At 40.1% G+C, this 576,716-nt stretch overlaps 7 protein-coding genes across 8 annotated transcripts; 3 read left to right on the forward strand and 4 right to left on the reverse strand.

The window, feature by feature from the left end:
• Nucleotides 1-147,332: 147,332 nt before the first annotated feature.
• rapgef2b (Rap guanine nucleotide exchange factor 2b) lies at nucleotides 147,333-266,925 on the reverse strand. The gene is made up of 32 exons (XM_030738750.1): nucleotides 266,857-266,925; nucleotides 237,657-237,727; nucleotides 234,895-234,951; nucleotides 221,040-221,123; nucleotides 207,763-207,838; nucleotides 204,798-204,965; nucleotides 193,807-193,824; nucleotides 173,908-174,039; nucleotides 168,735-168,912; nucleotides 166,140-166,276; nucleotides 165,298-165,456; nucleotides 164,705-164,857; nucleotides 164,248-164,412; nucleotides 163,833-163,940; nucleotides 163,538-163,741; nucleotides 161,996-162,104; nucleotides 161,494-161,770; nucleotides 160,725-160,882; nucleotides 160,590-160,604; nucleotides 159,948-160,188; nucleotides 159,164-159,547; nucleotides 157,799-158,010; nucleotides 157,286-157,409; nucleotides 156,811-156,834; nucleotides 155,460-155,683; nucleotides 155,135-155,302; nucleotides 154,515-154,664; nucleotides 153,433-153,634; nucleotides 152,811-153,340; nucleotides 151,544-151,834; nucleotides 149,676-149,947; nucleotides 147,333-149,301 (listed from the first exon to the last, which is right to left on the reverse strand). Exons 1-31 carry the CDS (start codon nucleotides 266,923-266,925, stop codon nucleotides 149,922-149,924), a joined length of 4,914 nt encoding a protein of 1,637 aa, XP_030594610.1. The 3' UTR covers nucleotides 147,333-149,301; nucleotides 149,676-149,921.
• Nucleotides 266,926-270,641: 3,716 nt separating this feature from the next.
• Nucleotides 270,642-278,646, forward strand: spmip2 (sperm microtubule inner protein 2). Of its 2 annotated transcripts, none has more exons than XM_030740168.1 (5): nucleotides 270,642-270,771; nucleotides 271,412-271,641; nucleotides 271,952-272,010; nucleotides 277,892-277,951; nucleotides 278,524-278,646. In XM_030740168.1, exons 1-5 carry the CDS (start codon nucleotides 270,708-270,710, stop codon nucleotides 278,576-278,578), a joined length of 468 nt encoding a protein of 155 aa, XP_030596028.1. In that variant the 5' UTR covers nucleotides 270,642-270,707; the 3' UTR covers nucleotides 278,579-278,646. The 2 variants fall into 2 exon arrangements, with proteins under 2 accessions (XP_030596028.1, XP_030596029.1); XM_030740169.1 differs by having other exon boundaries at nucleotides 278,529-278,613.
• Nucleotides 278,647-279,032: 386 nt separating this feature from the next.
• Nucleotides 279,033-288,300, forward strand: ppid (peptidylprolyl isomerase D). The gene is made up of 10 exons (XM_030738640.1): nucleotides 279,033-279,215; nucleotides 282,841-282,981; nucleotides 283,529-283,635; nucleotides 284,883-285,071; nucleotides 285,249-285,371; nucleotides 285,866-285,972; nucleotides 286,223-286,364; nucleotides 286,849-286,935; nucleotides 287,090-287,132; nucleotides 287,806-288,300. The coding sequence occupies exons 1-10, from the start codon at nucleotides 279,131-279,133 to the stop codon at nucleotides 287,892-287,894; spliced, it is 1,113 nt and encodes a 370-aa protein (XP_030594500.1). The 5' UTR covers nucleotides 279,033-279,130; the 3' UTR covers nucleotides 287,895-288,300.
• On the reverse strand, nucleotides 288,296-306,017 carry etfdh (electron transfer flavoprotein dehydrogenase). Its single transcript, XM_030738639.1, has 13 exons — nucleotides 305,757-306,017; nucleotides 304,939-305,097; nucleotides 301,579-301,808; nucleotides 301,112-301,193; nucleotides 300,263-300,381; nucleotides 299,893-299,970; nucleotides 299,290-299,436; nucleotides 298,164-298,304; nucleotides 297,034-297,177; nucleotides 295,325-295,493; nucleotides 293,246-293,428; nucleotides 292,519-292,740; nucleotides 288,296-288,847 (listed from the first exon to the last, which is right to left on the reverse strand). The coding sequence occupies exons 1-13, from the start codon at nucleotides 305,785-305,787 to the stop codon at nucleotides 288,684-288,686; spliced, it is 1,869 nt and encodes a 622-aa protein (XP_030594499.1). The 5' UTR covers nucleotides 305,788-306,017; the 3' UTR covers nucleotides 288,296-288,683.
• Nucleotides 306,018-317,345: 11,328 nt separating this feature from the next.
• Nucleotides 317,346-404,462, reverse strand: rxfp1 (relaxin family peptide receptor 1). The gene is made up of 18 exons (XM_030739746.1): nucleotides 404,420-404,462; nucleotides 397,247-397,384; nucleotides 347,890-347,973; nucleotides 338,028-338,133; nucleotides 335,537-335,608; nucleotides 334,774-334,845; nucleotides 334,377-334,448; nucleotides 334,134-334,205; nucleotides 333,878-333,946; nucleotides 333,678-333,749; nucleotides 333,378-333,449; nucleotides 329,864-329,935; nucleotides 328,320-328,391; nucleotides 326,824-326,895; nucleotides 324,575-324,804; nucleotides 320,141-320,551; nucleotides 319,710-319,928; nucleotides 317,346-317,764 (listed from the first exon to the last, which is right to left on the reverse strand). Exons 1-18 carry the CDS (start codon nucleotides 404,460-404,462, stop codon nucleotides 317,346-317,348), a joined length of 2,367 nt encoding a protein of 788 aa, XP_030595606.1.
• Nucleotides 404,463-480,494: 76,032 nt separating this feature from the next.
• LOC115787397 (transmembrane protein 144) lies at nucleotides 480,495-487,162 on the reverse strand. Its single transcript, XM_030740086.1, has 12 exons — nucleotides 487,087-487,162; nucleotides 486,798-486,971; nucleotides 486,518-486,640; nucleotides 485,981-486,080; nucleotides 485,771-485,851; nucleotides 485,550-485,628; nucleotides 485,274-485,353; nucleotides 484,649-484,767; nucleotides 484,331-484,450; nucleotides 482,550-482,647; nucleotides 480,857-480,910; nucleotides 480,495-480,640 (listed from the first exon to the last, which is right to left on the reverse strand). Exons 1-12 carry the CDS (start codon nucleotides 487,160-487,162, stop codon nucleotides 480,557-480,559), a joined length of 1,188 nt encoding a protein of 395 aa, XP_030595946.1. The 3' UTR covers nucleotides 480,495-480,556.
• Nucleotides 487,163-488,305: 1,143 nt separating this feature from the next.
• gask1b (golgi associated kinase 1B) lies at nucleotides 488,306-494,451 on the forward strand. The gene is made up of 4 exons (XM_030739852.1): nucleotides 488,306-489,275; nucleotides 489,903-490,120; nucleotides 491,698-491,924; nucleotides 493,779-494,451. The coding sequence occupies exons 1-4, from the start codon at nucleotides 488,657-488,659 to the stop codon at nucleotides 493,984-493,986; spliced, it is 1,272 nt and encodes a 423-aa protein (XP_030595712.1). The 5' UTR covers nucleotides 488,306-488,656; the 3' UTR covers nucleotides 493,987-494,451.
• Nucleotides 494,452-576,716: the final 82,265 nt, after the last annotated feature.

A 576,716-nucleotide genomic window follows, 5' to 3' on the forward strand; every position in this document is an offset into this window, starting at 1 on the left:
CCAAAGAGCCAGCTGTTCAGAGAGAAAATCTGAGTACACAGTGAGAAGAAGTAGTCCTGTGGTTTTTAGGCCAAGAGGGACTCCTCTATAATGCAAACCTCTCGACTGAAGAGCCAGACTACAGAACTGAATGAGGACCTTCGCTGCAATATGGCACATGAATTTAAAGTTACTTTAGAAAAACTGAAAGATGAATGCGCAAAAAAATTTAAAACACTCCAAAAATGTATAATTCTGCACAAGGGCTAATGGTTAGTGAAGTTTTATTCTTATCCTTACCCCCCTCAGGTTATAAAGTGTAGCACTGACTTTCTGCATTTATTACTTTTATTGTTCATAAACTCAACAAACTTCATTTTTAGAGCAAACTGAGGAAAGAAAATAAATGTGAGCCGCTGAAACTTGCAGCTGAGTTTTTATTCTGTTTCCAGTTAATTAGCAGTAACACCTATGAACTGCAGGAGTATTTTTAACATGGGAAGTGGTAACAAGTGTGTTGTATTGCTTGTTACCATGTTTTTACATATTTTTATGGTGCCCAATGCCAAACTTACTGCTGTGGGTTAGGGTTTGCAACATTACTATATTCCTTATAACACCACACCCACTCCAATCTGCCCACTTTGTTTATTCATTGCCACAGAGTCTGCACAGAAATGAAGATGTGTCCCTTGTTGGGACAAGTTAGACTTTTCTAACCTGTTTATTACGATAAGCCCAAATAAAAGTAGTCATTCTGAGCATAAAAAGCCTCACACGGTGTGGCTTTGTTGTGAAATGGCGTGACTGGATATAAACATCTTCATATTCTGGGCAGCTGGCCAACAGGAATATATCACTGTTACTGGGCAGAGAGAGTGCTGCATGAGGGGATATTTCTCGGGAATGTTGTGAAGTTTATATGCATATTTTTTCAATGACACCTGAGTGAAAGAAAATGACAATTATACAGCAGGTTTTTACACCTACAGGTGTTATAAATCATGAAAGTAAACACTATAGATAACTATAATTTGCTGAAAATTTGCAGGAAAAAATAAGAGCACCTTTGGCAGTTTTCTAGATTAGATGTTTGTTCATAGTTGTTAATGAGACACTTTGTATACTGAAGGCAGACGTGTTAGCTGAAACCGGCATGGGTTCACTTGGTATGGTCTAATTTTACCTGAATATTACTCACAGAGCACTAATTCTGGCTTTTACACAATTTTATATGACATAGTTGTTGACAGCAGAGGAACTGATAATTTGTGCCTCTGGAAGAATCCATTTCTGTCTTTGCTAATTAGTATCAAACTCATAGTAAGAGATGCTTCTGTTGACCCCACAAAGACAGGTTTTTTTTAAATTACATTCAAAAATGCAACCTTATGCTCACACAGAGGGAATTTCAAACTGATCTGCATATAGAAAGAACAGATTAGTAACAAGGGAACCATTAACATTTGTATTAATTCCTATTAATATTTACATTGATAGAAAAAAAGCAACTAATAAAGGCACTATTCCATTCATTCATCCATCCATATAATATTAAAATCTTTCATTGTTTTTAGTCACACCCATTGGACACCAAACTGGAACAAGCTTATTGTACTATGAAACTACAATATATGAATGCATTATACCATCTGATTATTACAAGCTACAAAAGCACAGCTGGTATTGTTTCTGTTATGTGTGTTTGCATGTTTGTAGGTGTGTCGTCATGGCAAAACCCAAAATTGGTTTTGTCTGACAAAACTGTATATAAAAGATGGACTTTACTGCTGCATCATCACCCACTGGTTTCTGGACTGCTCCTCTTCTTTTATAGCTACAAGTTACAACAGTTAGAGTAGTGGGTAGATTACTAAGTTTGGTTAGCAAGCTGTAGCCATAAAGTGTGCAGGTGGCTGACACACACACACAGATACATGCTCAGTAGTACCACACAGCAAATTTATTTTTCAGATAATTCCATTAAAAAGGCACCAAAAGGCACAAACAGTGAATCAGATTAGTGATATTGAGAAACACCACAGCTGAATAAATTTAGCTCCTGGGTTTAAAGATTGAAGCCAACACCTCAAATATGCATTATTTTTAAGGGCTAGCAGGGGGCACCCCTTCTGGCTGGAATATGGTTGGAACCATTTTCAATGGCCACACCCCCAAATTTTTTTTAAACATCCTGACATTATCAAAACTGATGAATTATAAATGAGGAGATTGCCCCTTGGGTCTGACTCATGAGTTTAAATGTCCCTGTGTGTTGAGGATGATGTTTCCCTGTTGCAGAATCATATATAGTTTTATCATTTTAGCCTGGGGGAAAATGCCTGACAAACACCACCTCATGGAAGGACTCAGTTGTTTTGTAAACATTTATTTTTTGCATTTTTACCTTTATTAGAAGTTGAGGAGGTGGTAGGGAGTCAGTAAGATAGAGGAAGGTGGGGTAAGGTCTCTGCCTTGGTATAATACATGGGTTTCATGCTCTACTAGCTGAGCTATGGAGGAACCCCATAAAGGAACAGTTTGCTTTATGGTGTATATGCAAGCCTTTCAAAAAAGATCATCTATTATTCTTTCTATTCTTTTAAAACTCTTAACTGCATCCAAAGTTTCACGAGCTTCCAATATGAAAAAAAGAACAAGACTGAAGACAAGAATGTTAGAAATCTGTAACAGCACAGAAATAAAACTGTAATATACTGAGCTATTTATATGTGCTTTGATTAAACCAGTGAGTACAAACTGATGAAAAAATTAACCAGTGGATATTTATATCACGTTTCTGGTCTAAAAGAGCACTAAAAATACTTTTATATTACACGCTACATTCACTCATTCATTCAGCACACACAACTACCACACACACACACACACACACACCACACAGTTGGATTTAGGGTTCAATATCTTGCCCAAAGACCCTTCACTGTGCAGACTAGAGAAACTTGGTGCCCAACCACTGACCTTTCCAGACGTTTGCGCTCCACCTCTTGAGTGCCAGCCACCACATCCCACTGAGCTGAACAAATCCTTTGTAGCTACTGTGACGGTCTTTTAATTCACCAGTTTGTCCACAGGATGGACTGTAATGAGCTTTAATACAAACACCCATGGATCGTAGTGTGACGCTTTGAGACTGAGATGATGCCTTCATTTTTCATCTAGCACCATTATCAGTTTACAAGAAAAAATACCTGCAAAACTAACAGCGGAATATAATAAGCATTACACCTGCTACACATCAGTATGTTAGCGGTGTCATCATTTTAGCATGCTGATGTTATGGCTGCATAGATATAGACTCTTGTTATTGAGCACACAACAACGCAACCCTTCTCTGGAGGTCTTATTTGCTCTTTTTAATTGGTCTACAAGGTTCAAAGCACACACTTCACGGCCACAATAAACACAATCTTCATATTTCAGATATATCATGAGAGGAATGTGCATGCACAAATAGAATGACTGAACCCTCTCCAACCTTCAGAGTTACTCTGAGATTTAGCATGGAGCCCCAGTGGCTGCCATTCACACTCTTCCTGCTAGTGACAGCTGATGAAATAATACCCATATTATGGATGACACACCAATATTAACAAAATAAGAAAATGCTAGCCTGACACTATGATGCCGTAACTAAAGCAGGAAGTCATAAACTGGCATCAGATTTGCCTCATTCTGCCCTGTGGGATTGTGCCTGCAGCTGCATGTGCTGCCATTTGTCACAGAAATTCAAACTGAATCCATTTTGTCGCCTCACACACACACACACAATCAAGCACACACGCGTCTGTGGCACTGACCTTTTAATGCATGTCACTTGCTTGAGAAATGATAAATAACTTTGTCTATCACAATGACACATTTAGCTGAAAACATTTGTGTGACATTTGACTCGTGTCTATTCTCAGCCGCATTTCTGTCTTGATTTACATTTAGCATCACATTTAGCAAACCAGAATACTGAATTATAGAACTGTGCAAAAATCTCTATATTTTCTTAGGAAAATGCAAAACAGGGGAAGCAGATTAATGGAACATGGGAATACAGTATATAAGGCAAAAACATTTCAACAAGCTTGAAAATTAGTATTTGGTATGACCACCTTTAGTTTTTGACAACTTAGGCATTTTATTTTTCTTAGGCAAGCTTTCTCTGCATTTCTTTAAGCAGTCTTCAGGAATAGTTCTCCAGACTTCTTGAAGGACATGCCAAAGCTCTTCTTTGGATGCTGGCTGCTTTTTGTTCTGTTCTCTGTCAAGATGATCCCACACTGCTTCAATAATGTTGAGGTCGGGGTTCTGGGGAGGGCAGTCCATGACTGATAGCATTTCATTGTGTGTTTTTCTATCCGGCTATGCTTTTACTGCACTGGCAGTGTGTATGGGAGCATTGTCATGCTGAAAACTGAAGCTGTTGCCAATCAGATACTCTCTGGATGATATTGCATTCTTCTCCCTTCGGCTGCTCCCTTTAGGGGTTGCCACAGTGGATCAATCTGCCTCCATCTAACCCTATCTTTAGCATCTTCTTCTGGCACCTCAACCTTTTGCATGGCCTAAAGATGGTACAGCATGGGGGAAAAAAATCTGACTGTACTTTTCTGCATTCATAATTCCATCAGCTTTGACAAGATCCCCAACCACTGGCTGAAATGCGCCCCAAACCATGAGAGAGCCTCCAATGGTTGTAGACACTCACTCTTGTACCTCTCTCTTGATTTCCTCTGTACATTTCGACAACAATTTGAACCAAAACTTTTACATTTGGATCCATAACACCGCAAGACCTGTTGCCACTGATTTTCAGTCCAGTTCTTGTGTAATTTGTCATTCCTCAGACTTTTCTCCCAGTTTCCCCTCCATGGGAATGATGCCTTGACAGCCACTCTTCAACGGAGACATTTCTGATGAGGCTTTGGGGGGTGGTGTGGATGGGCGCTGTTGCTCAGTGCTCATTACATCTGTCCCTCCAATTTTAATAGCACTGTAGCTTTCACACACCTATACATATTCTTCCCACTCCATACACTCAACACATCACTCCAAACACGTTGAGTGGAAGGAGGGGGAGGGCGGGTCTTCCACACCCCAGTTTCATGCACCCTGCCTGGGGTAGGGACTGGCTAGTGGTTTGGGGCCGGGTTGGCTGCTTCGCCAGGGTGCCGCTGGCTCTGTGCTGGTACCCGCTCGCCCACACTTGGTGTCCATGTAAGTTCTGTGTGTGTGCGCATGAATGTGTGATGTTTATATGTGTGAGTATGAGTATATGATGTGTGCGTGTGTGTGGACAGCAGGGCCTGGGTCTGTGCCTTGGCACCTGTGGGACATGGTTGCGGAGGGTGGGAGTCACCCCTCCCTATCACTCCCTACCGCTTCTCGCTGGTTGCCACTGCCGCCCCTGGGGGGTTGGGTGCCCGTGGGTCCCGGGGTTCGTGGCCGGATGTCTTGGCATGGCTCTTGGCCCGCTCCCTTGGCGGTTGTGGCCTGGGGGTGGCTCGGACCTCTTTGGCACGGGGGGGGCTCTGCTGGGTGTTGGCGGTTCTCGGGTGCCTGGGGCCTTGGGGCCGCATTCGTGGCTCATGCGGGGGCTGCCGGCTGCTAATTGCTTCTGGCTCTCTGGACTCTTGCCATTTGACTGTGGGGGGGTCCATCTGGGGTCTCCCTCCTTCCTCCTCTGGGGTGTGTGCGCAGTTGCCATCGGGATGTGTGGCCTCTCGTCTTCTGAGGTCCTGGTGGGCCGTGGATAGGCAGCGGCCCCTGGGTCCTTCCCTGTTCGCCTCTGGATCACGGGGGGCGTGATTGCAGTTTCTTGCCCCCATTGGTGAGTACGTTCCATGACAGAGGCACATACACACATTATTTGCAAGCAACAGCAGGATTGTGTGTGTGTGTGTGTGTGTGTGTGTGTGTGTGTGTGTGTGTGCGCGCGCACGCATGTGTAGATATGTGGATGTGTATGTATATGTGTGGATATTCTTTTCTCACCTTTGTTTTGTTTTTTTGTTTTTTTTCTGTTTTGTTTTTTCTTTTGTTTTTTTCTTTTCTCTTTCTCACTCCTTTTCGTACCCTTTCCTTTCTGCCTGTCAGGCCTGGTGTAAATAAATAAAATAAAATTAAAATACAAACATTAACAAGAGTAGCCTATTGGAAAACATACAGAGCTATTCTTGGAAAAGCAAATATGTTTGGTACACCAGAGCATTCGGATTCCGATTGCGAAAACTGCCAGACATGACAGGCTTTAAAAAAAAAACAGATGGATCAACTGAAGGGCCAGATGCATCTCTTAGGTCCTGTGTCCTATGCTAGATTTTTTTCCTACTTCTCACGGACATGACTTTCAGATACTACTTCTTTTGTCTTCCACTTGCCCAGTTTCCCCCCAGTGACACACTCCACACCATGCCAAGATATGAACAAGCGTTTAGTTAATAGCTCTTTAGGAATCACCTTATTGGTGCAAAGATACTATTTTATGTCTGTCAAACTGTGTTATCTCTGGCATTTTTGTAGATTCAATTAAAGAAACAGGAACAAATGATGTGTTTTTGGAACAGGCTGCTAGTAACAAAGTACCTAAAGATACAATTTAAAATGGACTGTTAAGTTGTCTGTTATGGGTAGACCAACCAAAAAAAAAAAAATCAAGAAAACCTCATTTGTCAGGTACAAAGATTAGACTGAAAATGAGTGAAAAGCAACAAATATCCAAATGAAAAAACCTTGGATAACCTTCAAAAACCCTGGAGAACTATTGGTCAAGACCACTTTAAAATTACAAGAAAGTCTAGCTCCTTGAAAGCAAAACATGAAAAAATGAAGGGTAGCTCAAATCTTTTGCACAGCACTGTACCCCTGTGGTACTGTACAAGTAGCATCTCAAACATAATCCATTAGCATTTTAATTGTTCTATTTTGGTATACTTATCATGGCTGAGACAGTACAATTAGGACTCGCTCATGTGAATTGTATTATATTTTCCCTTTTTCATAAATCCTGCCGCAGTGATAACACTCCTGCTTTCCCAAGGCTTCCTTTCAAGGCTCTCTGTTTCAGTTTGCTGAACAGGGCAAACACGCTGATGGTGAACTTTCCATCAGCCTTCAGCCACAGATAACAAAGACCTTAGCTTTGTTATCTTTAACAGAACATCACCCCACTGTCTTGTTTAAGTCAACAAGGACTGCCAACCTTCACAACACGAAACATGGCAGATTTCCCATTAGGGACAACCTGGTGGCACAGGATGTGAAATTTCCTGTAGATGCCATTCAAAGCTGTTAGTCCTCTTTTCAGTGGTTGTGTACTATATAATTTTGAGGAGGAAAAAAAAAAAAAAGTTGCAGTTCAAGGTTCATTTTCACTCTTTAAAACGGCCGTAACAAATACAGGAGATGTCAAAGCTGTCGATGCTGTGAAGGTTTCAGTCATGCAGCATAATCAGCCATTGGAGTGTGTGCAGTTGTGCAAAAAGTAAACTTTCAATTTTTCAGCACTTCAAGGACTTCTTGTTTATTTTTGACAGCTGTGAAGAAGAAGAGGTAGTAGAAAGAAGTGAAAAAGAATGGAGTAGAAGTTAAAGAAAAAGTGAAAAAAGCATAGAAAAGAGAGGCAGATAGAAGAATAGACCTTGGAGTGAAATTAATTTATTAACTGCTGCTGAACTATTCAAAATAGTGCTTATTTGTCTTTCATTTGGCCCTGATGCAGCACCTCCATTCATCTTCCTTCTAAAGCAAACTGTTTAGGTCCTTACCCTCCTTCCTTTATGAAAACTTTCTTTTGATTGGCTGCCAAACAAAAGGTCTGAACAGCATTTTTTTGTACAACTCTGTGCCCGAGACAACCTTATTAGTGGTATCTGTTCTCAGTGATATCGTGCAGAGCCAAGCGGGGAAAAAAAAACTGAAACTGAGCATTCAGAGCAGTCTGAAGCCTTTTAGCTCACAGGAATGTCTTGTACGTATGTTTACCTCATTGTTTGAAACTTTGACCACCTTTATTGGGCATCCACTGCCATTTCTTAAAATCATAAAACTTCTAAGTTAAGAATAACAGAGTTGCTATATGCTCCAAAACATTTCTGGTATAAACAGAATCGCACTCAAACAGTACCAGCTTATCTCATGAAAAACCAAGCCAGATTTTTTTTTTTTCTCCAAAAGTCATTATGATGTCATTAATTCCTTCTGATAAGTGGACTTGTGGTGCTTTTGAACATAATTCAATCAAAACAAAGGCAGCAATAGCTAAAATGACATACTTGAGGCATCAAAATACTCGTAAACAAACCAACGGGTGAATTCGAAGCAAAATATAAACATCATACATGCATAAGTGAGCATGTATCACACCCCTTCACAACACTGGATACAAGCCGGTCAACTGATTAAAAAACATAGGGTGTGTTTTCACGTCAGATAGTGAAGCAATGGTTCCAAGTTCGTTATCATAGTTTGCAGATTGACGGTGTGTTGACATAGAGCAGGGGTGGCCAACTCCAGGCCTCGAGAGCCGGTGTCCTGCAGGTTTTAGATGTGTCCCTGATCCAGCACACCTGAATCACATATAGCATTAGCAGGAATCATTAGCAGGAATCTGGAGAACTTGACTGCATACGGGGGAGATAACCATTTGATTCAGGTGTGTTGGATCAGGGACACATCTAAAACCTGCAGGACACCGGCTCTCGAGGCCTGGAGTTGGCCACCCCTGACAGAGGGTAATGCTGAACAATGACTCTCTGGAGTGCTGGTCTGGTAGGGTGAACTTGAAGTATTTTGGCAAATCATGCCTCGAACTGTCTCACCCAAAGATGCAGATACAGATGATGAGGCAGAAGGATGACTAGTGGAAGGGTAGATTTCCAATGAGTATACTGGCAGATGGCAGAAGGAACTGTTTGCTGAAGTGTTGCTGTGTTTGGGTGAAATGCTGCCTTCGTGGGTCAAGGCAGGAGTTTGAGTAAACAATGTTCCACAACCAACTGATGAGGGAAGAGGCTGAAATGTAGGAATACAGTTTGGTGGGAAGGCATCTGTTGAACTGGTGAAACTGTCTGAAGATGATGAGCACAGCTGCCTTGCTGTAATAGGGTTTCCTTCACAGTTGTCCTCACTGCTATAGCTTGTAATATCGTCGTCAGAATGGGGGAAAAAAAATAATGAAAAAACACCACATTTTCAGATATAATGAAACTGAACTGTAAAAACCAATAGTTAATATATTTTCCTAGCAATTACTTTAGTAGACAAGGCTGAAAAATGCTTAAAACAACTCCCATAGAGCAGCACATTCTATTATTCACAGTCTAGCAAAGCAGCTGGAAATGTAGTCAATATCGGAAATTAGGATTAGGAATTTTAAAAATAAATTAAATTGGTACTAGTCTATCCAACTATAAAGTTTAAACAAAAGTTTAAAAGATCAGATGAAAGGTTCAAAGGTAAATGATGACATCGACTCTTCAGGTGTGCACGTTGTCACATGCCATCAGAAACTTCAGGCTGGAAAACTGTTAAGTTGCTGTTTTTAAAAAAATAAAAACAAACAAAAACATACAGTAAAAATGTTTTCTTGGAGAGTTAATCTGTTTTTTTTTTCTCTTTGAATCAGCAGAAAACCAGAAGTCCCAAAAATAAACTTGTAGTTTTCTTTAATTGCATGCATAATATTTGACTTGACTGATTATGTAAAACATTGAACTGCATATATTACATACAACAAAGCTCTCTACCTTCCATCAGCAGAAGATTTTTCTCCAAAGGCATCCCTTATTTGTTCAGTGACAGTTTTCTGGCCCCAGGATTTTTTTTTTTATTCAAATCCATTTAAAATAGGTAATTGTTCATGGAAATGTTGCTTTGTGAGATGCTTCACAACGACACTGCTTGATGGATGGTGGAAGAAGGTTGACAGTTTTGTTCAAAGTATCATGATAATGTGTTTTGGTCCTGCAGAACAAGGCAGAAACTATAGTTCATATTTATTCATCCTTTGCTTCATTCACCTATAATTAGACACATCAGTCTCTTAAAAAAGTTGCTAATGTCATTAAGGTTGAATGTGACAGCTAACAGTGCAGTAGTGACCTGCTGACACTTAACAGCCATAGCTTTAAAAAGGTAATAAGATAAAATAATATAAAATAAGAAGAGTATAATGGCAAAAGCAGAGTAAGCAAACATGCATAAATAAATAACATTCTTATAAATTGCCTTTATAAATAAAATCTGTTAAATTTGCATGAAACAGAAAATGTTTTGGCCTGTGGCAATTTAAAGTCAATGAGGGTGAGAAAAACTAAATAAATAAAATCAAAATGCTTCAGAGTATTCAGCCTGAAGTAATCTCAAAGTGAGAAGAAACTTAGACTCACAAGTACAAATAGTCCCAGATATATATTTTTTTAATTTGCGATTTTTAAATGGGACATTTATCTGAAATAATTAACTTAGGCTAAGACACTGTAAGTGGCACCAAAGTGCGCCGCTAAATTAGCAAAGCACATTTCATATTCTGCATTTCGCACATGTACAGTTGAATGGCAGCCTGTTTTGATTTTACCTTTTCTTTGACCGGTAGCTCCAGCTGCCAAAGTGTTTCTGGGTCTGACATTGCAACGACTGCCACAGCCCCGTTTGACTTTGTGCAGCTACTTGACCCATTGAAGCTACATGGGCATTACAGGCCTAAAAAGTTCCCTCATCTCACTTTCCACCAGGCTGTGGGTAACACTGGGTGCAGATGAGACTGTCCTATCTTGCCTAAGAGACAACAGAAGATGATAAAATATTTCTTAACACCCCAATAGCTTGCTGAGGTACTCGAGCTTCTTCTCCCTCTTCTATACCGTTAGACACCAGAACGTGACCCCATCACACTGGAACAGCCTGCCTGCCACTCCAATTATACGCCTTCATTTCCGACATACTCTTCTATACACATACATCCTTCTCTTCTATGCATATTTTTTCTTCAGACATGCATGTATTCTCTTCTTACATACATAGATTTTGATATGCAAATGCATATTGGATGCATGTGCATGAGAAATGTAGGAATACAAATGAAACTACATACACACAATGTGCGTTAAAATGTATAAATATGAGAACAAAAATGTGTAAATATAAGAATTTTAATAAAACTGCAAGAGAATCATAATATATGTATGTGAATGGGACTAAAAAATACACTTTGGGTTCAGGTCACTCAATCAACTCATGGTGAATTCAACTCTCTTAAAACCAAGGATCAAAATGTTACTCAGAACTTAAAGTTTCACCAGTTTTTCTTAACTAATCCTGGTAAAACTATATCTTTTGGTTACTTTTAAAATCCATAGATATATTTCATATAGACACACTGAATAAGTCTCAGTGGTTTTATAAACCCAGCAGACTATTTGTGGTGGAGACAGCAGTGGGCAGCTCTGATTAGCCTGGACTTAACCTTGCATCTTGCTGTGATACTGAACTTTTTCTTTAAAGGTATAGAGGCTTTTCAAAAACACATGACTTCTTCTGACAGCCTTCAGTCCATTAGTTAAAGACCCCCCCCCCCCCCCCCCCCCCCCTTCCCCCCAACAGCCTTCCCTGCACTTGTCTGTTATCTCATACTTACAGCAGCTGTTGCTAGGCAATGGCTGGCATTAGACTACAAATATTATTATGCTGTATAAACAATGTTAAAGGAATAGCTAATTAAATTAAAGGCATTTAACACATGATGCTACAATTAAAAGACAGGAAGAGTGTGAGACATCATGAGACAGCTGTCAGAAACAAGAGTGTTCCAAAGAATGTGTCGCCTGCTCAAAGGATTATCAGAAAGTATATGAAAGTCTTGAGCTAAGCAGTTAATATTTACAAATATTTGTTGTTCAACGGGTACTGCCTATAACTGTCTATATTTTATACATGAAGTTTATTTCATTCAATACTGATAATGAAATCTGGCGTAGGAGATACAGAGATGAGACAGCTGAGAGATGATTGAATGATGGAAAGATTGATGACAGTGATTAAACCAGTATAAGTGGAGGTAGAGTTATGGTTCTTGTGCTCTGTAGTTGTACTCTTCAATACGTATCTATCCTCCAAGTTTGATATCAATATGTTGCACGGTTCCTGAGATACTGAGAGCATGACGGACAGATGATAGAAAAGTGATCCCTAAGTGTCTCCCTGCCTCTCGGCAGGTAACAACAAAAACAAAAATCTCTGACCTTGACCTTTGGGTCAGGGTCGCTGAGATTCAATCTCATCCCATATTTTTAGTAAATGCATCTATGATGAGAATGTGAATCTATGCTCGAACTTTGAAGTCAACATGTTGCATAATTACTGAGGTACTTAAACTATGACAGATGGACAGACAGACATACACAGATGGACAGATGCACAATGGAGAAGTGATGCCTAAGGCCAGGGGTCTCCAAACTTGCGGCCCATGGGCCACATCCGGCCCCGCCCGCTTCCAGTCCGCGAATTGATGTAAAAAATAACACACAGTTTGGCCCTTTAAGTTACTTTTTTGACATTTCGCTTAACCATCTTAATTGGAGAGGAAGGCTAAATGTCAAAAAAGTAACTTAAAAGGCCAAACTGTATGTTATTTTTTACATCAATTCGCGGAACGGAGGTGGGAGGGGTTGGATGCGGCCCATGGGCCGCAAGTTTGGAGACCCCTGCCTTAGGCAGTAGTAATGTAAGAAAGACAGCAGTAATGTAAAGGATGTAAATGGGCAAGAAGCTTTGTGACAACACTGTTTGAGATGAAAGGAGAGAGATCATCGTCACATCGGTATGGTTTAATTGATGTCTATTTTTAGATTTCAATAGACAAGCACTGCTTGCCTTGCTTGCCCTGATGGGACACCACTGATACTTTGTTAAAGTTTTTATCATATTTTACTGCATATCTCATATTGAATATATATCCCACCTGATTCAAGAGACAATTCTTTTGATCACCTCTCAAAAGCAGATAAACAATGACGCCATTTTCAGGATGTGGGAGACAGACACCCTCTCTATTTTTAAGATTAGGCTTAAAACTTTCCTTTTTGATAAAGCTTATAGTTAGGGCTGGATCAGGTGACCCTGAACCATCCCTTAGTTATGCTGCAATAGGCCTAGGATGTTAGGGGTTTCCCATGATGCACTGAGTATTTCTTTTTCATTCACTTCTTTTCACTCTGTTCGTACCCCGCTCTGCATTTAATCATTAGTTATTAATAATCTCTGGCTCTCTTCTGTCCTGTCTACCTCCTCTCACTCCCAACGGGTCACGGCAGATGACTGCCCCTCCCTGAGCCTGGTTCTGCTGGAGGTTTGTCCTTCTCACTGTTGCCAAGGGCTTGCTCATAGGGGGTCGTTTTGATTGTTGGGTTTTCTCTGTAATTATTGTAGGGTCTTTATGATATAACGCGCCTTGAGGCAAATGTTTGTGTGTCTGTGATATGTGCTACATAAATAAAATGGATTTAAATCATATTACAAACTGCAAGTTCAAGATTATGAATCACACAGCGCAGCTTCAGAAAATCTAGAAATTTTTTGTTGAGCTCCACATTGGTGACATTTTACAAAGATATTATGGAGAAACCTTCCACCCCCATCATACTGCTGCCTGGCTGAAACGTACAAAGGGGCAGAAAGTCATATCTGAATTGGTCAATAGTGCTGCAGTTTGGCAGGTGAAAGGTAAGAAATTATTCATTGTAAAAGTAAAGGTAAATGCTAATTAGCTAACTAACTAGCTATCTAAAATCGATCCATGCATTGTTAGGTTCAGGGTCACTGTAGTCGGTGTATAAGGGCAGTAGTAACAAGGCAGTAATGTTTTGGCTAGGATCAGCCAACATAATCTATCATAAACCTAATCAGCTTAGTTCAATTGTTAGTTTAAATGAAACATGAGGGACAGCTGGATTTCTGTGGACAATGAGGGAAGTTTGCCATTTGGCCACTGTGCTTGTACAGCAGATGTGTTTTCACATGCAGTGGTATGCATCTGATTGAACAACTGTCCAATATTTTCAGCTAAAGAAAAAAACCCAAAAAACAAAAACCTGTCAGGCAGTAGGAGAGCACCGTTTGCACTCTAGGCTAGTAAAACTATTAAGTGGACTAAACAGATCAAACTTTGAAACCAAAAAGTTAAAAGAATTAACTTATGTGAATTTGTAGTGCTCAGAAAAATAGTACACTCACCTTGAGTTTGGCGCTTTTTTTTCTAACAGTTAATGCTGTAATTATTCATAGAGGGACCAGATGTTCCCAATAAGCACTAAATATACTGTGGGTCTTAATAAAATTTAATTTAATTCAAGTCAGACTAAGCATCACAGCAATCCCCTGACCTTATGTTACTGTTCATAAAGGTGTCGAGTGGAATTTAAAAAAAAAAAAAAAAGAGGAAACAGAGTCAGACTTATTTTTGATTTTTTGCACACTTTACACTTTTACTTTTAGAAAACTTAATAGCACTAAATAAATGGTCTAAAGAGTGAGTTATTACTCTTGTATTACTGTCACCTTATAAAACCACTCCTGCTCTGAGGCATATGCCATTTGTAGCAGTCATTCCCATTGCATTCTTATGTTCAAGTGTCTCACTGTAAACTAACAATCTACTGTGTGATAAAGTAGTCAAATTGTCTTTAGTATTCAAATCTGTGGGAACATCTGATTTAGATTTGCAACCCCGAAGCTGTCAGATCTATCACTGATGTTTGACATTCTAACAAGGTTTTAATCTCCTTTCTCTCATGTCCCCTGACCAATCTGAGACCCTACACTAGAAAGAGAACACCATGACTTTTTAATGCTCAGTATATATTTGTTTTTGTTATGAATAGAGAAAAAAAACAAAACACATATGGCACAAGTATAAACAGTTATTCCCACCAGGAGAATGCTATACGCAGGTGAGTTGGAGGCAATTCAAATGCAATGGAGCAAGCAGGCTTATATTTCCCAAAATAATATAGAGCCAGCCAACACTAGCAGCATTTCTCTGCAGCCTGCCTGCTCCCTACTGCAGTTGCCTCAACTGGGAATTCAAAGTGTTTCTTGGGAATATATTGAACACAGAAGTACTTTTCAAAAGGCTGCATGTTCATCATTTATTACTGCAAAGTCCTTCAGTTCTGGCCAGACTTGAGGAAATTATTTTAAAGGTCTCTGCAAGCCACAATAAAAAGCTTTGGTAGCTCATTTGTGTATATACAGTACCAGCCAAAAGTTTGTACACCAATTCATATGGGCGAGCGTGTCCAGACTTTTGAATAAATTATCTGTAGCAGCTCAGTTTTGGTAGTAACAGCCTCTTTATTCAGCATCTGTATTTATGACAAAGGGTAAACAAGGTTCCTGCTATCCCAGCTATAGTATGTAAAACATTTTATAATTTACATTCTGTTGAATATGTTGGCACTGTGATCATATAGTGCTCAAAGCTTTTGTCAACCAAAAAAAATGACTTCACAGAGACAATCTGTGCTTTCAATTTCTAAAATAAGAATACTAAAATAAACAATTAAAATACTTTTATGTAGATGTCGCATTTTGAGCCGTTACCTTTTTTTCTATTTCACAACACTACCATCAAACGACATCAAGACCAGAAAGCTCCTTAATACGCATGGAGGATTTCACCCCAAATCCGGCACCCTGACATTGTACACTAATCGGAAGGAAGGAGGTTTAGGACTAGTGAGTGTCAGAATCACTATCCTGGATGAGATCAAAAAGATCCACGGGTACATCAGGAAAACGGCCACAATCGATCATATGTTTAGTGAATACCTGAGGCAGCAGAAACCTGAGAAAGAAGAGAAGCAATAACAGGAACCATCATGGAAGGACAAGCCTCTGCATGGCATGTACCACCAGCAGATAGTACAAGTGGCTAATGTCAAAAAAATCCTACCAATGGCTGGACTAAGATGGGCTGAAAGACAGCACAGAGGCACTACCTATGGCAGCACAGGAACAAGTTCTGAGCACAAGCTAGGCCAAGGCTGGGGTCTACCACACCAGGCAAGACCCCAGGTGCAGGCTGGGCAGAGATGCCCCTGAGACAATCCAGCAAATAACAGAAGAGTGCAAGATGCTAGCAGGCAGGGCATATATGGAACACCATAACCAAGTTGCTGGCATAGTATACAGGAACATCTGTGCCAAGTATGACCTGGAAGTCCTGAGGTCAAAATGGGATATGCCCCCAAGGGCGGTCGAGAATGATCGAGCTAAGATCCCATGGGATTTCCAGATACAGACAGACCAGTTGGACTATGGCTAACCAACTGGACAAGCAGAGGAAGAGGGCTGTAGTGATAAATGTAGCAATCCAGAGGGATATCAGGAAGAAGGAACATGAGAAGCTTGAGAAATGCCAAGGGCTATGAGAAGAGCTTGAGAGGATGTGGAAGGTGAAGGTAACCGTAGTCCCTGTGATAAGCAGAACACAGTCACAGTCCCCAAACTGGGAGAGCGGCTCTAGCAGATTCCAGGAACAACATCCAAGATCTCTGTCCAGAAGAGTGCAGTCCCAGGAACAGCTAGGATACTGTGCAGGATCCCCAAGCTCCCAGGCCTCTTATAGAGGACCTACGATTGAAGGACAAAGACCGCCTACAGCAGGGGTGGGCAACTCCAGGCCTCGAGAGCCGGTGTCCTGCAGCTTTAAGATGTGTCCCTGATCCAAAACACCTGAATCAAATGGCTGAATTACCTCCTCAGTATGCAGTCAAGTTCTCCAGAGTCCTGCTAATGACTTCTACATGTGATTCAGGTGTGTTGGATCAGGAACACATCTAAAACCTGCAGGACACCGGCCCTTGAGGCCTGGAGTTGCCCACCCCGGGCGTACAGGGTGAGTGGGGAAGACACAAACGGAAATGGGCACTATAAAGGCCTGGGGAATAAATTGATATTTATGTACAAATGTTTTAGAAGTTTTCAGCTCATTGTTTTGGTTTTCCAGTCCACTAATTTATCATTTGGTTTATTCTCACTAGTCATATGTAAGTTACCAGCTACAGCCATAAGAAAGGTCAAGAAACATGTCTAAAAACCTTGAATTAATGTTTTTGTTTTAAGGGGTAGTGAAAAGGCTATGACTGCACTACAGAAACAGAACTGCCATATGAAGATTTTTTTTTTTTTAGTTACCCATTTGAACAGTCAAAAATTTTACTCTACTTCTCTCTTTTTTTCCCACCTCAGATCATAGCAGCAATACATTAAGCTCTTTTTTTTTCTCTCAAAGCTCCAGTATGCTCAGCATCGATGTGCTAACTTTGCCTGTCTCCTGTTTGGCACTAAGCCGGCAGAATATAATTTATGTGATCTTTTTCACTGAAAACAGCTCCCTGCTGCATGTAGTGAAGATGCTGTTGCCAGTGCAGTGACTTTAAACCAAAGCAGCAAAGTTGCTGCACATAAAAACTTACAACATGCATTAAAAAAAAAAAAAAAAAAGAGGATCAGTAGAGCTCAGAGGAAGTCACTCAAAGTGCTCTCAATCTTGCTGTAGTGGTACATTTGTTGGGTCTTCTGATATATGATGAGCTTACAGACACAAAGTGGGTCTGGGTGGCCAAGACTGCTACCTGGATGGGGTACTCAGAAAAAAAAAAAATCAATGATCACTATCTTGGCTACATATCAGAATTTAAAATATTGAAAATTAAACAAAACAGCACTTATGTCTTTTAGCTTTTCTTATACAGAACCTGTCTCTTACACCTTGCCTGTAAAATGCTAACCTTCCCTGAATGCCAGCTGATTGATCAGTTAAGATGACCCACAGGACGCACTACCTTGATGGCATGCTGTGTATGTATATATGAATAAGCTGGTTATGGATCTTCAAGGTGGCTGCCACCAGGAGACTTCTAGAAATTCTCTGCTGCTGCCAGCCAAAATCTGAACTGAAGAGTGACTCAGTGCTATGATGAGCCCAATACTCGCAAAAAGGTCTTTTGCTACAATAAACACCCATTTAAAATAAATAAATAAATGAACTATGTTAATTGTTTCAAGTGCTTTTATCAAAAATACTATGATAAAAATTACCACAAGAAATATTTTTGCACTACAAAATTAAATTTGCATTTTTGGACTACAGCTGCATACAGTCCCGTTCATTGTAAACTCTCTTGAGAGCCGCACCTTCTATGAAACAGAGTCAGTGTGAGTTCTCAATCATACATTAGAATCTTTCCTAGGATAGCTCATTTTTACCAAACAGCTAGCTATCATCAGCTATCAATATCTATCAACAGATAGATAGTTAACAGTAGTTGCTAAGTGAATTTTTTGCTGTCAGAGACCAATTGTAGCAACAGGCTATCTAGACATTGAGGGTGCAACCAGGGATACTATGACATCGGTTTCCAAAGTCTTATTTTGAAATCTCGAGTGTTTCCGTCATTGACATCTTGGCTACAGAAAAATGGATGTGATGAGGAGGAGCAGGTATGATGATGATGAAACCACATGCTCACTGGCTAACGACTTATGACTGACAAGTCTTTAGCCAGTGAGAGTGTGGTTTCAGATAATTCTTCATTTTGAAACATAGTATGACCAAGAGTTACAAACATACACTTATTGTTGTATTCACTTTGGTCCAAAATGAGTGACTGGGCCCATAAACTCATCAGAAAAGTATTTATAGAGGTCAAGACAAAGTCGTTTCCCCCAAAGACTTCTATAGGGCCCACAGTCTTTTTGCAAATACAGCTCTTGACATCTGGTGGCCTTCATATAGAATGCAGCTTTAAGGCTGCGTCTATTGGTGCAACACCCTAACCTCTGGATGACCACTGTCAATCACAGAGTGATTGTACAGCTCGCCTCATGGGATAAAACCTGTCCCTGCACAGTGACTGTCTGACTTGGATTGACTGTAGTCACTCTCAGACAGATTGGTGAAGGTTTGCAAATAACTACACCCATCCATCAATTTTCTTCCACTCATCCAATTTCAGGGTTGCAGGGGGGCTGAAGTCTATGCCAGCTGCCATAGGGCGAGAGGCAGGTATACCCTGGAAAGGATACCAGTCTGCCACAGGGCTAACACAGAGAAAAAAAATCATTAACACTCACATTCACACCTATGGCCAATTTAGAATCACCAATTAACCTAACCCCACTACTTGCATGTCTTTAGACTGTGACAGAAAGCCGGAGTACCGAGAGAGAACCCACGCAGCCACACAGAGAACAGGCAAACTCAACACAGAAAGGTCCAAGCCAGATGATGGATTCAAACCCAGGACCTTCTTGCTGTGAGGCAACAGTGCTAACCACTGTGCTGCCTGGTTTATTTGCAAATAACTACCATACAATTTAGAAACGCACACAGATTGCCAACACATTAATGCAATCAGTCAGTCTGTCAGCGCTGACTGATTGATTGCATTAATGTGTCTCTTTGCAATAAAGAACTCGACTCAACTGGTTGTATTCCATTTATATTCCTATTTAAAAGCAAGGTTGCTGAGCACCTTTGTCAGTTTTCTGAGATTTACAGTTTTCCCCTGTTTAACACACTTAAAGTTCTCATATTATCACAGATGCATTGCCAAATTGACTGCATTCAAAAACTGATAGCAGGCTGATAGCAGACCAACTCTGTCTTACTGCCGTCTTGAGGCCCAATACTGTTTTGAAAAGCGGCGGCAGGCCTGGTCCCCACCTTTGAAACAAAAACATGTCAGTGGCAAAAAGAATGCATGTTCACGGCACACGGTTGCAGTAATTTTGGTCATGTCGCGGTCTCGAACCAGTGTGACTGCAGCATACTCAAACTGAGGCTAAAGGTGAAGACACCAGAGGGCTTGATAGGAAACAGGATGTGTTTAGCACTGGTTAAATGTTCTTCATCACCTTTAGTTTTTGTTAAGGTATTATCAGTAGGAACAGTATGATTCTTTTTGTTTTTTTTAATTAAACGAGTAAGATGTCACCCAATCTTACACATACAAAGCAACAGACAGTTGACCTTTGATGAAGATGAGCTGTGTCATTTCTAACTTGCTTTAACTGGCGTGTCTACTTGATGGGAGTCATCTTTCAAAATCTGTCCATCTCATACTTCCCATGCTGAACTGTCTAAATGAATTTTTGGGAAATGCAACCACCAGGGAGGCCCAGCTAAAGCAGAAAACATTTACTGTGATGGATTGCGATTATTTGTATGCACACTGGTCTGTCTGTATTTATGTTTTATTACTTTGACCTTGCTTGTTAGAGAAATATGAATTGGAAATACGAAAAAAGAATAATACCTCGTGCACAAAGTGTGCAATGGATACTAGAAATCAGGCTGATTAAATGTGGACTTACATTTGAGGGAGTAAAATATGCCATTTTTAAACCATGTAGTCACATTCATGAATTTATTCTGTCAGCAGAACAGCACGGCTTATTTTGTTCTTAACAAGTGCAGGAATGTCAAAGGCTTGCACTGTATAAAACAAAGTGAACCAATTCATTATGTTCCACTGACTGAAAAAATTAAATGCTCCTCTGCTATCACAATGAGGGCTGTTCCCTTTGTTGCCTCTGAATCCCTTCTTGGCTTGGCATGTCTACTGGGAACTACCAAGACTTGTTGCTTTGTTTGTCCCATTCATTTGCATTTTTCTACTGCAGAACTGCATTTAATTATCACACAGAGTGCCCATTTACAGTGATAATGAGAGGAAGACCGAAAGCAAGGGAAGCTTCTCATTCCGGTGTTAAACACTATATACAATAAAAGCAAATCCTGCAGTATACCCATTCACTTCTCCTCCATATGTTCTCCTTAAAGAGAGATAAAGCTTCAATAGTCACATATCACTCTTTACTTTAGCACTAGAAGCTTTTATTGGAAATTGCAGACGAGAGATGTGGATTAATGAGGGCACATAAAGAGATCTGCCCAAATTAAAGTTATATTTCAGGCTCCGTTCCTTGAAAGACCTTCTGAAGTATACCTACAGTGCAACACCAGATATCATTTTACAATAGGAGGCTGCACAATATTCAATATAAGCAGCAATGAGAGCAATGGAAGAAATTACTGTGTGAAAGCCAGAACAAATTGGATGTATTCAGTGTGGGGTTTGGAATAAACTAAATACCTTCAACCTGACACTAACACTGGTAGCCTAAAGACTTATTTTTCTTTCATTTTCATTGCTTTGTGACAGGCAGTTGGTTGTGTACTATAAAAACTTGCTTCAATCACCTTTCCTATCATTCACAGTACACATTTTAGATACTAAAATGTGCCATAGTAAACTAGTTTTTGTTGACTACAGAGTTTGATTCATGCATACAATTAGTTTGAGGGAGCCAAAGTATAATAAATAATAAGATGTATGAGTTTTAATAATGGCTACATCATCCTGTGATTTTACTACTGCCGCTACACAAGTTCAACAGTTTTATTGCTGTGACAGATTGACAGTAACAATAAATAGAAAGGGATAATATGTGAGTAACTATCTGGGTTGCTTTTTATTTTTCTGTTTGTCCATTTAGCTTGTTTTATTATCTTATGGGATCATAAAAACAACATATTTCAGCATTTTAGGTCATTCCACAAAAACCCAATCAGTGCCTGCTAATTAATCCCCCCAAAATCAGGTGATTATTTATAAAATAACCTCAGTTTATTTAGCTGGATCCTGTTTTTCTCTTTTCCTAATTTGCATTCTTTGGCATTCAGACTGGAGCAGCCAGGAATCGAACCGTCAACCTTCCGATTATTAGATTACCTGCTCTACCTTCTGAGCTCCAGCCAGGAGTGAAGGGAGTGTGAATGGTTTTCTGTCTCTGTGTGTTAGACTGGCGGCTTGTCCAGACTGTACAGCTGAGACAAGCACCAATTTAAAGGTCTATGGCACAAAATACTAGAATTGCCTTAGTATTGATAATTTGTCATAATCATTTGAATAATCTACATGAAGTGGGGTTGTTCCTTCCCTCCAGTATGTGCAGACACAGATGAATCAATACCAGACAGCTGCAAAACTCCTGCCAGTATTTAATGCTTTTAAAAAAAAAAAAAAAAAAGAAAACCCACATATCTTGGCACCTTTTCTTTTTTGGCATTCATCTAGACTTGTTCACTTCATTGAACTAATATGAAGTGTATAACCTTTGGCTGAAATGGCCCTCCTCAGCCTTGAATGTAAAGCAGGGCTTTGCCAACTCTCTTGACACCTTACAGTGTACTGAGGCATGAGATTCTGCTGCTATGTTGGCTCTTTCCATTTCCTCAGCCAATTTCAGCCATTCGCTGTGTCAGGGAATTTGCATGTAAACACTGCATATCTTTACTTGTCACACAGTGTAACGGACATGAATTGTATGGCATTTGTCCCAGACTTAAGCCTGCAGACTGATAAAGCAGCTGGAAAAAAGTTAAACATTTGTATTTTTTCCTTGCTTTCAGAAAAAGGGTAGGTGACTCATACTCCTCATTTCTAGCTGGTGTCTTCAGATAAAAACTATCCCTCTAGCTAGCAATCAAGGTACTAAGCTAACATGAATTAATTAAAAAAAAAAAACACATTTGCTGACTGTTTTTTTAGGTTTTAATTATTTAGTTACTAACATATTATGGTAAAAGATTGAGGCTACAGCTGTATATAACAAGTAAAATGTCAGCTTCCTCCAGGGCTGTAACAAATACTGTATTACTTTTGGTTTACGGAGCTTGAAGTTTGAGGTCCATAACAGAAACACACATCCAAATGTTCAGAACAGGACCTCCTAAAAACAAGAAGCAGTCCAGAAGGAGGTGCACAAAGAAATGATCAAAAAGGGGAAATTGGACAAAATTAAATGTGGTATGGTTTTTGATTATTGATGGAGAACTATATAATCTCACTGTATGCTATTCAATTCATTTTTTGCTCATCCAGCCAAAAGAGAATTGAGCTCACGCTAAGGCGAGGTGTCCATCATCTCCTAAAGCAATGGCCAGAGTTCAGTCAAACCTGCACAGAAATGGGTACTCACCCACACTGTGCTCAAAGTATCGGTCACATTTGTCTTTTATGGCAATAACCTTTGAACTATAACGGATCGCGAGTTGTTTGAGGTACTACATCACTTACGTTTTGATGTCATACAGCACCAGTTTACAACAGCAGTCATCTCAAGACACTTTATAAGGAAAGGTTTTGTAAGGTGAAAACAATACAATATCAGAGGGAGAACCTCAACAATATGACTTGGCAAAGGTGGGGAGGAAGAACTCCCTTTTCACTCACTGGAGCAGACCTTCAGTACCACCAGACTCAGGGGACGAGCAGCCATCTGCAGGGACCAGCTGGGAGGAGAGGGGAAAGAAAAGACAGAAAAGACCTAAAACGTGATGATCCTTGCTGCGAGTGAGAGGCATGTCAGACATACCGCTTACAACAGGGTTATATCCACGTAAATATATTGATAAATTTGTTAAATACATGAATATCTGAGTATTCAAATATGCGGGTACAGCAACAGCCTCCTCAGAAGTTGATTCAAAGATGTGGAAGTAAAGAAGCAGCTTCCTATTTCAGATAAGACTGTAAAAAAAAAAATGGATGATCAGGCAGATGCTGTCCCGGCATATCCTTGCTAGAGTAGAGCATCTTTCCAGCCAGATAACTGGACTGTAATTTTGGGAATGCCATAACATTATTTCAGCCTAATGTTACAATAGATCAAGATCCATCCATCCATCCTGCTCTGCTTAACAAATTCAGGGTCATAAGGGAGCTGGAGCCTATCTCAGCTGTCATAGGGCGAAAAGTGGGATACACCTGGACAGGCTGCCAGTCTGTCACTGCAGCTTATGAGTTGCGACAAAAACCTAAATTTCAGTGTCTGAGGAAATCAAATGGTTTTGTAAAATGTTTAATTTTTCCACAAGAAAGAAGAACACAGACAAATGTTTTGTTAAAGACGAAAACAAGATATTGTGCTCGTCCTGATTGGGGTTTTATTTTTTTGTAAGATGTGCCAATCAAATGGAGTAATGCTGAGTCACCCGTTGAGCTGTCTGGAAAATTACTCATGCAAAATAAACACAAAAGCTTTGTCTTTGACAGATAATATTAGACAATATTACCAGAGAAAACAGGAAGGTTAGACATTTATCAATTTCTTTTCAACCCCAAAGACCATACCGCCGAAAGATAAATAATACCAATAATAACAGGTATTACTTTCCTTTGTGTTTAGCCTTTGAAAACATCAGAAGTTATTCTGTTGTCGATTTGTATAGCACCTTTCTCACAATTCAACCTGCTGGCCTGAAAAAAAGGAAAGAGAAAAGTGAATCCTTTACTCGGTGGGACACTAATAGCACCGCTTCATACACTACCTATTCATATGAGACTGGCTAGTATGAATGCCTGAGACATGAATAAATTGTGACTGTACGATTTGAAAATACCAAATGACAAAGGGGGGAAAAAAAAAAAAGGGTGCACCCATGATCTGTTGGCCTCCAGCTGGTGTTTCCCTTTTACAAAATTCTTGTCACAGAACAAAGCGCATTAAAAGCACATTCTGTAGCCACATCTGCAACATTTGCAGCCTCATCAGTAAGTTAATATTAATATAATATTAATATATTAATATTAATATATTAAGAATATTAAATCACATTAACTGAATGTTATTTGCTGAATTACCGTATTTTTCGGACTATAAGCCGCTACTTTTTTCCCACGTTTTGAACCATGCGGCTTATAGCCCGGTGCGGCGTTTCTGTGGATTTTTCTTTAACCACCAGGGGGCTCTTTAGCAGGATATGAATCATGGGACGTCAAAGTTGGAAATCAAAGAAGAAAGCGCCAACAAGTGCTAGCAGCAGGCACAAAAGAGATTTTTTTCAAACTCCCTCATCATGGAAACCACAAAAAGAACTTCCTATGATGCCGCTTTTAAGTTGAGGGCTATCGACCTGGCACTACAGGAGGGAAATAGAGCCGCTGCACGTAAGCTCGGCGTGAACGAATCAATGGTGAATTGACTTGTTATAACTCAAATTTGGGGTTGTCTGTCCCCCTCTGCTGAGTGCCGAGTAATTGTGGAAAACCGAGAGCGGCGGAGATACCAGCGGCTTATAGCCCGGTGCGGCTTATATATGTACGTTTCCAGTTTTTTCCAAAAAATTTGTAGGTGCGGCTTATAGTATGGTGCGCTCTATAGTCCGGAAAATACGGTAACTGAATTTGAGTTTTATGAATTAAAACAGGACCCATGTACATTATAATCCTAAATTCACTTGACAACTTGGGCGTGAAATCCATTTTCATCTTTTTCTGTAGCTCTGAGTGCAGCGCCTGATGATGTCTCTGTGTGTTAGTGCAACTGGATCTGACTGCAGATAAAATGAAGCTCAGAGGAAGCAAAAAGGCAGCAGAGGATAGTAGACCTCATTCATTAACAGATAACTGCAGAAAGAGATATACTGGACTGTATGCAAATGAGCAGAAGCCGAGTCAGACGCGCACGCACGCACGCACGCACGCACACACACACACACTCTTCAAACCTTTCCTGCACACATTGCAAAGATGCAAATACTGACGGAGTATTAATTATACAATGACTTCCCATTATGTTTATCATATAACTCACTTTTTGTTATTGTGGCTTCACCAGGCTCAGCAGGTATTTGCTTTGTACTCTCATTTAATGAGACACTCACAAATACCCTCTATAAACCTGTATGAACACACTCTTTGTACCCTGTTTAAGAAGTGGTTAAAATTCTCTAACATCAGGTGAGAAAGAGGCAACAGACTCGTGCATTTTTCATTCATGCATGTTTCGAAGGAAAAGTCGAGGTGTTGTCAGAGCCTCGGCAGCGCCTGTTCCACAAAAACGTTAACATTGGCCATAACCCGAGAACGATGTGACCTAGGATGTTCAAATTCACACCGTAGATCCATTAACTAAAAATTTCAGACGAGTTCAAATCTCTGTGATGTTAACCTCAAGCTAAAGGTCAGAGGTCAAGTTTTCTGAAAATCTTATGAACATGAGAACTCAAGAACAATCTGACCTAGGATGCTCAAATTCACACCACAGACGCCTTCTGTTCAAACTAGACCCATCAAATGTCACACACTTGTTTGCTGACTTTATTATAAAAACAAGATCACTTTGACCACTCTTCCCCCCACCAAGCCCAGATTATGAATCAAAAACAACCGAGCATTGGCACCCACTCAGTGGTGCTCTTGCTGTATCTGCAACGCAAATAATTTGAAAAGGTGTTCAAGATGTATTCTGACCTTCACTCAAATCCCAAATTGCACTATTGTTGAAGCCTTTTTTTTGTTTTTTAGCTGGAGATTGCTTTTAAGAGCAAGAAAATGTCAGCATCAGTCATTTCTCAGAATACTTAGAACAACCGACTGTATACTCACATTTATTCCAGTAATTAGAGTGCTCTCTAAATAGTGCAGGTGGTAGGGAAGCGCTACCTGTGTCTTCAGCCACCTGTTTTGCAAACCTGCTATTTTGCTCAAGTAGGTGATGCCACAAAGTGTAAAGTTTAATATAAATTCAATGTTGCTGTGATTAATGAATACATGTAAAACTGTCACATCACTAGGGTTAAAAATAGCAGTGCTAATGACAGTGACACATGACGACAACAGCAGCTCAGCAAATGCCGACTCTGGATGATGCAGATGTGAAGGCAGGAGCAGATTATGGGTGATTTGAGATGTTTAAAACGACAAAACTAAACAATTAAAACAAAAAAGTGATGAAGTAGCATGTGACTGCTGCAATCTGAAACAATTTCGAACCATTTTACATTGCGGTTTGTCACATTTTAAGATCTTAATTGTCATTTTGATTGATATTACATTTCAAGAATTTAAAAAATGATTTAGTTGCAAAAGATGTTGTGATATACAGTATTTGGTAACACATACACAGAATAACCAACCCATCTGACATGCACAGAGGTTGTGGGGTTATTTGGTAACAGCTTTGTATTGTTTTAAATTTGATTTAATGAAACTAAATGCTGAATGTTATGTGCTTTGTGCTTTGACGCAATAATTTCCAGATTAGTTTCTGCAATCAGATGCCTGCAGGGATCTAATGAACTGAAGGAGTTGCTTTTCTCAGAGTAGAAAGAAGCTGAAGATTACAGACATGATTAGGACCACCCAAAATTGATAAATGCAAACTGATTTACCATAATCACTGCTTTCATTGTGCTTATGTGTTTTTTTTTTTTTTAAATGTATGTCTGGGTTGGGGACCCTTTAATGGGGGACTGGCTTACCAGCTGGACACAGTTAGACTGGACCACATTACAATGAAAGCAGACTTTGAATACATTAGGTACAATAGAAGTAATGTCCTGCTCTGCCTTCTTTCAATTAAATTAAATATTAAACAAAACAAATGAAACAAAGGTAAAAACACAATACGTTACATGGTTATGTTATTGTTTTACCATTTCTGGGCTTCTCTGCTTTAATCTACGCTTAAATGTGTTTGCCTTTATACATGCCATCAAACTGTCAGGGAATTCAGATGATACATACACGATACATCCAAATGTACCCGATTAATATTGGGTGACCTATCAGATCACCCAATATTTTTCCAGCCTTCTATGCAGTTTTGGTGAGCATGTGCCAACTGTAACCTCAGTTTCCTGTTCTTAGCTGACAACAGGAGTGGTTGGTGTGGTCTTCTGCTGCTATAGCCCATCTGCTTCAAGGTTCGACATGCTGTGCACATTCAGAAGTGCTCTTCTGCATACCTCAGATATAACAGGGTGTTATTTAAGCTACTGCTGCCTTCCTATGGGATCAAAGCAGTCTGGTCCCTCTCCTTTTGCTCGCTCACTGGATACATTTTATTTTCTGAGCATTCTCTGTAAACCCTAGTGCTGGTTGTGTGTAACTTACTGTATAAGCATGTTTTGAATTATTTAACCAATGCGTGGCCCCTGAAATACGATGTGATGAGGCGCACGCACACACACACACACACACACACACACACACACACACACACACACACACACACACACACACACACACACACACGTGGGGAAAGTTTATGCAAAACTATTAGTTAATTAAAAACGGGCTGGCTGTGTATAAGTTATATATAACATAGATAAACTTCTGATCAATTTCCAGTTTAGCATCTTGTTGAACCTACAATCAAAAGTTATTGTAAGCATACACATCGTTTAATTGCATATACCGTTTATAGCCATAATTAACCTCACCACAACTTCTGAGAAAAACAGAAAATTCGCTTTTTGTTGAATACGTTATAATTTAAACCTGGAAATGAGTTATTATAATTTTCATTTGTTGGTGTGGTTGTAATGTAATTGCTAAAAGCCGTGTGATTGATTTTTGATGTCATGTTGCTTATTTTCCAGGGACCACAAATTGCAATATTTTTTTGTTTTACAGCACAACACCTTTTCCTCATCAAGGCTTTGTTTTCAGAGAAAAGTACATTACTGTTTTTTTTTTTTTGGCTCAGCAGGTATTCAAATCAACTTTACCTAAATGATAACTTTACTCTTCATTATAATTTAAACCCCACAGTGAATAAAGTGAGCCAAAAAGAACTCATTTAATGATGGCTTATTGTAAACAAATAAGCTGTAACAAGCCAAATTTACATATTTTCAAGTATATGCATTTCACTAAAAAAAGCAGTAAGTGGAGGACAGGTGGTGTGTGTTTTATCATAATCATCTACCCAAAATAAATCAGCAGAAATTGGAGTCATATTTCTGTAAAGTACTTTACCTCATCGTAAAACGGAACAAAGCACAAAGTGAACTTCTCTTCATTTCTCCCAAGACAATTTCCGAACTCCAGTTGCACAAACTTTTATACTTCTGCAGCTAATGAGTATATCTTTGGAGTTGTGTGAAATGTTTAGTGATAAAATCTAATTGCAGATGCTCTTCAACTACTATGCGCTTGTTTGAAGGTGTATTACAGGCATGTTAGACATCTGATCACATTTTCCGGACAGATGGAATAGATGAAGTCAGGAAATCTGATGGCTGCACATCTGTTTCTCAATTGGCCGATCTGGAATCCACTTTATCACCAAAACTCATTACACAGTGAGGAGGAAACGGTGACTGATAAACCTCCGCTGAGTCCATCCATTCTACAAGCATATTCAATTAAAAAATTCATTTGTCTGAGGGACTCACCATAAATGTGTAATGATGCTCTGATATACAGGAAACACGACTGTCTATGACCTTGTCCTTTATATAAGGAAACTTCCTCGGGGTCTTTAGTCTGTGTATGAGAATAATGTGTGTGTGAATGCATGCTGGCCTAAAACTTTAATAGGGCGGTCAAGCATGTCATCGTCACTGCTCACATAATGGGTCACACTTGTCAAAAAGGCCGCAGTTTTCCTGTAATTTGCAGCTTTAGTTTTCATGTGAATTATGAAACACAAAAGTGGCAAAATCCATGCAAAGGTTTTGAGCCTCACCTCATTTCTTTATATTTTGCAAGGAAAATGGGAAATGGGCGAAGAAATTTATCATAAATGGAAATATATAAAGGCAAAAGCAGAGTTTGTACTGTACACTTCTAACGAGCTTGAAAGTCCTTGAAAGTGGCCACCTTTATTCTTCAACAGTGTGAAGTCTCTTATGCAAGCTTTTATGCGATTTCTTTAAGCAGTCTTCAGAAATAGTTGAGCACAGTAACTACCAGGCACCTAACCAATGAAATGTGTGAGAAACATGGAGAGCAGATGGTACTGAACAAACAGGAGAAAAAGCAATTAGTTAATTGTAGATACCAACTCTACGCTGATTATTTAAATCTCTAAATCTTGATTTAACTGGATCGTACAGCTTTAATTGCATCCAAACTGCTTAAAAGGATCCAAAGTTTTGAAAAGGCTGTCACAAATGACAATGTGATTATTTTATGTAGTCAGTTCAACCCAATTTTTTTTTATATAGCGCCAAATCACAACAAACAGTTGCCTCAAGGTGCTTTATATTATAAGGTAAAGACCATACAATAATTACAGAGGAAACCCAACAGTCAAAACGACCCCCTATGAGCAGCATTTTGCAACAGTGGGAAGGAAAAACTCCCTTTTAACAGGAAGAAACCTCCAGCAGAACCAGGCTCAGGGAGGGGCGGTCATCTGCTGTGACCGGCTGGGGCTGAGCGGAGAGAGACAGGTTCCTTTATAGCAGTGCCTCCCAGTTATTTTCTGTTATGCCCCCCTAGGAAGAAGAAACCCTTTTGCGCCCCCCCATGCTGTGAGTAGGCAAAAAAAAAAAAAAAAAAAAAAAAGTACACCATAGAGCTTTTACTTACTGCACACACTCTGACAATGAAAGTGCCACTGCCACCTACTGTAGTGGATGTGCAATTACACTTTATTCTAGTAGGGCAAAAAAAAAAAAGCATGTTCCCCGGGGTCAGACCCTGGGCATGTCAGTAATCAACATGTGGCAAGCTAGCTTGCAGGGTTTGTGTACAAGCTAATAACAAAGCTAGTGAGCTTTAGCATTGGCCACAAGTGGAAAACTCTACTGTGAGCTGGGAGACTTTGTAGCAGTCATCAATTTCTCTCATTTCTCTAACATAGCAGCAGTCATGAAAAAATGGTGATGTGACAGTTTTACAGAGGCGCCAACTTTTCAACTTATTACTTTCATGTAATGCTCGTGGGGAAAAAAAAAAAAAATCTGATAAAAATGAGCAATGTGCTTTGTAAAATACATCACTTCTAAAATAATCTAATACCATCCAGATGAAAATAATAACCTGCCTCTTCATCATTGTTACAGATGCTTCCCTGCTCTTAGTTGAGATGGATCTCAGCATCCCAGAACCTCCCACAGTTGTCTCTGCTGCGTGTGAACCTCCCAGGTCCAAGAGGGGATTTGGCAGCGTTAAAATCACAAGGCAGACATCCAAATTCTCTGAGTCTTCACTTCAGCTCCTCCTCTCCTCACCCAAATCCGACTGTCCTTTACTCCCACCTCCACTTCACTTTCTTTGCTTTTATTACATCTCCTCTCGTCTCCATTTGCTGCCCTGACTTTTCATTTGAGTTGACCACTCCATCATGACGACTGAATACACATAAATGAGTGCACTCTACTGAGTTAATTTTCACTGGTTCGATCATGGCCAGTACCTGATTTGCTTAAAAGGTCAGTTAAGGTCAGGTTAGAGTTTAAATAATTAGCTGATCAACAGAAAAGTGAAGTCTTTTTCTTTTGTTTCCCTCTTATTTTTTCTTATCTCCAGTCCAATTTCTTCTGTAGATTTATCTCTTTATCCCATTTTCTACTCTGCTCTACTTTCCTTTCCTGCCCTCCACGCTCACGTCTCCTGACTTGGCCAAGCGTTCACCACTGAAACCCTAAATTCACGTTTTAGCAGACAAGATCCAGCTTTGTTGATCCCTTGATGACTCAGAGATGATCCTCTACACCTACAGGTTTCAAACGAACCAATTTGAACTCGTTTTATGTTTTTCATTTTCACTTTCAGTGAAAGCTATTAGAAAGCAAAGCAAAATGATTATTAATCTTGTCCTTATACCACTCCACACAATGCTCTGTTGACACTACAGCTTTCAGCTAAATTAATATACATGGCGTCCTAACTAAATAATTGAAACCCTGCTTTGCTAAAAAGGCTGCCCATGTGGTAATCAGTGCTTAATTAAAAAAATAAATAAAAGTGCCACCCACAAAGTAACACCACCTTTTAGTAAAAGATTGGCTACCTGCTCTTCATTCATTTAACAAATTATATTTATTTTCCACTGTTGTCCATGAAGCGTGGGGAATCAAGAAAACACACATGACTTTCCCCAGTTGTGAAGCGGTCCATCTGCCAGGGAGGGCGAAGAAAGATGAGGTGAAGAGAAAGGAGGAATGATTCTGCTACTGTGAACCCTCTGGCTCTTTCTTTTGTCTCTTCTTGGTTGCAAGTGAGCATCTGGCAGCACTAAGCTCTCCAGGTTTCCCCTTCCATATTTCTTTCATTCTCTCTATTGGTTTCTTTCGGGCCCTGACAAAAGCAAGCTGGCAGACACATCCAGTCAAGCAGAACATGGTGCACAGATGTAAGACTGTTCGTTTTAGCAGGGCAAGCCAGGGAAATAGTCTCTCCTTTTCTGCTACTCTGGTCAATTTTGCATGGGGTTTCAAAATAACAGGAGCATCGGGGTAACGGAAAAAAGATGTTAGCGTGTGAGAAAAGTGATTTGTGCTGCAATGCGCAAATATATAACTCAGAAATCTTTGTGAAAATTATAAATTCAAACAGGTTCAAACTAAATAGAAAGAGGATACGGCTTTTTTTTTCCCCCAGGTGCCCTTACCCTTGAATCTGCTCAGAGTAAGATGGGAATGCTGCACATGATTAGTGACACACATGACTCATCTGTATTTCAAGGAGGCACATCATCATCAACCAAGGTCCTTCTGGCAGCTGCGAGAACAATCGTGGCTGGATATTGGTTCAAATTCAGGTTGGGCACCTAATCACAAACTTGATAGGACTCTGTCAGGTAACTGCAGCTGTAATTTTTCGCTCCGGTGATTTCAGAAAAAGCCATTTGATATATATGTTTCAAAGCTAAAACAGACAGCTTATCTGATCAGCAGGCACATTTTATGATAAATTACATACAAGGTAAGGTCAAAAAAATGGGACCGCCCAAATGTCAACATTAAGGCTACACGGAGTGAGGGATGAGATTTCTATTCTAGAGTGGCTCCATTTCCTGGCAAGTTATCAGCCCTCCGGGAGCTGAATTAATTGCAGTAATTTCTAATACAACACTTTGTGCTGAAATCTCTCATTCTGGGATGCGGCTCCTTCACATGACAGCTCCACTGTGATAATCAAGCAGTCAGGAGAACAAAACAAAGGCAGAAAAAGGGTCTTAATTTGTTGATTACATTTCTGCGTGCTTTTATCAAAAAAGTAAAAAATAGAAATATTTAAGCATAAAAATGTGCCATATAGAAAAGCAGATTTAACAACTGTGTAATTTTCAACATCTTAATGCAAAGCAAATACTTCTGTCAAATTTTGCTTATAATTCAATATATTTCTGCCCTTCAGTATTTCACTGACTCTATAAAGCAGAACTTTTTGTTACTGCTGCTGCCACCTTGGCTAATGAAAATGTTTTTGTTATCACTGAACTGCTTTGTGTTGAACTATATACAAAATGTGGACAGGCCAAGGTCATCACAAAGCCAAGTTCAGTTACAGGATAAGCTTTCTCCACAGTTTCTATAATTCAATCTCTCACTTAACATTTCTTTCACCGGGTTTTCTGAAAAATAAAATATCTTACAGACGTTTTCTGCACATATTCTGAAAGAAAGTAGTTACCACTATGATGTGCAAACACTGGAATTCATCACTTTAACTTTGTTCACCTCAGTGCAGAGCTGCTTTAACTCTGAGGGGCTTTGTCCAAAGTTGATGAGCCACACCGTGAAGGTGTGAGAAAGAGCTGTGGACATACGCTCCCCTCCAAAATGATTGGAACTCGTTACCTCTCGTTACCCCTTGTCCTCACATCACTGTCTGTGTCCCCCTTTAAGCTGTGTGTGTTTTACCTTTGCATTACAGACTAATGACTTTCCTGGGCAGGGGGCCTTCCTGTGTGGAGTTTGCATGTTCTCCCCGTGTCTGCGCGGGTTTTCTCCAGGTACTCCGGTTTCCTCCCACAGTCCAAAGACACGCAGTTACTGGGGTTAGGTTAACTGGTGATTCTAAATTGCCCATAGGTGTGACTGCGACTGTGAATGGTTGTCTCTCTGTGTTAGCCCTGCGACAGGCTGGTGACCTGTACAGGGTCTACCCTGCCTCATTCCCTCCGGCAGCTGGGACAGGCTCCAGCTCCCCCCTGAGACCCTGGAAAGGTGTAGGTAACATTAGCAGCATCAACACCAGCAGACAACTTCCCTTGCAGGTTAACATCCTCATGCTTGCGCAGAACACGGTTACGCATTGCAAGCTTAGTAACCTGACTCATATGAGTCTCATACGAGCCAGTTTATTCAGCTGACATCCAACCGTTCACTTTCTATTATCAAAGAACTGCAGATTTATGCTGACTAGCACTAGACTAACACATATGTCTTACTCTACAACTTTACATCTTTTTGGAGTCTAACTGCACACATACCTAATCTAAAGTAGCGAATGGCTTTGTGATTTAGCAGTTAACCCCGCCACTACACAACCAAGATTTTCTGAGTTTGAACCTCCTGGTCAGCTAGGGTCTTCCTGTTTAGAGTTTTGTCCACATTATCTTGGTGGTTAGAACGGAAATCTTCCCAGCAATCATGGCTGTAGGTAATTATCACCTCATTTACTCTGAGTCAACCATTCTTGCTCAACAGAAATCATGGGGAGGGTGTGAAAATGGCACAATCCAGAAACTTTCTTACAAAGACGTCTCTTTTGAACTTGGGTTTAATTTTGACTCGCCAGTACCTTTTTCTCTGCATGAATGACGGTACAGTGGTCAGCACAGGTGCCTCACAGATCACCTGTGTGGGTTTTCTCTGGGTGCTGCACTTTCCTTTCACAGTCCAAAGACATGCTTGTTAGGCAAATTGGTGAGTGTAAATTGAGTGTGGGTGTGAATGTGAGTGTGAATGATTATCTGTCTCTCTGCATTAGCCCTGTGATGGACTGGCGACCTGTCCAGACTCTGTCTCCCTCCCTATGACAGCAAGAATAGACTCCAGACCCCACAGAACCCTGGATCTTTACTTACAGAGCACAGTGATGTTGATGTTGGGTTTTTTTTTCCTTTTTTAACTTGGGTCAGGTTTCTCTTCTGTTCTTAAGCCATATTTCTGTTAGTTCTTACCTTTAAAGCATTCAAAGAGGCCTTACTAGTTCAAGCCTGTGGAATGGATGCCCCAGTCATTCACCACAGACACTAGATTTTTAGTTAAAAAGCATAAAAATAAATTAAGTAAATATATAAAATGAATAAATGAATTTCGGTCACCTGGATGTGTTTTGAAAAGAAGCATTTCTGCATTACGGCACACTGATTTGACCTTAAACAAGCCTGTGAGCCTGCGGCACTAAAAAAAAGATGCATATTTTATGAATAAAAACAAACTACCAGCAGCTGACTGACATTAACTTTTTACACGCACATATTAAACTTTATCCAAGTCTAGCTCTCGTGGTGGATTGTGACATTTCCTGGTGGTTTACACCTGCCACAGACCACACCTGTTAAAAAAAAATACTGTTACAATTTATTGTAATTCAATCATTATATCTTTTATTTATCTGAGGGAAAGTATAACTGAAAATAAAAATGATTTTAAATTGGGACCTTGCCAAGACAGAAGTACTCATTTTAGCAATTTAGCAATAGCAATGCAACTATCACACACTTCAAACAAGACAGCATGATATCCAGAATATGTGCAATAAAAGATAAAGGTCAAAAAAAGGGATTTCAGTGTCACTTTAAGAGCAGTCACACTGTCCAAGAGTAACTGCTCTAAGTAGCGCACATAGTGCTGCACCTTTCTCTTACAAAAGCAGTTTAGAGTTAAATGTAGAAATGAGTCTAAACCAAGCAGCAACCTCCATGAAGACAACACAGAATGGCCCCAAACGGCAGCTCCAAAAGTGAGTCCATCCCCACAGACCCCCAAACTAAAGGAGAAGCATGTTTACAGCCTGGTACCAAAACTGGTTGTGGCCTCTATGGATAGTTTCCCTCCATTCACGACAACTTTGCTGGGAAGAATTTTTTTATAACTCATCTTGGAGTACAACCCGTTCTCCCAGGAGTTCCTGAAATAGCCATGACCTTTAATCTATCGATTCATGCTGCTGAACACGAATTTTCTTGTTTGTGTGTGTGTGTGTGTGTGTGTGTGTGTGTCCTGCAACATGAATTTCCCAACATTATTTCATTTCCCCAAACACAACTGTTCATCGGTCCGCTCCCATACGCACAGATTAAAAGGCAAAAATTCAAAAATAAAAAATAAAAAAATTAAATACATATTTGGTGGTTGGATGGAGTGGTAAAGGAATAAGACAGCGTTCATGCCAGATGCCCACGTTTATACACATCACACATTTTCACACATCATTTGTATGATTTAAAATACAATAAAATTATAAATATGTTGTTTGGTTGCCGTGGTGATGCCTACCACCTTTCACTACATGTGCTTCTGACCTCAAAAATATATTTCTCACTGAAAAGCATTACTTAAAATTTTTGCTCACGAAAAACTGTAACAAGTCGTATTCGTGAGCACAAAAGAATTTTTCTTCTTTGAGACTGTACAGGTAAGGTTTAAAAGTCAGGGGTGTGGCCTCTCTGATTCACAGGTGTAAATCAGTCCTCACCACCTCTAATTTCAATTTTATTGTATTAGTGCCTTTTGGATCATTTTAAAAGAAATTATCTGACCCAAAATACAGCTTGGTGTGCAGTATAGAGTCAATAAGAACATGCTTCAGTTCTAGCATTTTATCCATCTGTTACCAGCACTAACTAGCAGCCTGTGCATCGTACCCCTACAGTTTATGAATGCAGGTTCCCAACCAAGCCTTGTAGTGGCAGGTGGAGCTGAGTTCACAGGGTTCGTGTCCAGGATGGGGCACCTCTTGGGTGGGGTGTCAGGAGACGGCCCCGGGGCAGATCCGGGACACACTAGAGAGATTATTTCTCTCGTCTGGCCTGGGCACACCTTTAAATACTGCTAAGGAGGACGTTACAATATTAAAGGTGTCTGAAGACGCATCTTTAACATAACAGAGTTGACAAAAACCAATCAGTAAGCAGTTCTGAAAACTATACAACTTTTTAAAGAGTATAATAACTCAGATAATATTTAAACCCACAAAAATGTAAGTTCCAGTTTTTGCCCCCCCAGCTGCCATATTCATACCGCATGATTCACAGCGCATACTTGAAAAATGTATCAGAGTGCAATTTTAACAAATCATTGTAATTTGATCTAATGATAGTGTTTTTCCTTCAATCAACAACAGTGTAATCAAGCAATTGGAAAGAAGCTGAGCACCGCAGCTTGGCAGGTCTTCTGATTCTTGAAATTATTTCTCAAAGTAGGGAAATAAAAAAAAAAAGCAACTTGCTGCTTTCATGTGAAGAATTACTTCTTTTTTTTTCAAACAGGAAAGCTAAAATCATGCTTCTGTCCTGTTGCCTTCCCTAATGCATTTAAATTTTCCTCAAACTTCTACACAATAATGGCACAACTAGCTTCTAATAAGCATATTAGCGGCTGCGTGATTGAGTCAGTGACCTTCCAGTCCAACGACAGCTCACTGCAACATTAACCCGACCGACTCTTCCGACTTGATTCCATCAGTGACTTAATTTCTATCAGATGAAATGATGTGTTGAGTCAGTTAATTCAAATGCAAATGTCTATTCAGAGCGCCACATTAGTGGAGGTCAGCCCTGGCACAGGCTAAGCATTCGCAGCAGCATCGCAGCAGGAAAGCAAATGCTAACTGTGCAGAGGAGGCAGGCTTCCTCCAAAATAACTGTCAGGTCTCTCTCTGTGTTTGCAGGACGATTCTGTCTCTTTATCTCGCCCGAGCCTCAGCGGATACTCCGACTGACACATTCCAGCTGCTCCTCTGCACTCACCACAGACAATATAAACTGCCAACCAGTGAGGATGTGTAATGGGATGCACACTGTGCCCTTAAGGATTTATGCCCTGGTCTCTTTGAAGTCTTGCTGCAATCTCCGTAATTGTCTGGCCTTTTGTGGACTAATTGCTTGTCTGCTGCACCGTGGCATACTAGAATTGCTGAAAGGAGGACTTAAGCCTTGTGTCTTCAAGAGCTTGTTGTCTGAAATAGAGATATCATGGGCTGTGCTGTGGTTTGGCTTGCACATATCTAAGAAATACCAAAAGTATGCCTACCACACTCACGTGTTCTGCAAGAGAAAACGCAGAGAAACAACCACACAGCATAAAATAATAATACTAAAATGACAGAAAATGCACACACTAAGCACATCAATAACACTCCCAGCCCTGCTGACTGCATTAATACTCATAGCTTGTTAGGGCCAACTCAGCAAAATGGCAACAGCTTGATTGGACCATACATGAACTGACAGGCCACATAATTTCCAACAACGTTCTATCTGTCAGATGCTGACTGTCTAACACTACAGCATGTGACTTTTGTGATAAGGTTGCCATGACATTTTCCAGATGGCGGCTGAAAAATGTCGGAAACAAAAGGCCGGTTAAATGGATTCTATCCATTGCAGCGGGTTTGACGCTTTCTTATCAACAGGCTAATTCCCCGAAGGAATAGGATGTGCCAGGGGAGGAGACTAATGGCAAAAATGAGACTTATATTCCCCAGGCATCCTATCTGGGTCTAAACTAGGCTGCTCATGTGCTGCAGCAGTAGCCAGCTCCAACAGCCTCTCTTTATCTTTTGCTTTGCGTCACTTGCCACCTTGGGGCCGGGTTGAAAGGTCAAATCTACATCAGATTTATTTTTATATTTTTAAAAATGCAGCATTTTTCATACTTGTAACCCTGTATGAAAGGCGGAGGAGAGGGGGGGGGAGCATTTATGCTGTTGAGAAATGTGCCAATGCACAGCGTGTGGAGCCGGACTGACAATGACACATGACAATGACAACTCTTTTGGTGCACAGACTCCTGGTGAGATTGGATCCACGGTGACAATACAGCAGTATAAATAACTCCAGCAGTGGATTAGATGAGGGAGCTCATAACAGGCTGTTCATACCATTTACACTGAAGCAAATAAACATAGGCAGCAGGTGACATGTCCAACAGCTATTGTACCGGTGAAGCACAGGACTCCCGAGGCAATATTTTGAACTTTCTGGATAAGAGTGGCTTCAAAAAATAGACCTGCTGCTGGACTGAAATGTTGAATGCTGCTGTGAAATGTTGAATACTACTGTGCTACATTCTTAGCTGTACTTACTTAGATACTTCTCAGATAGGGTATGTCTTTGATTTAATTTTACACTAATGCAGAGAAGATTTACAGAGCAGCTGGTGCTGTTCTGCACAGTGGGACCTTTTGGCAGCAGGAGTAGTAGTAGCGTGTCATCTGTAAGACAACGGGGTGTGGCGTCTGCTGAGCTGTTCATTTGTGAAATGAGCAGTGCTGCAGTTGTAATCAAGGCTCACCAACAAAACTCAATCTAGGCCCAGGCATAAAACAACCAGCGATGACACCAGCACCATCAGCACCAAGGCAGCTGAGAAGATTTCCAACCATGATCATGCTTACCTTTGATTTACTGAAAGACATTGACCAATCAATCTAAATTTAATGGTCACCTCCAGCAAAAGTGAAATTGAAATTTTATAGTAATTTATTCATCGCTTAAGGTTTGTAGGAAATGACTTTAAGGAGGCCGTAACTTTTATATTTTTTTTAAACAAAATGGTTTTTAATAGAATAAATTGTTAAGCTATCTTAACCATATTTGGGTAATTACCCATATGCAGACTTACCCAAGTCCATCTTTTGAAGTCATTGGTTTCTTTAATTTGCACCATGTTCTTGATTCTAAATAAGATGTCTGTAAAATCTTTTTGGGATATTCTGTTTTACTCAATGTTATAATTAAAATTATGAAGTATGCTAAAACTCATGGTGCCAGTTTCATAATGGGAAGCATCAGGAAGCATAAGCAGGCTCTCGGTGTCACAGGGTCCACATGTTGCTTCACTCAGGAACCGATTTGATCGGATACAAAGTGAAACCTGCTGGAAAATAATCTCACAACACGAGAGAGCTGGTGAGGACTTCTTTGTGCAGAGGAAAGAAAAGTGTCCCGTAGGACACAGTGGTGCACGGAAACGTCAAAGCACTGAGGATCGGATAATCGTAATCAATAACGTTCCCGAGTGAGAAATGTGTCTGGGGGAAAAAGGCACAAATATGTACAGAGAGCGCAAGAAAGACTGATACAGAAACATTTTACCTGCATGTAGAAGTGTCAGTATTTTGTGGTCTACACTACAATGGCACACTAACAGGGAAAACACTATAAATCTATATTTTCCATGAAACAGTTTCAGGTAACACATAGGACTTAGGAGCCTAACAGAGGTTTAAATGCACCCGAGCCCCTCCCTTTGAAGCTGTTAGCCTTACAGAGTTATAAATCACCTCCTTTATGTACCTTTGTTTCATTTTCGCTCAGTCTGAATGTTTTTACTGTTAATGATGAATTAATGATGTTTGCCCCTTTTGCACAAATATAGTTCGATTCATAGGAATGACAATATTAGTAATTTTACACCACAGTGGATTTCAATCCACTGTGGTGTATCCAGATGTGATTGAAGTGCAGACTTTCAGCTTCAATTCAAGGGGTTTAACAATGTATTGCGTTAGTCGTTTAGGAATTACGGGCATTTTTATGCATTCGTCCTCCATTTTCAGAAGATCAAAAATAATTGGACAAACTAACAATCTTAAATAGAATGAGATCTTAATTTCTTAACCAAAAAAAGAAAAAACTCCACTGTGGTGGTGTATAGAGGAAAAAAAAAATCATTGTTCAAACACTTATGGATCTAACTGTAATTGTTCGGGAGCTACAGATAAGTACAGATACATTACTTATGGTATATCAGTTAATATCAAGGATAACGGATGAATGCACGTGTTAATGCAGACACAATCATCCAGTACTGAAGATCTAATCTGACACTGGGTTTGATATACACCGTCTTATGTTAGCTCTTCAGGTAAGGACAGACAGTATGTCCCTGCGCTGTGAACACACAACTAGGCTGTCTGTGCTGTCCACTGTAGACCCAACACACGCAGCACCCACTCCGAAAGGCTCTACTGACACTAACCTTATTTTAGGACTCCCCAAATAGTGACAGCTCACCAAACAGAGATTAACCCCCCCCCAAAAAAAATCTGTTACATTTCCTGCTGTTTTGCTGTTCTTGGTTTCAGTGTGTGTGTCTGTGTGTGTGTTTATGTGTGTATGAAGGTGCAAGAAAAGGAGAGACTAGCAGTATACTGTCGAGTTATTTTCAAAGTTCCTAGGTTCAGTGTCAGCCGTAACTCGAACCGGCTTGGATTCCACAGAGGACGCTGGCCAACTCACTCAATTATACTTTCTTTATTTGTTCCATGTGCATTTCAAATTTTAAAGCAAAGTAATGAGGCAGGTTGAAAACCTATAGAAGAGAAACACAAATTCACATTAAAGTACCTCTTGATAAACAAAACCAATGTCATCATTTTTTAACACATACTTGTAATTAATATTTAAACATTTTTACCAAAGAATGTTCATGATTTTATCCTTACTGTTTAAAGATTTCAAACTTAAATCTATTTATTCAAACGTATAAACTAATGGGTTTCACGTCAAAGCAAGCATGTGTGTCAGTTACTTAACTGGCCCAAACAACTTTCAGCACAGTCAAATCAAGTGGAGCAATTATTCATTCGACGGAAATTGTATAACTGAAACTAAACATGCCACACTTTAAATCATATTCACCATAATTCAGCAGTGAAAATCAAACAAATCCACACCTACCAGTGGCGTCTCTGGGTCTCCTAAACCACTGACACACAGCTCTCCTCTCTGCTGCTACAGTCTGCCATGATGACTAGACAAAGGAACCTGCACACCTGATTCAGGAGGGTTAAATCACTTCATCTGCCTAGGCCTGAGGCCTGCAAGCTCATACCAGCCATTCATTCAATTTCAAACCATAAATATAACATAAATATAATATGGATAAGTAGCAGAATTTTGTTCCTTTTTAAATACAACTCAACATATACCGTTGCCTAATAACTCACACTGAGCTCAAATGATTAGTGAAAATAAATTAGATGCCACACAGTTTAGAATTTTCACTATTTATCTTGGGCCTGTTGTTATCTATTATTAATTTATAATAAAATATAAATTAAGTAATATTCCTGAATGTATTTTACTTTCAAATTTTACAGATTCAGGAAAGCGAGTTGTAATTCAGACTGGATGTTGAAGAAGCCAAGGGAACTGGAGATAATTGAATGGCTGAATCCCTGTTTTTAATGGATTTTAAAGTTTTTAATAATAATAATAATAATAACAACAATAACAACCTCGTTGGTTACAATACAGGAATTTTGGTGGGGAAAAAAATCCTCTGCCTATATAATCTTTTTAGGTAGGAGATGTCAGAAAATAAATATAGTACTATATATAACTTTAGAAAGTGATGCACACAAGTGTGTGTGGTGAACAAAGGGGATAATGTGGATTGCGATGAGGTCCAGCCCGTCCAACAACTTTGTGCTTCAGTCCTGATAAATGAAATTGTATTTTATTAGTTAGTCATGTAGCACTAACTAGTGGTTATGTGAGTCCATAGAGCATCCATAGAGTTTTTAGATGCAGCTTGCTAACCAAGCTAGCAACAGCTTTTCATTAACTTTGAAGTTTTCTTGTCGCACTTAGTACCAAATGAGTATCTTAACTCCACAACCAACTTGAGACATGTTGACTGTGTTCGTCCCTTCATGATCACAGTGTACTCATCTTCTGATGGCTGCTGAAGGAGGATAATGTGTCATATGTCACATAGCTAATCATCTCAAGGTTCTTGAACATAACGGTGAGTTCACTGTACTCCACAGTCACCAGATCTCAAACCAGTAGAGCAACTTTGGGATGTAGTGGAACAGGAGATTCACATCACAGCTCGGCAGCAAACAAATCTGCAACAACTGTGTGATGCTACTGATATGGAGCATCAACACTGAGGAATGCTTCCAGCATCTTGTTGAATCTGTACCCAAGGCAGCTCTGAAGGCAAAAGGGTGCTAGGGAGGTTTAGGGAACCTTGTAAAGTGGCAAGTCTGCATAGCGGTTTACGAATAAGAAGAGACAAAATACTTCATTTATTCCAAAGCTAGTAAAAATATTACTTTATTGACTTGCTAAGTGAAATTATCCACACACTCCCAATCCTGGTTAGTGTCTCCTGTGAGCATTTGAGAAATGAAAACCTTGAATTAAACCTTGCCGACCTATTTATCCTTTTTGGAAAATTGTGAAGCTCCATTCTCTACAGTATTATTATGTGTAGTGTCCTTGACTTAGATTACATGGCGCTGAAGACAAACACAAACAAAGAAATCTCAGGACAGACAGTGATTTGTGCCCTTGTGACAAGAGTCAACATGCGCCCAAAGCCTGCCCACTAAATCAAACACACTTTTACAAGACCGTTACCTAGACAGCACCCAAAATATAAATGAAAACATGGCCTGAAGTTTTTTTGGAGAAAGTTGATTTCCTTTGAGACCTTAATCAGTAATGAGTAGACTTTGAGCTGAGTTTCTCTTTTAAAAGTAGGAATTGGCAGGTATTCTGATCAAATGGATCGTGGGGAATTACAACATACTGTATTATCTATGGTTAGTTACTGCAGTATCATAACAAAATGTAAATTGGTTGGCAACATACTAAAATACCTTTTTTATATACTTGAAGCACACACACACACACACACACACACACACACACACACACACACACACACACACACACACACACTTACATACACAATGTACAGGGTTTAGCAGGTAAAATATAAATTTTTCATTTTAATCAATGTGTTTACTGTGACCAAGTAAGTAAAACTGAACTCAACTTTAAGATCTGCCTTCCTTTAATCCTTGCAGGACTCCGTCCATCTGTTCAGATATTTTGAAAGATGCCGAGTGACGGACCCAGGGGGACTCGGCTCTTGTCTTTTGGTCGATTACATGCCAGTCGAGGACATTCTAATTTTCCTCCCTGTGTTTGCCTCAAAACAGTTTTGATAGCAGCAATTGCAATAAACAGATGGCTTTGAACTGGGGTCATAATCAAATTTTCCATGCTGAAAAATTACTTTATGCTCAAAGCACTGCACTGAAAAGGGTCGAATTCCTGCTCTCATGTGGTTAACTTTCTGTTTTTATAATAAGAATGCCGGATAAGATGATTGCTTACTGAACACCTGCGGGTTACAAACCAATGATCTGCATCCAGTTATGGAGGATGTGGCCGTCGTTTGATAAGCATGACACTCTGTTGTTTCCAAGGCAAACAATGAAATGTAGCACAATTTGTGAGGAAGTGCCATGCAGGAGTTTATTTCTTCACTCTGTATTAACACAGAGGAGTCAAAATAAACAAATACTCAAAGTTAATAAAAATCACAAATAACATTTTGACCAAAAAAGACTCCGAGCTATTTTTCCAATGTATTTAACTTTGATGATATCATAATGCAAATTCACATTTGCTCCTCTGAGGACAAGAAGATGGAAACACGGAAGAAAACAAGAACACAATGGAGGCATGTTTCTAGACGGTGCCAAAAGCCACTGAAATAAATTAAAGTTTAGACCAACCCTTCAAACTTAACCCTAAATCCTACAACTCAATTGTAATGATGTCAGTTTGCTACTTGCAGTGTTGTAGTCAAAAACCACCTAACCTGAGACCAAGTCAAGACCAAGACCTGAGAGTATCTAGACAGAGACAAGACCAAGACCAGTGCTCCACTCTACACGACACAATAAAATATTAAACATGATCAAAATCACTTCTCAAATTGATCTGAAAGATCTGCATTCCCATAAAAACACCTAGATATGAAACACTCAGAGCTGAAATACATTTAACCATCTTTATTTAATACTCCTGGGTGACTTCCATCATTTAGCAAAGAATGTAAAACAATTATTCATAGTCCATCACAACAGTCTTTACTTTTCTCTGCCTTTCATAAACAATACATAAAGTTATGTTGTTTTTAAACCAACAACAATCTTTGTAAAAAAAAAAAACAAAAAAAAAAACACATAGCTAAATGTGTAAAACTGAAAAAATGGCAATCATCGACAGTAAGAACTGAAGCCACAAGTTTTTCTCTTATACAGATTAAAGCTGCAGTATGTAACTTTTTTTTTTTTTAAATCAGATTTTTACGTATTTGTTAAAACTGTCAACATGTCACAGCAGTGTGGTGTGAGATGGATGATCTGTGAGGGGTAGTGGTGGGCAGATTGATCCAAATATCGGTAATATTGATACCAAAGTCGGTATTAATATTGATCAGTACCAGTGTAATGAGATCGATACTTTAGCTTCAGTTTCTCTCCTGTATGCAGTGCTGTGGTTTCATCAAAGATGCGAGCTGACTGTTTAAGTGCTGCTCCTGTCACATTTCGCTTTCTCCAATTAAGAGGAGATAGCAAAGTGTCAAAAAAGTAACTTAAAGGGCCAAATTGTCTAATATTTTTGACATCAAATCGCGGGCCGGATGTAGGAGCGGGGCCTGAAGCATAAATGTTTTATAATGTTGTGCATTGATAATTTTGTACAACTTGTTTATTTAAGAAAAAAAAATGCAGAAAATTAGTAAATGAAGGGATATTTTATTACATTTTTATATTATACTTTTTGAACACTACCTGAAAAAAAAAAAAAAAAAGTTTTAATTTGTTCTTGAGTGATCATTTTGTACACTTTAAGAAAAAAAATCCAGACATCACAATGTAGGGGGAAAATTGTTTTGTTACTGTTCTAATGTTTCAGAACAAGAACTTTTATTCTGATAAAGTATTTTCTATTTACCTATAAACTTTGCCCAATTCTATCCTGGTTTTTAACCAATCAGAGCCAAGAGGAGGGTCTCGGCACTGTCAATCACTCCTCGTGTACGCACTGCTCAATGTACTCATGGCGGAGAAACAACTCACCGTTCCAGGAAAACCGTTTAGCTGCGGTCATCGGTACTAACTAGCCTGAGCATTCATGACAGGCTCTACTGTCGGGAAGAAGCTGTAGCTAGCAGAGAGCAAGGGGGAAGAGTGTGAGCAGCATGTACACGAGCATGATTGGCTCTGTTTCTGTGTATTTCTGCACTTAGTCCTGGGAGCGCTGGGAGAGGGCCGAGGGTCTTGGTCTTTTCACGGATTGTGCTGTGGCGACATGGTGACAGTTTTAACAAATATGTAAAAAACCTATTTAGTAATATTTCACACACAGTTGCGGTCTTGAAATAAAATCCCGAGTCCTCAAGACCAAGGCCATCAAAAAGCGGTCTCAAGACCAAGACTAGTCTCGAGTACTACAACACTAGCTACTTGTGATTACTTGATAACATAATTGGCATCCAGGTTCTGCTAATCAGTGCACTTGATTGACTGATCATCAGTAAGTGTGACCGTCTCTAAAAACAAAAAGCAGAAGTTTTGACAGCTTGCTGATCTGCAGCATTGAGGCATTTGGTTGGGGCCTTTCTGTGGGGAGTTTGCATGTTCTCCCTGTGTTTGTGGGTTTTGACTGAAAATATGCAGTCAAAATAAAGATGTGGGTCTTTTTTTTTTTTTAAAGCTCTGAAGTTGAATTAGGCAGTCACTTTTTTAATGTGGGTCAATTTTTGGTAAGACAAAACTATATTATTACTACATATAATTTGATAACAAGAAAAAGAAAGTTAGAGGAGATATTGATTTTTAAAAATGAATCGTTCTTTGTTTTGGTAGAAATTCTGTGTTTTTATCACTGTAAAGCATTCAGCAACAGGGATTTATCCTTGGGCTTTCTTGAATCTTCAGTACAAATTTCAACCAAATTCACCACCAATTAGTGAGGCTTAGAAAGAATTGTATAATTTATGAAATTTTCCTCAAGAGGCCCCAACTTAAAAATTGATAAGTGGAGAAAATATTTGGTTTAGAGCATTAGGATTTTGCAAGGTCCAGTGAACTTAATATAAATTTGTTTTTTTTTCATGAAGTTTCTTCAAGAAAATCCATGACATGATCTGGGGGATTCAGGTGAATTCATATGGAATGACCCATATTATTATAAATGCAATAAAGCTGACAGGACAAGCAAACTGGAACTCAGACTCAGTGGGTCTGTGTGATAAATAAAACTAATATGTTTGGACCAGAATGCATAACAGGTGCAAACGTAAACGTGATTCTGTTCATGCAGGCAAACAGACTGTGTGAATGGAGGGATAATTTAAGACAGTGTAAAACTCAATTAGTCGTTTTATAGTTAAAAAAACGCTTACAAACGACAAACTGGACAAACCACCTGAAGGAGCGAGGTGCTGCCATGACCAGCAACTGTTAACTTCTTACTTTCCTTAGAAGTGACTTCAGACGTTTTACACTCCCTTTCTGCCCTATAAGCAGGTTAGTAACCTTGAGCATTACGGCATCATTATGACCGAACTTCGCTCTCTCATCTCATCAGGATGCAAAAATCTCATTTACATGGCACATCTCTGGGAGAAGACATCCACACTGCAATATTGCATTGCAGGACTAAATGGATTTCCAAGTGCCTTCACACATATTACCACATCTTTATGTTTTTTTTTTTTTTTTTAATGTAGGAATATTACTCTAGTGTATGGGGCTGTGTTATCTACAGTTACTTCAGTTTACCTGCTAATGAAGTCGCCAGTCGTTGAGTAATTTATTGGCATGTTTCTCACTATGCTAATGACGCTTTGCCTCATTAAGCCACACAGTGTAGGCAGGTATTTTGTCTTAGAGGTTAGCTGTAAAGGTTTTACTCTGGCTGCAGGTAATAATTTGCTCCTTTTTGTTCATATATCTGACATATCAGCTTTTGTTAAATATAGTTATGGAGCTCAATTTGTTTTATAATTCATGCTTATTTTATGTGCACATCAGCAATAACTTACCACAACAATACGCAAGCTCAGTCGGCCTTGTATCATTATCACTGCTGCAGCATTCATATGTCAGAATTATATAGTACTTCAAACACAAAAAGTAGGGGAGTTGATAGTGTAAAAATTCATTACCCTGACAGTCTTTTCCTTCATCTGTAAACAATACCTTAACCAAGTTGTCTGCAAGGAGCACTTGTCATTAAATCATGAAGCAGCTCTACAGAGGTCATTACTTTTAATGGCTACAATGATGAATGATGGTGTTGGGGCAGGTTGTTGAGGTCAGGAAAGGATCTCAGTCTGAAAGTACCCCTGAAGTCTTCACAAGAATCCTTTTTCAGCAAATTTTCAGCTTTTTTTTTTTTTGTCATCAAAAGTTGCTGTCATCATATACACTAATGACCACTGAACACTTTCTGCAGAAACACATCTTGGCAAGATTGCATGAAATAAAAGTTATTGCCAGGAAAACAAAGTGCAGCACTGGCTTTAGGCTCTGCATTGATTTCATGCTTACTGGCTAAATTAATGTAATACTTTAAAAACCAACCTCCTGTGTGCAAGCATCTGCAATTAGTCTGAAAAATTACACTTGTTTTGTTGCTTTGGAGACCTTGAATTGTATAACAGATCACGTGGCTTTTAAATGTGCACATTCCCACATTGTTGCTTGTTCTTGATGATTCCCAATACCCATTGTTGCCATTGCTTTTCTCAACTTTTTATCAGCAATATTTATACTGTCCCTAGGTTACTGTTTACACTTTAATCTACACCAATTCCACTGTGTTTATAAAAAAAAAAAAAAAAAAACACTCAACACAAAGGCTCACAACACAATGGCTGTATAAGTCATCCAATAGGTATGTTTTTGCTCACTTACCACTCACAGTTTTTATTTTAAGCTGCAGTTCAACAACCAAGAATCGCTCAAATTTAATTTAAAAAAAAAAACAGACTTAGCTTTATGTCATAGACCTACTCGTGGAAAGTTGATTGCTCATTTCACCATATTCTTATTAAAATTTTCTGTTTATTAGAAAGGTTGTTAGACCTAACAGCTGCTGCTGCATAATTGGTATTTTATGTTGCACTTGATTCATATACGACTATTCACTTAAGTTTGCATATGTAAAGTCATGTGCAGAAGAGTTTTCACATGACTAAAGGTTATAGAACCAGCAGCAATACTTTTCTGTGTGACTTAAGTCTCTCACATCCCCCATGGAGGAGTTTTGGCCCACACTTCTTTGCAAAGTCGCTTCAGTTTACTAAGGTTCATGCACAGCTCTCTTAAGGTCCTGCTACAGCGTTTCAGCCAGGTTGAGGTCTGGACTTTGGGCCATTCTGATTTGCTGCTGTGCTTTGGATCACTGTCCTGTTGCACGACCCAATTTGCACCAAGCTTTAGTAATCGGAAAGATGGTCTCACATTTGACAAGCCCAAACCATCACCCCTCCACCACTGTTCTTGATAGTTGGTATGAGGAGTTTGTGCTGATCTGTCGGTTTTTTGCCAAATGTGACACTGTGCATTACAGCCAAATATCTCTTTGGTCTCATCTGTCCAAAGGGCATTGTTCTAGAGGTCTTGTGGTTTATTCAGATGCAAACATAAGCCATGCTGCCATGCTTATGAAGAAGAAGAGGCTTTCTACTGGCACCCCTTTCAAACAAACCACACTTGTTAAGACCTTTCATAATTGTTCTGCTATGAACTTTAACATTTAACACAATAACTAAGGCCTGTGAAGTCTGAGATGTAACTCTGGGTTTTTTGCACTCTCTCTGCATTGCCTGGTCGAACCTTGGGGTGAATTTGCTGGGACGTCCACTCCAGACCTTCAAACTGTTTTTATAGAGGTGCTCACACATGCTGACGATCAGTTACTGAAGTTCATTTAACTAGAAGCAGCTGGCTGTCAGTTAAAATGGAACCACTAAGAGCGTATTTAGTTTTTTCACAGTACGGTACGAAGCCCTGTCATAATGTTTCTTCTCCTACGACTGTAAATAGTGTGTATATAATATCCATGAGCAGGTACCACACACATACAGCAATGAATGATTTAATGGAAATAAGAGGATGAATATTTACTTAATACTTAACGTGTTCCTTCAAGCTGTTTTTAGATGAGTCAACATGGTTAATGAGAACAAAAGGCTAGCCAACTTTATGTTTCTGTCTTTTTCCCTAATAAAGTATTCAAGAAAATGATCTCAGTGCTCAGGACAATATAAGGTCAACTTAAGCCTTTAATACAGATGAGCTACAGTACCAGCTGGCTGTATCAGCCACCTTGAGTCCAGTCTATGACTACTCACAGACTGGACTCAAGGTGGCTGATACAGCCAGCTGATACAGTACCAGCTGGCTGTATCAGCCACCTTGAGTCCAGTCTGTGAGTAGTCATAGCCAGACATGCAACTCTTATGACTTAAAATGGTTAGCTGTTTTCTGATTCTTGTAGCTTATCTAGAGATTTAATCTGAAAAAAAATTCTGTGCATTGATCTGAGCTCTTGCAGTGTGTTTGCGATTTTATCTCCAGCTATGAGATATAAAGCTGTGGAAGTCAAGTGGACAGTGCGATCCAAATGTTGTGGAGTTTGGTGACAACGTGAAGGAAAAAAAGGCTTTTTTTTATTTTTTTTTTAAAAGGCATCTTCAGTTAAAAACATGAAACACCAGTTGCAGTTTCATTTCTTTTGTTATTACACTGCAGTTTTCATTAGAACCACTAATAATATTCCTATAGAGGCCGTTTGTTATGAGCTGAGTTCACCAAATGTGGCTGTCAGTCATCAGTTCTGGAAGGGAGCCAATGACCTCCTGAGGCTTTGTTTATAACCTCATGTATAGATAAAAGTAACAAGATTACAGAACCACATGCAGATGCTCTTTTTACAAATCGCACTGTCATTTACATTAATCACCATTAACAAGCAAGTGCAGATTAAGAACAAAACAAAAACAGCCTGCAAAGCTTTTAAAGAAAAAAAAAAGAAGCTTTCTTTCATGTTGAGGCTGTGTGATGTGCACTGCTTGGTCATCATACTTGTTGTTCAGTATTAAATACTTCAAACTCAGACAGTTGAAACAATCTAACAGATTTGGAGGTGAGGGATGATGATGCATCAGATTTACAGTGATGGGTTTAATAATGCATACATTTACTGAGTCAGTTGTCAAGTAAAGATTAAAAAAAAAAAATCCACTTGCTTCATTTACACACATACAAGAATCTGCTGCTTCTCACAGTTTATAGTTACTTCATTAGGTACACCTTCATGGTACCAGGTTGGAGTTCCCCTTTTACCTCCAGAAATACCTTAACCAAGGGTGATTGGGCTTTTCTCCGTCATTCCCACTCATTCTTTGGAATACTTTCTTTGAGGAGATCAGATTTATGAGCTTGCAATTGTCTTTAAATTTCCTGTTCAAGACATTTCTATAAGCAGGCCTTTTCTATGCCTCCAATTTGAGCCATTTCTAAGTGAAAGGTGCTATAATAATAATTATCATAATTAATTTTTATTACTATGCACACATTTATTTTTATGTATGGAATAAAAAAAAAAATAAAAAAAAACATGTTCTTTAAAACATGGACTGCCTTGAACTTTAATTAAAATGAAGAACAAATACACAAGCGGAGAAAAATGAGCTGGAGGTAATGAGGGACACCAGGTCATCTGATTGGAAGCGGAGTCCAGACGAGCAAACGTTTCTGACCTTGAAGCCCGTCTTGGACTTCAGCTACGGGAGGCCCTCAGGCAATATGGGGAGAGCAAAGGAGAGCTGAGCCTCTAAAGGTTCACCTACAACTTTTACTTCAAGACAGATCTTTTTAAACAAAGGCTACCATCTTGGATCAAGCTGAACATAAACACACAAAAAACAAAAAGGTGTGGTGAATTCATAACACAAGACCAAATTAAAGCATCGCTGCAAAATCGCCCAGCCCAACGCCTCACTGCTTTATATCTTTAATGTCTTTTTAAGTCTGAAACTACAGGGAGATAAAAAAAAACAAAAAAAAAATATCTTATTTCATTAATAGCTTGTTAGTGTATGCTTCATCTATATCAGAATTAGACTTAAAAAATAAATAAAATATTATTTTCATAAAAATGTTAACAGTTTGGCATTGTTTCTCTATGCACAGTGAGATTAACAGCCAGCTAATTTATGAGACTGAACATTAAGTTCTGCATTCATTTAACTGCCTATAAACGAGCCACAGTATTCAGTGGGAGCAAAAGACAACATCCAAAGCCTGTGTATCACCACGGCATTAAAATGTCTCACTTACCAAACAAGAGTGGGTGATCCTTATTGTGGAGGCCTGCGATTTCAGAATTTGCGTTAACAAGCATGCCTGTCAAGTTATTTAAAGGCATTTGCACAAATTATCTCTGGGATATTGACACCTGCTGATATTGAAAGCCATCTACTTTGTCCAATACAGAGGGTGATGGTGGCAATATTACAGCAAGCTTTTTTCAGGGGTACTCAATCAGATGGTGAATAATTTAATGCAAATTAAACCTTAACCAGAATATGGTCAATAACCAGACTGCTTTGTGCATGCAAAACGTAACAGAAAAGAGCAGTAAAGACATTTTCACAGGAAAAATGGCTGATGGGATTTAAGCTGTGACTTTTTAATTATAGCGCAGTATCTTTAAACCACAAGGGCACCTCTTCCCTCCTCCACCAGAGAAATCAAACGGAGAGAGATTCTTCTAGTGGACAGGGATCTTTCCCATCATATTTTATGTTTTTGTCCTTGTCCTTCACTTTGTCTCCTTACTTTCTGGTACATCTCACCCTGCTTATTGAGATGTTTCAATACTTCCATCTTTAGATATCCCATGTCCTCTGGAGCTCTGCAGGCAGAGCGTTGCACTAACACTGCCGGGATTAGGGGTTTTATTACCTGTGTGGCTCAATAGATAGAGCATCGACCTGACACTGTCAAGGTTAGGGGCCCACAGCACAGTGTGACAACCTATCATGCTTTATAGATGTTAGGATTAAAGTTGTAGCGCAGGAAAAGCAGAATCTTTAGAATCACATGCATTGAAATCTACATTCAGTATAATGCAGGTAAGTGCCATAGCTAAAGGTTTGCTATGGCAAGAAGTTAAACAGTATGTAAACGTGAAAGCAGCAAGAAAATGCCACAATCATCTGCACTGTACTGCATGTAAAACTGGTTGAGCGCTAACCAATCTGACAGACTTGTCTGGCTCTTCCCTGCACAGAATCGTTGTGGCATCCCCTCGAAGAGGTTCTGACCTTCCCCGAAAGAAAATGCCAGGTCCAGAAAAACCGTATGTGGAGTTTCACCAGAAAATACTATATAATAGTATATAATATATTAGTAACAGAAAACCTGGGCACCAGTTCAGCTCAGTGGATGAGCAGGCGCCCACATGCCCTATGGCCAAATGCAGTTGCCCGGGTTTGAGTCTGACCCGAGGCCCGTTGTACGCATCTTCCCCTGCTCTCTTTTCTCTCTTCTCTTCACTGCCAATATCAAATAAAGGCAAAAAGCCCAAAAATAAAGAAATAACAGCAAATGTGTACATTTCTGTTAAATAAGACACACTCTTTGCTCGAACTATATTTTAAACTATTCATGTTTGTGTGCTTCTTTACGCCCATTCTGGGTCAGGAAAATTCCTCCTTGTGTGCCACTGCTCGCTCTCAGATTATATTTCGGCTCGTTCTCAGATTATATTTAGCATAATAACTAAGCAAAACTTCTTCATTAACTTAATAAGATAAAGTGTGTTTTGTTATTATGGTCATCCCCCGTTATTTTTGACAAGCAAATTTGGCTATACAGATGCTTACATTACTTGAAATTCAAATATATCTTAAGTAAATATGACGTGACTAAAGCCTGACTGATACAGTTTTTTTCAGACTGATAATGATACCGATATGTGGCGATTTAAAAATCTGATATTCCGATATATTGGTTCATATTTTCTTTCTTTCAGACACATGAAGCATAAACCGATTCTCCTAACATTTATTATGTGTAATTATTTATGTATTCCTTTATGCTCTGCCCAACTCATCTGTTCATATCATCTGGTTGTCTTTGGAGCACTCCAAGCACCAACTGTGTTGGCAGCAGGGATAAAAAATAAATCAGTAAAATACCCTGGGAGAGCAGCTGAGATGCAAACCTCACCTGCTACAGTCAGGCTAACCAACAGGAACAGATATTAGGAGGGTTTAACAAATACTAGTTAAAGCAAACTTGGATGTCCTGTAGTCAGAACTGTGGAAGAATAATTTTTTATTTATTTATTTTTTTTTTTACACATTCATTCTTAATGTGTTTTTATTTTAATTGAAATTTATAAATATTCACTGCTATTACTGCTCAGTTTTTCAGCATAGCCTATGAACTACAGACTTGAATAATATATAAACATGTCCAATGAATAATTAGTGAAATACCCTAGGTGTTAAAATCAGTAAGTTAATTATTTGGTCTTTCAACAAAGCAAGCGATTGCATTCCTGAAGTTCACAAGGTTTTATACTCAATACATTTTTGTTTTTTTCTATGCATGGATACAAATTATTTATAGTTCAGGCAGCCTTACTGTAAAGTGTTACCATGGTATTTGTAATCAAGAGTTTTCTTACAACTTAAACCACAAGAGCAATATGCATATTTCTCTTTGACTCTATGCTAAGGTCTAACTTAATCGTGCCTAACAGACACAAATGAGCATCAAACTGAGGTCACAGACAAATTAAGAGGTCCAGAAATTTAATAAATTAGTTTACTGCCTGACCAGAATATTCTTTTTACAGTGTCAATACAAAAAACAGGATTTCCTCCAGGGTGTAACTTTGTTCTTTCAGCTTCGACTGTAACAGGAAAATGTGAGAGGAGTTCTAGTTTTACAGTTAATATAACAGAATTAAGTACAGTATTACTGTAAATTCATAATTCATTTGGGGGAAAAAAAAAAAAGAAATCACCTGTTGCTGAGCTCAATAACAATAATATTTATTGACTTATTTACAAACCTCAGATGGTGCTAAAATGATTCCTGGATAAAATATGTGCAACTTTTAAATATCACGTCTTCATCACACTGAACAACATGTTAATTGTATTATGGAAAAAACTTATTCTCTATCTTGTATCATCAAGTAGCAAAGAGATGCTGGTAATTGGTCATTTTCTCAAAGCTAATTAGGTATTTAATGAGCAGTCAATCGTCTATCAAAGGTGACACCCAGATAGAAGGAGACTGCACACAGTTAAAGTTTCTACAGTTGGGCTGAGATCATTTGTAACACTTTAAACCACTAAAAGCAGGAAAGAATAATACAGTGATGAAAGGAAGAAGACAACTGGAAAATGACATAAGTGCTCACCAATTTAGCTTCTTAAATCTTTATGCTTTTCATTGTCACATGTAACAAAGACATTTTGAAGTTTTCACTTTGGACAGTTTTTATGCTATGTTGGAATATTTTATCAAAATAAGTAAATTGCTTAAATTGCTATAACTGTTAAAAAAAAAAAAAAAATTACATATAAGGTATCACACCAGGAGTTAAAGTGGGCCAGAATGATCTGGACCAGCATGAATTAATAAGTATTTAAATTGGTTTATTCCAACATACCATCGAGCGAGTTCAGTTTCCGTGTGCTGCAGTCTCCTTTGAGCGGGTGTCACAAACACAGTTAAGTCACCACATGATGATCCTTTTTTCTATCCCATCACTATAACTCATTCACGGTTTAGATGTCAATAAAGCCATATTTGCTTACTTCCCCATCTAGCTGAAGAGGAACCAGCATTAAAAGGAGTAACTTTTTTGAAGCAGCAGGTCATTTCTAATTCAATGTTTCAAACGGCTCAACAAATATGACACAAACCGCTTCTGTGCAGTTTGGCACACAATCTGTCTGCTGGCTGAAGGTTTACGGACTCTAAAACCAGGGAGGAAAACATGTTACTGTGGGATCATTTTACTCTTAGACGTAGAAAGACGGGGAAAAAAAAGTGAGGAGAGGAAGATGAGAGATTCTTCTCAAAGGTAAAGACTGCTCGACTCTACACAATTTAAAGTAATGTCCTGATACATTTTACATTGTTTAATCAGATACTGGATGTGTATATGAGGTGTTGCTGAAATTGTCTATATATATTTCATGTTCTGAAATGTTTCTGAAAACAAATTAAAAGATAACAAGAAGCGCAAACCTCCTCCAAGGCAGGTCACTCTCTGGGCAGTATTTACTTATAAGGAAACAGTGTTACAGTATAGTATTTTTTTATGTAATCATGTTTTCATTGTTCTTTTTTAAATGTGCTTCAAGAAGTTTGAAGTGCAGTAAAAACAAGTGCAAAGGGCAGGTTTTTGTTTTTTGCCCTGTTGAAACACATTTTAATATACTTGACATAACTGGCAGATGTGAAATGTAAAAGTGAGGTCACTGAGGTCAGAGGTCAAATGTGACATGATATTTGGATGCAGACTATAAATGTGATATTTAGAACCTCCATAAGCTAGTATCATTTCCTAAATGTTGCCAATACAAACAAAAGGCAGGAGAATTTCAATGCATGGTTTTAAAGATAAGACATTTTATGAAAGTTTGACCTTATTTGACCTTGAAGGAGAGGTCGAATGTGACATATTTCAAATCTTTATAAAAAGGTGCTTTCTATATGTTGACAGTACACACCACACTTGTAAGAGTCCCAGTTTCTAAGTTATAAGGCTTTTTATCAATATTCAACCAATAGATCATTAAGGTAACCCTGAAGCCCTTATGGCTGTAAGGCAAGTTTAAATGGCTTATGTAACATGGACCTATAAACTGAAGAATGTAGTTGGCCAAATCCACAAAGAGCAGGAAATGACCTCAGACCCAGCAGCAGCACAGGCCAGCTGATAATAGTGTGTACACAAAGAAAATCCACTGGAGCTCACATCTGAAATTATCATGTGGCTTATTTCTGAGTCATTTCCCCCGCTGCCAGGAACTGCAGGTTCCCCCCCACCTGCCAAATCCTACTTTAACCCCTGTACAGCAATTATTGTAACATAGCCGGTTTTCATCAGCTCGAGTAATATTATCTCCACTTCCCTTTTCCTGGTGAGCTCTACCCCGTGTGTCTCACTGTGAAATCAAGAGGCAATCTCCGGAGCTGAAAAATGAAACCAAGTGTGGAAGTGGCAAAAAAAATTGCAGTTCCTCTTGGTGCTACTTAAGGCAGGCTTTCAAAGCAAGGCACTCCCCACAGACTCCCATGTTAAGGTGTCCAACTTACAGCATTAAAAAGCATATTTACATTGTGGTAACAACTCTGAGAGGGGTGAATTTATTATAACTCATCCATCTGGTTAAAGGACTCAGGGGCGTCATTGACACGTGTCCCCACACAGGCCAGCTGGAGCCAGTCAGCATCTGATCGACCTCAATGACTACTTTCAGTCATTAAACTGGACCTCTTCATTGTGCATACTGTTGGTGCCTTTTGGATCACTTGCATTTAATTTTACAGTTTGCTGCATGGTACACACCCCTCCAAGAAGTTATTCTGTTCCAATTAGTCTGTTACTTGGCACTAATTAGGCAATATGTGTGTCGGTGGATTTCACCTGTATAGTTTATGAATGCAGCTTGCTAACCCAGCTAGCTCGTGTTAATACGCAACCCTTTCATCAGTATAAAATAACTCAATGCCCCCCCCCATCCCACACACACACACACACACACACACACACACATCTCTCCTACCAAACATAAGTGAAACTGGCCAAGCAAGGGAGTGAGAGACGAGAGTCCAAGGTATCATTTGATCTGTGCTTTTGAATTGTGTCATTTAACTTGACCACAACTTGCAGTTAAATTAAAAAAAACAAAACAAAAACATCTGCAAATAAAGCCCTGAACTAAGTGGACTGGACCATAGATTGGCTCACTGTCACCCATACACAATCCAGATTCTTTTTTAAATCAGAATTGGACTGACATCTCTTCCAAATCAGTGCATGCATAATTAAAAATTGTCCAAAAGGCACCAGAATAACAAAAACCGTGATTAGTGGCTCGAATTAGTGAAGGTGAGGCAAGCAGACAGGTGGTGAATACAGCAGCCTGTGCTGGCACATCTGTCAGTCAGGATGAAGGAACATTTAGAAGGGAGCAAACAAAAAAACAAAGAAAGAAAAAGGAAACTCCAGATAAAATAGACAATACAGCTTGACATTAACGCACTAATATACAAAAAAAAAACTAACCTTGAGCTTAAGTGAAGTCGAACAGCTGTAAAACGTCTGCTAACCATAGAGTCGGTAACCGCATGTTTCTACTAACGGTGACACATCTGGCACGTTGCCTCTCACTCCTTGTCAGATGTGCAACCTTGCAAGTCGCAGGCCACTTTACGCAGAGCCAGTCTGGGACCCGTTCTCAATGTCTGTGACCTTCATAGACTTTAATTATAGTCACCTACATGCTCAGCATTAATGTTTGAGAGCAAAAGGAGGCGAGGACTCAAAGTGCTGAATCAAAGGACGAACTACCCCGTGTAGGGCTGGATGACATACAGAATGTTCATATAGAGCTGGGTGATTTTCTCTATAGTCCAATCATCTTATCGTCAACCTGTGAGATTGCCAATACGATCACCCCTGCTCCCCACTGTGCCCTCTGCACATACTCAGAGCAGTCTTTCAGAGACACGTTGATGACAGAATCACTTCTGTCTCTGCAAACACACGATTACATTTAGTTTAAATGTAAATTCAACCCAACAGACAGAAATTCCCTCCACCTGTTTGCTCTCATTTTGTAATGGATCAATATAGTCGCTCCCCAATCGTAAAATCATTTCACAGAGGTTTGAGCTCAGAGAGTGTGTTCGTATGTGTGTCAATGTCATAAGTGATGTTATATTTGGGGGAGAGATGCAAACTGACTATGTTGTGGTAAATTAAATTTAAGATTAACTGCATAACATCGATTTAATAAGCTATAAGCAAAATAAGTTAAATACAATATTACAGGTATTTGGCAACATTATTTGGTTCGTAGGTTGGCAGATGGGGGGGGGGGGGGGGGGGGGGGGGGGGTGTCTCCTTGTGATTCTGGAAAAAAAAAGCATTCAAAAGCATTACCAGCTTTCCATCCTCTCTTTGCACCACTGAGTCTGTGGCATCCTTTTTAGAAAAGAAAAAAAAAAAAATCATGAGAAGCTCAGTTTCACACACTGTACAAACACACAGTATACAATGAGTACTAATAAATGAATTCTTAGTTTTTTGAGATCGTATGAGCTTGAAAGTCAGTATTTGGTATAACCATCATTATTCTTCAACACAGCCTGAACTCTCTAAGCTTTCTTTAAGAAATCCTAATGAATACTTCTCCAGGTTTCTTTAAGGACATTCAAAGCTCTTCTTTTGATGCTGGCTGCCTTTTGTTCCATTCTCTGTCAAGATCCCACACTGCTTCAATAATACTGAGGTCCAGGTTCTGGGAAGACCAGTTCATGACTATAATTGTTCTATTGAATGTTTTTCTCTCCAAGTATGCTTTTACTGCATTGGGAGTGCATCTTGGATCACAGTCATGCTGAAAGATCAAGTCGTTTCTAACCAGATGTTTTCCAGATGGTACTGAATGGTGGATCAAAATCCCCAAACAATGACAGAGCCTCCATCGTGCTTTACAGATGGCTGTAGCCGCTCACATTTGTACTGAAAATGAGCGAAAAAAAAGCAAAAGAAACCGTTTGAAAGACCCCCAGAAAACCTGAACTATTGCTCAAGACCACTTTCAAAAATTAGAATAAAGCCTACCTCTTCAGAAGCAAAATATTGAGAAATGAGGGTTGGCTCAAAACTTTTGCACAGTACTGCACACACACACACACACACACACACACACACACACACACACACACACACACACACCCTCCATCTTTGGAGCAATAGGTCAGGGGTTTGAATCCTGGCCAGGGTACGCATCCAGTAATGCTACCCAAGCCTACCTCAATTCAATTTTATGTATATAGCGCCAAATCCCAACAATATGGGATATATATTATATATATATGCACATATGTATCCACATTCCACCCAGCCCTGCAGCCCACAGATTACCGCAGTGTGTGGCACTCACTTTAAGCAGTAATTCTCAAACTCCTCTCATCCACTCCATAACTCCACAGTTGAGTGAGAGTCCCTACTTAATTTAAACACAGTACAAAGAAGTAGCAGACCAGTGGACCATAAAGCTTTTAGGGAATGATGTAAGGAAGAAGAAAAATACGAAAGGGTAAAAAACTAAGAATAAAAAAAAAAAAAAAAAAACAGTAGGGGAACATCGGCAAATGAAAACCCCTCTGGTCTTGTCTGGAAGTCCGGCGCTACATTTTAAGGTTCCTGACTGGCAGCGAGGTGCCTAGAGCAAAGCTTCAAAGGCGTGTTACCGGGAAAGGAGCGCGTTGCAGCACTGTGCCCAAATGAGCAACTTCAATATGAGCATCAAGAGACCTGAGAAAAACCCATCAAAACAAAACGAAAGAGGGAGCATATAGTGAAGCACAATGTGTTAGCAAGTTGAAACCATAGAGGCTCACACAACCCGCCTGTGGCTTCTGTGTTTTTTTCTGTCAGCAGTTCTTGAATTTCGACTGTATTATATATCGATGAGTGAATATATTCAGTGGATTAGGAGACAAAATGACTCCTGAAACCGGCATGACTTTGTCCCCATCAGAGGGCAGAGATGAATACATCTAATAATTTCAAAGAATTGATAGAAAGGAATTTGAGAAATAAATGTATTTATCACCTTTGGATCATTTAATTGGGGGATACAGTGGCCCTCTAATCCTATTTAATCATCACTATTCAGACTGCTCAGTGCCACGGTGTATATTTGTTGAGCTGCGCTGGGAATACTCTGATAGACAGAGTGGTTCAACTTTCTGTCAGAGTTTATTTTGCCTTTACTTTTCCTCTGCTCCTTTAATGGAGCATGTAATTCTATTCCATGTTGTGCGTTGTTCAAGATAAACAATCATTTTCCTACACGTAATACATTAATTTCATTATTAAATAATTTGCATTGAAAATATAGTTAAAATTAGATCAGCAGGGTAACAGTGTGGGCAGCCTGTGATTGTCATCTTTGTATATCTAAAAAAAATTAACCTTTTTGATTATGTATATTCTCAATAATTAGAAGGCAGTATAATGTACTAGTTGGAGCTACAGATCCCACCTGAAACAAGTGTGGGTACAAGAAAGCCTACATTAACCTCTGTGTTTGAAAGATGAAAGAGGAAGATGGAGACTTTGATCAGTCTTAAAGTTTAAACTTGTTTCGACAAAACAGTATCACTGCGGAGCCTGATAATCATCATTTTTACCCACACATGAAAAGGTAAGTGTCTGACACGCCTGAGCAATATCTGCAAGGCGCCCCCGGCAGTTCACCAGCAATGTAAATACCAGGTTGCAAATATGCACTTCAATTAAAATGCACCCTGCTGAGATCTGATATGTAAAAATGTAACTATCCAAAAACTTTGTATAAGTTTAATTTATATTTTAACACATCTATATAATGTAATTTTAAATATATTTATTAAAATGTAGCATATAAATCAATTCAATATGTGAATAATCATTTAAGGATAACTGAAATTTTAAAAAAAATTATTAGTAGGTAGGTGAGTTACGTGGCACGTATAGCACATCCTATAATTTGAAGGTACTGTAATACAGGACTAGTTAACCTAAAGTAATTGTCTCTCTCACGGTTGTGGAGGAATTTTGGCCCACTCCTCTTCCCGGGGCCGGGTCGCGGGGGCAGCAGCCTAAGCAGAGAAGCCCAGACCTCCCTCTCCCCAGCCACCTCCACCAGCTGTTCTGGAGGGACCCAAAGGTGTTCCCAGGCCAGCTGAGAGATATAGTCTCTCCAGCGTGTCCTGGGTCTGCCCCGGGGTCTCCTCCCGGTAGGACATGCCTGGAACACCTCACCCAAGAGGCACCCAGGAGGCATCCTAGTCAGATGTCCGAACCACCTCAACTGGCTCCTTTCGATGTGGAGGAGCAGCGGCTCTACTTTGAGCCCCTCCCGAATGGCTGCACTCCTCAACCTAAGGGCGAGGCCACCACAACATTTCAGTCAGCCTGAGGTCTCGACTTTGACTGGGTCACTGCAACACCTGATCTGGGGGTGCATTTGTTGGGATGTCCACTCCCAGGAAGACTGTGACCTCAATGCTCCAGATCAGCAAACCACCAAATCTTCAGTTTTATAGAGGTTGTCACACTTGCTGATGCATATGAAAAGCAGCACCTGGCTGCTACTTACCCTCTTAATAGCTGTAGAAACAGAAGGGGTACACTTATTTTTTCCAAAAAGGATAAAAAGGATAAAAACATGACTGGCCATGCTTCCAATGTGCCACTGAATGAGGTACTGAGCACATACCCTTTTTACCTGCCAGCACCTTTTATTTTATAACATCATACGTAAAATGCATGAAAGAATAAATCTGGTGATGATGCTCATTTTTTTTTTTTAAACAAATCCCATGAAAAGCCCGACACTAAAAAAGATTTATTGTATCCAGTCAAGCCATTTGTAGTTATACAACTCAATATCACAAATCTCAATTTCACCTTAGAGGGCTTTACAATCAGAATATTACACAACACCATCTATCTTTAGCCCCCAGTGGCACACAGGCTATTTTGAAATAAAGCAGCTTGCTGGGAACCTGTAAAGTTGCTGTTTAGAGGTTAATAAGAACTACACACAATATTTGACAGATATCCCTCAGCTCTGGCTAGCTTATATGACACATATTTCACTAAGAAATAGAAGCTTGTAGCAATAATGTTACACAAACATCTACAAATAATCAAAATTTTCCAACAATTGATAAATGGACTGCATTCACAGCACTTTTCTTGTTTTGTTAACAATTATAAGCTACATTGACATCTATGGAAGAGCCAGAGATCACATCACCAACCGCCCCGTTTGGCATGCCGTTTGCTTTTTGAACTGAGTTTCAAGTCTAGTTATTATATTAGTGCCATCAGAATGCATGAAAATCTTGCTTTCCTTAGAATATACACAACACTGGTTCTATGCCAGACCTTTGATCCTGTGACTGTGCAGGATTTCAGTATTTTTGATCAGCCACACAGAATCACAAAAAGAGGCTCTGCTTGCCCGTTTAATATCCTTTCTGGAACGTTAGAAGCATAACAACGGGATTCATTTTCCATCCAAAGCCGTCAGTATGCTCCTCTATCAGCTGCCACTTTTTCCCCTAAACAGAAAGTCTAAATGCATGTGAGAAACGGAGCCTGGCCCAGAGCCATGAACATGCAGTAACAGTGTGAGCTGTCTTACTTTAAAACAGGCATTTACTCCTGCAAATTCAGAGGAAAACTACCCCCACCCTTCAGGAAATTCATAACTCTGACCAGACTCCTGGAGCTAACAGCTAAATACCAACTCGAAAGCAACAGGCAGGCTTCTTTCTTGGGATAATGAACATTTTATCCTTATACTGGAGGCTCTCAGTCATTTTTGGTTGTCTTCTGCCTGCCTGTGTGTGCATCTCAGCTAGAATCCCATCTATAGACTCAGGCTGAAAGGGTAGAAGAAAGACAAAGCACTGACAGATGAACAAATATATTGTTGCCTTCAAGCTTTTCAAGGCATTTGTTGATGACAACTAAAGGAAATAATGTTATCAGTCTTATCCTTGAAATTCAATTTTAACAAGCATCATACAGCACGTATTTTTAGGGTGAGCCAGCTACATCTCTCATGCATTATCTAATAAAGCCGCTACTATACTGTAATATCAGTTAGTCAGGGAGCTAGGACTTCAAATTGACAATAAACATCTGTTGTTTGCAGAAACACGGGCAAGGTGAATGATTATGTTCAGAGAAATCCTTTTTTTTTTGTCCGCTTTTGGTGTTGGGGTGGATTTATCAAATATGGTCCTTCCACAGGGGCGTCTTACCTGCTATTAAAGTGGGATCTGATTAGAAAACTCAACAGGCAAACAATAATCAGAAGTGGGATAGCAAACTTCAGAATGCCCTTTGATCAGACCCTCACACAGGGCTCCACACTTCAGAAATTCATTAGCTCTGCTACCAAGACGAGATTCCAGATGTGACCCTGGATTATTGCTTTTGAATTAAAAACACCGACTTGACTGTCAGACCAGCGACTGCAGGAAGTCGTACCTTCTAAGAGCATCGCAACTTTCACGCTTAAACAAAACTACAAAGACATGCAGTAAGATAACCTTGTGACTGACCTACACCCCCCATGTCACCATCAGGATCACAAGATTTATCATATTAGAGCAACATTACAGTTAAAACTCTTTATTGGACCCTCAAGCAGGGGATTGAGCTGCCTTGGCAATGAAAAAGAGACATACAGAAGCAGAAAAATAACTTTTCCCTGTTTCAGAATCATACTGAGGACAAATCGAGGTTCTCACCTTTCATCCCACACACCCATCTGTAAAGAGATGACTAAAGGAGTAGTCATCTGTTCTGCATGACAAAGAGGATTAAATGAAACAAACCTAATCATTTTTCCTGAGTCAACCTTTTCCTTATTAATTCAACAACAGTTCATCTCTAAACTTGTCACATAATCATTTATACAACAAATCATTTTGATCTATCAATTCAGCGCACTCAGAAATCTTTAAGTTAATATTACCTTTATTACCAGTTACTGCCTCATTTAATGCCTTTTTCAACAGAAATTATCAGCAGATTGTTTCCATCTAAATACAGCAACAGAAGTCCACATATGTAGGCGTGAGTGTTGGAGGTGACAACTTTCCCATGACTTTCACCCATGAGTGTTTCTCAGGTGGCTGGCTGGGGCCCTTTTGCATGTTCCTCCTGAGCCTGTGTGGGTCTCCTGCTTTCTTCCAGGCCTTAAGTGTGGTTGTAGCTGTGATGGACTCGAGGGCGGTTCAGGGTGTACACCACCACTCAGCTATGACAGCTGGGATACGCTCCATCTACGAATGGATGTTCCCTTTCTCTTTAGATACTAAAAGTACTTGGTTTGGGTTAAAAAAAAGCAACTTCTCACAACATGAACCACATGTTGGATCCGTGACTTTTCCAAGTCAGCAAAGTGAAGGTTACAAAATTTTGCATGCATTTATAGATCATAATGCTAGAGGTCTCCTGAATAATCAGCATTTATTTTTGTTTATTATTGATTAGAATGGATAGTAACTGATTATTGAGCCTCCCATCAGGTACAGGGGATGTTTGTTTCTCTCAATCTGTTTATGGTACCTATAAACTGATTATATGGGTGCTTAGCGTGTTTTTGATGGGCTCACAGGTTTTAGATCTATGATATCAAACAATGGATTCATTGTTTTTGTCGACTACAATAAAATAAAACTATGACTCAGAGTTTTCTTCTCCAACTGTCCACCCACTGCTATGACCTGCTATAACAGGCCATCCCTGCCATCCATTTACACTGAAGGAAAAAAAATAAAAATAAAAAAATAAATACAGTAAAATGTACTGTTTTTTTTTTCCAGTATTTATCATATGTACTGGCAGAAAATTACTAGGACATTTTCTCTTTTTAAACAGATGGAGAAAAAAAAGGGCAAACAAACAAACAAAGCAGTCCACAAACATTCACATCCATCATTGCACTGCTGCCACTATTGCCAAATTTGGCCCCTGAGTTACTTCCATTAACTGGTATTTTAGTGAATTTGTAGTATCCATTTCCTCATAGTTAGCTTCTTGTTACTAAACATAAGATAATATAGATATGAATAAGTAGTTCAGTTGCCTTCACCTTGTATTTCCTGTGTTTCTTTTCTATTTCATTGGGGTACCTAAATTGCTTACAAAAGGGCTACTGCAGCATTTCATCACTTTCTTTTCCCTTAACAGTCACTTCTTAAAGATTTCCTGAGAGGCCAAGAGCTTCCCGACCATACAGCTATCATAGAAACCATCAAATTGTGAGGTTTGGTTATTGAATAATACTACATAATCACTTCTAAATATCCCCAAACAGACGAAAAATTAACAAATTTTTTGCCAGTGTGCACAAAACTTCAATTTGTAGCAAATAATTAAAAATGCTTTACTAAATTTTTCTAAGTGGACTGAGATTTTTCTCTGTGTTATGTGCACTATATGAGCCAAAGCAAAGAAACATTTCGATAGAAAGAAAAAAACAATTAAAAATGAAACAGATTAATTATATATTGAGAGAATGTTTCTGTGGCTGTTAGAAAGTTCCTTTTTTGTACATTTCATAAATACTTATGTTGGACTTTGAGCCAAGGAGCGCTGAGTTCTTGTTTTAATACAGTTCTGCAAAAATGAGTCATCATCAGACGTCCTACGTAATGACAACCTGTTATTAGGGAGGCTGCATTCACCTTTCCCTATTGCTCACTGCTGTAATTAACCAGCAAACATGCACCTAATGATCACTGTCCTTCTTAATACCAACTGTCGGGTTTGACAATCATTTTATCCCAAAAAAAAGTACGTGATGAACTCTTCTTTCATAAGCCTCTTTGTCCTATACATGAAAAAAGAGACAAGCTGAGTAAGGGATCAACTATCAGATTTTCCCCTTCATTCTTATACCCCACCTGCTTCTCACCATCCAAACTCTCATCAGTCAGCTACTTTTCATGTTTCTCACAGTGAAAGTTACAGTGTGATAATGTACCGTGTCAGCAAGTTGTCAGCCATCTGCTTCACTAAAGAAGAAGGAAAAGGGAACTACTGCCTGAGGCCTTTGGGGGTCTTTCCTAACCTTTTCCCAGGAAACTAGCAGCTCCTTTGGAGCGAGGTACTTTGATGCTGACTGCAGTCTTTGGAGAATGTCATCTCTAATTACTTCTGAAATCCATCTCCACCTCCCACCTCCCCAAGACCTGCCACCTGTATGGACTCCCTGTGTTTGTCAGCTAAAGTCTCGTCCTTGACTACAGTACGTACCGCAGATTAAGCTGCCTGCTGTTTGGGAAAGTGCAGGGTGGGTTGTTTTTGACTTCAACTGTAACGCAGTCATCAGTTTGGCTTGTTAGCTAGCAGCATACTGTCATGCCCAAATATTATACAGTATTTTATATTACCTTAAAACTCCTATGTTTCACATTAAATGTTGAATAAGCGGGTCATATTTTACTTTTATGTTAGCCTTGAGTCGGTAAACAAACTGAGGAATTTAACAGGAACTGGTGGAGACCAGAAGCAGAGTAAAGATCTGAATGAGTACTGGACTTACATTCAGTAAGGCAGGCAGTAAGCAGTTCACTGAAATGCTCTATTACAACCCTAACAGATGACAGTGTGTCAGTGCTGCATTAAAACTTCTTCTGCGGCCACAAGTATGAATAAATTAGTCCAACTGATTAATTAGTTACTAAGTAGGGATGTTCCTGGTAGCTAATTTAGTAGTTGAATGAATGAGAAAAGAAAACAGACTAATCAATTAATCAACCTGTTTGAAAGTAAGAAAAAAATCTGTACAGCAAACAGTTTGTATTTAAAATCCATTTGAAACCATTAATTGAATTCAGCTAAAATCTGGAATAAATGTGAAATGCTGCAAGTAGGATTGAAAAATATTCAGCAACATCAGTTGACGTTGTCATAACTGCTGGCTATAACCGGTGTTGTAGTTCATTCAGTAATCACATTACAGTTACAATTATGACATTACTTGAGTTACAAAGGTTCTTCAGTTTTGTGCATGATAAGACATCAGCTGATTTCAGTTAGCGTGTAAATGGAGGAACGGTCTACAAGTTTTGAGGAGAGACGATACAGACATTACTTTTGCTTTTATTGCACAAAAGGATAAGAGAGGCATGGTAACATGCAAACAGCACCCAGGACAAAACCAACCTCACTGCTGCTAACACAGCTCTGCTCTTTGCAAGCACCTACACAAACAGCATACTAACACAAAGCTCGTAAAGAATGATGTTACAGCAACGCGCATGATGACCTGAACCAAGCAGAGCCTGATCTTACCTGAACATGTAACAAAGGGAGTGATAAGCAGTCAAGATTGTAGCATTGTAGCCTCCATTTCTGCCCATACCTGTGACAACAGTAGAACTGCTGTGGAGTGCTCCTTTGGGCTGGTTTTTAACTTTCCTGTTGGATTTGTGTTAATGCTAAAATAGTAAAAGAAACAGACTGTGTGTGTCCTGATTAGGATAAGAATATGTGTCACTGTGTGGGACTGTAGTCTAACCTTTGCATTGTTAACTGGTAAGTTAACCCATCTGAGCACTCAGACACACACACACACACACACACACACACAAAAAAAAAATGGATACATTGGGGGTAACGTGGGCGGCTTCAGTGTCTTGCCCAAAGATATTTCAACACGCAGACTGGAGGAGCCAGGAATCGAACCACTGACCTTTACATTACTAGACAACCGACTATTTCCAAAGCCACAACCACCCCTGGGAGCGGTATTGTAACAAATTACTTTCTCCAGGGAGTAATTAAGTTACAGAATGCATCACTTTGTACAAAGTAACGAGTATTGTGTAATACCCTGTAACATCCTGTTTTTGAAGCAGTCCTTGGTTGACACATTTTTTATCTTATTTAAAGGTGCTGACCATCATTAATATTCCTATATGAAACCCATACAATCTGTATTAAAGTTATAACTTGTTTAAAATAACCCCAAGAAGTAAATGTCTGAGGAAAAAAAACTTCTCTGAATATGAATACTTTAAAAAGTGATGAGCAGGGGTAAAACTACTGGACCTCATCAATGCTAACTACCAGGCTAACATTTTAATGAAAGTATAATTTATTCAGTGATTAAGAAATATGCAAAACTGAAGATCACCTGAGGAAATTAAGTTCATTCATACATGGATCCATTTTCAATCAATCACTTTTGTGATTTTCTTTTTTTTTTTTAACATGATAAGTTAGAACAGCTGTATGACAACTAATTAACATTTAATGAAAACGATAACCTGTGAAGCCTTTCATTATAATGAAATGCAATTATGGCACCCCCACCTCATCCAACACAAAATCCAACTGAATCATAACAGCATCAGTATAATGAGTTCATATTATTCTATACACTGCAGTCAGTGCACACAATTTTATTAGGAAGCTGCTTCCTTTGTTATACTACAATCTTTCTCCTAACTTAATTTACAGAATTTTATCAGTGTGTGAAGTGAGTTGGGAGTGACAAACTGTCACTAATACCTTTGTCTGTCAGTTGAATTTAATTTCCCATTAAAGTGACTAAGTGTGAATCGCCCTGCTATAGACCCCAAAGGCTCATTGTTCGCAGCTGGTCTCATTAAATCTGTCAAATGCCCATTTCCGTGCACGGTTTCCTGCCCTCATATTTTAATGAATAGCAGGAAGATTACAATGGCTTACAGTTATGGACGGTTGTGATGTAGGGTGAAACCAGGGGTCTGTCCAAATAACTTGATCATTACAGTAAGGTGGTGACTGCACAGAGAAGAACTAAGATTGAATGAGATGTTTTCTTCAATGGGTCTCCAACATCAAAGTGTACACATCAAGTCATCTGAAAGGACAAGAACTCAGATTTTATTTTTAATATCAATGTTTAATTTTATAATATTTAATATGTCTGACGACTAGTTATCCATTCATCATGTGCCACATGTCTACATCATCATGCCCAATGGGGCTGGGTCACAGGGGCAGCAGCCTAAGCAGAGAAGCCCAGGCTTCATCCGGGGGGATCCCAAGAAGTTCCCAGACCAGCCAAGAGATATAGTCTCTCCAGCGTGTCCTGGGTCTGCCCCGGGGCCTAGGACATGCCCGGAACATTTCAGCCAAGAGGCGCCCAGGATCGGAGACCCATCACAGGCAGATGTCCGAACCACCTCAACTGGCTCCTTTTGATGTGGAGGAGCAGCAGCTCTACTCTGAGCCCCTCCCAAATGGCTGCACTCCTTACCCTATCTCTAAGGGAAAGACCAGCCACCCCTCAGGGAAAGCTCATTTCTGCCACTTATATTCACTATCTCGTTCTTTCGGACACTACCCAAAGTTCGTGACGATAGATGAGGGTAAAGACAGAGATTGACCGGTAAATCGACAGCTTCGTTTTCACGCTCAGTGCTCTCTTCACCACAACGGACCAGTGCAGCGTCCCCATCACTGCAGACGCAGCCTCAATCCGACCAAACGCATTGTCTCAGAATATGAACTATTAAGGGTTACTGCACTGCTAACACAGCTGAGCAGCTTTATGGCACATCATGTGCTCCAAACAATGTGAAAAAGCACCTCCCATACAATCCACTTAAGACTTTTAAGATCTAACAACCCCATAATGACGACAGGAAAATGTAAAATGTATTTAAATGAATAAGGCATCGCTACATCGCTGTATGGTTTGGGAAAGATTATGCACTTGATGCAAGGGCGGTGTTTTAATATATACTACATCCACCATGGGTACAGTACACCCCACGGAACACGATGGACATCTTGTTAATAAATTGTAACTAAGGTCTCAGGTACATAGGCATAGAGACCAACTGGCAACCCCTAGACGACCTTTGGTTATTTTTTTATGTGTTTATTTTTTGTGCTGTATTGTATTGCTGTCTTATCTGGGAAGTGCTTTGGTCAACTTTGTCGTCTTTTAAAGCGCTCTATAAATAAAGTTGGATTGGATTGGTCACTAGGAAAATATATGTATTCAATGACCAGTTGGCAAGTTGTTGCTGGGTGCCACCAGGTCAAATCAGTCACAACGAGGGTGCTGCACCAAAAAAAAAAAAGATCACTAGCTGATTGCCGTGGTCCCCCAGTTTTAAGTTTCGCCACCGCACAGCAAGCAATTGGTGAGTGTTTGCAGACAAGCAAGCCTCTTCTATGCAACCGGCCTGCTAGAAACCAAAGCAATCGCAAGGAGGTTTTTGGTGCAGAACTGTATGCCACTTTGTAATCAATGTCACCTAGCGACAGCCAACAACCTCCAGCAACCACTTGCCAAGCAGTAAGAGAATATACATTTTTCTCTAGCTACCAGTGTGTGACTGGGGTCTATTTAAAGACAGGCCATTTTAACCCACTCCCCAAGGATTACCATGGGACAAGAGACTCAATCAGCTGAATGACACTGAAGACCACAAGAACAGCAACCTCCCTAATAAGCCCACCAGTAGGGCTTATTAGGATAAGACCACAAACATATTCATTGTGGATGGTGTTGTTCTCCATGATGTCTGAAAAAATAAAAGTTTTAAGAATTCTAAAATGAGTTGCTTAAAAGGTACTTACATGGAAGTTAATATAACTGAGCAACAAACCCATTTTGTGTGTGTAAAATATTGCAGTTAAAGTAATATATCAGCTGGCATAAGTTATAGAATAATATACAAGCAGTAATATAATATTTGTGATCAACTATCATGAACCAATATGCAGCAAGGCTGATTGATCTAAACAATAACAGGATGCATTACAACACAGCATAACCTTCAAATTGCTCCTGAAAACCAGCCAAGGTGGCAGATTGAGTACATGATCCAAACAGCAAGAGCCTGAACAGGACCAGAGGCGAGTGCGTCTTCTCTTCTTTCTCAAATGTGATGATAGACTTTTGTCATCCTCCACTACTCTTTATGTGAAGTTAGTTACTGTAGTTGTCCTCTGTGGCTGTGAAATAGTCTCTACTTTCACCTTTTACACAGCTCCTCTCTCTGTGTACAACTCTTCAGGGACTACTCCTGGTGGAGGAGATTGCCGCCTTTGGCTCCTACTTTATTTAAGCTCACGGTTCAATTGCAAAACTCGAGGGCATAACTTTTCTTTTAAGCCATTAAAAAGGCAAATTCACTTCCTGTTTTTCTCCTCTCTGTGCTCCATTAACTTTATATATATATATATATATATATATATATATATATATATATATATATATATATATATATATATATATATATATACACAATGCTCCCAGACTAAAGAATCCGATCTTATGACCATAAGCACAGCGTTTGGGATGTGCAGTCTGACTGTAATCTTCAAACATGGAAAATACTAATAAATATTCTTAAAGCTTCTGTTGGACCACCAGATGAAGTTATTCAGTACTGTGCATAAATATATTTCTTCTTGACAACACCCCACTTTTTTGTAACACTATCAATAAACAACACTGGCCTTGTGCAGGGGGCAGAGTTACAGTTTATTTGTCGACTTCCCACCACAGATGTGAGGCTTCACTCTCCCTCTCGAGCAAGACATAAATCTAACAGACACTTAAGGTCGAAAGCGAAGATCATTAACAGCTTGCGCCGAGTGTCAAGTTTACCCGGGAAATCTTCCCCTCCAAGGGAGACTTGGCCACACTGAGCTTTTTGTTGAGCAGCATTTGTACCCTGTTGCTGCTGGCAGGGGACTAATATCTTGTTCTTGGCACGACTGCATCCAGATTTTTATGAGGTCTTCAGCAAGCGAAGGCAACATCCCGCTGAACTGAAAATTACCTGCTAATGCACATTGGCTAATTTGGATCTGGGGAGAGGGGAATTATGCAGCAATCAGCTTCAATCTAAACCTCGCTATGTGTGCAAAATGATTGTACAGTATGGGCAGCTAATGGCATTTTATAACACTACCAATATAACATCATTCTGGGTTTTAGCCCCCCCCCCTCTTTTTTTTTTTCTTTAAAACCAGGAGCAGATGCCATGCACGTGTGCAACTGGGTGAATGTTAATTTAAGTACACTAGCATAAATGACACCGTTTTTAAAAATATTTGCATCTTATGAGATGTAAATCTTTTAAAACAGAGTACTTATTTAACATGCACACACTGGGTGCTAAATGTCTACCAGATGCTGATCCGTTCTATTGAATGCATTTACTGTACAGCAATGTGATTAAGGTGAAAGTATCAGGCATTTTCAATCAGCTTAATGATAGCATATGGAATAGAAATTAAAATCAAAACACATGCAAGGTGAATTTTTGCTTAGAGCTTTCTAGACTTTCAGACTGAGGTTGATTTCACCTCAACTGCAGCATACAAACAGGGATACAATATTGCTGTAATGCACCATAACAGATTAAGATGTGAAACAGAGTTTAAGCTGACAAGTGTAATAAACTGTAGCCTTGTCTGTGTGCCCATCTTTATTACAATGTGGATTGTATTTGAGACTAGTGGGTCTAACATATGACTTTGCTTGGCAGTGGCAACACTGTCGTGTTTGGGCAATGGGTTGGTGGTTTGAGTCCATGGCCAGGGCATACATCCAGTAAGGGTCCCGCAGGCTAGGACCCCCCATGCTACCCAAGCCTATCTCAGAACCACCCTTGGGGGCGTATCCCATTTTGACCTCGGGACTTCCAGGCCATACTTGGCACAGATGCTCCTGAATAGTATGGCAACCATTTGGTTATGGCATTCCATGTATACCCTGCCTGCTAGCATCTTGCACCCTTGCCTCTGGGGCATCTCTGCACAGCCTGCATCTGGGGTCTTGCTTGGTGTGGTAGAGCCCAGCCACTATCAATCTTGTGATTAGCATTTGTTCCTGTGCTGCCACAATTCGTGCCTCTGTGCTGCCTTTCAGCACAGCTTTATCCAGTCATTCGTAGGATTTTCTGATATCAGCCACTTCTTCTATCTGCTGGTGACACATGCCGAACAGGGACCCGTTTCTCCATGATGGTTCCTGTTCTTCCTCCTCTTCTTTCTTGGGTTTCTGCTGCCAGAGGTATTCATTAAGCTTATGATCTGTTGTGGCCATCTTCTTGATATACTCATTGATCTTTGTTTCATCCTGGATAGTGGTTTTGACACTCACTAGTCCTTAACACTTTTCCTTCCACTTGGTGTACTGTCTCAGCATGCTGGATTTGGGGTGAAACCCTACATGCATGGTAAGGAGCTTTTCTGTCTTGATGTCAGTGGCTTCTATCTCCTCCTCCTTTGGCCAACTTATTATCCCAGCAGGGTATCTGATGACTGGCAAGGCGCAGGTGTTGATTCCAAAGTACTAGTATCTATAATGCTGCCTTCTAGTAGCACAATCGCCTCAGTTCTGACTACTTTCCCTCTCTTTGTTACCATCTGACTACACTTCTCCAGTCCAGAAGACATTGCTGTAGACCCTAGTGGTGTGGATCAGTGAATCTATGTCTTGTTCGCTCCTGGCATACGGCTTGATGTCATCTACGTAGAGGAGGTGGCTAATACTTGCTCCATGCCAAAGTCGGTATCCATAGACAGTCTTGTTAATGATCTGAGGGAGTTCAGGCCTATGCAGAACAGCAGTGGGGACAGCATCTCCTTGGTAAATCCCGCACTTGATGGTGAATTTGGGCTTGAAGTTTGCATCTAATGTTCTTCTCCACATCCCCATTGAATTCCTGATGAAGGTTATTAGGTTTCTGATGATCTTGTATAGTTCTAAGCATTCCAGGATCCATGTATGAGGCATTGAGTCATAGGCTTTCTTGTAGTCAAGCCAGGTGCTACACAACCTGCAGAGTAAATGGAATGGAGCGAGGCAGAGGCAGAGCAGAAGCAGAGCGGAGGCGATATTTGCAAAGGAAATTAAGGGCAATAAATTCTACAAATGAAACGTAACATGCCCGACGCAGAGAAAATGGTTCGACTCAAGTCCTCAAAAGCGTGGCAGCACTGTGTGTAACATGCAAGCTTTGCAAAAGTGATCTGACATGGCATGGGAGCACCACGGTGATGATACAGCACCTGAAATAGAAACATGGAGTCATCGATGAGGATGAACTGAGCAGGGTACGTCACTGCAATATCCTAAGTTTGTTCTGTTTAGAAGGGAGGAAACAGTCTTGCCTGATCCTGTTTGCTTGTTAGCTGCATAATGACAGTGACAGAGTACGTATGTGTGTTACTTTTTTATTTCAGCTTAATTAGCTTGAGCAGTGTTTAAATGTGTTTTATAAGTAAATCTAACTTGCACACAATAATGGTACTAATTTAATGGTTAAGCTTCAAGTTTTTCCTAACAAAGTATGAGTGGAGACACTGAACGGTATGGGAGTAATGAGTGAGTCAGGATTAGAGTAACATATTAGATCTACTCAAATTTGTGTAATTAAGTACTTTTTACTTGTCTTTTTACTTGTGCTAATATGTGTATATATTTTGTGTTTAAGTGCTCTTTGGGCTACTTACTTGCCTTCACCTAATACTGGAAACAAAACAAGGCACTTATTGAGCTGTTTAAAAGTGTGCTATAATGCATACTCATACCATACTGCCTTTCTCACTCTTTTAAAAATAAAATAAAATGCAAACAAAAAAACCCAAAACAAAACAAACATGATCGGAAAGACATGCACACCACAGCAAGCAGCTGTCTTGACTGTAAACATCCTCAACATGATCATCACTGACATGAGGCCTCTGTTGAGGGTTGAAGACGAAGGCGTCACTAAAATGATCTGCACCTTTAAGGTTGCCCTCTTCCCTCAAGGATTTTACAATGCTCACGGAGAGAAAATATGAAGAGACTTTCAAGGAAGTGATGAATACAATTAACAGATACCACAGCAAACTTGTTCTCACTGCTGATATATGGGCAAGTGTAGCCAATGAAGCCCACCTTGGGGTTATCTTACATCACAGCTGACTGGGACATGCAGTCGATGTGCCTCATCACCATGCCACTGCAGGATAGACATATTGCATATTGCAAAATACACAACAGTATCTGCCATACCTCCACTTGTGAAGGGGCTACTGAAGTCCACACAGAGTGCTGCCTTCGAGTCAGCCCCACTCCAGGCTGTCCAAATGACTGCTACAGAATATCTAAAGGAGGGGACACTATTTTCTCAGATACAGCACCTACCACAGTGATTCTCGCAATGGCCCTTGACCCGAGGTTTAGGAGACTTACATTTCTTTCACCTAAAGAATTCTTACATGCCCAAACTAAAGTGCAAATAATGGCACTTGCAGATAAAAGGAGATGGATGTGCAGCAGCACAACAGTTGCAGTAGCACCTCTACAGACACAGCTGCTGAACAGGGACCTCCTGCCACCCTGCTGGATTCACTCCTTGGTTCTGATGGTGAAGACGAGGACAGAGCAAGTAAAGGGGAGGATGTTCAAAACCAAGTGAGAAACAAAGTCTTCACGTACATTGAAGAAAGAAACATTGCCAAGGAAAAAAATGTATTGTAGTGGTGGAGAGCTAATAGAGACAGATATCCTATGTTGGCCAGGCTAGCCAAGTGCTACTTATGTATTCCTGGTACTTCAGCATATCTGAGCATCTGTTCTCCACAGCAATAAAGAGCTATGAAGAGAGCCAGCCTAAGCCAGGAGCATGTTGACATGCTAACATTCTTGCATTGCAGTCCAAAGTTCCTGAAGGGAGTGAGTGCATCGCTTATTTATTTTTCTTTAATATTTTATATATTTTAACAATATTCAAGCAGCAACCTGTTGTTTGTGCACATATTTGCTGTTATTCCACATAAGCCCATTTCTGATTAAAAAAAAAAAAAAAAAAAAAAAAAAATAGGTGGAAATTTTTTTTTTTTTCACTGAAATTCATAAATACCATTGTGTTCATTATAGCTGTTCATTATAGCTGTTAAAAAGTCAGCTATAATACGCTGCATGTTGCAAGACCATCAGGAAATGACGGTATACAGACGCAGTAAGTCAGAGAATTCAGTGTCCTGAGCAGTTGTAAAGCTGCTGCTGATAAAATTATTGTGATAAAAGGTACATTCTCCATTTATCAGAAATCAAGGCATTAAAAAAAAAAAAAAAAGGAGCATTATTGGAAAAAAAAATATATTTTCATAGCATAACAGGAGCAGTTTTAAATCCAGGTAAACTGCAAACCAATAAAGTGTGACATGTGGACTAAAACAATTAAATATAATGATGACAAAAATGATTACCGGTGATATATTATGTGAAATAATCTATGCAAGAACTGAAACAAACTTTGCTTAAATCAAAGATAACTCAACTGCTGACTGGCATTAATTGCATGGATTTTATCGTGGCCATGCGTGACTGAAGGAGCAAACCACTGAATATCTCGCTGGATTGAGTCTAAATGACAAACTTCTGAGTATCTTAATTCATCAAAGATAACAATTGATACATAGTATCATGTAATAAGGACATGATATGACAAACAATGGGAATACAGTAAGCTTTGGGTTACTGCTTTAATAGAAGCACTTGTTGCACTTTTACATGTATAATACAAAAGATTAAGATATGATACTCGCTCATCTTTCAGCAAAAATGTTAAGAAGGGAGGCTGGCATTTACAGCAGACCCCATTACTGAGCAACTGTGGAAACCCTGATGGTTACTATGGTCAAATGCTTCACCGTGTTTATATTTCAAGGTGAAGCGCCTTGAGATTAGTTGTAAGTTGATGTTATAGAAATAAAACTGTGCCAAAAACACAGATACAATCTGATACTGCCACACAGTAAGTGTGACAAATATTTAGAGACTAATTAATGTTCTAATACAACATTAATACCTTTGAGTCTTTGCAGGTCTCTATAGAGAAGCTTTACTAAATGTTTGAGAGACTATGGGGGGGGGGGGGGGGGGGGGGGGATTAAAAAGGCTAGAAAATTAGTTCTGAAACCCAGAAATTTCAGCAACTGGCAGAGTAACTCTGGAGTTATTGGTATTGATCCACAGCTCTTATCAGCTCTTGACAGTTATATTATTATGGTTGTTTTCTACAATGGAGCATTTTTATATTTAAAAAAAAAAAAATCTATTTCGTTATCCCATTTAATAACTGATTAAAGTATAGCTGTAAAATCCTTTGAGACTCAATCCACTGCCTCAAATGACAATTTTATTATTGGGCCTGCCACCAATGCCACCCACATTTTAGCATTTTTTTTTAATCCATCAGAGTAAAGAACGCCATCCGCACTTTACTAGTGAACAATCCAGTTGTCTCTTATTCTGAAAGTTCAGTCACTGTTAACCAGCTAACGTTTTTGTCTTGCATTTCCTTCCCAGAGGGCTAACTAAGTTGCTATTGTGGCAGTCCTCATTCAGCTGCTTGTCCAAAAAAAAAAAAAAAAAATCTCACAAAGATCTGCACCATCGTGAGCACCAGGTGCCAACAGTAGTCTTTGTTCTGCTCTGGAGGGGGCCACGCCAACCAGAACCTGCAGCAGGTGAAGACCTGCTTCATGTGCCGAGCTCAACAAGGCTGCAGAGCAGAACAAGGACGACCACTGCCAGCTGCATTCTCAGGCTCTGGAGTCAGTCTGCGGGACACACACACACACACACACACACACACACACACACACACACACACACACACACACACACACACACACACCCCACTTAAATAGCATCTACTTGTGGCAGTTTTACAAAATGAAATACAATTATTCAACCGTACATGAAAACGTAACGGTTTGTGCTTTGCCAATGCTCCACCTCTCTAAAAATGTTTAGAAACTTGGTGTTTTTGCAGTCGTCACATAAAGCTTTGATCATCATAAGATCATGATGTGATTAAAAATCTAAAGCACTGCATTTAAAAGTCTTATTCATATTTATTCATACCCATCAAAGAGGTAAAGCAATTATAATAAAATCTTCATCTTAATGAATTCTGTCACCATCTCTTGCATGCAGTCACTCTATACACATATTTTATGCATGAGTGCTGATATTTTGACAGCTATTAGCAGAGGTGATGTACGTACTTTACCTTGTAACTACAGATGACTTGTGGGAGTTCTCTTCATTAAAATGAGTGTGTGAGGGAAATGCTGCTCAGTGCTCAGGAGATGTTCTAAGTGAATGTTAAAGATTATTGTTTTATTATTGTATCTTGCCACTTCATTATTTTTGATACATTTCTTGCATCAGGACAGTTGTTATTGCTGACATCCATAACAGCAAAAATATATTTTAGCTGGACTACAAGTAATAACTCTGCTGATGAGCATCAAACAGCATTTTTATGCTAAAGGTGTGTTCTTCTATCCGTTGGGGGTGGGGGTAGAAAGTTTCTAGATAACAAGAATTAAGATTCATAGCACTGTCCAGATCACATCGGCTAATTAAAAGATCAAAGTGATGTCATCATGAACTATTTGCAGGTTTCTGGATGTTGTAGAAATGGCCGGTGTAATGAACAATTTCATTGCCTTGGTCTTTACTTGCATCATCTGACATTATTTCCAAAGCGCCTTTAAAGTAAGGAAGGGGTTTTTGGGAGGAGGGAAATGTTAGGAAAGAGATGATTGTATTTTCTCTTTGCATCTACTGGATATGATATTCCCCCGAAAAAAAAAGTTTTAAGTGCTAAAGCTTTGGTATGAGATACCCGGTAAATCTCTGTTTAAACAAATCCACCCACTAATCTCCTGCACCAAAAGGTCCTACATTCATCAAAACACTGTAACTGCTTCAACTTTTGCTTAAGTCGTAATGATGCCTGACTTCAAGCCTTTGCACCCTGGGAACGGCTGTCCTTGTATGCACGTTCTGACAAAGAAAAATGACTCAATTAAAACCCATGGTTTGTACTCTATAGAGCTATTAATATCTGCTGACCTAAAATTCTCCAATGGGTTAAGTGAATGTTTGTTAGAGTGGGACACAGTTCAAAGCAGGAGTCATTGCCTTTGAAGAGTGTAATTATGGTGCTTAACATTATTACAGTTTAAAAGTACAGCTTGCCAGCCTGATCCCATGTGGTCATTTAAATACTAAAGATATTCTAACAATAATAAATGGGCATTAGTGGGCTCTGAGATATGACATAAGCCTGTGCAATTTGTAGGAAACTCATAAAACTTTTTAGTCAGCTACACAGGTATTAGTTTGTCAGATCTAAGTGCAGATGTATAGAAATTACACAACAAACTGTGTTTCATTCAGGGCCTTTTCACATTGGACATTTTGACACAGGTGAGGACAAATATGCTGCGGTCCATTTAGGCAACATGCCAGCGAGCCAGCAAGGCTCCAGTGCTGGCACGCCTAAATGAAACGCAGCCACTAAAAATGTTATTGGTTCCACCTGCGTTTGACAAGCCAGACTGCCTGCTGTGAGAAAAATAATTGGCTAGAGCATCAAACATCTGTTCTGCTAAGGCAGTCGACCAATCTGAGAAGTCCACGACAGGAGAATATTATGGCTACAATAAATACAAGACAAAAGTCATTTTGAGACCAGATGTTTTTGCAAAAATATTGATTTTTATCATTTCTCTGTGAAAATAAAAAAAATAAATAAAAAAATAAAAAAAACAGGAAGTCTTGAAATCCTCATGAAAAGTTAAATGGTATAACAAAAAAAAAAAATGCTAAAAGAAGAAAAAAAAATTGAAAAGTTGTATTCTGGTTATATTCCTATATAACAGGGCTGCTGAGCTCATTTTTGAGTTAAATTGCTGTCCTGCAGGAACTACTGTCACCATTTGTGGAGGAATTTCTGAATTTCTGTTTCAAATCTATGAGGTCCCGGCTGGACACTGAATTTAAGCAGTTAATGTGAATTTCTGCATATATGGATGGCAACAGATTTATGATTTCTGACTATTTAATAAGCTTGTTGTGTAGAGACAATTGACCCATTAGCCTTTGCAAGAGCTCTGGAAATGAAGCTCAAAGCCCCTTGTGCAGCTGTTTATTTTTTCATTCTTGAAAAAGTCAAGTTTGAAAATAGTTTAAATCATTCAAAAAAGTAACAGAATGTGAAGAATTAACATCTGAGGTTTTGTGCTGCACAGATAGTTAAGCAGTTATCAAGCTAACCCTCAAATAATACCTCTGAAGATGGGTACAAAGTTGTAGCAATCTTTCTGCCTTCAGTCCAATGGGGGAGAAGAAGCAGTACTGCCCAAAGATCCTATTTTTTTGTTTATACTTTCTATGATTCAAGCCTCTTGTCATTCACATTGAAAGACAGACAGTTAATGAATAAAACAGCAATGCAAACATGACTAAAGCTCTTGGCAAGCAACCAGCAGAGCAGGATGGTCAGAGAAGAGCTGGAAGGCTGTTATTTTTGAAGTCTTAGTAAATACCACAACCCAGCTGCAGCAGTTATGGTTCCTGGCACAACCGTTACAACATCCCCACCCCTGGCCCACAACATCAGGTGACGCCAAGTGGTGGAGGTCTGCTCACCAAATCAAGCTGAAGTCATGTTACTCATCTGCCAATAATTAGGATGTAGGAGTGTCTGACTGCTCTTTCTACATTGATGTATATAGCATTTAGCTGAATTTAAAAATAAAAATGTATGTACATAATCAAAGAAACTTCAGGATCTCAGGGTTATTTAATCAAAACAGCACCTACCCCCTTCTCCACCCCCACTGTTTACAGACTGCCCAGTTAAATATTTCTGCTGATAACTGTTTGACAAATTCATCCATTGCCCCAAATATTATGCAAGTATAAAAGCAAATTACTGGAGCAATATAATGAGTATTATTACATTATTTCACCACACTAAAACACTCACCTCATGCCTACTGCAGTTCAGCTCAACAGCAACAGTTGTGAAACACTGTGTTTGGAGAGCCATATCATTTAGTCCTCCCTATTGTTGTCCTTTAACAAAGTTAATCTATTTCCAATATTATTTGGAATCACATATAAAAAGCCAAAGCAGTTTGAACACAGCCAAAAGAGAAAGAGGATGTTACTGCTAAATCAATGGACAGGGCTTTACTGCTGCAACATATGGGAGTTTGGGAGTTAAATCTTGCTTGGTTGCTGATTGAATTTTACAGCTAGAGCCTTCAGGAGAGTGCTGAATGGTAATTACCCCAATGTAGGAACAACCAGAGTGGAAAGAAGTGCTAAAAAAGGGAATGAGAATGAATAGCAGCAGGCCAATCCTTGGGTGTATCCCATCTGCTTTGAAATGTGGCAAGTTTTAAAAAGGACAAGGGAAGCTATAAAGGACAAAACTGCAATGGAGACACATTGTGGCTTTGGTTCTTAATGGGGTTTTAGAGCCTTTGCGAGGCAGAAAGCTTTTGTTCACAGTTCACAGTGGCTGGGAGATTCCCAATTTCCCAAGCAATTCTAACTGTTTAACTATCCAATTATTAATGTGGAATAAAGCCAGACCTTTAAATAATGTCATATGACCTGCAAACTAATCCCAAGTGTCTAAAGTTGTGAACCTTTTCCCTCCATTTTTGCTTTATGTCTCATGCAAATAAAAAATAAATAAATGGAAAAGTACAGAATGCATACAGAATCAGAACAGGTGAATTTCAAAGCATGTGGGTAACATGTGCACTATCCCAAATTTGCTGTTCCCTTTGGTCATATATGATGTTCAGGAACAGTGTAAAAAAAAGAAAATAGAAAAATCATCATGACCTCTAGAAATCTAGAAGAATTTTTTAATTACATTTATGAGACCAACAAACAGCAGATTTACCCTAATTTTTCCCCCAAAACTGCTGGTATCTCTAGTAACCATTTAAGATTTTGTTCTCAGTTAAAAAAAAAAAAAAGAAGGAATTCCAGTTTAAACTGTCCAACAGAGCAATTTAGAAGCACAACAGTGCACTTTATAAAAGTTCATTTTCAAACCATCAAGGTTATTGAGATGTCAGCATATTAGTTAAAGTGGTTGGGACACAAAGGCGCCACTTGGTGTGTTCTGGACAGACTAGATTATGTTTTACTGTGGTTAAGGCTCAAGATAACCTAAGGCTTTTAAGTCAAATACGGCAGGCCCTCACATTAAAGGTAATAAGCAATACTAAAGAAACCAGACAAATAAAGCAGTGACCTCTCCACCTAAAAAGAAAACTGCAACCGACATATAAAGTGAGACTGAAAAAGTTCAAGAATACTCCTGCCTGAAAGGTGTGTGACAGGTGTCAGCAGTAATTTCTATGCATCAGGATTCATCTTGAATTCAGTATCTGGAGCTAAAGGAACTTTGAAGTCTCAGGGACTCCTCATCAGTATGCTCAGAACGGCCAAGTCTTTAAGCCAAAGATCATCAAGATGATAAGAGTGGGGTTCATGGCCACGACCCAGAAAGCACAGCATGTGCACAGCATATGTGGTCTTCAAGACTGAAGTTCACCAGTCATTTCAGGAACATAACTAGGATTTGTATTTTTATTTTACCTTCACTAGTTTTGTGTACAATTAATTAGCATGTGGGTAACCTAAAATGTGGCAACTGCCTGCTGATTTGAAAGAAGTCACAACAACAGATAAATCTACTTACTGTATTTTACACATTTTTATGCCAGCTACCCTTCCTGATGCAAGAATTGGTGTTTCCCCCTGGTCTCAAACCAGGGATCTTTAGGAAACACTTCACTATGAAGCCACTAAATCTCAAGTAGGTTTAAATTATTAATCATGCAAGTAAAAATGTAATTAAGTAATTAAGAGACCATAAGAATTTCACCTTTGAAACTACCAGAAGGTATACAAGATAAATGTTTGTTAAAGCACAGACAGTGTTAAAAATCAGTTTCAAGGCAAATATGCAACACCTGGATTTAAATTAAACAATGAACTTAGTTTTGGTGGGGATGATGCTGTCTACGCAGAAGGAGATGTATGAGGATATGGTGTCCACTTGTTCATTGATATCATTAGAGGAAGACAGAAGGTTATTCCAGTCAGTGGACTTGAAACAACCCTGAAGGGCTAGGATACTATCTGTGGTCCACTGCTTGATATTGCGCACAACTTTCTTGACTCTTCTAATGGTTGGAATGTAAGCTGGAACCAGGTGGATGGTGTTATGGTCGGCAGAACCCAAAGGTGGGAGAGCTACCGACCTGTACGCATCAGGGACTGACCCAAAGCATTTATCCAGTGTCTTCCCCATGTGAGTGGTGCATGTAATATAATGCTGAAAGCCTTTGAGAGCTTTTTCAGGGGAGCAGTGGTTGAAGTCGCCCAGAATGAACTTAGGTGCATCAGGGGAGATACGTTCCAGATAATTCAGAGAGTTTATGATGTGTTCCGTGGCGATGGTAGCATTAGCTTTGGGGTGAATATAAACTAGGATTACAAATAGTTGTGGAAATTCCCTGGGGAGACAGTAGGGGTGGAGAGAGACGGCCAAAAGTTCAATGTTTTTGGTACACAGCTCCTCCCCCACCACGACCGTAGAGCACCAGCGCGTGTTTACATACAGGCAAACGCCGCCGCCATGTTGTTTTCCGGTTAACACTCCATCTCTATCCAACCTCAATGGAGGGGAAAAGCCATCTATATGCAATGTTCTGTCACAATCGCTTTTATTTAACCAAGACTCTGTAAAAGCGAGAATAGATGCAGTCCTGTATTCATGCAGGTGGCGTATGTTTGCTTGAATCTCATCTAATTTGTTTAAGAGTGAGCGCACGTTGGCTAGGATAATGGGGGGGAAGCGGTCTTTGTTTACAAGTCTCCCGCTTAAGCCTGGCTCTTATTCCACCTTTTTTCTTACCTCTTCTGGTCGTTTTATATTTATGGTGAGTGTAGTTACTGTGATGGGATGAGTCCTTGCGGAGTATTTCCTCGGGAAACGAGTCTGTGTTGATAGTGTGTTGGTTGTTAATGCCGAGCTGCAGCAGGAAGTCTCTGGGGTAAACAATCCGTTGGTCGACAGAGATATATATTTTGTTGGTGGAGACTATCCTTCGCGAGAGGAGAAAATGCAGCATGAGTAATGTCCAGGAAAGTCCACAGATGTCCATGGCGAAGGAAGAAAAACAAAACAAAAAACAAACAACAAGAGTGCACAAGAACTAAGTGAGATATAATATGGGAACAGAAATAAAACACTAAAAAACGCTAAAAGATTGCTCTGGGAGCCGACCGGTCAGCCACACGAGCAGTGACCCACAAGTAATTATTGGACGCTAATACAGTTCAAACCTGCACTTTGATTTTATATGTTCAGTCTTATAATCAACATGCTGGTGCAAAAAGGAATCATACCAAAAGTATCACTGTGCCAAACTGAGCAACTCACTTGGCAAACATGGGCTGGTTCGGGCTTTCAAAAGGTAATGACTCTTGTTTTTGTTTTGTTTTTTTTAAATGCAGTTGCTTAATGCTTGTTATTTGTATATCCAGCACCCTATGAAAACAGCTCTTTAGATTCTGTGAACAATTGCAGGTTAACAATTATAATCACTGTTTGATTATAATAGCTCAGAAACCATTTTGATTCCAGAGTTTCAGACAAAATAAATGTCTAAAATACACAAAATGTCCTTTGGCATCAGCGTTGTGAGCTCACTGGCCACGTAAATATTAGACACCAGCTCTGCAGACATATTCTCTCAAAAGGCAGTGTTAGGGGAAAGTCTTTCAAATTCCAGATCTGCTGCACCGTTGTTCTGTTATCGTTTGTTTTCTGCCCTTGCTGAATCCTATGTCATTACATATAGCCTGGTTAAAGATGGATGAATCTACCTCCTGTGAAAAAGCCCTTTAAACTTTGAAGAAGTATACCCCACTTTAACTTAGAGCCAGACCTGGCTGAAATGCAACAGAGTGGGATTACACAGGTCAGGCTGTGCACTGTTACTGACAAACTCTGGAGACCTGAATACTTAGCATGCCAGTTGGTATCTCCTAATACTAAATTTTTGCCATGCACCCTGCATTTCTGTCTGCAGAGAAAGACAACTTAATTCAAAGGTTTCTCTTTACTTTGCTGGAGGAAGTTGTTAGCTATTCATCTCCTCTCAATTGGAGTTGCCTGCCAATTGAGCTCTCGCTGATGGTATGTTTTGCTTTCGGGTCTATCAACTCACTTGGCATCCAGGCAGCCTATGACTGGTATTAACTCAGGCTGACTCACACAGAGCGAAAGATCAGGATCCACAGTGGGTGAACCACAGGGTGCAATAGCATTACAGTACTTGAAAAGTCTGGACATGCATTGGACATCTTAATTGTGCAGAAGTCTAGTCATGCATTTTGTGTGGATGTTTTTAACGTGATTTAAAGTTTGACATTTTATCATCAAAATGAACCCACGCTGATAACGTGTACTTTTACAGTTAAAAGCAGGAAACTCTCAGATTTAGTCATGATCAGCTGATTGCCACCTGTGGTTTGGCTGAGCAGCAAAAGGAAAAAAGGTCTTTAAACTGTTCAGCAGTCCAACTTTCTATTCATTTCCCTTTTATATACCGTATTTTCCGGAGTATAAGTCGCACTTTTTTTCATAGTTTGGCTGGGGGTGCGACCTATATTCCGGAGCGACGTATATGTGACATTTATAACACATGAACCAAAATACTCCAGCCACTTGACATCTCCGTGAACTGCAGCTTTAAGGCAGTCTTGCGTAACCTGTGGGCGCAGTGGATGGTGGATGGAGAGCACAGCTTAACGGCAACTGGGAGAATGTGCCACCCAACTTTCCTGGAAGTCATTGGATGGATCAAGAAAACATGGGCTTCAGTGACAAACCATCCTGTTGGGATTCAGAAAGGCTGGAATAATTGGAACTGCAGCTGACGACGAGTCTGACTAACGTGACACAGAAGAGGAAGCAGCGCTTTGTCTACGGAGTGTACGGAGTTGTTTAGAAGTGATACAGAGGATGAAGAATTCAATGAATTGATGGTTTGGTTAACTTGTTAGTATGTTCTTTATGCTATGGTTATCTGAATAACTTAATGTTACGTTAACATACCGAACACGTGTTCGTTGTGCGTCATGTAGCTGAATGTGCTACGTTAGCATAACGTAGGCGTAACCGTGTTCGTCCTCTTCTTTAATCCATTATTTTAAATTGCCGTTCAAGATGGAATTTCTGCTCTGGGTCTCGGATTCTATCAACCCCACATAAAACCACAGTGAAGAAGAACCTGCTCTTAAACTCTATGGTATGAGGCCTTTCCGACTTGAGACATGCGAATAAAAACAGCTTTCAACAATTGGTTTTCATGGACCAGTCAAGGTCTTAGCACTCAAGGTCTCCACACATCACATTATAAACCTCAAGGTTCTTATATGTGGCCATAGCTTTCATTTTCAGACAACTGCACTGAAAAAAAAAATTGATTGTCTGCACCCACTTCACAATACAGCACATAATGTGTCACAGGGAATATGAGTGGTCCCCAGCCTGCAATTTTCCCATGATCCTTATCTTTATTAGCTCATTATTTTCAGCAGAGCCAGGAGAGGCTGCTGATCTGTGGCATTTATGCAGGCAAGCAGAACCAGCCAATTAGTAAGTGCTTATCTCATCACAGATATGGAAGTGCAATAAGAATTAAATAGCACAGTAAATTTTTGATACAGACTTGGTTTTAAATTGAGCTACTAGTATATATGCATATTGTTAAAATGAGGTATTGTAGTACCAAATTACTACATTTTACCACTGGCTACTTAGCCAGCAGGGCTGATGTCAAATATCTTGGCAATATGTCGGATCTAATACAGATCACTTTTGATGAAGGGCTTTCATTTAAGCATTAGTGATGAGATGTTTTAAGAGTGAATCCAAGTTCTTACGGCCTTTCCTACTGCTACACAGTCCTATATAGAAGCATGAGTGATTTTTTTTTTTTTTTGCATATCACATTTTCATGATGGCAGGCATTAATTTGTTATTTCTGAGACTTATTACAGTAGCATTGGCATCAGTGAATACTTGTTCTGTCTCATTCTTTTGTAAAACTACACTGTAAAAAAAAAAGCTAAAACAAATTTAACAGAATTTATTCTATAAATTTTACAGTTTTCCTTTAATTTTGAAACAATAAAAATCACAAAATAGACTTAACTAAGATGTCTAAAAACATGAAAAAAATTGACCTGTGAACAAACACAGGAAATCAATTATTTTTTCCACACAAAGGACTGTAAAAATAGTCACAAGAGTAACACAATTTCATGAATATTTCATGTTTATTTTAAAGATAAAACTGTTAAATTCTGGTTTATTGATGTAAATACATATCTGAAATGTGATGCATTGAGTGCATAATGACACAAATTTGTCACACAAATATTAATTAACATGGAGTTGTTCATTAAATAACGTGTTGTGTCATCATGGATGTTTTTAACAGAAAAATTGTGGGGAAAAAAATGTATTATTTTCTTCCACTTATCCATGGCTGGGTGCGGGGGCAGCAGCCTAAACAGAGAAGCCCAGACCTCTCTCCCCCCAGCTACTTCCTCCAGCTTATCTGGGGGAACACTGAGGCGTTCCCAGGCCAGCTACAATCTCTCCAGCGTGTCCTGGATCTGCTGGTTGGAAGGTTGGTAGTTTGAGCCCTACCAGCACGAGTCAGCAGGATCAAAACCTTTTTTAATTTTATTTTTTACAGAACAGAAAATGTCCTTTTTCTAATAAAAACTTTTTGGCACCCCAGCTGCCGGAATATTTTTGTAATATCACGGGATTTTTAACAGTGTAGGCATCGCTGACAAATACTTGAATGAACGTGTTTTTGGTACGATCACTAGAGGCTGTAGCAGACTGGAAGATGAAAGGTTATTTTCTACTTTGATTTATAAACAGAAATAAAGCTGATGCATCATGTGTTTGTAAATTAAAAAGTGATTGAAATCAATGATAAAAAAAAAATTAAAAAATGGCTAAAGATTGAACAACCAAACCAATGGATTGGTTTAAGAGTTTCTTATGATGAAAAACTCACACAGACTGAAAATGAAGGAAGAAAACGTTTTTGCAAGACTGGGACAAATGGTTATCCTATAAGATGAAGTAATTTAAATAACAAGAGACAGATTTGCTCTGACACTGCCTGCTTGGGTTTATAAAATGTTCATGTTGTTTTTACATGTTTGTACAGGGTTGCTGTAAATGTATTAAGTATGCAAATACAATAAAGTTATAAAAACTAAATTAAGCAGTGACTACTTGCTATAGGCCATTACCACTCATACAATGTCATACTACCAAGCTACACACTGCAACATTGCACTCATTACTATCTTCAGTACTACTCATGTATGCCCTGCACTATGACATCCTTTTTCAGAAACTGCCCTCAAAATGCTGAAGATTTTCAGCAGTGCAAGTTTGGAGTCTCCAGCCTAGACTGGAAACCAATGCTGAACAATAATGAAATTATTCAGGCTCAAAACACAGATAAGGCAGTTTAAAAAGGGCTGTAGCCTCATGTGGTGTATAACAAGGCAAATCCTGAGAACAAAATGACATGCTGTGCAAATAACTGTCCCAACAGAATAGTTTGTACATATTCCGCAGACCACCTCTATTATTCTGCTTTTTATTCCCAATTAGACAAACCACAACCCAAAGTCAGGCATGGGAAGTTATTTGGAAGGTGTGGATGTGAGAGCATGTGATTCTCTGTGTTAGCGCTGTGATTATCCGTTTCATCCAGGGTGTAAAACGTCACATTAAGACAATGGCTTGATGGGTGGAATAGCCGTTTATACTTATAAAGCAGCACTGTAACAGCAACTCTAGTTTCTCAGCCATCTTTGCTGGTTAAGATATCAGATCAGCTCTATATTCTGTTTTTATTCCTGACTACACAAACCAACATGTATTGATTTACAGTTAGATCCAAAAGCTTTTGGATAATGACTCTTTTTTTGTAGCTTTCACTCTATACACCAACACAATGGAGTGTAAATCAAACAATCAATGTGTGATAGAAGTGCAGACTTTCAGCTTTAATTGAAAGGATTCAACAAAAGTATTCCATTAACCGTTTAGGAATAATAGGCATTTTTATACGCAGTATTAATCTTTTCCAGTTTTCAGAGGAAAAAAATAAATAACTGGGCAACACCAACAAGCAGTTTCATTGTGAGGTGTGACCTGTTCCCTTGTTATCTTACAAATTAAGCAGACAAATATTTTGATATTTTATTTTATAACTTGATATTTTGTTGAACTTCTATTTTGTAGCTTGTCACTGGAATTCTCAATATGAGTCCCAAAAAACTGCCAATGCAAGTGACAGAGGCCGTCATTAGGCTGGAAAAATAAAAACAAAACAGGGGACTATGTATAATCCCCAAACAGTTAATGCAGAACTTTTGTTTAAGCCCTCAACTTAAAGCTGAAAGTCTGCACTTCTATCACATCATGATTGTTTGATGTAAAATCTGCTGTGGTGGTTTACGCATGTTATTGTAAATGCATCTGAGCGCAACCAAAACATGGGTGACCCACAGCTCAGCACTCTGCCAAATGCCTCCTATGTAAACTCAGGGGCATTTAGGGCTGAGAGCATTTCCTGTAAATTTCTTAGCTCTCTTAATTAGCCGCTTGAGAAAATTTGCATTCCTCTTAGAACCAAACACAAGCAAAGTCTGAGCTTGTTGTTTGGGCAATCCTGTGATACAGAAAGTAATTGGAGGATTCATCCCATTTGCAAACATAGGAGTACTTCAAGAACAATCCCTCTATGGAAATTCATATGCAGCCTCCATTTCTGCAAAGTGAAAACTAATGATTCACTGTGTGATTTGGCATTTGTCTCATTAAATGCTCTGCAGCGACTGAGGGTTGTGAGTTTCCTTGACATGCGTCTTTGAGGGATTTTCATCCTGAACTGGCCACGAGTCCAAAATAATTCATCCATCATCCACACTACATGAAACATTACTTATCAGATTATGACAAAACTCTATTGTAGAATGTGTCTAACTGATCCCTGATGGTATTTTCAAAGCTGGTCTAATTGACTGAAACAAAGTACCACAAAATGGGCAGTAAGCACAATATTTCAGACAACATACATTAAATATTAACTAAGAGCTAAAACTTCTAACCTCATTCGTTTGGGTGTTTTTTTGATGTTAAGACTTGATTCCAGCAGTAAATGCTGCTATTTTTATTACTCGTTTTAATTTTGTAAATATCTACATACACTATATTGCCAAAAGTATTCACTCTCCCATCCAAATCATTGAATTCAGGGGCTCCGATCATTTCTACGACCACAGGTGTATAAAATCAAGCACCTAGGCGTGCAGACTGCTTCTGCAAACATTTGGGTCGCTCTCAGAGGAGAGAGACTGCGAGCCAGGCCTTGTCATCCAACATCAGTGTCTGACCTCACAAAGGCACTTCTAAAAGGATGGTCAAAAATTCCCATAAACACACTCCTAAACCTAAAGCTGCAAAGGGTGGTCTGACATATTAAACCCTTAATCCCTATGGATTAAGAATGGGATGTCACTCAAGTTCATATGTGAGTGAAGGCAGACGAGCGAATACTTTTGGCAATATAGTGTAATTTAGTGAGACGCAAGTGTGTTATTAGATCACTTTAGCAAAGGAATCATTAAATACCTTTATTTCTTATCAGAGCTGCTCTGAATACCATTTCATGGGCTTCACAGCATTGGTAGTATTCCCCCTCGAATAATCAAAGCTTACCCCAGTGCGCGACAATGACTTGTGTCTGGTTTTATAGCTATAACTACGACACACACAAGTTAAAAACAATGGCTGTGCTGTGATTTCAGCTATATTTACATTTAAAATAGTCAAGCAACAGAAAATCTTCCTCGACCTAGTGCCACGGTGTTGCAGTGGTTAGCACTGTCACCTCATGGCAAGAAGGTTCTTGATTTGAAACTCCTGGTCAGTTAGAGTCTAAGAGTGTTTCTTCTGTGCCTGTGAGAGAATCCAGCTTCCTCCCAAAGTCAAAGATGTGCTTGTTAATTTGAGTGGTGTGGATGTGAGTGTGTGGTTGCTTGTCTTGCTGTATTAGCCATGTGATGAGCTGGCAACCTGTTCAGGGTGGCTCACCCAGTGTCAGCTGGGACAGACTCCAGCCCCTTGAGACCCCAAGTCAGATAACCAATTAAGAAAATAGGTGGGTGGAAGGATTTTTATCTATCATGGGTTGTTTGTGCTTAAGAGTAAACCAGACCTTATTAAAAAGAAGAAGAGTAAACCAGACAAACTGCAACTTTGGATTCTCTGCCGTTTTGTCAGTTGAAACATAATTTTTCTCATTATGGGAAATTATAGCCTTGTTGCATTTTTACAAGCAGCACTAGAACCAACCATTTTGGGGACTACTTTCAAGCAGATGAGCTCATCACTCAAGAGTTTTTACAACAGCTATTGTCACTGGTGACAAGAACTAAAATCATTCAGATAAACTCACTGCACTGCGTACAGCTCTGACAAGGGAATGTGTGCAATCAACGGACTTTTTGTATGTCAAATGATAGCTATAGCAATAGCTGCCAATTGGCATTAAGGAAGGAATACACTCATGAGGGAGACACTATGTCCCTACGTGTTTGGCCTCTGATTGGCTGGCATCAGTTTGACATGTCTTATTACTGGCACATCTGGGGAACTGGCAGCAGCCACATAGCACTGCCCAGACACAGCCAAAAGATTATCGTAAACAGATCTGTGAGCCAGACTAGTGACACGACTGGATACAGCAGTAGATGGGTTTATTTATTCACCCTGCACATGGGTGTGTGCTTATATTCAGTGAGAATCAGCACTGACAAGTTTTAGAGAGACAAATGGGAATCTCAGCATGATAACCTTTCATTGGGATAAAAAAAACAACACAAAGATGTCACGGGCTAAAAGTTTCACCCAGTTATGTAAAGGCCAGTATTCATTTTTTGTTAATCTTTTTATATGTGTGGGAGCTTAGGAGGATTGGTTACATAAATACTGATTTAACAGCAAAGCTGTTATTGGAACTTTACTGATTACAGAATTGCAAAATAAATATAGAAATGAAATTAAAATACTGCCTGCAACTTTGAACTTTTTTAAAATCTATAAAACACTGATCCTAAAAATATGAACACTTTCAAAAACATCAGCTGGTTAAACATGACATATCAGAGATGCTAGGATTGACAATTACAATGTAAAACAAATGTTTTTTAAACACTAATTCCAATATATTTTGGTTTAAAAAGTGATGGTCACCAAATGTACACCAACATCACTCTAGAAAGCTCTAGAAAGTCACAAAAAAAAAAAAAGTAATAAACAGGAACTAAATTTACAGTTATAATCCTCCAGTGTGACCCAAAACAATGCTTTCAATATGTAGGGTCTCGACAGCTATGCAAGCACTGAATAATGAGTTTTCATGGTCCAAAATTTGGAAGTGCATTAACCAGTAATGCATGGATAATTTAAAAAAGGATTAAAGTTTTCCTCAGTCAGGAAGAATTACGGAGCAGTCAGACCAAGATACAAAATGTAATCAGCACGAGCAGCACAAAAAAAAGAAAAACCACCAGCTGCATGATGTGTCATCAGTTAAGAAGCAGTGGTGGTTGAAACAACTAGCAATGAATGCAATTTACCCTTCACTTCACAGTTCAAGTGACCAGAACAGACAGCTTGTCCACTTGGATACATCCAGCTACACGGCAAATTTACACACAAATCAGAGACCTGCAGCAATTACAACTGGACCGAGCCTATCCCAATTATATCTAATTCATTCAGAGTCAAGCAGCATTTGTTCACCATTTCTTTCTCAGACACACAGGAATGTATGAGTAAGATCAAGGTCCTGCTGCAAAAATGCATGCTAATTGCAGAGTATTCAAAGTTAAGAAGCTGGTAAAATAAACAATTTCTTATAGTTTTCAAAGTGGTCTTGAGCAATAGATCTCTAGGCTTTCTGAAGGTCTTTCAAAGTTTCTCCTTGGACATTGGCTACTTTTTCACTCATTTTCAGTCGAGTCTTTTTTTTTCCCCATTTCTTAAGTCACTTAACACTGAACTATGAATAATTCAAGCATAAAAAGGCACCAAAGTTAAAGGACTGGTGAACCAGTGTTGCGTCTATATACAATGGACAGCTTAACAAAGGACCAGTGTTAATGTCATTAATGAACTATTTTCGTCATAGTTTTCATCAACGATCCTTTCTTTCATGATGAAAACGAGACAATAACTAGATAAAAACTACCTAAAAGGATAAAAACGATGAAGAAATTAACTGACACTTTTGTCAGCGAATGAAAAAAGAGGCAAAAATGCTCGGCAGGGACAAAATCCAATGAGAACTGATTTAATTTTGTGACAGGGCGGGACAAGTTAGGAAAACATCCAATCAAACGCACAGTTGCACACTAGCCTGTGAATTTTTTCAGGCAGAGCAGGCCTACTCATCAATATTTTATTGTTATGCTCAATAAACAAGGTCAGGTAAATAAAGATGTTGTTTGTTCAATATGTTTATGTGTATTGGTCTTTCAAGCATTAATAATGTTCCATAACTTAAAAAATGTTTAATTTCATGTAAGTGTGTACAATGACTAATTCAAAAGGAATTGAAGAAAAAGCATTTACATTTTACATCCTTTATATTTTAGTCGACGGAATCGACTGTAGATTTAGTCGACTATATTCTTACGCTAATTAGTCGACTAAAACTAAAACCATTCAGATGACTAAATTATGCCTTAACTAAATTACATTTTCGTCAAAAGACTGACTAAAACTAAATCAAAATTTGTGGTCAAAATTAACACTGCAAAGCACCAATTTTAAATTAACTGTAACTGGTAATAACACTTAATCTGTTCTTATTTCTTTACTTGAATCCACAAAAACTAGACGACACAGCTTGACAGACATAAAACAGTATTTCTGCACCAACCAGGTGATTCCCAAGGAGCTATTAGCCAAAAACCTAGCATATCTTGGCATGGTGTGCAGTGTGTCCTTAAAAGATTTGAGGAAACCAGACAAGTAGAAGTGACAGGTCCAAATAACTATAGATAGCGGATGAATAATAACTGAAAGACCTTAATTAATAATAGGATATTTTAGGAATAATGATTTGTTATTTGTTTTTTTTAATCCAGCAAAGACCCGTCACGGGACCTGAGAGATGCATCTGGCCCTTCTACTGTTTGCAGAAGCCTCATCAGAAATGGTCACAGTGGAAAGATGGCTGTGAAGGAATCATTTTTTGGAAAGAAAAACAGGGATAAAAGGCTGGAGCATGGCAAATTTACACAAGAAGTGGACTAATAATCAGTGGCAACAGGTATTATGGAGTGGTGAATCCAAATTTGAAATGTCTGGTTCAAACCACTGCCAGCATGCGTCACTTAGCTGAACTGTAAAATAAACTTCATTTGCAGCTCAGACAGTTAAATAAAGGAGCCAATGGTTTGGCACACAATGTAGCCGAGTAGGAGCTAAAATCATTTTAAATCAGTTCACAACAGCAGGAATCAGACTGCCAATAAATCCAAACAGTATAAATAAAAAGATAATGAGTTTCATTTGTTTTGTGTACAGTGTAACCAAGTACTACTTACATAACATCTACTTGTGAGCAGATATTATGTGGTATATATGTTGTACAGTATGTTGTTCAAGTCTGGTAACTGACAGGCATGTGGAGGTGTACAGATGTGGGTTAGTACAGGAGAACAAAACTAAACAAAGGACTGCAGCAGAGGTTTTATGTGCATGAGCAGCAATTCAAGAGATTTCCTCTCTCTATATATATTACAAAGGAGGGGGAAATATCTTAATTCATAGCTAGTGGGTTACAGCAAGGGTGGTCTAATTTGCATGAAACCCCTTTTGGACACTTCTTAACCTTTTGCACAGTATCACTGAGCAGGAGTGAACAGCGGGCACATCCTGTGAGGATTAGGTCCACGTTAAGTGGTTGTCCAGGAGCCTTTGAAAGTCTCCAGGCTGTGATTTCTTCTGTTAGACAGTGGAATGAGATACAGCTTCCACTGACCAGAGGCGACAGCGAAAATAACCTCAACTGCAGCTGGACTGTCTCCTTTTGATGGCAGGCACTCGAAACCCTTCATGAGAGACACACACACACACACACAAACACACACACACACACACTCTTTGCCCACATACCTTCTAGCCGTTGGCTATTTGGACAGCGGGGCGGTAGGTCCAGAATCTTATTACCTAAGAGGAGGGCTGAGCAGCTGGCAGCCTCTTGAATTCATGAAATCTCAATATCTGTTGTTTGTATAGTCTGTGACACAGGGCAGCAATGATTTTGGTCAGTTGTAGTTGACTGTATAATAATATTCTTGGAAACCACTGCACTTCTCTAAAAAATAACATAAAAACACACAGGTGGTATATACATATATCTTTACTTATGTATTTACACTCAGTAGCAACACAATTCTTGCCACAAATCTGCCTTTAAAACAGGGGACAGTGCATTTTAACAAGAACCGGTTCATAAAGGTGCAGTTTAAGGTGAATTAATTTGTCCGAATGAGAAATAGCTGCAAGTGATATAAACCATATTTCTATATTCAATAAAAATAACTGACTAGGTAAAACCAAGGTAAAGGGTCACATTAAAACACCAAATAAGAGCCACAATCCTGTGATACAGGAATCACATTACCACAAAGCAGCAATGTTATCATAATGTGTTACACTGAATTAGAGACAAATGCAATGAGAATACATTTAAATTATTACTTTGTAACACAATACATCTGATAACGTTCATCGCTGCAGAAAGGTAAAAAGTGAAACTGCTGGAAGTCAGTAAAATAACATTTTTACTGGATGCCTAGATGCCCTTTTAATTAGACCCATTTGTGCAATAAAGTCAAGGTTACAGACGTAACCCCTATTCTGTCTTTTAAACATTCCAGTTTAGCTGAATTTTGTTAACGGTCAGTAACAGCCACTCTGATCAACCCTGCTTTTAATAACTTCCGTTCATTTATTTAAGTGGGGAAATCTGTCAAAATATATGGAAACATTTCCTTGCCGTTATTTATTTTTACTTGCTAATTAGATGGACCTGTCAGAAAGTTTCCGGCTCAGCTACACATGAGTTTTGATGCCTTAAAAAAAAAAAAAAAAGTTTGCAATTAAATAAAACTAAAGCAAACCCAAAACTCAGAGGGAAGACCACTTTTCACTGGGATTATTTTTGTGCCAACATTTACAGCAGAAATTTCCATATGCATTTATCTACACCAAGAGTGGTCTCAATAGATCATACTGCAATGCAAACATTGCAATGCTATTGGACGGTACAGCTGAATGTAGCAGGTTGATACTTTCATTCATAGATCCTCCTGGGACATAAAAGAAATCTCTAAATTACGTAGATGTACCAAGACAGGATGTAGCTACATAAACATGCCAAAAATAAAAAATAATTATAGAAATCATCATCATAAAATCTCTTCTCTGATGTACTAAACATCAAACACGGATGATATCTTGTCTGAGTAGGACAGAATGACATTTTCCTTTAAGGCTGACATGACATGAACGGTTTTGTGTTGTAGCTGATGATTCATTTTTAGTCCTAAATCCTTGCTGCTAGGAAAAAAAGATAGTGACGAGAAAGTTCAGAGGTTACTTCTTCAAAGATTAAATTCTCTACATGCACCGCAAAACATGTTTGTCACATAGCTCAGAGGCAGGATCTATCTGTCAAATCGATGAGGCCACCAGACACGTCTGCATTTGTCCAACCAGTGGATCAACCAGCGTCTTTCTGAGTGATCCACTTGTCTAAAATATATCAAAGGCTTCAACTGTTCTGTTATTATTCTTTTATCTCACTTTGTACCCATTTACAAAAAAAATTATCTAAATTATCTAGCTTATGTAAATAACTCTTATTGCGTGCAAAAGGTCCATATTGGTTGCAATACTGACTGACCCCATTACTCTGAAATTCAGCACATCATTTGAGTCTGCTTTTAATTATTCAGTCTCCAATCCCATCTGAGGTCTAGCTGCTACTTGGCCAGAAACAGCTCTCAGAGTATGCTGCTGTAAAATAGGCTTAAATCTCCACTGGCTAGCGTGATGGATGTCACAGTCTTCACTCACTGTGTTGCTTGAAAATGAGACGGCGAGGCTTTAATTCCGTAAAGTGAAAGGAAAGTTATTCTGAAAGATGTGCCGCATGAAGTGCCGCGTGGTGTTTTCAAAAGGAAGCCATGCACCAGCTTGAGTTCATTTCAGCTTTCAAAAACAGTAAATGAGAGCATGTGAGTGGGTGATGGGGTGGATACAAGCACAGTATTGATTTGCCAAAACTGAAACAAATTAACACCCTTACATCTTTTTCTGCTGTGACCCTTCAGCTTTCCTCATATCTACTAATATTTGTTTGAGATTGATGTAATTTTAGCTTTTAGTGCTCTAGCCTTAAAGAAGCAAGTTGTCAAAATCCCAGAACAAATATATATATATATATATATATATATATATATATATATATATATATATATATATATATATATATATATATATATATATATACACATTCTGATCTTTTAATTGTGTGATATGTCAACCATAATGCAATCAACCTTAATCAACCCGGCCAATACCCGTACTCTACTAACCAACACTGAGTTGAATTTTAGAGGGAATTGACGAAATAGGCAGCACCCAGGTGAGTGGAGAAATAAGTAAATCATACTCCTTCACAGGAAATCTGAGGTACCTGTATCAAAATTAAATGAAGCCAAATGAAATATAAGGAAAGAGTACGAGAGTCTGTTGATGTCATACTAATTTAAGGTAGAAATTTAAGGAGCTGATTAAAAATGAACAAACATCACTTATTAGAGGTTAGTGTACACTAATTATATCTTAATTTCCTGTATGATATGAATTTTTCAAATACTGAAAAAATACTGTTTGTATTATCTAAAAGCATACAGTAAGTATGATGTTACTGGCTGCTAGTAACACAGAAGAGCCTGTATAATCTGTCCATCATTCCCATTCATGATCCTGTTCATATATATTGATATAAGGCAGTCATTAAGAATCCACAACTACCTCTATTCGACAGGGTAAACATCATCATTTGTGAAACATAAGCTACTTCCAACACTAATAATGGCACACATAAAATTACACTGCTGGGTAATGATAGCTGGGAAAGCCTCTGCCACTACATCCAAGAACATTAAATACAGATGGAGGATCAAGAAAAAAAAAGAAAAAAAAAGCAAAGATGCTCCAAAATAACTTGGGACAAAGACAAGAGTACAGGAGTGTCTCTCTGCTGTTTGGAAGCTTTTCAGGTTTAAAAATTGAGACTCTGGTTCATTTCTGGTCATGCTGCTTCTGTCACGGGCTTTCACCGTAGGCTCAGGAAGCTCCTCCACACACAGCCGCACGGTGAGGCAAAGATAACATTTTACTCAAGGCTAACAAGTGTGCATTTATAACTGGAGACAGCATTAATATTTCTACATTTGGACCTATTCTTTTAAAACTTGAGGCATAAATGATTCTAACAACCCAGATACTGAGTTCATAATAAATGGCAACAAAAAGCAGCAACAGTCAGCCTGTTAAGGTCTGACTCTAAAGCCCCGTGTCATTTCCATTAAAAGTGCTTAAAAGTAGGGTTTTTTTTGTTTTTTTTTTTTTATTACTTTTGGTTATGTGGTTTTATTTAATTTATGTTTTACTTCTTATGATGACAGTAAAGTGTTTTCTATACCACAGTGCCCTCCAAAAGTATTGCAAAAGCAAGACCAATTAATTTGTTTTCGCCGTGCACTGAAAACATCTGAGATCAAAATACATATCAGAAAGAGAAAGATCAGAGTCCCAGCTTTTATTCACTGGTATTTACATCTAAATATCTTAAACAACATAGAAGATAACACATTTTGTATTGAAACACTCAGTTTTAAGTGCGCAAAGGTACTGCAGGTACAATCAACAGGTGTTTCTTGCTACCCAGGTGTGTCATATAAGATTAATCACTGTTTAATCATTGAGTAACCTGAGTATTTACTCTCAGTTTAAGCTTTGGCTTTTACCTGTGAAGACTGCATTTGTAGTCAAGAAGGGTAGACTGACATGAAAACCAGAGAACAAGTGTGCCATTTAGAAACTGAGAAAAGGAGGGAAATCCATCAGAAATATTCAGCATAGCTGGTATCACAATTTAATGTCCTTAAAAAGAAGTAAATCACCAGTGTACAGAGCAACAGGCAAAAACCAGCAGGGGTAGAAACACCAGTCCACTATTCAAAGGAGATTTAAAGACCAGTTCATGAGGATCATGAACTGGAAGACAAAAAATAAACTATGTATTACTCAGTACAGAAATTTATTAGTAGATCATGTTAGTTTAGAGAGAATGTCTGCTTCTTCTAAAAACAAATTGGAGGAATTTGACTCTCTTTGGTTCCCACTGCTCAGCTCCATTACTTAGTGGGGGTGGTGGGCTGCGGGCTCTGCTCCTGATGTGCTTTGTAGGGGGGTGGGTGAGGACTCCGGATGCCTAGGTAGCTGGTAGCCTCCTGAGACTGGAGTCCTGGGGCGACCTTCTGGTGATGTCTGTGTGCCTGTCCTGGTTGATAGGGGTGGGGGCTTGGATGATGCTGCCTTCGGTCCTGGGGTGTGGGCGGGGTGCTTGGGGGGGTGGTGCCGGCCCTCGGTCGGTTGGCTGGTCTTCCCTGTGTGGCTTGGGGGCTGGGGTATGGGGCCCCGACACTGGGGCCGCGCCGGCTCCCGGTGGGTCCCCCCTGGCGCGGGGGGGCCTCTGCTGTCCCGGCCGCGCCACCGGGTGGGGTGGGTTGGCCTGACGTCGGGATGTCCGGTCTACGCTTTTGAGGCCCTGGGGTGCCTGCATTGCAGGGGGGTGGGGTGGGGGATGGGGCCGCGGTGGGGTGGTTGGGGGGGACTGGGCACTGCATTTCCATGCCCAGGCCAGTATGTCCTGTCGCCTGTTTGTGTCTATTGTTGAGTGAATGGGCATCTAGGGGGAGCGGGCCGCCCTCTGCAGTGGGGGCGAGGGCGCCAACCTCGGGTGCTGCAGTGCTCCGGGATGCTGTCACCGCGGCCCCGGGCTCACCTCCCCCTGCCCTGTGCTGGGGTGTGGGAGGTCGGGGTGCCTATTGAGCCAGCGGACAGCTGGCTCTCTTCTTCCAGGATTCTTCCTGGTCATATGCCCCCCCCCCCCCTCCCCCTCCCCATACACAAACACACACACACACACACAGAATACACATCACTCACAGATGTAGGATGGAGAGGCCACGTGGAGAGCTGCACCACCACTTGCCTCTCCGTTTTAATTGCACTTTAGTCATTATAACTCACAACACATACACACTTACAACCTGATACACATAGGACCTTTGGGGCAGGCATGTTACTCAGAGGTTGATGAGATGGGCCGCTGAGGTGGCCCCACTCGGATCCTCGTCACTGTCTGTCCCCAAATTTTATTTGCACTTTAGACATGGAGGGTTTTGGGGGGGCAGTGTGGGCAAGCACTGACGACCAACAGTTGGTGCTTGTGGCATAACTGTCCCCTCAATTTTAACTGCACCCTATACACCTCATTCACTCACAAACATTAACACATAGACCTACAAGTTGGGGAGGAGGAGGGGTGGATGGGTCATCTTACACCCCGATTTCTTGCGTCTCGCCCAGGGTGGGGGTCGGGTGGTTCCTTGGGGACCGGGCTGGTGGCGTCCTGGGGTCGCTGTTGGCCCTGGGGTGGTTTCCACTTGCCCCGCCTTCAGAGGGTCGGTAGCTATGGATGAATGTGTGTCTTTGTGTATTTGTCACCGTCTCCGTGAGTATGGGTGGGTGAGTGAATGTGTATGTATGGCATATCTGTGTGTGGGTAAGTATGTATGGGCATGTATGAGTATCTGTGCATAAATGTGTACACGGGTGTGTGGGTGTGTTTGTATGTATGGCTGGACCTGGGTCTGGGCCTTGTGCCTTGCCTCCTGGCTGCTCCTTGCTGGTTGCCTCCTCCCCCCTACCCCCCTGGGATGGGGGTGCCTCGGGGTTCCTGGGTGGGGCTGGATGTTCTGGCGTGGGTGCTGGCCTGCCCCCCTTGGGGGTGCGGTGCGGGGCTGCGTTGGCTTCTTCGGCGTGGGGGGGGGCTCTGTGGAGGGTCGGGCGGTCCTTGGGTGCCGTGGGCCCGGGGGCCCTGCCGCCGGCCAGTGCAGGGGGCTGGCCGCTGGGGGGGGGCTGGCTTCTCATCGCCTTGGGTTCCCTGGAGCCCTTGCTCCTCGACTGGGGGGGCTCCGTCTGAGACCACCCTCTCCCGTCTGCTGGGGTAGGTGTGCGGTTGTCTTTGGACTGAGTGGCCGAGGGTCTTCCTGGCTCTTGGTGGGCTGCTGGTGGCCTGGGTTTCCGGGGGCTTTCCATACCTGCCTCTGGCTTCTGATGGGTGGAGCTGCAGCGTTTTGCCCTCATTGGTAAGTACGTTCCATGACACAGACACAAACATGACACAGACACAAACGCCCACTCAATCACAACTCAACAAAATTGTTGGTGTGCGTAACATGCTTTGTTAGTTTTGTTTTTCACACACAAATTTATTTTTGCAAGTATTGATAGTATTTTTTTATATGTTAAAGTGATGAAGTATCTGATTAATAGACTTGTGCTCTTTCCCCTTTTTTTTTTTTTGCTCCCTTTCTCTCTCCCCTTTTCTTCTCTTTATTTTCCTTTTCTTCAGCCTGTCAGCTCTGGCTGTTACATTGTATGTGAAAAAATAACTCAGATAAATAAAATAAAGGGTTAAAACATCAACAAGAAGAGCCTATTGAGAACCTATAGAGCTCATCTTGAAATAGCAAATATGTTTGGCACAACAACGCATTCAGATCACAGTTCTGCTTGCAAGATCTACCAGACATGACAGGCTTTAAAAAAAAAAAAAAAAAAAAAAAAAAAAAAAAAGAACAGGTCAGACACCAAACTGCAAGATACAAACAACTCATCAGCAGTAAATCAGCAGCCAAAATATACTTCTTAGGAGAGACTGATGAAGATGGATTACACATTTGGATTTTGCCTGAGTACTAAAACTACTTGCAGTACCTTACATAAGGATCAAGCCAGCATTAATTGCATATTTTTCTATCTGCCAACAAATTCAATTAAAAAGCCCAAAACCAGCAACATAGCAGTCAATTTATCAGTACCTGTGGCACTACGCACCAAGCCAATATGGTTCATACTGAGAATATAAAACACTAAAAACAGACCACAAAGGTACAGTTTAATAATGAGAAAAAGAGTTTTGTTTTTTTGTTTTTTTTTTCCCAGGCAACACAGCTGGGTGCTGTAATCAAACAAGATAAGTAGTGCATCTGCAGGGGACTGTTTTCAGCTGTGAAGTAACACATGTTTCGTGTGATAGTAAGTTTTTATGCCAGCAGGTTGGTGCATGTGACATTAATGGAAAATAAACTGCAGCTGCAGCGGTTGTGTTCAGTGCATTAAAAATGTTATACGATCTAAGTTTTTAATAGTCTCTGGACAACGGCAGAGTTTTACGATATCCGAGGATAAACTATACAGTGTACAAGCTACGCAGTAAATGCTTGTCAGTATAGGAACGGTTTACTTGTTAACTGACAACGTTACAAGTGTTAACCAACAGCTAATGGTTTTGCCAATAATTTATATGGTTTTCTGATTCATGTGTTAAATAAGCTTTTAATATTATACACAAGTATCAGTCTATTTACCATTTGCACTATTTACCAGTGCAGCTAACAATCTATCCATATTAGCAGGCAAACAGTTTTATCTAGTGAAGCAAAAATGTGACCAACTCTTAGAAAGCTATTCAGTTCATGGCGGTAGAGCCCGACATAACTTATAGCCTGATGGCCGAAGGCCAGGAAGAAACCGGAACCTCAATGAGGTAGTAGCTCATCCACCTCACAATCCATCATAATTCAGAGGTTATTGCCCTGAAAAAGGACAAATATGACCTTGGGCAAAATTTGGATTAAGCCCCATTAGGTTATCATTCTGTTTAAGTTTGATTAACTTCTGACAAACACTGTAGGACAAATAGCAATCGACCTTTGGCTGGATGAGCTAAAAACAAGTTAACCAGCCAGCTGCTGGCACATCTGGATCAGTGACATTGTTTTCACCAAAAAGATTAACGAGGTCACCTGCAATACAACATAGCTGATGCAATTTTCATTTTGTTGTAATAAGTACTTTCCCGATTGACAGTGGCAAGGATACTACAAGGGCTCCTTATTAATAACTGTCACCCCCATAAAGCAATCAGCTAATAAGTAGGTAACAGCCATTCATATTCTCGTCCATCATGCTATGCAAATGTCTGCATGTTATCTATATATTGGTTTTCCATCACATAATTACTGATATTGACTATAGGTTTCCTCAGACTGAGCACCAAAGAACAAACAGAGATAATGAAATTCAATGAATTTCTTTTGAAAGACCCTATCCTGCATTCAAACTTTGGCACAATATAACATTTTTTTAACTGATACATCGGATTGGACTTTTGGCTTGTTGTTGAGGAACCTAACACACACACACACACACACACACACACACACAAACTTATTTATAGGATTTAAATTATTGTAAAATCTGATTACATTTTACACAGCCACTTCTTTTTTAGAAACAGAGTTTTACATCTTTCTTATTTGCTTTAGTGATTTCTTATTGATTAAATGCAGTAGCAAGAAAGAATATCAAGAAAGTGCACAAAGACAGCTCCACTATAAAAAGATACGGTTCATGTCAATCCTGCACAAAAACACTGTCAACTTAGGCCTTAAAAATGTCATTCTAACTTGAATCAAAGCCTCCATTGATGTAGACTGAAAAATATAAATTTCCGCCTTTAAAAAGCCACTTATATCAGCCACTGTATACTTTATATATTCCAGGGCATTCTGCCATTTTACTCTGTGTGCAGCTTTGTAAAACCAGTATGGACGGTTGAAGGAAAACACAGCTGATAAAGACAAAGAAACAAAGGTTTAGAAAGGGGAAAAAAAAACAACAAAAAAAAAAAAAACATGACTGCACCCAGAGGTCTCTCAAATCCTGCAGAGCCTGAAATGTAGCTCTTGGGTTTTTTTTTTTTTTGGCAATTTCTCTAAGCATTACATGGTCTGACCTTGGGGTAAATTTGCTGGGGCATCCACTTCTGAGATAATCGTGACATTGTGTTAAGTCAAAACTTCTGCTTTTATAGATGTGGTCACACTTGCTTATGATCAAGTAATCAAACTAATCTTATTTCAAGTGGCTGGATGCTAGTTACCCTTTTATTTCAAATGGAAACTGTAAGGGTGTACTTACTTACTGTAAAACTTTTTTCATGATGGCACACACACTGGCCACTTGGAAAAAAAAACCTGCCTGGTCTGATGATTCTTGATTTCTGCTGTGACATTCAGATGGCATAGTCATGTATAAACAACATGAGAGCACAGATCCACCCTGCCTTGTATCAATGGTTCAGGCAGGTGCTGGTGGAACAGTGGTGTGGAGGATATTTTCTTGACAAACTTTGGGCGCTCCAACTGGTTTCTTGATCATGACAATTAAATTCACTGTACTCAAATGGGCTCCACGGTCTCCAGATCTCAATCCAGCAGAGCACCTTTTGAGATGTGGTGGAACGGGACATTATCATTGATGTGCATCTGATAAATCTGCAGCAACTTCATGGTGCTATCATTTCAATATGGACCTCTGAGTAATGTTTCCAGCACCTTGCTGAATCTGTTAATAGTTAAGGCAGTTCTGAAGGCAAAAAGGGTCCAACCTGATACTAGCATAATAAAGTGGCCACTGAGTGTAGATAACTGAACTTTATCTCTAAAGTAGATTTAATAGCAGTTAAATTCTGACTCAGACTCTTAAGGGTGCTAAAGAACTGGTAAAGTTCTACCACCTGCAAATTAATGTGATACTGCATGTACAATAGCACAAAGTGGTACGTAGCCACAGCTAAAGTATTAAATAATTATTGAAGAATGGAATTAACTTTGTCAAATGGCTCTTAAATACACGCAACAGTGTTTAACTCTGGGCTCAGTTTTGATTGTGAGTTGTGTTACTTTTAACTTGTCTATTTTTAATTCAATCAAATCAACCATGAAATTCCTCACCTGGAACAATACCAGTTTTAGCATGAATGTACTGTAAGGTGATGATGTATGTTTTTCGTCACCATTTTATTTTTGTTGTCTTTTGACATAAAATCTCATGTTATTTCATTCTTCCTGTTTAAGAACATTCTTATTACTAAGCTAGAAAAACAAGTTTATGTTATAGAATAACTTCATGGGGTCAGTTTTTACCAACATTAGATAACCGTCCAGCCACAGACTCAGTCGTAACAGTTTAATTTTTCTCTGGCAAACACATTAAACTCAAATGTTTGTCAGCCACATTCAGAGGTGATTAGCTCTTAACGGCAGCTTTATGTGTCAACATTGCTCCTCGCTGTAGAAAATGAACAGAAAGGAGCAGAAATAAACAGAACTCCTGCTGTGACAATACCATTCAGATACAGAATGACTGCAGGTAAATGGTGTATTAATAAGGCAGTATTATGCACAGGAGATTTCCATACCGCTGGGAATTCGGGCATGGTGAGCTGCTATGTGTGAAGGACTACAGCAGGAACAGTGAACTGGTTGAGGGCTGCAGTGCAAAATTCAATCATTAGATTGCCTTTAATGAATCTAATGAGGGACTGTTAAATGGGTCGATGATGACCGGGAATGAGCAGTCTGTTACCACAGCTGGTTTGCTCATTGACAACACAATAAAAGTTGATCCTCAAAACTTCCACAACTTCCAGCATGTTGTTTCTTTTCAAGGCAAAATGTTTAGATTTGAGACTGATGTAATACAGTTGGCACTTAATCAGTACTGGTGCACGTTACAATAAGCGGTTTAGTTTGGAGCACAGGATGTGTCACTGTTAAGTGTTATTGCTGCCACTTCATTTTGTAGACACGTTATTGTAGCCAAAACAAAAGATCCACCACCTGCTTGGAGAACCTTTGAGAGGAGTTTGAGGAACAAAAGCAATTCACAAATGAGATTAATACTGCCTATCCCAGCTTCAGACACAAAAAAGGAAAGTTTATTTAAAGTTTATATTCCATATACTTTCCTTATCTGTGTCATAAAAGATCTGTTTTTTTTTTTGTTTGTTTTGCTTAAAAAGTCTGATTGATAAAATTCAAAACTGTGTATATGTATGCAGTGTGAGAAAGTACCAAATCAGAACTGTGAACACCACCAACAGCATAGAAAATAATGAAAATAAACAGTATTCACTAAATGACTGTTGGTAGTATTACTGCACTGTAAATTTGGTATGTTCTGTTGTGAGTACAATGCACTGCATGAGTGATCTGGATTATGTTTTTAAAAAAGTTGGGGAAAGGGGCACATTAGCCATTATACTGGATCTGCTCATCTTTTGACTTTGTTTGGAAACTGAAGAGGCTAACTGCTGTACAAATGTTTGTCTGATATAGATTTTAGCTGCTAAACAGCTTGTGGACTAATTTGTGGTATTTGTTTGTTTCCTAATGCACAATAAATTTTCAGTGGGTGACAGGTCTGGACTGCAGTGAGGTCAATTTAGCACCTGGATCCAGAAGCTCTGGCAGAATCCAAAAAAAGTGGCATTGTCCTGGCATCAGCATCTTTAGGTAAGACCATGGTAGTTTCATATTCACTGGTATGTTACTATGTGTGGATATTGGTGAATATAAAACACTGAAAGCTTTCTGTAGAACCTGAGTGTTATATAAATACAGACTTTTTATACTACTTTTACAAATGAAGAACCAGCTTTAGGCAAATGGTTGTAATTAATTATCTTTATGATAACTTTGACCTTAAGACATAAAACATAGAACCAAGAATACTCCTGAGATTAAAAATGTTGAAAAAAAAAAGTCAAATAATAAGAAATTTTGCAACAAGTGTCTTTAATCGTGGCTATATGCAAATTGTTCTGCTTTTTTGTCAGTGTTAAATAAATATGTAAATAAATCTCACTGTATAGAGTATGTAAATGCTTCCTGCCCTTAAACCTTTAAAGGGCTGAGCTAAAGTGAAAAACAGTTTTTCTTCCAACTTTTACAAGCTCTTTAGCTTTAAACTTGACCTCTTACATAATCTTACTGTACTCACGATAACATTTCTGAATAAAGGTATTTGTGAAGGCTTGTGACAGGAGAGATTAGTGATATCCCACTGCAACTGATGAATTTAGCTAATCCACAAGTACAGGAGGAACACAAGACAAAACCTCTAAAAAAATCAAAAATGTTTAAAAGTGTTCACTGAATATTTGACTAGCAGCTACTATGTCCAATGAGTAATTTCATATGAAACTGGCAAAGGATATATTAAACCAACAGTAGAAAGTTGGATGAGGTGTGTGTGGATGAGTGGGGGTCCAGATGGTGGCACAAGGTTTAATGGCTGTATTACAGCCCTGGTTCTCACTGCCCACAAGGAGACTTCTGAGGGAGGTTAGAGCATGATGGGGAGTGGGCACTGGATTTGAAATGGACTATGGGACAGAGGCTATACTGTAGGTGTCTGCAACACAACTGATTGGGCAGAACAGTTTAGGGCAAACTAATTCAGTCATAATATTTTTGAAAATGTAAAATACAAAAACACTCTTGCAGTCACGCGGCATCGTGATCATTTCTCTCACGGTTTGTCTCTTCTGCTGTCAGCATGTGTGGGGAGGGGCAGAGATAGGGAGATGCAAGATAGCAAGTCAACGAAAACCCGTCATGTGTTGTTCTTTATGGGATAATAAAATTAAATTAAAAGGGAAACACCGGCTGTTTCATGTAGTTGGGCATGAAAGTTAAGCCATGGGGTTAACTGATCAATATGTCTACAAGTGATTGTAAGATGGAACAATGGCATTATTAGATGGCCACACCATCAGATGGAAATTTCCCAACAGAGAAAAGTTTTCTCTTTCATGCAGCACACAAACTGTCTGCGTGCTCAGCCAGACAGACTGAGTGGTCCACTGTACTGAGAGATGCATTCTTCATGCAGAACCTCTGAAAGACCTCTGAAGGCATTGCTGTACTGTCTGTACTGTATTTTTTTTTTTTTTTTTTTTTTTTGCTGGTTTATTATTTTTTAAGGTGAAAAGAACTATGAAAAGTTTCTAAATCTTGCAAAAACACAACAATGAGATGAACTGAAGAGTGATAGCTGTTGTGACAGGGTTGTCAGGTGTCTCGGTTAAAAGGAACATATTTCTGTGTTCATCAAAAATAAAATGTTATACTCTAAAATTTAAGAGTAGAAGAGAGAGATACAACTATGCCAATTTAAGCCACAACATGATTTTAAAAATCAGCTTCTTAATAGTGCACGTAATTCAGATGAACAAAACTGTGCTTTTAGGAACTTAATAAATGCTAGAGGAGGAGTTTTAACTGAAAATCAAAGAATAATCAGCTGCCTCTAGTTCAGGATCTGTAACCTGCACAACATGATTCAGTCTGAGAGACTACAATTAAGTTACACACCAGTTCAGAGAGTATCACTGCACCTAAAAAAAAAAAAGTCTGTAGCAGGTGGTCTCCTTAGCTCACACTGTAGTATAAGGAAATTTTACGCTATGCCATTTTTTATTTTGTCCTGCAAAGTTAAAAATGTATTCGCTTTAAGACGACGGGATCCACAACTCAGGGTAGTAATTGGATTATTAGCTTACATTTGTTAGGGCACAGAGAGGTAAAGAGAGGCGTGCAGTGCTTTGTAGTCTTTGGGTCCTTTGTCGAGGGTGACAGGTGGTGAACAACAGCTGGCTTCCCAGGCTGCTCTGCTCCGGTCAGAACTGTCCTGATCCAAAATTTCCCAGCTGTCCTGTCGTTCTGCCAGGCCACATACCTTTCCTGCCTACCTGCCACGACCAACTTCAGATTTTATTCAGTATGGCTTCACTGCATGCTTTTCTTTTCATAGCTAAAAAAATATCACTGTCTTGACAGAGTGAGGTCAATAGATTCCCTGGTCTCGAACCACATCTCCAACTACGCACCTCTACTTCCGAAGACAAACAAAATATCACCACAATTAAAGTCTAATAGGTCACCAGAATCGTTGTAATCCCTCCTATTCAGTATAGCTTTTCAGACCTTATTAAAGTCTTTTCTGTTGACATGCCTAGTTGATATTCCACACATCACAGAGCAGCCCAATGAGCCTGAGGACAGAATGTACGAGAGCCTGAATGGATTGATCAGTTGCTCATTACACAGATCGGAGCAGTGTGTGTAACTGTAGGTAATATTTCTGATTGGAGAAAGCTTCGTCTGTGGCAGTACCGCCACAGACAGCATCATATGAAGACATCCCTTGAAGGCATCCTCCAAGGCAATTTAAAAAAAATATCTAATTCCCACCTTACTACTACTACGACTACTACTACACACAGCATCACTAAACATCTGACTCTCGGTCCACCAGCCAGCTGTACATAATATCACCTCACCTCTCTGATCAGCCTCGTCCTCTGCTGCAGGTACCTGTGAAAACATTAACCTCACCTCACCTCACTAGCGTAGTCCCCAGTTGATGCTATGACAAGTCCATCTGTTGTGGCAGCTGCAATTTTGGACTGAAGGCTTAAAACATTCATACCTCTTAAATGTCAATTTCAAGGCATTTCCTCAGTTTATTTCTTCACTCGTACATCGCATTATTTTAAAAAGGCTTTAAAACAGGAACAGCTCGCCTGAATATAAGTAATAAATGATTAGACCCATTGTAATTGCTTGAATAAATCTAGTGCTGGACAGTATCACTAAAAATTTGTATCAAGGTAATTTTTAAGGTTCTGGCAGTTTCATGATATATATGACAGTATTATCATACTGTCTGCACAAGTATACAATGGCTATATACACTCATGGTCATATTAGGTACATCTTGCTAGTTTGACCTCCTTTTGCCTTCAGAACTACCTTCATTCATCATACCATAGACTTTGGTCCATATTTACATGATAGCATCCACACATGACACACTACATCATGTTGTCTACACATCCATGATGTGAATCTCTTATTCCACCACATCCCAAAGGTGATCCGAGATCTGTTGGCTGTGGAGGCCAATTGAGTACAGTGAATTCACTGTCACGATCAAGAAACCAGTTTGAGATTATTTATGCTTTGAAGCAGGATGCGGCAACCTGCTGGACGCAGCCATCGAAGGGGAGTACGCTGTGGCCTTAAAGAGATGGATATGGTCAGCCAAAGTAAGCAGGTAGGCTGCACACTTTAAAGAAATCCTCAAGAACAAGTTGATACTAAGTGGTTCCCCTCACCATTACACCATCAAGACTAGCTCCATCCTTTCATGCTGTTTTACCAAATTCTGGCAATACCGTCCAAATGTTCCTGCAGAAATTGAGACTCGTTAACTCAGTCATTTTTCCAATCTTCTGTTTTCCAATTTCAGTAAAAAGCCCACTTGAATTGTAGCCTTGGTTTCCTGTTCCTAGTTGACAGGAGTGACACCGGGTGTACCACTCCTGTCAGCTGCTGTTGTAGCCCATCTGCTTCAATGTGTTGTTTAATCAGAGATGCTCTTGTTCATACCTTGGTTGTAACGAGTGGTTACATATTTGAGTTACTGTTGCCCTCCTATGAGCTCAAAGCAGTCTGGGTATTCTCTTCTGACTTCCAACATCAAAAATACTGGCAGCTGCCAGTGCTACCCCTGAGCCTCTGGGCAGCAGAATATTTAGGTGGTGCAAATCCACTGGAAGTATAATTACCAGGTCTCAGTAGATCTTAATGGGGTGCATATGAGCCTTAGTGGCTTTATTCACCATATCAAAGCAACTGGCCAAGTAAGAACCAGGAATAAGAAATGCTAAAATCATAATTAAATATACACCACTGAGAATACTGTCACTTTTTGTGACTGGCATTTTTATGGTAATAACTATAGTTGGACAGTCCTTTATGACCAGAGGGGTTATTGACTAACATTTTACTCAACACAGTAACATGTTAGCTTTTTGTGTCACCTGCCGAGAGGCAGGGAGACACTTAGGGATCACTTCTCTGTCCTCTGTCTGTCCATCACACTTTCAGTATCTCAGTAACCACGCAACATAGTCCCAGCTATCACAGGGCAAGAAGCAGCATTGTATAAATTTGAAAATCCTAGGTCACTTCTTTTTTGAGAAACTGAGATTTGAACTTGTCTGAGATTTATAAATAGATGTAGCTATGATATCAATTTGAAAATCCTAGGTCATATCTTTATCAATTTATCGTGTTCACAAAATTTTCGGAAAACTTGACCTCTGACCTTGACCTTGAGGTCAAAGTCACTAAGATTCAAACTCGTCTGAAATTTTTAGTAGATGCATAAAAATCCTATGTCTCCTCATTCACGAATTATTGCATTCACAAAGTTGGGTGTCCACACCCAATAAAACATTAAAAAACTACAAACCAAAACAACAAATAATCTGCTCTTTGGCTCTGTTAAAATATTCAGTATTTGACACAGTGCTATTGAGTTGGTCCTTAACACACTTTTTGGTGCCACTGTTTTTAAACAAAGTCAATCTCCATTTGGATTTATTCTTACTAACCTTGTGGCATCATTATGTCTCCAGGTAAAAATACCTGTTAGACTCTTTGCCTCACTGGGTTTTCTGCCAGCATCTCTCTTTTTTCATCCTCCATCTGTCTTTACTATTGTTAAATGTAGAACAGAGCTTCTCCAAGCTAGTGACAGATTTTATGTTACTTGGCTAGAAAGCATTACTCAGCATGCTGTTTGGCAGTGTGATTTTGTAAATTTCCAATTGTTAGTGTTAGGAATAATTTAGGTTTTACAAATTATTGCTTGCCATGCAGTTTGTCCTTTTAAAAGAGAAAGTTTTGATTTACACTGCACAAAAAAAAAAAAATTAGGTAATATTTTAATCACAAATCAGATTTTGGTGAATGATAATCAAGTTGAAAATCTTTACTGATATTATTGTGTGGAGGCCTCTATAACCCTCCAAGGATATACCACCATAGACCATCACTGGATTTATGAAGAAAACAGGGAACCAATATTCTGGTGTTCTTGAGTGAATTCAAATCAAGCTGCACAGTGTTGGTCTGTGAGCACAGGCCAGACTAAAGGATGTTGGATTCTGACTTCGATCAGAAACATGCACGTGTGCAGCCCACCTGGGGTCATTGATTGCATAAGCGTGGCAGTGCTCCGCCTATTTTTTCCTTGCACATGGGAGCAGATACTGGTCCTGCTACTGCGCTGATGCCCTTCTACACCCTATTATCTCCTCCATATTCTTGAGATTGTGCTGAGAGATACAGCAGACCTTGTGATAGCAGTTTGGATGTGCCATCCTGGAGGTTTTGGACTGCCTGTGCACCTAAATGGGCAAAAGGTATTGCCTCATGCGACCAGTAGTGACAAGGACACAAGCAAAAACCAAAACTAGAGAAAAATCAGTCTGGAGGCATAAGGAGAGAACATCCATGGCCACCACCTGCAAAACCATTCCCTTTTTGGGGGGGATGGGGGGAAGGGGGGTTTTTGCTATTCCAGCTCTAATGCCCCAGTCATTTGCACCAAAACAGGTGAAATAGATTCATAATGGTTTCTGCTTCCTATCTGGACAGACTGATATCCCTTAAATTACTTAATGTTGCACTTTGATGATCGAGTGTTCCCTGAATATACTTTTTTTTTTTTTTTCCAAGCAGTGTATTTTTGGTTGCCTCATATTATTTTTTCATCATAAGAGGAATGGAGTTAGTAGAGGAGTGAGGAAGGCTGAACAGTTAATATAGGTTCCCTCTCAATATGCTCCAAATAGACAGTAATATATTACAAATAACCCTCTTTATGATCAATACTGGGCATTTTTTGTTCTAATTATAAGAGTTTATTGAACAAGATTTGTTAAAGATCGTTAAATCCAAAAACACCTTTTTTTTCCTGGTTAACCTGGAGATATGCTTGAAAAGAAGTAATTTATAATCTTTCGGGTATAATAGAACCTCACTGGCCAAGCCTGAAAGGCATTCAAAGGACTGCAGCTTATGCAAAAAGAAGCCAAAAAAGTTCATGTTTGGGGGGGTACCCATTCTGCCTCCTAACCTCCACACTCACAAAAACAGTACAGGACAGGCAACAATGACATAACCCATTTGGACAATATTTTGAATGAGGGCAGAAATCTGATGATGGATACTAGGAACTAAGTGCACCCGTAACACTGCAGGAAATGTACAGCTACAGTCGTAAGTTACATACAAAAATATATTACGAGATTAACTCTTAGATTTTAAGATTAACCTCAACTGATATTAAAAAGACATCCGCTCATGACGACAACATCAGTTCCCAAAAATGACTAACACTAACACTGGACTCTGTTCTGGGACTGAATTGATATTCGTGTTTTGGTTCAGTCACATCTACAAACAGCAAAATCACACAGTGTTGGGCCGCAAAGCGGAACCAGCTGACTTTGGACTGTTTAGTTTAGAGCTTTAAATATGCTGCCCAGCATATTTTTACTACTTTAATACAAGCTTCCAAATATTGTTGATACAGTAGCATTTAGGGAATATCAGACATTTAATTGTACACTTTGAAAAACATCCAGAATGAAACTGTGAAGCATACTGATAACATGACACAGAACATTTAGGTCAGTAATTGACCTTTTGAGATCGAATTAAAAAGACTGAGAAGTCATGCTTTCTGTAATTTGGAAACATTAAAAGGAAGGAACTTTTAAATCTTCCAGAGATTCAGAGAAGGTCAACCTTGTTTACTCTGCTTGTGTTCAACTTTCCTTTTGGAGTTTTGTGTCTATACTGTTGATTTCAATGTATGTAATTTCAGATATTGGTGTGAAACTTTGTCTCTTCAGAGTACCGGTTGCTTTGAACCAACTTTACTGGCAGTGTCAAATACATTGTGACAAGTTATTCAGCAACACTCAATACCTGAGTCACAAAGCAAACCACATTTATTTTAATTACTTTGCTTAGCAGCTATGCTACTCTGAACAGTATGCAAAGGTCTGACACAGCAACTTTCTGGTTAGTCTGTGTATATTTAAAGTCCAACATAAATTAACATAATGATGATAATGGCAGAGGGATTATTGATACTTCATGCTCCAGTTATTCACACTATGAAGCAGCCCATAAGCTAGCTGTCAGACACAAACAGATACCCATGCCTCCTATGACTACTGGCAGCAGCAAATACCCCTTTTCAGCGTTTCCTATTCAAATGTTTACCTTTTATCTTTGCTTCATGTCCGACAAGTAGGCCATTACTACACTTCAAAAGCGTCTCAATTCCAACAATGGAGGGAAAAAAAAAAAAAAAAGAGCACACCCTAAATTTCTTACCAAGACCCCCCAGGTCGCCTTCTTTAATTTGTCTGTATCAGAAGACAGAGTGTGGTCAGCTGGGTGCCCGTGCCTTCAACTGCACCACTCATCGATTATGGAAGGTCGCTTCACTAATGAGAGAAGGTCAACCCCTCTCTTCATCCATCACTGTCTTCCTCACCATCCTTTCTTTCCTCTGAGTTTCCATTCCTCTGTGCTCCCCTGCCTTTGTCTGGTGTGAAGCAGAATGTGACGTGAGCGAAGGGCATGTCAATGTTATCAGCATGCAACAGACGACAGCTTTGAGGGAGACCGTGACTTTCGGCTGCTGCCCCAGTGGCTAATTACCCAAACCCCCCTTCGGGTGGACCCCCTCTAGTCACTTTGCAAAACAAACCGCTGCGCTATGGGCGTCCAGTTTGGATGTTGTTGCCAAGGCCTGTCTTGACTTTTTTTGAGCGACTTTTAATGTTGGACATTATTAAATGCTGAGAAGCTCATTAGAAATGGTTCACAAGAGATGTCCCAATGACCGCAAGGCCAGAAACCCACATTCATTTCTTATTTAAAAAATAAGAAAAAACAAACAAACAAAAAAAAAAAAAAAACAGTTTTTTTGGATTCCTAATTTTAAAAACTTGGAAACTATAAAGAGAGCCCATTATGGCCATTTCAAGCTCCATATTTTTTTATTCTTGGAGTCCATCTGCATGATTCACAACTCACAAATACCTTTAATTCTGTGACAGGAGCCCCTTATGCAGCTCTTGGATAGTTACAACAAGATGACCTGCTTCCATCCATCCATCCATCGGAGCCTATCCCAGCTGCTATAGAGCATGAGGCAGCTGAGATAGGTCGCCACCCTGTCATAAGGTCAACACAGAGAGACAGACAACCATTCACACTCACAGTCACACCTATGGCCAGTTTAGAATCAGCAGTTAACCTAACCCCACTAACTGCATGTCTTTGGACTGTGGGAGAAGCCGGAGTACCTGAAGAGAAACTACACAGACAAAGGGAGAACATGCAAACAACACACAGAAAGGTCCCAGCCTCATTACCTGCTTATTATGTCATATTACTGCATGTGGTTTGATGCAGATCAGAGCTTTGTTTGTGTTGTTTAAAACTAGGACTGGGTTACATTTGATTTGAAAAAGCTGGATTATTCTGATCCCAGGAGAAGGATGGATTCAGTGCGGACTTCAGGAGCAAAATATGATAAAACTAACTTTAAACAGGTTAAATAATGCAACATTTGTATCATGCAGTGTATATACAGACATTTCTTTTAAATTTGCATTTAAGTTGTTCAACCATTAAAAGTGATAAACTAAAGCAAACAGTCTGCCTATTAAAACTGTAAGTACAATCCCCAAAATAAGTTTCAATATCAAACAGTATCTTAATTTAACTTTCATTTCCCACTAATTACAGAGACACAATGAAAATTTCAACCAAATTGGATGTCTTATCACATCCTCAGTCAGTTTCTAATTCTGACGTATTGCAGGACTTTCTGATTCTTCAGCAGCAAGAAGATGGATCATCACTAGAATAGCCAGTTGACAGAGCCACAGAACTGTACGATGATGCCTAAAAGTCACGTCTCAGTTAAATAATTGAAAGAACGGAAGTACAGTTCATGTAGCAGAGGGACAAATCACTCTACAGCAAACCAAAACCAGGCTTGAGATCCATCTCCATAATTCTGACCATCTACTGGACAGTTATAATTTTTTTAATAATAAAAAAATTTGTACATGCAGTACCAGTCAAAAGTTTGTGTCCAAACTTTTGACTCAATGGAGATGGAGAAGATGAGTGGAGGGGTTACGTTGAGACCCAGGGATGAAACCGAACAGAATGATAACCTGATGCACCTGTGAACTTTCCCCGGATTCTTAGTCTTCCACAAAAGCGGTCTGCCCGTGTACCTCTCCGTTTTGGAATGCTGTTGTAACAGATGTCAGTGCAAATGCATTATTTTTTGTTTTTAATGTCATTTTAATTGCCATTTCTAGTGCTCATTCAGTGGAATTATGAAAAATATGAGGGAAAACCAATACCAAAAGAAAGCAGCAAAAAAAAGAGTGCATTGGTATGATTTGTTCAAATCATTCTGCTTTTTTAACATTTAGGAGATTATTAATTTCAAGCATATATATATATACACACACAAAAGAAACAGCACTGGGTTTAAAAAAATAAATAATTAATTAAAATTAATAAAGTTACATTTTCCTTAAAATTCTTTTTTAGGAGGCAATGAGTTATTTACTGCAGAGCAAGAACTAATATAACTGCACGAGGCTGCTGATCAATACCAATAACTCACTTCACCAGGTGAGATTTCACTTTTTGACCCAGGCAGATTTTTTTTTCTCCCCCAAAGGCAAAAACCTCCTTATTCACTGGAATATTACACCAACGCTTTATAATTAGTGCCACTCACAGGAACGGCGCGCCATAAACAGACAGTGGGTGGGACATTTTGTCAATGTTGTGACTTCTTGTTGAAAAAGAAGTTAATTAGAATTGTGTATCCCTCTGGTACAGTGCACTGATTATTTCTATTCAAATTAAAATAGTATAGACCAACACACAAACAATAATGGGCTCATAAAAGTCAAGTTCCAAGGACACTTACATTGATCCTACTGCTCATTTGGCAGCTAGTTCACACTGATCTAGACAACTCTGTGGTTGCACTATGAAGTTACTTGTCACCAATTAAGAAATATTCACAGCTTGAAACAACACAAGTCGATGAACAGACGCGCATAAACACCAATCAAAAGCTACATCTTGGCTTCCTTTCTTGTATTTTAATGCATTTGCTTTGGAAAGCAAACAGAAGGAAGCTTAAATCAATAGCATTTAATCAATACGTTGAGCGACAACAAATAAGATTGCTATATAAATGATGCAGCAGTAAAGTTTTATTTCAAAGTTAGTGTTTAAAGCAATAAAAAGTTTATTTTCTACCATACTTAGCAAGGGCATAATCTCACAACTGTGGGTCTATGTGTAATGTTAAACAGTCAAAAAAATATATATATGGCAGGATACTGAGTTAGAAAAATTAATGCTGCATATCCTAATACAAGCCTTTCACCTTTTTCTGTTCTTGTTTTTCATATGTCATACAGAGGATACTTAAAGCTGTCCTGCATGCACATTATTCATTTATAGCACAGAACATGAGTCATGCCATATAAATCAATCAAATCTGTAAAAGTTACCACCTATCTCAGTATTGATGGTCTTTTCATAATTTGTTGCTTCACTGTCTGTTCAGTTTGTGACAATTTTCTTTGCCATGTCCCTTTTATTCATTTTAACTAAATTTTAGAGGCAAACATCCAAACACTCTTGTGTGTTGAGGGCAGAGTTCACATCTGCTGGGTTACACACAGAAGCTCCTGAGATCCTCTGTGATCCAGGTCCATGTTCTGAAACTGCAAAGATTTTGGAAAACTTCTTCAGGACCTAAAGATGTTTGATCAGTGTGATATGTCCATATTCTGTTACACAGAACATGTGAACAGTTTCTCCATTTCACGATCACTACACCAAACAAGAGCACTGCTGAGCAGGTGCCAACGCTCGGCTGTTGTGGAATCGTAATGGAGGGAAAGTTGGGATCAAATTGCTGTTATAGTAAATTCAGTGACCAAGTGTGTGTAGTTTGATGGGTCTAGCTTGAACAGTGTGCAGCTATGGTTTGCCCCGGAGTTACTGCGTTCACAAGCTTTTCAGAAAACTTGACCTCTGACCTTTGGCTTTAGGTCAAGGTTGCCAAGATTCAAACTCTTGTCAGATTTATTAGATACATTTATGGTGTGAATTTGAATGTCTTAGGTGAGACTGCCCTGGAGTTATTGCGTTCACAAGCTTTTCAGAAAACTTAACCTGACCTTTGCCCTTAGGTCAAGGTCACAGAGATTTGAACTCATCCGAGATTTTTAGTAGATGCATCTAGGGTATGAATATGAACATCCTAGATCACATCGCTCTGGAGTTATGTCCAATGTTAAAAGTTTTTGTGGAACAAAAGGACAATACCTCGACTTAAGTCGAAGGAATCAAAGGTAGAAGATAATCCTGATTTCAAAATGTAGTTAAAATTTATTTTGACCAACTATCAATCCAGCATGATGATACAACTGGTACTTATTTTTGTTAATCTACACTTATGACCACTTTTTTTTAGGTTCACTGCACCTGTTCAACCACTTGTTAACACAAATATCTAAATCAGACAAATCACGTTGCAGTAACTAAGTGCATTTAAGCTTTTTGGCATGGTTAAGATGACCAGAATGGGGAAGAGAGGTGATTTAAGCGACACCGAACATGACATGGTTGTTGTTCTGAGTATTTCAGGAACTGCTGACCTACTCAGATTTTAACCACACAACCCTCTCGAGTTTAGAGAGAACGATCTGAAAAAAACAAACAGTGAGCAGCAGTTCTCAGGAAGAACAAGGGGCAGAGGAGAATGACCAGATTGCTTCGAGCTGACGCAAAGGCAACAGTAACTCAAATAATTCGTTACAACCAAGGCATGCAGAAAAGCATCTCTGAATGCACAACACATCTGAACCTTGTAGCAGGTGGGCTAGAACCACATTAGACCAGACCGAGTGCCACTCTTGTCAACTGAGAACAGGAACCCGAGGCTAAGCTTCACATAGGCTCACCAAAACTGGGCAATAGAAGATTGGAAAAAAGTAGGCTGATGAGTGTCAAATTTTGTCTCAGATTTTGTTGCAACGTCTGTTGCAAAGGAACATGAAAGCAGGGATCCATTCTGCCATTACACCATCACTACCAGCTCAGGCTGGTAGTGATGGTGTACAGGTCTGGGGGATATCTTCTTGGCACACCCCGGTCCCCCTAGTAACAACTGAACATCACTTAAATGCTTCAGCCTGCCTGAGCATTGCTGCTGATCGTGTCCATTTTTTATGACCAGAGTACACCATTTCTGATGGCTGCTTCCAGCAGAATAATGTTTCACAAATCATTTCAAAGTGGGTTCTTGAACATGACAATCCAGTAGAGCACCTTTGGGATGTCGTGGAACACGAGCTCATAGATGCGCAGTCGACAAATCTGCAGCAACTCTGTGATGCCGTCATGCCAGCATGGACCAAAATCTCTGAGGAATGATTCCATTTATTCCATGTTTCTATGCTACAAAGAATTAAAGCAGTTCTGAAGGGGGTCCAAGGTTAAACATAAACTGTGTTTTTCTCTTGAATATAATGTGTCAAGTCTTTATCTGAAAACAACAAAGATTTTAGTTGAGATTTCATCTTTAAATTTCATCTTGCATGAAATCACTCAAAGTTAGCAAAAGAATTTCGTTTTTGTTTTTTGCTAGAAACATTGAGAAGTATTGTACAGAATCTTCAATCAGATTTAGTAATCCAGTGCAACGTGTTCACAGTATCTTAACACACTTTATAAACGCAAAAGTTTAGCTTTCTACTGTTGCCATGATATATAGGAAGAAACAAACCTGCCAAGGGAGTTTTCTCTGCATTCGTCCAATGAAGCTTGAGTATTACCCTTTATCCAGAAAAACAAACAAACAAGGGGAAAGCATCCAAGCTGTAGCCACAGGGAGCTGTCAGCTGGTCAGACTGAGGTAAATGCAAAGAAAACACTTAATAAGAACTAATGGGTTCTTTTACACACTCTCCCTTTCTGTGTAATTTACCTCCCTTATAATGGTCACAGCTGACAGCGGCAGTAAAGATTAGATATGCATTCCCTCACATTCCTGCACACATACACACTGGCAGAGCGCGGTGTGTTTTTTCTATTGTGTTTTGTACATTTTTAGGCTCAGTAGTGCCACAAGAGAATCAATCAGAGTTGTGCTGGAAAGGCACCAAATTGTTTTTGGGATTGCTTGTCTTTCCAAGGGTGGTGGCAGGTTTACATGATGGCTTCTACATGCTACTGTCTAAAGCTGCATTTACCCACCCCGCTGGCACAATTGAATTTTTGGGAAAATGGAACTAGATTACACTTTGCAGATGGTAGTTGCAGTTTTTACTTCCACATGTGACAAGTCAAGAAATATTAACATAGACTGTAGAGATGAGGTGAGTACTGTCTGCAGCCTGAGCCTTCTATTATGTTAATCTTCCATTCACTGGTTCACAACAAATATGAATGTTAATGCTAATAATGCACTGTGTGGGATGTGTAAGAAGGCAAGTGTTTGCTAATATGTCATTAATGATAATTTGAAGAACAAAACAAAGCAAAAAGCACTACATACATGAGGCTGTGTTTTTCTCTATGCTGTGAAGTCCGTCTGCCTCTAAACAAGAGTTAATCAATTTACGCAGCCTGTTGGGATTTCAGAAAGAACATTTAAATTCAGAAATGTACTCTTTAGATTTGATGACTGCAAACCCACAACACCCCATTATGTTAGAACAGAACGCTTGGTCATAACAAGCCAATTTATTTACCAACTTGAACCTCAGGCTGGTCTAGGTGCTGATCAGAGTTTATTTTTGCCTTCCTAGCAGTTTTTACCACCTATAATGAGGTTTTAATTGAAATAAGCCCTAGCAGCCATTTAAACAAGTGCATGCTTGAAAAGGGCGCGAACTACCAGAAACCAGCGTTTCCCGCACGTAGACATTACTAGGCCAGGTATATTATGTACATATATGACACCCCCCACAATCACTTTTCAGTTCAATTCACATTTAGTTATATACTGCCAAATCACAACAGTTGCCTCAATGTGCCTTATATGATAAAGTATAGACCCTACAGTATTAGAGAGAAACCCCCAACAATCAGATGATCCCCTGGGAACAGACACTAGGCAATGATGGGAAGGAAACCTTCTTTTTAAATAGGAAGAAACCTCCAGCAGAACCAGGCTCAGGGAGTTTAACACATTACCCACCCATTTCTAGTGGATAGTTGCCTTGCTCTCATGTTGGAAGTTTAGTTGCTGCTAACAAGCTAGCCCAGGCCCTTCCCTTGTCATGTTCATTAACCGTCCAGCTTTGCATTGCTCCATTTGTCACAAAATGCTAGAAAACTTAAACGTTAGCAGAGGAGAAATGGCTCTTTTTTCCTCCCTCATGTGGCTAGATCTAACCAAACAGCAAGTGAATGTGGACTTTAAACACTCTCATGGGTCAAGCCGAGTCACTTTTATTTATATAGCACATTTAAAAAGCAACAGGAGTTGTTTTCACGCAGACACGGCTCACTTCATATGATAGGAACAAAGCAGCAGGCCTTGGTGGACTACTGTTACAAACATATTATGCATATTATTCATACATATTATGCACCTCACAGCATGGTAGTACATAATATGACAGATAGCGAATAACCTCAGCTGAGAAAAAAAAAAAATCATTGTCATTTCTGTCTATTAATTTCTTTCCATATTGAGAAATGCCTCTTTCCTACCACTAGTGCCAGCTTTTCATAGGCACTAGTGGTAGAGAAGCTAAGGACTAAAAAATGTTAAAGAACCTTGAATCCATAATCCAAGCTTCAGTACTGAACAGTCATAATACCTGAAATTCTAATTAAACCATCAACTCTTTTCACTGCTGTGAAACAGGTCATTTTACCTCGTCAAACACTATTCTACATAATCTGAATGGTGCTGGTATTAAGATATATATTAATTTGCTTATTTCTGACACTTTAGAGCTGTAATGTTGAGGTCTGTGACTAGTGGCATTGAGGCTGCAGATGGCAATACTGGTAATTTGGACTATTAGCAGCATGCAAAATGTTCATGCTGAGCAATGAAACCGAATAGAAAGAGTCAAGGACCTAAGCTTTATCAGGAGATTAGTTGACAAAATGACCTTGAGTTGCAGAAACTAAGAAATGTTATTTAATATACACTGCTCAAAAAAAAATAAAAGGGAACACAATATAACTCCAAGTAAATCAAACTTCTGTGAAATCAAACTGTCCACTTAGGAAGCAAGACTGATTGACAATCAGTTTCACATGCTGTTGTGCAAATGGAATAGACAACAGGTGGAAATTATTGGCAATGAGCAAGACATACTCAATAAAGGAGTGGTTCTGCAGGTGGGGACCACAGACCACTTCTCAGTACCTATGCTTTCTGGCTGATGTTTTGGTCACTTTTGAATGTTGGTGGTGCTTTCACACTCGTGGTAGCATGAGACGGACTCTACAACCCACACAAGTAGCTCAGGTAGTGCAGCTCATCCAGGATGGCACATCAATGCAAGCTGTGGCAAGAAGGTTTGTTGTGTCTGTCAGCGTAGTGTCCAGAGGCTGGAGGCGCTACCAGGAGACAGGCCAGTACACCAGGAGACGTGGAGGAGGCCATAGGGGGGCAACAACCCAGCAGCAGGTCCGCTACCTCCGCCTTTGTGCAAGGAGGAACAGGAGGAGCACTGCCAGAGCCCTGCAAAATGACCTCCAGCAGGCCACAAATGTGCATGTGTCTTCACAAACGGTTAGAAACCGACTCCATGAGGATGGTATGAGGGCCCGACGCCCACAGATGGGGGTTGTGCTCACAGCCCAACACCGTGCAGGATGCTTGGCATTTGCCAGAGAACACCAGGATTGGCAAATTCGCCACTGGCGCCCTGTGCTCTTCACAGATCAAAGCAGGTTCACACTGAGCACATGTGACAGACCTGACAGAGTCTGGAGACACCGTGGAGAGTGATCTGCTGCCTGCAACATCCTTCAGCATGACCGGTTTGGCAGTGGGTCAGTAATGGTGTGGGGTGGCATTTCTTTGGAGGGCCGCACAGCCCTCCATGTGCTCGCCAGAGATAGCATGACTGCCATTAGGTACTGAGATGAGATCCTCAGACCCCTTGTGAGACCATATGCTGGTGCGGTTGGCCCTGGGTTCCTCCTAATGCAGGACAATGCTAGACCTCATGTGGCTGGACTGTGTCAGCAGTTCCTGCAAGATGAAGGCATTGAAGCTATGGACTGGCCCGCCCGTTCCCCAGACCTGAATCCTATTGTGCACATCTGGGACATCATGTCTCGCTCCATCCACCAACGTCACGTTGCACCACAGACTGTCCAGGAGTTGGCGGATGCTTTAGTCCAGGTCTGGGAGGAGATCCCTCAGGAGACCATCCGCCACCTCATCAGGAGCATGCCCAGGCGTTGTAGGGATGTCATACAGGCACGTGGAGGCCACACACAATACTGAGCCTCATTTTGACTTGTTTTAAGGACATCAAAGTTGGATCAGCCTGTAGTGTGTTTTTCCACTTTAATTTTGTGTGTGACTCCAAATCCAGGCCTCCATTGGTTAATAAATTTGATTTCCATTGATGATTTTTGTGTGATTTTGTTGTCAGCACATTCAACTTTGTACAGAACAAAGTATTCAATGAGAATATTTCATTCATTCATTCAGATCTAGGATGTGTTATTTGAATGTTCCCTTTATTTTTCTGAGCAGTGTAATTTAATCTAAAATTGTTGGATTAAAAAGAAAACTACTTTTTGAATTGAGCCATCATCTTATTGAAACTGTACCCCGCACTCTATCATGTTCACAGCTTTTTACACACCGGGGCAAAAATGATTATCCTTACTACACTAAATGATTTTACAGCACACAGAAATTATATATGCTCCATTACTACTATTGATGCATTGTTTATTTTTTTATGCATTTCATTTTTTGCTAACGCATTTGAGTCACATCACTTCTGTCAAAACAGCCTATTTGAGTAGCTGCATCCTCTGAGTGTTAATGAGTTAAGCTGGGAGAAAAAGCATGCTCCCAGCCTCAATAGATTTATTGATGCAATAAAGAGGCATACGAGATCATTTTAAGGTGAGTTATCATTTGCTTTTCCTTCAGCTGTTTATGCAGTAAATATTTGATGTCTCTACCAATATAACTGAACAGGCTGCTTGGGCTGTTAGAAGGGCTAGATCTACAGCGGGGTGATAAAACGATAAAGACAGTTATCACAAAATAACTTTTCCTCAATAGAAATATGAGACGTGGTCAATATAAAGTCAGTAGAACTCGTCCACCCATGTTTTGACAGACTACATGAAGGCCAGTGACAATACGAGCAGTGCCACACTGAGCCAATCATGTGGCTGAAACAGAGTTAGAGCCACGCCAGGTTAGGTTGACGCACACAGCGTATTAGGAGCAGCCGGCAGCAGCGCAGGCGCTAATGTTGGGCTACTGCGGCCATACAGACCAGTACGTTAGGAGTGTAAGCGAAATATAAAAGATAAAAATGACCTTTAAGCTTGACAGAAATAATGAATTCATATGAAAAACAAATTGTTGTGATTTTTTCCCACATCGCCCAGCCCTAACTACATCCCCAAAATGTCAGGTTTATAATTAGCTGGGCCTTTTCAGTGTATTCAGATGGTTTAAAAATTTCAGTTAAGTATAACTGGAAGGTCATGGGTTTTAAATCCATTTATGCCACTCCTCATTCGAAGATGAAACACGAAAAATCGGTAAAACAAGGCTTGCGAGGCTTTTATCTGGCAGCAACAGCAAGCTTCAATTCTACTAATGAGCTACTGCTCTTTGGCAAGTCATGTTCTAGTCAAGTAAAAGCCAATAATTCAATATTAGGGTACAGAGTCAACAAATGAGAACAAAATTTAGCACAACCTCCTTTCTACCTAAGCAGCTCACAAACCTTGGTTATTAGAGCTGCAAACATTAATTAGTTCATTTGGTTAATCGTCCAATAGCATTTGGTAATTTTCAAACTAAAATACCAAGAAAACTGCAGGTTCCAGCTTATAAAAGTCAAGCTTTTCATTATTTTATTACTCAGAAGAACTATAATCAACATCACTGAGGCACTGTTCAATATTTTATAGCATTGGACAGAGAAATCAATTAAATTAAGAAACTACCATGCAGAATAAATCAAGTCACCAAGTTCAAATATTCATTACCAGCAGCTGATATAAGATAATTATTCTAAAGCAAATCAGCTGTTGTAATTTCTGTTGTTACTAGATTGCTTGGTCTCATTGTGCTTTAAATTTCTCCTGCCTCCTGTGTTCCCCTGTCTCCATTATTGTCTTTTGTGTTTGTCTTCATGTCTCAGTGCTATTTGTGTATTGATTAGTTCTTGTTTAACTCTGATGGATTGACGTTGTCTTCTCTGCCCCACCCTAACTGTGACTTTCACCTGTGTCTTCTCCCCCCCCCAAACACCCTGTGCCCTGTGTTTGGGTCCTCTCATCACCTAATGGCGTGATCTACGGAGGCCTGCAAAAAACTAAGTACACCCTTGCTACTTCCACAGGAATTAAGAAGGAAAGTAGCAGCCAGGCACTGAAATCAAATGCACTTGATTAAATGATCATCAGCAGGTGTGACCACTAAAAGCAGAAGTTTATCAGCTGGTCTGGAGCATCCAAATATGTGTTAACGCAATGCCACAATCTTCAAAAGAGTGGATGCCCCAGCAAATTCACACCAAGGTCAGATGGTGCAAGGTTCAGAGAAACTGCAAAAAACCCAAGAGCTACATCTCAGACTCTGCAGGCCTCAGTTTTAGCATGATAAATGTTAAAGTTCATGACAGTACATTTACAAAAGAAATGAATAAGTATGGTTTGTTTGAAAGAGGTGCCAGGAGTAAGCCTCTTCTCTCTAACAAGTTAACACAGCTTAGATTTGCAAAGTTGCATCTGAACAAACCACAAGATTACCTGAACAATATCCTTTGGACAGACAAGGCCAAAGTGGAGATGGCACAGGGCCACAGTTGGTGAAAACCAAGCCCAGCATAAACACCTCATAACACCTCTGTGTGAAAGAAGCATTTCAGAGTCATTTGCGAGGCGGTCTGTCTCACAGCTAAAGCTTGGCTGGGTCATGCAGCAGGACAATGATCCCAAGTAGCAGCAAAATCTACAACAGAATGGCTGGAAAAGTAGAATCAAGATGTTGCAGTGGCCCAGTCTGAGTCCAGACCTCAACCTTGTCCTTGGTGGGACCTAAATAGAGCTGCGCATAAATGAATGCCTGCAAGCTTCAATGAACACGAACAGCACTGTCAAGAAGAGCGGGCTCAACGATGTGAGACTAAAAATTTTATATAGAAAAGAATTAGTTCAACTTATTGCTGCTTAAGGTGGTTCTACAAGCTACTGAATCACAGGGTATACTCAGTTTTCATAAGACTGCATAGATGAGCGGTTGTCATTGTTTACCATTTTTGGATTTACATAAATAATCTGCATATTAATTAGGAATGTTAATAATTTAGCTACAGCAGTACATTATATCATCATTAGTGTAAATTATGCTTATCTGAATCACGTCCAAACGGGCAATCCACTGCAGGTATAACAGGTCATTTTTTTCTTTGACTCGGAGGGGAAACTATCACTTTTTAATGTTATTATCTGACGCGTTCAGCATTAGAAATGTTTGCATCCTAATATCTGGTGTTGGGTCTATGGCTTTGCTGGATGTCCTCTCAGAAAAAATAAATAAGCAATAGTGTAATTAAACGTCAGCATAATTATTTGTTTTTGCAATATCAAATTATTCTGTGTTATTTGTGCAATTACTGGTTGCGTTATGTTATTGATATGAAGCATTTGACTGAAAAACACTGGAGCTCCATAAGCAGTTTCGGCCATGTTTAATACTGTTTTCCTCATTATGCTCAGAGCTGCAGGGTGTTCTCTGCTGCAACAGCTAATATAATGCCATCTTGACTTCCTAATGCTTTTCTTTTTTCTAATTTTGAAAGTGCTCAGTTGGAGGACTGCAGAAAGCGAAACCGGAGCTTTACCTGTTATCACTTACGACCACTGCGCACCCCTGTGGGGTGCTCCGAAATCTGTACTGTGCAGTGACAATGATCTCAAAAAGGAACAACAACAGCCTGCCTCTTCAGAGCGGAAAAGATTAAAAATATATATATATGAGTTATGCACAAAACCTGGTTTGCTGATATTTGTCTTTGCTGTAACTGAATATTCAGCATCTCTAAAGTAGTTTCAGCAGGGTCAGGAAGACAGAAAAAAAATAAATAAATAAAAAATCACTCCCGCATGCTGATTAATTTCACAGATTTGACTCAGAGCGCAAGTAAAATTCTTTTGTTTGGATCTATTTGTCAGACTCTACAGGCCTGTCTTATATTCTGATACAGAGATAAATGAGGAGTGCAGTTATGTATATACACTGTACTTATTTAATTCTTGCTCGGGGGCACACAATATATGTACGCATATTTTTCATTTTCTCTTTCTTCCTGTCTTTCTATCTTTGAATTTTATCTAATGATGCTGGATTTAGACTTACATGATTCTAAAGGCCAAGTTAAACTTTAGGAACTCGCATTGCCGACTTAACTAATTCCAATGATAACACTTTGAATGTAATATTTCTTGAATTTGGCTTAATGTTGTGTGAAAGTGGCTGCCTTGATGCTAATGGCTCAAGATAACTCAAGTGGACACCATTTAAATGCACACATCGACTCAGATATTTGGTGGGCAGCTGGTGAAAATAACACAAGGCAAGATTACAGGAATACTAATATCAGGGAGCTGATTAGCTGTTCTCCAAAGACAGCAAAGGGGGAAAAAATGGGGTGGTGGGTTTTACTCTGGATGCTATATCAGCCTTCCACTCCCCCCTGCTGTATGAGAGGTCACATGGCATCTCTGTGACTGCCCACAGCTCTAAATGATGACGTCTGAGCAGCAGTCGGGTTATTAATCCGATTTTATTTTCACAGAGCCCTGTGGAACTCTAACTTTCATGTGTGAAGAAGGTTTTCCATTTATATCCACACACTGGAATCTATCAGATAGATATGAATCAAACCACTGCACCACAATTCTTTTAATACCAACAGTGTATTCTAATTTCTGTACAAAAATATTGTGGTCAACAATATCAAACGCTGCACTGAGGTGTAACAGGATATAACAGAGATGAGCGCACTTTGTGTTAGTAAATGAGGCCCAATGACTTTGAGAGACATTAGAAAACGTGAGTGCTACCTCCACAAGTCACCATAATCACAGCTGTAACTAACCCTCCCATTCCAGATCAATAAAAAAAAAAATACCACTGTGTTAAAATGTGCTTGTGTGGATGCTTCTCACAGATAAAGAAATAGATATTCTTTAACAGCCGATTTCCAACAGCTGTGATAATGGTTTGTTCATTAGATACAAAATCATTGACACTTTTTACCGAGCAATTCAAGTCACAGGCAAGTGAAGAAATGCAAGAAAGCACAAGAAGCACAGAGCAGAAAAGAAATATACTTAGTCTACAGCTACTCTGTACAATATTCATAAAACACTGGATATATAAGTGACCTTCTTTACTCATACTGCATCAAAGGTGTAGGCTTGCTATGTGTATTATAAAACACACATAACTACTCTGAATGAACTTGTATGTTTATTATCATTTATCATATTCTGCCATTATTACTTGCCATCGCACTGTATCTGATATTATACTGGCAGCAGCACAATGAAGATCTGAGAAGGTGAAAGAGTGCGAAGGTGCACTTGGAGACAGTATGAGGAAAGAACTCCCTCCTAACAGGAAAAGACCTCCAGCAGAGCCAGGCAGCCACAGCCCGATGACTCTCAGCCTGAGATGAAATGAGAGGAGCTGAATAACATTTTTTTCATTTCATCTTGCTCTGCGATCATCGATTATAATCCTAACAAAAACCCAATTCGGTTCAATTCTTGGACATATTTATTAAATTGTATTTTCCAGGTTATGAAAGCAATGCTTAAATTGAGCCTGATGTTACCTTACGCATAAAAGAGTGACTCCCAGTCTCCTGCTCAGAGGGACGAACCCAGGCATCGAAGAGGCCGACTTGCCTGCAAACACTCGCCGTTCACTCTCTGAGGTGGTTCGGTTTGCGTTGCTCTTTTCACAGCTCCACTACCACTCAGCGAGTAGTTTGCAGACAAGTTAGCATCTTCCATTCATACTACTGCCAACCATGGCAATCTGCTAACACCAGCAAACAGAAAATCGCAGCAAAGGTGCACAAAACAAGAAGTAGAAAAAAAAAGTGTTTCAAAAGCTCACAAAAAAAAAAAAAACCATAATAGTTTTAAATAAATCACAGAATAAAAGAAGTGATTTAGGTGGAGACAATAATGTGATGGAGCAGCTGGGGTAAATTAACAGCAAAGATATGTACAGTATTATCACGCCTTTCAAACACAGTACCTGCGTCTTTTCCTCCCTCACCACACGATGAATCCTCTGCTGTTTTTCAGCACTTAGTGCAGCTGTTCCCATCTCCCTCAAATCACTTGTATTGTGTAAGCTTTTGTTTCTACATCTCTGTGTGCGTGTTTCTAATTCCATTGTGTTTTATTTGCTTTTGCAGTCTTTTTCTACTTGCTGGTGTCTTAAGTTCCTGTGCCTTTGACCTCTCAGGGACCCTGTAAATAATACATTTTCCAGCCTACAGAATGTAATGACCTACCGTTTATTATCTCCTCACTAACTGCAATGATGTGACTGCATACAGTGTAACAAAGCAAACACATTTTGTACTGTTTTCCAATGTACACCACTGAACTGAAGCAAATAAAGATACATCATCGGCACAGCAAATAATTATTTAATTCTGATAACTAAAAGATAAAATACACATAAAATATCCACAGCTTGAATTGCATGTAACATGATGGACAAATGACCTTTAAAATGTGGTGCAGTTTAATGTGGCAGCAACGGGAAAGCAGCAGCCACTCTGTATTTTAGATCTAATTATGATATGCTGAACAGTACAGCATTCTGTCAAATTGCTTTGAGCTGCATTTTTTCCTCTCTTTAATGGTATGCTAAATATGAACAGTGTGGTGAAAGCGTTAACACGGTTACCTGTGCTGTGTCTTGACAGATGGTATTTGGGGATTTTTTTTCAGGAAGGCATGAAAGTAATTATCTGAATCGGTGTATATAAGCATAGTCATTCTAAAAGCCAACAGAAAGTACAATAATAGCCCCTTACAAGAGACCTGATCCTGCAATGAAATCCAACCCCGAAGAGAATGCCAAAAGCCTGGAGGAAATATGCTAAGGCAGTTCTGTTGATAATATTTGACTAGTCATATTCCCACTATGTAAACAATCGCAATGCACCTGCCAACCACTAACAAACAACAAGCCAAGCTTTGCCACAACAAAACAGGCTCCTTCATAATTAATACCAACGCAAACAAGCACAGACGGCAGCCAAACAGAAATTAGGAGCCGAACAAAGACAAAAACAAAAAGGTGACCCGAAAAGTAAAGAAACAGCCAGCCAGCAGCGTCAGCGGGAGATTAAACGGCACACAGATAAACCAAGACATGAAGTAACACAAATGAAGAAAATCAGTTGAATTACTGACCATGTCCAAGTGTGTAGCAGTCCCCGGTGTCTCTGAGGCCGTGAAGTTTGGTTGAAAGGTGAGGACAGGTAACCCCGGCTTTTAGCTTTCAGTGCGCCTTTGAGGAGGAACTTCAGTAGTCCTTAAAACATTTCTTACAGAGGCCATCCTGAGCTTACACAGCTAGACTGTTACTGTAGCTCTTTTAAGCAGTTACGCCTGTTGTAGCAAGTAGCATAGGGCCTCTTTAAGATAGCAGGGTTTGCAGCAGCCGTGTGGAAACCGCTTTGCTTCTTCTGCTGTTTGGTAGACAGTTGAATTTCTTGCTTTCGCCGTGCGTTGGCTCGCTCGGGTTGCATGTTGAAGCCAGAAAAATAGCTTCCAGTCCCGAGGAGAAGATGGCGTCTGGTGGAGGTGTGCGGGTCAGGTGTAGAGGGCACAGGTGCGGCTGAAGCAAACTAATTAACTTAAATCTGGACTAAAAACATTTTAGTTAACTCGAAGTAATTGGAAAAACAAGCCAAAAAAAAAAAGCCAATAACAGAAAGTGTGCTCTTCCAAAATTAACTAAAATACAAAATATTCAGTTCAATTTTTTTTATATAGCGCCAAATCACAACAAACAGTCGCCTCAAGGTGCTTTATATTGTAAGGTAAAGACCCTAAAATGGGTACAGAGAAAACCCAACAATCAAAATGACCCCCTATGAGCAAACATTTGGCGACAGTGGGAAGGAAAAACTCCCTTTTAACAGGAAGAAACCTCCAGCAGAACCAGGCTCAGGGAGGGGGCAGGACTAAAGACATGCTGTGGAAGCGAGCCAGAGATTAAATGGAAAGTGGTGTAGAAACACAGAGAGTGAAAAGAGGTGAATGTAAAAGGAAATGCTCAGTGCCTCATGGAAACCCCCCCAGCAGCCTAGGCCTAACTAAGTGAAAATTCAGGGTCACCTGATTCAGCCCTAACTATAAGCTTCATCATAAAGGAAAGTTTTAAGCCTAATCTTGAAATAGAGAGGGTGTCTGTCTCCTGAATCCAAGCTGGGAGCTGCTTCCACAGAAGAGGGGCCTGAAAGCTGAAGGCTCTGCCTCCCATTCTACTCTTAAGTATCCTAGGAACCACAAGTAAGCCAGCAGCCTGAGAGCAAAGTGCTCTGCTGGGGTGATATGGGACTATGAGGTCTTTAAGATAAGGTGGGTCCCGATTATTAAAGACCTTATGTGAGGAGAAGGATTTTAAATTCAATTCTGGATTTATCAGGGAGCCAATGAAGAGAAGCCAATGTGGGAGAAATATTAGTCCCTGTCGGTCCTCTCACTGCAGCTTTTTGGATCAGCTGAAGGCTTTTCAGTTTTTAGGACAGCCTGATAATAATGAATGACAGTAGTCCAGCCTAGAAGTAATAAATAATAATAATAATAATACATTTTATTTATAGGCACCTTTCAGGGCACTCAAGGTCACCTTACAGGTAAAAAACAATCAAAGATGACAACAGCAAAAAGAGAAAGCACAATAAACAAAAATTGAAGAAAAGCAAAACAGTAGTTAAGACCAAGATAAAATCCTAGAACCAACCCAGTCACAGGCCAAAAACTTGTTGGAACAGATGGGTTTTTAGATGAGATTTAAAAAGAGATAAGCTATTTATGACCTTTAAAGGTTGCGGTGGAGCGTTCCAGAGATGAGGTGCTATATGACAAAAGGCTCTAGACCCCATAGTTGCTAAATGGACAGAAGGTATAGTGAGGAGCACTGACAAAGAAGAATGAAGTGGGCGTGAGGGAGTATAGTAACGGATTAGAGCAGCAATGTAGAGGGGAGCAAAGTTATGAAGAGATTTGAAGGTGAGAAGAAGAATCTTGTATTTGGTACGGTAGTCTATTGGAAGCCAATGTAGGTCCTGAAGGAAGAGAGTAATGTGTTGAGTAGAGGAGGTTCGGGTAATGATACGTGCAGCAGAGTTTTGAACCATCTGTAACTTACGGAGAAGTTTGACTGGTAGACCAGCGAGAAGTGAATTTCAGTAATCCAATCGAGAAGTGACAAGGGTGTGGACAAGAGTTGCAGTACTGGCAGGTGTGAGAGAAGGACGGAGACGATTAATGTTACGTACCGAGTGAGGTTTTTGACATGAGCCTCAAAAGAAAGAGTGCTATCGAGGATGACACCCAGACTCTTAACTTGGGAGGAGATGGGGACAGTGAAATTAACAATGGTGAATGCCTGAATTAGCTTTTCAGCATGACTCTGAGACAGGATGTTTCTAATTTCAGAAATATTACACAAATGCAAAAAAAAAAAGCAGTCCTACATATTTGCTTAATATTCAATTCAATTTTATTTATATAGCACCAAATCACAACAAACAGTCACCTCTAGGTGTGCATCGAAGGACATATCCTGATCAAAAATAACTCCAAGGTTCCACACAGATTTACTCATTATTTGTGTTGCATCTTGTGATACAGTAATGCAGCCAGTGAAGATACCAAGAAGATATTAATATATTGGTTTTTTTTGGATTAAATAAAGATGATATACTGCAGTATAAAATTAGTAAGCTTTAGAAGTGCTGGAATAAGCTTACAGGATGATTGTGTTACTTTTTGATAGTGCCAAGCTTGCTGTTCACCTGTTTCCAGGCTTTGCCAAGCTAAGCTAATCAGCTGCAGGTTCTATCTTTATAATAATTATACATACATATCTAAGCATTCAACACTCTCATCCAGCTACTGGCAAGAAACTGAACTGGCATAATTCCCAAATGACAAGCAATATCTTGTTTTGATTTCTTGCTGTGGATTTTGTTGTTTCTGTCTACCGATACAGTAAATCAACTGAGCTGAGTTTGCTCTTCGCTTAAAGGCTGCGACTGCATGCAGTCTTTTTTGACGCTAACCACTGTACAGTAGGAGTTTGCTGTTATACAAGATCAGTTGCAGCACGCTGTCTAGCACGGCGTGATGCTGTGGCAGAGGCTGGAGATGGTCTGTAGCTCTCAGCCCACCACAGAGGAGGTGGGAGATGTTGCTTAAGATGGAGTATACTTTAGACTTCATCCTCCCTTCTGCTGATGCCTCTAGGCTGGCCAAAGAGGTTTTTTTTTTTTTTCCCACCAGTTTGTTTATCCTGCCTGCCTCCCCCGCTGTGGTGCTGCCTCACCAGCATACCGGTGTTCACAACACTGACTGCTGCTTACTGCAAAGAGAGGATTGGAAATGTCAGTCTAATCAAAGGAAGCGATGTAAAAATGGTTTTCTTAATAGTCAGCCCACATGTCCATAAGCATTCAAGGCTTTCTGCAAAACTGGATTTTGTAGAAATTTCTCTCCGAATGATTGCAGGAACAAAATCTGACTGTGGTAGGAGAATGTATGCACATGCTGATGCACAGAGTATATTGACTGGTTAAACTGCCAGCAGAGAGGGTAAGATGTTCAGCAGACCATACACAATGATTTTCAGGTATATTGCTTCAGAATATTCTTTCAGCATTCGGCTCGCTGTGCATACCAAACCAGCTCCATATCTCTGACCTTTTAAGCAAACTTCTACTCCATCTATTGTGCAATGACTCTGCACTTTTTGTTTTTTTTTTAATTTATGTGCATTACATAAAGTTGAACAGTTTATGAAATTCAGATGTGCCCTGTCACCTCATGCTGTTAATGATGAATTATTGACCATCTGTGTGAGACGCTTTTGAAGTATAAAATTGGTGCATAATGAGAATTTGGTTTGGAGGCAGTTTCAGCTCCACCTCACCCTTACTTGATTACATGTTAAATATTGATTATGCAAAGTATTTTAAATGGCATTAGAGTTTAAACGAGCTTTGCAGAAATTAAGCTTCACCTAGAGCTGCTCCTGTTCTATCATTAACGCAAATGTGATCCTTCATATTGACTTTGCAGTGCGTACTTTCAACTGGATTTATTATCACTTAAACAGAGCTATTGAAACTTTTTTTTGTACTAGATAATTTGTTTAAATGTGCTGTAGTTATGTTTTTTAGAAGAAGGTTAATACAGAGGTATCACCAAAGTGGGGTGGAGATACAGTCATAGTAAATTTTTAAGGTTTTATGTATCAGGACATAAAAATAATCTTTTACTTAGCAGGTCTTGCAATTAGGTAAATACAACCTCAGATTATGCAAAACAAAAATGTGCAAAATGAAGTACGCTCTTATTGCTTTCATAGAAATTAAGATGAAAAGTAGCACCCAGGTGCTGATAATCAAATACACTTAATTTTCTGATCATCAGCAAGTTTGAGCACCTCTATAAATGCAGACATTTGGGCAGTTTGCTGGTCTTCAGCATTCAGGTGTGTGTTAGCACAATGCCAAGGAAGAAAGACATCAGCAATGATCTTAGAGAAGCAATTGTTGCTGTCCATCAATCTGGGAAGGGTTATAAGGCTATTTCCAAACAATTTGAAATCCATCATTCTACAGTGAGAAAGATTATTCACAAGAGGACAACATTCAACACGGCAGCCAGTCTTCCTGGGAGTGGACATCACAGCAAATTCACCCCAAGGTCAGACTGTGCAATGTTCAGAGAATCTGCAATAAATCCAAGAGTTACATCTCAGACTCTGCGGACCTCAGTTAGCATGTTAAATGTTAAACTTATTGACAGTTCATGTGCAAAGAGACTGAAAAAGTGTGGTTTGTTTGGAGATGTTTGGCCAAAACCAAACACAGCATATCACCACAAACACCGCATACCAGCTGTCAACCACAGTGGTGGAGGGGTGATGATTTGGGGCTTCTTTTGCAGCCACAGGCCTTTGTAGTCACTGAGTTGACCATAAACTCCTCTGTATACCAAATCTTATAGAGTCAAATGTAAGGACGTCGCTCTCACAGCTAAAGCTTTGCTGGGTCATACAACAGGACAATTGTCCCAAGCACAGCAGCATGAAAAGAATAAAGGTGAGAGGACCTCAAGAGAACTGTGCATACAAGAATGTGTGCAAACCTCAATGAACTGAAGCAAGTGGGCTAAAGTTCTTCCACAATGATGTGAATGATTGTTCATCTCAGGTTGTATTTGCCTAATTTTAAGACCTGCTGAGGGCTAGATAATGTTAAAGTTATTTGCTGATATGGCAGAGGACATACTCTATCTATCTATCTATCTATCTATCTATCTATCCATCTATCTATCTATCTATCTATCTATCTATCTATCTATCTATCTATCTATCTATCTATCTATCTATCTATCTATCTATCTATCTATCTATCTATCTATCTATCTATCTATCTATCTATCTATCTATCTATCTATCTATCTATCTTCAAGTATCCTTCATGTGAAGTCATTCATAATTTTATTCATTAGCTCACGTACATCTATTTGTCCCCAGCTTACCACTTTCAACCTCAAAGGACCACTCAGATAATAAGCCTGTAATTAAACCTGGCTGCAGTGGTGTTGGTTGTCCATGGAGGGAAACAGAAATAGTAGCAGAACTAATGCCAGCTCTATGTTGTGCAGAAAGAGCCCCAGATTAATATGGTTGATTTTACTAAGAAGCAGTGACAGTCGGGATTGTCCCTCGGTGTGGACCAAAATTCTATTTCTAAGCACTGACTAACATAAAAGAGTCATCTGATGTTCTGACCTGTGGCTTTGCCTTGTTTCAGATGTGGGCTTTCAGTGAATCTGACCATGAAAACAGTATTGCGCTGAACCTCCATCACTGTCTGTCCATTGTTTGATTTTCTCATGTTTGGATCTCTTTCTGTGACCTTTGTTTTCTGTGAAGCACCATGTGAAAACGCATTTGTTCAAAGTGGGTTAGAAATAAATGAGACCTGACAGCAACCACAACCAACCTGTAAGTTACCATATCGAAACATGTCTGTAGCACTAAATATTGAAATGGCTGGCTTAGGAGATAATAATAATAACGTAACAGAAAGTTACAATGTTAATGGTAAATAACATTGTCACATGAAATAATATAATGATAACATTAGATAAAATTGTGGCTATCTGTAAAACAAACCTGATGACATTCAGTTAAAGATTCTCTGAAATGCAGAAGAGCAGCTAATCTTCACATTGACGTTGCAGCAAAATGTTAAATAATGCGTTTATTATTGAGGTTTTCTGCCAAGCAGCTAATGAATTAAGCAGCCACAGAGAAGTAGGAAAACAAAAAAGGCACCTGAGGTTTGGCAGGTTTTCCCACTTATCCCCAAATGATTTATATTCCAAATACTGACCAGCGTGAGTGACTGCCCTTATTGCCAGAGGAGCAAGACAGTGTGGGGGTGAACCAACCTATCAGAGGTCAGACGTGATGTGAGAGAGAAATGTTTATGGCCCTTCAAACCAAGTTAGGCCTAATAGCCAATTAGTGGTTCAGAAGGGAGGTGAATGTCAGCTCATTGTTTTGAGGACTGTCACACCAGCTGGATAATACAGCACCTTGGCCTGGTGGAGGAACATTAAAGTTCAGTTATGGTGTCTGCTTTCAATTCTGCCCGAGCCGATCTAGGAGAGCAATTCTACTTTCCATTAATCATCCCACTGACACTTACACTTTACTTTTTCTTACATGGAAGCTGATTTTACTCAGACTGTTAGCATTCTGCTAATTCATACTGATTGGTCTGATAAAGATTCATAGCAGGATACACTCTTCTGTTTTACTATAATTAAAACCCATTAAAAAAAAATCTACATAGGACTACAATTATTGTAGAGCTCTTTAGGAAACTGGTCTAAAACGCAACCTTGAAGCAAATGGGCTACAGCAGCAAAAGAACGTACCAGATGCTGCTCCTGTCAGCTAGGAACAGGAAACTGAGGCTGGACAATCGGTGACTGGAAAAACGTCGCCTGGTCGGATGAGTCTTGATTTCTGCTGTGACATTTGGGTGGTAGGGTCAGAATTTGAGGTAAACAACATGAATGCATTTATCCATCACCAGTAGTTCGGGCTGATGGTAGTGGTGTAATGGTGTGGGGGATATGTCCGTGCCCTTTAGTACAAAGCGAGCATCATTTGCATGTCACAGCTGACCTGATTATTGTTGTATACCATTATTACCGCAGTATACCCATCCTATGATGGCTGCTTCCAGCTGAATAACGCGCCGTGCCACAAAGTTCAAATGATCTCAGATTGGTTCCTTGAACACAACAAGTTCACTGTACTCAAATGGCCTCAACAGTCACCAGATCTCAGTCCAGTAGAGCACCACTGGGTGTGGTGGAATTGGGTATTCACATTGTGGCAAATGTGCAGCAACTATATGATGCTGTCCTCTCAATATGGGCCAAAAATCTCTGAGGAATGTTTCCAGCACCTTGCTGAACCTATGCAATAAATCTTAAGTAAATTTAAAGGCAAAAGGGGGTCCAACCCAGTACTAGACGGTGTATAAGAATCTGGTAAGTGCTTAACAAGATGAAGAGTAATTCATTCTGTCATCAGCCAGGATGCTTTTGTCGCATTAGCCACTTGAAGTGTCACATCCTGGCTCATAAGACCGTGACAAAAAGGGTGAACACATTGTTTTGGCAGTTTAACAAAGTCATTCGTTAAGCAAACTTAGATAACTTAAATACAAAAGTGTAAGTGCAAAAAACACCATAAAGAAACTAAAGTGAGACTAAGGTGATGGATGAATAGTAGCAGCTAGGTGAGCGAGAGACAGAACGAAGTGCCAGCACCAGCGTTATAGTTCAGGAACACGGGGCCCAGGTGTTCTCAGTCAAGAGTTTCAATTGGTGCACAGAATAAAACATTTCAACATATAAGATAACAGACATCATATTCATTGTAGTCTAGGAACATTGCTCATAATTTAGATTTATTTTTAAATCGCTGTAGGATAACATCCAGTGACTTTTCACCAAGAAGGAGATATCATTGATGCGTTCTTACTGTGCTGTACCACCATTTAGGAGTTAATGACACCACCGATATGCTTACATTTCTTGTGGCACTGCAAAAATAAAAATTAACATTTTTCCGTACTGTGTCAGTCCATTTATTTCTGTATTACCGCAGTTGATTTTTAGCCATGCTCATGGTTAGGAATTGTGGGTAGGTTGGTCGGTCCAGGCCGGAATCACATAACTGTTTGATATTGTGTTATGGTACACATATGCATAGCAGCCACCGGAATAATCGACCTGTTGTTTCCTCCAGTGCCACAAATTGATGTCTACTAAGTAATTTCCGGAGCCATCTATTATACATCAGCAAGTGATGCTTATTGTGAACAAGTTCTCCTCAACTCATGTTTTGCCTGCTTGCCGACTACGTTTTTATGCTTTAATTTGACCACGCAGCTATGTATAAACTGAACGGCTCACTCGCCCATAAAAGCCACAAAAAAAGTGAAGGATTCAACAGTAAAGCAGCACCTCACTGCTGAAAAATATCAGACGGCAAAATCAACACAAAACACAAAAAGCTTTTGTTTTCTGCAGTCCCCATCTGTGAGTGGTAGATGTAAATGTCACTGTGGATTATCACTGAAGTTATTAATATTAAATGAAAGATCTTTGCTTACGCTGCAGAAACATTCAAAAAGGAGATTAATAGAACTTTAATGATCCCCATGGAGAAAGGGGATCTTATCCACATTAACAGTTTTACTTTTGACATTTTCAGCAATGATCTCCAGGTACCATTGCATTATTCATAGATTTGACACAAAACACATATAAAATTCACATGACTTTGTAGACCATGTGTCTTGTAGGCTTATTTCCTTATAATGGACTTCTTAAACCATTTCTTTGTTGTTAGAAATATCACCTCTCAGTAGGTTGAGGCCTTTTAATCACACTCAGGCAATGCAGGCCATTGAAATGTGGGGCCAGACTCTACCCTTCAGCATGCCAACTAGCTTATTGTGAGTCAGGTTTGTAAGTGAATCCATGGGTGGTTGTTCCCTTAAAAGATCCATTTGAATTCAAAGCAACTCAAAGCGTGGCCCTCAGCTATATTTACAGCTTGGATAGCGATCAAATGGGATCCTTTGGGTTCAATAAAAAGGAGCAGAAAATAGCATGTGAAAACACATGAGGGAATGAGTCACTTACTGAGTTTCATGCTTCCTACACATTTTTCTGTTACAAAATATATGAGAATTTGTTTACAGCATTACATTTCTGGATTAAATATAAAGCCCCATGTTGATGTGGGAAATGTTCAGTATACAGTTTATTGACTGTACAGTAGCAAGAACATGTACTTCAGTTGTCAAGGATAATGGCTTACATCTGGCTCGAGTGCAACTGAATTTATTCTGCTTCTTCGTTCTCTAATCTGATCTATATACAGTTTTCTATGAGGCAATAATTCAGCTTTTCTTCACTAACAATAAAGTCATTAGAGGAGTATTTCTTGGTGTAAGCTTGAAACGATGCACCTGCCAGAGGTCAGAGGCAAATGACCAGACTGCCATGAGCTGATTGGAAGGCAACAGTAACTCAAATAATCACTTGTTACAGTCAAGGTATGCAGAAGAGCATCTCTGAATGGCCCACATTCAGAAGAGCACACTGGGTCTCAGTCCTGTCAGCTAAGAACAGGAAACTGAGACTATAATTCACAATAACATGAAAGCATGGATCCATACTGCCTTGTATCAACATTTTAGGCACAGGGCACAATTTGGGCCTCTTAGTACCAACTAAGCATCTTTTAAAAACCACAGCCTGCCTGAGAATTGTTGCTGACCACGTCCATCTATTAATGACCAAAGTGTACCCATCATGTGAAGGCTGCTTCCAGCAGGATGTTGTGCCACTTTGCAGAGGTCAGATCATCTCAAACTGGCTTCTTGAACATGACAATGAGTTCAATCCAGTAGAGCACCTTTGGAATGTGGGGAAATTGGCATCATGGATATGCAGCTGACAAATCTGCAGCAGCTGGGTGATGCTATTATGTCAATATGGCCCCAAATCTCAGACGAATGGTTTCGGCAGCTTGTTGAATCTGTTGTGAAGAATTAGGGCAGTTCTGGCAAAGAGGCTCCAACAGGTACGATGTAACTAACAAAGTGGCCCAGTGAGTGCGTGTTGTTGGCTGCGTGTGAGGCTTCAATCCAAGAAGTTTACAGAAGAACTTAAATTACTGATGAATGATTTATTTTACATTTCTGGAAATGTTTTGGTCTGTTAGCTTAGCATAGAAAAAACACCAAATGAGGGCCGGGTGCCGTAACCTGGGAAATCAAAATTTGATGATTTTAGATATACAATTACATACAATTGGTTAAAATTACACAAACACACATTAAAAATACTGTATTAATTAGTGAGTTGTAGAAGTCTGAAGTAGTGTTTTTTTTTATCAGACAGAACTAGCTGTGTCCTTATTCTTAGCTACGCTAACTAGCATAGCTAAGAACATTTATTTATTTTTTAACATTTATTTAACCTTAGTTAGTCTAGCTGTTACCCTTTTTCCAGCTGTTTGGATCAAGACAAGCTAATTGGTTGCTAGCTATTTAAAAAAGACAAAATTGGTTATATGTTTATTATGTTAGCCTAGCACAGATGCCAGTAGATATTTATCCTTTTTAAAAAATAAATAAAGTTATTACAGAAAAAACATTGAAATACATCCCTTTTAAATATTGGGAACATGTGGGAAAAAAAAGTTTAAAAAGGTAAACTTTATTATATAACAGGTAAAAGGTGGGGCTAATAGAATATTGTTAGGTTCAAGAATAAACCTAACAATATATAACTAATATATTAGAAGCCCAATGGTCCAAGAACCTGCTATGAGCAAGCAATTGGCAACACTGGGGAGAAGAAAAAACCTCCCTTTAACAAAAAAAAAACCAGGTTCAAGGAGGGCAGCCATCTGCCACGGCCAGTTGGGGGTTTGAGGGGAAAACCTGGAGAGAAAAGATGAGAAAAGAATACAACAAACAATACAGCACAGAACAGAAATACTTGGCAGCGGTAACTGCAGACATGCAGCCCCAGAGACGCACACACCTGCAGTAGGTACAGGGAGACAGAGGACAAGGAACAGACCATGGAAGAAGAGAGAGGACACAAGGTTAATGGCATGCAACAGTGACATATAAATGCATGCAGTAAATTATTATGGAGAAGAGCCAATTATAAAGAGTCTGTACATGCATACACACAACAATCTAGCTGTTTTCTTGTTTCCAGTCTGCACACTAAGCTTAGTTAACTGTCTGCTGGTTGTACCTTTAGGACTTGGAAATAGTATCTAGAAATGAGCGCTTGCTGTCCCACTAAAAAAAAAAAAAATAGCTAAAAAGCTCACAGTTTCCTTTGTTTTCTTGGACTAAGGCTGTTGTGTCTGAACATTTTATATATGACCTGATATTCCAGACCTTTACACTCCTCCACAGCAGATAGTGAGAAGATATTTTCTCACTGTGATTTCTTCTGCCAATGCCATGAACGACAGGAGAGTCATTACTGCACGAGGCGACAGGTTCCACCGAATCACTTCTGAGAGGCAACAGGGAGCATGAAGTCACAGATTTATTTATGGGAGTAGTGTGTGAGGCAGATAGATAGATAGATAGATAGATAGATAGATAGATAGATAGATAGATAGATAGATAGATAGATAGATAGATAGATAGATAGATAGATAGATAGATAGATAGATAGATAGATAGATAGATAGATAGATAGATAGATGCTGTAGTAAAAACTTGGCAAAAAAAATTAACTATGAATGACTTAAAGAATTCAACACAGCTAAATTATTGTCAGTCCTGAGAGTGATGCTCAAGTGTGCTCTGCTGGTTTTCGGCTCTCTTTATAGGATGGGTCCCTCTTCTTATCTCCACACATTTGCAGGTGCTCTGTCAGAGGAGGATCTTCCTATCTACTAATCTACCACAGCGGGGACTCGAGAGCGGGAGCAGCAGAGTTGAGGGTGCAGCAGCACCGGCAGCACAACACAAGGAAGCCGCTCTTCTCTGGTAAATAACCAAACGATCGATGCAAGATAATAACAGATCTGAGTAGTTTTGGAGCTGCTTATCTAAAAAATACAGTTGCTGTTGTTCTGATTTGTTGTATTGACGTTTTTTTAAGGCTTCATAAAATATCAAAATGTATTGCTGCACCTCAAACTGTTGGGTTTTGACAGTGCCAATTGCTTCTCAGAGTAAAGTCTGAAAAGCTGAAATGACAGGGGAATGTACAGTATCAATTTTATGTGGAAGAAATGGGGATTTTTATATCAAACCCCATATTACCATTAGACATGTTTCAAAGGTGGCTGTGATAAAACACTCATTGTTTCCAATTATGTATGAAATAGCTGAGAAAATCACAAGATGTAATGAGCCCAGGTACATGCACCGACAGTAATTAAAGAACCTCACACTGATATTGAATTACCGGCTCGCTACAAGAGGCTCCACGAGTGATGGAAACAGCACGAGCCCCTTTATGAGCCATGTGGCATGAGAACATTCATCTCAATCAAAACAAAAAAAAAGAATGTATGTGCTTTAAAGTGCTCTCTATCCCCTCCCTTCAGACCCCCAACCTTCGCTGGATTTTACCACGGCAAATTGCAGAGGAAAGCACCTGGGCAGAGGAGCGTATACAGCTTTTATTAATCTTTCTTTTTCTCAATTCTTTGACTCCGACAGCTTTTAAGTGAATTGTCTGCTCAGGCCTGTGTAGCCCTGTGGAGTCCAGACATAGCCTGCTGAACGCTGTGACATCTCCACTCCCTTCAGCTGTAGTGCTGCAGCCTTCATCCAATTTACCATGAACGGAATCCAGACAGTCCCATAATATGACCCACGGCTGCCTCGATTGAACACGGTCGACGACTCTGGGCCCAGGCTTTACACACATAACCAGCCGGCTATCTACAGAGGACCAATGGCTGCCTGCTACCCATTGATAAGGCCCATTGCCCAGGGAAAGAGTGGACAGGGCCATCTGGCGGCATTTAATAGGGAAGAGTGCCCCCTGGTGCCTCTGAGCATGCAGCACACTTCCAGAGCCAAGTGAGTAGTAAACACATGGCCTTTAACTGTATTCAGGGGGTGGTTGTACTGTCGGACACAGATTACAGCAGCGTCTCCTCTGTAATTTCATGCAGCAGCTGTGCTCGTTTTTATTTTCTTTGTGTGTGTGTGTGTGTGCAGCTCCACATCGATTCCCGTGTCAGTCATAGTTATCTCTCCAATGCAGGCGACTGCAGTGAGAATATTTTTACTTCACTTTATCACAATGAAAACATGATTTGTCAGCATTAGGGCTGTGCCACTATACAAGGGAAATTAGAAAAACATATATATAGGTATTTTTTATGTCACTTATATTTTGCAGTTGTCATTTTCCGAATGTGATACCACACCTCATGAATAATGAGAATTAAATATCATGCAGTCAGTCATACTCAAGTCCGCTAGTCTGTATCTCTTTCCTGGTGGAGTCAAATAAACGTGCACAGCGGCTGCAGCTTTGACTTATTTTTTAAGACTCATAACAGCTGGGAAGACACAACGTTTCTTGTCATTAACTGGTTCTATAACACAAGAGATAACAAGACATGAATCTCCAGAAGACACTAGCTAATAAAACCTGTCAGTTAAACGCTGCCCCTGAGGCTTTGGAACCCCTCAAAAATATGTAAAATAACTAAAATACGAGGGGCAACTTAAGCAACCTTGTAGCTGTGTTGATTGAAACATGGCCCAGTATTGGAATTTGGCAGAAAAAAATGGCGCGTCTCCCCAATCCTCCTGTTCCTCTTTGTCTGTGAATGAGGCTGAGAATAGACACAGAACTGGAGCAGACAAACACATATTTATACCTTTATTTACAAGGCTGCACGTTTGTGTGTGTGCGTGTGTGTGTGCCGGCAGCTTCGTGTATCACATTTTGGAGAGTATGACAAATTGGGGCCCTCGGCTCTATGATAGCAGGAACCAGGACCATTGAGCTTGCATTATTCATGAGGACTGGAAATGTCGAGCTGTGATATGGTGCCGACTCACACAGCAACAGCAGAATAATGTCAGACTGCATGAGCACAGGGAGCCTCCCCATCTCAAATAATCCACACTGAAGAGATTTTTTTTTAAAGTGGCTTTCTAATGAAGTTATTCTATATTAGACAATATGATAATTTACAATTAATTTGACCTGTTTTTTTGTTTTTTAATACATTCTAACACTCAGTTTATGAGCCTAACAAACTGCAGCGTTCAGATTGTAATTGTTAACGAAACAGCGCCCTCTTGTGGTCTGAAACAAGGTCAGTAAAGTGAACAAAAAAAACAAACAACTAGGTGTGTTAGTCTTATTGAATTTGGTCAAAACAAGTGGTGTCTTTGTTGTAACAACACTTACTCATCAGTTATGTACATTGCTATTACTGGGCTGGACCCCCTTTGGCCTTTAAAATCACTTTAATTCTTTGTGGCACAGATTCAACAAGGTCCTGGAAACATTCCTCTGAGATTTTGGTCCATGTTGACATCACAGTATCACACAGTTGTTGCTGATTTGACGGCTGCACATCTGTGAGGTGAATCTCCTGTTCCACCACATCCTGTCCCTGCGCTGCATTGTGTCCTAACGGTAGCGCCGGTCATGAGCGCAGATGCTCGTCTCTGGATGAGTGATCTGGAACGATCATTTCGTTGTGTGCCTTGTGCGCACAATGAGTTGAATCTAACATCTAAATTTGGATTGAGATCTGGTGACTGTGGAGCCCATTTGAGGGCAATGTCATGTTCAAGAAACATCCTCTGACACCTGCTTCCAGATGGAAGGATCAGCTTGAACCACTGATACAAGACCGGATGGATCAGTTTTCATGTTGTTTACACCAGCCCTACCATTCAAACGCCGCTGCTGCTGCTGTGGTCAGTCTCCTTCAAAGTTCAACATGTTTGGCATTCAGAGATGCTCTGAGTTACTGTTACCTTCCTGTGAGCTCAAAGCAGTCTGCCCATTCTCCTCTGACCTCTCACATCAACACATTTTCACCCAGAGAAGTGATATCCACTCACTGGATATTTTTGGGTTATTGGGATCATTCTCTGTAAACCCTAGAGATGGTTGTGTGGGAAAATCCCAGTAGAAATACTCAGACCAGCCCATCTGGAACCACCCCCCCTCAGAGTCACTGAAATCACATTTCTAATGATCAGTTTGAACTTCAGCAGGTCGTCTTGACTGCGTCTACATGCCTAAATGCACTGAGTTGCATAAATATTTGCATTAACAAGCAGATTTCATCCTTCCATCTTCCCCAAATCAGTAAAAATATAAACCTCAGCAGTTATAGTAAACAATAAAGAGATGAATTAAAAGATTCCAGAGAAATAAAAGCAGGATGTATTTCCTGCTGGCCGGAGGCATTAGCATTAATTTAGTTCTCTCATTATGGGGACTGTAGAATTTTATTAGAAAACGAAACAGCTAATGGAAGAAATGAATGAGGAATCAAATAAATGAGAACACTAAGAGAAAAATTAGAGTTGGGATTTGCACTATTCTCAGAGCAGCAAGATGATACAAAACAAGTAAATAAAAGCAAGAGGAGACTTCAATTTCTCTTTTATTAATTCTGACAGTCTGTGGTCAGATAGAAAATTATGAGCGTTACACTTTTCAAGTTGCTTCCATGACTTGTGCAAACACTAGATGGTATCTGGAGGAAAAAAAGAAAATAAAAGAAAGACATCAAAATGCAGAAGAAATGAATAAGCGCATTTAAACCTAGGTGTTGATTCTTTATGCAGTTTTATTGATTCCCAGCTTCATATAAACTGGATGTTGAGGCATAAACATAGTACATTTGAACAAAAATATAACCAATATTTACAATTATTGTATTAAAAATACAAAAACAACCGATACATACTCCACCAATTGTCTTTTTAAAAGACATACAGGTTAAAGCAGTACAAGAAAGAATGAAGAAAAGAAGGTCATCACCAGCTAAATGTACATTTCTCACTGACATCACACATCAAACGGAGTAGCAGTTCTACCTACTACACTTATCTTTACGCTTGTACATTTTTGTGCAACTTTTTGTTTTTCGAACTAGGAATCGGCCCGCTAATATGCACATAATCGTCATGAAAGTGAATGATGCATGTAACCACTGTATTACAAACAAATTATTAACAATCCATCTGTAGCAAATACCAAAAACAAAAAAAAAACAAAACACAAAAGAAACCCAAGAAAAAAAATCAGCGTGAAGTCACAGGACACAGCGGAAAACACTGCACTCATTCAGCTTTTTTTTTTCCTGTCTGTAGTTTCCAAGACTGATCAATGTGATCAGTGCGACTGAAGAAAACAAAAAAGGTCACGTTTCACAAGTGGATTTTTAATCGTTCAAATTGGCAGCCTTGAATTTAAAAAAAAAAGTGTACTTCATTTGTCTTCCACCTCACCGGAGTCAAAAAAAAAAAACCTTCAGTCACTTCCACTGATGGTGAGATATGATGTAAAACTGGACGCAGGCATTAGCGATATACACACAGCATCCGCTGAGCTCATGTCTGTAACAGACGAGGAGAGTTTCTGAGGATGAACGCGGTAGCGCGACGACGGGGGGAGGGTAGGGGCGCGGGGTTGCTCTGTGCCGAGACAAAAAGATCTACTACACTGTAACACAGTCCGGTGAAGCCACCTGAAACCACAAACAAAACAGAAAGAAAATGCCTGACTTCCTCTTCTACTGAGTCTTAATATATTAAAAAAAATAAATTAAAAAAAAAAAAAAGAGTCAGGGGAAGTATCTTCAATAAGGCATTTCATTCCACTATTGCTTGATTCAAGACTGGCTCTTGAAACAAGGTGATTCACATTGGGGACGACCGCCTAAAGAAAGGTATGCAATCACGGCATCGTAAGGCGCTTGGACATTCATGAGACGTGGCGGAAAGAAGACAAATCTGGATTAGTGGATACTTTTATTTTGAAGGGAAAATGGGTGTATTTTAAAACTCTGTACAAGATCATGTTGCAAAGCTGGATAGACACTGATACACACTGGCAGCTTTTAAAATCATGCTGATGTTCACCCCTGCTGCTGGTCTGAGATCCTTTCATCAATAAAAATAAAGGAATGAAAGGCAACATTTCTAATATTAGTGCTCGATTGCCGCTCACAGTTTGTACTATGATTCATACGTTTCTCGCTTTAGCTCGTGTGCCTCTAAATGCACCGTAGAGAGCGACACCGAGGGGGGTCTCGCGTGATTCTCAGCGGATCGCCTCTGTGCTTTTACATATCACCATCAAAACTCTCGGTGTAACACAAAGCAACACAATGATACAAAGACTGAGATATAACCAGACACGCGCCGCTGATATGGTTCACTCATACCCTGGTATCCGGGGGGGGGGCCAAGCATCTGGTAACATCTGGGATTGTGCTGAAAGTGCTAGCTTTTGAATTAAACTGTGATTTTGTGTATGCTTGGGTATGTAAAAGGTTTGTGTGTGTGTGTGTGTGTGTGTGTGTGTGTGTGCGTTGGTTCTCCCGCCTGAGTCCTCCTCCTAGCTCTTTGATTTAAACCAACAAGTGATTAGCTTTTACACGTGAACATGAGATAATACTGGATTCAGAGTTCAATCGCTCAGCAACAGATGGGTCATTTCAGTCCAGGCAGAGAAACGATGGGCTGACTTGGTTTCTCTTTTCGGTCCCCCAGAGTGCAATCAAAGAAAGCAAACTGAAAAACAAACCAAAAAAAAAAAATTTAAAATCTAGTGGGAAGTTGAAAATTAAGAGTCAAGTCAACCGTCGTTTCTCTCTGTCTTCAACAATAGTCTGTTCTGTTCTCTTATTTGTTCTGTTTTGTAGAAAATGAGAAAGTGCAGATGAAGCTCAACATGTCATGATGCTGTGGTGTCAACAGGAGGGTTTGGGGTTTTGTTACTGAGGGGTGGGGTGGGGGCAGTCTTAAGAAGTCGGTCCTGTTTGTAACAGTAACATCTACGTGGTTTTGTGTGTCTGCGGCCAGGTTGACCCCCAACGCCAGTCAGGTTTCTGCAGTCTTATTTTTTCCAAAGTGCCAGGCTTTTTTTTTTTTTTTTGTTCCATCACCTTTGACCTTCTCTCCATCTCTTCTTCACAGTATTTTTTGCATGCAGGGTCATTCAACCCCCCATGATGCTTTAAGGCAGAGGAGGGAGATGAGCAGAGGAATCCACCGATAAGGAGGGAGAGCCAAGTGGAGGAGGCAGGCACGTTACGTCACTGATGAGTCTGTTTGTCTGTCTCTTTAATCCTGCCCACCCCGAACAAGGGGCACTTCAAGTTACTGCAAAAAAAGATGTCCACTGAGGTCCCTCAGACCGCTGACACCTGTTCATCCTCTGTGGAGAGAGAAACAAAGGCAGAGGAAGGTTACAATAAATGAATGCACGAACTACTATGTAATAATGTAGAACAGTTAATGAGATCAGCAGCAGCAATGTGTAGAATGATGAAAATTAGGTCACAAAGACACACTTCAAGAAGCTATTATGTACTGCAATGCCAACAATATTACTAAAGAATGCCATTATTTTCCTGATCAACTTTAACTGACATCAACTTGAGACGGATTCTGTCAGTTTAGGGATGTTTGTGCAGTAATAGCCTCAGGATTGGACACAAACAACTCACTGGTACCAAACTAACTGTTCATTTGCTGCTCAGTTATCTGAAGGTAGCATGTAGGAGTGTATGCACCATGCTGCTTGCATAGTTTGGCCTGGGATAATTAACAACCAGCTAATGCCAGCTCTGGAGTTAAATTTCAGATATATTCACTACTGCAACACTTGAATTTGCTTTTTTGCTCCTGCCTCTGACATATATAATAAACAGTGTGAACATTCCTACGTTTTTTTTTTTTAGTGGTGCATTTTTGGTGCGCTCTGAAATATAACCAATGGTAAAACACTATCTTTAGGGGACACATTATTCCTGATATATAGTTGTAACCAGAAGCTTATTTAAGCTTCCTTCTGGAACCTTCCTCCACTCGAAGTGCACTGCAGCATCTATTTTTTAGCAGGTTTGACATAATTTTTTGACATTTTGACGCCTGACCCATTGTTGTCAGTTTCTTGTGTCTTAGCAGCAGGAAAATTCTGACTGTTTCTTTCCCTGTTTTCCCTTCCGACAGCCTCTTTCATAAACTCACAAGTTGCAGTTTGCATTTATTAGTGTTACTGCTTTACGTGTGTAAACACACAGCTGTTTCACAGGCAGCAAAACTACCTAAATCAAACTGAACTACCTAAACTAAAACATTTTTTTTCAACCTTGCACATTGGCTGTTATTAAAATACTGAAAATCACTTTATTCTACAAATTTACTAAATAACACGTGCACATCTATACACATTTTGGTCTTTCTTCTCAACATCAGACCAATAAATGATACAAAGTTCATCCAGAGTCACTGCAGGTGAGTCAGGGGCGTGCTGGTGCAGGTGGATGGAGGTGCATGTTTTCAGGCATTGACTGCATGGGTGAGAGGATCCTAACACCGTGTCTGCTGATGAATGCTGTTTGGACACGGTGTGTGAGAAAGTGAGAGAAGAAGAGCAGAATGCGTGGTGGCAGAGAAGTAGTGAGTCTAATCCAGTAAGTATGACTCATGCATGATGACATATTGCGGGTAAGAGGTGAGGGTCCCATTCCAAATCAACAATTTCCAGATCAAATGCAATTTCCACTGACTTTTGGAATTTGGAGTGGGACCGATCCTACTAGTGCTGGGAGGGGTTGTATGCATCTCCGCTGACATGCAGGTTCACTTGTGTGGAGGGGGCAACCTCATAAATTAGTTTTTACCTGCCTTGGGGGGTCGGGCCCTGCCTGTTAACCCCCGTACACACACTCTCATGGTCTGGGAGTCTCTGGTGTATGCTGTGCCACTGGCTTCCTCAGAGCGACTAGTTTGGAAGACAAGGACTCACCCTCCTCTTCCTCCTCAGGCTCTTGCTCCTCGGCCGGTGAGCGAGTGCGGTGGAGGCCGCCTGCCCGGTGCTTGGCCCCCTGGTGGGCCTGGTGGGAGTCGGGCGACTGGGTGACCATGCGTGAGCGCTGCAAAGCCGTGGTGTAGTCCGGTGGCCGCCGGCCTGAGTGGGTCACTGTGGACGTGGGAACAGACTGGGCTGGGTGCTGTCCCTCAGCGAGGTCGGAGATGGTCAGGGCAGTGTAGCCGGGGGGAGTTGGGGGAGGCTCACGGTAACGGCCCTCTTTTCGAGCTGAGGGGATGCAAAAGAGGGACACGTGATGATGATGATGATGATGTGTTTTTGAAGCATTTTTGGCAGTGACAGCAGAAGATGACAAATCAAAAATGAAGGGAGAAAGAGGATGACATTGAAGATGTTATCTTAAATCCAGACTGCTGTACTGCATAGAAAAAGAAAAGACTCATGATCAACTAGGATGAAGGATTACCTAATAAGTTTGGGATCTACACTCAATTCCTTTGTTTGCCAAAAGTTACATGAGAAGCAATCTGGGAGCCCATCAGCTATCCTCTAATGACTTGGCCTCTGGGATGACTGATATTTGGGGGTTTTCAGTGCAGCCAATGGACACTGGGGCCAAAATTCTGGACCCGAGTCACTGTTTAGGAATGTACATTAAAACTGTTAAAAGCTGATGGTTTCCAGATACTTTTCCCTCTCGTTCTTTGCAGGGACAACCACAGCCTGCCCAAACATCATTGGTTAAAATGAACTGAATTACAAACTAAAGCCACAAAGACATTTGTTTGTTTAATCGAGTGGTTTTCAAACTGTGGGGCAGACCCTATTAATGGGACACTGAGCCACTGCAGGAGGAGTGTGGCTAACTGGGGAAAATATGGAGTGATTAGTCCTAACCGCTGGAATCTTTACATTATTTTAAGTGTAAAATGTGCAGTGTTTATATAGTGGATAAGTTTGGGTTTCTTGGTGAATCTCCTCATGACTGTGATGTAGCAAAGACTTCACAAAGTCACTGCAACCCAGCCAGTAAACAGTCAAACTCATATTGCACCATAAACACAATTAGTTTTTCTTATTCTCTGATTTTTGCTCATCTTTTGCTGCTGGTCTTTTTGTCCATATGCCTCTTGCTGTACTTGAGCAATAAGCTGACAGCCCAGTGCCAGTAAAAATGTGGTGCAATTTCATACAGTAGCTGAAACAAATCAAAGAAACAGGACAATGGAGAGCAGTCACTCACAAATGACTCCTTTACTCCCGACAGTGATGGGTGATGGAGATGGTCGGCCGAGCTGCTTCGCCTCCTCTGACCCGGTGGATGTGATGCTACTTGTTTCTGGGTCAGCGCTGACGTCCTTTCCTCCTCTCCTCTTTATGGTGCCCGTGTCCCCCTCAGAGTCTTCCCCCCAGTACGCTGCTGAGGATGAGGAGGAGCTAGCAGATGCCCAGCTGCCCCTGGCCTGTGCTGCCCACAGTGCAGCAGGTCCCCCTAATAAGGTATCTGGTCCCCCTGGAGGGAGCCCTCCAATGCCTCCTCCACTTCCACCACCACCAAAGGCCAGAGTTTCCCAGCTACGTCCTTGCTGCATGGTCTGGATATTGTCGTGGGAACCAGAGGAGCAGGAGGTCCAGGAGCCGCGGCCACTGTCTGCAGCATCGAGGGAAACACGGTCGCCCTGATCCTGAGTCAGTTCCTCAGAACTGGGTGAGGAGAGTACTGTAGGACAGCCAGCGTAAATGCCCCGACAGTCCTGCATCGATGAATATGACCTAGGATATAATGTAAAAGAAGATGTAATAAAAATGACTTCACCTCAAATCAAATACCCAAAAAACTCTTGTTGAGTTCTAAATGTTCCTACCCTAGACTGTACTGATCGGGGTCAGTCGTGGCTCTTCGTTCCAGCCTCGATCCCCCGATGTGAGAATCCCCGACTACTCCGGAGTGACGGAGTCTCCTCGCCTCCTGGGCCATGTCGAAAGAGGAGTTACTAACAAGACTGGAGCGAGAGGAGATCTCACTGTGACCAGAGTCTGAGTAGGTGTCTCCCATCCTGTTGTAACCTGGAAGACAAAAGGAAGAGGTGGCACAAGATACATTTATGTCTGGACTGTAAATCAGGATTTATAATTATGATGAGGTACAGAGCGATTTGAATTCTTATTTGTTGGTAAATGTAACCAGGAATTATTAAGAAAAACGATCAACTTAAAAGTGTTTACCTCAATTATCAGTGTGTTGTAGCAAGAAATAAACGTGGCCGGCTAAATTCAGTTTGTTTACATTTTGCAGGAAAATAACCTACTATAAATTAACCTTTATTCACATATTATCTCCGTCAGCTTTGAGCATCGTGTATTGTGTAAGTTAATCTACCAAGTCTCAGTTTTAGATTCTTACTTAAACAGTAGTTTTCTACCGCATTTCAGGAGTGAACACGATGCAGAAAACTAGCAAAGTCAGCAAAAATTATCTGGGAAAGTGTGAAGAACTCATTGTGCCGACTGCTGACACATGTAAGTGCAAATTTTCTTGTTTTAGGCGACAGCCATTAAAATACTTGTGGTCATATCTCCGAGCATCATAAGTTGAGATCATCTTAATAACCTAGCCACTAATTAATGAAGTGCCAGGGCCATGCCGACTTTATTCACTTCTAGCATTTTCAAATTCATGGATTGATCATTTCTGGTAGCTTTTTTCAGGGAACATTACTTCAATAAAACAATGATTTTTATGTTTATAGCAGCTTAAATTATTTTAGGTGTAAAGCAACTTGGTGAGTTTGGAAATAACACGGTGACGGAAAAAAGTAAACATACTGGTCTCATCCTCATAAAAATGAGTCATTTTGCAGTACATAGGTTAGCCACCAGGTGGCATCTGTAGCACACCATGACTGCAGTCTGGAGAGCCCTGTCAGAGGGAGGATTATTGGCTTACCCTTCTTGGGCGAGCTCTGGGGGGAGGTGGGAGGGGAGGAGAGCTGGGAGGAGGCGTTGGACATGGCGTCCTCTGGCTGCCTCCGGTGTCTTTCGCTCCCTTCCTCTGAAAGAGACAGGATCTTCTTCAGAGACTGAGGGGAACTGGTGCCTGTGGACATTTGCAAAAGGATGAGCAGAATTAACACGAGGAACGCTGCCAGTCCCCAAGGGTGCTGAGACGCTAAGCGGCATTGTCTGGGATTTTTTTTTTTTTTTTTTTTTTGGCATTTGCTTATTGCCAGACAGCCTCTTGGTGGCAGCACTGTCACAAAGAAGCTGGATCAGCCATTGTCTGCAAATAAATGGATGAGGACGAGGAAAACGAGACAACTGCAGCATGTAGAAGGACAAGGGAACAGGAAATTTAATCAGACTACTTTTCACTCAGTCATTAACTGTTACTACTGCCACCTGTAGGGACGATTAAACAAGGATTTTACCTTCAATACAATGAATGTTCACAATCAAAGCTTTATTCTAAAACAGTACAGGTGCATCATGCTTTCTCTCAATGAAAAAAATACTAAAATGTTAATTGAGTACTTGAGTACTGATGGTTATGCTTAGTCTTCATCTTACCAAATGGTGGCAGATCCTTGACTGGCACTTTCTTTCGGGATGGGTAAAGGGCCACAGCAGGGACCTGCAGGCCCTGGTTTCCTTTGGCCAGCTGGCCCCTCTGTTGACTCGCAGCTCTGGGCACAACTGGAGAAGTGTCTGGTCGTTTCCCGCCTGCATTCTTGGGCACTGAGTAGTGGGAAATAAGTCAGTACACCGTATATAATTCAAATTACACTTATAGTTATGTGTGTGTCAAAAAGGACTTATGACTTATATTTTTCCCTATTAAAATTCCCCAAACCCCAACAACTATAAAAAGGAGGAAAAACTGTGACAAACTCACGCGTACTGATGGAGGGTTCACACTGTAGCGAGAGCGTCTGAAGACTCTCCTCGTTCGTTTCCAGGCTGAGGTTGGACAGGTACTGTTTGACCTTCCTGGCCATCTGGGCGTCCTCGTAAAGCTTTTTGGCGTTTAGGAAGGAGCTGCGTCGCACCCGCTTCTTGTGCCCACCCGTCTGTGTGACGTCGAGCACGGCCGCATTGGCGCTACCCTGACTTAGAGACCTGCGTGTGCACATGAACACACAGAGGAACAGAGACGCACAAACAGAAGGTGGCAGAGAAAGGCATATTAATGCACTGGCTTCAGACTGTAAATTATTCAAGTTTTAAGTAGGACTGTATATTCACTAGGAGGCTACACAAGGAGCACGGTATTTAAACTTGGACATGCAGAGAGCAGCTTTAGTCATTTCTTCCAACTCCAAAACATTCCAGGCATTCCAGACGGCAGAGGGAGGGGGGGGTTGAGCGATGACGGCTGGTGTCAAACAACAGGGTAGTAGAAAGAGGGGCTAGTGTAGCGCAGTCATAGTTTACATTTCTGTGGCTTGAGTCAGAGCTGGTAGTAGTAGTAAAAGCATTTTTCTTTTTTTTCTCTCTTTTTTTTTTTTGCACATGGCCTCAGCCAAACAGCACCCTGACAGTCGCCTGCGGTGTCAGTCAACGAGAAGCCACGTTTGTTCTCGTTAGTGGAATGAAATTTATCAGGTCTCATGTGAACATTTTCGAGTAGTACCTTATAACAACAACTACAAACCACATTTCAGAGCTATTACTCTACGAGACAACAATCTCACAGGTGCAAGGCACGGATTTTTTCCTTTTTTCTTTGAGCAAATGAAATGTAAACATGCATGTTTCCTATTAAAATGTTGGCTGCGCACAATGGCGTCCCCATTTGACCACAAGAATGTAAAGCATGATGAAGAGTATTTTACAGTTTGGAGCTCTGATAAGCAGATCAAACATCAATGACAGGCAAAACACTGACACAGAAGCTGCATGCATTTTGTTGGGAAACAACATATAACAAAAAGGTCACATCTGCTAATGTAAAGCTGGACATAATCCAGTCTTTAATATTTTCCATCTGTGTGTCCAATTTACATTGTAAACAGTGATGCATCCCACTTAAGTTTATTGATTCTCAAATAATCCAGTAAAACCTTATGTTGGCACATGTGACCTTTGTTCTACTGAATATCCTTAGGTTAGTTTTAAGCTGAGTTAGTAGGATTTAACTCAGAATGGTTAATGAAAACAAGGTTTCAGAAAGGAAGAAAAGAAGCACGCAGAAAGAAGAGGGCATGGTGCAGAGAGGGCAAAGGTTGTAGGGTCACCAAACTTACCCTAAACTTCTCCATTTCTTCTTCCTAGAGGGTGTGTGCCATGAACAGAGAAGCATGGAGGGCAAGGGGGTGGATGAGTTGAAAGAGAAAGACAAGAGACAAAGCTTAGGACAGGAAAGACCACCAAGATCACCAAAGAGAAGCAATGTCACCGACAGACCCACGTGAAAGTCAGCAGAAAGGAAATCAAATGGTAACGCTCCACTAAGAAGAGACATCATTAGACAAAGAGACTTTCACAGAAGCACTGAGCACATCTTATGCCAACAATGTGTACAAGGAAACAGTTGCTAGACGAAGCAGTTGCCAAAGGGAACAGCTGCTTGAAGGAAAAGCGTGAGGCAGAAATTTGACTCAATCTATGTGAACTGGCTAACCCCACAGAGCCGGTTAGTCAGCGTAGTGCTGGCTGGTCCTACAGGGAGAGTGATGGATGCTTAAGAATCTAAAAATCTGGCTTTCCTAAACATCTTACCTTGTTCGGAACATGAGGGCTGGGTCCATGTTGACGGAAGCCATGCGACCGACATGGCGAATTTCTTTGGCAATCATCCTCAGCTTCTCAAAGTTCACCAGGCCGTCCACTTTAGAGTCATTGCCTGAAAAATTCAGGAAAAAAGAAAGATTACACAGATTAAAAGCTGGGAAGGGTGACAGGGGACTGCGAGGGGATCTCTCTCTCTCTTGAATATGATACAATGGTGATTAAACTCAGTGGTTTTTGAATTGGTTTTAGGCTGACAACCATCAGGAGTATCTGGCAACACTGACTACTCCTTCCCCTAAAATGGTGCCGATTCTGCAGCTGTGTATTATGTAGTGTAACGAGTGAACAATCTGAGCTAAACGGAGATAAAATAAAGGTATCAGGGAATCAGCCACATCTACAGCAAGAGACACTGCACCACTATTAAAATACTGCCATTCAAAGAAGTTGAAGGAAGCTGTAATTATTTTATGAAGTCAAAGTAACCTCAAGTTGTTTTACCTTCATGTAGAAAGGTGAGGTCCTTCTTGATGACAGGGAACAAGGGGATGATTGGTGGCTGGAGGTTCTGATTGTTGAGGACATTCCTGTACTTGGCCATATTTCTGGAAGGGTCAAAGAGGTCCTGCAGATCCCCGAACAGCTTCTCATACTTGCTCGGCAACTTCTCCCACGTCCCCCTTAGTCTGGAGACTGGAGCCAGGTTAAGACCGCTGTGGGGAAATCCGCAGTGATCAGTACCAGTACAACAACTTGTACAGACATTGCATCAGCTAAGGAACTTAGGTACACTCACACACATCACTCCATCCATCCACTGTACAAGATCAATAGGACCCTAAGAGCATTTACCAGGAATTCAATGGGGATGTGGAAAACAACACTAGATGCAGAAGTCACCCTCAAGGATTTACCAAGGAGATGCTCTGTCCCCACTGCTGTTTGGCATAGGCCTGAACTCCCTCAGCCAGATCATGAGCAAGACAGGATATGGATACCGATTACAGAATGGAGCAAACATCAGCCACGGATAAGCCATGGATAAACTCAAGCTGTATGTCAGGAGTGAACAAGGCATCGATTCACTGATCCACACCACACGGATCTACGACAGTGACATCAGAAGTCTAGTTGGATGGTAACAAAGAGAGGGGAGGTAGTCAGAACTGAGGATTGCACTACCAGAAGGCAACATTGCAGACATTAAAGACTACTATAAGTACCTTAGAATCTCATAAGCAAAATGGGAACCATGAAGAGGCTGCTAGGAAAGTTGCAACTCACAAATACTCGCAGAGATTAAGACCTGAAGAGTCAACTTAATGGGAAGAACACCACCAATGCCCTGCCAGTCATCAGATACCCTGCTGGGATAATAACCTGGCCAAAGGAGGCGATAGAAACCACTGACATCAAGACAAGAAAGCCTCCAAAGGCGGCCGAGAATGACTGAGCTAAGATCCTGTGGGACTTCCAGATACAGATGGACAAACTAGTGATGGCCAAACAACTGGACATGATACTGGACATCAGGAAAAAGGAACACAAAAAGCTTGAGAAATACGAAGGTCCCTGTGGTAATCGGAACACTCGGGGCAGTGACCCCCAAAGTGAGGAAGTGGCTCCAACAGATTCCAGGAACAACATCCAAAATCTCTGTCCAGAAGAGCACAGTCCTAGGAACAGCTAAGATATTGTGATACTGTGTAGGACTCTCAAGCTCTGAGGCCTCTGGTTGAGGACCCGAGTTTTTAATCTATCTGTCAAATACAGACAGATTAAAATGGGTGAGTGTGTCCCAACATTTGACTGGTTCTGTATATAAAACAAATCAGTTTATTGTATGCTCATCGTTGCTCGTCTCACCTGATGATGGCAAACATGGAACTGAAGTTCTTGCACTCGCGACAGTGCAGGGCTATCTTGATGAAGTGCTTGATGATCTTCATGCGTTTGAGCTGGTTCGGTTCCCGTGTCACCTCCGTTGCCACCCAGAAGGTCTCGTGGTTAATTGCCTCCTCGAAGCGCTTGAGGCTGGCAGAGCCGGTCTTTGAGCGCAGCTTGAAAAGGTCATCGATGTATTCGGTGGGCTCGATGGCGCAGAAAAGTTCAAAGGCCCGCATGGAGAGCTGCGTGGCCACCTCCACGGTGCTGAGCTGTAGCAAAGAGATCTGTCCTTCTCGAAGGAGGTCTTGGGCATCTTCATCGGAACATAACGTCTCTGTCTCCATGTTGCTCTTTAGGTAGTATCTGATGATGGAAGGAGATGCACGTTAAAAGACTGCTTAAACATTTTCAGTTTCTCTGTGAGAATTTTCTGCTAGTCAGTGATTCCAAATAGCTTTGGATTTTTAATGCTGGCTTGATAAAACAACCAATTTCAATCGATCCATCACCTTAGGTTCTTGGAAAAGATGAACTGAAGTCAATCAATTAAACCTAATTTATTCTTATATGTCCTTTATTTAACAAGGATAGCCTCTTGGGTTTAAACTGTTTTGTCCTACCAAAATGGCAATAAAATGATACCGTGACATCATCCATGTAAAAAGACCAAGGAATGGGGGGAAAATGACCTTTTCCCTCCCATCTCTACCCCTTATATGCCTTTAATATTGCGGTTTGCACATCAGGATATAGAGGTCATTACCTGCCGCTCAGCTGAATCCTGTCGGCTAGTTTAGAAAGTTGATCCGGTAATCGCCTCTGCTTGATAACTCCCTCAGGTGTGACAGATACCTCACATAGTGAATAAGCCTCTGGTGCAGCAGTCAGGGCGAACTCCCTGATAGCCTGGGCCACCACTTCCTTAGCTGTTGTGTCCTTCCCGATCATGATGTACCGAGACTGCTGGTCCGCCTTGAAGACTCGTAATACCTGGTCTGACATATCTGGGAAGAACAAACAGCGGTATTTGTGATACACGTTACGGTTTTCCTCCTGAAATTTGAGCAGTTTGGATCTCATCAAGAAACAGTGACTGATTAATTGATTGATCGTCAAGCTTTATCATGAGCTGATCACCGCTCCTGTAAAAGCCACACCAGCGTCTCTGTTGATCACCCACAAACCTTGATTTCCAGATCAGATAAATCCCCATGAAAACATGCACGTGTCCACAGAAAATATTTTACTGGATTAGCTTTTTACATCCAGACTGAGTGAGTTTATCTTACATCTGCACTCTGTGGCAGCTGATTAACATTAGTAAGTCTAATATAAAGGTTGAAAGCACTGACAAAGAAATGATTTTTCCAGGAAAAGCAGGATCACGAGGAGAGAAGATACTTACTCAGTATGCATGGGACTGAAAGGATACAAATAAAATAATGCACACAAGTTAATATAAAGACAGTCTGACACTATTTTTCTTGTTTTTTGTGCTTCACATGGCTGGTGCAGTAACATGGAGCGGTTAAATACACACCAGGCTGGTTGTTGAAGTCGAGGATGCGGTGGTGTGACTGCAGAAGGTCTGGGTTCGACGACGAGAGGTTTCCGCTGACTGGCAGAGCTGGTGGGATCTGCTTGGACTGCTTCATCCCCACTATGCTGTCGTCCTGCGATTGGCCCACGCAAACGTCACTATGGAAACAAGAGGGAGTGGGTTATAGATGGCAGTTCTGTCAACAACAGGCAGAGGGCAATGTCTGTGCTGGGAAGAGAAGGAAGATAAGAACACATTTGGCTGTGGAGTCCATACATTCTATTCCACATTAATTATCCTGAAGTTTCACAGCAGTGAAAGGTGCTACAAGAGGCTCATATATGTAAGACGTTTCAATGGTGCTCTGTGGTAAGCTGAATGACACCTGCTTTAAATAGGAACTAAAGTTAGACAAACAGTAAAATACCTTTTTCTCCTGCAGTGTATCTGCAGCATTTCAAATTTGACTGGCAGATTGACTGATGAAATTGCAGACGCAGTTTGCATAATCATTCAGAGCAACATGTCAAAGTGTCAGGAGGAAAGGGAAAAAAAAAATCAAAAACTGAGTCTCTACTCCTAATCAGCTCCAATCAGGAGGCTTTTTTTTCCTATTGATATTAAAATCACAGAGATTACAAGTTTAGTGAATAAAAATATTAAAAATATTAAATAAATAAATATTAATTTCTCACTGCAATCCACACATGCAAAGCTACCTCGTGCTGCTTAGATTGTCATAGTAGTAGTAGATAGTAAGCCTTCTTACTTGTATGGTTTCGGAGGCAGGATGCTGGTGAGCGTCTTATCAAAGATCTTCTTCAGCTTGTTTCGTCCTCCCACTGTGTTGGTCTTTGCTTTCTTGCTGACCTTTTCAAGGCCCATCACCTGCTCCACATCCACTGCCAGGTCAGGGATCGAGTAGCGGCTGGCTTTCTTAATGTCCCCAATCTTTGGAAGGTGAGGTGCCCCGTTCTTTCTGTCATGTTCCTCCTCGCAATCCAAATCGTGGTCGTGTTCTGGTCTTGTTAGCAGCTCTTTAAACACTAGACAGGTATGCAAAGTAAAGGAAAATGCTGTAATATTCCTACATTTCCTCTAACAGTCATTTCCAGAATACATTCAGTAAAGTTGTGAATCTTGACCAAACTATGACTGTACCTCTAATCCTAATAGGGTTACCAGTGATTTGGTGGGTGTTGGCAAGCTAAGGTCTAAAATTGTCACGGCTTATAATACGTGCACACAAACACTGCAGCCAAAAGGCTTACCTAAAAGGTTCGTCTTCACAGTTATGGACAAGTGAGTGTTGTTCTTCAGAATCTCGTTGGCTTTGCTGAGCTGGACATTCTCAAAATTCTGTCCGTTGACCTCCAGGATCTGCAGGAAGGAGAGAGAAAAGACTCAGTAAATACAACAGTTTATGGTGTAATAGCCAAAACTCCCGTTTTCTCACCCACAAACACAAAAATGATGTCAGGGGGCATCTCTTATGTGTCCATCAGCATCTCACATTTTTTTGTGAATGTAAGTAAAGTAAAAATAATGAGCTGAATACATTGCTGACCCTTCCTTATATTATATATATATAAAAATTATGTCTAAACTAGCAGCTTATGCTTAATTACACATATGGATCAAGAACAACTGTTGCAAAAAGAGAGAGCTCCCGGCCTGTTTGATGATCTGGCTCATAGATTTTAAACACAAGATCATCATCTGACCACAAAGTCTCTTTTAAATCCTGACAGGACGCTGCACCACAGGAAGTACTGAAACTGAGCTCTTATCACTGCATCGGCTCAAACTGCAGGTTTTATCTGTGCAAATGAAGAAAAAAAATCCTCGTATTAATCTCTGAACTATACTCGTGAATAAAGAGGCTTTAGACTTCCAATCTCATGCATGGTCTATCTCCAGGTACATACATCCTCAACATATGGTTATTAAGATTAATGCGACCTATTTTATTTTTTATTGTCTTTGTCTTCATAGCTTGACCATCGCACAGGTGCTGGATATTTGCATTTAAATGCAATATTCTAAGTGAGCTGCCACTTCCTCTCTGGACGAAGAGGAAGTCACCTTTAACCATAATGTACATCCAGGCCATCATCCGCTCTTGTGAGGCCTGTAAATGCTGACTTGTCCAAAGCCACATCCCTTTTAGGATCGGGAGTGATTAGTGAGCTCACTGCTGACAAGATGATTAAAATAAAAATCAGTGAAATTAATACTAAAGCTGTGAAATAGCAGGTCCTGGGTGAATGACAACATTAACTAGAGCTGCTAAAAAAAAAAAAAAAAAGTAGGTATGAAGGATACGAGCGAAAGAGAATGCGTCCTTAAGGATGTCAGTTTCTCTACTTCCTTTTGAGGAAACAGCTGCAGGGGATGTTTGGAGTCAAGAGGGCTTAACTCACATTCAGACACTCGCAAGATGGTTTCAAGGATTAAGGGACTTTGCTTAAAGCCCTAAGGACTGCAGAGTGTGAAAATGGTTGAGCAGTGAAGTTACGAAGAGAAAAGCCAACACGGGGTGCCCGCAGCTACCGGTGAGTTCAATTTAAGACTTTTCAAAAGCGCCCTTTTAATGCTAGTTAGAGCAAAATGTAAAAAACCAATTTCACAACAAAAATGAACTCCAACAGGAAAACTGAAGTGCTAGTCTGCACAGCTGCAGCCTACAGAGAAAAAAGTGTTCTGTGGCACTACCAGGAAATTTCCTCCTCAAAATTTAAAGTGCATGATGACGGTGACAAAAAGGAAATCAAGATCATTACAGTAAAAATGATGGGGGAGGAACACCTCACCTGATCCCCACGCTTAAGGCCAACTTCTGCTGCTTTGCTCCCGGGCTCCACAGAATCGATGAAGATGCGGAAACCTTTCTCCTGACCCCCGAGAAGGCTGAATGCCAGCGGAGAGTCTCTGGACGGCTTGGTTAGCGTCACCAGCCGAGGCTTGGCTTTAGCAGCACACGCTATGTTTAACAGTCTTAGGTGCCCACACATTTTCTTTGAAGAAAAAAAGAAAGCAAAACAAAATGAGGAAAACGAATCAAAAAGATAAATTAAACATTTTTCCCTCTTTAGATTTCACACTTACTTCTTTCTCCAGATTGTTTTCAAACTCTTCTAGAAAGCGAGTCATGGCAGGGTCACCCTCAAAGTCATTGAAGTGATTGTTTACCCACAGCAAGACTACCCGTGTAACCTGGATAGATCACATGATCAACATACACCCGAGAGATGGTGCTATTTGCTTTACATCCAGACTCAGTCATTTCCACAGTCACTGGAAATGAATGTCTACATTTTTGTAGAATTAAAACCTAATGGCCACTAATTAATGTACAAGTTCAAAGGTCAAGTATGTCTGAGGAGTTTATGCATCTGAATCCAACACGTCTAAAGCACATTTAAGTGTTTCCCAAATCTGTGAAATAAGGAGAATTCACACTATGTCTGTGTGTAAATGTACAAAGTCTGAAAGAGATAAACCAGAGTCCCGCTGATCATACCTTGTCCCTGAGACTTGGGTCGTGGAACCACTCCAGGAGCTTCTTGCCCACGACCATGGGGCTAGAGAGGAAGGTCCTGTAGGTCAACAGGAAGTCCTCGATGTAAGTGGGGTCCACCACTGAATGCTCCTCTACTAGGTGCATGGTGAGACGCTCCGGTGTGCCCTGATGTTTAAGATAGAGGCATTACAAGTGAGTGGCAGTCACACAGTAGACACGCCCTAAATCCTAACCTGCTTTATTATTGATTTTACTCTATATGGAACCATAACTTACAAGGTGAAACTCATGTTTTATTAGCAAGCCTCGAAACTGGCATCTGAGATCATAAGCACACTGCGAAAGTGTTTACTGAGGTCATAAATCAAGCGTGAAATCGGACCCATTATCTAATGGACTTCATTTTAAAATTCCAAAGTTTAAAGAAGCATATATTAATTTGATTCTTAATGGTCACCTTGATGACGATGTGCCCTTTCCTGGTGCCGGTGCGGTCCAGTTCACGGTGTTCCTTCACCATAACAATCTCTCCTTCCTCCTCGACCTTCTGCATGTTCTTCTCCACCTGGTTGAGGATGCAGCAGTAGTCCTGCTGGGCTATACACACAAACTGGACACAACAGGGAAGCTCAAGTTAGCAGATTAGAAGTATTATATTCACACAACTGATAACATCTAGCTGCATAGCAACTAAACTACTATGCTGACTAATAAATAACAAAAAAGGGGCATTCACTAATTAGTGATTTTTACACCCCAGCCACTGACTTTGGCTCATAATTAGAAGAAAATTTGATCTTACTCTTTACAGGAGCTGGCCTATTTTCTTTCATAATATCTGACATTTAAAGGGATGCTACAGCCTGGAGCTACTTTAGGTGGCATGAGTGCAAACACTTTGAGCACAAGTGGGTCACAGTGGGATTTTAATAACATAAGATGGCAGGGCTTATACCTGTGTTTTTCACACGGAAATGTAGAAGAAAGTGACCCGTAAACCAACATTTTAACACAAACCCAGAGCAGGAACATTTAAAATGAGCATCCCACCTGGCAGTCGTCCACTTTGGTCTTCATGACGCCTTTCATGTATTCCTTCTCCATGGTTGGCGACACCCCAAAACTGTTTCCCATACACAGGATCTCCGTCCGACCATCAGGGTACGTCACCTCCACCGAACCGTTCAGGATCACCGACCAAGAGTCCAACTGGAGCCATAACGCACAATCACAAAAGTTAGATGAAAAAAAGAAAACTACGACAAAAATAACTTTGCACATCAAATTAATTTCCGTCTAGCAATATTCCCAACAGCTGGCGTCCTTTAATGAGTCAAAGTTATTTATCAAAAAGAACCATATGTAGCGACTACAAGGGGACTGTTGCATTAACAGATGGTTTCTTATTTTCCTCAGAGGAATACAGCAAAAGCAAGAGGCTGTTAGTGCTGCCCAGCAAAACATGACTAAATAAGAAGTTTCAAAGGATTGTTAGCAGTCATACACTTAATATCCTTTTGAAAGATTGCATAAAATCTGGGTGTTTTCAAGAATTCCTGAAAAGCTACCATTCTGGTTTCTTTAACCCTGATAGCAACAATGTGACTAAGCCTTAAAGACAAGTTCTGGTTTCTATTGCATGGATGTATTACAGTTTAAAAAATAAATAAGTCTGCTTTGGGCGCCTAAGGGTACCTAGAAAGACCCAACGATGCCCACCATTCACGGTTAATAGAGCAGAAAAAACATCAAATGGACGAAGAAAGATTCATTGGTGTGAAGAGGTGAGACTAAGGTTCAGTACCCAGACAGCCAGACACACACATTTATGAACTGAATTTCACAATCACAAGGCAGAGCTTATCTGTGCATGAATATGCACCGACACACACCTCTTCTCCATCATTAAGAACGATGGTGCCGGCGCGTTCGACCACAGCGAAAACCATGACAGCGCAGAGTTCCCTCCTCACTGACATGGTCATGTTGGCAAATGCTGGCAGTTGATGCATGAACTCCAGTAATTGCTCTGCGAGGGGAACAAAGGAGAGACAGCGGAGGAGTTTAGGAAAAGAGACACTCATAGGAGAGAAAGAGGGCAAGGCGGCGTGCACCTGGCAGCCCTGCGCTGCCCTCAATCCAGCATCAAAATGCATCATCACCATAATTATATGAAGCCAATGGAGGAATCATTATGTGGACAAGACAAAGCCAAATATCAATTCTATTGATATAAACTTCGAGGGAAGCCAAGAAAATTGCTGACAATTCGCTCAACGACCTCTGTGTGAGTTAAAGGAGTTATTGGAGATGATGAACCACAGCTGAAATCACAGTGGGTGGGCTGTCAGGGAGGATCAGGCTTAAAGGCTCGGTACAGCCGAATTTCCTCACACTTATCGAAACTTATCCAGCCATGAAAAGAGCGGCATAGACTTTTCTTCTCAATGCACTTCTCACAGATCTCTCCGAGAGTATTGTTTTGTTTAGCATAAAGGAGTTGATCAAAACGTGTCCATATTTCTTCTAATATTTACCATTTTTACCCTTTATATTTATAGGTTTTTAATAGCAATTTATATTATAAGAAATATATAACTAACCAGAAAGAAAATGAGATTAAGGCAACACATAAACATGTTACAAAATACATCATATGATGAAGACTAATATGATGGGTATGATGAAACAATATATGACAAAAAGATAACATACAGTCATGTGACAAAGAGCATTTTTACAAAACTACGCAGTTCTGTGAAAAACAAAGCACGCCCTATGATTCAGCGGTTTGTAGAACCACCTTTAGCTGCGATAAGTAATGTAGTAATTATTTTCTGTATGACTGCATAAATCTCAACATTGTAGAAGAATTAATTTCAGCCTTTTTTTTTTTTTTTTTACAATGTTGCTTTAGTGAACTGAGGTTTTGCTCTCTTCACTGGATTTCAATCAGACTCAGGTCTGTATTTTGATTGGGCCGTCATTGCAACACCTTGATTATTTTTCTCCCTACAACATTCTGTTGTAGATTTTGCGGCTGTGCTTGGATCATTGTCCTGTTAGAGTTCGTGGTCAACTCAGTGACTGCAAGGTGCCCCGAGGTCCTACTGCTGCAAAACAAGCCCAGTCGTTACTGCTCCACCACTGTGCCTGACAGTTGGATCCAGAATTGTGATTTATTCAGATGCAACTTTGCAAACCTTTGTTCAGTTTTTTTCTCATTCTACTGTCATGAACTGCTAACTGAGGCCTGTAGAGTCAGAGATGTACCGCCTGGGATTTATTTATATATTTATCTATAGCAGTTTCTCTGAGCACTGCACGGTCTGACCTTGGGGTGAATTTGCTGGGATGTTCACTCCTTGGAAAATTGCAGCATTGTGTTAACACACACCTGAATCCTCCAGGCCAGAAAACTGCCAAACCCTCTGCTTTTATAGACGTGGTCACACCAGCTCATGACCAAATAATCAATTGCATTTGATTAGCAGCACTTTGCTGCTACTTACCCTCTTAATTCCTATGGAAGAAGTAAGGGTACGCTTAGTTTTTCACAAGGCTCCTGTGAATTTTTTTTTCCCCCCACACTACCACAGATCAAAGAATTCTAAAGAATTATACATTATATGATTGGCAAACAATAAATTTGGATTCCTGATATTGCACATTTGACTGGGTGCAATTGCTAGATGTATATGCTATGTTTAATACAAGGTCCAGGACTTTCTGCAGCACTGATGCTCACAGAGAGAAAAAGCTCCTCTCTACTCCATCTACCAACCAGCAGCAGCGTGGTGTACTGGTTGACCTGGGCTTGGCATGGCAACAGCGTCGTGTGAGACGCTGCGGAAGCACTGAAAGTTTAATGCGCTGGGAGAGGTGAGGCGAGAGGATGTGCCAGCGTGACCTAGAAAAGCCTGCTGGCAAAAGGGGGGTGGGGTGTGGGGTGGGGGATACAGCAGGGAGATAAGCAAGGTGGGGGAGGGGGCTGGCACTTGTTCTTATTCTCTCGCCGTCCACACATCATCCTCCCCAAGTCTACATCTGTAGCTAGGCTCTGAGTGTGTGTATTTCTTTTTTTTTTTTTAAAAAACATGCCTATCATTATCATTGGAGTTGAGTCATAGCCTTTAGAGTTATGATACTGTGAGCCTGATGTGGCTTTGAGATTTACTCGAAAACCTATGTCGTATGAGAGTAGCACAGACTTCAGAAAAATGTAAATTTATGGTGACTGATTTAAATAAAGCAGAGACTAGCTTTTTTATAAAACACAAAAATTATCTCAAAATTGGGACAATGGTGCTCGTGTTTAAGTTGATACCATTTCACACCATTCTCTAAAGATATTTCCAAATATGGCACTCTCAGGTATAGGCAGGAAATATTTAAAATAAGCACTGTGTGGCTGAATATTTACAGTATCAATTCATAAGACTAGTCATGAAAATTAAAGTAAATTAAACCCCCAGGTGCGTGCTCACCTATGTCATCGTCGGTCCTGTCCATGGGGTCCTTCTCCAGGCAGTCCCGCACAATGTCCCGGCTCATAAGGGGGTCAGACGCTCGTTCGATGTCCTCCTCATCGTCATCCTCCTCAGAGTCCACGGCGGTCTCTGGCAGGCCACTCAGGTCCATGTCACCTGGTTCGTTTTCTGTGGCCTAAAAAGAGTCGACAGGTGAGCCATGAGTCAGTGATAACCACAAGGAAGGACTCTGCGCCTCCCTGCAAATTCATTTGGCTGTCCCGCCACCACAAGGCCAAATGTGTCCCATCTACATTCCAGCTCCGTGTCCAAGACTCTACTAGCAAGGCACTGAAAGACCTACCTGCACGCTTGTTACAAGTAAAGTTTTGGATTATCAGCTAAATGCTTGAAAAATAAAACCCCACCCATATCAACCGTTTCAACTCAGGCAGAGTAAGCACAGCCAGGGTAAAAATTTTAGTAGAGGTTAAGCAGCACACACACTGCTGAAGTCAAAAAAAGGAAAAAAAGACATCAGCTGTGACACAAAAATAAATCCTATTGTGTTTTTTTGACCCATTTCCTGAAACTGATAAGAGGTATTCAGTACAGTAGGAGAAAGACAGGCGTCAACACTGCATACCAAACAGTCTGCTATGCATAGTAACAAGCTAATTAACTCCCAACTTTCCTCTCTTCTCTTCTCCCCCACAGCAAACGCCACAGCCTGCCTCGCAGCCAGATCCTGTTCTTTGAAAGCACAAGATGAAATATGTGCGAAGCCGGGAAAATGAACTAAGATGAGAAGCAAGCGTAATGCAATTACTTGTGCCTGAGTGATACCAGCGGAGTTCCTCTGCTATCATCAAAGAAAGTATTTCTATAAATGACAGAAGGGCCAGATTGCCTGGTTCATACTCACACAACATGAAAACCTCTCAAAGAGCAAGCCAAAGCAGTCACAAAAAAAGGCTACCAAACATCAGCTCTGCTGCCTCCCAACAGTGAACCCTCGTTCCCAAATATGGTTCTCAATCTCAAACCTCTTAATAAAAAGAGAAGAATGGGTTGCCTTTGCAAACTGTCCGCAAAATCCCAGAGCCAGACGCATCTTCATCTCCCAAACCGTCACTCTGCTTTTAATTTTTTAATGCTCAGACTCCCAGCGACTGGTCTCTCACAGAAACCCTATGTCATTTCTCCTCAAACACCATGTGCAAAGGGCTCTTTAATGATTCAGTGTCTGAATGGCCGTTTGGGCGTCACTGGTCCACACCCTGGCGGGTGGAGCCTGCAAAGACGATGAAAGTGAAGAGTCACAGATTAGGTAAAGAGCAGAATGCGGCACAGAAAAGCTAAAAATAATTAAATAAGAAAACATGTAAAGTAAAAATGCTCTTTTTGCAGAACCGAACTTGGATAAACTTCTTGCAAAAAAAAATGTAAAAGGATCCCGTGAGCAGCCTGCTTTAGAAACACAAGACAGGATCATCACACTTAAAACACATTGCACAACACAGCATAAGAAAGCCAAAGATGCATCTCTTTTCGTATCTACCACAGTGAGTCCATTTGTTTTAACAAGATCTCAAACATATACATTGATAAAATCTGAGCACTTCCATGGCCCAGGTGCCTTTGTGCTCATGCACGGGCTTGTTTTCATGCCACGCATGTATCAAAAATCCATAGATGTGCAGAAAGCATTAAGAATCAGTGGGCAAGTCAGGTGGTGTTAATATTTCATCAGGGCTATTCTTGGATCAATGCTTTCAAAGTCCTTCTGAAGGACCAATTTCATGATTTATTCAGATACAAACAGTGCACCATGTTGTCAGTGACGTGAGGAATGATGGGTGACTCTTCACAAAGCGCTTCACTTGTAGAGCTAAAGGAAGCTGCAGAGACTGGAACAGTGGAATAGCCTAGTGGCTAAGACTATTCAGTCCACCATCCATAATCTGTACCCCAGTGTGCTCAGCACACACACACAAAAAAGTAAAATTAAAATTTAACACTGCCATATTTCTCTGTACCATCAACTTAATGTGATCTCAAGTGTAAAGAACAAAGTATCCTCTGATCCATTTATTAAACAACAACAACCCCGCTGAGCACTGCAAACATGGATGGTTAGTGATCTAGTACACACTTTTTACTCTGAAACAGGCGGGGTGCAATTTTAGCCAACAATAAAAAATAAATAAATAAATAAGCAATGTTACACAAAAACAGTCACTGGACACCCGTGGACAGAATTTCAATGATTTCTCTAAAAGGTTATTCCAAACCTCGTGTGCAGCATGCTAATTATCTAAAGGTTAGTGAAGGGGTTTGTGATCAAAATGAGGAGAATCTTGCAGGCTCAGAGCCAAAGAAGTAAAAGTACATCTATCTGCTTTATGTAACAATTTCTGCTTAATCCTGGAGATGATTAGGAGGAGATGGAGCGCAGGAGAAATACATAGATTAGCCACAACCACAACCCAGAAACTGCTCAGGAACCACAACAGAAGCACAACAAATAGCCAAAAGCTTTGACACAGCTTCCCAAATCACAGTCCGATGGAGCATCCATGGAATGTGCCCGTTCAGGCCTGATCCACAGACACCCCCAAAATTCAGAACAGATTAATCTCGTGATTATCCTCTTGACTAATTGATTAAACCTTCTGCCTGTAAAATGCCAGAAAATACAATTTCCTTCAGCCAAAGAGACGTGTTCAAATAGCCCGATTTGTCAAAATAACAGCACAAACATTACAGAATAGGCAAAACCTCGACTCTTAGCTTTTTGATTGGTAAAGCAGAGAAAGCACACACAGCACACAAGATGTTCATCAGCAAACTGAGCAGTTTGATCAAACAAAATGAGAGAAAGACTGAGACAAAGGTGAAGTTAAGAAAAGTAATTATAGTATTTGGACACAAAGTTACAAGCAGCAGAGTACAGGTTGGACCAAAGATTAGAGAGGCTGAAGAAGGAGAAAGACTGAGTGTGTGTGTGTGTGTGTGTGTTTTTCAGTGAGAGGAGAAGAGGAAAGAAAAAAAAAAAAAATCAAGAGGCTGCTAGCAGATGGTGCTAAGACCAGGATCACAGTCTGGGGACAGTAGAGCCTGTTCAACCTGCCCCAGCCAACCACAGCATGGCCCAAACATACACACAACTCCACAATAACACACCCCTCATATGCAATTAGACGGTTTATACTCCAGCAAACTGAATGAATGCCCCGATGCACACTAACCCCAGTCACCCAAAGGCATGACTGTACCAAAGAGCACAACCACAAACAAACAAACAAACAAACAAACAAACACACACACACACATTTACCGGCACACAGCAGGTGACAGAATTAGGAGCCAATGGGGTGGGTGTGCTATGTTAAGAGGATTAGTTGCAGAGTTTGGGGCACGTCCACAATCACGAGTTTTGTGCATGTACTTGAAATGGGTTTTAAGGGTTTAAATTCTATTATGTTTCCATTGAGTTTTTCAGCAGGATAATACAAAAACTACCATGTAGAATTGAATAAAACTTGGCGGTGGTGGTATCGCAGGGCAGCAATGATCCCAGCAATGATAACTTTATTTATAAGCTGCTAAATTAAGCATGGTCTTTGGTGAAGAATGGGCTCCTTCAGTGCCCCTCATTGTTATAAATTAGTCACCTTAGTTATAATCTCTCTTCAACACCACAAAAGAAATTTTGTGAAGCTTTAAGTAATATTTTAGCACAAAAAAATTGTTCGTCAAGCCCCCTTGTTACATGAGATTGTATATCACAGCTTCGTGGGAGTCCTGTGCTTCTGCTTTGAGGTGATGAGAGGCAGAGCTGGAGTCAGGATGTAGGCTGGACCACCTGCTTGCAGCCACCAGCCTGTCTGCTCATCTCCTGCTGCGTAGCAAAAGTCTCCCATTAGTGTCTTATAACATGTCTGGCAGCAAAGCCTTTAAACTCTTCCCAAGAAAATTATTCCTCCTTAATGAGACTAATGCACATTCCCAGAGGTATAGTCTTCATTTCACCAAAAGAGAAGTTTTTTTTTTCCCCAAATAACTGGGTGTCAGTTCAACTCCTCTGCTCAATTTATCCAGATTTGTTCTCAGATTAGGTCAAAGTCTATTCTATATTACATACTTTAAATACCATGTTACCAACAGTTAGTTATATAACCAAAAACATATTAGATTATTGAAGCACATACACCCAAAAATCATGCAAGAATAATTTGTTTTTCTCATTTGTACAGATTCATCCTGAAGTTAGGTCAGAAGAAATCAGTTCAAGAAGTAGTTGTTCATTTAAACTGCACAAAAACAACAGATAAAGCTTCCTCGTCTAACGAGGCAAATACAAAACTAGCTACATGTTGGTTAGTACAGACACTACAGAGGGGAGAAAACAGCAAACTCAGTCCTGATGAGAGGGAAAAAAATCTACACCTTTAATGGTCAATCATTAACAAGTTACATTTTAATTGTGCCACACACACAGAGTATAAATGATGGACCTAGCTACTGTGAGGAAGCCTCAAGCTGAACATTTTGATCCCTGCTATTTTATTTCTTTTTAATCTAAATGAGTGAATGTGACTGAGAAACCACACGAACATATAGCAGTGACCTGCCAGGCACAAGTAGGCCCTCCTCAATTTACTGTCCTTTATTTACTGTAGATGTGGCCATAATTTAAAAAAAAAATGAACATGATACAGTATCAAATAAGACTTGAAACTAGAGATCAAGGCCATTATTCAATTAAGAAAATGCTTATTGAGGTCATAAATGATATGAGAAGTAGACTCGTTTTCTCATAGACTTCTATATAATCAGACTTCTATTTGCAAATTAAGTCGCTGCCCCTTGCTGACCATTATAAAGAAAGCAAATATTAAACATTTCCATTTTTGAGACATGGAAAATACATCCATCTTTTTATTAATAAGTCTATGCGGCTGCAGTCAAGCTCATGAGTGGTCCCGCTCTTCTTATCTAACTTTTATCTAACTGGGCATCAGTAATTTCAGAAAGGCCCTAGCTAGACTGAGGGAGGTTTAAGCATCTTTATGATTTCCTCTTGCTCAGTTACAGCTGTATCAACTAGTTAACAAACTACCACACCTACTTAGCTATCCAAGGGCATCCAAGCTGGGGATCCAGCACCCGGGAGGGGAGGCCTTACCTGGTAAATGTCTGAGAGGCTGCTGCTTCCAGAGTCGCTGGTGATACTACATCCTGAGTGGCTTGAAGAGACGTGGGTCACCTGTGGGTGTAAGCCGTCGGCCAGATGAAGTCTGCTGAAGTCTGCGGGGAGCTGCACATATACACACACACAACATACACACAGATGGTCAGTATCAGCCAGCCCAGCAGCCGCTATTGGTCATTCACACCAACACTCGTGCCGACTGTCAGACATTTGTAGGCACAACTTCCAGCATGTTTGTCTAAAAATAGGGTGTTTAATTTTTATTGCATTTTATTATTTGTCCAATTATGTTTCCCGACTTCATTTGATAGTGAGCAAAGGCAGACTCTCTGCTGTAAGATAATCATGTATCCACTTTAATTTTAATTGGACAGCAGCCCAAAAACATTCATTTTGTTCCCATTAATGAGTAAAACTGAGTTTATGTTCTTCACCGCACAGCAGTGATTACACGGGGAAAAATATTAATCAGACCTCAAACAAGCGCTCAGATTTTGACAATTTATTATTAAAGCAAAGGAAAGACAGAAATAAATATTTTAATTAAATAATCAAACATTTACAGAATCTGTCATTAGGTTAACAATATAATATGAACAAGAAAAGTTGCCCCATTTCCTCAATCCCTTGGTTTAGTTTATGAGAATACTACACCTGATATTAGGCAAAAGCATGTAAGAAAATAGGTTACAAAAATCTAAAGTGAATTGGACCTCGAGATTAAACGAGATAATCATTTTTTTCACGCAGCAAAGGAGCTCCTTCCCTGAACTGAGCAAAAAAAACAAAACAAACAAGAAGCACTGCATACATCAAGGAAACACCCTCATTAAGGTACTACGAACTTGAGTAAACTAAATGAACACCAGGCAGTAATGGGGGGAAACCCCGCTGAGTAATTCATACGGTATAAAGTGCCAGAAAGCCCAGCTGTAATTAGCCACATTGTAAATGAGCCAACCCGCTTCTCTATGGAAATGACCCCGAAATGTAAAATACATCAGAAACCCTCCCGCAGCTCAAATTTTAGAAGGATGATGAATAAAAAATAAGAAGCAGTCAGAACTACTACAACTCTGAGGTTTATTTGCTGTTAAATAGTCATTACACTGACAGCTAATTACTATTCAACTGCTGTGCACTTAAAATCCAACCTGATGGATCAGGTGTTAAAAGCTGTGATATACTCCTTGATTAAAGGCCACCTGAAGCTCATAGAACATACCTAACATTTATTTAATTCCACATCTATAGATGTCAAGCACATATATTTATTTCAAATGATGAATCATTCTAAACTATACAACATGTGTGAGTCACACTCATCATATCTGACTGGAGCGTCAGAGGGCTGAATTACCAATTTAAATCAAACAGCATAAACTGGTTCATGGCGTCTATAGATGTGAATATTTTATGGCTAAATGTTTTATTTATCAATATACATTTGATGCTCTGCAGGGAGACTGTTAGCTCAGGGCCAGGATTCATCCGCACTTCTGGCTGTGGCAGAGCATTAATATTAGATTTTTAAACAGAAAAGTCAAAGTGGGCCAATTTAACTAGTCGGCTCCAGTCAGGAAATCAGAGCCAAATCTAAACATCTTGAGATCGGGTTTGGAGTTTTCCAACACTCTGTAGTTTTAGATCTTGATAGTAAACAAGATTTTCAATTTCATTTGTTTGGTGATTTCTGAAAATGTTTCCTCTCTTGACAGTAAAAAGTTTTTACTCCGCTTTGATAAATGGTGATGAATCAGGGTAAGAATTTCAAAGTAGAAGAAAAAAAAACTTTCCTGCAACAGATCGTGATGTAGAGCTGACACTGGACAAACTGTGCAGAAACTAGCGAGGCTTTCGGCTCTTCATTTCTAAGCCGTGAAAGGTTAACTCATCTCTGAAGTTCAGAAGTCTGGATATAAACATCATCCACCACTTTGGGATGTAAATAAGATCTCTGCCTGAGATTGGAGATCAGCCTTGAAAACTGAAACACCGTGAAGTCTCACTTGGATGACAAATGGAATAGATTGGATAGAAATGCATCCTGGGATCTTCATTTGCAAGTAAATAGTTCTGAGCCATCATCTGCTCTTGAATGTGCTCTATGAACATGTCCACTGTCACAGCTTCTGAAGTGCTCATCTACATTACAGCTTAATTAAAGAATTTTTGAGATGGGAGGTAAAGTGTTTTGCTGCCAGGCTTATCACTGCGCAATACAAGAGACTAGTTTTGACTAAAAGACTTCTTAACATTCATGAGGCAGAATCACAATAAAGCTGAGGGGGCTTGAAGCTGTTTTGGTGCACTGAACTGATTTTGAAGTTATTTGGAGACCTCTGCCAGCGAGAAATTTGAATCTGAGACATATCAATTCACAAAGCACCTTTATGTGTCAGTGACAAGAGACCGAGAGCCAGACAACGCTGCTCCTGTGGCACCGAAGTGTGATGTGATTACACTGTGTCAAAGATTGCCATCACGTTTAATTATCTGGCTGGCTGCACCAACCAAAATGGTCGTCCGGAGGGCCCAGTCACTCTCTATCCCGCCTCGGGCTGCTTTTTTTTTTCTCCTCCATCCCCTCATCTGGTTGACTTCACCCTGAGTGCCTCCAGCTGACTTCTACAATATTACTGAACAAATATTATCTGATGAATCGCCTCTGTCTGTTTGTAGCTGCAGTGCTAAAGCCTCATCAAATTTCCTTTTGATGACTTTTAGGGTGCAATACATCACTCCTCACAATACAAATCTCAGACATAAGGTTAGGCCAGAGCTCTAGCAATTTATATTTAAGCTTTGACAGTTTTCGTCAGAGTGATGTGGCTTTGAGGCCTGCCATCAATGTCACTTTGATCCCAAAGGAAATTTGCACTCAGGGATTATACAGAGGCTGGAAGCTAGGAAAGCTGGGCATCAAATACACACCAATGAGCCAGTGTTCCTCTTACATGCTCTACTATCATTAGCGCAGCGCTGCAATTTATTTTGAGTTGATTGCAGATACTCTTATGAAAGCACTGAAATGCACATGACTCCATAGCTGAAGATAGTCGCAAAAATCGGCACTGTTCAGTGCTGCCTGAGAGCCAGTTGCTTTAAAAAAAAAAAAAAAAAAAAAAAAAAGTGTCTAGCTTTCTCCCCCCAATAACGTCTGCCTATTCTGCATTTTTGAAGACAATTTTCAGGGAAAATGAACAGACTGGGGGCTGAGCACCGCAGACAAATCAAGCTAGTGGACTGAGTTCTGACGCATTCTGGGTTTCACTTTTTTCATTAGTTTCATGCGAGAAATACAGAAATACAGAAAATCAAATGTCCTATCCTTTAGAAATCTAGAATACTATAGTGCGATAAAAATAATCTGCAGCTAAAAGATCATATACAAAGAACATGCTTTGACATCTTAAGTAAATACCTCAGTTGTTGAAATATTTTAAACTTTCAATTAGCGAGAGTGCACAGAGGTTAAGTGAATATTCTCATTATTGTGAGCGCAAATGCGGTATGACCTTCCAACTAGGCACTTGAGTGGTCTACATGTCAATAATAATATCCCTGCTGGTTTCTACAACCAGCCAGAAAGGTTCCACCTCCTCCAAACAACACCCCCTCAAAAAACAGGGGAAAAAAAAACACAAGCCCCTCCCCCTGAAAAGAGCCAGAGATAAAGGGAGGACCGGAAAGCAGGATAAAGGGAAAGGATAATAAACACTTAATCCTTTCTCTACACTCATTTAGGTCAGCCGTCTGTCGGTCAATAAGCCAGGGTCCATGCAGTCCATAAGCATGTGGCCCATTGACTTCTTCAGCCCAGTGGCATGTCTGCGCCAAGCTAGAGGCCAGAACAACAATAATGACACTGACTCATTAAGCGTTTCCAGTCACATGACGTTACACATACATGGTTTGTTAACCCCGATGGATTTGCACAATCCATACTAGAACATTGTTTAGATCTATTAGTGACAGCCACAGCGTGAATGTGTTTTATTCTACCTTACTGTATATGGGGCTCTCTGTGTTCCACATTCACTGTTCTCTGACAAACATTTGAAGTGAGCTCCACAGAAGCACGAGCCGGAAATACGTACGATCAGCTGTCACAGGAGGATTAAGCATCGCTCTAATGTTCGAGCCACAACACTGAACTCTGCCTACATGTGAGCAGATGTGGTGCTCCTTAAATTACACTGCAGACCTAATGACCTAGATTGCTGGGTGGAAGCCCTGGCTGGCTCTCAATCTCTTTACTGCCTTTATATGCTGGGAGTGAATCTGTGCTGCTACACTAGACTTCCCCTTCCAGAGGATCACCGGTCTGCCACAATGGAGAATGCAGCTTTGAACCTCCACTGAAAACAAATTTCAGTTGTTGGCTTAAATTCTGAAGCATCAACAACAAACTGATCCCCTCCATTCTGATTCATTTCTGATTTTCAGCAGCGAAAATTGCTTGAAGCTGTGCTGCTCCTTTACACATTTCACATGGGGTTTGAAACTTTCTCTGCTTGTTATAATAAATGGAAAGCTAGAATTGCTAAGAGGCAACAGGCACATCCCAGAGTTCTTCCTGACCACAGTGGCAGCTTCTCACTTTCCTGAGCCTCATGGATCAAGAGATTAAAATCCTTTGGGCAAGGGTGTCCGATTAAATGGGTTTGATATGCTCTCTGGGCTTTCCCTTCCCCAGATACAGCTCCACCAGTCAGTAACACACAAGTCAGCAGTTGGGCAGGAGAAAAAAAGATTACCTGCAATGAGGTAATCCACTAAACTGTCATTAGAATCATTTTGATATCAAATGCAAAACACTGTGAAAGTATTTCTGCATAAGAACGATAATATTGTTTTTTCTTTGCAAAGAGTTTGTTTTTTTATAAACAAGATATTTTTATTCATCTTCAAGGTGAATTAAGGGAAAAAAAATATGCCCATCTGATTTATTATCCAAGTCCAGCAAGTCTAAAAAATTTATACAATGCACTTCAATCACTGGACATCAGTTTTTACTCTCAAATTTTGAGAATGAGAATTGACATTCTTTTATTATCAAAATATAAAGTTATAAAGTCTTTTCAAAACTCAAGAATTCAACATGAATTTTTGGTTACGATGCGCCTTGATGCAGCAAAGATAAAGGAAACCATAAGAATGAAAGCCATGCGTTTTGATAGGAAAGATAACCAATGGTGATGGTGGTGTGATTACTGTAATAAGATCTAGAGGCTTTTATTGACTCTACACATGGTGGGCTTCCTGCTGGTATAAGTGAATATTTACACAAGCCTTCATTTGTATGCTAAGAACGTAAGAAAACAAAAATCAAATGAAAGGTCAAGACAGAGTAAGAAGAGATAAGTGGAAGCTTGATATCCAAATCTAAAGATTTCTGCCAAATTTGTATCAATTAGTCTCAAAATTAAAAAAAAAGAAAAGAAAGAAAAGAAAAAGATTCAGTAAAAACCGCAAGCTATACAGCTAAGATTCATATGCTAAAATATAGACAATCATGATTACCACACTCTACTTTCTGTAATTTCCCATTTTTGTCATTTTGTTAACTTACTTAATTGTCTGTGTAATTTGTTTAAGTTTTCAGTTAGACAAATAAGTGTGAGGCTCCAGGCTCTAAACATGTTCTGGCACTTGAAACTATTCTATCCTGCCAACAACAATGCTTTAATTAGAATTATGTGCTACTTGACAGCTGTTTGGCCCTTTCCTCATTAACAGTGATTACAGTAATCCTATAATAAATGATTTAAGGACATTTAAGTGTGTAGAGTGCTAACTACACTTTTTTCAACGATGTGGTTTTTGCTAGATTTCTTGGAAACCATTCAAATTAATTTTAAGAGAATAAGTTTTTGCGTGTCCTTGCAGCCGCTGTCACTTGGTGTTGGCTCTCACTGCGGTATTGTATCACTTCCTGTTCCTGTTTCGGAGCACAGTGTTTTGCTGTCTGTTAGCTGTTATATCTGTATAACTCGATTTATCTGAATAATAACATATTTTAGTGTAATCTTCACCTACTTTAAATAGCATACTCTTTGCTGAATCACCTGTATTCACATTACTCACTTTATTTGTTTTTAGAAATTCGCTAGCTTAGCTCAGCTAGTAGCTTAGCCCTTAGCCGACTCACTACCAGCATGGCTTCTTCTCCTGTCTCTCCTGCACTTTCCTGCTCTGGGTGTCACATGTTTAGTTACTCCTCGGCCTCCTTTAGCAGTAACGGTACTTGTAATAAATGTAGTCTGTTTGTAGCTCTGGAGGCCAGGCTTTCTGAACTGGAGACTCGGCTCCGCACCCTGGAAAAACCTACATCTAGCCAGGCCCCTGTAGCGGGTGCGGACCATGGTAGCTTAGCCGCCGTTAGCTCCCCCCCAGCAGATCCCGAGCAGCAGGGAAAACAGGCCAGCTGGGTGACGGTGAGGAGGAAGCGTAGTCCTAAGCAGAAGCCCCGGGTACACCACCAACCTGTTCACGTCTCTAACCGTTTTTCTCCACTCGGCGACACACCCGCCGAGGAACAAACTCTGGTTATTGGTGACTCTGTTTTGAGAAACGTGAAGCTAGAGACACCGGCGACCATAGTCAAATGTCTTCCAGGGGCCAGAGCAGGCGACATTCATGGAAATTTGAAACTGCTGGCTAAGGCTAATCGTAGATTTGGTAAGATCATTATTCACGTCGGCAGTAATGACACCCGGTTACGCCAATCGGAGGTCACTAAAATTAATATTGACTCGGTGTGTAACTTTGCTAAAACGATGTCGGACTCTGTAGTTTTCTCTGGGCCCCTCCCCAATCAGACCAGGAGCGACATGTTTAGCCGCATGTTCTCCTTGAATCGCTGGCTGTCTGAGTGGTGTCCAAAAAATGACGTGGGCTTCATAGATAATTGGCAAAGTTTCTGGGGAAAACCTGGTCTTGTTAGGAGAGACGGCATCCATCCCACTTTGGATGGAGCAGCTCTCATTTCTAGAAATCTGGCCAAATTTATTAACCCTCCTAAAAACTGACTACCCAGGGTTGAGACCAGGAAGCAGAGTTGCAGTCTTACACGCCTCTCTGCAGCTTCTCTCCTCCTGCCATCCCCCCAAAACCCCATCCCCATAGAGTCGGTGCCTGCTCCCAGACCACCAAAAACCAAAGCTAAAATCAGCAAAAAGCTATTTAAGCATAAAAATTCAAAAACAATAAATAATACAGCTTCATCAACTGCACCAAAAAATAAAACAATTAAATGTGGATTATTAAACATTAGGTCTCTCTCTTCCAAGTCCCTATTAGTAAATGATTTAATAATTGATCAACGTATTGATTTATTCTGCCTTACAGAAACCTGGTTACAGCAGGATGAATATGTTAGTTTAAATGAATCAACACCCCTGAGTCACAGTAACTGTCAGAATGCTCGAAGCACAGGTCGAGGAGGAGGATTAGCTGCAATCTTCAATTCCAGTTTATTAATTAATCAAAGACCCAGACAAAGTTTTCATTCTTTTGAAAGCCTGACTCTTAGTCTTGTCCATCCTAATTGGGAAAATCAAAAACCTGTTTTATTTGTTATTATCTATCGCCCACCTGGTCCCTACTCAGAGTTTCTGTCTGATTTCTCAGACTTTTTATCTGATTTAGTGCTCAGTTCAGATAAAATAATTATAGTGGGTGATTTTAACATCCATGTAGATGCTGAGAATGACAGCCTCAACACTGCATTTAATCTATTGTTAGATTCAATTGGCTTCTCTCAAAATGTAAAGGAGCCCACCCACCACTTTAATCATACTCTGGATCTTGTCCTGACATATGGCATAGAAACTGAAGACTTAACAGTATTCCCTGAAAGCCCCCTCCTGTCTGATCATTTCTTAGTAACATTTACATTTACTTTAATGGATTACACAGCAGCGGGGAATAAGTTTTATTACAGTAGAAGTCTTTCTGAAAGTGCTGTAACTAAGTTTAAGGATCTAATTCCTTCATTGTTATGCTCTTCAGTGCCATGTGCCAACACAGTGCAGAGCAGCTACCTAAACTCTGCTCCCAGTGAGGTCGATTATCTCGTCAATAATTTTACATCCTCACTGCGTATAACTTTGGATACTGTGGCTCCTCTGAAAAGGAAAGCTTCAAATCAGAAGTGCCTGACTCCGTGGTATAATTCACAAACGCACAGCTTAAAGCAGATAACCCGAAAGCTGGAGAGGGAATGGCGTCTCACTAAATTAGAAGATGCTCATTTAGCCTGGAAAAAAAGTTTGTTGCTCTATAAAAAAGCCCTCCGTAAAGCTAGGACATCTTACTATTCATCATTAATTGAAGAAAATAAGAACAACCCCAGGTTTCTTTTCAGCACTGTAGCCAGGCTGACAAAGAGTCAGAGCTCTGTAGAGCCGAGTATTCCTTTCACGTTAACTAGTAGTGACTTCATGGATTTCTTTACAAATAAAATTTTAGACATTAGAGAAAAAATTATTCATAACCATCTCAAAGATTATTCTTCATGTTCGGCTGCTTTCAGCACTGCTGGTATTTGTTTAGACTCTTTTGCTCCAGTTGATCTTTCAGAGTTAACTTCAATAGTTACTTCCTCCAAACCAGCAACATGTTTGTTAGATCCCATTCCTACTAGACTGTTCAAAGAAGTCTTTCCAATTATTGATGCTTCAATCTTAAAAATGATCAATCAGTCTTTATTAGTTGGCTATGTACCACAGACCTTCAAGGTGGCTGTAATTAAACCTCTGCTTAAAAAGCCATCACTTGACCCAGCTGTCTTAGCTAATTATAGGCCAATCTCCAACCTTCCTTTTCTCTCAAAGATTCTTGAAAGAGTAGTTGTAAAACAGCTAACTGATCATCTGCAGAGGAACGGTTTATTTGAAGAGTTTCAGTCAGGTTTCAGAATTCATCACAGTACAGAAACAGCATTAGTGAAGGTTACAAATGATCTTCTTAGAGCCTCTGACAGTGGACTCATCTCTGTTCTTGTCCTGTTGGACCTCAGTGCAGCTTTTGATACTGTTGACCATAACATTCTATTACAGAGATTAGAGCATACTATAGGTATTAAAGGTACTGCACTGCAGTGGTTTGAATCATATTTATCTCATAGACTCCAATTTGTTCATGTAAATGGGGAGTCTTCTTCACACACTAAGGTTAATTATGGAGTTCCACAGGGTTCTGTGCTAGGACCAATTTTATTTACATTATACATGCTTCCCTTAGGCAGTATTATTAGAAAGCACTGCATCAATTTTCATTGTTATGCAGATGATACTCAGCTTTACCTATCAATGAAGCCAGATGACACACATCAATTAGTTAAACTGCAGGAATGTCTTAAAGACATTAAGGCCTGGATGACCTCTAATTTCCTGCTTCTAAATTCAGATAAAACTGAAATTCTTGTTCTCGGCCCCACAAATCTTAGAAACATGGTGTCTAACCAGATACTTACTATGGATGGCATTACTTTGGCCTCCAGTAACACTGTGAGAAATCTTGGAGTCATTTTTGACCAGGATATGTCCTTCAATGCACATATTAAACAAATATGTAGGACCGCTTTTTTGCATTTGCGCAATATTTCTAAAATTAGAAACATCCTTTCTCAGAGTGATGCTGAAAAGCTCATTCATGCATTTATTACTTCTAGGCTGGATTATTGTAATTCATTATTATCAGGCTGTCCTAAAAGCTTCCTGAAAAGCCTTCAGCTGATCCAAAATGCTGCAGCTAGAGTCCTGACAGGGACTAGAAAGAGAGAGCATATTTCTCCCATATTGGCTTCTCTTCATTGGCTCCCTGTTAAATCTAGAATAGAATTTAAAATTCTTCTCCTCACATACAAGGTCTTGAATAATCAGGCACCATCTTATCTCAAAGACCTCATAGTACCATATCACCCCAACAGAGCACTTCGCTCTCAGACTGCTGGCTTACTTGTGGTTCCTCGGATACTTAAGAGTAGAATGGGAGGCAGAGCCTTCAGCTTTCAGGCGCCTCTTCTGTGGAACCAGCTTCCAGCTTGGATTCGGGAGACAGACACCCTCTCTATTTTTAAGATTAGGCTTAAAACTTTCCTTTATGATAAAGCTTATAGTTAGGGCTGGATCAGGTGACCCTGAACCATCCCTTAGTTATGCTGCTATAGGCCTAGTCTGCTGGGGGGTTCACATAATGCACTGTTTCTCATTCACCTTATTTACGTTGTTTATACTCCACTCTGCATTTAATCATTAATTGATATTAATCTCTGGCTCTCTTCCACAGCATGTCTTTCTCTCCCCTCAGCCCAACCGGTCGTGGCAGATGACTGCCCCTCCCTGAGCCTGGTTCTGCTGGAGGTTTCTTCCTGTTAAAAGGGAGTTTTTCCTTTCCACTGTCGCCAAGTGCTTGCTCATAGGGGGTCGTTTTGACTGTTGGGTTTTTTCTGTATTATTGTAGGGTCTTTACCCACAATACAAAGCGCCTTGAGGCGACAGTTTGTTGTGATTTGGCGCTATATAAATAAAATTGAATTGAATTGAATTGAATTGAATTGAATTGAATTGAAAGTTATGGCTTGTGTCTGAAATGACATTGAACATCTTTATCTTCATTTACAGATGTAAAAAAAAAAGGTCTAAATACACCAGCCAATCATTAAAATGTAATATAAAAAGGGTACAGTCAAGATCAACATAGCCATTAAGTGCCACACTATGTATGCATTTTAAGACCTTACACCCTACTAAAATGACAGCATTACTATAGGTAAGACATGTGCTTCAAAAAAGACATAAAAGCCTAAAATATCTACAGATATTTTGCCTTCTTTATGGATAGCTGCATTGGCCTTACATGTCAAAAACCACAATACCTGCAAACAAATAGGATGTTTATCAGGAGGGGAAAATCTGAAGAAAAAAAATGCCACATTTGGGGGAATTTATTTTTGCTCCCTGGATTTGATATAAATTACTGCATATGAGAATTGTTAGTGGACTTGGTATCCTACAGGCATCCCCGAGGGAAACGGCATAAATTGTGAGGAAAGAAGATGAGCTCTGTCATCACGTCCATGACTATTATAGGAATATTAAGGTGATTTTTCGTTAGGCATCTGCGCTCTGCAACCCAGGAACCGTCCATCAGTGTGATTTACAGCCCTGTCTCTGTATGTGTGTGTATGCATGTGTGTGGTCCCGGTGTGTGAGTGATGCCAGCGGTGCTGACAGTCGATATGTCTCTCGCTCAAGTGCAGAACAGCGCAGGCTGCCGGCTCCTTCCAGCACCACGGACAGCGCCACTAGCAAGAAGCCGGTGGGTCAAACTGGAAGCAACTTTACTTGGAGGAGGAAGGGGGGCAACATCCATTCTCTGTGTTCTCGTTAAGAGACGAATTAACCATTTTCTGCTTTAAAATAACTCCTAGCGCATCAACAACTGTAATGCGACCCGGGCTGTAACAGCTCTTGGAGCCTAAAAGGTGGGCTAAGTGAATTTAGGGGAGTGCTCTGCACGCATGACATCATCTCCCAGAAAAAAACACACACACACACACACACACACACACACACACACACACACACACACACACACACACACACACACACACACACACACACACACGGTATTCAGGATTAACTGCTTGCACCTCCAATCGAAATAAAACCTGGCGCTGTTAATTTCATCTTAGGGACCTACAATCAAAATTTTCAATCGACATTATGCGTCGTAAACCACGCTGGGGCCAGATCTGTCGATCATTCAACACACACGGGCTACATCTGCACCGCTGTGCGTGTGTTTAACGAGAGGAAAATAAGGGCTACTGCTCTCGGGCCTTCATGGGTGCAACGTGCATTGAACTATTACTGGCCTCGTGTTCTGATGTATTCATGATATATCGTTTTATTCTAACGCCCTAGGCCTGTGAGATCGATAATGTTTAAGATTCACGCGGGTGTGCGCGTGCCTGCGCGCGTCTGTGACAGCAAGCACATGGCGGCCGTTTCTAGTACAACACACTGACACACATCGGAGGCTCGACGGGGCAATAATCAGCCTGTGATTCGGGTCTCTGACGCGTCCTTGGTCTGCCCTGCGTTCATTCATCTTGTGCAGGCTCGATAGAAATCTGATGCACATCCATTACACGACCGGTAATCATATCTACGGGGTCATAAATGAGGGCGCGCGAGAGAGAAAAGATGGAGAGAAAACTGTACGTCGATAGGCTACTTACCGGGGTTTTATCTTGCTGGCTCGGGACTCCATTGCTGTCTGATGATGCTAATGGTTTCATAATGAAAAAATGTTCACCGGGCTAAAATCTAACATCCCGGACCTACTCTATGCTACAGCATAAACCCTCATTTTCATCCAAAGCCGCCTGCCCTTTCCCCTCCCTCAGCTGCTCCGTCTCCCTGGAAGGAGGCGGCGGCTTGTCAGTTTTGGGAGTATCCGCTGTTCCCTGGCCTGATTTGACTCTCCAAACCGACACCACCTTCTGCGTTTATTCCAGCCACCCCGCTGCTTCCAACAGAAATATCTTTAAACCACCGAGGAGGAGGGGGAGGAGAAAAAAAAAATCCTTTTATCCAAGCGAAGAAAAACAGCCAGCTTCGTCTCTCCGCGCACTTGACAATCACATCTCCAGCCGGAGAACAGCGGCGCGCCGATAAGAAAGCAGAAAACAGGGGGGAAAAGATGAGAAAAATGGCTGACAACACTTTCACTCACGTTTGCTCCCTCCGCCTTCCTTCCCTCTCTATCTGCTTCTCCCTCCCTCTCGCGAAAGTAAAGCGACACACGCACGCACGCACGCCTTTGTGCACCATTAGATTATTTGAAGACCGAGACGCCTGCAGCCTCCGCCGAGGTACTGTACGTTTAACCCAGCGGTTTGTTTGTAACGGGAGCAGGGGGGATGTGTGTATGTGTGTCAGTGGTGGTGGAGGAGGGGGAGGGAGGTGGTGGCGGTGGTGAAGGAGGAGGGGGTGGGGGGGTAAGGACCTCCTCCCTGCCCGAGAGTGAGAGCAGCCACTATGGCTGTGCTCATCTGGAGGGCTTGCAACATGCCAGCTCTGATAGAGAGACAGAAAGAAGGGTGGATGATGAAAGTGCGGAAGAGGGATGAAAATCAATGTCAAAGGGAGGGAATAGGTGATGCATAGTTGAGAGGTGGGAGGAAGGAGAAAAGTCAACAAGGCAGATAGTTGGTTGGTGAAGAAGAGCACAGTGGAATAATGCCATTATCCCTCACTTCAGCACAAGACCATGGCTGGAGCTGGTTGGCATGGAAACGGAAAGGAAAGCCATTTCCTGGGCGGGGAGACAGCAGCACTTCCTCCTGAGAGAGTGAGTAAAAGATGGAACGAGAGAAAGAGTAGCATTGCTTCTCCAGAGAGGAGTAAGCGTTCACAGGGGGCTCGCTGCAGAAATACAGACTGGCAGCAATGATGTCACACTGTCACTCAGCTGGAATAGCCATGGCAACTGGGTGAGCACGAGCCCCCCGCACCCACCCACTCATCTACCCATCCAGCCCGCTACACACCCTCTAGGGCCTTCAGTTGCTGTGGCGACGGAGGCAGCAAGACATGCTGAAATGGAGGAGGGAGGGGGGAGAGAGAGCATAAAACAGAAAAGTGGCAATAGACTTCCACTTCACCTTCACTCAGCTGTACTAAAGCGAGCAGCAGCATCACCAATCAAACAAACACTACACTTTTCTTTCTGAGTGTGTGTTATGTGTGTGTGTCTTTTTAGGTGGGAGGCCATGCCTCTGGAGATTCTGGATATTGGATAAATAGAAGGTTCTATATATAAAGGTCTCCTGACAGACAGAGATATGAGGAGGACTACACAATGACAGAAGCTACACCACAGGGAACAATGAGGATTTAGACAGCAAACCAAAGCAACAAACAACAGGCCAGCCTGCTACTCACCACCAAACAAGCAGAAATTCAGTTCAGAAACAACACAAAATATTAAAAGCAGAGCTGCCTTTGTTTACACATTATACTTAACAGTAGATAAAACCAAAAATCACCAAGAGAATCTCAAACAGTATACGTTTATCTTGTTTTTTTCCCCTTTTGCTCATTTTGCTGTCACACCATATTCCCGCACTATTGCGTGTCCGACTCATTTTATCATCGCTGTGTGTTTCTCGTCATTTTTGCAAAATAGAAAAAAGGAAAAAAGTGCGACACATGAATTAGTTCCCTTTCGGGCAACTGCATGAATCTGCAACTCTACTGTAAAACAAGGAGAGCTTAACCAGCAACAATGCATCACTTAGTTATACAACATGAAACAAAAGTTATTATTAATAAATTCCTTTTTAGGCACGTGAAGTTAAAAAAGGGCAAAAAAAAAAAAAAAAAAAGTGGTATATTTGGTTCTGGATTGCTTATTGGACAAAACACAAACAATCTGGAGGCATGACGTGGAAGATGTGATGGGCAGTATGTTGGGTATTTCATAGCATCACAGATGAATCAGAAATGAAATAGTGCTTTGCTGCAGCTCTAGATTGTTTACATCCATAAGCAGGAGTCACAACATGATTTCAGAGCCTCATACTTTATGGTGCAAGCAACCATATGACAATACCAATACCATGCAATATAAAACTTATTTTCTGATAAAGACTAATGAATATTTGAAAACAAAAAAATAACTAATGCAATAAAAAAAAAAAAACCTCTGACACATTTATTTTTTCCTGTATGCAAACAGCTGATGCTGGAGCCTTTTAGTAAAGAGTCTGGCTGCTCTGCTTCAGACAATGCCTAGAAAGCATCGTACTACGCGCTGGTTTTGGAGCTGCTCCAGTCAAAGCAATGGGGATGTGAGTGGGAGGTGGTGAGGGGGAGGGAAGCTGGAGACCCAGTATGACATCACCTCTCTTGCCCCGAGCCATGATGTAATGTATCAAAACAACAAAAAAAAAGCTCAGGTGCTTGGCTGTGCAGCCCAGTCATTAATGTCTCTAACAATTGCCGACGGGGGGAGGACCGGGGCATCATTACATCACCTCGGCAACGTGGTTGCGTCTGGGGAATATCAGACCTCCTGCCCAGCCCCCCTCGTTTCGAGCTTTCTAGGAACACACAAGCCAATTAATCATTTTTTTACTTACTAATCACAAGCTCAGTGTAAAGGGAAAGAGGCAGGTGAGCATTGATCTTAGGAGATTGTCAGAGTGATGTGAAAAATGCCACTTGAGAACAACAATAAATGCACTTGTACTCAAATGCAGTGTGTGTTAAATGCACGAGGTGGGTGAGGGGCCTCATGTGCCATTTGTAAACAGTGTGTGAACCCAGTCAGGCTGCAACTGTTCCATGAATTTATAGGGAAAAGCTATGCGATGGTGTTTTGCCTGCTGATGTGTGGCATTAGGGCAATAAAAACCTCATTACACTGCTGGATCACACACCCATACACACAGGCAAGTATTTCCATGGTGGTAACAGCAAAAGCCACTCGCAACCTAAGTGTTTTGCTGGTACCAGCAGAGCAGGGTGAGATTTTTCAACACTACACTAACATTTAAGAAAAAGACAGCGAGAGAAAATGCCTTTCCTTGCCAATCACAGACAAAAATCGAAGTAGAGAAAAAATACAAAACATTGTCATAGCAGATGACCGAGGAATGAAGGTTTTTCACAGACATTTCTGTCCACTCAGCTGATCTCACAGTAAATCACTGTTTCGGGAGAGTGGCCCGTCCTCTCAAACAAGTTGAGAGGAAAAAAAAAAAAAAGAACTTTATTAACCTGATTTATTGGCACACAGTGAATTGAAGGTTGTCGCCACAGACCAACAACCTTCTTCAAAGCACACAAGCTACAGGACTGATATAAAGGTTGCCACATGGGTAACAGTATTTTTATGCTATCAGAACAATAAATAAGATTGGTGTTATTAATTTTTCTTTTAAACCCAACAATGCAGGAGTCCTTCAGGACACCTCCTGGTGCACTCTGGTATTTTAAATCCTCCTGAAAATGTAGATCTCTAAAACAGGCTGAAAATATCCGCTAAAGAGTGACAAGTAATATCCAAAAACATGGCGTGTTGGTTTTCAGCAAATGGCACTCAAACTATGAGCAAACACTGCATTTGATAAGGTCCATTTTTAGATTACTATATGTGTGATGCATTACCCTTTGAAGAATAACAAGGCTCTAGAAAAATATGGCACACCAGGCATCTTTTACAGAGATTATACGTATTAATGGGAATGATTCATATATTCAGTATTATGTCCTTCTCTATTATATCCCATAGGATCAAGCAGCCACAGACACCTTCTACATCAGCACATCGTGAAAGACACACGGTGGCCATTAGAGGATCAAACTCAACATACTTTGATTTATTGATCTGTCTCTAACCTTGTTCAGTGAATCTGTTTGTAAGCCAACAGAAGCCCACGTGTAGAGAGAACACAGTGCATTAATCCTTGATGCTGGTCCCATTACGATGGCTCTAAATAACTTTGTTAGAACGCGAAAGATGATCTAATAAACAGACTCCATTTTCAAATCTGCTACAGCCTGAGGGATCATTTCATTTTTCAAGCTGTTGTCACCTGCACGCTGCTCTGAAAATAATTTGACAGAAACGCAGGCAGCCAGGCACGTCTAAAAGATTACACTTGTAGGATCACAGGGGCATAACATCTGTTGTGCCCGTGCACCTGCTACAAGGCGCATAAATAAGAAAAGTGAATGAAAAGACATGCTTTCAGAGAATAAGCAACAGAGTGAGATAGTTTCCGAGTGAGTGACAGGTTGATCAGTGACTAGACATTTCCGGATCAAGTTAACGACTGTAGAAGGTTACGAACTGGAAGTCTTTAACAGTGAATGCTGTAGGAGCGAGCCGAATGATGTGGTCTTCCAACTGGCATGTGTCGGCTCTCTTATCCGGTGAAAGGCAAAGGGACTCTTTAACCACAGAAGTTCAAATGTGCCTGCAAAGCCGAAGGCACTTAAGAATAATTCATGGACACTGTCAGCTAGTTGTCAGTGAAATCCTAAATGGAGCATACAATACTATTAAGAGCAGGTGAAGTCAAGATGGTATCTTGTTACAATGCAATGTTCAGCTGGATGATGCAATCAGATGGTTGAATGGATTGGGTGGCATTCATGTGCATATTACTTTGACAGCCTTTGCTGCAGACCAAGCTCACACCCTAATGGCAAAGACATCAGGATTTTCCCTCCCCTAGAGGGCCAACGGATTCAAGCACCCCACAGAAACTGCTCAGAAATGGCAAAGACTGAGGTGTTGGCCCATCAGACTGGCCGACACTGACATCAATAGGGCCGTGCTTTTAGCATGGCTGAAAACAGTCCTAGCTAGACCTCCTGCAAGCCTTAGCAGACAATACAAATCATATTTGTGCAGGTAACTTCATTGTGAAAATGTTTTTAACAATCTCAATCTGTTGAGTTAGAGGGAAGAGTGCAGAGCGGTTAGTTAATTTTACCTTAATGTGACATTTGGCAGAATTTAAAACAGGCTTCATAGTTTAAATTCTTAGAAAGTGAGTGGAGCAAGGTACAAATTGATCTTTGGTCAAGTATTAATTGTTCATAAGGTATTTAATGTGCTTTTTCTATTATCTTTTACAGCTCAACACTTCATTCCCTTGTACAAATTTATGTAAGATGATATTACCTTAAGCAAGTTCTATTCCTCAATTTTATTCTGGGACCATGGTTCACATCAGTATTGACTCAGTGTTTCTGACATTTAGATATAATTTTATGAGGAGGTTTAATAAAAGTCTCCTTTAATGCCCGTATGCAGGACTGTGATTTCAAATGGAGCCACAATGAGAGGGAACTTTCATCATGTTCTCCCTGTCGTTCTCAGGTTTGGGATGCATATAGGGAAATTTGGGAAGTGAGATAGTTTTAACCCTTTTTTTTTTTTATTTACCCAGTCACTGGAGTTAACAAATCTAACATTTGTTTCCAATTGTTTGGAGAGATTTTGATCAGATTCAAGTGATAAACAGCACAAAAGCACAGAATGCTCACCGTGCAGCCTCATTACCATCAAAATAAATGTCATCCGTCAAACCTTTTGAAAATACTCAAATTTCAAAAAGGTCTTTGAATGTCAAAACTGACATGCAAAGCACATCAAATGTCACTAAACATGTTCTAGCACACTGGTTTAGAAATGAGCCACAGCCAGTAAACGAGTAGCTCATCTTGCTTGCATGCACGAGGCAGCGTTTCAGCAGCATTATCAAGTCTGAACTCTCCCCAAAAATATCTGCTCTATTTCCATCAAAGCATAATGTTTGATATTTGGCTATTAATAACTACAAACACTGATTGTGGCTCTGTAGTCCATGCTGGGAAAAGAGAGGCGTGGGTGTTCATTTCAAAGAAACAAAGAAAACTTTAGCTGCAGCTGCAAATGAAAATGCATATTCATTATATCAGAAACACTACAGAAAATAAAGGGATGGTGATTTCTTTCAGCACTGACCATGTGCCACAATCAAGCCACTGTTAGCAATTTTAATGATTTTAAAATATGCAAAAGCTCCAAGGCTGAAACAGTGTGCTGATTGATCAGCTGATCAGAGCATAAACTGGAAACTGTCTTTTAGGATTTATTATTTGTTAGTGTTCTGAGTTTTATTGTGATGTGAGTACACCATCTTTGAGATTAAATATTATGACTGGCCTTTATATTTTATGTCCCAAAGGTTTAATTAATTAATAACTAAAGTAACATAATTAACTCTGAGTCAAAGTAGGAAAAGATGAAGGGATGCCAGAGATAAGGAAGTGTACAATGAACTGTTTCTGTCTTCCTCGGTGTCGTTTCTACACGTCGTCTATTCAACGCCGAGGCTTTTGTATCTCTGCACAGCTGAAGCGGAGCAGGTTGTCACAAAGGAGAGCTCTAAAAATAGGAGCTCGGCTTTTCTGCAGCCGAGAGTGGCAGGTTTTGTTCTCTCTGCATTTATCAGCAGGTCTGACTGCTCAACACTTTGAGCCACGATCTTTTCAACCTCTTCCTCATAATCCATTTCTCCTCAGACACCGCAGGGGCCCGTGATGAAATGCCGAGATACGATATACACACACACACACACCTCACCTATTGGTAATGGTATGTTTATATGCTTACCAAGAGCAGTCCATGCAGCGCAAAGGGCAGATAGGTCTTAAAATGCCTATTTTATGCTTTTCAGTGCCATCATAATCGAGCTATCCCAGCAGCAGAGGCCAGGCCCACCAGAGCCACACCCACACAGCAGGAATAATAACAATCCAAAGAGCCTTAAGACAGTCAATACCATTATCATCAGATCAACTGGGAGGTACAGTGTCTGGGATACTGTGTACTTCTGTCAGCTAAATTCTTACCAATAGCACAATTTACAGGCCATTAAGTTATACCAGGGTGAAGTTTATCAGTTCTCTCTCATCACTGATGATGTGATGAGCTTCATTCCCAAATAAGCTATATTCTCAGATCAAAAACGGGATACTATGGAAAGGAGCAGAAGGCGGGGAATTTTTTTTTTTTTTAATCAGGACTATTCAGGAGGATTCAACTCATGTTGATGTTGTGGTAATAGAATTTGAGTGTGTGGCGCAGACTTCCATCTTTATCAGCCTTCGAGACAGCAAATGGAAGGTAGTTATTGAGGAAATCTACTAGTACGTATAAATACGAGGAATGGCGAAGAGACGCAGATAAAACCACCAAGAGACGCACAAACAGAGACATCTAGAACACACAGACAGCAGAAGAGAAACACACACACTAGAAAACAACACACAACACTGTTAATAGATACGGTACCTGGGGTTTATTGCATTCCTGGAAGCCGGGTTAAGGAGAGAGCCGTGAAAAGAAGGAGAGAAGATCAAAGTTATCAAACATGTCACTTGCCAGTCGAGAGCGAAATAGCAGGTAAAAGCTCCACGGATATGTATAAATCAACCGTTTCCAAGTTTCTATTGTTCTTTGTTTCTTGACAGTTTTCCAATATGATTAAATTCTATTATAACAAGAGTTCCCATGTTAAGGCAGACAACGTCAACCAAAGCATATTTGCACTGAAAAAAAGATGATATTTATCTACTAGCAAAATCTTTTTCATCGTTCCAGAACTCAGCAAATTAATTCATCTCCAAGGTGAAAATACAACTTTGTGTTCTTAGACAAGGACAGTTATAGGGAACACACATACACTTGGATCGTTATGCTGCCTCGCACACACATGACTGCAAGACTACTGAACAGATCACTTCCAACTTCTGTGCCTTCTCCTCACCACTGCAGGACAGTTTTGACCTCTAAGCAAACAATAAGACACTAATTAAAAAGCTGCTGCACGTCTTTAAAACCAAAACCGACTTGAAAAGCTTTGGTATTATTATTATTATTATTACCTTAAATACATGAGACCATGGGGGAGAAAAACCACCAACTCATTCCTGGTTTCAAATTATATACCACACTTCACACTACGTCTTAATCTGCCCTCTGTGTCAGTCTGGAGGAAAACATCCAACAGCTGTTTTTCTAACCAATTCTGGATGTGTTATTTAAATTTCTTTACCTCTGGGACTTTGAGCAGCACCGGGGAGCCTAGACAGCTCCAGTAGAAACCGTTTTTAAAAGAAAATACACATTTGGTAACCATGAATCACTTTGTACAGCTGCTTATCTGCAAAGCTAGCTTAGCACATACAGGAATAGCACCACATTTATTTTTTAAATACAATATACTCATTCACGTTCTCACACAGAGTTAGGGGAGGCTGATACCACACTGATGTTTGTTCAGTGAATATCAAGCTCCAGCTGATTAGCTGGATTAGAACAGCTTTAGTATAAAGACCGGAAACAAGGATAAGAAGTAACCTGGTGCAATAAAGCTACACATTGTGGTTCACACACTTGGGTTACTGTAAGGATTAAACAACAAGATGTGATGAAATAATGACTGAGCTTTAATAGTGCTGGTAGGAGGATTTGTTACATTTGAACAGTGCTAGAAGTTTCACCTGTTTCCAGTGTTTACGCTAAAGCGCTGGTGGTGTCCAACTTAATAAATACTGTACAGATGTGAGGTCTCAATTCTTAGCATGAAAGCAAATGAGAGCATTTGTACATTTTTTATTATATTCATTAAAAAAAAATAAAATCACCAAAGTCACTAAAATACTAAAAACACTTAAAGCTCATGTGAAACGAAACCACTTCGGCTTACACAAGGATTCTTTAGGACAGGTTAGTGGAAAACTCATTCTACAGACTGATTGAATCTGGAAATATTTAAAGCAAATGTCAAAATTTCACATTCCACAATATTCCAAGTAAAAATGCTAAGCTGGATAACAAATTATTTCATCATAACTTGCAGTGTTTGACATATTTTCCTTTTATTTTTATTAAAATAGGCGATTAGGGCGCCGGGGTGGCTCAGGGGTTGAGCAGGCGACCATATGCCTATACAGCATGGCGGTGCGGGAGGCGCGGGTGCGAGTCCCGGCCTGTCGCTATTTCCCCACGTGTCTTCCCCTGTGTCTCTCCCCCCGATTTCCTGTCACTCTCCACTGTTAGTAAAGCCGCTGTGGCCAATAAACTAAATAGGTGATACAAAACACAACCTTCATTCACAACTTTTGTAAACATCAGTATTGGAATTGCAAAAGAACCGTGATGGCATTGAACTGAAGTGTGGCATATTTAAAAAACAAAAAAAAAAAAACAACTGCAAAATAATTAATTTAAATGTTAAGATGGGAAAACTTGTTTTCTGTAGTGTAAACAATACTAAGACACATCACATCAACAAAGTTTACAATTTTTAATGTTTTTTAAATACCTGTCAGCCACAGACAGCACTGTTGATATACACTGCTCAAAAAAATTAAAGGAACTCTGGCATTAATTAAGTTAACAACAGGTGCACTAGCGGGGCATGACCCCCCCAAAACAGGAAGGACTTCACAGGTGGAAACCACTCACATTTTTCCCCTCTTCATCTGTTTTTGCATAGTTTTGCATTAGGCTAGGGTCAGTGTCACTACCAGTAGCATGAGGACATACCTGGACCCTATAGAGATCGCATAAGTAGTCCAACTCCTTCAGGATGGCACATCAATACATACCATTGCCAGAAGGGTTGCTGTGTCTCCTGGCACAGTCTCAAAAGCATGGCAGAGATTCCAGGAGACAGGCAGTTACTCTAGGAGAGCTGGACAGGGCCGTAGAAGGTTCTTAACCCATCATCAGGACTGGTATCTGCTCCTTTGTGCAAGGAGGAACAGGATGAGCACTGCCAGAGCTACAAAATGACCTCCAGAAGTCACTGGTGTGAGTGTCTGATCAAACAATAAGAACAGACTTCATGAGGGTGGCCTGAGGGCCCGACGTCCCCTAGTGGGCCCTGTGCTCACTGCCCGGCACCGTGGAGCCCAATATGGTCTTTAAGTCTGACGTCATTTCCGGTCCAAATGCTCCTAAATAAACAGCAATGGCATAACCAATACCTGTTCACTATTAAAGATGATTGCAACATACCTTATCAACTGCAGCCATTTCCGCTTCTCTGTCTCATCGGTAAAATGACAGCTGAGTGTGTTTTTTTTTTCGAGTTGGATCGATTAAAACCACGGACACAGCATTGCGGCATATTGATCACGTGACAGTTTGGACTCGGAAATGGAATTCTACGTCATCACTTAACAACCGGATAGGCATTTGCCATAGAATAGTAGAATTGGCAGGTCCACCACTGGTGCCCTGTGCTTTTCACAAATAAGAGCAGGTTCAGCGTGAGCACATGTGACAGATATGAAAGTGTCTGGAGAAGCCGTGGAGAATGTTATGCGCCTGTAATATCATTCAGCATGACCACTTTGGTGGAGGGTCGGTGGTGGTATATCTATGGGGGGGACACAGAACTCTACAGGCTGGGCAACGGCAACCTGACTGCCATTATGTACCGGGATGAAATCCTTGGACCCATGGTCAGACCCTCTTGCTGGTGCACTGGGTCCTGGGTTCCTCCTGGTACACAACAATGCTCGGCCTCATGTGGCTAGAGTATGCAGGCATTTCCTGGAAGATGAAGGAACTGACACCACTGACTGGCCCCCATTTTTGCCTGACCTAAATCCAACACAACACCTCTGGGACATTATGTTTCAGTCCATCTGACACCGCCAGGTTGCACCTCAGACTGTCCAGGAGCTCAGTGATGCCCTGGTCCAGATCTAGGAGGAGATCCCCCAGAATGCCATCCGTCGTATCGGTAGGAGCCCCGATGTTGTCAGGCATGCATGCGAGCACGTGGGTGCCATACAAACTACTGAGTAACATTTGAGTTGCTGCAATGAAATGTTTGACAAAAATGGACTAGCCTGCTGCATCATTTTTTTCACTTTGATTTTCGGGGTGTCTTTAAATTCAGCCCTCTGCAGGTTGATGATTTTTATATCCATCAAACGATGCGGCATCCTTTCATTCCTAACAAATTACCCAGTCCACATCAGTATAGATATCAGCACGATTTTTTTCCCCATTGAGATCTGATGCATTTTCAAAGTGTTCCTTTAAGCTTTTTGACCAGTGTGTGAGCGATCTGCAAAATCGCCCATATATCATTTTCCCAAGTGCTTTTGAAGATCAATACAGCTTAGAGAAACTGATAACATCCTTGCACAAACTTCTTTCAGCCTTCAATGCAATATTTTTGTTCAACACCTTAAATTAAAGCTGAGAGTTTGCCCTTCAACTGCAACACAAATGTCTCACTTCAAGTCTGCTGTGGTGCGGAAAATATAAAAACTGTGTCACTGCCCAAATACTTCTGGGCCTCACTGTACATGTTAAAGCAGTCAGTGGATGAGTGAGCAATGTCACTGTCAAGGACACTCCAGCAGAGCAAATGATTGCTGATGGACACATTGGCTGTTTGGGATTAAACCTGCGACCTCCTGATTACAGGGCGGCCTTGCGAACCATGAGGCCTCCTTGGTGGAGGAAAAGAGTAAAAGGAGTATTGATTGCCTGCCTCCTGCTGCTTGTATAATTATAGAACATCTGTTTGGGGTCTTGGATGCCCTGCTGGACACTGAGGAAACCCAGAGGAAGAATATTACTCATCCACACAGAGTTTGGGGTGTCTACAGGGGGGCTGAGGAGTTTTATGGGAGGAAGAAAAAAAAAAAAAAAAAAAAAAAAGAGGACAGATGGGAAAATGTTAAAAAAATCTGTAATGGATAAAATCAGCAGTGTGGTAAACATGAAGCATTAACAGCAGCCATGTTGACATTTCATTTTAGGGTGAGTGACAGAATCTGCACAAAGACCTCTAGCAAGTGTCTGAGTGAGAGATCAGAGACACAATCTGCGCATGCATGTTGGTATGTGTGTGTGTGCGTCAGGTCGACAGCAAAAATGGCTGTTGATATTAGAGGAGGAGATAGAGCGTGTGAGATAAAGTGCAAAATGGAGAGCGACTGAGAAATGGAGATTACGAGCCTTGGCTACAGAGAACATATAAAGATCAAGTCTGTGTGTGTGCATGTGTGTGTGTGCGTTTTCATTCTGAACAAGGCACACAAGTGTCAACTCACTGCTCTGAGCACGCAGGAGGCATGTGTTGAATCCTAAACACGGTCCTCTTTCACTGCCCCAATTCATCTCTAGAAGCAGAAATGTCTTTTTACACATCTGCCTCATCGCTTTAAATAACAGAGCCGTCTGCAGAGCGTCTAATGATGGAAACTAGAAATTCAAGAGCAGCTTTTCAGATGAGAGCACCGATTACATGTGACTTCAAATTTCCCAAACTAAATTATAGGAACCAGTGCATGACTCCATTTTGATACACTTCTTAAAATGTGAGATAGCAGATACCTTACATCATACCTTTAATCAAAAGCTTTTAATGGTACCCAGCAGGGGGAAAAAGCGTGGTCAGTAAGTCTGACCGTAAATCAGAACAGCACGTTAGAAAGGAAGCCAAAACTGCCATCTTTCACCTTAGAAATATTGCAAAGGTCAGTCCACTTCTCTACCTGCAGGAAGCTGAATTACTAATGGGAACTGACACAAGACATCTGCATTACTGCAAGTTTCAAACGTGGCTTTAGCAGTCCAAACATGTTTGGTGGAGCGCTCGTGAAAACACAGCTGGCATCAGCTTCTTGTGCCAGACTCGAACGAACGTCGCTGGGCTAGATTAAGAAACTCATGAAATCTCGCCTGTTCATGCTTCAGAGATGCTGCAGAGCACACAATGCCATAACTAATCATGACTTCCACCTTTTGCAGTCTGCTGATGACTGCCTTCTTTCATGACATCAACGGACGATAGCAAACAAAACAATGATAGGTGGAACTGGGAGTTCCACCTAACTAGGCGGCATCGTTCCACTTTCACTTTTCCGTTTAATACGGTCGCACCTAAATAAGTGGCACTAAAAAAACCCCAAAAAGATCCTGGCATGCCGGTCTTTTTGTCTGCTAAGACCAATTACACAAAATAAAACAACATCATCAACAGCTGCCATGGATGAAGCCCAAACTGATCAGTTCAGTTTCATCTGAACCCAACATTAGGTCATTAATAACTTCATGATGCATCCACTCACATAAGCCAGTCTGTAAATTTTTAGTATGCTTTTGTTCCTTTTACTTGTTGTTTTAATCCTAACAAGATGAGCTCTATATTATGACTGTGGAGTGCTGTACCATCAAACATCACTAAGAACCGTTTTCCAGGTTGTGAAAATAAATCGAGCCAAATAAAGCTTTGCAGGCTGATTTAAAATTGAGATCTTCCTGTGCCAGAGCCAAGCCGATGATGCGCGAAATATGGCCGCAAAAACACCAGATTTATCTCATATGGGCTGTACTACATCAACTTATAGATATGACAAATCTTAAATGGCACGTATTTCCTTGATTAATATGTCTAGCATTTAACAGGTTCTGCATCATAAATATATGCAGATCAGAAAAAAAGCTGGCACTCATTCATTTTAAACTGAATTCTTGTAATCTAACTCTTATTCTTCACACAGACTAAGACAGCAGCTCAAGTCATCTGTGCTCTTTAAAACAGACAAAAGATCCTGGGACATAACATTAAATTAAACTGTTCTAGTTTTTAGTGCATACTGTAGCCTTGCACTTCTTTCCAATTCTGAGGCATGCTGTAAGGAATTTTATAAAGCATATCAAAAAAAAAAAATTCAGATAAGATCATTTAATGAAGCAGTTGCATATCTGCCACAGTATGTCAATCCCAACTGAGTCATCTACATGATAAATGGGGTCCAAACAGGTCCAAATGAAGCCATTAATTTAAAGTGTTGTGAAACTAGATTTACTTGGTCGAACATTTGCACTGCACTTTGAACGCAAAAAAGTCAAATAATTTTTTCATATGAATAATAGCTCGACTTCAGACTGTGGGGGAGCGTGGGGTGCACATGCGCGTGTCAGCTCTCCCACTGGGAGTCCCACCATAGGGTTAGGATTATTTTTATATTTTAGTTATGAAGCCAGCAATCTCCAGTGCAACTTAAAGTGACTGTGCATGTTCAGGTTGTTGCCCAGGGATCAGAGAAGCTCACACACATTCTGCCTGCAGACACTCTGTGACCTGTGCTTGGATCCTAATCTCCATCCTGGGGACTGAGCACTAAACCCTCACAGATTTAATTAAGCTACCTGGTAAATGACTGAAGTAAGAGGCTGGAAGGGCTCATGTTGCATAAATACGGGAATCAGACACCACTTTGCCACATATCATGTGACGTCTCCTTGATGAGAACAAAAAAAACAAAAACTGTTCTGCAACACTGCTGTGAAGCTTCTAAATAATAATTGTGCTCCTTGCTGTCAACACAGAATCATTAAGCAAAAATTTTAAGAAACGGTTGATAATTAAAACTGACAGTGATGCACACATTCTTCAGATTTCATCTAAACTTTTCTTGTAAGGACAGGGCTGGTTGCTCCTTACATGGTTATCTTTTTCCTTCAGGCTTCCTCTCAGAGCCCCAAATTTCAGGACCATGAACTGCAGACAATTTCCTCAAAATCTGTAGAACAAATGGAAAATGTGCAAAAAGGGGCCAAAATCTCTAATCTTCACGGATGAGACGGTTTGACAGTGAAACCGCTTTAAGGACTCGGTTTTAGTCAGAACACACCTAAAGTTTGAGAGGAGACTGGGAATGAGCCGGTCGCTTACTAATAGCGAAAGGTGCTGATCCCACTGGCAAAGCATTAGCTATTTCAGGATTTGAGGTAGCACCAAGGATAGCGGCTGGCATTGGTACAGGACATCTTCATCAAACTTGTTGAGACATGAAAACGAAGGATTTCCGTCCAGTTTTTACAAAAAATGTAACTGATCTGAGGAAGTTCCTTCCATAAATGGGTGGTCTTCTGTATTTTTTCCTTATGATCATTTTTACAAATATTTACACGAGAAAAAAAAAAAAAAAAACACATTTGTACAAATGGGTTTTATAAGCATTGCCTCAGAAAATAGTGAAACACTGACTTCCTAATCATTCTGCAGATCCCACGATGACATTTTCAAATAGCTTTTTTTTTTTGTGTGTGTGTGTTTGACAAACAGCCCAAACCCAATGACACTCACTTTAGTATAAAATATGAAAACAGACCCAGAACATCACTGACGTGGCAGCTCATCTGGCCCACGATCCATCGCAATTCACATTTTATTGCAATGTGTGAAGTACAGAAAGAAAGTGAGAATTTTTCTGGTTACTGGTTGGCTGCCTTGAGAATGAAAATCCACTGAGAAGTCCAGGAGCCTCACAAACATTCCTATCCAGCACAAATCAATTCCCTTTCACTGAAATCTGACCGATACTCCAGGAGAAAGAACAACTGTTGTGAATTGTGAAGAGACGGATTGATGGGCAGCTCGCCATCGTATAAGCAGAAGTCCTCACACTGAGAACGCTATGACTAAAAAAAAACAACATAAGTAGGCTACCTGTATGAGAAGTCAAATATCTTGAAAAATGACCTATCATCATTTCCAGTTTTCAGATATTTAATGACTGTCTGTTTTACAACTTTTTAACTTTGAGACTGGTGGTGAGACAAACAAGCAGTTTAAACTCACATTAGGCCCTATGAAGTTACAGTGGACACATTTCACTGTAATTTTACAATATGCTAAAAAAAAAGAAAAAAACAAGTCAGTTAATTTATCAAGTATAAGAACAATCAACTCAGCCCTCAACAGATCAGTTTTCATTACACTTTGAAGCCCTAGGAGCAGTTTACCTTCTAAGCTTTTTAATACTTGGCTACATATTTGCCTGAATAGCAGTGACTAAGCTGAATTTTAAAAAAAACAACTTGCCTGCTGGAGCGATATCCCGTCTTCAATCCCGAGTTTCTCCTCGGTGCATTTCTCACCTCTTAAAATGCCTCGGGGAAGGAGGGAGGAAAATCTGAGCGGTGTCTGGCATTCTAAATTCGGGAGATTAGCTTGCTATGTCAGCTTAGCATCCGCCCAGATTCAGCTTCTCTGTCACTCCGCTCCCCTCCACCCCTCTGTCAGCAGCAGCAGCAGCAGCAGCATGCTGCACTCTTGTTAACTTAGCTCCCTTCCCTACTGTACTTCGAAGTGTGCACTCGAGCACAGCCCATCTGGGACTGCTGGTTGCCATGGCGCCCGGTCCATCCTTCCCACAGGAGCAATACTAGAGCGAAGAGAGTTGGGTATGTGACAGGAGATGTCGGGCCATGAGAAAGTTCAGTGCAGTCTTTTGAATCAAAAACACAGCACGTCTATATTTAGGAAACTGGGTGGGGCTGGATGGAGGCAAGAAGATGACGGCTTTTGCCGCATTTTCCTATTTAGAGCTTGATTGTTTCACAGCGTTCCAAGTTTGAAGAAAAAAAAAAAACTGGTACACTGACAGAACGCCCAGGGGAGTGTCAGGAATGAAGGGAATGCAGTGAAATTGTGCAGAACAGGAAAAACTGTGTGTAGCAACTGCATGCTGGGTATTTCCATCATTAGTGTGAAAATGCTTCACTTCCTATTCCCAGGGAAAGAAATACAAAGGGGAGAAGGCACGGTGCAACTTGCTCCTGTGCTGTCAAAGCCCCTCAGATGGGTAAATTCAACACTATGTGGTGCTGTGATAGGATCAGACTTCCTCAAAAAGTCTGTGTAACAAACAACATTTCTGCTACAGCTTTCATACTGCATAATATAAAACTATTCTATCTCCACAGTGTGCTGATTTGTCTGCCAGTATTCAATTAACAGAACTTTTCCACTTCATCATGTGTCAAGCATTTAGCAATGGCAATGAAAAGCATATTTTTCTGAAAGAAGCCCTTCTGCTGAGCCTGCAATCACTAAGAAACTCATCTCAATAGGTTTTATTTACAGCTGTTTTGCGCTCCACCAAGTATGCTGCAAATTATCACTGCAAAAAATATGGGAACCATGTTAAATGGTATTTTCTCAATAACAGTTGAAACTTCACACAGGTTAGAAAACTCAAAATTAATCGATGAGAGGCAGAAACCCATCCCAGCTACGCTAGATGGATAAAAGTATTGGGCCACACCTCTTGATCTCAGAATTTAGGTGCTTTCAGCCCCGTCTGCACAGTTGTATAAAATGCAGGAACTAGCCATGCAGTCAACATTTGTGAAAGAATGCATCATTCTAAAGAGCTCACTGAATTCGAGTGTGATGCTGTAGTAGGACGTCACCGTTGCAACAAGCGCGACGAGTGCTGAGGTGCACAGCGTTGTGAAAATCACCAACGCTCTGCTGACTCAATAACCGCAGAGCCCCAAACCTCCACTGGCATTAACATCAGGGCAGAAACTGTGCACTGGGAGCTCCACGGCATGGGTCTTCATGACCGAGCAGCTACTTTATGTGTAGTGTGCAGGTGGCCCAGCACTTCTGTCCATATAGTGTATATAGATGGCAATGGATTTGCAATTTCTGCCAATCACAGTTAATTGCCATATAATTACAATAATACAGGAACTGAAAGAGGTCAAGTCAGCAAGTGCATGTACACTGCAAATTGCCAACAGTTCACAATTCATTACAAACAAGGTATAATGGTGCTTAGATGCACCAGCAGAGATGGCAACTTTCTATTAAAATAACTTAACATAATTAGCAGCATAAATAGCAGGATTTATCAAAGAAATTGTGGATGTTTGTGGAAGTTTGATTCAGAATATCCTGCCACTTTATGTACAATCAAAGTGCACAGAATGCAAGACATGACAAACAGTGCAGACAAAGAGCTTTAAGGAGACAGCACAGCACAGACAAACTGAGACGCCCAACAAACTACAAAGACATTTCTCAAAAGAGAGGATTGAGGAACAGACAAAAGCCAGCAAGAGCTATAAACACCACACAAAAAGTGTAGCCACTCTGTTCTAGCAAGGAAGGGTAAAAGAATTAAACTCTTAAAGGAGTAGAGGTAGTCTAAAAAACAAGCCTGAAGTGCACTCAGTGAAGACGAGAGTACCCATCTCCAGGAAATAAGACATCACAGTACAACCACCTACAACCCAGGGTCAGCAAAGGGCACCAAACAGAGTGAACACACAAATTTCCCAGTTACTATCGGAGGCAGAAACACACAACAGGTTTGGAAGAAAGAGCTCGACACACGAACAGAGCGTAACACAGCAACAGAGCATCACAGAGCCGCCTCTGGAGCACGCAGCGATCCACCACAGCGAGGGTAAACAACAACAAAACTGTAGCGCAGGGCGCAACTCACCGTGTGGTACCCACGGGCTATGGGCGGCTTCCCCGTGGGGTACGGATCCACAGTGTCGATGATTGTCTGTCTCTCCCCTTTCTGGTTGATCTTCCGAAATCGCCGACGGGACTGTCTGTGCGAGGCTTGTCGCTGAAAGTACTCCTCATTTTCATCCATATAGTCCACCTGGAAATGATAGGAAGGGAGGGAGACTGAGAGAAGGGGAGTGACTGTCTTCGTCTTCATTCACGCCCCCCCACCCCCAAATCCCCCACCTCCCTGCCTCCTGCCCCTCTCATTGCGTAAAAATAGAAGAGTGTGTGGGCTACACGATGCACACCTACGTCAAAAGGGTGTTCACAAAACAAGAGGAGAGAGAAAGAAACGAAGGGCTGAGCGAGGAATTTGCAGTGAGCTAAGGAGAGCAAAGCGATGGGGAGTAAATTGATTGACAGGCAGAGATAAACAGAGACGGAGCCTGGCAGAGCTGGAAACAGAGACACTGAACTCGCGCTGTCTCTGCTAGACACATTAACCCAACATGAAATTACAAGTTCAAATACGCTAAAAATCCATGTTTCCATTTTTAATGAACTGGGAGGAAGAGAAGCATTTTCCACGTGGAATCTGGCACAGTATCCCACTCGAACTAAGCAACCAGTGAAGTCAAACTGTACAGTTGTGAGAAGTATTTTTGATTACATACTACTTAAACGGTGCTCTGCTGCCAGGCAGCTTTGTGTCTCGACGGAACGACATATCTGACTTCATGTTTTTGGCCGATTCCTTCCCTCGCCGTGCTCGCTACTTTCACTGCGGCTTCACATTTCACAGTGCTCAGCCTTTGGGATTACACCACTAAAATCTCTCTCTGCCTTACCAACTGCTGCCATGACAACGGCAGCGGAGCTGTGTGCGAGTGAGAGCCTAAGTGTGATTGTGTGTCTAATTGCAAATCACGGTGTGTGCGTGTGTACAGCACAGACACGTGAGCAGCTTTGCTTATGTTTATAACGGCACGTCTGCATGTGTGCACCTTTCTCTGTGCACTCCTAACATGCAGCAGCCAGGCTTGTCCACATGCGTCACTTCCTCAGCGGCATTAAGAACCCCTTTTCAGTAATTACAGGGCAAGCTGACACCTCAAACAGCATAAGAGGTAAAAGGCCACAACGTGTCTGCAGAATGCAGAACAGAGGGAGGTGTTATTGAGGGGGTGTGTGTGTGTTTATCTGATAGAAGCTCAGTTATCTCAAGCTCCCCATCTACGCTGCACACTCACAGAGAAGAGGCAATTACAGCAAATGAACAGTGCTGTGACTGCAGCAGTGCAAACCAGCTGTTATTATGTGGGTTATGTTTCATGTCTCCTTGTTTGAAAAGATAACGGAATAGGGTGGACATGCACTTGCTAGAAATGGCAGTGGAGGGTGTGTTTGTGCATGTGCGATTGTACGGTGGGACCAACCATATTATATTATATTATTATTTTTTGTTTTCTGCTTTCACGCAAGCTCCGCGAGCATCTAACTTATATCCACTTCCTTATCAGACACTTTCACACAACCAAACACATGTTCGTGCCGTCTGTGGGTCACATCCCGAGCTGAACCAAAGACAGAGCATGCCCAGTCCAGCTGAAGATGACAGACAGGTAGCAGGTTTCGTGTGGCTTTCCCCACAAAAAATAATCTGTTTTACCTCCTCACTACCCATCAGGTCATTTCATGTGTGCCAACATTGTACGTTGGTAGTTGGTGGTTTTTATACGGTTACAAAAATAATGTTTGGTTGACAGAAAATCTCAAGGCAAACCACTGGGTGCCACTGTCCTGGACTGTACATCAGTGAGCGCTGATCTCAAGCTAAAGGTGGAAGGAAGTGAGGATAAAGTTAAATCAAAGCATATAAATGGTCTTTGGGATTTAAGGATGGTTTCGTATTATGAGAAAATGCATATTTTGTTTAACTGCTTGCAAGAGAATACCACAAATATGCATTTTTACCACTGCAATAACTCAAATAATTGGATTCTACACTGTAGGTTTTTTTTTTTAAATGAAAACGTGGCTTTTGCAAACTGAGCAACTAACTGATTTTATTTTTTTTATGTTTTCTGCAGTTCTGTTTATACCGAAGAACTTCCTACTGCTCGACATGATCACCGATGAGGGACCAAAGAAACTTCTCAAAAGAATGATGAAACATCTTCAAACTAAATTTCAATCAGCTGTTTTAAGCCATTTTTTCAGACCTCTTATCTCAGATCTTAGTCTCGTAGTAAACGTTAATTGAAATTTGTCACCTTGTTTCAGCACCAGTAAAGTATACTGCAACCTTGCAGCGGGCTTCTGTTGATTATATAAATAACTGGGCCATAAGCTTTTGACACAAGCAGCCTAATATACTGCATTATTACTCCATCACAGACAGCTGCAGTGAAATGTCAATAACGGGCACTTAAAAAGAACTTTGAAATAAATCAACTAAAAATCAAAGAGCTACACTCTACTGTAGATGTTTGTCTGGTGATCAACATGGATCCAGCTGTTTCACAGAAAAGACAGAATTACAGAATCAATCATTACCATCATTTTTCCTTTTATACCCTTACATCAAAGATAACTAAAGATAAACTCCAGCTGTCTGTGTCCAATTTCTATTGAAGTTTGAATAATTTATATTAGATCAGAACCGACAGGTGGATGCATTAGAAAAGAACTGGAGTCTGACCTGAGAGGTGGTAAGTAAAGGGTGAAGGTTTAAAGAATTAAAAGCTGCACGCCTGGATTTGGCTTGCAAGGTAGAGAAAAGTATCATTTCAATTCCTCTGTGGTTTTATAACATGGGAAAAACACAGAAATAAAAAAGTGATAATTATTACTTCCATTTTGTGATTGCTAGTTGGTGTGTTTGAATGTGCGCGTGCATCAAGTAATGCTTTTGACACTAGTGTGGTAAAAGTCTGAAAAATGGGACTCACCACAATCATCTCTGATGGTTCCAGGACGATGCACTCACATCCGCGTCGCAGGCTGCCTGCAGATCGCTTCCCAAAACTAAAGCAAGAGGTATAAAGAAAAAAAAAAAACAATTAAAATGTATATAAATCAACTTTACCTAAAGCAGCTGAACTCAGTCCTGTTCAAGCAAAGAAAGATCCCTTAAATGTTAGCGTGAACCTACAGGTAGCCCTTTGTGCAGCATTTTATATATGCAGTATGGAATATCTGTATGAGACGTGGGACAGAGGAGCATTGAATGAACACCACCTCTTTTCAGCTGTGACCCATCAGAAGGGAAACACCCACCTCTGGAAAAGTCCGCTCTCACTACGTCACAATTTGTACAGTATGCCTCCCTCCTAATGAGGGGGAAGCTTCAGAGACTGAAAGGTCTCGAAGACGACGAGCAGCAATGGAAACTGAGCATGAGGAGATCCAGCTTGCGGCTTTGGGAAAGAATGCCGCCTTTGTCCAGAATCAGACTTCAATTTAGAGACAAGAACTCCCCTGTTTGGTATTTTCAAACATCTTTCGATTCAGAATGTGATCCACGTCTTGTTGGTTTGCTCACTCTGCTATAAGATAAACTCAAGTGACTCCGAATAAAAAGATTCCCATCACGTTTATGGGCCAGCCTTGAGCTGTTTTGCACTGTTTCGCTTTCAGAGCTGAGTTTTTATAGTATTAAAAATAAATTCTTGGTCGGTTTGGAAGCTGAATGTTTTTCCCGAAATGATTAGAGCACCAAACGGTCCAAAGAAAATTAGATTGGAAACAAATTTCAATAGTCAATTCATTGTTTTAAAATCCTGCATCTAGCTTCTTCAGTGTGACTTTTTCTTTTTAGTCTCCGATAAGCCATCTGTGGTAAATGTGAAGCCCTCTCAAAACCAAAACTGAGCGGTCTACCTTCTTTTAGCACTCCTGCAAACATGTGCGGTCATTTGGCTAATCACAAACTATAATGAGGACCTACTGTCATAAACTGAGTAATTCCAGGTGTTAAAGTTCTCCTCAGCACCCACAGATGAAGTGACCAATGAGGAGTGGTGTGAGGCTACCTGCACCGAGGCTACGGAGGTGCCAGCCTGCATCAATCACTCCTGACAGGAGCAGACCTCAGGCGCAGCATGGCTTAAATGCTTTTGAGCTCTGGGCTTGTGGCTTCATGTTGTGGGTGTAGCTTGGTCAGGCCGGGAAATAAAACACCAAGTCAAGAAAAACCTGGTGATCCTCTACCTGTCAGTTTAGCAAAGAGCAACTAATGATTTTTGTGAGACCTTTAGTTTTCTAAGAATTGGTTTAGCTGGCGTTGCTTTTCCCCTTTCTTCTTCTTCTTCTTCTTCTTTTTCTTCCTGGGGGGTTTTTCTCCTGTCAGCTGTTCTGTTGTTTCTCTGCCAGAGCAGCAAATTTCACTTGAGCAACTTGTCAACTTTATCATTCACAGAACTCCACAGCAAACTTCTGCTAAGAAACATAAACTGAAATCAAAGACCGCGTGTGAGCGACTGACTGGGCCACACAAGCTTGGTGAGCAAAGGCAGCGAGGGGGTTAATGCTGATTCTCACTGTTTGCTTTTGCCTGAGCTTCTGTTTAATGCCTTCTAACTCTGCTCGTATCCCTGACATACACAAGCCTGAATTCCACTGCAGGGCCAAACAGAGCCACTGCACGGACAGCTTACTCAGTATTTTTACTCATGTTCTCGCAAGACAAACACTGTGATTCTTTACCAACATCTTTCCAGCAAAGATGATTTGTCAGCTGAGCGGCGAACGAGTGCTTTTGATCTGCTTTCAGGGACATTTGTTGTTGGTGCCAGCTCTGATCCTGTTGAGCCTCCTTTGGCTCGTGCTACAGTTGAAAAGTGATAGCGAATCCATCCAACATGCATCACAAAACACGTTAGGCCACCAGAATACAAACGGTAAAGTGACATGTTCAATCATGTCCCTCCATTACATTCCTGACATTAGTAATCCAATCCTCCATTTTGCAGGAGGCGAGCGCCACTGGCAATGTGCAATATTAAAGAAGGGATTATAGAAGTGGAGAGTGTGGGGGTAGGAACGTGTTCTCTAACAAAAGTGTCTTGTTTGGAGATTAAAGCCTCCACTGCCCCCTGACTAGTCCTGAGCAAATATTAAGTAGACGGGCTGCCAAGAGTGTGACGTCAATTAGAAAACAAATATAATGCATTCGGAACAAACACCGATTATCTCGACTAATGCTTAGGTGGACTGGGATGTGGGCATCACTGCAGCAATCAACGCCATCACACAGCACACCTTGCAAAGTCTGACACGTGAAAATATTCAATTTTTATTAGTTCTAACTAATGACACTGAGGTCTGCGCACACACTAGTTGGTATGAATTATTCAGCAATGAAGAATCCAGGGCCACAAGGCGATGTAAGGTTGTGTTTTTTTTTTTTTCTAGAATAGTCAGAGTGTGTGTGTGTGTGTGTGTGTGTGTGCTGACAAACCTACAAAACCAGATGAAGGGATAAAAAAAAAAAAAGAAAAGAAAATACGATGAGAAAGGTGCCAGATGCTTGAGCAGGTATGCAACTCCTTTGTAGCAGAACACAGAGCCAAGCAAAGACAATCACTGTCAAAACAACTGCACCAAAATGCCGCTACACTCGCTGTGTAAATGTACAATTTTATATATTCCCCACCTTGAAAAAAAAAATCATCTTCACTTTGTTTGAATTTAATGCTTCTTTAAGAGGAATTCACACCACAGTAGCATTTAAAAATGCAATGTAGAGTACATTAATACATCAAGACTTTTATAACTGCCACATTGCCACTTTACAGTATTTTAACCCTCACAAGTGCCACCAATCTCTCCCATTTCTTCCCATCCATCTCTAACAACAAAGGTAAAACCTGCTTTACTGTCTGCACCTGTTCTGTCTTTTCAGAGTTAAACATGATCCATATTTATGGATGCGCTGCAGTTCTGAACTTCTCTATACCAACAGAGGTGAGTGCGAGAACACAAATGCCTGTAGGATAAGACATCAAGGGGTCTTTAAACCAGCTTCCTAAGACGGTGTCTGCGTGAGGTTCAAATGTGCCTGTGTAACAGCAGCACAGGTAATTATCCAGTGAATTCACAGCAAACAAGTGGGTGACTACACCCATGCTAAACTGCGAACTGCGGTGAAATAATACTACAGTTCAGAAAACGAAAAGGTAAAGATCTGAGCTCAGCGCAGCGCTGGGTAATCAACTGCTGGCTAGAACACTGTTTATAATGGAGACAGTGTTCATTATAAAGTGTGGAGCTGGTGCAAATTCAACCACTGGACAAAAGACTCTCTGCAGAGCAAGCTGAATGATACAGAAGAAGCGACCCGGTCAACCTTCCAGTTGGGAAACACGAGATTGGAAGGGTCGGTTAGCAGTGGCTAAATTTCAAAATAAGAACAAGGGCGTCATTTACCAGTAAATCAACCCCCTGGCTGGCATTTTCTCTTGGAGAAATGAAAAATAAAACTTAGAAAGTCAAAATAAGTCGATAAACATGCCTTGGTGGGTTTTAATATGCCTGAGAGCTGTGCATATGTTGCACAAAAGAAGGAATGTTAAAAAAAAAAAAACCCAAATAAACAACAACAACCAACATTGTTATTTCAAACACACGTCTGTCTAGAATTTCACAAGCACATCCCTGTGTGAAACAAAAAAATATATATATAGATAGTGAAGAGAACATCCCCAGTTTTGCCTCTATTCTGACTTCTGACAGGCAGCCAGCATCTCAATTTCAAATTAAACCCTGAAGCTCTCTCTCAGTCGGCTGTCTGACATCTCCCCTGCCTCGGCAGCCTTGTATTCCCCTCCGTTATACAACAAGCCTGGGCGTCTGGAATGTCATTCCACATGCATCACCAGCTTCTCATTCTGCCAGCCTGGCAGCCCACCGCCTTAGCCTCAGATCCACTCTGGTTGTGTGAACCAATGAACCCCTGGTCTGAGCTGAAAGGGGGTGGAGGGGTGGGGGGAATCTCCTCATTCTGTTAATCTGTTTAACTGAGTAAGTGGTGAGAGGGCACGCTGGCTTTTTTTAAGCCCACCAGACCCTTAAGAAGGCCAAAGATTAAAATCCTCAGTTATGCCAGACTTCAGACCCAGCACAGAGGAGGGAGTAGGAGGTCAGAGGGATCTTTGGCTACACCTGCTAAAGTAAATGAAAACGGCATCCAGGCTTTGAAGCATTTACCAACACCCTGTCAGGGCTGAGTTTGATGATCCGACCTCACCTTGCAGAGATAAACAGAATTCTTTGGCGTAACAGCGAGGCCGTGCCACATGGACAATCCGAACCTTTGCCCCGGCACTTCTGAAATAGAAGCTGACAACGCGGACAAGAATGTGCGACTGACTCGTGACTTTTGCCTCCCAAAATACAACTTCACTGACAGAGTAAAAGGCAAAGAGAAAAGGGCGCTGAAGGCTAGAGTGTAAAGAAAGAGCGACTGCGCTGGCCACTCGCAACTTTTTCCCAAACACACTCATCAATCATCACTGCATCTATCACTCATTTTCTAACACGTTCTCACCGCAGCAGGGGCTCCATCTTTGTTTTGGTTTCAAAGTTGCCAAAAGTTGTGTCTAAACCACCCCCCCACCCCCCTACACCCCTAAAGAGCACACACCTCTTTTACTGGCAGCACACTCCTCACACTGACAAATCCAAAATAACATCAAAGCCATGCTTCACATTCCAGACTTGAAGGTTTTACTGCAACCAGCTCCCGGCTTGGAGAAGAGTCAGATTTTTAAATTACAACCAAAAACAAAGGAGTTTCTAGGCAGTGCTTCAGTAAGCCATACACTCATGTGCTTCTAGGCAGGAGTTACGTGCAGCTGTACTTTGATGACTCACCCCCAACACTTTAAACTGCTCGAGTGACACAGCCACCTGATAAGAGGAACCCCTCCTTCCAAAATATCCGCTCTCGTTATTCCAGAGAAAGCCCGACAAACACGGTCCAAGTCCCGAGGCTTTGGTGTGACTGCGGCATATTGTCCTGCACGCAAACCGGCACTGCTGTCGGAGATTTGTGTATGAGAATGGGAGCGTGTGGCTCACAAAGTGTAGATCAGCTTGTGTCCAATGGCTCTGCCCCCTTTCTCTCTCTCTCTCTCTCTCTCTGTGTGTGTGTGTGTGTGTAATGTAGTGCACTGACTACAGTCCGCATTCCAGCGTACGACTCACTTCCTGTTACAGAGTTACAAGTCAGTGAGAGGCTGGACTGTGTTCCTGTGTGGACGTGTGGACAGGGCAGCCTACCCGAGTTACTCAGTGAAGTGAGCCTGTCAGTTTCAAGTTTTCAAAATATTCTAATTACAGTGTTTAGATTTATTTTAGACTATAAGACTTAAAGTTAACTCATACGTCGCCTCAATGTCTAGCTGTGTCTTGTGGTTCAGAAGCTTGATTGCCAGCTTCTGAAAATGATTTTTAAAAATTCTCCTCAGCTTTAAAACAGCATATCATTTTACACTAATGTTTCAGATGCGTCACATGATTACATTTAAAAATGTAAAACACCTAAAGCCATAATAAAGAAATTGCAATTTATATAAAATTTCATAAATTTTATAAAGTCTCTCACTTCCAAAGGAGTGTTGATATGATCTTAGCGGGCTTCATTTACTCATTAGGTTAAAACAGCAGTTATATTTTTCTCGCATTCCCACTACAGAAGTCAAAATATGTTTATGTCCTGTACCACAAGTTGTAGTTGTTGTTCAACTCAAAGAAAGTGTAAAAAACCCAAGCTCTACATCCCAGACTCTTCAGGCCTCAGTTAGCATGTTAAATGTTAAAGTTCACAACAGCGCAATTAGTAAACAACTGAACAAGTACTTCTTGTATGGAAGGGTTGCCAGGAGAAAGCCTCTTCTCTCTAAAAAGAACATGGCAACATGGCTTAGGTTTGCATCTGACCAAATCCCAATGTCCTTTGAACAAATGAGACCAAAGTGGAGATGTCTGGCCATAATTCACAGCTCCATGTTTGGCAGAAACCAACAGAAACACCTTTATAACAACTGCCAAGCACGGCGGTGGAGGGGTGATGATTTTGGCTTGTTTTGCAGCCACAGACTTGTGCTATAAAGCAGGATTTTGGTCTTATCGAAGTAACGTTGGGATTATCCCTGGATTTTCTGTACTACGTGGTTCACTTTTTACTGGGGTGCACTGCCGTGGTACCGTGTGCTGCAAACAAGATCTGAACTCGCCACCTACTGACTGATCAATTCTCAGGAAAACAGGGTCACCATTCCTGGAAGATCCCTTGGATCTGTGCGTGTGGACAAAAGGAGGGATCTAATGTCTTTGTGTTTCCCTGATGAATATCAGTAATATAGATTCTTAGACCCAAACTGATTCCTACATTTGAATTCTGTGTTTATATTTAATCTTAACTCTCAGACTCTTAAACAGCACAGAGGCTGCAGCTAAGAAGATAAAAATTAAAGCTGCCCTTTAAACATTAATCTTGTGAAATACTTGATGATAATCCATCAGACTCTCCTGTTTCTTAATGATGGGGCTGTGATACTGATAAATCTGTTAAATTACACAGTTGGCAACTGATCAATGTTTAAACCAAGACTTGTTGAGTAAACTTAATTTCCTTTCTGAACTTTCTTTGTTAATGCAGATTCATATTGCACTTCTACAGGGTTTAGAAACTTGAGGGGAGGAAAAAAAACAACAAAAAAAAACCAGCATATGGTGAGATATTTTCAATTTATAGCTCTGCACTTCCCATGTTGCAGTTTCATAGTGTTTTATTTATTTTCCGCACCATTCCTGCCAGGTAAACAGTCAAACTGCATGTCCTCCATTTTAGAGCAGACTTTCAATCAATCAATAAATAACTAAATAAATAAAAGCCTACAAGCCAAGGCCAAAATAACCCCATGGATATCAGTTTTATTTTGTGGAGTAGCCCTTTTCAGATATCTGTGTGAGTTAGACCTAAGGACAAGTCACGAATAAACTGACAAAAAACAAACAAACTAAACTATTCAGCACTCACACTTTTGATCCTAGTCATAATTTTATGTCAAAACAACCCAACTTTTTGTTTAAACAGCATTGTTTCACAGTCTGTGGCCTCTGAATGGATTTATTACTCTGGTACTGACACTCATGTGAATGGCTGCTGGCAGGAACTGGAAAATGTATTTTTAACCGTGCTGCTGCTCTAAAAAGAGGAAAAAACGCTCGCTTTGGTTGTCAGCAACAAGAGCCATTAAACTCATATCACGTGAATGAGCATCTAAGGTTTAAATTGAAACATAAAATAACGAGTAACCGTAACAGTAACCAATTTTACTCATGAAAAGAATACAAATCTCTTTCACACACAATGAACGAAGGGGTGAGAAAGCTCTCTTGCGCAACAAGAGAATAAATTATTGCTGGATTAGTTTGTCACCTACAGTCACAGATGAGTCTGCCTGGGCTTCTGCAAGCTGTCAAGAAACAGTCTTATCTGCACTGACCCCTTTTTTTTTTTTCCCAGAAGAACAAATGTGATGAGACACACATTCCTCTGCTACCAAAACTCCTCGTTTCCCACATGAGATGATTATGTAGTGGTTTTGGTTTTGTTAGCCAAAGTAAGGAGTAAGTGATGATGACCAATGGTCAAGTCCAAAAAGCAGTCTGCTGAAGATGAATGCACACAGCACCGTGGAGGAGGGGAAGTCACAGCAGTGTGGGGTTACTGAAGGGCGTTACACGGTGGAAGTCACTGGTTCCATGCAGTTACTAGAAACTACAGCTAAAAATAGTTCAGTGTTGTAAAACTGATGATTATACAAATACTTGTCTTTAGTCTGAAGTATCTGTCCACTGCTAACACATGAAAGTTGCAGATTTGACACGTCTAATTTTAGGAATAGCCCTACACTGGAAAATCTTCTAAAGGGAAATTTATCCCTTAAACCATTAACAGCAGTGTCATGTGTCAGTGGATGAAAAGCTCTCAAAGACACTCAAATGGCTAAAACATAACCATTCCAATAATGGCCCGACCATCTGGAAAGAAAATGAATGTCAGCTGCTAAAAAAAAAAAACAAAAAAAAAAAAAACTGCCAGTTTTATTCTGTGGAGAGTGGTAGTGTAAGATAACTGTCACAACAGATCACCCATTTTGAATGTTTTCATCCCATTAAATGGTCGTTATCAGCTGTAATCATTTCCATAGATCTCACCAGGAAGCACCATCCTGTGGTTCCAAGCTTTGTAGGCAGTTATCATCTGATCTCATCAGTGATAAACAGAAAGCACATTTAAAATCTGCAGTGGAGCCATCACCCCTGTGACCCGCATGTGGTTAATGTGAAAGGGTACATTTCAAATCGAACCATAGTTTTGGTGCTTAAACCTAACCAGACACTGTGTCAAAAAGAAAGTAAGCGGCCACTAACAGTGAAAGTAAACAGACAGTCAATTTGAAATTCCTTCCTGTCTCTTTCTGTGGACTTTTCTTGCAATATTAAAGAAGAATCATCCCCTGTATTTCAACTCAGCAACACCACCTTAAAATGAGGTGATAATTGGCTGCTTGGAGGCAGAGGAGGAAGTCTACTCGGGCGATAACTCATAATGACGACTCAATGGGCAGATAACATCTGAATTTAGTGAAAAGATGATTTAAAAAAATACAAAACAGTCTTATATCATGTGATAACAATATACTGACACATGCAAGTTGAGTTTTAGCAAACCACCCTCTGGACACACATGTATAAGTTATGAATGCTGCTTTTTTTTTCCCCTCTGCCCTTTTAATGAGGCTGTCCACCAACTGGAAAGTGGGTGGTCTAAAATGTCCGTAGGCAGGAGGATCCTGTATCCCAAAATTGCCCCGATGCATCATCAGTGTGTGAGTTTCTGTGGCAGAAACACTATATGAATGTGTGTGTGTGTGTGTGTGTGTGTGTCTGAATGAAGCTTGCAGTATAAGGCACTGTAGATGGTCACTAAGACTTAAGAAGTGCTCTATAAATGCCAATCCAGTCAACATTTCTAATAAATAAGAGTTATAATCACTACAGAGTCATGACAAATTCTATAACGTTGAATATCATTTATAAAACTGACTACATCAGTATTAATACTCTTTTTATCATGATAGATGGAGGCCTACCCTGAAGTTGGCCGTTAGTATACCGTGTCTTATTACCGCATACAGTAGCTAGGTTAAATCTGTGTCACCCATTGCTAAAGATGTATCTGTTTAGGTCGTATTTGATTTCACACTGGCCTTTGGGTTTAATACGGCCTCGAGCTCCAGCTTCTTCAATTAATGACTGAGCCATTCATCTACCCCCCGGATCAGATCTCACTACAGCTACCGGTATTCAGAGAGAGAGAAGCACTGAGAGAATGATGGAGACATATCAGGTTTTCAGCCTTGCTGCTAGTGTAGATATGAACAGCCATTTCTGGGTAGGGCCTGTCTGAAACCCAATTCCACCACAACTTTAAAAGCTTCAGGAAGTCCCGTTGGACTCCATTCAGTTACTCGTGCCACAACCAATTTCCCCTCCGAGCCATTTTACCTTCACTATTTGTCCTCTTTATAGACTAGGTGAGGCAGCATGTGAGGATTTTTTTTTCTCCCCTTTTCCACTATTGGAAAACCTTTTATTAAAAAAAAATCCACATGACAGAAAAAAAATAGACAATACAACCATCGTTTAGGCTTTGAAACACCAGTAATGAGTGCATTTCATCACATTATATAAAGGGGCATATTACTAGATAACATGATAAGACTAACAAATGTTTTACTACAAAAACTATCAGTCACACTTCCTCCCACAGCAACAGGAAGCTTTCAGTTAGGTTTACAGCTTTGCATCACATTAAATGACTGTACAGAATTTCTCTAGCACCGTTACGGGAATACAGCCACAGCAGAGCTGTCATGAAAAAAGTCTCATTCTTCTCCTTTTCCATTCTTGAATTGAAAATGCAGACTGTCATTCAAATCCTGAGTGAGTTTCATGACCTAGAAGTCCTTGAAACATCAACTTAGAATGTGCCATTGGATGTGTCATTTTGAAAACGTCTGCTTGTCACTGGGGAAATAGGTCCTGCATCAGCTCCCTAAAAACAGCTCGCTCTTTTGTTTTAAACTGCAGCCAAGGGGCTTACACTATACTTGGCGGCTTATACAAAATAGGATTTATAACATTTGTGAGTGTATAAGTAAATTTGTTATTATTAAAGTTTTGAAAGCATAATTAACAACAACCAATGACCTACTATAACCAGCCAGGGTACGCCATCAGCAACAAGGTATTCTAAGAAGGGAAATAAATAAATACATAAAGAAAGAAATATGGCAATAGTTACCTTGGTAAATTGAACAGTGCACATTTTACTCCACACCACAGTACAGTGAACAGGCTAGATTTGTATCACTGTTCTAACACATGGTCTAAGTATTGTTCTGCTAAGATTAACAACCTGTGTTTGTGGAAAAAGGGTAACCACAAGAGTAACTTTATATAATTCATATATCTAAATAATTCATATTTCTCTTATATTGTGTCTTGATGCAGCCCCTCAGTTCATCCACTATCTGACACAAACTGTCTCAGCTGATCTCCCTTTTAAGCCTTTTATTCTGATTGGCTGCCCCTCACAAAGAGAAGGTTTGAACACCAGATGGGTGGGGCTTCTGTCCATACATCCAGTACTGTGCTCCTGGAAAAAAAAACAAAAAAACTCGCCAACACATTTGTTCTTAGCTACTTGTAGTTTCCAGGAGGTCGCTGGCCAGTCTCTATGCCTGTGTAACTCAGGCCTCAGGGTATCCACACTCATAAAAAGCCAAGAGCAGAAACCAACATCTAAAAGTGATTGTTTAAATCAGTCTGCGCTGAGCTGTTGCCATGTTTAATATGTTATTGGCAATAAAACACTGGCGGCCATTCTACTTTTGTTTGCTTTCTCACTAATGGAAATGCTCCCTTTGGGTTAAACTTGGTAGAGAGTGAAGGTTAAAAGGACAAAAGAAGCTCACCGGCTCATTCTGAGTACTCCACACATTTACCCGCTCTATTACTACGTTGGCTCAGACATCATAAAGACTTCGTACTAGGAAGCTTGTCGAGTTTGATCCAAATGATTCAGACACTTGCATTCTCACACACAGCAGAGTAATGTCTACAAAAGCTCAGAGCTGCGGTGAGTTAACAGCTTTTGCTAGTGAAAGTGGACAGTATTCACACAAACAGAAGATTGTTAGCAGAAAATATCTATAAAAACCATTCTAAGCATTTTAAAAGTGACTATCAGGCTTGCCACGACCTCACACACATGTGTAATATGTACTGAACAATGTGATATCCCCATACGACTATTGTCAGATTACCCTTTTCGATCTAGGTCCTCATATGAATCTCACCCAATGTCTCCAAAGCAAATTCTTGCAGAAACTAAAACTGCTCAATGTGCAGTTGGTGTTTCATATGCATAATTTAGCACAGAAGACATAAATGTGACAGTCCTGAATTAAGCAGTTGGCTTTACTCTGAACATCTGAGCTAATTATGAACCCCATACAGTCTCATGCAGCACAGCGGATCCTCCCTCCACAAGCCTCATTGCAACATATGCTTAGTAAACACTCTCAGGGCCTCCTTCTCCTCTGTGACTGCGGTCAGGCATTAACTTTAATCTGCCAATACCTTCAGATCCCCCTCCGGGCATCCCACACACACTTTCACCTTGGCAAAACCGAAAAGGTTATATTTAAGAGGCGGCTAGCTTTTTGGCACATTTCCGATCAAGTCTTCCGTTTTAAATGCCTCCCACGTTCATACAAACCCAGAGAACGACCTCGGTGGACTCCCGCTGTACAGCCGGAACAGTTCTGCTCCACAGGCCAAAGTGATGGCCTCGAGCTCCGAGTGGCCGTAGGTGTGTTATGCAAGCCTAATGGATAAAAAGATCATTGTTTTCGAGACGCCTACAGGGATATTTCATGTAACAGATCCACTTGTGAAATCAGAGCTTTTTAACATTTGAGGCTTGGCTTCAGAGGTGGTGAACACTGCTGCGAGCTGTTGGCTGTGAGCTGGAGAGGGGAACATGAGTCAAGTCTTCTGAAGGTGTCATAAATAATTATTGTCCATCATGGAGGTGTGACTTGCTCTCTACAGATCGTCACTCCTCATAAACTAAACAGGACACAATATCATCAAATCAGAAACAGCAGGAATCCCGGAGGAGGAATCATGAATGGTTAGTGTGCCTTGAGCTTTTCAATTATGTTAAAATGGTGATGACAATAATACTTTCTCCCCAAGGTTACTGACACTCTAATAATAATAAAAGGCCCTAAAGCCTTACAAGGGCACGCTTTATGCTAATGTTTTAAATGCAGAGATGATCAATTATGATTAGGACAGTCCTACAATTTACTCAAGACCTATTTGCAAAATACAAGTGTAAAGCTACTATAATGTAAAGCTACTATAATGTAGCTTTACACAGCGGGGTGGGGTTGAAAGCCGTGTAGCTTTACACAGCTTCAAACCCCACCTCTTGCTCTACAACAACCGGGGAAGGCCCCAGCTCCCCCTCTGCATGACCCTGAATTGGATAAGTGAAAGATGGATGGCTGGATGAATGGTATACATTTTTATTTATTTATTTTTTTTTTGCAGTGTTGGTGATATATCCCTTGAGAATCTCAATTTTTACAAAAGATATGAGACGTGCTTCCTGATTGCATTTTAGTCATATGAAGCTCAGCTACTGTGTAACTAAAGAAATTGCAAATATTGTCAAGACAGGGCTGGTTTGTAGCTTGCAAGACAAAAAAAAAAAAAAAAAAAACGTTTTTGAAACTTTATTTGGCATAAGTAAAATCTGTTTTTGAGACTAAAAAAAGCAAAAAGGTTTTCTTTGTGAAAAATCTGATGAGCTGGTGCGTACTATGTAACCTTTGGTACTGTGCAAACAATGTTAAAAGCCAATTTTAGCAAAAGGAAGACCACTGTTTACTCCTGTTGACAAGAAAATAATAAAACAGGAAACAAACATGTTTTGTTTCTTTCTTACCAGTCCGGGATCAACTTTTTAATCTTCCTTTGCTACAGTTCTAAATTGGCCTGGAAGGAAGAAGGCTGCTTGCATGTTACTGCCAAGATCACGCCTTCAAACAGCATCCAAAATGGATGATGATCTTACCTGCTTCTGGGCAGGAACATGGATTCTTTGATGAAAACGGAGCCAGACAACAGGATGTACCAGCAGCTTCCTATGTCGTCAGGGCTGGAAGAGAAAAACAGAGACATCAGTACAGAATGAACTGATGGTGACATTTTGACAGGAAGTGGCCAAAAATATAATCGCGGATGTTGAACTAAATGAGAACTTGTATACAAGATGAAAGATATTAATCCTATGACTGTTTCAAAAATACGGTTCAGATACGATACATTCAGAACTTGAAAACATTTATTTAAAAAAAAAAAAAAAAGAGCCCAAGGTGTTGAAATGTTCCCTATCCCAATCTGAACAAGCACAGGCAGGATACACCGGAACAAACATGATCCAAGAAGGCCCCACCCTGCAATCCACAGGACCCAAATGATCAGCAGCCAACATGCTACTGATACCATCAGACACTCCAGGCATCCTGACGCATTAGAGCCATTCTGGCTGCATGGATCATTGAGAAATGAACTTATTAACACATTATTTCCATATTCCATGCAAACTCTGCTTACAGACTGGGAAAAAAGGGGGGAAAAAAGAACTGTTAAGGCATCTTAAATGTGAACATCTGCTAGAATTTATACAATTGTGGATGGATATGGAAATATCCACAGCTACACATGCACAGGCAAAACCAGTGGGAAATCAGAAACTTCTATCAAAAATATATGCTATACTAATAAATATATTCTATACTACTGCCCTGTGTTTTATTTCATGAAAAGTAGTAGTGCACAAGGGGCAGGAAATCCTGTATTAAATAGCAGGTTTGCATGCAAGGGCAAATATTCAATTTCATTGTTGGCGTGGACAATAAAAAGAAAAAATTCCCAAGAGCAATTCCTAAAGGGAGCTCCCGACTTTAGCCACTGCATAAAAGAGTCACCTTGGGACATGAACTTCATCATTGGTACACGAGGTTCTCTGCAGACTTGTATGTGCAGTTAGCAACACTACAAGGACACTAAATGCACAAAGATCCTCCGAGTGGACTAAAAAGTAGTACAATAAGAACAAGTGCTCGCCTGTGGTCTCTGCGGTTGTCTTTGTGCATGTCCACAAGGCAGTACAGTCCTCTGTGCGTGTCCTTTATGGCAGTAAATTGAAAATATTTATGTACCAATCAATCTATTGACTGAAATAATTTGCTGTCATTTGACTCATCGCCATTTTCTGTGCAGGCACTGTGTCTTGATGAATCAGTGATGCAACAATGCATACTGTTCCAAATGATTAAAAAAAAAAAAGAGAGAAGGAAGGAAGGAAGGAAGGAAGGGATGGAGTGAACTGTGAATGAACTGAATACTAATTTCTGTCTTCACACACTGACCTCTGGATGATACAGCTGGCTGTCAAATCCTTACAAAATGACGGGTAAACAAACGCACACTAAACACCAAGATCGTGCACTTTTTTTTTTTTTTTTTTTTTTTTAAAGGCTTTGAGAATTATGTGGCAGTGAGTGTGAACCACAGGCCTTATTAAGGCACATCAAAAGATCCCACTGAGGAGAATTTGCCTACAGACAAACAACTCTCTAAATATAATTTTCAGAAATTAAATTTGGTATGGCAGTGTTAATAAACTACCCACAGCATTCTGCTAATGTTGAAAGGATAGCACAGATTTTAAAATTCATCAGTTTTGTCTTCTTAATAATCATCTTGCTTATCTGTGGGTCCTCACAGATACTGAGGGGACTGCACTCGGTTAATCTCACAAGGCTGAACCCTCGATCTGCGTTACATGCAGAATTATCATACAGATGTGCACATTAACCTACTGAGAATGTAAGCAAACACTAAAGAGAGAAATAAAAATAATACTTGCTTTCATCTATATGCAATTAATCCAAGCTTTCAAAGGAAAAATATATATATAGTTAAATATGAGCTAACATCTAAGCAGATCATACTGGAGACGTGATGTATTTTTCAGGTAATTTCAACAGTGATCAAGGAAACTGAAACAAAAACACACATACACACACACACAGTTGACCGTGTCAATCAGACATGCCGCGCAGCACACCTCTGACAGTAAAGAAGTAAAAATCTAGAGAAGGAAGTGTTGACGTGACACGTAACACTGATAACATCCTTTTCAGTGCAGTGAATCTGACATGACCCCTGAAGTTCTAGCAGTTGTGGGCAAAAATAGGCATGCACGTAACAGCAAGCTACTTTCATTCATGCCACCATAATGTTTTAATAACACAAGCTAAATAAGGACACAGTTATGGTTACTTTGCTAGTTACTGAGTTTCCAGGTCGAGCTGAAAATGATAAAATTGAAAACTGGTTGAAACTAAAAGTGGAATTGCAGCAATCCATGACTAATCAAGTTTTGCATGTTACGCCATGTGTTATAGCACAACGTCAGCTTTTAAAACACAGTTAAAATGTCTGCACAGAAACAAAACTGTAACAAATGATACATTTTTCCAGCTCGACGGGTGACTGCAATACAAATCACGCCCACCAGCTGCTGAAACCAGCTTCACATTTAATGCAGACATCAGACTTATTAGTTTTCTCAGCTAATTTACTGCAGTACAATTAAGTTATATTACCTAAATTTTTATCTTTAAAACTGCAAAAGGAACACTTATAACAAAAATTTGAAGACATGTGGTTTATTATCAGTCTGCATCACAAATAAGTTATCCTGTGGTTGCAAAACAAAACAAAACATGCCCAAATCATCAGCCCTCAACCACCAAGCTCGACTGTTGCTATGAGGTACTTGTGCTGATATGCTGTGTTTGGTTTCATCAATCATGGTGCTGTGCATTATGACCAAACATCCTGATTGAGACATGTAGCGTCTGAGATGTAGCTCTTGAGTCTTCTGCAATTTCTCTGAGCATTGCGTTGTATGACCCTGGGGTGAATTTGCTGGGACCTCCACTCCTGGGAAGATTGTGGCATTGTGTTAACCCACCTGAATGTTCCAGACCAGCAGACTTCTGCTTTCACAGAGGTAGTCACACTTGGTGATCCATTTATCAAGTGAATTTGATTAGCAGCACCTGGCTGCTGTTAACCCTCTTTAATTCCTCTGGAGTCAGTAAGGGTGCACATAGTTTTCAACAGGACCCCATAGAGCCCTGTGAAAACCTTTTCACTTGTGCCAATTCACAACAACAGTCGTCTCAAGGCGCTTATTACAAAGTTATAACATTAGAGAGGCTCCCCATCAATCCCCTATAAGCAATTATTTGAGTGACAGTGCAGCTTATGTGTCACCTGATGGCAAACAACTTAATTCTCTTTGCTATGAATGCACAAAATGATCTTAACAGTAGACCCGAATGTTTCTCTATATGATCAGTGCACAGTCATACACAGCAGTCTGTTTATTAGCTGGTGCTTTGAAACATCACTACCTCACACAAGACGAATGTCTGCATATGAAGCTGAAATCAAATCTTGGACTTGAAGACTCTCTGGTGTTAATAAGACAGCAGCTTGAGTTATTATCGCCGAGTATTAACACCTGGTCCAAGTGCGACTTTTTAATTGGCAAGAAAATGGAAATCAATAACCGGTCGCACATCTGCAAGGTGGGAATAGTTTTTCCTTACAGAAAGGTAAAAGATGGGTGCTCTTATTATACACCTGCTCCTTCACAGACACATGCATTCACACCCACCATCGCTGTGCTGACTGAGTTTTTTTCCCCCTTTTAATCAAAGGGAACAAAGTCTCACCCCTCCTTCCTCCTCTCCACATTTTCCTTGCAGAACTAATGAGGCTGCAGACAGCACACCCTACTGACACAGTGCAAGTTCTTCCTCACTTCCTCCACAATCATCCCTTCTCTTTCCACCCCTTTTTCTCCACTGATTTCTCTCTGCTTCCCTGCAGACTTTTTCCATCCTTTTTATGCCTCTTCTTTGCATTCGGATACAGCACGAATGAAATGTTCAATTATTAATTGCTGCCGTGCAGAAGCACCAAGTGAGGGAAGCACCTCACATGGCTGAGGAGTAGAAGGAGAAGATAGAAGACCAAAAAAGTAGGAGATAGAAGACTCTTATGTGGAGCGACAGCTTGACTGAACTGGGTCATGCGTACTGGAAGCGATAGTCAAATGCTAAGCATCATCTACCAAAACCCTTAGAGGGAAACCTTTAACGGTGGGGAATCTGGTTGAAAGCCAGTGAGGCAGCAGCAGGGGTAAAATGGGGACAAAATTATTATGGCATAAAGACTTTCACAAAATTAAGTTTGACTTTTATAAAACGGTTTCATTCAAGAATAATTACCTTTTGCAAATAGGAAAAATGAGGCACACTTGGCTTTTAGAAAAAATACTGTGCAGGTTCAGACATTCACAGTTTAAATGTTTCTAACTGTTAAGAAGCCAGTATTATGGTTTGGGGGTTTTCCCTGTTCTTTAGTGCGTTCCAGCATTTTTTGTAGGAGAAGCCCAAGGTCCACACCGATGGAAGCTATTCTGACTCAAAGTGGTACTGCATAAGGAATGCCTTCTTTGTGGTTCAGGCTCTTGACTGTTACTCATCTATGTAGCAAAGTAACACATGCCTTACACCTTTTTGGCACTCCCTCACACAAATAAAGAGCAGCTACTTTGCTGTTTCCCATTATTATCTTGCTAGAACCACGACTGCTTACTCTAAAATGTGTCAGATATAAAACGTTCCAGTCGTTTTGCTACTGGCTACCTAACCATGCCAGTATACACCCCATGCATCCAAGGAAATAACGACCAAGTTTGTTTACTTTTATTTTTGTAGCCACGTCCCCACAATAATAACAAAAAATCCTGTGTGTTAGCAAATTGTGCAGGTAATGCAGCTAACATCACATTACATTTGACTGTCTGCTTGTATGGCTTAATTTATATGTGAAATGTGTAATTGTAAGGGACACATTTAAAACATATTTATAACCAACAGCCAAAGTCTTGGTGTTTACACATTACCTTTTGTGCTACGCAGCAACCTAAACTCAGCTAGTTTTCCCTGTGTTACATAATTAAAAAGAAAAACTCATGAAGAAAGCAGTTTCAGAAATGATGATGTCACTTCATGGAAACAATGTAGCTACTTGCTACTATTGAGCCACTTGGATTCATGGTTGCACACTGGCATTCTGTTAGCAGCTGACAGCTTGATGAGGGTTACGTAAGTAACCAATAGTTTTTTGCCTCATTTACAGGTCGGCTGACCAATAAGAGCAAAAGGGGCTTTTTGAGAAAAGGGCCTTAAACGAAAAACATGCTAATATTTTGGAACATCAACGCAGAGTATACAGTAATATGAAAGCATATAAACTAATTCTAGTACACTCCAGCAAAATAAAATTGTTAACTCGTATATGAAGAAAAAATTAACTTTTGAACACAATGCAAGAACTTTGAGGAATCTTGTAAGTCCTGGAATTATGAGATCTTTTCAGTGGGTAAAATAAAAATATTATTTTGATGATCTTCTTGTTTTGCTACATAAATTGCTCATAAAACTTAGTTGGTAGTCACAGCATGTTACAACAGTCTGCTTCAGTAAATCATGAAATCCATTAGTTTAGAGCTCAGAGACCATAGGTGTAAAACAGTTACATACACTGAACTGGCAAAGGCCATATCTGATTAGATCATTTTTCTTAAACTTTATTCCTAAATGACTTGTATGTATGTCTTTTGAAACAAAAAAAAAGGCTTGTTTTGCATGTATTATTACCATTTTAACATATAAAGAATATATGAGTGTATGGCTTTGTGGTCTTGATGAAAACCATTTGGTTTCACAGAATCAGGAGTTTCAAAAGACCACAAAGGGTTTCTACATGCACAATAAGAGACACATTTAAGCAACTATGATTATTTTAACTTGTTATTGTTATGCTGCTTTAACCATAGACTCCACAAGAGACCGTCAATGTCACAATGGTGTGGTGATATTATGAAATAGCAATGTTCAAATTTCCAATTGTCAAGCAAACACAAACTAAAGAAAAGGTTAGAGTGAGTGGGTAAGAAATGACAGTCTACTGGTTAATATCCAGAGCTTAAACAAAACTTCTGCCCAAACTACTTTTTTGCATAACACCAAAATTTTTCCTTCCAAGATGGAATGAAAAATCCTTCTTCTAAAAATAAATATCCATCTGTCATTAAAAAGCAGCTCCACCAGATACTTAGCAAATGACTAATGTCTCCATGTCAGCGCCACACAAGCCGTACAGTATTTACTGGAATTAATAATTATATAAGCTGACTGGTCCTCGGGATGTGATGAGTTTCTCAGCTCCTTCTCCCAGCGAGCTCCCTCCTCTGCCTTCCCATGACGCTGTTTCTGAAGGAAAGCACCTTCACACTGTCACATGGAACAGGAGCCGCCTGCGAGGGCAACTTTCCGACAGCTGCTCCCTCTGAACCTCAGTCAGGGCACAGAATACGAACCGGCTTATATTCTGAGAGTCAGGGGTTAAAATATCACATTCTGCTGAGTGTTCTTCTTTAGTATTGTCATAATGTATTAGTGAGGATGCTACGTATATAAAACATGAATTCTGACTTCAGCAAATACTTATTAAAAACACTAATTAAAAAAAAAAAAAAAAGTAAGCCAACAGTAATTTTCAGTAATCTGCCCTCAGTTCAATATGCTGGACTATTTAACAATTACTGATCACTCAAAGTCCCAGAGCCTAAGTAGGGGGGTTTAATAGTCCGATCAACCAAAAACAAAAGAAAGCAAAGTATATGTTGATCAGTTGTACAGGATCAAAAGTTAATGTGAAACCCCATTAATATATTTAAAAAAGGGTACAGATTATGGATGGATGGATTTCAATGCTATATTTCAGCTCTGATGAGGCAATACAGAACATCAGAGTTTATCAAATAAATAAATAAGACTCCTAATGCCTAATGCTTCTTTTATGGTACCACAATTGTGTCTGTTTGTGCACGTATTTGCTTATGGAAAGTGGCTTTCAACCTAGCCAAATGTGCTCCTGTGCAGTCCTCCAAAACCCAACAGCCATCGCTCCACTGAGCACTGGTTGAATGCAGAATGGTTGACAAGAGGGTCAGACCAAGGAAGAGAGCAACAGCCATGTTCACCAGGAATGGGACAAATATGGAAAAACATCAAAGGAATGTTTTCAAGAGATACTGAGTGTGCCTGTATGAGTGTATGCACAAGTAGCATTAGCCCAAGGGAGTATTTTTGTAACTATTAACCTTACGATCCTATAATTATTCCAGGCCTGCCAATAGCCATACAGGGCCTGTAAAGTTGTGAGCGTGGAGGTCATTAGAAAGGTCACCACCAACACTGAATCTTTGCAGAACAGAAAAAAATACATGACTAGATAGCCGGGATTTAATTCTATGTAAAATGTTCTTCTGAATATGTATTCCCTTCTCTTTGGAAGACCAAACAAGGTCAACTTTAGCTCCAATGCAAAAACATCTCGCTTCTTCTACGTCTTCTATCTAGAGGTGGAACAACCAGTAGAATATAAATATACCTGATAGAATATCAACTGACTATTAACTATTCTGGTCAGTATTTTATTTATATTATATATATATATAAATGAGTACAGTTACTTTACGACGCCTAAATAAAAGCTTGGATTCCTGTGACCCTGCCTGAGTTTTAGACACTCCGGTCATAATTCATAATTTTTCATTGACCAAACTAAGATTTTACATGTCACAGCAGCCAAAAATACTGATCAATGTAAAAAAAAAAAAACAACCCAAAAATAATAATAATTCCCTGCCTGTCCACTCACTCTTAAAACACCGATGTCACTAGAAGCAAAGAAAAACTATTAAGTCTTAATGTATGAATGTTCTCTTAAACCCAGTGTATTCTTACCTGCCTTGTCATGGCAGTATACATGACCAAACCATGATTATATTTCAGTGCCTGTTATTTGTCAAAGGGTAAAAGGTTTGAAAGTCATCTTGTCAAAAGACTGAAACAGTGGTGCTGGTATAGCTTCATATTACACTGAGATACCTGCAAAATTAAAAAATGCATAGATTGTATCAAGGTTGCCAAATTCAAAAGTGTCAGAGACGTTCAGTAAATGCAGCTAAGATATCAGCATGAGAAGCCTGTGTGATACATCTGTGGCATGGTTAAAGAGATCCTCTGTGACCTCCGTCTTCGATCGCATTCACAAGATTTTCAGTAAACTTGACCTCTGACCTTGAGGTCAAAGTCACCAAAATTTGAACTTGTCCGAGATTTTTAATAGATACACCCAATAAACGTGACCTCTGACCTAGTGGGCAAGGCTCAAAAAATTTGACCTTTGACCTTGCTGCAATTCAAACTCCTCCAAGATTTTAAGAAGATGCACCTATGGTATCAATTTGAAAAGCCTACGTTGCCTCGTTCTCCAGTTATCGTGTTCACCAATTTGGGTGTCTACGCCCAGCGATGGGGTGACGACAATACCCCATCAGGCTTTCAGGCTGAGGGGTAAAAAAAAGGATTTGAAGATGCCACCTCAAGCTCTGGAAACCTGCGATGGGCATTTTTAAAACTAATTTCTTGAGTATTTTAATGCTTTTAGACTATATGTGGTTTTCTGAGATACAACTTAATAGTGATACTATCAAAATTAAATTCCCCCATTAACTTTTAGTGACCTCATTTGGCAGCATATTATTGCCACTGTTATAAACAGATGAGGACATGAAGATAGACTGTTAAAAGCTTGTGCTTTCAGTGGAGCAGGCTGATTAAAACCCTGCAGAGGAAACTCAATCTGATCGTCTACTGTTTAATACCCAGCTCTTATCAGGGAGAGCCTTGACCGATTTTTATAGGTTAATACATCTGAGCACGCAAACACTAACACACATACACAAATACATGCAAAAGCCTAGCTGTGCAAAGACACAACCAGAAACAGTGCTTCAAGTGTGCACGGTTGTGCAAATCAAATGAGACAATTTCCCAAAAAGAAAATAACCTGCTGTGTTTCTGTGCTTTAGCCCAGGGGTAAATTAGCATAGTAGCAGCAGTTATGCACTACTCTTCCTTTGTGACCAAAATAAGCAGCTAGTGCTGAAAAGGATTTTTTTTTCCTCGATGTGAAATTAAGTTTGTCTACAATAATGTTTTTATTTTCATAAAGATCTTTGACAGCACTGAAACCCTAGAGAACGACAGCAGCGCGAGATATTTTTCTTGCCCCCCATTTTGTAGGACAATACTATGATTATGTACTCTAAAGCTCATATTTGATAAAGAGTGGGATAAACAACATTAAGTGGGCTTTAAACTCCTTCTACAATACACGTTTGGTGGTTGAAGGTGTCAGAAACGTCCTCACCCGCAGCTTCCAAGAATCAAATAAGGAAGTCTGATTTTTGGACATTTCTTCTAAACCAGTTCTTACTCTAAGAGAGAGACCTTAGAGACCCGTCTCACTCCTGCTGTGCCAGGTATGGATGTTACAACATTTTTCAATATTCAGGGTCAGTTTTGTGAAGGAGCACGATCTTATGAGCACCTACAATTAACCAAATAGACTTTGCCTCCACACATAGACAGAAAAATTAGTACAATCAGGGGTTAATTCAGGATTCGCAAAGATGGGGGAATTCCAAGATCGGTTGTAGTGGCTCGACGTGGAGAAAAGAATCACAGCTCATAATCATTTCTGTCGAGAGTTCCAGCAGATTTTCATTGTGTATGGGCTGTGATCAGCTGGCCTGTGATCAGCTGACCTGTGCTCCTGCTCTAAGGTTAAATACAGTTTGTGGATTTACACAACTGAATTCAACAAGATGTAAACAGATGTTTCACGAGCTTCGTGGCTGATTTCCATTCTCCAAACTGACAGTATACTGTTTATACTGTCTTTATACTAGACTGTTTACAGTTGGTATAAAGGATGGAATTCAGTGAATGAATCTAAGCATCATCAGCTTAAATTCAAATTCATCTCAGCTACACTTGATGTAGCCCAACTCTGACCGTGAACACCACAGCCACTGTGCATCGAGCTATACTGTTAACTCACCACAGTACAGCAAGCTAACCTGCTTATCCTGCACTAAACTGCAGAGTATTTTTAATGCAACCTTTGAATAACACAAATAGGGCTGCATAAAACGATTATTTTAGTAATCGAGTATTCTATCGATTATTCCAGCGATTAATCGAGTAATCGGATAAGAAATACTTTTTTTTATTAACAGTTTATCTGCATATTTTAACTTCCGTAATGCAGTTTCTCGCCATGTGAACAAACAGCGGTGAATGGAGCAGCTACAAAGTTCTCTTTTCTTCACCTTAACACTTGCTGATCAGGTGCTTGATGAAGGACCTCCAGCTGTTTCACAGATTTAATGGTGGTTACTAAAAGAAAAAGCTGCTGTTTTGGACGCTGGAAAAACGTTTCCTTTTTCACTACTTGAGCTCACCGTCACAGCTTCGCCTCTTTACGCTTGCGCAGTTAAAACCGCTGCCTGCTATGAGTGTTTTGAAAAACTAGTGGCTGCGGGAGCCATGGCGCATGTGTGAGTAATGGTGTAATGCTTTGTATTCACAAGCATTCTCGAAAATACGTTTCTACTGCAGGTCTATATTTAGTCACTAATAAGGGATTAAAGTATAAAAAATATTTTGAAGGAGCCCCTCGGTCCTGGGGGGCGGGCCTTCCGGTACCGAACCATCGCTAGCGCTAATGGCCCGCGCTCGCTAGCAAACCAGTTCTGGTAGCTACAGCTGAAGTAAAGACAAAAATAGCAGCTGAAATTCTCAGCGAGCACAACACACACAGACACACAGAGAGCAGTGGAGGCGTGGAAATGCATGTCAGCGACAGTTGCCACCCGTCCCGTAAAGTACGGAACACGGCATGTTACGGAGCCGTATTCCACGGAGTCCCGTAACATACGGGGTTCTGGATTTTACGAGACAGGTGGCAACTCTAGATGATCCACTCTGTGTTAAATGAAATCCATCGCAGCGACGGAGAGCTTTTTAGAATGTGTGCTTGTGTATACGTGAGTGATTCACACTCCAGTCCAGTAGGTGGCGGTAATGCAGTTCTATGTTGGTTTGCCAGCCCCCAATAAACCCACAAAAAACGTCAGCACTAATGCTGCTAATGCTAGTGAGGAGCGCCGCTTACACCGAGACAGCTGAGCGCTGCAGAGTTTAAACGAAGCATCGACACATTAAATTTGTGTCGATAAATTTTTAGAATCGATTTAATCGAGTTAATCGATGAATCGTTGCAGCCCTAAACACAACGTTAGTATACTTCAGGTGGTTTGTAGAACATTTCAAAATATGGAAAAAACTAAACAAAACTTCACATCACATACATATCCAATATCTGATTTTTAAAAATGGCGACATTACATGGAGCCTAAGCTCTAAAGTGCCAGTTTATCAAATGTCCCTGAGCGGTCCTTAGTTTAAATCTAACTTCTCTTCTTCCTCTCCTGTCCTGTCCTGTCGTTCTTACATCTGTCTCCATCTCGCACTCTTTTCTCTCCCTGGGAAATACAGCAGCTGTTCCTGTAGCTAGCAGACACACTGTGTGACAAACTGCACACAAACCGCCTCTTTAATCTCTTTGCATGCGATAAGTCCCGGCGACGGATACACCAACAGGATTATCTTATGTGTTATTATTCCTTCCATTTAGGCTCAAATTGGTTTTATGTTTTGAATCGTGCAGTGATGGGAAATAAAAACTTCCCTTCACATGCGTCAAACCTAAAGTAACGATCCTGTTTTGAAATTACAACGAGTAGAAAGTACAAATATTTGTGTTTAAATGTAGGGAGTAAAAGTAAAAAGCTGTCAGAAAAATAAATACTCAAGTACAGATACCTGATAGTTCTACCCCAGAACTTACCTGCTTTCCTCTCTAAGAGACTGAAACTCTAATTAACTAGGCCTCTCTGTCAGCGTTCCCGGGCATGCCAGGGGCTACCCTAGGGTTACTGCACAAAAAATAAAGAGGTGAAGGTCACACTAATACTCGGAAACTTGCTTAACCTTGTAAGCTGTAACAGGTAAAATATACCTCATACGGCAAGTTCAGCACGCCGCTGCTAGTGAACTCAGCTTCGGGGCTACAACACGTATAAACTGTGTCTTGAGACAAGCCTCCATTGTGTTACGGCTGGCTATAAAAGCTGTGACACAAGGAGGAACGCAACAGCAGTTAAGTTTCTAAAGAACGTGATTTACTAACAAAATCACGCAACCAATAAGGGCTCCAGCGTGAAGCCTAGGTAATGAGGAGACGACCACTTAAAGAAAACTTAAAGACACAGATCACACCCACATACACAAGTGATAGTGACTCGTAACGCTCCTTTTAAAAGTAGTATTAAACCACAAGTTTCAGCTTTATAATTGACATTCGAATAATGTTCATAGATGCTCTAAAAAGTTCATAGATGCCCTCCTTTACTTTATAAATTTTAATTTATCTGCCATTTATAATATATCAGTTGGGCTTTGGGCTAAATGTATCCTGAAGAAACCCCAAGCAAGCAGAGGGAGAACATGAGACTCCACACAGAAGAACCTGCCTGAGTTCGAACCCAGAACCCTCTTACTGCGAGGCAACAGCCACCATGCTACCTAAACTAATGCTTATTAATAACCAATGGATATACAATAAGAAGAAGAAACTTCTTTCAGCTCATCCCTTATTGACATGGGGACCTTTTGTGTGCTGGGCAAACAACCACTGCACTATTACTGATTATGATTTTGTTATTTTGACACCATAAAAAGGAGTCAAGTTTCACATTTACTAATGATAACTTTGCAAAGTGTTACTATAAGGGGCTATGTTGACATCGAAATTAAATGATTATAACTAAGGTCAAAAGTGAACGAGCTAACTGCTCGTCATAATTTATGTCATATACATTAGATACGTTATACTTATGTGTTTGTGTGTGTACGATAACTGGTGTGGTGCACCTGAAGGAATCTTGCTGAAACTGGAGTCTACTGTGGCCACCACTTTAATCTGCATTCCTATTGTTTAATCAGCTCCCACACTGCCAAGTGGGCTTCTAATGAGGTGTTGACTCTTCCACACCATCCACCAACACACACACACACACACAGATAAGAGGGCAGAAAAAGGGACGTTGCACCTTCTCTAGCCCCTGAAGATGCTGACAGAGTTAATTAACTGTCTTAATTCTCACCATGGGTGTTTGGAAGACGTCAACATGTGACAGAAGCCAAACACTGTGTGCGTTTTCTGCTCACCGCAGTTGTGGCAGCTTTTTCAAATGGACACACACAAACATTGAAGCTGTGTGGAAGCTGTTAATGCAGCTTTCTGATCACATTAACCCCCCCAAACAGACAGCTCACAGGACGAAGCATCCAAGTATCTCCACCAGTGCCTTGCTGGCTCTCTCTCTACACTGAAGGAAAAGCTTTTAGGAGCTATTACAGCTTTCTTTGACAATCTACATCACAGTTACTTATTGAATCACACTGAAATTAGACTGGATATTATTTCTGTCTTCTTTAATTGTGCTATTGAGTGATTTGGGGCAACACTGAGTCTCACTTTTAGAAGGAAAGTGTCTAACTCCTGCGTTTTTGGGACATTTATTTTTATTTCAGTCACCGGGGTCACTCTTCTGTAAGCAGCCAGCATTCTTCATCCCATCAATAACTCTGATTTATGATTTATGTGTGTTTTGGTTACAGAGAACTGAAAATACTGTTGCACCTGCTAACTTAGCTTTTTGCTCTGCTCATGCTGGTTGGCCAAGTGTTTGACCAAATATCATCAATCCCCAAGCAGATACAGACAGTACTTACTAGTACAGTACTTCGTTGGCCTCGTGCCTCTCATAACGCACCGTCTCACACATCATCCTGCAGAGAGAGAGAGAGAGAAAGGAGGGAAGGAAGAATCACAGTTAGGTATCATACCTTTGAGTTTTTTCAGTTAATTTTGTTATCTAAATGTTTCAAACATACAGTCAATCCCTGCATATCCTAGAGTCACCTGATGGATCACATGATGCTGATTACAACTAAAACTGGAAGCGCTGAATGCAGTTATAAATGGTAGCAAGGTTGCTCGTGTTAACACGTTCACAGCATGTGAGTCATGTGGTTGCATTGCATTATGGTCTGAGGCTTCTGCTGGTAGGAGAAGTCAGTTGTTTTGCCTCTTAACTTGAATTCCTCCTGCTCATTCTGAAAGCTTGGCAAAAAGTCATCTTTGATTTTTAATAAAAAACAGACAATAACTACTAGACAGGCAACTTGTCCAGGGTGTACCCTGCCTCTCGCCCTGTGACAGCTGGGACAGGCTTCATTTTATGGTTAAGCTGGGCCACCGCAGAGGTTTAGTTTCTAACTTAACGAAAGGAAAGCACCCCTGAAAAGTTTGCTTTTGGATTTGCAGAATTAACCTTAGAATCACTCGGTCTGATTATGGCTTTACCCCTCAAAGATAAGACAAGTGTAAGATACTCATTAACAGAGAAAGGGATTGGATAATTGATTAAGTATTCATGTATGTAAGCATGTATGTCTTGTTGCCTGCACAGGCGTAAATTATTTAATACTATAATCTTTAAACCCAACTCTGCCTTTTAAAATCCAGCCTAACAGCTAATGGTATTCATTTTTTTATGCAGTGAGCTCGTGTAAAAGTATATATATATATATATATATATAGATATATATATATAGACACACACACACACACACACACACACACACTTTTTCTTTTTTTTTTTACATTTTACATTCTTTTATATGTGCAAATAAGTCCATCCATATTAGGCTTTCCCCACACGCCTCTATAGAGAAGACAGCATTACAGGCAGGCAACTATAGTAAACAGTAAATGATCAAAACCCAAAAGGCTTCAAAAATAGCTGCGGGTGGACGGCGTGTTTTAGCCTCTTAGCTCAAAGACCTAAAAACAATCCCAGCTCTAGAAAAACAAGTTACTGTGAAAAAGAACAACAGAGAAAACACAAAAAACACATTCCTCCCTGTTGAAAATACTCATAGAATAGAAGTATAACATAATCCCATCGTTAGTGGGATGGCTGGCTGGCTGGCTGGGAGCCTTTTATTTTTTATTTTTTTAAAGTTAGTAAAACTAAAGCTGGCAAGAGCGATGGGTTGGTCTGTGGGACTATGGGGACATTCCTTTTCCTTAGGATCCAAAACAAGGAGGAGGGAGAGAGGTTACTGCTGGGTGGGAGGCCTCTGAAGGGGTCACACAGTGGAATGTTCTAGCTCGCGGGTCATGCACCGCCACATTGTTCCCTCGCCAGTATAATCCACATGTATGCACACGAGGCATGCTGGGAACAGACTTCTGACATGCAGTGTTTGGAAAGTGTGTGCCAGGAAGAAAAGACAGAAGAGCAAAATGCGAAACTGATGCACGAACGTCGGAGCGCGGCGTTTTCATCACTTCGAGGTTTCAGCAGAGACGGCTGTCTCCCAGCGACAGAAAGAAACAGAAACAAAAAGGGCTAAAATATATGTAATTAGGCAACAATGACTTCACTTCAGTTTAGTCATAACAGGTACTTTATGACATGCTGCCTAAATTGTCAAACAGAGGTTTATACAATGGGGAAAAGAAAAAAATACTTAAAACTAATACCAAGTGTTATGTTAAGTCCCCAGCTTTAGTACCAGTACCTGCTGGCATAAAGGTCAATTCATGTTGCAGCTACAGACTCAAACTCAAAGGGAAAACAGAAGAATGATGTCAGTATCAGCGACTACTCAAGCTTTCTCCTCAGGACATGGAAAAGTGGTATTGATACTGGTAATAACCCAGATTTAAAAGATTTAGAATCATTTATTGTTACGTGGATGAGAAAAGTATACTTACTCATGTGAACGAGGATTTTTTTTCTTGATGGGACAGAGAAGTAAAAATGGCTTGTTTTGAGATAAAGTCCAAACTGCACAGCTACTCTGAGTCCAATAATGTAAACATGGAGCATCACAGGTCCACGTCAAAGACACACTTTACAGTTTTAAGGAAATCCATTCCTGATCCTTTAGGTGAGAAGATCAATCACATGTTTATGTCATTATAGCTAGCAGCTGATTTGCTGATTACATTCACTTCTTCCAGCATGAATACCAGAAGAAAGGGGGAGAAACAGTTTTGAGATAATCTGTGCAAAACTTGGAGAATGAACACATGTTATGAGTTTGTTATGAAGAAAGGCTGTAAGCCCCAAAAGTACTAAAAACTGAATATTAAATATGCCTAAAACCTAGTTTATCATGCTAGAGACCAATTATAAAGTTAACTTTAAGTAATGACTGCATTTCAGTTTCTTTGACTCATCATAGTTTAGAAAAAAAAAGAAAAAAAAATTCCAGCAAACAGGTTGTTAAAGGGTAGAAAACAAACTCAGTACCATGCAGTATGGCTGGCAGCTCAGTGTTAATTTTCCACCCCTGACAACAATGCGACACACACTGAGGAGTTGTCACCACGCTTTAATTTGAATTTTAAATTCATGCGATGGGAATATCAAGTTTCAGGAAATGTTAATTAAGTACCGGGGACGTGCGCAGACACTAACCTCAACTGGTGCTCTCGCAGGTTGGATAAGGCCTCCATCCCATGGAGATAAGAGTAGACGATCTCCAGGTCCTGAGAAGGAAAAACAGGTTTTAGTTATTGATCAGAGAGGCGACAGAAGGAAAATTAATTAGCAGTTTTTGCCTTAAAAAATAAAAAAAAATAAAAAATAGAATACCAAACAATTTCTAGTCATAGTTCCTCAAACTTAAATTCTAAGTTGAATGATGAGGTTTGGACCAGCGATCAGATAAAACATGAACATGTTGTCTCTTCGGACTCTGGAAGTTGATTTATGAATTTACGATTTAGGCTATGAAACGTCATCATGAAGTGAAAACTAATCAACAGACCGTGAAATGCATGAAAATGTGAAATAATGTGAAAATAAATGGTAGCTTCAGCTCTAGCTTCAAAGTGATGGCACAAAACGGTCGTTAATCTTCGTCAGGGCTCCACGCAGCAATCATTTTCTCAATAAACTTTTTTTTTTTTTTTTTTTTTGCCCCGTTTTCCATTTCGTTTATAAGATGGCAGAAAATTATGAGAAATGCTCAAAAAACCAAAGGAAATTTAATTGTGTAAAACACAAAAGCAGCGAGACCCATTGCCGTGATCACAGATTTGCTTTTGTTTAGGCCATAATTTTGCTTTTGCATTAAAAATTTTACGATCGGTTACTATTTTTATTTCTTGTGGTGAAGTTTTCCAAATCTGTGTAACACAGGACTGAACAAACGTTGTTGTTTTCTTCTGTAATAAAAGGGCTTAGAAAGATCAGGCTGCATTTACTGTTTAAAAGCCCCTTACTTAATATTCTATCAATGGGCCATGACACATTAATTACTGATTTAACTGAACAAAACAGAAAGACAATTCAAACACAAGCACAAGTACTCAAATCAACACTTAAACTTTCAAGTTAAATTCAGGACAGTAAGAGAAAAATGGCAGTTTTTGGTTAAGCTCAGGAACAAAATGTGTCCAAATGTGAAGTGAAAACCAAAACATCACTGTCGTCCAATTGGCTAGCAAGGCCTCCTTTGTCATCATCATCTACTGGGTTCCTGTCAGTACATTACAAGCCTGGCAGGCCACAGGCCAAATCATCATAACTGCTTTTGCAAACATAAAAAAAAAAAACAGCCTGAAAGGGGGTAGCTGAACTGTAAAGAGTCTCAGTGATGCATTCTCACTGCACACTCTAAACAGAGAGAGAAAATAGCAGCATTGTGTGCTGGAAAAATCTCACGGTAATGTGACTAAAAACATCTGAGACCCATCCAAAATGAATCTGAATTTTCTGAGGCCTTTTATTGGTAAATGCATATTTTTGAGACTTTTTAAAAAGAACCCACAGACGCCCCTGTTAAAAATGCTCATTCATGCTGCAAAGGACAAACGGCCTACTCACACAAGAGAAAACATTTCACAGGGACGGTGACACTGATTTGCATAGCCGAACACTGCAGCAGAAAGCAATAAAGCACCGCGCACAGGAAAAAATAAAAAATAAAAGAGCTGCACTGAAAACTATAAACTCCCCATTCAATTACTTCATCAAGTGACCCAGTGACTGACTCTCAGATTGTCTGGCATGAGTCCAAGCCAGAGGTGAAACAAAGTGGCCCTCACTGAGAGCTGGCAGCCTGCACAGCTCCTCCACTGTCTACTGGTACACACTGGGGCACTGACTCTGTGTGCGTTTGCGGTGCAGTCCTGGTCGAAGCCACTGGGAAGCCTTTGTCGGCGGCAACTGGAGGTGGATATGCCGACAGAGTGATGGGATAACAGAGAGCTTGTGTTAAAACCCTGCCAGACACACAAACACGCCCGTGAAGCGACGCAGAATGGACACCCTGTGTCTGGGTTATGTTTCTGAGAGCGACAACGATAAGCTTATTGAAAATTTTATGAAACGCTGGTCACAAAAGCTGAATGACACAGTTTGTGCTGAATTGGTGTCACAAAATGTGTCAGCAGAGGAGGAGGGGGGGTGTCAGAGGAGCCTCGGTGTGCCCCCCCCCCCCCCCCCCCAATTTTAAGCAGAATTGCTTCTCATAAAACTATAAGCAAAATATACAAAGTAGAGCAGTCTGGCCTAAAAGCTGAGGTACCAGGTAGGGTTGAGTCTGTGCAAAAATGGTTCAAAAACTGTAAGAGGAGAAGAAAAAAAAAATAAAACAAGCCTCAAAACGCACTGCCTTTTTTTTACCCATCATTCAGGTTAATTCAGCTGAACCCATCAAGAGCTAACTCAACTCTCACAAAAAGTGTGGCAACGCCTGCAATCTCTGCTTGTTACTGTCATTTCTGAGGGCTGTGAATAAATATTCAGACTGCCGTGGAGATCGGCCCCAGCTCTCCTGTTTTTAAATTTGGGTTTGGTCTTCATAAAATGGATACAAACAGAAACCTGATTTATTCTGAGGGCCGACCGGCCTTATTACATCACACTGTGATATCCTCACTAACCAAATCCTTATGTTCACTGTGTCTGTGGTCAGAAACACAATGAACAGGAGTCACAGCCCAAGAGCCATAACTGTCAGACCTCTACTGCCCCCTACTGGCCTACAGGGGAAACACAGCTTTGATTCACCAGGTTCAGTCAGGATACAAATGCAGGCTGTTATTCAAATTACACAACTGTGCAAATTTTGGATTTGTGCTCAATTACTTAATTACTGAGGATGATCGTTTTGGCATTCAGTTATTAAAAGTAAAAGTATTTGTTGTTTAATTTGGCCTATACTGATTTTTTCTTTTTTCTTTTTATTTATAAAAATAGTTGTTTAATTTGGTGTGGAAGTATGCATCAGCAAATCTTCCCATACTGCAACTCCTTCTTAGCCAAACCAGCACAAAAGCAGCAACATTACAGTTTATCCACAACAATTCAATTTAAAACCAAAGCTGCATGTAAAGCGTTTCTCTACTGGGTAAAGTAGGAAAATATAAGGACCCGTATCACTTAGTCAGGTATGAGTGACAGGTGTCATCCTGCAGGTATCCCTAATTTCCTATGACCATACTGAAGAAAACTCTATTTAAAATATCTAGTACAGCCTTTATAAAGAGATTTTGCAATATTGTTTATAAGACCGTCTGAGACATGATGTCATTATATTTATAATGCATGTTGATGGCTCGGCAGCCCAGCAAACCACTCCAACCAGGCCCTTGGTTGCACTGATTGCATTTGGTGTTCCTCTTCTCACTACCACTTCTTACTTTACTATCAAATAAAGAACCTAAAAGGGAGGAAAAAAAATAGAAAAACTCATTTATTTGTTACATCTTAATCTGGGGGACACTTGTACTGGTTAAATAAATTAAAAAAAAAAAATTGCTTTAACTTCGTAAGTCCAAACACACAATTATCCAAACCAAAAGACACCACTAGATGGCAGGCTTGCAGGGTTTTTTCACAGTGACATAACTAAAAGAGCACCACTGAAACAGCCTAGCAGAGAGAAATATGCAGAACCATCAATTGTGGCTTCAGTCTCAAATATTTCAGATTGACCGTATGGAAAGAATGTAATGGACCCCATCTTTTCCACTCCCTGGGCCTTACATTTTCCGGTTGGATTTTCTTTCTAATACTGGTTTCTATTTACACGGAGCCAAACACGATCACCACAAAGTACACAGGAAAACGATAAATGAAAGTTTCAGAGCATGGAGCGGAGCATCAAATCCAAACCAACTTTCATCATGTTGATCTGGGCTTCAGCGCGTTTTAATGTAATTCATCCTCTTCATTTAAAGTCCTTGCACAGATATCCAGCTATTGTAAAAGCTCATTTTCATCATTTTGTCTCCTGGAGCCAAAATCAAAAATGAAGGCTGTTTGAGTTATGCTGTTATCATCACTCAGGTGATGCCTGCTTCGTGCTCTTTCACATCTTTGTCGGTCCTCCTTCTCAGCCACTCTCCTCTAGAACAGAGACAGGAAGGAAAGAGCAGTGGGCAGCAGAAACTAGGACATGCTGATGAAGGCTGCATCTAGCCAAAAAATTCTTCTCATTGTTTGTTTAAAGACAAAGCTCGCTCTTTTTTAAAAAAAAAAAACAAAACTTCTGGCAGCTCAAACTCCCCGACTACACCCAGTGACGCCATCTAATCCCCCGCCCCCCCCCCTTCCTTTTCAAAACTAATCCTTCCAGGAACACAGGTGGCCCCCACAGGAGGAAAAACATATGAAGATGCTGTTTGTGCTTGATAAAGCCCCGGGGAGATTTCAAAGCTGTTTGTGCAAAACTGTCTGCCACGTTCCTCGCATACCGTTTACACGCTGCCATTGAACTTCTGCGAAGTCCCTCAGTTATTTCCTTGATGCAACACAATGTGTCATCACTCTCCAGAGTCATTTGTAAGACAGATGGTAGCAGTGCAATGCAGCAAGACGAGTAGAGGCATTTCCTCTCTAGGATACAAACTGAACAATAGCAAGCCTTGTCTTCCTAGGTTTAGACTTGCAAACACACACACACACACACCCACCCACCCACACACACACACACACCCACCCACACCAAGCAGCTTCCATTTTCTGCCCCTCACGTTAGGCCTCAGAGGGAGCAGAGGGTGCACTGTTGGGACTGTTGCCAGCCTGTTGAGTGGCAAAGCATTCAGCATGCAAAGGGAGGTCAAGGAAGTTGCGATGTTTTCCCTGCACTGTGTTCGCTGAGATTTCCCATAACAAAACAACCTGAGGTTGCAGTAAAAACAAGCACAATATGATACAAAAAGATAAGACTGAGAAAAAAAGCTGTATCAGTGACACAAGAGGATAAAAGAATTGTTTTTGTTGCACACAACGTATGACACGAGTGATGGCTAAGCAGAACACAATACATTTTAGACCTAAAAAGCTTGAAAACCATGACTTTGGTGCTCACAGGATTTCCTTGATATCAGTCTAGATGCCATTTAATTGTCTGTTGATCACCAACTCAAATGACTTGTTTATGTAAATCCAAGCTCCTCTGACACAACACATTCTTTTCTGACAGGTTTTCACCACGTCAGGTATCACACTCCCAGATGAGCTTTATGAGCTCACTGTGAATGAATGAGCTCATTCCTCCCTCAGGGTGAGAGCGGAGGTATGTCATTGGTGCTTTTTTATCTATCAGCAAGATTTTCTCAAAAACTAAGAAGCTGAATTTCATTAAACCAATATGATGGGTGGAGAATGGGCAAAGGAAGCACCTATTAAATTCTGACATGATCTGGGTAACTTTCTTTAAAAATAAATAAAAAATATCGCACATCAGTGCATTGACCCTCTTTAAGTTGTAGTGAAAAATAAATTTAAGCAGGAAGAAGAGTCTATCAAGCACATTCTTGACAATACTCTGATTTAAATATTTTTTGAATTAATCTATCAAACACCTGCATCCTGAACTACAGTTAGAGAAAACCTCCACTTTTTCTTATCTCTTAACACCACAGTGTCTGTTCACCAGATAGGAAGCTCTCCCTTGGTCAGGCCCTTTCACTGTGACACAAATGGCCGGTCCATTTATTCAACTGACTCTGGCTGAGTGCAGATAGCAAACCTCTGCATTCATCTATCACCCACTGCAGAAACACATCAAAGAAAGGGGCTGAAACATTTCACAAACAATGAGGCTCTGTGGGAGAGGTAAACAAAAGAGGCTCCGGCAGGGAGGTGAAGGACATTTCTGATGCCGGAGCATCTTGATGGATGCTCAGATAGTTTTTGAAGAGATTCATGTTTATGTAGATCCCGTTTTTTAAATTTAAAAGCAAGTATGCTTCCTGAAGGGGGACCTATGCTGTTCATTTCCAGATCCATATTTTTACTCTTGAGCTCATCTAGAATAGCTTTGCATGATTCACAGTTTAAAGTAATTCTTATGTTATACTCGGCCCTGGTGAATAGCTTTGTTACATCCTCTCTTACAGCAACCACCCCGACTGAAGTTTAGAAGAGCAGCTCATTGAGCTGGATTTCCGACAGCTGTATGAGCTCACACTTCTGGCTGTAAATATGCACGCAGATGATTCAAACTTTCAAATTCTGTGGAGAGAAGTCATTTTTACAGCAGGGTGGGAAAAAAAAATCTGTTTACATCTGTCAACAGTCTGAGCCAGCAAACTGCAGATAGTGATGTTATGTTGATATATTGTACGGGAATGACCAATTAAATGTTGTAAACCCATAAAACCAGATGCAAGATTGCTTGTTCGGTGCCTCACTGAGTCAACCCAGCAGAGTAAATCAATGATGGTCTCTCCTTTGTTAACATTTACATCTTCAAGCTGTCTGCATTAGCGCCCACAAGCAAACCTCTACCTGTCGAGGAAATCCTTCTACGCTGATGTTTCTATCTGAGCTGCAGAACATGCAACTTTCACCTGAAAGTTAAGAGAATTGAGATGACATATTTGTATTTCTGCGGTCAAGTGCTTCTTTGTGGTCTTCATGGCTTCACATTTCACTCAGTGCTGAGCTTTCAGATGCTACAGCGCATTTGTGGCATTAGCCTGAGGGGCAAAACGCTGCTTGCAAAGTACACTTCCGACAGTCAGGCACAGGCTTGGAAAAATGTATTTCTTCCACAACTTCCTGAATGATTTCTGTGTTAATCCTCCCTTTTTCCTCCTGATAAATAACAGATGGAGCAAACATCCATTCTACTGTGAATCATTTTCATTATTTGGTATCAGCAGATTAACTGATTAACCAAAAATAGTCATCTTGTAGAAAGCCAAATACCAAAAATAAACCACAAGCTGTTCTAGAAGCACATTAGGACGCATTAATTTTGTGTTTTATGTTCCCCAAAGTTGAATATATTCAATATCAACCAGAAAAGCAGCAAATCTTCACACCTGAGAATATTTTGTTATTTTTTCCCCCCAAGAAATAATTGCTTTTTTTTTTTTTTTAACAGTCTTGCAAGAGTCAGACTATATACATCAGTTCAAATCAAAGCAACCGACCATTTTACCCAAATGTATGTAGAACTACAGTAAATAAACACCTTTATTATCAATCAACCTTTATCGGGATTTATAATGTCACCCCCCACCCCCCAAAAAAAACCGCTCAACAGGAATTATTTTTCATCTTAGCCAACTTTACTGCTATACTTATCAAACCAGAGTAGAGAGGAACAGAGAGGCGCAGTGTGTGCGAGAGACCTACTGTGTGGCATATGTACTATCAGCACTGCCAGCCAACTTGTAAAGAATGTGTCTGAATGAGTTTCACAGTGAGTAACATCTCACTGGCAAACAGTGAAATTTGGCAAATCCTGATCCTGATCTGTCCAGGGTGGCGGTTTAGAGGAGCAGCTCGTGCTCAGAGTTCAAATCTGACAAACTGTAATAGCATGCCACCCTCTTTATTTTTATCATCATCATCATCATCATCATCAGATACATTTTAGAAAGAAAACTTTCCCTGGAATGTGCTGACAAAGTGCAAAAAGTGTCAGAAAAATCTTGATTTGTGATCTAAATTGCAGCAAACTGGCTGCAGTTTCAAATCTGCAGGAGACGAGCAGCATCGTTCTCTCTCATTACGCTATCCCTGTCTAAGATGCTTACAATCTTGATCCCTGGCAGTCAGAGGGAAAGGCCGTCCTAATCACAGCACTTTGCGCAGGGAGGATTTGTTGTTGTTCTGTTTCAGAAAATAGCTGCAAAAAAAGCACAAATTAATCCCCCACGACTTGGGAGCGAGGACGACCTAGTTTTATAACAATTGCTCATTTGTCACCGCGGGCTGAGCTTTTCTCTCCATACCTTCACTCTGTGAACTTTACCGTGACCGCTTCAAGGTTGGAATCAGACAACAAAGATGTACGCAAAAAAAGGGCTCATCGGAGCTGGATACAATAATTATGAGGCAGGAATGCAAATCACACTTTCTGTTTGAACTGTAACACAACTGCAGATTTTTTTTTTTTTTTTAAATACTTCAGTGGCAGGCCAGGCAGCAAATGAGACACGAATGCCAAGACAAATGCGAAGACTTTTTTTCCCCCCATTTTAGAAATGACTGCATAATATCTTTTCTAAAGGAAAAAAAAAAGCTTCTTACTCTGGCTCTTATTCAGTCAGTCATTCAGGTACCAGTTCTGTGCAGCTGCATACCACGTCATGATCCGCAGCATTCCTTGGAAGTTTTGACCCCTTCCAGGTTTGTCTCTCTGCGTCAGTGACCCCCACATTTAGAGGAGCATCAGTTACCAAGTCGGCGCAGGGGCCATCTTATGTATCAGGGCGGGGTGAGGCTTGCATTCCTCACATGACACTGCGGGCTAGATATCTCAGTGTCCACACTACACAGACAGACACACAAGGCCCAAAGAGGCCATCTCAGTCATGCCTCTCATCCCCTGCTCCTCACTAACCTATGGAAGCACTACTTAGCATACAGGAGCTATCTCAGTCAACCATTAAGACTGTGGGGGGGCCCATACCAAGCGTTACAGGAGCAGCAACTAACTACTATTAGTTATTATGATGATTTACTGTAACCTTATTTAAGTAGAGATGTTGGACAAGCATTAGCGTCGGTGAATATCATCCTGGTGGGACTGATATCCCAAAAAGGAAGAAGTACTGGCTCTGCAAACAATCACATTTACTGAGGTCAGTGGACAATATTACGCATTGCATCAGTTCTGCACAGTTCAGAGGGAATGTGTCAGATAGCAAAATGACTTTAAAACATTCCAGTTTTTGTTTTTTTTAATGAAGACTTTTTGCAGCCCTGCAACAGACTGGCGACCTGTCCAAGGTGGACCCTCCCTCTCGTCCTATGGCAGCTGGCTATAGCACCCCCACGACCCTGAGCTGGATAAGCAGAAGAAAATGAACGGACTGAAGGACTTTTGTGTCTCCGGCACGATGTGAGGAATCGTAATCCATACATAAATAGAAAAATCATATGTATTTAGACACAAATTGTAAATAAACAGAAAAAAAAACATATATGAAGGCAGTCAATTTATCATCTCAAGAGAAAAACTGGAATTAAATCTATGAAGGCCGAATTGGAGAATGGACATTTTACTTAAAATATTTTACAGATTAATCAAAACAGTTGCTCTCAGTAAGTTAAATGACTCAAACAACTGGCTAATAGTTACAGCTCATTTCAGTCCTATTTAAACTAAAGTGTTTTTCATCATCTTTAAAAATGACAAGTTATATGTGTAGATTTAGCTACAGTTGTAAACAAAAATCAACTGGGTAGAGGGGACACGCTCTTTTGTGGGGTTTAACAACAAAAGGAGTGCAATTTTTTTTTCTCGTATCATTTTCTGCTATTTTTCAGTAACTGTTTAATTAAAAATAAAATAAAAGTATTGCAGCCCTAATTTTGAAGATAGCACCATGTCCCTCTCTGGTCTTACTTCATTAAATGTTCAACTTCTAAATGTCACTTTCATTAAAAACAAGCAAAGAAAATGGCAAAAAAACCCTTCTGTGCCTTTTCCAGATTCTTCACACAGGACTTTAATATGGCTTTGCACGAAATTAAATGTTAGTCTCATCGATGTCTGGCAGTCAGATAAAGAGCGTGCGTCTGCATTGTAGATGCAATAACAATTTTAATTGACTGCTGGAGAATAATGTGGTGGACAGGGCAGCTGAGTGAGGTGGTAAACAGCCTGGAGTAGTGTAACAAGGTAAACAGGCCACTGGGAGTCAAACAGCCACTGCTGAAGGTTGAAGGGTCATGTTGCCTACGGCGCAGTATCTGCTAATGGCAATATATTGCATTATATTGTCTGCTCAGCACAAATGCTGCAGCATGTCTCTGTCAGTGCCAACTGGGACTGAGAAAGGCTGCCCCTGACAAGCAGACAAAACAGCAGTGAAGACGGTTCGCTGCAAAATGTGCACAACGTTCATCATATTCCTCACGGCTGCCTCGTGATGCTCCAGTGGGCGACAAGGTGTACGCGTCTGTCTCTGTTTGCGTTTGCACATTCCCTCGCCTTTGTTTGTACATTCCCTGCGTTAACAGGGTGGTCAGCAGCTGTCCTTGAATCTGTATTGACAGAGAGTATGGGATCTGCTGGGTATTTTTATCCATTAGCCTGTGTGAGAGAGCAGGTGGAGGCTTTGTGGGCTACAACAAGGTCATGCGGTGACGAGCGACGTTGTGCCGCTATCTCTGGCTGTTCTGGCCAAATGCTGAGGTCTCAGTGCCCCTCAGACACTGCCATGTGACGACAGTGAGAAGTATCACTAGAGAATATATTTTCTTAAATATTACATTAATTACTTGAAAAAGTATGGCTTCTACAAAAGACTATATTTTGAATCAAAAAAGGTGCCAAATCCTCAGATTACCTCTTTTTTTTTTTTTTTGCCCCTGTGACGACATTAAAACCCTCTGCCACCTGAATGAAGCTGGCAGATATTACACAAAGCTAATTAGCAGTCTTATTAACATTAAGCACCTGGTGTTAACTTAAGCTAGGAGAGCACATGGTTCTCACCCTCTCCCTGTCTGCCTCTGATGCTGATTTAAGTGCTGCACTAAACAATTACACTCCCAATGTTCAGATGTGCCTAAGAAAAAAAGACGAGAGTCTTCTTTGTCAACAGGAAAGCATCTAATACACCCACACATCCTCCACTTCCACTTTTACACCAGCTTGATATAATTCATTGAATAGAATTACACCACTGAATGATGGTGGGAGGTTGAGGAGCCCAGCGGAGCAGAACAACTCAACAGTCACAGGGAAAATATAAAAGCACTCGGGAGCTGCTGTTTATTTCCCACTGTGGTCAGGGCAGCTGGTGGACATGGTGATTGGTTGGAACAGGAATCAGGGAGGCATGTGAATGAGCTTAACAGTGCCTACTTGAGCTGCCTGCCAGTATAAAACCCTGAAGAGGTGAAACGCTCTCAGTCTCCTGAGGCATGCAAATCAGATGTAAGCTGGAGTGCAGAAGTAGCAGGAAATCTATAAGTCTGGTTACAAGAGTTGCAAGATGTTTGTCAAAAATAGGAAGTGTGCGCACTTCACTGAGCTTTAGCAAAACTATGTTGGCGGTAAGCATGTCAAAACAAAGGCTGACCTCTCCAACCCTGCAATGATCAATGCTACAGCCTACCTACATGGATGTGTGTTTTGGGAGTGGAAGTGTGCTAATAGGTTTGGGCAAGCAACTCCACAAACAGCGTTGTGCACCCAAACCTCCAGCAACCTATTCTCAAGAAATCTTAAGATCAAGTTATATAAAAAGTCAGCCTGAGTATCACTGCAGCATGTCAAAATATATCTTCTAACGTTGATGACAACTGAAAGCTGCAGATGTCCGCAAGATAGCACGCTGCTGCAAAATAAAGATCGGACCCACCAAAGTGCTTTCAGGGGAAAGAAAAACAAGTAGTTTATAGTCCTCTTTCGCAAACCGCATTAAGCAAAAGCCGATATAAAGATATATAACAAAACAAGATATAACAAAACAAGCCATTGCTTATTCTGACATTCAGTCCTTTCACTAACAGAACTGCGTGATCCTAGACAGCCGAGCAGCCGCTGCAATTCAAAATATATTTACTGAGGCACTTTGGAAAGTTGCATACATGTGAGGCAATGAGCTTATTTAATAAATAATATTTCAAAAACAAAGAGATCTACAGAAATTCAAAGAACACAAAAAACAGTCCCTGTTTTGTTTCTCTAACGAGTGCCAACTCGGAGAGTTTCAACTACAAGGTCAGAAAGAAAATAAATTATGCAAATACTTGTGAAAACTCGAAGGGTCAGCATTTGGGGAAGAGCTGCGTTGTTCACAAGTGGAGAGAGTTTATTATTAAATAACAAAACTGAGTATGATTTATCAGACGAGAGCTGCACAAGGTGAGAACGGGGTAATTTCTTGCTTTGAGCACACGTAGTGATTACTTATTCAGAAGCTGCAGTAAACACTGCAAGGACAAAATACTGCACTGCTGTCCTTGAGGGTATCAACAAGATGATTCCTTCTTCATGTAAGAATTCACTTTCCTGCAGCAATCTGGTAGTGCTTAATATTACCCACACAAGCCACACTGATACAGGATCTCACGGCTATCTAATTAGCACCAAATGCTATTTGCTGACTCAGTCGCACCCCGTAACACTAGAGAAGTGCCACACAAGGCACGAAGTCGGAGCTTTCAACACCATCGCAAGAATAAATGAAAGGATGTGGGATTACACATAAATGCAATTAAAAGGTTTGAAGCAAAATGAAACACATGGTCAGACACAACTAGTCATAAACTGGCTGAATTGAAATGTTAACAGCTTTGAAAACTGGCAAATGAAGCATTTATGGATCTCTTCTCGAGATCCGCTCACTTCTTGAGTGCAAAATAACTCTGAATAAAGAGTTAACAGAGCAGGTTGAGCCGTCACTGAGGCAATCCTGAGGTGAAAAGTTCAGCTATTACGTTTCTTTTCTCGTCATATGCCCTTTGATGTTTCCCAAATAGGAAGGCATCATGTTAGAACCAGTTTCTCCAGTTGTGTTAAACCACTTAGCATGACTTGATATCCATCTGGGCAGACCACAGGGCCAGATTTGAGAACAAAAATCAGGACCATCTTTATCACTGATGCAAACTCAGTACAAGCAAGCAAGAGCCAGCCTGCAGCCTCCTGACACAGTCTGTTACCACAGCGATGCAACTGACCGCAGATTTATTCAGAGCCAATCACTGCACCAAACGCCAAACACAGCACTGGCACGTGTGTTGGCACCCCTGGAGGTCTCTGTAATTAATAAACTGTCCAAGCAGTATGTGTTTTCTTATGGTATGTGTATTGGTCAATTAATCTCTTAGTTTATAGACAAATCTGCAACTTTTGACAACTCATTTATTTATTTGGGTCATTTTCTGAGCCAAAATTACAATAAATGGTTGCAGGTTTTTAAGAGTGAGAATGCATTACATTAAAGAGAATATTGGAAGAAAAATGATGCTTATTTTAAATTAATCACATTTATCCCCATATAAGTAACAAACTCCATTCCAAAATATAACTACAAAAATCTAAAGCCTATGCGGTCATTTGTAATAATGAATACAAATAATCCTAATTACACATTTTTAGCCAGCACTAACCACAACAATGGCTCTGGTGGTCTCAATGGTGGTCTTTGACCAATACTTGATACAAAGGGATCTCTCTGCTATGTCATTGAACCTCATCGTAGCAGGTCCATACCCAGGAACAAAGCCAACTGTCCAGTTAAATGAAACCTGACCCATTTCTCTCAAACAAAGGCCTCAAAGAGGTGCAGCACAATCCTCACAAAGTTACGCAACATCATATAAAGCTCAAGTCATGGGCTCAAAGCAAAAATGAGAAGAAAAGGATAGGGTGGATAAAGTGGGTGGAGATGAGCTTTAATCTTTCTGGGGCAAATGGCTTGCTTGGTGGACTAAATGATCCAAAAACACGTGGTTACAGCCCCCCCCCCCCGTCCAATTAATTTGACACAAATAGAAACCCAAGGCTGGAGAAGAGTTACTAATGAAATCCCCCAGACTTCCACAATGGGAGCAACATAACACTGGTTCCCAAACTGCCTGGGTTCAATACTGTGCTGCTGATTCCTAAACTGTAGCGCCATTAATCTCAAACCTCCCCCTTGGTACATCTGAAAAAAATTCAATAATCAATCTTTTACATCTCTGCTGCTTTCTCCTATGGCTTCCTGCAGAAAGTAATTCCTGCATTGCAATGCTACCATCGCTGCTGGTTGCTAGGGAACAACCAGAAAATCTCTCTTTCACACAGATTTCTCATATTTGCCCTCCAAGGCCACAAACACACTGAAGTCACCAGAGGGATGTTGGAGTTTGTTTGCATTTCTTGTAAAATCCCATCACGTTATACCAACCAACATGTCTCAGTAAGACAGTGCTCAAATTTTCTCCCATTTAATGTATAGCCGTTTTTTTTAAAAAAGAAAAAAGCATTTCTGAGGATTTCCACAGTTGGGCACAATTGACTTACTTTTTGACTTGGCAATCTGCTGCATTCAATTCCTAAATTGATTTTAAATGCAACCTTGGCTGTGTCAGTGGTCTCATGTTTGGAGCTTTTCCAGAGGGTCTTCAGGCTGTGGGATTATCACCACATGAACAGCATGTTCCCTCTGAGCTGAGAGTGAGCCAGCACCATTGCCTTTGTTAGTAGCTAACAACATTGTCATCTATGCTCTTTCATGGTCGGCCATCACAATGAAGCAGGGTCTAACACTGGCCTGTTTTAAGCGTGACTTCTCATCTTCTTCTCAAAGGCCGTGGCTGTCATGCTGTAAACCCTGAACCCAAAAGACACAATGCTACAATGCCATTTTTTTTCTCCACCACCACCACCACCACCCCCTCCACTCCCACCCACTAATAAAACACTTTAGCCAGTGAGAGCTAATGATCTATCTGCTGAGGTGCCAGTGAAGGTCACAACAGCTACAAAGCAACAGCAGAGAGACACTTAAGCATACAATGCCAACTGTGTGGAAACCATGCTATCAGTATCTAATCACAAGCTATACATTAGTGTCAGCTATTGAAGCCCAACTTAGAATTTACAAATGTTTCACAACTTAACAGATTTTCTTGTGTTTAGTATTTGCACCACATTGGTCCACGAGAAGCTCACTTAGTCCTGAATGGAAATTTCCTGTTTACAGCACTGCCTTATGATCCCACCCAAAGGCCTTTCACTTCACTTTATACTGAAACAGGCCTCTCCTCCAGATGGACGGGGATTTCAGGCTATATCCTGAGGAAGTTTTACAAAAGAAACATGGCGCACCATTGTGATCTTTAAAGGTTCAGCTGCAAGTTAAAATTTCCCCTTTTCCTTGGCCTTATTCAACTTAAAGTTGAAGGGTAGAAAACTACAGATAATTTTTCTGTTTATGATACCATTTTATTGCATTTTCTCACAACACTGGCTTGTAGCTGTATGTATTTGCTTCAATTTCTGTAAAACAAAATTAAGCCACAAGTTATATTGCAACTTATGGCCTATAACACAAACCATTGCTTAAGTCTACCTGGCATGTGCACTACTGCAGTTGATACATTTTAGCTAAAGCAGCTATTCCCAGTGCAGCGACAACATAACTGGTGTGATTTTAACAGTTTTTGACAAGCGCAAGCTGCTTGTAACAGGGAGTCATTGTGTTGGGTCTGCACTTTACTTGCTGGTGGACTCGAAGCAGGGGAGCCTATAGCAGAGCGTGCATGAGTGGCCCGCATCTTGCTCTCCAATTATAATCACATACAGTTTTGATATAACCAAGTTAAAAACACATTTCTGGCCTACATATATGCTATCACACTAGCATAATGTGTGTAACACACATTAATATAAGGATAAAAAAACAAAACATGGTCACATGGTCATGCTGCAAACACAAAAACTTGTTTTTAAATGATATTAGATCCATTAGTAAAACTGGTTAACAGGACATTCAATTTCCTATCAGTCATGTGAAACTTGCTTGTAATACTCCATAAGTGACTCAGTGAGAAAAGCATTCGCTTACAATGCAAATAGAAGCAACAAACCACGCCCCCCGATACGCACTTCAGCTGATTTGAACGTTGTCTGTCTCACAAACATGCCACTCTCCAAACACTGAATGAATCACTGAGATGACACACAGGTCCTACTGTCCATGCCCATAATTTTCCAAGGTTTGAAAAGTTGAAATAAAATTACTTTCATTTTATGGTCCTTTTGATTTTTTTGTAAAAGCTTTCTCTCTTACAATGAGAAAATATGCGATTTTTCCGGGTGGGCTTTAATAGGGTAATTGAGTGTTCAGGTTGATAGAGACTCAAATGTTTTGTCATATATTTGTGCATCCAGATAATATCCAAAACCTTGACCTTGAGCCAGGTGATCTAGGAGTCACTGGCTATCTTTCGTGCAAATGTGGTATGACTCGGACCAGTAGTTTTACTGTAATATTGTTGACAAACACACCAAAAACAATACCCTGTTCCCCTCTGGGGGCGGGGTAACCAGGGACAACAAAAACCACTGAATGGTTTTCATGTCCTTGTGCGTAAATGGTATTTATCCCCCTCTATGTGCCACTGCAAAATAATCTAACTGAAGGAGGGAGCCGCTAGCATTGCCAAAGAGATGAACGGTCTACACATGGTGGTAAAACTGAGATTAAACACTACCATTAAAACCACCTGGAGAGGCCAGCGCAGGATGGTAAACCTGAATTCCCACTAATGGGAGACTCACAGTAAAGCTGTCAGTCCTTGTCAAAAGAGCTTAGCCTAGCTTGCTTATACAACTCGTACAAGACATCTTTAGGGGGCATCACAAGTTATTCTATGCAATAAAAACCCTGTGGTCATTCACTATGTCCCACAAAGAACAAGCTCAAATACACTGACTATATCTAAATTATCACCCACCAAAGATATGTGCATTTTTTACCAAGTGGTTGAAATATATTATCAGCAACCATTCATCCCCATTCTGGGGTTGAATCACTTCTCATTATCTTGAGTTTTCACTCTTGACACAGAATCGCATTAACAGTATGGATGAAGTGAAACAGCCGTGGAAATGTACTGACTGGGCTGAGATTTTTTTCAGTGAATAAACTTGCAGGAGCATCATGATTCTGTCATTATGACTTGCATTGCATTAGGCTTTTGTTTCTGTCACTGACTTGTGCCCATTGTGTTGTGTTGCACAGTGCAGACTAACGCCCTTTTGGAGTGGTGGCCTAGGGGAGAAGAAGAGGGTTCGTCACTGAGAGGACCCTGGTTCAAATCCTCGGGCTGGCATCACTGTGGGTCCCTGAGCAAGCCCACCCCCCCCAGGTTGCTCCCCGGGCGCCCTTTGGCTGCCCCCTGCTCCATGCTGTGCTGTGTGTACTACATACTCCATGTGTGTGATGGGTTAAATGCAGAGAATGAATTTCACTGCATGTAAATGTATGTGACAAATAAAGCTCTTTCTTTCTTTTTCTCTTTCTTTTTCTTAATATTCACTTTCCAGAGAGTTATGTGCAGCCCTTTACAGTCTTTGTTTGCGTTCACTGGAAGTAACCAGATTACTCAATCACAAATAAGCAAATACCACTTAAAGAAGATTGTAAGAGCATTAGTCTCTCAAAAGAACTGCTAATGTGGTGTTATGTAAGCCTATTTTTGAAACTTGGCCTTTGCTACATCAAGGCCACATAACACATAAGGATATCTGCATACATACATGACAACTATAATTAATGAAGGGTTTGCTCTCAATGAGAGTGGTTAAAGTGTAAAGGAACTATAGCGCCATACGGGAAAACATCTGGCAGTGGATTGCTTCTTGAGGTCAACAAAGTCAAGCGTTAATTAGCCTGGTCAAGGTCTGAGGTGCTGATGACCTAAAGTAATTTAATAAGTAACGCTCAGCTATAACAAACCTCACGTTATTTAAAGAGAAATTGTAGCTGTAATGGTGCAAGAAAAAAAAAAAGAAAAAGAAAAATCATACTACAGTCTTACCAGAGTCAAATCAATGTCGACTGTGCTGCAGGGGGAACGTTGCATCACAGCAGTAAATGTGTTTCCTCAAACCTCTCCCAAAGGAAAAATCCTAAAAAAATTCCAAACACACATACACACAAGCTCTCTGGTTCAACCCCAGACGAGAGCGTGCTGATAATCTCAGACTGGCACCCAAGCAATCTCCACTCAGAGCCGTTAGAAAGAGGATGTAATTGAAGGTTCAAATCAAGCAAGCCAAAGATAATTATGCCCCTTCTTTCCAAAATCAGGAAGCAGTGAAAAACTATCAAACATTCCAGTGAGACTCAGATTACATTGAGGCCTCGGTAATAAACACACATTTTCCCTGATGGGCAATGGAAGGACGGAGGGCTGCAGAGTTGGAAACGTGACCTGCCACAGGTTAGTCAAACCCTCGGGGCCCTATTACAAAGATAAAGTTGCAACAAGACAGATATCGTACACCAGTTTGCTCCACTGCACAAAAGAAGTGGAACAATGGTATTCCTAATCGCTGATTTATAAATGGAGAAAATGCTTTGTCTTTAGGCCGTCCAGCTCTCCTTCCTGCTGGCACAACTCAAGTTGTGCTGCTGCAGCAGTTTTCACTTTTGACAACAGTATCCATTAGCCCAGACAGCTGTTTCTGCTCAGCTAGTGTTGTAATGAATCGCCTCTTTTAGCTCACATGGCAAGTAATCACCTGCCTACCACCAGCACAGCTGTTGATGAACCACAGTTTGCATGAGGCACGACAAGCCACATAAGGATCAAAGTCACATCCTGCATAAAGTGTTACAACTTAACATTACAGCGTCAAACACGCTACATCTTCACACAGTCTTGTGTGCATGAATATCACACCAAGTCACCTCACATGTTATCACTATGCCTTAGTTTGCATGTCATTTCAAGGCATGAATGACATCCTACCCTGATCGGTTTTTTTTTGCTTATGATTTAATGCCACCATATGATTCAGTTATGTGCCTTAAGTGGTGTAGTATTTATATCTACCATTAGATATAATGGGATAAGCCACCATTACGTCTTAATCAGAATTTATGGTTCTGCTGGTGTAGTGTGTTTGCCGTCCGCTGGCAGACCGGGGATGGCCCATCTACCTCCAGAGAGCTCTGTTGTTGATACGCTGCATATAAAGTATGTGGTACAACCAGTCTGTGGGCCACTCTTGCTTGTGCTGCTGTTAGTCCATCAACCAACCGTTAGAACTGAGCTGAGGTGAAAACAAGTGTTAAAAATAATGTGAAGTGTCCACTGCAGCCACTGTCTGTGCTTTACATGCTGTATTTTTCAGTCCTTTAAGTTATTTTTTCATGGTTCTCCTGTTCCCGGTGAACTTCACTGTCGCTCCCTCCCCTATTCTGGCCCACATGTCAACCAATCAGCATTCAGTACAATGCTTACGTCATCCACTTCCAGCGCTGCGCAGCAAGTATTTTGGAGGACTCCAGGAGTTTCTCTGCATCTGCGGGAGGAATTTTTTGCTTCCACTGAATACTTCTCCAAAATACTCAGATAATTACATTAAATGTATTTTTTATTTTCACAGGCAACTGCTAAGTGCCTGAAAGAAAGGGCAGAGCACACATACTGGCTGCTTATCAAACAGTGAGTGTACATTAACAGTCACATGACTGCTTACCAACCACTCCTTATACATACAGTATAATGTATATATAGGTCCTGATACAGGCACAGTGAAACAGAATGAAAATTAAACAATTACTGTGCAGCAGAGTCCCAGTGAGATGAGGAGGGCTGCTCTCTGGAGTTTCATGCTCTTTTTAAAAACCTGATATGTTGAGTAAGTCATGTCAAATCTGTGAAATAAAATATCCATATCATAAAAAAAGAGGGGAGCTTATAGGGGGAGGGGATAAAAGACAGAATGACAGTGTTAGCTATGACAGTGCTTTTTGGTGCAGAGAGGCGCACTGGCGGTGCCTCACTAATAAATATTTTAAAGCATCAGCTTAGGCAGGTGAGCCATCCACTAGAGGCACAGTGTTAATAAAACAAAAACACACAGACACACTGAGCCATAATGTTGTTAAGCCTGGCTATTCGGTGTAGGATGGACATTCATAAGGTGACAATGACTTTTATTCTTGATGAAAATGAATACTTGACCAAGTAAATAGGCACGAAAGTTATATATATATACACACACACACACACACACACACATATATATACATATATATACACACAATGTTTGCTCCATTTTTTTCTACTCTCAGCAGTCTGGCTGTGAGTACAGAAACCCCACCCTGTTCAAATAAAGAAAGTATCACCTGTACCCTATTTTCTCTCAAATTTTAAAGGAGCCAAAAAAATCAGAAGAATAAATCTGTGTGCATTCTCCAAAAAAAACCCTTCAAAAACAAAAGCGGCACTGTAGTATTTATAGGCAGCCCGACTAAGAACATTTCCCTGATTTTTACCGGTAATGCATCAAGAACCGTCCTGAAGTGCCATTGTTACAAATACTGTAAACAAGTATTAGCTGCATAGTGAACCCATTTAGTGGGATTTAGAGTTCACTAATCACACAAATTAATCAGCTCTCCATCTGATCCACGTCATGTCTGAGCAGTTCACCACGAGGAGGGATTATACACCACAGTGAGCCTGTGCTGTGTGCGACTGAAGCTAAACAGTACATTCACTCAAAGTAGCCTGGCAGTCGTTTACAACAAGGGTGTTACAACGAGGATATTACAACCATCACAGATAAAAATAATAGTTGCATAACAATAAAGCTTTAGATTGAATTAACACAAAGATCTTGGCCCAACTCATTCTTTCTGTAGTGCAGGCATCCCCCCCAAGAACTGTTAATGAGAGCTATAGTAAGTGGTGTAATTCAATAGCAGTCACACAAGTATTGCATGTCAAGAATATTCTCAGAGCAGCTAAGTGGGTCTCACGCTAAGTTATGTAAAGACTGTGGTCACTCAGTGGCATGAGGTCTACTGCCTTCTGCTATAAAGGCCAGTGAAATTCCTGGAGCCTTGACTCTATAGCTGGATTGCTTTGTTTTAAAAAGAAATCTCTCATGGAATGTAACACAAAATACTAAAACAAGTCTATTTCATACTGTTTGTGATTAAGGAGGGCCAAACGTACAAAACAACTCTGAAGCTTGTCTGAGAAATCCGAGACGATACACAATCACCGAATTCTCCAATTAACCAGGGCTGCAACGATTCAGGGAGTAGCTCCAATAGCACGATTATAAAAAAAAAAAAAAAAAAATCCTCTATGCAAATTTTTGGATTCAATGCTTAAGCACGAGTGTTTGATCCACACTTGTGATTAAAAATAGACCTTCAATAGACACTTGCCAAAACTAGGAGTATGCCTGTAATTTCTAAGTATCACAATCTTAAGTCTAAGCACCCCCCAGTTTTCTCACCAAAAAGACTGATAACACAACAGCAGCAGTGACGATGCCGTCATAGTTTAATGGGGAGCCTGTCTACACACAAACGCCGAAGAGCGTAGAGGGGGTGCCAGTACAGAGACGGTGGGGTCAGGTGGAGCAAAATAAAACATTTTTCTAGCATCCAAAACAGCAGTAATAATAAACGTGATCATAATTAAAACCTTTACTGGGAAAACAAACTGGTGGGAGTCCTTCATCAAATCACCTGTTCAACAACCGCTAATGTGAAGAGAAGCAAACTTTGTTGCTGTTTCCATTCACCGTTATTTGTTTCACAAAGCAAAAATCTACATTAAAGCTACAAAAGTTAAAATAAAAGCACATGTATGCAGACAAACTGTTAGTTTAGTCTGACACGAGGTTTAAACTAGGCAGCTTGCTGAAGGCTGATGGCAGCTGTGCTGCTTTATATCGCATTGATACCTGCAGCAATCAGGGGTGAGTCTAATGAGGGGCATGGGGTGTACAAGACCATATTTATTTCAAGGGTTTAGAAACATTATTTTGCAGATTTAAACAAATATAAATTAATTGAATTGTATTCATATTTTTCTGCAGCAAGAAACATTGCATCAAAGCACAGGGAGAAGCTCAGTTCTGAGAATACTATTAATGCTCACTTTTCTTCATTGCAGCCACCACATGCTCCTTTAAAGCCTTACAACCACACATACTCATACACTAGCACACTTAAATATGCAGAGCACACATATGCACAAAAATACACCATAACACTCTCATCCAGGAGATAAAATACTGTCAGAACCCTTTTTGCCACCTACAAAATGTAAGCAAGCCTTCAAAGATGACAGAGTAAAGGCCATTTTATTTTATGCCTTCTTTTAGTTTGTATGTACACTGATCAGGCATAACACTGTGATCACCTGCCTGATAGTGCATTGGTCTCTCTCTCTTTTGCTGCCAAAACAGCCCTGACTAGTCAAGGCATGGACTCGACTAGACCCCTGAAGGTGTGTTGGGGTATCTGGCACCAAGATGTTAACAACTGGTTCTTTAAGGCCAGATGCGAGGTGGGGCCTCCATGGACCGGACTCATTTGTCCAGTACATCTCATGGATACTCGACTGGATTGAGGTCTGGGGAATTTGGAGGCCAAGTGAGCATCTCAAACCATTCCTGAACTATTTTTGCTTTGTGGCAGAGCACATTATCCTGGGTGTACATGGTCTGCAACAATGCTTAGGTGGGTGGTAACATCCACATGGATGGCAGGACCCAAGGTTTTGCAGCAGAACATTGCCCAAAGTGTCACACTGCCTCCACCGGTTTGGCTTCTTCCCATAGTGCATCCCAGTGCCAGGAGTTCCCCAACTAAACAGCACATGCACCCGGCCATCCATGAGATGTAAAAGAAAGCATGATTCAACAGACCATTGCTCTGTGGTCCAGTTCTGATGCTCACCTGCCCGTTGCTGGTGCTTTGGTGGGGTCAGCATGGTCACCTGACTGGTCTGTGGCTATGCAGCCCCATACACAACAGACTATGATGCGCTGTGTATTCTGACACCTTTCTATCAGAACCAGCATTAACGTTTTCAGCACTTTGAGCTCATTTGTTGGATTGGAGCAAGCCTTCGCTCCCGCCGTGCATCAATTTATTTATTTTAATTTATTCTTTTATTTAACCAGGAAAGTCCCACTGAGATTGAGATGGTCTTTTTTCAAGGGAGTCCTGGCCAAGATAGTCAGCAACAAATACAAAACACCTTTACAAAATTACATACCTTGATTACAAAAATAATCTATAGCTGCAGACCCCACAATTAACCACAGCACTAAGAGTGAGGTTTTTCTTTAAGTATTGCAAAGCAGTTGAAAAAGAAAGGTACACATCAACTGATCAAAGCACCCACTGTGTAAACCTGGAGTGAGCCCCTCAACACACCAATATCCAAGAGCAGAAAATGAAATTAGCAACCTAAAAGTGAGCAATTCGGAAGTCAGCATGGGGTGTCTGGATAAACATTTCATCCATTGTGTTGCATTAACTTTCTCTTACCCTGTATTGTTGCAAAAGGAACACAGTTTAGCTCAAGGAAATCAAGAATACTGTTGCAACTGCTGTGAGATAAAACACTTTTTAAAGTGCATCCCCAGAAGATAAATCTACCTCAAAAAAACTAAACAAAACAAAAAACTGGGCTGAGCTGCTGAGTGAGTACAGAAATCTCAGGTGAATTTGCGCAATATAAAAACTCCAGGACAACAGCACCGAAAATGATACTGGATATGTTCAATGCTATGCCAGAAAATGAGAAGGAAAAAAAAATCATCCTTTTTCCTTAATGCTGGTATTTCATGATCTTTAAAAAAAAAACAAAAAAAGTGATAACTTGTCAGTTACAACTTAAACACACAGAGACAAAGATGAAATATTCTCTTGTGTCTCCGTAGCCTCAATGAACCAAAATGCATCGCAGCCACAGCTCACATTTTTGCAGATCTGTCTCCAAACAACAGCCAAGTTCAGGACATCATTTCCCCCAAATTCTTCTCAGCTGGAAAAACTATCCAGAAAAAAAAATTAACGAAAGCTGAAGTCAAATCAGCAAAGCAGAAAACCAACTGAGAGAAAACAGAAAAATTTTAATTACTTCACATATTGTCACAGCTGGAATGCAATCATCCTTAATTAATATCAAGCATTTCTTATGCAATTCCATTCAAACTCCAAAAACTCCATCTCTGCATTCAAGATAATAATTTACATGTTCGCATACCTTTGTAGTAGAAGTACGCCATTATTACCCAAAGTTTAAGAGCTTTAGCTTGGTTTAGTACCCCACTAGTACTACATGATGCTTTGTAGAGTGGTGAAAGCTGTTGTGTGTTTACCTCTGGACTGCTTCTTTCATTATTAGATTTTAGGGAGTAACTGGCACGGCACAGCTACACAAACATCCTGGTGTATTTCCAGTAAGGAAAGCAGCCTCAGGAATGTCAAAGTTTTCTGGCTTGTATTCAATCATATTATGATACATTCATCTGAACAATGAATTGTAAAACATCTATAAATGGCATCTTCTTGCAGCAAAATGGGTTATAAGATCAAACTTTTTCATCAGCAGCATCCTGTAGAGTCATGAGATTTAAGTCATTCAGTGGTATAATCAATGCTTTTTATGGGTCTACCTACCAGGAAGACAGTGTTGTGCTTTACTGCGATCACAATATCATGAAAAAATTAAAATTAAAAAGTAAACAGAAACGCAAGCAGAAGCATGATTTAAATGGGCCAGTCAGAAACTGCCGGTCTTCTTTGAATCCATCGTATGTCGGCGCATTTGCTCTTTTTTTTCCCCTCCTTCCTGAAATCATCCCCTGTATTTAAACCGGGAAAAGTACGTCACTGAGACTGCGGTGTGTGTAACCACTTCAGTCTGTATGCCGTCTCCTCTTTCAACACAAGAATAACATGTGACATCACTTTACGTCTACAGGGTTACTGCTGCAGAGCGCATGCAAACGCCAAGGCAAGCAGTGCCTAAATATACCGGATGAACTGGAGTTTGGGAGAATTAGGAGACCTTGTGTTGCCTGGGAAGATTGTACCATTACAACCCCTGCAAGGGGAAAAAAAATTCTGCAGAAATCCATCCCAATTTTTCAGCCGGCAACCGGGATTTAAATAGATGTTCCCATGATTCTGACACCCCAACAAAAATAGAAAGGTAGTTACAAAACAACAACACACTCCAAAAAATAAAAACAAAGCTTTGGGGTTCGCATACATTCTTCCTGCTTAAGTTCTAAAAGCATCCTGATGCTTTTCCTCTTCCTGATTGCACTAAGCAGGATGCTGAACAGCAGGGCGAGTTTGCCCATATCAGTTATTTCTCAGCCTGGCAAATACTTTGATTATCAGCCATACGTCAACTGATTATGGTTGTAAAAGCTTGGCTGCATAAAAAAAAAAAAAAACTTCTTAGCTATTTATTTGTACTTGCAAAGCAATCATAATTGTAAATTTATACATTTAAAATCACAACACACACTCTGTGGGGCATGAATTAAAATGAGTGGTTTCAACTAGCTTTGCAAGCCTAAAACATATTAATAGGAAACTGCACGGAGTTGTACGGCAAATTATTTTTGTGCTACATTCTCTCCCCTCTGCTCTTTAAAAGCATACGTCACTGTCAGCCGTTGACTTTCTTTCCTGTTTGGCACTTTTCTATCACGATAATTCCATAACCCGAAACATTTAAGATGTTTGGACTTGATCGATTGATCCTTTATTTTACTCACTCCAATTTACAAGGTTAAATAAAAGCCACTACATTCCCACGAACTCATTTGTCTTTCCCCTGGTGTCTCTCCTAAGGTCACTGCAGGTCTTCTCTGATCTCTCGTGCTGGTTCAAAATATGTGGAAACAATGTAAAGTAGGCAGCTTGTCCTTCCAGCTATGTGACTGTGAAACGGGGTCACCGCAGCGGAGGACTGTTGTTTGTGGCCTTTAGCTTTGCCACCTGGCTAAACACGAGGAGAGATGTCTGTCCTGCGTCCAGCTACTTGCTGAAAATAAACCAGAGCCACGGCAGCAGACGTATTCGACTGTGCACTACAGAAAGAATACGTGCAGATTTTTGTTCCTGCAACACTGAACGAAACGATTTCGCTCATTAATTCCTTTTCAATCTGTGCGGGCAGTCTTGAGTCTTCGGTATAAAATAATGTTATAAATAAAAAGTCAAGGTTTTTAAGAATAAAAAGTGTGCGTATTTGGCAGAGTATGTGACATTTGGCAAAATTAAAAACAATAATTCATGCAACATTAAAATTCTGCTAATTAGCTAAGCATAACTGCTGTTGTCCTCAATTATTGACCAATATCAGCGCACCTCTCCTGAAGCTGGCTTACCCTCATTTCCATCAGCAAATGCAAATCATTTGTATGGAGATCAAAAGACAACCCTAAAGAGAGACAATGATGAACTGAAAAATAAAAACGTATATAAACTCTCATTTTATAGCATGTGCAGGAAATCCATCATCAACAGAACTAAATGCAAGTTTGCACATGAAAAGAAAATGGCTGGATTGGGAGAAAATTTGTGAAATGTGTGGACTGATATTAATAAACTCATTGCATAAATTGAATGAACTGAAATAACATGACACAGTTCCACTGAGAACCACAATGCATGTTTAAGAAATAGTGCTTTAACTGAAGGGAGCCAATTCTCTCTTGGACATGAAAAAGATATCAGAGATCAGATAGCCATGTCATTTTAATTCATATCACTGTTGCCCCCCCCGCCCCCCCAGGGAGGAAAAAAAAAAAAAAAGTCCAGCAGTGTTGCATCTGCAGCCTCGTCCTCTGTCTCCTTCCTTCTTGATTATCAGCCTGCCTTCTTTGGCCTTCACTGTCAAAAGTTCAGGGCTTTTCCTTCCAGTTACAGTGCAAAAAAAAAAAAAAAATCACGCAAAGGAGAGCAACAAAGGCAGCCAGAACACTACCTGTCAAGTGGTCAGCTATTTAACCTGCCATGTGCCGTGGGTCAAATCCCACTGTGTGGCGAGTCCTGAGCGATAAAGACAGATCCCTCTAACCGTTAGCTAATCCTGACAGAGAGGTCCTGCCAACACCATTAGGATAAACTCTGTGAGCCGCCACAGTCACCGGACATTTGAAAAGAACACTGGGGAAGGTGCTGGCACTGGAAAAACAATGACAATACAGTCAAGCATTCACACGATTTCCACAACAAATACGTATATAAAGACTTGGTCTTCTGCAGAATAAGCAGAGGCTTTCTAGTAGCTCTTATTCCTTTGGACTTCTCTGTAACTGCAAAACAACACGGACGCATTCACATCCTGTTAAGGATGTCTCGCTTTCCCAAATGACACCATCATTCTCAATCATAGTCACTGTTCAGATTGCCCCAGTCAACCTCACTGTTCATTTTTCTTCATTTCAATGACCTCTGGGAGATCTGGGAAACATTTTCCTCCTTCGAACCTGTCACTCACTCACTCAGATGTGCAGAGACTTTGCACAGTAAAGCCCTCTGGGATGAAATGTTTGCATACTGACGCTGCATGCGTTGATACCATGGCTTCAAAGTGCTCAAGGACAGATGATTTATTATTTATTATTATTTTACTGAGGCTTCCAGAAGGTCATATTTTATTGAAGTACTTCAATCTTGACATTTTTCAATCCAAGAAATTTCAAGTGTTTAACATCTTCTCACATACTCTTGGCAGGTTATGGCTGCCTCATAAACAGCCCTTTGAGATGACCATAAAAGCTACGCTGATGTAAATTCTTACAGGTGGGTTTGCAGGATGGGGCAGGTTATGCTTTAGTCACAGGTCTTAAAAAATGCCAGAAATATGAAATAAAAAAACAATCCTGATAAAGTTTTGTAGGAAAGAAAAATTAGTCTGCCACGGAAAAAGATTCAAGTTATACAACATGATTAACACAATTTTTAAAATGTCCAAGACAAGACTGTGCATAAAATATAAACCGCTCATCAAATAATGAAAATTATCTATCATAAAATACTAATGGACCCATCTGAGCACTGCTGCTAGTGAGACAAGCCAAATTCTTTATCCAGTTTCCATCACCATGTTGGCATCTGTCACCCATACAAATTACAGCTTGCATAAAGCTGTAAAGACCATGAGCCTAGGGCAGTTAATGTGACACCAGTGACACCATAATTGTTTCCTCAATGTCAGGCAGACATGGGCAGAGGATGTGCCACTAACTGTAGCCCTCTGGTTTAAGTGGTGGCCTATTGATCGTCCATTATGTGTAAAGCTTTTGGCAGCGCAGCAGTGGAGACAGCTCAAATGAAATGATTTTATTTTTTACAGCCAAACTGGATTTATATTTGGTCTTTGCAAAAATATGCAAATCATGAATGTGAATATCTGAAGCCACGCAAGCCTGGGGGGTGTGAGGACATGTGTGGCTAAAAGGGGTTACAACCCCAACCCACAGGATTTGCATGTTCAGGCAGGATCAGAATGTCACTCCAAACATATCTGTGGAACACACTGAGGAAGGGCAAAGAAGTAGCAGAGAACAGTTTGGGGCAAATTTTCCCCACAGTGCAACTCCAGCAGAAGAATCCTCTAATATGCTGTCATAGTCTACCGTAAATTGGGGGTAATATCTGAATTTATAGGCTAGTATAGGCTATGGATTAACCCTTTGTGCAGGATGTTTATACAGGGGTGTGCCTGAAGAGAGGCTGAAGGGGAGGCACTGGTCACCCCTCAATGTACTTATGTTTTATTTAAGCATATTTATGTTATTTTGGATGTACATGTTGTAGTTCGCTCCCTACAAAGTTAATTTTAAAGGTTTAAGTGTTTCTTTTGAAAATATAAAAAATAATTATATCATACTTTTTATTATAAAACTACCCAGCAGGGTACAAGTCATTCCGATCATTTCGAGCTCCATTTGTGTGAATTACACTAACTTTATTTTAAAACAATAAAAAAAAAAATTGTGATTCTACGTAAAGATTAATTCTATTCTATTTTAGGTACATTTTGATGCTAAAACGTTTGCAATATTCTGGTATTTAGGCAGGTTTAGCCCTTTTATTTATGTGAACAGTTAGAATGCTTCTTTCTTCACTTTAACAATATTTAAACTCATCACTTTTCATGTGTACTATCTGCATCAGGACAGTGTTGCTCAGGAGCCTGAAAATCGAGCCCGATACGCGTATTGGGCGTTTATTGTGTATTTGTTTCTCATCAAATTGATTTCCTGTGGGCTCCCTGCCCTGTTCTTTGTCTCCCGTTTGTTATTCCATTTTAAATGCTTTCGGCTACCCCTTTTAGCCTTGTTATTTAGATTTCAAACCACAGACGCAAAACCGCAATACACAGAGCGATGCTACGCGCTGCAGGCGGGTTAGAGTCCCACCAATGGCTGCAGCTCCTGTTACATTAAGTAGCCTTGATTATCTCTGCTGATAGAGGGCTTAGCGGGATGTAGCCGCTCTCAGACGAGCTGAATGGCAACAGTTGTACTCAGAAACACTCTTAACTGTTCCACTTTAGAGTGTTGCAATGTTAAAATGTAGCAACAAAGTGACAAAAAGAGAAGCGAGAAAGACTGATTTTGATAAGAATCCCATTAGCAGCATGCATGCAATGAATCATTTCTTCTGACCTGTTGCGTCCTTTCAGCCGGATTCTTCATCACAGCCTGCCGAAAGCTGTTATCCACGTAAGACGCCATTGTTTTGGAAGAAGCCGTCTGGAGGATGTGGAATTCCTTATCCTTAAAATTACTTAAATCCAGGGGCACGGATATATACAAAACAAGTCTCCCTATTGTCTTGCTTTATTCTCGTCGCCTGTGCTCAGATGCTAGCGGGTAAGCTGGGAGTGCCCTGAGCCAGGCCACGACTGGAGCCAGACAGCCAGCAGTCTCTTCGGGGTGTCTGCCTTTCTGCTACCCGAACCGAATCCGGCTGCCAACACCGGTCCCCGCCGGGGAGGAAACTTCCTTTAAAAGCGCCGGTCAAACTCCCCGTCTTAGGACTTATTTTCTTAGAGTAAAAAGTGCTGTCCTCTTCTTATTCAAGCCAGCGTTCATTAAAGCCATTCCTTGTCTCTTCAGCATTCTGCTCTGCTAGCGACGGGAGAGAAATTCCATGTAAGGATCCAGCAAACAAAAAAAGTAAGGAAAAAGCAAGCGGCTAACCCGTCAGCAGCCAACTAGCGCCCATTATCAGAGGCAGACTCTGGTCCTCTCACTGGGAAAAGCTATTATGTTTGCATTTTGATGGAGCTAAAAGTGAAGATCGGTGCGCCGCCGCTCTGCTCTGTTGTATGCCACCATGGTGACTGACACACCACTACCGTAAAGGCAGCAGGCAGTAACAGTGGCAGGTCCTCATAACCTTTTCAAAATAAAGCCCAAAGCGATACAAAGACAATAGAGGTTGCGGAATTTTTTAGAGAGATATCTTTGTTAAAAACACACGTAGGTGTGTTTTGCATCTTTTTTTTTTTCTTGTGTGCAAAATGCACATGCAAAAATCACCTTCCATATGACCATTTTTGAAAGAAAATATAAGAAATTAAATGGACTCCAACCATAGCATAAGCTACCTTATAGTAGGCTATTATACAGTATTATAAGCATTTATGTGTATATTTTAGTTTCTCCCTAAGAGGCGCCGAGGTTTTTTTGATTCAAGGTTATTATGATTCATACAATTCACCTTTGGTCGAGAAATGATATTGTTCTATTTTGAAGGAGGTGTCATTGCATTTCCTGTGTAGCTGTTGTCGTCTGTGTTGCACAGAGATTGTAGTCACAAGGAGGCGGCTAATCATGGGCGAGTCCATTTAACAAAAAAAAAAAAGGGAATAGAGGGCGTAATGTAGCAAAAAAGAATTATGCTTTGGCACCATCATGTGACTTAATAAGGAATTACAATTGTGAAAGAATAGAAAAACATGCACATTAACCTTGGTGTATTATTGATTGCTGTTTAATAAATTAAGCGTTTCCCTTATGTTTTAATCAAGTATTTGTGCCTCCTTTACTGAAGAAACCCAGCCCAGACCCCGATGAGATGTCTGAGCTATCATCTTCGGTTGCTCAGGTCATTCACATCAACATCCTTAAAAATTCCGGTCCCATTTTAGAGCTCTGCACAGAGCAAAATGCTGAATATCATTAACAACACTTTTGTTTGCTTGTTTTTGTTTTGTTTTGCTCAATCTCAGTGCAGCATTGACTTTTTACAAAATGTCTGGAGGACAAAGTTGGTCAACAGGGTCCAGTGTTATACCCTTGTGTGAGATAGCCCATCTTGCCCTGCTGCCATTGAACGTGGTATCCCTCAGGGTTCTATCTTAAGGCCACTTTTATATTCTCTATACATCTTCCCGTTTGTATCCATCTTTGAAAAAATATTTCATATCACTGTTATGCTGATGAAATATACACTATATTGCCAAAAGTATTCACTCAGTCATTCATTGATTTCAGGTGTTCCAATAACTTCCATGGCCACAGGTGTATAAACCAAGCACCTAGGCATGCAGACTGCTTCTACAAACATTTGTGAAAGAATGGGTTGCTCTCAGGAGCTCAGTGAATTCCAGTGTGTTAGAGCGATAGGACGCCACCTGTGCAACAAGTCCAGTTGTGAAATTTCCTCTCTAGTAAATATTCCACAGTAGTTAAGTGTAATCAACAGTCATGTCTGGTAACGACAGACCTCTTCATATGATCTGGTGCCAGGAAAAATAGGCCCCAAGGATCTATAAAATTTTAAAGGCTAGAGTAACCTGTAAGAGCCATTAAAGAGATATATTTACACACACACACACACACACACACACACACACACACACACACACACACACACACACACACACACACACACACACACACACACACACTACTTTTTCTTTAGCTTTCTTTAGCATACTTTTTTATGCTTATTTGTTCTGCTCCCCGCCCCTCCCTCCCGTGTGCATGGGAATTCTGTGCAGGTTTTTCCCACACAGACAGATGGAATCTTCCATTCACGGACTTTCACCCACATGCATGCCTTCATGCTGTCCTCCCTATTACCTTCTTCGGTATTTCCTGTATCACACACATCTTCCCTCATCTGATCTCCTACATGAAATTTTACACACACACACACACACACACACACAACCTTGACAGTGACTGGATTTTCCATCTCACACACAGATCAGTACAGCTCACATTCTTAACATTACTTTAATATAGAAGATGTTAAGCTGGGTGGGGGGGGGGCTCTCACTCCTCTTTGACAAATGTGCTTTTGGAAAAATGGTCGAAAATTCCCATAAACACGTTCCTAAACCTTGTGGAAAACCTTCCCAGAAGAGTTGAAGTTGTTATAGCAGCAATGGGTGTGCCGACATCATATTAAACCCTGTGGATTAAGAATGGGATGTCACTCAAGTTCGTATGGGTGTGAAGGCAGATGAGTGAATACTTTTGGCAGCATGGTGTAATTTTACCTCATTTACAGCAGGCTGTTCTTGTTCACTGACAAGTCTATTTAGCTGTTTTGATGAGCGATGTTTTGACGACTGGATCACTGTAACTCCTTGTACATCCCGGATCAATCCTGTACAGGGGTAACCTGACTACAGTTGAATATAAAATACAGCTGCAAGATTATCATCAGTGAGATTCTGGTTTGTAGTGGTTGAATCAATAATGCGCTTAATCGTTTAACTTTACAAAACTCACTTTTCTGCCCCCAGGGGTGACTTAGGTCATCGTGACATATGTTTGTTTTCAGTTCCCTGCTCACATCTCAAAACCAGAGGCTTCTTCATTCACTGTATCAAATCCACCATTAGAAATTTTATATCAGATTTGAAGACATATTTTTCTTGATCTTTTCAAGGCCACTCTTAGCCTTAATGGCCTATGGTTTTGCATTCATTCATTCATTCATTTAATTTTATTGCATAATCTGGTTTTCATTCTATTATTGGTAATTTGTTTGGCTCTCCTGTTTGTGTGGTTGCTATGTGCTTAATAACACTCCACTTTTCAATTTGCATTTTATTGCTCCATTAAAAAGGTTTTGTGTTTATTATGGTACATAGTTTGTACAGTCCTGCTTTTAATTTGTCCTTTTTTTCCTTCTTTTAGACTTTTTTGTGACGTTACTCCTTTGAACAGAATGAAAATCACCTCAAAGTCTGTTTAAACTGCTTAATAAATAAAGATGATTTAATTTAACTTGAGATAATAAATAAATAAGATCTGATAAAACCCATTAACATCTAAAGTGAATGACCGCTGGCTGAATTAATTGTGGGACAAACTTAGGTCACCTAGAATATAATCTGCTTTTAGGATGTCACTAGGCTACAAGCAATGATTCCATGACAACCAGCCATGAGCCTGACAACAGAGCAGACCGCTGGGTTTATGTTATCACCCATGGGTGGTCATTATCTAGTCGTATCTCGCCTGCAACTAGCTCACATATAACAGGAAAGGAAATGATGCAAAACAGTGAAACAGCTGCACGAGGGCCCCAGTATGGACAAAGGATGATTTTTACAGGTAGGAGAAGTATGCAGAGAATAGTTTCTTCAACCCACTAAACTTCTGGGGGATAAAATATTTTAACGATATTAAATTTAGAGTCAAAGCATTGTCTCTACTGCCATATCTACAATATTTTACGAGTGTTAGAATTAATGGGAAAATGTTTCAGTATGTGTTGCCAGGTAGCTGTAACCCAGTTTCCTGTAGTTGTGCTTTAAACTGAACAGCACGGTGCATCAATTATTAAATATTCAAGGAAATGGTGCATGTCCAACAAATGATGAAATAATAATGACTGCAATTGGACACATGATGGCACTGTAACCTGGACCAAACTGACTATTTGTGCCTGCCTGTATATGTGTGACTTTCTGTGGCCCATAGCGTTGTTCAGAATGAGTTCTTACGCTGCAGTATGCACACAGCCTAGTTCCCTTTTTCCTTTTTTAAGTATCACTTTATTTCATTATGTAACAGACAGTGCTTGAATATTTCTAATGGTCTGACAATGCATATAAAAAGAGGAGCAACTGAGAAACCCGTGTCCTTTGCTAAAAATACCCTTTAAAAGAAATAATCTGTAATAAATCACCTTAAGTGTCTGTAGAATTGGATTTTTTTTTTTTAACCTTCGTTTTCCACTGATTCTCATCAGGTCCAGATGGAATCGGAGACTACAGGCCAAGATCTAATTACTTCACCCAGTACATCGGTGTGGGTGCCACATCACCTGAGGCCACAGGTGACCTCAGTTACCTGTGCCGAGCTGCACCAGATGCCCGCCCACTCATGCCTAGGCAGAGCTATGTGGGGGAGGTGGGCTGGGGATGGCAATATAACCAGCTGTTAAACAGTGGGACGCTGCTCAGCAATATGCAAATTAAGGTACTACTTAAATCTACCATGTGCAGCTTATGCAAATGAATAAGCAAAGGCAACAGCTTCTGTCAGTGTGCCACAAAGTCACGTCAAGCTTAACCTTGAGAAACTTTGACAGGCGGACGATTTATCAGCCTTGTGACATCATAAATAATTACTGCTGGATTAAAATAAAAAGTCACATATTTTAACCGTAAATGAATATTTTTCACGTCCTTTTTTGCATATTAAACATATTGTTATGTAGCACACTTTGTAAACTGAATCATAAACATGCTCAAAACCCAGAAAGTTCATTTTTATTTCTTTTCAACAGAAAACAGACATACGAGCAGCGTTGGAGGACCGAGTCAGTCAAAGGTTTCAGAGCACAAAGTAAGACGGAGCGTCTTTTGTTTCCTCTGCTCAGAGGGATGTTGCACATGTGTGCTTTGCCTTTGGGATAAGTGAGAACCCCCCCCCGCCCCACCCCCAGGTTTGCACACGTTGAATGATTGCACTGTAACCTATCTGCCTCCCCATTCATAATGCAACACTTCCACTTTCTGCTCTCCAGGTTCCCTGTATAAGAAATAGGGCAGACACAGGCGGATGCACAGCTGACGTTTAAACAAACACTGAGGGAGGTTTACACTGTACTGCTGCATTTATAGAAATAGCACCATGTCAATAATCAGATACTTGTTATAAGGAAATTCTCAGTATTAATTATCACCTCATTTTCTATTCTTTGTGATAGTTTCCATCACATTCATCTGATATTTACATGGCTTATGACTCTGTGGTGATACGCTAACTTTTCCATTGGGCATGCAGTCATGTTTTATGTATCAGGATATAAAAAAATTATCTTAGCAGCTTCTAAAGTGGTTTGAATCTAACCTTAGGTGTAAAAATGCAACACAACAGAATCTATGGTTTCATTATTTATATAACAAAACAATCTCTCATCACTGCGGAGGAATTTTGGCCCGCTCTTTTTTTTACAACCTTCCTTCAGTTCATTGATGTTCGCAGGCATTTGTTTATGCACAGCTTTGTTGGGACCCGGTCACAGGTGGGTCAGGCGGGCTGAGGTCTGGACTGGTCTGACTGCAACATCTTGATTCTTTTCTTTTTCAGCTATTCTGTTGTTGAGTTGCAGGTGTGCTTGAGATCCTTGTCCTGTTTGGGCCAAGGTTTACAGACAGCTTCACCTCTCCACCGCCGTGCTCGACAGTTGTTTCCCACTTCTGAATGATCCTTTTCACTATAGAACGATGGATTTCCTAGATTGATGAACAGCAGCAATTGCTTCTTTAAGATAATTTCTTTGTGCTGACACACATCTGAATGCTCCTGCACCAGGCTCCTGCATTCCCTCTTAATTCCTATGGAAGCAGTGAGGGTGCACTTGTTTTTCACACACCGCTTCTGTCTTCTGGCTTCAGTTCTGTTAAATAAATAATGACACGGTGTAATATGTCACGTCATTGTTCATCTGAGGAAGGTATTTACCTGATAGCTAATGACAATCAAAATGTAGGGCATAATTTTTATAAATGAGACAGAACAAGGGATAAAAATGCTGTGCAATCCCACAGAGTGGGTCACCTCACCCTTGTGAAAAGTCAAATTTTAATACATTGATTAAAGCATGAGCCTCCTTACAGAGCACGGTGAGTGACTGAAAACAGCTGGCAGGACAATTAGTCTACGGTGCAATGACCAGTTCAGTATTTATGGGAAAATTATAATGAATTTGATATCACCAAAAAGGTAATATCTTTGACCACTGGTGTAATGTTTTGGGCCATAACCAGAACATGAGAAATACAGCACTAAAGACAGTTGGAAAGACTCAGTACTGTCACCTGTAATTACTTTGATCTCATTTATATCATAAATATTTTTATATAAAAAGAATCAACTGTAACTATTAGAGTTTATGTATCAGTCCAGCACTGTACAAATATGGCAACTACTTTTCTAGCCATTACTTGGATATTTTGCATTGCTTTTTTTTCTTCAATTTGCCATCCGTGTGGACGCTTCATGATTTCTCATTTGCAAGAACAATTCTGCTTTCTGGTGTGAAACCTCACAGTCTCCTGGGACCACTATAAATGAGACACTATTGACTAGGCTGTAGAGTTTTATTCTTGTTGCAGGAACCATTCACACAGATATTTGTCACTGTCATAGAAAATCAGCCTGTTGTTCCTAAACATGTTGTTTTCACAGGAAAGAAAGCCAATAAAAGCTACAAATACAGGATAGATAGAAGTCCACAAACCAGATGGGAAGGCGCACTAGGAAGAACAAAATGGAGATGGATACATTAAGTCGCAAGAAGAAACAACCACGACAAAATAAAACTGGGAAAAACAAAAGCGTGGTGATGTTTGAAAGAAAAGCTGAGAGCAGGCAAACATCGAAAGGCTCGGATAAATGAGACTTTGGAATTTGGGAAGACGTCGTTCAAATATAACGAAAAGCTGTTGCAAATCTGGAAGGCACTTACAAAGAAATTGTAATACAGTAAAAAGTAGCTGCACCACTGAACAGCACCCATCTGATCAGCCATCGGAGCCACCCATATCTTCCTTCCTTTGTTGGACCCCCTGAACCCCCCCCCCCCCCCCCCCCCCCCCCCCAAAAAAAATAGAAAAACAAAAAAACTTTATTATGTGAGTTTGAAATGATCGTTACGACTGTGAAATGTCCACATTTGTGGAAATTGTTTCTTGCACAGCTCATAACGAAATGTCTGATAGCCAGTTTCCTGAAATCTGCCAACCGGTGAGAACAAAAACACAAACTACAAAACAAATCAACACAACACACCTGGGACACATCAGGAACCTCAGACATAAAGACAAAAACTCAGAACTTAAAGGAGCCATCGTAGAAGTCTAATTATATTTGATAGTTTTCATAAAAACAAGCATGATGCAAAAACAAGAGATAAGCCAAAGGTGGCATTTTTAAAGAATGCTCTAATAGATAAGAGGAAACAAGTAAGTTAAAGATCTCTTTGAAATGACAATTGATATCCTAGATGATTTGCAAAGCCAGCAGACAATATGTTAAAATGCACCGTGTGAGACACAGCTGATCACATTCATGAGCGCTGATGGAGCTTACAAAGCTTCTTTCAGCTGCTCGTGCAGCTGCTAATCCCTTCCTGGAAGAATCCTTTCTGTAAAATAAGAGACATGCATGAAATATTTGTAGGTGGTTGTTCAGGGATGAATTATCACTTCAGATTCAGGCTTTGCTGTAGCACTAGACACTGGAAATGTGCAAACACGGTCCAAGCCATAGACTGTATATCATACAGAAATAGCATTTTATAATACAACAATATATAGGGTTCAGACAAGCACCAGTCAGATTCTAAAAAGAAGGGCATGGTGTTCTTATTCTTAAGGCTGACTGTCTGAGAACTGGCAGGACTAGAAGTGCGAGCTAGCTCATATAATACAGAAAATACTGCAAGGTATGCACTAAGGCTCCAAAAAGCTCCCAACCATTACATGTATATAATGCAGATAAGTCATTTTCTCATTTATAATTTGATAGAAATTGAAAAAAATGATCAAGATGCATTCTTAAGAAACCAACCCTGTTTCTGTTGTGAAGGTGCTTCAGAGTATGTGGCGTATGGCAGGAGTGTGAGGACCCAAATGCAGGCGGGGGTGAAAATCCACATGGCAAACAGTCCAAAAACAAACAGAGAACAGTAGCAGCGGGCACATGAGGCACACGAGGACTAGGAGACGCTGGCAAACTGATCCAGGACCACTTTTTAAAGTTCCACCCTTTAATAATAATATTTTAATTTGAAAGTCAGCCACTTTGACTAAAAGTCTCCTGCCTCAAACCTCAAGTGAACAAAAGTGACTATTAAAATGACAGATTTACTCAAGATTATAGCAGAAGTGCAAATGCAAAACTCATCAGCTCACAATTACCAGCCTAAACCAGCACTGTCTGACGCTATGTGATCTGTGAGACTTTGTGAACTAAAAATATTTGTCTGAAAATGTAAGAGAACACTGAGTCAACTGAGATAAAAAATAATGTGTAACTAAATGTAAGCTAAATCTTACCCGATGTATCTCTCTCATTTTCTCTTAGTTTTTTTAATAACTTCATATTTGTTTCCTCTTAGAAAGAATATGATGGATGATTCAGGAGAAGCAAATGACAAGTTTCTGAAACAGAGACAGTCGAGCTAACAGCGAGTGGCATCCCACCACTTGAATGAAGGAACTGACTGTTAAAGTATGATTAAAAAGGTTTCCCTTTTCACATCCTTGAGCCCAAAAGCAACTTGGGAATAACAAACCGTGTTATGTATCATATTAAACAGACTGGAGTTGATCTAAAGCACAACTCTAGACACCTGTGAAAGCACAAGGCAAGCTTACGGCTTGTCTATATTTTGTTATAATCACTGTAATTCACAAAAAATGTATGATCATCTTTTACAGTGCAATCCAGGCAAGCAATCTTTCAATAAGTTTCTCTGTAAAAGTTCTGACAAGCTTCTCGAGGCATAAAAACACGTCTAATGGAGGATTCCATCCAGAAATAACAGTAATCGCCAATTTGGTATTGTTTATCAGAGGTCCCTCTCCCTTCTTATAGTGTCACAGATATAGACCTCTGATTCTTATTTGAGCAGCACCTGATAATCTGTCCCCATAGCAAGAACGATCACGTCCTCATATCTGGTGTAGATAACAGCACAGATTGTTTACCGCAAGAGGAAACACCAATTTTCCTATAACTAGCCACGCAGACATCAATTTCTTGGGGTCAGCTGCAATTTTCAGGCAATACTGTTGCTGCAGTAGGCTGCTCTCAATCTTATGCCCACCTAAAGGCAGTTTTGTTGAGTCAGAACAACGTGTGCACACAGAGCAAAGCACCACATACAGTAAGAGTGGAGAGTCAAAACTTCAACTTAAATGTGGTCCGAAAGGCCTCTTCTGGTTCAGAGGATCTTTGAAGATAGGACCCCCAGTTAAAAACTGTTTAATCAGTATTTCCCCACAGGTCTAATTAAGTGGTTATCATATTTCTGGATTATGATAAAGCTGCTATAGAGAAGCTACCTAAACTGTACTCCCACAGAGGCTGATTATCTCGTCAGTAGTTTTACATCCTCACTGCGTGCGACTCTGGATACTGTGGCTCCTCTGAAAAAGAGCCTCAAATCAGAAGTGTTTGACTTCCTGTTTTAACTCACAAACTTGCAGCTTAAAGCAGATAACCTGTAAGCTGGGGAGGAAATGGGCCAAGTATTCCTTTAACCTTAACTACTAATGACTTCATTTCTTCACAAATAAAATTTTAATCGACAGAGAAAAATAATTCATAACCATCTCACGGACGTATCTTTGGGTACAGTAACTTCAGTAGTTCATCCAAACTGTCAACTTGTCTATTTGACCCTCAAGACTGCTCAAAGAAGTCCAACCATTAATTAATTAAGGCTTCAATCTTAAATATGATCATTCTATCTTTATTAATTGGCTACATTCCACTGGCTTTTAATCTCCAGAGGCATGCCATAGGTATTAAATGTACTGCTCTGCAGTTTGAATTGTATTTATCTAACAGACTCCAATTTGTTCATGTAAATGGCATGCTGGCTGCTCTAAAGATGGGACTGCACTGAGAATGGGGGGGTTCCTGGGTCCACAGGACAGAGGACAGAGGTGCACTTTACCTCTGTTTTACAGCACAGAACTGTTATGTGAAGTTTCACTCACAGACCTAAGCCTACATCAAGTCATATGTAAATATGTTTCAAGTGTTTTTCAGTTCTTTGTTTCATAATTTGTTGACATTTTTGGAAACCTTTCTGATGCTTTTATTGCTCTGTAACAGTCGCCTTATGACCTATTAATTAATAATTTTTTCTGTAGTTTTGTCTGAAATATATATATATATATATATATATATATATATATATATATATATAAAATTTTTTTGGCCATTAAATGGTCCAAAGTGAATCAGTAAATGATGTTGAATGATTTTCAGCATGTACCATTAAAGTGTATGCAGTAGAGGGAAATATTTAAACAAATGTATCCACTGTGAGTATGACCTCATATGATAAAATGTAAATTGCACAACAATCAGGAAAACAGCTATTTTTGTGAAATATGGCTAAATAAAGAGTTAGAGAGCACGTCTGAGAAATCTTGCAAACAGTGTTTTTAGGCTTAATGGACTGTTAACATCTGTTTTGTTGCAGCTCAGCAAACGGCAGACGCAGAGTGAACGTGGAGGACCTAAATGAGACTGAAAACACAAGGTGAGTTTAAAATATGATATTAACTCTGAACAAATATTTACAATTGTGGTAGGAAGTTTATATACGCTCATCATCGGCATGAATGTCACGGTCATTTTGGGCTATTCATGATTTCGTTGAATTGTGTATGTATATATTTGAGCCTGTATGTGAGCCTGTGTGGATTAGAGAAAATCCAGAAAATAAATTCAAATTTGTGCATCTAATTCTTGTTTTTTAAAGTCATTAAAGATGTATGCTGCGCAGTCGTCACCCTGGAAAAGGTACAGTTCAAAGAAATCATTAAAAGCCCCAAATTACTGTGACGTTCATGACCATGATGAGTGGATGCAGACCTCTGATCACAAGTGAATGTAAGGCTAAAGTTTTATACAGTTGTATTATATATGTTATCACACTAACCATGGATTACAGTACTAGTCTATATCATTTACACAAATTCATAGTAACTGATGAAACTTTGTTACAATTTGTTTAAGATCAATGACCTCATCTCAGAATGCATTTACCTGTCCTCTGCAGGCGTGTCTCACATTTTTCTGTCTTCTCTCTCCTAACTCTCTTTCTCTCAGCACAGAAGGACTCAGCCTGAAGTCTCCCTGCAGTGACACAGCATCCTCACTCTGAGGCTCGCCTCCCTGAGTTTTTCTAGCTTTACGCACTTTTGTTTTTAATAAACCGAAGATTATGCCTCCCAGTGGTGTAGCCTTTGTGGTGCTTGGCTATGATTCATTTATGTATTTGTTGTTGTTTGAATCCATATCGTTAGGAGTGTTCTTTTAAAGTGACTGGAGCAACCTCATGCAACAAAACACACTAAAGTGGAGACTCTCAACACATTTTTTTGTGTTTTGCTTTGGAAATCGTGACCAGCATACGCGCACATCCGGAAACTCTCAATTTGTTTTCTATCATATTTTGACTTTTTTCCTGTTATTTCTGTTCTGTCAATCTTAAGTATAACGTATTGTTTGTTTTGTTACCTTTAACGGTCAAAAACGAGACACTAGACTTTACATGAGACTTTACTGTTGATGTAGACTGTGATCAGATGGCTTTTATTTTGAAGTTACTAATCGGAAGTCGTATGTCTTTTCCATTCATTCCTTTTAACCGTCCTCAGTACGCCGGTCGGATTTAGCTAGGTTCGCTGGAACAAGTGTTGATTTGTACTGAAAAATGTCTCACCCAGTACCAACCGACAAGCCTTCAAACCCTGCAAACCCCCGGGTCTTCTTTGATGTAGACATTGATGGGGAAAGAGGTCAGCACATCTTAAATTCAATGTTGTTTAACATCCATTCGAAACCACTATAACGGTTAGCTTTATTAGCTTAGCACTATCCCGGCACGTTCTAGTGGCTTCTAGAAACGGCACATGCCAAAGACGTTATCAGCCAGAAATAAACCAAGCTGCTAATTAGAGATACTTGTCCTTTAAAGAGCATTTGCGTTCACTGTGAATCACCTGGGTGTCAGATTAAAAGCGTTTTGTGAGCCGGTCTTGTAAGAATGTATGAGCCACGTGTGATTGTTTTGTAGATAAGAGTTTTACCTCAACCTTATAACTGAAACACACAAGGCTTAATGAGCTGTAACTACACAGTCTATTGCATGGTAATCATATGTTTAGGTCACTCAGTTATTTTTAAATGATCATGGCATGTAGTGAATATCCATCTCATCGTTTATAACCAAATTACACCGCGGTGAAGTTAGTTTCAAGTTGGATATTGGATATTCAAGCTAGGGGCATCTAGCTCACAGTTGATCCGATTCAGGGATTTAGGCCAGCCGCTCTCTGCCGCTCCCTGTTCTCACGCGCGGAGGTTCACTTAGGGACTATCAATAAATTTCCGAACCAAACACTCTTGAAAAAACAAAAATAAATAACTTATCTTGTGACCACCTGTTCAATGTAGTTCAAAAGAAAGAATTTGAAATTATATGTAGAAAGTAAAACTGGAAAAAAAGCAATTTGTGACCCACAAACTCAAAATCCATGTGAAATAATTCTGATACACCAGGCAGATGAGGCACAGCCTTAATGCTATTGAAACAAAGTACAGTTTTATTTTCCTCACAATCTTGAGGAAAATGAGAATATCTTTATTGAAAAATACGAGCAACTCACTGCTGAACTCCCCCGTGTCCAAAGCATTATTTTTAAGAAATATAAGGAGAGCAGAAATTTGAACGAAACAATAAATGTGCTTGAGGAGCCGGTGGATGACGGTGAATATGACGAAGACGGCCAAGTGCCATTTCTGACCGCAGAAATGGAGGCAGAGATTAAAACACTTGAGAAGGACCTGCATAATCTTCAGAAAAAAGAACACTTTCTCCTTGATCAAAACGCTTGTGTTGTTGCTGAGCTGACCGAGGTGGTAAGCCAGAGAGACAAACTAAAGAAAAAGTCTTTAGAGCTCAGGAAAACTTCAAAAGATCTTAAATACCAAATGGAAGATGCTCAATCTCTATTCATGAAGAATGAAGATGAAATAAAAAACCTGAACAGTATGGATGAGCTTTTCTTCATGGGACTGGGCCTGCAATCCCCTCAAACCCTACTGACACTTTGAGCATGGTCCAGTTCCCTTTTAAATAATGGAATGCTGGAATGTGTATTCTGGTGATTTAGTGATATTTCCACAGTTGCGGTCTTGACTGGTGTTGAAATCAAATCCCGAGTCCTTAGTGTTCAAGTCCATGAAAAGACCGAGACCATCAAAAAGCGGTCTCGAGTACTAGAACACTAGTTGATATTAACACATCTGTTTTAAGAGTGCAAACGATCACTTTTGGGCACAACACCGGCAGCCGCTGCATTCCTGGCCGACATGGCTGGAGCCAGAACCAGTACGCTGGGGGCTGGGACTCCAATACATGGATGAAGAATAGAATAGAATAGAATGCCTTTATTGTCATTATACAGGATGTACAATGAGATTGGAGGGCCACTCCTGTTCAGTGCCATGTAACAGAAAATCAAACTCTCTAAAATAAAAATATTATAAAAATATTATAATCTAGTATGATCAATATAATCAAGAGATATACAGAAATAAACAATGTGTAAAATATACAAAAAGTAGAATGTATAAAAATATATACATACATTGGTGCATCTGTACATTGTAAGAAAAATAAATATGTGTATACATATAATAATGAAGATGATGAATATTGCACTTGGTGAATGAATATTGCACTAGTGAATGAATACTGGATATTACACAATATAGGAATGTCAGATATTGTTCAGTATGAATAATATAATATTGCACAGTTACAGTGGGTGAGTGTGTGAGTTCAGGGTGGTGATTGCTCTGGCGAAGAAACTGTTCTTGAATCTGTTTGTTCTGGCTTTGATGCACCTGTAGCGCCTGCCAGAGGGCAGCAGGTCAAACAGGTCAAAGCCAGGGTGTGAGCTGTCCTTGATGATGTTCCTGGCTCTGCTGATGCAGCGGGAGGTGTAGATGTCCATCAGGGAGGGGAGAGGGCAGCCAACGATTCTTTGTGCTGTCTTGACTACCCTCTGAAGCCTGACCCTGTCTGCCTCAGTGCAGCTGCCGTACCATACTGTGATACAGTACGTCAGCAGGCTCTCAATGGATGAGCAGGAATGGAAGCAGTCGACTCCTACCAGATGGGGGCACAAAACGAGAAAAAAAATTCTACAGTCACCTTATTTATTCCTATTGAAGATTATAAATCAGGCGGCGGACAGAAATGTGCACAAAGGTACCAGAACGAAGCGCAATCAGGGCAAAGTGGAGAAACTGGGAGGAAAAAGCGGAAGACGGAGCAGAATCTCCTCCTGCCGCTTCGCTGATCTCCCGTCAAAATGGCTGATTGGTCAAATTATCCCAGGGGACTTCATTTCAAAAAAATCTTTAAGAAATTTTGAACAGTCAGTGGGATATCCCAGATTAATCCCAAAGGCATGGCCAAGTAAATACATATAAAACAGGACATTATCCACGGACATCCTCACCACAATGTGCGGAGGGTGCAGTCGGAAAAAATATATAAAACAACCAAAAATGAAAACTTCTAACAAGTTTATTTAAAGTAGAACGGTTCAACAACAACAAAAAATTAATACCACAAAAATCAGTGGGTCACATGACCTGGAAGCTACTGAAGTAAAATCACAAGTTTTAAATAAAAAAATTCCTAAAAAAAATACAAAAAAGGCTTAAAATGGAAAAATAATGAGTGTGCCTCATCTGCCCAGTGTAGTAGAACAATGTCACCCAGATTTTGAGTCAGTGGGTCACATGACCTGGAAACTATTGATGGAAAATCACAATTTTTGATTTAAAAAAATTGCTAAAAAAAAATTTGAAATTGCTTAAAATGGGATAGAAATTTGTGTGCCTCACTGATGCAATCTATTGGCATGATTTGATATTAGTTTTGTCACAGGTGGTCACAAGTCAAGGAATTTATTTATTTTTGTTTCGCAAGAGTGTTTGGTTCGGAAATTTATTGATAGTCCCTAAGCGAACCTCCGCGTGTGAGAGGAGGGAGCGGTAGAGAGCGGCTGGCCGAAATCTGACTCCCTCAATCGGATCAGCCGTGAGTTAGATGCCGCTAACTCTGCGGAGCTTGAATATCCAATATCCAACTTGAAACTAACTTCACTGCGGTCCAAAACCCAGTGCATTTTATTGTATCCGGGTATGTACATCTGATTATTATAGGAATTATAATATTGAACATCTCATTATTCGGATTGACTGGATCTTTAGTGAGAAAATGATAAACAATAATGGTTCTTTTTATACTGTAAATGTGTAACTTGATAACCTGGTCCAGACTGACTTCATCGCTGTAGGTGAAGTCAGAATGTGTAACTAAACTGAGCTCCTTTCTGTCCACAGCTGGCCGAATTGTTCTCGAGCTCTTTGCTGATATAACCCCAAAGACTGCTGAAAACTTCCGGGCTCTGTGCACTGGAGAAAAGGGCAGTGGCAAATCGACTGGGAAACCGCTGCACTTCAAAGGATGCCCGTTCCATAGAAGTAAATAGCCTTCATGTGATGTGACTTTTAAGTCTGGAAGGAGAGCTAGAAGATGAATAACTGAGTAGTTGAAAGGACGTCCAGGGCAGCGAGACATTTGGAGAATATGTAGTTTAATGGATATTCAGCCTGTTTCTGAGGAGAAAGTCCGGGTTTAGGTGTAACCAGTTACTGAGAAATGAAGTCCATGAGTATTCTTTTTTTAAGCTGTGAGTTCAGATAATACTGCTTACATGGCTAAATGTCATATTGGGAAGTAATATATAACAAATACATAATGCTATTGCCTACATTGGACAAACAACATACACAGAATAAGAAGTAATAAGCTGCTGTATGTTATTAAATGAATAGCTGCTTTTTCACGCACATTTCTCTTAATAATTGTGAGATTAAGTATTTAATATGCAGAGCGAGTACTTGGATTTTCATGGGATTGTTGAGCCCTTGATAGTTAATGTTTCATATTAGGAAGACTGGAGCAGTGTTGACATTCAGCCTGTTTAATCTGGGAAACGTAATGTGGCTGTAAATTTGTTCTTGGCAGTCATCAAGAAGTTTATGATCCAAGGAGGTGACTTCTCAAACCATAATGGCACGGGGGGTGAGAGCATCTACGGGGAGAAGTTCGAGGATGAAAACTTCCACTACATGGTAGACTACCAATCACCAGAACTTTAAATGTGTAGCCAGTTTCACGCATGCACTCCAGCTCCAAACCTTTTGAGGACTTACCCAACAGAGGTGCAAGAGAAACATTGTCCAGTCTTTAACCAGCAAGCTCTCAGGTGCAGAGTATGTGTGATGCTGGATTGCAGCAAAGGATGCATAGACATCATATGTGCTGCCGCTTCTGTCCAGGCATTTAGCCACCTGAATTCAGCAAGACATAAGCAGATATTTCACAAGCTATATGGCAGATTTCCAACCCCTTGACAGCATAAAGCTGGTATAAAAGGTAGAATTCAGCCTGCTCTGTACCATTCCAACATGAAGTGTGTCATCACAATACTGCAAACTAACCAGCTTAGCCTGCACTAAATTGTACCAAACCGATGTCTGATTTAAAAGCTCTAAAATGCTTTAGGACATTACATGTAAGATTTAAAACTTCCAGTTTATAAAAGTTTCACTTGCTGAACAGTCTTTACCTTTGAAATAATCTCCCTCCATCTCTGAGTGTCACACGTTAACATTATTTTTCTTTCCCGGGGAAATACAGTAACTGTACATTAGCTTGCAGACGCATTTATATTTATTGAGCTGTTTGAAAAGTTATATTTGAAATTACTTTCCACTTTCAAAAAAAAAAAAAAAAAAAATCCTGTTTTTGCTGCTCCTCTTCTGTAGTTGGCTGGGCTGAGGTATAGCTTTATATACATCTGCACCATGAATGCATCACAGGGAATATGTGGGTCGTGAGATGTCGTTATTTTCACATTACTGAGCAAATATCTCTGTGCCATCACTGGAAGCAACGACAGGCTGCAGCACCAACACCATGAGCTCATTCAACAGTAACAGCTCATTTATGTGGCCGACTGTGCAGTGTAACCTGTGCAAGCGGCTGACGCTGTTACTGGCATTCATGCTTTTGCATGGTGTTAATTACCTTGTGGTCATGTCCCAGTGTTTTATATGCGGTGCCATCCCCGATAGAAAGAAATAAAAGGCTGGGACTTTTTTTCCTCCTGTGTTTCCAGTTTTTTTCAGAGGCAAACATATTTTTCCCTCAAGTTTTTCCACTTCCTTGTACATTCCCTCACATCCATTCTAATAATTCCAGCAATCTCCCTCCAGGAATACTTCTCAAATAAGACATATAAATTTTGGTTATGTTTATGCTTAATGTTTGAAGGTTGTGCTGCTTTTTTCCATCCTAATTTTTCATCCCTGTGTAGCATGACAAAGTGGGTCTTCTGAGCATGGCCAATGCTGGGCCAAACACCAACGGCTCACAGTTCTTCATCACAACTGTTCCCACACCGCACTTAGACGGGAAGCATGTGGTCTTTGGACAAGTGTTGAAAGGGATGGGAGTTGTAAAAATGCTGGAGTGCATTGATACCAAGGATGACACCCCCGTGAAGGTAAATGAGTTTTTATCTAAAAACTGACATTTACTATTCGACCAAGATAACAGCTGCTCTTAGAAGTTGATGAAACCAATCTGAGATTTTCTTTCATGTTAAAACCAAAATGCCTTTGGTCTGTTTAGCACAGCAGTCTTTCTGTCTTTAACTTTCTGCTAACATCTGCATTTGCAGCCATGCATCATAGCCGACTGTGGCGAGCATAAGGATGGGGACAGCTGGGGCAACGCAGCAAACGATGGAACAGGAGATGTCCACCCCGACTTCCCCGAGGACTCTGACATCGACTTTAAAGATGTGAGCATCAGTGAGGTCTTTGATCTTCAAGAACTCGGGTTAAATTTGGCAGATAACTGCTCTGCATGGACCAGTGTGGCATTTTTGAAAATATGCTTGTTTGCTGCCTCATCTAAAGCCAAGATGAGAAGACTGATAGAAAAAAGAAATTCAATATCAAAATCCAGGTCATGTTTAGCCTGGCATATACTGGAAGCAGGTGAAAACAGTTCCTCAGCAAATGAAGAGCTTGTCCCTGCAATAATGGGTCATAGATTATTACTGGCATTATGTTGTGCATGTTTTCGATAAATAAAGCATTTTAGAAAGTCTGGAGGTCAGACTTTATGTTTATAAACTTTCTGATGGAACAATTTGTGTGTTAGTAATGTCTCCTTGTCCCCGGTGTCAGTCTGTGCTCCAACCAGTTATTGTAAGCAACAGAAATGATGGTTAAAAACTGCAAAAATAAAATCAAAGTTTCCAATTTGACTTTGACCCGTACTTCCTTTCAGGTGGACAAGGTTCTGTCTGTTGCTGAAGATTTGAAGAATATTGGAAACAACCTTTTTAAGAAGCAAGACTGGAAAGGTGCAGTCCAGAAATACAGTAAAGCTCTAGGGTAAGGCACGGTGTCGGTTTACTTGGAGTCTTAATCAACTTTACTTAATGGGAAGTCAGTTTGAAAAGTGACTATGAAAAAATAATCCCCATAAGTTAAATATTACTCCCAGTAACCCAGAAATGATCTTTATCTGGCAGAGATCTCGGTGATGATTGCTGTGGTGTATGAGCCTGATTTTCCAGTGAATCAAACAGCGGTGAAAATATTCTCAGCGACTAAAATAAAAATGATCTCTTTATATACATAGGTACTTGGAGGTGGGTGAAGATCAAATGGAGGAGGAGGTGCAGCAGAAGCTGGAGCCCACAGTCCTCAGCTGCTTCCTCAACACAGCAGCCTGCAAACTGAAGATGCAGCTGTGGCAGGAAGCTCTGGACAGCTGCAACGAGGTGACGTGAGCCGGAACAAAGCAGCGTTTAACATATTACACAGAGTCAGCGGAGTGGTCCCGTGTGGCTGCTCCCGTTTGCGTCTCGTGAACCCTTCAGGCACCCACTCCTGGGAAAGGCTTTACATGATTATGTTTGAGGGTGTCACTCAGCACTACAGGTTCTGTTTCTGAAGGCAGCACCCACACATGGTTAGCCTGATTCTGTCCAAAGTCAGTAAAATCCATCTACCAGCACCTTTAACAGTATTAAAAAATGTGCCAAAATCTGGACACTTGTCATAAGTGTGGAATTGCAAAGGAAAATTGTCAAAGTGGGTTCTGAATTCCTTTTAAATTACATGCATTTTACACCAATTTAGTGTCTTTGAATTTATTTGTGTCTTTGTCCCAAAAAATCACGTTGAACTGCTTTTAAATTCTGTGTAATAGAATGTAACATTTTAACAAATCATCCACAGATAACAGTTTCTGTCGTCTTACAGGCTCTAGAGCTGAATGAGGGAAACACTAAGGCACTTTTCCGCAGGGCTCAGGCCTGGCAGGGGTTAAAGGAATACAGCAAAGCCATGGTAATGTCTACAGAACAGCCTTTTGTGTTATACTGTACAACCCACCAGTTCATGTACACATTGCCTTTATATGTATCAATCATCTAATAGACTCCTGTTAAAAGTTGCAGTGAAAATGAAACATGAAGTATTTTTTATGCTTCTCACTTGACAGTCTGATCTGAAGAAAGCTCAGGAAACTGCTCCCGAGGATAAAGGTAAGGTCTTCAGTGTTTTGCCTTTTAATCAGAGCGCTGCTTTGATTTGTTGTCATACCAAGAAAGCAGCAAAGTTTTTTGTTTTTTTACTGGTAATATTTCTTGCATATTCACGTTATTCAAACTTGGCATGCAAGCTCACAAAGAGCGACACTCCAGCTGGGAAAAAAGTTGTTTTCCTCATAATGTTTTGTGTTCCTCCTAATTGGACTTTATGCAGAAAATGAATAAATTTAGTCCCTTGAAAGGTCAGCTGAAACACAACAAATCAGTTTCTTTAATGGCTGGATTTTACATGATTAGTATAAAAATAGGATGCCATATGTTGGGAGGAGGGAGTGTTCAAGGGACCACATCCCCACTAAGTGTGGTGCATAAGGCTCGCTGCGAAACTGCTGCTATTTCCAGCTTTTTGACAGTGTTTCATAGCCCTTTTGATATGTTAAGCTTCAGTTGACTGGCTGTAGGCTAGAAGATAAGAGCTATCAGTGTGCTTCATGCTCTCTGTGGCTTTAGGAGCAGGCTGTCTTTTTAAGGAAAAATCACTAGCCAGAAAAACAGGCAAAAAGTGGATGTATGGGAACTAAAACTCAATTTGAAAACTGGATATTTGAGGAAATGTTAATAGAAACTAGAACAGATTTAAAACATTTTTTATTTCTTCTTCTCACAGCTATCACCAATGAATTGAAGAAAGTCCATCTTAAAATCCAGGAGGAGAAAGAGAGAGAAAAGAAAATCTATGCCAAAATGTTTGCCTAAACTATCTGATCTCAATGCAGTGAGTTGTCATCATTTACAGTGGAAGCCACACTCACAGCTAAGGAGTCTGTAACCAGGTGAAAATATTCAATATTGTCATTTGTCATGTCCGTACATGTTTTTCCACCACGCACATTTCTTCATGTCTGTAACGAGGGAACAGCCGCTGTAAGCTTTGACCTGCCTTTACTGTAATGAGTATTTAGAACGTCAGTCTGACTGATTGCACTGGGCCGAAAAACTGACCCACGCTATGGTGGTTTGAAGATGATTAGCAAAGCGGTGTTGTGTTTACTGTATTATACCATGGTAGGGATTTTAAGAGTCCTCTCGGCTACGAGCAATTTATCCATTTGTATTTATTTGTTTTGTTTTTTACAGAAGTCAATAAAACAAAAGGATAACCGTCAAGTTTCTTTATTCAGTACTGGCACATTCTAATATATACAATACTGTATTATACTGCATATTCTACCAGTGGTGCTGAAATGAACCTGAGGTGACGATATATATACACACACTATCACAGTTGATCAAGTATTTCTTAAAAACATAAAAGAATCACTTTTAAACTGTTTAAAATGCCTCCAAAGCAGTGAAAAACTGCAAATTCAGACTGAAGTTTAACATGGCCCTGCTGAACTGCATCTCAAAATACAGTTTTAACATCCTTTGTTCTTTCTTTTTTTTTGTACCCTCAAATAACTACAGTTACTGATCTCCATACTCAGGCACATTTTCCACACTTGCATAATCTTTCAACAGAAAAGGTAGAAACAGACAGGATGGTCACAGCCCATTGTAAGCTGGTCCGCCACCGCCCTCCGGCACAACCCAGTTGATGTTCTGGCTCGGGTCCTTGATATCGCAGGTCTTACAGTGGACACAGTTCTGAGCGTTGATCTGCAGCCTCATCCCGTCTCCTGTTTCCATGGGAACATACTCGTACACTCCTGTTTGAGTGAGAGTGTAAAAAAGTTAGAAAACAGATTAAAAAAATGCCATCTGCCTAAGTGACATTTGTGTGTTACATACATTTACACCAAATCTTTATTTGGATGCTGAAGAGTTACATTTACCAGATTCTGGTCATTTACAAACGAGCTTCAAAGAGACTTTGCTCTTTGTCTAATTTTCTGAGAAGATACTCAGTGAAAGACTTTGGTGTTTTGGAGTGCTGTCTCAACATGGGTGTTATACTGGGGTATTATGAGGTAAAGGCCATACTACATGTTTCACGTCATTTTCACACAATCCATTCAATGACAACTTGCTCCCTATGAATGAATTTTCAACCTGAAGAAAACACATCCCACATCTAAAAAAAAAAAAAAAAAGGGGGTCGCATTATGGTTGCTGCACTGATGGTCTTCAATCATGTGTGCTCTTTTTTTTGTCCAGGTATGCTGTTACTGCATAGACTGTTTATTCAGCATGACAATGATCCCAAAGAAGCCAGTGTTAGATACTTTCCATATAGTGGATCAAAATCTGACATTTCTGCATTCGTCATTTCATCAGTTTTGACAGGATCTCCAAATGTGACAGAGCCTGCAGTGTTTTACAGATGGCTGTAGACACTGTTCTAACTAGTGTTCTAGTCTTCAAGACACCGTTACAGTTCAGATCTGCTGTAGATTGTTTTTAGGCCTGCCACTACTGCTATTGCCCTCCACTTGTCCATTTCTCTCATTTTTTATAGGACACACTGCGCACCATGCTGATATATATACCAAGTTTTGGCTAAAAGCTCTTTAGGAATCACCTTATTGGTGCAAAAGTACTACGGTATATTTTATGTCTGTCAAACTGTTATCTCTGGCATTTTTCATAGAGTCAATTAAAGAAATGGGAGCTAGGAACAAAGTGTCTAAAGATAAAATTTAAAATAGGTTCTTTGCAAAGTTGGGTGTAGACAACACTGGTTCACAGGTCAGTATAAAGTGGCCTTCTGAAAATGGTCAGGTCCAAATGAGTGAAGAGGAAACAAACAAACAAAATCAGCCAATGTTAAAAGAAAAACTGTTTGCTTTAAGTTTTTTTCTTTAATGGTTGCCACAACCATTAAAAGATTTTGCCTGCAGGCAACAATTCTTAATAGTATTGCTTTCATTTTCACAGTAATTTTGCTAAGTGGGTAATTTACGATCTCTTTTTAGTGGAGGCACCGCACTCATTAAAACGGGTCCTTTTTCACTCATTAAAAGGACATTTTGTTTCTCCCACAAAAGGTCAACAAGATGAAATAATGTGAGTAAAGTTTGATGGTTTATCAGCTTTTCATTAGCAAACATCGCCTCATCTCCTAGTTAGATTATTGCTCACTGCTTTATTTTTTAAAGTACAAATGTAGACCTGAGTATTTCCAAATACTATAAAGACCAGGCTTCAGCCCCTCCCCCGAACTGGATAAGTGGAAGATAATGGATGGATGGACTACAAAGACTTCAGGTGTAGACAGTGATGGCAAAGTCATAGATTTAATTAATTTTTAATCTACAATTGCAAAATTAATTAGACCAATCATGGTTAAGGACCACTCAGTCCCCAGATGAAGGCGACCTGTGGTAAATACAGATGATTAAAGTCTCCAAACAGTCTGAAATTGGTAATGATGTAGAGTGTCTACTGTTGAAGCCTCGTAAGGGTACAGCATGTTTTTTGCTCTCTATTCTAAAAAGCAAAAAATGGTACTTCTACAACTATATCTTAAATTTTAAACATGTAGCAGGTTCTATAACATTTTGTAACAATATAAAATCAGACTTATGATACTGCCTACTTTTCTAGCTCATGGATAAGCTACAGGCTCTAAAGTTGAGCGAAAGTAAGAGATTTAAGCTGTATTAGTCCCTTGCTGCTTTTTGTCACTGCTGCATTTTGCCAGCCAACACTGGCGTTCCCACAACTATTTTAAAAAATGTTGGACCTTGCTGACCTAAAGCTGCACTGTGTACAGAGATATTAATGTAACGGCTGGCCTTTCATATCCAGTCTCCCCTGCTTTTAGGGGCTCACATCTGTGGGACTCGACGTGCGCTGGCTGCATTTTACTTCTCGTGAACCTCACATCATTAAGTTTCAGTTCCCAGAGAATTCAAATGGAGCCAGAGTCTGAGAGGCACAATAATGAGTTTAGCTTCACCTAAAGAGAGATAAACACACAGAACCCGAGACTGTCTGGCTGGCTTAATAAACTCACTCATACCTAAACCTACTGATAATAATGTCATTACATTTGTTGTGAACTTTGGTTTTAAAAAACAAGAAAAGGTTACTCATTACCACAGAGACACCCTGAATTTTTTTTTTTTTTTTATAAATACTTAGCTTGTTTGCAACTTTGCCTGGTGTGAGAACAAAACACGACCAATCAGGTTAGAAGATTTCCCACAGTTTTTCCACATGTAGCACACAGAAGGAATTAGCAAACCTTGGGTGTGTTAACTTGTGTGGGAGCTACCAGGACAGAGGCTGTAGGAGGCAGCAAACAGGAGGACATGAGAATATTAGTTGCTGCTTTTGCACTTCAGCACAATGTGACATTACGCACACCTTCAGCTAATGTCTGAGCTTACGGCATCAGACATTTGCTTCATCAAAGTGTGCATGTGTCAATACTGCTGAAGTGTTGCAATAAGACATTAAACCATCAGAGCAGCTTCAGTGGGCCTTGCACGTGATTGTACAAGTCTTGGGATTCTTGCTTCATCTGTTATTTTGATGATAGTAGAGAGTGCTGTGTAACGCGTTGATGCAAAATCTCCTACAAGTGTTCAGTGGAGTTCGAGATCTATCGACAGGGAAGGCCGCAGCAATAATCACATAATTTTCACACTAAAACCCAGGATGGAAATGTTTTATTATAAGAAAGGTGATAAATTCTGAACAATGTTTTGCTGATTAGGAATGGCCCTTCCTTCTAAGGGGACAAGTAGTCAAAACAATGCCCGGAAAATGCCTTGCAAAGTTCAGAGCCCTGGATCCTCCCTCTGCTGAACTCAAGGTCTGTATCTCAAGAAAAATGCTGTTAAACTGCAATATTTTAACTTTTTAATAATTCAGGACAGGGTTGTGATGGGGCTGGAGCCTATGCCTGCTGAATTCAGGCAAGAGGCACGAGTCATACTGGACAGTATGCCAGTCTACGACAGAGCGAATAGAGAGAATATCATCACCTACAGCCAATTTAGAGGAAACCGGAGCACTCAAAGAAAACCCAAACAGGAACATGCAAACTCCCGAAAGCCCCTAGCCAACCAGGAAGTTTAAATCTAGTGAGGTGACAATGCTAACCAGTACATGTGTGCCACACCGTTGCTGAAACAACTGGTTCATACTTTATCAAAATGACTGTCTAAGCTATCAAAGAACCAGACCATTGTTGGTTCCAGCTTCTTAAATATCAGTTGTTTTTTCCCCTGAGTATCAAGGTGACTGCTGTGTTTAAACTACACGGTTTACATTATGTAACTCTGCCCTCTAAGTGCATCACTTGTGCATTACTAATGATAGCACGCGCTGTTTATCTTGGTGTGCATATGTAAACAACAGCTCAATTTTCACCTTATTTTACTACCCGGAAAACATTTGCTCTGCTCTTTAGGTGCCGTGACGGCGTTACCTGCGGGGCAGAAACGTTGCTCGGGTCCATCATAAATAGCCAAGTTCTTGGCGACTGGGATGCTGTCATCTTTTAAGGTTAGATGCGGGGGCTGGTCCCCCTCGTGGTTGGTCCCACTCAGCGCCACAGAGGACAGTAAGTCAAAGCTTATCTTGCCGTCGGGCTTGGGATACTCGATCGGTGTACATTCCTTAGCTGGTTTCAGCTGGCTTGCATCAGTACCTGAGAGATAGAGAACAGCTAGTTACAAAATACTGATTATCTCAGCTCGGATAAGATAACCTCTGACCTCAGCTAAAGACAAACCATCGGTATTTTTGCAGTTACTGTGGAAAAACTACAGCACTCTACTGTGCATGTAATGCTCTCTGTACATTCAGTCAAGTTAACTAGACTTTTCCTTAATTTTATGTTTATACCATGTAGTTTTTATTCCAATTAATACTAAGTTACTGCAGTAAAAATGGCAGAAAACAGAAAATGACATTTCAGCTCAAACACCGACTCTCCCCCCATTTTCCTGCCTCTTATTTGTTCGGATTATAGCAAATATCAAACAAGAAAACGGTCATCAAATATTCTCTATCCACAATAAATCTTCCCTGTCCCATGTTAAATACAGCACTTTGCACACTTGAGCATCGCTGCTACTGAGAGATCAGCTGAGCACATAAATATAAATAAATGTTTGCACAGCTTGGCGAAGATTCTGCTCTGCAATACTCACCGCAGTGTTTGAAGGTCCAAGGCTCTTTTCCTCTGAGGATCCAGTAGAAAATCCCGGTGTAGATCATACCACCGTACAGGCCAAAGTAATTGTGGAATGATGGCCTGATATTTCTTACTGCATACAACTCCTTCCACACCCAAGAATTCTTCAAGTTCTCAGCATATTCAGGTATGTGGAGTCCTAAGAAGTAGAAATCATAATAAATTGATGCGGGTTTTGGGGAATGGGTGGCTAAAGGTATTTCCTCTTTTGATTGTCTCTTCAAAGAGGGACTCTCATGTCATTTTATCAAGCTGTAGAAGCCTTTAGAACAGGAAAAAATAATCTCTTCTGCTTTTTTCAGATAAGAGACTTTGTTAAAAAAGAAACAACTTTACTTTGAGGGCACTGAGATCTCTGAAAAGCTGTATTTTTGGAACTCGTGAAGTGTCATTTAGTATGTGCTACAAAACATTAAAATGTCACTATAAGTCTGACACTGGCCCAGACCTGGGGAGGAGAACTGGATACCGAGATCACAGAAGAAATGTGGAGCAGTATTTGGAACTCTGCCAGAAAAACTTCTATCTGTAATCGTTCCTGGGCTTTACAACTTAAATTACTGCATAGAGCGCACTTGGCCCCAAACCGGGTGTCTAAGTTTAAAGCAGGCTCCTCTCCACAGTGCCCTAAATTTAAAATACACGAAGGTAGCTGCACACACTGTCTCTGGTGATGTCCCAAGATCCAGGAATATTGGGAATCCATTCTGGTCGAAATCAGGAAAATTATTAAAATTAACATCAGTTTCAATCCAGTGTCTCTTCTCCTTGGTCTACCGAATAAATATATTAAGAACAAAAACAACAGTAAGTTGCATAATATTTTAACTTGCTGTGCTCGGAAGAATATTTCACTGCAATGTATTTCTAATAAGTCGCCTACTGTCTTGGGGTGGAGGAAGCTTATTTTGGAATACATCCCACTTGACTTTTTAACATGCCATGTCCGCTCCAAGACTGACATCTCTGGCTGCATATGGAAAGCCTTCCTGGACTACACTGAAGGACACGTGTCTACCATCTTGTCTCGAGCATTGATTATCACTTAAGACTTGGACTTAAAAAAAAAAAAAAAAAAGATGAAAAAATATGTAAGGCCCTTCTAAATTTCTTTGGTTTTTCCTTTAATTTCCTCTCTTTTTTATTATTTATTTTTTTCTTATGTATTTTTTAAACTTACTTTTTATTAATAATAATAATAATAATAATAATAATATTTATTTTTGTAGACTGCGCTGTTGAGCCTTTGGGTTGTGTTCTGTTCTTAAAAATGAAAATCAATATATTTGGAAAAAAAGGAATCATAATAAATTGAAGGACTTTAGCTTCTTGGTGTGCATTTGTAATTCAATGCCCCAACTAAACCTGACCTCCCTGAGGACTGGCTGTATTTAAACATATTTCCAGGTAGAGAGTTTAAAATATGCCATTCAAAGAAGTAGTACCCATAAAGTAAGTAGTACCGACCTTCACACAACAATTTTTTGAGCACCTGAATTTGGATCCAATTAAATCAAAGTGGACTAGCACAAAGTTACAGGCTGATCCTGTCAAACTCTTCTGTGTAAACCTGAAGGGCACCTACCATTAGGAGCAGCAAAGTAATCTGGGTAAACTAACCATAAAACAAAAAGACTAAATCTAACCCTAACCCTCCATCCTTGTCCTTTCTGAAAGTGAGTCACAATCCCTGAAACTGCCCACACTTGACATTTTTATTGATACCGCAGTCCCTTGATTGATGCACTTGCAGCTGGAGCCCAGACGGTGCCCCCTTTGGACAAAAGTTTTTCTCAAACTCATAAGCTGTTACTGCCTGACCTTTTCAGCCCTTCAGAAATGCCACCTGCCATTCAACCTGGTATAACACGGCTTTGCAGGGCCCCTCTTTAAGGTTACTTTTTAGTAATGTGGTGTCAGAATTTAGTTGAGAGAGCTAAAATGCTCAACACTTCATGACTGAGTAAATGCAATACATACAGCTACTGGAGCTACCATGATGATAATGATTATTGCTCGGGCTTAAACTCGGTACCTGCTGTCTCCGAGTCCAGATTCTCTGCTGTGACTTTGGGGAAAATGGCCTCAGCAGCCAGCATGCCGCTCTTCATTGCTGTGTGGGTGCCTTTGATCTTTGGCACATTCATGAAACCAGGGCTGCATCCGATCAGCAGCCCTCCAGGGAAAGTCAACTTTGGGATAGACTGAAAAGAAACAGGAAGTAGCTCATGTTTAACTTTCTTCTGTTCTACTTTAAACTAAAACTTTTAATTGGATTTTTTGAATTTGGCCGTTTTATCAGATGTAACCTGGGAAAATATGTCACTACGTCTAAACACATTTTTGGCCCATGACAAAGTGAGAATTAATTAATATTCAGGCATCTATTTATATAAAAGCCCCCCCTCAGGGATGAGCAAAGGCCCCAGCTTTCCTTTCTATGTGAATGAGGAGTGGCTGAGCAGTCATATATATATTATATTTATTATATTATAATACACACACACACACACACACACACGGCAATTATTTATTTATTTTTTTTGCATTTTTTTGGCCACAGCGGCTTTTTCTCAGCAGTGGAGAGAGATAGGAAATGGGGGAAAGATACAGGGGAAGACATGCGGGAAAATTGGCGACGGGCCGGGACTCGAACTTGCGCCGCCCACACCGCAACACGGCATATGTATGTGGTCGCCGGCTTCACCACTAAGCCACCCACGTGCCCCCTACATGGCAATTTTTTACATTTTTCCTGCCAGCTGAAAATCCCGGGTGATTGTTTTGGATTAGAGAACAGAAGTGTTGTTTAGCACTTGTACAAGTAGGATGTGATGGTGTGTCGTGTAGCAACAACCAGAACCTTGTCTATGAAATTTTTTTCAACAATTTTGTATTTTGTGTTTAACCTTAGTATTTATGAAATTACAGAACTAGAATAATTAAGTTATCTAGTTTCTGATGATTGACATCTTTTTAACCACAAATAGGAACAATTACAAATGTTTTCCTGGCTCAAATCGAGTCTTTTTTTGGGGGGGGTGGGGGTGGGGGGGGGGTGGGGGGTGATTACACATTAAACATGACTGGTCCACATAGAGTTGAAGCAAACAGTTACTGTTACTAAGTGTAGCAATAATCCACGGGAGATAAGATTAAAGAGCTGCACGTGACCCAGAACCCCTTCCCTATGAAAAACAAATGATAATTAGTACAAGCTAAAAAGCTGTGTTTGAGAGCCTGAACTGCCTAAACTTTAATTTTATTAGAAGTAGTAATAATATTCTAATTATCCTCTCCATCTCTGATAATGCATATTTGACAGATCAAGTGATATTGCCTAATCTTGTGTCAAACTTTTCAATATTAAAATACACTAATAAAATTCAAACTGACCAATTTACAGACTCACAAATGCATTTGATAATACACAACAAAAAACACAGTTAATGCTCCAGCTGATGTGGGACCAGTTCAGTTTTTTGTTGTTGCTGTTGCTTGTTGTTAACATAACTGTTTCTTCATATTTAATTAATCAAAACAGCCCTTAAGAGGAAACCTAGCTTGTAATGCACTGAACTACCGCGGCCCAGCGCTGCATTCACACTCATTGGACATCTGGATTAATTCAGTACTGAAGGGGACACGTGCACTAAATGACAAATACTTGGGTCACATCATATGACTGATCAGTTTTTATAGTTTTCCTTTTTTATGAGCCAGTTCTGCAGAGTACATGCATACCTGAAATCCTCCCTCATTCAGGGCCCTGGCACCATAGGCAATTCTCTGGCCTCCCTCCAGTGTGGGAGCTACAAAAGGATGGTGTTTCCAGCGCTGGAACTCTCTGAAGGGGCTCAGGTAAGGATTGGTGTAGTCTAGACCAACCTAGGGTGAGAAAATTGGTCAGTTCAATTGGCAGCGACCTCTAGGAAATACACCCGTCCATCAAGAGTGATCTGATCCTTATTAATGAATACCAGAACTTTCTTGAAAGTTCCAGAGAGAAAATTAAAACTATTGGGTGAAATCTGAAAAGCTTTAACCTATCTGTTTTTTCCTGGGAATGAAAGCTCATGGTGAATGTCCAAGAATAAACCAAACTTGGACCACTGTCCTCTGAGGTCCCCTTGTGATGAGTTTTAGATCTGAGGGAGGGCGGGAGTAAAAATTTAAGCATGGGAGGTGTGGAAACACAAACTTCTCTGTGCTTGATGTGTGGCTAAATTTACTGACTGTCCAGGAAAGGCATTGGTCGTAGATGTAAAACCTCCCCGGCATTTATGGCGATGGTTATGAGTATCCATTTAACAACTCAAAATGGCATCATGCAATCAGGACAAAGCATGAGAAAAGCCCTGAGGGAAACTGCTCAGTGTCCTTCAGTGCCAATATGCAAAATAAACTTAATTAATGACCGGTGGAGAGCTCCCTAATGCAGCCTGACAGAGAAAATCTGCAAAAACAGTGACGTCAATTGTCTCAGCACACATGTGCAGATTGGCAGTGGCATATGTTACATGGTTTAAAGCTGTAATCAAATCAGGGTTGATTTGGAACCCACTTCCCCATTTTTTTCCACCATAGTTTATTTCGAAAACCATGATACAAAATATGCAATTTCTTTTAAATAATCTTTATAACACATTCAGTACACAGACACTCCAGATGAAATCATACAACACAAATATGATCTAGTGGGAAGAATCAGTGCAAAGAATGAATAATATAAACTAATAATGTGAAATGCCAAGGCTTGCCCATTTTTCAAGGAGCTTAAAAATTATGCTCAGGTTTTTTTTTTTTCTCATTACTGCCTGCATAACATCCAGTTGTCACGTATGAATTGGTAAAATGTACACAAAGCCACTCACAACAAAGCCCAAGGCCACTAATGGCTCTCCTTCATTTAGATGATACAGAAAGGATCCTCCATACGTGTTTCTGTCCAGGGGCCAGCCCACAGAATGCTCCACTCTGCCGGGCCTCCACTTCTTCTCATCAATCATCCACACCTAAAAACAAAAGACACAGAATTACAAATCATTAGGATGTGTTTTTTCTCCTCTTTTTCTTTCCTTCTCATCTTTTGGGCATTTTGTTTTCATTATTAATATTGTTACTTCAGGACAAACTTAAAACTCTTTAGAAATGTTTGGACAAACCATGCCAAGTCGACCTTTTAAGCCCATTATTATTCCTAGACTGTAGTACCTTTAGTGACTTTGCATAATTCAAAGTTGAAAATGATAATTTATCTTATACTGGGCCTCGGTGAAGACCCTCAGCTCATCCATTCTCTGAAACAAATGGTTTTTAGCACCTCTCCCCTTTAAGTCAGCTGTAATGAGCCTCCTGTCAGTTTGTCTTTATAGGTCATGTGACCCTGGGGTGGAGCTAAGGAGACCTAGCCAGCTGGTTATCATCAGGGAACTGAAGCCACTTAGGACAGCTTTCTTATGGATTGGCAGTGCCTTGAAAAAAAAAAGATTTGTGTTCACAGTCAGAGCAATGTTCCTGAGATGATCATATTAATGAATGAATGAATGAATGAATACCTTTATTAGTCCCACAATGGGGAAATTGCAGTTAACAGAACACCCATCCAAGGAATACAAACAACAGAACAAACAGGGGAGAAGCTATTAAGAGCATCATACAGATCAGGGGGGGGGCAGACTGAAAATGGCCATTTAGAGCACTCTGAAGCCTGAGGTACTGGCTCATGGGGCCTACCGGTTCTAGCCAGCGGTTGATCGTACGGCACTGAGAGTTATCATATCAACCAGCTACCTGGTCACTACCTGAGTAGTACTACGAGCTCTTTTCAGCCACATGTTTTTATTCCCACATGTAGCCTTGGGCACCCTAACATGTGCACTCCCGGTTGCCGGTTGTGAACTTTTTCTGGCTGGAACCCTATTGTATATATGCTAATGAAACTACAGATTCACCCGATCTCTAAATTTTTAACAGGTGTAGACCGTGTATGTTATTTACCTCTTTCAGTCCAATGGCATAGGTTTGGGGCTCACAGTTCTCACGCAGGCTGAACTTGTTGTAAAGCTGCTTGGCTAAGTGGCCGTGACAGCCTTCACCAAATAACGTGACTTTCGCATGGAGCTCCATTCCCCTCTCAAAAACATCCTGATGCAACAGAGAAGCAGATTTCATCAATGAAAGACAAGTAACTGAATATATTAGAGAGAATAGTTAGGTTGTCACAGTGACAAACACTGAATTGCTTTTCATGTGGACACTAATGATGTGAAATAGAGGAAGAAAAAATAAAACCCTCGAAAAACATCAAAGCCTACACTCTCAGAGCCAAATAGGATTTTCTAAATGAACTGAATAATACACACCACCACCACATATAACATGGTTAATGTATATTTTTATGCCTGATGCTTCTGTTTGTTTTATACAGTACAGTCAAAGGTTTTGACTGTACTGTATATCCTTACAAAAAGACTTGATGGATCAAAGCTATTCATGTGTTCACTACAAGAAACAGCCTAATGATTCTAATTTTCATTAAGCTAAGACACCAGGGACAACCGTGGGATAGTATTATTACATTAACTTTTCACAGTACATTACCTTGGGTGAGCCATCCTTGGCAATGCCTACATCATTGGTGGCAATTCCTTTTACACTTCCATCTTCATGAAATAAAACCTTAAAGTAATGCAAATAACAGGAGATGGTTAACTTGGGTCAAACCTATAGTCAGCTAATGCAGTCCACTCATAATGGATGAAAACTGGATGCATGTAAATGAATACTATTTTTTTAAGCCTAGCTAAGAATGAAGACCGGTTATTTGGAGACTTACAGAAACAAAAAGGAAAAGTTTACAATCTGGTTACTGTTAACTGTATTGCTTTGCATACAAAGTAAGACAAACACAAAGTTTGTGATCGACAAAAAACAAATAAATAAATAAAATAAAAATCAAAGGATGTCTCACTTCAGCTGCAGCATAACCAGGGTACAGCTCAACTCCAAGCTCCTCAGCCTGCTCCCCCAGCCAGCGCACAAGGTTCCCCATCCTGATAATGTAGTTACCATGATTCTGCATGGGCAGGCCTACAGACAGTAACCCACAGACTCAACAACTTGGATGCTCCAGAGTTTTATTAACAAGCTGAACTACAGGTTTTGACATAAAAATCTTTGTCCTCGACAATCTCAGTGCAAAACCCCACACCAAGTCTAACCTTCTGTACCTCTTTCTGAAGATATTTCAGTCAACAACAATTTTAAGACCCTTTAAAGCTAACTTTTAACCTTAGACTAATAAACAGGCAGGCTAACAACATCATACTGGCTCATCTAGACTCATGAAAATGTAATTTCATAGTTTACATTTATAGTAGTCAGCGACCACATACATATACCGCGTTGCGGTATGCGGTTTGCGTCCCGGCCCGTCGCCAATTTGCCTGCGTGTCTTCCCCCCATTTCCTGTCTCTCTCCACTATGATAAAAAAGCCGCTGTGGCCAAATGCAAAAAAAAAAAAAGAATATTTCTCTCATTTCTATATGTAGCAGCATGTAAAAACAAAACGAATTAAGAAGCTGCAAACATGAAAATACAACTTACAAATCAGCCCGTTTTTGTCGTCAAAATAGAGTCTAATCAAGAAAGTCAAAAAAAATTGCCAGTTCCTGACATTCAGATCTCTGCATTAAACCATGTAAATTATAAATTATCTCTGTGTTTCAGCACCTGTGCACTTTGCCAGAACTATATGGCATGAGACTGTATTGCACCTTTTTTTTTTTAATTCTCAAAATGAATAAGAGTGTCTTTTACCTGGCAATATGGGAATAGGGATTCTGTGTTTCTCTGTTAAAATACTGAACACATCTTCAGTCACTGGAGTGTTCAACGGTGCCTGTGGTAAGAAGTGTGTTATTGATGGTTTGACTTCCAAAGGATTTCTAATAATTCTAAAAACAAATAACATTTCCTATCATTAACAATATTAGATACATTTACCTTAGATTTTAGATTATATATATAGAATATTGACTTTCAAGCTTCATAGAATTGGACAAATTTGTATTTTTTATATACTGTATCTACACCCAATTCCCATTTTCCTACCAAAACGAAGAAATGAGGGGTTGCTCAAGACTTCTGCACAGTACTGTATGTGATAGTATGCACAGTATGCAGACTTTTTAAATATAGCATTGCAGGCATGCAGTCTCATTATATAATACAGAATGTACAAAAACAGACCACCTATACACGAATCTCATGTTTCACCTACTTACCCCACGTTCCTTCCAATCAGGAATGAGCTCAGTAAGGGCACTGGGCTCCAGGCAGGCCCCTGATAGTGTGTGCGCTCCAATCTGAGGGGCCTTCTCAACAAGGCACACTCGCAGCTCCTTCTCATGTTTGTTGGCTAGCTGCTTAAGACGAATGGCTGCTGCAAGACCAGCAGGACCTCCGCCTACTATTACCACATCTGCCTCATCGGCAAACCTCTCCATTTCGACACCTGCGAGAAGACCCAAGAGAATTAAACACCAGGGATATTATCTGTTATGTGATTAACACCCCCCTCGGGAAAGTACCAGGGGGGGCACTACGGTCAGTGTCACTACTGGTAGCATGAAGTGATACCTGGATGCAACAGAGGCTGTGCATGTAGTCCAACTCAATAAGTGCCATTGCCAGATTTGCTATGTCTCCCTGCACAGTCTCAAGAGCATGGAGGAGAGTCCAGGTGACCGGCAGTCACTCAAGGAGAGCTGGACAGGGCTTTAAAAGGTCCTTAACCCATCAGCAGGACTGCCCCTTTGTGCAAGCAGGAACAGGATGAGCACTGCCACTGTGACCTCCAGCTGCCACTGCTGTGAATGTTTCTGACCAAACAATCAGAAACAGACTTCATGAGGGTGGCCTGAGGGCCAGCGTCCTCTAGTGGGCCCTGTGGCCACTGCCCAACACTGTGGAGCCCGACTGGCAGTTGCCATAGAATAGCACAATTGCCAGGTCTACTAGTGCTGACCTGTGCATTTTTCCAAAGATAAGAGCAAGTTCACCCTGACACATGAGACACACGTCACACGTGACAGCTGTGAAAGGGTCTGGAAAACCGTGAAAGACATTACGCTGCCTGCATCGTTCAGCATGACTGATTTGGCGGCGGGTCAGTGATGGTCTGCAGAGGCATATTTATGGAGGGATGCGCAGAACTATACAGCCTAAGCAACAGCACCCTGACTACCATCAGGTATCAGGATGAAATCCTTGGACACATTGCCTGACCCTATGCTGGTACAGTGGTCCTGGGTTCCTCCTGGTGCACAACAATGCCTGTCCTCATGTGGCGAGAGTATGCAGGAACTTTCTGGAGAAGAAAGGAATTTATACCACTGACTGGTTCCCATGCTCACCTGACCTAAATCCAAGACTTCTGGCACTTTATTGAATACATCCGACACTGTCAGTTTGCACCTCAGACTGTCAAGGAGCTCAGTGATGCCTTGGTCCAGATCTGGGAGGAGATCTCCCAGGACACCATCTGTCATCTGATTAGGAGCATGCCCCGACTTTGTCAGGCATGGATACAAGCATATGGGGGCCAAACAAACTACTGAGTACCATTGTGACTTGCTGCAATGAAATTTGGGCAAAACAGACAAGCCTGTCGCATAATTTTTCCACTTTGATTTCTGGTGTGTCTTTCAATTAGGCCCTCTATCGGTTGGTAATCTTTATTTCCATCAAACAATGTGGCGTCCTTTCATTCCTAACACATTACCCAGTCCATATCAGTATAGATGTCCAGCATACCCCCCCGGGATCTGTAAGAAATATTTAGCATGAAAACAGCAGCTCTATCTTGCCTAATGCTCTGAACTTTGGTTAAAGGCAAAGTAAAGCCACACAAACCAAAAATTTATATTTTTATTTTCCCATAGAACCAATTGTATCAAACATTTTATTGTTAGAAATTGCCTGGGACAATATGTAGATCTTCCCTTCTGTTTGTTTGTGGAGGTAGTCTTCTTGTTTCCTTTTTGTCTTTAGAGGCACTCATTTTCTGACTCATACCAAGACAACATTCATTACTTGTAGATTTATTTATCAGCTGTTTGTTCTTTGCAAGACGTGGATCTGATTGGATAGTGTTGCCATTGGTCGTAGTCACGTGAATCACAGGTGATTTAAAATGGTGTCAGCCTGTGTTTCACTGTTTGATAAAGAGCAGGTGTGCTCCAAATGTCACACTCTACTAAATGCAATAAATAAGAACTTTACAAACCATTAGTGTTTTCTGTGGCTATCTGTAGAAATTTTTTTTTACTTATTTGCACTGATGACAGTGTGAAACAGGTTTCACTCAAATCTAACTAAAATAAACAACAAAAGTACTTACTGAATTGCAAACAATCGACTCAGTGTACTTGGAGTAATGCTAGAACGACAATCAGACTTCACAAAAACAACATTTTTATGAACTAGATTCATTCTTATGAGTTAACTAGCTTAAATGAATCTGTTTTAACCTTCTGAGCACAACAAATACACACTGCAATTTCTCTTAGGATGTACACAATTTGATTTACTTGTTCGATTGCTTTGTGCAGATGACCTTATGCACCCCAGCACCAAACTCTAGTGATTCTTCAACTACAGCTGCCTCTGTAAAAATGGCTTTATTAAGTAATTAACATATGTGAGAGGACAATGTGTCACATATTCCTCAATTAAGCCACAAAATGCATGAAATCATGAACCTAACTGTAGTCTGCAAGAATGCTTTTCAAGTGCGTGTGTATGAGAAAGAAAGAGAAGGAGAGGTATAATGAAATACTGAGAAAAATCAAAGTCTATCAGTATGACTGCAGGTAAAGAGGGAATGGAGAGGAGGGGCAATTTTTCTCAAGTACAGTACAAGTTAACCAGGCCTAAAGTGAGTATGAGGTTCACCCTTAGTTTCAAACAGGCCAGTGAGAGCCAACAATAAATCAGAGCATCCCTAGAAACTGGTCCTAAAACTGACTGCTGATGTGACAGCACACTAGGAGGAGAAAAAGATGACATATGGATTTCAGTGGAGACACACTCTCTTATTTGATAAGAATGCATTTTAAAGCTGTACAACATATTCCTACCCAGTACTTCAGCCTGTAATCACTTGTGTTAAAGACAGGATGAAGGTCCAGTTGAACATGGACTGAAAATCCCCATATATCAGCAGCACATGACTCAATAGTGTTGAGCTTGGGAAGGGTGGCCACACTGCTGTGATTCTTGCAAAAACCAGACTGTGTGTGGAGAGCAAAAGGTGTTTATTTTTTCCTTTTATTAATGCTTATTACTGTCAGACATGTTTAACTGGCATTAGAAATGAGAAATTTTATAACCATATTGTGAGTTTTACACTGGCCATATGCTGAAATTGACAGTCATGTAACAATCAATCACAAACATGGATAAGACCAAGTAATTTGAGTTTACAGCAAACATAATATATGGTACTAGAATTTCCTGTCAAGGTGGCTGCTGATAAACAAGTTGTTGACGGCACATGATCAAAGTTTGAAAGAAAAAAAAAAAAAAGAGCTCTGTCCCCTGAAGATAGGTCAGATGTTGGTCAGGAAAATAAAAACTCTCACCTTCCCATCTTGGATCTGTATCTCGAGGATGGATGGTGTAGTGTGTGGTAATGCGGGGTGTTGACACTGTAGAGCATGTCCTTCTGTGTAGTGATGTGTAGAGCTGAGGGGCAGCATGCTCTGGCTGTATTGTCTTCAGTGCCCTAATACATCTGTGGGCTGCAAGACAGAAAACAGCTGCCAGTTAAGACCAGTTGGTTGGTGGGAACTGTTCTAACTTGACAGAGTTCAGCCTGTTTGTGTTTAAAAAGGATAAAAGATGAATCGAACGACTTTAAACAATCACGAACAGTTAAAGCCTACGAATTTAGGCAGGTTACCTGATGTAGTAAGGGGACTTCTGAAAACAAAACACGTCAACAAATAGAACGTGTAGTATTTACCCTGCACAGCTAAGTGCCAGGCTTGCAGCTACTCTTTAACTACTGCAAAGATAAGCCCATGACAGTGAATTAACATCAGTATTCCGTCAATAAGTATCTGTTTAACCTTCAAAAGACGTTTAAAAAAGTCAGTAAACTTCTAAAAAGTCGTAAGTGAGTATGTAGCTTAGACTGAAGACGCAATTTAACTGACCTACATACTAGTTCAACTTTAACCTACTTATTAGCTTCGCGCTAACATGGAACAGGGTGCTAGGCTGTTTGGTGCTAATGCTACGCTTAGCGTTGGTAAAAATGCCGAAACGCGTTTAAGAATATCCACTTAATTACTTGCAAAATGCTAAAGCAAACAAGCATGACAACAAACAATGCTGGTTTCCAACTATAAACACAGTGCACACTCGAAAGGTGTTAACAGGGTATTAGCGGACGTACCTTGACATGAGTATCTGCTAGCTGGAAACATTGTGTGTCTGCTAGTGCAAACTCACAAGCAGACAACGGGTTGTCTTTTTTTTTTTTTTAAAAATCAGCCTGACGAGAAGCTGTTACGTCCTTACTTTGTTGCCAGTGCAAAGCTTACGCAACCGGTCCACCTGCTGCGCAAACAGTGATCCGAGATAAATGTAGCTTACAAAACAGAGGTCTCATAACACAGACATTGGGAACGTCAAAAGCTGCGCCGCTGCTGCTGCGCCGGTTATTGAAGAGAGCTGCAACTGCGCAAGTCGCCCTCTGTCATAGCCAAGTGAGATTGTAAAGTTTGTGCGTCAGACATTATTTAAAGGTGTGCTCTCAGGCCAATGTCCAGGTGGTTTGATTTTTACAGGCACAGATGTGTCTAAGTTAATCCAGTCTAAGCCACAGTTTCCTTTAAAATATCATCCTCTTATCTGATACAACTGACTTAATTTATAGTTGTCAAACATGTACCTGCTCCACCAAAGGGGAACTTTCAGCTCAATGAGTGGACCAACTTCAGGTTTTCTTCCAGCTATTGCAGATGTTTTGACCCGTCCACATCACGTGACCACAGTTAAGATAGTTTCACCGCAGTTTCGACGGATGGCTTACCTGCTACTTCTAGGTTTGATGACAGGTGTAGAACAAACTTGACGTCACTGCAAACTCCCAGAAACCTCAAAGGTCACCACCAGCAGCAGGAACTGCAGCAGGAAGCACAGCAAAAGAATCTGGCTTTTGACAGCCAGGTTAGTGAAACTCAGAGTGCCCACAGTGCAACTGGTGATGGCACTGTAGAGGTCAAAAGATAAGCAGTGATGCATTTGTTCCAAGCACACATGATCCTCTAGTTTATTGGCAAGAACGATGTGTTGTGCATCCACACTTTATGAAAAAGAAAAAAAAAAGAAAAGAAAAAACTCCCCCTGTGTATACCAATGTATATCACAGAGTTATTATGCCTGTGGATTATGTATTCATGCAGTGGCTACTCCAGAGTCTGTTGGGGCCCTAGGCAAAAAAAATCCACATGTGAGCTCACCAACCTGCATTCATCACATTACATTGTAAATAATCTGACACCAACAAAAATATCTCATCACATCAGCAGAATGGGGCACACTGGGATATTCTGCTGCTAAGCTACCTGATGTTAAATGCCACAGTAAACAAAACAAATAATGTGATGCCAGTGAAAATTACATTATTTAAGTGTCTCTCTCCCAATCTTTTATCATTATCTGTTCTACTCAACGCTGGCTTGCTTTTTACCTCTTCTTCTTCTATTTCCTTTTTTCACTCATAGAAGATTAACCCCTATTCATCTTTGTGGAGCAGCTTTGGTTATTGTCATTAGCTTTAGGTTCCTGTTATCCAGTCAGGCCATCTTATACAAAGCAAACAATACTGTAACACATTTTTGCACAAAAGAAAGTTAAAAAGAAGTGTTTTTATTTTTTAAATTCAGCATTTGATTGACAACTAATTTAGTTGTTAAATGTTGAAAAGACTATTATTACTAGAGAAAAGCAACAATGTATTGTTTGATCAAGACAAATTGTTTAGATCGTGGGGTCCCGCCAGGTGCGCTGGTACTCCACAGTCCAAAGACAAAGTTAGTGGGCTTAGGTTAATGGGTGATTCTAAATTCACTCACATTCACATTGTTGTGAATGGTTCTCTGTCTCTTTGATAGCCCTGTGACAGACTGGTGACCTGTCCAGGGTACCTTGCCCTATGGCAGCTGGGATAGCCTCCAGCCCTCCCACAACCCTGAATTGGATAAATGGAAGAAGATGGATGGATGGACTTAAACATTGGGAAAAGCAAAGTATAGTTAAGCATAGTACACAGTTTACTTGGGGCAGAATTAAATAAAATTTATTTAACTAGACCCACAGTACAAGTTAAGCAATTGTAGTGTTATAGGCAATCTTCTGAGGTTAAGTATAAGAATTTTAGTGCCAGCTCAAGTTAACACTTTTAGTTAGTTCTTCATATTTCAGGGAAAATACACCCCTTTATCTGACAGCATGCATTTGTCCGCCTAAAACACAGAAGAAGAAGAGGAAGTGTTTAGAAGAAATATGCTACATTTCTCAGTGATGAATGCCAGAGACAGGGGCAGGTCCTTTGTATTCCTAAAATTGGGAACGATAGTTTAGATAGCTAAGATGTAAGTCCACTCATTTTCTTTACCAGTCCAGGGTCACTTAATATCAGTCACCTCAAGGCACCTTATATTGTAAAGTAAAAACCCTACAATAACACAGAGAAACACTGGGAAGGGAAAACTCCCCTTTAAAAGAAGAAACCAGAACTTGGCTCAGGGAGGAGAAGTCATCTGCCACAGCCGGTTGGGGGTGAGGGCAGGGAGACAGGAGGTGGAAGAGAGACAGAGGTCAAAAATAACTAATGAATAATTGCAAAGTGGTGTATAAACACACAGAGGGTGAAAAGAGGTAAATGAAGAAGAAACACAGTGCATCATGGGAAGCTTCCAGCAGCCTAGGCCTATTGCAATGCAACTAAAAGAGGGTTCAGGGTCACCTGATCCAGCTTAATCTATAAGCTTTATCAAAAAATAAAGTGTTTTTTTTTTTCTTTGGGCCTTTTTGCCTTTATTGGATAGTGTGACAGGAACAGGAAGGTAGGGTGAAAGAGCGGGGGAAGACATAGAGCAAAGGGCTGTGGATCGGACTTAAATCCAGGCCACTTACTTTCAGCCCTAAGGCATATGGTTGCCTGCTCACACCTTGAGCTATTCTGGTGCTCAGAAAAAGGAAAAATTTAAGCCTAATCTTAAAACTAGAGAGGCGTCTGTCCCCTGAATCCAAACTGGGAGCTGGTTCCATAGAAACAGGGCCTGAAAGCTGAACGCTTTGCCTCCCGTTCTACCTTTAAATACCGTAGAAACCTCAAGTAAGCCAGCAGTCTGAGCATAACGGGGTGGTACTATGAGGTCTTTAAAATGAGATGTGGCCTGATTAATCAAGACCTTGTATGTGAGAAGGATTTAAAATTAGATTTGATTCAACTGATTATAACAGAGAGCCAAGGAGAAGCTAATATGGGAGAAAAATGGTCTCTTTCTAGTCCCTGTCAGTACTCTCCCTGCAGCATTTTAGACCAACTGATAATAATGAATTACAATAGTCCAGCCTAGAAGTAATAAATGCATGAACTAGATTTTCGGCATCACTCTGAAACCGAATGTTTCTAATTTTAGAGCGTAATAACCTCACTTTTATCTGAATTTAGAAGAAGGAAATTATGTTGTTAAGACATTTCTGTAGTTAAAGTAATTGGTGTGTCATCTGGTTTTATGGATATATAGAGCTGGGTATCATCTGCATAGCAATGAAAAAGTATGCTATCCCTACTAATATTAATGCCCAAGGGGAGCATGTATAATGTAAATAGAATTGGTCCTAGCACAGAACCCTGTGCAACTCCATGAACATATTGGAGTCTATTAGATAGATATGATTCAAACCTATGGCATGCTCTAATCTCTGTAATAAAATATTATGGTCAACAGTATTGAAAGCTCCACTGAGGTCCAACAGGACAAGAACAGAGATGAGTCCACTGTCAGAGGCTGTAAGAAGATCATTTGTAACCTTCACTAATGCTGTTTCTGTACTGTGATGAATTCTGAAACCTGACTGAAACTCATCAAAATAAACCGTTCCTCTGCAGATGATCAGTTAGCTGTTTTACAACTACTCTTTCAAAAATTTCTGAGAGAAAAGGAAGGTTGGAGATTGGCCTATAATTAGTTAGGACAGCTGTAGGGTCACCTGATCTAGCTGATGGCTTTTTAAGTAATGGTTTAATCGTCACCAGCTGAAAAGCCTTTAGTACATAGCCCATTAATAGAGACAGATTGATCATATTTAAGATCAAAGGATTAATTACTTAATGGTAGTTCTCTGAGCAGCTTGTAGGAATGGGGTCTAATAGACAAGTTGATGGCTTAGAGGAAGTAACTATTGAAGTTAACTCAGAAAGATCAATCAGAGAGAAAAATATAAATGCAGTGTCGAGGCTGCATTTGTAGCATCTGCATGGATGTTAAAAATCACCCACCATAAATGTTTCATCTGAACTTTTTATCTGAGCACTAAATCAGATAAAAAGTCTGAGAAATCAGACAGAAACTCTGAGTAAGCGCCAGGCAGATGATGGATCACACCAAATAACAAATAACAGTTTTTTAAATTTTCCAATTAGGGTGGACAAGGCTAGAAGTCAGGCTTTCAAATGAAATAAAACTGTGTCTGGGTCTTTGGTTGATTAATAAGCTGGAGTGAAAGATTGCAGCTTAATAATCAACTCCTCCTCCCCGGCCTGTGCTTTGAGGTTTCTGACAGTACTATTTGGGGGGGTTTGATTCATTTAAACTAACATATTCATCCTGCTGAACCAGATCTCTGTAAGGCAGGATATATCAATATGTGGATCAGTTATTAAATCATTTACTAACAGGGACTCAGAAGCGAGAGAGACCTAATATGTCTAATAATCCACATTTAACTGTTTCACTCTTTTTTGCAGCTGAGGATGTCAATGTCAGTGTCAAATTTATTTATATGGCACATTTAAACAACCTGAGTGGACCAAAGTGCTTCACAGGCAACCAAATAATAAAAGTCCATACATAAAAGAAAAACAACAAACAAACAAAGATCCAAACAAAATATAATAGCTTAATAAATACAAGATGTCAAGATCAGCTCGAATTGAAAGCCAGCGAGTAGAAGTGGGTCTTGAGCAATGACTTAAATGTAGAAACAGTCCGATCAGTTCTAATATGAAATGGTAGAGCATTCCAGAGGCTCGGCGCAATGACCGAAAAGGCTCAATCACCTCTATTCTTGAGTCTAGACCTAGGAATTTTTAGGATCATCTGATTGGCTGACCTCAGTGCTCTGACTGGAGTGTGGACATGAATAAGATCACACAAATATGCTGTGTTGCTCTTTGCTCCTCTGCACATGACCAAACCACCTCAACCTTGCCTCTCTAACTTTGTCTCCAAAACGCTCAACCTGATCTGTCCCTCCGATGTACTCATTCCTAATCCTGTCCTTCCTGGTAACTCCCAGTGAAAATCTTAACATCTCCACCACCTCCAGCTCAGCCGCCTGTCTTTTTGTCAGTGCCACCGTCTCTAAATCATGCATTATAGCAGGTCTCCTGCAAAACTTGCTTTTCACTCTTGTTGCTATCCTTCTGTCACAAACTACCCCTGACACTTTGCTCTGCACATTTGTGCATAAATTCTTTTTTTCCCCCAGTTTCATAATGGGCCTAAATGTGGCCTATGATAACGTAAATAACACCCTCAAACCAAACAGCCTATAACTTAGGCCCCGTTTACACGACACCGTTTCATAATGAAAACGGTGTCGTTTTGATGCATTTCGGCCTTTCACGGAGTGAAAACCAGAGTGGAGCGTTTCAGAAAAGCACCGGCTTGCGTTCTCGTGTAAACGCTTGAAACCGGGGTGATTTGAAAACGGGTGACTCGCACATGCGCACTATGGTTGCGACGGCCACAGTTTTCCGTGCATGCGCAAATTGATAAACAGTACTCGCGGATTCACGAGTGCTTCTTGTGCTTTTCTTGTGTTTTTACCGTTTTGTAATTCAGCGTTGTGTGCACCAGCGATCCAACCTCATCATCAGTCCACACAAAACCTCTCACATTGGCCGTTTTGTAAGTAATGAACAATTTGCCGCGCTTCCTACTGTGTCACTCCACGCATGCGCGTCTTGCGTAAACAAGCTTTGCAAAGAGAAAACCAACGCCAACTTGTGGCCCGGCATGGGAATGACATCGTTTTCATCGTTTCTCGTGTCATCGTGTAAACACAGATCGTTTCTGAAATGCTATCGTGTAAACGGTAGGCTGAAATGCATCAAAACGACACAGTTTCCAGTGGAAACGGCATCGTGTAAACGGGGCCTAAGTGAATGAGAAAAATTTAGTCTTAACTGTATTATTTTCAATCAAGAAAAATGAAAACCACAAAACTGACTTCATAACTCATTTTATTCTAAGACACAGCCATTGTGCAATGTAAATAGAAATCAGTCCATACAGTGTATTCACAAATCATTGTTATGATGTATTTTGTTTATACTAAACAGTCATATTTAATTAGGGTGAACAAGCCAGTTTCATAAGAATCCTTCCTTCACTTAACAAAGTATGCACAGAAGAATTTATGACCGTATTCACTGATTGTATCATATTCATCACTGTACAAATATCTTCATAGATCGGTGTAAAAAAGGGATGTAGGGTATGGGGAGGCGGTTCAACGTTCAAACTCCCAGGCCAGCTGGGGAATTTCTAGACAGGATGCAGAAAAGACACTGCTGCCGTGTAGCTGCAACCCGCTCACAAAGCCTTCCATTCATAAATATCCAAATTAAATACATTCTTTGTTGAACATACTGCAACTATATCATACAGTATATTACATTCAGTGTTTCCCTAAAGTCATTTTATGTGGCAGAGGGAACACACAAACACAAAACAAACAAATAGCAAAGCACAGAATTAATTGCGACGGGCCTTTTCACTCTTGAAAATGGGAGGACATAAACTGATGTCATTTTAATTACAACAGCATGTGAAATCTGAAAGTATCCCCTCTCAGAGAACTGTCACAACTATGACAAAAAGACCAAATGCAAAATTTCATTATTATGATACCAACGCTTAAGCTGGTACATTATTATCTACAAAGATGGTAAATTGTACCATATGAAATGTATCAAACAGACACATATATATAAAACTACATGACAGTATTATTACATTTGCATTACAGTCAGCTGCCACAACGATATGCTCAACTAATAAACTTTGCAGGAAACCACTGCTTAAATGTGTAACGGCTACAACTAAACACACAAATATTCACACACTAAGCCTGAAACAATAAAGCTTATCAGTGTAGACTGCAATGAATAAACAATAGCAATTTGTTAAGGAAATAGAATACTTTAAATTGTTGACATTTTCAGAATGCATTCTGTCGATCAACAAAAATATATGATTATAATTTGCAAAACCAAAGAGAACTTGTACAGATACAGTTTCTCGTGAGTTTTAAATTCTGAGTAGGGGGAGCTGTTTGGTAATTTAAGAAGAGCTCTTTAAGCCAGTCTGCCTGAACGACAGGAAATAAAATGATTAATAACTGATCTAGACATGCTGATAATCGCCCCTAGATGCAAAGAAGATCTTTGTTGCTGCACTTATAACACCTGGACTGCCTGCAGGCAATCATCTTTAGCAGAAAATATGCACGTTAAAAATCACAAACATTTTGCAAGTTTTAAGCTTCAGACTTGAAAATGCACACATGCCAAAACCACAGCAATGTTAACAGTTTACAGCAATGTTAATGCCGCTGTGGGGCTTTATTTAGGCACAGTGGTGCTTGATCTTAAATGCATCGTGTCAACGTGCTAGCTTGCTAACAAGGTAATGTGATGGATGTGGTGGTGGTGCAGGAGAGTCACCATATCAGTATTCTTATCCTCAGTCCCAGCGTCCACACTCACAGGCTTACAGACTCTGAGGTGTGCACCCACAGTTTGTGAAGGCTTAGGCTGTCCCTCTGCCAAATCAACAAGGGCATGAAGGCTCCCTGGCAAACATGTATGCAGGCTTTTCTATATGTCTGGATTTTTTGCAAAATTTGCCCACAGAACTATTACATACTCAAGAACAAAGACTGACTTTCGGGTCTTTGACACATTACCGTTTTTTTTTTTTTAAATTGGCTCCTAATAGATTTTAGGATTTGTTTTAGAATTCTTGTATTTACATACAGTGCACTAGATGACTGGGCTCCACATTATTTATCTTAGCTTCTTACAAAATAAACTACTACTCATCTTCGTTTACAGGATCAGAATTTGTTAGTTGTTCCAAGTAAATGACTAAAGACGGGACGGGGGGGGGGGGGGGGGGGGGGGGGGGGATTTCAGTCTGTGGCACCACGGCTGTGGAACAGTGTACCACTACAACTACATTTAGTCGATTCTGTTGATTCATTTTAAAAGCAGCTAAAAACATTTTTGTTTAAGTGGGCCTTCTGATGAGAACTTTATTGAATTATTATTATTCAAATTACCTGTTTATGGTGTTTTATTGTGTCTTTTATGGGCTATTATGGTGCTTAATTCTTGTATTTATACTTTTTTGTGTATAGCACTTTGTGACTGCTGTGTGTGAAAAGCACTTAATAAATAAACTTTACTTACATTTCATGGGATAAACATAATTCTTCCAGAACAGGTTTAAGACAGAATTACAGCATGCACCATTTTGATTTCACCCATTAAATGAACAGCAGTGGAAATTTTCTAGGAACAGCTCCCTGATCACAATCACCTTCAATCACCCCAACCAGTTTGTTATAATTTGCACATAGGCTTGATGAAGAGGATGCGGTACATCATTAACAAAACCAATCAGCATTAGTAGAATTCTACGTTTTTATTTGGATGCTTTTCCTGATGCAACCCTCCCCATTTATCTGGGCTTGGGACTGGGTCTAGGAGTCCACTGGTTTGTGGCCTCCCCATGGATGGTAGTGAGACCTGCTATGCTGTATGATGATTTGGCACTAGCAAAAAGACAGGAGCCGGAGGTGGCAGAGTTGAAGATACTGAGATTTTCATTAGGAGTGGGACAGGATTAGCAATGAGTACATCAGAGGGACAGCTCAGGTCGAGTGTTTTGGAGATAAAGTCAGAGAGGGAAGGCTGAGATGGTTTGGACATGTGCAGAGGAGGGAGAGTGGATATATTGTACAAATGATGCTGAATATGGAGCTGCCAGCCAGGAAGAAAAGATGAATACCACAGAGGCTGGTTCATGGATGTAGTGAAGGAGGACATGCCGAGGGTTGGTGTGACAGAGAAGAGTGCAAGGAGGGAGTTGCTGAAAGAAACATTCCTTAACTTATTTTAATTAAATAAATATTATAGACTCTTAAAAAACAAAATAAAAAAGCTGTTTTTGTATAGAACTTAATGTAAATAATTATTTTAGGTTTTTAGCTCTATTTGTTCCTATTCATTGAGGAACTCTCCCTGTCTGAACTGCACCCATTTTCTATACATGAAGTTGAATGACTTCCCTAGACTAAGTCTGCTTTGGGAATTATCCACAGTTCATAACACACAGTGATGTTCAGTGGGGTTTCCAGGGGGGTACAGAAAAGCTTAAAAAACAAAACAAAACATGGAAGGCACAAAGACCCTTGGGAGGAAAAAAGTATTTTATTGTCCCCTTCCTGTTCATCCTGTTTTGAGCCACTGTGAACTGAGGTCCTCAAGCATTAGCATATTTCTTCTAGAAGCAAGTGGCAGCCATCCTGAAATGCTCAGCAGTGAGTTGGGGGCAGATATTTTGGAGCATTGTGTGAAATGAGTTTGTGATGTCATTTAAGCCTTTTAGGGTTCATTGCTTCAACCTAAGGGTGGACACTGGTATTGTCCTCTGAACACCATGACTGTTAGTACATAAAAGGGTTTCCAACCTGCTTCTTAGTCTGAGTGATGTACCATGAGCAACACTGGCAGTCTTCAATCCAGTGTGCCCCCCTGCAAAGAAACCCAAAACAAACCAAAAACACCCCCCAGTGAATTTACTGAGTGGTCTTCTTCTATATTTCCTCTTATTCTGACCTGCTGATGTTTCTGCTCGCACTCATTTCCCATTTTTTTTGACTGTTACAAATGTAAGAAAACGAAAGATTAAGAAACGTATGGCACGCTGATGAGGACCCAGCTAGTTTTTAAAAAAAATATTATTTATGTACAGGAACAATTAAAGCCACATTGCAACACAGATCAAATGTGGATGAACATTCTGTTTGTCGCAGCATGAGCAGCCTACTTAAGGTAACAAAATTACAAAAGCACTGCAACACTGAGCGAATATGCTTGGAATACTCATCTCATGTTTCCTCTGAGCAAAATAAAGATGTGAGTTTATTTTCATCTCATTTATTTGCACCCCAACAGATCCTCACCACAAAAGAGGGCCCGAAGGTGGATGCAAAAAAACAAAAACAAAAATTGTTGTGTATGCAGTATCTTTCTTAGTTGTCAGTGGCACCTTAGGCCCAAAGGGAAAAGTATATTGAGACGCATAATAATGACGAGCCAACCACACTTGAGAAATGTGGGGCATGCCGATGGGGCCCTAACCAAAATAAATCTTGAATGAGGCAGGTAGTAAGCAGACTAATAAATTTGATAAACTGCAATCCCCAACAGAGCAGCAGCGAGCAGTATAGACATAACATCACAGATATAAACTATATTATACTGTTTGTATACTTCTTTATCCTTACCCATGAAAAAATAATTCACTGTAGAGAAAGGCAGAGTTAAAAGCAGAGGCGTTACAATTCTGTAAGTGTTTAATACTCCAAGGATGAGATCAAAACAAACATCTTGTTAATCCATCTCTCTGTTCCCTTCAACTTTCCAAAAGCAGAAGTTTGTTAAAACAACAACAACAAAAATCTTTTAATAATTTCCAGCTGGAATTATTTATTTATTTATTTTTGTAGGGACTAACCCTGCCTCTCACCCCATGCCAGCTGGGATAGGCTCCAGCCCCCCCCCCGCAACCTTCAAAAGGATAAGCGGAAGAAAATGGATGTATGGATGGGACTGTTTTTAGCAGCCGAGATGACACGTTTGGGTAAGCTGGTGATAGCTATGTTAACCACTTATGGTTGACATATTCCTCACTTATGTTTTTCATTATTTCGTGCAACAATAGAAATCTCTGCAGAGAGAAATGAGGTATATTAATCCTTGAATATTAACACTCATGCCCAAATCATTTTTTTGTAGTAATTGTCAAATGTCAAATTTTTGCTAGTTCTGATTTTATTAAACTTTGTTAGTTTTTATAGTTGTTTTGCAGGTACATGTTTCAGACGATACTTGGCCACATAATTAAAAAAAAAAGAAAAGAAAATTCTCTTGCATGACAAGGATTTATGTCAAATAACTGGACCCCAATTGACTCTATTGTCCTGAGCAGGAGGTTCTGTTCAATTCCCAGCCAGCCAAACATGCATGTATTCCCTTACTGTCATCCTATGCATTTCCTGACTCTCTCCTTTACCCCTGTGAGCACATAATCAAAATACACTCAACAAAAATATAAATACACAAACCCAAAAGGTTAAGTTAAAAATGGCCTATCCCTTAAGATGCCCATGCACTCCAGGAATGGGACAACATCCCACAGGCCACTATTTGTTTGCCTATTATTCTGTCATTATTCATTTTTAAATATAAGATTGTACCTGCCTGGCATTTTTAAAGGATTCAGAGGGAACAGTTTGGAAAAAACAAAAACAAAACAGGACTAATAATTTGAAACTGCAAAGAAGAAACGTAGGCACTAATCAGTGACTGAACCGAGTAAATACAAACTGCTGAGATGAATGACCCTGAATGAAACTGAATGAAACACGTATATGTCGCGCTGCTGTTAGACACTTAAAGGAGTTCATTTTTTTGTGTGCATGTGTGAGTATCTGTGCGTGGTGATGTTTCAGTCTTAGGACATACTGACAGCAGTGTATGTTGTGTTTGCTGTTTTCTGGTTGATGCTGTAATGTCATTGTATCCCTCATTAGTATTTTCCACTGGCGTGAGCTTGGCCTTTGTACCGTTTGCTTCAAATTCCTGCCCCAGGTTAACACTAGGGCTGTTTTCCTGCAGGGGCCACATTTCCTGCCAAGTGAGCGATGGATGATGAGCTGGGTGTCTGCTAAGGAGGGGCTTCCTCTGCCTGTAGTTAGCCCACACCTGCACAATGGTTTCTTTGAAAGGCCGCGTGGTCAGTGTGTAAAGGATGGGATTAAGTGCACTGTTGATGGGGAGGATAAATATGACTACCCAGGAGCTGATGGTACCTGTCAGAGAACAGAGAGAAATGCAATTACAGAGGTGGTACTTAGTCTGTCTAGATTCTTAAGTTTAACATGGCTGTATTTCATAAAACTCTATTATCAATTCTATTGACATACACTGCTCAAAAATATAAGTAAAAAGAAAAAAAAAATTAAAGAAATACTTTAAAAACACATCAGATCTCAATGGAGAAAAAAAAAAATCATACTGGATATCTATACTGATATGGACTAGGTAATGTGTTAGGAATGAAAGGATGCCACATCATTTGATGGAAATTAAAATTATCAACCTATAGAGGGCTGAATTCAAAGACACCCCAAAAACTAAAGTGAAAAAATTATGCAGCTGGGTAGTTCATTTTGCCCAAATTTCATTGCAGCAACTGAAAATGGTACTCAGTTTGTATGGGCTCCATGTGTTTGTACGCATGTCTGACACCGTCGGGGTGTGCTCCTAATGGGACAACAGATGGTGTCCTGGGGGATCACCTCCCAGATCTGGACCACAGTATCACTGAGTTCCTAGAGAGTTTTAGGTACAACCTGGTGATGTTGGATGGAACAAAACAATGTCCTAGAGATGTTCTATTGGCTTTAGGTCAGGCGAGTGGGGAGGCCAGTCAATGGTACCATAGATATGCCTCCCCAGACCGTCATTGACCCTACTACCAAACGGTCACGCTGAATGATTTGACATGCAGCATAATGTTCTCCACAGCTTCTACAGACCCGTTTACATCTGCCTCATGCAGGGTGAACCATCTCAGAGGTGGACCTCCAGTGCTGGTATTTTAAGGCAAATCAAGCTCTATAATGCCAGGCAGTGAGCACAGGGCCCACTAAAGGATGTTGGGTCCTCAAGCCACACTCATGAACTCTGTTTCTAATTGTTTGGTCAGAGACATTCACACCAGTGGCCTGCTGGTGTCTCTTAACCTTACAATATAAAGTGCCTTGAGGTGACTGTTGTTGTGATTTTGTACTAAATATAACTGAATTGGATTGAATTGAACTGGAGGTCATTTTGTAGGGCTCTAGCAGTGCTCATCCTGCTTCTCCTTGCATAAAGGAGCGGGTATCGGTCCTGCTGATGGGTTAAGGACCTTCTACGGTAATGTACAGCTCTCCTAGTGTAACTGCCCATCTCCTGAAATCTCCATGCTCTTGAGACTGTGCTGGGAAACACAGGGGTTGTCTCATTGTTGCCCCTCTATTGTCCCCGTTTCATTAACACCAAAGCAGCTGAAAGTGATTAACACCCCCCCCCCCCCCCCCCCCCCCGTTACATAACTGACCAGATCAATATCCTAGAAGTTTAATTGACTTGATGCTGTAGTCTGATTAAAAAAATATTCCTTTAATTCTTTTGAGGAGTGTAATAAATGAAAAATTATATGCAGTACTGCCCCTAATATTCCCACAGGGGACCTTATTAGGCAGCAATGTAACACATTCTGTACAATAAATGGTCAGTGCACAACGGTGTTATTATGCAGTAATAAAACTCTTATGAGAAGCTTTTTAACAGAGCACACTGAAATGACATAAAATACAGTGGAAAAAATACTTTAATAAATACTCCAGCTTATTCATTAACAAAACTCATTGAAACAGTAAGACATAAAACTATTATCAGATAATTAATAAAATATATTGTAAGGCATTGTTGTAAGAATGCACCAAGAAGAGCCTGAAGACTAATTATTAAAAATATTAAAATCTATGCACAGGTGATCAATCGTATCTCTGTGGTAATGGGTAAAAGTCTAGCAGCTGCGTTCTATTAAACCTCTATGAAGACCATCCAGCTGCATGCATGAAACCACCTGCATCTTTCAGTGAGTTGCTATAGACCCTTGCTGAGTAAAGAGGACAGAAACGTTTACCCAGAATGCACATTTTTAGTGTAGTGTTCCTTTAAATGCCTGTAGTTCTTTTACTGTACCGGGAATTTCCACCTGCAGCAGTGACAGGATCTTGAGGATGAAAATGGGGATCCAGCAGAGGGAATCAGTAATGACGATAGAGAAGAATCTTTTGGCAATGGTCACCTCTTTTTTGATGTGGTTGCTGTATTTAGTGGTTTGAGTGCCTGTTCTCTGGATGTTATAAAACATACTTGCATAGGAGAGGACAATGATGAGGAACGCCACCAGGTTAAGACCTATGGAAAGATTTCATACAAATAATTCAAATTAACAGTATGAATGTGCAAACATGATAAATTTTTGATTCCAGAGCAAACAAATAACTGCAAATAAACTTAATAATGCTCATACTAAATAAAAAGACTGTACATTTACAGTTATCATTAGAGAGTAAGTAAAAAACTCAAACAGAAATCCTCAAAGGACTCTTTCAAGAGCAAATCCTCACCCAGGAAAATAACGATGGAGTAAACGTGAGCCCAAAGCGTCTCTGGCTGCTCAGAGTGCAGCGGGAAGCAGACCCCATTGGTCCCGTAGAAGTTGCGAAACAACCCCTTGCAGGCCAGAGGCAGGAAGGCAATAATAAAGCCGAACACCCATATCCCGAGAAGGATGGTGACAGTTCGTCGCCAGCCAGGAGTCAAGTACTGGAAAGGGTAGACGATGCAGATGTATTTCTCCAGTGTGAGATATGTGAGGAGCAGGACGGATACTTCAGTGGACAGCATGGCCAAAGAGCCAATAACCTGACACTGGCTGCTGTCCATCCAGGCCTGAGCGTGCTTGTTATACTCGCCTCGAAACTTTAGGTCATATGCACCAATCATGAAGAGGTAGATGCCCATCAACCCGTCAGCACCTGTGAGGAAGGACAGCCGATTTACAAGTTATTCATGAGATTTCTAGATACTTCTGGAAATGTCTGGTGTATCTGGCTGAACACATAATTTTAAAGATGGATCTCCTTGCTACAGCTAGCATTTTGCTTCATTACTTCAGAATAATTAAGAAATGTGAGCATAATGTCAGCTGGACTTATTTCAACAACAAATTAAAACTATGGCAGTGTGAAAGAAACAGAAAAAAGTTCAAAATTTGGTCAACATGAAAGGATTTGAATCTATAAAAGGAGGAGATGAATGATGACAGGCGGACAGCAGCCACTCAGCCTTGGAAATCCATGCATATTAAGAGGAACCGAGGACACTATCTTTAATGTTTTCTAAACTGCTATAATCGGGAGATGCATGACATGATTGGTTTGATATGTGGAAAAAATATACTCATTAGCTTTTATGCTAAGACTTATTGGGAAAGGCTAGTGGCTGGATTGGGTTAACTTATTTAGCATAAAGACTGAGAATAGAGAAACAACTAGCCCTGCTCTGTCCAGGGGAACCAAAACGGACAAGTTACCTAGAGGTCTCAAGGCAAACTGAATGAAACAGAATAATACACGCTTAGGGTTTGAAAGTAGAATACTGAAAGTGGAGGGTTCTTTGAGTTAAATTTGACTTGACTGGGAGCATGATTACCACAGCCAGTTAGAAGCCAGTTCTGGTCAAATGGAAAAGAGTGATGTAATATTAAAGAACACATCCCATTTATTGTAAAATGAGAAGAATCTTTTTAAGTGGTCCATCCATCCATCCATCCATCCATCCATCCATCCATCCATCCATCCATCCATCCATGTTCAGGACCACAGGGGTGGTTTAGGCCCATCCCAGCTCTCATACAAAAGTTAAACTTTTGAAGAAAAACCATGCTACATATTTATAGATTCAAAACCTTTCACAGTTGAAGATCTAGAAGTTTCCACTTTTAACCAAAAACAAAACAAAAAAAAACCCTCAGTTTTAAATGTGAATATTTAGTTGAACACACAGGGACACAGTAAAGACATTTTACAGAATCTGCAATAAATTAAGTTTTCTGATCTTATCAAAATCAGGAAATGTTCAAAGAGTTTGAGGGTTGACATTTAAATACAATCTAAATTCTGGCATGTAAAATGAAGAAATGTTTAATATTTCAGAGCATTCATAGGTCCGTCTAATTTAAAGAATTATGTGGGGTTAATCATGAAGGTTGGATTTCTTTCAGTTCTGTTTCATTAAAATGCATTCAGATGACATTCAAGTAGATATGATCTACACATCAGAGGCCTTTTCAAATAAATGAATATGCAGACTTCGCTATGACTATGGCTCAGGCTTCCAGCAAAACACAGGTAAGCATAATGCAAGTTTCACTGAGCAGCATTTTAAATAGAAAGAAATACAGTATAAACTAATTGGAGATGTCCAAAGTCAATTGATTGTATCCAAGTCAAAGAGGGACAGTGTGAAATAATGACTACAATTTTTGAAGAGGTTAGTGGATGCCATTCCACACAGACTGGGAAAACTGGTCATTTATATTCAAAGCACGATCAGGTGAAATTAAAGTGGCCACACCACCAGAAGATCAATAATAAGGCTCAATATACTTAGAGATAGAAAATCAAATTATTCACAGATACAGATTTTGCCATAGAAGTAAAAACAAGACTCCAGTCAGCACAAAATAAGGTTAGAGATATCAGCATTGGTTCCTTTAACAGATCTCAGATTTGGGATGGGCTAACATATACCAGCATCTCCCTGATCTGAAAAAAATGTCCTATTTACTAATGAATCCAAGCTGGAGATCTGTGGCAAAAACAAAACGTAATTTTTCAGAGACATCTAATTCTGGTTTTCCTGTTTGTGGAAAAAGATTTATACTGCAGCAGGACAATGACCACAATACGAGCTTAGCAAGGGCCAATGAAGAAACATCGACTGTCACCGATTTTCCTCTACAGCCACCCACCCTCATCCTTATGGAACATTTGTGAGGGCATTTGAAGACTGAGAAAACCAAACGTTCTTGACAACATAAGAAGCTTTTTTTTTTTTTTGGATGTTGTGAGATCGCGCTGGTAAAACATGGGTTTTTAGGTTTTGCTGAAACCTGTAGAATCCAGGCTGAGAAATGCTAATGTGTTCTCAAAGGTAAAGCTGCTGAGCCAATGTAATTTAGAGTGAAAGTCTAAACAAATGCAAAATACAAGTATCATCTTAGACTTTGGCACCCACTGCACATCAGTGATTTTTAACATGAAGGTAAAAAAAAAAAAAAAAAAAAAAAAAAAGCCCAAATCTCACATTTGTGTTGCTTGGTGAAGTTCGATTTTGAGTGTGGAATTTGATTGATACACCTTACGACAACTGGAAGGTCCCCTTTGTTAGGGTGTTGTAACGAGTCCATTACGGCTTACTACAAATAAGGTGAAGAGGACAATGCACTCAAAAACTTGCATGTACCCCCTCAGGTAGGGACTTTTTGAAAGGGTATAACTTTCTCTCCAAATCTAACAAAAGGTTAGAAGCTCAAAAATCAAGTTGAGACTTTATGGCTTGAAAGACTGTGCAGCCATCTCTATTTCTATGCATAGTTGGGATTTGATATACAAAAGATGACTATGCATCGTACACCGAGCACGCTTTCATGCTTGTAACTCTTGCAGAGAAAAAGAACAGATCTAAAGAAAAATGAAGCACCGGCCCCATCTGTTATTTTCTTTCATACCTACTTTCAATGCTGTCTGCAGTGTTATCACAATGTTTTTCTTAACTTAGTAATCTAATTCACAACTTACATCCACTGAAGAATTCCCTACTGCTTCATCAGTCACGGCTTAATATTATTCCTTTGATAATATGGTGAATTCATTACTCAAATCCTCCTCCTTACTCCTGCTATTAATTCTTTTGATACTGAATCAGACCAAAGCTCTTTAGGAGGCATTAATTGTGCACCTGGAATAAAATCATTAAAGATGCCTTGTAAGTGTTTTTTTTTTTTTATATATTTTTTAGGATCTTTTTTAGGATATAGGGGATAACAGGCAGGAAAGGGCCACATGTCGGACGCAGAAGTCAAATCTTGTTCAGACGACTCAACACTTTCATATTTCTACTTTGTTACTGGCTCATTTCTTTCCACACTGTCCACTTGTTTAATAACCATATTATAAGCAATATGTAGCCGCATCCTGCTTGCATATAGATACTCATTCACAATTATTGACATTTTCCAAAGCACACAAACCGTACGGCAGGGGGGAGGGGGTTAACACCCAGTGTCCGCTTTTCAAATAGTTAGAAAATGTTGGTCTGACTCTACCATCCAAATGTTGCAGCAGAAATTGAGACCAGGATCAGATCGGGCAGGTTTTTCCATGCTTTTCTTCTATTGCCCAATATTGGTGAACACCTGTAAATTGTAGCCTGAATTCCCTGTTCTCAGCTTTCAGAAGTAGCACATGGTATGGTCTCCTACTGCTACAGCCAATCTGCTTCAAGGTTCAATTTATTGTACATTTAGAGATTTTGAGTACAGTGAACTCAACCAATCATCTGTTAACGGGCAGGTGAACTTAAAATGGCTGGTGAGTGTAGTTCAGCTTTTTTGCCAGTTTGTATGCATTGTAAAAAAAAAAAAAAAGCAGTTTTAGGACAAAAGCTAAATTTGAATATAAATTTACTATTTGCACATACTGTCTTAATCATATCTTATCTTATTCACTTTTTATTACTTTGGCTGATGAGAAGATCTTATCTAATCACCTGCCAACTTTTTGATTTACTGATATTCATGAGGGTTGCCAGTGTGTTTAATATGAAACCGCTGTTATTGAATTACTATGAAACTAATTTCATGCTTTCTGCTGTCTTTGACATTCAGGATTGTCAGAAGGACAGAATGTAGGCAAAATATCTACAAACAACAAACTCTTCCTAGCCAGTAAAAGTTATGAGTCTCCTTCCACTTTAAATGTAGTAAAATCACTTACAGCAGAGGGAGATGATGCACATGGCGTGTAGTTTGTTCTCTGAGCGGATGTACGAGCGCATGCAGATGACAAAGATGTTGCCGAAGCAGGTGGTAGCAGAAACAACCCAGACAAAGACCCTCAGCACAATGTTGGCCAGAAGGTCCTCAAAGGACGAGATTCCATCAGTGTTGGGCTTGCAGCTACGCACGTGAGGAGCGTAGCCGCAGTACTGGAATTTCTTGAAGTAGCTGTGACCATGCAAAAAAAAAAAAAAAAAAGAGAGTGTCAGGTTAAGCAAAAGACAAAAGGAGTTTTTTATTAGGAGCTAAAATGTTCTGGCTAATCCAGGCAAGATGAAAATGCACCATTCCGCATAATGTTTTCTCTTTTTATAAATTTTGGCAGGTGCAGAAACAAAAGACAGCAATTTGGAGTGACAATTTTATAAGGAAATAATAGCAGTCCAAACTGTGTGACTGTAAAAGGTGGTGAACCTCATCAAAAGAAAAAAACCCTACTTGGATTAAAATGGGTGTTTTTGTCTATTTTCCTTCTACTATTAGGTGGAAAAGTTTAGGGCTTGTTCAGCCAAATGCCCACCACCCCCCACCAACCCTTATACAGAAATTGGTATGCCATTTAAGGTCCTTACAGTACTTTAAAATGACATTTCAACAAAGCAAACCATTTTCTGCCTTTCAACGCTGCTTACAGCTAAATGTCAGGGTGAATATGCTACTGTCTTTACAATGTTAATGTGCTCACTGTATGATAATCAGTTATTTTAGTGCTGCAGCTGTAAAGGAATTATTTAGAAGGCAATGATAGCTGCCTAGTATTTGAAAAGTCTGATGATCCTCAATGCGATTACAGTTCATCCAGAAAAACATGAATTCTGTGCCAAATTAAAGTATATTCTAATAAGAATTACCCAATATTTGTTTTCACAAATGTCAGAACGCACGCTGGTGTTCTTCCTTCAAAACCAAAGAGATGAGATGACCTTTTTATGGCAATTACATTACCATAAAATCACGAAGTTCAAAAATTAACAGCGATCTGTCTTTTCAAAAACAATGGGCATTTCATGGAAATACTCATAAAGAAAACCATTTACAGCTTTGTGGATTTTTTCAGAACAACAGGTGGAAAAATGTCTTCATAGAGAAGCTGCTTTTTACAAGTTGAAAACATTTTTAAATGCTTTTTGACCTACAAAAGTTATTCCACTTATGCCTAAGAGGCATATTTCATGTGTTCAATGTGTTTAATTTGAGCAAAATAAGGTAGATTTTAATGGAACTGATTATTACTAAAAGTTGTATGAAGCACAATTAAAGAAGGGGCCTTGAAGAAGCTCTCTGATTGTATCCACGACTGAAGAGGCATTCATCTTCTCATGCTCGTGTCTTGTTGCATCCCTTCAGGACCTGAATGGATATATCTCGAGTTGTTCACAACAGAAAAGAAGGATTACACTAAGCCAGGAGATGCTTGACTTAATCATCTCCTGGCTGGAAAAAGAGTGACACTCTCAATAACACTGGCTCAAAGCTCATTACTAAGAATATATGTCAAATGTCAGCTGTGTGACAGGCAGTGTTGGACCCAAACGCAGGACACAGGAGATTGAACTTAAACTTAGAAATCCAGCTTTAATGCTGAAGTCTTTTAAAAAATACAGCAGGATGGGAGTCAGAAATACAAACCTCAGAAACAAAAGGGAAAACACAGCATGAGGGGAGGACATAACAAAGAACTGATGAAAACTGAGGGCTTAAATACATACACAAGGTAATTAGGGAGAGTGGAGGCAGCAGGGGAGATCAGGTGAACTGAATCTAATTAACAACACAAGCTAAGCAGAACTAAACACAGCACACACAAGACAAGGGACTAGCAAAATAAAACAGGAAGCAGCCAGCACCAAACAGAGATGCAGACTTGGCAAGACACAGGAAACATAGGGAAGGCAGGGAGAACTGCAAGAAGCTAGAATTCCAGCATGAATCCAAAACACAATGAAAGTATTATGAACTTTTTTAACAAAGGACAACATAATTTCAACATGACCAGAGCTAAGAATAAAGTAAATACAAAGATGAAGAAACTAAACCATAAATGATGAAACAAACTGAACAAATTTAACAACACAAAACTTCAAAGTACTGTGTAAAAGAACCAGAATCATAACAATATATTACTATGGTGAGTAACACATTGAGCATTTACTGAATAAACATAGAGCATCACAATAGAATACTTACATATGAGTCAAATATTTGAGAGGTTCAAACATCCTTCGTTGAATGTTTCCAATTTCTATTCCCTCTATGCTCCTGACAAATAAAAAATGATATTGTTTTAGGCAGATGCCACACACACACACACACACACACACACACACACACACACACACACACACACACACACACACACACACACACACACACACACACACACACACACACACACACACACACACACGAGAATTAAAAACCTCAAAATATTTCACCAAATGTTCTTAGAAAATGGCCTTTCAAGGCCTAAATTGTGAACATTTAACAAATACACTTCCATCTTCTGCTTAGACAGATTTGAACTTTTGTGAACTCAAACTTGTGCCTCAGACGAAAAATCACAGCAACCACTTGCTTAAGTGTGTCAAACACCATCATGCAGCAAATACTGATAATCTTCATCAAGCTAATCCAATCAAAAACAACCAAAGCTGACAACAACATGGCAACAGCATGTGATGAATATGAGAGTAAATTAAATATGAGAGTAAATTAAATATAAATCACTGCCTGTATGTTGGAGGGTCGCTTCCCTCGCCTTTGGGTGAGGGAACAGGTCCCAGTGTTGTTCGCGCTTATACGCCAAATAATAGTTCAGAGTACCCAGCCTTCTTGTAGTTGCTCATGTGGGAAATGACAGTGAGACCTGGAGGGGCATGGCTGGATCAGAGACAAGTTGCTGCCATAAGTGGAGGAGTGTATACATCTTCGGGAGCCTTGTTCACGAGTGAGGCAAGATGGGTGCAGGAGATTGACAGATGGACTGGGGCTGTGGTTGCAGTGATGTGGACGCTGCACAGGTCTGTCGTGGTAAAGAGAGAGCTGAGCGTGAAGCTGTCAATTTACCAGTTGATCTACGTCCCTACCTTCACCTATGGTCACGAGCTTGGGGTAGTGACCAAAAGAATGAGATTGCGTAGCTTTCTCTGAAGGAAGGCTGACCTCTTCCTTAGCGATAGGGTGAAGAGTGCTGTCATTCGGCAGGGGCTCAGAGTAGAGCTGCTGCTCCTCCACATCGAAAGGAGCCAGTTGAGGTGGTTTGGGTGTCTGACTAGGATATCTCCTGGTCGCCTCTTGGGTGAGGTATTCTGGGCATATCCTATATGTCCTACTGGGTAGAGGCCCCAGGACAAACCCAGGACACACTGGAGACATTATATCTCTCAACTGGCCAGGGAATGCCATGGTGTTCCCCCGGATAAGCTGGAGGAGGTGGCTGGGAGGAGGAAGGTCTGGGTTTCTGTGCTTAAGCTGCTGCGCCCATGACCTGGCCTCGGATAAGTGGAACAAAATTGATGGATGGATGGATGGATGGATATTTAAATAAAAGGTTACATACATTGTATTTTTATATATACTGCTCTTGATAGTTATTCATCTTAAAACAGAACAGGCATAGTTTTATTCAGTGCCAAACACTGAAGTTTTTCAAAGTGGTCAGGGATGTAGCAACATATACTCACAATGATTTTAATTTATGCAACTTGTCAAAGTGGTCAACGTGGAGCTCCATGATGGGATTGTATGATATATTTCTGGAGAAAAAAAGGGAAAACATACAACAATGAATAGCATATTGTGACATTAATGATTAATGAAATTACAGCACATTTATGCATGGGAGGACAGAGACATAGTACAGCAATCTTCAATGCTACAGTTGCATCAAATCAAATAAAAGACTAGTGACATTTATGAATGCATAGAAACATTTTATGTCAGTCAGTCAGAATACTTTATTGATCCCAAAGGGAAATTACTAATTTATCCACATCAGCTGCCTCTTTTACCTCCCACATGTTTATCTTCCTGTCATACTGTCACATTACTTCCTGCTTCACATCCTAAAGGTGTGTTCTAGCATTGTTCATCTTTACGTCTTGTTATCCACCCATCGTAATGTTTATTAGTGGTTAGAGAATCAGTGTTTTAAAAAGCAGTTAGATGTCATATATGGTCAAAATATTTTCAGCCATTTCTGTATTTACAACCTGTAATTATCTCTGTACCACAATGTTTAGCACAGTAAAATTATCCTTACCATTTATTATGAGGCACTTGCCTTTTACGTTTTTTGAGCACTCTAGTTTTTTGCTATTTTATGACATTTTTGAAACAGTACTTCACAACTTTGAAGGTAAATATTTTACTGTTTCATGTGTTTTACATAGTTATAGCTTTGCATTTGACTGATAATAATGTACTTCCCCAAAAAAATTGATGATATGTATATAAAGCAGATAAAATTAACCCTTCACTGTATTTTAATAACACAATAACTGACACAGTTACTTATTATTTTAAAATTTGCCATTTTGCAGATTTCTCATCACTGCAAAAAAAAAAAAATAATAGTAAAAAATAAAATAGCAAATTTTTAATTAAAGTTTAGTCAAAGTTGTCAGTGAACTACTGCCTGTGAGGAGTGTGGAAAAGATGAGGCAGACAATAAATACATGGAGGGATAATTGGGGGAAGTAGAAACAGCAGGGGAGAATGAGACAAGGCTGAACTGAATCAGTGATGAGACAAACTAAAAGCAAAGACCAAGGCTCTCAAAATAAAGCAGGAAGCGTGATAACTAAACAGGAAAGACACAAGCACAATGATAACAACACAGGAGACTTGACACAGGTGAGACGAAAACTGAGGGAAAAACTAACTAAGCAAATGAGAACAAGATTAAATATACTTAATGGGAAAATATACAAGATATAATCTCTGGAACTGGAAAAAATAGAACATTTACAAAAACAAAACTCAAAGGTCCAAAAAACTCATCATGCTGGGCACGCTGACCCAGAATCATGACAAAAGTTAATGCTTTTCACTGAAAATTTCTATGCCATAAACATACAGGAAACTAGTTTTTGCAAAATGAACAACACGTAACTCTGCTGTCACGCTCTGATGACATCAAAGGTAAAAATATTCATGGAAAAGGTATGGAAAAGGTAAATGTATGCAGAACTGTATATCTGTGAGTATTTGTGTAAAGAGAACTCACAGTTGGAGCAAATCCTCCAGTAAGACAAAGAGATTTGGAGGGATTGCCACCAGTCTGTTGCCGGATAGATCCCTGTGTGCAGAGACAAATCCACATCAGCCCTCCAAAAATAAATGAACAATGAATAAACATCAATGTACAACACTGGGCATTTGATGGATGCATACAGATCTTCAAAGAACATCCACCCTCTTTAACTCTGTTAGGGGAGCGGGGGCGGATAGAATGACAGGCAAACAGCAGCAACACAAAGTGAACACCCCTTTAAATGCTGACACTATGCTTATGATGGAACACAGTTTTTGTTGCAGCCACATTTTTCATTAATGACTCACAAATATAGTGTATTCAGTTTTATGCTAATCAGAAGTATCACCTGTGGTGATACAGATCACCACTGCAAGACTGTGAATTTTTCTCCATTGGTGAAAAGTCTTAGCTCTCAAAACATGTTATGGTTACATGGCATTAGTACATTATATGTGTATTATATTAGTGCATTATCCCTCTTTTCTTAGTGATCTTATTTAAACTTATTTTGCCTGAGTCGTTTCTCATGTAAATGATTAAACTAACCGATGAACAACTTTTTAAAAAATAACTTTTTGCTTGTTTTTTTCAGATATGATGATACAATGCTCAGTTCTGTTCACTTCTACTTTCATATCTCTTTAGTAAGTTTCTCTCCACTCTTTCCCTGATTGCTCTCCATGCTACATACTGATTTTGAGATAAACAGCAGGGTTAAAAGCAGGGTTCCCAGACATGGATTAACTGTAGCTCCAGACTAAAAGAAAAATTCAATGAAGAGCTCCTTTGAAAAAAAAAACATTTATGGTCCAGGAATAGGTTTAATCCATGTCTGGGAAACTAAGCCATAATGTCAATGTTCAAATTTCAATGAAGAAAATTTTCAAAAGATGTCAGAACAAGTGCCGCCAAGACATGCAAGGCTTTTAATGTCCTTTGTGAGTGAGACACTTAAAATGAGAGAAGCAAAGAGTGGACATTTTGCAAAGATCACATCAAGAGCAAAGTGTACAAAATTCAATAGCGTGACATCAACATCAGAAGTTTAAAAAAAAAAAAAAGATCTGCAGGTGCCTCTTACAGTGCTTCACTTTGTGGTTGTAATAAGAAATGTACTGAAGAGGACTGGTTTCCACTTAACTGCACCACAAAAAGCAATGACATGTAAAAACAAAATTAATGTTGACTCTAGTTTTCATGACAACTGAAGGTTGCACATTGCTCTTTTAATAATTACATGTTCATTAAAAAAAAAAAAGTATGTGAAAGTCCCAGATTTGAAGCCAACCAATGTCGTCTGATAGAATTAAAGTTTCACTAAGTAGTCATGTATCATAAAATTCATACACTATATTGCCAAAAGTATTCACTCACCCATCCAAATCATTGAATTCAGGTGTTCAGTTCAATTCAATTTTATTTGTATAGCACCAAATCACAACAAACGGTCACCTCAAGACGCTTAACCCCCTATGAGCAAGCACTTGGCTACGGTGGAAAGGAAAAACTCCCTTTTAACAGGAAGAAACCTCCGGCAGGCTCAGGGAGGGGCAGGCTCAGGGAGGGGCAGTCATCTGCCGCGACTGGTTGGGGGAGAGAGACAGGACAAAAGACATGCTGTGGAAGAGAGCCAGAGATTAATAATAACTAGTGATTAAATGCAGAGTGGAGTATAAACAGAGTAAAAAGAGGTGTTCCAATCACTTTCAAGGCCACAGGTGTATAAAACAAAGTACCTAGGCAGGTAGGTAGGTAAGAGGTCACCAGCTTTCTGCAAAGTCAATTGCTACAGACCTCCGAACTTCATGTGGCCTTCAGATTAGCTCAAGAACATAGAGAGCTTCATGGAATGGATTGCGATGGCTGAGCAGTAGCATCCAAGCCTTACATTACCAAGGGCAATGCAAAGTGTCGGAGGCATAAAACAGGCCGCCACTGGACTCTAGAGCAGTGGGGACGTGTTCTCTGGAGCAATGAATCACGCTTCTCTGGCTGGCAATCTGATGGATGAGTCTGGGTTTGGCGGTATCCAGGGGAACAGTACCTGTCTGACTGCATTGTGCCAAGTGTAAAGTTTGGTAGAGGGGGGATTATGGTATGGGGGTGTTTTTCAGGAGTTGGGCTCGGCCCCTTAGTTCCAGTGAAAGGAACTCTTAATGCTTCAGCATACCAAGACATTTGGAACAGTTTAGAGATGGCCCCTTCTTGTTCCAACATGACTGCACACCAGTGCACAAAGCAGCTCATAAAGACATGGATGAGCCAGTTTGGTGTGGAAGAACTTGACTGGCCTGCACAGCCTTTCCTGACCTCAGCCCAACAGAGCACCTTTGGGATGAATTAGAGTGGAGACTGTGAGCCAGGCCTTCTCTCCAACATCAGTGTCGGACCTCACAAATGTGCTTCTGGAAGAATGTTTAAAAATTCCCATAAACACTCCTAAACTTTGTGGAAAGCCTTCACAGAAGAGTTGAAGCTGATATAGCTGCAAAGGGTGAGCTGACATCATCTTAAACCCTCTGGATTAAGAATGGGATGTCACTCAAGTTCATATGTGTGTGAAGGCAGACAAGTGAATACTTTTGGCAATGTAGTGTATTTCCTGAACACACTAATTTTTGACACAAACTGTATAGGTAACAACCTTTCATCTATAAAAATGATCTTTACACAGTTTAAGGTTTTTGCTTACAGTTTTTAGACACACAGAAAAATGGACTGATGCACTTAATTCTGTGAAGCTCGTGTATCAACATGATAAACTAAACTAAGAATAATTCCATTGTTCAAGCTTTGCAAATCTCTAAACACAAATCACATCTTTTAACCCACACTGTTCACCTAGAAACAGCTTTCAAACTGCAGCACACTGATTATAAATCAGTCCTACTCATGTTACACCTGTGCAAACTCATTTAGAAGAACAATTCAATCTCATATCAGAGTATAAATGAGGACTGAAGTGGCTCATACAGCGTCAGGAAAGAAGACAGATTCTAATTAATTAATGATTCTAAAATGAATGTAGGACTGAATGTTAGCGTGTTAACGTCTCTGTTGGCCCTCTGATAGACTGGCGACCTGCCTTTCGCCCTGTGAATGCTGGAACCCTTCAGCCTAAATATTACTTCATTAGAGACATGTCCTTAAATGATGTTAGTTACTGCATTCAGCAGTGTTTGAAGTTTGTCCTGCTTAAAATGCAGTAACTTCATGCTTATGTTTTACTTTTTCAAGTGCAAACTATTTAGATGATGTTTAAAATAATTTTTGGAAGCGATTAGAGCATAAATCTGGTTATTCGAAGGTTTTCTCAGATTAGAACATTTATAGCAGTTTTAAATGCCGTCATTGTCATTTCCTTCTGTTCTGTTGGAACTTCTGGATCTTAAATGGCCTCACTTCAGCTTCTTTTCTGGCAGAATCCTGATTTTTTTTGTTTTTTTTCTTATAAAGTTTGTTGTGCAAAGAAAAATTAACTTACAATTCTCCAAGCTTTTGGAGGACTGAGAAAGCCTGTTCATGTATATAGCTGATCCTGTTGCGCTGCAAAACCCTGGAGAGAGGCAACAGACACAGAAAAAATTATATTACTGTTTTTCTTGTCTTAATCCCATTTAATGAACTGCCAGCATTGATCCCACACTTAAGCTAGTGCAGTTCATCAATTTGTATGAAACTCAGGTTGATTTGCAAGCCTCTTTAGGAACTGCAGCAAAAGTAAAAATGTAAAAGCAAAGACTACACCTCAGTCATGCAATAAATGATGTAAATTTATACTTACAGAACTGTCATCATGCTGCACGAGCTGAATGAGGCATTTCCAATCGCTTCAATGAGATTTCCTTCCAGGTCCCTGCAATAAAATATTATCAAAGGAACAGACACAAATACACCCAAATCGCTCACAAAGAACAGATCAATCAAAAACTTGTCATTTCTGCGTCTGGAGAAGTTTAGATTTTCTTTTTACATTCCACTTACAGCCAATTCAGCCTGGGCATTTCTCGACAGATGTCATCCAGCTTTGTCAAAGAGTTGTTCAACAAAACCCTGTCAATCAGCGAGACAAAACGAAACAAGGTGAAAGGCCTTTTCTCTTAAAGTTCAAAGAAAGAGCACTCATTTGCTCTTGGCTGCCAAGTACTCTCAGTAACATTAGTTCTGATGATTTGAAAAGACATCACAAGATGTCAAAAAAAGAAAAAAAAAATAGAATAGAGTAGAAATAATGACTCACAGTAGAACAAGGGAGTTCAATCCTGAAAAGGTCATAGAGGATATTTGATGGATGTTGTTATTTTCAATAATCCTAGAGGTAAAAAAAAAAAAAGAACAAAATAGAATATAATAATTTTAGACTTGCACAATTCAGATGTAGCAGCGCTCACTGAGATGTTGATGATGTATTGCCTAAAGGCAATAAAAGAACAACGTGGCAAGAAAAACAAAACAAAATATATCATAAATGTTGGATACATACAACCACTCCAATTTGTGCAGGTCCTTGAACACCCCTGGCATCAGAGCTGATATTCTGTTGTTGCTCAGATATCTGCATATAGAACAACAATGGAAGGTTACCTGCACAGGATGCTCTCTGTCTGTGCGGGATATCAATTTGTAATTAGTGTTGTTCTATCAAAAGCAGTTCCTCATTGGTTGCTTTATAGAATCTATCCTCCCATAATAAATGTTCAGAAACAAGTGCGCCTTGATAAGGTCAAGAAGCAGGTTTTGCTAGGCTGCTAAGAGTCTCTGACTTATTCTAATCAACTGCTGCAAGAGAACTAATGCATTTTAAGAACACACAAGAAGCCGATACAACACAGACTGCATATAACTGAATGTACAGCAAAGCAAAAGTTTAACAAACTTACAGTCGTGTCAGGTTATACAGCCCTCTGAATGCATCAGGACTTACATCTTGAATCTTGTTGTGCTGGAGATATCTGTACATGCAAAAAAGCACAAAACGTTTTTATTTTTTACCTGATGACTTCATGAAGAAAAAAACAAACAATCAAAACAGACATACTACACCATGAAGCCTTAATGCTGTTGCTTGAGTTGAACTTTTGAGTAAAAAAATTTGAAGTTGATAATCTGATCCTGGCACACTCCTTTATATCACACACTCTGAGCTCGGCAAACCCCCTCTGTCAGCTGTGTTTTGTCTCGTCTTTGTCTTGTGTTTTCATACCCGACGATTCATTCAGATGTTTGTTTATGCAGATCTCAGGGAAGTTTTGAATCCAGCAAAACCTACCAACCAAATGGTTCCTGGCGAGGGATGAGGCCTATTCTTGTGCTGCCATATTCAGCGTCGCTGTGTGAGGCTGATAAACAACGCGAGTCAACAATGAATGAATTTGTATGCAAAGCAGAACAAAAACCCTCTGTCAGCGTTCCCAGCAGTCCTCTTAGCTTACACAGACCAGCTTCACACGTGCGACGCTCATTTGTTGTATTTGCCACTCAAGATGGCGTGAAGATGCTTTACTCAGTGAACAGCATTTGGCTATGACACCTGGGGTGGGGCTTTTTCAAAAAAAGCAAACAATACCAAAAACAGAAGAGTAAATAAAATAATTTGAAAAGAATAAAATAATAGATTAAATAGCACAATTAATGAAGACTCACAGTCTCTGCAGGCTCCGGTACTTGGAGAACGTGTTCGCTTTAAGTTTCTGAAGTCCATTTCTTTGTAGGGACCTGAGGGACAGTTACAAGTTTATTGCTTGACACCAACAGCAGCATGTTCAAAATGAAACATAACATCAGTGCACTGAGTCTAAAGAATAATTTTACATTGGGGGCATTTTTATTTTAAATTTTAAATATACATATTTAATATCTTTTAAATTAATTTTTGCATTTAAAATAAAATGTACATAAAAAAAAAACTATTTGTGGTAGAAAAGTGGCCTTTTCTGACAGTCACCAGAAAATTTAATCTGTAAACACTGCAAACTGCAGCCGAGTGGTCTTTTTAAGTTCCACTGAGAGACCTGTTCAGGGTCAAGAGACCCTGAACCGACCAACTGATTCAGCCGCTGACTCCAAGCCTTTTAAAGGATTAAAAGATAATTAAAAGCTCATCTTCTCACGCACTGTTATGTCAAGAAGAAGTGGTCAGATTTTCCACATTTGGGAAATGATCTTGCTATTAACACAGTGTCCTTTGGTGCATCCTTCTCTAACTTTGTTTATTGCAACTTTGTTTTTCTTGGCCAGCTGGCAGGTGGAGACTGTCTCCTCCCAGAGGCTGTTTGTGCAAGCAGTTAATTATGACTCCTAGTTAGATTGATTTACAGCCCTCTAGTGGGCATGGTAATCATAATGGGCTCATAGAAAGAAGTGAGGTGAAGATTCATTAGAACAAAAAGTCACTGCTGTTTATTTTAATTGACAATCCATTACCCCCCCCCCCCCCCCCCCCCCCCCCCCCCCAAGAAAAAAAAAATCACAAAATTACTTGACTACTGTTTAGCATAACATATCTGTTACATTTTTACTTATTTACATTATGTAATAAAACATAAACCTATTGGCTGGGCACTTGCTAGTACCGGGTTGGACCCCCTTTTGCCTACAGAACTGCCTTCATTCTTCATGGTATGGATTCAACAAATTGCTGGAAACTTTCTTCAGAGACTTTGGTCCATATTGACATGACAGCATCACACAGCTGCTGCAGACTTAGCAGCTGCACATCAATGTAAATCTCCGGTTCCACCACATCCTTAAGATGCTTTACTGGATTGAGATCTGGTGACTGTCAAGGTCATTTGAGTACGGTTAATTCATTGTCATGTCCAAGAAACTATTTTGAAATGATCTGAGCTTAGTGACATGGTGCAATATCCTGCTGGAAGCAGCCATCAGAAGATGGTTATGCTGTGGTTATAAAGGGTTGAGCACAGTCACCAGCAATAAAAGCAGGATGGCTCCATGCTGTGAAGCTTTATATGGCAAATTCTGACTCTAATGTTATCCAAACAAGAGTTCCACTAATTTAATTAAGTCATGGTTCTATCCTCTGAAACAAAGCCAAAGTTTATTTATGCATTTTCCTTATGAACTGAATTTTAGCTCTTTTTACTCCATCATTTTACTCTCCATTGATAAAAATATACACATTTTCAAGGTTTGATGTGGAGGGGCATGCTGAGAAATGTTTTACTTCTACTTTTTGACCATACTCCCTGTCATCTGTGGACAGCGAGTGCGAAACTGTTGATATCAACTATGCAACATTTTTTTTTTCTCGGAGTGTCTTATATAAAAGTGAGCTTAAAAAACTTGGTGCTCAAAGGAGGAAGGAGAGAAGAGAGCAGGAAGAGTAACCACCAGAACTTTTAAGTGTTGTCAATGACTTTGTTGAGCGCAACACAAAAAGATGAAGTTCTGATTGTGTTTTTGTGAAGGATTGAAACATTGTTGCCACTTATAAGTTGAAAATAGGCACTCATATTGCAATATGTATGTGATATATCTCGAAGCTGGTCCATGCATATGTGTGTGCGTGTGGAGAGAGAGCGAGAGAATTTGAGACCCCCCCCCCCCCCCCCCAAAAAAAAAAAAAAATCTGCCCCAGGCCTTTCACAGGGTTTCTACACCTGTGCTGAGACCCATATTTTAAATGGTACAGCACCACACAAATTTAGGGAATATAGGCACTCTTTTAGAAATAAGTCTCAGCACGGATCTATCCAGGCACTTAATTTGAAGCAGTATATTATTGAACTTAATTTTAGAGGAAAAACTTGCATACATAACCTCAGTAATAAAATCTGATTACCCACCACCACCACCAAAAAAAAAAAAAAAAAAAAAAAAAAAATCAATGTTTGAAAAATCATTACTTCTTCTACCACCCTTGCTCTTATGGAATTGTCCCAAAAATTTCAGTTCTTTGAGTGCCATATCTCAGGCAGTAATTTTCACTTTTTACCTTTCTAGCTGTGACAATGACAGGTGTTCACAGTGGCAGGTGATGTTTGAAGTGGCAAATGTCTGCTACAACACTTCATCACAAGCTGTGACAGTAATCGTTGTTCATAACTGGCTTCCTGGATGTTGCTTGAGTTTGAAGGTATTGAAAAAAAATTAGGGGTTATTTTCTACTCACATCATAGAGACATTCATCGCAACCACTGGGATATCTTGAAGATGAGCACCATCACAGTCCAGCTCCAGGTTCCGACACTTGCAGAGCTCAGGAACCACACCAAGCACTAGAGTGATGGAAGAGAGACAGGAAAAGGCCATTAGAGAGTCTGTCAATCAAATAAACCGTCATTATACAGTGTGTCAATAGTGGAGCTGTTTTGAAGAAGGACAACCTAATCCTGCTGGATGACTATGTAAGCCAAGAGATTTAAAAAATGAAAACAGAATTTATTAAGAGTGACTTTTGGGATGAACAGGTGGGCAATTATTAATAAAAGACTTACTAAATATTCCCAGGATAAGCCAGCTTTGATTATCTTTGATTACATTCCAGTTTGGATATGAAAGATGTGATTAAATGAAGCAGATAAAATAGTCTAACTGGACTTTAATGACTCAGGTGAATGTAAGTTATATTTGAGGACATGTCAAAATGAGCCATAAAAGGAAGTTATTGAAAAGTTTACCTTTGAAAGGCAATACATTTTCACCTCCAGAAATAATGAGAGAAAATTTGCAGATGGGATCTGCAGAAGTGGAAGTGACCTGAGCTGCAATTCCTCAAGTGGCCACTTGAGACCCACCACATTCAAGAATTTAACCGTAGGAATAAACACCTTTACAGTCTGTTACAAAGTGTTTTGGACTCCACAGCTAATTGGCCTCTTTGATATGAGCATAGAAGACCTGACTTATTTATGTCTTAAGTCTTTACAGTTTAAATAGTATTAAAAGTTATGCATGATTAAAAGTGTGACTGCTTTGTGTAACAGGTGGATGTAGAGCCAGGCACCCAGTTCTCAGCCAGGAGTCACCTTAACTAATCTAAAGCCCTGAATATTTTGACCTTGCATTTGGTGTTTTTGCAATATGGACCCTTTTCATACCGTTCTCTATCAAATAATATGACTTGTGCAGTAGTCCATGAACCAGTACACGACTGTGAGGTCACAGTTGGTTATGTAAGTTATGTAAGTTCAGAGCAATTTAAGCCTCTAAATGTGAAAAAAGTGGCTGATAAGATGGCCAGTGGTGTTCATCTTTGGATGTATTACAGTCTCTTCATCGCACCATGCAAAACTGATGTTTTATTCGTGTCTTTGTCACTTCAGCGGAGGTGAATCTTTAATTGATGTTTACTGTAAGTCATTATAAATGCCATGTCTCATTCAGTACAGTTGTTTCCTTTGACATTTAGCCCCATATCACATTTTGATTTCTGTCAACACACACATAAACACCTAATTTGGAAGGAAACCCTACTAGAGTAATTTGTTTACTTCTGCTCTATAATTGCAGTAATTGTGGTCATGTCTTTGAAAACAATTAAAGTCTAATTATGGTCCTAATATCCCTATGCATAAATTACACCTTTCCAACGGGTCTGCAAATGATTAAAAAAGAAATTATAACTGATATGTAAAATATGAAACACACTGTCATTATTTTAATGTAGCTATGTGCTGGTGCAACAGTTTAGAATGTGGTTTTGCTTTACTAACCGTGTACTGGGATGTGAAATGTCATCTTTGGTTAGAAGAACGGTTCCCAGTGGTTGGGGAACATCAGATTTGTCTGAAGATATTCACAAGGCCTTGGGTTGCTCTGCGTACAACCCTGAAACAGTGCTCTCTGGATCAAGTGGACAGGGAGACAAAGTGGCAAATCTGATCTAAATTATTCAAAAGAGGGTAGCTGAATTATTATGCAGCTGGAAAAACAGGCTTGTTCTTGTCCTACGTTATACAATTAGATACATTATTTGTTTGACAAGGGCACATTTTTTCTAGTTTTGAGTCTGTACAGCTCCACAGTGGATTTTAAATTAAAATAAGTGTAGGCTTTCAGCTTTAATTAAAGGGGTTTTATAAAGATTCAGTGACTGCCTGAAGTCTAGAACCCACCGACATCGCCAGATGCTGTTTCCTCCCTTGAGATGCTCTGCCAGGCCTTTCCTGCAGCTGTCTTCAGTTGCTGCTGTCTGTGGGTCTTTCTGCTTTCAGTTTTGTATTTAATAACTGAAAAGCACGCTCTATTAGGTTCAGATTGGTTGCCACTAAAGATTATCCCATTTCCTTGCCTTGAAAAACTCTGGAGTTGCTTTTGCACTATGCTTTGGGTCATTATCCATTCCGACTGTGAAGCATAGTCTGATCAGTTTTTCAGCAGTTGGCTGAATCTGAGCAGTGAGTAGAGCCCCGTGCACTTCAGAATTTATTCTGCCACTTCTATCAGCAGTCACATCATCAATAAACACTAGTGACGTGGTTCCACTGGCAGTCATACATGTCCATGCAATAACTCTGCCTGCACTGTGTTTGACAGATAATGTGGTATGCTTTGGCTCATGTCTTTCATATATATATATATATATAGTGGAGAAAATAAGTATTTGATACACTGCCAATTTTGCAAGTTTTCGCATCTACAAAGAATGGAGAGGTCTGTAATTTTATTGTAGGTACACTTCACCTGTGAGAAACAGAATCTAAAAAGAGATCCAGAAAATCACATTTTATGATTTTTACATCATTAATTTGCATTTTATTGCATGAAAACTAAAATTTGATACAATAGAAAAACAGAAATTAACCCTTTGTTTGCAATTACAGAGGTCAGATGTTTCCTGTAGTTCTTGACCAAGTTTGCACACACTGCAGCAGGATTTTGGCCCACTCCTCCATACAGATCTTCTCCAGATCTTTCAGGTTTCGGGGCTGTTGCTGGGCAACATTGAGTTTCAGCTCCCTCCAAAGCTTCTCTATTGGGTTCAGGTCTGGAGACTGGCTAGGCCACTCCAGGACCTTGAAATGCTTCTTATGAAGCCACTCCTTAGTTACCCTGGCTGTATGTTTTGGGTCATCGTTATGCTAGAAGACCCAGCCACGACCCATCTTCAATACTCTTACTGAGGGAAGGAGGTTGTTGGCCAAAATCTAGCAATACATGACCCCATCCATCCTTACTTCAATACGGTGCAGTCTTCCTGTCCCCTTTGCAGATAAGCACCCCCAAAGTATGATGTTTCCACTCCCACGCTTCATGGTTGTGATGGTGTTCTTGGGGTTCTACTCATCCTTCTTCTTTTTCCAAAAACGGCGAGTGGAGTTGGTACCAAAAAGCTCTATTTTGGTCCCATCTGACCACATGACCTTCTCCCATGCCTCCTCTGGATCATCCAGATGGTCATTGGTGAACTTCAAACGGGTCTGGACATGCGCTGGCATGGGTCTGTGAGAGTCAGAATTCTTGCTGGTTGGTAGGTGATCAAATACTTATTTCATGCAAATTAATTATTTAAAAATCATACAATGTGATTTTTGGGATTTTTTTTTTGATTCTGTCTCTCACAGTTGAAGTGTACCTACTATAAAAATTACAGACCTCTCCATTCTTTGTAGGTGGGAAAACTTGCAAAATCGGTAGTGTTTCAAATACTTATTTTCCCCTCTGTACAATATGGAGTGGAAATGGCATCTCACTAATGTAGTGTGGAAAAAGAGTTTGTTTCTTTATAAAAAAAAGCCCTCCGTGAAGTGAGGACATCTTACTATTCATCACTGATTCAAGAAAATAAGATCAACCTCAGGTTTCTTTTCAGACTGTAGCCAGGCTGACAAAGAGTGCGTTAAAGTATTCCTTTAACCTCATCTGGTAATTAATTCATGAATTTCTTGACAAAAAAATTTTAACCATTAAATCAAACATTATTCATAACCGTCTCACAGACGTATCATTACATACAGCTTCTTTCAGTACTACTGATATTTATTCAGATTTTCCTCTCCAATGGCTCTTTCTGAGTTCCTATAAGACTGCTCAAAGAAATCATGTCATTAACTAATGCTTCAATCTTAAATATGATCAGTCTTCCTCTATCAATGGCTTTGTACTACAGGCCAGAATACTGGCAGAACATTGGCCTGTTTCTCTTATTTACTCATCTCCATAATTTTCCTTGTAACCGCTTTGAAATTCTTGTCCATGTTCAGCTGGGTAATTTAACCCAGCTTATTAGGTTTTTTGTTATTGCCACAAAAAACTTTGCATCTTCACTCACAGTGAAGAGTTTCTACAGTACATTTCCATGTTAGCATCATATCAGCAAATAGCTTTGAGTGTGCATGTGAGTATTTGCCTGTACTGCTGTGCACAGGTTGCACATGCATGACATAATCGGTCATATGGGAGGCTGACGGACCAGACACCGGTTAGTGCATCAGTGCATCTCTAAATAGCTGTCATGTTAGCTATCATTCTAGTGATTCTCTTTCCCCAAAGCAGCTAAACCTGCTAGACTTCATTTTTGGACATGTAGAGTTATGTGTAGTCTTTATGCTACACATTCAAAAGCTCTATGTAGAACAGAAAATACTCTGGTTGGCGTTGAGAACAGTATAGATAATACATAGCTTTCGCAGCTGGCAGAGTGAAAAGCATGAGCTGAAAGCATGAACTGCATATAATGGGAAAAGAAAAACCCAAATTGGATGGCTAAAATCAGCACTTGATTTTTTTTTTGTGCTTAGGACTTTGTTACTTATAGAACTGACAGCAAGTTATTACAAAAGCAGACTGGCCATGCATGCATGATTGTTAAATAAAACAGTTCTGACAACACCAACAATTGACAAAAATGACAGCTGTCAAAATGCATACAATTGTTTAGTTTTCAGTACATGTATGGAATAGCACGAGAGTACAAAATATAATCTACAAAATGCCTTGGGTAGATGAAGCAACTTGATCAGCTGTCTTAGGGGCTCTACACACAGGGAGTGACTTCGCTCCCTCTCCATCCATGGAACTTGTACGAAGCGATTGTGGCCTCATTGCACAAATTCCATAGGAAATGGAGAGTGAGCGATGTCGCTTCCGTGTGGCGAGCCTCTTATTGTGACTTGTGATTCTGCAAATCCCCTCTGTACCGCACGAAGGTGCAATCATCGAAATCCTTGCGTCTAACCATTGTCAGTTTGTGTGGGTTTCCTTCTGAGCCGATGCAGCTTTCTGCACATCTCATTACCATCCTCATAGTCATCACTACATTGTGTTTGTGTACTAAAGGAGAAACAAATTCCTTGTTATTAAAACCAATAGTATAAGAAGAAGAAGAAGAAGAAGAAGAAGAAGAAGAAGAAACAGCCTTTATTGTCCCACAGAGGGGAAATTTGGGTGTAACAGCAGCCGCAGTTATTATAAATATAAATAAAGATATAATAATTCACACTATTAAGAAAGAATATATATAAAATCAACAAACAATATTAACCTTAATACTACTAATAATAATAACACTATATACAATGTGCATGATGTGCCGGACTATTTACAGTATATTATATATTATCCTACATTGTGTAGGCTATTGTGGTTTTTGTTGGGAGCAGTGATGGTTATAAAGTCTTACAGCTGCTGGGAGGAAGGATCTGCGGTAACGCTCCTTTGTGCATTTAGGATGCAGCAGTCTGTCACTGAAGGAGCTCTCCAGCTCAGCAACAGTTTCATGCATGGGATGGGAGACCTTGTCCATCAGTGATGTTATTTTGGTCAGAGTCCTTCTGTCTCCCACCACCTGCACTGAGTCGAGAGGACATCCTAGGACAGAGCTGGCTTTCCTGATGAGCTTGTCTATCCTCTTCCTCTCAGCTGTAGACAAGCTGCTGCTCCAACATACTCCTGCATAGAAGATGGCTGATGCCACCACAGAGACATAGAAGGTCTTCAGGAGTGTCCCCTGCACTCCAAAAGACCTCAGCCTTCTCAGCAGGTAGAGTCTGCTCTGACCCTTCCTGTAGAGCGCATCAGTGTTATGAGTCCAGTCCAGTTTATTGTTTAGGTGAACACCCAGGTACTTATAAGAGTCCACTATCTCAATGTCCACTCCCTGGATGTTCACCGGTGTCCGTGTGGTGGGTCTGCGCCTGCGGAAATCCACCACCAGCTCCTTGGTTTTAGCGGCGTTGATCAGGAGGTGGTTCCGCTGGCACCAGTCCACAAAGTCCTGAGTCCACTGTCTGTACTCTGAGTCATCCTCACCTGTGATGAGGCCAACTATGGCAGAGTCGTCAGAGAACTTCTGCAGATGGCAGCGTGGGGAGTTGATGGAGAAGTCTGCAGTGTAGAGGGTGAAGAGGAACGGTGCCAGCACAGTTCCCGCTAACTCATAATACAAGACATTCTGGAGGTTATAACAGACGTGGCGTGGCAGGTGTTTGACTTGAAACGACTTAAATCTGCACATTTTGACTTTTTTCTCAAAATTTCGACTTTTTTCTCGAAATTTTGACTTTATTCTCGAAACAGTGTTTCAACTTTTTTCTTGAAATTTCAACTTTTTTCTTGAAATAGATTTTCGACTTTATTCTCGAAATTTTGACTTTATTCTCACAATGCACAATTAATTTTTTTCCCCAATGTGGCCCTAATACTCCTTCTTAGGTAATGCCATTAAAAAAGTTAATTTGTCATGGTCCCTGGGTTTTGAAATGTCTTTGTATCGCAGTCCCTAGTTTGTTTCTTTATATATATTCCTAGGGTTTTGGTTCTTATTTAGTTCTGTTTATATTATTTCCTGAATGTTCCTGCCTCCCTCTCTGTGTCCCTGTGTCTATCTCTCTGTTTCCTATGTCCAGCCTATCTAGAGTAGATGTTCCCATTCTCAGGGCCTCTGCCGCCCTGTGTTCTGTCAAGTCTGCGTTTCTGTTTCCAAGTCCACTTCCTGTTTTACTTTGGCAGTCCTTTGCATTGTGTGCTTTGTATTCAGTTTTGCTTCCCTTGTCTTATTAGTAAGAATCAATTCAGCTATGCTCCTTGGTGTGTCCCACCTCCCTGATTACCTCACGTGTACATATATTAGTGTCTGTGTCCTCCTCCTATTCTTTGTTGTGTTATTGTCAATGGTTCCCTGCTTGCTGTGTGTGTTCTCGTTTCTGTGTGTTCCTTTTGAGCCTTAGTTCCCAGTTTTAGTTCCTGACTAGAGTTTAATCCCGGGACCCGGGATTCCCGGGAAATGCGATCAGAACCACTTCCCGTTTCCCGGGAAACGTTAAGACGGGAAACCGGAAAAAAGTCGCGCGAAAGAAAAGAAAAGAAAGCTTCAGAATGTTAAATTTAAGGAAATATTGAGAGAAGGGTTCGTTTAATGCGAAAAGCATTACTCTTCATTTCAGGCACGTTCAGCCTCCGTTTAAGGCTGACTTCAGCCTTCATCTCAAGCGTTTTAATAGAGGTATTACACAGTTGTACTTTTTCCTCTTTAATTTGTTGAAATGGTAGGCAATGTGTTTAGCCTAAGGTATTTTGTATTATATAATTTTATATTATTATATATTGTTATATTGCATTATATAGCCTATAAAATATGCCTGCCCTGAACAATAAAGAAATATCTGTTTAACTTTGAGTGTTTCTTTTCCTCGTTTGCAGCCGCTTACTAACAATCATGAATACGGGCCTAATGTGTGAAGAAAGTATCATGAAATAGATTACTTTAACATATTTCGCTTTTAAAATGGAGTTGAGTAAAATGTATATTTTTTAGGCTATAAGGATTGGCCAGTTTTTCAAAAGACGATTCACAGCGAACCTACTTTAACCCTCAGACACGGTGTTATAAATTTGCTGTTGCCAGAATGGCAATGACCAAGTCGTAGTGCATTACTCAAGGCCCTGTGTCATGTCATATTATAGTGTAGTATGGTAGTTAACTTTTCAATGACTATTACACCGTTCCACTGGTGGAACGGTGTGCATTGTGGAGATATAGTGCAACAGATATCGCCACGACAGCACAAGTGGCTGAGCCTTTATCAATGCTGTGTGGAGATGAACCGTATTGTTTTGCACCAGCAATTGTAAAATAGCTTAGTATAATTCCATGTACAATGCAGGAATATTCGAATTATATTTGTTAAGGGAGTGTTGAGGAATGACACCACGTAGCTCGAGCACTCGAAAGTCGAGATGTAGGTTTTATTGTATTAATCAAGGCAACGTTGCCCCCTACTGGGCATAACAGGACATAGCTGGAAAGCTACCTCTACAATATAAAATTTTTCCCGGGATTCCTGGGAAATGGCTCGTCTTTTCCCGGGATTTGATTCATGTCATTTTCGGGAAAAATATTAAACCCTATTCATGACCTGCTTGGTATTTCTTTTAAGTTAGAAGTTTGCCAGCAAATGAAATTGAGTTCATGTCTTCATCTTGGATTTTTATAAAATACCGTCCCTTTAAAATGATAAGGTTCTGACATTTTTGACAAAATTGACTTGTCATATTCTTATTTGTTGACCACTAAATCAATTCAATTATATACAACTTTGGCAATGTTATTCACAAAATAAAAAGGTTCTATCTGCAAAATCAAGCTTTAACCTGGTATTATAAGGTTCTATTTTTTTAATATATCAATGGTCAGAATGCAGATAGAACAATACGTTACCATTCTTTTTAAACTGAGAAAATATTGTTTCTATGGATGTCACAACTTTATATTTTACGTCCTTTATATGCTGCACAATTGTCAGTTTATTACTTTTATCTTGAGAAATAAAACATTGTCTACATTGTGTGCATTTGTGCCTGCTTTGAAGAAATTGTTGAGCACACCAGGTGTACGAATCAAACTTTTGCCCATTTTCTTAGCTCATGTTCTCTTACATCTAACATCACTGCAGACAAACAAAAGAAACGACGCGAGGCACTCGGAGTTCATGTCCTGAGGTATCAAACTTCAAAAGGTATTTGTTATTGTGCTTGCTTATACAGTGGCTGCTGTTACCCCCCTGTTGACTCGACTGGGTTGTCAAAAGGTTACTGTGACTTTACAAATCTGTATTTATAGAAGAAAAAGTTCCAAAAGAAAATGTGAAGATGAAATTTTTGAAAATACACTCATACTTATAGGTTAAGGTATTTCATGCATGGGCTTTAGAGTTAGTGCAGGGCAAAAGAAGCGCGACTGGCTGCTCGTGTTCTCTCCAAAAAGGTTTTTGATGCTGGTGGAGATTGCTCAAAGTGAATGCAACATTAAACAGGCTTGCTTCGAACGCCGGCTCTTTTGCTTTTTTACCGCAGTAACAAAACATACTGTAAACATTTCAGTGCCACCAGAAAAACACACCTAGGACATCCCCTCTACTGCATGACACATGCAGGAGAGGGGATGTCTTCTGTTTTCATTTAAGTGAAAAACAGAAGGCAAACACTGTGATGAAAGCACACGCATTTCCTTGAAGTGTTTGTCTGATGATAAACAGAAAATCAAATCTAGTTCTTTGGCAGGATCTATTATCAACTCCATGCATCAAGCATTAATTTAGCTTCACCCTGAAAATATTTTATTATTGGAATGAAATGAAGGAATGAGCCTGAAGGGTTTTCCTGTGAAATAACCAAGTAAAGGATGGGAAAATGTGCAAACTTGACATATAATCAACATTACCCTGCACGGTGGCGCAGTGGTTAGCACTGCTGCCTCACAGATAGAATACCATCTGGAAGGCCTGGGTTTGATTCCACCTTGGCCCAGGCCTCTCCCTCTCTCTGTGTGGAGTTTGCATGTTCTCCCCGTGCTTGCGTGGGTTTCCTCCGGGTACTCCGGTTTCCTCCCACATTCCAAAGACATGCACTTACTGGGGTTAGGTTAATTGGCTACTCTAAATTGCCCATAGGTGTGAATGAGAGTGTGAAAGGTTGTTCGTCCTTCTGTGTTGGCCCTGTGACAGGCTGGCGACCTGTTCAGGGTGTACCCTGCCTCTCGCCCTATGACAGCTGCAAATTCACATTTTTCCTCACAAGTGTACACAAGTACTCACAGCAGACGTTGGACTTGGTCCTGGCATCATGGCTTGGCATTCCAAAATACTTGTCGAAAAAATGGGGCCACCCATTATTATCTCCTGTAAGACAATATAAGACAGACAAACAAGATAATAAGTCATTGCTTGATCTTCAAGACCAAACGTGTAATTTGAGGTAGGTCAAATATTTCAGTCTTACATGAGGCACAAATCTTTCCCAACTTTGCACCCTTGAGATACAAAAGCCTTACATATCGCTGTAGGCAAGCATAGTGTCTTTCCTGTTGCTTTATGTGGCTACATGAAACACAAAAGGCCTTAAGCGGACTGCAGTTTCATTAATCACTGACACCCCCGCATTCTCCCTATACCACATTACTGTTCTTCTGTAATTTGTGCCAATAAATGTAAAACTCGGTTTATCTCATAAAGGTCTGATCCAAAGCTGTAAAATATGGGGGTTTTTCTGAGACTGGACGTGCAGAGTTTAATTACTTATTTTTACTCATTCCTCTAGGTTTTGGTACATTACTAAAATATTTTTTTCCTAATGCGTTTTGGAGGTAACTACCACATCTCTGTTTTTCTTTGAGTCAGCTATCTTTGCGTTTAAAGCTAAATCCTGGCAAGTACACACAATGAAACTGATTTCTTCCACTGCTTCAGCAGTTAATTCAGGGCTTTCTGACAGGTGCGAAGGTACAGGGGTTTATTTTTGATAACTTTTGTCTGCACAGTGACATTGTTCACTGTGCTTGTATCAGCACTGTATTATAGTTTGGTGTTCTTTTTGTTAGCTGCACCTTAGGCTGCTTTGGAAGCAAATTTTGAGTTTGTTTTTGTACTTTGCCAAAGTGATGCTTGCGTAACACCAGCTCTGCCAATTCAACCCCTTTGGCAGTTTCCCTTTGAGCCAGAAATTACTAACCACGTGGAAATGCCAACAAATTGACAAGATGAGAGTACAACTGTGTTTGCTCCATTTGTTGCAGTGGCATGAAATTACAGAATTACAACATCCCTCAATTACATAACCCCACCCCATCCCCACTTTCCTATAACTACCTTTTCACCATGAATATGTCACATAGTAGCACTCTCCTTGTAATTACAGCTGCTGTACCATTTGACGTGTAATTGTGAATAATTAAATTAAACAATTAAGGCTGTGATTTTAGAAAACATCCTCTCATTTTCTGTACCAGTGGCCTGTAGTACAAAGCAGATTTTTTTTCCTGCAGTAAATTTTAAAACCACTGTATTTGTCTCTAACCTAAAACAGAGAACAGTAAAGCCTTGTGCTTGTTGGCCTAATAGAAATACTTATGTAATTTATAAATAAGCCTAATTTTCAGTTTGACTTGGGTTATAGTTTTTTCTTCATTTGCTCCCAAGAATACCACCAGAAGCCCAGGGGGGGTAGAGCCTATCCCAGCTACCATAGGGCGAGAGGCGGGGTACACCCCAGACAGGTCCATCCACTGTGCTCGCCCAATGTTTGCTGCCTCTGTCGTGCAGTTCAGTGCTTATGGATTGTATTTGTGGACATACAATAAATGTTTTTATCCAGATGAATCTGGAGTAATAATTTAAGTGAAGTGTATTCCCCCAATTTATTTGCAATTTATCATCAATATTGATGTGAACATATGCATCTAAAATCAAGTTTGCACTGGTGTTATAGATTATTACATCACTGTTTGTAGAGCAGGGAGAGCTCTTGAAAATGAAGCCAAAATAAAACTCTGTGTGAAAGTTTTTCCCATTGAAGATTATATTTAACAGGCACTATTATGACTTTCGCAGTTAGATAAAGTGATCGATGTGTTCTTGCTTGCTTTCTTAGTCAGTATTTACAGGAGAAACCCAGCAGGATTATGCAGCAGTGCTAAAGAGCTCATTGAGGTTTATGATCAAAGCAATGGCAGACACAGTACTGGGGCAGTGAAACCGCTCCCACCCTCTGCCATTTAGATTTATGTTTAGCATGTTACAATTCAGTGGGCAGCAGTACTTCAAAGCAGGTAGGAGGTCCACGCATATTCACTGCAGTTTTTGTGTGAAGTGCAAATTTTACAAAAAGCAGTTGATGCGACTCCTCCATCAGCCGTGATAAAAGCAGCTATAATAAAAGAAGAGTTCTCTAATTGATGAGCTTTAAAAATGTGTTTGGATACAAGACTTACAAAATTCAAACAATGAGCAAAGCAATGGATGTGGAAAGTAAAGTGACAAAAACACCGGATAACGGTATCTTACTGACAGACACTTTTCAAATGCAGTGCACCATTTATACAGGTCTACATAACCTGCGAGGATTATGATCTGCTAATTTTAGATGGCGTCCTCTCTGCTTTCCTGTCTCTATGAGAGACAACAGTTAAGCCGGTTATGTGATGGCTCAAAATGCAGTAATGGTTGTTTGTTGTGCGTGGTAAAAAAATTTCAATGTGCATGTGCAAGACATTATTGTATTTACCACATAATCAACTGCAAAGATTAGGAAACCAGATGACTAGATAACTATGCCAGGTAACCGAGCCTTCTCTCTCTCTCTCTCCCATGAAACTAAAACATAACAAGCCAGCAATATGACTGTTTTTTTTTTTAATGCACAAACAAAAATTCAGTTTTAAACTGAGTTATTAAATTGTTTGTTCTTGGAGAGAAAACACTATAAAGTCATTACCATAAAATAAGAATCTCCAAATAAACAAAAATACTGAATAATTTATAGTGTACTTGCTGGCCAGTGTTGCAACACAAACTAATCTAAAGGTTCAAACAGACTGACAGAACAGGGATTTAGTAATAATCACACACTTAGTGATTCAGGGAACAAACGTTACCTTTTGGTTTTCTAATCTCATCAGTTTTTGTTTTTTTTCTTATGACTACTGACTGTGCCTGTTGACATTTTCTCACAAAATAAATTGATTTGATTAACATATTAACTTTTTGCTAATTATTATTGCTAATGGCTACACTTCGCCATCAGCTGCATTTGTCACAGTACGCTGTGTGGAATATAGATTTTAAAGCACCTAAGCTGCAGAAGGCTCGGGGCAGAGGAGGTCAACAAAAACCCAGGTTTTAATACTAATAGCCGCGTTCAAAAATGCAAATGTTATCCACAGCATAGGAACAAACAGGGAACTCAGCAGAACCAAACTGACCTAAGCGGACGGCACGACAAAGAGAAGACACGGGGCAAGATTCGTATATGCTCACATACTGAAGGCTAATCGGAGATGAGAGACAAAAACAAGAAATAACCAAAGACAACTAATAATAACATGAACACTAACATGTAACAAGATGTACAAGGTAAGAAAACGAAACGGGAGTGACGTGTAGAGACAGAGGGAAGCACAGAGAAGACTACAACTACTAATACTAGACATGAACAAACCCCCAGAAAACACAGAACTGAAGCAGAAACAGAAACCAGAGACTCAGTAATATTGTAATATTAAAATGAATAGATGATAGATTAACAAGGAACTTTACACAAAAAAAAAGTCCAGAATTTCAGCACTATAACAATGAAACCTAAACAGAAATCCCAAATCAAATATATTTACTAAGAATCCGAAAAACAAAGCCCTCAGTCCTAAACTATGGACCATAACAGCAATGTCCCCTGGTCCTGACTCTTGGGATAAGATGCCTTAAAATGTACTTGAAAACTAATTATTTTTACATGATTTGATATGTTGGGGTTCCATACATCCATCCATCCATCAAATCCTCTTTGAGCTGTTTTCTAAGGCAGAGATTGAGGGCCACTTGAAGGACAGGATGAGGATGGATCCTTGATCTGACTGAAATCTGGGTAGTTTAGAGGCAAATTCTGTTCCTTGGGCTCTTTGTCATTCTCTTCAAATTCTTCCTAAGTAGCTTTTGGACTCTGGCATGATGCACTCTCCAGCTGGGAGAGGCTGCTGGTGTAGGCTCTGACATGTTTGTGTCCAACAAAGTTTTCACGGGTGGTTCATGTCAGAGCAATGTGAAAGTACCAATTCAATCTCTGAGCAGGATGCACTTTCCTACGTTCATCTGTAGTTCTAAACCAATAATACAACTCCAATGTTGAGTTCCTAAAGGTCAACCGGTAGCACTTACACAAAATGTCAGGGAAATTGGTGAAATTGATATTTGTCAATTGAGGTTTTGTGCTGAGCAAAATATTTATGAACATGACAGTGCACCACACTTTCAAGGAGGGGCCAAAAATGAACTGAAGTTCAAGATAAACAAGGATCAGATAAGTTATCTGTACAGACGCAGCAAAAAGCCACTCTGCTTGACACGATAATAGGATTACCAGCAAGCAGGAATCACTTAATGATTTTCTGGGTCATTCTTGCTATGGATCAGAGTGAGAGAGAAATGAGGGGACAAAAAAAAGACATTTTAATCTCTCCTAGGAGCAATGACTGATACTGCATTCAAAACACTGAAGCTATTTTATACCTCAGAAGCAAAAAACGGTATCAGAATGAATCCCCACTCCTTTCTACTTTGTCTCTGCAGTAGTAGCATTAAAATGCATGGGGAGTTAAAAAAAGGGGGAGTGGAGGAGAAGTACTCTGCGTATGCCTATAGAAGCATAATTAAGGAGCCACCTGACAGTTTAAAGCCTAATCTTAAATGTCGAGAGGATGTTTGTCTCCCTGACCAAAACTGGGAGCTGGTACCACAGAAGAGAAGCCTGATAGCGTTAGTCCTCCCACTAGAAACTCTAAGAAAGTAAGCCCCCCATCTGAGAGGAAGTGCTCTATTGGGATAATTTAAAGCACCACAGTGCATATAATCATGCACTGTGGTGCTATGGATACGAGTTTCTGGCTTGAGATTTGATTAACAAGCTCTTTTGCCACTTGTGCTACAGCTTGCCACTCAACATTATATAGATGCTGCAGAAAATTGATGCCCCAGTGTATTAGTGGCTTCTGTGGCAGCTGAAAGACACTTTAATTATAAAAAAGTAAAGGCAGACTGCATTGCACTACTCATAGGAGAGCCCCTTAAACTGGAGAGCACAAGGCAAGAAAACAAACTGGGAGTGAGTCATGAACACAGAACAAGATAGAGCGAGGGACAGAGAAGAGGATGACTGTAACTACTAATACTAGACATGAACAAAAACCATAGGAAACAACTTAAAACCCATCACTAGAACAGACAAAGTACACAGAAACCACAGTAATATTACAAGAAATAAAGTATAGATTAATAACTTTTTTTTTTTTTTTAAATCCAAATTTCAAACACTAAAACAATGAATGCTAAAGAGAAACCATAAATATATTCACAAAGAATCCAAAAATACAAAGCCCTTCGTCCAACCCACCGCCTGTGACAGTAATGTGCCTGAGCTGGCTACTGGGGGAAGATGCTCTAATAATAGATTATTTTAAATAATGATATGTTGGGGTTTTGGGTTGTTTTATAAGGCAAGGATTGACAGCCAATTGAAGGATAGAATGAGGATGGATCCTCATCCTCAAGTTAAAATGCTGTTTGTTACAGTTGCAGATTGTAGTGTTTTGAAGGGCAGTTGATAATTTGTGATAAGGTGAGTATTTGGGAAACCAAATGATACAACACAAAAACTGGCATGTGATTCAGAAGCGACTTGTGGTTTTTACTGGTGATCTCATGTTACCCTTCTGGTATTTTACCTAAACTGCTGGGGTTGTTCTTGATCATGTACGATTTGATGAAACTGTCTTGGCTAATTGGACTAAGCCATTCCCTGATGAATGATGATGTCTTTGAAGCACATTCCCCTGGAATGATTAGTTCTTTTTTGATCAAGATACGACTGCTCCCCCAAACCAATATTGATTTACATATTGATTGGTGATGTCATTATGTGCTCCTCATTTATCTCCGTCTTCATTATAATGTTGCATTAATGAAAGTTAAAATAGAAACAGATTGACAAATGGATCCCCGTGCAGTGTAAAACATTTTAAAGAGTTCAAATATGACAGTAACAAAAAGGATGACGGCCGTTTAACCAATTATATGCTTATTTTTAAAGTTTGATTTATAGCTGTTATTGTTGTTCTAACCAAAGTAGTGATTATGAGTTTGCTTTCCACCCAACAAAACATAAAAAAAATTACTATATGATGAAATCCACTGCAGCACCCTCACAAAGACTGGATGTAGGGATCAAAGGCCAGACAGCGTCTCTACCTCCTCAGGCGGCTGAGAGACTTCAAGCTCCCACTCAAGGTGCTCAGGAAGTTTTACACCTGCACCATTGAGAGCATCATGCGTGGGAGCATCACCACCTGGATGGGAAACTGCACCAAGCAGGACTTCATGGCCCTAAAAAGGGTGGTTCGTTCAGCTGAACGGACCATCAGAACCACCCTCCCCAACCTGCAGGACATTTACACCAAGCAGTGCAGGCTGAGGGCCATGAAGATCCTAAAACAGCCCAGCCACCCCGGACACTCTCTCATCAGGCCGGCGTTACCGCTGCCTGAGGACTAAGACTGAAAGGTTGAAGAAGAGTTTTTACCCACAAGCCATCCGTCTGCTCAACTCTGAGCCCTAACTGGACCATTATTGCACAATGTAAATATTATAATTTATAAAAGTGTGTATAGTGTATAGTATATAGAGTATAGTGTATAGTGTGAATTACTTTTTTTTAAATTTTTATTCTTCTTATTTATATGTGTGTGTATATATGGTTGCAGGTACAAAATACATTTCACTGTGCATTGTACTGTGTATAACTGTGCATGTGACAAATAAACACTATCTTAATCTTAAACACTATCACGTTTAAAAAGAAATGACAAAAACAAAGGCATCATTTTACATTTTGAGTATGTGAGTTAATTGTTTTTGCACTTTGCATATAATTACATAGTCAAAATAACATTGTATTGAGTTTTTTTTTTTTCAAATTCAATACAATTGTCTATTAACATGCCATTATTTAAAACACAAATTATGTTATTCGATTAAAAAAAGGTCCAAACTAACAACTGAGTACCAAGTCCATTAGTCAACTTCTATTGTTCCTTTCAGCTTTGCTTTTGCTGTGTGTGTGTGTGTGTGTGTGTGTGTGTGTGTGTGTGTGTGTGTGTGTGTGTGTGTGTGTGTGTGTGTGTGTGTGCATGTATGTGTGAGTGAGAGAGAGTGAGAGGCAGAATGGGCAGAACTTGAACTTTGGTTGAAGAGATAGAGCATTGTTGCCAATAAAAGCTTCTGGTAACAGTGAAGCTGGAGTCGTAGCAGCTTTCCTTGTGGTAATATTTAATCTGCACAACTTGAGAAGCACAGCAGGAAAGGCTCTACAAGTCCCATTCCCTACAATCTTTTAACACTTGGATCTCAATCAAACCCAATTTACATTTGTACAGAACAACAAAATGAAACAAAACACAGTCATCACATTCAACAGGCAGTATGCTGGGGTTTGACAGTCACAGCCTAGTCACCACCCCATCAGTAAAGCTCTTCAGTCTGTTTTGTCTGTGGAAAGGCAACTCTTCCAGTCTGGGAAATGATGCTTGAGGCAACGTCAGAAATCTATGTTCCTCAATCCAGATCCTGGCCCCACATGGTTGTTCAAGTGTTAATTTCAGTTACAATTTGTCAGTTAGTGTACTTACAGCTTTGATCCTGAAGTCAAGGGATGCCGAATACCCAGCTGGTCAGCGAGTTATTCAAGTTGAAAGATAAAATTATCCTTCTGAGAAGCTCTCCACTCCAGTTATTTCAGCCACTGACTTTTGTTTTATCTCTTGTATTCTGGCTCTGTCAGATTTTAAAAGGTTTTCTAATTAGGGTTCAGTGTCCATGAAGACTCCTAGTCACTCAGGTCATGCTCAGAAGAACTAAATCAGTACAAAAGGCAACACCAAAGGTTCTGTTTAATGCTCTGAGGGACTGTTTACAACTTGATGTCACTCACAAGTCACTGAGCATAGCTGTGAGCTTCTATAACATTGCATCACGAGTTATTTAATCTTCCCCAGTGGGGTAGAGAACAGTGACTTTAAAAAAACAATTGATACAATTTGTATTCAGGGAGGTGGGCTGTTCTGAAATGACTATTTTGGTTCTTCTTTATGTTTACATCTTAGGAACAGATTCTACTCTGGACTAAAACACAGAAATACGCATGCTTGTCATGGACCGCTGTGTGGTAGGTAGATATAGGACCACAATGCAGAACTCATAAGACAGGACAAGGTCTTAAGGACATCCTTTCCTTTGTTTCAAATAGGTCGCTGGAATGCTTATGAAGCATGAAAATTTGAGGCAATCTGTACAATGCATATTTTAGCATCTCAAAGTTAAACATTTTACAGTAAATTAAAAATGGCTAAAATCATACTGGGTTATAGTATTGCTCTAAGGGGTGATTTTTTTTTTTTGTGTGTGTGTGTGTACTACAACACGACTTTGAAGAATACATTTTTCCTTCTGTGGCTACTTCAGAGCTTCGTAAAGTCACACAGAGTCACTACACTAACTCAGAGGACACTTGCATCAAGTTTACACAAGATGACAGAAAAAGCCTTCGAGTGTCTTTGAGTGTGCACAAAGGAAAATGTCAGGAATATGACAACCCAAACAGTACTTTCTTTCTTTTAACTCTCACTACCTACTGAAAAAGAGATGGAGGGTTACTGGAACACTTCACCATCAGGTGTAGAATGTGCTTAGCGGCACTGAGGCAAAGCAGAAAGATGGGAATGTCTCTGGAAAGCTGTGCAAAAGATACACTTGAAAAAAAAAAAAACATTCATTACCAAAGTGTTTATGAAACCCTACAAACCAAGCCGTAACTGTCCCCAAAATACACATACGTTTCAATATAACAAGGAACATACTATACAGACTTAAACTTTGTGGAGGCTGAACACCTGGTAAACAAGTACATGGACTTTTCTGGCTTTTCATTTTATAACTGAAGCAGAAGAACTGAGGGATTGCTTTAATATACTGGAACATTAGCCAAGCTTCGTAGCACAATATACAGTTTAACTAAGCATCTGTTAAGCCACTGAACTATGCATTTAATCTGACCACTTCTGTGTTTTGTAACCTTCTGAGTGTGTGCCTGTGGACCTACTTGTGAATCCTGCCTCTGATCTCTCAGCCTGCCCCTCCCAACCTAGTCATTAACTGCTTGTTTTCATCATACTTCTCAACTTCTGTAAATAAACCTGTTAAACCTTATTTTCTCTCAGTGGCACTTTTCTCCATGGTCTCAATGACTGTGTGAAAAGTGAATTAGCAGCAAAAGATTTGTGTTAGAATGGATGATCACATTTGTGAGCACCGTCATCTGAGGGCCTACAATTCCCATGAGGCCTCGCCATGGGGAGTTTCCACTTCTGGAAAGGAGGCCACACCAGAATGTCGGAGGTGGGGGGTCTGACAGGAGACACAGAATCCAAGCCTATCCAGATCGGAAGGACCCGCTTGACACCCGAGAAGCAAAGCAGAAGAATCGCAATGGGTGAGTGTTTGTGCTGTGGGGAAATGGAACACTTTATAAACACTTGCTCTCTGCAACCAAATTATAACGCTCACCAGTAGAAGTAGGGAGTCTGGCGGGTCATTTCTGGGCCAGTGCTTCTTCCCTATCTTGTTTAATCGTGCTTGTAAAGGTATGTGTGGAAAATGATTCTGTCTCACTGTTTAGCTAAACAGCTTGGGATTCTGCTAGAAACTCTTCATAATCCCCACGGTCTCTGCACTAAATGGATGCCATCTAGCTCAAATCAATCATTGCACTAGACCGGTTTCAATCCTGCCCTCTGGTACTCACCATGAGTACATCAACCTGTACATTTTTGAGGCACCAGTCCTTGGGCACCCCTAGCTTAGGAAACATAAATCCACTATTGACTGGTGTCTCAATAAAGTAACTGGATGGAGCCTTTTCTTTGGTCACAAACACAATTTGCTGTCTGCTCTCACTTGAGCTAACCCCAAACTAACTGGATTATCATCAGTACCCTGTCTACCATGACCTGGCTGAGGTTTTTCACAAGGACTTAGGTCTGTCGCTGCCTATACATCGACCGTATATTTGTGTCATTGACCTCCTTTCTGGTGCTCCTCTACCCACTACTTGCCTCTATAGCCTCTCAAAATCTGAAAGTGAAGCAAGGAGGAGAAATTCATCCACGACTCTTTAAAAGCTGATATCATCCGTCCCTCCTCTCCACCGCTGGGAGCTGGCTTCATCTTTGTCAAGAAGAAGGATAAAACTAAGCCTCTGCACTGACTACAGAGGTTTGAATCAAATTACTGTAAAAAACAAGTATCCATTACCTTTGTTGCCTTCTGCTTTTGAGCTGTTGCAGGAAGCCACCATTTTCTCCAAGTTGGACCTTTGTAATGCCCATCTGGAAACGTGAAGGAGATGAGTGGAAGAATGCATTTAACACTCATTTTGGCCATTTTGAATACCTGGTTATGCTGTTCAGCCTCACCAGATCCCTGGCAGTTTTCCTGGCTCTGGTTAACGACATCTTCTGGGAGTTCTCAAACCATTTCATCTATGTGTACCTGGATAAAATTCTCATCTTCTCAAAGACCCTCACCAATCACCATGACCATGAGAGTTCATAACTGAGAAAGGTACTGGTACAGACTGGTTTCCACCACCTGGAAACAGCTCCAGTGTTTTCCTGGTTTTGCCAATTTCTGTCGCTGGTGTATCAGAAACTGTAGCAGAACGGTCTCCCCTTTAACCTGCCTAATCTGCACAGCAGGCCTTCAACAACCTAAAGGAACAGTGTGCCTCAGCATCCATTCTGGCTCAACCTGATTCATTGTCCCAGTTCACTGTGGATGTGGACACGTCCAATTCAGGGTAGGAGCTGTTTTGTCTCAAAGGTTCAATGATAAGATGCATCCATGTATCCCACAGAGCACAACTGACATGGGTGATCAGAAGTTATTGGCACTGAAACTGGGACTGGAGGAGTTGAGACACTGGCTCGAGGGAGCCCAGTAGCCTTTCATTGTTTGGATGGACCACAAATACTTACCATGTATCCAAAAAGCCAAACATTTAGACTCACACCAAGCCATGTGGGCTTTGTGTTTTGCCAAATTTAACTTTTTCATCTCCTACCATCCAGGCTCCCAGAACATCAAACTGGATGCTCTGTCCCATCAGTTCTGTCTCTGAAGTTCCAGCTGAATGTGATGCCATCCTGTCACCTCTCTGTGATGTGGGTTTATTAACCTGGGAGATTGGGTCACTGGTTTGTACTGCTCAACAGTACAAACCTGACCCTGACGGCAGCTCTCCTAACTCTCTCTTTGTACCTCCCTCTGTTAGGTCTCAGGTAATCCACTGGGAACACACAACTATGCTCATCGCAATTGGAACTATAATATTCCTTCAGAGACTAATTTGGTGGCCATCCACGATTAAAGATCTGCGTGAGTATGTGGTGGCTTGTACTGTTTGTGCCCAAAACAAAACCTCTAGTTCACCTCCTGCTGGTTTACTAAGACCTTTGCCTGAGCCTGGTCACCTGTGGTCACACATCCTTTTGGTCTTCATCACTGGATTATCCTCCTTGTCCATCACCATTCATGTGTCATTTGTTGCTTCTCCAAGGTAACTCACTTTGCCACCCTCCCGAAACTCCCAAGTGCCTTAGAGACAGCCCAGCTCCTCATGGAACATGTTTTCTGACTCAATGGGAGACACTCAATTCAAATTAAAGATCTGGAAGGAGTTCTGCACCACCTTTGGAACTCAGGTCAGCTTGTCATCTGGTTTCCACCCACAGACCAGTGGGCAAAAAGAGAAGATGAACAAGGAGCTGAGAGCAGCCCTTTGATGTGTGGCATCTTCCAACCTGGCAACCTGGAACTCCCAACTAACATGGGTGGAGTATGCCCACAACTCCTTTACATCCCCCCCCGGCCTGTCTCTCTTCAAGGTCACCCTGGGCTATCAGCCTCCTTTATTTCCCTCTCAAGAAGGTGCGCTTTTTGAACCCCCTGTCCAGCACTATCTCCGCTGCTGAAGTCATCTGTGGATGATTAACATTGTTAATCTCCACCTAAGGTTGCCAATTCAACTCAAATTGTCAATTGCTGCCGACTGTACAAGACAGCCGGAGAACTGAAATTATGCAAACAAAAATCCATAACTTCTTCCATGTGTCCCAAATCAAACCTGTTTGATCCAGTCATCTGTGCAACCCCCCTCCACCTGCCTGGTCATTGACAATCAGCCAGCTTCAGGGGCGTGGTGGCCATCGGGAGGTTCGGGAGTTTTCCCGAACAGCCAGTCTTTTCCAGGCTGAACCGGCCGGTGATCAGAATTTAAAATTTTTTTTTACCCAATTAAGCACAGCAGTGTTCACGCGGCCACAGGTGGAGACAGTGATGGTCGGTTGCGAAGCTGGTCGGAGCTGGCTCTCTTTCATCTGGAGGGGCTACAAATACAACAGCCCAGCAATGTTAATCCGGCCTTAAAGTCTGACGTCATTTCCAGGGCCAAATGCTCCTAAATAAACAGCAATGGCATAACCAATTACTGTTCCCTATTAAAGATGATTGTAACATACCATATCAACTGCAGCTATTTCCGCTTCTCTTTCTCATCGGTAAAATGACAGTTGAGTGTGTTTTTTTTAAAATAAATATTAGTTTTTGTCAACGGCCCTTTTTTTCATGACGAAAACGAGACGATAACTAAATAAAAACTACCTGAAAGGATAAAAAGGATGATGAAATTAATTGACACTTTTGTCAACGAATGAAAACGAGATGAAAATGCTTGTCGGGGAGGACATCCAATCAGAACTTATTTAATTTTGTGAAAGGCAGAGACAAATTAGGAAAACATCCAATCAGAACTGATTTAATTTTGTGACAGGGCGGGACAAGTTAGGAAAACATCCAATCAAACGCACAGTTGCGCAAATTTGCTCTAAACCCGGGAAGACCAAACTAGCCTGTGATTTGTCTTTACTTCCAATAGAACTAAGTTATGTAAACAATGTCAGTGGGAGAAAGAGAAGAGCCGATGTATGGACACATTTGTCCTTTGACGTTGTGACAAACAAAACGATGTGTAAACCATGTGGGGCGACTATCTCGGGTAAAAACACGACTAATCTTAAACGACATCTGCAAACCAGTCACCCAGATCTCCATGCAAAGGTAAGCATTTTAATGTCATGCAGGACAAAGTGTGTTTCCCAGTTTAGCGTTTGTGTTTAGAGAAAATCACCACACCGCAGTGGATTAGCCTTTCCTAATCTCCTAATTAGTCGACTAAATCGACTCTAGATTTAGTCAACTATATTCTTACGATAATTTGTCGACTAAAACTAGACTAAAACTAGACTAAAACTAAAACTATTCAAATGACTAAATTATGACTAAAACTAAATTACACTTTCGTCAAAAGACTATGACTAAAACTAAATCAAAATTTGCTGTCAAAATTAACACAGCAGCCCAGCCAGCACACCATTAGGAGAGGTGAAGGTTGAGACACCAGCTAAGGGGCAGTTGACGATCTTTTTTCCCCCTTTTGCTGCTCCGTTGTACAATCGAATAAAAGGCCTCTCCAAACCAAGCTCCCGGGCTGAATTTCAACCCAGGCCCGCCCCTGGCCAGCCTACATGGTCAGAAGACTACTGGATAACAGGTGAACTCAGAACTCATGGACTGGTGGATTGGGATGGTATGGCCCTGAAGGAAGATCCTGGATCCACCACAGACACCCTGAGAAGCCTGGTGGGTTGATGGGAGGAGGAGGAGGGGGTACTGTCATGGTCCCCTGGCCCTCCTGTGCTGGCCTGCCTTTTCTCTCTCTTGCTTCCCCTCTCCCCTGTGTGTGTGTGTGTGTGTGTGTGTGTGTGTGTGTGTGTGTGTGTGTGTGTGTGTGTGTCTGTATACACTCAATAAATACACAGATGCCATTTCACCGTGTGATAAACCATGGAAGTGAAATTGTGAAAATTTCACCAAGTTACTTTGAACTTTGGCTTCAAAAACAAGATTAATTTGTGACTCATTATAAGATCATCATGACAGACACAAGCCAAAAAGCACAAACAAACTTATGCTCAATCAGACCAATAATTCATAAACTAATGGAGCCACAGCAGTTCAGAGAACAACAGCCACAGCCATACAAAATAAGCAGGGAGAAGCACTGATGTAGTTCACAAACTATTTGAAGTCACACTCGAAGGGACACCACACGACACCCCTGCAGATTCAAGCACTGAACTTAGAGAAAAAAATAATTAAAAATCTTCCTGATAACAACCCCCTTTTCAACCATCTGTCAGTCTCTCAAAGAATCACTTTAAAGGCTCCTCTGTGGACTATGTATGAATGTATTAAAATCAATTTGTTCAAGAGCTTTCAAAAGGTAGAGAAATATGATCTCAAACAACAGTTCTGACCTACATTGCTGCATGCGGCATCAGCCATGAATTACAATTACACAGTAAAGTGGTGACTCGCAGTCTTCAATCTGGGTTCTCACGGCATGGAGTCTTTAGTGGCTTGAATTCTAGTCATCTAATTATTTGCTACCTGTGATGCCAAGTACATGTAATTAAGTAATTGGTAGGACAGAAGAACTGGCTCCGCAGCATGGCGGCGTGGGCAGGGACTGAAAATTAAAACTACATAGGACACGTGTAAGAATTCATTATTATAACTGTACACACTTAAGGATTATAGGATTCTGAAAAGAATTGTTCCTACAGCATTAACAAAGCATACATTCAGCTTTAAAGAATAAGGTTTAACAATACAGATGGTAAAAAAAAAACCCACACTGAATCTGTGCAAGTTTTGTCTTCCAGTGGCAGAGTGGGAACACTAATAAATTTTGATAAATCAAGATGTTTCTCATCCTACCTTCACTGCGATGTACTACAAGCAAATTGTTTCAAAGGTATGCCATCCACCTTAATCTCTTATTTCAAAACTGATTTTCATCTGCTGCAACTGTGTTCAGCCACTCAAAATCAAATATTCCATAATGTGAATACTATTCCTTCTGTTTTTGCTCATATTAAACTGAATCTGATATTCTCAAGGATTAACCTGGTGTCACACCAGCAAACTGAGCCACTGGCATTAAGGTTTAGCACAAGAAAGAATAAAATTCATTTGGAATCTGCAACAAATGAGCAGCACGTGTCTAAAAAATATAGGCTTAAAGACCTCAGGTTTTTCCCTTTCACACATGCAGCACCTTCCAGAAATGTTCCTGAAATTATCCACCTCAGGGTACTGCTTCACCTGAAGCGAATAAGCCACAATTCTCCAGGGATGACAGAGAAGCTGTGGAGCTACTGTTTTAACAGGACACTTGAAAATGATGAATTTTCTACAACCAATTACTTACAGTATCTAGTATTTAAAAACAGTAAAAAAAAAAACAAAAAAACCCACTTCAACGTGTTGGTAAAAAGCAAGACAAATAGCCACTAAGGCTAAGCAGAAATATTCTCAACCCCCTGCCACCTTGGGCTTTATCAACAACAAAAGTAAAAATAAATATGGATTAAACAGCAAAATAAAGTAAAGCACCCACTGGCAACATTGGATGCCACTGTGGATGTGGTGTTAACACATCACAGCACTGAATGCTGCGTACTGTTCCCCAAATAAATATATACACAAATAAAATTGTGAGCTGAGAGACTAAGGGGCAGTGGTTGCATTGACATGCCTACTTGAGTGTGGAAGTGACTGTCCAATGTAACCGCTGCACTTAAAGGTGCAATTATGTATCTGACCACAAGTCAGTGACCTTTTATATAAAAAATAAGGATACACAGCAACCAAGAGATGATAGTATAGGATCATAGGAATGAATTTGCTATAATGCAATCGACTCACTGGTTAGTAACCTTGTTGAGCGTTCTTAGCCAGTGAAGATTGATTGGCTTGTTAGTGTCCATGTCACAACTGGCATGACAATGCATGCTGAATGCAACATGTTTGAGTTAATATTAGACAGTGGTTAATTAATTACATTGGAGAGGATGACAAGGGCTTTATTATATTGCTATGTCGTGTTCAGATTAAAGGCATAGTCACAATTTGCCTCACATTAATTGATTGAATACAGTCATGGGACCTTTTTGGCACCATTTGGCAACCCTGAAATATTCACCCCAAAAAAAGCCATGGGGGAGAACTAATTAATTCTGGCAATGTAATTAAATAAAAACGAGCAAACAAACAAACAAAAAAAAAAGCTGATGAATGTAATACTATTATAATTTATTTATAACCCTGAGCATCAAAATTGTGTTTTTTTGACAACACAAATAAAAAAATATTGGTAAAAGATGAACAAATACTTCAAAAAGGACCATAAACAGAAGCAGGAACAAAGTGAACACTAAGTTTTACTCTAGCAATGCCCCAATAGCTTTTTTTGTTGTTGTTGATGCTTTCAGGACATTTCATTTTTGGAGTAAAACACTTTATTATTCATCAATCAGCGTACTGCTGTCAGTACAGATTTTCATTTGGCACTTAAAACACGTCTCACGGTTACTCGTTAGATCACACTGAGGCACTTTCATTAGTTAGGGGGTTCCATCAAGTACAATTACACGCTGCACATTCGTATTCATTTGGGGTAGTAAGTGTTTAATGGACATTAAATCCGAAATATAAGAGCTGTTTTGGTTTGCACCATTTACTTTTTATTGTTTTGCAATAAAATTTGGAGGAAAACGCGAAAGATTAGGCAGTGGCAAAAATATCAGTTCAAATATTATTTCACCCCTTGTGATGTTACAATCCAGCAGTTTTCACTGTGTGGCCGTAACATAAAAAAAAAAAAAAAATCCTTCCCTTCAGTTAATCAGAGGCTTCACATCTGTTTCTTATATACAGTGAACCCTCGTTATGACGCGCTTCACCTCTCGCGGCCTCGCTGTTTCACGGATTTTTTTTGTGCAGTTTTTTATGCTTTTTTTTTGTTTTTTTTTTTTTTTTTTAACAGTGTATGAACGCACATCGTGTTCTGCATCCTGATTGGCTGTCAATCAATCTCCTCCGTCCCTCGTCTCTGTCCAGCACAGAATGTGTTCAGCTTGAAAACAGGTTTTGATCTTTGGTTTCCTTCTATAGTACTGTATAATAATTGTAAAAAATAAAGCTGACTACTTCGCGGATTTAGCCTATCGCGGGTTATTTTTGGAACGTAACCCCCGCGATAAACGAGGGTTCACTGTAATTGTCCAGTAGCACTTTATAACTTGAACCGTTTTATGGTGTAGACTGTACTCTAGATGAAATGTTTGTCATATTTTATATACAGCATATTTTTCTGAAAGGGGTGATAACCGGGTACAATATGTTTTTTTCATGTGGGACTAGGAAAAGGCTGTTGCAATCAAGCTTGGAGCCCTTTGATGACATTTTTTCTCTTATAATCTCAACCTGACACTTTCTGAGGTCTTTCCTGAAATACAACCCCCCCCTCCCAATGCAACCCATTTTTATCCTCCTCTCTTTGAGCCTATGTCCGCTGCTTTTGCTCTGTAGTCCCATGAGTTAAAACAACTGTTCCCCTTTCAGATGCTTGAATCTTTGGCTTTGATGTTGTGCGAGCGCTGACATACAGGCAGTTCTGATATAATGTTAAAAAAAAAAAAAGAAAAAACAAACCCTCGAGTCCACACACAGTAGAAATGGAAGATGAGATTTTATACCATCTGAGAGCTTCTAACAGCGCTGTTAAGAGCAAAGATGGTGGCATATTTATGCTAAGATTCTGATTCTTTAGTAACATTCATAATGCTTTACATATGTTGCTTTCATTCTGTTATTGCTTATATATTAATGTTAAATTTTACACTCACTGGTCACTTTATTAGGTACAACTTGCGAGTACTGGGCTAAATGCCCAGAACTGCCTTAATTCTTTGGTGGCAAAGATTCAACAAGGAAACCTTCTTCAGATTTTGGTCCATAGTGACGTGACAGCATGATGCAGTTGCTGCAGACATGTTGGGTGCATGTCCATGATGCAAAGCTCCTGTTCCACCAAATCCCAAAGGTGCTCTACTGGATGGAGATCTAGTGACTGTGGAGGCCACTGAGTGCAGTGAACTCGATATGTATGTGAAACCAGTAGGGGATGATGTGAGCTTTGTGACATGGCGTCTTCTCCTGCTGGAAGCAGTCATGAGAAGATATGTACACTGCAGTCATAAAGGCATGAACATGCAACAATACTCAGGTAGGCTGTGGCATTTGAAAGATGCTCAGTTGGTACTGAGAGGCCCAACGTGTGCTAAGAAAACATCCCACACACAATTACACCACTGCAACCAGGCAGGATGGATCTATGCGTTCATGTTTACACCAAATGCAGACCCCACATCTGAATGTCACAGTAGAAACAAACACTGATCAGAACAAAAAACATTTTTCACTCCATTTTTACCTCAGTTGCAACAAGAAGTTATTTATTTTACTGCTTTCCTATTGACCCATGCACTAATGAGGAGACAACTATGAGGTTGCTGTTTAATTTAGAGTAGTTGTGTACATAGTAAATACTTTTGCTGAACCACAAAATTAATTAATCTTAATCAGGTTTCCATTATAACGCAGCACTTTGTAGACTTAAGAAATTAACATCCAACTATGTCCTTGGTATACATAAAAAAAGGCACGGTTACATAGACATGAAGATTATATTAGGGCCGCAGGACATAAAGTCCTTGTTACAAAGATGGATGTACATTTGAAAGTTCAACTTTAAAGTTCAGGTTTTAAGTCCAAAAGTTTAAGTTTTGGACAATTACTTTTTTTCAAGCTTTGCCTCTCTACACTACGCAAATGAATTTTAAATCAAACTACTAAAATGTGATTGTAGGATAGACTTTTAATTCAACAGGATTAACAAAAGTATTATGAATTACAGCCATTTACAGACTGGTTGAAGTCTAGAACTAATGGACAACAAATACTGCATTTCCTCTCTTCATATGCTTGACTAGCACTTTACTGCAGCGTTCTTCAATTACTGCTCGTTTGTGGGTCCCTCTGGATTCAGTAGCTGAAAATCATGCTCGGTCGGGCTGAGATCAGGTGACTAACTTGATCATTGAAAAGTATCCTGCTTCTTTGCCATGAGAAACTCTTGGGTTGCTTTTGCAGTATGCTTTGGATCATTATCCATTTGCAGTGTGTGCTGCCTAATTAGTTTTGTAGCAAGTGGCTGAATTTGAGCGTAATTTGAGAGTACTTCTATCAGCAAACACATCATCAATAAACACTAGTGACCTGGTTCCACTGCTGGCCATACATGCCCATGCCACATTACCTCCACCATGTTTGACAAATAATGTGCTTTGGATTATGAGTTGTGCTCCTTTCCCTCTCCATACTTTTTTCTTCCCATGATTCTGCTACAAGTTAATCTTGGTTTCAGCTCTCCATTCTTTTCCAACAACTGTGCAGGCTCTTTTGGATGTTTTCTAGTAAAGTCTAATCTGGCCTTCCTGTTCTCCAGTGTAACTAATAATTTGCAATTTGCTATAATCCTCTTCAATTCTATTCATGAATGTGTCTCTTGATTGCAGACCTTGATGCACTCCTGCAGAGTGCTCGATAAGTCAAGATATTATAGAGAAACAACATTTCTTCAGGCCTCATATTGAGAGTTCCAGTGATAAGATGCAAGTTTAATATATGGAATCAACTCTAGCTCTTTTATCTGCTCTTATAATATAATGAAATAAAGCCCAGACAAGGCTCACTTAGCCATAAAACTGCTTATGAAGTATCTGAGCTTCTGAAAATAGGGGACTATGCCTGCAATTCTTAACCAATGAATGCTGTATTTTTGCTAAACCCCTTAAAGCTGAAATCTTGCACTTCTAAAAATATATGGACATCACTCCAATAAAAACACCAAATCAGGGAATCTATGGTAACAGAACAGCATTCCCTCACTACAGCAGTCTTCTGTAGTACAATTCCCAAAAGCAAGAGTAAAATCAATGCCAAAGCTCTCTGAAGCTGTTCTGGTAGCAGACTGTAGCTCGGTACCTTGGTAAAATCATTTTGAACCCCCTTTTTTGTTTTTCTTCAGAAAACCTTTCCAAAACCTTGAAGGCCACACTGACAGAATGACTGAGTTGAAATTTGCAGCAGATGGTGTACACTGCAAAACTCCATCACAAATTTATTGGAAATGCCACCATATTGTTCAGAGAAACTTTAATACTTGTGTCGGTTAGGGACACAGTGATTATGCTGTGGTTGTCAACATTATAAAGAGAAGAATGAAAGTCTGCTTTGGGTATCTTTGTGCTTTAAAATTGAATTAGATACCACTGCTTCTGAGTGTAGGAACCATTTTTGTTTTGTGGAGGATAATAAAAGAAGACATAGTTTATCTTTTAAGAAAGTCAAATAAAATAAAAGCAAGAAAGCAAAAGGGAGCATTATGAGTTTATCTGCACTCATGTAACAAAATGTCTTGAAATACATTAAGGTCATCTTCTGATTTACCATTATCATTATCAAGAAACGTGGTCCATTTTAAGTAACAGCACACACAAATCTGGTTATCCTCTTATTTACACTTCAAACCGTCAAACTGAGAAAGGTTAAGGAAGCCTTAGACTGTCACCACCCTCATTTTATTACTGACACTGTCTAAGTCAAAACAAGGTATTTAGACAGGTAGATAAACATTTTTTTAATAACAGGTGCAATACTCACACCTTTAATACCCAACTTTAGGTTGAATTGATATATGTTTCTTATGAAGCACAGGGAGGATTAGACCCCGACGCAGGACTCAGGAGGCAGGATGTGAAACTTAGAATAACAGCTTTAATAGCTGACAACTTGAAACTTGATTACATGGCACACACAGAGGGGAACTAATGACAAGGACGTGATAACAAAAATAGGAATACTCTTCAGACAGGATAATGAGAGGATCGGGAACAGGTGGGGACACAGCTGGAAATAATTAACCAAGACAAGACAAGAGGAAGCAAAACCAGACAAAGATGAGCAAAGCAAAACAGAAAACCGGTAGGCATGGAGACAAGAACACAGACTCGACACATATGCCGGCAGACCCACTCAGGGAATCAAAACTGAGTTTCTGAATAAGAGGATACAAATTAACAATAACTAAGAACAAAACAAAAGTCAAAACTGCAAAACCAAAATGAACTGGAAATAAAAACAACTTAGCATAAATAGGAGTCAAGGCTCAAAACCAGAACACTGGGTCAACAGCAGAGGTCCCCAAGCCCCGGGCCGTAGACCCCACGGTACTGGTCCGTGGGTCATTTGGTACCTGGCCGCACTTAAAGAACAACTTGCATTATTTCCATTCTAGTTATTATCTGAGTTTGAACGATGCCTAATTTTTAAAAAATCTGCGGATTCTCTCCGTTACAGCCACCTGTTACTCTTTCTTGACGTATCAGAACTACAAATGCCAACAATGCGTGGAGAACGATTTAGCGTCTATATCAGTTCATTTCAATCATGGCAAGCGCAGGAGTCAAGTGTAAACTCGCAATTACGAGCAAAAATATGAGATGACAAAATTTGCAGAAGCAAATCCAGAGAATAAACAGAATCCATCCATCTATTCTCTTTCGCTTATCCTGTTCAGGGTCGCGGGGGGGCTGGAACCTATCCCGGTTGACCTGGGGCGAGAGGCAGGTACACCCTATACAGGTCGCCAGCCTGTTGCAGGGCTAACACAGAGACAGACAACTATTCACACCTATGGGCAATTTAGAGTGACCAATTAACCTAACCCCACTAACTGCAAGTCCTTGGACTGTGGGAGGAAACCGGAGTACCCGAAAGAAACCCACGCAGACACGGGGAGAACATGCAAACTCCACACAGCGAGAGGCTTGGGCCAAGGTGGAATCGAACCCAGACCTTCTAGACGTCAATTCAGTTGTGAGGCAGCAGTGCTAACCAATTCGATATTAGACCCCAAACTGTCGGATACGTTGAAGAATCGGATTTTCTTAAGACCAATTTTTTACAAGTCGGATGAAACTCCGCGGGCCATTTAAATCTGACTGAGGTTATTTCTACTGTATTTGTGTATCTTACTTTGAAGACATGTTTAAAATGTTACAATGGCAACCAGAGAGCGTTCAATTCAATTCAATTCAATTCAATTTTATTTATATAGCGCCAAATCACAACAAACTGTCGCTTCAAGGCGCTTTGTATTGTGGGTAAAGACCCTACAATAATACAGAGAAAACCCAACAGTCAAAACGACCCCCTATGAGCAAGCACTTGGCGACAGTGGAAAGGAAAAACTCCCTTTTAACAGGAAGAAACCTCCAGCAGAACCAGGCTCAGGGAGGGGCAGTCATCTGCCGCGACCGGTTGGGCTGAGGGGAGAGAAAGACATGCTGTGGAAGAGAGCCAGAGATTAATATCAATTAATGATTAAATGCAGAGTGGAGTATAAACAAAGTAAATAAGGTGAATGAGAAACAGTGCATTATGTGAACCCCCCAGCAGACTAGGCCTATAGCAGCATAACTAAGGGATGGTTCAGGGTCACCTGATCCAGCCCTAACTATAAGCTTTATCATAAAGGAAGGTTTTAAGCCTAATCTTAAAAATAGAGAGGGTGTCTGTCTCCCGAATCCAAGCTGGAAGCTGGTTCCACAGAAGAGGCGCCTGAAAGCTGAAGGCTCTGCCTCCCATTCTACTCTTAAGTATCCTAGGAACCACAAGTAAGCCAGCAGTCTGAGAGCGAAGTGCTCTGTTGGGGTGATATGGTACTATGAGGTCTTTGAGATAAGATGGTGCCTGATTATTCAAGACCTTGTATGTGAGGAGAAGAATTTTAAATTCTATTCTAGATTTAACAGGGAGCCAATGAAGAGAAGCCAATATGGGAGAAATATGCTCTCTCTTTCTAGTCCCTGTCAGTACTCTAGCTGCAGCATTTTGGATCAGCTGAAGGCTTTTCAGAAAGCTTTTAGGACAGCCTGATAATAATGAATTACAATAATCCAGCCTAGAAGTAATAAATGCATGAATGAGCTTTTCAGCATCACTCTGAGAAAGGATGTTTCTAATTTTAGAAATATTGCGCAAATGCAAAAAAGCGGTCCTACATATTTGTTTAATATGTGCATTGAAGGACATATCCTGGTCAAAAATGACTCCAAGATTTCTCACAGTGTTACTGGAGGCCAAGGTAATGCCATCCAGAGTAAGACACCATGTTTCTAAGATTTGTGGGGCCGAGAACAAGAATTTCAGTTTTATCTGAATTTAGAAGCAGGAAATTAGAGGTCATCCAGGCCTTAATATCTTTAAGACATTCCTGCAGTTTAACTAATTGATGTGTGTCATCTGGCTTCATTGATAGGTAAAGCTGAGTATCATCTGCATAACAATGAAAATTGATGCAGTGCTTTCTAATAATACTGCCTAAGGGAAGCATGTATAATGTAAATAAAATTGGTCCTAGCACAGAACCCTGTGGAACTCCATAATTAACCTTACTGTCTGAAGAAGACTCCCCATTTACATGAACATATTGGAGTCTATGAGATAAATATGATTCAAACCACTGCAGTGCAGTACCTTTAATACCTATAGCAAGCTCTAATCTCTGTAATAAAATGTTATGGTCAACAGTATCAAAAGCTGCACTGAGGTCCAACAGGACAAGAACAGAGATGAGTCCACTGTCAGAGGCTCTAAGAAGATCATTTGTAACCTTCACTAATGCTGTTTCTGTACTGTGATGAATTCTGAAACCTGACTGAAACTCTTCAAAAAAACCGTTCCTCTGCAGATGATCAGTTAGCTTTTTTACAACTACTCTTTCAAGAATCTTTGAGAGAAAAGGAAGGTTGGAGATTGGCCTATAATTAGCTAAGACAGCTGGGTCAGTGATGGCTTTTTAAGCAGAGGTTTAATTACAGCCACCTTGAAGGTCTGTGGTACATAGCCAACTAATAAAGACTGATTGATCATTTTTAAGATTGAAGCATCAATAATTGGAAAGACTTCTTTGAACAGTCTAGTAGGAATGGGATCTAATAAACATGTTGCTGGTTTGGAGGAAGTAACTATTGAAGTTAACTCTGAAAGATCAACTGGAGCAAAAGAGTCTAAACAAATACCAGCAGTGCTGAAAGCAGCCGAACATGAAGAATAATCTTTGAGATGGTTATGAATAATTTTTTCTCGAATGTCTAAAATTTTATTTGTAAAGAAATCCATGAAGTCACTACTAGTTAACGTGAAAGGAATACTCGGCTCTACAGAGCTCTGACTCTTTGTCAGCCTGGCTACAGTGCTGAAAAGAAACCTGGGGTTGTTCTTATTTTCTTCAATTAATGATGAATAGTAAGATGTCCTAGCTTTACGGAGGGCTTTTTTATAGAGCAACAAACTCTTTTTCCAGGCTAAATGAGCATCTTCTAATTTAGTGAGACGCCATTCCCTCTCCAGCTTTCGGGTTATCTGCTTTAAGCTGTGCGTTTGTGAATTATACCACAGAGTCAGGCACTTCTGATTTGAAGCTTTCCTTTTCAGAGGAGCCACAGTATCCAAAGTTATACGCAGTGAGGATGTAAAACTATTGACGAGATAATCGACCTCACTGGGAGCAGAGTTTAGGTAGCTGCTCTGCACTGTGTTGGCACATGGCACTGAAGAGCATAACAATGAAGGAATTAGATCCTTAAACTTAGTTACAGCACTTTCAGAAAGACTTCTACTGTAATTAAACTTATTCCCCACTGCTGTGTAATCCATTAAAGTAAATGTAAATGTTACTAAGAAATGATCAGACAGGAGGGGGCTTTCAGGGAATACTGTTAAGTCTTCAGTTTCTATGCCATATGTTAGGACAAGATCCAGAGTATGATTAAAGTGGTGGGTGGGCTCCTTTACATTTTGAGAGAAGCCAATTGAATCTAACAATAGATTAAATGCAGTGTTGAGGCTGTCATTCTCAGCATCTACATGGATGTTAAAATCACCCACTATAATTATTTTATCTGAACTGAGCACTAAATCAGATAAAAAGTCTGAGAAATCAGACAGAAACTCTGAGTAAGGACCAGGTGGACGATAGATAATAACAAATAAAACAGGTTTTTGATTTTCCCAATTAGGATGGACAAGACTAAGAGTCAGGCTTTCAAAAGAATGAAAACTTTGTCTGGGTCTCTGATTAATTAATAAGCTGGAATTGAAGATTGCAGCTAATCCTCCTCCTCGACCTGTGCTTCGAGCATTCTGAAAGTTACTGTGACTCGGGGGTGTTGATTCATTTAAACTAACATATTCATCCTGCTGTAACCAGGTTTCTGTAAGGCAGAATAAATCAATACGTTGATCAATTATTAAATCATTTACTACCGTATTTTCCGGACTATAGAGCGCACCATACTATAAGCCGCACCTACAAATTTTTTGGAAAAAACTGGAAACGTACATATATAAGCCGCACCGGGCTATAAGCCGCTGGTATCTCCGCCGCTCTCGGTTTTCCACAATTACTCGGCACTCAGCAGAGGGGGACAGACAACCCCAAATTTGAGTTATAACAAGTCAATTCACCATTGATTCGTTCACGCCGAGCTTACGTGCAGCGGCTCTATTTCCCTCCTGTAGTGCCAGGTCGATAGCCCTCAACTTAAAAGCGGCATCATAGGAAGTTCTTTTTGTGGTTTCCATGATGAGGGAGTTTGAAAAAAATCTCTTTTGTGCCTGCTGCTAGCACTTGTTGGCGCTTTCTTCTTTGATTTCCAACTTTGACGTCCCATGATTCATATCCTGCTAAAGAGCCCCCTGGTGGTTAAAGAAAAATCCACAGAAACGCCGCACCGGGCTATAAGCCGCATGGTTCAAAACGTGGGAAAAAAGTAGCGGCTTATAGTCCGAAAAATACGGTAATAGGGACTTGGAAGAGAGAGACCTAATGTTTAACAATCCACATTTAATTGTTTTATTCTTTGGTGCAGTTGATGAAGCTGTATTATTTATTGTTTTTGAATTTTTATGCTTAAATAGCTTTTTGCTGATTTTAGCTTTGGTTTTTGGTGATCTGGGAGCAGGCACCGACTCTATGGGGATGGGGTTTTGGGGGGATGGCAGGAGGAGAGAAGCTGCAGAGAGGCGTGTAAGACTGCAACTCTGCTTCCTGGTCTCAACCCTGGGTAGTCAGTTTTTAGGAGGGTTAATATATTTGGCCAGATTTCTAGAAATGAGAGCTGCTCCATCCAAAGTGGGATGGATGCCGTCTCTCCTAACAAGACCAGGTTTTCCCCAGAAACTTTGCCAATTATCTATGAAGCCCACGTCATTTTTTGGACACCACTCAGACAGCCAGCGATTCAAGGAGAACATGCGGCTAAACATGTCGCTCCTGGTCTGATTGGGGAGGGGCCCAGAGAAAACTACAGAGTCCGACATCGTTTTTGCAAAGTTACACACCAAGTCAATATTCATTTTAGTGACCTCCGATTGGCGTAACCGGGTGTCATTACTGCCGACGTGAATAACGATCTTACCAAATCTACGATTAGCCTTAGCCAGCAGTTTCAAGTTTCCATGAATGTCGTTGTGGGCAGAGAGGATGCTATTCATGTTGTGGCGCAATGTTAGGAGGACGCTGCTGATAGAGTTGCACACGAATACACAGTGGATTCAGGTTTATTATTATATTTAGGAAATATACGCCACACCTTCAAGGAAACATTGCCTAACACTAAACCGGTCCGTGGATCAGAAAAAGGTTGGGGACCACTACTGTACAGGCTTCATTTGGATCTTGGACTCTAAGTTTTTTTAATTAAAACAATATATCTCAAAAGATTTAGTATGATTTTTTTTAAGAAAGAACTGTTCATTTTTTCATTGACTCATTATCAGATAGGTCAGGAATATTTAGCTGACTCACTTCGAAATACGAGGGAAGCTGGAGTACGCAGAGGAAACCGGCACAGGCATGTATTTCAAAATGAGTCTGCAAAATATTCCTGACTTATCTGGTCATGGCAGACATGAGTCCAACAAAAAATTTAAATGACTTTACATTTTAGTGAATACTAAAATTATTTTTGCCTATGTTACCATTAGCTTTTAGCCTCAGGTGGCCAATCAGTCAATTTAATTATTTCATACCCAGCACATTTATCATTGTGTGCACGTTGCCGCACATAAAGTTTTGGTTCATATTTACAGACACTGACTGATTGCATTTGCGTAACTGTGTCCTCACGCTTGATTAACTTTTGTTAAAAATAAGGTTTATATATTGCTGAACAGGTCATTTCAAGGATGTGGCATATTTTTGGTGAATTTTTTAAAGCTGATTAAAATATAATAACATAATGTGTGCTGCTGGTCTGTAGTAAAGTTAGATGCCATTAACAACTGTGGTGTTGCTGTGGACACATTATAGCTTAATAGGTCAGCTTTAAGCCTCACTTCCAATCTCATTGTACATTCTGTATAATGACAATTAAGGCGTCCTATTCAGATGCTTAGAGATTAATTGAAAAGTGTATCTATCAACATCTATCAGCAAATGAAGCTGTCTAAACCCTGCACTGGAAAAAAGTCCTCCTCCCTTTCCAAGCTGTTCTTATGTGACTTTGATTTTCCCGTGTAAATGAAGCTGGCAGAGAAATTTCTAAGAGAAGGAAAGATTTCACTGACTGAAAAGGCATGAAGATGCAAGCTGATGATGATCCAGTACAGATCACATTTTCCCAATAACTCTATAACTCCTCCCTTAATAGGTGACATTGTGGTTCATCAGTGTCATTCATTTATCAGTATTCAATTGTACATAAAATTGTTTAAATTTCCATATACATTGTACATACACTATATACATTGTACATTGTACATACACTTATACATTGTACAAAAAAGGACTGTGCATATATATATATATATACAATGACACCTATTTAAAATTTTTGCACTCACAATTTTCATATGTGTATAGATTTAGATGTGTATATAGTCAAAATATCTCTTTAGTCTTTATACTTTTATGCCTTTAGTGTATGTTATTGTGTTTTAGGTTTACTCGTTTAAATGAAACGGTTGCAGCTGTAACAGTAGTAATTTCCCTTTGGGATCAATAAAGTATTCTGACTGACTGACTGACTGATAACTGTTTTGATGAATGCTATTGAACATGCCTTGCTTGTGAGAATTAAACCAGTAACAATCACAATTGGATCCTCCTGTGATCCATGGAAATATGTTTATTGTGCACAATTTTTGCACTCATATATCGAGGAAATTAAAATGTATGTAATTGGAAAATTGTGATGCAGGATTTTATTCAATTAAGGCAGTTCTCTGGATGAGATGCTGTCTTTCCAAAACACAACATGTAGTTTTCCTGTTTTTGCTGTTTTTTGTACTGATGAAAAGAACTAAAAGCAGTGAGCTGGGGCAAACACATGCACATTACTGAGCTGATAATGACATATAAGGCAGAGAGCATCCAAGGTACTGACCAAATATCAAGATACAATACGTAAAAGAGCATGTTATCTTAAGGTTAGGGGCTCATGAACACTGTTGCGTACCTTGGGCACACCTTTCCGTGCCTTCCCTTAATGGGAAGGATGATATTTTGACTTAGAAATTTAGGTTTTTCTGCTTTATCCTCTGACCTGGTTCAGAAACTCTGGTTCAGCCTTTTATTTTAGTTTTTATTTTAATTGTGATGTTAATTCTTATGTCTGAATTACAGTTACACTTAATTACAGCCTCTTGTGTTCAATTACAATAGTGCTGACAGGTCCAGAATGAGAAGCTTTGCACATTCAAATCAAATTTTTCCAATTATTTTCTATATATTTATGCTATTTCAAAAATTCTTTTTCACAAAGTACCACACAGTGCTTTGATGGAGGTACAAATTGTTGAACTACGAATTTAATCAGTGACAGTACCCAATTGCTTACTATCGGACTTCATAGGAACACAGCGGTTATGCTGAAGATTGTACAGAATACATGGAGGAAATTAAAATGTGTAAATGGAAACGGGTGGTATCAAATTTGATTCAATTACAGTATTTTTCTTTGAAATATTATTTTTGAATGGTGAAGCTGTCAGGTTGAGACAGATGTAATTTCCCTGCAGTTTTACAAAAACATTTTAATTATAAAAACAAACAAAAAGCCCAGAAATGGCAAAGATCTATAAATCACTCACTGGATAATAACATATGTGACAACAGAGTTCAATGAATTGACTTGATGTCAAGATATTTAAGGGAGTATGTGGTCTTAAGGTCAGCACAGTGGTGCATGCCTCTATTTCGATTCTCTCTGTGTACTCTGGCTTCCTCCCACAGTCCACAGACACGTTTTTGTAAGGTTAATTGACAATTCTAAGTTAACCATGATTTAGAATGATCTGTATCCATCTGTGTTAGCCCCACGATGGACTGGCAACCTGTCCAGGGTGTACCCCACCTGTTGCTCCATGACAGCTGGGGTGGGCATTCAGGTCCCCCGTGATCCTGAATGCTAAGAAAAATGATGAATGTTTAATGTGCTTTTCTGTATAGATTCTTGTCTTGGCCTGTAGTCAAAGTTTTTGTTGCAGTAACTGATTCATTTGATAAGTCGTTTACAGACAAATAACAGAAATGGATTTAGTGTTCTCTCAAAAGAGCTGTTGCTGACCTGAAACCTGATTTTTTATATTTTTTTGGCTTAAAAATATTAGATTTAGACTAGTTTCATCTACTGAGCTGCTTCACAATTTTGGGTCCAGCTTTGCATTTATTTATTTTTTACTGATCCTTATCCTCATGTCATCTGACATTGTTACAGCCTCTCACGTAGGAATGGTTTCAGTTAAAATACCGCTAACAGGCCTGCAGTAAGAAGCTTTGGATTTTTGAAGCTTCTTTTTTCTTTTTTTTAAATTTGACAATTGTCTAGATCTATGAGGGTGCCTTTATACAAACCAGGGTACACTGCTTTCATGTGTGTATAGGCTCCTGAAATGGGATTTTATTCAGTGACAATATCCATTGCTCCCTATTGGAATTCACAAGAACAGTGATTATGTTGAAAAATCTAGGACAAAATGAATAAATAAATGTGATATAATGTGTGATATAACATTTTATTTAATTATAGCATTTCCCTGTGCAAATATTGCTGTTGGACACTTTTGTCTGAAATGCACCATGCAATGTTCAAGATTTTTGTGTTTGCTTTGATGTGTTTGCTGAAAACAAGAACCCGCCTATTTATCTTGTGTATTGACCAGAGAGTGACACACATGACAGAACAGTCCGTGATATTGATGTTATTTCAGGATATTTAAGTGAATATGTGGTCTCAAGATCTGGGCTGTACCAAGGACAAGAAAGCCTGTTATACTACATTAAATGTCTTATGTGCTTGTCTGGCCCTGGAGTAACATTTTTTTTTTTTTTTAGCTGATATATTCTCTGACAGTTCATCCTCGCCGTCCTACTGCTGCAACCCTAAGGGATGAGGAATCAGAAAGATCCATGACAACTTCTTATCTTTTGGAACCAAAGGTGCCAGGAGCTGGAGAATTAACAAGCCAGGGGCAATGATCAAGGATACATAAAAAGTAAAATCCTGTCAACTACATACTGCAAGTCAGTTTATATGTAAGTATGATCATGTTACAGGAACTGTGCTGCTTCGGGAGATCAGTTGGAGGCAATCGGTAGGTGAAAGGAGCAGGGATGAAGGTTTTATTCTCCCAGATCTATTCTGAGCAATTTGTAAAGCAGGAAAATACCAGGAATGCTTTTGGATTTTTAGCGTACCTAAGATGAGAAATAGTAAATTGCTTTTTTGTATAATGATGGAGAAAAAATCTTTTTCATTCTCATATTAAATAATAAAAATTTTCAGACAATATTCTGCACCAATATCTCTGGTGCGATTAAAAAAAAAAAAAAAAATGTTGCAAACTCCTCATCACACCAACACGATCATCCGGAAAGACACTTTGGCTGGCAGCAGAGGAAGAAAGCAAAGCTGACATGAATCAACTGCCAGCAGTGCACAAGAGAGGGCTTTTTGGTTTGGGGAAGGCTTAGAAGGGAAAAAGGAAAAATGCAACCAGTGACAGTGTTTCACCTCTCTTCACCTTGCTTAAAAGATTAATGACAGAAATTTTTTGAGAAGCTGACTGTGCATGACATCCTCGAGCTGTTCAGCACCGGGATACTTTCAGTCACCTACGTCAGTCCAAACCTTAATTCGACACATATTGTCAGACTGTGGAGGTCAGTTAATTCCACACATGATGGCCCGGATGTGCAGGAGAGAAAATGGTCCTTGGGAAATGACAGTCAGTGATGGATCGCTGTAATATTTTGCTCCTTACGTGTGCCTACGCATGGTTTTATGCACAACATTTTGAATGGGGTCTCATGCATTATTAGTTTTATTATTCCTGCACAAAAGCCAAATTCATGAGAGCCGTTTATGAGGGATAGACTAGTTTAGGGTTTTTCAAACAAATCTAATAAATGTTTATTTTATGGAAAACACGCTCCACAATGGAAGTTCAAATAAATGAGATAAGTAACCAGCCGGAAGGGGTCACAAAAAAAAAAGAAAAGAAAAAACAACAAAAAACTCCACTCTCTTTTTCCATCCTTCTCCCTTTATTGCTCGTTTTGTTTTCCCGTCTGTCTAGTTTTCTCTCTGTGGGTCCATTTGATTATGCTAACATATTTTCTTGTGTCCTCTTCTCTGACCCAGAAACTGTTCTACGTCACTGAGGATCTTCCAGTCCTTTTATATACAGCTCATGGGTATGAGGAAAGAGGAATGTAAAGCCGTGGTAAAAACAAGGCACACACTGTCAGTTCCAAAGTTTAACATACATTCAGGACATAAGAATAGATGCATGACATATTACACATATTACACAATGTCTTTGCTTATTTAACAAAAACTAAGCCAAGATATAGAAGCAGTGATTCAACAGCTTAACAGAACCATTTTTAGCAGCAATAACTTGTAGGAAATCACTCTGCAAAGGCCCGATAATATCAGTGCCCTCATCATGGATTATTATAAAGATTTCACAATGAGTATTACATCTGGGTCTGCAATGTCAAGCTGGCAATGGCTAGAAATGGGAATCATAACAGGCTGCATCATTTCTGTTATCCATTTTTGTGCTGGCCATTAGTGAAGTGTCGTTCGCAAAAGAGCTGCCTCTAAGAGCTGAATCAGAAGAGCCGACTCCCATTGAATGAGAGCTGGCTCCCCAATTTCTTATTAGCTCTGCTCACAAACCCGAGGACAGGGGGCAGAATTAATGGGGACACCATGTAGTCAGTCACACAAAGGGACATGGGGTCAAGGGGTCATTATTTTAAAGCAGAGGAGGAGACAGATGTTCCACCATGTGTGGGCATAGTCCATGTACAGACAGCGGTGCAGAAACACGTGAATATGAGCGATACCCGTAAAAGAAGCAGCATTTAGCTGAAATTTAAGGAAATAGGAAATAGCAGATCAGAGTGCCGTCATTACAAATTAAAAATTATAGTGATAGCAGGTTCCACCATAAACATACTGTCCATCCCTTGGTGCAGTTGGAGAAGAGAGGGCAAGCTAGGTCTCCGTCTACTGACCCTGGTGAGTCCGGTCCTGAACCAACAACTTTTGCCGGCATCCACTGCCCTCCCTCAAACTGCAACTACAACCCATACTACTGCAACACAAAGCAAAAGTGTTGCAAGTTTGACTTGTGTTCCAATAAAAGTTTATTTAAAATGTTAATTTTTTTTTTAACAGGACAAATGGACAAAATAAAGCAATTATAAAGTTTGTCATAAAAAGACGGCAAAAGGCAAAAGGGCTTCTCAGCACACAAAACATTCATTCTTGCTTATTTAGGCTAAAATATGAGGCTACAAATGATAACAAGTAAAGAACCATTTGGGAGCCGAAAGAGCTGGCTCTTATTTGGGAGCCGGGCCTAAAGAGCCGGCTCTCTGAAAAGAGATGAACTTCCCATCACTACTGGCCATGAAGGTGGTTGTGAGATCAGCAGAGGTTGAATGCCAAGGGCCAAAGATGAAATATGGCAAACAAGACAGCCTCCAATTAAGGCATCATGGATGATCTTACCATCACCTAGAAAAGTTCATAGCATGGACAAGGATGACCTTTGAACCCCAAAATGTCTAAGTCATTGGTGCTGAGGAAGAGGCGTGTAGTGGACAAGTTGTGCTTCATGTTAAAGGGTGACTTGATTCCTTCCTTAACTGAGCAGCCGGTGCCCTTTCTGAGCAAATTGTGTCAACTACACTGGGTCCAGAAATGGCCCTTTTCTTCAATTCCACCAAACGAGTGATCATGGTGGTACTTGCTGTACCCTGGGAAGAGCCCATCTATAAAGCTTAAGAGTGGAACTGTGTACCAGGAGTTGACAGAGGAGTGCTAGAGACAGGGCTGGATCACCCACTGTAAGCCCATTGAGGTGGGCTGTTGGGCTTTGCAGGCCGAACTTTCTGCAGGGTCCTGACCAAATTGAGCATAGAGGGCATGGCAAAGAAGAGGGCCATTAAATCAACAATGGGTGCCACAGAGGCCTCTTTCCCACCAACAGGGTTTCGGAGTTCCATACCGTAATTTGAACCGTTAGGCGGGTTTTCCACCGCTGAAGCACTTGGTGCTCGGCCGTGAAACGGGTTCAATTCCGGCCCTGCAAGCTAGCTGGTCTCGAACCACGAACGTGTGACGAAAGCGGCAGAAGGGCGTGACTCTGCCGTCTCAACATCAAGTTTTCTACCATATTACATGTGTATTACAGGAGAAAAGCGAAGCGATTTTCACGCCTGTGAATTAGGTTGGGCTCTAAGGGTGAACTTGCTTTGTATCAGTTCATATCACAGAAAGGACACAAAGTGCGTACTTGTCGTCTTGCTCTAATCGCTGTCTGTGTTTACCTCTGTGCTGCACACAGATGCTGCAGTAGTTTGGTTTGGACCGTAACACGTATTTGCAGCACAAAAAAGGGGAGCGTGTTCTGAGAAGTTACGTGCAAAGAAATTGAAGAGTGTCACTGTAGATGCTACAAAATGTGTAAAGATCACCGACATGTTTGCTGCTGTAGCCTCCACATCCTCTGTAACAGCAAGGCTCCAGCAACAGCAGGCTGTAGGTACTGGGGGGGGGGGGGGGGGGGGGGGGGGGGGGGCAGCGGACAGGGAGAGGAGCAGCCAGAGATGCAGGGTTTGGAAAAGGAAACCGAGGGACAGAGTGAGCGGGAAAGTGTAGTACGTAAGTAGGTAGTAAAGTTAGAATAATACAGGGACTTTGAGGTGATGGAGCTAATGTTAACTCTATTACATGAGAATCATGAGCAATGGTGATTGATTATTCAATTCAATTCAATTTTATTTATATAGCGCCAAATCACAACAAACAGTCACCTCAAGGCCCTTTGTATTGTGGGTAAAGACCGTACAATCATACAGAGAAAACCCAGCAGTCAAAATGAAAGTGGGAAGGAAAAACTCCCTTTTAACAGGAAGAAACCTCCAGCAGAACCAGGCTCAGGGAGGGGCAGTCATCTGCTGCGACCGGCTGGACTGAGGGGAGAGAAAAAAAGACATGCTGTGGAAGAGAGCCAGAGATTAATAACAATTAATGACTAAATGAAGAGTGGAGTATAAACAAAGTAAATAAGGTGAATGAAAAGAAACCGTGCATTATGGGAAGGATTTTAAATTCTATTCTAGATTTAACAGGAAGCCAATGAAGAGAAGCCAGTATGGGAGAAATCTGCTCTCTCTTTCTTAGCTTAGGGGATTAGTATCAATATTTATTAGCATTTGCATACTTCCCCAAATCTGGCAGCCACGGCACCTTGATCTGATAAAATAGCAAACGGTCAAGGCCGAGAAGTGTTGGATGAGCAGCAAGTGTCCATCATAGCATTTTAGATATTTAGGTTAAAAGGTGTGTTGAAAGGCTGCACAGTAGTTTGAATTTGTAGCCTCTAGGCTGTGGTTAAACATGCTTTAAAAAGCACTCAAACATGTGAAATAACAGGTTTTAAAACTGCTAAATGATACGTAAAACTTTGCAATTTAAGCATTACTAAAGTAAGTGTAAAATAGTATTATTAGCAAAAGGTATGCCCACATTGAACAAGCGTAAGACAGTGTCAAATGCTTTTAAGACATAGCTGCGGGCCGGTCTAAGCCAAAAATGCCAGGGTCGATTTTTTGTCCCAGTCCAGCCCTGCCCCTCTATCATTGTGCTTGACAGTTGGTATGAGGTATGTGCGCCTTCACATTTCATAGGCAGCAGCAATTGCTTCTTTAAGATCATAATTGATATCTTTCCTCCTTGGTGTGTCAACAGCACTTGTTATAAATATAAATGTTCACTGTTGAATGTCTAAAAAAATAATAAGAAAGATAAGAGGAGGACAGGGAAGCAAGCAGAGTTAGGATGATGTTTTAAGTATGGTGCTTTGATCAGATGAGCATGCAGACCTGTGGTTCATTAACACAACCCAGGCAGAACACCTGCCCGAGCTCTGCCAGTACACCTCTGCCAGTCTGATCAGCTTGCAACAATGGCATCTATACTTAGGCCTCTGCACTCTATATGGGCTAGTTAATGCCTTGTGATTTTGCTTAATACTAACATTCTTCTCTTGTGCCCGTCAGCCAAGTTCTATTTCATTCCTCTGCTCGCTTTCATTCACCTTCCTAACCCACTGTGCACCTGCCAGCCACAGCGAGCTCGCTCTGCCTTTCCATCACTAGTTTTCCACGCTCACATATTCCAAAACCCTGACAGCTACCTCCATCCTATTCAACCTGTGACATGCATGCACTGTTTTTTTGGTCTAGTAATTCAATTGAAAATAACACTGAAACTATAGTACATGGTACAACAACAATTTCAGTTCTCTTAAATGCCCACAATTACAATACTAACATGCTGATGTTTAGCTGGTATAATATCAAATGCATTAAAAGCATCTGGATGGATTAAAAATCACTGCACTCAGTTCAGGGTTTATTAAAATGGATGTTTGCTATTGTATAGTTTCTCTTTCATTTGTATATACACTAATCTTATGCTTAGTATGTATGCGAAATATGCATCTGTTTGCTCAGTTTAGAAATCTGTGCACACAGAGCGGGGTTGGATGCCTTCTAAACATCCAAGAGTTTTATTTAGAAGTCTTCCTGAATTCATTACTCTGCTTAGAAGTTTTCCTCTTATTTTATCTTGTGAAACATTATTTATCCTCTTATATCCCTATCCTCTTTTATTATCAACCACCTACATCCCTTCAAATACAGGCACAGAGAACACTGACAGAGCCACACGTTATACATTTCTTTAAAAAGACATTCACCACTCAAACCCCTGCTGCTTTCAACTTGGGTGACATTTAGAGATATTTCTCAAACTCCAAAGTCGGAGTTAAGAATTATTTTCTTTGCCATTTCACTCACAACTCAAGCTCTCTCTTTTTTCTCTCCAGTTTAAGAAAAGCTCTCTGATCACTTGTCTTTCAGTTATCAGCTGGTGGTGTATTTAGCAAGAAACAAGACCCTGATTAGATCACCAGTGAAGTAGAAGTACAGGGTAGCATAAAAAAATTACTTAGTTTAAATGTTTTACTGTGCATTCTGTTTGTATTTAAATCTTGCACAACATTACTGATTTTGAGGAAACAGTGTTTTACAGACTTGTGCAACAATTTTTATATTTATTACATTAAAGTGGTGTTTTTTTCCCAGCTTATTTTTGAAAAGATGTCAGCAAGGATTACTGCTCTTTTGTCAGCAGTGATAACATCTGACTCAGTATCTTGTCAGCCCCATTTCAGTGCTGATACAGTATCTGTCAGATACCTATCTGTCAGCTTTACAGAAATCAGCCAATCACAATAGGGAGGAGCACATTTTTAAAAGCTTATAGAAATACATACTTTAATTTAAGCATATTACTCAAACATGCTGACATTTCTGACAGTATAAACACCACTTCTGGGTTCAGTTTTTATAATGATTCCAACTGGAGAAATACTATATGCTTCTTAGACTAAAAGTAGTTGCACTACATCAGCCTCTGTTCTGATGAAACAATAATTTGGCTTGCTGTTCAAACATGGAGGGAAAAAATAGATAAAGGCAATAATGGAGTTAGAGATATAACTAGAGGCCCGTGTTTAATTTATTTATTTTCACAAGTCTCAAAATAATTGCTGGAATCGACCGCAATTATAATTACATAACTATTCTCCTTTTATTTCCTCTTTTGTTCCTTTCCCAAAAGGCAGAAACAGCTATTTTAAAACTGGTAATTCATTTTATCCATCATGGATTTCCATGGCGGCTGTGTTGACACAGCCTAACCTCTACTCATTCCATTTAGTGAACAGGACCTCTCAACCAACTTCACTAGGATTATCTGCTGGGAGTTACCGCTTGTCCAAGAAGTCTGCCCTCCAGTTTTTATAAATGAAATTCTAAGTTTACCTAAGTAATGAAAATATGTCACTAAAAGCACAGGAAATAAACAGGGCTCTACCTCAATACATTTTCACAGAGCAGCGGGCATCAATATCAAGTTTGAAATTCCAGAATTTGAGGAAAGCCGAGCATCTGTGCATTGCACTCATGCTGTTTGACCAATGCATGGTCATGGGGACACGCATAAATACAATCTAATGGTGGGCCATTAATTTTCCCAAGGGCCACATGAGAAACTGGAGAGCTGCACCAATAAGCTGAATTTAATTCTGCAGTTGAGTTCGGCTTATTAGGGAAGCCCTCTACAACAGTCTGAGTTTCTTGTGGCCCCCTGGGAAAATGAATTGCTCACCCTTATGTAAACTTTCTTTCTCAGCTGAAGCTGCCATACTTTGTAAGTTGAGGTGGAAACGATCATCATAAATTTATATACCTACAGCCAAATGCATGCTTCACATTTTAGAAGCTGACATTCTTTTCATTTTTTTCTTTTTTTAATGTAATGCTGATGTTGAAAAATAACAATTAACTATAACTGTAAAATATATGCGGCAGAGTAAAACGCCCTCTGAACTGCAATTAATGGATATTCAAGTACCTCAAATTGCATCTCAGTAGGAAAACTTGAATTATAATAATTTTCTACTGCAAGCATGGGTGGATATTATGTAGATGAAAAAACAAAATATTGTGATGACATGTTGGTAACACATAATAGTTACTAAACCACTTGGTATCACACTTGGTGTTATGATATGTTGGATAAAGGGCCACGGATCCCAGGACTATGGCATCTGGTTTGATACCCCAATCACTTAATCTGTAATAGAGCTGAAACTATATTTGAATATGCTGCTGGGATGTGTAACTATTTGAACAATAAATTAATGAGCTAAGTGATCTTTGATCAAACAGCTATTACAAGCTTTTTTCTTTGTCTTACAATATATTTAACCTAATATCAACTGTTATTGAAAGACATGAAGCAATGTGAACAGGGATGCCAGGAATTGCGAAATATATATAGATATTTGCATTCATAACCCAAAAGTAACCGTAAATGTTTGCAAAGAGTCACGGAAGCTAATGGAACAGCGGCTGACCTGAAAGTGGCATTGGGACTTTCTGACAGCGGTTTTCTCTAAGCTTGTTCCGCTCTGTGATAAACTGTACACGGTTAAAAGAGCAAGCGAGGAGCAACATCATCAGCCCTGACTGCAAGCGACATCAAACCAGCATGATATCTCCCCCACCCACCCCCGAAAACGCCTAAAAGGGGTCAGACTGAGTACTGAAGATAACAAAATGACACTTCAGTCTGAAAAGATGCTCCTACTGCACCGATGGGTGGGCTGGTTCAGTCTTCACTGCGCATATATGTCATCCTAAATTTATAAAGTCTTTTGTACATATCACAGAGAAAGTGACTACTTTCAGCAGGTGTTTATGGTAAGAGACACCATTTGAATCTTTAGAACACCTCCAAACTATGGAATAAAGAAACGATCAAATTTGTGTATTTAAAATGACATTATAATAGTCCAGGCTTTTAAAATCTTCTGGCTCAATGAGATGCCACATTAGGGCTTGATGGAGCCGTGTGCCTGGCAAGTGGAGTCAAATTTAACAACCTTTATTTATCTTATTTAGTTTTCTCATTTAGGAGTTTTTAGCTTTGTCAGGTGGAATTTTATGTTTGCACTACCTCATCTCTAAGGACATTTACGCAATTAACCTCAACACTGGTCTGGTGTTTTGCTTGGGGATGCTTGAAAAGAAAATAAACCAAGAGAATTTTATCTTTCAAGATGAACAATGTTTCCTCTTTGAGAGCAGAACATTTAAGAGGTGTGGAGTTAAAGGTGGACGTGAATGACATCTTTGTAAAAAGATAACCTCTTACTAAAGGTAAATGCTAATGTCCCATTACTTACTTCAAGAATCGATTGTCAACTTTTTTGCTACCCTTTAACTGTCATATTAAAACAATAAACAAATCCAAGTCTTATTATGTAAATACTTTCTATGTTTTAAACAAGGGTCTGCAAAAAATTAAAAAAGCCTGAATTAATCTTCTGCATTGTGCGTAACTGGAAATCCCCTCTGAACCCCACGCAGTAACCTACGATGTAATCTGATGTGCACTGCTTGAGAAATGTAACTACATGTTGGGTAGATGCAGCCTGCAAAGATTGTAATTACGGGACTTTTGACCTTTTTACTCATTGAGTAATGCAATTGCAGTGTAAAGTATAAATAAATAAGTACTTTTTAAAACAATTTTGATAAACTGAGTTGGTATTCAGTATATAGGCAATTAGCTGATCTATGTATACTACAAAAATGGGTTTTCAAATGCTCATCTTTTAAACTGTTATTGTGATCGTGTGAGGCTCAACATGTTTTTAACCTGGAAGGTGATTAGTGGCTCTTCAGAAGCTAATTGCTCACCATTTAGGTGCTAAGAGGGAATGTAGATGATACCTAATGAACTGTATTGTGTTTGTTTTAGGCAAACCAGTTTTTGAAACACAACAGTGCTCCTGACTACAAAACTGTTGCACTTGCACTAAAACATCAAATGTTGTAATGAAACATTATGCCATAATAAAAGACAAAACAAGAGGACCACTGAGTGTGAACCAAAGCTTGGCTGTTTGGGATTCGTAATGGGGGAGGGTGGGTGTGAGTTAAAGTGCTGTTATAGTAAAGTCTTTGAAGTGTGTAACATTTGATAGCTCCAGCTTGAACAGTATGCATCAATTGTGTGAATTTGAACATCCTAGGTGAGATCGTACGAACGCAGTGAGAGCTTAGTCCGTATAGTCAGTAATAAGTCGGACTTGTTTCCAGTGGGTGTTGGACTCCATCATGGCTGCCCTTTGTCACCGATTCTGTTCATAATTTTTATGGACAGAATTTCTAGCCATAGGTGGCGGAAGGCTTCTTCCTTGGTGGCCTCAGAGTCTCATCTCTGCTCTTTGCAGATGATGCGGTCCTGTTGGCTTCATCGGGGGGTGGCCTCCAACTCGCAGTGGAACGGTTTGCAGCCGAGTGTGAAGCGGCTGGCATGAGAATCAGCACCTCTAAGTCTGAAGCCATGGTCCTCAGTCGGAAAAGGGTGGAGTGCCCTCTCTGGCTCAGGGATGAGTTCCTGCCCCAAGTGGAGGAGTTCAAGTATCTTGGGGTCTTGTTCATGAGTGACGGGAGAAGGGAGCGGGAGATCAACAGACGGATCGGGGCTGCTTCTGCAGTGATACGGACGCTGCACCAGTCTGTCGTGGCGAAGAGGGAGCTTAGTGTAAAAGTGAAGCTGTCAATTTACCGGTCGTTCCTACCCCCACCTATGGTCACGAGCTTTGGGTAGTGACCGAAAGAATAAGATCGCAAATACAAGCAGCAGAAATTAGTGTCCTTTGAAGGGTGGCTGGCCTCTCCCTTAGAGATAAGGTGAGGAGTGCGGCCATCCGGGAGGGGCTCAGAGTAGAGCCGCTGCTCCTCCACATCGAAAGGAGCCAGTTGAGGTGGCTCGGGCATCTGATTAGGATGCCTCCTGGTCACCTCTTGGGTGAAGTGTTCCGGGCATGTCCCACCGGGAGGAGGCCCCATGGTAGACACAGGACACGCTGGGGAGATTATATCTCTCGGCTGGCCTGGGAACACCTTGGGGTTCCTCCGGATGAGCTGGAGGAGGTGGCTGGGGAGAGAGAAGCTTGGGCTTCTCTGCTTAGTTTCCTGCCAACGCTACCCAGCCCCCGGATAAGCGGAAGAATGGATGGATGGATGGATGGAGGTGAGATCGTTCGAGTTATCACATTCACAAGATTGGCAGAAAACTTGACTTTTGACCTTTGCAGTCAAGATCATTATGATGTGAACTCATCCAAGACTTTTAATACATGCTTGTATGGTGTGAATATAACATCGGACATAACTCGAACGATGTGACCGAGAATGTTCAAAGTTTTTGTGGAACAGATTCACAACAAAGTTTAGTGTAACTACTAGTAGAAGATGTAATGATATTATTATACTTATTATGCATATTAAATACCAAGTAAAGCTTTTATGCTTTGTGTGTATGCAATGCTATGAGATGTAAAAATATATACAAATATAATACAACACTGAAAAACAAAAATTATTATAGTACAATATAAAAAAAATAAGTAAAATAAACTATGTAAGTGTCATTGTCTGCATGCATCACAGAGTCATGACCCAGTGGCTGAGAGTGCTTCAGTCCCACACGGCCGAATGTGAGCGTGAAGCGCTTTTTAGAAGATGGACCAACTTCTCCAATTCTGATTATATTCTCCTAGTAACACTTCTTTGCCTCATTCAGCTTCTTTCTGTATTGTGCTGTTGATTTTCTCGTAGGTGTTTTGGGTGTTTTCCTCCTTATTTCCAGTTGGTGTCTGCACAAACAACAATGTGGTGACTACCCAGAATGCAATATGTTTTCTGTTCTCTTTATACCTGGGCACTTCCAGGTTTTCAGCCACAAATATTTTGTCTACTCTCTTTACAGTGTGATGTGATGTCCTATATTCTCTCAATAAGTTATTGGTTACTAGTGTGCAGTTTTAGAATATTATCATTATAATTTACATCAGAGGACAAAACAAAAGGACAGTTTTTCCCTTGTTTGCATGGCAGTGTTACAGCAAAATAATCTGCCTTTGGACTTGTTCAACATATGGTGGTTTCCAGGCTATAAGCCTCAGTCTAATGAAAGACAGTGAGATGCAAACGTTTGGGCACCCCTGATAATTTTCATGATTTTCCTTTATAAATCATTGATTGTTCGGATCAGCAATTTTAGTTAAATATATCATATAGCAGAAGAACACAGTGATATTTTTGCGAAGTGAAATGAAGTTTATAGGATTTACAGAAAGTGTGCAATTTTAGGTTATCATGGTTTTTGTTTAGTCATTTGTGTTAGGTTTCTGTATCCTTCTGGTGTCACGTCTGCATTAGGTTTTTGCTTTCCATGTTGTTGTGTTCTGTCGTTGTGCCTATGTATATTTTGTTCTCATGTTTTAGTCCTGTCTCATGTTCTGTGTGTAGTTTGGCATCCTGGTGTTTTCCCCATGTGTTTAGGTTTCTGTTATGGTCCTGTTTACGTTCTGTCTGTGTGCCAAGTCTGCGTCTTTGTTCCCTTGTCTCACTTCCTGTCTTATTTTGGTAGCGTCTGGTTTCTGGTGCAGTGTGTTTAGTTTTGCTTCCCCTTGTGTCATCAGCCTCATTGTGTTCCCATCTGTTGCCCATTCCCTCATTATCCCTCTGTGTATATATTGTCTGTGTTCTTGTTAGTTCTTTGTCAGGTCGTCGATGCTTATGCATGTGCGCTCCAAGTCAAGTCAAGTCACATTTGGTTTTGAGTTAGAGTTGGTTTTGAGTTAGAGTTTGTGCAGCTGGCTCCCGTCCAGCCCGTCTTTGTTTTCTTTATTTAATAAAGCTAAGTCCCAGTCAAGCCTTCGCCTTTGGTGTCCTGCTTTGGGGTCCTCCATCCTGCCTGCCACACCGCGGTACATGACAGAAATTGTATTATCAATAGATTTGACTCAGCCTTTGAGATGATGAAATAAAAGAGGCAGCTGGTGACTGTTGTTGTCTGGCATCCAAGTCCAGGGTGACATCTGAGCTTACATCCCAGCAGCAGCAGCAGCAGCATCGCAAACTAGCAAGATATGGACAGTATGGCAGCGCACCCACTAATAGAGCACCCACTAACAGATCCAAGTTATTATGATTCTGCCCCCTTGGCTATCGGACGATGGGGGTGGGGGTGTCGGAGGACTGCTTGTTACTTCAGTTTTTAGACATTTTGCTTCCATAGCAGTGGATCACAATCAAGATATGAAATGATTTTTAGGATTTATGACCTGTCAAACATGGCACAGGCAATATTGTGGCATGGGCATGTATGGCTGACAGTGGAAATGGGTCACCACTGTTTACTGATGATGCAACTGTTAATAGAAGTAGCAGCAAGTGTACGCAGCTCAAATTCAGCCAAATGCTGCAAAAATGATCAGAGAGCGCTTCACAGCGCAAACAGATAATGACCCAAAGCATACTGCAAAAAAGCAACCTGAAGTTTCTCAGGGCAAAGACATTAGATATTCTTCAATGGCCACATCAGTCACATGATCTCAGCCCAACAGAGCATACTGAGAGTGCCACAAAAAAGCAGCAACTGAGGCTGGCTGCAGTAAAGCCCTAGCAGCGCATCTTAAGGGAGGAAACACAGCATTTGGTGATATCCATGGGTTCTAGACTTCGGGCAGTTATTGAAATGATATGTATACAAGTATACAAACAGTTCTTATACTTACAATTAAGTTAGTGTTTTCCAGGGTCTAAATATGGGGGACTTTACAGTACATACAAATGACAGTAAATCCTAAACAGTTCATGCAATACTTTTGTTAAACCCCTTAAATTAAAGCTGAAAGTTGCCACTTCAATCATTTTGCTTGTTTGATTCAAAAACCCCTGTAATGACACATAGAGGCAAAATTCTAAAAATTATGTCAATGTCCAAGTATTTACAGACACTGCACGCCAGATTATAAAATAAACCAAAAAAGAACGACTATTGTTTCTACAGTCTAACCTAAGATAAGATAAAACTTTAATGATCCCACGACAGGGAAATTTCTGCATTACAGCAGCTCAGTGCAGAGAAGTAGGATGAATAAAACAAATTAACATAGCTGGCAATGTACTAATATTTGTGACTGCATACTGTGAAATTATTTAACTTCTACTCACCAGCACCAGCTGAAAATAAAACTGACATCAGATCATAATTCTTCCTGCAGGATGACTAAATGAAACCTCTGGAAGGGATGGAAGTCAGGGAGGAAAAATGTCATTCATTATAATGTGACAGTTGGTTTATAAGCTGCATCTGTTTCATCACAGGAGTCACGATTGATGATTGTCTCCTCAAGATAAATTCTTGAAATCAGTCATGCATAACTCTGCTTTCACCAATCTGAGCTCCAAATCAGCACAGGTGAGGAAGCTCCAACATCAAAAGGTTAGTATTTCTATACTTTATGGTGCTTTAGACCTTTTTATCAATAAGTGTTATTTATGATGCAATGTAACTCTGAGAAATGCAATTCAAGTGCAATATATAAATATATAAGGACATTTCTTATACAATTTTGATAAGCTGAATTGGTATTCATATAGACAATTAGCTGGTCTATCCATACCATAGAGTCTAGGTTGAGCAGCCAGTTTTGCTAAAGAATAACTGATACGTTGAATGACAGAGAAGCCGACCTGAAAGAGACGCTCATGACTAAGCAGGAAACTTCATGAAGTACCCTCTGAAAGTCTGCTAGAAGATGTGAATGCAGCACTATGGGCAATCTTTACTGTGACCGTCACTGAAACCAACCAGCTGATGTATACCACGGCAGCAGTGATCTTTGAGATGCTTGACTATGAGGTCAACAACAGCCACAAGGAGCAGTACCCTCCATGGAAAAGAAGACTAGAGGCGAAGATGAAGGCAGCACAAGGAGACATTAGCCAGCTATCACAACTGCAAACAACAATAAGCTGTCTATACCACAAAACACGATCTGAGCAAATAATTTAATTTCGTTGGGGCAGGTATTTGATCCTTGCACATAAATACAACAATCTTTGTGCATAGAACTCAGCAGCCACGTGCACAAAGAAGTCATTGTGCATGTAAGTGTCTGGTTATCGTGCGCTGCTGCAGCTTCAGGCTCTCGTGAGTAACTCTCCGCATGTTTTATGATTAAAAAAAATCATCATAACAAGGAGCACACATCATTTCTAAGAAAAATAGTTTCGTAGTCAAATGAGTGAACCAAATTTTCCAAAATGTGAACAAATATAAAACGTGTTTATGTTGCTGCCAGATGTCACTCAGTGAAACAGCTGTACACATCTGGCTGCAGAGCTCCGCTCACTGTGGGTTCAGGCTCCATTATAATACTATATCCAGATTATATTACAGGTTCTGTGAACAGGCAGTCTGTGGAGTGAGCAGGAAGAGAGGCTGTGCGACAACTAAATGAACTAGTGTCTGATGAACAGTTAAAGTTGCTGTTGTCATTTTGTGTATATCTAAAGGTTCGTATAACTACATTACACACCATCCTTGTAGCTGGTGCGTGCTCGGTATGCTAGGTTTTCATGGTTTGTTGTTATCTCTGTGCAGCTAACCAGCAGACTGACTTTAGTTATGCCTGTTGGAGATCCATCACTCCAGTCTCTGCACCGGACCTGCAGAGCACAGGAGACTTCCACATCTGTTGTCTGTTGTCACTGATACAATATTTCTTGTAAAATTTGATTGATTTATTTTTTATTTTAATTTAATAAGTTCATATATGTGTTTATTAAGAAATCTCAATAGTGTTCATAAAGACACTAGCAGAACTGTTTCTGGCAGGTACCTACTATTCATTGTTTCCATAAACAACATGAACAAATGCTCTGATCAAATGCTGATTATCAACTTTTTACAGTTGTGGAAGAAGTATCCTAAACCCTATACTTATATAAATGTAGTAATACTACAGTATATGTGCATTCTAGGGCTGGGCGATATATTGAGTTTTTAAGAAATATCAACATATTTTCATCCACGATATAAGATGAGACAATATAGTTTATATTGATATAGTCTATGTCGCTTTACAATCATACTTGTAGATCCACCAGTTCTCCTTTCTCTTCTCCCAGTTTGTCTCTTCAGATCTTCACACTGCCCCGCCTCTCTCCCTCACCGCTTCACCCGTAAATCATGCAGGAAGTGACAGCATGGCAGTGTTGCCAACTCAACGACTTTGCTAGATTTAACGGCTCTTCAGACCCCGGTGGCGACTTTTTGTTTTTTTTTTCAAAAAAGCAACCAGCGACAAATTTAGCGACTTTTTCCGGTGATGTCGGCGACTTTTGGAGAACTTTGGAAACCTGAAATCCTCTGCTGTCACCCTGGTTTGTGTGCAGACAGCTTTAGTACCGCGTCCGTTCGTACGCTTTGGCATCCCCCGGACCCCCAAGAGTCCCTGGCTGTTGGTTTGAACTGTAAGTCATGTGACCTTAATAGCGGAAGTGGGTCTTTTTCGTGTGTTCGTGATGCAGCCCATAGAAGACGCCGCATTGAGCGGGTGGACCCATTGCTGTGATACATCAGTGCATCAGTCTGTTTACAATCTCATTGTACATCCTGTATAATGAAAATAAAGGCATTCAATTCAATTCTATTCTATTCATGTTTTGTTATTTGCACAGAGTAGTAGATGTACAGGAGTACACACAGGAGGAAGCACTTTGGTGAAGTCTGCTTCACTGCAGACTGACTTTTTAAAGAAAAAAGCAGCCTTTTGATATTTTTACTCTGTATCTTTTCTGTTTACATTTTAATAGCACAGCTGTGAGTCTTTTGTTATGGAGGAAAAAAGCATTAATTTACTCGAGGGGCATTATTATTTAAATATGCCAGTAGTTTATTTTTGAGCAATTTCTCATGTACATCTACAGCTGAATGTTAATAAAAGTGCCTGTGTGACATTTGGGATATGTAGCTTTGACTCAGAAGGGCCTTTTTGTTTATACTTTTGGGAAGAAAAAATATCGAGACATATATATCGTATATCGCCATTCAGCTAAAAATATCGAGATATTACTTTTGGTCAATATCGCCCAGCCGTAGTACATTCTGTAAAAATAAAACTTTACTGAAGTAAAAGTAAAAATGTTCTGCATTAAAATATACCTCTAACTCCATATAATTGTTGAATCATTAAAATCTAAACCACAGCTGGAGCTAATTCAGTGTTGCTAAATCAGACTACAATTTATTAGTTTATTTACATTTTATATTAATTGAATTCTGCTAAGTAGGATTAAAGCACTGAATGGAGTTCAAAGTAAAATGTTTGCCTTTGTATCTTATTATGAATAATCAAAAATCATTAACAGAGTTGATTAGTGCTACACATCAATAATTTGCTGTCTTGATGATTTTCTGACCCTTTTGCAATGTGAACTTTGACACTTTAACTGTAGCTGTTATTTCTAATGTGCATCGGTGGATGTGCTCATTTATCACTGGCTTCGCTTCGATACTGAAAACAAATCGTGAAACACGGAGAATTCTGTGGCACGTTCTGAAGCACTCATCCAGTCATGGTGTAGTTACACATGTGTGCTGCAGACTGAGCAACTCTTTGTTGGCAGTTTCATTTGTCTGTTTTTGGACAAAGTCATAATCGCTGCATCCCGATGCACACCTTCTTTCCTGATTTTTTTTAAATTATAAAAAGGTATGTGATGCTGTACAATGTATTAATGGGACAGGAGGGCAGAGACTTCAGAACTTTTTTCACTGGTTTTAAAAATTTATTCTGCTTGGATTATGTTTTTGTGTAATGTTTTTGTGATGTGACACTGCAGGTACAACAACAATGCTCGTTGAGTAGTGGATCTAAAAGCAGACCACAGCAACACTGAGGATAGCTCCAAGTACCTTAGAATCCCACAGGAAACTAGGAACCAAGAAGAGACCACTAGGAAAGCTGCAACCACCTCCAGGGAGTAAGGCAAGTCCTGAGGAGTCAGCTAAAGGTGAAGAACAGGATCCGGGCAGTCTATTATAGTACCATGCTGGAATTTACTGAGCACCTGAGAGCGACACATTCTTTCACAAATGCTTGTAGAAGTAGTCTGCATGTGTACTGTATGTGCTTCATTTTATACACCTGTGGGTCATGTTTGTAAATGAGAACTGCTTCTCAAACATTTTACCTGGTAAAATCAAAAATAAAGGTTTAAAGTGACTGGAAAACCTGAATTCAATGATGATTTGGGTGGGTTAGTGAATACTTTTGGCAATATAGTGTATATGGACAAGGATAGGAGCATTAGGAGCTGTAACCACAAAACTGGGAGAGTGGCTCCAGCAGATTCCAGGCACAACATCAGAGATCTTTATCCAGAAGAGTGCAGTCCTAGGAACAGCTAAGATACTTCTCTGAACCCTCTAACTCTCAGGCCTCTTTTGTTTTTAAATATCAAACAAAACGAAAATTATTTCAAAGTTATTGATGAAATTAAAAGGTTAGTCAAAAGACAAACACACACACAAAAAAACCTTTCAGTTCTTTATCTATAATGATTTCATTTGTTGAACTGCTTTTAAAAACGTTCTGCCTCCCTGACAAAAACAAACATTGAGGGTCCTGAGGAAAATTGGTAACATTTAAGCATGATACCTACATTGTGACAGCCATGCAAATAATTGAGAACCATGCTCTATTCCACCTACAGTATCCAGACACCCGACAGCTTAATTCATAGTCAGGAACCAGCTCTGAGCCTTTGCTTCTGGGTCCAGGTCAGTTTGAGCTCAGCCCTGAGCTTTACAGGACTCAGAGGTACATCATAGATGTCATTTAACATATTACAAAAAACAGCAGCCAGCATGCATATTAATACCATTTCCCATGCCACCATCCAGTATCAAGAACAGCTAAGAGGTTTGCAGGTTTACAGATTTGTGTTAGCATCAGTGAACTTCTCCAACACAGTATTGTTCAGAGGCAATAAGGAGGGCTTTTTCTGCTTAGAACACCCATACCAGCAATTTATCACATGAACCAATAAACCAGCAAAATCGCAAACATTATGTATGTGTCAGCTATTACCTAAGGGCTTTGGAGAGCTGGTACTTTGAAGATGTATGCATGAGGCCATATGAGCTTATTAACAATTGTTCAAGAAGAAACAATGCCTCACCACAGTTCTCCTCATCTGCTTGATTTCCACAGTCATCGATACCGTTGCAGTGCAGGAGCTGGGGGAGACAAAAGGTCAGGTTTCCACAGGGGAAATATCCCAGTGGGCATGTCCTCTTCTCCTCTGTCTTATTGAGTGCTGTAAACAAAGCAGAGAAGTAAAATGTTATTGTATCCCTGTCAAATATGTCAGTAAAGTGTAACATGTCAGTCTCATTAGGGTACTGTTCTTTGTACACTCTATGATGAGCTGCTGTATTTTATTAATCAGCAATCTTGAATGACTCATGTACTTCAGAATGTAAATTATTTGGAGGCATAGAACAAACTGTATTGTCTGGCTGTCGTGGTCCCTCGTTCCTCCTGTGCCGACTCACCAGTTTCTCTTCTCTTCTTTGTGTTTATGTGTGACTTGAATGTACGCTTGTCTTTCAGGGGGCGGGACTCATCTTGGGTTTCTGCCCTTTGGCGCCACACTCCTGAAAGTAATGAGCTCACTTGTTCCTGATCATCTTGTCTGCTGCCACTACATAAGGTAGTGGTTCGCACTACCTTATGAGAGTCTGCTTTACTAACTGTTTACTAACTGTTATAACAGTTAGTAAACAGTTAGTAAAGCAGACTCTTTGCTTGTTGTTTTTCTCTATGAAAGTCGCTCACCTTGTTGTCTGCTGTGCAGATTGTCTGTTACTAGAGAGCTAGAACTTGTGTTTGGTGACAGAGAACTGGAGGAGAGGAACTGTTTGTCTGCAACAAGGGCTTCACTAATTGAGACTTTTTGCCTCAACTGTTGCTGTGCTTGTCTGCTTGTGAGTAAACAAAGTTTTAGTCCTGTGTTTGACTCCAAACTGCCTGAGTGGTTATAATAGCCAAGAAATGGACTCAGTGGACTTGGACCCAGCCTCTTCCTCAGATCACATGGGTTACAATATGCTGCGCTACATCTCTGGAGATCATCGTCATTTCATCTAAGTTTTAAGCAAGACTACCTTTCCATTAACTAAACTAACGTCTCCCAAGGTCACTTTTTAATGGAACACCACCGCCCAGGATGCCTTTGACACCCTTAAACATTTTGCCAATGTACTGGTCCTTACTCAACCATATCCCACAAAACACTTCACAGAGGAAGTGGAGGCCTCAGACCTCCGAAATTCTAGCAAAAAGAAGGTAAAAATGCATCCATGTGCTTTCTTTTTTCGCTGCCTTTCACCTGCAGAGTGCAATTGTGATATCGGAGACTGTGAGCTGCGAGTCAACGAGCTAGCCTGAGTGGAGGCATTGGCTGGAAGACACGGAGCGTCCCTTCGTATTATGAACTGACCATAAAAAAATTGTCTATCCCCAGACCACCAAGTGTTTCAATGCTCTGCAGGCCAGGTGGGCACTATTCTTTGACAGATTCAATCGAACCATTACTTACAGACAAGGTTCCCGAAATGTCAAACCCGATGCTCTATTCTATCAATTTTCCCCGTCTGAAACCATGGAAGAAGAAACCATCCTGCTTCTGGCCTGTGTCATTGAATAGAATAGAATGCCTTTATTGACATTATACAGGATGTACAATGAGATTGGTTGGATCCATTGGTTCCTTGACATGAGAGATCAAGTCTTTGGTCCAAAACAGGATGAACCTGACCCCAGTAAAGGACCAACAAATCACATCTTTATCCCTTTGAAAATCCATTCTCAGGTAATATTTGTGGCATACACAGCTCAATTCACTTGTCATTCCGGAAAGAATCGTACTAGAACTTCCAGCAACATCTAGTTTGGTGGCCTTCCCTCATCAAAGATTTTTGCCTTCAAGCTCTTCTCCCAACAGACTGCTTCCCACTCTCGGTCATCCACGGTCTCACATCTCTCTGGACTTTGTTACTGGCCAAGGACCTCAATTTACCTCCAATGTCTGGAAGCAATTCTGTCCTGCATTTGGAGCTCAGGTTAGTCTCCTGGTTTCTATCATCAGACCAACAAGCAAGCAGAGAGAGAGCAAATCAAGAGCTCATCAACTGGCTCCTTGCTGATTATTTTGCTTTGCTTTTTGCTATGAAAAATCGCCCACCTTGTTGTCTTCTGTGCAGACGGCCTATAATTGGAGAGCTAGAACTTCTGTTTGAGAGGGAGTTGAAGGAGAGAGGTTTGCCTGTTTGTATGGAACCAAGGACTTTGCTAACTGAGAGCTTTTGCCTGGACTGCTGCTACGCTTGTGTGCTTGTGAAAACCTTTAGTCCTGCATTTGAGTCCAATCCTCCTGAGTGGTTATGATACTGATGCATGCAGCAAATGTAAAACAGACTTGATTCAGCCATGCCATCTTACTGAAATTCTATTTGTTTATGCTAGCTGAAGGTTACACATTAATACTGTACTGGCATCCCTGCACTGGCAACCATTTATAACCAGAATAAAATAAGGCCGATAACATATTTACACAGTAGCGCTGCTTGGTAACAGTAAAATCATATTTGGGGTTACTTTGTTCAGAAATCAAACTCTTTTAACATGACTGCCCATTGGCTTAAATTTTATCAAGTTATCTTTTGAATAAGTGATTACCTTAAATTTTAAATAGAAATTAACAATTTTTTTTTACTTCAGATCTTGCTGACCCCCCCCCGGCCTGAGCATTTATAACACACTGTCCACTGTAAAAGATGGAATGTCATGCTAAATGTGCAGGGTGGCTTACTAGTGCTTGATTTGATGTTACATATTTTGTATGTGTGTTGTATAAAAATGTTTTGAGTTAATAAACAATTATCATCCTGTCAGCCCTAAAAAAAACAAAACTCCATAACATGACCTGCTTCTGACTAGAAACATCTCACCTTTGAGGCATCATGCAAATTGAACCGCTGAAGGTGCCAACTAATCAAAAGGTCCCTCATTTCATTCATGGCGTGCTGTGCATTTCCACAGCTTGCACTGTTTACAGCAAATTCCCTCACATTTTACTTTCTGTGAAAAAAAATCATTTCATCAGTTGCACATCTTGAAAACAGAAAAATGGATTCTGTCCAGTAGAAGTCACAGAATTTTACACATTAAGCTGGAGCATTTCATCGCACAACCACGAAGTGTTTTAACTGAATCAACACTAATCATAGAATTCTGTTAACTGCAAAAACACTGGAAAATCATTTTACTCTCCAGGTTATTCTGATAACACCCGGTGTACCTGACATTTCTGCCTGTCCTTTGTTTTTCCTGAAAGTAAGTGATAAAATACCAGCATTGTACTAACAAGCTGAGATATTTGCAGCACCTGCCATCATAAAATACACTTTTATCCTTTATGTACATTTAAAATAGTTAAAATCATCACATTGCTCACTAAGACTATCAGCCTTCTCATATTCTTCATGAAATCCCTCTGTTAGTAATAAATTATGAACAATATATTAAAATTCAGCTTTCAAAACACCATTATTTTTCAAAATCCGTTCAATCTGGAATTTAAATCACTTGGGGAACACTAAGATCTCACACATCATTAACCCACTACAGTGCCGCAGTATGGCATGCTGGCCTGCAATCATGCAAAGTCATATTTGCATGTGGAAACAGCACAGTGTACAAAGTACTTTATAAGTATTATATAATTAGTCTGTAAAATCACCCATACCTGGCTTATCAGCTGCTCTGCAGCCTCATTTATGAGTGAATTTTTTTTTTTTATCATGTTTCATTTTTTAAGGAAATTACACCACTTTCCATATTGTGAAGCAGAGCACTCAAAGCACTTCAGTGAATTTGGGATATCTGGAAACAATAATTTATAGGCACTGGTTCCAGAATCTAATAAACTCTTTAGAATTTTAGTCTTTTATAAACACACTTTAACTTAAGTTTCTAGAAGCCTTGGGTGACACTTGTGGAGGCACGGGTTTACATTTTCATTTCATTTGAGCTCATCGTCTGTGACAGCTGATTTTTCCCGTCACTCATCATGAATTTATTCCCTCTGTGACAGAAGAATTTGTCACATAAGTATCAGCATCAGATTAAAAGAGGGTGTTCAAACATATTGAGCGCAGGCTAACTCTAAAAGACCCAGGAAGACTTGCTAGCCTTGGAGCATTAAGGCTGCAAAGTAACAGCTTTAATGCATTACATATTCAGATCCTGAACACATAATGCCTAATCCCCTAATACAGGATGACTTTCTTTAAAATATAGCATCCCATCTCTCCACAACAGTGGAAAACTCCAAAGTCTAACAGTAGGGAACACTATGGCATTTTTTAATTTTACAATAATTTTTTTAACAGTAGGATAAACAGTACCCAATCAGCTTCTGGTCATTTGTAGGGAATATTCTTTGAGAAGCTGCATGAAGGGAGGCTTCTTTTGAGTTTACTTTCTGACTAAACATTTCATACATGCACTGCAGTCCTTAATGTTTCTAGAAATTACCCAGTGGAGCGGTACATGTGAACTCTAATGTCCAGTTCATGGTATTGGACATTAAGTGGTCTTTTCTCTGCTAGACCCCTATTGCAGAGTCTGTGTAATGTGACTGAGCTGAGCTGACACCCATCATCAAAACCAGAGTATTTCCTACAGTAAAAACACTTTTCACTCTTTTTGTGTGCTGTATGTGAAAAAAAAGTAACTTCAGTCGACAGTACATGATCCGTATGACTCTGCCAGTGCCCAGCACTGCGGAAAAATATCTGTTGCTAGTTCATCACAACCGAATAGAGAATTAAATATTCTGAACATATCAGGCTCCCAATGATATAAGAATTTCTTTTTGATCACTTGTCCAGTTAAATAAAAGTTATGGGCACAAATGTTACCAATGCAAACCTTTGGTGAGTCTAATTGTAACTTCAGTTGAGGCATAATTGTAGAGTTATTTCTGAGAATCTGTTTTTTGTTTTCCTAGGAAGTTAGTTTCCCAAGATGTTAATATTTAGATAAAGTTCCTCTACATTTACCCACTTGTACTTTTATTTAACATTCATTTATCTGAAAATATTACTTGTAAAATAGATGCATCTGGGGGACTACTGTTGAATTACAATATGTGTTTAGACTAATATAAGGGCATTCACCTACATTAAAGTGTAATTTGTATTCCAGATAAGATACACGCCGATAAAAGTGTGATTTTGGCACTTGGAGACCCTTCAAGTCGATTATTGTTAGGCTTAGACAGCAATGAAGAAAAAGTAGGGAAAATAACCCAGTAATATCTGTATTCATAATCCCAGAAATATGTCAGGAATACAAACAAAATAAACTCATCTGATAAGTTTCATGACTTTGCTGAACTTTATGGCATCAAAGATCAGCTGCAGATATTCAGCACTGTTATGCAACTATCTGCCTTACTTGCTATATAAAATACATTTAATAAAGAGCTCAAATGTGCACTCGAGTGAAAAGCACAAGAAAGCCCATTAAATGCGCTTTAAAATGGTTGTACAGCTACTCAGATATTTCTTTTGGTACAATAACTGCCTCTGTCATTGTTTCAATATGCTGCAGCCCCACAAAAGCTGATAAGGAAAGAGGCAAATGCTCTGAAACAAACTCAGAGAAGATGGTTTTCCACAGATGTGGTTCAGCAGTCTCCAATGACTTATTGTGAATTGCAGTTCCAAAGACCTTTGTGGCATTGCCCTGTGAGCTTTTGAGAGGTAGTAAGTCACCTGACTGTGACAACATAAGAACTAGGCTCTTAATGGGCTGTTTTCTGCTGCAGCAGATCCATTTTTCAAAAGACAGCATTCAGTAAGGACAGTTCATCCTCTAATGCATGTTTCTATCTAGAGTGTAATCAAAGAAAACAGATATGAAGCCTATTTCTTCCTTGACTGTTTGTCATGTGTTGGGGTAAAGTTCAGAGGTGATCCAAACGCAGAATGGCTAACATAAAAACAAAGGTGACTTTCATTAAGCGTAATTATTGCTGTACACCAATAAAGGCACTGCAGGGTGAGCAGCATACTCAAAACAGAGTCCAACTAATAAATTGGAAGGTTTAAAAGTGAAAACAAAGCCTCAGGGAACCACATGGAGACAAGACCATGGGGCGGAAGAGAAACAGACAAATCTGCAACTGACAGAGGATGCAAGGGGCTGTACACACAGAGAGCTAATTAAACACAGGTGAAACTAATGAGTGTAGACAGAAGATCACAAATGAGAGAAAGAACTGAGAAAACCAAGAAAGTTATCAAAATAAAACAGGAAGTAATTACAAAGAATCCTCCAAGGGGGAAATAAAGACAGGATATTTGAAAAAAGGGAAGAAAATCTTGGGGCAGGCTAACGCTGTCCTAATTATTGTATGATCTGTACAGTATGACCACCTTAAAAAAATCTCCAACTGAACCTGAAGGGGTGAATAATCCATCTAAATAACGCAGTTTTAAAGTACCTGACAGATACTGATGTCCCAAACATTCTCGTTGATGACTTCATTTTTGCAGTGGCTCCGCTTGGATTAGACCAGAGACAACACCTGGCAGGCTTCCCCCCTGCTCTAAACCTCAATACAGGATGCCAAACAAGTGACGAACAGTGACGAACAACAACTCACATATTTACTGTTACAGTAGTGAATGCACTGCTATCGCACTAGATCCTAAAATGCTTTAAATGAAGAAGACCAGAATCTAATTTTAAATAATGTAATGAACAGAAAAAAAAATCTCTGCTCTCTTCACAGAATATGCCTAATAAATGGAATGAAGATATAAAACAAACATCCTCAACCTAATAACGTGAAACGGGACTGAAGACATTAACTGGTCATGCTTCGCTCCCGCTGATTGCAATTACTTCCACATCCAGATAAGATTACATTCAAGCATATTACAGGCGGTTACTAGTGGGTGGAATAGTCACTGCATCGAAAACGGTTTCAAATTCAGTCCATGGTGAAAATAACAGAATTATCCTGCTATAGCTGCCGACATCCCTTCGACACAAACCCTGAAAATTGCTCCTCTCTGTCTCTCTGTCTGTCTCCTTCTTTATTATCCATGAATTCATAAAAACAATACTCACTTGAAATCACCTTACGGCTATTTAAAAAATGTCCAATATATTGAATTTAAATGTGAATAACACAATGATTTTATACCACTTGAAAAAGATAACCTATCTACAGCAAGCCCATAAATTGGTCAGGAAAATAAGTTGCTAAACTTACCCCACACTCCATAAGCGAATATCACAGCTATATAAACTTGCATCACGGCTCTTTGCAGCGCGCTTGAAGTAGAAGGAGAGCAGCGGTGTGGTCGCCTACTTGTGCAAATTGGGAATCCGTGCGTAAAAATTGTCACCAAAAGTTTGAAGTTACGTTGCTGTTACGTAATAAACGCGTGCGGTGCAGATGCAGCCAGAGGAGAACCCGCCGCCGCTTCGCAAGGTCGACTCGGTCTGCCGCCAGCTCCTCTAACAGATGGGTCTAAAGAATCAGTTGCCATCTTCTGACGCACAAGGCGCAGCAGTACAGGTGCAGCGCGCAGGGGGCGCTCGCAGAGGAAAAGCGGGTGGGGTGGGGGAGCAAGCTGGGACTTTGAACAGGAGGAAAAGCTAAACTCCAAGAGCAAAAATGAACTATTCAGTGTTACTGATCAAATGCTCGGCTGATTAGCAATCAATAGGTGTCTGTAGTGAGCGCTAATCTTTAATTGTGCAGTATAGCATCCTGCGGATTCAATAAAAGCAGTAATACCCTTGTGCGTCATTGGGGTCACAGGAATGTATGTGAGAACGCTGGAAACCGTCTAAGAGCGTGGGAAAGCACCCATGGATTATTCTTTCTAGAGTGTTAACAAATCCCCCCCAAGATTACCTCAAAATAATTACATTAATAAATTAATTAATTAAAAATTTCTCCCGTATCATAAAGAAAAATACAAAATGCAGTAGTTTTCTTTGGACTGACAGAATGTCCAATACCCGAAAATCCGACACCAAACAGGTATCTGATTTGAGTATCAGCTCTTATCCTCCCTCTCTCACACAATGCCCCATCAGCTTGCCGGCATTTTTGTTTCTAACGTGAAGTATACTTTTAGAGGTGCAAGTGTAAAAAAAAAAAAGAAAAAGAAAGAAAGAAAAGGGGGAAAAAGGTGCAGACTGTATATATTAAAAACTGAATAAAAAAATATCTGGGAATGGATAAGAACCTCTGAACACTAGCACTCGAATCCGCGTTTTGAGTGCATTTTCACTGCAGTCACTATTATGTATAAAAGGCAGTGACTTTGCTGTTGTGATTCATTCTCATTTTAGTGTTGTTTCCAGACACAGCTGCTATTTTCATCTAATAAACTCACAAGTGTATGCTACTTGCGTGGTGCCTTACAGCAGAGATACACTGGTGAATATAGTGGATCTGCTAAATCCTGGCCAGAAGCTGTGGTCAGAAGGCCTCATGGGCATGAATGAACAATGAGAAAGTCCAAGGAACTCAGAGAAGGTCTAAGGGGAATTACAGATTTACATGAGTTGGGAAGGTCTTTGGAGTCATTTCTAAACTGCTGCAGATTCCAAAATCATCAGTTGAAGCAACTGTGTACAGTAAGTACAAGTTAACGTTCAAAGCTCAATCTGCTGTGGACTGGAAACTGCTGGAACACCAGTGTCACTGTCCACAGTGAAATGGGTTTCACATCAGAGAGGGCACTGACCAAGAAAGAAGCCCCAGCTTCAAAATCAACACCTTCAAGTTCAACTGAAATTTGCAGCTGAAAGGTTTGATGGTCAAACAAGACAAAGATTGAGCTATTTGTCCACAGCGATAAGAGGTGTGTTTGGAGGTGTAAAGGTGAGGCTTTCAAATCTAAGAACACTGTACCAACTGTCAAACACGGCGGTGTTAGCATCATGCTTTGGGGCTGTTTTGCTGCCAGTGGTAGTGGTACATTGCACAAAGTGGATGGAATAATGAAAAAGGAGGACTACCGCAATTCTGCCGAGGAGAATAGCCAGCCAGAATTATGTCAGAAGCTTGTTGATGGCTACCAAAAGCATGTGGTTTGGGTGCATGCTGCACAATATTTCCACCCTGGAAAAAGAACAGTTCTGAGAAATCATTAAAAGACCCAAATTATCGCGACATTCATGAGTGTATGTAACCTTCTGACCACAGCTATATATTTCACATGACCAGAAAACATCACTCCAAATATGTGATGTTGCTCCACCATGTTTGTTGGATGCACTGATCCAACTTTTTAAGATGATAAATTGTCAGTGTTGTCTTCAAAGGTCATTCTGCTGCTCCCAAGTTGTTAAATACATCAATTATTATGACTTTAATGGATCCATAGGCTGACACTGATTGGTATATCTCCACTCACAAAGGTAATTCAAAAGAAAGGCAGCACTGGTTTATTAATCAATCATAGCTGATGTTTAAAAAAAAATGAAAAATATATAAAAAAAAAAAAAGAGGCTAAGGGAAGCTGCATTTAACCCCTTGATTTATGAGTTTTGATTTATAAGTGTTTTAATCGCTACACTTTATTGCAAATATGTTCTTTTCATGTTTTTCTGCACAGCTTACAATATCTGAGGTAATACAGGACAATCCCTGCCTTACCAACAGTAACCAGCCCTGAACTCAGAAAGAAGTCTTCTATGCATCAAACAGGAAAATAATAATAGAATAAATACTGTTTGTTGTGGTGCCTTCTGAGCATTACTGTATTACTAAAAAAAATTATAATTTATTTTGAAGTTGTTAAAGAAAAAAGAAAATACCCCACTTACCATTTGCAGCACTAAATATCTGAGTTTCTGGCTTTGTTGTGGTTTCTATAAAGCTTCAGATTGTAAGATCAGATACAAACAAGCCCTGTGGGAGCTTGGCAAGCTGCAGTATTACGTAATATTTTGGCAGTCAATGAATTACTTACGTTACACCGCTGACGGCTTCCTCAAGGAACTTGCCTTCATATCTTTTCACCGTTCTTTGAAAAGGAGATAGCATATTTATTTTTATGCTTTGCTATTATGCAAATTTTCCCTTAGTTGTTTTTTGTGGCTGCATGATAAGTTCTGATTTTACAGATTTAGATCCGGGGGGATGAAGGGAGGCATGTATAGTTGCTCAAAGATGAGATGCAACTATTTTCCACTTAGTGTTTGCTTAATTAGATTTAATTTAAGACTTAAAGAGCAGTATTTTAGCAGCCCAGGGAAGTTCACGTAGTACAATCAAATCTGAACTCTGGCATGTTAACAGATGTAATGCACTTGAATTTGGCTATGGCTTTGAAAAGAAATAAAGACAAGGGATTGGGGCAGGTTGGGGACCTTTGTGAACATATAATATCCAAATGTGGGGGAATATTAATATATAAATGCAAAATATCAATAAATATGCAAAAATCACCATGAAATTTCACATAAGGACTTTATTCATCTGATAGCACAGTGAAGTATTCACTGAAACCTCAATTCTTTAAACGGCCTCTACAATGTGACTTTCCTTTATTGTAAAAATTACTAATATATAAATATATGAAAAAATATTCCAGTCATTTCATAACTTGTACAAAATTAGTTGGGATCCTAAGGCTCATTAAAAGATAAAGAAATATTTCAGTTATGAGAGAGCACAAGTATTGCATTACGAAAATGACCTTAAAACTTAATCTGTAGAATTTCAGTGTCTGTTTTTGCTGGGAAGATTTCCGGCGCGCTGAACTTCTTCATTCTTGCTGCGAATGAACTTCCTGAAGTTGTTATCTACTGCAGAACAAAGAGGTGCTCCTCAGGCTGAAAATTGAATTACTAATTTCAATCAGAAGAAAGAAGTCATGTTCAAAACCCAGTGGGATGATTAGATAAAGCTGTGTGCCGTCAGTATTGTTAATAAATTATAGATTTTATGTTATTCTTTCCCGAAAAACAATGAATTAAAAAAATTATTCAATAACATGTAAAGAATATGTGAAAAAATAGAAAATAATTTGAAATGTTGGAGGTTGCCCTCCAGTGCCCTTCTCCAACTTTTTGAAGCAAACCTTGTTGGTATTATACATTTCTGTCTTTTCCAATTCTGTCTTCAATTGTAGTCATGAGTAATAAATTGTTATAAAAAGATTGTATATACTTCTTTATTTTTCCTGGTAGAGCTTAGGGAGTGAAGCAAAAAAAAAAAAAAAAAAAGAAAAGAAAAGAAACATCTACAGTGTGGACCTTGGAGGTCTGAATGCTTCTTTTTGGCGCAGGTTATTTAAGTTTTTTTTAACCTTTAAGCTGCTGTACACCCTGCTCTTGGAAACTCAGAAAAAGTAATAGGTTGGCGTTTTTGTATTTCAGCATGAATATGCAGCATTCAGTTTTGGTGTACAGCAGAAACGCACGTATGCCGCTAACACAGCCATAAAAGGAGTCGTATTAGAACTGTGGCTCTTTTATTGGGACAGCTGTTTATCTGAACTGAAATAATTTAGCTCTAACCACATCACATTGTGATATGGTCAAGACTACGATCAGGCTGTGACTACTGGTCTTTTTGTTGAGCCAAAGAACAACATACTTTATGAAAAATGTAAATCTATGAGTATTTGACCATATTTTACCACCTATCATTAAAACTGTTGAATGTCCCTGCATTAAAATGCCCGACTTTGCAGCAGAAATAAACATGTTTACAGCTTCTCACAAAAATAACTTATTTATCCCTTCATAATAAACATGCACTGTCTGCTGGGCTTTCTCTCCATGAATTTACATCACAGAACAGGACCTCTCAAGTATGTTTGTGGTGGTTGTGGTGCCTTTTAAAACATTTTTAATGTGGTTATCTGCTAAAGAATATGAACTACTTTGTGGTTAGTTGAATTATGTTTTATATGTGCAAGTTATTAAGCTGTAGCTTTTGAAAACCACTGAATGAAGTGCCAACTGTGTTAATACATGCACCAGAATGTGATTGTATTAATTTGGTGATGCAGAAAATGTATTAATGTTGTTATACTTGGTCCTAATCTGCTGCTAAGTCTCTTTTACACTGCTGGAACTGCAACTACAGCACTAGAATGCAGAACACACACCAAGGATACTGTACCTATTCCAAAGATTTTATTCAGTCTGATGTGCTCTCTGGAGCTTGAAAAATGTGACTGTACTTCTTTAAGTTTCTTGAGTTCGAATTTCTTGAAGAAACTTAAAGAAGTCCAGTTGCATTTTTCAAGCTCCAGAGACCACTATGACCTGGATGACTGACAACCTACACAGACAGTCTGCTGTACTGACAAACTAAAGGGATTTCAGCATTTCCTTTATTAAGTTATTGATACATTAAATGTTTACACGCATCAAGTTTCGGAGCTCTAATGTGCAGCCATCGTCTTAGAAATAAACAGGAGCACTGAGAGCGCACTCACTGTTAAAATAACCTGCAATGTTTATTTTACTGCTCTGTGTGCTAAATACCACAATTAACATCCATCCATCCGTCCTCTTCCGCTTATCCTGTACAGGGTCGTGGGGGGCTGTCATAGGGTGAGAGGAAGGTTACACCCTGTACAGGTCGCCAGCCTGTCGCAGGGCTAGCACAGAGAGGCAGACAACCATTCACACTCACATGCACACCTATGGGCAATTTAGAATCACCAATTAACCTAACCCCAGTAACTGTAAATTAACAGTAAATTAACATGTTCTGCAGCATTAATTTCTTGCCTTATAATTGCATTTTACTACTTATCACCATTTTTTATCATCACCATCATCAGAAATCAAAGACAACACAATTTTACAAAAAATCAAACTGACTTGAGAATAGTAAAGAAATCAAGACGGAATTCCCAGACTTCAAAGAATAGCTTAAGAAACTAAGAAATCCCAGGCACAGAATCAAAAAAACAAAGTTTCAGTTTTCCTGTTTCTTTTAACTAATAGTAGATGGATGCTAAAACCTTTTATGGTACGAGGTCACACAGTTTTCTGGCTCTTATACCAGAAAAGCTTCAACATACCCTCTGATGCTGATCTGAGTGATAAAGATGATGACCAAATAGATTATCTTGATTATCAGCCCACACAAGCCAAAGTTTCTGGGAGACTTCCTCCACAAGCACGTTCTCTAAGCCACCACCCTGTAAGAAGAGGAAAAAAAGGCAAAAAAGACCTTAAAACAGTTTCCATGGTGGAGCCAGAAGACATCTCTGAACCTAGTTCACCTCCGGGTCCCAAACAGTCATTTGCAGAATCTGGAAGTCTGGAAAACATTGAGAAATTCCAGGTTCCTTCAAGGTTTGAAGTTCTTGATATTGGGAAGACACTCTTCCAGTATTTCAAGACACTCTTCACTGATGAGATGATTGAACATATTGTTCAACATACCAACCTTTACTCTGCCCAGGAGGTGGGGGATCCAATCAAGATGAGCACAAAATAAATTTCCTGGCAATACTACTCTTCATGGGTGTTTTCAATTTCCCTGCCAGGGAGGACTACTGGCATCATGACTCATGTCACAACATGATAGCTGATATCATGACAAGGCAAAGATTCAAGCTGTTACCATTTCAGTGATAATCACCAGTGCAACTACAGCCCAGCCTGATTTTACAAAATCCACCTGCTTTTTGAGATGTTTCAGCAGCACCTTCTGATACCATCCACTTACAAGCACAGTGTGCACGAGGTCATTGTGGTATCTAAAGGCACAAGGGCTAGGTTTATATTGCCAACAAGCCAGACAAGTGGAGCAAGCTCATGTGGTATCATCCACAACCTACTGCTGTGTCACATTTTTCAGTGTTCCCCTGAGTGAGCAGGAACAGGAGCTATCTCTGGGAGCCAAACTGGTGACAATGCAATGCAAAACCATAACACAGCCGTGACCATCAGCTGTCTTCTGTGACAACTGCTACCACATGGGTGGAGCCTCCTTGATGACAGACAAAGAACTGATGAAGAAAGGATACAGTGATATTGATTACAGGTCTGCTGAACGGGTGATGGCAGTGAAATGCTTTTATAATAAATGTGTCAACCTTCTAATCAATACCTGTGGGAACAGGCCTCTTTCAACTGTCAAATGGTGGAGTAAAGAGGCCCACACAAAGATTGATATCCCTTGCCCATCACTCATTCAGGCTAACAATCAGCATATGGGAGGCATCGATCTTTCAGACTTGCTGGTGCACATGTACAAGACACCAGCAAATTCAAATACCCTGCTTGGGTACATCGTTGACCTGAGGGACTGTGCCCTATTGAATGAGAAACCAGTCTCTCTCAAAAGGTTTCGCCTGGCAGTTATGCACAGGTTGAATCAAGTAAACATCGTTGTCATCCTCCTCTTCACCACACCAGTTTTTTCAGAAGAAATACCACTTCACTGTGAAAAACAGGGACGGTTCAACGTCCGTCCAAAGGGTGTACTGAAGTGGAAATGCAAGAAGTGCAATATATTCCTGTGCTTTAGCGCTTACCTCAAGAAATAAAAAGAGATTTAATGCTCTAAAAACCTGCTGTTGCAGGTGGTTCAGTCACACCAGCACATATTTGCAAAATTTTATTAATTTTTACTAATTTGTTCATGTATTCCAAGTTTTGCCATAATGGACAATCTCAACCGTTTTGGTAGAGGTCTGTTTTTGTTTTATTTTATTGTTTTTGAATAAATAATTAAACATTACTGCAACAGGCTGGCGACCTGTTCAGGGTGTACCCTGCCTCTCGCCCTATGACAGCTGGGATAGGCTCCAGCCCCCCCGCGACCCTTAACAGGATGTGCGGAAGCGAATGGATGGATGGATGGATATTGGTATTATTGCACCAAATAAATGCAAGAGATCTGTTGGCCTATAGAGCTCCACTTTCAGATGTTTTACTCTTATGTGATATGTGGCTGTAGGACAACAATCATTGAGCTGATATTTTTTTTTTTTAAAATTTTTAAAAAAAAAAAAAAAAAAAAAAATCAGAAATTCATCTGCAGTGTTTTGTATAGATTTGACCAATGAATACTTGTTTGAAAAGATTCAGCCAATAAATAAGTGAGAAGTAGTCATTGAAGTCATACATGAACGTACTGTTTGTAAAAAAAAAAAAGAAAAAAGAAAAGAAAAAAAACATCTGAATCACTTTGTTGAAGTTTTCACACTGAATGCTTGTACAAAGTTTAAAACGAGTTGCCCTAGGATTAAGAGAGGGGTAGGAATCAATGGTAAACATCAATGTACAATATTTCTGGAAAATTTAGAAAAGTCATTAAAAAAAAATCATCTGAATCATTTTTTTGAGCTTTGCACACTGAATACTCGTACAAAGTTTCAAAAGAATTGCCCTAGGAATAAGAGAGGGGTAGGAATCAAAGGTAAACATCAATGTACAATATTTCTGGAAAATTTAGAAAATTTGTTAAAAAAAAAAACAAATCGAAAATCTCTCTCCCTTATTTTGTAGAGCCTTACCCAAACAGTATTTGTACCAAGTTTCAGAAGATTTCAAAGATAAATGACCAAGGAGTGGCAAAAGTTGACGGTCGATGGACGCTGGACGGCTCGTATCAGATCAGCGTGGCTGACTGTCGTCTGTTGTCGACAATGGAGCTAAAAAAATGTAAAGAAAAAAATTTTCCTTGATTTTTCTTGGTGTGGCCTTTAACCCTTTAACACAGAGCATAAACATGTCATTTTCCCACACTGTATGTGTGTGTGTGTGCAACAAAGGAGTGGGTCAGGATTTGTGACTCTACAACATACTGTATTTTTTCTGGAAAAAAAAACCAGCTTTATTAGTAATTTTCCTGGCATACAGGCATTTTAAAGGTTCTCTCAAAATAGCCTTCTGCTGAAATGAAACTTGACAGGGCTCCAGCTGGCTGCCACATCTAATAATGTGATCAGTGATAACTAGCTGAAAATCATCACCAGTATTGATCAAGACCTGCTTCAGCTCAGTTATATGCACATTTTCTAGATGGTCTAGCAGGGATCAACATTGCCACAAATATTGCCACAGTCTGGAGTTTGACTCCCATTTGAAGCCTGCCAAATAAAAGTACAAACATTTGCAATAAATTGGGAAACAAAACATTAAGATGCGTGGACTGGGACACAGCTGAACTGGATCAATCTCATGAATTACTAAACCAAACTGTCCTCTTTTAATCTGAAATTGCATTCAATCTGAACAGCACAACATGATGCAGTTTTAAGAAAGGCAAGTCTTTAATGTGACCTCATATTTCTATGACTTTATACTTGTTGTTATGCAGCAGGCTACAGAAGGACTCGCCCCTCTGGGTTATTAATGATGGAAGAATGATTCAATCTGAAATTGCACTATTTAAGCAAATTAACTAGACATATTGTGCTTTCTCAGTTTCCACTGTTTTGTGCATGTGATCCATATGTTTTCATAATGATACAGTTACAGCCTACGCTGCTTTGATGTCTGATTGATTAGCCTGTTTATGTAAGATGATAGTTTCTTTGAAACAAGTGAAGCACATGATCAACAATGAACCAATGATCAAGACCTGTTGTAGATAATTATAGAAACCAGGCTGGTGTACAGTGAGCGTGCATTTGTCATGCAGCAAGAGTTGTACCCACAGTGAGCGAGCCTGTGTGTGTGTGAAGCATTTGTTTCATCACAGTTTAGCTACAAAAGTAAAGAAAACGTAGTAGCTTAGTCCCAGTGTGAGCTCAGCATAAGCTTTCACACTTATAAAACACCAACAAAATATGTAATATCTTACACAGTTTTTTCCAAAAAATCAGTAGCAGTAAAAAAATGAAGGATGATGAATAATTCATTTATTTGACAGCTCTGATGACACATGGATCCATGAGAGGCAATCAAATATGGTGCGACTGACATCAGGTCATACTATATGTGCTCCCTTCTTGAGTGCTTGCCTATCTTCTTTGATTAGCTGACCAAGAAATAACTAATTATAGCCATGTGCTCTATATGACATTGACTTGATGGTGCTATAGAATCAAAATCAATATTGTTGCAGGACCAATCACGCTGCTGAGATGTCATAACATTGTGACTTGGGAGAGCAAGACTTGATGCAGAACGTGCCTTTTAAAATTACGCTTAATTTATGTTTGCTTGTGTCTTTCATATTCTGTGACCCAGAAATTGTTTCCCTTCCTTCCACAGCGAAGGAACTGAAGAATGATCTACGCTGTAGAGCGCGTGACTCTCCCACTTCATCGCACTCCTCCTCCTTCTTGCTATCCCAAAGTCATTATTAATTTGTTTATAGGCTAATGTTAACTTTGCTAGAAATATTGTACTTTATATTACGCATACATTTGCTTCACACGGTTGCTCTTTCTTGCTTTTTCTGCAGTAAATTTCTTGGAAACCCTTGACATTTAGAAACAGTCATATTTCAGAGTTCCCAAGTTTCAAAATGTTTATAACTTAGGTTTGCAGCAGAAACACAAGAGACATAACAATAACAGTGCCCTAAAAGGCCTTTTATTACAACTATGGAGCACTTCTCTGCACAGGAATTAATCCAAACTAACACAATGACACTGACCGTGCCCCTAAAGTGTCTCTTGTTGCCGTGGTCTCTGGCTTTCCCTTACCCTCAGACAGCTTATTCTGGACCAAACCTGAATCTGGACCTTCATCCTAATCTTAACCTCCAGGAGAGAGAGTTTAGTCTAGATTGCAACTTTAATGTGGAATTTATTATTCTGCATTCCTTTTTTTTGTTTGAAATATATTCTTTTTGGGCAAAGAAGGCAAAGAACTTCAGGTTCTTCGCCTTCTCTCTTTTAAGGCTGCATTAAATAAAGATGTACTGCTTTTAGAAACGCAAGTTCAGAATTTCAGAAATAGTCTTTATTAAAGTCAGAAATCCAAAATCTCTTATTTGGTGGATGTACAATAAGATGCCAAAACAATTTAGTTGGAAATATGGGAATGGAGAACTGTGGGAGCATATCCCAGCTGTGTTATTGGGCGAGAGTACACAACCAGCCCATTGCAGGACAATTTCAGTGAAGTGTGGTTTCATCACATGCAAGACAACAGAAGCGATACCCTTAAATATATAAAACCCGGTACTGCCGCTTTTGAAAATGTTGCAAGATTCAGAGAGATTGGTTTTAAGTATTCCACACATGGAAGTGTGTACCATACTACTTTATACCTAATATTCAAAAGGAAGTCTTTGATGTGCAAAACTTTCCTTTTTAGGTTTTCCTATCACCTTCTTCCCAGACTCTCTTTCTCTGTCTCTTGCTGTGCTCTGTTATTGTAATCTCTGACACACACTTTTCCATCTGTCGTTGTGAGAGTCAGATAGAAAAATCTTGTCGAGTGGCTTTAGTTATGTAAGTCAAAGAACAACAGAGAAGAATGAGGTGCTGAAGGCAAATACGTGTGACGAGGAAAAAACAGCAAAACCTTTGTCTTGACCTTTAATGTTTAAGGCTGTGACACTAGCACCTGCTACTGATTTATTAAGTTACTTGTTGATAATTATTATTTTAACATCAGCTCCAGATGTGCTCTTGTGCATTCAGCTGGAAAGATGTTCAGTGGAAAATGGTTATTGGTGTGTAATGTTCACTATTATATTCCCAGTGGTTCATAATTATCACAACAAACTGAACTTGAGGTTCAAAGTAAAAAAAAAAAAAAAGGCCTTCATGTTTTGTTTTGTTGTTCATATTTGGACATTTTTCATGTAAAAAAAAAATTCACACAGTTTCTCAACTTTCTCTCCAAACTGCTCAATTATTTCAAAGCAAAGACATCAAAATAACACCTCACATGAGTCAAGAGACAAGGCTAACTGCCATCTGCTTATTTTTTTATTGGATTTTTTTTTCACCCACATCAAAAATGGGAAATAATACACATTGTAAAAGCCTGTGTTTGAAAAAAAATTACCATTCACTTCAGATTTTGCTGTTTGTTACACAAACATTCCTCAGATCGAAGGCAGCTCTATTTGCAGAGGGAAAAAAAAAATCTCATTATGCTAAATCTCAATCACTAAAGTTTAGTTTCACAAATGTTACATAAAACAGAAAAAAATAACTATTAAAATTCATGAGGGTGAAATGAGACAAACAGTCACATCAGGAGCATTCACAACACATTTAAAGGTAATTTAAAATGTCTTTATAGGAGAAGCTTGTATGTAGTGACAGACTTCTAATGCTTCTTGCTGATATACTTGGGATGGCACAAATATGAAACAAAACGTTTGAATGAAAAACAGAGAAGGAAAAAAAAAAACGATGGAGAGTGTGAACAAACAGCAGGGTGCCACGAAGAGTCAGCTTTCAAACAGAAGATGGAGACTGAAGCTCATGTGGCTCAGCCATTCCCTGCTAAAGTGTCCTTTAAAAGAAGCTGTCAGGCAGGAGATGTGATGCTGACACCAAGTACAGGTCGTCACAGGTCTCATTCAGGCAATGTCAAAATATCAGATTCTGTGCAGAGCAACAAGCGTTTCGAAATTGTTACATGTTGCATTTAAACCACTTCATCACTCCATCTCTCTTTTTTTTTTGTGTTTACTTTCCACTTCAAGTCAAAGTCTCTTTATTGTCAATATCACACACGTGCAGGACATACAGGGAATTACAAAGGCTACTCTCAGACCTGAGGTGGAGCAGTGTATATAACATAAATAAATAAAAGTAAATAACAGTGCAAAAGAATGTAGAAGATACTAAAATTTAAACTCTAATTCAGTCAAGCCCATGAAGAACCTTAGGATATGGATGTGAAACACTTTGGATAATTTTAAATACAAAGGTGTCTTTATCCTTTAAATCAAATACTCAAATGTTTTGGCTTTAAATAGCATTTCACATTCTTGTTCAGCTTTTCTCAATTTCCTCTGCAAGTGAAAATGTAGCAAACTTGTAATTTATCTGAATTATCACAGGGTGAGAGGCAATATGGATCGTAAACTTAAACTGAACAGAAAGCTACAATTAAATAGTCAATACAAATAAATAATATAAGAAACGTAAATAAAAATATGTGAATGTCTGAACCTACTGAATTTTATAATCTCAGTCAAAATCAAATCTAAAACTAGCACTGAAATAAATAAAAACCTAAACTGAAATGAGCAAACTCACTGTGGAAAGGAACTGAAAGTAAACATAAAATATGCCTGCAAAACAGTTCCTGAGCTGAGCCTTTGCTAATAATTGAGGCGAAAATATATAGCCTGGAGAGAAACATTTCCACACGGCTCCTCCATCTAGCACTTACACCTGTCATTTTATCAGCAAGACAAATGTAGCTGAAATACAGCCCATAGGACAAGAAATGAACAGAGGCTGCACATAAAAAATGAGGTTTGTCCATAGAAAAAACAAACTGTGCAAATGTAAATCACAGTAGAATATAGAAAACATATCTGCAAACATGTCAACATATCGTGTTTAGACTGAGACATTTTACTATTTCACAAAGACTATGATCCTCATCATTCTGAATTTGATGGTACCGTCATGCCTCCAAAAAGTTGGTCAATAACATGAGTGGGTGTAAAAGAGCGTGTTATAGAGGCGCGGTTTCTCAGAAGTAAAGACATCGTTTACATCTACAAATTGTGGAACAATTTCAGAATAATGTTTGTCAACATAAAAATGGAAAGACTTTGAATATCTCATCTTCTACAGTACATAATATATTTACTTTATTCCATTTTTAGAGCACTTTAAACACAGGGACTGTAACAAAGTGCTTTACAGTCAACACACTTACACATTCACATAAAACACAACACATAGCAATGGGGACAAGCTAAAAGCAACAGTCTAAACTCGGGGTAAAAGCCAAATGGTAAAAATGGGTCTTAAGAAGGGTCTTAAAAGTAGATAATAAAAGAGTACTCCTAATATTTAATGGAAGGTCGTTCCACAATTTAGGAGCAGCAATACTGAAGGTCCTATCTCCTCTGAGTTAAGCTTTGACCTAGGTACTCTCAGGAGTAGTTGGTCAGCTGACCTGAGTGAACGTGTCGGAGTATATGGGTCAAGTAACTCAGAGAGATAAAAAAGAGCAGAGCCATGTAGACATTTAAAAACAAGTAAAAGGATCTTATATTGAATTCTCAAATGTACTGGCAGCCAGTGCAGGGAAGCCAGTACAGGGGTAATATGTAATATCTTTTTAGCTCTGGTTAGTAACCGAGCAGCGGCATTCTGAACCAGCTGGAGACGCTTTATAGACAACTGGCTAATTCCACAATAAAGAGCATTACAATAATCTAAACGAGAAATAATAAAAGCATGAATTAAAATTTCAAGTTGTTGCTCGAGGAGAATGGGTCTTACTTTAGCCAGCTGTCTGAGATGGTAAAAACAGGATTTAACCACTGACCTGACTTGGTGATCTAACTTGAGGTCACTGTCAATCTTAAAACCCAGAGTTGAGATGGTCTGCTTTAAGTAGGGCGTCAAAGGTCCCAGGCCAACAGAGGATCCTTCTCATGAAATGCTCGGGCAGAAAACCATTACCTCTGTTTTCTTATCATTAAAATTTAAAAAGTTTAAGGCCATCCATGCTTTAATATCCTCAAGGCATCGCAGCAAAGGCGTGATTGACAGCGCATCTTTTTTAAGAGGCATATAAATTTGGCTGTCGTCAGCGTAAAAATGGAAAGAGATCCCATGCTTCCTAAGTATTGAACCCAGGGGTAGTAAATAAAGAGACAAGGGACAAGACTGCATTAAAAACATGTCATGGAAATCACTATATGAATGCAGGCACACCTCCAGAAGTCACTGCCTGTGAATATAGCATCCAAAAAAAAAAAAAAAAAATGCATATGCAAAACCGTATATGGATATGATCCAGAAATGGCCAAAGCTCTTTTAAAATGGACTGAGGCAAAGCAGCCTTGCATATTTCACCAAGAAAATGCTGAACCACTTACTGCATCAATTATAACAGCATAGCTTTGCAGTAGAAGAGTCCAGGTGCTGAACTGGCCTGCCTGCAGTCCAGAACATTTGGCACATCATGCAATGAAATATGCAGCAAAGAAGACCCAGCGCTGCCAAGCAGCTAAAATCCTCTATCAGACAACAACCAGGCGTTCCTCTCACAAAAGTCCAGCAACTGGCCTCCTCACTTTCCAAAGTGTTGCTAAAAAAAGATGAGACGATCACACAAAACATGGCTGAGATGAGTTGGTGCCATTAAATTCAAAATGGTACATTTTCTCAGTTTCAACATTTTATATATTTTTTATTGTTCTATTGTGAATAAAATATGGGATTTGTGACTTTGAAATGATTGCACTGTGGTTTTATTCATATTTTGCACAACTTCCCAACTTTAAATCACTGCTTCTGAAGTCTTTTAAGAAAACTGTGCAGTCAAATATATATTGTGCAGTGCAGATAAAGTCATTTGTCAGGAAATCATATTTTCTGCCGCTGGTGACATCAGCTCATTTTTAATAATTGTTATGATAGAGCAACAGAGTTAAAGGGACATGCAATTGCTTTTGGCTCTGGCATTTAATGTACCGCAAAGCTATAATTGTCTCAATATAATAGCCCTTTTAGGCACCGCAGGGATAATTTATTGTATTTTCTTTGAACTTTTGTCACTTTCTTTGACAGAAGTCTTGACCATCTGAAAGAAGGCAAAGTGAAATGCAACCCTTTAAAATGCAAACGAAAAGACATAAGAAGCCAAACCAGCGGGACAGGCTGCTGCTGACATTGCACTTTAAATTGCTTTTCTAAAGATCCCATTTCCTGCTGTCACCTTTTACAAAACTGCAGGGAACTGCTTTTGCTTTCTTTATTTATGAAGAAAAAACAACCAATCTATTTACTTTGGAGACTTACTCACGCTCCTAGACTTTTAGGTGAAATGAAATCCTGGAGGATTGATCTTATATTTGTACACATATAACAAGCATTTAATGTGAGGTTGCTGCTCTGGTCCAAGATGTTAAACATGCTATACAACTTTTTTTTTGGTCTGCTATATTGATGAGAAAGCTTGACTCCTTATTATTAACATTATTTTATTTAATCTGTACAACAAGGTTTTTGTTAAAGTAACATAATACACATTAAGGTTTGTGCAGATTTGAACCTGCTCATGCTTTTCCTGCCAGTTACTCCGTGTCTTGGAAGAAATCCCAAACTAATTGTATTCAACCAATTCAAAAGCTGGAGGGTTGGGAACAGATGTTACAGAATAAAAAGTGACAGTGATATTAGACATGTGTCTTGCAGTTGTTATGTAATTAAATCTTGTGTTTTTCAGGAGTTACATGAGTACCTCTGCTCAACTGTCTGGTTGTGACAGTGCTTGGAAACTGTTAAGTTGGCACACAGCACAGATCATAACAGTCACAATAAAAGGAAAGTACAAGCTCTTTCAGTTCTTTTTTATATATCATGACATAATAACAATAATCTGGTCCTTCCCGGGTTCTAAAATGATTTAAATACAACCTCAGGTGAAAAACAAGGTACAACATATTAGACTGTTTTATTATTTATTTAAGAAAAACTTTTAACAAAAACTAAGCCCAAATCACAGACTCTCACATTATTGTGGAGGAATTTTGGGACCGTTTTCTCTGCAGCGTTGCTTCAGTTCAATGAGATTTGTTCATGCACAGCTCTCATTAGATCCTGCCACAGCATTTGAGTCAGGTTGAGGTTTGGACTTTGCTGGGCCATTACAGTACAACACACCGATTCTTTTCTTTTTCAGCCATTCTGTTATAGATTTGCAGGATTGCTTGGGATCATCCTGTTACACGCCCCATTTTGGGTCAAGCTTTAGCTGTCGGAGAGATGACTTCACATTTGACTCTTTAAAATGTTGGTATAAAGAGATGGTTGACTCAGTGGCTGTAAGGTGGTTTGCGTTGAGTTGGGTTTTGCACCAAACATATAGCTGTGCGTTATGGCCAAACATCCTCACTTTGGGTTTGAGGATGAGGATGAGTGAGGATGTTTGACCTCTTTTATTCCAGAAATAAGTCTGGAAACTTAAGCGGTGCTGCCATGTTCTATTTAGAGAATTTACAAACCTTCCAAAGGAGCAATACGTGTTCAGTCTTTAATGCTACTGTCTCTGACCTCAACATTTAACATGCTAACTGAGGCCTGTAGAATCTGAATTATAGCTCTTTGGTTTTATAAAATTTCTCTGAGCATTGCACATGCTGACCTTGGTGTGAATTTGCTACATCCTCTCCTGGGAGGATTGGCAGCTGTCTTGCTTGTTTTCAACCAGATGTTTGCTTGCCAAAAATAGAGTTAGTGTTTTCTTTTTTGGCTTTACTTCATAAAACTGAAAAAGAGTGCTTGAAATCACTTCTGGAGCATGCATCAATTAACTACAATGTTTACAGATGACATTAGTAACACTGATCATCTGGTTACATTATAAGTAGTACTGGAAAAGCTTGGTCCCTGGTATTTATGTGGACTTTAGTGAACTAAACTAGAAAAAATGTAGCAGACAAGCACACTTCACCACACTAACAGTACTCTCTCTCTGCCCTTCCACACCTGAACAAAGAGAAAAAGCAGTGCTCGGGGATCTCAGCACGCTGTAGAACGCCTTCTGCGAGGACCTGCATGCTGTGACCATGCCCTCGGTCAGAGCTGTTTTAAATTGAAACAGCAAAGATTATTACTTAGCCTTCACTTCTTGCACTTTTTAAACATTTAAAATACAATATTATGAAATTTCACTTGCTTAAAAAAAAAGAGTTTGATTTCAGAAGTGCACTTCTCTCATACTACAGGTTTATGGAGGATCATCTGCTTCTGTTGCAGTAAAAAGTTTGATATGAGCTGTGAACCTTTCTTCATGCTTACACATCAGTCTGCAAAAGTTCATCCAAAAATGATGCAAAAGTGCATCTCTTTTTTTGCAGTCACTACAGTTTCTGAATAGTTGTACGTACCTACGCGGGACTGACACACATCACCTGGTGCTTCTGGTGATTCAGAAACAGAGGTGCACTAAACAAATTTGCCTTTTTCCAAAAGATAGATGGACTGTATGTTTGTATTTTTATTTTTAGAATGCAAATATATTTCATTTTATATTTTTGTTTTTCAGGGCATTTAAGTCTGTATTTATCAAGTAAATCCATCTAGTTTGCCAGGAGCCTTTACTCTGTGCCACGCTGAAGTAGTGGAACTTAATCCATCTACCTCACAATACTGTTTGACGTGCATTCTTTGTGCTTCCTGTTGATCCAAAATCTGGTATTTATTTGGGCGTCTTCTTTAAATTGTATACACCTAATGGATATTATAAATGCAACAAGTCGGGACAACCACATATTTGAATTTTACATATTACTACTAAGCTCTTAACAAGGCTAATCAATCAGCATTTCTCTAATATATGTATTTCCATTCATTTGTGGATCCTCCTTGTTCGACCTCACAAACACAGCTTGCTTTTCTCATTCCTTCAATGGCTTTTATTTTAAAGGTTTATTATATTTTAATGCTTTTATGATGTTACTGTGTTAAAATGTAGATGTGCTTACCACACAGAAAAGTGAGTTTTTACTGGCTACAGTTCAATAGCTGTCAAATTCAAATCAATCAGCAACCCAGTCCTCGGTGCCCGGCTTTTAAATTCTTTGTGTTCTGTCACTCTCCCTTTAAGGTTGACTGTTACGCAACTCTCATCCAGGGTGTTTAAGGCATCTCATCCAAACTCTTTCTCAACCATCTGCTTACTCCACCACAACCAACTTTTTTGACTGGGGGGGGGTTCAGTCAATATTTCCTACTTTCGTTTTGGTTTCTGCTTCATGATGTCAGAATCTGCCAAAAATTCTTGACTTTACATGTCAAGAATTTTTTTTGCCTTTTTCTTTTAAAAGATCACTTCTTATCAGACTACTGTATAGTTGCTAAATAAACAGAACGTGACAAACTGCAATTTTAAACCCCCAAAGCAATGCACATTCTGAAATGCACCAGGATAATATCAGCATCTTGCACATGTTTTATTGGAATAAAACTCTGTTTAAAGTGGCCTACTTAGCAAAATTCATACAGAACCTGCTTTTCACATCACCTGTGTCAAATTCAGTGGATGTAAACACAGTCATTGTGAAAGACCTATAAACATATACCTCTGCTAAACAGAGATGAGCCAGAAGACGCAGCGATAGCAAAGCTAGCAAAGCTGCTCTTTGTCAGTCTTATATAGAGGCTAAAGAGCAAGAAAAAGGAAAAAAAATGCTCTTATATGAAAAACATGAATGTTTCTTCTCACATCTGGCACTTTTCAGTGTAAAATATTGACTGAATGAATTTTACTATATTTGTTCCATCCATCCATCCATCCATTTGCTTCCGCTTATCCTGTTCAGGGTCGCGGGGGGGCTGGAGCCTATCCCAGCTGTCATAGGGCGAGAGGCAGGGTACACCCTGAACAGGTCGCCAGCCTGTCACAGGGCTATATTTGTTCCATCTTACATTAAGAATCTGAGTCAAATGCTTTATATATGCTATAGATGTATAAGAAGGATGTAGGCACTGGAAACCACCAGTTTGTGAAGTCACGTTTTAAAACTGTTGCCATCTTGTACTTTTGAAACCCAACATCCAGAGCAATAGTTGGATCTGACTGAGAAATCTGGGACACTGCAAATCACTTAGTTTATCACAATTTTGCCATACACTCTAAAGCAGGGGCCGGCAACCTCTCCTTTCAAAAAAAAAAAAAAAAAAAAAAGGCTATTTGGCTGTATGACCCTCATTATACGAGGTCAGATATGTTTGCTCAAAAAAAGCATAAATGAGCCTTTGAACATTACTAACAGACTTCTCTGCAGTGGGCTATTTATGATTATTTTCATTACAATAATACCATGTTTTTTTTGGCATTTATTAAATGATTGAATTAAATAATGAAGAGAAAACAATTCTCATTATTTTTATTACAACAAAGTGGAACAACTGTGACGTGGAGGAAAGAAACCTCCAAAAAACAAAGTTATGAAGTTACGTAAGCCGCTGTTAGTTCTACCTGTGCTGGTGCAAAAGAATCTAATTAAAAGAAGTCTATTTTGATGATGAATAAAACATCTAGCGACTAAGTCATGCTGGAACTGAACTGATTTCCTGAATTTGCTTACTGGTGACGTTTGTTGTCATTGTTATGGCCCAGGAATTACAAGATGCTCATCTTTAATGTTTTTTCTAATCATCTTTTTCGCTCTTTGAGTCTGTATAGATGCTCTGATATATATAAACAAAGACTGTCAGTTATTTTCTATCTATAAATACCTTCCTCTTACTGCCTTACTCTCTCCTGACCTGCTATGAAACCTGCAGCAGTGTGAAGTGTGCAGCTGTGATCCAGTTTGTGAATCTGCTTTTGCTCTGCTCTGTTTTCTGCAGCATTTCTAAAACTGCTTTCTTTCTTTTTATCCTTCGATGGATACTTTTCAGCAAATGCACCAGGATCTTTCTGGATATGTTACTTTAGATATTTGCTAGTTTCCATCTGTCGAACCAGCATACCAGGAGACCAGCAGCACTGGTGGTGAAAGATTTTTTTTCTACTGTGACTTTCAATTTTTGGAGGGAGAATAAACTAAATAAAACTACCAAAGAACATGCAGTCACTGAGGGGAAGCCAGAATGAGAACAAGCCAGAGCCCTGAGCTGGACCTGCTCCACAAAGCAAGTTCAAAATACCTAGGATGTCTAACAATCAGGCTACTCTTTTAATGAGAATTTATTGGCCATTAGACAATGATTTCATACTTGAATATCACCTGCTCTGGAACAGGTTGGGTCTGCAGCATAAATTATCATGGCAATGTAGCCCTATAAAAGGTGAACCCAGAGGTTCACATAAGCCCACACATATTCTGCTGTGTAGTGCAGAATATGCCAAATCAGCAGCTTACTCCAATTGACCACCACCACCACACACACACACACACACACACACACACACACACACACACACACACACACACACACACACACAGACTAGTATTCAACCTTTCACTGGAACTAAGGGGCCGAGCCCAACTCCTGAAAAACAACCACAGCATAACCAGCAAGGCTGCTGGTGAGTATGTGTTGAGATTAATGTTCTGTAACACAGAGATGTTATCATTAAAATTGCTAAGCAGAGAAAAAAAAATTCTCCCAAGGGGCCAATAAAGTAAATCTTTTGTTTATGTTTGCATCCTGAATGTATTATCTTTGCCGGTAGCATCAATCCTCTGTGACAGGGAAAAAAATGGGATCAGCGTTCCAAAACGGTGTAATGCAAAAGTTGTGACATTGCATTTATGGGGAATAACTTAAACAGAACTGTTTACTACCGGAAAAAAAGAGGAAAATTAGGTTGTTTATGAGCTAAAGACACTTAATTCTTGATTGTAGTGGTTTATTCTTGATGATGTGTGCACTAAGCAAAGTACAAGAAAACACAACCCAACACAGGCACCTGTATGATGTAAGAAAATGCAATCGAATATCCTCTTTATGCTTACTGCTTAGTGGAAGCTGCTTAGTCATGTATACAATAATTAAAGCATAATGTTAAAGCCAGCTTTTATGACATGTGCATCATATTTCCCTTCTTCATCACATTTTCTATCCTATTTCAGAAGCTGTTTGTTCCATTCACACTGTAACACTGTGACAGGAGGCTCAGTCTCTGTGGGTTCTTCCTTTCAGAGAATATCCATACACAGCTTATTCAGTCTGACAAATGCTTTATTTTTTTTTAGCACTGCTGGGAATGTTTGCAGGGAATGCTTTCTTTGGAGTCCCTGCACTCTGGTTTCTCCTGACCAGTCTGCTGGTTGCTTGCTATTCACAGGACCATGACCGAGGGGGTCACATCACATCCCAGCACACTACTGAAGCACAGAGAGCGAGCGATTAGTCCATGCACAACAGATGTGCCGCTCACCTCACCTAACGGAATTCCCTGAACTATCCGGCTCCATCGCTCGTCTCTGCAGCTGAGCACAGACAACCCGGCATCACCACAAACATTTCCTCCTATTTTTGTTTTCCGCCTCCTGTGATCCAGAAATCTTTAAGGAAAAAACAAAGACTTGATTTGAAATCATAACAACACTTTATAAATGTTCTACTTTTTGTCATGAAGGTTTGTTTAAAATTATTTTTATGGTCTCAATAAAATTTACTTCACTTAGAGTTAATAATGAATTGACAGGTATATAATTGTACTGCAGGTGCTGATCATTTCGACTTTTGCAATAAGGTGTGACCGTGGTCGCTTTGTACACTAGAAGGTAAGCATTAGCAGAAAATTAATATTTTGCTGGTGTCTCTTCAAATATCTGAGAGTTTGATAAAATATTGAAATTGAACTTGTTGCCACAGTTGTGATTGTGTCAGCGTCAACCTTTTCAGGTGTGCATTTATCTTTACGTAGTGACCTGTGGCACGGCTGCAGCGAGGCTCACTGACAGGTAACATTAACATAATGAAGTGTTCTGTTTATAAAAATTCATAAAAGCTGCAATTTGATCAGAACCCCTGAAGTTTATGGTTATTTAATTAACAAACGGAAAAGTCGGATTGTTTCAAGTTGTCCTCAAACATTATGGAATTTGAAATCCTTGATGTCTTTGAATAAATCAATCAAGCGTCTTAATTTAAAAAGATTCATTCACAATTGGCAACTTTTTGACAATTAAGTCTTATAGTTAATTGCTTGTCATCAAATTTTTTTCCCCAAAGAAATACCTCTAAAACCTTACAGTAACTTAAAGTAAAACTTTTTAATTTTTTTTTTTTTTTACAAATGACAAAGGGTGATGCAAACGAAAGGACAAATAGATTTCACGGTTAATAGGAGACATTCACAGGTGCAGAAAGGCAGATAATGATGATGAATTGTGCAGACGTTTCATTTCGTTTGCTGTCTCAATCTCACCCCAGCTTGATGAAATCTGAAGGCAATATGGAAAATAATGCCTTTCAGCTCAAGATCTTTTTTTAACCCGTTTGTGTCGCTGTCTTCTAAACGACCTTTTGCTTGACAAAGGCCGTTCTGATTTAAGGTCTTTTGGGTTTAAGTTCTCCGATCATATTTCTGTTTATTGTGCAGCATTCATTATACTACAGATGCAACCAAATACTATGGGTTTGCGTAAGTGGCATGCAGAATTAGTTTTTCAATATGTGACACACTAAACAAATGGCTGAAAGTGAGACAGCCCCAGTTTGTAAGGAAGAAAGGATCATTTACCAGCAAACATTAACTAGGACACACTGCAGAGTTGGCTCGAGTGGATTAAATATCCTAGAAAGTAATTTACATACAACACAATAGTTGTATGTAATGTGTAATTGCTTCGAGAGAGAGATGCATCTAGATGAAACTGCACATAGCAGTTGTCTGGATTTTGTTCAGTGTTCCCAGCACCACAATCGGTTAATGCTGCATGGCCTCACATTGCCAGACTGTGAGCCTGAGGCCTGTTTAATGTTTCTGTCCTGTGATTTGTAACACGTCAACACAGAATGTCTGCTTGCACGCAGACATTTAGGAAATAAATTACAATAAGGTTGCTGTGAACAGCATCCAGACCTGGACAGTGTATCTGAAGGAATCAAATTGTTTTCCATCAAGTTTGAGTCCCAATTGTATTAGGTTCTCCTGTAGCAGTGTATTGTGCTGTCGCTAGTGTTATCGAGGCCCATTGGTATGCCTTGCTGTCCTGGTGCAAAGGCAGTTTTATTTGATGTTCAGAACAACTCACTGTCACAGTCTCCAAAAGTCAGATTGAAAATTTTGTCATAAGCAGTTATTGTGAGGGAAGTAAGGTGCAGATGTTAAGCTTTAATTCATTAAAATGTAAGGTTTGGTAATCTGCACATAAACTGCACATACACAATTAAACACCAGCAGAAAGTTGAGGAAAGTAGAAAAGACGTGGAGTCAATTTATGTGCTGAATTTGTGATGTCTACAAACTCTTAACACCTCTTCCATGCTCTTCTTGTTGGTGATTGACTGGGCTTTAAACTTGCAGCAGGTTCACACAGTGAACAGATGGCTAGTTTAATGAACCTGGATATTTTGGCATGTGACAAGCTGGAATAGTCCATTGTAGACTAGGTTATATTTTTCTGCTTGGATTAAATGTAATTTGTGGAGGCTGTCCACTGCAGTCTAATAGTGTGCTTTCATCTAGTAACGTGCTCTGATGATCCTCTCAGAGAGGTAGAAATGGCCAGCATGAATGCACATACAGATGCAGCCACACAGGCTGAACTACTTCAGAGTTATAATTCTGTGAGGGCAAAAGTTAAATGTTTTAAAATCAAGTCAGCTGATTTAATTTTGTTTTAATTTTGTTTTCTCTTTGCTGTATGGTAGGCAGAAATTGGACCCCAATGCAGGACTAGATAAATGGTAAGTCATTCAAAACAGCTTTTATTGCTGGAGTATCCCAAAACACATTATAAACATAAACAAGGCCGGGAAGAGCATCATCCAGAAATAACAAAAGATGCTTTCTGCCAGGAATCCATGCAGCACGAGGGAGAACACGACGAAGAACAGGAGGAGGATGCAGACAATAAATACACAAGAAGGAATGAGGGGAAAGTGGACACAGCCGGGGCAAACAGGAACTGAAACATACTAATGAGACTGAGGGAACAAGACAAGGAAGAGGGGAAACTAATTCAATCCCTCAAAAAAGGTGGCACCCCCCAAACAACCCAAAAAAACCAAAACATTTCTGGGTCCAAGACACAGGGAACATGACGCTCTGTATTGAAATATTAATTTCCAAAAAGGAAAATCTAATTTTCTTGTCTGTTTCTGCACTTTGGCTTGCAGAACCAAGAAGAGCAATTAATCAAGTGTTTTTTTTTATTAATTCATTTTATTATTATTTTTCTTTTACTTTGAAAAGCACAATTATTGGGCACATCTATTATTATATTAATAAATGAGCAGCAGATGCATCCAACTACATCAATGACTGAGATCCTTTAAAAGCAATTTGATCCTTATAAAGTGTTGATCTTTGAACCAGATATTATGTTTCCAGTCTTGCATACATAATTAAATGGGTACATTAGTTCGCAACAATTCTATCAAGGTAATGTTATTGATAAAACCACCATATAATTGGAAACAAGCACCCAAAACACTGATCTGGTCTCTGAAAAGGCATTGTTTTCCTGGCTGGCAGGTGCCCTTTCAGACTTAAGTATCAAAAAGAAATTATGAAAAAAACCCTGAAAATGCATTTTGGTATTTTAAGCCACTATTCTGGCAATATGCTGTTCAGAGACAGAAGATATCTGACACTGTGAACTAGCGTAAGAGTGAAACACAACCATTATTTTGCAGACTTTAGTGAAACGGCTGTAATCAGAACAGCTGGTGCAGTTACAAAAGGGAAGAGTGACCTCCTCCTCCTCAGATCTTGCATGGAGCTCCAGACTGAGGGCAATTAATGGTCATGTGATATTTCTTCCATTTCTGAATAATCACACCAACAGTTGTCACCTTCTCACCAATCTTCTTGCTGATGGTCGTGTAGCCCATTCCAGCCTTGTGCAGGTCTACAACCGTGTCCCTGATGACCTTTGACAGCTCTTTGGTCTTATGGAGAGGTTGGAATGGAAGAAATTGATTCTCTGTGCTTTATACAATAAGGTGATATCAGGAGTATCTGACTGATTTTAATCTGTGTGCCACATGGACACACAGCCAATCTGTGGGAGCCAGAATTCTGGCTGCGTTGAACAGTTCAAATACCCATTCAGTGACGTGAAAATCAGTTTACGAGTCTTATGTTTATTCTGGACTTTTAGTTGATATTCTGTCTCTCTCCATTAAAATGAAACTGCCATAAACATTAGAGACTGTTTATTTCTTTGTCATTTCTTTCTATTCGAGCAAACTTACAGATTGTTTCCCCGACTGTATGGCCTGTTTGGAAGGGTCGCCAGGAAAAAGCTCCTCTTTAAACAGAGCACAGCAGCATGGCTTAGCTTTGCAAAGTTGCATCTGAACAGACTACAGGACTTCTGGAACAACGTCATTTGTACAGACAAGATCAAAGTGGAGATGGTTAGTCATAGTGCACTATGCAGCAGCACGTTTGGGAAAAACAAACACAGGGTATGAGTACAAACACCTCATGCCAACTGCCAAGCACAGTGTTGGAGGGCTGATGATTTGTGCTTGTCTTGCAGCCACAGGACCTGGGCAACTTGCAGTTTAGCTTCAGTATGTTTCAGTTATTTAGAAGAAGTATAAAAAGCATAAAATATTGTGTATTTAAGGTAATACACAGTATTCATTTTTTTCAGGAGCTTATGACTGAGATTATTATTGTTTGGTTTTGGATTAAAAAAGTACAATATGAATATAAGTGAACTGTTTAAAGGAGATTGGGATCTTTTTTCATAGTGTACATATATTATAGAAAATTACATATTGTGTAAAAAAATTAATATATGTGACAAAACCAAAAAGCAAACAACAAACAAAACTTTGTAGTACAACTAAGTAATATAATCCAGTAGACTTTGGTATGCTCTACATACACATGTATTCATGCTAACTATTCCAGAAAGATCTTAAACTTGCTAAATCAGCACAAAACAAAGTTAGCTATTTAAAAATGTAACTATTTTATTTACAAAACAGGTTCATAAGTATTTTACAGCTGAAAAATAAAAAAGATTCTGGGCTGCAAACTGAAGGAATAAGAGCGTCTGACGGGGCAGCAGTAACGCTGTGAGACCTCGAGGACAGGACACACCCAGTCAAAAATCGAAGGGGCTGCTGGGTGTTCATATTCCCAGTGAGATGGGACATGTTGAACCACAACTTTTTAAAAATATTTTATACATTTTCCTTATGAACTGAATTTTAGCAGCAAATATTTACTCATTTTACACTCCACTGATTAAAACAGGCATCTTTTCTGAAGAGTTTTGATGGTGGAGGGGCATGCTGGGAAATATATTACTGTACATTCTGACCATGTTCACTCTCATTTGTGCAAAATTCCCGCAGACCTGTTGATGCCAACTATGCAACAATTTGTTTGCGGTAGCCTGGTTGAAAAAGATTGTGTAAGTTTATAACAAGAGCTTAGACAAATGTGTCTGCTCTCCAGCCCCCTGACTGTGGTCGTTGTCCACGGTGCTTATCAAAAGCTGGAATGATGCTACTTATATTATTGATTAATGCTATATGCTATTATTTTGCACTTACAGTGTGTGTATGTGTGCGAGAGAGAGAGAGAGAGAGAATATGCTGCTGAGACGTTATGTTTGCTCTGGTACAACACGGTGGTAATGACTCCTCCCCTATCACAGCGTTGTTACGCCTGCATTGCAAACCTCCTACTTTCTTGGGCAAGTCAACTTTAGTCACAAAAATTGAGAAGGACTTTGTTATAGTTAGATTATTTAAATGACTTCCTCTATGCAATTTACCAGCCAAGAAAATGCAAAGTCTCATATTTGAATGCACACATTTCTTTTCGTGGCCCTGAGGGGGCAAATCAATCTTCTTACTTTGCATTTTGTCAAATTGGACCTCACTGGGTTTCTGCCACAACTTTGAAAGTTTTATATCAAGTCAAAGTAGAGCAACATGGCTCCATGGCAATATCTAAATAGAAAAGTGACCTTGTCATAGGGTGAGAGGCAGGGTACACCTGCCTCTCACCCTAACCTATCTCTGCTAACCGCATGTGTTTGGACTGTGGGAGGAAACCGGAGAAGCTGGAGAAAACCCACACAGACACAGAAAGGCCCTGATCAAGGTATCTCTTGGACATTCAAAAAGCAATTGTGTAAAATTGTAGAATTTATACAGCACTTCTCTTACCATCACTTTGGTGCATGATGAATTTCCTGTTTCTTTAGCTTTAAAAAGGAAATAGACGTTAAATAAATTAAAGAAAAGAAACAGCTATGTCATCAGTTTTGTCAGACAATAAAGACTAAATTGAGCAGACAGACACAAAGTGTCACTGTATACAACCTGCATACATCATCTAGCATGATGCAGTGAAATAATGTATTTTCATGTTGATTTAAAGATCTGATCGCTGACTTCTGATAAATATGTAGCCCAAGAATTTAGTTGCCACACAGGACACACAGTGGCTTATTGTAGCACTTTAATATCACATTAATGGGCAAAGAGTGAAACACACCAAAAACAAAACAAAACTGTAGCACTTGTGTCACAATCAGACAGATGTATGAGCTACTGGACCAGTTCTAGGTTCGCTGGAGCAGTGGAGCAAAGCACAGTGAAGAGACCAGAACCAGGGACCCTTAAATGGAAAGCCGGCACTTTTAATAAAACAAAAGCATTAAACAGGAACACTTACAATTAATGTCAAATAGATCGCACTCAACTCAGAATACCAATTGAGTATGAGTAGAACCCACTCAACACAACAACAGCATGAAATATAACAGTATTCAATACAATAACTTGGATTCAGTTCAACAGTTTCAGATTGATCCAGTTCAGTTCAATAGTTCGATTCAGATTGATCCAGTTCAGTTCAATAGTTCAATTCAGATTGATCCAGTTCAGTTCAATAGTTCAATTCAGATTGATCCAGTTCAGTTCAATAGTTCAATTCAGATCAGAAAAGGGGAAATCCGGAATCCTGCTGCCATAAAGCAGCAAGCAGAAGCACACAAAATTGTCTCACTATATGAGCAATATCAAACCGTATTCTGTCGATCCGGTTGCTGTCAGTCTTTAAGCTCGAGTCTCATGGGTCAGGCTCGCCATCCAATATCCTGTGTGTGTGTGTGCGGGTCGTCTGCAGCCACCGCACGAAGAAAAGGGAGAGAGAGATCCAGGCCTCGTCCGACACCCAGAAAGCTCTTCCCGACAACTGAAGCACACACTAAAAACCTGGCCTGCATAACAGGCCATGCAGAAAACTTAATTTACTATATAGGAATCATTACAAGAACAGAATACACTCTTTCTGCCTCCTTGTGAGAAGAGAAAGGAAAGGAAAATGGCGGCAGCTTTTTTCCTCTCGCGGCTAACATCGTTTGCAATGAAACGCACACTTAAATCTTAACATAAGCTATACACATATTCACGTTTGGTTATGCACATTAACTCAAAACACAACGTTATCATTAAAGCGATCAGTTTTCCACTTTTACCGATTAACTTCGGGGTCTCGTTTACTCCATTTGCTCGTCTAAAACACACTTTTCTCAAATACAAAAGAAACATCATGAAACTCACCAAAACTTCTCTGGTTATTGTTCTTAGGCTCTCAATAGTCACTGATTTCCCTTTGGATCAGAAAACCTCCGTATTTCCAGGGAAAATGTTCTCGATCCACACAGCTACATCACCTCTCTGGTATCGCTAACTGTTTTTTCCTCCAACACTACGCTCACAGGAAGAGGGGGGAAGGGCACGTTAAAGGGGCATACCCACAACTCACTTTTTGTTTGGTGAGCTTAATACTAATGTTTCAACCTTCTTTTACAAGTTATCTGCAACATAAATTATATAATTAAAACTTAATATTTAATGTAATTTAGTGTGACGATTTTCTATTGCATTACTGCAATATTTGTAACCTGGGTTACATCCTCCCCTCCTTTTCCCATGCACGTCCCTGTGCATGACATAATTACACTGTCAACACTCTAGATTGTGTAGGCTCATTCAAAGAGTCTGTAATCACTGCACTTAAACTGTGGAATAATGATTGGACTACTGTGACCAATGGGTTCCCCAGCTCGGGATAAGTCAGTCTCTGTGCAGGTACTCTGCGTCTGGTAGATCTCCTTAAATAGTCATTGTCACAGTCTCCAGTATGATCAGTTTGTCTAGTTTCATCATGGTTTGTGTCTGGAGGAGTGCTAACTCGATCTTCCTCAGATTGGCTGTGTGTTTCATCATCTTGGCCTGGGAAAGTCCTCTCGTCAGAGTCTGTTCCAAGTGTGTCGTTCTCGACTGGATTGGTTTCTGGTGGATTTACCTCCAAAGAACTCAGTTTGTGCAAGGTGCTATCCTCTAGGCTCACATTGGGTAGGTTAGTCACAGCAGTTGCTCTTGGGGTGGTGCAATGAGGAACTACGTCTGAGGCCTGTTCAACTACAGGCACATGAGGTGGTTCAGGTGTGCTGCCAACCATAAGTGATGGACCAACCACAGGGGTATGACGGGGGTCTGCAGTTTCCACCATTATATCCCTGTAACCATAGAGGAAAGGGTAGCTATCTCCTGAATCAGATTCTCGCTCCTCTGAGTGATCTGAATTGTCAGTCCTTGAGTACTGACGAGTCTTTGGTCGCCTGGGTTTTTCCTTTACAGGGTTCTCAATTTCAGCTGAGGTAGCAGAAAGGAATCCACAAGGTAATAACAAATCACGGTGGAGAGTTCTTAATGGGCCATCTTTAGTCTCAGGCCTCACAACATAGACTGGAATGTCACCTGACTGTCTCACTACAATATACACATCTGACTCCCACTTGTCAGCCAGCTTGTTCTTGCCTCTGAGCCGAACATTTCTAACCAAAACTCTGTCGCCTGCTTCCAAAGTGGATTCGACAACCTGTTTGTCAAATCTTGCTTTATTGCGATCTGCCGTTTTCCTTGCCATTTCTGTTGCTACTCTGTAGCTCTCTTCGAGGTGTGATTTCAGACTGCGTACATATTGTGAGTGTGACACAGACTGATGAGTGACTGGTAGGCCGAAGGCCAAATCAACCGGCAATCTTGGTTGCCGCCCGAACATAAGTTCATAGGGGGTGAAGCCAGTGACCTCATTCTTAGTACAGTTATAAGCATGTACTAAAGGCTTGACATATTCCCGCCAATGGCTCTTTTTCTTGTTATCAAGCGTACCCAACATATTCAACAGGGTCCTGTTGAAACGCTCAACTGGATTCCCCCTTGGATGGTATGGTGTAGTACGTATCTTTTGAATACCAGCCAACTCACAAAGTTCCTTAATCATATGCGACTCGAAGTCTGGGCCTTGATCACTATGGAGTCTTTCTGGAATACCATAATGAACAACAAAGTGCTCCCACAAACACTTGGCAACAGTCTTTGCCTTTTGGTTCGGGGTAGGTATGGCCACTGCATATTTTGTAAAGTGGTCTGTGATGACCAGAATATCTTTGGTGTTACTTGAGTCTGGCTCTAAGGTGAGAAAGTCCATGCATACAAGCTCAAGGGGGCGTGTAGCTATGATGTTCAGAAGTGGGGCAGCCTTTTCTGGTGAAACCTTGCGCCGTATGCAGCGGTCGCAAGTTTTGATTTTGCTCTCTACTTCAATGGCCATCTTAGGCCAGTAAAACCGTTTGCGAACTAGGTCTATGGTTCGCTCTACACCCATGTGTCCCATGTCATCATGCAGACTCTTTAGGACTAAGGATCTCAACTCTTCAGGCAACACTAACTGATATTGTGTTGATGCGCCCTCTTGTCGCTTTCGGTACAGTACACCATCTCTGACTATAAGTCGATTCCACTCTCTCAATAGAAGACCCAGCTCAGGGGCTTCTGTTCTGAGGGATGGTGGAGGTCTCTCCCCCGACTCCATCTGGTTGAGCACTGTTCGGATGCACACGTCATCCTGCTGTTTGCTCCTCAATTCAGATGCTGTAAAGTGAGGGATGACAGGCAAGCCACCAAGCTGCTCTTCATCCTGAAAGCTTTCTGGAATGGCTTTCGGATGGTGAGCGAGTGATAAGACTAAAGAGGTGCTAGGCACTGGCTCTTCAGGCCTATCAGCCGAGAGATGATGGACTAGATGCTTCTCACATATGGCTTTGACTGCACTTTCACTAAGATGTCTCTTTGTGAACTGCTGTATTCTTTCTAGCTCTTTCTTTGACAGCATATCATCAGGTTGGATTTCATGGGGTCGCCTGGACAGCCCATCTGCATCCTGGTTTTGCTTTCCTGCTCTGTATTGCAACTGGAAATCGAACGTTGACAGAGCTGCTAACCATCTGTAGCTTGTAGCATCAAGCTTGGCAGAGGTGAGAATATATGTTAGCGGGTTGCTATCAGTGACAACCAGGAATGGACTGCCATAAAGGTAGTCTTGGAATTTTTCAGTTACTGCCCATTTAAGGGCAAGAAACTCCAACTTGTGGGCAGGGTACCTTGTTTCACATCTAGACAAACCCCGGCTTGCGTAGGCTATAACCCGCTTCTGGCCCTGTTGCTCCTGGTAAAGAGCGGCACCAAGACCTGAAACGCTAGCGTCTGTGTGCAGAACATAAGGCAGTTTAGGGTCAGCAAACCCTAGAACAGGAGCAGTAGTTAACTTCACAATAATGGAGTCAAATGCTTCTTGGCAAGCCAGAGTCCATCTATTCCCAAAAGAGTCTTTAGGATTGTGGTATTTCCCAGCTGCTGCATGGGCACCAGAGTGTTTTCGTGAGGGTGGGTAACCTGCAGTGAGTTCATTGAGGGGTTTCACGACCTTTGAATAGTCCTTGATGAATCTGCGGTAATAACCACAGAAGCCCAAGAATGTTCTCAACTCCTTCAGATTGTTTGGTTTTGGCCAGGTTTTTAAAGCTGCAATCTTTTCAGGATCTGTCTCAATGCCTTCTTCGGAGATAATGTGGCCTAAGTATTTCACTGAGCTCTGGAAAAACTTGCATTTTTCTGGAGACAGTTTCAGGCCATACTCCTTCAGACGGGAGAGAACCCGCAGCAGTCTTTCCTCATGCTCCTCCAATGTTGAGGAGAAGACAATGAGATCATCCAGAAAAACCAATGCTTGTTTCAAGTTCAGCTCCCCCATGCAACGCTCCATGAGCCTCTGGAAAGTGCTTGGGGCATTCGTGATCCCTTGAGGCATCCTATTGAATTCAAAGAATCCTAGGGGGCAGACAAACGCAGTTTTGTGCTTGTCTGATTCTTCCATTTCTATCTGGTAAAAACCAGATTTGAGGTCCAAAACAGAGAACCATTTGGACCCAGTCAATGCTGAAAAAGATTCCTCCAAGTTAGGCAGGGCATAAGAGTCCTTTACCGTTTGGAGATTCAGCTTTCGGTAGTCTATACAGAGTCTGACATCACCATTCTTTTTCTTGACCACCACAATTGGAGAAGAGAAGGGTGATTCAGCTTCTCTGATGACTTCTGCATCAAGAAGTTGCTGTAGGTGGTTACGTACAGCCTCTATATCTTGAGGGTGGATTGGCCTTGCTCTGTGTTTAAAAGGTGTCTCATCACAAAGATTTATGTGATGTTTTATTTTATTGGTGCGGCCAAAATCGAGATCGTGGTGTGAAAACACCTCTGGCATGGAATTCAATTTGTCAGTTATTCTCTCCTTCCACTCACTGGGTATGGGAGAGTTTCCAAAGTCAAAGTTCAACTTTGATTCGTGCTCAGGATTGGCAGAAAGGACTTTGCCTTGGTCAATAGACCGAACACTCTGAATGGCATGTATTTCTGCTATCACAGTCTTTGGTGAAAGAGTAATAGCATGGTCTGACTCATTTTTGAGGACCACTGGTATGCAGCATGGCAGTTTGGATGGCAGGGTTGCTAGCCCGTCAGTGACTAGTAAGCCGCCAGGTAGGGAGGTTGACCTTGGAGATTCGACCATCACCCACTTCCCAACATTTCGGATTCGGCAGCTTATTGACCCCTCCAAAACTGTTGTCTGACCAGCCTCAATGGTTTGAGGGTCCGTGCTACGCAGTTTCACTTCCGCCAGGCTACAGTCAGCCTGATGCCTTTTCCTGGCTTCCAAGGTCTTTAAGACCACTTTGTAGCCATAGGGAAGTAAATGATGGGTTTGGGAAGCAATGTTTGTGTACTGCTCATAAAAGACATCTAAGGCATTGGTGCCGATCAATGGTGATGAAAAACCTGGACGTACATCGGGTACGATCAGGGCTAGGGTTGGCACGTCAATGTCTGCACCCAATAAGCTCTTAGGAAACCGGACTGTTGTTTCAACGTACCCAAGATAAGGCACATTCTGACCATTTGCTCCCTCTACTTCTAGCAAGTCATTTAAGGGATGAATTGGTAATTTGGACAAGTTCTCCTGGTAGAACGATTTAGGGACGGTTGTGACTTGAGAACCTGTATCCAGTAGACAGCTAGATTCTTGATCTCCTATGATCACCTGTGCTGTACATTTTGCGCCAACCAATCCTTTTGGCAAAGTTACCAAATGTCTGTTGCTCTTAGAGCGCACACTAGATGAGCGTCGTCCTTTTTTGGGACATTTTACCTGTGCTTCAGTCTCCATTTGTCCCTCAATGGAAACTGCTTCTAGTTTAAAGTGTCACAATCTGTGATCCCTTTCCTAGTGTCCCATGCTAGTTGTCTTTCCTTCAGTTGCCTCCTTTTTAAAGCCACTAAAGAGGGATTTGGTTCACTTTCACATTGTGGTTTGATATGCCCATCTTCACCACACCTAAAGCAATACCAGGCTTTAGGTCGGTTTCTTGAGTTGTTTGTGACTTGGTCAGGGGCTTGGATCTTATGCAACCTTGAGCTGTCAAGCGGGGGTTTGACTGTTGTTGAGTTGGGAGCTTTTAGCTTGAGAGGTTGTGTCTTTTCAGCTCTTTCACTACTTTTCTGAGTGAACCGTGTGAGCTGAGACTGCAGATCAGCAATCTGCTTCTTTATTTGCTGGATTTCAGGTGTAGAGTGGTCTACTGAAAGTGACGGAGGGTATGTTTCTAGGCTACATGGAGCAACGCCTTGGTAGTGCGAAAGCACTCTTGGCCTTGAAGCACTTAAGTGCTGTTTCATGCGGGATGCTTTGGAAGCACGCTTATCTTCTGCAGTGCGAAGCAGGAGAAGCAGTCCTGCAAAGGTGGGTGGATTTTGCTTCTTTTGCTCCAGCTGTAGTTCAGCTATTAAATGATTGTCCCAACATCCTCTTATAAACTGCTTGAGAAGTTGTCTGTCAAGGTCTCCTGCACCTACACCTCCCCTCCTGAAGGTGGTATTCAACATCACCTGTAATCGCTGGAGGTAGGTTGAGGGCTCCTCACCATGATTTTGCATGGTATTGAGGTACTTTGCAAAGAGATCATCACCATCCTCAACTGTACCATAGGCAGAGTCGAGGATTTCTAAGTACACACTGGGAGGTGATTCGAATGTCAGATGTTTCACTATGTCAATAGCAGGGGACGACAGACTTTCCAAAAGTCGCCGTGCCTTCTGAAGATCTGGTTGTCTGGTATCTTTTAAAAGAAGTTCAACATTAGACCGCCAAGTCTCGTAATCTACTTCATTGCTGGGACGAGGGCACCGCCCAGAAAAAGGCCTGAGTCTTGGGGAGTTGTGCATCATCTGTGTAGCAGCATCTTCTGTCCGCACTATATGCTCCACTATTACCTTCTGTAGTTCAGGCGGACTGACATCAGCAAAGCTTAGAGCAGTTGCCCTTTTCTCGCTAGGCACTGGTGGTGGGGACCAACTCCACCCCGGTGGCTGAATCTGCTGTTCTGGAGCACCACAAGGTTGAGAACTAACTTGCACAGCAGCCACTGGGACATGTGAGTCTGGAGTGTCAGGTAGGTCTGGTTCCATGTGCTCTGCTTGGGTGTCTGTGTTGTCAGAGTCAACAGCTTTACCGATGGAAGTGAGTTCTTCTCTTAAAACAGTGGCAAAATCTTTACCAGTCTGTTTGGCTATGTCTCTTAGCTCTGCAAGGTAAGTCTGTGTAGCTGTCTTACTGACTACTGGTGTGTATACAGCAGGTAGGGCCTCAATAAGATACAGAACGTCTGTCAGTGTCTTAGATAACACCTTGTGTGGCAACAAAGATGATAATGACTGAACAGCTGTGCCATGTACATATTCCACGATGACCTGCTTACCTCGATCTGTACCTGGGGTGTTTACTGGTATTATTCTTTGTATGGAACCATACTGCTTGAGGAAATCAAACAGTTCTTCATCAGCTTCTGTACCAGACAACCCACTGACTATCACTGAATTGGGAATTTTCACATTACTCTGCTGCACGACTTCCATGTTTTACTCACTTTGAAGGTCTCTGATCTCTAGCACTGTACTCGCTGAACCGCTCCTGGCTGGCTCGCCACTTTATATGTAGCACTTGTGTCACAATCAGACAGATGTATGAGCTACTGGACCAGTTCTAGGTTCGCTGGAGCAGTGGAGCAAAGCACAGTGAAGAGACCAGAACCAGGGACCCTTAAATGGAAAGCCGGCACTTTTAATAAAACAAAAAGCATTAAACAGGAACACTTACAATTAATGTCAAATAGATCGCACTCAACTCAGAATACCAATTGAGTATGAGTAGAACCCACTCAACACAACAACAGCATTAAATATAACAGTATTCAATACAATAACTTGGATTCAGTTCAACAGTTTCAGATTGATCCAGTTCAGTTCAATAGTTCAATTCAGATTGATCCAGTTCAGTTCAATAGTTCAATTCAGATTGATCCAGTTCAGTTCAATAGTTCAATTCAGATTGATCCAGTTCAGTTCAATAGTTCAATTCAGATCAGAAAAGGGGAAATCCGGAATCCTGCTGCCATAAAGCAGCAAGCAGAAGCACACAAAATTTGTCTCACTATATGAGCAATATCAAACCGTATTCTGTCGATCCGGTTGCTGTCAGTCTTTAAGCTCGAGTCTCATGGGTCAGGCTCGCCATCCAATATCCTGTGTGTGTGTGTGCGGGTCGTCTGCAGCCACCGCACGAAGAAAAGGGAGAGAGAGATCCAGGCCTCGTCCGACACCCAGAAAGCTCTTCCCGACAACTGAAGCACACACTAAAAACCTGGCCTGCATAACAGGCCATGCAGAAAACTTAATTTACTATATAGGAATCATTACAAGAACAGAATACACTCTTTCTGCCTCCTTGTGAGAAGAGAAAGGAAAGGAAAATGGCGGCAGTTTTTTTTCCTCTCGCGGCTAACATCGTTTGCAATGAAACGCACACTTAAATCTTAACATAAGCTATACACATATTCACGTTTGGTTATGCACATTAACTCAAAACACAACGTTATCATTAAAGCGATCAGTTTTCCACTTTTACCGATTAACTTCGGGGTCTCGTTTACTCCATTTGCTCGTCTAAAACACACTTTTCTCAAATACAAAAGAAACATCATGAAACTCACCAAAACTTCTCTGGTTATTGTTCTTAGGCTCTCAATAGTCACTGATTTCCCTTTGGATCAGAAAATTTTTTTTTTTGATTGGTATATGTTCTAGATCTACACAGCTACATCACCTCTCTGGTATCGCTAACTGTTTTTTCCTCCAACACTACGCTCACAGGAAGAGGGGGGAAGGGCACGTTAAAGGGGCATACCCACAACTCACTTTTTGTTTGGTGAGCTTAATACTAATGTTTCAACCTTCTTTTACAAGTTATCTGCAACATAAATTATATAATTAAAACTTAATATTTAATGTAATTTAGTGTGACGATTTTCTATTGCGTTACTGCAATATTTGTAACCTGGGTTACAAAACCCCCCCGCAAAAAATACACATAAAATATGGCAGTGGGTCTGGATTTCACAGCAGTTTTGCTAACTTTATGTTTGGACGCTGGAGAGACAACACACATAGCGTCTTGCTACACATCTGAAGACATGATGGTCTTTAGCCTACTTTGCAGATTTTGGTCACAAGTACTTTACAAAGCAGTTTTCACATCACCGTTCTCCATGCATCTTCAGCTTGGTGCAGACCAAACGCAACCCCAACATAAAGAGTGAGATGAACCTAGACCAAGATGCACTTGGCACTGTTCTTCGCGATGTTGCCACCTTGTGACGCAAAATTTGCAACGCTAGGTGAAACTCTGCATGTACATTTGCCACAACAAAAATGAATAACAAATGTCACATTGAAAAGAAACTGACGAAGAACATGTTTACTGGCACCCTGACATCCCAAAAGAAACCCTTATTTAGCCCAGATGGAAAAATCCCTTATGAAATTAACTTATAGGTCTTGACCACCTGGCTACAAATAAAAAGAGTCCCTGATTTTGTTCATTTGAATACAGTAACAGCTAATTCTTAACACTGATGCATCTAAACTTTACATCTATAGCAACAGACCTAACTGCAGGAGGAAAATCCATTCCAATATCTTATAAATTATTTGCATCAAGCATGGGAGGTATATTAATATGTGATCAGCTGCTTCTTACCCTGATTGATCATGTTTTGTGCAAAGCATCATCCTCTAGAGCTGAATATGCAAATTGAATCCCATGAGCCTTCAAGGGCCTGACAGCAGTCAGTGTTTATTTTATGCCTGGAGATGGATACATTTACTCAAACTGAATGGGACAGATCTCCCTCCAGCTTGTGTCAAAGCCCATCCTTTCAAGGTTTTCCAGCCAACTCTGTGATTAGTTACATTGGACAGGTTGTCAGTCTCTCTTCGGCTGCTCGTTATCTGCTACCATGTTGGTGCCTGCTGCAGATGAGGAAATTGTTAGGAGTGTTTTTGTCCAGGGAATTGAGATGACTTGGGCTAAAGTGGAACATGCCATCCCATTGTTGAGGAGCATATTTAGTGATTCTAAATAGCAATGAGAAATGTGTGAAAGCTTCAATTAGCCAGCTGTAAGGGGTGATGCTGTTTGGGAAGTGATGCTGATAGTGAGATGACAGAATGGATGGCAAGTGCAAAAGCAGAGTCGGATATTATGACAAAAAAACATAATCATGAAGTGATATCAATATTCACAGTGTTATAATCAATATGCAGTAGTGCTTTAGTTTTTGCAGTGTATCTTAAGAATGACCCGAGGCCTGATGTCACAAAAAAGGAGTATTTGAAGTTGTAATAATTATGTGTGTGTATATAATCTCCAGAAGAATAAATACTTCCAAGACAGTTGTGCTCTTATGAAAGAGTGCATGAGGTTTTTTTTTTAATATATACTTTCCTCACTGTGCTCAGCCATAGACTGGTTATGAGAACTCCTCACACATAGAGCCAGACTCTTCAGGCCCGAAAATGTTCATGAATATTCTCTAAATAAAAAGTTGTTGTGTCACCTCTGATCCATCTACCCTTGTGTACTGAAATACACACACACACACACACACACACACACACACACACACACACACACACACACACACACACACACACACACACACACACACACACACACACACACACACACACACACACAAAGCTTCAAAGCAACACTGACAACTATGCAAAAAGGAACAAAGAAAAACTGAGATGCTGAGTTTAAATACACACAAGGTTATTAGGGAGAGTGGACACAGCGGGGAAGAACAGGTGAACCAACCAGGTGAACACACAGGAATTGAAACTAAACACAAGGGGCAAGGGAGTGTCAAACTACAACAGGAAGTGGTCAAACATTACACAAATGTAAAAATGACACAACACGGGGAAGCAGGTGCACAGAAGGAACCCAAACACACAGTCACTCAGATAAGACATGAGGGGATTTGAGGCCTGCAAGGAACACTAAACTCCAAATAACAAGAACATATAAATAAAATACATTAAGAAATACAAAGGTGAGAAACAAACTGAACAAAAGTCCAAAACACAAAATGCTGGGACAAACCCCAGGATGATGACAGCTAAAGGTAACCAAATTACTAGTAGACTAAAAGTCACAGCCTTTATTGTTTGATTTTCCAGCACATTTTCTTACTGTAATCAGTCTTTGCCAAGAGTTATGAAAGGTACATGGAAAGCACATTCAAAAGAAAAAATCATCCTCCACTTCCTTCCTCCAAGGTTTTTGCCGTTCTTCCCTGACAAATTATTCCTGTAGTTTAAAACAAATACTATTGTTCTATCTTTCACAAGATCCAAAAGAAAAAGATAAAGACATCTTCATGGTGCCAGATTGATTATCTGTGTCCAATGAGTAATAATTTTTTAGCCACATTGCCTTTATCATGTCAATCATGAGTCAGCCAGCAGAAAAATGAAAGGCTGTGTAAAAGTGACAGGCCGCCTATAACGTCACATAAGTGTACTTTTGGCAGACAAAAGCGTGTTATTACTGTCGAAGAAATGTCAAAAACCTGTAAAGTGCAATCAGAAGTCTTTTTGTCAAGGCTACTAAACACACTGTCAACATGGCTCAGTGTCTGTATAAAACAAGCCTGCAGATGTGGCACACCATATTTGTACAAGTACTCATCGTCATCAAGTTTATCAAAAAAGTGCTTGAAAAGATTTTCCATAATACAGGGTGGAATCATAACGTCAATTCACTCATAAAAAATATATAGATACTAACTTCCCCTTTGATGTCATCTCCTTTGTCGCCGTCCACACATCCCACTGAAACTGTAGCCTATCTCAGCTGACATAGGGTGAGAGGCAGGGTACACCTTGGACAGGTCGCCAGCCTGTCGCAGGCTGTGACCTTACACAGAGACCATTTGTGCAACCATTTGCACTCACATAAACATGATTTTTAAAATTTTTTTCCACACAAAAGGAACATACAGTCAACATACAGTAAACATACAGTCAAAATGTAACAAATTTCCCAAATATGTCATGATTATTTTAAAGATAAAGCTGTTAAATTCTAGTCCACTGCCTTAAATACATACGCAACATTTGACACATTGAGTATAAAATGGATGGATCATGGATCTGTTCATTAAATAACAGATTTATTGTATCATTGTTGAAGTTTTCACAACAAACACGTTGGGGAAAAAACTCAAATTTTTATTGAACTGTTCCAAATGTTGCTGAAGCATTCCTTTCACTGAAAACTAAGGGGCTGAGCCCAACTCCTGAAAAGTGCCCCCACACCATAATACCCCCCGATACCAAACTTTACACTTGGCAAAATGCAGTTTGACAAGTACCCTACTCTTGGCAACCTCCAAAGCCGGATAGAGAAGCGTGATTCATCACGCCAACAAAATACTTCTCCACTGCTCTACAGTCCAGTGGTGGCATGCTTTACACCACTGCATCCCACGCTTTGCAATGTACCAGGTGATGTAAGGGTTGGATGCAGCTGCTCAGCCATGGAAATCCATTCCGAGAAGCTCTCTGCACACTGTTCTTGAGTTAATATGAAGGCCACGTGAAATTTAGTGGTGAGTGACTGACTCTGCAGAAAAGTTGGCATATTACGTGGCCCACCACTTTGTGGCTGAGTTGCTGTAGTTCCCAGTAGCTTCCACTTTTTTATAATGCCACTAGCAGTTGACAGGAATATTTAGAAGTAAGGAAATTTCATGACGGGACAGGTGGCATCCTATCACAGTACTATGCTGGGGTTAATTTTTTTCACATTCTTTCACAAATGTTTGTAGAAGCAGTCTGGATGCCTAGATAGTTGATTTTATACACCTGTGACTATGGAAGTGAGTGGAACGCCTAAATTCAGTGGTTTGAATGGGTGTGAGTACTTTTGGCAGTATAATGTGTTTGAATATTTTTACAATATTCAGCTTTTAGCACAAATGAGAATGTCAGGTCAGAATTTTTTTTTTCTGATATATGAGAATTTAAATTGATGTACTTGGCTTCCCAAGAGGATAACTATTTTTCTAAGTTTCCATGTAGTAATAGGTTTATAAATTACAGGCCCGAACCTCCTGTCAAACATCACATCTCCAGTGAGTTTAAATGGCCTGGTTTAGTGTACTTTTCTCAGGTTTTAGGTGTTACTTTGGCATCTGCACACAGTAATAAAGCAAAACTTGAAATGGAAAACTTCATCACTCACAAAAATATTCTTCTCACCAGCTGAAAATGAGAAATGTTCAGCTTAAGACTTGGGTTTACAAGAACTTCAGCGCAATCCTGAAAATCATCAAGCCATTTCATACTGCCTTCATCTGGAAGCCATCAGTGTGTGAAATTACCCAGAGAAGATTTAAAGCTGAACTACATAAATATTTTACATACATGAATATCTAAACTACAAGACAGCAAAGTCTTGGCGACAACAACGATGAAAAACATCACTTTCTAATAGCACTGAGATACAAACACCACGTTTTTCTTACTTTCTTCTTTTTTTCTTATCAGAGATCCCCCTCCGTTTGCCATCGGCTTCTTCACCTCCTGTGGCTGTTGTTCAGATGTTGTTAGTCTCACCCTAAGGCTACATTATGTGTGTTTTAAGGCAGCCAGCTCATCAAGAGGAGTGCCGAGGACTCAGGCTTCAGTCTGACCAGTTATGGTGGAGAAAGATATGACTAATAAGGATAGCAAGAAAATATATATTAAATAGAAATCAAAAATCAGATGTCACATAAATTTCTTTTTAATGTTTTCTAAGGTTTGTGCATCGTAAGGGTTAGGAGTAATGGCATAGTGTTAAATTCACTATTTGAAGTATTTTTTTAACTAGTTTTTGTGGGTGCTTTGCTTGATTATTCATTTATGCATTTAACAGTAGTGAGTTTAATACATAGGCTGTCTATAAAAGCTGGACTTTGCTACTGTGCAGTCAACCCCTTACGAAAATCCACTATGGATAACTATGGTTTTATGCATAAAAACCATAGTTTTCATAAGGAACCATAGGTTAGTGAAGCCTTTTTGGCTGTAAGGGAAGATTCGAACATAGGCATTGCTGCAGTACTTGGTGGGCATGCCTAGCATCCCAGGAGCTCGTCATAAGGACAACAACCAATCACAAAGAAAGCTAACAGACTTCAAATTAGCAGGTTAGCATTATATAAACTTTCTGCCTGTTACTAACTTTGTTCATACGCTTCCTGGTGATTAATTACCAGAATGATCAACTTCTCCCTCATCTTGATGCTGAACACCAGGCTACACATATAACTACCTTAGTTTCTTGGATATTTTCATAACGTGAATTGATTAGCTTGCTGAAGTGCTGAATGGTGCCTGCTCTGGTGCTTGAAAAGTTTAACATTACTCAGTTCTTCAATGTAAGTAGTGCATACAATCTTTTCCATCTTTTTAAAGTTTGCCTGATGTTTCTGTTAGGATCCGAGGCAGGCTGGGGTCTTTCCTGTTTCTATCCTTTCCTAACTCTCACTTTGGCTCTCTCCCTTGCTCTCATGTGGAGAGGCTGGCGGAGCTGCTCTTTCCCAGGCTCGCTCCTGAACACCTGCAGCTCATGTCCCTCATCAGCATGGGGTACTTAAGTATGGACTATGGCAGTGATTCATTGCCAGATCTCTGGCTCCACTTTAGTGGTAATTAGGAGCAAAGTAACTCCTATTTCTTACCTACTTCTTATCTGCTTCCCAGTAATTCTCTGGAGTTCCTGCCTCTCCCTCTGAAGAAACCTACCTGCTGGTCTTCTCTGGAGCTCAACAGCCACAGCAGGACCAGCACTGCCATGTTGTACATGTTTGACATTCTCCTTGGAAACACCTGGGACACCACTCTCCATATGGCTGTGGTAACTGTGTAACATTTAAATCCTCTAAAAGACTACTCCCATCAGGATATAAAGGCTTGAGCTGTTGATTCTTTTCATGAGCAAACTTATTTTTGACCCAGCACCATTTTTTGGGTGTGGATGTGCGTGTATTGACATAGTATCTTGAAGTTACTTTTCAAGCATGATGAAAAATGAAAAGTGAAACAGTTGTGGTCAGAAGTAATCACAGCCACAGAAGTCATGGTAATTTTAAGCTTTTAATTATTTCTTTAAAATGTTCCTTTTCTGAGGTGGAATGATTGTACAGCATCTTTAATGACTTAAAAAAAAAAAAAAAAACAAGAATTGGGCACAAAAGCTTGAATTTATTTTGGATTTTATCTAATAAACATATTCTCAAAATTACAGACTCAAATCTTTTAATAAGGTGGCGTTGAAACTTCTACACATTCTTTTGTCTTTTAACTTGATAAGTCCAGGCCTATTCTTGTTAGTTAATTATGATTGACTACAACTGCTAGTTTCTCTTTGCAAGCATAGAAATGATTTAACAGCACTCGACTGGCCAATACTTAGAACAATGGGAAAGTCCAAGTGACTCAGTAAAGATCTGAGAGTTGGGAAGGTCTCTTGGAGCCATTTCTAAACAACTGCAGATTCCAAAGTTCTTTGAATGTGTCATCAATTTGCCAAAGTCTGGAAGAAGACCCAAACTGTCACCTCAGATGAGAGGAAATTGGTTGCGATGTTCAGCAACAACCCAAGAACCACCGAGGCTCAAGCATCACGCTCCTGGGTTGTTTTGCTGCCAGTGGTACTCGTACATTGCAAAAAGTGGATGTAATAATGTCAGGTTTTGGGCTGTGGCCAGCGTGGCAGAGGACCCCAATGCAGGACTCTTAAGGCGAGGAGCTTAATAATCCAAACTTTAATAGTAAAACATAGGGAGAACTTGGAGCGTAGACGTAAACATGAACCTGGAGCATAGACATAAACGTAACATAAAGCACACAGCGGGAAAAACCAATGTTTAACTGACGACACGACAAGGAACTAAACAACGCTGAGACATAATGAGGGAAAAGGGAAACATGTGACAACACAGGTGAATGAAATACACTAATAAGACAAGGGGAAGTAAACCTAAACACAAAGCACAATGAACACAAGATCGTCAAAATAATACAGGAAGTGACTAAACATGACATGTATGTAAACTTAACAAAGAGGGAACCCAAATACCATGCACAAGGACACAACAGAAGGGCCAAGAAAGACACACACGAGCACAGGGAAAACCAGAACATGAAAAACCAAACAGAAAACAAAGAAACTAAAATTCCAAAAATCCTGAACAATCAGAAAACAGAACTTCACAAAACTCAACACTGGGCCACCGGCCCAGGATCATGACAAATGAAGAAGGAGGACCACCTCTAAAGTCTTCAAATTTATCTCAAATCAACAGCGAGATGGTTGAAACTTGGACTCAATTGGGTGTTCAAACAGGATAATGATCCCAAACACACACCAAAACTGGTTTTGGAATGGATACAGCAGGCTAATCTTAAGCTTGGAATGGCCTTCCCACAACCCAGACATCAACCCTATTGAAAATTTATGACTATGCTTAAAAGCTGGATCAGTGCCAGGAAGCTAACCAATTTAAATGAACTCTACCAATTCTGCTTAGAAGAGTGGTCAAATACCCAACCAGAATTATGCAAGAAGCTTGTTAATGACAACCAAACACATCTGGGCGAGGTGCAATTTGCTAAGGGACATTTAACCAAGTATTAGTGGGGATGTATATTTCAGTTTATATGTATACTTTTGAAAATCCAAGATAAATTCAAACTTGTGCACCCAATTTTTATTTTTTAAAGCCATTAAAGATGCATGCTGTATTATCGTTCCACCCTGGAAAAAGAATAGTTGAAAGAAAACATTCAAAGCCCCAAATTACCATAACATTCATGCCCATGATGAGTGTATGTAAACTTCTGACCACAAGTGTACATCAACATTCTTTGGATTTACCTTTCAACATTGCTTTTGTTATAATTAGCTGCTCAAAATATTAGTCATGCTGCAGCTGAAGGACAGTATGTTGGAGGAAACCTGCATAAATGCAAAAAACAAAGAAACAATAAAACAGGATAATGCTAAACATAAAACTCCCAGCTGTCTTGCAGTGTCGCAGCAGTCCAAACCACTGTGCCACTACTCTGCAGTAAATCTTGAGTAAATCCAGCATTTTTTAACAACAGATGCACATTTAGGTGAAAAGATTAAAATAAAGGTGAACTGGTCTTCAACCTTTGCAATGTGTTTAATTTAGCAATACAAGCCTATATGAAGACATTGTACAATGCATAATTAATGTAGGCAGCACGGTGGCGTAGTGGTTAGCACTGCTGCCTCACAGTTAGAATACCATCTGGAAGGCCTGGGTTCGATTCCACCTTGGCCCAGGCCTCTGCCTATCTGTGTGTGGAGTTTGCATGTTCTCCCCGTGCTTGCGTGGGTTTCCTCCGGGTACTCTGGTTTCCTCCCACATTCCAAAGACATGCACTTACTGGGGTTAGGTTAATTGGCTACTCTAAATTGCCCATAGGTATGAATGTGAGTGTGAAAGGTCGTCTGTCCCTCTGTGTTGGCCCTGCAACAGGCTGGCGACCTGTTCAGGGTGTACCCTGCCTCTCGCCCTATGACAGCTGGGATAGGCTCCAGCCCCCCCGCAACCCTTAACAGGATGTGCGGAAGCGAATGGATGGATGGATGGATGGACATTATTAATATGCTTTTCACCAAAGTATTGCAGACATCTCTTGAATAAATTGTTTCCTGTGTTGTCAGAAAATATGAAAATACACATTTTAGAGTTCCTTGTATCCAATAAGACATTTAAACTTGCCTTTTAATCTAAACTAGGAAATGAGATGTCTAAATCCAGTTTATCCTGTAAATCCTGCCATTTTCCTGCACTACCCATGAGATTGAAGAATACAAAACAAAGAACTTTTTAAAGACTGCAGTACTTTTGCTACCTATAAGAAAAATATATGCTTTTATAAACATTTAGAAAATATATATTTTTTGTTATTTATTGTGGCCAAATGCCCTTTGTATTATATTTGAGATATGTCTTTTCATTGCTTCAAAGTATACTTTGATGTTGTTGTTGAATTCTAGTATCTATACATACACAGACTGTTAATATTTTCTCATAGGGGCAAAAACAAACACTAACAGGTTAGAATTATAAGGAAATGAATAGAGAAATAATCTCTACAACCCATATAAAGCCCAGTGTAGACCCATTTCACACACACACATTTTATAATGTATATTCAATCTATAATGAAATTCAAATGACTTGGCATGAGGTTCAAAGGTCTGCTTTGCCATTTGGACAGAACATTTTTCTCAAAACAAAGGGCACATAACATAATAACCTGGTGGTGAATTGCTGAGGGTTAGTTGAATAACTGAATCCATTAAGCTTAGACTGTTGTAGTCTGATGGAAACCACAAATCAACCTGTCAGCAAAGATGTTTTCTGGTGGTGGCTGAAAGGCTGCTCATTTACCAGAAAAACTTTGCTCCCCTCACTCTCTGAAAAACATCTTGTCTTAGCTGTCATTTTCATATTTCTAATAAGAGTTGGTTTTGAATAAAATACTTAACTGTAAGAATGTTTAAGTGTTGCTGGTAATTTCTAAATCTTAAGTTTATGTAAAACGGGAGCTCCTGTGGTGACTGAATGTGTTTACTGCAAGTTAAAAAGGAACATCCTTCACAATTATTAAAAGTACTAAAAAAGTAACTGCTAAAAGGTATTAAATTAAGCTCAAGATGTCACCAGGAAAGAACCACCAAGCTAACAGGGAGAAGGTTATATAACAATTGATTTGTCCACAGCAAAGCGTATGGGCTGGGAATGTAATTTCAACCTATAGTCCAGGGCTCAAGGACACCATGCAAAGGGTTACTGACCTGCTTGTGGACAGAGGGATGGATTACATAAAAGAATAAGAAAACAATTCTGCAGTTTGGTAGAATTGGAAAGCTCGGCCTTGTTTTTTGAGGAAGGGAATACCCACACTAGGTCCTGGGAGCACAACTCTTATTGTTTCTTCCTTCCTTAAAAAAACAAAAAAAGGCCCCAAAACTCACACCAATTAACTTTCTCCAACACAAAACTCTAAATAACTTTCTAAATAGCTGGTGGTTGGGCTAGAGTGAAATTTCCACTGCCACACTCCTACAGAACAAAAATGGTCTCAACCCAATGCATGGCTGCAAGATTTTCTCACTTATTCCACTGTGTCACATTTTGTAACATAAGTATTTTAAAGCATGTCATCAGAAAGCATATTAGTGAATAGTACCAGACTGTTAACTGGATAGCTATTCTTTGCAATCTTTGTTTACTCATACGATGGCAATGTGCACAAAATAACTCTTTTTCTTGACTGTGAAAGATGCAAGCAGGAAACAATAATTTTGCTTAGTGAAAACACACCTTTGTGAAATCCTTTCAAATGATACTTTAACACTACTTTGATTCTGTAACCACATTATAATAACATCCTTTTCTTACATATTTCCATTACTCTTTTATTTTATTTTATTTTCTTTGATAGATACTGTAGTAAAACCTACTTGGAGCTACAGAACTTGAAAACTGCCTGGTTATTGGATGAATCCCTGCTATTTTAATCTGTTTATTGTGGCACCCACATGCAGAAAATAAACTGGGAAGTTTGGTGGAACATTGGTGAAAAATAATCAGCGGCTCCTATTCAAGCTCCTAGACATTGATTTTAATTTGACCTTAACATCAAACATCTTTGGCTGACTTTTATTGTGACTCTGCTCCGGTCTGCCTTCTGATCTTTGTTCATCTTTCTCTTTTATCTCTCGATGGGGACTTGTTCAGGTTCTCCTGCTTTGCTCACCCTAAAGAGTCCACTGCATTATTGAAAAATGTTCAGAACAGCATTTGTGGCCGGCACAATCACTATGACTGAGCTATTAAATCCCACAGTTTGAGAGCAGGAGAAAAAATGTTGCTAATCAGTGGGCTTACACATTGCTTTAAAGAGGTCACTGATAGAGGCACATAAGTTGGCTCAAGTGAAAGAAAGAGTGCTCATCCAGTCATGTTTTTTTCACCTCAGAAATACTGCAAAAATCAAACCTTTACTGTCATTCAGTCATTTGGAAGTTTTAGTACCCACTTTCAAAATGTTTTTAACTCATTTTTTACGTGCGTATCTCAGTCCTCCACAGTCTGTCTCAAGTTGGTGTAGAACGCAGCAGCAAGGCTACTAACAAAAACTAGCCAGCGTTCACATATCACACCTGTTCTTGCATCCCATCACTGGTTTCCAGGGAAGTTCAGAACCCACTTTAAAATCTTGTTATTAACGTATAATAACACGGCCTTTTCTGGGATGTGTTAATATCGTTTTAATGTAGTTCTTTGTTTATTACTTTGTTTCTGTGTCTGGTTTTGTCTCCATCTGTGTCCTGTTCCCATGGTTGTCTGGTTTCCCTGTTTAGCTGTGTCAAGGTTATCTTATTTTCCATCCAGTTATGTCTCTCTTTCAGTTTTCTGTGCCTTTATTTTCCTGGCTGCTTTGTTGTTAAGCTGTTTATTCCCTTTTTTGTTTTTCCCTTCAGTCCTACTCTCTTCTGTGTGTTTTGTCCTTAGTGTCTCCAATGTTAATCAGTCTCTTTTCCGTATTTATCTTCTGTTTCTGTGTCAAGTTTGTAAGTCTTAGTCCTGGTCTCAGTGTTAGTTACTTCCTGTCTTATTTTGATAGTCTCATGTCTCTAGTGTTTTGTATTTAGTTTTATTTCCCTTTTCTCAGTGATTAGTTTCAGCCATGTTCCCTGCTGTGTCTTATCTCTCTGATTACCTCACGTGAATATATTATCCAAGTTTTCCCTTGTTCCTTATCATGTCTTTCTCTTTAGCACCCCTTCATGCTGTGGTTTCCTATGTTGTTTCCTAGTCCAGTCTGTTTGTATCTAGCCTTTTTTTCCCTCCAAGTACCAGCAATGAAGCTGAGTTTGAGTTCAGTTTCCCGAGTTCTGCATCAGGGTCCTAATCCTGCATTCCACACATCCATCCATGACATATAAAGCTCTACATGCACAGACCACTGCTTAAATATCAGAGCTACTGAGACCTCATCTGTGTAGCTGGCCTCTCCAATCCTCTAACCAGGGCCTCCTAACTGTTCCACACTCTAATTCATTTTTTTTTAAGACAGTCATGTCTGGCAGATATTTTAATCAGAATTGCAATTTTAATGCACTGCTGTGCCAGACATATTTATTCCTCCAAGATGAGCTCTATAGATTCTCTACAGGCTCCTCTTGTTAATGTTGTCCTATTATTTTATTTGTTTGTGCTCTTTATTCATAAACATATACATATTCATATACATATACATATACATATACATATACATATACATACTGTATACATACTGTATACAGTCCTTGTGATGCCAGAGTTGACAGGCTGAGAGAGAAGTGAGAGAGAAGGAAAAAAAAAAGGAGAAAAAGGAAAAAATAGGAAAAGGGGATACCCCAGCAAACAGCATACAAAAAAAGGACAAACAATACCTGGAAAAACAAATTCACAAGGAAAAAAAAAAAAAAGAAGAAGACAGAAACAAAGCGTGGCCACACAAACCAACAATCCCACCACACCGCGCCCGCATGAGCAAGCGCGAGCACCTGTGTCCGTATCATGAAATGTACTTATTAACGATGGTGGAAAGCTGCAGCTCCACCCACCAGAAGCCCAAGATGGATAGTGAAAGATCCAGGGCACCCGGGCTGTCCCTAACCCATCAAGGGCACTGAAGACCTATTGGCCACACACTCCAATGCCAACTGCATGTATTTTGACAACAATTTAGGGGTATGGAGGTTTAAAAATTAGGTATGTAGGTATTTCTAAATTCAACTGACTGAGATTAAATCTTCCTTTTAGAATGGACTTCAATTGCTGATATTCAAGAAATTTACTGTTGGCTATTCCATATTTTGAAATAAATTCTTGAAGTGTAACAGTTTCCGTCTTGAATAATATGTTCTAAATTTTTTATACCCTTATCACGCCATAACGGAAAATTCAGTATTTTCTTTTCCTGACAAATATCTGGATTGTTCCAAATGGGTGTCAGTTTACAGGGGATAAGTGAAGACTTGTTATTTTTAAAAATTCCCACCAGGCTGTCAGAGAGGCATTTATACTAAGGCTTTTAAAGCAGTTATCATGCTTAATACTGAGGCTAATGAAAGGTAGATCTGAGATTTTTACTTTCCCACAAAGTGCTTGTTCTAGATCCAGCCATGGGCTGTCTAATGAGTTTGATTTGATCCACCTTGAAATGTAATGCTGTCTACTGCTTCAGAAATAGTAATAAAAGTTTATTAGTTCTAGACCGCTGTTGTGTTTTGGTTTGTGTAAAGTTTTTAAACTTATTCACGATGGTTTGTTTTTCCCCACAAAAATTTAGAGCCTAGTGACTTAAACCAAGCAACAGGAGGTTTATTAGGGATCAGTGAGCACAGATCATTAATTTTTGGTAAAAACCATCATTTTAATGCATGCTCTAATTTGAAATTTGAGGTTATAGCACCCAAACTGTGGAACAGCCTTCCTCAGCCCATCAGGTCGTCTGATTCTGTGATTTGTTTTAAACGACTGCTGAATACACATTTTATAGGTTAGCTTTCCCTTAATCTTTTCCCCTTTATTTTGGGACACAGTTTAAAGCTATTCACATGTATAGAAGTGTTTATGCTGGAATGAATGTCTGATCATATGGTTGATTGTGTGTCTGTTTACTGTATGTGTGAGGATTGTTTATAACTGTGTGTGTAAGGAGTTGTTGTTGTTACTGGAGGGTCTAGTCTTTGCCTTGGCCACGCTCTGTGTATTGAATCATTTGTGCTGCTGTGCACAGTTGCTTCATGCATAATAACAAAACAGCAGGAAGAGCTCACCATGTCATTTTAAAGCATGCGTGTGAGGGAGCATACCACAGGAGGTGTGTTAGCTTTCTTTTTATTCATTTATTTCCTCTCTCTACTTTCTCAGTGAAAATACTCTATAAATTATCTGATGGTTTATTGAAGCAATTCTGGATTCTTAGTGAATCAGTACATCAGTACTAACACTACCCTTTATTTAGAAAGAAAAATAAACATCATAATTGTAACTGTCAGGGTTAGAAAGAGAAGTGATACCACCCAAAAGTGGGTCGTGAAATGGTGCAAATCTGATTAAAGCACATAGTCAACAAGTTATGGGATAAAGATCTTGGTTTACCACTTGTTTCAAAACTCCTGGATTCAGTTTCCAAATCCTGTCAGAGAAGTGCTTATGATGAAACACAGTTAAGATACACAGTGAGCATTACTATATTTTACCTATAAGCTGCCAAAATGACCCTGGTAGTGAGATTGATTTGACCTCCAAAATCAATTATTAAAAATGAACTTCGGTGCTGCTTACCCAGTCTGAATGTTCCCACCCTTAAAGATTTCAGGAGGGAAGAAAAAGCCAGTGGAGCCAGAAATACAGATGACAGTAATAAATCTCATATTGTTATGGTTTGGGGTTTTTGTTAATTCCTTTTGGAGGATCACCTCCCTCATGTTTCTTGGTGCTTATCTCTTCACCATGTCACACATGATCTCTTGCCTGTTTCACACCGTTTGTGTTCTTTTTGCATCTCCCTTTCGTAGTTACCGCTCCAGATATATTACTTCCCCCCCTTTTTTTTCTACACTGTCTTTATCTTTTGCCTGCTTATGTGATTGCCTGTCTCACCCAGATTAGTTTCTCCTGCATGCCATTTCCCGATTAGTTCCCTGTGTATTTATAGCTCAGTCCTTCCCTTGGTTAGTTATCAGGCTTTCTGCTTTTCAGCATCCTTCTCTGCATGTATTTATGTTTCTCCCTCAGTTTTGGTTTCTCCTCTTTGGACTTTATTTGTTTGTTGTTCCTTTGGATTATTCTCTGTTGAACTTCCCTGCCTGTGCCCTGCAGTGCATTTCATTAATCATTGTCAGGAAGTTTGATCAAGTATACAAGTTGTTTGCCTAACCATCTTGTGTCTACACTGGAGTCCTCATCTTGAAACGAGGACCTCAGTGCCCAGTCACAGAGACAGCGATAAAAACACACTTAACACATACAGAGCTGGAATGACTCAGGTTCAAGGTATCAGATTCCCTCACTGTAGTGCCCTACAACATCATCATCCAGTGAAGAAGAGTGAAATACCCCCCCCAAAAAGAGAGATGCACAGTGATGCTAAACATAGCAGATTACTTGCCCACTGTTTCAGCTTTAGTGGACTGGATGATAGAAGCCTTAAAATTGAAGTATTCAGAAAATTCTCACAAACAGATCCCCATTTTTCTTTCATTTTTAACACCAACTGGAGCATAAATAGGCAGCTATGAAAACCCTGTATCATTGGGTTCCTGATGTGCCTACAAGGGCAGATTGGCAGAAGAATGAGCACATATGCAGCAAAGAATCACTTGAAGTGTGCAGTAACGCTAACCTGGTCTTTGTCAAAACCTTAAACATGAGCCTTACAGACAGAAAGGAAAAGAACCCACAACAATAGCCCACAATATTTGTCATATTGTGGGAGTATCTGAAACTTCCCAATGCATTGCATTCCTATGCAATTCAAGTCATGTAAGATTTTGATGCAAAACCTTATCCAGCCTATGGAACAAAAACCCAGGCATATACTGAGCAATGCAGTACACGCAGATCATTGCAGCAAGGAAAGCACAGACCTGGAACTTGTTCTGTGTAAATTGCCTGAAAGATCCAAGCTGAAACAGCTGAAGAATCCAAACAACTGACAGTGTAATCCTGCTAGAATCTTTATCTGCATATTAAGTGTAGATGATCCTACACTCTGGGGGGGGAAAAACAACTATAAGGCAACAAAACTAATTCCAGAAGCTGTCATCCTACATCTCTGAAGAAGAAGAGACACATTTGTGTACATTTTGGCTGAAGAAGAGTGAAAGAAGAAGAGACTTTGAACAGCTTTATTGCTAGAGTCTTCTGGCTGAAGCCAGGGATACAAACAAAAGAGAAAAAACACACTGCACAAGAAACACACAACAAGAGGGAGAACACGACAAGGCAGAAAGGGAAACTGAGACGATAAATACACACGGGATGATGAGGAAATGGCAACCAGGTGGGAGCACAGCTGACACAATCACTAATGACATGAGAGGGGAAGTAGACTTAAACCCAAACTCAAGAAACAAAAGAGCATCACAGCAAAACAGGAAGAAACAATAAACATACAAACACATGTAACTTGACAGAGATAAACAACACAAAGCAGACTATCCCATAAAGTCCAGAAAAACTCAGATCCTGGGTCCAAGACTCAGGGACCGTGACAAAAAGCAGCATTTACCGCTTTTACACTGTCAAAGAGACCTCATGTTTAATTCTCCTTGTTTAATCCAAACTATAAATGGCAAAGCTGGCATTATTCTGCTGGACTGTAACTGCTGCCTTCAGGGCTGTTATGCGGTACAATGTTCAGTCTTATTAGAACAATTATTTTTTGGCAAATATGCTCTCTTTGTTGTGGTCTGCAGTCATGAAGGGAGCCATTCCTTGAAGAAAGAGATTACAAAACATTAATTCCTGCAATGGAAAATATTAAAATTCTGATCTTCTCTGTGTCAACCCCACTTTACATAATGAAAGGCTGCATAATGCCATAGTCTGTGTTTGTGCAATGTAACACGTTGATGCACAAGTTATCTTTTGCACTGTGACAACAGCAGACAGATAACTTTTCTCTATAAATATTCTAGGCTTACAGTGCCTCTTTGTCAAAAAAACACACAGTTTGCTGCCAAGCTGTCTTCACTGTAGTTTGACCCCTGTGCAAAGGTAAATAAAACTAAACTAAAGGCAACCTGGTTGTTTGTGCCTCCGTTGAATTTGGATTTCCACAGGAAGCTTGGTGTCAGATGTGAGATCCTATGGAAGATTGAATCTGGGTCTGAGACGGACAGTGACTGATCAGCCTGGAAAAAGGCATTTCTAGCCTCTACCGCTAGATGAAGAGAGCTGGGATCTTCTGGGATCTTCTGGGACAGGCCATGTTGTCTTCAAAGGTGTAAGAACTGAAATAAATTGCTAAAATTTGGGGGGGGAAGGCAAACACAGAAAAAAAAAAGAAGGGAAAACCCAAACGAAACAAACAAAAACACACAAAATAGGAAAATTGTTTCTCTATGTTCACATCTGGTCTAGAGATTAGTCATCGCAGGCCTGAATAAAAGCAGTGTTCCAGGAATAGAGAGTATTTTCTCATATAGAAAGTAAATTGAGGACTTGTTCTGCTCTGCTCTTGGCAGGTTGTAGCAAAAGACAATCTGGACTGTAGTGACAATTGTGTCTATAGTAGAGATTAGCTTGCCAGATAGACAAAACATTTAGGAGCATTGGTCTTGTAATGACAATCCCAATGAAGAGGTGGATTTTATGTCTCCAAATGTGGTTTATATGAGGGAGAAAGATGGTGACAGAGCTATCATTTTTACGCATGCTTAGGTAACACATTTTGGGTTTCCACAAATTCAGCATGAGACCTCTAATGTAGTTGGAAGGAAAAAGTAGATCATAGAATAAAAAAGATAAAATCCTCAAAAAGAAAAGAAAAGATTTTGTTGAAATGGAAGATCACCTGACATTAAATGTGTGGGAATATTATGCTGAATTTAGGGACATTAAGAAAACTAAGAAAAGGGAAAAAAGGGGACAACAGTTAAATTTCCTCAGAGAAAGTCTCATGTGTATGTCTCCTTAGAGCTTCAGTATGTCGCAGTGGATCAAGACCTTAACTCTGCCCCTGCAGCGACTCCACCTACTCCACCTCAAACTCCACCGCCACCATAGAGCAAAGATGGACAGAGCACAGTGACGGCCGACTTTTCCAGTGATTCATTACTCATCACAACCCCACAGAGTTTTCACATCTACAAGCAAACACACTGGGAAACACAACCACCTCCACATCAGTGTTTTTTTCCCACGGCCCACCACACCAGACAATGATGTGCAGACCCTCCAACTGCACCTCAAATGTGGCCGTGCACAAACCTCTAATAGTCTTTTGACCTTGGCTGAGATTAAAGATGTCATGACTCATGACTGGGCAATTATTTCTGGTAAATATCCTTGATAAGACACCAGGAGACGATATCATGATTGGGATGAAGGTGACAATAAGGCATACAGGGAGGCCTTGTAAAGTCAGACACCATGCAATGCATGTTAAGAATAACTTTAGAGGCCAAAGGAAGGAGAAGGAAAAATCTGACAAAGAGCTCCGCATGGCAGCCCTAACGATGTACCAATCTATCCAAGCTACAGCCTCTGTGCCAGAACCCCCTGACTGCAACCATGTATCAAGCTCCTGCCAGAGGAAGAGATGGCTCCAGAATGCGACAACATGACCCAGACATCTGTTTCAAGTGCTATCAGAAGGGACACTGGACTCAAGACTGCCTCAGCGGGGAGAACACTGCCAATGACAAGCATGGTGAGGCCAAATGAGGCTGGGTGAAGGCACAGGAGAGAAGTCTGTCTACTCTGACTCAACTGATGCTTGACGTACCACACCTACAGTGCACACACAATATTATACAGCATATACTCATGCTTGTAACACAAACTATTCCCTACTGTACCCTGAAGATAAATTGAGAGTTTTCAACTCTTCCACAGGTTAGTGGCAGCTATGTTCACTCTGTTGAGGTGTCAGGATACATGGTGAGAGAAAATTTTACTGTATCAATTATATGTAATGACAAATCAGGCAAAATTTAACTTTAGACATGCATTTTTGCTCTCTGCCTGTTGCCAAATAAGTTTATTTGGCCGTGCTCTAATGTGTTGTTTGGTTATCAGATTAATTAAAACCCCAGAAGGCCTCAAACAGATAGGTTTGAGCCTGACACATTTTCAGCCCTGATCAGCTGGTTTTTGTTGTAAAAGCTATACTGAGTTTGTTAAATCTTTCCTGTGCATGCCCTACATGCAATAATAAATACAACATTAAAGGAAGAGATTAAAACAGAACACTTTCATAGAACAAAAAGTCTAAACAAAATCAAAAGCTAATTAGAAACTACAAAACTATAATAACTTGTGACACACACACACACACAGACACACACACACACACACACACACACACACACACACACACACACACACACACACACACACACACACACACACACACACACAGATAGTGACTTTGAGAAACAGTGCTTCAAGGACAAATTCAGTAATGAATGCTTTACTATCATCCACTTGCTCATACACATGCAGCTAGCATCCATGCATTTTAATATGTTTGATGTATCAAATCTGCTCCTCACATGCCTCTCAAAACATGACAGATGGGTAGATTTTGTCCCTTTTAGACGTGTTTGGTCAGATATAATACAGTCATGCTTGGCATAGCAAACATCACTGTCAAAGGCTGTAATGTTTTAAATCCTGCCATGTTGCTACCCTTTGTATTGAAGAAGAAGAACATAATTGTGTCCCTGTGCTAAATGAAGTGTGCTCTCCTCACCCTGACCTTTCGGTGCCTTTGAAATTCTGTTTGGGAGGCCACAGAGATTGGGGTGGGGCCTGAAAACAGAACAGAACACCTCCCACTGACCGCTGTGAAAGTGACGTTTTGAGATATTGGAAAACTTTGCCTTCGGTGTTATCCCAAATTTACAGACAGGTGAAGGACATGCTCCCCAGTTCAAGTGAACATCACTTTAACCTGACAACCAACAAGAGCAGATGGGAAGAAGGAAAGTACTCTGCTCCACCAAAACACCAGGGTGGGGAGGAAAGACTCACCTGAGCTTTGTTGCTTCAGTGGTGGAGGAGGAGTGCTGAGTGAGCTCTGCTTGCATTCCAAGCTCCAGCCACTGGTCAGCTCTAGGGCAACAGAGCAGTAAGGTGTGACAAACTGACTTACCTGTGTGCACCATGCGAGGGTGATTAATGCTGCGATATGTCTTATCAGTCTATACCTCAGTTGCAAACAAAACCAGGCATTAAAGTTAATATGTGGTCTCAGTATGTCAAGTATTATAATTACTAATCATAACACTTGACACGCTCAAATGTGTCATTTTAACATTCTGCTTTGTTTCAAGCTGACCTTACTGAATGAAAGGCTCCATTATGTCATATTCTGTCTCCATGTCATCTTTCAGGTATGCCACATGTTGTAGTACAAATTATGCTTTGCACACAATGTTCTGAATGCGTTTTGTGACCATGGCAGATAGATAACTTGCATCTATAAATATTCTAGGCTCACAGTCCCACTTTTTTGTCAAAAAACATGCTGACTGCTGTCCTGCTGCCTGTACAGTTATTTGACCCCTTTGCAAAAGGAAAATAAAATTCATAAAGGTAACCTGGTTGTGTGTACATCTATTCAATTCAGGTTTCCACAATATTCCAGAATGAGAAAAGCATGGTCATGACTTTTACATAAGCTTATATGAAATACTTCATTTTGCCACTCTGTCCTTGATGCTTTTGTCAGACTGTGAATCGCTACATAATTTGTAGAGTTTGTACCTGAGACATCGGTCAGTGTTACCTAAAAAAAATAAAATAAAAATTGAGATTCGCAGTGTCCACTCTGAACAAAAAGGCCTATTGTCCAAATCTGTTGCCATATAGGCTTTAGTATAATGAAAAGAATCTGATCAAATAATCTCACGGGGTCAAACAGAGTGATCAAAAACTGTGAAAACGCTGAGTGAGCTAGTTGTAGTCCGTGGAGCCCTGTACTTAGTTCAGCATAACATAATTAAAGACTACTGAATCAATGTGCTTTTAACATTTCTGAACAGGATTCATTGCTGACCTCACTGGTTATGAACAATGCAGATTCTCACATGATCAAATAAATACATAAATAATGCGTCTATTCATGCCCTGTGAAAAGATATGACTTTTTTTTAATGTTTTCATATAATACAACTCTGGTTTTAAACATAAAGCGCCACAAACTCCAGGGAACTAATTCCAAGTGGTTAAGAATCTCTGCAGGAGCTCAGGGGTCTGGTCCTATCTGAGAAATTAACACAGAGAGCATGCAGTGATGGAAGGAAAGTATAGCCGTAACTGTTTCAGTGAAACTCGGGGCACCCAGTAGCTCTTTCCACTGAGATACCCTCAGAAGCAGAATTAACGACAGCTTGAAGTCACAGGGTACTTGAAAAGGATGGCTGTGGTTTTTCTTGAAATAAATGAACAACAACAAAGCTGTAATCACTCAGTGGGTAAAATGAACTGCCATATATGAGAATTCTGAATGTGCTGTAATTTCATAATATGGGGAATCCTAAATAGCTGGACAAAATACCAAGGCAGGTAATTCACTCTTTAAGTAGGACTGTAAATAACAGAACAGTGATTGCATTATTTCTATTTCTCCTTCTTGAAGTTTGCCCAAAGATGACCTACAAAAAAGACCATTTGGAGGCATGCTGTGATGTTTTTTTACACAGTTCAGAGGAAGACTTGCCTTGCATGCCAAATGAATTTCACAAGTTCACAACATTTCAGGACTCTCCTCTCAGTAGAGGCCACAAAAGTAAAAAGAAAGAAAGAAAAAAGCTGCAGACCAGTTGCCGTGCTGGAAGTTGTTTCAAATATAGAAGGTATGAAGTGAAAAAAGCTGATAAAAGAGTTGATGCAGCAGAAATGTAAACAAAAAATGCTAGGAGCTGCTTTAACTGACTTGGTGCCAGTTTTCAATTCACTTTTATTTACACAGTGCCAAAACACAACAACAGTCACCTCAAGATGCTTTATGTTGTAAGGCAAAGACCCTACAATAATACAAAGAAAACCTCAACAATTAGACAGCCCCCCTATGAGCAAGCACTTGGTGACAGAGGGAAGGAAAAGCTCCCTTTTGACAGGAAGGTTTATGGTTTATGTTTAATGGACATTTTAACCCCACTGTAACACCTCAAAATTGTAATTGTTTCTCTCATTATAGTTTAGTGGTTTAATTAATTAAAACTATATTTTCCCCCTGCTGCCACTGGAGGATTCTTTGTATAGGATTTAGTTTATAAAATATTCAAAATCAGTAAATATTTAATTATTCAGATAGTTCTAATGTTACACACCAGTGGCATTCTGTCAGGGCATGCAAGGCAAGTGTTGCTTGTCCAGTGAAACCTAAAAATAGACATAAATCAAATGTACCAAAGTGAAAGCAAGATCGCTCTCTCTCTCATCTCCATATTTCTGTCATAAACCTTGTGGTCTGTTTGCATCCATTACTGCCATCTTGTGGCCATAGTTGGCTCTCTGGAAGCAGGATTGACACTGCTTGACTCAGACTCCATTGAAATCTGTGGTCTTTATCTGTAATCTTTACAACTTAAGTTTGCCAAGCTGAGAGACCAGCAGCATTTCCTGGTTGTTTGCACATGCATGTTATGGCGTGCTGGCATGCTTTCATTGTTCTGAGATCAGTGTGAGTTGTGCATTCATGGAAACAGAGCTAGCACATCTGATATGTTTCTTAAGAAACATTTTTTCTCTTGCCAACCACCTTGGCCAACATGTTTGATGCAGAGGATTTAGAGTGCAGCCAGAAGACGTTTGTCAGAATCCTTTAGCATGGGTTTGGGTTAGCAAGGACAGCCTTTGTGATGTAGAGTGGGCTTCACCTCCTGCCATGTCCTGCCTTCATTTTTCAGTTTCCCTGTATATAAAATGAAATGAAATGTAACCATCTCTCACAGTGCTCAAGCCTTTTAATTCAGCTGTGATCTTTTGTTAACAGTTTATCATGTGGGGTGGAGTGGAGGGAGGTCACAAAACTCACCATACAACACTGTTATATTATGTGTAAACTGTGTAACTGCAAATGCACTTTGCATATTAAAGCCCTCAAAAGGGATTTCACGCTAATTTTGATAGTATGAGCTGTGGTATTCTGTCATGTTTGCCATGTATCATGTTTGTGTACAGAGGTTTGGGTGTCTGAACAGTTTGAGGAACTTGTGTTAATTTTTTAAAACCACTTCATCTAAGCATTTAGCTACAAAACCACCTTTCAAAAAAATCGACAGGTTTGAAAGTGAAATCCAGTACATCCTGAGTTGAGTCTCTGCTTCGTGTAAATCTGGACACCAATCCATTTGACAGGATGACAGATGTGAAGGAAATTGTAGAAAATGTATGCTAAAATAGCCATTGACTTACTGACACTTCGGGAAACTATTAAAAATATTTGTTGCTGCAAGTGTGATCAAACTTTCCATTATTTATTAATTTTGCTGTGAAACTAATCCAAGTGTAAGCATCCTTACTTCTGCCATGGAAATCACAGCTTCCTCCTCCTCTTGTTCACCTGATTAATGTCAGTTTTGCACACAAACCTCATCTTTTATTTCAGGCCTAGTACATCACAACTGCCCACTGGCTGTCACTACTTTATTTTTGAACTTCACCTTATGGCTTGATCCTGCCCACTGCCTATGATTTCTCTCATTTGTTCCAACACCCAGCAGTCACTTTTGCCAGATTAATTATTTCAAATATTATTGAGTTAACTGTCTGTGCTCCTCAACTGATGACTTCCCTCTTACAGATTTGTCTCTTCATTTACTCAGAGTATAACCTGCAAACTGAGTTTTCCCCCATCTGTTGAGTATAAGTAAACAGGCTCAGTACAGCAGTGAGTCAGAGGAACTGGCAGTCTGCAGACATTCTTAAACAGTACATGAAGGATTTTGGTCTTTGCGATGCTTGGCGTTCACATCACCCTACTTTAAGAGATTATAGTTTTTTCTCACCAGTACACAAATCTCATTCCCGCTTAGATTACTTTTTAGTTAGCAGCTCCATAATGATGGATATCACAGACACTCTGATTCACCCTATCACTATTAGCGATCATGCATCGGTGTCTATGTCTCTGACACAGAAAAGAGTCACACCACCAATCAGGAACTGGAGATTTAATACATCATTACTTAAAGAAGAAGATTTTATTAATTATTTCAAAAAGGAATGGTCAGCATACTTAGAATAGAATGATATTCCAGGAATATCACCATGTGTTCTTTGGGAAGCAGGAAAGGCAGTAATGCGGGGCAAAATAATATCTTACTGCTCGCATAGGAAAAATAAAGAAAAAGCACTTGTGTTAGAATTAGAACAAAAAATTAAATCTTTAGAAACTGCCTATGCCGCTTCACCACAAGAACATACAATTATCAGCCTGAGGAAACTGAAACTGGAGCTAAATGAAATAATTGATAAAAGGACACAATTTATGTTGCAGAGGCTGTGTTTGGAAAACTTTGAGCATGGAAATAAATCTGGAAAATTCCTGGCCAAGCAATTAAAACTGAATAAAGAAAAAACAGCTATTTTTTCTATTAAAGACTCGACTGGTATTATTACTCATGACCCACAACAAATAAATAACTCTTTCAAAGACTTCTATGAAGCCTTATATTCACCACAGATTAACCCATCTGATACTGAAATTGAAGAATTTCTTAATAATATAAATCTACCAAAACTAAATGACAGCCAGGCTGCAGCTCTGGATTTACCTCTTTCATTGTCTGAACTTAGTGAAGCCCTACAGCATCTCCCAAATAATAAAGCCCCAGGCCCAGATGGTTTTCCAGCCGAGTTTTATAAAGAATTTTGGTCTGAGCTAGCTCCCATTTTTTTCAGAATGGTAACTCAGATTCAGAATGACCACATCTTATCTCCAACCTTAAACTCTGCTAACATTAGCCTGCTTCTTAAACCAGGCAAAGACCCCACACTCCCATCCAGCTACAGGCCAATCTCTCTCATTAATGTAGATCTTAAAATAATTTGCAAAGCCCTTGCCAAAAGATTAGAAAGTATTACTCCATTTATTGTACATCCAGATCAAACAGGCTTTATCAAGGGTCGGCACTCAGCCAATAATACACGTCGACTGATAAATATAATAGACTATTGTTCTATTAACAAATTAGAGACGACAATCGTGTCTTTAGATGCAGAGAAGGCATTTGATCGGGTAAATTGGAAATTCTTACTAGCAGTTCTGCAAAAATTTGGATTCGGTTCATCCTTTATAAACTGGATCAGAACACTACACAGCTCTCCGAATGCACGTGTTAGGACAAGTGATCTCATTTCACAAAGTTTCAGTCTGCAGAGGGGCACTAGGCAGGGCTGCCCACTCTCTCCCTCTCTTTTTGTAATTTTCATTGAGCCGCTAGCAGCAGCAATCCGTCAAAATGTAAATATTAAAGGGATTCAAACTGAAAATATGGACCATAAACTTAGCCTTTATGCTGATGATGTATTACTTTTCCTTGGGAATTCACAAGGCTCTCTTTTGAAGACTATCACACTGATAGATAAGTTCTCATCTATATCTGATTACTCTATCAATTGGAGTAAATCAACAGTTTTGCCTCTGAATTGTAATTTCCAGAGAACCTCTAGGACCCCACTAAAGTCAGGAAATATTAGATATTTAGGCATAAATTTTTCCGCCAGGCTCTCAGACTTGGTACGATTAAATCATATCCCCTTATTAAAAACAATAGAGGATGATCTCACACGTTGGAACAGTTTACCTATATCACTCATGGGGAGAGTTGCTGCCATTAAAATGATGGTTTTACCAAAAATTAATTATCTATTTTCATTGATCCCTAATAAACCTACTCTTCCTTGGTTTAAGTCACTAGATTCAAACATCTCAAAATTTTTATGGAAAAACAAACCGTCAAGAATAAGCTTAAAAACTTTACAAAAGCCAAAACACAGTGGAGGTCTAGAATTACCAAACTTTTATTACTATTTCTTAAGCAGTAGATTGCAGTATATTTCAAAGTGGATCAAATCCAATTCATTAGACAACCCATGGCTGGATCTAGAACAGGCGTTTTGTGGAAAAATAAAAATCTCAGATTTACCTTTCATTAGTTCCAGTATTAAACATCATAACTGCTATAAAGTCCTTAGTATAAATACGTCTCTGACAGCCTGGTGGGAATTTTTAAAAATAACTAAGTCTTCACTCATCCCCTGTAAACTAACACCCATTTGGAACAATCCAGATATTTGTCAGAAAAAGAAAATGCTGAATTTTCCGTTATGGCGTGATAAGGGTATAAATAACTTAGAACATATTATCCAAGATGGAAATTTTATCACGTTCCAAGAACTTATATCAAAATATAGAATTGGCAACGGTAGATTTCTGGAATATCAACAAGTTAAGTCCGTCCTACAGGGAAGATTTAACCTTAATCAATTGAATCTAGAAATGCCTACTTGGGTAACAGAATTTCTTAACCTCTGTACCCCAAAATTGTTATCAAAATTATATAAATTATTAATAAAAACTGATGATTCAGTTTCCCTCCCAATTACAAAATGGGAGCGTGATCTTTCTGTCAACCTGGATCAAAATTTATGGACAGAAATATGTTTAAATATCTTCAAAATGACTAAAAGACCCCAAATACAACTTGTACAATATAAGATTCTCCATAGAACATACTACACTGGACAAAGGATGTTCCAAATGGGCCTTACACACTCAAACATATGCACCCACTGTACAAGCAATTCAGAGGATAATCATCTACACGCTCTGTGGTCTTGTGTACCAGTTCAGAGATTTTGGCAGAGGATTTGTGAAGATCTATCCACATGGTTTAGCTGTCGTATCCCAACTTCCCCCAGACTATGCATCTTAGGTGATGTCAGTGAATTAATTATGGAGTTAAATATATCACACATAGTTCTTACTGCCTTGTGCATCGCTAAGAAGATGATCCTCATGAACTGGAAGACAAAAAATAAACTATGTATTACTCAGTACAGAAATTTATTAGTAGATCATGTTAGTTTAGAGAGAATGTCTGCTTCTTCTAAAAACAAATTGGAGGAATTTGACTCTCTTTGGTTCCCACTGCTCAGCTCCATTACTTAGTGGGGGTGGTGGGCTGCGGGCTCTGCTCCTGATGTGCTTTGTGGGGGGGTGGGGGGGGACTCCGGGGGCCTGGGTAGCTGGTAGCCTCCTGAGACTGGGGTCCTGGGGCGACCTTCTGGTGATGTCTGTGTGCCTGTCCTGGTTGATGGTGGTGGGGGCTTGGATGGTGCTGCCTTCGGTCCTGGGGTGTGGGCGGGGTGCTTGGGGGGGTGGTGCCGGCCCTCGGTCGGTTGGCTGGTCTTCCCTGTATGGCTTGGGGGCTGGGGTCTGGGGCCCTGGCACTGGGGCCGCGCCGGCTCCCGGTGGGCCCCCCCTGGCGCGGGGGGGGCCTCTGCTGTCCCGGCCGCGCCGCCGGGTGGGGTGGGTTGGCCTGACGTCGGGATGTCCGGTCTACGCTTTTGGGGCCCTGGGGTGCCTGCATTGCAGGGGGGTGGGGTGGGGGATGGGGCCGCGGTGGGGTGGTTGGGGGGGACTGGGCACTGCATTTCCATGCCCAGGCCAGTATGTCCTGTCGCCTGTTTGTGTCTATTGTTGAGTGAATGGGCATCTAGGGGGAGCGGGCCGCCCTCTGCAGTGGGGGCGAGGGCGCCAACCTCGGGTGCTGCAGTGCTCCGGGATGCTGTCACCGCGGCCCCGGGCTCACCTCCCCCTGCCCTGTGCTGGGGTGTGGGAGGTCGGGGTGCCTATTGAGCCAGCGGACAGCTGGCTCTCTTCTTCCAGGATTCTTCCTGGTCATATGCCCCCCCCCCCCCCTCCCCCTCCCCATACACAAACACACACACACACACACACACAGAATACACATCACTCACAGATGTAGGATGGAGAGGCCACGTGGAGAGCTGCACCACCACTTGCCTCTCCGTTTTAATTGCACTTTAGTCATTATAACTCACAACACATACACACTTACAACCTGATACACATAGGACCTTTGGGGCAGGCATGTTACTCAGAGGTTGATGAGATGGGCCGCTGAGGTGGCCCCACTCGGATCCTCGTCACTGTCTGTCTCCAAATTTTATTTGCACTTTAGACATGGAGGGTTTTGGGGGGGCAGTGTGGGCAAGCGCTGACGACCAACAGTTGGCGCTTGTGGCATAACTGTCCCCTCAATTTTAACTGCACCCTATACACCTCATTCACTCACAAACATTAACACATAGACCTACAAGTTGGGGAGGAGGAGGGGTGGATGGGTCATCTTACACCCCGATTTCTTGCGTCTCGCCCGGGGTAGGGGTCGGGTGGTTCCTTGGGGACCGGGCTGGTGGCGTCCTGGGGGGGTTTCCACTTGCCCCGCCTTCAGAGGGTGGGTAGCTATGGATGAATGTGTGTCTTTGTGTATTTGTCACCGTCTCCGTGAGTATGGGTGGGTGAGTGAATGTGTATGTATGGCATATCTGTGTGTGGGTAAGTATGTATGGGCATGTATGAGTATCTGTGTATAAATGTGTACACGGGTGTCTGGGTGTGTTTGTATGTATGGCTGGACCTGGGTCTGGGCCTTGTGCCTTGCCTCCTGGCCGCTCCTTGCTGGTTGCCTCCTCCCCCCTACCCCCCTGGGATGGGGGTGCCTCGGGGTTCCTGGGTGGGGCTGGGTGTTCTGGCGTGGGTGCTGGCCTGCCCCCCTTGGGGGTGCGGTGCGGGGCTGCGTTGGCTTCTTCGGCGTGGGGGGGGGGGGGGGGCTCTGTGGAGGGTCGGGCGGTCCTTGGGTGCCGTGGGCCCGGGAGCCCTGCCGCCGGCCAGTGCAGGGGGCTGGCCGCTGGGGGGGGGCTGGCTTCTCATCGCCTTGGGTTCCCTGGAGCCCTCGCTCCTCGACTGGGGGGGCTCCGTCTGAGACCACCCTCTCCCGTCTGCTGGGGTAGGTGTGCGGTTGTCTTTGGACTGAGTGGCCGGGGGTCTTCCTGGCGCTTGGGGGGCTGCTGGTGGCCTGGGGTTCCGGGGGCTTTCCATACCTGCCTCTGGCTTCTGATGGGTGGAGCTGCAGCGTTTTGCCCTCATTGGTAAGTACGTTCCATGACACAGACACAAACATGACACAGACACAAACGCCCACTCAATCACAACTCAACAAAATTGTTGGTGTGCGTAACATGCTTTGTTAGTTTTGTTTTTCACACACAAATTTATTTTTGCAAGTATTGATAGTATTTTTTTATATGTTAAAGTGATGAAGTATCTGATTAATAGACTTGTGCTCTTTCCCCTTTTTTTTTTTGCTCCCTTTCTCTCTCCCTTTTTCTTCTCTTTATTTTCCTCTTCTTCAGCCTGTCAGCTCTGGCTGTTACATAGTATGTGGAAAAATAACTCAGATAAATAAAATAAAGGGTTAAAACATCAACAAGAAGAGCCTATTGAGAACCTATAGAGCTCATCTTGAAATAGCAAATATGTTTGGCACAACAACGCATTCAGATCACAGTTCTGCTTGCAAGATCTACCAGACATGACAGGCTTTAAAAAAAAAAAAAAAAAAAAAAAAAAAAAGAGTATAAGTAAACTAAACCACACCGATATACACTCCCTGGTCACTTTATTTGATACACTGTTCAACTGCTGGTTAATGCAAGCATTTGATCAGCTCATCACATGGCAGCAACTCTGCATTTGCAGTGTAATCTGTTGAAGTTCAAAACAAGCATTATAATGGGGTAGAAGGGTGAATTAAGTGACTTTGAACAAGACATGGTGCATGGTGCCACAATGCCTTGTTGATGTCAGAGGTCAGAGGAGAATGGCCAGTAAAGCAACAGGAACGCAAATTACCACGACCAAAGTATGCAGAAGAACATCTCTGAACACACAACACATTGAACATTTAAGTAGACAGGCTATAGTAGCAGAAGACCCAGGTACCCAGGTGCCACTTCTGTCAGCTAAGGAAAGGAAACCATAGTTTCCGTTGCTTCACCAAAAGTGGACAATAGAAGTTTGTAAAAATGTTGCCTTTTCTGATGAGTCTCGATTTCTGCTGTGGCATTCGGATGGTAGGGTTAGAATTTGGTGTAAACAACATGCACGCATGGATCCATCCTGCTTTGCATCAACAGTTCAGGTTGCTGGTGGTATAATTGTGTGGGAGATATTTTCTTTGCAAACTTTAGGCCCCTTAGTACTAAATGAGCATTGTTTAAAGAGCAAACGTAGGTCACTCGTGGTACTGGCAAAGTGTACCTAATAAAATGGCTGGTGAGTGTATAATTTGTGGTGCCATCTGCACTGATTCTCCCAATTTTCACGTCCCCAAAAAAGGTAAATATGACTGTCTTATAATCCTGGCACACGCTGTGACATTTTATAATTTTTTGTAAACCTGGGATCTCTCAAAAGCAGCTTGATCTCATTTCATTTTCCAAATTCATTTAAAATGGAATAACATGCGGGATAGAAAACAGGAAAAATGTGCTTTGATCTCAGAATATTCTTGGCTGGAGCAAATAAGATGTGAAAGCCAGCACTGCATCTAATTCTTACACATCACACAATGGTTTTTGCGTTTCCAAAGTCCCTTTTGTATGTCACCAAGCAGCAAGAACAGGTTTTGCCCTCTAAGTATAATTGTGTATTTTGTCAATGAGTGATGACAATTTTCTTTGAATGGCTTAGCTTCATTTGGCTGCACAATGCCATCGACACAATGATAAGACCATAATGGCCCTGAAATAAATGCACGTTATAAAGCCAAAGATAATGGTTTTTAATCAAAAGAATAAACAGATATTTTAGGAAAATGTGTATGTGCTTACATGCTGAGCGTTCCATAAGATCAGTAAAAAAAAAAAACACATTCTCAAGAAGTTGTATGGCAACCTCATAGTGACAGTAATACTATATGAAGTTACTGTGCTGTGTGGAAAAAAGTTAAATTTGGGGTATTTGTGATTAAATAAGATATATTGAGGTAATTATGAAGCATCAGAAATGCAGCAGTCATCTTTGAAGAGAACTCGAGTGGCCAATTTCTGCAGCTGTGTGTGGTATTGATCATTTAGAAAACAAATTCTGTTTGTTTTCCATGGTCCAAAATTCCCACTATACAGAACACTGTGTGCAGATGGGGGAGGTTTGAGTAATATTTAAAAATTAAAGTGTTACCAAAATGCATTTTCAAACATCAATGCCAATCAGGTATTATTTATACCTGGTTAAGAGATCTTTACTGTGTGCGCACATACTCTGCAAACCGTGTGTGTGAAAATGGAGGTACCTGTGCTGACAAAGCATGTTATTTCAGTTCTGTGTAGCCTATCCAAGATTTACCAAAGGGATAGGATTCTCTAGCTGTGATAATCCCATTTAGGAGCATGACAGCATTGTGACAAATTTTCTTTTCAACTTAAAGTTCTTTGCTTAAAACATGGAGCCTGGAAAATAATGTTCTAGTATTGACAAAAGTCTGTTTCAATTACATGCCTCAGTCTCCGGGAGGATTGCAATTTTGCTTTAGTTAAATGCACCCTAAACTATTTTCGTTCACTGTGAGCTATGAACTGCTACATCTCATGACCAACTTTCCCATCTTAGGGAAATATAGCTTTATCCTTCCCTTTTAAAAGGTAAACCAAGAAAGCATTGGTCAGAGGGTGTCGGAGGCCGTTTTAGGTGAGAGGAACACAGATACGTAAATGTAACTTTTTAAGCCATTTTCGTGACCTTGGTGCATCCGTAAAAAATATGCACACTCTGAATCTGAATATGCACGATGCCCTCTCCTTCTCAGTAAGCAGGATAACTCAGAAAATTAACAGATTTCAATTAAAATTTCTGGCATTGTTGGAGGTGGCATAAGGAACAATTTATTACATTTTGGTAGGACACAGTATTGGCATATAGAAAATTTGGGCTGGGGGAGACATGCGCTCTACTGAGTCCCCTTTCAGTGCAATTTGACTGTCACACCTGGATGGTCCGAAGACTGTTGTTTATCGATTTCTTGTCTGCTTTTATTGTATCCAGGATCATATCTTAGCACAAAGGCTGAAGACCCGTAACATCAGTCCTACAATAAAATGTTAGTAGCTGGATTTTTTTTTTTTAACAAATAGGTCATAACATGTGAGGGTCATTGGTGTTTTATCAGACATTCATTTATCATCCACTGGATTCCCCCCGAGGTTGTGTTTTATCACCTCTTTTATTTGTTTTATGTGCAATGGCTGTCAGAGTAGGCACTCAGGGGGAAAGAGAGAAATCTGCAGAATCACTCCGTCATCTTCTCTTTAGTGAGCCATGGAAACTCCAGCCATGGCCCGGTGGTTGATGATTTTACAGAGTGGTGCAAATCTACTTTCCCTGACATTAATTTCCTTGGCATGTCATAAAAATGAAGTAGATGACTGGAAAGTTTGCAATCATTTGTCCTGTAACCATCAACAACATCTTAACATCTTAATGTTGACCATACCTTTATTAAAATGTTTTACTCTTGTTTCATTGAACCTGTGCTTAACTTCTCTTTTATGTGCTGGTTTGGGTTTTAAAGATTGTGGGGGTTTCCCCGAACAAACTGGTCGATGTGTACAAGGTCAGGACCCTAAGGAAAGCCCGCTGTTGTTTTTAATGTTACCGCAACCTGCAAAAGTATTTGCCTCTCTGGGGATAACGCCCCCCCCCCCCCACTTCTTTAACCTTCTGTGACCTTATCCTCCATTTTGATCTTACCATTGTCGTGGTGTGTTTTTATTTGTGAAGGAAGACACCTGAAACACTTTAATTAAAAAATTAAGACATTTAATCTATTAAAGAATCAGAAGATATCACAACTACATGTGGGCAAATCTCGTTCAGGGAGACACAGGCCTTCCCAGCCAACTGCCTGTGCTCCCTTCCCCAGAAAGAGCACCATTCTAAGCTAAATATAATTTTATACTACAAGCACCATCAATTCAGAAACACTTGGAGAGTGTCGTGGTTTAGACTTGGCCTTCTCAAATTGGTTCGTCTAGTATATATTTATAAATAGATTTTTTTTTTTAATTCAATATGACCCAAAATGAGTGACTGAAACCATAAATTCAGCAAGAAAGTGTTCAGAGGTCAAGACAGAAAGCCATTTTCCAAATACTTTTTGCAATCACATCTGGTTGTCTTCTGTTAAGTAAAGAATGGATTGTTAAAATAGTACAACTTCACATGGTCTGTCCCACACCGAAAGCCAAAATATTGTCAGATATTTTTCCAAAAGGCACCAACTGAGCAAACGCGGTGAAAAGGTCCAGTCTAATGATTTGAAATAATGGAGGTGAGCCCTAGCAGATGTTGGGACAGCTGTCAATCAATGTGGCCATGGACCAACACCCACATCCAGGTGGATGAGTTCTAAAAACCCACTCAGAGTTGTTATGAAGGGGATGCTCTCAGTAGATCCAATACATTTCTTTTTTTGGTATCAGGTTGTAAATGTGCAATTTTAATGCTGTAAAGTTTGCTTTTTTAACATAAGTGGGGGGGTTTGAACTCTCTTTAGAGGAACAGCAGTTTTCACCACTTCACGCTGGCTTCATTTTTCAGCTATAATGGTCACCCCTTGCTCACTTCTGGAGCCAGCCTCCAGTCAAGGAACTGCAGTTTTTGGTGCTTCTGTTTTAATAGACCTGGAGGATAATGTTTATGAAAACAAACAACTTTCAACTAAACTAAACGTAAAAGTCTAAGAAACCAAAAGCTATTTAAATGAATGCACTTTAAAGCACTTTGAACTGGTGCTGTCATGCTTCACTTTGTGGAACTCTTTACAAAATACAGGGGTTGGACAATGAAACTGAAACACCTGGTTTTAGACCACAATAATTTATTAGTATGGTGTAGGGCCTCCTTTTGCGGCCAATACAGCATCAATTCGTCTTGGGAATGACATATACAAGTCCTGCACAGTGGTCAGAGGGATTTTAAGCCATTCTTCTTGCAGGATAGTGGGCAGGTCACGACGTGATGCTGGTGGAGGAAAACGTTTCCTGACTCGCTCCTCCAAAACACCCCAAAGTGGCTCAATAATATTTAGATCTGGTGACTGTGTCGGCCATGGGAGATGTTCAACTTCACTTTCATGTTCATCAAACCAATCTTTCACCAGTCTTGCTGTGTGTATTGGTGCATTGTTATCCTGATACACGGCACCGCCTTCAGGATACAATGTTTGAACCACTGGATGCACATGGTCCTCCAGAATGGTTCGGTAGTCCTTGGCAGTGACGCGCCCATCTAGCACAAGTATTGGGCCAAGGGAATGCCATTATATGGCAGCCCAAACCATCAATGATCCACCCCCATGCTTCACTCTGGGCATGCCACAGTCTGGGTGGTACGCTTCTTTGGGGCTTCTCCACACCGTAACTCTCCCGGATGTGGGGAAAACAGTAAAGGTGGACTCATCAGAGAACAATACATGTTTCACATTGTCCACAGCCCAAGATTTGCGCTCCTTGCACCACTGAAACCGATGTTTGGCACTGGCACGAGTGACCAAAGTTTCGGCTACAGCAGCCCGGCCGTGTATATTGACCCTGTGGAGCTCCTGACGGACAGTTTTGGTGGAAACAGGAGAGTTGAGGTGCACATTTAATTCTGCCGTGATTTGGGCAGCCGTGGTTTTATGTTTTTTGGATACAATCCGGGTTAGCACCCGAACATCCCTTTCAGACAGCTTCCTCTTGCGTCCACAGTTAATCCTGTTGGATGTGGTTCGTCCTTCTTGGTGGTATGCTGACATTACCCTGGATACCGTGGCTCTTGATACATCACAAAGACTTGCTGTCTTGGTCACAGATGCGCCAGCAAGACGTGCACCAACAATTTGTCCTCTTTTGAACTCTGGTATGTCACCCATAATGTTGTGTGCATTGCAATATTTGAGCAAAACTGTGCTCTTACCCTGCTAATTGGACCTTCACACTCTGCTCTTACTGGTGCAATGTGCAATTAATGAAGATTGGCCACCAGACTGGTCCAATTTAGCCATGAAACCTCCCACACAAAAATGACAGGTGTTTCATTGTCCAACCCCTGTATATCAACATTTCCATTTTAGGCATGTTATCAGCAGTAGATGAACAGACTAGCAATGTTCAATATTTTAAAAAACTAATGTGAAAGACAAAGTATGCTTGGGTAAAATGTTCCAGCCAAATGTCATCTATTGCTGTGAGAATCTGTCTCATCCAGGGGACCTGTGTCATCTGTCATTTCTATTATGTCTGTCTCCTTTCATTGCGACCTGCTAACTGAAGCATAAATGCCAAACACTAGTTGATAAAGAGCAGATCTCATGGGTGAATCTGTGGGCAAAACCTAATTTCTTTTGGTCAAAGGTCAAAATAAACTTAATTTTTCAGTCAAGAATGCAGCTGTATCTCATTAGAATCATGATTCTGTACAACACACAACTAATGGTAACAAAATATGTTTTGAAGTTGAACAACAACAACAACAAAAAAAAATCTGATTTTGGAATAATATTTAGTGATTGCAGCTTTTTTTAGGGATGACCATCACTTGGCTCAGGTTTCACACAGGGAAAAAAAAAAAAAAAAAAAAAAGTTTTCTTACCCCAGAACCAGTTCTGAATACAAACCCTGGTCTCTGGTGTTAGAGTGATGCACTTTGTGTGTCCCGCCGCAACCCCAACCACCTGTCAACAGCTATTTTATATAAATAAAATAGCTCTTTCCTTGAAATTTATAGCAAGCACAATGGTTTTGCAGTTACTACTGTGACTGAATGTAACTGCTTAACTGCATGAGTAAAGACAGATCAGAAGGGTTCAGCAAAAAGCAACTTTTTGTTTTGAGTGAATAAAGTTTTTAAAGTATGTAGTTGACAGGTGGTTGGGGTTGAGGTGGGACACACAAAGTGCATGACTAACACCAGAGACCAGGGTTTGTATTCAGAACTGGTTCTGGGGTAACTTTTTTTTTCCCCTCTGTGTGAAACCTGAGCCAAGTGATGGTCATCCCTAAAAAAAAAGCTGCAATCACTAAATATTATTCAAAAATCAGATTTTTTTTTTTTTGTTCAACTTCAAAAGATATTTTCTGTTACCATTAGTTGTGTGTTGTACAGAATCATGATTCTAATGAGATACAGCTGCTATACATTACAGTATATATATAATCACACGAAATTGTCCAAAATGTTTTGGTATGCTGAAGCATTAAGAGTTCCTTTCACTTTAAGTAAGGGGCAGAGCCCAACATCCCCACAGCATAACCCCCCCCTTGGCACAATGCAGTCTGACAGGTACAGTTCAACTGGCAACCACCAAACCCAGACTCATCCATCAGACTGCCAGGCAGAGAACAGGGCTCCACTGCCCTACAGTCCAGTGTCCGTGTGCTTTACAGCACTGCAAACAACACTTTGCATTGTGCTCGGTGATATCAGGCTTGGATGCAGCTACTCAGTCACAAAGTGGTAGGTCATTTCCACAGCTGAGTTGCTGTTGTTCACAATCGCATCTTCCTTATATCACCATTAAAATTTGTGGAATATTTAGTAGTGAGGAAATTTCACAACTCGACTTGTTGCATAGGTGCCATCTTACCATGGTACCATGCTGGAATTCACTGAGCTCCTGAGTGACCCATTCTGTCTCACGTTGGTAGAAGCAGTCTGCATGCCTGGGTGCTTGCTTTTATATACCTGTGGCCACGGAAGTGCTCGGAACACCTGAATTCATTGTTTTCAATGGGTGACTAAACACTTTTAGTAATATAGTGTATGTTGAGGTTAAGACTTGGAATTTCAGATACTGAACCTTCCTAAATGATGCTAAACAACATTTTATGACTGACTCTTAATCTGTGAAAATATTCCAGCATGAAATGTTCAGGACACAAACTGCCTGCAGCTGCACATAAAAAGTCACTTTAAAATGCATTTAGTTCCATTTTTGAATCTTCAATCAGTTGAATCTCATCTTCACATTACCCCCAAGAGCCAGTTGTGAGATATTTTTCCATGTGTGTGACCAAATGCCACACACGTGTCTCAAGAGGTTAAATTTGATTTAAACCAGGGCTCTTCAACTCCAGGCCTCGAGAGCTCCTGTCCTGCAGGTTTTAGATGTGTCCCTGACTCTCTGAGTCAGGGACACATCCATCCTGCAGGTTTTAGATGTGTCCCTGACTCTCTGACCCCCCCCCCTGGGGGGGGGTCAGAGAGAAATTCAGTTTTTGTTGATGAAAACCTGCCAGCCAACAGGTTTAGGTCAGTTTCCCCAGAGACACTCAGTTTGTGTTAATCCTCTTTCTGGGACAGAAAACCAGTTTCCTCTCATCTCAGAGTTAAACCCCAGTTATTTTCTGGAATAGGGTCCGGGTATTTAATCCCCCCCCCCCCCCCCCCCCCCCCACCCCCCCCCCCCCCCCCCCCCCCCCCCCCCCCCCCCCCCCCCCCCCCCCCCCCCCCCCCCCCCTCCCCCTTCATACTGGTCAAGACCAAATACCTGACAGCATTTAAGGTTTGAACTTGAGTATCACATGAAAGTGCATAAGCATTCTGACAAACTGGGAAAAACGGCAGGTCATCTCAAGCCATTAGTTTGATTTAGAGGCCTCTATTTTGTGATTAGTGATGTTCACTGCTTATGTTGAAATGAACCAGGACAGAACTGCAATGACTGTTAGATGTTTCAGTCGGGCCCACCCTGGTGGTGTTCATATTATCGCGGGAGACTTTAACAAGGCCAACTTAAAGACTGTACTCCTGAAATTCCACCAACATGTCAAATGTTCTACAAGAGGGGAGAACACTCCTGACCAGATTTACTCCAACATTAAGCACGTTTACAAAGCCAAACCCCTCCCCCACCTCGGCCAGTCTGACCATCGTTCCCTGCTGCTCACCCCAGCATACACCCCCCTCAGACTGAGAGCCAGGCCTACTGTAAAAACCATTACAACCTGGCCTGAAAACGCACTCTCCGACCTACAGGACTGCTTCACTGCTCCACCTCACTCACTGTCCAGGCGCGTGACCATCTTTGTGTCTCTGCTTCAACACACCTGAGTCAAATATAGAAGTCATTAGCAGGACTCTGGAGAACTTGACTACATACTGAGGAGGTAATTCAGCCATTTGATTCAGGTGTGTTGGATCAGGGACATATCTAAAACCTGCAGGACACTGGACCTTGAGGCCTGGATTTGAAGATCCCTGCTGTATAATGACAATAAAGGCATTCTATTCTATCTATTCAGTAGACTGGCCTAAAAGAAGGTATTTTTAACATACCTGCAATAGTAAAAAAAAAAAAAAAAGAAAAAGAAAACAAAAAAACCAGACTTAGCATTCCTGGTGGGACCTGCTTTTGATTGTTGGACTAGCCAGTGTTCCTGTTGGTCTAGACTCGGCTGTAAATCTGGTTTCATAAGTGCTCTGATAAAATTTTAATCATACAAGCACATAGTGTTGACCTTAGAACACTGCACTGAGTACAAGTCCGCCAAAACAAAATAAAACCCTAGAAAATCTAGCACGTGCAAATATTTGGAAAGGTCACAATAGGTGAAATTTCAAAAAAATTTTAATAGCAAATTGGCAATGAGCTTAATGTTGCAGAGTGGACCTCAGCGGCACATATCCACCACCTGGTATGGTCAGTCTCATTGATTAGAGTAAGCATGTAAAGCATTGTATGCAATATTTTAAATATCACATTTGTTAGCAACAAACCAAAGAAAATCCACTTTGGCCTACCTCCTAATCTTTAAATACAAAAGCATAGGGTTCCTGCAATCAGAGTAACTTTTCTAAACACCATTCAATACTTTTTTAAAAAGGCAAGCAAGGTATGATACAGGAAACAGATGTTTGTTCTACAACAATTAGAGATTTGAGATGCTCGTCAGCACAGACCCAGTCAGCACAGTACACGAGGCCAATGAGAAGATGAGGCAGTTGGCCAAGCCCTGTGGAAAGGATGTGGGAGTTTAAATCATCTGTATGCTTCTTCCTGGAAACAATTTCTTCCTTTTGGCGTGGTTAATGCCTTCCTGTTAATTGCAGTTTAATATGACATCGTCTATCCCCTTTGTAAACAGTAGACTCACAGAATATAGCAGATCTCAGTTACTGCACAGTCAAGGAACAAGAATATCTATAACAACTAGTACTTTGATTCTCACCTTAATCTCTTTAAACACCAGGCATCCCCACAGTGCAGCAACCAGACCACAGCCCTACAGAGAAGAAACCAAGCACGCTGTTTGAGCCTAGACCATTGATTCAAATAATTTTTCCTTTTAATCCTTTTTCACTTTGACTTTAAGGTCCTGCCAAGGAGAGGATTATGAATTGCACAATACTTTGATGAAACTGAAGTAGCAGCTCAAAAGAGCAAGATATAAATGGGTTAGACATTTGTTCTGACATTGTCTGGCCCATTGAGCGTCATTCATCTTTATGCTGTACATACACATATTCCACATTGACATATACCCATTAAGACCATCTCTATCTTAAGTATTATTGGGTTAACTTTTCTTTTTACATTTTACCTTAGTTGTATTGTTTTTGGGGAAACTGAATTACATGAGAAAAACACTTCAGTAACCAGCCTATAGACACATGTACTAAATCTACAGTCTAATGTGTTGTTTTTCAGGCCTGTCAAAACATGAAAAAGGATGTTTGAATGACACCAAAAAAAATAAAATAAATAATAATAATGCAGGTAGGGGGATTAAAATGGCTGGTGTTTATGTTGGGGACCCTTTTTTTTTTTTTTTTTTAAATCATCTACATAAATACATGCAAGGGGGACTAAGTAAAATGGGCAGCTTTGTTGCAAAATTGTTAATATATGGCTACTTATCTGAAAAGGAACATTTTGAGCCAAATTGTTCCCTTTGTGCACTTTCATGGCTAAACCTAAACTGAGAACCCTTAACAACAATGAGCAAATTACATCCACACAATACAAACTGAGAAACATGGCTCACAAGACACTTACACCCATTCCCACATGCAAATGTGTCCATGTTGTTCACTGGCAATCAGCTATTCTGTCAGTTACAAGAGTGCACACTAAAGAGGACCCGCCTCTTGCGACAGAAAGTAGCAATGCGGGAATATACTCATTTCAACAAGTTGCTGACATTTGAACAAGTACTGGCTGTGATGTCATCAAAACTGGCCCCAAGGAATAACTTGAATTTTATTGATCCAGTCACCTTTTATTTAGGTCAAAAATCTCCCCTAATCTACCCAAAGGCCCAGTTTTTGTATTCCCAGAGGATTAATCCTGCTGCAGTGCAACTGTGCATTATTTTATATCACCAACAGAACAAACACTCAAGAAGCAAACTATGCACGACTCCACACCAGTAGTGATTGTATGGAGGACGGGAGGAGGGAAGAAAAAAAAAGGCTATCATGGTTTTTTTGATTGCATTTGGACTCTTACAGGCAACTTTAAAATTACAGTCCTCAAAGTCTGGAACAGCCTCCCCGTGCAGATCAGGTCAGCTGCCTCACTAAAGGGTCTTCAAATCGTGACTAAAAAACACCACCTCTCTTGGGCTTATTCAGTTGCGTTCCAATTTAGTGTTTCATCTGTCATCATTTTAACTTTCTAAATTTCTCTCTGGCTTAAATGATTTGTCCCAGTTACTTGCTATGCCACACTGTGTTTTATCAAACATGTAATCACTGGATTCCTAAAAACACCCAAATGACCTTAAAGTTTTGTCAGTTTTACTTCTTTTGAAAATACTTCAATTTTAATCTGTTAGCCGAAGTGATTTTACAGTGTTCATTTTGTTTTTGTTTTTTTTTTATTATCCAACCCACCCAGCTGTCAGGACATGCTGCACTTACTGCTGTGACAATTGGAAATGTAATGATAGAAGTCAGGTAGTTATTAGCCAGGAACCAGCAGTATGTCCCCAGCGTCCACATCAGTCCTGACAGCAGACCTGAAGGGCAAGAAGAAACAGCACAGTACTTAAGCTCGAGTCAAAATATACTATAAATTTAAAACGAGAAAGTTAATACAGGTCAGCATATTCCCATAAACAGATTGAATGGTGTTATGCTTGCATTTTAAACAGCTACCAGATCTGTTAAAATATTAAATAAGCATCTCCCAGGCAGTTCATTCAAATTTCAGTGACCGTATGGTAAATGCAAGAACAATGCAATCTGCACTGTCAACTGTGAAACACGTGTCATCCAGCACCGACAGCTTAAGGGAAACTGCTGCATTTCCTCAACAGCTGATTCTTCTTGTACGGTTTGAGGTCAAGTTGGAGCTATTAGAGACACTGATAGCTTCTAGTAACTATAGATCAGTTCACAGAAAACAAAAAATCCAGTTTTCAGAATGACACATTTCATGCAGGTGGTTCCAAAAAAAAAACAGCCTTGACCTTTGACCCTTGTGAACTCTTTAAATGGAAGTCATGCCTATAAGTCTTCATCTGAATGTGTGACCTAACCCTAAAGACATTAAATACAGCATCCCATATGCATAAAGTTTCCTTTGGCATGTGTCTATTCATTCAATATGAACTGTAATTTTTGATATTTGACTCAATATTTTCTGCAGCAAGCTTTATATAAATGCAATTTCTAGCAATCAAGGTTGTAGGCACACACATTTTCACTCAGTTTGTCACTGGCCTACTTGGTCAGCACCCCTTAGGCCTCACATTTTTAACCACCTGTGTACCTTTGGAGACAGTTTGACATTCAGGGTGGCATCTGGCAAAAGAAGGTAAAATAACTGACAGAGGGTTAGAGTTATGCAAGTATGGTGAAGATGTCATGAAACACAGGACATCCACCCAGGTAGCTGGGGTTTGTGTGCACCCAGGACTGCCATTTTGGACCAGGAGGGTATTTTTTTTTTTTTTTTTATACCAGTCTAGAGACCTTATGTCCTCTGTAGTGGTCACAAAAACAAGCAAACAAAACAAAAAAAACACATTGAGAGATGTTTTCCTGGGCTCTTTGGAGGCGATTTTCAGTTGCCATTTGGACAAGATTTAAGAAGCAAAACTACCTACCAGCAGGCTTACTTCTGTGTCTAGGTCTATGGGACAACCTTGCACATTAAAAGATTACAGTAAAGGGGTACATGGTGCATTAAAATGTAATAACAGAGGGTGCTGACCAAGTGTTGCATGAGACAAGTTGCAGAAAGTTGAAACTATGGAAGCCTGTTTCTACCACCGGGGAAAACATTTTTTTATTTTGCAATTCTATGAGTTAAAATATCTCAAAATTTCAAATTAATTTGAAATTAGTGTTGGTCTGAGATTTACCAACTTGAAATGCTGAGAATATAACTTAAAATTGATTAAAAACGTGACATTTCAATTTATTAAATTACAATTTTGAGATAACCTGAAATATTGAATTAAGGATGGCAAATGTTTTTTTTATCCAGTTGTGAGAGGAAAATATAATGGAGGAAACAAACTTTCAGATAAACCAGTGCATGCTGGGAGATAGATTTTAATACACACAATGCTTTTTGTTCATATCTTTACTCATTACTCTGAGGCATATTTGTTCAAAGCACCCCGATCAATTACTCAGACGTCACAGTCATACCACGAGCTTTGGAAGAGTGCCTTTCAGAAATACTGTTCTACCTGGTAGCACGGCTCTGGAGTAAAGCTTCGGCTTGGTATTCATGGCAGCGCAGTAGATGGCAAAGTACACAGTGCTTGCAATGAAAATGCCACAGCAGTGTGCATGAACATAGTCGAGCTCTGTGAAGAGACAGAAACAGGAATTAAATTGGGGATATTGCACTTGGTTTTCTGGAGGGATTAGCATTTCATCAACTGGATATAACATTAAATCTATGACACGGATCTTTATTCAATTTCTTTAAGTTGGCTTTTTTGTGTGGGCGTGGGGTTGGTGGGGGGGTCAAAATGGAGAGATATCCAACACGGAAAACGTACCGTAGACACTGGCTTCATAGAACATGCTGTCATGGTGCACTGAACGGCTCTTAATATACAGGATTGGTATAATGGAGAAAGCATACAGGAAGCCCACCACAGCAGCGAGGAGAGACCCACTGGTGGAAAGGATGCAGAATACACTCAAGAACTGGATAAAGGATGCATTTAAATCTCCACTGATACACGGCAATTTCAAAGGTTAAAATACCGCACAGAGCCGATAATGTTACTTTTGCACTGTGTGTTTTCTGTATTCACTGAATGCCTGACTGCTGTATGTACTGCTTGGTGCTCCTATTTTCATTGATTTTTGCTGCTAAAACCAATTCACGGGCATGTGTGAAACTGTTTTCATAAGTCATGAAAAAATTTGTTACATTTTTTAAAAACTGGGAGGCAGCTCAGGAGCCAATAAGACCTTCATTTAGAGGAAGACTTAATATAAATGTTTAATGCTCTGATAATTTATAATTAATAGAAATCATTTACAATTTTATTCACGAGTTAAGTTCTGTGACAAACTGGCATTCTGCCCAGGGTTTAGCCCTCCTCTGTCAGGCATGAAAAATGCTAGCACTACTTCTGATACACAGCTCAGTGACCGCTAATGAGTTGAGCTCACATGAATCGCTTGCTCTTCGGGCCAATGGCATCTATCCAAGATTCCGAGGAATTTGGTCCATAACTGCCAGAATTTGTTCTCTGCAAAAAAAAAAGAAACATTAACCTAATTTGTAGTCACAATATCATTCAGATCATGATAAAGCAATGACAGGCTTTGAGAAAGAAAACAATTTCCTTCAGAGAATAAGAGTACACTATTTTCTTCCTCTCTGAAATCAAACTATGTCTCAACAAGGTGATAAAACCTCAATATTTTTTCCAATAACACACTCACTCTGTCAGTTAGTAATGGAATGGTTTCTGAACTGTGAAGAAGCTTCACGTCTGCTTTCACAAAGAAAAAGATCAGCCCACTGAATCGAAAAAAAAAAAAAATCATTTAAATCGATACAGGATAATTTTCAAAATGACAGCAACAGGCAACCACCATCACTTTTGTGGAGGCTAATAAACACCACATGGACTGACATTAAGATTCCAAGAGCATCGTTTTACCTTAGCAAACATAACCCAGCTCCACAATAATTTAATATTGGCCTGGAAACATTCTGTGCAGCAATCCCAAACCAGCCAAATCTACAGTAGGATAGACAGTTACAATCAGTGAACTTTGACCATTTCAGAGATTTTTTTTACTCAATCCGTGTCATTCAAAGGTTTATTTTATTTTCCATCTAGAGAAGACATTCCATTAACTCAGCTCACCTTGAACTGGCCCAGCCGAGCATCAGGGTTGAGGATCCTGAAATTAGGATTCCAAGACCAAGGCCAATCGCTTTAATAAATGGAACAACTGCTATATTTCCTGTAGACCACATGTAAATGTTACTGGCAAGGCTAGGTTTGCACCATTTCTATTACCACATCTGAATGCTAAGATTTCTTCTGTAATATCTGACATTTCCAGATATTCCTGGTGTTCTACATAATTTGAATTAATGGAGCAAGAGACACTTGTTTTTATCCATTTTGTGTTACACTCTTTTTATTCATGGATCTGCAGAATGTTAAGCACATTTTATGAATTTAAAGTGTGAAATTGGGACATGCTGATTGTGCCCTCAGAACTGGCCAGATCTCTGACAGGGGATTACCAACAACCCAATTTTGGGATGAACTAGTGGAAAGGGACTCTGTGTGAGAGGATTTCAATAACAACATCCAGCTGCACACCGAGTGCAGAACCTATGACAACAAAGTGTACAGTTACATAAAAAAGAAAAAAATATATATCCCTATTACCTGTGGCCCAGAGCACACCTCCTAGCATTGCAAAAGGGCAGAATTTGGGCGACTGAAGCACCAAGTCTCCAATCATAGATATGACCCATATTGCTGCACAGGTAACCCACTGAAAAAACATACCTGTAAATAAATCAAAAATAAATGTGCTCAAAACTTTACAAAAACTTGTAGATTTTCTCACTTGAAAGGTAGCCATTTAAATAGGAGCTTACGTCCCAAAACAACACAAATAAGAATGTTAAATCTTTCTATAAAGAAGCAACAGTTGCACGCTCACCATCGCCAGTCTCGACCCTTTTGACAGGGACAAAGTTGCTTCCATACAAAAGGACAGCAGCTACATTTGCAGTGATTCCATAGACAAAAGGTGAGACAGGTTTAGTTGAGTTTAAAGTAATATTAAATGTTTCCAGTTCGCCAGTTCCATCATTTTTGTATCCATCTTCAGCACCTGTAAGGATTTTACGCCAAAAGATATAATATAAAAAAGTAGATTTCCAACAGAAAGCCAGCCTAATGCAGCCACGCAGACCCTATTCATCACAGACCAATTATACTTTACAAACCTTCAGCGATGTGACAGCTCGCCATCAATAACGTAGCAAATAATAAAAGCAACGGTAAGGATTTTGCTTGGAGCATGTTAAAACAGAACATTTGTTTTGCTTTTGATAATCCTGGTCCACAACATTAAAACTCGCTGAGGGGCGCCTCTGACTGCAGTGGCAAGGACAAAAAAAAGTCAGCCAGGTGCTGCCAGTTATCTAATTTCCTAGTCACACACACACACACACACACACACGTAACAGCTGCAGGGGATGCGGCACATATATTTACAGACAATATATTTGCCATCATGTGTGTTGTCTGAAATTGTTTATCGTATGAGGTACATAATAATATTGTTTATGTTACTTTCTTATTTGGAGCCTCCAAAAAATATTAGACGCTTTAAAGTTTTTTTTTTTTAATGTTTACATATTCAGGAAAAACATTGATATAAGAAAAAAAAATCTCATTGTGGTTCTTGGTGCGATGACTCATTCGTCTGGAATGAAGCAGCACTTGTATTACAGTTATTGACGAGTTCTATTTTACAAACCTATTTTTGATTCAGAAAAGGAAATCCTGTAGGCTAAGTGGGCCCCGCATTTTTCTACCACATAAGGAATGTTTGTTTCCTGTTGTTTAGTGTTGCTGCTTGTCTTTTTCACATTTCTATTTCGGTCATTTCTATTGTGTCTCCACAGCGTGGACAGCGTGGACAGTCGCCTATCAGGAATTAGGACAGTACACCACCAGATGTCGCCTGAAACGCATGCATATATTACGTGAGAGATCATCTGTTAAGTTTTCACCTGAATTATGTGCCCTACAGGACTCTAACCTCCTATTACAATTTACCGTAAAATATTTCCGTAGGCCGTGTAGGCTCAAAACAATAGATAGATATGTATTACCCCTTATAAACCTTCAGAAGGACTTATGCTGTACCTTATTGGGCTTCAAGGTGGATTTTGATGGGAAGATGTACAACATATTATAGCTTAATTTTAGTACTGTTGCAGTTCACATTATTAAGTTTGAATATCCTGTGATTTGTCTGGGTGTGTTCCATGAATTTCGAGACTGAATGAATCATAAAAAAGGAAATGTTATTAGGCTTCCATGAAAAAGAGAAGAAAAAAAAAATCTAAGGTTGAAGTTGCTCCGCGTTTCCGTGGAGGGTGGTTTCCAAGCCTGTCCATCCACTCAATCTTGACACAGAAATCCTCCCATCCGAAAGGAGTTTAGGAAGTTTTTCGCCCCTCCCAGTTAAGAGTTTGGCGCAATAAAGGAGAAAGTCGTGATAATGACATAGATTCTAATGGGGAAGTCTGACTTTGTTGGCTATGTTTCCCCATTCTGAAACTGAACGGAAACTTTCGCAGGTGCCCTCTTTCAAAGAGAAGTTTGATCATTGCGTCTGTCTGTGTAGTCTACCTGCTTTTCGTGTTTTCACAAGTTGGATATTCGCAACTGCACCGGAGCAGAAGGACTGATGAAGCGAAGCACCGGCGCACCCGTGGATTGTATGATCTGGAGATCAACGGTGGCCCACCAGACTCTGCTGACTTGCAGAACGATGCAAATGTTATGGTCCCCACCCGCTCCAATGTGGTGTACATAACGCTAAAGACTAAGCGTCGTAAACCGGCGCATATACGAGGTACAATCCGACCTAAAGTGAGGAGAAAAGTGAGAAGAAACAAGTTTTCCAAAATGTCTTTTGCGCAGAACAAACGTCGCACTTTGGACAGGGATGCGGCACAAATTAACCGCAACTTTGCACCAATGCCGTCTTGGGAAGAAACCAAGGATGTTGATTATAAATCACTGGATATACGCTATAAAAGTTATAAACAGGAAGAAACAAATTCTCAGATTAGTTCAATTCGAATTTACAGCCAAAGGGCACCACCATGGTTCAGCTCACAGGATATGAACACCATGCGCTTTCTTGCGGATGCCAAAGTTTTGCGCATGAAAGAAGTCTCTCCCGGAGAGGCTCATTCGTTTCTGATATTTGAGGGTGAGACAAACGTTCAACCAGCCAACCAACAACACACAAAACGCAGCGTTGTATGCAGAGGGCAATGCGGAGTCATCCTCAGCCCCGTGGATAACCCGGAGGTTTTTGCTTTTCATTTGGACAGAGTGCTGGGGCTTAATAGGACATTGCCAGCTGTAAGCAGAAAGTTTCACTTTTTGTATGGTAGGTCATCAAGCACATGGATAAAGCTTATTCATCTATCTGTTTATTTGCCTTTGTTAAAATATAGACACTTTTCTTCAAGGTTATTCTAGATTGTTTAGTTTCAGCGCAGACGTCACTACAGTAATCAACTTAGTAACATTTTATACACTTGGTTATATTCATGGGAAGAGACAACCAAAAAGTACCACAAAAACATAATCCATTACATGATGGCTTCACAAAAATGTGGCTTCAATTTGTTTTTTTTTTTTTTGTTTTTTTAAAGAAGAAAATGCCTAACCCTGGCCCTTTAGGGCCATACAGCCGATGACAGAGAGTGTCTGACCTCTTCCCTCATTTTCTTGCATAATTTTTTTCCATCTGTGGGTAATGGCTGTGTCTGTTTTAGCATAAAACATTTATAAATATATTTCTAAATCTAATACCACAAAGGACTTACTAGTTGAGTGTTTGGTTTGGGGATAAGAAGTATCAGTGTGTGGATAGTCTTGATCATCACTGGGGATTGTACTGTAAGTTGTGCTAACATGAGTGTAAAAAAGTGTTTGTAGACTTTTTCTGGATGAAAATAGAAACAGCTGCTCAAATCTGCTCAAATATAATTCTTCTCTCCTCCCTGTTTAGATGGGCAGTCCTGTCCAGTTGTGTCATGGGATGCATCTCTGTACCCAGAAGGCCTTGCTGCGGGTTTGACCAATGTAAAGTTAACATGGGGGGAGTACCAGGACTCCTTAAGACAGAAGTGCTGGCAGAAAAACATCAGCCCAAAGGCTGACTCCGGCTGCTCTACAATTCATCACTATGAGTGGAGCAAGCTTGCTCTGTTTGACTTCTTGTTACAGGTAACAAATACAGCTCGATAAAGAAAATGTTGCTCTGATTAGGACAGACAGATTTAACAAATTCCACTTTCCAATCAATGTGATGCCCTCTTTCTGAATTCAAAAAATGATTCATGAATGGTTGGCATTATATATATTTTTTTTCTTTGACAACAGCAGTGTGCTCCAACATCAATTTAAAAAAAAAAAGAGCATTTTTCTCAGAGGCATTGTCCTGTCCCTCAATAGAGGTCCTGCTTCCTGTGTGGGAGGCCTCAGTAAATCACATTTTGGCATTGAGGACACACTTATGAAAACTACTTATTTCACTTCTTTATCATGACAGACAAACCAGAGAAGAAAGATGAATTCAAAATATTTATTCAAAAAGATTGACAATCCTTATGAGTTAAACTGGCTGTTGAGGTCACGGTGGCATAGCTTTGATCATTCAAAGATCCTTTGTTATAAAACGTCTTGTCAAAGACATACAGTAAGTGAACTGAATATAATGAAGTTATTACACAAAATAACAAAGAAACTGACTCAGTTCATATCACAGAAAAATTTTTTCTTTTGTCCTCACATGACCCTCTCTAACGCTGAGGTACCAAGTGACAAGTCTGCACATTGAAATTAATGTGAAACTCATACAGTTCCTCTAATAGCCACTAACATTACATAAGGAGGACACTGAGAATATGCCAGTATATAGTAGACTTTTTTATCTATTAGGAATAAAATAATTGCTTTTAGACAACAATGATGATATTTAATGATTATTTAGTGTGTTGGTATTAGATCCAATTCAAAAAAGTGATGTAGGGATGTAGAGGCCTCTTAGATGATTACTATTAGTACAAACTGAAAACTATGGAAGCAAATTTTCTTAAAATGAAACTAAAAAAAATATTTGAATCACTGATTGGAAGGGCTCTGTTTTAGTATAGTTAGCTGCATGGATGCTTGATTGGAAGGTATTCTGGATGCATTTCATTTTTGTCACATTTAAAGCCTCGTGGTTGCTCAGTCATCCAGGTTACCCCAAACCCCAGGCTTCAGAAAACCATGTCTGTGAGCATAGCCATCTATGTGTGACATTTCAGCTCGTCCCACTCTGACAGCAGTGTCTAAAACCTCCACAAATCAAATGATTTCCCGTATAGGATTAAGAATGGATGAGGGCTGTGGCTAAATTTAGGGTTGCCATTCTCTGTGGAGAAGCCTGATTAAGAGAGTTTCCTGTGCAGTCATGTGACTCAGCAGTCTGGCTGACTAGTTGATGTTGACATCCAGTAAAGTACTGGTACACTAGAGTCACTGCAAAAGCCAGCTGTCTGGGTTTGTTCTGTGCTTTTATTGGCAAACTGCCTCTCTCTCTATTTTATCTTGTCATAAAACAATTACTGAGCTGATGATGATGGGAGATAATCAAAAATGCAAAGTAAACTCTTTTGCTTGCCTGGGTCATCAAAAACATAAAAACAAGAAAGAAGAATTCTCGAATAAGAAAAATGATGGATACTACTCTCAGCTGTCCTCTCATTCTCAAAGCATCATCATCGTGTTTAATGAAGAAATGTGAACTGTAATTTTAGATTAACAACCGTCTGGACCAGAGCTGCTGTGGGTTCAGGCCTCGGCAGGAGGATGTGTGCGTTGAACTCGGTTACCATGCTAAGTGTCGGGATGCCGACCACATACAGCTGGAAAACATCATCTACAGGAGCCAGAACCCCAGACACCTGGTCTTCACCTATAACAAAGGATTCTTTGACCGCAATGAGGACAACTTGGACTTCAGGCTGTTGGAGGGAATCAAGGAGTAAGTTTGGAGCAAAAGACCATGTGTCCACTATTTGTACAAAAAATACTCAGTCATAACCATCACTCTGGATTGTCTGTTGCTATTTATTTTTGAGATAGAAACTGTCCACACGGAGTTGGAACATAAGTGATTTGTAGACAGTCTGGATTCAGTTGCTTCCAGCAGCTGTTTCTCTCATTTCCGCCCTTGACAATGCAGTTGAAAAATTCCAGAACGCACAGCAAGCAGATTTAAATCTCCATCTTGGATCTTTGCCAAGCGTGCTCAGGAACTCTGAATTTGGCTGACAGCAATCAGCAAACACACGCACAAATCAGTGACTGCAGGCAAAAAATTTCCCAGATTACATCTTCAACTTTTTTTAAAGTTAAAAATGTGTTTCACCCTTTTAAGATCTCCAGTTTTACCTCACAGTCTTACAAAATTTTAAAGGTTGAAGGTCTGGTTCAAAAAACACAAGTATTTGCAGTAGTCTGGGGGGGCGGAGTATGCAGTGTGTAAAGGAACTCATGCCAAAAGACAGCTCGTGGATTATAAGATGCCCCATGATGAGAGTATATTGCTTTATGCACCGCAGGTCTGTGTGGATTTGTAAACCTACTGTACGTTGCAGGGGCATTCCTTTCACTTCATCCATCGTTTTGATCAATAAGTCAGTGACTCACTGCGGAGACAGCAAAAAATCCATTTTTTGGCAAGGACATGTTTGTCTCCTCCCTTAATGTGAATCCTTGTGATCCTCAGCAAAAATGGACCTCCTGTTCTGTTATTTAAATAAGATACAATATTAAGGCTAAAGTCTAAATTTACTCATTATGAGATAATGCATGATCATAGGACATATCTGATCTATTCCAATCTTTAATTCCACAAACATCAGAAAAGGTTTTATCTCTGACTTTTATCGGAGCTAAATAAACCAACGTTTGACATTTCTAAGCAGCCGTGATATACGGTTTATTCGAAAAACCCAGATGCTTAAAAATCTGAACTCATTTAATAGATAGTATTCTCTTATATACAAATCCCATCCTGGTGCTAAAATTGTGGGTAATCCATCATTTGACTCAAGCTGATGCTTTAATTGCACAAACCTCCAGCACATTATGTGATTGTACAACTGCAATCTTTACTGCCAAGAAACAAAGTGTACCAACATTTCAGATTTCAGTTTTGCTGATGTAAAAAGACAAGGTGTCGCAACCATTTGGTATTAAATACAGGAATGTATTTTTGTCATCTCTTAATTACTTTTAGGCGTTTGGCACTTCTGCAACTTCATTTAGAGGCTTTAGTGAAACATTCTGTTACTATTGGCATCGTCAGACCACAGCGGCTGCAGTTTAGATAAATGACATTATCATATCTTATGTTTACCATATCTATGATGAAGCAGATTTTGGACCAGCAGGTCTGTCTGTTTGCATTTAATTCCCTTCTGCAAGGCTGAACTGATGCCAGATACGATGAAACTTGTTGTAGAGGAGGCGCATAGGCAGAGAAACAACCCATAAAATGTTGGTGTGGATCATTAAAATTATATTAGTATATTAGCTTTGAAAGGAAAAGCTTTATTAGTGCTTATAGAGTTTATAGTAATAGCTATGTGGTTACAGATGGTTATTGTTTAAATATTATGTGTTTGCTGCAAAGAAATTAATGAGAGTTGCCTCAGGACAATTTTATGCAAGTTTGGGATTGTTGTTGATATATGACATTATACTATGGCTTCACATGCCATAATAACACAAATTAATCTGATTATTTCTACAGTTGTGGCTCTGAGACATGTGTCTGCACAGTACTACAGCGTGACTACACTTCCTCCTCATTCCTTTCATGCCTTTCTAGGTTTCCAGAGCAAGCTGTGTCTGTGCTGAGGACCAGGAAACTGAGGGAGAAACTTCTCCAGTCTCTGTTCCTTGACCAGACATACTGGGAGAGCCAGGGTGGTCGACAGGGTATCGACAAGCTAATCGACGTTATCGAGAGGCGAGCAAAGGTCCTCCTCACCTACATCAATGCCCATGGGATCCAAGTCATATCAATGAATGTGTGATGAAGATAAAAAGGGACTTTTTTAATTTACTGGATACTGAAAGCCTTTAAATAGTTTTGAGTCTAATCTTTACTTTAGAAAAGAAATTGCTTCCATTTTTTTTCAAGTGTTCATGTCTTTTATCCCCACAGTTCGATAGACTGCCACCATTATGTCATGAATATTGGATACTACAGTTATAACTTTTGCTCTCCCCGAAGCCTTTCAACAGGTGCAATGTGAATTTTGTATGAATGGAAATCTCAAAATCAGCAGTTTTCTTCTCTGCTTCCAAAGTGCAACAAGTATTTAGAAGCTCATAAAACTTCTTTGAGTAGCTGCTTTTTCAATTAGGGTCACACAATCCACACTGCTCAGAGTAGAGCCGCTGTTCCTCCACATCGAGAGGAGTCAGTTGAGGTGGCTCCAGCGTCTGACTAGGATGCCTCCTGGGCGCCTCTTGGGTGAGGTGTTCCGGGCATATCCCACCGGGAGGAGGCCCAGGGGCAGACCCAGGACACGCTGGAGAAATTGTATCTCTCGGCTGGCCTGGGAACGCCTCGGGGTCCCTCCGGATGAGCTGGTGGAGGTGGCTGGGGAGAGGGAACCCGGCCCCGGATAAGCGGAAGAGAATGGATGGATGGAAGTTTTTAAATTCGGTGTACCGTCTTAAATATTTTTACAAAAGCTAAAAAACTTCACACCTTGCTTATAATTTTCAGTTATTTAGACTAACACACGCCGCTTGTTGTCATAAACAGTATGTAAAGGGCACGGACACAATGACTATACAGTAGATTATCAAGTGAATATCTTTAAGGTGAGACGTCATGTGACGATGACGATAAAAAAGCAAGTTTTTGCTAGACTCTTTGCAGTCTTGTGAAAAACTAAGTATACCTTTTGGTTCAATAGAGCCGCTGTTAGCAGCAATAACTTGAAGTAATCATTTTCTGTATGTACAACCCCAATTCCAGAAAAGTTTGGAAGCTCTGTAAAATGTAAATAACAGAATGCAACAATTAACAATTCTCAAATTGCAGGCAGGCCAGTTCAGCAGCTGGACTCTTCTAATAGGTGCAGTATGCAGTTATGCAAGGCCTTTCCTGAATAAAGATTTATCTGGATGGAAGCATTTGTTGATCAAAACCTCTATAAACTGTATCTTTCAGCAATAATGGCACCTTTGCAGATGTGCAAGCTTCCAATTCCATTGGTACTAATACACCTCCATCCCATCGGGCTTTTGAACTGAGCACTGATGACAAGTTGGCTGGGCCCTCTTGACTTAAGGACTTGGATTTGTTTCTTTTTCAGCCACTCTGTTGTAGATTTTCTGCTGTGCCTGTTGCATGACCAAATTCTGGCCTCAGCTGTCAGACAAATGGCTTCACATTTGACTCTAAACTACTTTGATAAAGAGAGGAATTCAAGGCCACTCAATGACTACAAATTGCCCAGGTCCCGTGGATGCAAAACAAGCCCAAATCATCACCCTCCACCACCATACTTGAGAATTGGTGTGGGGTTTTTGTGCTGATATGCTCTGTTTAGTGTTCACCAAACATGGTGCTGAGCATTTTTCCAGAAATCTTGTGGATTGTTTAGATTCAATATTGGAAACCAAAGTCATACTGTTGTGTTGTTTTAGAGAGAAGAGGCTTTCTCCTGGTAATCTTCCAAATCTGTCATACTTGCTCAGAGTTTTTCTAATTGCACTGTCATGAACTATAACATTTAACCCTCTAACACCGGGCGATCGCCGTCGATTCACCTGTTACCCTTACTTGCTGCGAACAGCTGGTTAACACTGAGCATGTCACTGTTGAGACATCAGATCAAATTACCGTAATTACACGACTGTTTGTCCTATTGTTAAAATTCAAACAATTTCTGAAAGCAGAGAAATTGCGCTTCACACCCAACATATGGTTATTATGGTAATTGTTGCCGGAAGTCCGTGAATGGTGGGACATTTGAAGTAAGTTCTGTTGCTGATGACAGGTTTGCTATTAAAGGGTTAGCATGCTAACTGAGGCCTATAGAGTCTGAGATTTTGGTTTTGGGATTTTTGCATAGAGTCCTGTACAAACTTTCTTTTTCACATGATTATATATGCACTCTTATTTTGAATTAATTTCCGCTGTGGCCAGTTTGACTGCATTTATTTATTACTTTATTTTTGAATTTGTTAATGAAATTTGAATGTCAGATGCATCAATAAAAGCATTTATTGCTGATAGATTTATATTTTTTTAGTGAGACATGCACAAACATGACTACATTTTACTATGATTATAGATGTACTTTGTATGTTGTTATGATAGCTGTCAATCTATAAAAATGTATTGGCAAATGCATTGTTCCTACAACGATTACCAGTCAAAGTGTCCAAACTTTGACTGGTACTGGATGTCTACATTATACAGTATCAATCAACGTGGACAGAAATAGTTTGTGGCTCAGAAATCTGAGCCAGAGTGTGGACTGTGCTTTTCGAGCTGTTGTAAACACTGTTCTTTGGGCTCTCAGAAATAGAAGATGACAGAGCTTTGTGGGCTATTTTCTCCTGTTCATGCCTTGCATTCGCTGGACTGTTGTTTTAACCCTTTGCACTTGCTCTAGTTTGTCAGCGGGTTTTATGCCTCTGAATGTTTGTCTTAGAAAAACCCTTCTTGCCTCCAGCAAGAGCTGGACCAGACAGTTTGCTCCTGTATGTTTTTTTTTTTTTAAAGTGTTGACAGTAATACAGGTCAAGTGTTGCACTCGAAACATTTGCAAACAGCTTCTCAGTCTCTCAACTCAGAAAAACTTACCTGAGGTTTAGTTTTCACTCATGGCAATTACCATCATTCTGTGGTGCACCCCAAGTCCGTTAAAGGTGCTTCAACTAGGCAAAAGCATATAGCTTTTTTCCACATAAAAAAACAAAAAAACACTCAAATGTCCAAGAGAAGGTAATTCACAAAGATCGATCACATGTAGAAGCAGGTTTTTTTTTTAATAGCCTAAAAAGTGGATCATTTTTGCAGTTGTAAGTTGTAAGCTTTTAACTAATGCCTTGTTAAATGCACAAAATGCCTCTGACATGTTCACGCTTGTTTAGACCAATAACAGCTTTTTGCTGTTTATGTTAAAGCTGCTCTCTCTGTCTTCACCTCCTCTTCTTATCACACATTAGGGTTTTCCTCTTCCTCTGGTTTCCATGGGGGGACGGAATTTGAGAAGTGGATGAGAGTAATTTGAAATGGTTCACTGAAGCTGTGCCCAGCTGGCTGGTGGCTGGTCAGACTAAAAACAGCATCCCAACAGAAGAGGTCTTTATTGTTGTGACCTTGGATCACCCCTGACATGATGTCAGTTTTCCCCGCTTTCTGCCACTGGCCCTCATCTGAGTCTGACAAATAAAAAATAAAATAAAAAATACATAAACATCCTGTCCCCACTAGCATTATTGCTAAACCTATTTAATATGACATTTATTCGTGTGTGCTTTGTGTCAGACGGTGCAGGGTCACAGGGGGACTGGAGCCTATCCCAGCTGTCATGGGGCGAAAGGCAGGGTACACTCTGTGCAGGTCGCCAGCCTGTCGCAGGGCCAACTGTACACACCTACGGGCAATTTAGAATCCCCAGTTAACCTAACCCCACTAACTGCAGGTCTTTGGACTGTGGGAGGAAACCCACACAAACACTTCAAACTCCACACAGACAGGCCCGGGCCAAGGTGGATTCAAACCCACACCTTTTAGCTGTGAGGTAACAGCGCTAACCACCGTGCCACCCCGCTTGTTCGCCTAAATAAAATAAATCATTTGATATTTTGGAAAACACAAATTATTGCCATTCAACCAGATGATCTCATAATATGAAGTATTCCTTTCAATACTTCACATTTAGCCAACAGGCAGTTAACTTTGCTTAGCACATGGAAAATGAGTGAAACATCTAATAATGTAGAACAAAAAGCCATGGGTGCCAGATTAACAGTTTTTCCCAAGCTACTTCCTATTTTATGGGCATAAATAGATGAAATGTTTCATCTAATGCTTACTATTAATGCTAAAAGTAAAAAATAAGTATTTTCCCCAAAATGGCAAGATTTGGAACTTCATACTAGCCCCACTCCTCCTAATAACGTGTCCAACCAAAATGAATGCAGTATTTCACTAAGGCTTATGAGTCACACTACTTTATAAATAAGTCCTGTAAGTCTTGTAGTATTGTAAGCATCTGTAGCATTACACTGCTTTTCCGTCTGTCAAGAGTCTCAGGGTGTTAACACAGCACAGCACTCAGGTGGTCACCGTGGCTGTGGGAAGATTCAGGAGGTAGATTACACGGGATGATAACAAGATAACTCACCAGATTGATTCACTTTTTTTGTCCCTTAACACAAAAGCCAACAGACACAACAAACGGTCCTGCTGTGTTGACTAACACTGCTGAGGAATGCTCTCTTTATGCCGATAAAGGAATTAAGAGGAGAATTTGAGAGGATGCCAACACGTCTGAGATAAAGTCATGCAAACACTTGCCTTCTTCACTAAAAATGCTGACAATATGCAGCTTGGAGATTCATGGCGTCATGCAAAAAGAACAAGATAAAGAACAGAAGTCTTTTTCTGATTTCTTCACCAGCATGTACAAACGTCTTTTACTGGACTGGCATGCTGCCAAGATCTTCTAATCTAAGTTTGAGAGGATTTAACTCAGCTGTCCTGACTGAAAATATCTCATCCTACAAGTCTTACACACTCTCAGTGAGTGTTTCAATTTCCCATCATCTCTGTCTCCTTTCATAAATTCATTTTCAACTTCAGCAGAGTGCAGACATTTTTTTCCCTGCATGTTATTTATTTTAAAGCAGACTTCAGTTTTAGGGGCATTTTGCTTGTTTATTTCAGCTACTGTCCAAACCACATAGTTTGAGCTGTTGTCATAGCTTCAGTTTTTGTGCAAAGCTAATTATTCAAATGTCAAGCTTATTATTTTGTGTCAGTCATTTATTTTTTAAGAAATAACTCAGTAACCTGCACAAATAAGTGAACAAGCCCAGCAAAAGTTCCCTTTGAGTTACCCCTGCAGCTAAAATTTAAATGTGGAGAAGGGTCTCTGTCAGGTAAGACTGCACTTAAACGAAATGGAAACAGTGAAACAAGTGTTCAAGCAGGAACGCTCCGCTCCATTTGTTGAATCTGGACTTTTAAATAATGTCAAATGGCGTTATATTCCTTCGTGACCTTTCTTCCTCTGTAATGGACCCAAAGAAAAAAGCGAGTGAGCAGCCTCCTGTTGTGCAGTGAGGTGTATCTTTGATAACATCCAGATAGGATTATAAGGAATACAATCACAGTGCTGCAGCCGCAGGTGAAAAAAAACAAAAAAAACGTCTAACTCTGGCATGCAGATATGAGCTCTAAGTTTGCTGTTTACTTTTTAATCTTTCTGATTTTCAAGGAGGTTTTCAGGTCAGGAGCAGTGCAGCGACAGAACACTTTCCCATGGAGTTGATTTAAATTCAGTTTGTTGCTCAAGGTCATTTGAGCAGGAAATCTGAGGTCATGGGGAATCAATCCAAGTGTCAGTCACATGAGAGCCTCTGCAGCCACTTGCCCAGCACGATTTTATTTTGCAGCTGTAATGGGAAGGTTTAAGGGAGTATTTTCCTGTTTGTTTTTTTAACAATATTAGCTGACCATGACCCTGAGAAAAAGCCTTTTTACTGCTTTAATGTTTTGATACACTCAGTTCTTATTTGTAACCAGGTTTCATAGAAAAACAAAATCACAAAGTCTTGACCTTCTAATATGAACCATTCTGTGTTGGTGAGATGGATACAGAAACAGAATGATGAATGTAAAGACTGATTTTTACCTTTTACTGTAACAATAATTTGATATTGCTGTGTTCATTTGAATCTTAACTCCTCTCTGCAAATAAAATGCAGCAAAGGCTCCACTCTGTGTATTGTGCACATTTCTTTAGCGCTCCTTGTCAAATGTCAGCTCAGACAGAGCCTCGATGATTCTTCACAAACTCGCAATTACAGATAGTTAAGTTTAGAAGCAGATATATAGTCTACAATTAATGTATAAACTATTGGTGCAGATTTTATAAGCTATGGCTGCAAAAGAAAGGTCGTCATACTAGTTGAAGCGTAAAACCTGGGCAGAGATATCTGAAGCTCTGGAACCAGATTAAAGGGATGAACACACATGCTAAAGAATTGGGGTGAGGCATCCCCACGGACTGGCATCTCAAACATCTGCTCTCAGAGATATATGGGGCAATCAAGCAGTCATGGGCTGAATATGTCACTTTCTATATTTAGACAGCAAGTGATGAGAGAGTTGTGGCCTGTAGAGCATGCAGTACAGTCTGAATGAGATCGCTGAGCTTGATTACTCATGCTATTTAAGACATTAGCTGTCAATGTGACACATGATGGGAAAATGGTCTAACACCCCCCCCCCCCCCCCCCCCCAACCCCCCACCTTTGAGTTTTTACATTTTAGGGCCCCAGTTTGGAAATAAAGATTATCAGAACCACCTGTATTTAGCATCAAACCTGTACTGTAGATGTCTCAGTAATGAGTCCCTTGCTGATTATGACAAACAGGTTTTTTTCTTTTTTAAAGGCTTCCTGAACTTAGCGGTTGGTGTTACAGTGCTGCTTAGCTTTTTCTTGTGCTGTGAAGTTCTCTGCTTCACTTCACTGTGGTGTTCACTTTTCTAAAATATTTGCAACAGGCAAAACACGCCTTAATTTCAAGCCAAAATAACATGTTGTTTCAGGCCTGCGAATCTCTTCAACTACCATTTTTCTAAATAGCTACTTTCTAAGTCAGAAATGTTTAGGGGTATGTTTAATATATGCACCCACACTCAATACAAAAAAAGAAAAAAAAGGAGTATGTCATTACTTGTGCTTTAGTGTTCCCAATTTGAGGAGTGTCCCACTTGGAAACCCAGAAACAAACAATCTCTTAGTGACCAACACCCAACCTGCCATCTCTGGTGGAAATTATCCAGACAAGTGGGAGGAAAAGAAACAACTTGTGAAGTCTTAAACAGGCTTACAAAAGCTGCTTTGTAAAACTGACAACAGTGTTTTTCTGTGAAGCTGATGCAAACCATTGCAGTCACTGATTGAAGATGTGAACAGCCTAAAGGAAAAGGCACCAAACATCCCTCATCTACCACAGTGTCCCGGCAGCAGCACTTTGAACTTTGCTCGACCTCTCATGAGCTATAAAACAATCTGAAGTCTCGCAGGGAGGTAGTTACTGCATATTACCAGGGATATTTTTATTTCATGGGCAACATACAGCACAAAACATTTTTTTTTCTTTTTTTAAATGAAGTTTCTTTCCCTAGTTCAGTTTTGATCTATCTATCTATCTATCTATCTATCTATCTATCTATCTATCTATCTATCTATCTATCTATCTATCTATCTATCTATCTATCTATCTATCTATCTATCTATCTATCTATCTATCTATCTATCTCACAGAAAGTCTTGACCATCACTGAGCTCCTGGACAGTCTGAGGTGCAACCTGGCAGGGTCATATAGACTGAAACATAATGTCCCAGAGGTACCCTTTTAGATTTAGGTCAGGCGAGTGTGGGGCCCAGTCAGTGTTATCAATTCTTTCATCCTCCAGGACTTGCCTCCATACTTTCAGCATGAAGTCAAGTGTTGTCGTGCACCACGAGGAACCCAAGACCCAGTATGGGGTCTGTCAGTGGGTCCAAAGATTTCATTCCAATACCTAATGGCAGTCGGGGTGGTGTTTCCTAGCCTGTAGAGGTCTGTGCATCCATCCAGACTATCACTGACCCACACCAAACCAGTCATGCTGAACAGTGTTACAGGCAGCATAACATTCTCCACGGTTTCTCCAGACCCTTTTGCATCTGCCACATGTGCTCAGGGTGAATCTGTTCTCATCTGTGAAAAGCACAGGGCACCAGTGGTGCCCTCAGGCCACCATCATGAAGTCAATTTTTTTATTATTTGGTCAGAGACATTCACACCAGTGACCTGTTGGTGGTTTTGCAGGGTTCTGCTCATCCTGTTCCTCCTTGCACAAAGGAGCAGATAACGGTCCTGCTGATGGGCTAAGGACCTTCTACGGCCCCGTCCAGCTCTCCCAGAGTAACTGCCTGTCTCCTGGAGTCTCCTTCGTACTCTTGAGACACAGCAAACCTTCTGGCAATGGTACACATTAATGTGCCATCCTGGAGGAATTGGGCTACCTGTGCAACCTTTGTAGGGTCCAGGTATGGCCTCATGCTCCCAGCAGTGACACTGACTCTAGCCAAAAGCAAAACTATGCAAAAAAGTCAGAAAAGACAAGCAGGGAAAAACGTCAGTGACCTCCAACTCTAAAACCATTCCTTTTTTGGGGAGATTGTCTCAATGTTGCTCCTCTAGTGCACCTGTTAATTAATGTCAAAGCAGCTGAAACAATTTAACAACCCTCTCTGCTACTTAATCAATATCCCAGATATTTAATTGACTTGATGCTATACGCTAAAAAATGTTCTTTTAATTTTTTTTTTTAGCAGTGCATAATAAGCTCAAGTTATTCATGTCCAATTATATACAAATCAACACCTATTATCCATACATAATTTAATCAAAGTAAACGTGTATCATTTATGTTTAAAGACAACAAAGAAAACAGGAATGAATATGTATAAAATACAAAACAGAGGTTTACACTCTCTTCTTGTTGGTTCTTTAACAAAAACATTTTACATCTTTATGATTCAAACCCCCTTTGCTCGATGTAGAATTCCCTGTAGCTTCACTCCTGTTTGGTAATACTGGCGTTATATTGAAAAAGCGAAAGCAATTCCACTCCACTCCATTGCAATTTCCACACGTTGCAAAGTCATCCTGTAGGCTGAACGGGACCATTTGGCAGGCCAGTTCTGGCCCCAGGCTAAATGTCTCACATCTCTGATATTCTTTGGCTCTTTGGCGATCGGATGCATGTAACAGCTTATACTTTCAAACTTAACATTCATACGCCGCAGGGAGCCACTAGCACTGGTCAGTTGCTCCAGGAAACCCTGGCTGAAGGCCAGCATCTGATATTTTGTCTTTTATTTATTTCATCATTTGTCAATGCTTTTTTTTTTTGGAACAAGTTCAGTAATAAAAAGTCCATTCAGTGTTTTAAGTGCACTCTTACATGTTATGTCTTTTATACTAGTTTCCTAAACTTTTTTTTTTGAAACAACATACCAGTTTTTAAATAGTGTGTAAGATACCAGATACCATACTATACATAAGATGCCAGTTTAAGCAGGTAAAGTAATACACTGTGCAATCCAACACTGCGTGAGACATTGTAGTTAAACAACAATGAAATAACTGACTGAACACAAATTTCCTTCCTTTTTTTAAAAAAAAGTTTATATAAATTACTTCAAGCTACAGCGTCCTGAGTACACTGACAGACATTTATTTAAAATCCACAACAAGAGGTATTGTTTTCACTCACTCATAGTGCTACATATAGAGAGAAAGCCATGCATGAAATGAGCACTGTGAAACCTCGGACGGGGTCAATGCACGAGTCTTTCAGAAATAAAGAGGCCACAAATCTAAACCTGCCAGTTTCTAATAGCTTCTTGCAAAATGTTTTCAAAGAAAATGGGAGTGATAGAATAATCTAATGACTTAATAACCATATGCAGTGGAGATAAAGAGCATGTTTAATCACATAAAGAGGACTGATATCTCCCCCCCACACACAGTTGGGACTGTTTTCAAAGAAATAAATTAAGATTAGTCTGAGAGAAAGAAATAAAACATTAATGTTTCTATTCGTTCGGTCACTGTCTTTGAGTTCTCTAACTCAGTGTGATTAAAGCCCTTATCCTTTCTGTGAAACTTATTTTAAACTTGGAAATGAGGTACTTGTACTTCATTTCCAGTGAAAGAAACCCTTCATTTCAAAACTCATCCAAGTAATGAAAAGAGCTTTATTACATCCATAAAAATCATTTAAATACATGTATTTACAGGAAAGCAATAATTATAATGATGATAATTATAGTACAGTTTATTAGGCTCCTCTACTGGATGCATTAACCTTACAAGCCCAAATGCACACTACCACATACAGACCCAACAGTGGGCACAGCTGTAAATATGTGGTGACAAAAGGCTGTTTACTTAAATTACTGAGACATTTTCTTTGAAACATATGAGATTTTTTTGAAATATGTTTCATTCCACAGTACAAGGAGCGCTCGCGGAGACGAATGCTTCTGAAACGTGATGAAATACATTTTCACCAGCATATTCAGCTTCCTCTCATAAAAATAAATAAAACACTTTCATTTCATAGTCCACACAAGCTGGGTGCTTGAAAACAGGCATCACCTCATAAACCTGCATGAAGAAGGAAGAGGGGAAAAAAAAAAAGTGGCACCATTGTGGCTGAGGCAACACTCCAAGAAAAATCTTCCATGGTAAATGTTACCCGTTGCTGTAGGAATCCAAACAGGAACAGCCTGGCCTTGAGTTGAGCAGACTCAGAAGAGGATAACAAGGAAATGACTGAGAGCAGCCTCGGGTGTGGCAGGTTCAGGCTGGAGGTCACACAGTCTGGTCCCAATGACATCATAAGGCAAGACAATCATGAAAAGACAGATACTTCATGTTTCCGAAGCTGTTTCACTATAAACAGACTGGCCAAAGGAAGTTTGCTGGGAGGTTCAAATGCAACAATTTTTAATAGATCAGACAGGCTGGAAGAACACTCTGAGCCGCTGAGCTGTGGTAGCCCATTCAAGTGGCTTTTGTTGTCTTTTAATTTCCTTTTTCTCTGAGCTTCATAAGTTTTTTTTTTTGCTAGCTTGTTTTTGCTTTGTTGATTTTGTACAGCATTTGTTTGAGGCACACTTTTTACAGATGTGTTATTCAATGGATAATTCTGGAGGACATCCACTTTTAATCTTGCATAGCTTCTTGACTTGTATCACTATCAACTTTGTTTCTTGTACTTATGCAATTTTATACTATATATATATATATATATATATATATATGTATATATGTATATATATGTATAGGTCTCTCCCTGTCTTTCTTAGTTTGGATGGTGTCAATCCTTCTCTCTTCTCCAGGTTAATGAGGTGAGCTTTGATTGGTTTATTTTTTGGTTCACATTATGTATATGTCTATGTCTACTGTTTGAGCCTGGGTTGGAACAATTGCCTGTTATCAATCAGGTGGTATATTTCAGTCAGCAACTAATTTAAAAGCATGATGACACCAGTTTGTCTGAGTTCCCACTGAACAATCTGACATTTAGGGAAGCAAACTTGTGCTATAATTCAGTTGAGCAATAAGCAATGCCAAAAATAAGTTTTATTTAACAGTGGTGCCAACATAGCACAGCAACAGTAGTATACAGTTGTTCTACAGTCTAAAAACAGTCTTGTCTGGTATGAACATAAATCTCTGCCTTAAGCAGAGGAAAACAGTGCCACCTAGAGAAATTCACAAGCATCACAGAACTGGAAACAATGTAGCTGGACTGTGTCAGAAGAGGTTTCAGTCCATCCAAAAAAATTCAGCTTTCTTTTTGTTGTATTCACATCTGCAGCTGAACTCTCTCTGACACTGGGGCTGACATATTAGTGTACAAGTACCCCTGATGTAGTTATATACACAAGAAGTCATCAGAACGAGCCTACTAGTGGAGTATTACATGCTAAAGTGATTCTCGCAAGTCACTTATTACAGGAATGTCCACTTGAGTAGATGCATGGAGACATGAATGACGTGGTTGCAGTCACAGCAGTGAAGCTCTGAAAAGAATGTCAGGTCATTTTAAAAGAGCAAATCTGCTGCCCTCTAGTGGCTGGAAGAATGTAATGTAGGTTTACTGACGCTGGAAATTGATATCAAATTTTAAATGTTCAAATAAACAAAATTAAACTGGTGTAGTGACATATTAATCAACTTTTTTATTAATGGCATTTTACTTTTAGAAAATGACTGCAATAGTTCACAGTGTAAATATTTAAAACACAACAAAGTTTGTTTAATTTTCCTCAGGATCTTTTTGTTGTTGTCCAAAAACATTATTTATCTGGGAAGCAAAGGGGGAAGCATCTCGTCACCATATTTGGGACTGGAGTAATTAAGACTGACTGTATTGTGGAAATATAACCATACTGCAGTGGTGTGTATCCTGTTTCTGCTTGTTAGTTTTATTAACGCTGAACACAATCAAGTGTTCAGAGATGTGTTCACATGTGTGTAGGAGGGCTGGAGCAAAAATGGAAAAAGGATAAATTCAGGTATCATTTGAAGTACGAGATCAGAGCAGCAAAAAGTAGTGTTCTGATATCGTTTCCAACAACTCCCATAACCCTGAATTGGAGGAAGCGGAGGAGAAGAGGATGGATGGATGGATGTTAACAGCTGCCACAAACCCCATATTTCATTTGGTATTATTAACTCTGTTGTTAATCCTTCTGCCTGCTTATTTTGCAGATTTTAATGCAATTTGTGAGAACTTACTTAAAAGTTTTTGCTGTTGAGATAATTGATATTATGTCACATATTATCTCTTCTGCCTTTCATACGTCATTCTCTGCAGTTTGACTGTTTTGAGCCTGAAACTCTTTCATTGTTGAAATAGTTAGCCACTGGAAATCCACAGAATGCCACATTTACATAATTCTCTCCCATTTACTGAGAGATGTTTCTGACACTGTTTATAGCAGTCTTCTCTATAAGTGTGTTTCTGGTGATTTTAAACATGTTGTGATGGAGCTTGTTCTAAAAAAAAGAAAGCCTTGATCTAACTTCAGACTGAATTCTCAACTGATTTCTAAAGGTGATGGAGAAAATCTTTCATTTTAAATTAAAACATTAGTACTTAAAAATTTTAATATAATATTAAAAAAACATCACAGCCCTGAAACTGCACTTTTCCACTGTCATGAGCAGATGAGACCTATCACAATATTGCCTTCATTTCATTAGTTGCCTGGCAGATTTAGAATTGATTTTATTGATTGTTTTTAAGTCTTTGCATGGCTGGCAGCCACAGGTTGTGGCAAAGGGACTCAAACACAGAACTCACTGACAGATGTGAGCACAGGAAAAACAAACCTTTTGGAGAACACTGAAGTCCATTAAGACTTCAGCGGAGTAATCCAAAAGCCAAAACTGAAATAAACACTCAAGGGCAGGTAAACAGACAAAAAGCAAAGGGGAAACTGAGGCTATAAACAGACACAATGAGGAGAAATCAGGGGGAGTAGAAACACAAGAAATGGCTGAAACTAATCAGACACAGGAAGTAAAAATAAATACAAGAAACAAGCAACAAATGACTGTCAAAATAAAACAGTAAGCAAATAAACGGGACACACCTAACACACAGATACTGACTGAAACTAGCAAGACTAAACTATCCATCCATTCTCTTCCTCTTATTCCATTTGGGGGGTGGACCCTGTCCCAGCTATAATATAATATAATATAATATAATATAATATAATATAATATAATATAATATAATATAATATAATATTACTCAGCTCTAGCCATTGTTGATGCAATAAATTACTTTTATTAATTTATATTACTTTGGATAATTAAGTGATAACTTGCTATTCCCATATTTTTTCCTCTTACCTGATAACCCCTGTTAACCCATTATTACCAAGCTAGAAAGTGCTGTCCTTTAAAAGAAGAAAAAAAAAAGTGTGTGTAAAAAAAAAACTATGTAACAAAGTAACAACTTTACATTCAAAGAGGAAGTTTATAGTGTCACGGCTGGGTGCTGGCAAGGCAGGGAGGACCCCAGTGCAGGACACGACGAGAGCAAGTCTGAGTGAAGATTTAATAATAGTGCTTCACAATAAACTCAAGACATGTAACTCAAAACTAGAAACTTGAGATCAGAAAACAAAATACACAGCAAAAAAACTGACGAGGACTAAATACACAGATGGAACGAGGGGGAGTGGAAAACAGCTGAGCACAACAGGTGAAAAGAAAAAGACTAATAACACAGGAAATAAAACATAACACAAAACACAGGGAACACTGGACTACCAAAATAAAGCAGGAAATACTAAACATAACAGATGCAGACCTAACACAGAAAACTTGACAAAGGCAACATTACACAACGAAACAACAAAGGAAACCAAACCGCACACTCAAACAACAAACAGAGAAACCAAAAGAAACACTAAGAAACAACCTGAAAAGTACAACAAAAGAAAGCTACACAAAAGAAACTCGAAACACTGGGCCACTGGCCCAGGACCATGACATATAGTATACAGTATCTTATCAGGTCCAACTGATCACAAATTTCTTTAAAAAACAAAAATTAAAAATCACAAACAAAAGCCCAGGACTCAGAGGATTAAAGCAGCACAATCTGAATTACCACAAAAGGCCTTCAGTCAACACACACACACACACACACACACACACACACACACACACACACACACCACAGTCAACGGCATGAAGTGGATATTCAAGAATGAGAAAAATATTAATAATAAGAATAAAAAGACTGACACTTTGGGATTTAATGATCACTGTCCTACTAAACTTTGTAGTATTTAGAGTTTTAATGGAAGCTTAGGAGTAGTTTTACTGTTCCTAAATTACTAAAGTTCTTCTTTTAATGAGGTCTGACACAATCTTTATGAAGTATCTGGATTTGACAGTGGGCAGGACGCACATTTCAGAAAACTGAGATCACGTAGCCCGGATTAAAAATATAGCGTTACCAGTACAGCCCACATTTTTCCTGGGCTTGAAATTTTAGCTTTATCTATATGGTTAGGCTGCACTGATGAGTCGTTAAGTAAAAACTAAAACTCCACTTCCATTTAAATTCAATCACTCCGGTGATGAACTGCTTCTTGCACTTCTAGGATTGTTTCCATAGCAACACTAGATGTGAGAAGTTGTGTCTAGGACATTTGTCCAGACACATGATTACTCTCCTCCACAAACTCCTAAACAGTGTTGTATTAATATGCTTCTTCAGGTAAAATAAATCTTTTAAAAAATCCTCCTCTTCCATCTTTCATCTCCTGTCCTTCACACCAGCGCTGTTCTCTCTCTTATTTGATCCAAACCCTCGGCTACAGAAGAGCAGTGTGACTGATGAGTCACCATTACCTGTCCACACATGAAAGGTGCTCAGATTGTTTTTCTTTGAGAGTGGTCACCATTTTTTTCATGCATACTGAATGTTATGTCCTTTAATTAAAACTGTCAATCCTGATTTTGCTGATTTTATAACAGTAAAAATTACTGTACTGTCTGTACAAGATATAAGGATTACAAAAACTGTCACTGCCACTGCCAAGACTTCGGGAACAAGAATCCACGAGCAAACAACAAAGCAGGCAGGAATAGTTTTCTGACGGTTTACGTGCAGAGAAGCTTACAGGCAGAATGACAGACAGGCAAACACAACAAACACAACGAACGGCAAAGCAGAGATAATGGTTAAAAAAAGAAAAAAGAAAAGCCAAAGATGTCAAATTATCCAGCAAGAAGGTGGAAAAACAAGATATACAAAGAAACTACACATGACACTCTAGCAGAGGAAAACATTACAGGGGTTGGTTGGCAAACTGAAACAGGTGAAATGCATGAGGCAGAAAATGACTGGGGAGACTGTACAAGGACATGTAGCGAGAGGTGGAAGGCACTAAAGAATGATCTCAGGACAGGCCACTCATTCATTACTACTTATAAAACAGACAGACAATCAATATTTTACACTGTTGTAAGGGTTGAATTCATAACTGGGGTGCTTATCTCAATTTTGTGTAATCACTAAGAGGAGCACAACAAAAGTAGTTATTAAGGACTATAAAGATTTTGAGGGTGTTATATACTGAGGGGCATTCATTTGGAAATGGCAATTTTATTTATACAGCACTGAAGATAAACACATAAAAACCTGTGTAGATTTACAATGAGTTAAAGCACTGAAAACCAAACAAAATGAAACAGCAGCACCTATTAAATGCAGGCCTGTGTGAATAAAAAGGTTTTACCGGTTAAACATATGGACATTGTGCTTGTTGCAGTAACTGCAGATTGTGAGGCAGCACTAGATAAATTACTATGAGAAGCAAATATATTACCTCTAATATCAGAAACATAAAGAAATTCATTTGATATGGCTTTGGAAGAATTAAGTAGTTTATTAACGGATTTTTTTGAAAAAAAAAAAAAACAGAATTCAGTTATTGCTAATCAGTTGGGAGATGGAGGATTGTCTGCCTGATTGGATTTCATTCTTCAATAAAGTTTAAAAATTAATTTTTAATGTATTTTTTCTATATTTTCCCTCCGGCAACTTTTAGCCAACTTTACCCTTCCGCGTTCTCCATTGTTTGACAGAGAAACTTTCCATCATTTCATCACATGATGACAATGCTGGTAATGCAGACTTTAAAAATTCCTAATGAATGTTTCAGCTGTGCTGGCACTGACAGAACACTTGTTGATGAATCAGCTGGTATTTGTTTTGACAGATAAATAATGCAATAATGATCAGAGACAGCAACATCTAGAACATCTGTAGCTGTGACATCGAGACCTCTGGGAAAAAAAAAAAGATCAGGTTTGTGACCTTTCGTATGGGTGGGCCTGGTCACATGCTGATGACACGATGAACTGTTTGGTGTCAGAGTTGTTGCTGTTGTCAGTTTGAATATTGAAATCACCTGAAATAATATTATGGTCAAATTTTGTGTCTCTTTTATGTCTCAGTCTGGGAGGATGATAAGGAATAATAAAGCAGGAGTTATAGAATTAATTACTAAACTTCAAAACTCAGATAATTGTCAAATGACAAAGATTTACATTAAAAATATTTTTATATTTAACAGCAATCCCACCATACCTCCTGTTTGTATGATTGCAATGTTCAAAACCATAGTTAGTGGGTGATGTTTCTTTTTTTATTTTATTTTTTGTTTATTTATTTTTTTTATGTTTCGATCAGCTCTGTGTTACCAGTGTCATCAAGCCAGGTTTCAGTGAGAAGCTTAAAGTCCAGTTTATTGCTAGTAATGATGTAATTAATAATAGAAGTCTTTTTTGCCGATGATCTGACATTAAGAAGTGCAAGTTTTAAATTATAGGGATTGACGGTGGATCGAGACAGGGTGGCTTTAATGTGTACAAGAGCAGAAGGTCTCTGAGGTCTGTGACTGGCTTTGCTGGTCTGTTGTTATTTAATACTTTAATATGGGAAAGTTGTTTGGGAAAGTTATATATTGATGTATTAGTAATTGTAGACTGCGAGGAGTCCAGAGGATCAAAGATACTTTACACTTGCACACTGAAAATGTTGCACTATAACTAGGAAACATGCAGAGACACAAAGAGGCCTCCCTGATTCCAGGTTTTGCTTGTTAGTTAATTTATGACAATTCAAGGCTACAAAAGATCATATTGTCACCTTACTAAAACAATAGCCTGAATCAGTTTTTGAAATGCCAAACATGCAGTAATGTTACATGTTTCATTAGATAAAATAAATCACTAAATAACTTTGCAGTGTATTATATTGATATATATGATCAGTCTTACTAGATTAAAGTACATTTACAGAAGCCAGTATTAACATGCTGGCAGATGCTTTTATCCATAATACCTAATGAATCCAGATAATTGTGTACAGTATCTAGTGGCCACACACAGTCACGGCTGCTTCCAGTGTCATGTTCAAGTACCAAACTAAAAAGGGCCACCACGAACACCGTGTGATGAAAAATGCATCATTTGCACCCAGAGTGTTGCCTTTCTTGTCTCTCTGCTCATGCAGTTTTCTGACATGATGCCTCCTCTTTTGGGAGATGAGAAACTAGAAATACTTCGACCTCCTTGTGTCAAACCCCTCCTGCCTCACAGGGTGAAGCTCTCTGGTGGTACAGCTGACAGTGACAAACTGACAATGGCTGAATGCTTCACTTCACATCTCTAACCTTTTTCTGAAAATGCTTTTTTTTTTTTTCCACATTTCTTTGCTGAGCTGGAGAGAAAGAAAGCAAAAAGGTTGAGTGATGAAAAGAAATAACTTTTATCCCTCCAAGGATTTTTTCATGAAGATGCATGTCTTAATATGATGACATGTCACAGGTAGGTTTACAGCGTGTTGCTCAAGGTCACATGACTGATCATAACGGCTGGGAACTGATAGCCTTGCAACCTTGATGCCTAAGGACTTCATATTTTCCCATTAAATTGTTATGATTCTTGGCTAGCTCCCTGGCTTTACAGATGGTAACATTGGTTATTCTGCCCCTTTGGTCCAGCTTGAAGAATCTCAACTGCTGGACTGAAAAATCTTTAGAGTTCATGGATCCCAGGAGCAGAAATCCACTGACTTTGAGGATCTCCTCATTTTTTCACGGAGCACAGGCAGCTAGTCAAAGTTATTGATTGTAAAAGTGGTTGTTTGATTGGTCATTTTTGTAATGTACTCAAACTACACTATGACTTATAGTGTTTTGCCCATCAAAAAGCTAAAACACAAAGCTGAGGCCTTCAGCTTTGTGTTTTAGCTGATGGGCAAAGGTCAGCGTGCATTTGCCTGTAGCATCAGAAAGCATGGCTCTAAACTGCTAACCCTGGAATTACAGAATAGATCAAACAGTGTTAAGCAATGACGTCTGCCTCGTTTGAATGAAATATTGGAAATATGGGGCTATTGTGGCTCCCAAATATGCTGTACCTTATGTCAATTAGCTGAAGGTTTGTAGTGGAAATAGTTTTGTGCTAATCTTAGAATAGCAAATCTATTTTATTGGGCACAAAAATATATATTCACAAGATATATAATCCTGTAAGTGTCAGGTTTTGGCTGTGGCAAGCCAGGCAGAGGACCCCAATGCAGGACTCAGACGAGGAGGATAACAATAACAAAGCTTTATTCAAAAATATTTGGCAACATAAACATAGCATAAAGCACACAGCAGGGAAAAACCAATGAAGACACAACAAGGAACTAAACAACAGAGACCTTAAATACACTAGGCGATAATGAGGAAAAAGGAAACAGGTGAGAACACAGGTGAACAGAATACACTGACGGGACAAGGGGAAGTAAATCTAAACACAAAGCACATGGAACACAAGATTGTCAAAATAAAACAGGAAGTGACACATGTAAACTTAACAGAGTGAATCTAAACCAGACCAAAACAGAAAACTAGATACAACACACAGGGAAGACTGGGATGTCAAACTAAACACAAGACATGAGACAAGGGACTAAGACATGAGAACAAAACATACGCAGGAACCAAGACGGAACAGGAGGACATGGGAGGTAAACCAGACTAGACACCTGAGGGATAACACAAACACCTGAACACAGATCATGGGAAGACAACATGAGGGAAACAGGAACTAACCACAAATAACTAAACAGAAAACCGTGAACTAAAATCCTAATACAAAACTAACACCACAAAGTGTGTTATGCAGGACATTCACTTCAATGAAAGCTTGCGTAGATACATGCTAAACAGTCTAAGAGCATTCATATTTATCGGCAATATCCTCATTACATTTGTCGTCATTTGTATAACTTTATGTTTAGTTTTTGTGATGTGGCAAATGTGATAATCTAAAATCTCATCGCCAGAAAACTATAATAAAGAAAGACAACTGACATGATTGTGAAGTGCCTCAATATGCCTAAAATGCACTGGAGGTGCAGAAAGAGGTTGAGTCAGTGATTGTAGGAATGTAGTTCCTTTTGCATGTGGTTTCAGGCATGTGCAGTCAGATTGCAGTTATGTTGTAATTTTAAAGCAACAGATCTTTCAGAATAAGGACAGTACTTCTGCATCATGACTATATATATATATATATATATATATATATATATATTAGGGGTGGGACTCGATTAAAAAAATTAATCGAATTAATTACAAGCTTTGTAATTAATTAATCGAAATTAATCGCATTTTAATCGCATTTCAATATTTGACATGAGAAATATTAATTTAAGTTTAGTTGATGAATAAATCAATATACATAAGCTTAAACTTCAAAATTTTGTTTATTTTCCCACCAGTCTACTACACAGACCAATGAAGGGTGGCAGTGCTCCTGTGATAAGCAAACTCCTGAAATTAAAGTTAAGCATCATAACTGGATAGTTTTATTCAACATTAATGTCTCACTTGTTATAGTTGGAAATTAATCATTCTCTCAGCTGTATTCCTTGATGTTGAAATGTGTTATGCTTGTTTTAACAGCTTATTTTGAATTAAAGACTTAAAATTAAACCACAAAAAGGAGAAAAAGTTCGTTCTCCGTTTAAACAGCTGCTTTAACACAGCTGTGCTTCGCACTCACGGTTGCTAGGCGACATGAGCTACGCAGAGGTGACGGCAGCTGATATGAAGGCTAGCCGCTCACTTCCGGCCTTTGTGGTGTTCGTGGGCTGCGAAAGACGTGGGCCGGGTCCTTCGCAGGATGCGGCCCCTAATTTGGACATTGTGCGTCGATATAATCTGTATGCCGGGAACTCGCGCACTGAGAAACGTTCCACGGTGCAAAGTGCGATTAAAATGCGTTAAATTTTTTAACGCGTTAATTTCCCCGTAATTAATTAATCGAAATTAACGCGTTAAAGTCCCAGCCCTAATATATATATATATATATATATATATATATTTTTTTTTTTTTATTACAAGGTTTTGTTTTTACAAACCCATCAAGAAATTAAATTTTACATTAGGATTCAAAGAGTGCAAGCTTTTCTATTACACACAGCTAATGTTTGTGATAAAAAAAATGAATGCATTCTTTTTTTTTTTTTTTTTTTTTTAAGCCTGTCATGTCTGGTAGATCTTGCAAGCAGAACTGTGATCTGAATGCGTTGTTGTGCCAAACATATTTGCTATTTCAAGATGAGCTCTATAGGTTCTCAATAGGCTCTTCTTGTTGATGTTTTAACCTTTTATTTTATTTATCTGAGTTATTTTTTCACATACAATGTAACAGCCAGAGCTGACAGGCTGAAGAAAAGGAAAATAAAGAAAAGAAAAAGGGAGAGAGAAAGGGAGCAAAAAAAAGAGAGAAAAAAAAAAAAAAAAAAAAAGGGGAAAGAGCACAAGTCTATTAATCAGATACTTCATCACTTTAACATAAAAAAATACTATCAATACTTGCAAAAATAAATTTGTGGGTGAAAAACAAAACTAACAAAGCATGTTACGCACACCAACAATTTTGTTGAGTTGTGATTGAGTGGGTGTTTGTGTCTGTGTCATGTTTGTGTCTGTGTCATGGAACGTACTTACCAATGAGGGCAAAACGCTGCAGCTCCACCCATCAGAAGCTAGAGGCAGGTAGGGAAAGCCTCCGGAAACCCAGGCCACCAGCAGCCCACCAAGAGCCAGGAAGACCCGTGGCTACTCAGTCCAAAGACAACCGCACACCCACCCCAGCAGACGGGAGAGGGTGGTCTCAGACGGAGGCCCCCAGTCGAGGAGCGAGGGCTCCAGGGAACCCAAGGCGATGAGAAGCCAGTACCCCCCCAGCGGCCAGCCCCCTGCACTGGCCGGCGGCAGGGCCCCAGGGCCCACGGCACCCAAGGATCGCCCGACCCTCCACAGAGCCCCCCCCCCCACGCCGAAGAAGCCAACGCAGCCCCGCACCGCACCCCCAAGGGGAGCAGGCCAGCACCCACGCCAGAACATCCAGCCCCACCCAGGAACCCTGAGGCACCCCCATCCCAGGGGGGTAGGGGGGAGGAGGCAACCAGCAAGGAGCGGCCAGGAGGCAAGGCACAAGGCCCAGACCCAGGTCCAGCCATACATACAAACACACCCACACACCCGTGTACACCAGAGTTATAATAGTTTTGGATTTTACATTATAGTTTAGTTTTAGTTAGTTTTTACTTTTTTTTCTCTAATTCAGTTAGTTTTAATTCGTTTTCAGAGTGGTTTTTCTCGTTTTTATTAGTTTTTATTTTTGGTTTCATGCTTAGTTTTAGTTAGTTTCAGTTAGTTTCAGTATTAGTTTTAGTATTTTCATACCTGATCAGGTGCAAGATTCAAGGTGCAAAAGTGACTATTGTGTAATGAAAACTTGACAAAAGATACAGTTTACAGAAATATAGTCAACAACCAACTGTTCACAAGACATGCTAAATTTGTGTATTATTAAGGACACACATGAACATCAACAGGGAGAAACAAAGAAAAACATGAACTCCCAAACTCAATAAATTCTACAATAAACTCCACAATAAACTTCAGCATCAGTGCAGCAGATTAATAACACCTACATGTGGTGTTAAACAAAAACAAACTCTTTGAAGGAGTCAAAGCTCAAATCCAGCTGCATCCTGATGTTCTCACCACCTGAAGCTGCTTCTGTTTTAGAGCTAGCTTGGTTAGATGCTCGCTAATTAAACCTGCAGGGTCTTTGCGGCCTCTGTACACAAGCTACAGAAGTTGCCGACCTCATGTCCACATTTATGCTTGTGTAGCTGGATTGTGTGTGTTAATTACCTTGTGGTCGTGTGCAGGTGTTTGTACTCAAAGAACCTCCATACGGGACTCTGCCGCTTTCTCTGCAGACCGCAGCCATTACTTTGCGGACCAGCGCGGTGAGCGCACGCACATGCGCACTCACACAGTTGTCCTGTGGCGCTCCCAGCTTAAACTCCGAGAGCGGAAACAATGATTTCATATCAATCCACAAGGCTTAAAATGAAAGTCAGTTTATCGATAATTTCAGTTAGTTTTAGTTAGTTTTGTAAACTCACAATTCAGTTTTAATTAGTTATCGTTTTTTCCTTTTAATTATAGTTTTTATTTATTTCAGTTAACGACAATGTTTTTTCAATTTCAGTTTTCGTTATTTCGTTCGTTTTCGTTAACTATAATAACCCTGGTGTACACATTTATGCACAGCATATGAATGCATTCTTAATGGCAGCAAATTTTTAGCAAAAATCAAACTTGAAATGTGAAGTAAGTAAAATGTGATTTTTTTTTCCCCTTTTGAGTGCTGCTACATTTGAACTGACAACTCCAAAAGAGCTAAATAACAGAGGAACTGAGGCTCTACGCATTTCCAAAAGAAGGTCCAGGCAGAAGTGGTACTGTTGGTATTTTAGCTTGTCTATCAAAGGGCTTTCATCACCTCCCTCTCAACAGAACTAAGCCTCTCCACCAAGGGTAAAAGCTGGAGCTGATGAATGAGATGAAATAACATTTGGACAGTACAAAGTTGGTAACGGGTGCTTCCTTCTCCTCTTTCTACCTCTGGGGACAATGATGGCATTGGAGATTGTGAGAAAGAGGAAGAAAGCGACAGAGAAGGGAGGATGAAAAGAACTGCAATATAATGTGTCAGTGGGCATTAGAAAGAGAGAAGTGGAAATTTCACGGGAAACTATTAATTCTGCTCTGTATCAGAAAATCCTGAAGATTGTCCAGCCATTAGTTTGTGCCCTGAACACAAGCAAGTCCACCTCTGAATGCCCCCCACCCCCCACACCAAGAAAAACAAATAAATAAACAAATGAAAAACAAACAAAAAAGAAAAATTAAGGTTTTGGAGTGGCCTAGTCAAAGTCTATACTTAAATCCAATTGAGATCCTTTGGAATGACCTTAAACAGGGTCAGAAAATCCTCCAGCGTGGCTGAATTAAAACAACTCTGCAAAGAAGAGTGGGCCAAGATTCCTCCACAGACGTATTGTCACATGCTTGATTGCCGTTCTTCCTGCCAAGGGTGACACAACCAATTATTAGGTTTAGGGGGCAATTAAAAAACTGCACTTTGTATTTACTCAGGTTATCTTTGTTTAGTATTAAAATTTGTTTAATGATCCGAAACGTATAAGCATGGCTAATATGCAAAAAAAAAATTAAAAAAATCAGGAAGGGGGGCAAATTCTTTTTCACAGCACCGTATGTGACAAAGACATAAAACACCATTAACAAGTGACACACACACACACACACACACACACACACACACACACACACACACACACACACACACACACACACACACACACACACACACACACACACACACACACGAGAGAAGATTAATGAAAGAAAGAACGATGTCATAGCTGTGGGGACCAAACATGACACAGGGAGGGACTCAGTCCTCAGATTTGTGGGGGGGGCATCCATCATGTATAGCAGTCAGAATGAGATTGCTTCTTCCCACCTGCAGCACAGTAAACAAGATGTTTCATTTACATGTCTTAGATCTTCAGTAATCCTGTGCATCTCCCTTGTATGATGGGTACAGTATCATCTCTACATTTCTGTGATATCAATATGCCAGGTAGCAATTAAAGCTGTAAAAAGTCTTCTGTCACTTAAAAATATTTTCCTAAAAGTATTGTATTTTCCTACATATTTGATTCACTCAAAACTTAATACAGGTAAATATTACTGATATATTATAATGTACAAATTTACAGTAATGTAAAGGAGTTAACATACATAAATGGACTAGTTCTCCAGCTGAGCACTCAAAGCACTTTATACAACATGCTTTGAATTTACCCATTCTCTCTCACACACATACACACATACACACACACACTGTTTTCTATTTCAAAGTGCTTTCTATCTAACATTCACACCACATCAGAGAGAAACTTGGTGTTCAGTATCTTGCCCAAGGATACTTTGGCATGCAGACTGGAGCAGCCAGGAATCAAACCACCAACCTTCCGATTAGTAGATGACCTGCTCTATCTCCTGAGCCACAGCCACCCCAACAGTATAATACCAATACCAGTATCTTGGCCTATTAATTCTTCACTGAAAGCATTCCCTCACCAAAAGTGCTGTTTACTGAGTAATATTTGCTTAAAAGTACAGAGCAGCTGTTTTTGGAAATGATTTATCCTTAGACCTTAGAAATTCAGCTGCATATGTAAGCTATCTTTAAATATTTATGCCTTCAAGAGGGCTTGGGACTAAACTCCTGCAGAGACAAGGCATGGAAATCAGAAAGTAATGAAACACCAGCAAACACATTGTTGGTTTTGGTCTTTTTTATGCACTCTTTGACAAAATATATTATACTGCCAGCCTTTAGAACAATATTTGGAATTAATGTCTGATTACATTTGCTATTGCATTCTTCATAAAAGGATGTGTTCAAAAATGAATGGGATTTTAAATTCGTAACATGTACCACGATATATACTTAAAGGTATTTAAACTTTTGTTTAATTGTGATATGTGATATAGTGTCCTCCAGTTTTTGTAGTTTTACCTCTGTACACCACCACATTAGATTGTAAATCAAAGAATCAAAATGTGATTAAAGTGCAGAGTTTCAGCTTTAATTCAAGGCATTTTTGAAAAATGTTGCATGAACTGTTTAAGAAGCAGCTATTTTATACACAGTCCCCTATTTTCAGGGGTTCAAAATTAATGGGTCAGTTGATGAAAGTTTCATGGCCAGATGAGACCTGCTCCATTGTTATTTCATGACAAATGAAGAAGCCATAATATCTGAAGCTGATTCAAACTGTTGAATTTTATAGATTTTTACAGTAATTTTAATATCATTTTAAATATGAGGCTCAAAGTGATGCTATAGTGCAAGTGAGGGAGGCCATCCTTAGGTTGAAAAAACTCAAATAAACCCATCAAAAAGACAGCAAAAACTACAGAAGTGGCCAAATCAAAAAATCTGGTGCATTGTTAAAAGGAATGAATCTACTGATTTGCAAGATTAGCAACACCAAAAGGTCTGAAAGACCACAGAAGACAAATAAGCTGTCTTCTATTTCTGCAGCCTGAAGAGGAGAGATGGGCCTGCGCTCCTGTAGGCCCACCACCCGCAGGAGGTGCCATATGTGTCGGACGCCGGACAAGAGCAGAAGCCCCGGTGAACCAATCCCAGTGAGAGGTGGCCAGCTGGGGTGGGTATCCCCTTGGCTTGCTGCCTCTACGCTGGAGCTTTTACTGGTGGATAGGAGCCCCAGTCCACAACATCTTCAACTCCCAACTCCGGCAGAACTTCGACAGCATTCCGAGGGAGGGACATTGAGCGAGAATGGAACATGTTCTCCACCTCCACTGTTGAGGCCACCGCATGGAGCTGTGGCTGCAAGGTGGTTGGTGCCTGTTGTGGTGGTAATCCCCCAACCAGAGGTGACGGAAGCCACCAAGTTGAAGAAGGAGTCCCATTGGGCTTGGTTAACCTGTGGGACTTTGGAAACAGCTGATGGGTACCAGCAGACCAAGCAGAATGCAGCTCGGGGTGGGGGTGGGTGTGGGTGGGGGTGGGGGTGGGGTGGCTGAAGCAAAACCTCGGGTGTGGGAGGAGTTTGGTGAGGCCATGGAAAACACTATTGGACTGCCTCAAAGGAATTCTGGCAAACCGTCAGGTGACTCAGGAGGGGAGAGGAGTGCTCTACTCGTACGGTGCATATTGCGGGTGTGGGGTGCTGTCTTGGTTGACACGCAATCTGGGGTGGTGTCTCTGGATCAGTAGACTGAGGTGGTGGTTCCTTCTCTTCAAGGGAGACCGGAGGGTGTGCTACAACTATTGGAGGATCACACTCCTCAGCCTCTCTGGGAAGGTGTATGCGCCTCCTGGGTGAGGTGTTCTTCACATCTGGAGTGGTGGCCTAGGGGAGAAGAAGAGGGTTCGTCACTGAGAGGACCCTGGTTCAAATCCTCGGGCTGGCATCACTGTGGGTCCCTGAGCAAGCCCACCCCCCCCAGGTTGCTCCCCGGGCGCCCTTTGGCTGCCCCCTGCTCCATGCTGTGCTGTGTGTACTACATACTCCATGTGTGTGATGGGTTAAATGCAGAGAATGAATTTCACTGCATGTAAATGTATGTGACAAATAAAGCTCTTTCTTCTTCTTTCTTCATCTCCTGCAGGAAGGAAGCCCCAGGGTAGACCCAGGACACGCTGGAGAGTTTATATGTCTCGGCTGGCCTGGGAATGCCTCGTTGTTCTCCCAGATAAGCTGGTAGAGGTAGTTGGGGAGAGGAAAGTCTGTGTTTCTCTGCTTGGGCTGCTGCCCCTGCGACCGGTCCCCAGTGAAGAATAAGATGGATGGACGGACGGCTGGATCTACTGAATAAATACTGTATTGAGCTTTATTTTCATCATGCATTCAACAATTTTCCTAACAGTTTAAACAACTTGGGACTGAAAGCTATCCAATCTGACATTGTGGAAGAGGCAAGGTACACCCTAAAAAAACTGCCGCTTTATTGCAGTACTAATGTGAGTTTTATGGGCACACCAAACTACCAGACAGCAGCAGTACACAGAGTGGATTTACTGTATTTATTTTCTCTGCTGTGATCATGTCAAAAACCTGCAATAAAAACATACAAACCTAACATCCTTATGCTTTACTCTTCTTTCTCAAGCTGTAGTTTTATTGATTCACAGTTATAATGTATCACATCATCAGTAAGCTGCTAAAGAGAAAAAAACGATCCTGATATAATGAGTCATCTGCCAAATCTGAAGAACAGTTTGTGCTGCCTCAAGCACAATGTGCCAGCTACCAGCTGTTAATGCATTAAATATCACCCACTCAAGAAGCCTATATAATGTGTGAAAGGAGAAGGGAGAAGAGAAAAAGGAAACGAGAGAGGAGCAAGGAGATGCTGTGCTAAAACATGATCTGATTAAGAAATGGAAAACAGCAAAATGGAAAGGGGGTAGGTGGGTCAAAGGGGCAGGCACAAAAGGAGGAAAACATAGACAAATCAAGAAAATCATGCAAAATAACCATAAATAACAGCACAATGAACAAAGAAGACTTTGATTTATAATTTCCTGTGAACTGTAACTAATAAACTTTGTCCACGAGGTTGTGCTGTTGCACTTCAGTCCCGACACTACTGAGAGAGCAGTAGAGGGTGGAGTAATACATGCTGCAATTTTCAAAGATTTACTGTACAAAGCCAATGAATCTGAAAAATACATGTTAGGTGAGAGGTTACGGGACATGACTGCAAATAAAAAGAGACAGCACTCAGCAGAAAATAGCAACAGATCTGAATCAACAGGTCACGGAGACAATACATCAGGATGGGCAAATACTGACAAAGCAATGAATGCATGAAGAATGACTGCAGAGTGACTGTACTTTCTGGATATTAAATGATTTTATATTTAAATGCAGTACATAGAGCTTGTAAAGGTCATTTGAGATGAACTGAAAAAGATGCTTAAAACCATATATTACTCTCAGAAGGGTTAACATGAAAATTCTTCAACTCCACATTTAAACTGAATGCTTTGGTTCATTTAAAGTTTTATTTACGTGGTTAAGCAACCCATATTTCCTTAAATTATTACACAGCAGAAACCTGCATTCTCTCCCAAAACTGAAACTTTCTAAACTAAAAATCCAGTGATGGACTCACCCAAAAATAAATGATTGAAATAAATATAATAGGAAAAAGATGTAAATGTATCTTCACACTTTCGTAGATGCAAAGCCCAGGATTGGCCCAAGCTTGTTAATTACATCTATTACACAGTAGCTTAATCTCACTGTTGTCTACATCTTGCATGTGTATTTGTGAACATAATGTGACTCTAAGATGTTGTGCTTCTCAATAAGTTGCGACCAAGGGCCCTAAAATGCAACATGTATCCTAATGTGCAGACTTAACACTTTAAAATCAGGCATGTGAGATATGTTAATGACAGACAAAATGACAAGATATTCCCAAATACAGCCAACCACTTTATAAATGAATAAATAATCTTCTATCCAGATTCATCATTCATGCTGACATTTGAGATTCATACAGGAAGCAATTTACCAGAAAACAATCAGTTGCCGTGCTCACCTTGCTCCCCTCTCAAGCTGAAACTCTGCCTCTCATTCCTGATCCCCTGTTCTTACGCCTACACACAAATTCTACAGTCACTGAATACAAGTCTAGTGTGTCCTCTGGGGGTGGTTAAAAGCATTGTGGGAGATGTAGGAAATCAGTGGATGAGACAGGTTTTTTTGAATGCCTCTATAGATGCATCCGGGTAGTTTCATAAATGCAATGGTACCTCATTATCACATAATGTGTGTGAAATAATCTCCCTGTTTGGATGTTTTTGCTAATAAGTCAGCCCTTGAGATTCTGGGAAAGCAGCTACATGTTGGAATTATAGTCATCATTTGCCATTCAAATATAAATTATAATCCGAATATGACATCTTTCAGACTATTATTGTCAGTCAAGCACTATGGCTGTGTTTGTTAAGTCTAAACCAATTTCACTCCACACTTGCAGTCTCACCTGTTGATTTGAGCACAGCTGATGATGATTGATACAAATATCTCTGCTTTCAGCACCGGGGTAAATGGTTTCACAATCAACACTTGCAAATACAACATGCAAATCAGCAACTGAATTTGCCTATGTGTTAATGAAAAGACACCAATTAACCACAAACTCCTGGGATTTACACTCTAGGGCAGCCTTGTACTTTCTACTTGTTCATTCTGAACTAATCTCTTTGGTTTTGTGATAAAACTGCTAACACTGCTGTTAATTTTTGCTTTCACAAATGCATTTCTGTATGCACCAATTTTCTTTCGAAATAGGATGCATTTGTTTACCTTTGACATTTTAGGAACTTCATTTATTCAATATTAACAGCGAGGATCACTTTAACTTCTTTGATTAACACCATGAAGTAAACGAGATGTGTTAGAATAAATCTTGCCAAAATTAAATCTCTGCAGGAAGGAAGGGAACACACAGATCTCTGGATCTGTCAAAATGACCTTTCACCTCCCAAAATAAAGGTGCCATAGCAACACTGAGCAGAACTAGACCTTTAACCCAGAGAGGCTTCTCTGTCTGACATGAAAAAAAGATTAACAGGACACTGGAACTCCTTAATGAACCATCCTGCTGTGGACTGCACAAAAGAAGACTTGCATTTTCCCATGTAACAGACATGTTTCATTTAAGGCTAAAACGCATTACATCAGAACAGATGTATCACCAAAATTAAAACATGAACTTTGAGCCCCCACTGCAATGCTTTGCTTCCACTATAATTAATGAACAACAACAGGCGTGAGAGCGGCATGTAAAGCAAATTTATATTCTGGTGTTGTTGCCCATTTGCATAGCTACAAGCCAACAGGATGTTACTAGTGCGCTGAACGGTAATTCACTAAAAGGTTGGCCTGAACAGGAAGGAGTGCGATCACAGCTCAGTTCACCACAAAGATGAAGAAATGCAAGAAAAAAAATTAATTATAAGTATACAAAAAAAAAAAAGAAGCTCACATGAAAAGTACAAACAATGACTGCACTGTACAGTTTGAATTGTTGGTTTTACTCCAGTACAAAGAAGTTCTTTGTGCATTATGACCAGTGTTTGGGTTCATACTTGGGAACGTTTTACTACCAGTGTCTACGTTTCAAAATGAAATTAAGCGACCTCTAGCGGTCGTTGATGAAAGTGCGTGTGAATAACGTGTTTACTCCGGAAAATTTTGATAAAACACATAAATATGGATTTCCTCAGATCCCTGAAAGGTCTACGCAGACTAAATGGCACTAGATTCAACCTGAAATGTTAAAACAATAATAAATAAAGTCACATTTTTTTTAATATAATGCTTTACTTGAGTACTTGAGTGCTCAAAGCATTTTATGCAACAGTTCATACAAGCACTTCAGTATTTTGCCCATGGATACTTTGGCATGTCGACTAGAACAGCCTGACATTGTCTGCCAAGAAAAATTTCGGCCCTTGGACAAAAGTAATTGATGACCTCTGCCCTAGACTCCACATAGCACAAAACTGAAAAATAAAAAAAAAATCATCTGCAGCAACTCATCTTTCTGATGGAAAACACACCAGAGAGTTCCAGGCTAGGAACAATTCTATTTACATTATATGTACTTTCATTAGTATTTTTAGAAGGAATAGCATACATTTTCATTGTTATGCAGATGAAACCCAGTTTTATCTGTCCATGAAGTCAGATGACACACACCAATTAGTTAAACTGCAGGAATGTCTTAAAGACATAAAGACCTAGGGGATCTCTAATTTCCTGCTTCTACTTTAACCTAAAAATCTTCAAAACATGGTGTCTAACCAGATACTTAGTCTGGATGGCAGTACCTTAACCCCCAGTAACACTATGAGGAATCTTGGAGTCAGTTTTGACAAGGATATGTCCTTCAATGCACATATTAAACAAATATGTAGGCTTGCTTTCTTGTATTAGTGCAACATCTCTAATATTAGAACCAACCTGTCTCAGAGTGATGCTGAGAAACTAGTTCATGCATTTATTACTTCTAGGCTGGATTATTGTAATTCATTACTGTCAGGTTGTTCTAATAACTCGCTGAAAAGCCTTCAGTTGATCCAGAATGCCGCATCGTAAGTACTGACAGGGAGTAGAAGGAGAGAGCATATTTCTCCCATACTGGCTTCTTTTCATTGGCTCCCTGTTAAATCCAGAATCAAATATAAAATTCTTCTTCTCACATACAAGGTCTTGAATAATCATATCTTAAATCATATCTTAAATAATAAATAATTAAATAATCTTGAATAATCTTATCTTAAAGATCTTATAGTCCCATATCACCCCAGTAGAGCCCTTTGCTGCAGGCTTACTTGTGCTTTTTAGGGTATTTAAAAGTAGAATGGGAGGCACAGCCTTCAGCTTTCAGGCTCCTCTTCTGTGGAACCAGCTCCCAGTCTCGATTTGGGAGACAGACACCCTCTCTACTTTTAGGTTGGGCTGGATCAGGTTAACCTGAACCCTCCTTTAGCTGTGCTGCAATAGGCCTAGGCCTACACTCAGTGCATCATGGGGCTTCCCATGATGAGGTTTCTTCCTATTAAAAGGGAGTTTTTCTTTCCCGCTGTTGCAAAGTGCTTGCTTATAGGGGGGGGGGGGGGGGGGGGGGGGGGGGGGGGGGGGGGGGGACTTCGAGGTCCTCCTAAATCCCCCTAATACCTTCTGTAGAGAAACCAGAGTCTGGGATGAGGGGGACAACTCATCACCCATCACTGGGGTTGAGGGCACTGAGGTAGTTACACAACTCCTTGGTGGCAGGGCCCAAGGGTGGTTGAGATTCAGTTCCTAAAGGCTCTAGATGTTGTAGGGATGTCTTGTTGATATGCCTCTGCAACATGAAAATCTGAAGCAGTGCCTCTGGACTGGCAAACTGGGGCGTTGGTCTCCATCTTTAACAAGGGGGACCGGAGAGTGTGATTCAACCATAGGGGATCACACTCTTCAGCCTTACTTACATCTAGTGGGGGGTGCTGTGGGAGTATGGGGTCTCTGGCCAGTTGTTATGGGCCATTCAGTCCCTCTACAACTGCAGTGAGAGCTTGGTCCGCATTGCTGGCAATAAGTTGGACTCCGCTAGGACTGCCCTTTCTCACCGATTCTGTTCATAAATGTTATGGACAGAATTTCTGCCTCAGAATCTCATCTCTGCTCTTTGCGGATGATGTGGTCCTGTTGACTTCATCAGGTGGTGGCCTCTAGCTTGCAGTGGAACGGTTCACAGCCAAGTGTGAAGTGGCAGGTATGAGGTCATAGTCCTCAGCCGGAAAAGGGTATAGTGCCCACTCCAGATCAGGGACAAACTGCTGCCCTAGCAGCAGTTTGTCCCTGAGTTTATCTCAGGGTCTTGTTCATGAGTGAGGGGAGAAGGGAGCGAGTGATTGACAGATGGACTGGGGTTGTGGCTGCAGTGATACAGATGGTGCACTGGTCCATCATGGAGAGCTGAGTTTAAAAGTGAAGATGTCCATTTACCGGTTGAGCTATATCCCCATCCTCACCTATGGTCACAAGCAGGGGCGGAGCTTCTGGGGGGGCTGGGAGGTCGGCACGCCCCCGGAACGGGCCTAGAGGGGGCCCGGATGGGAGAGAGGAGAGGAGAGGATAAGATTTCAGGTACCCAGACCTCTATCACACCCGAGGAGTGCTGGAGAAGGTGGGCCGGCTTCTGAGTGTATCCAGATGATACACTCAGAAGTCAAAGTAACAGCCTACTTTATATCACCCATCATTCATGTATTACACGGGGGTTTTAAAGGTTGCCACAGTCAGGACTGAGTCATGGTTGCTAAAAAACTTTACAAGACCGACTGACTTTAGTGATGTAGTAGGTGTAAAATATTGAATAAAAATGTTGTACTGCATGACTGGCTTTATTTTCACTCTTACATTTAACTTTATGACACGCAAATTTTCGAGTGGATCTCCGATATTTTCTCCAAGTGTATTGTGGGTAAAACTCGTCACCAACCGTCCACCAACGTCATCATCAGTCACATGGCAACAGATTGTAAACTAAGTGGAGCATTTTTACAGACTACATACACATGCGGACATGTGTATGTTGTAAAATTATATTATGATGAGCTTTACTATTTGGGTGTAAAGGGCCTGGTCATTTGCCCCGCCCCCAGCCCGGCTCTGATTTGTTCCGCTAGTGGTCACAAGGTTTGGGTAGTAACCAAAAGAATGAGATACAAGTGGTGGACATTAGCTTCCTCTGAAGGGTGGATGGCCTCTCCCTTAGAGATAGAGTGAACCCATCCAGGAGGGGCTCAGAGTGGAGCCGCTACTTCTCCACATTGAAAGCAGCCAGTTAAGGTGGTTCGGGCATCTGGCTACGATGCCTCCTGGGCGCCTCTTAGGTGAGGTGTTCCCAGCATGTCTACTGGGAGGAGGCCCCGGGGCAGACCAAGCACACGATTGGATTATATCTCAGCTGACCTGGGAATGCCTCAGTGTTCCCCCGAATAAGGTGGAGAAGGTCGCTGGGGAGATTGAGGTCTGGCTTTCTCTGCTTAGGCTGCTGCCCCCATGTCTTGGCCCTGGAGAAGCAGAAGAAAATGAATAAATGGTTGGATGGACGGACAAAGAAACTGAAAATAGACAAAATGGTGTTTTCCATTACTTTTATTTTTTATAAATTTTTAGCAGATGAAATCACCATAGTAATTATTGGTATTTGAAAACATTTAAATACTGTGAATCCCTTATTTATACACTTTCATGCAGTGCTACCACTTATCTCTGATTATAATGCTTCATGCTGTTCAAACTACTTAAATCAGTCCATCTGAAAGCCAGTTTAATGGTAAAACAAAACCCTGTGGTGCAGTGTGTCACAGATCAGCATGGATGGCAGTCTGCTGGCTAACAGCAACCATACTGGGCATCCCTCTGAGGACAACACACACACACACACACACACACACACACACACACACACACACACACACACACACACACACACACACACACACACACACACACACACACACACACACACACACACACACACAGCAAGAGAAAAGGCTACACAAATACATGACAGAGCACACACTTTCTACCTGAAGTCCTGACAGCAATGTTTGCTTATGTCAAATAACCACCTCTAAAGGAAAAAAAAAAAACCTTCAGCAAAACAGGCAAGTGAGTCAAACTGAAACGGGGAAAGAGAGCTATTTACTAAATATCAATCTATTTACTTAGCCTATGCACACACACACACACACACACACACACACACACACACACACACACACACACACACACACACACACACACACACACACACACACACACAGACTATCTAGAGGTCAGTGACTGTCTTGGAAGCAACTGCCTTACCCAAGCGTGATGGTGATTAATTTTATTCCCACTGGTACACACTCCCTCCCACAAGACATGTCACTCCCGCTGCAAAGGAAATTACACTCAAGAGAAAGCGAGAGAGAGAGAGGGACAGTGAGAGAGAAGATGAAACAGAAATGAAGTAAAGATGAAGACAAAGAGAAGCTCGATAATTTTAAACATAAACAGTTGGTGTTTCTCAGCCACATTTCTCAGGTCCATTCCAAGCCAGTCAACAGAACTGGCCAATCACTGTGAGATAATTAGGCAGTTCACTGTGACATCACTAAGACCAAATCTGCTCTTAAGTGATTTAATTACAGATAGCACTCTCAAGAGCTTGAAAAAAAAAGGGGACTGATCTTCTTTAAGTTTTTGAAGTCGTTTCATCTCTCAACCAAGAAGCTTCTTCAGTTCAGAACTAAAGAAGGTTCTTGGTCCAGGTACCTTTTTTCCTTCAAGCTCTTGAGGCTACCATGACCTGGATGACCGAGCACCTACCCAGACATACAGATGACACTACTGTAGGAAGTAGGAAAGGTTGGATCCCAGGTCAAGTGCTACGAGTGAATTAAGTTTCAGTAGTGCTTCTCAACCAAAATACTAAAAATATAAAGACAAAAATTTATCCAAAAGCAAATTTAAAAGATGAGTTTTTAGCTGCTTTTAAAAAGAGACCATTGAGTCTACAAGTTCTTAAGCTCAGTTCCAAAAGAGCTCAAAACCTGCCATGTGTTGGCTTACAATGGACTCAAAGAGCAGAGTCAAACAACAGTTTTAAAAGGTTTATTGAAGGGCTTATAAGAGCTTGCAACCAACTGGTGAGTGACTCAGGAGGTTGGATATTTCACAGGTCAGTGACCAGAAACTCTGCAAGAGAGAAGCGAGGATGTTAGTTGTTGCCAAGGTGAGCTGAACAGAATTTTGCTGGAGTTAAGATGTGTTTCCTGGACAGGAGCTCCAGAGGAGGACTTGACTGTCAGGTGGGAATTTGCGACTGACAAGAGAGTGGGCAGGCAGGTGGAGAACAGGTAGATCCTTTCCTTGGTTGAGAATGAGAGAAACAGACTGGAACAGGTGGATTTGGTTCTCGCAAGACTGCTCGTGTAATGGAGATCCAAATGAACGCTTTTTTTAAAGTCAAGTTCCAAGTGGAGAATTAAGGAGACGAGAGATACATGAGGTCACAGAGAGAAAGGCAAAAACTCCAGCAGGTAATGAGCCAGCCCAGCAACTCCACCTGAGACTCAAAGGGAAAGGGTTAGAGAAGGAGAGGGAGAAGAAGAAAAGGGGGAAAAGAAGACAGAAACCCTACCCTGCCAGGACCCTTAAGAAAAAGTGTAACGTGGGAATTTAAAAGTGTAATGTGGGAATTTAAGAAACTTAGTCAGGAGCCTCGCACTGGCATTGTAAACATCCCACAGACTTTACAAGGAGGTTTTGTTAAGACAAATGAGCAAAGAATTGCAACAATGTAACTCAACTTGGCAATATTTCTTAAGTGATTAAACAAGAATGAACCAGAGCATGAGCATACAAAGTAAAAGCTGAATCAAAAGTCACTCAAAGGTTCCTGATAAAAGATTTAACAAAAGTGTCAAGGGTACCTAGAGTTTCCTTTACCTTAGGCACAAATCTGTCAGGGACACAAACAAGGATTTCTGTTCTCTCATTATTAAGTTGGAAAAAATCCAAGTTTAAATAGAGTCTGAGCACCAATACTAGTCCTGTAGCCGACATCAGTGAAACATTCTTGGGGCTTAAAAGAGATTTTATATATTATATAATTGAATGTCATCATTGTGGCAGTGACAAAAATGTCCTTAAAAGCACTCAAAATGTGCTGAAGAGGAAGCAGATACAACAGAACAAACAGAAGGTCCACCACAGAACCTTGTGGCACAGTTGGCTCCAAATATAACCACAATGTACTGCCTAAATTCTGATTGTCTCACTGCTTTGAAATATGAATTATTGTCCAAGTTGTACTGATTGTGTGACTATTTCATGATTTGTCATGAGATCAGACTTGCAGGCATGATCTTCTCTCAAAGCACTGCTGTGCCAAGTTGTTGATTCTCGATCCTGTTTATCTGTGTTGTTTTTTAACTGCGGGTTCTTGGCATGTGGAAATATTTATGTAACTAGATCTTCTTGGTCTATGAATGGGCCCGTATGGACTTCAATTTTGTTCATGCTAATTTCCCCGATAAAAAGGATTTCAAGAAAAAAAAAAAAAAAAAAAAAAAAAAAGGTTTGTATCACAGTTATAAAAATGCAGCTTCCTCCCACTTCCAAAGATCATAACATAGACCAAATCTGTCAAGGGGTGGCATTCTGCTTTAAGAAGGCTAAATACATGATTCATTTTCTACTGAGAACATTTATTCAAATGTTCAATGGAGTGGGTGCCAGCAAATCAGTTAAAGTCGTAATTATATGCTGGGATTTCTGTCTCCCCAGCCCACTCAGTTCTTACAGCTCCAGCAGTGAGAAATACTGCAGCTGGGAAGAGAGAGGAAATCAGTGAGCAACATTTAGGTTGTCAGTTTCTAATAATTTATACAGAAATACATTTAGACATTGTATATGACACACAATTTATTGTTTTTTTTACCTGTGGGGTCCTGCTTTGCTGTTGCTTCCTTCCTTTCTGTATATGTGGTCAAGTCATTAGTGTGTCATATTTACCAGCATGCACTTTCTAATAGGGAGTCTTTTTCTGATGTATTTTTCTCTTTGATTATCAAGAGAACATAAAAAAAAAGAGAAAAGTAATCAGCAGCAAATTTCAGTAGTGGGTTTGTTGAAATCCTGAGGTAGGAATGCTACTGCTCTGCCAAAGCTTTCTGTGTGAATCCTGTATAATTAAAAATAAGGCAATTCATTTAGCAAGTCCCTTTTTTACAGGAGGCCTTTAATGCAATGCCATTAGGCACCACAGCCCACTCTCAACATGGTAAATACTGAATGTCCCTGCTTGTTTGCTAGTCTCTTGGGGACTGCTGTTTCTTCATCTTTTAAAACAAGTCTTCACTCTCTTCTGTCTTGCAACAAAGGCTGTTTTCTCCCTTATAACCTTCACTGTTGGTGCACTTTGGCTTTACTCATCTTCCAAAGCCTTGAAACTACATTTCAAAGCTTTGTTTTGTATGTAACATCACATAACAAATGAATATTAGTATTTGGATGTGTCTTCATCACATGATCTGATTTTTCACCTGTTTTATGAGAGACTGCTGACACAAAATAGTGCTTTTTTTTTTTTTTAAGTATTTGCTTTATGTATCTGTGCAGTTGTTGCTCCTAGGATCCTAATGGACCAGACACATAATTAATTTTCATTGGAAGTACATCCTGTAGAAAAGCTAAAAAAAAAAAAAAATTGCCACAACAATCACTGAGTTTTGGGAGGTTGGCATCATTAAAGTCCCAGGGCAAAGTTTATGACAGCTGGTGTGTACAAGCAGTTCTTTTGCATCCCACCTGCTGTGGAGTGATGCCAAGTCAAAGATCATATTTCTACTGTTGCTCCTGTGCTTCTACGAGAGAATGAGATTCAATTAAAAGTTAATTCTGGCGCTGAGAGAAACACCTAACAGGTGTACACAACAGATGAGTGCTTTGGCCAGTTAATGTCACCTTACACACACACACACACACACACACACACACACACACACACACACACACACACACACACACACACACACACACACACACACACACACACACACACCCTCCCTCCCTCCCTCATCTGTGCTATAGCTGAAATTAAAAAGAAATCTAACATGTAGCTTTGTGCAGATTCTGGTTAAAAATGAGTGTCAAATAGTTCTGAAATAGAAGGAAAAAAAAAAGGCCAATCATTGCTTAGGAAGACACTGTCATGCCTCTTTGGGTAACACTTGAACCAAAGACAGTCACAGACAAATTGGGGAACTGCTGACAGTTAGCTGTGTTTCTGGGAGTTGCTCAGTGTTACACAAGTCTTATCTTCTATCTCTTGTTTAAATGTGACAACAGCAGACAGTGACAAATTATGAGTGAACGCTTGGCTGCGTATTATGCCCTGATAGAGCAACTTTAAATGTCAGTTTGGATCAGCACCTTTGTGCCCTTTTTGTTGAATGGCACCAAGACAAATGGCAGTGCTCTGTGTTGTATGCAAAAATGGAGATGTTATCTATCCTGACCAATGAATGTTAAGCTCAAAAACTAATTGGTCATGTAATGTGAAAGACAGGAAGTGTTAAAGGATAACTGGTTTTTGGAGAATTTACTAAGTATTAACTCCTGCGTGCAGTTTAAGGATAATATCACTGAGATTAGCCTCCTCAAACTCTGGTACTGAATGTGTCTCGGATCATGAGTGGCTTCATTCAGACACTGAGGAATACTGTACACTGAAAAAAGAAAAAAAAAACTGACAATTTCATTAAAAATACTGAAAACACCAAGAATAACATGATCATGGAGTATGATATGTGTTTGCTGATAGTGAAATTTAAACTCATACAGACCTAATGATTATGTGGGATTGTCCTGTTGTATAGAAAACTGTTCATGTTGAAAACTGGTGAGTGAAAATGACAAATATTCTTTGCCGTTTCTGCCCAAAAGGAATCCATAGTTGGTGGAAGCAAATTTGATCACTGCAAAAAATTAGGCCAGTCTTGCTTAAGGAAAAGAATTATTCTTACTTAATGTCATGAAAAGATTATCAAAGTCAAAATCTCTTTATTGTCAATAACACTTACACTATATTGCCAAAAGTATTCACTCATTTGGCTTCACGCAAATGAACTTGAGTGACATCCCATTCTTAATCCATAGGGTTTAGTATGATATCGGCACACCCTTTACAGGTAGAACAGCATCAACTCTTCTGGGAAGGTTCTCCACAAGGTTTGTGTGTCAAGTGTGTTTATGGGAATTTTTGGCCATTCTTCCAGAAGCGCATTTTTGAGGTCAGACACTGATGTTGTGAGGTAAGATCGTTGAGGTCAGGACTCTGTGCACGCCAGTCAAGTTCTTCCACACCAAACTCGCTCATCATGTCTTTGTGCACCAGTGCACAAAGCAGGTCCACAGTCATACTGAAACATGAAAGCATGAAGCATGAAATTGTCCGAAATGTCTTTGTATGCTGAAACATTAAGAGTTCCTTTCACTGGAACTAAGGGGCCGAGCCAAACTCCTGGAAAACAACCCCACACCATAATCCCCCCTCCACCAAAGTTTACACTGGGTACAATGCAAACCCAGACTTGTCCATCAGATTGCCATTTGGAGAAGCGTGATTCATTACTCTGGAGGACTCTCCACTGCTCTAGAGTCCAGTGGCTGCGTGCTTCACACCACTGCATCCAACTTTTATATTGCACTTGGTGATGTAAGGCTTGGATGCAGCTGCTCGGCCATGCAAACCCATTTCATGAAGTTCTCTATGCACTGTTCTTGAGCTAATCTGAAGGCCACATCAAGTTTGGAGGTCTGTGCAGAAAGTTGGTGACCTTTGTGCACTATGCACTACGGGAGTTGAGTGCCCTGACACCCTGGTATATGAAGCTGTTCCTCAGTTTGCTGGTCCTGGCCTAGAAGCTTTGCAATCTCCTTAATGGCAGTGGACTGAAGAGGGTGTATATGATGGGTGGTTGGGGTCCACAGCAATACCTAGGGCTTTGCGGATGAGGCGGGTGTTATAGAGGTCTTGGAGGGGAGGAGAGAGGCACTGCTTCTCCACTGCTCTCATGACGTGATGGAGGGACCTGCTGCAAGATGCCCTGCAGGTGCCATACCATACTTTGATGCACCTGGTCAGGATGGTCTCGATCATCCCTCTGTAGAACATGTACATCATGGGAGTTGGGGCTCTGGCTCGTTGCAGCTTGCAGAGAAAGTAGAGCTGCTGGTGATCTTTCTTGGCCAGAGAAATGATGTTGAGTGAGGGCTGATTGAAGGGCAGTGGAAACGGTGTCATCAGCTGAGCAATTTGACCGATATGCCAACTGAAAGGGATCCAGGGAGGGGAGGAAGACAGTCTTGAGATATTGCGTGACACATTTGAAGCACTTCATGAGGATGGGGTGAGTGTAACCTGATGGTAGTCATTGAAACAGGTGGGTGATGACTTCTTTGGGACAGGAATGGTGGTGGTTTTGAGGCATGGTGGGACAACAGCCTGATGTTGAAGATGTCCCTCAGCACACGTTTTAGTATGTTGTCAGGACCAGGAGCTTTGCAGGTGTTTATCCTACTGAATGTTCTCCTCACACTTTCTGGGGATAGCCTCAACACCTGGTCACCAGGAGGGGATGGGAACTTCTGAGCAGGCATGTTGTGCACCTCAAACTGAGCAAAAAACTGGTTCAGCTCATTCAGCAGAGAGGTGGAGCTGCCTGTGGTGGGGGCTTGTAGCCCATCATGGTCTGTATCCCCTCCCACAGCCTCTCTGAGTCTCTGCTGTCACTGAAGCGATGGGCTATCCTCCCAGAGTACTGCTTCTTAGCCTTCATGATGCTGCAGGACAGGTTGGCCCTAGCTGTCCTCAGGCCCACCTGGTGTCCTGCTCTGAAGGCAGCATTTCAGGTCTTCAGGAGCCTGTAGACCTCCCCTGTCAGACATGGCTTCTGGTTGGCCAAACACTGATGGTCTTGAGGTCTGTCACATCATTAATGCACCTGGAGATGTAGGCAACGACAGTGTCAGTGTACTCCTGAAGGTCAGTGGCATCATTGTAGGTCACAGCCTGTTAAAACAGTCTTGGAGTGCTTCTGAGGACCCTTCTGGTTGCACTCGTACCCCTTTTCAAACTGATTTGGTGATGTTAACAGTGGTCTGTTGTCTGTTGTTTTCTTTTATGATTAGAAGAAGACGACATTTGCTCTCAGGGAGAAATAGCCTGCAAATAGCAGCTTCATGTGTAAAAGACATAACGGTGCAAACTCGAAACAACGTGCTGTGATCCCTCATCAGTGTCAAACTTCATTTAAAATGTACAAAGGAAAAGATTTTAGCTGTAGCTTTAACTATTAACTGAAGCTACGGCTAATGAGCGAGAAACTGTCTGAAATGTGACTCAGACACGTTTTAGATATTCAGATGCTGAGTTGTAGACCTAAAAAAACTGCAGCAACATAGTACGATATTGATAACGCTGGGCTCATCCAGATCTTTGGTGCATTTTGTAATAAAGATATTATAAATTATACTGACACAAAACCCATGCTGTGTGCAGCGAACACATGATGGAAAATGTGGTTTTCTAAGTTACATTCGGTGATGCAAACAGAAACACAAAAAATTACAACATACAAATGGATATGTTAGGTCACAAAAATGATACATACACATATATACAGTATATTATTCTAAGTTAACCTCCCTGTTATGAACAATGATTACTTTCTTATTCTCACAACCACATTCATAAAGGCATCTCTTGCTAGTATGGATGAAGCTCACTGTCTAAACCTGCAGCTTTTTATGTTAAATGCAGTGCTCACATTAGACAGTATGGCTGCGGGCATCCAATGCAGATCTTCCTTTAAGCCTGTACACAAATCATGCCCTCTTTGATATAAAAAAATCAAATTCTCATCTCCAACATTAACCTTAACTTTCACCAGCTATAACCATACATCTTTTGACTGGTACAGGTTGCCAGGGGCAAACACATGCCTGGGAGACATGAAAAGCAGCAGCAACAACAATGCTGCTAGAAACTATACATGTTAGGAGTCAAGTATCTGTGTTCACTAAAAGGATATGAGATGGAAGTAACAAATCAATTACTTCAATAATTTCTATAACAGTAGATGTCACTATGGTCACAAAATGGTTTCATATGTGCCTGTTTAAAGACAGTGACACTTCGTGCATAGAAATATTATGCAATCTTCATTTATCTTTGACCACATAGGTACATCAGCCTTCTGAGCGTCAAGCTTGTGTTCCAAAGACTCAAACTCTCCCACATGTCAACATCTGGCAGAATTAATGCACTCAATATATTATTTTCTGTCTTTTCTGCTACACAACACAGTGTGGACTGTAACTGTTCCAACAAAGAGCTAATTTCAACTACATTGCTCAAAAAATTCTTTCAAAATCTCATCTACTTTTCATTGCTTCCTACTGAGGGCACACAATGAATGTGAGACGAAACCACACAGGAAGATCAGTAGAGGCTAATTCTGCCTCTGTATTGGACAACTCCATTAACCATAATCCCTTTTGGTGCACTAGAGGTGAATCCAACAGATGATTGCTATAGAGGTGGAATTAGGCTTCATACTGAGGGTTTGCAGCCTGATGCCAGGAGACGGGACAGTAAAGGCACTGGTGCAGAAGAAGGTGGAGAATATTAGATGGATGTTAGCTTAAGTGAAATGATTCATGAATGAAAAAATGTGACTTAGCACCTTCTTGAATTTAAGTCTTTATGAGATACATGGTTAATAATGCCCAATACAGAACTTAGTGAGCTGTGTACATTTAGGCAGACTCATCCAGATGCAAGAGTTTAAGATATAGATGAAAAATTATGCATGAAAGCATAATGTCAGCTTAAAATTTCAAGAGTTACTTTGAAGAATATTTAAAGCACGAGCAGATTTCAGAGAAGGTTAAAGGAAAACTTCTGTTTTTTCCCCTTAGATCTGGGAGATGTCAAAGGCTACTTCACGTCTATCCTAAACGATTTTCCCCCCACATAAATCTGCAAAGCTGCAGCTAATATGCAGTCTTGATTAAACAGCAAGAGATAGTTCTATGCACCATAGGTTGCAGCTGAATGCTGTGGTCAAGCTTAAAGACAGCAAGACTGTCTGAACAAATTTAGGCAGTGAAAAAACAATTCATAGTATGTATCCATAGTATTTATGTAATTCTCCAGTTGTAAATCATTCCGTATTAAACAGGCTTTCTATAATTTGATATTGATGTCTGAGCATATTTCTCAGTAACTGGGGCATCTTTCCTATTTTTAACTTTTATTTATTTTTTTTATAAAAATGGAGTCTCCTGTAGAATCCCATTCAGATGTTTTCCCTACAAAGTTTGCCTACTCCAAGAATGAGGGCACCAGTCAGTAGTTTTATGTGAAAGTTGTCATGTAAAAGCAGATGTGGTACAGCTAACTTTGCTGATGCTAACTTCCCTGTGACAGCAGGCACTGCAGTACTAAGAATAGAATAAGATTAACCTATGAAAGCATTGTTTGTGATTAGTGTGACTTCACAATGTTATAATTTCCTCAATAGCAATGTGACGTTACATAATAAGACATAAACTTTAAGTGTTTATAAAAGTTAGAACTAACATATCAAAAACATTTACCCTCATATTACTGTGTCAAATAGCTATAGAGCTCAAAACCTTTTTTTTCTTCTCTAAATGTGGGCATTAACATGGGAGTCAATGTACTTTTTAAGCCAGCCTCAAGTGGCCATTTAAAGAACTGCAGTTTCTGAAACAATGGCATTGGCCACCAGGAGATACAAACCAGCATTAGTGCACCTAGAGCCATGTTTTTGGCAAAGACAGTACATAAAACATGGGTGCTACCAACCTGTATATATAAACTGTATGGGTGCAATGCACAGATAGTGTGTTGCTACTCTAGTATATTACGACCTGGCTCAAAAGCCACAACATAAGGTGGAGACTGACACCAGAGTTTTAAGGAACATGGGTTTTATCTGCTAAAAAAAGTTGCAACCCAGAGAGCAGAAGTGGCGAGACTCCAAAGCTGACCTCAGGCATGCCTTTAGCCACACCTCATCAGGTGTAGTCAATCAGCAATTAGCAAAGGCAGCACCTGAAAACTCTTTGCCTGCCACTGCAAAGAGTAGGGGTTTCAGAGGTGTGTAACAAGTAAATATTAGAGTTTCACTCACTAAAACTGAAATATTCAATTCAATTCAATTTTATTTTTGTAGCACCAAATCACAACAAACAGTCGCCTCAAGGCACTTTATATTGTAAGGCACAGACCATTCAAGCTTCTTGGATGATCTGTACTACATGGCAGGGCATATTATTTGGTGGATAGTTACACTGCTCAAAAAAGGCACCAACAGCAAAAACATGGTTAAAAGTTCTAGTTCAGTGAATTGAAATTGTGAACGAGAGGCCTAGCATACAGCTATTTTGACCAAGAAGCTTGCTCTGCTGCTGAGTTTTGTGTTGACACGCATCATACTGGCATTAATTCAGTGTTAATATAAAAAATAATGATTTGGTTTAACAGAAATGTTCACTAAAAATGAATTGTTTCTTTTCCTCCTTTTGCATCACTCTGCATTAATTTACTTTCTACCTTTACTGTGACTCATTTAGGTGACCCCCAGAGATGGTACTGGAATGTGTTTATTGTTGGCTTTGAATTTAATATGGAAAAAGCAATAGTGATAGGTATTAGGTTCTTTCTTTTGGGACATTAAAGTTGCACTGAAATATGGATAATTCAGGCTGCTGTCAGTGAGGAAATTTATATCTTTACTTTTATGAAACTGAAATGGAAATTCCATTGTACTGCTATAATAAGGTTCTAAGACAAAAAAGAAATCTTTGCTTTTAAGAAGAAACTGATAACCTACATGTGAAGATGTTTTAAAAAAGAGTGAGAAATGATTTAATATGATATGAATGACTCTTCTTTATGAAAAACTAAGCATAAATGTAACAAAATTCATGCCGGATTATGCTTTATGTCAGTGTAAACGGGAATTAAGGCAGCATGCATCACTTCTTAAAAGCAATGTTTGGCATAAATCATGCTCAGCATGTACAATACATGCAATGAGACTCAGCTGGTGACAGAGCTCCACAATGTGTTAGATGAAGGGAAACCCACCACTGCTTGATAAAATCGGCTTGTAGAAAAGCCTTATTGTCGGCTCTAACAGGGAGGCTGCATTGATTTGTAGTAGCAACTACACACACAGCCCTTTCCACCCCTACCTCCTCTGTGCTCCATGAACAGCTTTATCTCATAGTGAGTGCAAAAGCTGATTAAACATTTTCACCTGCAGCTCAACCTTCTCCCCCCCCTCAAAAAGAAAAAAGTCTCATCTCAGCAGAGAGGAGGGTAATTGAAGTTTCACCTTAGTTTCTTCTATAGTGAAGAGTCACAGAATAATATACTGGAGATGGAAGGTCGTTGTTCCTGGCATTTTCCCCTTTTTTGGGCGGGTTCTTTTGACACTGAAGATGATGATGTGTTGCTTTCTTCATTCCCCTGAAGAAATGCCCTATTAAAGTGCAAATGCTTTCTCTTCAAAAGACGCAACAGGGTCTTTCACACTTCTTATGAGGGCAAATGTTTCCCAAAATAGAAAATTAATACTTGATCCTGAATCCATTCTGCTGGAGAACCTCCTCCAAAGTGTGCAAAACTGTTTTAAAACCAGTCAGCAAACTCCAGGGAATCAGCAAAGCCATAAACCTAACCTTATATTGGCAAGCCTTTCTAATATCTACACAAATTCAGATGAATTTTCTTCCTGCCTAGTATTGCTGAGGGAATGTAATCAATTCATATTCTTCAGTCATAATCCTATAGCAATGTGGCATTTTACAAATAATGGCTATCAAATCACACATACAGCAGAATTTTAAAGGTCTTAATTGACAGATAAAATTCTGTCAATTAAAATTAATTGATTCTAGTTGTGTAACAGTCTCTGCTTCGCACTCTGAAGCATAGGATGGTTGTCATGCTTCTACGATGCTTTTTGTCTGTGTTGTGAATGCTAATTGAAGTTGAAATGATGCTGCTGGTCTGTTGAGATGGTAACAGAAATAACCACACAAATATCCACACAAAAGCAGAAGTAATCCTTAAGCTTTTTCATTTGTCTGCCAGTAGAGGCCGAGGTGACACAATGCCTCCTGTAGCAGGGTGGCAACAGCAGACGGATCTGCTCTGATGGAAAGGCTACTTCATCTACAACGTGAACCACAGAATTATTATATGGTTTTATGACTGGGTTTTTATTATGAGCAATGGCATCCACAAGAATACATTCAGCCAGGTTTCAATTGGGCAAAAGTAATAAGAGTGGGTTGAGAAAACCCATGTTTTTCTATTCATGTATAAATGCAAACACGATTACAGTTATTTTCTTTGCACCCGGTGCATACAGTCATGCTATCAAAGTTGACATAAATAGTTCTTTTTAAGTAATAGTTTAATTACTGCCACCTTAAAGGCTTGTGGTACATAGCCCATTAATAATAGATTGATCATATTTAAGACTGAAGCATTAATTAATGGAAGGACTTCTTTGAGCAGTATTGCAGGAATGGGGTCTAATAGACACACTGATGGCTTGGAGGAAGTGACTCCAGTAAACTCAGAAAGATCAATTGGAGAGAAAGAGTCTAAATAATATCAGTAGTATTGAAAGCAGCCGTACATAAAGATATGTCCATGAGATGGTTATGAATCATTTTTTCTCTAATATTCAAAATTTTATTTGTGAAGAAATTCATGAAGTCATTACTAGTTAAGGTTAAAGGAATACTTGGCTCAACAGAGCTCAGACTCTTTGTCAGCCCGGCTACAGCGCTGAAAACAAACCTGGGGTTGTTCATATGTCCTAGCTTTACTGAGGACTTTTTATAGATCAACAAACTTTTTCCATGTTAAATGAAGATCTTCTAAATTAGAGAGACGCCTGATTTGAATGCTGCGTAGTCATGAATTTTCATGGATTTTAATTAATAGACTAGAACATTTTAGAGGGTGTTATGTGTTTATCATCTGTGTATTGATAGTGTAGAATTAAATCTTTATATGGTCATTTTCGAGTGTACAAAATTCAGCTGAATAATTATTTCATCATTAGTACAGTACAAGGGATTCATGGAAACCAGCGTTTGCATTTACTTCAACAGCCATCCATTCATTCTCTTTCAGTAACATTTTGAAAGAAAGAGTTTGCCCTCGAAAGGTCGACAGTCTGTCAAATGAGAACTGCCAGTTAACTTAACATGCGTGTCAAACACAGGGAGAACATGAAATCTCCATGCAGAAAGGACACAGGCAATCAGAACCATCTTGCTGGGAGGAGAATTTGCTAACCCTCACAGTGTTGTTTTTGATTTGATTCAAGTTATATGAATCTTGGCCTTCACTGTTGATATTTATAAAGCTGTGTTAGGACAGTATTGCGTTAACACTAATGAAAGCTGAATGTCCTTATGCTAATGATTACCATTAGAGCACTTTATATCACGTACTAGCTTTATTGCGAGGCAGTTTTTGACCGGTGATTAGCTTTTAATATTGTTGGATTGTGGCATTGTAAACAGTAACTCTAGTTGGCTTTTCTTGACCAGTGAATAAACAATTAAAAAGAATTAATATTTTACATACACAGAAACATGCACAGTTATTCATGGTCGGTTTAGCTGATAGCGTGCATTACACAAGTGCTGGTTCTATTTTAAATGAGTGACACTTAACCTGAGGCAAAGGACGGGGTCAAAACATCCTTTTGGAAGTGCTGTAGTAGTGTTGGAACTGCTGTGGTTTATTTTGGATATGAGAAACTGTACATATATATGTTAATGAGATCAGTGAAAAGCTGATAAAATCCTCTTGCTACCTAACCTCTGCTCCTGTTTCTGCCAATGTCAACCCCCACCTCTAGAACATCTGCTCTTATGGAGTAACATCCACAGCTGATTGTATGGCTAGAGCAGATGGCATCCATATACTCACAGCACACACAGACAGACATGAATAAAAATACATTTAACTTATGTACACATGATGTTGTTTGTGTTCTCTGTTAAAAGGGGTGGAAGTTTGAGTTGGAGCTGAAGAAAGGTGAACTGGACAAACAGCGTTGCAGACCGAACTCAATCAGTACACAGTGTTAAGCTGCAGGATACACAGAGAGGTCAGGTCATTCTGAATGCCTGATTAGGTTTGATGTGTGAAGTGATGGCTCTGGTTGCCCATGGGATTAACTATTGACCTTGAGGTATTGTTGCTTTAAGGCAACAGAAGGATGAAGTTCTCTAAATGATGATGCACAGGTGTCATCCATACAAGTTAGCAGTTACATAGTCCAATAGTGACTCTGTTTTTCCCCCCACAGTGCTTGTTGTAAAGCACTGTGGAAAATGTTTGCACGGGTGAATACTTGCATTTTAATTGAGCAATTGCATGTTGCAAAAACCTGGTTTGAGAGAAATGGAGAGCCTGGTGTCACTCCTGACTCATCATATACAGTCGCTTGCTTAGTTATCTTACTCTATAGTTAAGATCCCTTGATGTCATAGTTAAAGTAATGGGTACACGTTCAAGTTGGTTTTCAGTGAGTATGGCTATCGGCTTGAATGACCTTTTCCAAAATGTAACCAAATAGTTTTGGTGGCTAAATCTAACCAAATACTGAGTAAAAACAAAACTGAGTGAAAGGGGACAAGGATAGAGAAGACTAGAGGAGGCAGGGCTAAGATATGATCACTAGTGGTGTAACACAACCTCATCAACCTCCACCAGCTATGGTTGGTTAGCCAGCAGCTGCTTATCTGTGACTCAAAGTCCCAGAGGATCTTCTGCTGTCCTCAGTCCCTTTTGTGTGTGTCCCATTGGGGTTTGGGGACTTCCAACTATGCACTAGCACAGATGTTCCTACACAGTTTTCTAGCCAATTTATTTTATCACAGGTGTATCTTATACTCTGCTGCTGTTTGCCGTCTGTCTGTCTCAGGGGCACAGTCTGTACTTTGGATCCTGTGTACTGTGGTAGACCCCTGCCCCCCCCCCCCCCCCCCCCCCCCCCCCCCAAGGCTCTTGTGCACAGGGCATGCTGTTGTACTGCTGTAATCAGAGCTGTGCTTCAGCCTTTTCCAGTCACTGGTAGGATTTCCCTATGTCAGCTACTTCTCTCTGTCAGCTGATGATGTATTCCATGGATTGGCTATTATTCCATGTTATTTTCATTTTTCACTGCCTGAGGCATTATCTTAGCAGGTCAACCCTGGAGGTATGTTCCTGACACATTTGTGGATGCTCCTTGTTTCATACTGACACTCAGCCCTCAAACTCCTTCTTTCCATCTATTATTTGTAGAATCTCATGCTGCTTAACCTTTCAGTAGAATGCTCTATGCCAGGGATCCTCCTGCAGGTTTTAGATGTGTCCCTGATCAAACACAACTGAATCAAGAGGACCCAAATGCAGAACATGAACATAAACAAGGTAGAACAAGATGTCTAATAATTATTGGCTAAGTTCTGAAGTCCTAAAAAAAAAAAAAAAATGAAGAGAATGAAGCTTACAGAAACCAGGAGACAAATCTGTTTACACAGTCAGGGCTAATTACAGAATGACAAACAAGAGTGGAACAAGACACAGCTGAAAGTAATTAACACAGGTGAGAATAATCAGGGTAATAGAGACAGGAAGTAAAACTAACACAGGATACAAAAGAAGGCTACATGCAGAGACAGGACTACAGTAGACGTGATAGCAGAAACACATGAACTGGCATTAACAGAAAGTCAAGACAGACAAAAAAACAATGAGGAAACTAAAACTATCATTAATAAAAATCAAACCATGAACCAAACACGAAGTGGTGCAGGGCACACTAAACCCCACCCCCGGCAGACGTTTTTTGAATGATTTGAACCTTCTCAGACATGTCACTCTCTAGACACTGGATCACAGAGATAACACATAGGTCCTATTGTCCACACCCATAACTTTCATTTTATGGTAATTTAAATTTTTTGTAAAAGCTTTATCTCTTATAATGAGAAAATATGCGATTTGTCAGGTGGGCCATGATAAGGGAGTTGAGTGACTGGATTGACTGAGAGTCAAAAGTTGTGTCATGTGTTCGCATATCCGGATCGTATCCCAATCAAATGTTACGTGTCCATGATCAACAGTGATTTTCTTCTTACTGCAACAAATGAGGATGATGTGTTTTTTTTCAGCTGCGATATGGCCAGAAATATCTGTTAAATTGAGTTTGTCTATCCATTCTCTTCTGCTTATCCGGGACTGGGTTACGGGGGCAGCAGCCTAATCAGAGAAGCCCAGGGTTCCCTCTCCCCAGCCACCTCCTCCAACTCATCTGGAGGGACCCAAAGGCTTTCCCAGGCCAGCCAAGAGATATAATCTCTCCAGCGTGTTCTGGGTCTACCCCGGGGCCCAGGTGGGACATGCCCAGAACACCTCACCCAAGAGGCGCCCAGGAGGCATCCCAGTCAGATGCCCGAATCACCTCAACTGGCTCCTCTCGATGTGGAGGAGCAGTGGCTCTTCTCCGAGCCCCTCCCGAATGGCTGCACTCCTCACCGTATCTCTAAGGGAGACGCCAGCCACCCTCCGGAGGAAGCTCATTTCTGCCGCTTGTATTTGCGATTTTATTCTTTCGGTCAACTTCCCAAAGCTCATCACCATAGGTGAGGGTAGGAACGTAGATCGACCAGTAAATCGACAGCTTCGCTTTTACACTCAGCTCCCTCTTCACCACGACAGACCGGTGCAGGGTCCATATCACTGCAGACGCAGCCTTGATCCGTCTGTCGATCTCCCGCTCCCTTCTCCCATCACTCGTGAACAAGACCCGGAGATACTTGAACTCCTCCTTAAATTGAGTTCCTTGTGTTAAATTCAAGAAGCCTGGAAATCCAGAATCTGGATCAGATCCAGATGATGTTTGAGTCTAGTTCTTGGCCCTCCACGACTGTGTACTGAATATTAAATGAATCCAGTGGGTTCTGATGGTGACATGTTTTTTTTTTTATTTTGCCTTATGTGGAGCTTAGGGATCCTGTCCACCACAAGACAGAGGGGCACATCACAGGCCTGACACTTCCAGGTGTGTTACTCCTCCTGTTGTACACCTGGACCAGAGGTGAGAAGTAACGAAGTACAAATACTTCGTTACTGTACTTAAGTAGATTTTTTTCGGTATCTGTACTTTACTTGAGTATTTATTTTTCTGAGTACTTTTTACTTTTACTCCCTACATTTTTACACAAGTATCTGTACTTTCTACTTCTTACATTTTCAAACAGACTCGTTACTTTTTAACACGTCAGAGAGAAGTTTTTATTTCCGGTCAGTGCGCCGTCAAACATCAAACGATCTGACCCTAATCGGAGGAATAATAACACATATAAGAGACAATCGTAGTGGCGTATCCTCCATCACCGGCTTATCGGGTACAAAGGGATTAAATACGCAAACCCATACAGTATAATTAACGTCTCATTTATAGCGCTATAATCAGGGGTTACAGCGGGCCGGACCGAGTCCGTAAGTTGTGCTCGTGGGACATAAACAGCTTAACTAGCGCTACTGAAGAGGAGCGAGCAGAAAGGGAGTAACGTGTGGCAGGTAAATGCAACGTTTCTAAATGCTCAACAAATATCAGCAAACCCACAAAGTGTGTGCAGTTTGTCACACAGTGTGTCTGCTAGCTAAAAGAAGAGCTGCTGTAGGAGAGCAAAGAGAGAGAGAAGTTCACTCAGAGATGGAGAAAGAGGACAGGAGAGGAAGAAGAGAGGTTAGATTTAAAGGTAAGGACTGCAAAACAAACTGAGGTATGCTGACTTTGTGTAATTCAAAGATTGTATGAAAATACTGCAGTTTAGTACGTAATAAACAGGTCAGTTTGTTGCACTGTATTTACAGTAAAGCTCTGTGTTGGTGCACAGAGGCTGTGTTCATGGTCAGAGTTACAGGTTACATCAGTGCAGCAGAGATGAGTTTGAATCAAAGCTGCTGATGCTGAGATCACTGAATCCAACATTTCTACAGCCTGTATGCTGTCAGTGTAGGGGATGGAGATCAGCTCAGATAGCTGTGAAATACTGGGTTACATCTTTGTGAATTCAGTTCATCCACACAGAGCAGTAAACCTCAGAGCAGCAGCAGCAGGTCAGCTGATCACAGCCTGCACACCAACATCATTTACTGCAGCTCACAATAGATAGTTGTGATTCTTCTCCCCATGCAGAGCCACTACAGCGGATCTTAGGGTTCCTCCACCTTCTGAATCCCACTGTAACCCCTGAGTATCCTCATGTTTGTGTTTAGGTGGAGGCAGTCACCCTCTACTATGGAGGACACAGAGAACAGAGCTGTGTTTAAATTCCCTTTCACAGTTTGTGTCCTACATAACAGATTCACGCTGAGTACATTTATTAGGATTAAAATTTAGATTGGAATAATGTTTGCATTCTCATGTACTATTTTATATAATTAAAATAATATATAATGAGGTTCGGTTAGCTTTACACAAAAATAGCAGGTAGAAATGTCCTCCAAAGAGCTACTTTTACTTTCTTACTTTGAGTAAATTACAGAGCCTGTACTTTTTTACTTTTACTTAAGTAAAGAAGTTGAACCAGTACTTTGACTTTTACCAAAGTATTTTTTAACATAAGTACTTGTACTTCTACTTAAATACAGAATGTCAGTACTTTTGCCACCTCTGACCTGGACACAGTATTTACATTACTGTCTGCCTTTGGTGGCTTTCTGGCAGCATCTGCCTTATCTATGACTACACAGCCTTCAGGGTGAAGGTAACTTCAGGTTGCACCTGAAGGTACCTCACTAAGCCCCAAACCCTGCTTCGTAGTACTGGCCTGTGGTGTTCCTTGACACAAGGTAATTCTCCAGTTGTGACGTGAATGGACACTGTGTGAATAAATCTACTTCATGCAATAGTAACAAATGTCTCAAACTAAAAGATAATGCAAAGGAGGTTGCAGAGCCACTGGCTAGCACTAGGCTTAGCGGCATGCAGAAAACAACTTTTAGGCGCAATAAACATGCAAACCAAGTACAAAGCTGCCTCAAATATTAAAAAAGGAAAAACACAAGGGAAATCTTCTCAAACCAAATCACAGCTGCCCCGAATGATAAGAGCCCGGCATTTTTGAAGCAGGTGGAGGAATTACTGCTGCATCTTGAATGGAGCACATGACTGGGGCGCCTGTCAAATCAATCTTAGTGGAAGGCAGAGCAAAGTGAGAGAGCAGTCAGGGTAGTAAAGCAGGGCTTGAAATGATAACAGTCACAAAATATGAGGGCTTGCACATTCCATCAGAATACAAAAACATTCAACAGGGTTAGTCACAAGACGAGTCGCAGATGATTGCATCCCTTTTATTTACATTTTACACAACATCCCATTTTTCTTTTTTTTTACCTTGGAAATTTGGTTGTGCTTAAACTTTAATGTCATCCTGATAAAAACAAATGATAGCTTCCTGTGTATTTGATATTCCCTCAATATCTTCTTCAACAGAAAATGGGAAGAGTCCCAGGTCCATGTATGTTTTTTGGAATATGGTTTAGCAATATCCTAACTATGCTGAGAATAATCATTTCTTATAATCAAAGTTTTTGCATTTAGATATAGTCTCTGCTCTTTGGTTTCCTTTCCTATTAGGCTATTAGTAGTCTGAACTTTACAAAAACACTCATTGTGTTCAGTTTAAAATCTTTTTATATCTAAACAACTATTTGTCTGTGCAAAGCAAATTAAGAGCAATTAGCAAAAAGTTGTGGACTGAGGTTATAAAATTGCTTAGTTAACCATAGCTTTGCAACCATGTGATGTGCCATATAGGCTGTGCTTTCTAAATAGGCACTAAACATTGGCATTTGGATTAAATAATAAGGTCTGATTTACTTCAACACGGGTATAACCTCTGAATGTATAAGCTTCTGAATCTGAGTAGATTGGACTACATATGATTTGCCAGTGGACTGACCAAATGTGTGAAATGTAATAGCCCAAAAAAATCATGAAAGCATGCAACACATGTATGAATGTAATTAATATCATATAAGAAAGACTTAAAGAGTCACATTTTAACACTCGCTCTACAATTTCAACAGTTTCATAATACATTTCCCAGCATAAACGCTGCTCTGACCTGACCTGAACTGCAGCTCACTGGCATGCTACAGATAAAAACCCATTACAGTTACTTTTATCCAAGAAGGTTTATCCTCAGTGACATGCAGAATACACTAGGCGAAGAAATCCCAGACAGCTCGAAGCATCTCTAAACATACTTTCATGTTCTGAAGTAAATCTGAGCTAACAGCACTAAAAGAGCTAACAGCAGAGACATCTGGCTTCTCTTCTCTTTTTCACTGACTATTGCTTTCTGAGTTTCCCCACTGTGGTATCTATCACTTCATTATAAAAACAGTGCATACATGTAATACATATTTGTGGGGTTATAATCTTACATGTAACCTGTTCCATATTTTTAAAACCTCACATCACAGTATGATTTTTAATGTATTGTGGAAAGCAGGCACTGCTGTAAATGTTTGCATTATTAGGGATGGCACGATACCACTTTTTTATGTCCGATACCGATATTTTACATTTGGATATCGCCAATACCGATACAAATCTGATTTTTTTGTATTATTATTTTTAAAAATTGTTTTTAAATGCCTGGATCAATTTTACATAAGTTAACAGTCTCTCACACAACAAAATTGAAATCTTTTAGTTGTCCCACATACAAGACTAAGGATCAGGGGGGCAGAGCTTTTCAGGCAGTGGCACCAAAGCTCTGGAACTGTTTACCACTCCATCTCCATTTAGCAGTCTCTATGGTGTCTTTTAAAAAACAGCTGAAAACTTTTCTGTTTAATCAGACTTTCTGTTGACTTTATTGTAATTCCTTTTCTTTTAATATGTTATGTTATGTTTTAATATGGTTTTTTAATCTGTTTTTTTTTTTATATTGTTTTAATTTTTGTACAGCAGTTTGTGACTTTTTGTCTGTGCAAAGCACTACATAAATAAACTTTACTTACTTACAACAATCGCTCTGTCACCCGAATCCTGTTGCTCCTATGTGAGAAGGTGATGCATTGGCTTATGTATGTTGCAAATTTCATTAGGGCTGCAACTACTGATTATTTTAGCAATCGAGTATTCTATCGATTACCCGAGTAACTGGATAAGAAGTACTTTTTCGCATTAACAGTTCATCTGCATATTTTAACTTCTGTACTGCAGTTTTTCCCTGTGTGAAACAAACAGGGTGGCTGGAGCAGCTACAAAGTTCTCTTTTCTTCACTTATTGATCAGTTGATTGATGAAGGACCTCCAGCTGTTTCCCAGTAAAGGTTTAATGGAGGTTACAGGGGGAAAAACTTCATCTGGACACTAGAAAAACATTTAGTCCACTCCATCTGAGCTCACCGGCACCGCCTCTTTGCGCTTGTGCAGACAGACAGGTAAAACAGCTGATTGCTGTTGTTGTGTTATCAGTGTTTATGTTGAAAAACCCGGGGCTGCATGAGCGTAATCTTGTAATGCTTTATATTCACAAGCATGCTCCTAAATACGTTTCTACTCCAGGTCTATATTTAGTCACTAATCAGGGATTAAAGTATCAAAAATATTTTGACAGGGAAGGGGACCTTCCGTACCGGACGGTCACTAGTGCAAATAGCTGCGCTCGCTGGCAGTATGTCCAGGAGCTGAAGTAGAGAAAGAAATAACAGCTGAAATTCTCAGCACAGCGAGCACAACACACAAACATGCAGAGAGTCGTCGAGGCGTGGAAAAACCTGTCAGCGATGATCGCTCAGTGTCAAAGGGAATCCGTCACAGCGACGGAGAACTTTATAGAATCTGAGGAGGGCTTTTTTTCTAACTCCTGATCCCCACTCCATTCCAGGAAGTGGTGATAATGCAGCTCTAAGCTGGTTTGGTCAACCGCAGACCCACAAGTAGAAGACGACGACCGAAAACTGTAATGCAGCTAATGTGGGATCGCATTTTTTATTTCTTTCCGATATCCGATCCAGTAATTTAGGCCAGCATCGGACCGATACTGAATATCGGATCGGCGCATCCCTAATACTAATCACTGTGTTATATCTGGTGATGTTCTAGTATTCTTATGCCAAACTCATATTAAAGCACTGTACAGTTGCATGCTAAAATATTGTACTTTTGGATACTTTTTGGATATGTGGTGGGCCTCCTGTAGGCCCACTACCCACAGGAGGCGTCACAGGGGTCGGGTGCAATGCAGAACAGCCAGATTCAGAAACAGCTTTTTTCCATATGCCGTAAGACTGCTAAACACCAGATAAGACGCTGCTCATTCCTCATTCCTCTTAACTACCTCATGCTACTTATTTTGTAAAATATAGTGGTGCTGTGAGATTGCTGCTACAGTTTATATTGTCTATATATTTTATATTTTGTTGCTAAATTTTTGTATTATATTTTATACACAATATTAATATTTTAAAATTTTAGAATTTTTGACTATGTCGAGCCATAGCAACGAAATTTCGTTCTTATGCGCACTGTACTGTGTAAATTTGAATGACAATAAAGTCTGTCAAAGTGAAAGTCAATGTGTGTCGGGCGGTGGCCAAGGGCGGAGACCCTGGTGGACCGATCCCCAGCTATCGAGACTGGCTATTGGGACATGGAATGTCACCTCTCTGGTGGGGAAGGAGCCTGAGCTAGTGCGTGAGGTTGAGAGATACCAGCTAGGTATAGTTGGGCTCACCTCAACGCATGGCCTGGGCTCTGGAACCAGTCTCCTGGAGAAGGGCTGGACTCTGTTCCAGTCTGGAGTTGCCCCCGGTGAGAGGCGGCGAGCTGGGGTGGGTATTCTTGTATCCCTCCGGCTTGCTGCCTGTACGTCGGAGTTTTCACCGGTGGACAAGAGGGTAGTTTCCCTGCGCCTCCGGGCTGGGGAACGGGTCCTGACTGTTGTTGGCGCTTATGTGCCGAATGGCAGTTCAGAGTACCCACCCTTTTTGGAGTCGCTGGGCGGGGTGCTGGAGAGTGCTCCATCTGGTGACTCCATAGTCTTGCTGGGAGACTTCAACGCTCATGTGGGCAATGACAGTGAGACCTGGAGGGAGGTCTCACTGGGAGGAACGGCCTGCCCGAGCTGAACCCAAATGGTGTATTGTTGTTGGACTTCTGTGCAAACCACAGTTTGTCCATAATGAACACCATGTTCGAACATAAGGATGTCCATAAGTGCACATGGCACCAGGACACCCTAGGTCGCAGGTCGATGATCAATTTTGTAATCGTATCATCAGATCTGCGGCCGTATGTTCTGGACACTCGGGTGAAGAGAGGAGCTGAGCTGTCAACTGATCACCACCTGGTGGTGAGTTGGATCAGGTGGCGGGGGAAGATGCTGGACAGACCTGGCGCACCTAAACGTATTGTGAGGGTGTGCTGGGAACGTCTGGCAGAAGCCCCAGTCCGGGAGATCTTCAACTCCCACCTCTGGCAGAACTTCGACAACATCCCGAGGGAGGCTAAGCACATTGAGTCCGAATGGACCATGTTCCGCACCTCCACTGTGGAGGCTGTGGCTGCAAGGTGGTTGGTGCCTGTCGTGGTGGTAACCTCTGAACCAGATGGTGGTCACCGGAGGTGAAGGGAGCCATCAAGCTGAAGAAAAAGTCCTATTGGGCTTGGTTAGCCTGTGGGACTCCGGAGGCAGCTGACAGGTATCAGCAGGCCAAGTGGAATGCAGCTCGGGCAGTGGCCGAAGCAAAAACTCGGGTGTGGGAGGAGTTCGGTGAGGCTATGGAAAAAGACTTTCGGACTGCATCGAAGCAATTCTGGCAAACTGTCAGGCGACTCAGGAGGGGAAAGCAGTGCTCCACTCACACGGTTTATAGTGTGGGTGGGGTGCTGCTGACTTCAACTGAGGCTATAGTCGGACGGTGGAAGGAATACTTCGAGGACCTTCTGAATCCCACTGACACGCCTTCTGTAGTGGAAGCAGAGTCTGGGGATGAGGGGGATGACTTGACCATCACTGGGGGTGAGGTCACTGAGGTAGTTAAACAACTCCTTGGTGGCAGAGCCCCTGGGGTGGACAAGATTTGCCATGAGTTCCTGAAGGCTCTGGATGTTGTAGGGCTGTCTTGGTTGGCACGCCTCTGCAACATCGCGTGGAGATCTGGGGTAGTGCCATTGGATTGGCAGACCGGGGTGGTGGTCCCCATCTTTAAGAAGGGAGACCGGAGGGTGTGCTCCAACTTTCGGGGGATCACACTCCTCAGCCTCCCTGGTAAGGTCTATGCCAGGGTGCTGGAAAGGAGGTATGGAGGAGGTGGCTGGAGAGAGGGAAGCCTGGGCTTCTCTGCTTAGGCTCCTGCCCCTGCGACCCGGCCCCGGATAAGCGAAAGAGAATGGATGGATGGATGGATGGATATGACATAACGACATAACCTTGTTTCTAAAATGCAGCACGTTTAGCCTCCATTCAAAGCCTTTAATTTTGGAATGAACCTGCCTCTAAGGTAAGGGCTTACAAGGAGTTCACACTTTGTTACATGATTTGCAGGAAACTGTAGTGTAACCCTGACATACTCTTTCCCATTTATCACCTTAGTCTCTGTTTTTCTGTTTTTGTCATTACATTTTTTTTCTTTGCTTGTTATGCCCCCCCCCATGAATTTAGGTGCATGCATGAACCCAAAACCTCAGGCAAGCAAAGCAGTTCGACCGTGGAGCTGCTTGATGGAGGAAAGAAACTGCAAAGCTGCACTAATAACGTCCCCCTGAATATTTTAGACACAATTTATTTTTAATCCGCCGGCTGGAAATCAGAGTGATTCAGTTCCATATTGTGGCCCCTGGGGGTGTTTCTTTGCTCATACTTTTTTAATGATCACACTGCTGTCCATTCACAGGGAGGGAGGCAGCTTGGACTTGGAATTCTGGTCTGGAAGTCTGAGGGGAAATGACATGAGAAGCCACAATTTTAGGAGTATCATCATGGCCTTAAGGTCTAACATGGATACAATGTAATGACAGCACCCTGAGTTTGAGTTCAGCCATGGATACCCTACTGTCCTTTCTTTCCCAAATTAAAACCACAGAGAATAAACAAAAGAAAGTTGATGCCTGCAAAGCTAAATCAATTTTGCTGTGAGAGTACTGTATGCTGCTGTTTTCCTCCGGCTTTAAGTGCATCATTCATTACTGAACTTCAGCACTCTTATTGTATTCTTTAAAATTTAATAAACAGAAGTGCTTTTCCATGCCTCTATGTGGCATTTTTTTGGTGCCATATATTACTCAAGCCTCACATAGGACTAATTTTGATTGGCACTGAAAATCATAGTTTCTTTATTCTACCCTGCACAACTTTTCCTGCATTGAGAAAGCTGAGAATTACATAGGGGCAAATATCAAAGATTGTATTACTAAATTGCAGCCACTGGGATTTGCTTTCTCCATCAAAGCAGCTCTCACACATTCTCAGGGAAAATGAATAATACACAGTTGGTCATATACAGATCTGCTTTGGGATTTAATTGAATTCTCCACTCTGTTATTGTGATTATACGGCTTAAAACGTGTGGCACAAATGGCAAAAGATAAAAATAAAGGACAAAGTACAGGTAAAACACAATGGGTCACCAATTACTGCATCTGTGACGAAACACATTCAAAAAACAAACAGCGCCTTAAAGACAGAAAAACATACATTCAATCTTGCTGAGGTGTGTGCGTGTGTGTATGTGTGTGTGTGTGTGTGTGTGTGTTTGTCATGAAATGTACTTCATGAGGGTGAGAAGCTGCAACAAAACAGCAACCACCCAAGCCATCCACACCAACAACCAGGGAAGATGCCATAATATGACATCCACAGCCCTCCAGCCCCAAGAAGCCAACAGACCTCCACACCCCCTGAGCCTCCCCCCAGCCACCTATAAGTTGGATGTCGAGATGAGACCACAGCCGACCACCCCCATTAAGTAATGGAATTAATCAGTGGGGAACTGAGAGAATCAAATTTACTCAGATGGTTTTTAGAGGAGGCAGATATTCTCTCCAGGTTAATGTGATCTTGTCGTAAATTTCTGTATTGAGAAACACACAAATTATTTGTTGATTTTCAGTTCATGCAGATAGTTTTATTAACAATGCATAAGGCAGTAAGAACTATGTGTGATATATTTGCTTCCCTATCTAATTCACTGACGTCACCTAAAATGTACAGTATGGGTGAGGTTGGGATACAACGACTAAACCATGTGGCTAGGTCTCCACATATCCAGAACCTCTGAACGGGCACACAAAACCCTATAGCATGCATACAGTTCTCAGAATTGTCTGTGCAGTCGGTACATAATGTTTGAGTGTGTAAGGCCCATGTGGAACATCCTTTATCCTGTATAGTGTGTTCTATAGAGAGTTCTGTATAGGCTTTTACTCATTTTGAAGGAATCTGCTCCCATTTTGAAGTTGGGAAGGAAATCGAAATGTCAATTCTTAATATTAAAACAGTTTTGGTAACAATTTTAGGGGTACAAAGATTAAAAAATTCTGTTACTCGTGTATGTAGGTATTTCTAAGTTTAGTTGAATGAGATTAAATCTTTCCTGGACAATCGACTTCAATTGCTGATATTCAAGAAATTTACTGTTACTTGATATAATTTTTCTGAAACAAAATCAAATAAAGTTTCTGTCATGAATAACATATTACTGTATAATTTTTTTTAATCCCTTTCTCATGCAATGATGGAAAATTCATTATTTTCTTTTTATGACTAAAAGCTGGATTGTTCCAAATGGGTGTTAGCTTACACAGGGTATGTGAAGATTTAGGCTGTCAGAGAGGTGTTTATGCTAAGGCTTTTAAAGCAGTCATGATACTCAATTCTGGAGCTAATGAAAAGCAGATCTGAGATTTTTACTTTTCCACAGAGTGCTTGTTCTAGCTCTAATTAGCTTGATTTGATCCATTTAGAAACATACTCCATCTATTGGCTAAGAAGCAGTGATACAAATTTGGTAGTTCTAGACCTCCATTGCATTTTGACCTTTGTAGAGTTTTTAAACTTATTCATGATGGTTTCTTTTTACATCAAATTTTGAGATGCTTGAGTCTTGCAGACGTTTATTAGGGATCAGTGATATCAAACAGTTAATTTTAGGCAAAACCATCATTTTAGTGGTGGGCAGCTCTTCCCATGAGTGATATGTAAAGTATTCCAATGTGCGAGATCATCCTCTACCATTTTTAGCAGAGGAATATGATTCAACCACACCATGTCTGTTCTGAAAATTGCAATTCAGAGGCAAAACTGCAGCTGATGGAGTAGTCTGATAGAGATAAGAACTTATCTAAAAGTGTGATCGTCTTCAAAAGAGAGGTTTGTGAGTTTCCAAGGAAAAGTAATACATCAGCAGTATATACGCTTATCTTATGGTCTGTAGTTTGAATTCCTTTAACATCTACATTTTGTGGGATTGTTGCTGCTAGTAGCTCAATGAAAATGACAAAAAGCGAGGGAGAGAGTAGGCAGCCCTGCTTGCTGCCCCTCTGCAGACAGAAGAAGATTTTCTTGTCCTAACACCTGCATTTGGAGAGCTGTATGGTGCTTTGATCCAGTCTGTGAAGGATGACCAAATTCCAAATTTGTGTCAAACTGCTAGCAGAAATTTCCAGTTTACCTGGTCAAATGCTTCCTCTGCACCTAAAGGGACAACACTGGTTTCAAATTTGTTGATGCAACAGTAGCCTATTATATTTATTAACGTACATGAATTATTGGCTGAGTGTCTACCCTTGATAAAACCTGTTTGGTCAGAGAATATTATGAATGGAATGATTTTTTTCTATTCTTCTGGCAAGGATGTAACAAATTATTTTAAGGTCTACAGTAGATTTATGAGTGAGACTGAGTGATAGGTGGATGGGAGTGTAGGCGCTTTGCCTGGTTTAAGAAGCAGGCTAATTTTGGCAGAGTTCATGTTTAGAGACAGATTGGGATCTGAATTCTGAATTTTAGCACATTGAGTCAATTTGGGCCATGCCTCTTAATCTTTGAATGCAAGTGTTTTCAGTCCCATTGCCACAGGTGTATAAATCAAGCACCAGCCATGCACTCTGCCTTTACAAACATTTGTGAAAGAATGAGATGTTCTAGTAAGCTCACTGAGTTCAATTGTGGTACTGTAACAGGATACCACCATTGCAACAATCGGTTCATGAAATTTCTTCCCTCCTAGATATTCAATGATCAGCTGTAAGTGATATTATTGCAAAGTGAAAGTGTTTAGGAACTCCAGCAACTCATCCATGAAATACAGAGCAGGGTTGCAGAGTGCTGAGGTGCACAGAGCATTAAAGTCACCAACGGTCTGCTGACTCAATAACCGCAACACTCCAAATCTCGTCTAGTATTAAGATCAGCACAAAAACTTTGTGCCAGGAGCTTCATGGCATAGGCTTCCACTCCCCAGTACTTTTGTCCATCAGTAACCTCAGTGTGTCTTTTGTATATATGCTAAAGATACACTCAGGTCACTGATAATACTGATTTATTTAATGTAAAATAAATTTGAGGCAAAGATTAAGAGGCATTACTCTATGAGTGCATGAACATTGTTTTATGAGTACATGAACAGACATATCAAGGGCAGCTGGGCAATTGCCCCTTGGGAATATGGGTCACATGATGCACTTTGAATGCAATTATTCGAATCAGACCTGGATATTGAAAGAAGGCATTATTGTCTGCATTAATGTCTCTGTGCAATAAAACAAAATATTAAAATTAAAAAGAAGAGAGAAAAAAAATAAAGCTTACATTTCTTGTGACCATACAGGTTGTTGCATAATCTTACAATTCTTTGTTTACAGTAGAAGCAGTCTGTATGCCTAGGTGCTTGGTTTTATACACCTGTGACTGGAACATCTGAATTAAAGTATTTGGATGGGTGAGTGAATACTTTTGGTAATATAGTCTATATGTGATGTCACCCACCAATATAGTTCAGATATATTGCGGTATCTTGAAGTCACTTATATATTTGCAATGTTTAAATGCAGCAATTCTAACTCAAATTCCTTCCCTGTGCTTAATTTATGTGCAGTTTTAAATATTTCCTAGAAATTTTTTTTTCTGACAGTACTCGCTAAAGCATTGCTGTTCATACTTATTTGAAGATCCATTTTCAATAAATCATTCATTTGGTTTTGAACTGTAGGGCTTATAGCTTATTTAGTAGGATAAAATGTAACAGTAACCTTGATACATTTGAGGTAGCGGGTTTTGAATTGCTAATTTCTTTAATATTCAAATTAGTCTGTCCTTGATAATTCATTGATTTACATGTACTTTCTTAAAGGCCTTGGCTTAGCAGTATGGTTTGCAACGTAGCCAATTAATGTTAGCATTTCTGAAAATAAAATTAAAAAAGTGAGGAAATTCATGTGTGTTGGAATATTTCTTTGTTGTAACAGTGATTCTTGTGATTCTCACAGGGCCGGAGAGCTCCAACGTCCAAAACAGGGGGACAAAACAAGGAACAGCTCAGGAGCTACGACAAAAACAAAAATGGAAAGGGCCAAAAATCAGAGTCCAAACCAGTTGGGAGGCCGACCGCGCTCCCAGCGACAGCAGCGGCGACGAGGAGACGAGACTGGAGGCCGACCACGCTCCCAGCAGTGGCGACGAGGAGATGAGGCAGGGGGCCGACCACAGCACCAGCAGCAGTGGCGATGAGGAGACGAGGCAGGAGGTTTGGACTGAGCCAGACGCTCGGACCGAGCGTGACCCTTGGGCTTCAGATGCGGCCCTTGGGATGAACGGAGCCTACAGGGTGAGGCCCCGGATGGCAGGCTGGGACTGCGGTGCAGGGCACACAGCTGCTTTATTGAACAGCTGGGGCTGCTTGGGGAATAGCCTAGGTGGAGGTAATGGAGACAGTGTGGAAGCTGCCTGCGAGGAAACTGGAGTCGGGGAAGCTGACTGAGGGGGAAACTGGAGTCGGGGAAGCTAAGGGGGCTGAACCTGACTTAGGGGAAGCTAAAGGGACTGAGCTTGAGGGAGCAGGAGCTGAAGGGACTGGAACTGAGGAGACTGAGACTGGAACTGGGGATACTGAGGATGAAGGGACTGAAGATGAGGAGGCTGGGGATGAGGATGAGGATGAGGAGACTGAGGATGAGAATGAGGAGACTGGGACTGAAACTAAACTGACCAGAGGGAGCAAAGCTTAGGCGCTGGCTGTGGGGACCAGGCAAGCTGGCACTGGGGGAGCTGAGGCAGGGACACAGAAAGTAAGTTTGACACAGAAAAACAGATCCACCTTGAGGATCACCAGAGTGAGCTGTAGAGGTGAAAGTGGTGAGTACCTAGTATGTTAACCATTATTGCACAATGTTTATATTAACACAAAATTTCAGTCTTACCAAGACATTCAACCAGTTGTACATATACAAGTACATAGGGGCAGTATAGAACAGTCTCACAGAGGAAGAGGATATAGTATTTCATTTTGAGATTGGTCATACACAGAAAGATAGTCCATGAAAGCAGAAAATGCATGCGAATGGCAAGCAAAAGTCATCCCAAAACACTCCAAAAGGTCATGCATGAATAAGCCAAACCCTAAACATGGGGTGTAAAACAAACAAAAAGACTAGGAACTTGACTTGCAACAGAAAAATCTGACTTGAAACAAAGGGAAAAGAGCAGTATCTCTGCTCGTTAGCTGAGTGAACAGGTATGGCAGATAAAACACAAGTGACTGTAATAAGGGTTGGGGCAGACATTAGTTTGAACTTTAAGAGGCTACGAACATTTGTTTCACAGGTTATGAATTCTTCTTGTCATTACTCACATGACCAAATATTTACCAACAAATCGAGCCAAAATCTGGTGGATCCCTCAGTAAACACAATACATATGTGGATGCTGTAATGGCATAGTTTCAGTAGAAGAATTTTTCTGTCCTCATTGTCTAAATTATTAATGCACAACAACAATTGGTATTTTTAGTTTAGACCATGGTTTACAATATTAATACCATTAACCATACCTGCCCATCAATGAAGAACAAAGAAGCTTTAATTGAATGCAAAAAAAAGAGTGGCATTAACTGAATTTGCCAACGAAGCAACACTGACTCTCACTGTGCTGGGAGAATGACAAAAGCTGTTGAATTTTAAAGTGTGAGTTTTTCAGGGCTATGTATGCATGAAATATGCAAGCAGGGTAAACTGCAGAAAGTATAATAAGTGTCACATTTCTATTTTTATATCCTTACAGTAAAATGGGCTGAGATGTACCATCATTTTTGTCCAGGTTTTTTTCATTGAATTTAAATGCACTTCTTTCTTTGGTATCACAGATTGCCATATTTCTGTTTTTAAATCCTTACAGTAAAATGGTCAAGGGTTTCACTGCAATTTAATTCAACTTTTTTCACCCATATTGAATTCTTTCCCTCTTTTGGTATCACAGAGATGAACTATCAAAGAGAAGTTGATTACAACTGAAATTGTTGATGAAATAATATCATGCTAGTGGCTGTTTTGTAGCTTATTCTTTTGAGACAATACCATAGTTGTCTTATCTACTAATTAATAAATAACATGCAAAATCCTTTAAATGAAGTAAACCCCACATGCTGTAGCCCTTTGGAATATAATCATGCCTTACACTCTTTCTATTTTAGTAATTAAATAATGCATTCGAGTAATTCCCATTTGAAATTCGAGGAGGGCATGCCGTGGACTTCATATCATTGATGTCTCTTTCTCTGATTCGCACTGATGGTTTCAATTGGAATTTAATGTAAGGGGCTTTCTTTACAAACCTCTGTGGGAGAAAGTTGTTCCTTCAGCAGTATAAAAATAACACAGTAGACAAAACTATCAGGAGTCTATAGCAGAGGGCAAACACACACAAGCCAGCACAAAAAATGAAAAAATAAAATGTAGAAGATACTTGAAGTCCAAACTAGTTTTTCGAGAATGGACTAGTTCTTATATAGCGCTTTTCTACTCAATCAGAGCACTCAAAGCGCTTATACAACCTGTTTGCATTCACCCATGCACTCCCATTCATACAAGCACTTCCATCATTAATTAAGCTAAGTGCTTTTTTTTAATTAACTAGCATTCACACGCATTCATGCTCCGACAGAACGGTCGGAGAGCAACTTAGGGTTAAGTATCTTGCCCAAGGATATATTGGCATGTAGCCTGGAGTAGCCAGGATTCGAACCGCTGACCTTCCGATCAGTAGGTGACCTGCTCTACCTACTGAGCTACAGCCACCCCATTTCCATCAGCAAATGCAGAATGAGTTGCTGCATTTGCTGATGGATGATTTTCCTCTATGGTCTTTGGCATGTAGATTGGTGTGTTTCACTGTTAAAATTCAGAATGCAAAGTACATGTTAAATATTGTCGTAAAGCAGGTGGGGCATATGTAATTAAGCTCATACTTAGCATTTTAGTAAACCAATGGCGAGTCAGCTGCAGCGTTGCTTCTGGGTTAGCTGAGGGTCAGATAGCTTTTCATCACTGCTAATGATTTTAAAAACTGTTTGTTTTGTGTGCAGATATCTGATTAGAAACAGCAATTTCTCTTTGCATTCATGCATGTGGGTTATATAACTGAGGGAAACACTGCTTGATATAGTCTGGTCTAAATGACTTTTAAGGGTCAGAGCAAACATGGTGATTAATCCACCTATTGTACATATTTACTGTTGTTTGTGCTTTTGTTGACTTGATCAGAAAGATTGTTCATAAGCTCACAGTGAATAGACGGGTCAAAACAAGGTAATTTTAAGACACATTTGTCAGTGACAGAGAATAGAAGAGATGTGGCTAGAAACTGAAAGAGGAGAGAAGAATATCACTGAGATAAATAGAGGGTTCTGGTGCTAGATCAGGAATAAAGCTGTGGGTGGGGGATTGGCGTGGGTTTCCATTTAGAAATGGAAAACTGCTGAGGAGCACCTGTCGTCACAATCTGTCCACCTCCACAGTGTAGCTCTGTAAGTCTGCACAGACAGCGGCTGCTTCAGAGCTCTGGTTGTGGTACTCAGTTAAAATGTTTTATGTTGACTTGGATCTCTGCATCTCTGTACCTTGTAAAAAAACACATTTCTCTAAACCAGCTTCTTACTTCCTTCTGTCTCTCTGAAGCACCTATACACGCACTATTTTTAATGTAGTACTAGTATACAAAAACATGGTTTTTTGTCTCCATTCTTTTCGTAATAAACAGTGGGATGAAAAACAACTGATTTTTAGTAATTTGGGTATGCTGATTCCAAATATGCAAACAGAATTTCTCTAGCACATCAGGATCTTGAGTTACATAACTATGCCAATAAATGCCAATCACTCGATGACAATGATTTTCTTGTAAAAGTACACCATGAACGTACAACTGGTGAAAAAAAGACGCAGATGGGGCACCAGGATAGCTCAGCACGTGAGCAGGCAACCATGTATGCTACGTGTCTTTCCCGTTTCTCCTCCCCGCCTTCCTGTCTACCTCCACTGGAAAACTATAAAACAAAGCCAAAAAGGCCCAAAAAAAAAATATCTTAAAAAAAAAAACACACAGAAACCAAAATCAATCATATGAGGAATCTCAGACTAATAAACTCCACAGTTATTCCGCCTAAACAGTTCAAAAGTGTGACTTGCACTTGTGCTTCACAGAAGTTTCCCTCTGTAGAAACCAGCAGTAGTCACCGTCATGTTAGCGTTATAGCGCCCCTGGTACCTGGTCTCCATTTCAGAGATATCTTGATAGAACCTTTCACCATGCTCATCACTCACATCACCCAAACTGGGTGGAAAGAAGTCAAGATGAGAGTGACGGAAGTGAATCTTAAGTGACATTCTGAAACCCATGCGTTTGAATGATATGAGCATGTCGTCAACTAGTTCTTCATAGTTTGTGGCTCTGTGGTTGCCCAAGAAATTCTGTACCACATGAACAAATGATTCCCATGCTCTTAGTTCAAGGGGTCTGAGTTTAGATGGAAAGTCTTTGTCTCTAATAAGCTCACGGACTTGGGGTCCATCAAAGATCCCAGCTTTAAGCTTGGCATCACTTTGGACTGCCCCAGAAACATGATTCTATCACTTGATGTAGCACTAAAACTTTGTTTTTATGTATTGACAGATCAAAGCACTCACTATAAGAAACTGCAAATCTCTGGCATTGTTGATCCTCAATATTGGCAGTTAAACTTTAGTTGATGGAATTTGTAGTTCCTTTTATATGGCAGGCTAGACCCTCCCATTTTGATTGACACCTCATTAGGCCAATCATGTTAAGAAATGGGTTTCACAGAGCCAATAATAACCAGAGGGCGTCACGCAGCTTTGTCAGGTGATTTGGTTCAGCCAGTTACATGATTGGCCGAATGAGGTGTCAATCAAAATGGGAGGGTCTAGCCTGCCATATAAAATGCACTTCATACATTCCACGGACATGACGTGGTCAGTTAATAGGCTATGAAATGGGATTTCCAGAGCAAATAATAACCAGAGGGCGTTATGTAGTTTTTTTTTTCAGGTGATTTTGGTGCTAGTTAACAGGCTAATGACCATATTTGGATTCAGCACCCCCAAAATCACCCAAATTATTGCTAAATTCTGTTCAGTTTCAAAATTAAAAAATCTTAGCACACTCTACATTTGCGTGAGAACCGCCAGTACAGCAATACATTAGCTAAATTTTGACATGTGCATAACTCAAGAACCTGACATCCTAGAGAAATTCTGATTATAGATTTGGAATCAGCATACCTGAAATGCCTTGTATCAGGTATTTTTCTCCAGGTAGCAAAATCATTGTTGACCAGTGTAATCTAATAAGGTGTTTACTACTGCCTTCCATTTTCAAGGACATCACATAGCAAACATATTTGATGAGATCATCCATCTACGCCTTTATTTTCTAACATTTATTATCCTGTGTAGGGTACGTTCCTATGTCTTCAGCATGGTCTTTAAAAGAGGTAGATGGATGAAGTTTATCTGAAGCAATGAGCATAAACATAATGCTGATTTCAGTGGCCCCTGGGTCTCCTGGTTAATAGGTTCTGACACCTGACATTGGTTTGATAGATCAGAGGCTAAATAGACAAGGGCTGCAGGCATGGAAAGGCTTATTACAGCCTGACAGAAGAGAGTAACAACTGAGATCCATCACCCTCCAGGGAACTACTCTGTGTGTTTGTGGATTTAGTGCAAGTGGTGTGTGTGTGTGTGTGTGTGTGTGTGTGTGTGTGTGTAGGGGGGGCAGCATCTCTGGCAAATGGAAATCTAAAGACCCCCGAGCTTCACACATTGTGAAACTGCCTTACCTTCAACATGTAATGCTGGTGTTTGTCCGTCTGTCACTAAGCCTCAAAGTTGAACTCATCGAGCAAAGTTTATAGTTTATATTTCCTCTATGGACTGGAGATGAATGGGTATGTGTTGCAACTCAGCATGTGAAAAATGCAAAATAATATAATAGCATTTTTGATTGGACCTAAATGGCATCTAACATTGTTTCTTCTGTCACTTTGAAAAATGTGCTGCCTTCTTATTGCAAGCAAACCAAGAAATGTTAAAATGAAGTTACGTGGACAACCAGGAAATGATTTATTGCCAGCTTTGGTGTTTTTGTTGTTTTCTAATCACAATGATGACCCTGTCTTTTTTAAAAGGAAATACCTAATAGAAACTTAAATTGCTTTACACGTATAAATGTACTAATATTTTTTTCATAAATTTTAAATAAACTCATCTTGTTTGGAAAACTTCCACCACTGATTAAAGTTTTACCATAGAAGACAAGCTACCATTAACATCAAGCTTTCTGCATGCTGAATAATAATGTCCCCATCAATAAATAATTGCATCTCAGCTTAGTACACAGCATGTAGACAAAGCTGGGAATCAAGCTTCGTCAACACAGCATTTATGGGACACATTTGAAAGTTACGTTGAGCAACAAATTGCTTAGTTAACTATTGTTTGATTCTGCTGTTTGATTATTTGATTCTGGGGTTGAGAACAACAAAGCAGATGGTACGGACACACACACACACACACACACACACACACACACACACACACACACACACACACACACACACACACACACACACACACACACACACACACACACACACAGAGTTTTGTAGAAGGTATTATATCAGCTCCTCATTAATGAAATAGAATTACATTGACATGTACTATGGAACCAAAGAAACACACCCTCAGGTAGATGTTTTCACAAATCAGTTAAGCCAATTAAAGAAGAGTTTATAAATTTCCTAATTTTCTTCGGGGTCAATAAAGTATCTGTCTGTCCATCCATCCATCCATCCATTCATCCATCCTGCCTTCCTTCCTTCCTGAATGGGCAGTGCTACTACTCTCCCACCTCTTCTGTCCAAACATCAGTACCCAGTTCCACAGTGTTTTGTTCTGTTGTAACTTTCTGGCCTTGATCCTTTTCAAAAGCATCCAACATTAGCCCCTGTTTTGTATTCAACCATTTTTTTCCAGTGTGGGTCACACCCATGTGAGGCTGTGCATTTTGTTTGCACTTACCTTCTTGAAGAAGTAAAGGAGACAATATAAGACCATAGTTCCCTTTGGCTTCCTTATCAGTGATGCTGCCAAAAGCCTGGTGTTGCTGACAGACCTCTCAGCACATTCCATCATGGGAAATGTAATGGCCCTAAAAGTAAAGGTGGTAGAGCATATGTTTACCTAGTTAGTCAGCATTTTAAGATGTATGAGTAAAATAGAAAATGAAGGGAAAAAAGATGCCACAGCTTTCTGGCAGCTTCTAAAAGAAGACAATGGCCCATTTCTTGGCTTTAGCAGTGATCATGACATGGGTCATAGGAAACCAAACTGGGAAATTGTAAAACAATGATTGCTACCTCAGCCAAGAAATATACTGGCATGCTCTTTCTCTCACTGATGGTAGTGAGCCTGCTGTCCCATCCGTTCCCACCCATGGGTATTTTCCGCCTACCCAGAGAGCATGTCCTTCTCACTTTCTTTGGTCTTTGGGGATGATGCCATGTGTATCCACCTGCATTATACCCTTCTCCCAGAACACCACACTGACAGGTGAGAAGAAGTGGTTCCCCAGGCCAAAAATAGAGCTGCTGGCAGTTACAAGCATGATGGTAGGGAACTGGCTATGACTAAATAAGAGGAATATTTGTATCAATCTTAGAAAGAAACACATTTTTGTATAAGTAATGAGTGTGTATGTCTTGCTGAGTTGCAAGTGAATACAAATATATTCATATAGCATTCATACAGCGAGCAATGTGGTCAGCAGCTGCAATGTATATCAAGAGTTTAGAGAAACATTAGTATATTTTATGGGATATTATATACACTAGTGGCTTAATAATCATTATAGGCAGTAACATTTTCACATGTGAAAGAAGGGAAATGTACCCGGAATTGGCTTGGGAAAAGATACATTTATCCTATCCTTATTTGATTCAAACATAATCCTAAAGGAAAGCAGAATAGCTGTTTACAGCAAGGTTTAGATAAGGTACGTTCTGGCCAGAAAAACCACTATTATCTAATCTACACTTCATATTAGTATTGTGTTCAATACTGAAGGCGCTGCTGAAGTAGGAAATGTTAATCCAGCTGGGTAGTTTTTCATCCTGTATGACAAACAATTTGTGAATTTTTAATCTGCAGGGATTTTGGAACCCATCCCGTCTTCTAATTTTTGCTGGTTGTTCTGTCTTTTTGCTTATACCCAGCTGTGCCTTTATGGATGAGCAGGGAAGGCCAGATCTAAAGGTTGGGCCATGATTAAATAGGTGTATCTTTGCTCATCATAGTGTGTAAATTGTTAATCTGATCACAGATTATCAATTAACAAACACTATCCTACATTGGATGTTTCCTCTCAGTTCCAATCCAGCCTCTACCTCAGCAATCGGTGCCTTACTAATATGTTAACACAAGAGTTTCTCAAAGTTGTATACTCAGGATTTATTTTTCCAACCTTAATAGTTTTGTTCTTATAGAAGTTTGACTTATTTCACCTGAACAAGGGAGGTTATCAGCAAATTTGTTTGTACTACAACTGTAATAGAATCTATTAAATTCATTAAGCTGCAACCATACACGAAGCAATTCACAGAAAAGTGACCAGAGATCACAGCAAGCCACTGAAATTTGATGAATTCAAACAATTATGCTTGGGGGGAAAAAACAAACACACAAAAAAATAACCCACCGACAATGCAAAGTAGACAATTCTCTAGATAAACTTTTCTCAACTTTGAGGCGAGTGACTACTAAAGAGAGAGCAAATTGTATTAGCTAGACAGTTTAACAATCATAGACATGGGTTCTTTTTAAACACTATAACATACCTAAATATGCCAGCATGTTTTATATTAAAACACCTCCAAACTTTTTTATTTTTGTCATTTATCACATTATTTCAGTTATTTCAAAATAAATACTTGTCTTTCTCGTTTCTCCTGCAACTGCCTCTTTGACTGAGGCTACTATCTTCGGTGTGGCTAATGTCATTTTATCCCCCCTTATAAATTCTTCTTAAAGTTGATTTAGACTTCCAGATTCACATATAAAAATGCAGCGACAAAGACTGTCCGCAGTCTGACACAGCTCATTTCTAAATTGAGTTAAGCCACTTTAGTGAAACGAGCACCCAACATTTCCGATTTGTTACAGTCTGACACTTGAGAAGGACCTCTTAACACACTCAGTATCCCTTTAGTGTTATTATTTGAAGTGTAGAGATACACTGGGCCATTTGATGAAGTATAAGCAGTGAAAAAAGTCTATATCAGATGGCTTTCTTCCTAAATGAATTAGATTCCCCTGAAGGAAATTCAATAGGCCTCCCTCTGAGGAGGTGTTTTGAGGGTGAAAACAGAGATTGAATCCGAGTAAGATAATCCACTGTATCCGCTGTATCCTGGTGTCTGTTGCCTTCTGCTCCGGCTTGGCTCCTATAGACAAACCAGTCAATAAATCATTAACTTTTCTGAGATCATGACTCATGAACAATAGAATAGCAAGACATAATAATGAAAAAAATATCTGTAATATACAACATATGAAATGCATTTTATTGCAAACATATGCGGCTAGACCTCAATAAATAAAATAAGAGATATCTTAATAAACAGTGAGGTAATAATGGGGGGATTTCTGACCAAGTACAGAAAACAAAAAAGAGCCCGCTGAGCTTGTGACTGATAAGTACAAGCATTTTCTTAGAGAAAGCAAATGCTGTTTAAGTAGTGTCTAAAGATGAGGATGAAGAGTTTCTGAAGGACTAACCTAAAGTTAATCATAATTTATTGCTAAAAGTCTGTCTGTGTGTGAGTATATGCATGTAATGCTTGCTCATTCATATCTGAAAGGCACTCTGGATATGCCAAATGTCAATAGCATTTCAAAAATAAACCATTTAAATCAGGAAATACCAGTAAGATGAAAAATTTAATCTCGGTGGTCAGTGGACATGGAAGATCCATCTTCCCACACAAGAGGTCAACTTCCCCTAAGACCACTGACAATGCCAAGTCCATCAATGAGTGAGACGTTCAGAAGCAGATGGTGGCCTCAGAGTGGATTTTTCCTTGGGAAACCAAAAGGTAGCTATTTCTTAATACCTCCTGAAGCTGATCTGACTTGTATTTCATTAATTTCCTGCTGAAAAATGGCAACAGTAAAGCAGCATCTCTATACGTGTAAGCATTTGATGAAGCAAATCATTGATTTTACAAATAGTAATCTGTAAAAAGTATATAGCAAGTTGTCATCAGTAGAAATCACTGTTTTTGAATAAAGATGGGCTTAAAATAGGAAGGAGCTGACTTTTACATCACTAGATCTTTTTGCACAGATGGCGAGTCACTGTGACACACCCTAAACAGCTGCTGCATAATTTGTCCTTCGTCAGATGAAATGGAAAGTTGTTTACCTATTTCCTATCTGCGTCATCAAAAATTTCTAGACTTTCATGTATAATCTATAGCACGTCAACTTATGGGGGCATTTTGCTAAATTAGGAATCTACTTTGAATAATGGGATGTGTTAGATTTTTGGCCCATTTTATATTTAATTTTCCTTAAACAAATTCCAGCATGTTAAAAACAGGTAATGAAGCTCATTTCAGGACTTTTTAATGCAGGAGAATATTGTATGTGCTCACACCAGATGTCTCGCTCATAGTCAGCTCATGCAACAGAATACCACCTCCAGTGTTTCTTCAATGCTTGAGCACCGCCACCCCCCCAACCCCATCCCCAGTTGTGTTTGCCACCCATGCCACAAAATCAAAGTAGCCACGGGATGTTTGGGATTTGTTGATGCCACCTGCAGGTTTCAAACATGTTATAAGCAGGAACACTGTCATGAGCACCCAGTTCCCATTGTGATGCAGTTCAGGTTGCTTGCATCAAATGTTCTCTACAGAGAGGGGCACACAGTCAGTCACTCAGGAGGAGTGTTTGGGTTCAAAAATTAAAGAAAGTGTCACACAGTTTCCTTAAGAAAAAGTAATACATTAAGTTTACTTAATTACTCCTTACAGAAAGTAATTAATTACACTACTTGCTAGGTTCCTTTTCCATTACAACGCATCATCATAATTACCAGTTAGCAATATCAACTTTAGGCTACAGTCCCACACAATAACAAAAATCCATATCCTAATGAGGACACACACACACAAAGCCATGAGCATAGTTGGGAAGGTACAGGCAGAATTGGGGGCTACAGAGCCATAAGCTTGCCCTGTAGAGCGCTTTACCATCCTCGCTGCACAGAAAATGAAGTCACTTATTTGATGCTGTTTGACTTCATTTCTCTCTGCACGTTGTGCAGATAATTGAAGAATCTTTGCAATGCAAGTAACGATTTAATTGTTGCTGTAATGAGGCTAGTGAATTTAGAACAGCAATGTGTGTGATTACAGTAACACATTACACCCAGCGCTGGTCAGGAGCATTAAGCATTTTGCGATGGCCTGAGGTTTATTTAGACCTGCTGTGATAACTCAACTTGACCAGCAATAATGCAGTAAGCAGGGATTAATTGACAGACTTCTCAGAATGCACGGGCATGACTCTTTCACTCTGACCATGATAGGTGTGAGTGAGAGAGAGAGATGATATATTGGGCTGCAGTAGAAATCTTTTACCGATGAAGCACAGCATTGTTTAATACCCAAGATGCTGCAGGTGCCCGACTTTGCAATGCTAGTTTATGAACCTAAACGTTAGTATTTTTTTTATTCATTTTTAATTTTATGACAATAAAATAAAATAAATCTGAGCTTCTAAAGGACTAGATCTATACCTTCCAAATTCTGATGTCATGACATCCTTTGAACAACTAAATTTAGTCTGAACAGAGAAAAAAAGATGTTTTATAAAACCACAAGAACCTAATTCTCTGACACCTGTTGGAATATGAATGACAAAGGACTGAATCATACTGCAGTTCTGTAATTTCATAGATATTGTTCATAAGATAATTCACATTACATATTAAATGCTTGGAATAAAGATGTGGAAATTGAAATCTCAGCAGAGCATTAGAAATCACTTTGTGCTCTAATGTGTACTCAAACTGTGAATACTGTACTCGCCTCAGATGTTATGCATTATATATACATAAATTATATCTGGTTAATGCGAACTCCTGCTAAGTTAAATTGTTATGATAAAACAAGTACTAAATGCACAGAAGTTAAAGATATACTGTTTCACTGTTTTTGGTGGAAACAAAGAAATTCTACAGGACAAGAAACTATTTGGTCTGCAGCAAGAGGAGCATAATTATAATGACAAATAACATTTCATAAAAAGGAACTCTTAATGCTTCAGCATATCAAGACATTTTGGACAATTTGATGCTCCCAACTTTGTGGGAACAGTTCTTGTTCCAACATGACTGCACACCAGTATACAAAGCAAGGTCTATAAAGACATGCATGAGCAAGTTTGGTGTGGAAGAACTTGACTGGCCTGCACAGAGTTCTCACCTCAACCTGACAGAACACCTTTGGCATGAATTAGAGTGGAGACTGCGAGCCAGGCCTTCTTGTGCAACATCAGTGTCTGACCTCACAAATGCACTTCTGGAAGAATGGTCAAAAATTCCCATAAACAAACTCTCTTACACCTTGTGGAAGGCCTTCCCAAAGAGTTGAAGCTGTTAAAGCTGCAAAAGGTGGGCCGACATCATATTAAACTCTATGGCTTAAGAATGAGATGCCACTTCGAGCAAACACTTTTGGCAATATAGTGTACATTTTCTGCATCTCCAAATTAATACATCCACATTCATGCGACAATGTGATGCCCAATTTGCACTGCTGTGCAGTAGCTTTACAGCTGGGCTTCTTTCATGATGTTAGTAAAGTATGGCTTAACAAAATGCACTTCCCCAGCAGAGAATCTATATTGCACTTTAAACATGCTGTAAATAAAAGAATCAGTGAAAATGTGGCACACCCAAATGATTTTAAACCAAAAACCCACTCCTGACCAGCTTATGTTATTAACTTACTCTTTCCTACAGTGAGGGTACTTATGCCTGCAGTGTGAAGAGAATGTAAAGGTGTGGACCCAAACAAAATTATGCAACAAAAAACAAGCCTTTAATATAAGCAAAAGCAAAAGTCCAAAGGGTTAAACAGTAACCTAATGTAAGAGGCAATATAATCAATATAATCAGAAAAAAGACTGCAATAATGAAGAAGTCAAAACAGACATCTGAAAGATATAACACTGGAATAACAGAAGAACCAAAAGAGAAATTCAAAGTGGTTAACGATGCATTCAGATCAGGAAATAAGGATGAAAATAAGGGACCATGACACTTTCTCTTAGCTTAATTGCATGTTTTTGTATGGCCCATTTTCTTGAGTGCCCCCAAGTGGCATCTGAGAATGTCTCTATATATATCATCACATATCACACAATGTAATGTCGACCATTGGCTTATTGCTCGGTCAGCTTTGGCATGCAGTAGAGCATGAACAGTGCTCATAACTGAAGGTGAGGAACAAAATGAATTCCACCAATAAACTGAGAGAGGCTCAAAGTGCTTTTTTTCCCTTACATTTGCTGTTTTTTGTCCTTTGTTTGTGATCTTTGAGTGTGACCAAATTAGTTCTAGTCTTGGTAAACCCAAATGAAGCACAGCCTTCAGACACACAGATACCTGATTTATTGGACCATATATAGCACTTAAACTGTCACACCACACAGGCAACTCATAAATTCAACCAATGTGATCAAAGGGAATTTTGCTTTGTTTGGAATGTCCCTGCTATCATACACAGCTGCTGTGTCTGCAGCTGTTGAGATGCTAAGTTGCATCTCTGACATTTACAGAAGAAATGCCACCTCAAAGCTGCTCGTACACCTTCAACGTGCTTCAAGCAAAGACAACAGAACAACAGCTCGCCGCGGTTCGTTACCATGGAAATGTGCTCGGCCTTGGTCAAAACTGAAGCTCTCATTTAATTTTGAAGCACCCCCCCCCCCCCCCCCCCCCCCCCCGTCACTTCAACCTGAAGCACACAAGATTGTGCACTAATAAAATACAGTGGCTGTTGTTTTTATTCTCAAGGGTAACATAAAATGGCGGTATGGATGGAGGAGCGACGCCCCCACCCCAATGCGTTAATGTGCAGCTACGAGGATGACATGCTGCACTGGGACATGAGAAACCCAGCTAATACTGTTGCCATGACAACCCAGCCAGAGGATAACTGTTTTACAGCATACAGTAAAACACCGCCCACAACCTTGGCTGCCTCTGAAATATGTTGCTTGTCTTTTGCTCTGTGTAACAGTGGTGAGTGGCTCTAGCAGTCAGTCAAGATTTTTAATCACCAACCGTCATGATTAGACATTCTTTGAAAATGAATAAATAAATAAAGACAAATACAAGAAACAAACCCTAATGAACCATTCTGTTGTTAGTTGTGCACAATGAGAGCAGAAATTAACGGAAAATGTCACATCTGCATTGTAAATGTCATTGGTTTTAAAGGGGTGGGCCCCACCTACTGACATTATCTCAGTTTAACTTTAAGAGCAGTCAGAATCACTTGAGAGTTTCTAATAAAGAAAAGGGTGGAAAGAGCTGAACAACTGTGTCATCTGACTTGAAACCACAAAAATTTCTTGAGGAAAGAACATGACAAAAAGGATGTATAGATTTTAGAAAGGTGTTTAACTCTGATGCCCTCTGTGGTGGGGGAGAAATAAACCATTATCAGAATTATAGGTGAATGTTGGGAGAAAACTTTGGGCAGAGTTTTACTGCTAGGCCGGCGTTCTCCCACCTGATCCAAGTTATCTCAATCAACCCCAGTCAAGTATTTCAGCTCTCTGCCAGATTGTTTTCACCATTGTGGTGATAGGCTCACCTTCCTAGTAACCAGTGGTCCTGTTTCCAGGTTTTCTAATGTTGCTGCCTTCAGATCAAAATTTTCCAAGCCTGTAACAGAAGGACTCACCGGAAAAAGTTACCTGCCTGCCAACTCTCCACCGCTGCTACTCCCAGCTTCTGGATTCCACCTGTCATCTGAAAACCCCCTCCTGAGCTAGACCTCTCTTGCCTCCAAGTAAGACTGTTCTCATTATCCCACACCATTCTTGGTTCAGCTCAGTACCCCTTGGCTATGGCCAATCTTTTTCTCTTCTCCCCTCCGTAAAGCTCCTGGCAGTTAGCCTCTAAAACATCTTTTTACTCAAGGCCTATTCCAGTACACCACTGATTACTTATTGGTTTTCAATAAACCTGTTAAAACTGCACCCACTGTTCAGAGTCTGAATTCAGAGTCCTTATCTATCTACTGTAAGGTTATACAGTTTTAAATGAACTCATATTTAAGTGGTACAGTTTAAAAAAGTAGGAGACCCTGTAGACCCAGAGGAGAGTCGCAATGCTTAATCCTAGTTCAAAGGTCACATATTGTAGTATCTAATGCAGTCAGGATAGAATCACATTCAATAACACAATTTTATCTAAGACATAGTGAATATTTTCACTGAAGGCTTCTGCTAATTAGCTAAAAATATTCTAGTGGTTTCTGAAATGGAATTGAATGTAAAATAATTATGTTAAACAAATGTAACATTTGAATCACAATTCAATTAAAAGGCAATCTTTTGACATTTAATTTTGCAGTACTTCTTGAGTAAGCTTTGCTTTGTTTGGTCCTACCTTGTACAAGAGGACTCGACACTTCCAACTTATGCCCTCAACTTTCAAGATGTCATTTCCATAGTACTGTATCTTCCATGTTGGTAAACAGGACAATATTAATTTTAAATAATTACATAAGTGTGCATGATAAGGTAAGAAATCTCATGCACTTTAAATCTGCACCAGCGTTGCTGTGTGAGCATTTCTGAATCATGGCTGCATTTTAATGAGGCCAGGGCAGGCAGTCAGGCCTTAGCTAACAGACCTGAAGATGAAACATTGTCCTGTCTGTGCTATTGATGTCTCCTATATGAGGTGGCAGATTCGGGCCATTCCCTGTGTACCTTCTGTCATCATTAGCTTCAGTCCAAAGAGAAACCTTCATAACAACCATTGATAACTAGCAATATAAAGGAAGGAAATGAGACAAATCTGGCACATCACATGCTGAGAGCGCACATGGATGAAGATTCATTTTGGTCAACCATCCCTCTGTGATGTGATTGGCTGAACTAATGACCCATAAACAAGCTTGATCACACAAAGGTGGTGCAGCTGCTTGGTGACACTAACAATGCTTCTGCAGAGCGTCACTTCAGTAAGTCATTTCTGCATAGAAGGAAAAGAAAATATAGTGATAAGATGTCGATTCCCAGTCTAACACCAACACGGACCACAAGTTTATTCTAACTTGTATACAAAGCTTAAAAAAACTTCAAAAGCAATACATGGTAAGAAACCTCAGGATGCAGCTCTGCTCACAAAGGAGCAAAATGTTGGGAATGTTGCCATAGGGCAGTCATAACCTTTAAGAATCTCAAGCTCTTAAAGTAAAACTATAAAAAGGAAGCTCTAAGGAAGACTAATTAAGGTTATGCAAATCTCTGCATTTTGGTTGAGAGTCAAACAACAAGATTGTGCTGAGAAAGAGGGAACGTCTGCATTATTTGCTGCAAATATAAAAGATTAAAATGTATATAAAACTGTGTAACTAAATCCTTGCACCATTAAAGAAATGTGGATGATCTACAGTAACTTTAACCCTCTTCTGACTTTTAAATTAAATTTTACCTACTTATCTCATTCAGGGACATAATTTGATAATTTTCAAATCATGGTTAGCACACTTTTTTTTCTTTTCCAAATAAATCTCATAAGTTATATCAACTTCCTGCATATTAATGTATGATCATCTGAAATCCAGCAACATATTACATTAAATTATCAGATTTCACATGATGTGATGACATCTGTGCTGATAATTTGCTCTTGAGCTCATTAAATTCTGTTAGGATAAATACCTTCCCATACCATAACCTTAGATATGAATGGTCTAAAAAGTATAGACAATACAAGTTCGATGTGTAGGTTCAGTATTCTCATGTTTTGGAAGATATTCCTTTCACAAGGTTTTAGACCCAAGTCCTGTTAAAAAGATTTCATATCATATCTTTCAGTGACCTGTTGTGTCCTAGGAATGGAGGCATTGTTATTCTGGAGGAGACCACTCCCATCAGGATAAAAAATTTTCATCATAAATCTGATCGTTCAAAATAACTTTGTATTGATTTGCAGAAACCCTCTCCTTAAGGGGTCAAGGTAACCAAAAATTATGCTGGCAAAATGTTTCCTGACGACAGCAATAACAGAGCCATCAGTTCCCCTTCACTGGAGAGGTCCAGGTTTCCTTTAAGTTGTCGCCATGTCAACAAAAAAATTAAAATAGCTTTTGGAGTAGAACTCTAAATTCATTCCACTGAGTCATCCACCAGGCAAAACCCTCACAAAATGTTTGAGCTGACCAGATGTGTCCAGTAGCAAAGCCATCTGATCCAACTCAGTAGCAGATGGTGAGCAACCTCTCTGCTATGCCCAAGTGTTTAGATCAGCATATGTGAGTAGAGTGGCGATGGAGAGGTGCATGGAGCAGTGCAATTTTTACCTAAAGCAATGAAGAATCCCACAAACACTCCTATAAATGCATTAGCACTCAAAATAACTCACTATACTTTCAGAAGAATGACAGTGAACATCCATTCATCTTCAATAGGAAAAGAAGCTTTACAATCATGTGACAGCATATGTGACACATGAAGCAGGCCTGTGTTTGACAAAAGGTGGAAAAGATGAAATATAAAATGCTCCACAGATTGGCAGAAGCCGGGACACATTTAAAGTTGTTAGTCATTTGTTTTGTAGAATAAAATGGTAATCAAACACCTTGCGCGTTGTATAATTTAGGGCAATTTATATAAAAAATGTTAATAAATTAGTGACGCTATAGAGTGGCAAAAATAAATCACATTAGCCTGTCTTGGATTCCCAGAAAATGTATCACATTGATTTCTATTGCCAAGTTTCTCTCATCTGAGTAAGTGCATGGAGTGGGTGAGATGAGTATGCTCTGGCCATACATAAATAAAATAAATCTCTTACAAATCACAAACAAAAGCAACAATCTTTCTTGTTATTGATGAAAGTGTTTCACTTTAACAGTAGAGCTTACATTCATTAACTATTAACCTGCAACAGCTGAGTTCCCTGGGTGTCATTCTGCAGGCTCGACATGCAGCCCAACGGGATTTTAACATGATGTAATTAACTCTAAGGCATGATGGAAAATAAAAACAATGAACCAGAGAGGAACACATGGCTTCAATGTAAGAAAAGAAGGATTATCTTAGGGGGCAGAAGGAAGTCAGCCATCTTAAGATAGACGTGTGAAATTCATTAACACTCAGCAGAAGCAGGGCGACCTAAAGGCCCGTCAGCACTTAGCAATTTAAACTCATAACGGTTTGATGTATTATACTTCATGGATCGTAACACACCACAATGACAGATTTTACCAATACATTTCAAATATAAAAGTTGTACTTACAAAATGCATTATCACTAATGCAGTTGCTGTGATGTGCCTCAGCTTTAGTAAATTAAATTTAGTAACATATGT

This window comes from Archocentrus centrarchus, chromosome 10 (assembly GCF_007364275.1).
Source record: "Archocentrus centrarchus isolate MPI-CPG fArcCen1 chromosome 10, fArcCen1, whole genome shotgun sequence".
Lineage (NCBI taxonomy): Eukaryota > Metazoa > Chordata > Actinopteri > Cichliformes > Cichlidae > Archocentrus > Archocentrus centrarchus.

Bases quoted from the DNA above. Each gene is read 5' to 3' on its own strand.
- rapgef2b (XM_030738750.1), bottom strand. From the start codon at position 266,925: ATGGCGTCTTACGTGGATAACAGCTTTCGGCAGGCTGTGATGAAGAAT. The intron at 168,913-173,907 runs GTAAGGCCTCCC...GACTCTTTTTAG, and splicing joins GCCTCTCAGACATTTACCAG to GCCACAGAAAACGAACCAGG. The intron at 164,858-165,297 runs GTGGGATGCTCA...TGTTGTGTCCAG, and splicing joins CCAAAGTGGACGACTGCCAG to TTTGTGTGTATAGCCCAGCA.
- spmip2 (XM_030740168.1), top strand. From the start codon at position 270,708: ATGATGCAAAACAGTGAAACAGCTGCACGAGGGCCCCAGTATGGACAA. The intron at 270,772-271,411 runs GTAGGAGAAGTA...GATTCTCATCAG, and splicing joins ACAAAGGATGATTTTTACAG to GTCCAGATGGAATCGGAGAC. The intron at 272,011-277,891 runs GTAAGACGGAGC...GTTTTGTTGCAG, and splicing joins CAAAGGTTTCAGAGCACAAA to CTCAGCAAACGGCAGACGCA.
- ppid (XM_030738640.1), top strand. From the start codon at position 279,131: ATGTCTCACCCAGTACCAACCGACAAGCCTTCAAACCCTGCAAACCCC. The intron at 285,372-285,865 runs GTGAGCATCAGT...ACTTCCTTTCAG, and splicing joins CTGACATCGACTTTAAAGAT to GTGGACAAGGTTCTGTCTGT. The intron at 286,936-287,089 runs GTAATGTCTACA...CTCACTTGACAG, and splicing joins AGGAATACAGCAAAGCCATG to TCTGATCTGAAGAAAGCTCA.
- etfdh (XM_030738639.1), bottom strand. From the start codon at position 305,787: ATGTTTCCAGCTAGCAGATACTCATGTCAAG. The intron at 301,809-304,938 runs GTGAGAGTTTTT...GTCTTCTCGCAG, and splicing joins TACAGATCCAAGATGGGAAG to GTGTCGAAATGGAGAGGTTT. The intron at 288,848-292,518 runs GTAACGCCGTCA...TCACTCAAACAG, and splicing joins GCAACGTTTCTGCCCCGCAG to GAGTGTACGAGTATGTTCCC.
- rxfp1 (XM_030739746.1), bottom strand. From the start codon at position 404,462: ATGCAAGTTTATATAGCTGTGATATTCGCTTATGGAGTGTGGG. The intron at 333,450-333,677 runs GTAAGTATAAAT...GCCTCTCTCCAG, and splicing joins TGCAGCATGATGACAGTTCT to GGTTTTGCAGCGCAACAGGA. The intron at 329,936-333,377 runs GTAAGTTAATTT...CTCTGCACACAG, and splicing joins CTCCAAAAGCTTGGAGAATT to GGATCTATCCGGCAACAGAC.
- LOC115787397 (XM_030740086.1), bottom strand. From the start codon at position 487,162: ATGCTCCAAGCAAAATCCTTACCGTTGCTTTTATTATTTGCTACGTTA. The intron at 484,768-485,273 runs GTGAGCTCAACT...CCTTTCCACCAG, and splicing joins CCGAAGAGCAAGCGATTCAT to TGGGTCTCTCCTCGCTGCTG. The intron at 484,451-484,648 runs GTACGTTTTCCG...GTCTCTTCACAG, and splicing joins CTATGAAGCCAGTGTCTACG to AGCTCGACTATGTTCATGCA.
- gask1b (XM_030739852.1), top strand. From the start codon at position 488,657: ATGGTCCCCACCCGCTCCAATGTGGTGTACATAACGCTAAAGACTAAG. The intron at 490,121-491,697 runs GTAACAAATACA...CTGTAATTTTAG, and splicing joins TGTTTGACTTCTTGTTACAG to ATTAACAACCGTCTGGACCA. The intron at 491,925-493,778 runs GTAAGTTTGGAG...ATGCCTTTCTAG, and splicing joins CTGTTGGAGGGAATCAAGGA to GTTTCCAGAGCAAGCTGTGT.